Source organism: Schistocerca serialis, chromosome 3, assembly GCF_023864345.2.
Source record: "Schistocerca serialis cubense isolate TAMUIC-IGC-003099 chromosome 3, iqSchSeri2.2, whole genome shotgun sequence".
NCBI lineage: Eukaryota > Metazoa > Arthropoda > Insecta > Orthoptera > Acrididae > Schistocerca > Schistocerca serialis.
Window position 1 is genome coordinate 136,803,956 of NC_064640.1, and position 550,939 is coordinate 137,354,894.

The 550,939-nt window shown below is 43.1% G+C and overlaps 1 protein-coding gene and 1 pseudogene across 1 annotated transcript; one reads left to right on the forward strand and one right to left on the reverse strand.

Annotated features, from left to right (window-relative positions):
• Positions 1–204: 204 nt before the first annotated feature.
• Positions 205–315,149, reverse strand: LOC126469840 (uncharacterized). The gene is made up of 24 exons (XM_050097134.1): positions 314,934–315,149; positions 314,288–314,466; positions 72,613–72,732; positions 68,011–68,154; positions 63,253–63,421; positions 63,008–63,121; positions 62,678–62,926; positions 56,901–57,020; positions 56,640–56,776; positions 51,963–52,176; positions 50,987–51,064; positions 50,796–50,900; positions 43,958–44,090; positions 36,460–36,575; positions 36,183–36,289; positions 32,758–32,947; positions 22,826–22,993; positions 17,214–17,346; positions 10,500–10,621; positions 8,311–8,433; positions 7,903–8,065; positions 7,439–7,701; positions 5,056–5,541; positions 205–3,835 (listed from the first exon to the last, which is right to left on the reverse strand). Exons 2-24 carry the CDS (start codon positions 314,431–314,433, stop codon positions 3,182–3,184), a joined length of 4,254 nt encoding a protein of 1,417 aa, XP_049953091.1. The 5' UTR covers positions 314,434–314,466; positions 314,934–315,149; the 3' UTR covers positions 205–3,181.
• Positions 62,362–62,481, forward strand: LOC126472135 (5S ribosomal RNA; annotated as a pseudogene).
• Positions 315,150–550,939: the final 235,790 nt, after the last annotated feature.

A 550,939-nucleotide genomic window follows, 5' to 3' on the forward strand; every position in this document is an offset into this window, starting at 1 on the left:
CAATGCACCATTCCTTTGCAGGCTGCTTCTTGCTGTTGTGAATGTTATACGTCTGTGGGAACAAAAATAGCTGAAGGTGTAAGACAAGCAGTAGTTGATGACTTCAGCTGTGAAAGTGTCATGTTTCCCAACTTACACTGGTATGGGCTATATCATTTCAATAAGATGTTCCAAAGGAATTAAAAAACAAGTCTCATTGCCAGTACATATTTTATTAATAATTCATCTTCATTTGTTCAGACTGCCAATGATACTGAGATATTACAATATTTGTAAGTAATGTTGATTTAGTCAAATTAAATTATGTAAGTTCACAACTTTTACAGATAAGTATCAAAGTGAAAGAAATCGACAACATCCAAGAAACAACCCTTTCCCAACAGATGGGATTTATACATCACCATTTTTAAAAGTTATCACAACTTTGGTACAAAAGAAGGCTTAATAACTACACAATTTTAAAGCTATTGTTTCAGTAGTATATCAACAATGATAAACCATCTGTACACCTGATGAACAGGATTATTTGTAACTCTGTTTTTATAATAATGTATCTTTTACAGGTAATTTTCTTTGACACAGGTTGTGCTAACACACACACACACACACACACACACACACACACACACACACACAATTATTACATACTATTACATACATATTGGGCAAAAACTTATTCTTACAAAGTAAAAATAGTGTGTGTGTGTTATCACACACACTCACACACACACAGACATATAAATAGACAATGAGAAATTAATGACTAGTTTTATCAAACATTTTGAATTATGTTAAAATGCAAAGTATACTTGAATGTTTTAATTGTACAGAAAAGTAATAACTTCCAGTATAAATAGCTTTCTTAATAAAAAAATACAAGAAAAGTCTGGTAAATATTGTCATTGTTATCTTCATCCTCTTGAAATAAAAAACACTAAAAATATCAAATAAACTGACAATTTCTTACTACAAGTAGTGCATGATTTGTACTTTTAAGACTTATTCTAGGTTATAGTGAAGAACTGTTAAACTGAAAAGTTATGTACACCATTGGTATTTCCTGGAATGAATAAATAGAAAAGCTTCATATTTTTATTGAACTGTAAATCAGTCACAGCGTAAAATTAATATAAGTTTAAAACTGATTGAAATGGCATAGCAGAAAATACTGTAGACAGTGTTCTCACTGAAAACTATTCTGACCTACATGTTCTATAATGTCCACACTTTTTTCTTAATATGTATACTTTTTCTGAGTACCAGTAAATAAAACTTTTGTAAAATTAACTAATATAGATACATCAAGAGCAGGCATTGCCTGCAGGGGGAGTAACTGTTAAAACTAAGTACTTGAAAACAGCCAGAAGTCACACTTTGTATTTTTATTATAAGTAATAACTTTTTATAAATACGAAGTGTGACTTGTGGCTGTTTTCAAGAATTTAATATAGATACCACACATAATTGTAAGTCATGCATATGGAATTCATTATAGGTGCCATAACAGTTTTTATTCAAGGTGATACTTCCTCTTTTTTTATTTGGAGAATAATGTTTGTATTGGGAGGGAGAGAGTGTAGTGAGAGAGATAGAGAGATTACCTAAAAATTGTCAATTGGTACGTAAGGTTAGTTTCGGTACAGGGAGGGAGTGTGGTGAGAGAGATTACCTAAAAATTGTCAACTGGTATGTACGGTTAGTTTCGGTACAGATATTATGTCACAGTTGTCACATTAAGAAAGTAAAAATCTAGTCTCAACTAGATCATAAGTTCTTATTAAATGAAACTAAACTGTATTTCTACTGTGGCAAGGCAGGACACCTGCTGCTTGATGAATAGTGTAAAGAGAACTTTCTGGAATGCTTGCCACACTGTCAACTATTTTGTTAAGGTAGAGATACAGTCTGTTTCTTTCCACTAGACAATGCTTTGAGAGATATGGAGGGAGGTTTTATCCATATGATACTTCCAACATAATGAAGGGAGGCCATTCTCAATTTTCTAGGAGAAGTGTTGAGTCTGTCTGGAAACAATGTGAACTGGAATAATGTTAAACAAGCTTGTGATGATCTTCACCTATAGACTGGTATTCCTTGAGCCCTTCTTTCTTTCAGCTAATACTGGATTCTGAAAACTTCTTGCTGTGCTAAGTGTGAAAGCAGTGTGACAATTTCCCTACTGGTAGTTATGCTGATTAAGTGTTTGTATATGGCTGCCATAAACACTCCAAGAAAACACAGATAAATCTGTTATAAAACTTTACTACTAGGCTAAGACAGATGTTTGAAGGCTATAACAACATTGATGGTGTAACTATATCTATGAGCCTAAATGGTTATTTCACCAAACCAAAAATTTAAATACAACTGTTGAGCAATTTAAGGTGGAATAATAAACCAAAAAGTTAATGATACATGCTGGAAAAGAAATTCTGATTTCTAGAGAAAGCATTATATAGAAGAAGTAAGGAAAGGTGTGTTCAGTCTTATATATTTTACATCTTTTAAACTGGCAAGCACTTTAGAAGCTTCTGTTTAACAATGAAGAATCATCATGTAATTTTCTCTAGCTGATAAATGAAATTATCAGTTCCTAAAGGTCATCAGTTCTCTCAGAAACAATGAAAAATGAATATATTTAAAAGCGGAAGAAGTATTTTTTTGTTGAAATACTGTGCAGTACTGATTTTGATAGTTTTCTGCTATCTATATTGACACAAATTGGAACAGTTTCTTTAGTAATAACCACCTCTCATGACAGTGAAAAACGCCTTGTGGAATCTACATACTTTAATTACAATTGCATTAAAAACCTCAACTCTTTAATTACATAGGGAATCATTTCTGCTCCATAAAAAATGTATATTGTTACTACAGATGTTCTTCATTCTCAGTGCTCTTCCTTTTGTGCTGCCATGATGTAAAGTATTATTTATTATGCTCACTTTTTTGTCTTTCTGACTAATGTAATAACAAAAAGTAAAAACCAAAATTTACACTGTACACACAATTGGTCATTGTTAGAAACTAGCAAACTTGCTGCGAAGCAGCAAAATACATGTAGTTTATGTGTTGATTTATTTATGGTACATACAAGCTATATATCAACTAACAGACAGAAATGAGTATCTTATTCTTGATCTACAAGTTTCACTATAAGCTAGTTATGCTAATTCTTGTGCTATGGAGAAAAGACCCTCAAACTTCGTAACAGTGTGGCAAGCACACTAGCCAGACTCTCTGCTCTGTGTAGCAGTAAAGTTTCTGGGACTTCAGTCATTCCTAAAGCAGATGAGACTGTTTCATTGAACATTTCTGTAACATCTCTAATTTTTACAATAAGATTCCTTGTCTGCAAAGGTGAAGTTGTATGCACAGTCACATCTGAAGCAAGATCAGTCAGCCGTCGTAGGTGGTACAGGCAGTTTGCCAGATTTTCTGTTAGATCCTTTCCAGAAGCATCTGTTGCACTCTTAACAAAAAGTTTTGATGCTGTAACCAACTGCCGTGCTTCGTTTGTGAGTAACTCCTTAGCTGCCTGAAACCTTGCTTCATCCATGCAGGCTCCACCTCCTGCAGCTTGTGCTTTTGAGCACTGTTCTATGACTTCATCCAGCCGCTCTAGTAATCCAACTAATGTTGCATTTGATTTACTGAAGAGTAATTCTCTCATCTGTGGCATATTCCCAGCATTTGATATAATATGGCCATTCCTAAGATATGGAGTGGAAAAATAAGACCTAGGGGTTGTTACCAAAGAATTGTCTGAATGTTCACACCGCACCGCCTTAATAATAGGCACAGGACTGTGTTGTGAAGTCTTGTTTGGTGTGTCCTAAAACATAAAATGGACTGAAGTCAATCATTACAATATGTTTCATACATTTGTAATATTCTAACAGTATTACTGCATGCATGTTTTGATTTGGGCAGTCAAATTAATTTTTATCAAAAGGAGAATTAAATTGTTAAACTGGTAAGATTGTAAGGAGACAGAAAGGGTGGATAGTACTTCAGTAGGTGAAATTTCAATACTGCCGATAAACAAATTAAAAACAGGTAAAAAAATTCCTAGCTTTTGGAATTGCAGGGTCCTTTATCAGGGAATTTTTGGGAAGGATATGCAACTGACTCATGGAGCCTCTTCTGGTCTGATTGGTACATTAACATTTAAGTCAAAAACAAACACATTTATGAGAATAGAATTTGAAGAAAAATAATGACATGTACAAGAGTTAAACAGACAACCAGAAAATTGTTATGTTGCAAGCAACAGAAGTTAAAAATTTGATATAAAAATGATTTTCATAATTATTACTGAGAGAGAAATATTACTGTTGCACATCATTTTCAAATTAATTTTAATATTAGATGGTAAAATCATGAGAGGTAGTAGAAAATAAGCAGTAGGCTACTACAAGATATCTTTATTGGAAAGGCTTTCAAGATAGCACCCCTGTGACAGTCCTTTCAGGTATTTTTTGTTAGGGCACCAAGTAGTGCGGTTTAAACCTTCTATGCAGAACACACAAAGGCTTTGAGAAACATCTATTACCTCCTGTTGTGTGATGCAGTTTGATAAAGACTGTGTGGAGGAGGAGATTTCTTGTTAATTAGTTATTTGTTTCACTAAGTGCCTGCAGAAAATGATTGTCAAAGATTCCAAACAATTTTATGCTCATACTCAATGCTCAGTCACTGTACAACATTGCTATCATAAATGGGACTGAATATGGCATTCAGTATTCAGTTGATGTTATTTACAGCAATTAGTAGCTATGTATAAAAAATCTCTAGAATAGGAATTGCACACCAAAATTATAACCAGTTCACTTTTAGTTACTTTTTCTCTGAAATTTAAATTTTGTAGTATACCCAAAGAATGGTTCTGCTAGCAATTGGGAAGAGAGGGAGAGAAATAGAAAGAGAGAAACAAACATTATTTAAGAGAAAGCTAAAAATATTAATATTTTAATACACAGAGGAAAGCAGTTTATAACAAAAGAGCAGTAAAACATTCTATTCTTCCAACATAAATTCCAAAATTATACAAACCTGGCAGAGTACAGGTGTGGGTGAAAGCTTTTTGTGAGGTAACCATGCATTCTGGGGAGGCTTGTGGTTGGGACTGTCATTTCGAGGAGGCAGCAGTGGTGGAGGACTCTCTTCTCTTTGTAGATCCCGATTTGTTAATGAGTTTAGTTCTGGTGGGATGCTTGGCTGCTTCAAATGATCGGCAGATTTTGGCGGTCTTGCAGGTGGTTTGGACATATCATGGCCATTTCTTGGTGGTGGTCGAATAGTATCTTCTGTGTTTGCATTCTTTTGTGGACTTGCTTTCTTTTTTCCACAACAAGAGAAACTCTTGCAATTTATAGTGGCATATTCAATTGTTCTCATACTCTTTTTGGATGCATCAATGAAATTTGAGGAATCAGTATGCTGTGTCATTGTTAGAAAATCTTTTTCATGACTCTTTTCATCTGATGGTTGTCCCTCATTGGGAATTTCATTCTGATATTTCAAAATTGGTTTATCATCCTGAAAATTCAAAAGCCAATATACTATTTTGACATGCACTAAAAGCTGCATGGCCTTACAGAACATAAAGCTGCATATTTTTTGAACATTCACACAAGTATTAGAGCTAAAATGTTCAGTTCATATTTGTGAATTATAAGTTTCTTTATAGTACTGTGTTTACTGAATCAAAGACTTCCAAGCATTAACAAATTGTAAAACAAAGCTGAAAGAATGATACCAGGATTAATGCACCAGCGAACCTGCTTAAGATAAATGTGTGCACACTCTCTAGTGCATGCACACAACTCACTTTCACACTCTCCCAATCTCCCTCCCACCCCCAAAGCCCTCCCCTCCTCTCTGCTTAAGTTCATGCTCAAAATAACAAAACTATTTATACTAAAGAGATTATAGAATTATTAAACCTTTTGTATTAATTTTTTGACTGTTACTGTTCCTGAAACTACTAGTACTACTACTACTACTACTACTAATAATAATAATAATAATAATAATAATTACAGCCGTTAACTTATAAGAATGCGGGAGAGCAGGAGGGAGGGAGCAGACAAGCAGTAGCAATATGTAGTGTATCACATGCTGCACCAACTCATCAGCTAATACTATCAGTTGCCAATATTATCTGCCATGTATTATTCTAAATTTACATACAAGATTTAACCTTGATCTTCATGTTATGCATGTATGTTGATGGATATTTAGCTACTGTGGGTGAAATAGCTCCATTATGGGTGGAATACAGGGAAAACAACAAATTTAATGTGAACAACTAAGAGAAACAACTTTGTGTGTGTGTATTAGCTTGATGGGGAGTTTCAGAAGCAGGAACTACATGGCTGACGTCCTTCTGTATCCTTCCCCAATCTAATGGTCTCATTCCCCAAATCAACCAACCAACCAACCAACCAACCAAAGTATTCTCTGTCTTGTGCAGAATGCATAATGGAATAGTGCATATGTTTTAGAAACCCCTGATGAACATGCAAATGGCAGACATGGATGTATCGATGTGTACAGTAACACCCATGTCTGGCAAGGGTGTGTGTGGCAGTGTGGCAGGGACGCCAATCATATCACAGACCAGTCACTCGAAATTCTGTTGGGGGCCAATATGAGGATGCCCAGTTGCTAGCTTGCTCTCAGTTTTTCTTTTGCTGACTGCTGTACTCCAACTTGACCTAAACAAAGTGAACTAACACTGCCACTACTGTTTACTTGGACTGGATTGGACTTCTGGTTGAAGAGTGATTGCAATGCTTTCCGATTTACAGCATGACTAGAATGATGGGTCTGTTATCTGCTTTCTTTAACCTGGTGTAATATTTCAATATAGAACTTTTATTTAACGAATGTGTGGTTTCCACTACCATAATATTTATTTGGAACTGGGTGTAACATTATAATATACACATGCACACCTAAGTAGTCATGCCTGGATCTATATTTATTTAAATTGGGGACTATTATTGTTTGATTTTGTTGACTAATGGAGAATTTAATCTGTTGTTACAGAATGCTAAATTTGTGTCCAATAAAGGTTTGTCGAACCTAAAGAGAGGTTACAATATCTGCCTTATCAGCCACAAACTGCACCAACATGGCAACTACAAATATATTGCAGATGTTCTATATTACAAATAAGCACGCCACTTGTTCTAAATGGAATATATATGCAACTTTATTAAACAGACTACATTTTCAAGTATCTTGGGATTGCATTTACTGCCATTAATATTCATGTACAAGCATAAGGAGATGGCACTATGTGGGACAATGTTTTTTTTTTTAATGGAGGTTTCTATCATTGTAAGAGGTTCACATGAAAAAATATTTAATGACAGAATTGTGCATCTGTATCTACAGATTGAACTCTTAACAGCTGTTTGTTACTTACCTTCATCAAAGTAGTGGGTATGTCATTGCCATTTACAGGAGGTGGTGGTATGATGAAAGACATTATTTCTTCAGGAGTGAGTTCAGTAGATCCAGTAGCCTGGTGACTTGGGGGTGGGACTGTCACTGAGGCCAGAAAAGCTTCCAAATCCAAATTTAAATCTAGGTCTGGAAGCAACTCTTCATTCTGTCCAGAATGTATGGTATCTGACATACTGGAGTTCGAAAGCACTTCTATGCTTCCTTCTTTATTTGAGTAATCACCTGAAACAATTGTTGTGATTGAATTTTGCTGAGAAACTTCAAAAAAATTTTCAAGGTATGCATTGTGTTTTTTAAGGGAACACACTAATATTACTCCCTTGACAACAGCATAACAACTTTGCAAAACTTAAGAATATATGAAGTTCAAATGATTAAAAAAGTACAGGCTGATTTTTTTCAGTAGACAACTATTAAACTTACCAAGAAAAGAATCATTGTGGGTCCGTAGATTTGAACACTTGTTTCTATTGTTTATTCTTTGTTCTCTTATTTGTAATTCTGTTTCAAGTGGTGAATGATCAGCAAATGGAGTTGGTGGAAGGCTCAGATGTGGCAACAGTGTATTAGCTCCCTCATGTGTAAGCTGTGGGGTAAATATAAAAATTAGTTCATTTGTGTAATATACCATTTGCTTTGCACTCTCAGGCATTACACAGTGTTGCACGAGCTGCAATACAACACACACACACACACACACACACACACACACACACACACACACACACACAGAGAGAGAGAGAGAGAGAGAGAGAGAGAGAGAGAGAGAGAGAGAGAGAGGTAGTCTTTATGTTAATATACAAATAATTTTAGTATAGAATTAATGTTTACCTCATCTGGTGTAATTGGTGGTGGTATCATTGTTAGGTCAATAATATCAGGATCCAGGTATAATGTACCTTCTGCAAAATTGTATGGGAGTGTATTGTCTTCTTGCAAGCGTTTAAGTAAATCCTGCAGAAAAAGACACATGAAAATCAGTCTACAAAATGTTTGAGACATTCAGAAATATTAGTACTGAAGTACTGTAATAATGAAATAAAATAACTATAAGCAATTTCTTACAGAAGGAAAGAGAAATGTTGTAAAGCTACAAGCGATTTCATAATACCATGTCTGCAAGTACATCATTATTAAACTCACAGTGTGACTTTACGCTTCTTAATGGGGGTTAGTAGGAGCAGAGGGATCAGAAGAAGTTGGCTGATATTGACTAGTTTCTGTCCAGAGCCAACTTCTGTTAGGAAACAATACTAATTCACAGTAGCACTGTATAGTAATATTTTGCATACAAAATGAATATTTCTCTTGGTGGCATAGAGTGCACTGTTTTGAAACTTACTGGAAAATTAAAACAGTCTTCTACAACTCAAGGAACATGTACTCTCTCACTCAATAATGTTATTATTAGCAAATATTGAGCTAGACTCGTCTAAACTAAAATGGTAAATATTTGATATTAACAAACCTATATCCAGTGACTGGGTGCAGTCATGCGAGTAAGATCTGTAGTAATGATGAATTCATTTATCACATTGCACATAAATGATGACAATACAAATAATTTCAAAACTAATTTTCTTCAAACAGCAATCAGCATAATTGTTCTTTGTATCTGATAAATTATGCTTTTAATGTTTTCAAAATATTCTGTTAGACAGACCCCTCAGAACATGAGGTACAACAAAGTGCTTTCAGATCATTTAGCAAGTTAATTAGCACCTCTCATGGCTCTGTACATGTAACATAACTTAATACACCTCATGGGGGTGCTGGAAGCAGATACAAGTAGTCCCTGCCTCCCAAATACATGAGCTGGCAGAACATAAATCAGATTTTTGCCTGTATATTTGCAAAATTAGAGGTGATACATGGAAGTAATGATGGCTTAAATGCTCTTATACATTTAAAACTGAAATCTTGTAGCTACAAATTCCAAAATTCCAAATGGCTAAAACTGTGTGATGTACTGGGACTTGAACCTGGAACCTTACCTTTTACAGGCAATGCTCTTATAGACTGTGTAGTTTAATATGACATTTCATTAGGGATTGCCAGGGTACACTCTTAGACTCTTTGAGAAATGGAAGATACTCACATGACTAGAGAGAGAAAAAACTATTATTTTAAGTCTCTTGAACTAGCTAGAGTGGAGCAAAACAATGTAGCTATGCTTCTGTTTATGCAGAGCCAAGAACATACACAGGAGTTGCACCTCCTGTGTGCATGAGTGATGAAAGAAAGTAGTCATTTGCTTTGGTGGACATGTTATTCCTTGCAGTTGCTGATGGAAGGTTTTATGGTGGACTGCAAGGAATAACCAAAGAGCCAGCATTAGCAATGAATGTTATTTAAAATGTAATGCATTGAACATACACTATTGTATATGAAACAGAGATAAGGAGGAGACTGGTGCTCATTGTAAAATACATCGTATTGATCGTTAATTTGACAGTATATGGTAAAAATTATGGAAATCTGTTTAGGGCACTTTACATTGTTTGAGGAGAGAAATAAGCTTGTTTTCCAGCTAATTCATAAAATCTTTGAAGAAGAGGAACTGAGAACAGTGATTATTAACTGGGACTGAATAGCATGACCAGCTCAACAAGATAAATTTATGGGCGACTGTAGTATCCATAAGATATTAACAAACAAATCAGATCTACAAAACTCATGCTATTCCAGGACGACGTATGTAGCTTGTAGGTTCAATGCCTCCCTCTGAGCACTAGGCACATGGCAACTAAGCTAGCCAGACACAACCTACAACCCGATTTTACAGCTTCACTTTGGTGAGTACCCCTCTCCTACATTACAGACTTCTCAGACGCTCTCTAGCATAACTTTCTTGACCAGATCTCCTGGAAGAAAGGTACATGTGAGAGATTTTCATTTCTTACTGATGTGCTCAAGCTGCACAATATCTAATCAATAATTACTTCAATATTTATATTTACATTTAAACTGTGACATATGCTTAGTACAACCATTAAAAATCCTTAAAATCTTTAACTTACCTGAACACTGTGGTCACTTGTGTGAAACCCTATAGGTAACAGGTTATCTGGACTGTGCAGTCCAAAACTTGATCCGCTGGCTGTCAAAACAGAGTTGGAATGATAACCTAAATGCTCCTTGCCTATAAAGAAAAAGAAATCCTTATCTAAAGGATGGTGGTGAAGGCAGAAGGAGAGAGATACTAATGAGTCTGATGAGAAATTGTTTGTTTGCTAATTTCATGTTATCAAGAAAGACTAATTCTTAAATTTAACAACTGTAGAAAGTATTTCAATGAAAAAAGTAAATTCCATCATATCTGATAATTTCGTATGCGACCCATAACACACATTTATAAGTTGATCATCAATCTTCCTCTGCCCATAAGAAGTAAGAAGATACCTGACATCAGACAGAAAGTATTATGGGGCATGTTGATCATAAAAGTTTACTCTAGAAGTTCTTAAAACCACAAACTGCAAATAATTTTAGCAACATTTGCAAAAATCAAAGAACTGAAATAAATTCTCACCTTGAAGCACATTTTTGTTTTAGCCATGTTGGTTATTTATGATTGTTTGTAACATAATTCTTCCTCTTCTAGTTTTTCTTCAGACTAACACTACAATTTGGACCAAACAACTCTCAAATTTTTATTAATAAATTGTCTGTTTGGGACTGTATTATTAAATAAATTACCTTTTTAATTGTGATTGCTGAATAGTTACTACAAAAATCATGTCTAAAATTATTAAATTAATTAAGCTGAAAAGTTTGGTTAAATTTTGCAAGAATGGGAAAATAATGTGTCCACAGCCTGAAAGAGTGAAGCATTTTAGCTGCTGATAGGTGTACATAAACCATGTTGTAGGTAACTACAATAGGATATTGTAAAAAGAATATGGAACATGGTTCAAGCTTTATGTCTGTGATATTATCTGGCCAACAGGATTTGAGTATCTCACTGAATGTGCCATGTGTGGAGTTTGGTTATGCATCCAAGTGCACATAAGTGCAGTAAGAATTTGTGACCACCATAGGCATGTTTTCTGTCAGGATGACTCGCAGGACAGCACGGTGCTGAAAAAGAATATGGTTGTAGGGATAATAAAAATTCAAGCATTAGATCAGAGATAACATATGCCTAAAAGTAGAATTGCTATAACCCTGTGCTCAACACCTGGATACGTGCTACGGCTCCAAGTCACCAGCGTGCTACATTTCAAACAGTCTGCCAATGGCAGTTGCACAGGTCAGCTATCAGAGGCTGCCTGTGGTGGATCACAAGTCTAATGTGGATGGCATGCCCTCCTCTATATAAAGACAGTGTAGCCGGCACTCTCTCTCAAATTGTGTTCTACTGCTTATTGTACCATTCACCTTTGTCGTGTATTTGAATGTGGATAAATACACTTTTGTTCTTAGTGGCCACACTACTGGTTGTAGCTAGCATTATGACACAATTGGCAACAAGTGTGGTGCTCACTTCCATGTGCTCGGTCTATTTGACTGTTTGTCAGTTGTCATGCCAATGGAAGCAGTGATCAAATCTGTCTTGAGCAGCAGCAGGCTCTTATGGTTGCTATCATGAATTTTTTGGCTACATTGACTATGCAGGCTTCTACACCATCAGCATACCTTCCACCTTTTCTCCCTTATGATGATATGGTCAAAGACTGGGAGGCTTATGAGAAGCAGCTTCGGCAGCACTTCCTAACTTTTGGTATAACGGATATAAACATGTGTAGGGCTTTGTTCCTTTCTTCCTTTTTTAGTTTTCCCCTTGAATCTACTAGCTGTTGTGCCACTTAGCCTCACTCCAGGAACTGGCATCACTTTCATCCCATGGAATGTGTAAGTTGTCCAGTTATTACTGTATGTAAACAAATATCATTGCAGTCTGTGTCAAGTTCTCTTGTCAGAAACAGCCCCACCAGTCCAACCAGGCTTCGACAGCTGAACTCCATGACCTTAGTTGCAAATGTCAGTTTGTTACTGTTGCTCATCATGATTCCTAAGCAGATTTTATGGTCCATGATGCCAGCATTCAGTTGCCTTCTGACAAGGAGGTATATCAATGTGCACTGCAGCACAAGAACCCATCCTCAGCAGAAGGGTTAAATAGTGCTCAGTCTTTCAAAATGTCTTGTGTTGCTAGTGATCAAATTGAGGCTTGGTGTGACACTGCCACAGTGGCTCCTGTTTCTGATCATCGAATGTCAGTTATTGAGTGGAGGGCCACGTGGCAGCCATACAAACATGACCTCTGTACTGCACTGAACAGTGACATGGCAAACAATAATCACAGCAGTGGCAGAGCTCCCATCTTGCCCATACTGTTTCGTGAAACATGTCAGGGCAACTTGCAACATCTGTAGTAAAAAAGGGCAAGTAGTGTCTGGGTGTCATTCCCAGTCCTCTCTTGCAGATATGGACATGGTTGTTGACTGTGTGTCTCCAGTGCTTACAAATAATAAGAAACTGTTTATTGAAGTGTGAGTGATGGAAAAAGTACTCCAACTACAAGTGGGCATGGGTGCAGCACTGACGCTGCTGAACTCACAAACTTTTGTGGACTTGGGATTTCTGGCATTGTCTCTGGTTACTTGACATTTGGTGAGTTACAACATGCAGCATTTCCCAATTTTGGGGCAGTTTACAGCTCCCACTGTGTATAAATCTGTGGTTCACTCCTTGACTTTTCTGGTAGTGGATGATGCTGCCACTGAAAATTTGTTAGGTCTGAATACTTTCAATGCTTTTGGTTTTTCAATTGTGGATGTGGTGCACCTCATTTCTGACCAGGTGCCTTACGAGTAATTAGATTCTCTGTGTTCTGAGTTGTCATCTCTTTATTCAGATGGGCTAGGTTGTGCCACTAACATTATGGCCCACCTTACCCTGAAACCTAATGTCCAGCTGTGCTTTTTCCATGTGCACCCTATTCCAGTGGCCTTGCGTGATCATGTGAAATCAAAATTCAACAGGCTCATGTTGTTGGAGTCATACAGCCTATTACATCAAGTTAGTTGTCTACCACCCTCATGATTGTTAAAAAAGAAAATGATCAGCTTCACCTCTGTGGTAACTTTAAAGTTTCCATTAATGTTCAATCTATCATTGACACCTGCCCTTTGTCCTGTCAGGATGAGTTATTGTACAAGCTCACCAGCGACCATTTTTCTCAAACTGATTTATCTGAAGCCTATTTACAGGTTCCTGTGGATGGGGGATTTGAAAAGGCTCATTAACAGACCCTTTGGGTTTTACCAATATCAGCATCTCCCATTCAGTGTGATTTTGCAGCATTTTTTTTGGAGCAACTGATGGTGTCAATTTCAGGGTGCATCAACTATCTTGATGACATTACTGTAATGGGTGCATCCATGGAAGGGCATTATGCACCTAGTTACTAAGGGGTTAAAGTGCAACTTGGCCAAGTCACAATTTTTTCCACCATCCATTGTGTATTCATGGTTTTTAGGTATTCTGGGGATGTTGTAAAGCCTTTATGTCGTCATTTAACTACTGCCACAGCCCTGCTTTGCTCTTATGATGTCAAAAGAACTCCAAGCATTTTTACAGAAAATTACCTACTATCAAAAATTCATTCTGGGAGCGACCATGTTGGCCCATCCTAACCATGAATTACTCCACAAGGACATTCTTTTTTGGTGGATGCTGGCCTACAAGTACATGTTCATATTTTTGAAATCTAAATTGCATTCTGCTCCTTGTTTGGTTATCTTCCATCCTGGCCACCATCTAATCTTGGCTACAGATGCCTCTCAGTATGGCTTTGGGTCTGTTCTTGCACATTGGTGTGAGGGTGGTTCTGAACATCTGATAGCTTATGCATAAAAAATACTTAGCTCTGCTCAGCAGCACAACTTCCATGTTGAAAAGGAAGCACTTGGTTATTGTACACACCCTCAAGAAGTTTATGTATTCTTGTATGGGTCTAAGTTCCATGTCATTACAAACCACAAGCCCTTGGGTTCGTTGTTTAATCCTACTGCTTTGTTCCCTGACAAAGCAATATATCACCTACAGTGTTGGGCCTTGTACCGCTAAAAATATGAAATACGTTTTTAGTGGTACCACACAGCACACCAATGGTGATGCGCTGTACCTGTCCCAACTGAGCCGGATCCTACTTTTGATCAGGATGAGCTCCTTTGTTTTTACTCAGATGTTGAAGTGCAACATTAAGTGAAAAGACTTCCTATTATAGGCTCCCATATAACAGCTGCTGTTGCTGCCAATCCAGTTTTGTGTGCCTCTGAGCAGGGATTCTGATCCATTATGTAACTATTTGCCACCCTTCAGTGGCATGTGCTTCAGCTCCTACGTCTAGACATTGGGGGTTCTCTTTGTACCAAGTCTTTGGCCGACTGAGACATGTTTTAGCTGGAACGGAAAGATTTAGGTGTTCCTTTTTCCCATGCGACATTCGAGAGTGGAATGGTAGAGAAGTAGTATGAAAATGGTTCGGTGAACCCTTTGCCTGGCACTTAAGTGTGAATTGCAGAGTAACCATATAGATGTAGATGTAGAACACTGACAGTGACATTGTGTCTCAGGGTTGTGGCCTACTCTCAGTGTGCTATGCAACAGACAGTGCCACAGGCAATGCTCTCTCCTTGGCCTGTACAGCAGTGTTCATTGGAACACGTCAATGTTGATTTTGCAGGATCATTCCTCAATTCTTATTGGTTGTTGGTTGTCTATCCTTTCTCAAAATTTCCATAGTTATCCACTGTCCTTCAATGTCAGCCATGGCTATGGTTCAGGTCCTCTCAAAACTTTTTCCAATTGAAGGATTGCCTTATATGCTTGTGACAGATAATGATACACAGTTTGTGCCTCAGATCTTCTGTGACTTCTGTGCACATCAAGGCATTCACCATGTAACTGCTCCTCCTTCCCACCCCCCCAATCTAATGGTGAGGCAGCACATCCTGTCTGCATATTCAAGGTTCAAATGAAGAAGTACATCATGGACTCTTTCACAGATGATGCCTTGACATGCTACTTGAGTTCCTACAGGTTTATGCCAGTGGGGGATAGGAATCTGGCTCGGATGCTCCATGGTCATCAGCCATGCACCCTCCTGCACTTGGTCACGCTACACCACTAATGTCCAATGACACGGCCCTCTTCACGCTTCTGGCTCTGCGATCTGGGTTTGGGGTTTGGCTACCAACTGAAGCAGATTCTGGTTACAGTCTATGGCTGCCTTGGCCACCACGTCTGTATTGTGTGCACCAGTGAGGGGTTGGTGGTTCACCACCACAATCAGCTGCATCCTCACACAATGGCAAAGGCCGTGGGTCCAACACTGCTGCCTTTGTCTCCTCCCTCAGTACCTTTCCTGGCCTAATGGGACATCTCTGCTGCAGGGAAGGACCCATCCTCCTTGTGGATGTTGCCATCTCCTGTCTCTCCTTCAGGATCTGGTGCCCTGATGCATGCTGCTGGCCCTTCCCATGATGCCACTTGCACTTCCGCCACCAGCTGGGCTGGTGCTGTCAGGTCCTTTGTCACTGTCTTACTCAGTACCGCCACCCAAGGGGGCAACAATTTCACCATTGGCACAATTCCACTATGTTGATGGCCAAGACATTGAGTTACTGCCAACCCCATGATCGCTGGTCCACCTTTATGGTACTTCATGTGGAGGCAGTCACCACACTTGTCTGTGGGCATGCCATTTCTGCCCCTACTCACCTCTTTCAGGCCAGAATCTTCTTCCCCTGCCACTGTCATAACCTGTGGCATCTGCTGCAGAGGCCATGGATGCATCACCAGTTGCCCTAACACCAACATCAGAGGACTGCCCTTTCCCCAAGAGTGCAGGGGTGCTATAACCCTGTACGAAACATCTGGATACACACCATGGCATCAGGCCGCCTGCACGTTACACTTCAAATAGTCTGCCAACAGCAGCTGTGTGGGCTAGCCACCAGAGGTCACCTGTGATGGGTCAGAAGACTAGTACCACTTTTTCATACGTGCACCTATGTCAACAGTCAGCAATGGTCTTGTGATATGGAAATGTTAGGGAAGCACCAAACACAAACATTACTTTTATACACACAAGAAATAAGCTCACACGGACTGCCAGACACTTAAGTATACTGTCCAAACCAACTGTCAAGAGATTCTTGTCAGCTATTGCAGTTAACAAATTTGTCAATAACAGAAAATGGTGTCCAGGAACTTCAGAAAACTTGGTGTTGTGCTATTCAAACGTTTCTGTTGACTATACGATATTCAAGGGCGTCAGCCTCATGTTACAAACAAATAATGTACACTATGAATAAACTGAAGATGTATAATTAAAGTCAAAATATCATTATGTATTTCTTTAGCTGCAGTCACAAAAGAACCTGTGAGATGGTACATGACTAGTAACAGAAGTTGTGTTTATTATTATAGACATTCCTCATGGCCATTCATGAACTTTCTTCAATATAGGACTGTATTATGAAGTACAGTTTTAAGTTACTATTGGTTTCTCAAAGATTCATTTCCATGACTAAACTTGCGGGACTGATTTATAGCCTAGCTTCCAATTATACGAAAATTTAAAAAAAATTAAAAAATGGGCTTTAATAACCCATTCTTAAAATATTCATTATTTACTCACACAAAATACCAGTGCATTTAATTATTTATATTATTACTTACTTTTGGTAATATATGCAAAAATAAATGTTTTATATACATACCAGACAGTGGCCGGTGTGATGGACTGTTTGTAGGAGTACTCATAGAATCTGTATCACTCTCAGATGGTTCATTGTCTCCTAAATCTATATTTCTCACTGCATCATTTACTTCATCTGAGATGAGCTTCTGTCCCTATTAAAAATCATTGACATGATGATATACAAATATCACGGCTAGCATACACCATAAGTAAACTTTGGGGGAGGGGATGATGAATTACATGGCATTATTATTTCTATAATATGCATTGAAGCTTCCTCTATTTAAAACTTGGTAATAATAATAATAATAATAATAATAATAATAAATAATTTATTAGTTCGATGTACTGCATCCCAGTAGGAAGATGACACCAATTTTGGTGGCCCACAAAGTATAGACAACACAAACAGTGTGCAGCAATTGAGCAACCCTCCAAATGCAACAACAGAAGAATCATATGGGCTAGCTAATATGGCCTTCAGACTGCCTTAAAGCGGTGACAGTCTCACTCTGGACTTCACTTGTAACTATACCAGGCTGACTTCGTCTTCAATGTTTTTCCCTACATATATGAATTACTGGAATCTAAATCATTCTCTGGCTGATGAACTATTGCTTTTGGACACAGTTTATAAATGAAGTACTTGGACTTGTTTTCCTGACTGTGTATGGCAACTTGGCTGTAGACTGAAATTTGACTTTCAACCGTTACATGGTCTATTACTGTTATGACCCTATACCTGCAATAAATTGCGCTTATATTACAAATATAAAACGAGTGATGAAGATAAACGATTCTGAATGTGTACAGAATCAGTTTACACATGGAAGCCATTCTAGTAGCATTAATACAAATACAAGAGTGGCGGCATCAGCAGCAACTGGAATTATTACAACAGCTACACCTGTGAAAGCTGAAAGTCTTACTGGAGCACAGCACATTGGTAGTGCAGCCACATCCTCCACTATTCACTCCATTGAAACTAGATGAGGAAGTATTAGATAGAAACACTGAGAGACTGAAATGCCACTTTGGAGGTTTTTGGGTGATGGATCCAGAACTATAACACTATTTCTTTTGATCATGATTTAATCTAGATATGTTGCACCTTCACAGAAAACTGAACCCATTGTCTTATCCGAGTATGTTATCACTTGCTGATATTTGTAGTTTACTTAAGTTCTCATTTTGGTAGACTTAGAAAAAACCCACTTATTTGTAATTAAGCTTCAGTTCCAACAATGTAGAGAGATGCAGCTGTTGTGTAGCTGAATGGCTTTAACTGCCATCATTTATTCACATGAGCAAATGAGCAGCATTAGACTTCTCACACCAATCCTTTAATATACAATATATTCACCTCAGATGACAAGGCTTAAATAGTAACATTAAAACTGCCAATACCAACTTTAGAATATGTACTCATGCTGACCTAGCATTCAAACTGTCACGAACAGCAGAACAATAAACATCAGAGAAGTTTGAAATAGCCTCCCCTTGTTCGATTCCATGTAGTAATTAAACTAACTGATCAACAGTTTTTCATCATTACAAATAGTATCATTCAAACCAGACAAGTTTTTACCTTTCAAAAGCAATTAGTAAGTGTTTTAAAACCAAGCAGTGTTATTTTTCCATTTTCACCTTCAAGTTCAGGCTGAGTATTTACAAGATCTAGATATTTTAGTATTTTACTGCTTTTTTGTCAAAAATACTTCAGTAAACAAGACCAATATGAATACCCACAGAGGCAAGCTATATTAATATATGTTGTAATAACCACAGAAATATAATAGCTGCAAATTTTAGCCATTCCCTTAAGCTGTAACTAGTATCATCTTATCATCATGTAGCTGTAGACATGACAACAGCCCCTCAGGCTTTCAGAGTCTACACCACAACCATTCCCTATTACTTTTTCAATCAGGAATGTACCTATATGAAAATTCCTGGCAGATTAAAACTGTGTGCCAGGCTGGGACTAACTCAAGACCTTCGTCTTTTACCAGCAAGTGCTCTACCGGATGAGTTACCAAAGCACGATTCACAACCAGTGCTCACAGCTTTCTCCTGGAAGAAAGGATGTTGTGAAGATGTGGCTTAGTGACACTCTGGGGAATACTTATAGAATGAAATTTTCACTCTGGAACAGAGTGTGCACTGATATGAAGCTTCCTGGCAGATCAGAACTGTGTAACTATATGTTTACTGGTAGACATAGGTGCTGTGGTCTCCTTAATAAATGTTGAAACTTAATAGTTGTTTAAGCTCCCCATCACCACAGATGGGTAACAGGTGCCTCCTCTGTCACAGTACACAAACAATTCATTTCAAGTAAGTCAATTAGAGATTAACAGTTTTAGTGGTTGATTCTCAAGAAACAGAAAATATTTTTGGTTTCTTTATTTAGGGTACCATAAATTTCATCTCAGTTTAAGCAACAAGTATGCTTCAACTATTATCATGGGTTTAATTGCATTAATAACTACCAGGCACACATAACAATGAAGCATTCAGCAGTGTCGCACTTCTGTTCCACTCACTCAGTGCGAGTTTTGTAAAGGCCTCTGTGGTGACTTAAGTGTACAATTAACACAATCTGTAACAGACTCATAACCAATTTATCAACTTGAGGAACTGTTGTGTAAACTAGAAAGATAGTGAGTGGAGCTGTTGATGCTAGAAAGTGGAGTGTCAAGTGGAGAAATTGGAACATTTCTGACATGTTCTTCCATTTGAGTTCAACAGAGGGGTGAGAGCAGGGGAGACAGCCAGAAACATTTGCACCATGCATGGGGATAATGCCATTGGACAGAACACAGCAAAAAATGGTTTTCTCATTTTAAGGAGGATCGTTTTGACATTAGTGACTCTCCATGTTCAGGAAGACCTTTGGAGTTTGAGAAGATCGTTTAAACACGTTAATACACAATGACCCACATCAGTGTGCTCGAGAACTGGCAAATGTGATGAACTGTGATCATTCCACCAGCATGTGACATTTGCATGGAATGGGGATGGCTCAAAATTGGGTGTATGGGTACCACATGCTCCGAGCCAAAATCACAAAAGTCAGTGGGTGGCCATATGTGCATCTCTACTTGCTCATCATCAATTGGCTCATGAAGAAAACTGACCAATCCTATCCTTTGTCATCACTGGTGATAAGAAATGATGTCTTTATGTTGACATAAGAAAAAGAAAGGAGTGGTTAAGCCCAAACAAAGCAGCAACTCCCTGAAAAAAGACTTGTGTGCATCCACGAAAGATAATGTTATGCATCTGGTGGAACAGCTACTCTGTGGGGCACTATGAATTGCTTCCCAGAGGTGTAACCATCACTGCTGACGTCTATTGTAAACAACTGAGACATCTTGAAGACACAATCCAAGAACAATGACCAGGAAGACTGCACTAACTTATGCTACTCCATGATAACACCTGCCCGCAGTCTGCTAGACTGACAAAGACGCTATACAGGAGTTGGGTTGGTAAGTCATTATCCATCCACCTTATTCACCTGATCTTGCACACTTAGATTTTCACCTTTTCTGTTTTCTATCAAAAAACAAATAGTGAAGGAGAATATTTTACTGATGGCTAAAGACTCTGTTACATGAATGGAAAAACACTACTAACATATGCACCAACCCAATATTTATAATTACCATTAAATGACAAATCCCAAAAAATTATGGTCATTGAACCCCTTTTTGACTACATAATGTAAGATATTGCCATTCGGTATTGCCACTACTCCTGCCATCTTCCATTAACATAGCCAGTCCCAGTGTCTGCCATTATTTGGACAATGTAACTCTTACAGACAAAACCAGGTAGAAATACCGGGGCAATATAGAGGTCCCTCTCATTTAGTTGGAAGTAGCAGGTGCAAAAGAAATCGAATATCTGTGTCATACCTTGAGTAAAGATGTAATAAAACCAGTTCCACAACTGAGAGAATATTGAAGGAGCTGCAACAGTTTTTCAACAGGATCAATTACCACTGTAAGTTTATACTGATCACCATACAAATTTCTTATGCAACAGTTTCTAGGATAAGGGGGTGTAGAGTTTGAATAGACACAAAAAAATGCAACAAAACATTGCTTCACACTAAAGGCCAGAGTCAAACGGGCACTCTTATTTACATCCCCATCCACTTTGTCCTGTTTTATGTTTTACAGTCACATATTCATCCTATGTGGTGCATCTACAACTCGTCAGCAGCTCTCTGAGCAGCATCTGTTGCTACAGAAGAATGATGTGAGCAAATTCTGTGGCCTACAGACTGATAAAGGGACAATAAATCACTCCACACTTCATTTGTATATTCATTGTTATAAGTTGTTTTTTACTTCCTTCTGTGCATATGTGACTTATTGTACCCTGCAACATCCTGCAGCTGATGTACTGTTGTCTCTGGTATAATTTAGCTACTTTTGGAGTTTTTTCCTCACTGCATATGATAACTTGGCTGTGTATTGATAACTGGATTTCCATCATTATGTTTTAGGTACCTCTGCCGACTCTAAACATGTAATAAAGAGAGTTTATATCACTGATATAAAACATTACTGCAGATTTAACTAAGAATGTTATGGATAATATTGATGGTCTCAGGCATTGGCAACTTGGAATAGTGAAGAACTTCTTGATTATAACATAAATAGGAGAAACAACAGAATAGAGTATATTGAAATCATTGTAAGTACCATTTTTTCCACAAAATGTGAATTTGGTAATATTATATTCTTGGTACTCTGTTGCATTTCCCTAGACTTACTCCAAGGGTCAAATCATGGAGAAAGTGTTTCGAACACGGTTTCCGTGCCAAGTGTTGCTTCTCTCAAGAGTTCCAAGTGCCATGCGCCAGTGTCTTCTTTCCAAAAGTTTTACACAAGATTGTTGAGTCAGCTAAGGCTATGAACCCATTCCACATAATTCCAATGCATACAACTGACTTCTTTGATTTTAAAAACATTGCTGAAACACTGTCTCCAAATGCAGTATGATCAAACTGTCTCATACTCATCCATCTCAAACAGCTATTAAAATTCTTACTTTCAAACAAAAGAATAGAAAAATGTCAATGTATTCAAACAAGGAAAGACTACGGCAGATGTATGCTATCCCATACCTCGTCCAAAAATTCGGCCACATTTATCAATTACAAAACAGAGAGATATTATTACGATGTTGCCATTTCCTCATCATCAGCACAGGGTAGTTATTGCTTTCTGTACTTGTGTTATCACAAATAAAATGTAGTACCTCAGTACTAATGGCACAAGTATCAAGAACTTTCCTACTGGCATTTACAACCAGTTAGTTCCCTGATATGGCACTCAGAATATTATTAATGAATTATTTTTATTTTCTAATTTGCCTCATAATTTTTTGCAGTGATGAAGTGGGCAGCATAATTATGTGATATCAGAATACATTCTCAATTTTTTAGATACAAATAAATTATGTACAAGAAGAGATACATCGTTTTTTGATTTTCCTGAAAAATTTGAGATTTGGCACTTACAATGTTTTCCACTTCCACTCTTCAATTTGTCTAAATGTCATTGAATGCAGATACTGAACATAAACTAAAAAAAAATTTAAATGAGACATTACCTGTGCCAACAAGAGTAATGAATCACTGTGTTTCAGTTGACCAGGGGCATCAGAATCTAATGAAGAAATATGTGAGCTTTCCGAATCACTTTCTTCCCTCTGATGTTGTGTCAGATACTGCTCTGAATTCTGCACCAATTCTTGCATTTCAGCAACTCTTCTCATTACCTGAGAAGGTAGGCAAATAAAAAGAGTGAAAATAAATTATAGTAACACAGCTGGTATCTACAAGACAATGCACCTATTAACAGCCACACTACTGAGTGCTCTACATAGAAAAACACAAAACCCTGTTTTTTGTAAATAAAGATGTATAACACTACAGTGTTCATTAAAAGACAATGAATATTGCTCTACAGTCACTACAAAGAAATTGTTCTTTGCTCACAAATGTGTAATAAAGATACTATAGGTGTTTACCCCAGACCTCTAATGAATACTCACAAATGTGTAATAAAGATACTATAGGTGTTTACCCCAGACCTCTAGTGAATACTGACAACAACCTCATAGTATATTTATTCCCTTAAGAATGAGTCACAATAAAAAAAAAATTGTGTATTTTTGCAAAGATAGCACTGCAAGGAATGACCTAACTCACCATGGCTCAGCTGTAGTATGGTGCAGTAAGGGGTGAAGTATGTATCATAAAAACATTTAAACCTTCTAGCAATTTAAAATGGTAAGCAACCAATAAATAAAAAATATTAGAAAATGTAACTAGAGCCATACTGTGGGACACCTTATTCTGGTTCATAAAACACTTTTTCAACATGTGGTACTATGCTAATTTGTATAGTTCTTTTTTCTGCAATGTTAATCCTGGAATCAAGTTTATTTAGCAAACATAACCACAGGATATGTAGCCTTCAGGACAAAAATATAAATGGTCCACCTGGCCACTTGAAATACACCTGTGAAATAATGACTTTGCAATAATTGTCTATATGGTCATTTTCTATGTAACAACAAACAGTAGTCCACACAGTTCATGAAACAGCAACAGACTAAACTGAAGTAACTGTACTTAGCAGAAGACACCAAATCTCAAGCAATCAGATCCACAGTTTCCTCCTGCAAAAAGCAAATAGAAAAGTAAGAAACAGAAGTGTTGGAGTAAAAGACCATTCAAACAACTGAAAATCAGTTAGTGGAAAACAAGTAATATGCAGATTGCAAATAGTCATGTCATTCTTATACGAACTTCACCCAGCCATTGGGTGCTACTGGAACATTATTAATGTTGAATGAAAGAAACATAATAGAACCACACAGTTCATGTCATTGTATTAAGTTTATCTTATAACTTTCTCAGCTGCTGTGTTTGGTAGTACAGATAGACAGTTGATGATATTGTTACGTCATCCAGTTATCCCTGCTGGACAGATATCCATCCCTTTCAGCACCTTTGTGTTCCAGGTTGCATGCCTCGCAAGTGAGGTCATGAGCAGCACAACCCTCGGTGGCTGTTCTCAGAGGTCACTTACAGTAGATGGACTACTTTGCCACACCCATTACAGGCATCAACCAGAGATTACAGTGACATCATGCAGCCAGGAGAGCCAACAGGCAAGGAGATTTTCAACAGTGGCAGCCAATCACATGGATCCAGTGTAGCAATCTGCAGTGTTATAACCTGCAGTCCAAGGCTGCAGAGCAGTTGCAGTTGCAGTTGCAGTTCTACTCTGGTCACAGTTGTGGTCACAGTTACAAAGTTGTCAACAAGTGCTGTAGATTATTGAGATGCCAAACTGGAATACATGTTATTAGTAACTATATTCATTATTGGAACCACCACAGCCATTGTGCTGCATTTATTACTGGAAGTGATGACTTCTGGCGGACTAATTTTTCATCTGTATAGATTACTTGTGTACAAGAGTTCAAGTAAAGGTATTTTGGGAGTTATAATAAATAAAAGCTATTGTATTAATTTATGAATGCTACACTGGTGCAGTTGTTAGTCGTGACACAGCTTAACAGTAGTAGAGGGCATGTCACAAAGTGGAACAGTCACTATTGTGACACGACACCCATGCTCCAGTCCGTATTGTGACACGACACTTAAGCTTCAGTCAATACTGTGACATGACACCTACACTTCAGTCAGTATTGTGATAAATGACATAAGCTTCAACTGCAGGTATCTGGCAAATTTGTGGACAGCCAATGAAGCAGTTGTAATTTAGTGGATACCATTTGAACCCCACCAACAAGATATTTCATGTAGCAAAGTTACATGGTACAGTGTGTTTTCTCCATAACATTCAGTGTTTTTTTTGTGGACTTAGTGATAAATGAAACTTTTCTCTGACCTCTGGGTTTGCTCCTGTTGGACGCTGATTGAATTTTTGGTTATTTGGTGGACATTTTGGACTGGGGTCATGCCTTGTATGGTCTTATTGGTCAAAATAAATAAGGCATTGATTGAACATGTTTTAGCACAGTAAGCAATGTACATGTTGATGCTATTAGTTTGCAGTAAACTTCATAAAGATAGTGGGAAATTCAGGATTGAATAACAAGTCAAGCAAGGAGATTATGTATCACATACTATTCTCAGCAGTTCTAGTGGAAGACTCCAGACCCTTCAGCTGGGAAAATGGAATACATGTTAATCTAAACTAGAACTGAAGAAAAGACAGACAATGGCTGCTAGTGAGTGTTGAAATAAATCAATGGGGTACGTTGAAATATGTGCTGGACCAGGACTCGAACCCAGATTTACTGCTTCTCATGAGTGGTTGCTTGAACCGCTTTGGCCATCTGGACATGGTCCCTGACTAACACAAATTTCCAACTTATTCTTACACTGTTGATGTGATATAGTGTCCCCCACCCATTAAGCCTCTATAATCGCAGCATTCACAGATTTTTGTAAGAGTTCGAGCGTAGACCTTCATGGGTAGCTGCACTTTGATTACAACCACCCTGTACATCAGCTGTCATACTGTGAAGTGTAAAAGCACCATGTATATTGCTAACGATTAAAATTACAACACATGTCAAACTGGGATGAAGTGTATTACACACTTTGATATGCAAATTAAACTACTCAGTACAACCACACAAAGTAGGTAGGATAATGTTTCCTACATTCTGTATATAAGGAAAGATTGTGCAGCAAGTTTTTCCACTCAGAAATCACATTTGAACGTTGGTTGTTCGTAAATGTGTGTTTACACTGAATTAGAAACATGTTCTGCAACAACATTCACAACATTTTTCACAGCTAGTACTGGGCTACTGATGTTTGCAACAATTTGTCAAATACAAGAACAGTGTTCCACTGCTGTATCAGTACAGATCAAAGGAACATTGTTTCTGGCCTGTTGCCACTAAATGCCGCTATGCAGTGCTAGTGTTAGTTTATGCTCTGTCCTACTTCACAATCTGCAGAAATTGTTTGAGATATGGCTGGATTTGAAATTTGGAATAAATATGTAAGGCTTTAACAGGAATCTTCCAACATCAAAAACTGAAGATTAACAACAAGTCTGATGACTGTGTGTTGTGTGATGTCCTTAGGTTAGTTAGGTTTAAGTAGTTCTAAGTTCTAGGGGACTGATGACCATAGATGTCAAGTCCCATAGTGCGCAGAGCCATTTGAACAACAAGTCTTTGTTTCACCAGAATTGCTTTTCTGAAAGTTATGCCTTTCTTTGGGCAAACTGGCCTCATAATATTCTACAGAATTTTGAAATCAGATGGCAACAACCTACTGAACTTATGAACACCAGAACTGTCTTCAAAATTCAGCTCCACAGCACGTCATTCCTGCCATGTCTTATATAGTACCAGTGACCACAAGGTCGTTGTGGCTAGGCTGAATACTGTTTCTTCCAAATCCACCAGGAACAAACGCAAAATAATTATATTTAAAAAAAGTGGATAAAGCGTCACTAGAAGCCTTCCTAAGAGAATCTCCATTCCTCCCAAACTGACTATGCAAATGTATACGAGATGTGGCTCAAATTCAAAGATATAGTAGCAACAGCAATTGAGAGATTCATACCTCATAAATTGGTAAGAGATGGAACTGATCTCCCATGGTACACAAAACAGGTCCGAACGCTGTTGCAGAGGCAACAGAAAAAGTATACGAAGTTCAGAAGAATGCGAAATCCTGAAGATTGGCTAAAATTCACAGACGCGCGAAATTTGGCACGGACTTCAATGCGAGATGCCTTTAATAGGTTCCACAACGAAACATTGTCTTGAAATTTGGTAGAAAATCCAAAGAAATTCTGGTTGTATGTAAAGTACACAAGCGGCAAGACGCAGTCAACACCTTCACTGCGCAGTGCCGATGGTACTCTTACCGACGACTGTACCGCTAAAGCGGAGTTATTGAACACAGTTTTCCGAAATTCCTTCACCAGGGAAGACGAATGGAATATTCCAGAATTTGAAACACAAACAGCTGCTAGCATGAGTTTCTTAGAAGTAGATACCTTAGGGGTTGCGAAGCAACTCAAATCGCTTGATACGGGCAAGTCTTCAGGTCCAGATTGTATACCGATCAGGTTCCTTTCAGATTATGCTGCTACAATAGCTCCCTACTTAGCAATCATATACAACCGCTTGCTCACTGATAGATCTGTACCTACAGATTGGAAAATTGCGCAGGTCGCACCAGTGTTTAAGAAGGGTAGTAGGAGTAATCCATCAATCTACAGACCTATATCATTGACGTCGGTTTGCAATAGGGTTTTGGAGCATATACTGTATTCAAACATTATGAATCACCTCGAAGGGAACGATCTATTGATATGTAATCAGCATGGTTTCAGAAAACATTGTTCTTGTGCAATGCAGCTAGCTCTTTATTCGCACGAAGTAATGGCTGCTATCGACAGGGGATCTCAAGTTGATTCCGTATTTCTAGATTTCTGGAAAGCTTTTGACACCGTTCCTCACAAGCGACTTCTAATCAAACTGCGGGCCTATGGGGTATCGTCTCAGTTGTGCGACTGGATTAGTGATTTCCTGTCAGGAAGGTCGCAGTTCATAGTAATAGATGGCAAATCATCGAGTAAAACTGAAGTGATATCAGGTGTTCTCCAGGGAAGCGTCCTGGGACCTCTGCTGTTCCTGATCTATGTAAATGACCTGGGTGACAATCTGAGCAGTTCTCTTAGGTTGTTCGCAGATGATGCTGTAATTTACCGTCTAGTAAGGTCATCCGAAGACCAGTATCAGTTGCAAAGCGATTTAGAAAAGATTGCTGTATGGTGTGGCAGATGGCAGTTGACACCAAATAATGAAAAGCGTGAGGTGATCCACATGAGTTCCAAAAGAAATCCATTGGAATTCGATTACTTGATAAATAGTACAATTCTCAAGGCTGTCAATTCAACGAAGTACCTGGGTGTTAAAATTACGAACAACTTCAGTTGGAAAGACCACATAGATAATATTGTGGGGAAGGTGAGCCAAAGGTTGCTTTTCATTAGCAGGACACTTAGAAGACGCAACAAGTCCAATAAAGAGACAGCTTACACTACACTCTTTCGTCCTCTGTTAGAATATTGCTGCGCGGTGTGGGATCCTTACCAGGTGGGATTGACGGAGGACATCTAAAGGGTGCAAAAAAGGGCAGCTCGTTTTGTATTATCACATAATAGGGGAGAGAGTGTGGCAGATATGATACGCGAGTTGGGATGGAAGTCATTAAAGCAAAGATGTTTTTCATCGTAGCGAGATCTATTTACGAAATTTCAGTCACCAACTTTCTCTTCCGAATGCAAAAATATTTTGTTGAGCCCAGCCTACATAGGTAGGAATGATCATCAAAATAAAATAAGAGAAATCAGAGCTCGAACAGAAAGGTTTAGGTGTTCATTTTTCCCGCGCGCTGTTCAGGAGTGTAATGGTAGAGAGATAGTATGATTGTGGTTCGATTAACCCTCTGCCAAGCACTTAAATGTGAATTGCAGAGTAATGATGTAGATGTAGTAAGCCCCAATCCTCAAAAGACTCGAATTCCCATGTATAAAACAGCTTCAAACATCAGATTATGAATGCACTAATGTGTTAAATATATGATGTTAAGCATGTAAATGGGAAAAGTTTAAAAAAGGTTTGAAATTATGCTTAAAGTTTGTTGGAAGTCACCAAGTGCACTCAATATGAAACACTAGATGAATATAATTTTGGTAATTTGAATTCCATTTTAAGCAAAATCAAGTTTCTCATGTATCTAAATGTCTATGACATCATATCTCTTCAAATATGTGTTCCACAATGATAAAATTCTGCAGCCACGCTCTGTGGTGTATGTGAATACTGTCTGCAAACTGTGTTGTGAATAGAGTCATTAGTATAGAAGAAATAAATTAAAATGTCATGTCTGATGCTGAGGCTTTACTGCATGAACAGTGAAAAAATGGTAAGCAATAAACTTTTTCTCCTTTCATCATTTTCTGGGATGTTTCAGCATGAAAAAGTTTTTTAAAGCTTTGAAATTATGTGTAAAGTTTGTTGGAAGTCTTCAAGTGCTCTCATTCCACCAATGATGACTATGTTTTTTCGTTTGTCTGCTTACTTTGTCCAGCATTATTAATGCAGCACCACATATCATTAATTCTTCCTCTTCACTTGCCACAGCATAGCTCTTAATGCAAATACATATGTAGAAATGTTTGTCGCTAGTGTAGACGGGAATATAAACAACAAACATCATTGCCAATGTGTTGCTGACTTTGGAGGAACAATGTTGTGAATGGAAACATGTTTTTAATCTCAGTGTAAACACAGTTTAAGAAGAACAGGTTCTGCCTTATATAAGAAGGATAAGTCAGATACAAACAGTTGCAGGATTGTGCCTACCAAAACTGAAGCTTATCGTGCTGCGATATTGCTGCTCTACTACCTGGAGTCCCATGACTGACCTGCAAATATGGAGTTGATTAATACAGGAGGGCCAAACTCAATTCATGCAGGACCTCAAAGGCTCCATACAATTAGTGCCTGGGAGAACAGACATATTGTCCACTTGACTGTGCAGGATTGTACAGCAACATCAATTACTTTGAGTCAGGTAATGAATGGGCTTATTTTTAGCAAGACACCTGTCCACACAGAAAGGGTAGTGACAGCTGGAGTACCACGGACTGTCAACATGACAACCATTGTTGTGGTTTCCCTCGATTTGGCAGCAGAGAGAGGTGAGACGACAGTGGTGTGCCTGTCTACAACACTGGACAAAGGAGTGGTACCATGCCAACTTTACAAACAAGTATCAGTTCTGCATGAAACAATATGGTTGATGTACCTGTGTTTGGAGGCTCCAAGGAGAATGAAAATTGCCAGACAGTATTCATTACCATCATACATGCCGAGCTTGTTGTGTGATAGTTATGGGTACATGACATGATCACCTATGGCTTGCATAGTTAGTAATTTGGACAGCAGCCATTACATTTCTGACATGTTAAAGCTAATGGCTGTGGCCTATCTTTGAGGACTCCATGACATCATTTTCTGACAAGGCCACATGTTGCCTTTGCTGTCCTGACCTACCTCAATATAGAGGGTGTTTGACTGCTGCCCTGGCTGACATATTCTTCAGAACTCTAAGCCAATAAAAACATCTTGTCATGGGCTGCCAAGAGACTGGCACACCACCACTCACCAGCCACTATGACTGATAAACTCTGGCATAGAGTGGAAGCAAAATAGAATGACATACCCATATCTATCACCCAAGTTCAATTTAATTTGATTCCCAACTGGATGAGAGCCAGTATTGCTGTCAGGGGTGGCAGCTCTGTGTACTAAATTTTGCACACTGTATATCCCCAAATGATCTACAAATTTAATCATTTATTCTTCCTACTATATTATATATACACAATAAGCAAAACTTCATTCTTTGCTGTCCTTGTTGGTGTTACAGTTTTAATGGCCAGCTGTGTACTTTCAAGGGAACCTCCCCGTCGCACCCCCCTTAGATTTAGTTATAAGTTGGCACAGTGGATAGGCCTTGAAAAACTGAACACAGATCAGCCGAGAAAACAGGAACCAGTTGTATGGAACTATGAAAAAAATAAGCAAAATATACAAACTGAGTAGTCCATATGAAAGGTAGGCAACATCAAGGAGAGTGTGAGCTCAGGAGCGCCGTGGTCCTGTGGTTAGCATGAGCAGCTGCAGAACGAGAGGTCCTTAGTTCAAGTCTTTCCTCGACTGAAAAGTTTACGTTCTTTATTTTCACAAAGTTATGATCTGTCCGTTCGTTCATTGACGTCTCTGTTCACTGTAATAAGTTTAGTGTGTGTGTGTGTGTGTGTGTGTGTGTGTGTGTGTGTGTGTTTTTTTGTGACCGCACCGCAAAACTGTGCGACTAGTAGATGAAAGGACGTGCCTCTCCAATGGGAACCGAAAACATTTGATTGCAAGGTCATAGGTCAACCGATTCCTCCGCAGGGAAACACGTCTGATATATTCTATACGACACTGGTGACGGCATGTGCATCACATGACAGGAATATGTTTCGATGTTTGTTTATGTGTAGCGTCCCCATACTACGGCGCAGTTACCTCGCATCGGACGGACAGACAGACCAATAATAATTGTCTGAAAATAAAAAAAATTAAACTTTTCACTCGAGGGAAGCCTTGCACCAAGGACCTCTCGTTCCGCAGCTGCTCACGCTAACCACGGCGCTCCTGAGCTCACACTCTCCTTGATGTTGCCTCTCTTGCGTATGGACTACTCAGTTTGTATATTTTGCTTATTTTTTTCATAGTCCCACACAACTTCTTCCTGTTTTCTCGATTGATTTGTGTTCAGTTTTTCAAGGCCTGTCCACTGTGTCAACTTATAACTAAATCTGAGGGGGGTGCGATGGGGAGGTTCCCTTGTTAGCAGAGCTGTTGGATACACAACAAGTGAAAAATATAACTTTCTCAATATTGTAGAATTCCAAAAATACTTCTTTCATGAGTAGCTAAGGCAAACTAATAGGAAAACCCCCTACCCTCCATTGCACAAGGTACATTACTGCAGGTAATGAGAATGAAGTAACTATGGAATATACTACTCAAGAGTTAAATCTCAATGCACTAATAATGAATCAAATATATAAGATAAAATCCAGAAAGTAATCTTAGGAAATATGTGGCGATGAAATAATGGCAGGAATAGTAAGTACAATAAAAATAAAAGAAAGATGTTGAGAAAAGAGGAAAAAATAATCAGCAGACAGAAGATGTTAGGGGAGAGTCATAAACTGATGAAGGAACTTGAGAAGAGGAAAAAGAGAAGAAACAATAAAATACTGTTCATCTGGTTGTTATTTACATTACTTTCTACTTTATGTCCTCTTCTCAGCTCTCCCCCCCTCAGTTTGGTTCCTCTTCCCCTGTTTTCAACATTCCCTGTTCTTCTGTTACGTTTGTTTGGCTCTCTGATTAATTCTTATTTTCCTGCTCCCTCAGTTTTTTTCTTTTTTTATCCCAACCCTTTGTTTACATTTTTTACAACAATCTGGCTACTCCTCCTCCTCCCAAACACAGAACTGTTCCAGTAGTTGTTCTATTTATAATTTTCATTTTTGAGCAATGGATTATTTGCAAATTATTACCAGTGGAAGTCCAGATTTTAGAGTTCCAGTGTGGTTAAGTGTTACTTTCATATCCAGATTCCAACAGTACATAATCGAGGATTTGGAAGAACTTTTTACCCACTTTTTCTTCACTACTTTCACTTATTTCATGAATGACTTTCTCTGAATACAGAAACTATTTTTAAAGTTTTCAAAGCTCAGGATTTGATTACTGTTTTCTCTGCGTATCAGCCCTGATGCTATATTATTGCACCCAGCAGATCTATACCAAATATTATTCAACAAAAATCTGTAGTTTCAGTCCTCAGTATTTGCAGGACGACTTAAATTTTCACATCATTCCATGATTTATTATCTTACCTCTTCATTTCTAGCATCTATGCATGAGCTACTCTCCAATATTTCCATTGAAACCACACTCTGAAGATCACATCCAAATTTAAGAGAGCTGAAGTCCATGACTTGGCCACTTGCTGCTTTTCTGTTATCATCCAGTAGAAAATGGGTGCCATCGGCCCCAGCAGTACCATTTACATTTCGGATATTTGTCCTGGAACACATATTTAAGAATAAATAGATAAAGGAAACTTAATTTATTATTCAAACACTGCATCACAAAATGTAAAAATTCCTTAAACATTCATAAATTCCTCTAAGTATTCTAAAATTTTATCATTTACCATAGTTATGATGATGGAAACTCCAGGATGCAGACTACAGAAAACATATGAGAATAGGTGGCCATTCACTTGTAGCTGACTGCTGTGTGGCACATAGTCACATGTAATGGTATACAGAATGTCACTAGCTTCTCTCTCTCTCTCTCTCTCTCTCTCTCTCTCTCTCACCCCCCCCCCCTCCCTCCCCCCCCTCCCCCCTCCCCCCCTACTCCCTTGCAGCCCCCTAAATGCACTCACCCATGATGCACATATGCAACAATACAGGTCTGTTTACAACTAACCGTGCTATTTGTTAGGAAGCTAACAGAAATGTTCGTTTCTTGAATCTGAATTATCTTATAATTTACAGAAGATTTCAATTTTATTTTGAATTTATTGAATTGTCAGAGTTTTATTGAGAAGGTATCCCATTAGATGAATATAGCAATAAGTAGGATACACGTAATGCAGTGTGAAAACAGTGAAAATTTGATATCTGGATAAAAATAGAGCATTATTCTGCTATCTCATTGTGATACTCATAGTGTGACTTACATTTGCAAAGTGGCCAGCAATAAAGTAACATAAAAATTAGAACATTATGTAGGGATTCATTGGAGGAGGACCACACTGATAGTGGAAGAAACTGAACAATCTGGATTGAGATGATGGATATGTTAAAAATGGTGACCACAGGAATACAGCTCAGAAACAATGAATTTGAGGTTCATATTGTTGAGTTGTTCCAATGTCTTCATCAAGCCTTTTCCAACAATGTTTTGAAATTAGTTAATATGAAATTCTAAACATCAGTTATGATTGCAAACAGGGTGCAAACTATAGCTGTAGTGCTCTGGACTCTCTCTAAGTTAGGTTTACTGTGTACGGCCTACACCTGACCAGAAATTTGGAGGTATGACCAAGTGAGGTGATGCAGTTATTCTGAACAAGTAGTGTCCAAATCCTCTTATAGCCTTCCTGTTTTAGATTTGGTATGATTTCTGTGAGTCACCTTAGGTGAATGCAGGGATGGTGTCTTAAGCAAGGACTCCACCAATACCTCTATCCATTCTTGTTTAATCTGAAGTTGATCTCTAGTGACATAGGTGGTACATTGAACTCTAATCTTCCTTTCAGAGATTGTTGTAAGATATATTGTAGTTGACTGTCTGGCAACCATACTGGCCAAGTCTCTATGAGTTTACTAACCAGGAGAAGAGCTTCTTGTTTTTTTAGGCTGAAGTATCTGTGCCTGAGAGAAGCCAACTTTTATAATATAAACATTCTCAGACAATAGCAAGAGGCAACCACAAGCCTTGAGAAGCTTTTTTACTTAAAATATAAGGGAGAGTGCTTTACTCTAACATTATGCGTGAAGATGGCATCCAGTGTGAAAGTTCATTATGTTTCCCTGTGTAAAAAAAGATAATTTTGCCATTAAAAAGAATAAATATGCAGACTGTCAGAGTGAACATGAGGGGTGAACTGATACTGGAGGAGGATCCCGATACCATAGGATGTGCAGCCTTGATGGCGTCATTCGAGACAGAGCACAAACCTTGATTGAGGAAGAATACGGAAGAAAATCTGTCATGTCCTTTCCGAAAGGAAGCATCCTGGTATCTGCCTTAAGCTATTTAGGGCAACTACAGAAGTCCTAAATCAGGATTGCCAGATACAGATTTGAACTGAATTCTTCTTGAATGCAAGTCCAGTGTTTTAAATGACTGTGTCACCTCCCTTGACTGAAACTGAACTTTTGCAGAAACTTAATACTTGAAACTTTACTGTCATTAATTAACCTATATATAACCTGTTTACTGTGCGTACTTTCATTTGATTACTCTGCCTTTTCATGTAGTGTATCTATAGTCTAAATGCTAGCTGTCATAGCAATATATTTTCCAAGTTTATCAAAGAACTATTATAGTTGACAATATAGTAGTATTCTAGTTGTCCAGTATCATACTGACTATTTATGTGTCACTAACAGACAAATCCTTGCTTTAAAATAGGCATGCAATACTACCTCAAAATTCATGAGAGACAGAGAGAAAGAACGATGACAAGTAATAGTACTATACTATAACACTGAATGATGCTCACACAACACATTTCACTTGGGTTTAGATTACACAGGAGTTTAAAGATTTCCCCATCATAATATTTTTTTAGCTTGTGTATGTAAGTTGTGGAAAAAATTAAAAATTTGAAATCTGATGGATCATGTTTATGAAACTGTGCTACCCAGCTGTAACCATAATCAACTTTATGATGTTTCCCAGTTTTGCTGTATAATTTCTTACATGCAGAAGGAGAGGACCCTGGAAGCACAATAAAGAATTTTCTCTTTTTCATTCTTGGCAGAACAATGTTCATAAGTATAAACATTTTTTGTGCTTCAAAATAATTTACATATTTTAAATACTCATGCAATAAATGCATATTTTTATGATCCGGGCAATAAAAGATGGAAAATGGAGAACTAGTAAGTAATCATGACCACGAAAATAATTACAAAAGAAAACAGCAGACACTGGATTATAAGTTATCTTGGTCAAAGTTACAGGAAAACTTCTGCTGGGTGTAGGTTGGAAATGGAAAATTAAGGCTAGAAGGATTGCTAGAATGTTTGTGGTTTAACAGTTCTGATTTTAGTCATGTGACAATGACAATTTGTATTACTCACTCTCCCAGATCTACCTTTAGACATACTTAAAATATTATAAAAATGATAGGTTGCTACTCATCATATAGAGGAGACATTGAGTCACAGATAGGCACAACAAAAACACTGCTATACAAGTGAGATTTCGGCCAAAAGATCTTCTTGTAACGTAGAAAACACACACACACACACACACACACTATCTCTGGCCACTGAGAACAGACTTTAGTCATATTTGTTGCACATACTCAGATACTGATAATGCTGTGTTGCAGACAAAACTGTTGAAAATTTTGATCATTAACTGTGCTGCAGTAATGTAATATTTCATGTTAAATCAATTCTGATCTCTTTACCTCTTGGCTCTAAGTTTCCAACTTTTAATTAATTCTGAGATAGGAAGAAATAACAAATTATGAAATTGCATAGTGATTATCTATAAAATTACAAATACTTACATTTTGTTCATATTATTATCGACCCCATACTCTGTCTTATTTGGATTTATAGAGTCTGTCAGTGGTGGTTTGATTCTGGATGACAGCAGGTGTCCATTGGTTTTTATCTGCCCATGAAGAAAAAAGGCACTTAATGCTAATACATCACATACAAGCAAAGCAAACAATTATAAAGGCAATGAAAAATCTGCTACATGAAAATAGGACACTTTAGTCTGACTACAACAAAAACAGTGGGGAAAATCAAGCAAAACTGATTCAGTCATACAAAACTCACATGGAGTGACTGGTATGGAGGTGGCACAGAAAATGTGGCAGTATGGTTAATTGTTTCTTTGGTACCATAGCTCCATGTTGCAGGAACAACAAAGTGCTGTGAATGGTATGACGGAGCTGCAAAAAGAAAAAGAAAAAAAGAATAAATAAACAGTTATTATTTCATGCTTTTAGGTGAATATGTGATGGATCTCATGCCAACATTAATCAGCATCAACTAGCACGTGTGCACACACACAATCGTTCTAGTGATTTCCTTAGGTACTAGACATAATGTTTCACAGACCTGATGACCTCACACACACTAGCTTTCATCTTCTTTCTTAAATGCAGTTCCCCTCTATTTTCCTTTTCTGTTTCTTTTATAGAAGAATGCTGCTGCTAGAAAATCGTTTACTGTATTCTATGCTGATCTAAATCTACACGTATACTCTGCAATTCACACTTAAGTGCCTGACAAAGGGTTCACCAAACCATTTCACTCCTGAACTGCTCATGGGGAAAACAAACACTTAAATCTTTCTGTGAAAACTCTGATCTCGCTTATTTTATTACAGTGACCATTTCTCCCTTCGTTGGTCAGCATCAGCAAAATATTTTTTTCATTCAGAGGAGAAAATTGGTGATTGAAATTTCATGAAAACATCTTGCCATGACAAAAAACACCTTAGTTTAATGATTGCCACCACAACTGGCATATTATATCCTTTATTTCATGATAATACAAAATGAGCTGCCCTTCTTTCAGCTTCTTTGATTACCTCTGTCAATCCTTTCTGGTCTTGATTCCAAATCACACAACAATAATTCAGAAGAATGAGACATAGTAAGTTGGAAACTTCTCCATTAATATGTTTTCTGCTTCTAAGAATAACTGAATTTTTTTTCGCTCTTTCAGTCTGTAACTAATGCAACTGCTTACATCATATGTTATATATACAGACATAAGTCAAACTATTATTTATGCAGAATCCCATTCAAATTTATAGTTCATTTGTTTGTACTTATTTTCCTGATTACAATTACGTAATTGGTTTTACTAGAAGCCTGAGTAATTAACAGTTATGGGGAATTAGTTACAGCACTGCATGTAATCAGAAAGTATTTTGAGCACACGAGGTCTTGCTACTACTCATCCAAGAGCAGATGTTCCCAACTTTCCAAGAACATATTTTAAATCATCTGAACCTAATTAACTTGTGAAATAATTGACATTAAAATTCTGGACCTTCATAATTTCAGTAATATATTTTGCTTTAATGCCTACAACATTCTGAACTTTGACAATTTATTTTTATTGCTATATTTTTTATGAACCAACACCACCTCTCCCTAATTCAGCCACTATCTGAGATTTCAGATAATTTAGAATTATAAAGTATTTATTTCAAGATGGATGCCATACTTGTAAATACTGGATTTCAGACAATGGATACATAATAAGGTTCCATATGCTTTTATGATTTACTGCCCTTCAGCATTTTTCACAAAAAAGATAACAGTAAAATCTTCAATTCTATGCAATATGGCAAAGTCTAACCTAGCTGCTTTTCAAAACATTAAATAGTTTCAGAAATCTCATCATGTTCTTATGTCTGCTTTCAAATAGCATCATCATGTTGGTTTGAGTGAGTGTGTGCACCCCAAGAACATCTATATCACACCTCTATGTCGGATTGTGTAAGAGTCTGTGGCTGGGAAGCAAATGCTAACCATCTATGCAGCTTGAAGTCAGAGATCAGCAAGCATTTGGGTAATACATCAGTTTCAGTATGAAAGAGTCTGCACCTATCTATCATGATGCCAACATCTCAGTTTCTGTATGAGAAAGCCAGTGCCTGGTCAGCACATGGGTAACATAACAATGTTGATTAGAGTGAAAGATCCAGGCTAATTATCCAGTACCTAACATCTTGTGTGAAAATTTGTGCACTGACATCATGTATGTAACATTCCTGTACGTTACCTGTAGTCTCAAAGCATTAATGTTTGATCACTAATATTTACTGGACAGTATGATTAATTCTGGTGATCATACTACAAGTTATTTTGTGTTAACTATTACTTTCATATTTCTGTCACTGTACATTATGCCACTGAGAAGTTCAACAAATACTGTGATTCTTAGTGATGGTTGGATTAGTTCTCTTCTGGACATGGTTATGAAGGAAAATATGCTCATTTTACCACGTAAACTGTGATCCATCAACTGGAACTGGCCATCTATAACGCTGTGTGCGAATGGAGTGGGAGGAGCCACTTTGAAATTTAATTATTGTCTGGTCTACATCATTTTTGCACTATCCTTCGTAGTATCAGTTTCCAAATTATCATTTCAGTACATCAAGATCTGAAACTTCAAGATACGAAACGCAACATCAACAACAGGTAAGGGGAGCATCAAATGTGATGCCCTGGTCTGAGGAGTTGTTCCACTCTGTCACAACTGACAAGGACTCATGCATATGAGAAACTCTTATACCTATCTCACTCATAATAGATGTACGAGGCACACTACGTTGCATATGGTGCCTCCGTGTGAAGACATCTACTTGTTTAGGTATGATGAAATGAGCTCATACACATAAGAAACAGTGGCATACAAATTTGAAATGAATGGATAATTAGAAGTGAGGAACAGTGTCAGTGAACTTACAAAATGTGTGGAAAAGTAACAGGCAGTGCATAATGTATGAGAAAAGAACATCGATGGTAAACTGCAATTTGTGACAAACATAGACATCAAGCAGAAGTCAACATCAATGAGTGATAAGGTGTAGCAAGTTGGGAAAGTTCTCCATCTGTTATGTTTTCTGCTCCCAAGGATAACTACATTTATTTTGCTGTTACATTCTATACCTAATGCAGCTACACATGCAATATGCACAGGCATATATCAAATTGTTATTTATGCAGAATTCCATTTATAAGTTAGTTGTTTATATTTATCTTCCTGATTACAATGATGCAGTTTATTTTACTATAGGCCTGAGTAATTAAAAGTTATGAGTAATTTAAGTAACAACACAGTCCTGTAATTAGAAGGTATTTTGAGCCAATGGGCAATACAGCCCATTCAAAAGCAGACATTTCCAACTTTCGAAGAACATATTTTAAATTATCTGAAACTAATTAACTTGTGAAATACTTGACATTAAATGTCTATACACTCACTATTCCAATTACCTCTTTTGCTTTAGTGCCTATGAGGTTCTGAACTTTGAAAACATATGTTTATTGCTATATTTTCTATGAATCAGACAACACCTCTCTAATTCAGTCATTATCTGAGATTTCAAATAATTTAGGATTATAAAATATTTATTTCAAAATGGATACCATACTTGTATATACTGGATTTCAGACTATGGATACATAATAAGGTTCCATATACTTTTACAATTTACTAACCTTCAACATTTTTCAAAAACCAGATAACAGTAAAATATTCAAGTCTATGTGATACTGTAAAATGTAAAATTTCAAAACATTACATACTCTCAGAAATCACATCATGTTCTTATGCCTGTTTTAAAATAGTCACCCATCCCCAAAAATCACATCTGCAATAGGTAAGCATTTGGATAGCATCATCATATCGGTTTGAATGAGAGTTTGTGTGTTGGTGTACGCTAATGCCAGCACACCATGGGGCATAGAGGTTATGAGAGTATCAATAGAGGCCAACAACAAGACTCGCTGGAAACGTGCCACCAACGCCCTCTCAGCTGCCAGTATTTAGGATCGCCACTGTGGACCGGAAGGCCAGTTTAGCAAGTTAGTTTAGTCAGTTAGTTTGAGCCTGTAATGCCAGTTAGTTCAAGTCTGTAGGCCATGAGAGTGCCAGTGTGTCACCGAGATGAAGCCGCAGATTTAGCTCTAGTACAGACACAGGCAGCACATAGCAACCTTATAGTGAACACAGCAGACTTCTACTTCAACAGCAGTGAGGCTACATGGACTATACAGAAGAGAGCTTGCACCACAGCACATTGAAACTTAAGTTAAGTAGCTCTTTGTTTATGAATAAAGAACCCAGTTATTAATTGCATGCGGTTTGTGTTATAGAACAAGGATACTGGCCACCAACCAACATCCTCTCCTTGCTTTCCATGGTACAGCTCTACAGAGACAATGAGATGACATATAAGTGGTTATTGACAATGCAACATTCTGCACCCCGGAATCATGTATGTCACACCTCTATGTCAGATTGTGTTATGAGTCTGTGGTTGGGAAGTAAACACTAAAAATCTATGCAGCTTGAAGTTGGTGACTTCCAAACACTTGAGTGATACACCAGTATCATTATGAAAGAATCTGTGCCTAACTAGCATTATGCCAAAATGTCAGTTTCAGTATGATAACATTGGTGACTGGCCAGCAGATGTATAACATGAATGTGTCACTTAGGGTCAAAGTCCAAGGCTAATTACCCAACACCTGACATCTCATGTGAAAATCTGTGTTTTGACACAATGTGTGTATCATCCATGTATTATACATCCTGTGTCCAAAATTGAAGCAACAAACCACTGTTTCCCCATCCTGTGTCTAACGCAGGATATAATCATACAAACTGTCAATAGATGTTCATATGGTCACGTTCTGCATGGAATATAGCATTATGGTTCATGAACAACCACACTAATGTTGACATAAGGCACCTATCAAATGTGTTAGTATTTTCTGGGTAGTCCAAATACAACCGCTGTGTATACAGTCATAGATGGTGCCGTATGACACAGTGAAGACACATACCAGACTCTACGTGGTGGGTGGACACAGGAGGAATGGAAGCAGAATAGTTCTAAACTGATCTGGCCCAAAGGCTTAACGTGAATCATTTTGTTATTTTAGTGATGTGGCGACAGTTTATAGAGACCAGAATGATATCCTGAAGATCAGAGCAGCACTGACCACATGTGACATCAAAGAGAGAGGACTGTTATTTGACTGTAAGGGAACAATGGTACCACCTTAGACCACACAGTACCTGGCATCTGACCTCGCAGCAACAATTGGACTAATTGTATTGAGGCAAACGGAGTAAAGAAGGCTTCTGCATAGTGACCTTTATTGCCGGAGACCTGCCGTGTGTATACCTCTGGTGTGACTTCAGAGAATGGAACGTCTACAGTGGAGTCATCAACTTGCAACACAGATGGTTGAACAGTGGGCCAATGTCCTTTCCACAGATGAGTCCCAATTTGATCTGGAGAGTGATTCTCGACAGATTTGCATCTGGAGGGAATGTAGAACACGAGTTTAGAACCCAAACATTGTGGAAAGAAACTGATATAGAGTCCCTAATGATGTGAGCAGGTACTATGTTGAACATTCAAACGCCTCTTCATGAACTTACATGGATGAATCAGCAAGGTTTAACTGCTGTCAAGTATTGTCATGAGATCTTGTGACCTCCTGTGGGGTTGCTGCAAGTTTCTGTGGGCTCAGACTTTGTACTGATGGCTGATAATGCTTGACCTTAAAGAGCATTGGTGATTGATATTTTCTCGGAAACAGAAGAATTTGCACACAGGTTGCATCCCGTTAGCATCCACCAACCACTCTCCGAGACTTGCGAGCAGCTCTGCATGAAGAATGGGCATTGTTGCTTCAACATGGGATTGATGACATCATTTACAGCATGCCCCATCATTGTTAGACCTATACTGATGCCACAGGTGGTCACACCCCATACTGAGCACATTAACCAGTTGTTGGAATGGGTGTGTAAATCTGTTAAGTTGGAAAAAATGAAGAACATATTTGTCTACCATTATGCATGTTGCAGTTGTTTACGGTCTGTATCCCTTACATTGTTTCTACTTTACTATCACCTGTTCATACTGTTTTGTGGCAAAATACACATAACTTCTCAAAATTTCTGTTTGTTGCTTTTATTTTGGACACTGGTGTATTTGTAATCTCAGAATGTTGATGTTTGATCACTAATATTTACTGGACATTATGAATTCTAGTGATTGTACTACATGTTATTTTGTGTGCACTCTTACTTTCATGTTGTACATTATGCCACTGTGAAGTTCAACAAATACTGTGAATGGGTAATGGTTTTATCTATAAACTGGAACTGGTCATCAATAATGTCATAGTGGGGATAAAGTGGGAGGAGCCACTTAAAGATGCATAAAACCGCATACAACATCAGCAACAGTTAAGGGGGACGTCACAAGAAGATGGACAAGCATAGTGTAGGCAGTCCCTTCGGTAGATCCATTATATCATCTAAGCTAATAAAATTCAGTCTTTGGTTCACCTGCTCTGCAACATTTCCTATCTGCAGTTCCAATTTTGTGTGTTCATAATTGTAATCCTTAGGTATTCAGTTACAGCAACAGCTTTTAGATTAATGTGATTTAAGGTGGTACTCAAATGTTACACATTCCTTTTAGTACTCACGTGAATGACCTAACACTTTTCATTGTTGAGAGTCAACAGCCATTTTTTGCACCATAAAAATATCTTGTCTAAATCATTTTGGAATTCATTTTGACCTTTTGGTGAGGTGACTAGACAGTAAATGAAATCATCATCTGCATCCATTCTAAGAGGGCTGCTCAGATTGTCTCATAATTGATGTAAGCTATAATGATAAGGCAATGTTTTTATGGGTATTATGCAGAGGCAAAAATAAAATCAGTTGTTGCATCCACTGTTGTTCGCAGCAAATCAGAGCATATGGGTAAGTGCATGTGTGTCACGTGAACAGGTTAAAATAAGTGTTTTGATAGTTACAATGTAACAAGTGGACTTCTTGTCTAATAATATGTAAGCATTACTGTGCTAGAATAATGATACCATCAGTTGTGATTCTTGTATAGAGGTTTTTGAAGCAGTGTAAGCTGCTTAATCAACACATCCCTCCCCATGCAATCCACTTACAAAGCGATATACAGTGGATTATTGCTAAGAGGTTAAATCTATTACAGATGATGGCAGTCGCATAAATGATGATAATTCATAACAATACTTTTCTTAAGGCATGACATGAAGTTGTGTGGGAGGCATGCAACCATTATGCAAACTTGAATCTTTATCCACTGCTGGACAGATCACTAAACAATTTGCTGTTCAGAAGTGATTTACTGATGTGTTTCAGGCAGTTCTCATAATCCAAAATATCAAAAATAAGGGCAAAGTCTTCATACAGAGTATGGAGTCATGTGCATCGCCCATCAGTTTGGAACTTAAATTTAACAAGCCTGAAGAGTAACACTAACATGTACAAAAATTGTGGAATTCAGTTAAGTTCCGATACTGATGGGTGATGTACATGACTTTATACTCTGTATGAAGACTTTGCTATTATTTTTGATATTTCTGATGATTTGTCAGTATAGCAATTCTTAACAGCACAGTGAATAATTATTTAGTGACCTATCAGCCATGGATAACGATTCAAGAGTATTTTTTGTAAACATAAATTATGTTTCTGATAAAGAAGTAAATAAAATGCTGCCTGTAAAACTAACCTGCATCATCAACCCATGTAGGTATAATGTCTCTCTCTAAAGGTAACTCCAAACCAGTCAACAATCTGTAATAACCTTGCAACACAAGCACAAGTTCTGCTGCATCTTGTTCGTCTAAACTTAACACCAGTTCCTGTAGACAGAGAGGCCAGTTTATAGCATAAAAAAGAAGTTTTAACAAGTCTGAAGATGCAACACTAATATATACAAGAATTGTGCAATTCACAACATATACCAGAATGGGGATTTGTGTCATGCCATATATTCTAAGAAAGGAAAATAAGTGTTCAGTTTCTTTTTAATATAAAGCTCAGAGAGCAAGCTTGAGTTTCAGAAGGACAGAACAGAAAAATCAGCCAAGTCTTTTTAAAATGTACCATCTAGTGCATACATTAACCAGTTTATGTGATATATGGAAAACCTAAATCTGGATGATCAGATGCAAATCTGAACTCTCACTATTCATGGGTTAACTACTGTATAACCTCACTTGGTACATATAATCAATAATTATTGCAATAATAATAATGAAAACATTCCCATGATGGCTGAGCAAAATACTAATTTAAATTAGGGGTGTGTGACGAAGCAAGCTGGGAGCTCTTTACGTCCTCTCTTGTTTCGCCATCTGCCTCCTTAAATTCATTTCATTTTATTTTTATTTTTATTACCATTAACATGCACGAGTATAATCTGCATTTCCATAAAAGTGAAAGGTTGGCCCTCAGTCTTAAGGAATATAGCACCACATGTAATTTTGTGCTTTGTTATGTGTATGCAATTAATTTCCTAATTTATTTTGATCTTTCCTAGTTAATACCTTTGTTATAGGGTGAAATCAGTAATTGTTTGTGACTTAGATTCTATTGTTGACTTATAAACAAATATAAATTCTGTAATAATTATAAACATTTGGAAGAAGAACTACTAGGATTCTTAAAGTATTTATTTGTTCTATTCAAAAACATATTAGCAAAGCCAGCCCTTAATTAATTCCAAAATAATTACCAGGTTTGTCAAAAGTATTTTTTTTTATAACTATATCTGTTAATTTCATTCTTTAAACAAATAATTTGGCTAAAGCTTTGTGGTAGAAGAAAATGTTGAAAAGAAAGAATTTTTTGATATATTCAGTTAATTGAATGAGTTATGTTTTAATTGTAATTTCAGTAACTTAAGCACTGAACAATGTATAGTTTGAGTGCCTATAGTTGTGAGGATATATAAAGGACCAATTTTTGGTCCTGAGTCAGTCATTCCACGGCCGATTTTCAGATGGGAAGTATGTATTGATTAGAGTAACAACAATGCATCAAATTGGCTGTGTGTTAGAACAATATCTGTTTAATTTATTTTAAAAATGGTGTCACATGTACCGTATTATTATTCTGCAAGAACTGCAAACTGTGTGGTTAGGTTTTTACTGCTCATAAATGTTCAACAGCAAACTATTGTAGCAGTATGCTGATGTTTGCCTGCAACCTATTAATGAGGCTTATCCACATTTACCTATAGTGAACTGGCCCTATACTGTGTAGTATTGCGAGCCTGTGAACAGCGAAGGTAAAGAACTGTGAAATGCAACTGTGCAACTGTCGGTTACATCATTTTAAGTAGTCAGTGTTGAACTTCCACACCCATTTTTCAGCCACTATAACAATGCAGTACATCGACACTGAGGACTATCAACAAAGAAATAAAGAAGGCAAATGTCACAGGTGATCTACAAAATCATGCAATGTCATATGTATGATTGGGTTTTAGGTGTCATAGGTTTTAGAAAAGCTAAAAGGAAAGGGACAAAAATACCCATGGTCAGACCAGATCACAAATTATGAAGATCACAAACGTAACAATATTATGAAAGGGATAGCTGCTCCTCACCATACAGCGGAGGCGTTGAGTGGCAGATAGGCACAACAAAAAAAACTGTCAGAAAGTGAGCTTTTGGCCAACAAGTCTTTTGGCAGAAACAGACACGATACACACACACACACACACACACACACACACACACACACACACCTCTCACACATGTGACTAATCTCTCAGGGTAAGATATTTACACAAAACAGAACAAAGCTCTGTGTGTGGTCAATGCATAATCAAACAAATAAATGAAATATTTTAAAAAAATTAATCATAGTACTATAATTTTATATGGACTACCATGCATTTAATGAAAACGTGAATCTAAAAACCAAAGAGTAGCAGTGTGAAGATTTTATTTTCCCAGGAAATGCTGAAAAGACAGTCTACATTGGTGGAAAAACCAGGTAGCCCTACTTCATCAAAGGTAGGGCCATATGTGAAAGCAACCACATTATATGCCAACTTCCCTGCAACCATTGCACAGCATTTTATGTGGATCTACTTCTACATGACTACTGTGCATTTCACAATTAAGTGCCTGGCACAGCGTTCATTGAACCACCCTCAAGCTATTTTTCTGCCGTCCCACTCTCTAACAGTGCATGGAAAAAATGAACATCTAAATATTTCTGTGCAAGCTCTGATTTCTCTTGTTTTATTGTGATCATCATTTCTTCCTATGTAGGTGGACACTAACAATTTTTTTTTAAATTCACTTTTATAATATGTACATCAAAAATTGAATGCTCATGAAATGTTTTGTGTAATATCCAGTGTCAAATGAAATAGAGCAGCCTCAACTCAGTCTGGTGCAATATTAGTTTGAGTTATATTTATTGACTGTGACAGCAAAAACAAATATTTGCAGCTGTGTCTGAATACAGGTGTTATTGATCAAATTACGAAGCAAAATCATGTAGCAGATGCTTTAACCCATCACTGCTGGAAAGACTGATTTCTTTAACTATAAATATTGGATTGAATATCATGCCAGACTAATCTGATGGGCAGTTATAGATTGGGAACACAAAACAACTTTTTGAGTGTAACAAGAATGAAAACTGGTTTTCTCAACACTGTGCGTCACACGCAATGCCCCATGAACAGTTTTTGTCTGGATTGACTATTTATCCAATGCAAAAACAAATTTGAAAATACACTCCTGGAAATTGAAATAAGAACACCGTGAATTCATTGTCCCAGGAAGGGGAAACTTTATTGACACATTCCTGGGGTCAGATACATCACATGATCACACTGACAGAACCACAGGCACATAGTCACAGGCAACAGAGCACGCACAATGTCGGCACTAGTACAGTGTATATCCACCTTTCGCAGCAATGCAGGCTGCTATTCTCCCATGGAGACGATCGTAGAGATGCTGGATATAGTCCTGTGGAACGGCTTGCCATGCCATTTCCACCTGGCGCCTCAGTTGGACCAGCGTTCATGCTGGACGTACAGACCGCGTGAGACGACGCTTCATCCAGTCCCAAACATGCTCAATGGGGGACAGATCCGGAGATCTTGCTGGCCAGGGTAGTTGACTTACACCTTCTAGAGCACGTTGGGTGGCACGGGATACATGCGGACGTGCATTGTCCTGTTGGAACAGCAAGTTCCCTTGCCGGTCTAGGAATGGTAGAATGATGGGTTCGATGACGGTTTGGATGTACCGTGCACTATTCAGTGTCCCCTCGACGATCACCAGTGGTGTACGGCCAGTGTAGGCGATCGCTCCCCACACCGTGATGCCGGGTGTTGGCCCTGTGTGCCTCGGTCGTATGCAGTCCTGATTGTGGCGCTCACCTGCACGGCGCCAAACACGCATACGACCATCATTGGCACCAAGACAGAAGCGACTCTCATCGCTGAAGACGACACGTCTCCATTCGTCCCTCCATTCACGCCTGTCGCGACACCACTGGAGGCGGGCTGCACGATGTTGGGGCGTGAGCGGAAGACGGCCTAACAGTGTGCGGGACCGTAGCCCAGCTTCATGGAGACGGTTGCGAATGGTCCTCGCCGATACCCCAGGAGCAACAGTGTCCCTAATTTGCTGGGAAGTGGCGGTGCGGTCCCCTACAGCACTGCGTAGGATCCTACGGTCTTGGCGTGCATCCGTGCGTCGCTGCGGTCCGGTCCCAGGTCGACGGGCACGTGCACCTTCCGCCGACCACTGGCGACAACATCGATGTACTGTGGAGACCTCACGCCCCACGTGTTGAGCAATTCGGCGGTATGTCCACCCGGCCTCCCGCATGCCCACTATACGCCCTCGCTCAAAGTCCGTCAACTGCACATACAGTTCACGTCCACGCTGTCGCGGCATGCTACCAGTGTTAAAGACTGTGATGGAGCTCCGTATGCCACGGCAAACTGGCTGACACTGACGGCGGCAGTGCACAAATGCTGCGCAGCTAGCGCCATTCGACGGCCAACACCGCGGTTCCTGGTGTGTCCGCTGTGCCGTGCGTGTGATCATTGCTTGTACAGCCCTCTCGCAGTGTCCGGAGCAAGTATGGTGGGGCTGACACACCGGTGTCAATGTGTTCTTTTTTCCATTTCCAGGAGTGTATAATAAACACCATACAAAAGATACCTGGGAAAGACTCCTCTTCTGTTCCCACTCTGTGGGTTGAGAAGGTGAAGAACCATCTGCCTAACATATAATAAGGCAACTGGGATAAATCCCTGTGCCTTTGGACACTAACAACTGTTCACAGAAATCACTATTCATGTTGGTATTGGGCTTTAAAGATGTTTCATCCCAGATCCTATGGAATTCACTATCTTGGATAAACAGATCATTTGCAATGTGGATAGGACTCTTTTACAGCATTGCCCCAGTAAGATGCAGCCTGAGTAAACAAATTATTCCGCCACAGTCCCACTGAATACCCCCGGAATTTTAATGTACCATGATGAAAAACCTACTAGATTGTGAGAGTTATATGTATCATTGGTGTTCTACATCCGCATCTACACCTACATACATACTGTGCAAGCTGCCATATAGTGTGTGGTGGAGGGTATTCCTCATAATATTCCTCAACTATGCATACTGACTAGCTGATATATACGATGTGACATTAACAAGAAGGTGGGTCAGAACAAAGTCTATCGAAACCCAAATCATTTGATCAGATGGAGCACAGTGGATGTCTTGGATGGAGAATGGATGACACATGAGCTCGTGCGTCTCTAATATCCAGCAGGATTTTCATTGCTGAACAACCGGCACAACTCAAGCATGTAAAAGCCTTTAGCTGCTTCTCTCATTTCACCCCTTGCTTTTCAGGCCAGACTCTCTATGGAAACTATAATTAATTCTGAACTCTCTATATAATTTCTTTGTATAATAACTCTCACACTGAATAAATTGAGTCCTTCCTGTGAGACACTATGAGTATCATGCACTCAAATACGAGGGTAATCCCAAAAGTAAGGTCTTTTTTTTTTTTTATAAGTACAGAACTCTGTTTGCGTGGCAGTTGGTCACACTGTTATGGAGAGTGCTTCACGTGCTGTGTGTAAACATGCGCACTCCACGCTGAAGTACTCACTCTAGGATTGGCAGCCGCTGAGAGTGGAGCTCCCATTGGATGTTACCGCCAAGTGAGAATTGCACACAGTTATTCAGTTTTTGAATGCAAAAGGCACTGTGCCGATTGAAATCCATCACCAATTGACGGAAGTGTATGGCGAGTCGTGCATGGATGTCAAAAATATTTGCAAATGGTGTAGAGAGTTTGTAGCTGGTCGGACTGAAATTCACAATGAACAAAGGAGCGGGAGACCATCAATTTCTGAGGGGACAGTGTTGAAGGTTGAGCAAAGCATGCGTGAAGATCAGTGGATCACCCTGGATGATCTCTGCACATTGGTTCCTGAGGTTTCCCGAAGCACCGCTCACAGAATTTTAACAGAAACATTGAACTACCGGAAGGTGTGCGCAAGATGGATGCCACACATGCTGACTGAGGACCACATGTGGCAATGAGCTGACGCTTCCTGCACATTTCTTCACCGCCGTGCAGCTGAACTTTCTGGACTCAATTGTCATGGGTGACGAAACCTGGGCATACCACTTTACACCTGAGACCAAGCAACAATCATGCCAGTGGCACCATCCTTCTTCGCCAAAGCCGTGGAAATTCAAACAAACACAGTCTGCCGACAACCGTTTTTTGGGATCGGAAAGGGGTATTGCTGGCCGACTTTATGCCCACTGGGACCGACCGCAATTAATGCTGACAGGTACTGTGAGACTCTGAAAAAACTAAAACAGGCAATTCAGAACTGGAGAAGAGGAACGTTGAGCAAGGGCGTACACATTCTCCATGAAAATGCTCGCCCACACATCAATTGACAAACTGTTGCTTTCCTGCAACAGTTTCAGTGGAACATAATCACCTACCCACCCTATAGTCCTGACTTGGCGCCCAGTGACTATCACCTGTTCCCTAGGGTAAAAGAACATTTGGCCGGAACACGATTCAGCTCTGACGACAAGGTGAAAGAAGAGGTTCATAACTTTCTGAAGAGCATGGCAGCAAGCTGGTACGACATGGGCATACAAAAACTGCCACAGCGTCTACAAAACTGCATCAACAGAAATTGTGATTATGTCGAAAAATAGCTAAATGTTCAAGCTGTAAACTGATCTAAACCATTGTAGAAATAGACAGGTCTATTTAATTAGAAAAAAATAGGAGACCTTACTTTTGGGATTACCCTCGTATTTGAGTGCATGATACACAATGTATCTCACAGGAAGAACTCAATTTATTCAATGATTATGCAGCACAACTATCTTGTTACGATTTCAGACTAGGGAGATTAACTTTGTAAAAATATAATAAATCAAAGTTACTGGAATTATGGGAGCACATAATCAATGCTAGATATTAATTATACCTATACTAGTTGGGGTTCCAACATATCAACAGCCGTAGCTTACCTTTTTATCTGACTCTGGAAAATGAATTTTTACACAGCGAGTTATTTCATCTTCTCGCTTTACTGTGATCTGGCTCATTTGCTCTATGTCAGCCAGTGGAACAGGCTGTAACAATTTGTCTTGCTTTAAATCAATTTCAAAACAGATCTGCATAATGAATAAAATATCAAATACAGAATACTAATACTTACAACACTGTTCCTCAAACCTGTTATCTGACTGATTCCAAATTTAGGGCTGACTAAAATGACACGTTCAATGCTCATGTCCTTAAAAAGAAAAACAAAGAGTACTGTAGTTTGTACTTCACTTTCTGCTTAGTTATTTGTTTTACAATAAGCATAATATACTACAATTATATTATAAATTATCATGTTATAAACAACATCATTTAAAAATGATCAGAATTTGTTTGTTTCCCCATTATAGTTTACACTAGTGTACCAAATTCAGCTGTATAAAAAAATGCACATATTACTTTTTTTACCATAACTGACCATATTTCAGAGATTTTTTTACAAGCAACAATGAAGAGTTTCAATAGACAGCGTCTGCATTTAAAATAGCCAGAGAATATTAAATCAAAAAATGGAAAATCCAGGATGGAATGTAACAGTATTATGAGAAGGAAAGTTGCTACTCTCCATATAGCGGAGATGCTGAGTCGCAGATATGCACAACAAAAAGATTTTCACACTTAAAGCTTTTGGCCAATGGCCTTTGTCAACAGACACACACACGCACGCGCTCACACACACACTCATCCAAATGCAACTCACACACACGACTGCAGTCTCAGGCAACTGAAACCACACTGCAACAGTGTGGTTTTTGTGGTTTCAGTTGCCTGAGACTCCAGTCGTGTGTGAGTTGTGTTTGCATGAGTGTGTGTGTGTGTGTGTGTGTGTGTGTGTGTGTGTGTGTGTGTGTGTGTCTATCATTGACAAAGGCCATTGGCCAAAAGCTTTAAGGGTGAAAATCTTTCTGCTGTGCCTATCTGTGACTCAGCATCTCCACTATATGGTGAGTAGCAGCTTTCCTTCTCATAATATTGTTACAGAGAATATTTAAAAAAATGCTATAATTTGAAAATTAAGTACTGAACAGCTACCCCACCCTTACATGTACACGCATAAGTTATTTATATAAAATTAAAAATGTTCTTACATTTATTGAAAAGCATTTAGCTCCATAGCTTGGCAATTCACTAATAATATTAAGATAATACAGCTTTGCCTGCAAACTTGTAAGACTCTTCTGTCCTGATGGAGAAAGGTTGTTGTTAAGTTTAAGAAAATGGCCAATCAATTTACGAAGCTCCTTCCTCTTCATTGTACTTATGAGTGAAACAGGAACAAACCTTTCAAGGCCAAATTCACGCCTGTGGAAAATGAATATTAGTTAAATACTGATGCACAGTTTTTCCATGATTATTTTTAAGAGAATACACAGATTTTTAATGGTAATAATCATTTCTATTACTTTTATTCACATTGTTGTACTGAATTTTACTGCACTCAGTGTTTACTGAGGCATAGTTAGTTCACTTTTTGTGAAGATTCAGAAAGTATTCTTTTGATCAATGCAGAAGTATCAACAGAGTAAGACAGAAATAACATTTTGTAAAAGGTAGTAACTGGTTTTCTTTTATCTTTTGTATCTTTTAAATACACAAGCTTCAGTAAATTCTGCCATAAGAATACTTGCTAATTTTGAAGACAAAGAACTCAAGTCAACATATTTTACACATTTCCATCAGTATTTGGTTTTGGTGATCATTCATAATTTAAACAGCAAGTAATTACATGCACCTATTTTAACAGTTTGGTGTTAGCAATACCACCAAAAAACATAACAGCATCTGTTCCCTAACAAAATTTGTTAACAACTCAGTCTAATAAGTGAACAATAATGGCTTTTACAAATGCAAAATTAAAAGCCAGACCATTCTGAATTATCCTGTTCTGAATATATTCATATTTCATAAAAGAGGGGAATACGTACCTATAAATCTCACTGATAGTTTCCTTTTCTTTTTTGAGTTATCAGTCTTCTGACTGGTTTGATGCAGCCTGCCACAAATTCCTCTCCTGTGCCAACCTCTTCATCTCAGTGTATTACTTACAACACATGTCCTCAATTATTTGGTTGGGAGTATTCCAATCTCTGTCTTTCGCTACAGCTACCACTAGTACCATGAAAGCATTACATGATGTCTTAACAGATGTCCTTCCACCCTGTCACCACTTCTTGTCAGTGTTCTCCATTTTCCATATATTCCTTTCCTTGCTGACTCTGTGGAGAACCTCCTCATTCCTTACCTTATCAGTCCACCTAATTTTCAACATTCTTCTGTAGTACCATGTCTCAAATTCTTCGATTCTCTTCTGGTTTTCCTGCAGTCCATGTTTCACTACCATACAATGCTGTGTTCCAAATGTACATTCTCAGAAATTTCTTCCTGAAAGTAAGGTCTATATTTAAGACTAGTAGACTTCTCTTGGCCAGGAATGTTCTTTTTGCCAGTGCTAGTCTGATTTTTGTATCATCCTTGCTCCATCTGTCTTGGGTTATTTTGGTGCCTAGGTAGTAGAAGTCCTTAACTTCATCCCTGTCTTACACCCTTCTTAATCTGAGCACTCTGTTCTCGACCTTCCACGCGTATTGTTCCCTCTTGGTTCTTGTATATATTGTATATTACCCTTCTTTCCCTGTAGCTTACCCCTATTTTTTTTCAGAATTTCGAACATCTTGCACCATTTTACATTATCGAACAGTTCCTGGAGGTCAAAAAAATTCTATGCAAACGTCTTGATTTTTCTTTACTCTTGCTTTCATTATCAGCCGCACTCTCAGAACTGCCTCTCTGGTGCCTTTATCTTTCCTAAAGCCAAGCTGATCATCATCTAAAATATTCTCAATTTTCTTTTCCATACTTCTGTATATAATTCTTGTAAATAACTTGAATGAATGAATTGTAAAGCTGATTGTGCAATAATTCTCGCACTTGTTGGCTCTTGCAACCTTCGGAATTCTGAGGATGACGTTATTCCGAAAGTCTGATGGTATACAGCCATACTCATGCCTTCTACACGCCAATGTGAGTAGTCATTTTGCTACCACTACCCTCAATGATTTTAGAAATTCTGATGGAATGTTATCTATCCCCACTGTCTTATTTGATTTTAACTCTTCCAAAGTTTTTGCAGATTCTGATTCTGGATCCTCTATCTCTCCTATATCGACTCCGGTTTCTTCTCCTATCACTTCAACAGACAAGTCTTCCCCCTTGTAGGGGCCTTCAATGTGCTCTTTTCACCTATCCACCGTGTCATCTGCATCTAATAGTGGAATTCCCATTGCACTCTTAATGTTACCACCTTTGCTTTTAATTTCACTGAAGGTCGTTTTGACTCTCCTGTATGCTGCGTCAGTCATTCCAACAGCCATTTCTTTTTCAATTCCTTCACATTTTTTGTTCAGCCATTTCATCTTAGATTCCCTGCTCTTCCAGTTTATTTAATTCCTAAGTGGCTTTTATTTCTCCATTCCTGAATTTTCCTGAACATTTTTATACTTTCTTCTCCCATTGATCAACTGAAATATTTCTCCTGTTATCCATGGTTTATTCACCATTACCTTCTTTGTACCTGTTTTTTCTTTCCAAATTCTGTGATTGCTCTTTTTAGAGTTGTCCATTCCTCTTCAACTGAACTGCCTACTGAACTATTCATTATCACAGTATATACAGCATTAGAGAACTTCAAGTGTACCTCTTCATTCCTTAGTACTTCCGTATTCCACTTCCTTGCACATCGATTCTTCCTGACTAGTCTCTTAAACTTCAGCCTACTCTTAAATCACTACTAAATTGTGATCTGAGTGTTATATCTCCTCCTGGATATGCCTTACTATCCAATATCTGATTTCGGAATTTCTACTTGACCATGACGCAATCTAACTGAAATCTTCCTGTATCTCCCAGCTCCTTTTCCAAGTATACCTCCTCCTCTTGTGATTGATGAACAGAGTATTCGCTATTAATAGCTAAAATTTACTGCAGAATTCAATTAATCTTTCTCCTCTCTCATTCGTAGCACCAAGCCAATTTCTCCCGCAGCACTTTCTTCTACTCCTCCTCCTACAACCACAATCCAATCCTCCATGATTATTAGATTTTCATCTTCCTTTATGTACTGAATTACCTGTTCAATATCCTTATATATTTTCTCTATCTATTCATCTTTGGCTTGCGGTGTCGGCATGTATATCTGAACTATCATTGTTGGTGTTGATTTGCTTTCGATTCTGATGAGAACAACCCTATCACTGAAATGTTCACAGTAACTCACTCTCTCCCCTACCTCCCTATTCATAATGAATCCTACTACCATTATACCATTTTCTGCTGCTGCTGATATCACCCTATATTCATCTGACCAGAAATCCGTGTCTTCTTTCCATTTCACTTCACTGGCCACCACTACATCTACGTTGACCCTTGATATTTCTCTTTTCAGATTTTCTAGCTTACTTAACACTTTCAGACATCTGACATTCCATGCCCCATTTCATTTCATAGAATGTTGTCATTTCATTGGTTATTCAATGTTTTTCTCATGTTCACCTCCCCCTTTGCAGTCCCCTCTGGAGATCCAAATGGGAGGCTAGTCCGGAATCTTTCGCCAATGGAGAGATCATCATGACAGGTTTCCAATTACAGGCCACATGTTCTGTGGGCACACATTGAGTGTCTTTAATGCAGTCATTTCCATTGCCTTCTACATCCTCATGCTGTTGATCATAGCCAATTCCCTTGGCTTTAGTGGGCAAGAGAGTGCCCTGAACCTCTGTCTGCTCCTTCGCTCTTTTTGACAAGGACTCTGGCTGCATAAGAGTGACTTCTTATGCTGGAAGTCTTCTGCAGCCATTGCTGATGATTTTTATTCAAAATTTAAGCAGCGGCAGGGTTTGAATCCGGGACTGAGGACATTTTGAAAGATGCTACCCCTAGAGCATGGGTGTTTACTAAGGGATATAGATTGTCTGACAGATAAAGTATATACATTCAAAATCAGCTTAAAAACTGTTGTAGTGTGAAATATTAAGTCTCGAAACAGCCTTAAACTACGGCACTGGCATTCTCCACAATATCCTCTCTCTCAGGAAAGAGAGACCACCATGCAGGCAGGGTAACATTTATAGTGTTTGAAAGGGAACAGAGGTAAATGGTCTAGGTTTTTCAGATCATTAGATCTCTCTGGAAGTTTCATTACAGCAAGATATCTAGCAATGAGAGAAAATTACTAGCAATGAATGAATGTGACACACACACACACACACACACACACACACACACACACACACACACACACACACAGTTTCATGTCTGAGTGAGAGAGGGGGAATGGGAGCACAGAGAGAGAGAGATAGAGAGAGAGAGAGAGAGAGAGAGAGAGAGAGAGAGAGAGAGAGAGAGAGAGAGATATATATAAGGTCCAAGGTCCAACATTATTCATTTAAACATTTGAGATTTGCTAAAGATGAACATGTTGCCATGTATCACAACATGCACAACATGCGTGGTGCTTATGAAATTTTTAGTAGTGTGATGTCTAGAAACTGTAAGCTAAATAATCAACTAATATAAGAAACTTGAATTTTGCATATGACTGGGGAGTTGAACAGCAAAATTATTTGAATAAATATCAGATTGACACAGTTGATAAGCCTGAGCAGAACAGTGTAACATGATTTACCAAACAGCTTGGAATATCTACACAGCACTGCATCAAGAAAGGCCACCACTAACAAATGGTATATTAAAACTTTTTCATAACTTACTCTATTGCCTTGACAGTTATCTTCCCTGACATATTATTGGACAGTGCATGCTGATAAATGTGTAAAGCAGCTAAACGTAGTGCTATATCATATTTCAGTTCAGGTGCATAGCGTTCTTGCACAACATCATTGCAGCACTGTAAAATAAATGCACAAAAGTCATTTAAAAATTAGAAACATCCAGTAATACATTTACTGGGGTCTTAAATGTAAAATAAAAGTACCAACACACAAATGAATCTCTGTTTTACATTTTCATACCTGCATATAAAGGTATTCAAAAGCTATAAGATCTTGTTGAGCCAGATCACAAGCATCTCGAGGTACAAAACATACTCGGAACAGGCACCTCAGGTTATGAGAACCTGGTCTAGCAGCTATCTGAAATGAAAATGAAAGAACAATCATTTATCTACAGAACAGCTCTGGGTGGCAGTGGTGTGGTTTGTGCTGGTGGTAGAAATAGGAGATGTTGCAAAATAATGTAAAACATAAATCTATATGGCTTGTCTTCCTAATGGCCCTGTATTCTAACATGTTGCCTCTGACATGCTTCACAAAATCAAATGTATCTCATATTAAACCTTTTGCTTCACAGAGATTTTAACAAAAGTACTCAAAAGTGCACTCACAAAAAACACTCCCAGCCAGTACAAATTAAATGTGATGCTTCCTCTCCCTCTCTCTCCCCTCCTCCCCCTCCCCTCCCCCTCAGTCACAGTCTCCCTCCATCCTCCTCTTCCCTTCTTCCTATCCCTACCCCCATTATTTACAAGTTATCACTGTTGAAAACAGATCATGAAATAATGAATTAAGATGAGTCTACCTTTTTGCAGGTACACAATAATTATTTTGCTTTAGTACTCAAACATGTTTTACCACAGTCATAGTATCCTCAGTGGGCCTTTTTCTTTTATTTTACATTTTGTGTCTCCTTTGACTGACAACCAAAGGCACAGGAACTGAGCCCAAAATTCAAACATGATGGATTATGAAACTGAAGAAAATCAAAATATGGATACTACATATTTGGTTGAGACTGCCAAAATACGATAAACCAGCCAGCAGTATTACAATAAAGTGGTGATATCTCTTTCTGTCCCTCGTAACCCTGAAAAGACACACATTACTACTATCTCACAATTGGCAATACCATTTAGCCAAGCATGAGTGTTTTTACATTAGCTCTATAGGAGGACATCGTATGATAGCTCAGCAATATTTACAGTCTTGTTTACATGTCTAATGTCACTAAATGCTTCAACTCTACAGTGAATTGCTACCTTTACTCCTTCCATTATTTGTGTTCCACTCAGAACTTTTCATTATCATGTTTCAAATAAATGTATGATCCATAACTGCAAGCAAATTAAAAGAAATTGGAAATTAAAATGTCTTCTGGTATAGATAATAGTTCCAAAAAATTGTTGAAGGCCAGCTACAATGTCATTAGTAGAGTATTAGATTATTTTCAAAATAACTTTGCTCTATGGATTAGTTCTCAAGAAGGTGAATTATATTATCAGGCCTCAGTACAAACACTGGCATGCTTTACATGTCATTAACTATCACTTTATCAATCAACAAAAATGTATCAAAAAGTTATGTACACTTACAGTACCTTTCCTATTCAAGTGTGTGTCGACTAGATACAACTGGTTCCTTCTTTCAGTTATTGCATGAATGCCAAAGTAATGGCACAGAAAATCAACTAAATGTGCTAAACCACTGTTTGGCACATTTATTTGATCTAGGCTAGATGAGATACCTGTGAGATTATACAGAAGTTATTTGACAGAACTTTCTCTCCTTCTACCAGTAATTTATCGTAGGTTACTGTAACAATAAAGGGTAGCTAGCCATCAGAAAATGTAGGCAGGTATCAATCTGTCGTACAAGTATGGAACATGTTTTACACACACTGCAGCCTCTTTTCATCAGTTTACTAGGAGGGGAAGGTGGTGGGCCCATCACACCAGCCACCTTTTACCCCAGGGAAACTCCTCTGGTACTCATTTGATAGCAGGCTGAGCAGACCTGTGGCTATCCTGGAGGGGCTGGACTAAGGAGAAATCCCCATCCACATGGAGAAATCCCCACCTATATCAGGGATTGGACCCATCACCTCCAAGCCCCGAGTCAACTGCTCTACCCATTAGACCACCACAGCCAGATGAAGAACAAAGATCTCCTTCATAAAAGTCAATGTCAACTCTGAAATTCAGCTTGCTTGGTTCATCCGTGAAATCCAGAGCACTGTAGACAACAGCACTCAGGTTGATGCTGTTTCCCCAGGACTTCGAGAAGGAATTTGATACAGTCCCACACTGATAAGGAATGAACAAAATAAGAGCTTACCAATATTAGACCATATATACGATTGGATGCAAGACTCTCTTACTGACAGAAGTCACTTGTTGTTCATCTGGGAATAAAATCAATAGATATAAAGACAATTTTGATAATACCCCAAAGTAGTGCGATAGGGAAGTTACTGTTTACAATACATATTAATGATCTAGTGGATATCATTAGAGGCCCTGTGAGATTGTGCACAAATGGTGCTGTTGTCAGGAAGCTTGCAACAGCAAAGATTATAGCAAAATCGAAGAAGATCAGCAGGTGATAAATGTTTGATGCAGGTACTGCCAGTTGAACCTGAACATAAATCAACATAATGATTGTGCATAAATAAGCAAAGAGATTCACTACTGTTTGATTACACTATTGGTAACAGATAATTAAACAGTAGCTACTGCAAAATACCATGGAGTAACCACGTCTAGTGTCAGCACGGATGCACGAACCAGGCACTGGCTGTGGAGGCCCATATGCAGCAATGGCTGTGGAGGCCCATATGCAGCAACATTTACTGAGAAGTTATTGTGGAGACACTATTGGTAGCCCCTTTGTTAATCTGGGCAGTTAGTTGCTTATCAGTTGCATGTTTATTCACCCAGACATTCCCCACAGGCACTGTTCACCACTCTCACCTACAGCTCGTGGTGCACCACAGTTGCCTCGGCACTGGTTTTGGATAGTAACATTTAGCCATGTATTGTGTACTTCAATCATGATGGGATGTGAGCACTTCACAAACTTTACCATTTTGGAATTGCTTGCCCCGTGACTCAAAAGCCAATGATCATTCCGTTTTGGATGTCAGATAAATCACTCTGTTTTTGCACTGCTACTATGACTGCACTGATTTCCTCGTCGCCACAACACACTTTATATACCTTCTGCTGCTCATGCTGTAACCTGCCATCTGAGAGTTTTTACTGCATGTTGATGTCAAAGATAGGTGGTACTCACATATATGTGACTGGACTGAGCACTTCATAATGCATTACTAGAACACATCAAGGGGTTGGAAGTGGAAAGAAAGATTAAAGCAGTATTTAAAATACTTCTACTGGAGATATAATTTTACATTTTAAGTGAATGTATTGGCTCATAATAGTACTAATACATTATAGGTTTAGCAGAGTATTCAATTCAATTTATTTACCATCCTTGTAACTCATCATATACAATGATATAGGATTTATCACAGATGATGTTACATAGATAAAAGTACATGAAAAGGTTTTACAATTGTGTGTCGGCTAATAAAATATTCTTGTTTATAATATGAAACCACACACATAACAACAGTCACAATATGTTAAACTAAGATAATAAAAGGATTTTTATTATAACATCTCTATACTGAGTGCATTGATTTTACCCTGTGTGTTTCCAATAAAATGTTTCTGCTTAGTTTTTCTTATTGGTCTGTTATACCTATTTTATATCGCAAACTAGGTGGAGTTAGCCCAATAAAGAAGGAGAAGGTAAAGGTAAAGTTTGTGAATGAAGGAGTATTGGAAGTAGGTGGCATGTATATGTTTGTTGAAAATGAAATAGGACAAAGTTGCATTGTAGCTGCAATATAATTATCAATGTAATTTGTTTGTGATGTAAATTATTTTTATTCTTATATGTCAAATATTTGCTTGTTATTAAATGAAAAAAAAATATTGAGTGAGATGATGCATTGATTAAGGACCTGGGTATGCCTTAGGAGGAAGTGACATTGAAACCCTCTCCGATATATTTATTGATTAATTTACTTTATTTATCCATCCTTAGATAATAAATGTTGCATGTATGTGGTCCAATACATACTTTTTGTTTTTGATGTGTTGTATACTATTGTGCAAAAATGGTCAAAGGACAAATATATACATAAACTTCCCCAGGAAAGTCCGGTAAGCCCTACAGCAGAACTACAGAATACTTAGTGAACCTAAACACAATTAACAATAGATGAGTATGTTTTCAGAATAAGGTTTCCCTATATCAAGCTATTTTCTCTCACAGGACTATATCTTAGAATTTATAAATAATAAGATTAAATTACTTAATGATGTCATCTGTAGTTTTTTCAAAGCATTCAAATTTTAGGCAGCCAGGCACTCCCAGAAAATGCTCATCATGATGGACTCTCAGGTTAACTGGTTAAAATCTTACACCAAAGACAGAAAGAAAAAGATAATTTTAGATATTTTATGTCCCACGATGCAATGGACAGTGCTGTCATGAATATAAGAGGGTAAGCTTTTTAAACATCTAGAGCAATGAATGACCTCAATGTCATAAACTACTCTGCAGAGCATGAAACTCTTGGTATGATAACAACAACACTAGAATGATGGAGGAGCTCTACTGAGAACTTGAGTATTTTTTTGCTTGAGCAAAAGCAAGTACAGAGTAGGCTCATGTTGTAATCTTCATTGCACTGCCTAGTAATATTAGATGCACAAGAGAAATACATATTTATTAAAACATAACTTTAAAAATTACTTATTTCATATTCCACTGCACTTTTTGAGTGACATCTTTCACAGAAATACAAATGTTTTGGCATACACTTCTCATCATGTACACTTATAATTATGAAATAAAAATCACTAATTAGTTTTTAAGTTTGTCAAAATGTTATAAAATAATAATAATAATAATAATAATATCATATGACTAGGGCCTCCTGTCGGGTAGACCGTTTGCCGGGTGCAAGTCTTTCAATTTGATGCCACTTTGGTGACATGCACGTCGATGGGGATGAAATGATGATGATTAGGACAACACAACACCCAGTGCCTGAGCGGAGAAAATTTCCGACCCAGCCGGGAATCAAACTCGGGCCCTTAGGATTGACATTCCGTCGCGCTGACCACGTTTTTTGTTTGTTTTTTTGTTTATCTCGTTTTTGTTCGCTTTCGTTCATTGTATCTGCTCGGTGCAGACGTTGTAAGACACCCGTTTCAGTTCGTAGTTGATCCATTAACTCAGTCTTTTTATTACAGAGGGCAGCTAACCCTCTGACCGAACACGCTGAGCTACCGTGCCGGCATCGGGGTGGACATGTGTTATAAAATAAAATTATGTTAACCTCTTTCACATTTTGAATACTGGAGAAAATTTTCATGTATCATGGCCTGCAAAACCCAAGGTAACATTTTGTTTTAAATCTGTGAGGAAATTTTACTTAAAACACACATTTCCCGGCAGAGTGAAAGAGTTATTTTGAATACTTTATCAGTTGTCATGATAAACACACAGTTTTTGTGTACATTTATTGTTACACTGTAAGTTAAAATAAAAGATTTATGGCTTATTGCATAATTATTAGTAACTATTGTTGCTGTTTGCAATCGTTTGTATTTACGTGTTGAGTGCTAATGGTGTTGCCACATTGGTAACACTGGTTCCCACCTGATCACTGAAGTTAATCAATGTTGGGCCTGGCTAGTACTTGGATGGGTGATTGTTCAGGGAAAACTGGGTGCCATTGGTTTTAAGGACACATAAGTTATTGAAGTGGCATCCAATTGAAAGACTTTGACCATGTTGTGGTGTCACATGACATTTATTTTAATTTATGTCTCGAGTCATTTCATATCTGATTGACCTACTTACACTTATGCATTTATGGAATACATATATTATAAATAATAAATAAAGACATAATTTTTGTTTTATTGTATAATTACCCTTGCTAGGGGCTCCATAGGATCCAGCAAAGTGAGTTTGTTCCTCCTCAAACTTTTCACATGTTCAACAACCAGAGAAAAATGGTCAATAGCTTTTATGCAAAGCTTCTGGTGCAATGAATCTACTACATCTTTAACTGTTGTATTTGAATCATATTTAAATGATTTTGTTTGACCATTTTCTAAGAATACTTTCAAGACATTAGGCATGAAAGGAACAGATGAGTCTCCTGAGGAAAATGTAGATGGCTGCAAACAAAAATAAAACATAAAAGTAATTTACTAATGAGTCTGATCTAACATATCTTCAATGGGGGGAAGTTCACTTACAGGAAAAAGTGGTGATCCATTCACAACAACACCCTCTGCAAAGCGAACACGTGAAGGATTTGATTTCAGCTTCGCCTTTTTTGCTGCACTGAGGAGTGCAGATTTTCGAGCTGACTGTTGAGAATAAGCACACCATTATCAGCATTAAAACTAAGTCCTTAACATATTTTTTGGGCAATAAATGATTTGGGATGCAAACTTTCATATACTTTAGAATGTTTTCATGAAAGAATACTTTAACTTACATTGTCAAGAGGAGGCTGACAAACAGTGAGTTTAACTGTTTCTTTACATGACCTTACAAGCTGGATTACATGATCACGTGGAGCTTTCTTTACATCTTCCCCATTAATAATGAGAATCTGATCTCCAGGTTGTAGTTTATCAACACTTGGGCCACCTTCAGTAACAAATCTGAAATCAAAGGACAATCATTATTTCGATTACTGCTAAAATGGCAGATACAAATTTTTCACACCACATACATGAGCAGCTCAAAGAAAGCAATTAATGTGGAAACTTTAACATAGACTAATTCAAAAGTTTCAACAATAAAATAAACAAACTGCACGCGAACTGTGACAAGCCACCTCAGACCGCACAGCTACCCTATGCGGCCATTAATACTGGCAAAAGTTAAAAGCATAGCTCAGATGGAGAAAAACATTTTAGTTTTAAATGTCACAACTGTTGTCAATCTGGACACATAGAAAATTCTGTGTTGTGTTTTGAGTGGTGCATTTAATGAATTGGTTTCCTGGTACTTGGACTCTGGTGTGAATGGCTTAAAAGTGACTGATAAAGTGCAAATGCTTGAAAGACATATAAATTAACACTGCAAAAACAGGAAATGTTTTGAAGGCAATGCAGTTCGATGAAATGAATTTTGTCAGGTATTTCAACAGAAAGGCAGTACAGATTTTCCAATTTTGATCAAAAATATTTTATTTATTCCTAGACTATCTCACAACTTCCTCTCAGTGAGAGCAGCGGTCCTATTACTCCCATATCTTACTACTCAAAGAAGTACATTACATTTATAGATGACTATACCACCCAATTCACAGCTGTATACGTGATGCAAAGTAAATCAGAACTATTGGAATATGTCAAACAGTATGAAGCTGTCGTGACTGCTGATTCAATTTGAGGATTAAAAGATTCTGGTGCAATAATGGACATGAATATTAGTATAACAAAATGAAACACTTCGTTAAAGAGAAGGGAATTGAGTATGAATTGATAATGAGATATACGCCACAGCAAAATGGAGTGAGAGAGCCCATGAATAGGAACATTACATGTGAGGCTTGATGCATGTTGTTGAACAGTACTTGAAACATCTTACTGTCAGAAGCAGTATGGACTGTTGTTTCTTGATAAACAGAATTACTTGATAAACAAAACATAATATATGCATTAAAAATGACAATTCTGGCTAATCTGTGATATGGCGAAATGGCAAGGTTGGAGAAACTTTAAGTGTTTGGTTGCATTGCACATTTGCAATCTCCTGGGGAAGCAATTGCTGTGAAGTTTGATTCCAGAATAAAGAAGTGCTTCATGGGTGGATACTGTGTTAACAGAGTCAGCTATGAAACTTCCTGAAAGATTCTAGAGTCAGCTATGGCATTTGCAAATGAGAGATCATTCTTGGAAAAGATGTCAATTTTGATAAAAATTGTTTTGATTTTAGTTATGAAGATTGGTTCTCTTGCAAGTAAGATAGAAATGGTCAGGTTCTCATGGATGAAGAAAATGTTAATGACTACAGAAATGACTCCATATCAAGTGCTAATGAAGCTGAAGATATGAAATCTGTAGATGTGTAAGAGAAAGAAAATGTCCAGCTTGGATGGAAGACTATGCTGTATTAGCACTGAACGCAGAAATGTACATCAAGCCTGTCCCAGAGACTTATAGTGACATGTACAGCAAATCAGATAAAGAAGAATTGCTTCATGCTGTAGCAGAAGAGATGAGAGTAATAAATGGAAACACAACCTCAATAGTTTGTGAATTACCTAAAAACAAGAAGGCTACAGACATTAAGTGGGTTGTTAAAGTGAAACATGATGATATAGGCAACATTCTACATTTACATCTACATCTACACCAATAATCACCACTATATGGTGCTTGGCAAAGGGTACCTTGTACAACAACTAGTCATTCCTGTTCCTGTCCCACTCACAAACAGAACAAAGAAAAAATGACTATCTGTATGCTTCCGCATGAGCCCTAATTTCTCTTATCGTATTTTTGTGATCCTTACACAAAATGTAATATGGCAGCAGTAGAATTGTTCTGTAATCAGCTTCAAATGCTGGTTCTCTAAACTTTCTCAATAGATTTCTATGAAAGGATCATCATCTTCCCTCCAGGGATTCCCATTTGAGTTCACAAAAGAATTTCTGTAACATTTGCATGATAATCAAATTTGGCAATAACAAAATTAGTACAATGCTTCTAACATTAGTAATTATAAAGGTGGACTAGTTGCTCGTGGCTGTTCTCAGAGAAAAGGGTTTGACTATCATAAACATATGCTCCTATAGCAAGGCTGACATCTTTGAGACCATTACTTGCTGTCGGGAATCAAGAAAAATTGACTGCAAATCAAATGGATGCAACAGCCATTTTTCTGAATGGAAATTTAGATAAAGATATTTATGTACAGACATGAAATGGATTTAATGTGAACCAGGTATTGTAGGTAAGGTAAACGAAGCAATTTATGGTTTAAGTGGGCCTCAAGATCTTGGAATTTAATGTCTGACAAGGCTGTTAAAGATCTAGGCTTTGTTCAGTGGAGTGCTGATGTGTGTCTGCAAACTTGCAGGATCTGTAACACTAAGGTTAATGTTTTGTTATATGTAGATGATGTTAGCATTTTAAGAAATGATAAGATGAAAATTAAAGAATTCAAATTAGCTTTAAGAAGTAAAATTAAAATGAAAGATTTGGGAGATTAGAGACCATTCTTGGAAATTCATATAAATAAGAGGGAGGAGGGAATAATTTTGGGTCAAAAATTATTTGTAAAATCTGCTTATGAGGTTTGGTATGAATGGATTTCTCATCACAGAGGACACAATGGTATGTTTAGATCTGGTACAGGACAAGAGTGTATCCTGGACAGTCATTTCCCCTTTTCAGAACATGGAAGCACTAGTGTGCCAAAAATGCATCCAAGAGAACTACATACAGACAAGTACCACAGTCCATAGCCAGTTCACCAAGAGAATCATGGATATTTCTATGTAAACTGATTGTGGCCATTTACAAAAATATCACATCATAAATACCCAGGAAAAACACTACTGTATGATTATTAATGTCATTTTATTTATCTCATCTAAAATTATGTAACAGCTTACAGTGTCCAGTTTTCAGGATGTTAAATTTAGAATTTTGATTTTTTTTTTTTTTTTGGAACAGATGGACTCAAATTTGTTATTTTCTTTGAGGTGGTATTGATCAAGTTGAATGTATCTCACATTTAATGTCCTCATTTGTTAAATTAACATTCTTATTTTCTTTGACTAAACTGGTGACAGTTCCTAATACTTTATTATTTATGCAATAAACACTCATTATTAGCAACTTGCAGTAGTTTATCCACATAAGAATTAAATTTCAGATGAGGAAACCACAAGAATGAAAGAAAATATATTTGTCAATTTTTAATGTGAAAAACGAAGAAAATAACATCACCTGACTTGTACTGCAGATTCTGAAAATGTAATTGATTACCTGGGCTAATAAAAAGTATCTGTAGGTAGAAGCATTGTGTTCACAGTGCGTATCTCAAAACTGGTTTACCAAATTAAAGTTTTGGGCATGAACATCAAATTATTATTCCTGCAATCCTCATCTTACAGACTGATTAATACATTGACATAACATATCCAAACAAATCTTATTTATTGATTTTTAGAACTTTTAAGTGTGTTTAAGATCTCACACAGAAGCACTGAACATCTTTCACATTTTTCACTGTTTGATATACATTTCTTGGCACAATCTCTGGATTCTGTATTAGTTCATTAAACATTACTTTCATAACAACCTGATTCACTGTGGAACCTTCAAGTGAGCACCTCATTTTTAAGTGATATTTACAGAGCATGAAAAATACATTATATGCAGCATATAGATGAAATGCCTTGAAAATCTAGCAATGGACTTTTGCAAATGACCTTAGAGATGTGACTGTGTCTTGTATGGTTTGCATTGTTCTCTGTATTCACAGGACCTGGTAGCTTACAGCTATCACTTATTTGTACACACAAATGATCAATATGTAACTGATTAAAATGCTCTTTTCAAATTGGTTTTATTTTGTTATGCTCTAAAGAATTAAATAAAATGAGTTTTCCAAATAAATGTATCAGATAGTCAACAAATGCTTTAGTACAGTGAGTACAGATTGTCAGTACTGAAAGTTACTGCACAAGGATCCTGCAAGATAAATATGTGTTGTTAAACAATTCACATACCTGCATACTTAATACTATTTATTGTTTTGTTCTCATGCTATTTTTTCAATAAGCCTCAGTAAGTAATGTATTAATAAAGTAGAAACTGACTTCCATCTGCTATCCTACTTTCCAAATTTGACAGAGAATCTTCTTTCTAACTTGGTGGACAAATACTAGTGACAGAGAGGATATGTCAGAATGATTTCATCACTACCTAAGGATTATTTCTGCAATGAATCTTTTGGTTTGATGTAGAGTGAAGGGGAAAAATAAATCTTCTTTGATAGTTGAAGCTTGCACAGTACTTCTTAATTGCTGTACACCGAAAAACTAGAAATTTGCTACATACGTAACAGCATACATACATTCAGTAATTTAAACAGTATGCAAAATCATCTGAAATCAAATGAAGTAATACTGCATGTAAGATCATGTGCATCTACATGGCATTTGTGCAGATTATGCCATGCAAGATATATTTGCTGGCAGCAAGAAAACATTTGTTTCAGTTTAACCAACCTTACAATAACAGGTTTTTCACTCCCAGCAACAAAACCGAAGCCCAACTCAGGATGACGGCTGAGTTCCACTTCTCTTGGTTGAGGTGGTTCCTCTGTCCAGTCTTTACGAGGATCTTCATATGTTGTAGTTTTATTGAGATGACTGCAAAAAAGAACTTAAATTACTCTGAAGTCTTAAACAACATGAAAAACAAAACAGCTGAGGAAAGTGCAAGGGGTAAAACATAATTTTTCCCCATAATCCAAATGTCTGGATTACTATGAAAAAATTTGTAGATATTAAGCAGTTGGTCAGCAGGTGTTGCCATCAGTTCCCACTAACAAATTGTAAATGATCATGGAAACCTTCTGCCGGCCCCTGAAGATGAAAATATTCTGAGGCTCTGGTCCAACTCTTTTTAATATTTACATTTTCATTACTGTTACTTCATTTATTTTAATCTAACATCAGCGTAATAGAGGCACACATGATTTCCAATTGGCACAGCTCTCATATAGCTCTAAGCACTATGGGACTTAACTTCTGAGGTCATCAGTCCCCTAGACTTAGAACTACTTAAACCTAACTAACCTAACAACATTACATACATCCATGCCCAATGCAGGATTCAAACCTGCGACTGTAGCAGCAGCGTGGTTCAGGACTGAAGTGCCTGGAACCGCTCGACAACAGCGGCCGGCACAGCTCTAATGTTCAAACTGCTAATGCCAAGTGATTCACAATTAAATACAGCATGGTTCAAATGGCTCTGAGCACTATGGGACTCAACTGCTGAGGTCATTAGTCCCCTAGAACTTAGAACTAGTTAAACCTAACTAACCTAAGGACATCACAAACATCCATGCCCGAGGCAGGATTCGAACCTGCGACCGTAGCGGTCTTGCGGTTCCAGACTGCAGCGCCTTTAACCGCACGGCCACTTCGGCCGGCTAAATACAGCATACAAGATGACTGGTGAAACCGTCATATTGGAGAAAAAGATGAGTGGAATGACAGATAATAACAAAACAGAACATACCCTACATATGGAAGTAGATGTAGACGATGTGCAATCTTACGACAATAGTCAAGTAGTTGTACATAAAGCTCACCTTTTAAGCTTCTGTTGTTCACTTTTTTCTTTTTCTTGTTTACCTTTATTTCAGCTACATTAATGCAAAAATAACATGGTGTCCACATAGAACACTTTAATTTGTCAATGCTACAAGTAAAATATCTAGTAAATTAAGCAGAGTAAAAATAAAAATGATGTTAACAACAGAAAATCAAAGTTCTTGCCTCTAGGACTGTGCTGATGAACTTTTGTGAAATTAAGAAGTAGGTGGTCATTATGAACTTTCTGCATATATATCAAGGTACTAATTTAGTTGCAGTCTCAATTATTACCACTTTTCGCAGTGGTTAAAACACTGGACTTGCATTCGGGAGGACGACAGTTCAACCCAGTCTCCGGCCATCCTCATTTTGGTTTTCCGTGATTTCCCTAAATCGCTTCAGACAAATGCCGGGATGGTTCCTTTGAAAGGGCACAGCCGATTTCCTTCCCCATCCTTCCCTCACCCGAGCTTGCGCTCCGTCTCTAATGACCTCGTTGTCGACGGGACATTAAACATTAATCTCCTCCTCCTCCTCATTACCACTTTTGATGTGGAATTTTAAAAAAAATGTTAGTTGCTATTACTAAACAAAAACTAATGCAAAGTAGAATTAATTTTACAGTTTTCCAGTGTAAATTAGTATCACCTGACAATTTAAGCATTGCACACACTTTTCCACCATTAATCTAAACAGTACACTCCTACAGCTGCTCTTCTGGAACAGTGATCAACTGCACTAATCAAAACCAGTCCTTCCAATATAATCGCCACACTGTGCATGAAATGTTAAAAAAGTAATTCAGTTTCTTCAGTTGCGTTTTTAAGTCTCTCACCATAGAGAAAAACTGTAGAAAAACCAAACCAAAGTAAAATACTTTAATATACAGGGTGTGCCATTTATCTTTACCATTCTAAATAACTGTTTCTCCATATGCAAATTACAAAATGTTTCAAGCAAATGTTCTTTAGCCATCAGGAGGACATCAATCAGCATGATTGCCTTCATTGTAGCTTTGTTTTTTATAAAGGTATGAACAGCGGTATGACTTTTTTAAATTGAACCCTGTATTTTTTATTCAGTATTCATTTCCTCTCCAAACGACCTATTCAAAAATGTATCACAGTGTACCATTCACTGAAACACAATGTTATTAATTACATAACACAACATTGATGTTGACTCTCCCAGTGCTTAGTGCAGGTACTTGGGGTAATGGAACACATCCACGCGCTGACGTTGACAGAGGACAAATGTAAACATAAGTAGAATGCATACCCATCATTCTGTCAATCATCGTCAGTTGAAGATTTGTGCGAATAGAATGTACACCAATGGAGAGAAGGTAGAAATGCTACTCATCTATGGGGAATGTAAGTTAGCATAACAGTAATTGCAATACTGTTTTCTTATGTACGAGTACATTTAGTACTGTAGTTTAATTCTTTTAAATACTGTTGTGTAGAGTATGCATAGAGTAAAGGTTGTCCTTCCTACAAACTGCATCTACATAATGTTTCTTTTACTGTTGTTGTTGTTGTTGTTGTTGTTATTATTGTTATTGTCGAAGATAGACAAAAAGCTACGCAGGCAGCGTAACTGTACAGAGAGTGATATCCTGACAAGAACCCAATGGATGTTTTCTTGTCTTGTTGTGATGCTTCATTGAAATGGGAAGTTTCAACTCACAACAATACAATCGTCATTGCACTCACACAGACGAAGCTGCAGAAGTTACTGTTCTCGCTTCTGCTGCTATGAATCTACATGTGAGCACACGACGGCTTGAACATGAGATTGGCATTCCTAAAACCAGTGTACATCGTTTTCTTACATGTCACCAGTTCCATCCTTACCATGTACACCTACATCAAGAATTCCATGGGAATAGTTTCCAGAATCGTGTACACTTCTGTCCAGCGGGCACAGCAGCAATCCTCGCCAACCTGAACTTCTTCTCCAATGTTCTATTTACTGATGATTGTTCGTTCTCAAACAAAGGACAGGTAAATACAAGGAACATGCATTATTGGTCCAGCAAAAACCCATGATGGCTTAGACAGGTGGAACATCAGCATCAATGGAGAGTTAACGCCTGGTGTGGGATGCTCGGTACTACAATTACTGGCCTTTATTTCATTAATGGTAGTCTAAACGGCACAGCATATGCCAACCTCCTCAGATGAATTCTTTCTGTATGAAGTGCTGCTAAGAACTAGAATGCTTATGTGGTATCAACACGATGGATGTCCAGTACTGAATGCCTTGCATGCACATCATGTCCTGAACCAAAGGTATCCTGCCAGATGGATTGGTCGAGGAGGAACAGTTACTTGGAATGCTAGATCTCCTGATTTAAGTCCTCTGGACTTTTTTCTTTGGGAATACATTAAAGACATTGTCTATCATGATATTCCAACAACTCCAGAGGACATGCAAGAATGTATTGTGCTTGCTTGCAATTCTCTGCAGCAGGCAACACTGGAAGCAGTGAACAATTCTTTCATTCAATGAGTGCACCAGTGTATCAGTGTCCAGGGTCACCACTTTGAGCACCTTTGAATGTTCTACTCCTGGGCAATGGTGCAGGAGAGTCAAAGTCAATTTTGTGTTATATTTTTACTTGGTTTTCATTTGTTTTCTGACAACTCCAGCAAGAGGACGAGTTTGTGATCCCAGGCTCAAAGTCAATGTTGTGTTATGTAATTAATAACGTTGTGTTTCAGTGAATGGTACACTGTGATACATTTCTCAATAGGTCTTCAGGAAAGGAAATGAATTACTGAATAAAAAATACAGGGTGCTATTTAAAAAAGTTCATATGTTTGTAAAAAAAGGCTACAATGAAGGCAATCATGCTGATTGATGTCTCCCTGATGGCCAAAGAACATTTGCTTGAAACATTTTGTAATTTGCATCTGGTCAAATAGTCATTTAGGGTGGTCAAGATAAATGGGCCATCCTGTATATTGTCAAGCTACTGGCAATTATGAACAGACTTCAAGAATTCAGATCAGCTATGCCCAAAAATAGGCTGTTCCCACCAAAGAAAAGAAATTATAGTGTATCTGATGCAACTGAGGGTTACATTTGTTCATTAAACAGCCTACCAGAGCATATTAAATGTCTTACAGGTAGGACAGTGGAGCTTAATAATGAAATAAAGAAAATCCTATTGGACAACTCCTTCTCCCCATTGAAGAGTATTAGCACAGAAACTCTTAAAATTAATATTTTAGGTTATTCTATAATTAATATCAGCACAATAAAACAATATTATTTCATAATATTGAGTCATTTTGTTGTACTGCACTTAAAATTTACATTCTTGACTTCTTTCCACGCGCCACACATACCTCTATGGGGAATACGAATAACGTAATTACGTAATTTTAGGAATAAAAGTAACAACTCACTGAACAGTTGAGGTGCTGAGCTGTAAATGTCCACTATGTAATTTACAAAATACAACTTTGGTATACCAGTTTTTAACCTTGCACTTACTTGATGAAATATGTCTTTCCATTTGTGTCAATGGCTTCCTCCCATCCATAAGGGAAGCCATTACCCCTGTCTGTCCAAGTTTCAGCTGGTGGCAGCCATGAAGAAGTTTGTGTTACATGACTGAAACAAATTTGCATTACATAGAATGTGCATCATATTAACACTCTGTATGTACAGGTAATAGGTTAACGGTAGGAGATTAGTGGGTATGTGTAAGAGTATTTCGTATTCTGTAAGATGAAAAACAAAAAATTAATAATTTAGAAGTATCTGTGCGTATCATAAATAGAAACCTTAAACATATTTCCATTTTGATTATAAAACTTGTATTCAATGAAATTTGTTCTCTTCCCTGCATGAGCCATGGACCACCTGTGGTGACCTTCGAATTCACACCTCTGAATCCTGAGTTCCTTGTATTACAACACCGAAAAAAAGTGTAATGGATTTCTGGACATCATATATTAATACAAAGGATCACCAAAGTTAGTTCTTGACTCCCAATATTCAGAACTGTATTCTGCTACTTAATGATACCCACCAAGTTAGCCAAGGGCACTAATGCGCTGCTTCCTGGACTCTGGTAGGTGCGCCAGCCCTGAATCGAATACACGCAGTGGATTAACGACAAGGGCTGGTGTGCCGGCCAGCCTGGATGTGGTTTTTTGGCGGTTTTACACATCCCACTAGGTGAATACTGGGCTGGTCACCACGTCCCGCCTCAGTTACACAATTTACAGACATTTGAAAAACGTTTGCACTCTTTCATGGCTAACACTAGGTGCAGACAGCTGGGGTACACTAATTCCGTCCTGGCAGGTAGGGTGATAGGGGGTTACAGGGTGGTGAAAGGAAGGGCATCCAGACACCCTCTGACACTAACATCACCAAATCCATAGTAACAGGGTTGACCCCACACTGGAGTGGGACAAAGGTCTGAGAAAATGATGATGATGATTCTGCTACTTAATGATGGAACGCCTCTTCAAAAACAGAGGCAACTGTCTTTATGCTGACAACATCCTCCCTTACCCAACACCACAATAGGCCCTAGTGCAAAAGCAGCATTGGAATATTTTCAACAAATTAAAAAAGTGTCTGCACAAAACACTTTGTGCACACACTTACTGTACGCTTTTGTGGGCAAGGATCTTATGCTGGAGTTGGAAGCACTACAACACAATGAAGAAAAGCAAGATATATTTCTAGAGTGATAAAACAATTTAGCAAACAGGAGTCAAAATTATTAACATGACTGCCTGTACCAGTACTGCAGGCTATAAAATACCACTACAAACTCAGCATGTGTGCTATAATAGTACATTTAATGTTACAGTCAGCTTTGCAGTGAGTATGGGTCACATTAGATTGGAGGGCTTCAAAATCACATTGAGGTGAGCACAGCATAACTTAAACCAACTCTGACTACAACCATGACCATGATCCTTGAGACACACTACATTTATTTAAACATACGTCAAATAGATTTACAGCATATATTGTTAAAAGATCAAACTATGAAATCAGAGGAACCAGAATGTCAAATAACAGGACAGTAAAATTCCAGAAAGTAAATAAAAAACAATGAGTTGGATGAATATAGCAGAGTGAAGATTAATTCCTAGATACAAAGAAAACGCTGAAACTGAAACATGTCAGTCTCCGCCACAACACAAACCATTTGTGAGTTGTTGTCATTTACACACCCAATATTTGTACAAAATTAAAAGACCGACACTGTGCTAAATTTAGGAATTTTTGCTGACATGCAATAATTACAGGCCACACTGAACCTCTGTAAGTAGCTGCAGTTTAATTATAATCACCCAGTTCAATGATTGTATCTCAGCTATACTACTTTTCATTAGCATCTTCTAAAACTAACGTGGGGATGTTACACAAACTACGTAAGTAGAGAATTAGACTGGGTCAAGTATTTGCTAACCGAAATGAATTCTTGTGATGCCTATTTTCACAGCCCCTTTTTCTGCTAAATGCTCTTGCGGAGAAATTCCTTTGTACAAAGGATATTGATATCTGTAGTATGCAAAATGCACGAATGCATAAAATACATAAATACACACATCAGAAAAAGTTTTGCATCACCTAGGGTCCGAGAGTTCCGGAACTTGTACAGAAAATTGGAATAGAGGTCAACATAAACATCATTTATGCCCTTTTTTATTGCTTATGAAAACCACACATTGCATGTTGTACCACCATACAGCGAGACCTTCAGAGGTGGTGGTCCACATTGCTGTCCACACCGGCACCTCTAATACCCAGTAGCACGTCCCCTTGCAGGGATGCACGCCTGTGTTTGTAGTGGCATACTATCCACAAGTTCATCAAGAAACTGTTGGTCCAGATTGTCCCACTACTCAACGGCGATTTGGTGTAGATACCTCAGAGTGGGTGGTGGGTCACGTCGTCCATAAACAGCCTTTTTCAATATATCCCTGGCTTGTTCGATAGGGTTCATGTGTGGGGAACATGCTGGACACTCAAACTGAGCGATGTTGATATCATGGACCTCGCCAGGGACGTAGGGAGTGAAGTTGCGCATCACGCAGCCTATTGCGCACAGTTTGAGTCGTAACACGACGTCCTGTGGGTGCACAAAAAGGATTACTTAACATGGAGGTGTAGCTGTCAGGGTTCCTCCAAGCCATAATCTGTAGGTAGCAGTCATCCACTGAGCGAGGCATGTCATGGACAGTTCCTGTCTCTCTGTGTCTCCTCCATGTCCGAACAACATTGCTTTGGTTCACTCCGAGACACCTGGACACCTCCCTTGCTGAGAGCCCTCCCTGGCACAAATTAACAATGCGGACGCGATCGATTTGTGGTATTGACCTTCTAGGCATGGTTGAACTACAGGCAACACGAGCCGTGTACCTTGTTCCTGGTGGAATGACTGGAACTGGCAGGCTGTCGGACCCCCTCAGTCTAATAGGCACTGCTCATGCTTGGTTGTTTCCATCTTTGTGTGGGTTTAGTGACATCTCTGAACAGTCGAAGGACTGTGTCTGTGATACAATATCGACAGTCAACGTCTATCTTCAGGAGTTCAGGGAACTGGGGTGATGCAAAACGTTTTTTGATGTGTGTAAGTGATGTCATAGTGGAGGTAGCTTGCCATTACCTTTCTCCGATCTGTTAAGAAATGTAACTGATATCTATGTTGGGTGAATGACTGTTTTGTGTTGTGTTTTTATGGGTGAAGGAAAGGGAGAGGGTGCTGGGACTTAGTCTATTCATCTCTAATAGAACCAAGGGGACCGAAGAACGTCACAGACCCATCCGATGGATGGATCACCATCAGCAGTGTTACACGTCCTCACTGCATGAGGCACTGCAGAGAGGTTTGGAATTTAACTCAGGACACTGGTGCAAAGTCTGGGTATCAGGAACTATCTTCTCTGGCGAAAACAATTTCTTCGACTAACATGTTTCGAACGGGCTACCTGTGAGTTGAGCGCCACCTGTGGTTGCATTACCTACCTCAGCTAAGAATGCGAATTATATTATTTATTTAAAAAAAGTAATATGGTTTAGCGGTGTCTCAGCAAAGCACTAGGCTGTGGCGAGTAAACAATTCCATGCGTCATACAAGTTGACAAACTCACAACGCGCAACACTGGTACGTACTACAACCTACTGCAATTCTTAGCAGACCTGATGTCATCTTGTCACATAGCATAGATTAAGCACTTTTTTCTTTCACATCTAGACGAATTCACGCGAGTTTGCTCTCCGGTACATTACTTGTATAAACTCTGATTACATGATAATCACAGACTTTGTGCTACAAGCAGGCAGGTGGTGGTGGTGGTTAGTGTTTAACGTCCCGTCGACAACGAGGTCATTAGAGACGGAGCGCAAGCTCGGGTTAGAGAAGGATTGGGAAGGAAATCGGCCGTGCCCTTTCAAAGGAACCATCTCGGCATTCGCCTGAAACGATTTAGGGAAATCACGGAAAACCTAAATCAAGATGGCCGGAGACGGGATTGAACCGTCGTCCTCCCGAATGCGAGTCCAGTGTGCTAACCACTGCGCCACCTCGCTCAAGCAGGCAGGCAGGCAGGCAGACAGATACCATAAGCATCACCCTAAATGACAAAAAATTAATTCACATGTAATGTTCTGACTGTTGAGATTACATAAGACTCGGTAAGAAAGAAAACGGAAGAGCATTTCATTCCAATAAATACGGATTCCCTCAAAGAACCAAATACGAGTATCTGGCTTCTCTGGTAACGTTGTCGGAGCACACGGGACAAGGGTACAGATAACACACAGGTAATGCAATGACGTAAGCGACTGCGGAAAAGTTTGCGAAGCGATTGTACAATGCAATCTTCTAGGTCATCACAATGTTCTCTGCAAACATACTTACAAATTAGAAAATGGTACATGCCTAGATTGTAATTTTAGCTATCGTGAAATTAATAAGTGAACTGTCCTATTTTTAAGTATATTAACTGTTCAGAACCAACAACCATACAACGACATAAAATACTACGAGGGGATTGTAGGAAAGAAGACTGCATAGCCCTTTTCATTTTGCTTAGCTCATGCTAGCCCAGGAAATCACTGTAACGTGTCACACAGCATATTGCCGTGACCAGGAATTGAGTTCCGTCGATTACGTTGACGGCAATTACAAGCAAATTTAGCAATTAAAAGCCAATTACTGCATCCGATCATCGCTGCCAGAATTTACGGTGGTCTCTTAATGAGAGTGTTAACGCCATTTCCCTGTTATTACCGCAATGCGGGCTATCGCCTACACGCCGCACACGCTTCATTTTCGTTTGCGACAGTGTCAGCTGCGCATTTCCGATACGCAGGTGGACATCTGGCAAACGTTTCAGCGCTCCAAGGAATCGTGCAAGCTGCATATATTTTAATAAGGAGTAAAACTTGTGTTTTCTTTGTGACAGGTGTTAAAATAAAAAAAAGTGTGTATCAATCGTATTGTATGTCAACCATATAATGGATGAAGCGCCCAACTTTGTTACCTCAAAAAACTTTTTCGCAGTCCCTTTTCACTTAGAGAAATAGCGACCAGGGTTCATGATACGAACCATCATTCTTCACCGCGTTACAGGCATAAACTTTTTTATACTGGAGATATAGTATTTCTTTATATCAGAATAGCAGATCTGTTGGAGATAAATTAATTGATATAATTCTTTTGTACGTCTGACGAACAGTTGAGGAGTTAAAATACATTGACTATGGAGATTTTTGTGCTACTGTAGCGGTCATTTAAACGATGAGCCGCACGAAAGATTACGCTTTCTCCACGGATACATGAAATGTATTCGCAGTTGCGAATACGTAAAAGCGTCAGCTGTATTCGTGTATTTCATAGCGGCTGTAGTCGCTGCAGTTCTTTTGGACGTTAAAAACACAGGCACTGCAATATCGTATTTCTTCATGGAAACTAGCGCTACCGTACCGAGCTGTACACGATGTTGACGCCACTCTCTATGGAAAACTGCATCGTTCAGACAATGAGATGCATATTTAATACATCTGCTGCGGCGCAACACAGAAAATACAGCCACACTGTTATCACTCGATAGATCACAATTGCAGTCCACGCTTGGTCATCGTAAATTGTAGAATATACCGAGAGAATCATTCATTCAGATTGTCAAGGCTCAAGCTACTCCGTCATTAATCCACAGAACAACAACAAAAACGTAGTCCAGTTGAAATTGAATGAACAGCCCAGGTCACGAAAGAAAAGTAAACACATCGAAGAAAGTTTTGCATCACCTCGGTTCCCAGAACTCCTGAAGAAAGATGTTGACTGTGGATATTGTATCAGAGACATAGTCTCTCAGACTGTTCAGAGATGTCACTAAACCCGCCCAAAGATGTAAACAACCATAAACGAGCAGCGCCTATTAGACGGAGGGGGTCAGACAGCCGATCATTTCCAGTCATTCCACCAGGACGGAGGTACACGGCTCGTGTTGTCTGTAGTTTAACCATGCCTAGACAGTCAATACAACGGTTCGCTCGTGTCCGTATTGTTACTTTGTGCCAGGAAGGACTCTCAACAAGGGAAGTGTCCAGGCGCCACGGAGTGAACCAAAGCGATGTTGTTCGGACATGGAGGAGATACAGAGAGCCAGGTACTGTCGATGACATGCCGCGCTCAGATCGCTCAAGGGCTACTATTGCAGTGGGTGACCGTTACCTACGGATTATGGCTCGGAGAAACTTTGACAGTAACGCCACCATGTTGAATAATCCTTTTCGTGCAGACACAGGACGTCGTGTTACGACTCAAACTGTGCACAATAGGCTACATGATGTGCAACTGCACTCCCGACGTCCATGGCGAGGTCCGTCTTTGTAACAACGACACCATGCAGCGCGGTACATATGGGTCCAACAACTTGCCGAATGGACCGCTCAGGATTGGCATCACGTTCTCTTCACCGGTGAGTGTCGCATATGCCTTCAACCAGACAATCGTCGGAGACGATCCCTTTTTTTCTTGGGTGGCATCATGTGGGGCCGACGTACGCCACTGGTGGTCATGGAAGGCACCGTAACGGCTGTACCATTCGTGAATGCCATCCTCCGACCAATAGTGCAACCATATCGGCAGCATACTGGTGAGGCACTCATCTTCGAGGACGACAATTCGCGCCCCCATCGTCCGCATCTTGTGAATGACTTCCTTCAGGATAACGACATCGCTCAGTACAGTGGACAGCATGTTCTCCACACATGAACCCTATGGAACATGCCTCGGATAGATTGAAAAGGGCTGTTTATAGACGACGTGACCCACCAACCATTCTAAGGCATGTATGCCGAATCGCCATTGAGGAGTGGGACAATCTTGACCAGCAGTGCCTTGATGAACTTGTTGATAGTATGCCACGGCGAATACAGGCATGCATCAATGCAAGAGGGCGTGCTACTAGGTACCGGTGTGTACAGCAATGTGGACCACCACCACTGAAGGTCTCGCTGTATGGTGGTACTACGTGCAATGTGTGGTTTTCACGAGCAATTTTCTGTACAGGTTCCGGAACCCTCGGAACCGATGTGATGCAAAGCTTTTTTTGATGTGTGTATATACGATAATGCAGTGCCTGTGTTATTCTGATTACGATGCAAAGTTCCTTTGGACATGCATGCATGGGCGACTACAGCCATTATGAAATACACTCCTGGAAATGGAAAAAAGAACACATTGACACCGGTGTGTCAGACCCACCATACTTGCTCCGGACACTGCGAGAGGGCTGTACAAGCAATGATCACACGCACGGCACAGCGGACACACCAGGAACCGCGGTGTTGGCCGTCGAATGGCGCTAGCTGCGCAGCATTTGTGCACCGCCGCCGTCAGTGTCAGCCAGTTTGCCGTGGCATACGGAGCTCCATCGCAGTCTTTAACACTGGTAGCATGCCGCGACAGCGTGGACGTGAACCGTATGTGCAGTTGACGGACTTTGAGCGAGGGCGTATAGTGGGCATGCGGGAGGCCGGGTGGACGTACCGCCGAATTGCTCAACACGTGGGGCGTGAGGTCTCCACAGTACATCGATGTTGTCGCCAGTGGTCGGCGGAAGGTGCACGTGCCCGTCGACCTGGGACCGGATCGCAGCGACGCACGGATGCACGCCAAGACCGTAGGATCCTACGCAGTGCCGTAGGGGACCGCACCGCCACTTCCCAGCAAATTAGGGACACTGTTGCTCCTGGGGTATCGGCGAGGACCATTTGCAACCGTCTCCATGAAGCTGGGCTACGGTCCCGCACACCGTTAGGCCGTCTTCCGCTCACGCCCCAACATCGTGCAGCCCGCCTCCAGTGGTGTCGCGACAGGCGTGAATGGAGGGACGAATGGAGACGTGTCGTCTTCAGCGATGAGAGTCGCTTCTGCCTTGGTGCCAATGATGGCCGTATGCGTGTTTGGCGCCGTGCAGGTGAGCGCCACAATCAGGACTGCATACGACCGAGGCACACAGGGCCAACACCCGGCATCATGGTGTGGGGAGCGATCTCCTACACTGGCCGTACACCACTGGTGATCGTCGAGAGGACACTGAATAGTGCACGGTACATCCAAACCGTCATCGAACCCATCGTTCTACCATTCCTAGACCGGCAAGGGAACTTGCTGTTCCAACAGGACAATGCACGTCCGCATGTATCCCGTGCCACCCAACGTGATCTAGAAGGTGTAAGTCAACTACCCTGGCCAGCAAGATCTCCGGATCTGTCCACCATTGAGCATGTTTGGGACCGGATGAAGCGTCGTCTCACGCGGTCTGCACGTCCAGCACGAACGCTGGTCCAACTGAGGCGCCAGGTGGAAATGGCATGGCAAGCCGTTCCACAGGACTACATCCAGCATCTCCACGATCGTCTCCATGGGAGAATAGCAGCCTGCATTGCTGCGAAAGGTGGATATACACTGTACTAGTGCCGACATTGTGCATGCTCTGTTGCCTGTGTCTATGTGCCTGTGGTTCTGTCAGTGTGATCATGTGATGGTTCTGACCCCAGGAATGTGTCAATAAAGTTTCCCCTTCCTGGGACAATGAATTCACGGTGTTCTTATTTCAATTTCCAGGAGTGTAGTTCGGAGCGGATGTCCTATGACACCCGTTCAAATTCACTGTTGATCCTTTCACTCAGTTTTTTAATTACAGAGGGCAGCTAACCCTCTGACCGAACACGTTGAGCTACCGTGCCGGCAACTCGTACACCAATTGTGTATGTATATTCCCGTACAGGTCAGACGTAGCACTTGAAAGACTTGAAAGTCGCTTGTCCGGTATCGGCAGAGAAATACGATATTACAGTGCCTATACGTCTCCAGAGGAACCTTACATCGTAATGAGAATAACACACGCTCTGCAACATCGTATTTATCTGCCGATACCGGGCGAACGACTTTCCAGTGTAACGTCTGACCTTTACGGAAACACACACAATGGATGTACGAGTACAGGTCGTAGACGCATGGTTGACGACGTATGGAAGTTTGGGACTGGCCGTGAGTCGCGCACGGATGGCCGTATGGTAGGGCGACCGCTTGCGACGAGCGGGAAATCCGGGTTCGAGTCCCAGTCCGACACAAATTTTCATTGTTGTCATTCCATTCTACAGCTGATGGTTGGCCTTATTCGCAATTACGAATTTATTTAAAGTAAAGTATACTCCAGGCTGCGTGCTGGCGCCTCTTTCCAGCTGCTAGAGGAGTCACTGATAGTGGTCATCGCTGAGTATCGACCTAGCTGCCGGATGCCACAGATTAAGAGAGATGACGTGCTACAGACGCGAAATTTAACCGACAGGAAGAAGATGCTGTGATATGCAAATGATTAGCTTTTCAGAGTATTCACACAAGGTTGGCGCCGGTGGCGACACCTACAACGTGCTGACATGAGGAAAGTTTCCAACCGATTTCTCATACACAAACAGCAGTTGACCGGGGTTGCCTGGTGAAACGTTGTTATGATGCCTCGTGTAAGGAGGAGAAATGCGCACCATCACGTTTCCGACTTCGATAAAGGTCGGATTGTAGCCTATCGCAATTGCGGTTTATCGTATCGCGACATTGCTTGTCGCGTTGGTCGAGATCCAATGACTTAACAGAACATGGAACCGGTGGGTTCAGGAGGGTAATACGGAACGCCGTGTTGGATCCCAACGGCCTCGTATCACTAGCAGTCTAGATAACAGGCATCTTATCCGCATGGCTGTAACGGATCGTGCAGCGACGTCTCGATCCCTGAGTCAAGATACGGGGACGTTAGCACAACAACCATCTGCACGAACAGTTCGACGACGTTTGCAGCAGCATGGGCCATCTGCTCAGATACCATGGCTGCGGTTACCCTTGACGCTACATCACAGGCAGGAGCGCCTGCGATGGTGTACTCAACGACGAACCTGGGTGCACGAATGGCAAAACGTCATTTTTTCGGTTGAATCCAGGTTGTGTTTACAGCATCATGATGGTCGCATCCGTGTTTGGCGACATCGCGGTGAACGCACATTGGAAGCGTGTATTCGTCATCGCCATACTGGTGTATCACCCGGCGTGATGGTATGGGGTGCCATTGGTTACACGTCTCGGTCACCTCTTGTTCGCATTGACGACACATGGAACAGTGGACGTTACATTTCAGATGTGTTACGATCCGTGGCTCTACCATTCATTCGATCTCTGCGAAACCCTACATTTCAGCAGGATAATGCACGACCGCATGTTGCAGGTCTTGTACGAGCCTTTCTGGATACAGAAAATGTCCGACTGCTGCCCTGGCCAGCACATTCTCCAGATCTCTCACCAACTGAAAACGTCTGGTCAATGATGGCCGAGCAACTGGCTCATCACAATACGCCAGTCACTACTCTTGATGAAGTGTGGTATCGTGTTGAAGCTGCGTGGGCAGCTGTACCTGTACACGCCATCCAAGCTCTGTTTGACTCCATGCCCAGGCGTATCAAGGCCGTTATTACGGCCAGAGGTGGTTGTTCTGGGTACTCATTTCTCAGGGTCTATGCACCCAAATTGCGTGAAAATGTAATCACATATCAGTTCTAGTATAATATATTTGTCCAATGAACACCCTTTTATCATCTGCATTTCTTCTTGGCGTAGCAATTTCAATGGCCAGTAGTGCACATCATTAATTTTTTATTTGAAGGTTTACGCCTGCAGTCTTGTCAAAACGAATTGGCGGATTTTAAGAGGAAGACACTGCAACCATTCATGCTGTCGATATCAGGAACACTAACTACACTCCTGGAAATGGAAAAAAGAACACATTGACACCGGTGTGTCAGACCCACCATACTTGCTCCGGACACTGCGAGAGGGCTGTACAAGCAATGATCACACGCACGGCACAGCGGACACACCAGGAACCGCGGTGTTGGCTGTCGAATGGCGCTAGCTGCGCAGCATTTGTGCACCGCCGCCGTCAGTGTCAGCCAGTTTGCCGTGGCATACGGAGCTCCATGGCAGTCTTTAACACTGGTAGCATGCCGCGACAGCGTGGACGTGAACCGTATGTGCAGTTGACGGACTTTGAGCGAGGGCGTATAGTGGGCATGCGGGAGGCCGGGTGGACGTACCGCCGAATTGCTCAACACGTGGGGCGTGAGGTCTCCACAGTACATCGATGTTGTCGCCAGTGGTCGGCGGAAGGTGCACGTGCCCGTCGACCTGGGACCGGACCGCAGCGACGCACGGATGCACGCCAAGACCGTAGGATCCTACGCAGTGCCGTAGGGGACCGCACCGCCACTTCCCAGCAAATTAGGGACACTGTTGCTCCTGGGGTATCGCCGAGGACCATTCGCAACCGTCTCCATGAAGCTGGGCTACGGTCCCGCACACCGTTAGGCCGTCTTCCGCTCACGCCCCAACATCGTGCAGCCCGCCTCCAGTGGTGTCGCGACAGGCGTGAATGGAGGGACGAATGGAGACGTGTCGTCTTCAGCGATGAGAGTCGCTTCTGCCTTGGTGCCAATGATGGTCGTATGCGTGTTTGGCGCCGTGCAGATGAGCGCCACAATCAGGACTGCATATGACCGAGGCACACAGGGCCAACACCCGGCATCATGGTGTGGGGAGCGATCTCCTACACTGGCCGTACACCACTGGTGATCGTCGAGGGGACACTGAATAGTGCACGGTACATCCAAACCGTCATCGAACCCATCGTTCTACCATTCCTAGACCGGCAAGGGAACTTGCTGTTCCAACAGGACAATGCACGTCCGCATGTATCCCGTGCCACCCAACGTGCTCTAGAAGGTGTAAGTCAACTACCCTGGCCAGCAAGATCTCTGGATCTGTCCCCCATTGAGCATGTTTGGGACTGGATGAAGCGTCGTCTCACGCGGTCTGCGCGTCCAGCACGAACGCTGGTCCAACTGAGGCGCCAGGTGGAAATGGCATGGCAAGCCATTCCACAGGACTACATCCAGCATCTCTACGATCGTCTCCATGGGAGAATAGCAGCCTGCATTGCTGCGAAAGGTGGATATACACTGTACTAGTGCCGACATTGTGCATGCTCTGTTGCCTGTGTCTATGTGCCTGTGGTTCTGTCAGTGTGATCATGTGATGTATCTGACCCCAGGAATGTGTCAATAAAGTTTCCCCTTCCTGGGACAATGAATTCACGGTGTTCTTATTTCAATTTCCAGGAGTGTATATCAATGAAGACAAAGTTACTCATTTTTACCCAGAAAGGTGTTATTTCTTCAGGAACACATGTTTTAATAGCTTGACAGCTGCCAAAATAAATTAATCTAGTAACAAAGTACAGATAAAGAGGAGCATAAAGGACTTTTTGGTGGTCAAATCCTCTTACAGCACTGATGAATTTCTTAGCTGAAGCAACTTATAATCTGCATGATATGTACTCTTAATACCTCACTTCGGCAGAGCTTCAGTGCTGTATAACGGCCTTGTAATTCTTTTTTTTACGATTTTTGGCTAAAACAGGTTTGGATTTAAGATATGCACTTCAGTGCGTATCCGTTAATGTTTGCGGTAAGCTTTTTAGTTAATTTGGAAACGAAGAATGTACCAAATTTAAATTTTTCACGTTCTTGAGGACAGTTTTATGCAATATATGTCGAAGGAACATTAGCGTATCAGTTCTTTTGCAAATTTATTATGTATTTTTGTTTTTATGACATTCCATACCCTCAAGGATGTGTTCATTGCTGGTTTATGGAACGAACTATCTAATCAATAAAGTACTTATATCGTTACAAAGCTAAGACATGACACAAATGTTTGCAAAAAACGATAATATTTTACAGCCCCTTTCCTACCAAATACTCTTACAGAGGAATTGCTTTGTACAAGTAATATGGAAATCTGTAGCATGTAAAATGCACGATGATGGATAAAATAAATAACTGATGCCATAGTGGAGGTTGCTTGATGTTACCTTCCCCTGATTCTCAAAATAAATTAAAGCAAGCTGTAGTAATTTTTATAACGCGATATCAGGTACAGTGGTTTCGTTTTTCTTTTTGAAAGCAAAATGCAGAAGATTAACTGAAAAAGGAATCCTAGAAACTGATGTAGGTTTGCTTCGTTACCACATACTTGTTTTTACAACATGAAATCAAAACTACAATTTTTCATGTACTGCAGCCGCTTCATGGAAACTTCTCGTTAATATGTCTGTAGCGAAGTTCATGAAGTGAAACGTGCATGCTAAATAGTTTGGACAAGAAGAGAATAGGACCTTGCGAAATGTGGCGCTACAGAAGAATGCTGAAGATTAGATGGGTAGATCACATAACTAATGAGGAGCTATTGAATAGAATTAGGGAGAAGAGAAATTTGTGGCACACCTTGACTAGAAGAAGGGATCGGTTAGTAGGACATGTTCTGAGGCATCAAGGGATCACCAATTTAGTACTGGAGGGCAGCGTGGAGGGTACAAATCGTAGAGGGAGACCAAGAGATGAATACACTAAGCAGATTCAGAAGGATGTCGGTTGCAGTAGGTACTGGGAGATGAAGAAGCTTGCACAGGATAGAGTAGCATGGAGAGCTGCATCAAACCAGCCTCTGGACTGAAGACCACAACAACACAACAGCAGCGAAGTTCATATGCACACTAGTGATTGCATCCGCGTCATAAGAGTAATACCTATGAAAAGGTGACTACCAGGTTTAACGTGCATCGCACGCACCATTAGACTCTGCAGGTGAACTTGGCATTTGATGGAGGATTTTAGTCTTCAGGACACGTAGCCTACTCCAAATCTCTTCCTCTTGCAAGTGGCTGAGTGCACCCCGCTTGCCAACAGCGCTCGGCAGACCGGATGGTCATCCATCCAAGTGCTACGTCCGGATCGAATGTTATGAGACCACCGCGAATTTGCGACCTTAACTATAGCAGCAGATTCCAGCTACGCCTATTAAAATGTTGTTATACTGTGTGTTTCATTCAGTTGCATTCAGCGTGTGCGGGCTAAGTACACTACGAACGAGGAGGAAACTAACCGCTGGCCCACACAACTGATCTTCAAAACAATAACGAGTAGCACACGGCTATTTCTGATAGGCATTTGCCTCGTCAGTGACGATAAAATCGGAAATGTCTTCTTCGTTTCAGGGGAATAACGCCAACGAATCTACGAAAGGGTAACCCGTAAACAACTGACGCTACCAAGTGTTCAGACAGTGATAGAATTTATGATCGTAATGTTTCACGCTGTAGCTATTACAGACGGTTGACAAACCTCTTCCACGCTTTCTGACTATTGCTGTCAGAGCAGGTACCAAGTAAAAATGTAAATGTCATGTGACTAAGGTCTCCGGTCCGACAAACCGTTCGCCTGGTGCAAGTCTTTCGATTTGACGTCACTTTGGCGACCTGCGCATCGATGGGGATGTAATGATGATCATTAGGACAACACAACACCCAGTCCGTGAGCGGAGAAAATCTCCGACCAAGCCGGGAATCGAACCCGGGCCCTTAGGATGACAATCTGTCGCGCTGACCACTTTTTTTTCCCATTGTGTTCGTCTTTGATCGTTGTGTTTGGTCGTTGCGGACGTCGCAAGACATCCTTTTCAAGTTCGGTGGTTGATCCTTCCACTCCGTTTTTTATTACAGAGGCCAACCGGCTCTCTGACCAAATACGCTGAGCTACCGTGCCGGGCCGGCCGCGGTGGTCTCGCGGTTCTAGGCGCTCAGTCCGGAACGGCGCGACTGCTACGGTCGCAGGTTCGAATCCTGCCTCGGGCATGGATGTGTGTGATGTCGTTAGGTTAGTTAGGTTTAAGTAGTTCTAAGTTCTAGGGGACTGATGACTACAGATGTTAAGTCCCATAGTGCTCAGAGCCATTTGAAGCCTACCGTGCCGGCTGACCACTCACCTACGGAGGGCGGACGGTACCAAGTAGAAACGATATGCTTACAAGCTACTCACACATGCAAGCACCGTGAGCTATCTAAGTCGATGTAAAATCCGTGCTGGAAGCTAACATGGATCAGTACTCTCACACTAGTATTACTGTGTCTGGCCTGCTACACAACCACTCGCTCCTTAAAGTCTCGCTAGAATCAAATAACTTTGCTCCCCATTCATATTTTAATAACTCTATTTTTCAACTAGCCAGCAACAGACTGCAAAAGTTACTATTTAGCAAGTGGTAAATGACGTAACTTCCCACAAAACGCTTCTAAAGGCATTTTCTGAAAAGGTGCTTCGAACAGATGGTTCCATTATGGGAACTACTGGTTATACACAGAACAGTTCTTTCTGTCTGAGAACGACAGCTGCTCTAAGGAAGGCCCAACGAGCACCGACCGGCCGCCATGTCATCCTCAGACAACAGGCATCACTGAATGCGGATATGGAAGGGCATGTGGTCAGCACACCGCTCTCTCGGCCTATGTCAGTTTACGAGACCGGAACCGCTACTTCTCAATCAAGTAGCTCCTCAATTTGCCTCACACGGGCTGAGTGCACCCCGCTTGCCAACAGCGCTCGGCAGACAGGATGGTCATTCATCAAAGTGCTAGCCCAGCCAGACAGCGCTTAACATCGGTGATCTGACGGACACCGGTGTTCCCACTGCGGCAAGGCCGTTGGCTCGGGACAGCTTCAAGGCGCGTAAATCCCTTTCAATGTGTTACTGATGTGCTGAATGGATTGGAGCTGGTGACCTCTACGGGTTAGGTAAGTACTCTTTTGCCCATGGAGAGTTCATCGAGCCAATTTTCCAGAGACAAGTTGTTGTTGTTGTTGTTGTTGTTGTTGTTGTTGGTGGTGGTGGTGGTAAACTGCCTTAGGCGAACATACGTGTCACTGTATCGTTCGAAGAAGTTACATGTCCCATTTAATCGCATGTGAACATTACCCATACGAGGATTCCATAAAGGTGAGGGAATAAATAGACCGTGGCACTACATAAGGATCCCATTCGGTAATTCTCCTACGTGATTTTGGAAAACAATGGCAAACCAAAATCTGGATGGGCGGGCGGAGTTTTAAACTCTCGCCTTCTTGAACCATGTCGTTCGATAGGTTTCCACAGTAAACACTTTGCAAGCTGGCTCAAGAGAAGCATATCACATCGGTCTGTTGTTGAATTCTGGAACAAGTTTATGCTCGCGTACTATGACATTTCTGGTGATTTAAAATCTCCTCTGCAGGAATCAACATGGGTTCCGAAAGCAATGCTCACGTGAATCCCAGTTCGCTCTGTTCGTTCACGACATCCAGAAAGCAGTAGATACCGGCGCCAGGTAGATGCTGTGTTCCTTGATTTCCGTAAGTTATGCGAGACAGATTCGCATGGCCGCCTAATGAACAAAATCCAAGCGTACGAATATCAGACCATTTGTGCAATTAGAATGGAGAGTTCCTTGCAAACAGAACACAGCATGCCATTCTCAACGGAGAGAAGGCTTCAAACGTAAAAGTAGCTTCGTGCGTACCCCAAGGATGTGTTATTGGTCCACTGCTTTTCACAGTATATACCCTGAAGAGCCAAAGAAACTGGTACACCTGCCTAATATTGTGTAGGGCCCCCGCGAGCAGGCAGAAGGGCCGCAACACGACGTGTCATGGACTCGACTAATGTCTGAAGTAGTGCTGGAGGGAACTGACGCCATGAATCTTGCAGGGCTGTCTATAAATCCGTAAGAGTACGAAGGGGTGGAGATCCCTTCTGAACAGCGCGTTGCAAGGCATTCCAGATATGCTCAATAATGTTCATGTCTGGAGTGTCTGGTGGCCAGCGGAAGTGTTTACACTCAGAAGATTGTTCCTGGAGCTCCTCTGTAGCAATTCAGGAGGTATGGGGTGTCGCATTGTCCTGCTGGAATTACCCAAGTCCGTCGGAATGCACAAGGGACATGAATGGATGCAGGTGATCAGACAGGGTTCTTACGTACGTGTCACCTGTCAGACTCGTATCTAAACGTACCAGGGGTCCCATATCACTCCAATTTGCACACGCCTCACACCATTACAGAGCCTCCACCAGCTTGAACAGTCCCCTGCTGACATGCAGGGTCCATGGATTCATGAAGTTGTCTCTATACCAGTACACGCCCATCCAGTCGATAAAATTTGACACGAGACTCGTCAGACCAGGTAACATGTTTCCAATCACTCTGTCTTCGATTTGAGCAAATCGTGGAGATGATGGGATTCCATGCACTGTCCAGCTGGTAGCCGCTGTCACGGTTTAACAGATTTTCCGCCAGTCGTATTTCTACGGATTCTTTAATAATGGAGTCCCAGAAAGTGGGCCTTCGACTGCGAAAGCCCATATCGATGACGTTTCGTTGAATGGTTCACACGCTGGCGCTTGTTGATGGTCCAGCACTGAAATGTGCAGCAATTTGCGGAAGGGCTGCACGATTCTCTTCAATCGTCATTGGTCCCGTTTTTGCAGGATATTTTTCCGGCCGCAGCGATGTCGGAGATTTGATGTTTTACCGGATTCCTGATATACACAGTACACTCGTGAAACGGTCGCAAAAATCCCCACTTCATCGCTACCTCGGAAATGATGTGTCCATTCGCTTGTGCGCCAACTATAACACACACCACGTTCAAACTCTTTCTCTATTTCCATGGTGAACAGGATGTTGCTATGAATGGCGTTGAGGTGATGTAGAAACTCCAATAATTTATCTTCTCCATGAGGCCACACTATGAAAGTGTCATCCACATACCGCAAAAAATGGTTGTTTGCCTTTCTTGGATGTCCTGGTTCGAAGGAAGAATGATGGTTCTCTAGGGCATTCAGTTTACCGGAAACCCACTCATACTGATTTGTACCTGCAAGCATCGAGTTGCCATCACCCATCGCAAACCATGAGTTTGCTTAAAACACTTGTTCATAGAGCTCATACTGTCTCAGATCTAGATAGCTTACCTGAAGAACTCGCCCATCTAAAGACAGTATTCAGCGAAAATGGGCATTCCAACCGGCAGATTAACAGGGCACTAACAGTTAAAACTAAGAAGCAGGAAGTGAATAAAGAGGAGAACATGCCGGAACAATCTTTAGCTTTTCTTCCTTTCGTTGGCAACACTTCGTTTGAAATAGCAAGAATCCCCCGAAAATTTCAGGTAAAAGTGGTTTTCCGCCCACCATCGAAGATTGTGGACCTTGTGGGATCAGTTAAGGACAATCTGTTACTACGAAAGGCCGGAATTTACAAGATACCGTGCCAATGTGGTATGGCTTACATAGGTCAAACCACACGCACCGTGAAAGAACGCTGCACTGAACATCAACGTTACACCCGTCTTTTGCAGCCAAGCAAGTCCGCTATTCCTGAACATTGTATTTCTACTAGACATTCAATGGAGTATGAGAAAACAATGATTTTGTCCACAGCAACGTGTTTCTGGGACTCCATTATTAAAGAATCCGTAGAAATACGACTGGCGGAAAATCTGTTAAACCGTGACAGCGGCTACCAGCTGGACAGTGCATGGAATCCCATCATCTCCACGATTTGCTCAAATCGAAGACGACAGAGTGCGTCGACGGCCGTGGCAAACAGCAACGCAGAGGGCGACTGAGTTCCGCTATTCCACCAGCGAGGGCGCTGCCGGCGGGCAGTGTGGTTCAACTATCAAGTTTTCGACGCATGCGCAGAATAGTTACAGTACGCTGTATATTGCGGAACGGAGGACGTTTTCGCCAGTCTGCGACGGCTCACCTGAAGATGACTGACAGGTGCCCAGTTGAAATATCGTGCGAAGTATTGAACGACGACCGGCTGCAAGCCCGAAATTTGTTTGAACAGTCAATTCGCCGGGAAAATTTTAAAATTCACATCAGTTAAATCTTGATAACCTGCCACTGTAGCAGCAGTAACTGATCTAACAACTGCGCCAGACACTTGTTTTCTCATATAGGCGTTGCCGACCGCAGCGATCCCTAGTCTGCCTGTTTAGATATCTCTAAATCTGAATACGCATGCCGATACCAGTTACTTTGTATAAATGTCAGTAGACAAAATCGGAAGGTCCATGAGGCTTTTCGCTGATGGTACTGTAGTACACAGAGAAGCTGAACCGCTAGAAAAATTTAGCGAAATGCAGGAAGACCTGTAGAGGATTGACGCTTGGTGCAGGTAGTGGCCAATGTCCCTCAACATAAATAAACGTATTGTGTATACATAGATAGAAAGATCCATTATCTTATGATTACACGATTTCCGAACAATTGCTGCAAATAGTTACTCCCATAAAAGTATGCGTACGGAGCGATTTGAAGTTGAACGACCACATGTAACTAGTCACAGGAAAGGCAGAAGCGAGACTTAGATTCAAAAGTATCCTCTGCTACAGACCGCAAGGTGGCCTTGCGGAGTACAGATGCAGACGCGTGGAAGGCTTTGCAGACGAAAAACACTGTTTATCCGATTTTTATGATTTGGTCACTTAGGTGGTGACAGCTATTCTAATGCAGTTATAGCCGGTAGTTCCCCCCCTGGCGATGTTCGGTGCCCGAGTTGCAAGCTTTTCAGTTGACGTCACATTGGGTGACTTGCGTCCGATAATGATGAAACAATAATGAGGACAACACAACACCCAGTACCCGAGCGGGGAAAATCTCAGATACGGTCGTGACTCGAGCTAGGGCCCTCTGCATAGCAGCCACATGCGCTGACCACTTGGCCAAGGGGTGGAGGATGGACACTAAATACACATCTACGAGATTACTCTGCTATTCACAATAAAGTGCCTAGCAGGGGGTTCAATAAACCACCTTCAATCTGTCTCTCTACCGCTCGACTCTCGAACGGCGCGCGGGAAAAACGAGCACATAAATTTTTCTGTGCGAGCCCTGACTTCTCTTTACTTTATCGTGTTCACCATTTCTCCCTATGTGGATGGGTGCCAACAATGTTTTCGCAATCAGAGGTGAAAACTAGTGATTGAAATTTCATGAGAGGATCCCGTCGCAACGAAAAACGCCTTTGTTTTAATGATTACCACTCAAATTCACGTATGATGTCTGTGGCACTATCTCCCCTGTTTCTCGGTAATACAAAACGAGCCGCCCTTCTTTGAACTTTTTTCGATGTCATCCGTCAGTCCCACCTGATGCGGATCCCACACTGCACGGCAATACTCCAGAATAGGGTGGACAAGTGTAGTGTAATCATTCTCTTTAGTAGACCTGTTGCACCTTCCAAATGTTCTGCCAATGAATCGCAGGCTTTGGTTTGCTCTACCCACAACATTATCTATGTGATCGTGCCAATTTAGGTTATTTGTAATTGTAATCCCTAAGTATTTAGTTTAATTTACAGCCTTCAGATTTGTGTGACTTACCGTGTAATCGAAATTTAGCGGATATCTTTTAGTACTCATGCGAATAAATTCACACTTTTCTTTATTCAGGGTCAATTGCCACTTTTCGCACCATACAGATATCTTATCTAAATCATTTTGCAAGTCGTTTTGATCATCTGATGACTTCACAAGACGGTAAATGACAGCATCATCTGCAAACAATCTAAGGCGGCTACCGAGATTGTCTCCTATGTCGTTAATATAGATCAGGAACAATAGAGGGCCTATAACAGTTCCTTGGGGAACGTCGGATATTATTTCTGTTTTACTCGATAACTTTCCGTCTTCTGCTACGAACTGTGACCATTCTGATAGGAAATCACGAATCGGGTAGCACAACTGAGGCGATATTCCATAGGCACGCCGTTTGGTTAGAAGACGCTTGTGAGGAACGGTGTCTAAAGCCTTCTGAAAATATAAAAATATGGAATCAATTTGACATCCCCTGTCGATAGCACTTATTACTTCATGAGTATAAAGAGCTAGTTGTGTTTCACAAGAACGATATCATCTGAAACAGTGTTGACTACGTGTCAATAAATCGTTTTCTTCGAGGTACTTCATAATGTTCGAATACAGTATGTGTTCCAAAACCCAAATGCAAATTGACGTTAGTGATACGGGCCTGTAATTCAACGGATTACTCCAACTTCCCTTTTTGGGTATTGGTGTGACTTGAACAATTTTCCAGTCTTTAGCTACGGATCTTTCTGTGACCGAGCGGTTGTATATAATTGCTAAATATGGAGCTATTGTGTCAGCATACTCGAGGAACCTGACTGGTGTACAATCTGGACCGGAAGCTTTGCTTTTATTAAGTGATTTAAGCTGCTTTGCGACACCGAGGATGTCTATTTCTACGTTTCTCATCTTGGTAGTTGTTCTTGACTGGAACTCAAGAATATTTACTTCTTCCTCTTTGGTGAAGGAGTTTCGGAATATCGTGTTTAATAACTCTGCTTTAGTGGCACTGTCATCAGTGACATCACCGTTGTTATCTTGCAGTGAAGGTATTGATTGCGTCTTGCCACTGGTGTGTTTTATGTATGACCAGAAACTCTTTGGGTTTTCTGTCAGATTTCGAGACAGAGTTTCGTTGTGGAAATCACTGAAAGCATCTCGCATTGAAGTACGCACTATATTTCGAAGTTCTGTAAAATGTTGCCAGTCTTGGGGAATTTGCGTTGTTTTAAATTTGGCATGCTTTTTCGCTGCTTCTGCAGCAGCTATCTGACCCGTTTTGTGTACCATGGGGGATCAGTAGCATCACTTATTAATTTATGTGGTATATATCTCTCAATTGCTGTCGATACCATCTCTCTGAAATCATTCCACAATTTTTCTACGCTTACATGATCAGATCAGGAGTGCAGACTGTCTCTTAAAAAGGCGTTAAGAGCATTTATATCAGCTTCTTTTAAATAGATATACTTTGAGTTTCTTCTTGTTGGTTGTAGGTGTTTCGACATTCAGCCTAGCAGCTACTGCCTTGTGGTCGCTAATCCCTGTATTCGTCACGATACTCACTATTTGTCCAGGATTATTTATTGCTAAGAAGTCAAGTATACTTTCGCAACCATTACGCTTCGAGTGGGCTCAGGAACTAAATGTTCAAAATAATTTTCTGAGAAAGCATTGAGTACAATTTCGTATGACGTTTTATGCCTGACGCCGGCTTTAAACGTATAATTTTTCTAGCATATAGAGGGTAGATTAAAGTCACTACCGACTGTAATTGTATGAGCGGGGAGCTTATTTCAAATGAGACTCAAGTTTCCTTTGAACTATTCAGCAACTATATTTTCTGAGTGGGGAGGGGGGGGGGGGAGGGGTTGGTAAAACGACCCAATTAATAGTTTAGTCCGACTGTCAAGTATAACCTCTACCCATACTATTTCGCAGGAACTATCCACTTCAATTTCACTACAAGGCAAACTATTTCTGACAGCAATAAATACTCTACCACCAATTGTATTTAATCTATCCTTTCTGAACACTGTTAGAAAACATTTCCGTTGAGCTTATTTCAGACTTTAGACAGCTTTCTGTACCTATAACTATTTGAGCTTCAGTGCTTTCTATTAGGGATTGGAGGTCTGGTTCTTTCCCAACACAACTACGACAATTTACAACTACAATACCGATCGTTTCTACAACTAACTTACTGTGTTTTACCTGCCCCCTTTTAGACGGACGCACTTTCTGTGGTTCCCTGAGGCCCTCTAACCTAAAAAAACCGCCCTGTCCCTTCCACACACACCCCGCTACCCGTGTGGCCGCTTCCTGTGTGTAGTGGACTTCTGATCTATTAAGCGGGACCCGGAAACCCACCACCCGATGGCGCAAGCCAAGGAATCTGTAGCCTACACGGTCACAGAACTGCCTTAGCCTCTGATTCAGGTCCTCCACTCGGCTCTGCAACAAAGGACCACAGTCGATTCCATCGACGATGCTGCAGAAGGTGAGCTCCGCCTTCATTTCCCAAGCAAGACTGGCAGTCTTGCCATTTCCGCTAGCCGTCCAAAACCAGAGACAATCTCCTCCGATCCAAAGCGACATACGTCATTGGTACCGACAAGAGCCGCCACCTGCAGTTGGCTGCACCTTGTACTCTTGATGGCATCCAGAAGCAGCCTTTCCACATCCAGAATGATTCCCCCCGGTGTGCACACGGAGTGCACACTGGCTTCCTTCTCCTCCTTGGCAGCCTGGTTCCTAAGGGGCCCCATTACGCGCCTAACGTTGGAATTCCCAGCTAACAGCAAACCCACCCTCTGTGAACGCCCAGACCTTGCGGGCCGAGAAGCTTCCGGCTCAGAGACATCGTCAGCCACAAATAACGCTCGAAACCCGTTCGTCAAACGAAACGGAAGGGGAGGGGGGGTGGCTACGATCTGCCCCTTGGAAAGTTTTTCGCTGCCTGTCAGACTTTGAAATGATCTCCCATGTGCTCGTCCTGTCTCGTATCCCCGTGTCCGACCCCCAACAGTGACGCCCCTTGGCAGCAGCCTCAAGCTGTACGACGGAAGCCAACACAGCCTGGAGCTGTGAGCAAAGGTTCGCCAACTTAGCTCGCATCTGTACACAGCAATCACAGTTCCTATCCATTATTGCAGTCACTCCCGTTTGAAGCTCGTAAAAATATACAACAAACGAACGGTATACTCGCCTTCTTAGCAGCATGAATGCGAGGTGCTCTGTCACTGACGGTATATCCGACACTGAGCTACACTAACCAAAACAAACAAAAGCGTGTACTATACGAGGGTCGATAGCAACGGCGGTACGCTACGCTACACTGTATTAAAATAAAAGCTTGTGCAAGAAATTACAAAAATAATCTAGTAACTACACAGGTATCTGTAAATAAATAAGTCGCTTCTGCTGGAAGCTCGTAAAAATATACAACAAACGAACAGTGTACTCGCCTTCTTAGCAGCAGGAACACGAGGTGCTCTGTTGCTGACCGTCTATCCAACACACTTTATCTGATGTGATGTTACTGGTTTACATTTTCCTTTAGTGTAGTGTTTCAGTACACTTTTGTTTATAGAAGCCTCTTAGGTTGCTATATCGTAGGGCGATTTCTAGCTGTAGCTTGAGCGACAGGGGTAGACAACACTGCTGTTTCGTTTGTGAAAATTCCAGGTCACGTTAAAGCGAAATAAATTAACGCTGTTATTTTTTATGTTAAACACAAGGCTTGTCCAGAAAGTAAGTTTCGATCAGTCGGGAAATGGAAACTACATTGAAAATCAGAAATGTTTTGTTTGCGACAGTTGGCTCCACCTTCCAGCTACTTCTATACGTGGTCGCCGCTCCAGCTAGGACATCTGTCGCACCGTTGTACCAACTTTCCAACACCCTCGTCATAGAAGGCAGCCACCTGTGCTTCCCGCCAATTCTCTACGCTTATCTATAGCTCTTTGTCTGTCCGAAAATGTTGTCTTCATAGCCAGTAGTTAATGTGAGCAGAGATGAAAAACAGAGGCTGTAGTGCGGGTGATCAAACACATCCCATCGAAGACGCTGCAAGAGCATTTTCATTGCCCCTGCAGATTGCGACCGAGAATTGTCACGAAGTAGGAACCGTATGTCAGATCTGTAATGTGGGCTCTATAACATCAGGCGAAAACTCTCACCAGGACCACATACTTGGCGGCCGACACTATTTCTTCGCATCTTTATGTGCTCACCATGCGCTCAGAACTGAAAAGAGCGAAGTGATGGAACCGACAGGGATACTAGAGGCACTGTTGAACACACATGTGCGAAGCTTTATTAGATTTTCACAGTGGTTTTCATTTCTTGATCGATCGGAACTTACTTTCCGAATATCCCTCGTATGTAACAGACAAAAATTCAGACGAGTCTATCTGCAGTTTAGCACCAAACAGTCGTGTTTCTAGCTTTGCAGGAAGGCTGTACCAGTTTGAACTGCCAGGGCAAAGCAATGACGTGGTTCTACTCTAGGACCTGGCATACGATTTATCACGATGGAGCTCCCACATTGCTCCATAACGCTCAATAGCAGCAGTATCGGTCTCATGGCAGGAACAACAAAACGAGACAATATTTACTGACAGACGACTATAATAATATTTTTGTGGAATTATTTGCGTTATTTTATAACACACCAATTGGCGCGGGAGCGCAGATGGCTGACAGGTCTACTTGCTTTCTGTGTCTACCGAATAGAGTCTTAAACTTAAAGAACTAAATCTTAACTCCGCCCGAGCAGGCCCTGAAGGACCAATGGTACCGACAGGCCGCCGTGTCATCCTCGGCCCACAGACGTCACTGGATGCACATATGGAGGGGCATGTGGTCAGCACACCGCCCTCCCGACCGTATGTCAGTTTACGAGACCGGAGCCGCTACTCCTCAAACAAGTAGCTCCTCAGTCTTAAACTTGACAAAGTACCGGGTGATCAAAAAGTCAGTATAAACTTGGAAACTGAATAAATCACGGAATAATGTAGATAGAGAGGTACAAATTGACACACATGCTTGGAATGACATGGGGTTTTATTAGAACCAAAAAAATACAAAAGTTCAAAAAATGTCCGACAGATGGCGCTTCATCTGATCAGAATAGCAATAATTAGCATAACAAAGTAAGACAAAGCAAAGATGATGATCTTTACAGGAAATGTTCAATATGTCCACACATGCACTGTAAAGCATGTCCGGAGTTATGGTGAGGCATTGGCGTCGGATGTTGTCTTTCAGCAACCCTAGAGATGTCGGTCGATCACGATACACTTGCGACTTCAGGTAACCCCAAAGCCAATAATCGCGCGGACTGAGGTCTGGGGACCTGGGAGGCCAAGCATGACGAAAGTGGCGACTGAACACACGATTACCAAATGACGCGCGCAAGAGATCTTTCACGCGTCTTGCAATATGGGGTGGAGCGCCATCCTGCATAAACATCGTACGTTCCAGCAGATGTTTATCAGCCAGGTTGGGGATGATGCGATTCTGTAACATTTCGGTATACCTCTCACTCGTCACGGTAGCAGTTACAAAACCAGAATCACGCATTTCCTCGAAGAAAAAAGGCCCGATAACGGTAGATGTGGTAAATCCAACCCATACCGTGACTTTCTCGTCGTGCAATGGAGTTTCCACGACAGTTCTAGGATTTTCGGTAGCCCAAATTCTGCAGTTGTGGGCGTTGACAGACTCTCGGAGCGTGAAATGAGCTTAGTCGGTCCACAACACGTTACTCAACCAATCGTCATCTTCCGCCATCTTTCGAAACGTCCACACCGCAAATGCCCTCCGCTTCTCTAAATCGCCAGGTAACAGTTCATGATGCCGATGGATTTTGTACGGATAGCATCGGAGGGTACGCCTAAGTGCCAACCAAACAGTAGTGTATGGAATGCCGGTGCGACGTGCGACTGCACGAGCGCCGACTTCCCCGTCCATAGACGAACTCGCTACAGTCTCCATTTCTTCCTGAACTGTCTCAGCAGCATTACGCCTTGTGCTCGGTCGGCCACTACGGGGTCTATCGTCTAAACAACCCGTGGCTTCGAACTTCGAAATCATTCTCGCCACAGCTGCATTTGTCAACGAACCTTTACCCGTTCGAATCCCCTTCCTATGGCGATAGGATCGTAACGCTGAAATAGCACATTCCCCATTCTGATAATACAGCTTTACTAAAAGCGCCATTTCAGGTAACGTCAACATGCTGCGACTGCCGGCGCTTCTGATTCTCTCTCTCATTACAGCTCCTTTTACACACGATTGTCATGCGCAGTCACTAATGTTTTGATGTCAGCGCCATCTGTCGGACATTTTGCGAACTTTTTTTTTTTGGTTCTAATAAAACCCCATGTCATTCCAAGCATGTGGGTCAATTTTTAACACTCTATCTACATTATTCCGTGGTTTATTAAGTTTTCAAATTTATAATGACTTTTTGATCACCCGGTATTTTGCATGTGAAACCAGATAAACAGCATATGGTACAGACAAACATTGTTTCATGACAGTGGTTCGGGCTCCGAAGAGAAAAGATATACTGCCTCCCCCCCTCCCCCACCCAGTCATTCTCTTTACAGGAAACTAAACGAAGGCTGAATTACGGCCTGCTGCAACCCAACGATAAATTGTCCACGCTATAATCTAGTCTATTAATATTCTTGGGCACTTATATAGCTCAAACATTTGCGCTTTCGGAACTAATTATTGTAGAATTACTAACCTCAGGGCGAAAGATTGCGATAAATGTTTATTAGAACTGAACAACTAATATGGAAACTTGAACCTTCTTACTTGACATTAACTTTCGTTTAAGGCCGTGCTGAATAAACCTGTTCGAGTGCATCGCTGTCTCCGCGTTCGAGAGAAAGCAGAACTGCGAACACGGAGGAGAAATTCAACTCACTTCCGTACAGAGGCTACGGTCGCTTTGAGAAGAAGCCAGTCCGGGATCTTTTCATGAGCATTCAGATCTGTTATGACAAGGAGGGCAAATGCTCTCTAACTTTACAGACAAAGTTACTGAAAAGAATCCACTTCACTTTTAAGTTGAAGACAGTCGTACTCGATACAAGAGTTAAGATTTATCAAAGGTTTCAAGTACAAAACGGATTCGCAGAACAGAGAAACAAGAACAAAGTAAAAATTAAAGTTACTATTTTTCAAATGCGACAGATGAGCAGAAAATAGTGTTGGAAGAGGATAAGTAAATTGCTCTGACATGCCACTAATGTTCAATGGTATCAATAATTATTAACCATCAATTTTCAGTAGCTAAATGCTTGGAAGTTTACTAAGTGGAAAAGATTTCAAATATTTAGTTTGTCACGGCATAAACAAACGCTTATTTTACTTTTCGTTGCAGACACTGTACGACAGTCATCCAGGAAGTACTTTGCCATATGTAAAAAGATAAATCACACTAAAAGCAAAAGCAAATCCATGTATTGTTCACGCTAGAAGTTATAGGGTGTTTCCTACATGACGTTACAAACTTTCAACGATGATGGAGAAGGGAAATGTATCAATTTGAAGGAAGGGACCCTGATCCGAAAATGACAGAGTCGAAAGCTATAAGCGAAAATCGTTCTGATGCCTTTGACAGTGGACCTCTTCTGCTGCAAGCTCTTTGCTTTCCATATTTTGGGAGGAAGTAGTACGGACCAAAACAAGTAAAAATTTTGTAGTAAACAAGGACTCTAAAAAGCTTGCCGTAAGATCTACGAGAAATTTTTCATTAGAAGAGGGGTGTTTCACAATTTCAAAGCGCTCATAGCTCTTAAGGTATGCACTTTAGAGCATATGTTTGCTGGAAATTTTTATTCTGTTTTGGCCCATACTACCTCATTTTAAAATATGGAAATCCAAGAGCTTGCAGTAAAGAGGTCCACTGTCAGGAATATCAGAACTATTTTCTCTTATAACTCTCGACTCAGTCGTTTCCGGCAGTGGTCATGTTGACACCTAAATGGAAAATGACAGACAAGGCCGAAACACTGAATTCAGCATTACGAAATTGTTTCACGGGGGAAGATTGTAATACATTCTCCCGCAATTTGGGTGCATAGATTCTGAGAAATCAGTACCCAGAACAATCACCTCTGGCCGTAATAACGGCCTTGATACGCCTGGGCATTGAGTCAAACAGAGCCTGGATGGCGTGTACAGGTACAGCTGCCCATGCACCTTCAACACGATACCACAGTTCATCAAGAATAGTGACTGGCGTATTGTGACGAGCCAGTAGCTCGGCCACCATTGACCAGACTTTTCAATTAGTGAAAGATCTGGAGAATGTGCTGGCCAGGGCAGCAGTCGAACATTTTCTGTATCCAGAAAGGCTCGTACAAGACCTGCAACATGCGGTCGTGCATTATCCTGCTAAAATGTAGGTTTTCGCAGGGATCGAATGAAGGGCAGAGCCACAGCTCGTAACACATCTGAAATGTAATGTCCACTGTTCAAAGTGCCGTCAATGGGAACAAGAGGTGACCGAGACGTGTAACCAATGGCACCCCATAGCGTCACGCCGGGTGATACGGCAGTATGGAGATGACGAATACACGCTTCCAATGTGCGTTCACCGCGATGTCGCCAAACACGGATGCGACCATCATGATGCTGTAAACAGAACCCGGATTCATCCGAAAAAATGACGTTTTGCCATCCGTGCACCCAGGTTCGTCGTTGAATACACCATCACAGGCGCTCCTGTCTGTGATGCAGCATCAAGGATAACCGCAGCCATGGTCTCCGAGCTGATAGTCGATGCTCCTGCAAACGTCGTCGAACTGTTCGTGCAGATGGTTGTTGTCTTGCCAACGTCCTCATCTGTCGACTCACGGATTGAGACGTGGCTGCACGAACCGTTACAGTCATGCGGATAAGATGCCTGTCATCTCGATTGCTAGTGATACGAGGCAGTTGTGATCCAGCACGGCGTTCCGTATTACCCTCCTGAACCCACCGATTCCATATTCTGCTAACAGCCATTGGATCTCGACCAACGCGAGCAGCAACGTCGCGATACGATAAACCGCAATCGCGATATGCTACAATCCGACCTTTATCAAAGTCGGAAACGTGACGGTACGCGTTTCTCCTCCTTACACGAGGCATCACAACAACGTTTCACCAGGCAACGCCGGTCAACTGCTGTTTGTGTATGAGAAATCGGTTGGAAATTTTCCTCATGTCAGCACGTTGTAGGTGTCACCACCGGCGCCAACCTTGTGTGAATGCTCTGAAAAAGCTAATCATTTGCATATCACAGCATCTTCTTCCTGTCGGTTAAATTTCGCGTCTGTGGCACGTCATCTTCGTGGTGTAGCAATTTTAATGGCCAGCAGTGTAATTTCAGTCGTACCCCAAGCGAGTGTTGTAGTGTCATTACTGTTTACAATATACACTGATCAGCCAGAAAATTATGACCGCCGACCTACTATCGATATAAACACGCCCAGACTATAGCAGCGTCACCTGGCGACGAATGACAGCTAGTCAGACACACGTACGGTGTGTCTCAGTGAGCGTGCTGCCCTTGAGTGGAATGGTGAAGGCACGATGTATCAGAGTTTGACCGAGGGCAGATTGTGATGGCCCAGAGGCTCGGCACGGACATTTCGGAAACTGAACGACTTGTCGGGTGTCAGAAGAGTGCTGTGGTGAGTGTCTTCAACACATGGCGGAACCAAGGTGACACCACTTCCAGATGTTGGACGGCCTCCCCTCATTACAGATGTCGCATCTCGTAGGCTGGGCAGGCTGGTAAAACAGAACAGGTGGCGAACTAAGGTGGAACTAACATCAGAGTTTAATGCGGGGCAAAGTGCAAGCGTGTCTGAACACTCAGTGCACCGAACACTCCTAACGATGGGCCTTCGCAGCCAACAACCTATGCATATGCCAGTGTTAACACCACGACATCGGCAACTGTGCCTGAAATGGACACATGATTATCGGCACAGTGGCAGAGTGGCGAGGCGTTGCATGGTACGATGAATCCCTATACTTGTGTATACTTTTTTCGTTATGCCCATGGGAGGGCGCGAATCCGTCGTTTTTCAGGGGAACAGCTCCTTGACAGCTGTGCTGCCGGGTGGAGACAAGCTGGCGGAGACTCCATTCTTCTCTGGGCAACATTCAAGTGGGCATCAATGGTCCCCGTGGAGCTTGTGCAAGGCTCCATGACCGCCAAGGAGTATCGTACACTGGTTGCAGACCACGTACACTCCTTTATGACGATCATGTTTCCCTGTGACAGTGCCATTTTTCAACAAGATAGTGCTGCGTATCCGAAGGCCAGGAGTATGATGGAGTGGCTTGAGGAACACAGTGGCGATTTCCAATTAATGTGCTGACTCCCAGCTCGCCAGATCTGAACCCGGTCGAACACAGCTGGGATGTGATTGAACGTGGCGTCACAGCTCATCGCACCCCTCCCAGGAATTTACGGGAATTGGGTGACTTGTATGTGTAGATGTGGTGCCAACTCCCTCCGGCGATCTACCAAGGACTCGTGCTTCCACGCCACGACGCGTCGCCGTTGTTAACCATGGCAGAGGTGGACATACCAGCTATTAGGCAAGTGGTCATAATGTTCTGGCTGATCAGTGTGTATAGATGAACTAGTGGATACCATCGGAACCTCCATACGGCTGTTGGCAGAGGATACAGTTATCTGTAGTGCAATACAGGAAGCCCTGCAGAGGATCGGTGATTGCTGCAAGGACTCGCATTTGACTTTGAACGTAAATGAATGTCACATATTACGCGTGAACATGCGAAGAAATCCACTTCTGTTCGATTACACTATTGGCGGCTAGACACTGGAAACCGTGTCGCCGGCCGCGGTGGCCAAGCGGTTCTAGGCGCTTCAGCCCGGAAGCAGGTTCGCAGATTCGAACCCTGCCTCGGGCATGGATGTGTGTGACTTCCTTAGGTTAGTTAGGTTTAAGTAGTTCTAAGTTCTAGGGGACTGATGACCTCAGATGTTAAGTCCCAAAGTGCCCAGAGCCATTTGAACAATTTTTGAAACCTTATCTATCATTAAATACTTAGGTGAAGCTACCAGGAGCGACCTAAAGTGGAATGAGTACATAAAACAAGTAGCACGAAAAGCAGACGCCAGTTTGAGATCCCCAGAAGGAATCTTAAGGAACTGTAATTCATTCACGAGTGAATAGGCTTGTAACACACATCTTCGACCGATTCTTAAGTTCTGTCCGTCATTTTGGGATCCTTACCAAACTAATACAATAGAAGACACTGAGAAGATCTAAAGAATAGCGGCGCATTTCGTCACGGGATCGTTTACACGGCGCGAGAGCGTGACGGAGATGCTAAGCAAACTCCAGTGGCAGACGGTACAAAAGAGACGTTGTGCATCTCTGGGAGGTCTTCTGCATACGTTCCAGGAAGAGTCGGCACCATATGAATTCGTCTCGCGAAATGATCACAATAAGAAAACCAGAAATTCAGAAATTATAGCGCGTACGGATGTTTATCGACAATCATTCTTCCCACGCGCCATTCACGAGTGGAACCTAGATATGGGTCGGGGTGTGAAGATGATGGTACCACCATTCACCACACACCACAAGGTGTATTGCGCAGTGTAGATGTGGTTTGTCTAGCTGTAAGCATATCTACTACCTCACCGCTGCAGAATTTTGTCCAAATTTTCACGGGCAAAAATGATTGTGCCAATATGAATCTTTCATAGTGCGCTGCTTGGAAAGTTGGGGCAGAAGTGAAGCTGTGAGCGTAGGTCGTCACTCGTACCTGGGTAGGTTCACAAGGTAACAGCACCGCCCGCGAAAGGCAAGGTTCGGGTTCATATCTTGGTCCGGCACACAATTTAATCTAAGAGGAGTTTTCAATTTTGTGAGTTTGGAACGGCTGTTGTGCGGTCATGTATAGGGATGGCTAACCAATGCTTTAGGTGTCCAGTGGAGCTCATGCTGCGACGCGTCGGCGCCGTCCTCGTCACCGCGAAAGGCCACGTTGTTGCACGCTACTGGGTAGACGTGTCTAATGCAATTGCCTGCGAGTCTAAATTGGCTCTGAATACGCTAGCAAACTACGACGGTCCCCATCCCTTGAGTTCATGGCACACGTGTGACGATTCCCTCAGATATACTGAGGCACGTGGGCGTAGTCAGAAAACAAGCAGAATTATATTAATTTATGTTCAACGTGAAGGGTAATGTAAATGTCATGTGACTAGGGCCTTCCGTCGGGTAGACCTTTCGTCGGGTGCAAGTCTTTCGATTTGACGCCACTTCGGCGACTTGCGCGTCGATGGGGATGAAATAATTATGAATAGTACAACACAACACCCAGTCCCTGAGCGGAGAGAATCTCCGATCCAACCGGGAATCGAACCCGGACAGTTAGGTATGACATTCTGTCTCGCTGACCACCTTTTTTATCTCATTTTGTTCCTTTTCGTTCGTTGTGTCTGTTCGGGGTGGACGTTGCAAGACACCCGTTTCAGCTGGTCTTTGATCCATTAACTCTTTTTTTATTACAGAGGGCAGCTAACCCTCTGACCGAACACGCTGAGCTACCGTGCCGGCTAATGTGACGGGTGTATCGCTGCAAGTAATCGGAAAATGCGATTTTAGTTAACGTGTATTTTTCCGTGAAGTTTCGGAACTGCAGCAGAATGATGTCCATAGCTTCAAGAGATATTTCGGCTGACAACCAGACAGCAGTCTTCAGGTTAGGTTAATACTGGAGACTGTTGTGCAGGTCGATGAGTTTATACAAATCTGGCGCTGTAGAGCATGCGCACGATCTTCTCTGTCGGGTTTGTTCCTTCTGTGGCTCTCAGGCTCATACACTGTCCGTCCAAGACGTTCCGAGACCACTATTATCGCCAGTGTATAAACGACGTCAGCACAGTAACCATGGGGGCAGCTTCAATGAACAGCTGTAAGCAAAAGATGTGCATTCGACCAGTCCGTTGTGAGCAGGCCGTCACAAAGTGCAATGTAGCAATACCTCTAAATCAAGTGTTCAAAACATTTTCTATAACGTTTTCAAGAAGAGATAAGTGTTTGCGAAGTCGGCCCACACACCTTGACTGCCGATCGAAAATTACGACACGTGGGCGTCTGACACGACTTGACTGAAATGCAAGAAAACGCGAACAATTCTTTTCTGGTAAAAAAAAAAAAAAACCATCACGGGTGACGAGACTTGGTGTCATAAGTACGAACCTACCACAGAACAACAAAGTGCAGAAATCCAAATGAAGGGTCAACGCTTTGACGACATAACCGACATTCAAGACAACATGACGCACTAGCTGAACAACATCCCAAGGACGTTGCTGACAGTTTCACGTGATTGTACGAATGTTCTGTGAATTGTACTGAAATGCAGGAGACTATGTAGAACAATTGGAGAATTAAAAGCGCCATCATAACTACACTCCTGGAAATTGAAATAAGAACACCGTGAATTCATTGTCCCAGGAAGGGGAAACTTTATTGACACATTCCTGGGGTCAGATACATCACATGATCACACTGACAGAACCACAGGCACATAGACACAGGCAACAGAGCATGCACAATGTCGACACCAGTACAGTGTATATCCACCTTTCGCAGCAATGCAGGCTGCTATTCTCCCATGGAGACGATCGTAGAGATGCTGGATGTAGTCCTGTGGAACGGCTTGCCATGCCATTTCCACCTGGCGCCTCAGTTGGACCAGCGTTCGTGCTGGACGTGCACACCGCGTGAGACGACGCTTCATCCAGTCCCAAACATGCTCAATGGGGGACAGATCCGGAGATCTTGCTGGCCAGGGTAGTTGACTTACACCTTCTAGAGCACGTTGGGTGGCACGGGATACATGCGGACGTGCATGGTCCTGTTGGAACAGCGAGTTCCCTTGCCGGTCTAGGAATGGTAGAACGATGGGTTCGATGACGGTTTGGATGTACCGTGCACTATTCAGTGTCCCCTCGACGATCACCAGTGGTGTACGGCCAGTGTAGGAGATCGCTCCCCACACCATGATGCCGAGTGTTGGCCCTGTGTGCCTCGGTCGTATACAGTCCTGATTGTGGCGCTCACCTGCACGGCGCAAAACACGCATACGACCATCATTGGCACCAAGGCAGAAGCGACTCTCATCGCTGAAGACGACACGTATCCATTCGTCCCTCCATTCACACCTGTCGCGACACCACTGGAGGCGGGCTGCACGATGATGGGGCGTGAGCGGAAGACGGCCTAACGGTGTGCGGGACCGTAGCCCAGCTTCATGGAGACGGTTGCGAATGGTCCTCGCCGATACCCCAGGAGCAACAGTGTCCCTAATTTGCTGGGAAGTGGCGGTATGGTCCCCTATGGCACTGCGTAGGATCCTACGGTCTTGGCGTGCATCCGTGCGTCGCTGCGGTCCGGTCCCAGGTCGACGGGCACGTGCACCTTCCGCCGACCACTGGCGACAACATCGATGTACTGTGGAGACCTCACGCCCCACGTGTTGAGCAATTCGGCGGTACGTCCACCCGGCCTCCCGCATGCCCACTATACGCCCTCGCTCAAAGTCCGTCAACTGCACATACGGTTCACGTCCACGCTGTCGCGGCATGCTACCAGTGTTAAAGACTGCGATGGAGCTCCGTATGCCACGGCAAACTGGCTGACACTGACGGCGGCGGTGCACAAATGCTGCGCAGCTAGCGCCATTCGACGGCCAACACCGCGGTTCCTGGTGTGTCCGCTGTGCCGTGCGTGTGATCATTGCTTGTACAGCCCTCTCGCAGTGTCCGGAGCAAGTATGGTGGGTCTGACACACCAGTGTCAATGTGTTCTTTTTTCCATTTCCAGGAGTGTATAATTTTCGCTGGTGTAAAATTTAGCTTTTGTGATGATATCAAAGAAATCACTCGGTCCTATGCCTTACCAAGTTGAAGACAGCTTTCAAGATTTAAAAAAAAAGAGCGAATGGAATATTTGGCCGTGAAGCCCCTTGTGGGGAGTTTACCTGCCTGGTTCAAGTCTTTTTATTGGATGCCACTTCGACGACTTGCGCGCTGATGATGATGATGATGAAAACACAAACACCCCAACCCTGCCGGAAATTGAACGCAGGGCCTTGTGATCAAGTTAGGTACGCTAACCACAAGACCACGAGCTGCTGAAGTGTTTCTACATATTCCTTGATAAATGAATCTGAGAAGGATCTCGTCGTGGCCTAGATTTTCGTGGCAGAAAAATCAATAAAAGCTCAGCTTTATATGATTTACTGGACTGCGAAAGGAGCGTATGGGGATCATATTCCACGCACGTTTCATGTATTGTGCGAGGGGTTTGACCAACATAAGCTTTTCCACATTGATATGATGTTAAAATTTTAAATTTTGGGCAGTCTGTAAGGGAATGGCTAAGAGCAGCACATGGCGCGCGTTAGACAACAGCTCTACAAAATGCGATGGTGTCCATAACGAATGACTCAAGGTCTCACAACGCAGCACTTGTACTGGACAAACGCGATATATGATTATAATCATTTGTTACGCTGGTTTATGACACAGCAGTTGAGCTTGGTGGTCTCAACGCAGCCGGCATGGTAGACCAGCGTGCTCGTTCAGAGGGATGGCCTCCCTCTGTAATAAAAAATAAATAAAAATGAAAATGGTTCAAATGGCTCTGAGTACTATGGGACTTAACATCTGAGGTCATCAGTCCCCTAGAACTTATAACTACGTAAACCTACCTAAGGACATCATACACATCCATGCCCGAGGCAGGATTCGAACCTGCGATTGTAGCGGTCGCGCCGTTACAGACTGAAACGCCTAGAGCCGCTCGGCCTTCACCCTCACTCTAAATGCTCATTACATGCAGTTTTCTTCGAAAATTCGCTCGGAAACTGGTTAAAGGGTAACACCAACGTATAATTTAAAAAAGGAATTATTTTTATTTGCTTAAAAGATACTTTCAACTTTCTAAACTATGAGACAAAAAGTATAATTCCTGAAAAAATTGTCTCCTCCAGCGACTCGGATGACCCGAAACGGTTTACCTACGCCAGCTAGATACTTCTATTAGTGTCTGTGTACAGATAGGAGCATTTCAAAACAATAATACGTTAGCCTGGCGCCAGTAAGTGTACGAAAAAGGCAATTTTTTCGCTTCGAATCTTTATTTTCGTGCCCAGTACTGATTTTTAATAGTTCTTTTGTGATCTTATTTTATACAGTTTTGTCTTTCAGGTAAGAATGAGTGGTAATAAGGTGTACTCGGACAGAAAAGGTACGCAAACATCGTATCCAACACGGCGTCGAAGTATTATGTCATAAAGCTTCTAAAGAATATATACACAGCAATAAAAGTTTTGCATCACCCCCGTTCCCAGAACTCGGGAAGATAGACGTTGACTGTGGATATTGTGTCACAGATACAGTCCCTTTCACTGTTCAGAGATGCCACTAAACTCGCCCAAAGATGCAAAAACAACCATGCATGAGCAGCGCTTATTAAACGAAAGGGATCCGACAGCCTATCAGTTCCAGTCATTCCACGAGGAAGGAGGTACACGGCTCGTGTTGTCTGTAGTTCAACCATGCCTAGACGGTCAATACCGCGGTTCGATGGCGTCCGCATTGTTACTTTGTGCCAGGAAGGGCTCTTAACAAGGGAAGTGTCCAGGCGTCTCTGAGTGGACCAAAGCGATGTTGTTAGGAGATTGAGGAGATACAGAGAGAGACAGGAACTGTCGTTGAAATGATTCGCTCAGGCCGCCCAAGGGCTACTATTGCAGTGGATGACCGCTACCTGCGTATTATGGCTATGAGGAACTCTGACAGCAAAGCCACCATGTTGAATAATGCTTTTCGCGCAGCCACAGGACGTCGTGTTACGACTCAAACTGTGCGCAATAGGCTGCATGATGCGCAACTTCACTCCCGTCGGAGACGTGTTTGGAGGCAACCCTGTCAGGCTGAACGCCTTAGACACACTATCCAGCGAGTGCAGCAAGGTGGAGATCCCTTCTGGTTCGGAGTGGCGTTATGTGGGGCCGACATACGCCACTGGCGGTCATGGAAGGCACCATAACGACTGTACGATACGTGAATGCCACCCTCCGGCTGATAGTGTAACCATATCGGCAGCATACTGGTGAGGCATTCGTCTTCAGGGACGACAATTCGCACCCCCATCGTGCACATCTTGTGAATGACTTCCTTCAGGGTAACGACATTGTTCGACTAGAGTGGCCAGCATGTTCCCCAGACATGAACCCTGACGAACATGAGTGGGATAGATTGAAAAGGGCTGATTATGAACGACGTGACCCACCAACCACTCTGAGGTATCTACGCCGAATCGCCGTTGAGTAGTGGGACAATCTAGACCAACAGTGCCTTCATGAACTTGTTGATAGTATGCCACGACGAATAGAGGCATGCATCAATGCAAGAGGACGTGCTACTGGGTATTAGAGGTACCGGTGTCTACAGCAGTGTGGACCACCACCTCCGAAGGTCTCGCTGTATGGTGGTACAACATGCAATGTGCGGTTTTCATAAGCAATAAAAAGGGCGGAAATGATGTTTATGTTGATCTCTATTCCAATTTTCTTTACAGGTTCCGGTACTCTCGGAACCGAGGTGGTGTAGAACTTTTTTTGATGTGTGTATATGAGGCTGAGAGCAGTTAGGATGTAGTCAGTGCCTCGGCGAAAAAATTGAAAGACAGTGACCAGCATTTTGATGTGAATTACAGATTAGCTAAAGGATTATAAATTATCTTGCCGTTTTCTCTGTTGTTTATCAACACGTGAGATATAAAACGCACAATACTGACACCACGTTGCAAGAACGAAGTCTTCGAGGCTTAGACTTCACAATAACTACTGCTTGTCAAGACTGCTCAGAAGTTGAAACTTCCTGGCCGATTAAAACTGTGTGCCGGACCAAGACTTGAACGCAGGACCTATGCCTTTCGCGGGCAAGTGCTCTATACCATCTGAGCTACCCAAGTACGACTCACGACCCGTCTTCACAGCTTCAGTTCTGCCAGTACCTCGCCTCCTACTTCCAAACTTTACAGAAGGTCTTCTGCGAACCTGCAGAGCACTTGCCCGCGAAAGGCAAAGGTCCTCGGTTAGATTCTCAGTCGGGCACCCAGTTTTAATCTGCCAGTAAGTTTCATATCAGCGCACACTCCGCTGCAGAGTGAAAATCACATTCTGCCCAGAAGTTGTTATACCAAGTATCAAGTTTATACGGGACGCATATGAAATCAGCCGTAGAATCTTCCTAGAATGCGCCTGCTTGGAGTAGGACTAAACGGAACTGTAAAGGTTTGTATGTTCATGGAATTGTCACGACGGATATTTCAATCGTTCTCTGATAAACTAGTGGATATGATTTCGATCGCAACGGCAACATACGACAGGCTAGTCCTGGAATAGAAATTAATGGCAAGAGCTTTCTAAAAGTAGCATAGCTCCAACAATTTTAAATCTCTTTTTATTTGAAAATTTAACCACAACTTTGATAAAACATTTCAAAGTTAAGCACATAAGGCGTTTTCGATTAGATAGTTTCAACAATATTTACTAACAAATGACAGACCTTTTTTGGTGAAAATTGAACGACTTTATTCAAACACTCACCAATTACACAAAAACCAATATTTCTGAAAATGACCTACGTGGTTTACTACCTACACTGATGTAAATTAGACAGATATTTTTTTCTTTTATCCAGATTCAATCTGGCAGCACTTATGGTGCGTGCCGCAGATCGGCTCAAATTCAGCATGTCTCGGGAGAATTGCTGCAGTGTCGCCATTCTGTAATATTTTCCGACAAAAATTTTTTGTACCATACATAAATATATGGTCAGTAATTACCCCACGCATTACTACTCTATCACCTTTCCTTCCACTCAAAAAATTGTTAAGGAAAGGCTTTTCTTAAGCCGTTACAGGTGTGTTACCTCCTAAGACAAACCTGCATTCCCTGGTAGCAGCAACAACTGTCTGGTTTGAAAGCGATTGTCATTGCCAAGGCGTGACACTCGTTTCTGGTCACTGCCGGTTAGGATGTTTTTACGACACTGTTCCTACATCGAGTTACAAGACTGCGATAGATACACGTCATTCAGTCCGTGTTGATACACCAACAAATCTGGAATTACATTAACGGTGTGCTTAAGGGCACGACCGAACACGAGAGCCCCTTTCTGCCATTACGTCACACCCCCACGACGACTCACCTTACTCTGCCGATGCCATGCAACCAAATGGCACGCACGAGGGTTTACTGAAAAGTAATGCCTCCGGATATTTTATGAGAAAACTCTCAAAGATTTTCAAATAAAACAAAAGTTATTACCATTGTACATCTTTATTCGTCATGTCTACATATTTGCTTCTCAACATAGTCACCTGGCGACGAGCACTTTTTACCCAACGGCAGACCAACCTTTTGATACCGTCACATCAGAATGCCTGACCCGCTGACGTAGCTACAACCTCCCTCTGCTAGCACCGCTTCATCACTATCACAGTGATAACATCGAAGGTTTTCTTTAAGCTCTGGAAACAGATGAAAATCGGATGGGGCCAAGTCGGGACTGTATGGAGGATGATCGATGACAGTGAACCCAAGGCGTTCGATTATTGCATGTGTCGCAGCGCTCGTGTGTGGTCTGTCACTGTCATATTGAAGGTGAGGGTTCTCCGTGTATGGACGAACTCTTCTAACTTGAAACCCTATTACACGCACTGACATAGTTACGTTACACACCACCATGTTAAACGCTAAAATAGGGGCCTACTATCGGCAGAGGGCTGCAAGTACACTACTGGCCATTAAAATTGCTACACCACGAAGATGACGTGCTACAGACGCGAAATTTAACAGACAGGAAGACGATGCTGTAATATGCAAATGATTAGCTTTTCAGAGCACACACACAAGGTTGGCGCCGGTGGCGACACCTACAACGTGCTAACATGAGGAAAGTTTCCAACAGATTTCTCATACACAAACAGCAGTTGACCGGCGTTGCCTGGTGAAACGTTGTTGTGATGCCTCGTGTAAGGAGGAGAAATGCGTACCATCACCTTTCCGACTTTGATAACGGTTGGATTGTAGTCTATCGCGATTGCGGTTTATCGTATCGCGACATTGCTGCTCGCGTTGGTCGAGATCCAATGGCTGTTAGCAGAATATGGAATCGGTGGGTTCAGGAGGGTTATACGGAACGCCGTGCTGGATCCCAACGGCCTCGTATCACTAACAGTCGAGATGACAGGCATCTTATCCGCATGGCTGTAACGGATCGTGCAGCCACGTCTCGATCCCTGAGCCAACAGATGGGGACGTTTGCAAGATAACAACAATCTGCACGAACAATTCGACGACGTTTGCAGCAGTTTGGACTATCAGCTCGGAGACCACGGCTGCAGTTACCCTTGACGCTGCATCACAGACAGGAGCGCCTGCGATGGTGTACTCAACGACGGACCTGGGTGCACGAATGGCAAAACGTCATTTTTTCGGTTGAATCAAGGTTGTGTTTACAGCATCATGATGGTCGCATCCGTGTTTGGCGACAACGCGGTGAACGCACATTGGAAGCGTGTATTCGTCATCGCCATACTGGCGCGTCACCCGGCGTGATGGTATGGGGTGCCATTGGTTACACGTCTCGGTCACCTCTTGTTCCCATTGACGGCACTTTGAACAGTGGACGCTGCATTTCAGATGTGTTACGACCTGTGGCTCTACCCTTCATTCGATCCCTGCGAAACCGTACATTTGAGCAGGATAATGCACGACCGCATGTTGCAGGTCCTGTACGGGCCATTCTGGATACAGAAAATGTTCGACTGCTGCCCTGGCCAGCACATTCTCCAGATCTCTCACCAATTAAAGAAGTCTGGTTAATGGTGGCCGAGCAACTGGCTCGTCACAATACGCCAATCACTACTCTTGATGAACTGTCGTATAGTGTTGAAGCTGCATGGTCAGCTGTACCCGTACACACCATCCAAGCTCTGTTTGACTCAATGCCCAGGCGTATCAAGGTTCAAAAATGGTTCAAATGGCTCTGAGCACTATGGGACTCAACATCTTAGGCCATAAGTCCCCTAGAACTTAGAACTACTTAAACCTAACTAACCTAAGGACATCACACACACCCATGCCCGGGGCAGGATTCGAACCTGCGACCGTAGCAGTCCCGGGGTTCCGGACTGCAGCGCCAGAACCGCACGGCCACCGCAGCCGGCGGCGTATCAAGGCCGTTATTACGGCCAGAGGTGGTTGTTCTGGGTACTGATTTCTCAGGATCTATGCACCCAAATTGCGTGAAAATGTAATCACATGTCAGTTCTCGTACAATATATTTGTCCAATGAATACCTGTTTATCATCTGCATTTCTTCTTGGTGTAGCAATTTTTATGGCCAGTAGTGTATGTAGACATGAAGGCTAAAGGTGTAGAATGTTAATAACGTTTGTTTTACTTAAAATGCTTTAAGAGTTTACACATAATAAATTCGGAGGCATTACTTTTCAACACGCCCTCGTGCATAGCACTCCATTTTCATGAATCACGTTAGCATGGAGAGTCACTTGACAGTCTGGTACAGCTCTGCACCATTAACAACAATCCAAAGCGACCAGTAGCTGTCAAGAGAGTGCCTAATGCTTTGTCCGGTTCTCTATTTCAACCTGAAATGCCCTCAGCTAAGAGTGAGAGAGAGAGAGAGAGAGAGAGAGAGAAACACTAAACGCGCAAAAGCTTGGTGTCACACTGGACCAGAGGCTTGACTACAAGAAACGTTGCCGGGCACAGGCTGTCCGTCGGAAGGCGCGGAGCCGATGCCGGGCACGTGAGTGTCGCGATGCCTGCACGCCCCCGCGTAACGGCAGCTCGCTCCTCCCACGCAGGCGCGCCGCTGATACACAAACCCGCTGACCGCTTCTCCAATCACTTAGAGCCAAGCGCGCCTCTCCCTTTACTGGCCATTTCCTTCCCTCTGTCGCTCGGCAAGGAAGGGAGGCAAACGACTTATTTTATGCTTCCAGCGACTCGCATGCCCCGCCCATTTCTAGCCCACTGCGTTTGATGTTCGGCTACCTCCACTATCGACGGGACGGTGTGTGGCGGAGAGTACTTCGTGTAACAATGTCACTTTCCCCTTTTTCTGTTCCAGTACCGAATCGATAGCGGGAAGAACGATTGTTGGTAAGCTAATGTTAACTTCGTGGTCTTTTCTCCAGATACATAGGAGGAAGCGATGTATCGGTTGACTGTTCTAGGAACGTACGCTCGCGGAACTTTAACGCACCGTAATACAGAACGCCTCTTTTGCAGCGTCTGCCATTGCAGTTGGCTGGCCACCTTCGTGATGCTTTCGCTCTGGCTAAATGAACCTGCAAGGAAACGCGCTGTTCTTCTTTGGATCTTCTCTATTTCATGCTTCAGCCCTATCTGGTACGGAAGGACTTCCGGAAGGCATTCGATACAGTTTCGCACTGTCGCCTGATAAAGTAAGAGCCTACGGAATATCAGACCAGCTGCGTGGCTGGATTGAAGAGTTTTTAGCAAACGGAACACAGCATGTTGTTCTCAATGGAGAGACGTCTACAGACGTTAAAGTAACCACTGGCGTGCCACAGGGGAGTGTTATGGGACCATGGCTTTTGATAATATATATAAATGACCTAGTAGATAGTGTCGGAAGTTCCACGCGGCTTTCCGCGTGTGATTAGCCTAGCGGTCTAAGGCGCTGCAGTCATGGACTGTGCGGCTGGTCCCGGCGGAGGTTCAAGTCCTCCATTGGGCATAGGTGTGTGTGTTTGTGTTTGTCCTTAGGATAATTTAGGTTAAGTAGTGTGTAAGCTTAGGGACTGATGACCTTAGCAGTTAAGTCCCATAAGATTTCACACACATTTGAACATTTTTTTTTTTTCCATGCGGCTTTTCGCGGATGATGCTGTAGTATACAGGGACGTTGCAGCATTAGAAAATTGCAGCGAAATGCAGGAAGATCTGCAGCGGATAGGCACTTGGTGTGGCAACTGACCCTTAACATAGACAAATGTAATGTATTGCGAATACATAGAAAGAAGGATTCTTTATTGTATGATTATATGATATCGGAACAAACACTGGTAGCAGTTACTTCTGTAAAATATCTGGGAGTATGCGTACGGAACGGTTTGAAGTGGAATGATCATATAAAATTAATTGTTGGTAAGGCGGGTACCAGGTTGATATTCATTGGGAGAGTTCTTAGAAAATGTAGTCCATCAACAAAGGAGGTGGCTAACAAAACACTCGTTCGACCTATACTTGAGTATTGCTCATCAGTGTGGGATCCGCACCAGGTCGGGTTGACAGAGGAGATAGAGAAGATCCAAACAAGAGCTGCGTATTTCATCACAGGGTTATTTGGTAAGCGTGATAGCGTTACGGAGATGTTTAGCAAACCCAAGTGGCAGACTCTGCAAGAGAGGCGCTCTGCATCGCGGTGTAGCTTGCTGTCCACGTTTCGAGAGGGTGCGTTTCTGCATGAGGTATCGAATATATTGCTTCCCCCTACTAACACCTCCCGAGGAGATCACGAATGTAAAATTAGAGAGATTCGAGCGCGCACGGATGCTTTCCGGCAGTTGTTCTTCCCACGAACCATACGCGACTGGAACAGGAAAGGGAGGTAATGACAGTGGCACGTAAAGTGCCCTCCGCTACATACCGTTGGGTGGCTTGCGGAGAATGAATGTAGATGTAGATCCCACGCTGACGAGCAACATAAGTACCTGTCGAACAACAGTTTTGTAAGTTATCTCCTGTGTTGGACTGAACTCCCTGAGAGTTCATCCCATGAATCTCACTCTGGCCTCTACCGTAATTGCGATTAGTTTCATGTGGTTGTTCCACTTTAAATCGCTAGGTATGCATACTCCTATATATTTTATGGATGTGAATGCTTCTAGTAACTGTTCTGAAACAGTGTTATCATACAATAATGGGTCTCTGCCTATTTATGCGCAATACGTTACTCTTCTTTATGTTGAAGGTAAATTTTCAGTCGCTACAGCAAATGTCGACCCTCTGTAGGTCTTTCTGCATTTCGCTATAATTTTCTAGCGTCGCGACTTCTCTGAATACAACACCATCATCTGCGGAAAGGAGAATGCAACTTCCGACGTTATCCGTTAGGTGATTTACACATGCTCTGAAACGTAATGGTCCAATAGAATTCCCTTAGGACACGCCCTACGTTACTTTTACGTCTGAAGATTTCTCTCTGTTGATACAGGCATGCTGTGTTTTGTTTGCCTGGAAGCCTTCACTCCAGTCAGTTGGTCTGATATTCCGTACGCTCGTATTTTGTTCGTTAGGCAGCAGTGTGGAACCGTATCAAACGCGTTCCGGTATCAAGGAACACGGATTTAAGCTGGGCGCCGTCATATACTGCTTTCTAGGTCTATCGTTATTTTCAGAACCCATGTTGGAGTCCTCCAGAGGAAATTTTCGGTCCCCGAAAACGTCATAACATGCGAGCATAAAACGGGCTTTTCTAACTGAATGTCATTGACCGAGGCAATCAAATGGCTGCAGTATTTCTTAGCTTCTGAAAGCAACTGAGCCAGTACCACATTAACACTTATTAACGAAAGTACGATCATACAGGGTAGCAAACGAAATTTGTTGCTGGACTGAGGATTTATTGATATGAAGGACGAAGCACGTTATCTTGGATAGAGAGTAACAAGAGATGTAGAAGTAAAGTGTGCTTTAGGGAAGTTAGGAACCTTTCTGTTTATGGTGTATATTAATATCATTACAGCCAGCATTACTGGTGACCTCAGACTTCTCGCAGATGATGCAATTATCTATGACGAAGTATATTTTGGAAAAAAAACTGTACAAAAATTCAGTCGGATCTTTGTAAGTTTTCAAAAGTGGTGTAAACATTGGAAACTTGCTTTATATGTACAGAAACGCAAAATTGTGCAAGTCATAAAACTAAGTATGCTATGGCTTCAGTATCAGTTAGTCACAACTGGTATCAGTCAGCTTCTACAAATACTTGGTTGTAACGATTTCTTGTGATAAGAAACGGGGTAATTACGTAGGCTCACTCGTAGGTAAAGCTGATGTCAGGCCTGAGCTCTCCGGGGGGAGACTGGGAAAATGCAGTCGTCCTAGAAACGAGATAGCTTAGGAACAACTTGTGCAATCCATCCTACAATATTGGTCAAGTGTCTGGAACTTATACCACCACAGAAGGCTAACAAGAGATATTAAAAGGATGCAAAGAAGGGCAAGCACTAATGGTTACAGGGTTCATTGACACGCGGAAGAGCTTCACGGGAACACCCAAACTGGCACACGCGAGAATACTGAAGTCAACTAGCCTGCGAAAGCCTGCTTCCAAATTTTGAAGAACGAACGTTAACTGAGGAAGCTAGCAATATGCTACAGCCTACTACGTATCTCTCCCACAGGGACGGTGAAGACAAGACCAGATTAATTGTAACGCACTCAGAGACGTTTACTCTTGCCGTGATCTATAACAGGAATAATAATACTTGCTACAATGGGAAGCACCCGCTGTGATGCATTTCATAGTGGTTTTTTTAAAGCATGGATGTAGATTCAGAAGGGCAAAAAATGACAGCCTATTTTATGCTTCCATACATGCGCCAGCCTTTTGAAATCCAGGCCCTCTTTCAGCTCTGTACGTCTGGTGTGGTTTACTGAATACCACCGTGTCGCGCCGAGCACGGTGGGGCAGTAGTTAAAAGCATTTGGCTCGGACTATGGACGAAAGGCGGTGTATGCCTTTGCTTGGGTACTACATGGTTCATGATTTTAACCAACATGGTTGGGAGTTTCAGCCATCTTACTTGTAATAATTACTTTTGAAGAATTAGTCACGATCACAAAATATCATATATTTAAATTGACCGTATCGCCTTGACAGCACGCAGCTGCTCAGCACGTCGCCAGCTCTGGCAAATGGTGCAATCAATCCGAAGATGGCCTACTGTATGTGCCGAAACTGGTCATTTTAAATAAATGATATTTTTCGAGCGTGACTGTTTCTTCATAAGTAGTTACTAGATGGTCCCTCTGAACCATGAAAGAGACGTACAACTATGGTGCTTAGCCGGCCGAAGTGGCCGTGTGGTTAAAGGCGCTGCAGTCTGGAACCGCAAGACCGCTACGGTCGCAGGTTCGAATCCTGCCTCGGGCATGGATGCTTGTGATGTCCTTAGGTTAGTTAGGTTTAACTAGTTCTAAGTTCTAGGGGACTAATGACCTCAGCAGTTGAGTTCCATAGTGCTCAGAGCCATTTGAACTATGGTGCTCAGTGGACGCAACTGCAAGCAAAGTCAGTAAAACAGAGCTCTATAACTTCCTTCCAAGACCTGTTGCAGTGATCCTCCCCAACTACAGCCGATAGAAGTGTCTTTCACAGTATTACAGGCGAGAGGGACACACAGCCAAGCTGACCCACGCACAACAATCAGTGGGTCTTAACGTCAACTCGGAGGACACATCTGACAACAACGGAAGTACAGGCAAGCACGCTGGCCGTGGTGGCCGAGCGGCTCTAGGCGCTTCAGTCTGGAACCGCGCGACCGCTACGGTCGCAGGTTCGAATCCTGCCTCGGGCATGGATGTGTGTGCTGTCCTTAGGTTAGTTTGGTTTAAGTAGTTCTAAGTTCTAGGGAACTGATGACCTCAGAAGTTAAGTCCCATAGTGCTCAGAGCCATTAGAACCATTTTGTAAAACTCAAGTAGCTCTGTTCGCTAGCGAGATGAAGAGCGTCACAGACAACGGCGTCCATGTTCATGCACTTTTCCCTGACTTCTGGAAGGTATCTGATACAGTTACGTCCTAGCAAACAGAAATCAATACGCCGTTCTTAAGGGGACGAAACTGAGGATTAGTGAATAATGTCGCAAGCTCTGTGAAGCAGTTCACGGACGATGATCTTAGTCTGTATGGTGATAGCAATGCTAGGGAACTGCAGAGAGATCTACAGAGGGTTGACGCTTGCTGAAGGGACAGGCAGTTGACCCTGAAAGTAAACATAAGTAAGATATTGTGCATAAATAGGAAAGGAAACCCATCGATGTGCGAAACAAATCACTAAAAACAGTAATAACCGTAAAAAAGACCTGGAGTAACCGTCCGGAGCAATCTACAGGAATTACCAGTTACAACAATATGAAACTTTCGGAGCATCGAATGTTCAATCAGTTACGGAAATGCAGCCGCGTAACGACCTCGACAACGGAGGTTGTCGAGGACGATACCCGACTCTCCTGATTTATTTGATCAGATAAAACTACACTGGCGTGCAAAACTTAAGGACGAATGTAACTTTCGCGAGATGTGTCGCTACCAAGTAACATAGCCCGGTGAACCTTGGGGCACACACACACTACTGGCCAGTAAAATTGCTACACCACGAAGATGACGTGCTACAAACGCGAAATTTAACCGACAGGAAGAAGATGCTGTGATATGCAAATGATTAGTTTTTCAGAGTATTCAAACAAGGTTGGCGCTGGTGACGACACCTACAACGCGCTGACATGAGGAAAGTTTCCAACCGATTTCTCATACACAAACAGCAGTTGACCGGCGATGCCCGGTGAAACGTCGTTGTGATGCCTCGTGTAAGGAGGAGAAATGCGGACCATCACGTTTCCGACTTTGATAAAGGTCGGAGTGTAGCCTATCGCGATTGCGGTTTATCGTATCGCGTCATTGCTGCTCGCGTTGGTCGAGATCCAATGACTGTTAGCAGAATATTGAATCGGTGGGTTCAGGAGGGTAATACGGAACGCCGTGCTGGATCCCAACTGCCTCGTATCACTAGCAGTCGAGATGACAGGCATCTTATCCGCATGGCTGTAACGGATCGTGCAGCCACGTCTCGATTCCTGAGTCAACAGATGGGGACGTTTACAAGACAACCATCTGCACGAACAGTTCGACGACGTTTGCAGCAGCATCGACTATCAGCTCGGAGACCATGGCTGCGGTTACCCTTGACGCTGCATCACAGACAGGAGCGCCTGCGATGGTGTGCTCAACGACGAACCTGGGTGCACGAATGGCAAAACGTCATTTTTTCGGATGAATCCAGGTTCTGTTTACATCATGATGGTCGCATCCGTGTTTGGCGACATCGCGGTGAACGCGCATTGGAAGCGTGTATTCGTCATCGCCATACTGGCGTGTCACCCGGCGTGATGGTATGGGGTGCCATTGGTTACACGTCTCGGTCACCTCTTGTTCGCATTGACGGCACTTTGAACAGCGGACGCTGCATTTCAGATGTGTTACGACCTGTGGCTCTACCCTTCATTCGATCCTTGCAAAACCGTACATTTCAGCAGGATAATGCACGACCGCATGTTGCAGGTCCTGTACGGGCCTTTCTGGATACAGAAAATGTTCGACTGCTGCCCTGGCCAGCACATTCTCCAGATCTTTCAATAATTGAAAAGTCTGGTCAATGATGGCCGAGCTACTGACTCGTCACAATACGCCAGTAACTACTCTTGATGAACTGTGGTATCGTGTTGAAGCTGCGTGGGCAGCTGTACCTGTACACGCCATCCAGGCTCTGACTCTATGCCCAGGCGTACCAAGGCCGTTATTACGGCCAGAGGTGATTGTTCTGGGTACTGATTTCTCAAGATCTCTGCACCCAAACTGCGTGAAAATGTGATCATATGTCAGTTCTAGTATAATATATTTGTACAATGAATACCCGTTTATCATCGGCATTTCTTCTTGGTGTAGCAATTTTAATGGCCAGTAGTGTAGAAAGAACTGCTACGGTATGCTTCAGAAGGTAACAAAGAAATACTCAATGACGCGAACTGAAAAGACATTTTTATTAAAAGATAGTTCAAATGGTTCAAATGGCTCTGAGCACTATGGGTCTTAACATCTGAGGTCATCAGTCCCCTAGAACTTAGAACTAATTCAACATAAATAACCTACGGACATCACACACATCTATGCCCGAGGCAGGATTCGAACCTGCGACCGTAGCGGTCGCACGGTTCCAGACTGTAGCGCCTAGAACCGCTCGACCACACCATTTTTATTCAAAGACAATAATTACGCTGAAATCAGCGCGATTCATGGTGATCCTCTAGGAATTAAAAAAGGCGCGGCATGGTTCTTAATATGACGTGCGATCACCACGATTGGCAGTGCGTGCCCTGCAACTTGCTCGCATGCTGGCCAAAAGATTGGCAAGGAGTTCTTATGATAGGGCGTTTTATTCCTCCACCAGAGTGGTTGACAATTGATGCATGGTCGTTGATGTTTGTGGACGTTCTGCTTTACGTCTTCCTAACGCATCCCCCTGGTACTCGATGGTATTCAAATCGGGGGAACGGGCAGGCCAGTCCATTCGCCGATTATCCTCTCACTGCAAGAGCTCGTGCACCTGCGCTTTTCGACGCCGTAGCGCATTGTCATAAAAATGAAGTTTGGGGCGAATAAATCACCTAAAAGACGTGCATGGGGAAGGAGTACAGTTTCACAATGATGTTGACCGCTGAGATCATCGTGTTAAAAGATTTTGAGGTGAGTACGTCCATGTAACATTATGCCTCCCCACAACGTAACCCCTGGATCACCAACACGATAATGTTCGACAATGCTGGATGTACCATATAATGTCGAGAGGTGGGAAAACGTAATGCACCCAGGAACATTGTCGAACGTGATCGTTTTGGTGGTCTATGTGTTATGGCGTGGGGAGACAATGTCTCATGGGCGTACTGACCTCCAAATCTTTGAACACGGTACTCTCACCGGTCAGTGTTATTGTGACACTGTACTCCATCATGTTCGTCTTTTCAGGGATGCTGCCATCCTAGTTACATGCCAGGAATAAAATCAGTCTCGAACTTTTAGGACGGATGGTGAGTTACTTCCTTCCACATATGTCTCGTGAAATTACTGTGACGCGAAAATCTGAGAAATTAGAGCTCATACTGAGTCTACCGATATACAATGTTCTGATACAACATTCGTGAATGGAACAAGGGTGGGAGTATTGGCTCTGAGCACTATGGGACTTAACATCTATGGTCATCAGTCCCCTACAACTTAGAACTACTTAAACCTAACTAACCTAAGGACATCACACACATCCATGCCCGAGGCAGGATTCGAACCTGCGACCGTAGCAGTCGCGCGGTTCCGGACTGAAGCGCCTAGAACCGCTCGGCAACCGCGGCCGGCGGTGGGAGTATTATACTGGTAAGAGAAGTGCGGTAAAGTGGGTTGCTGAGTATGGATCAAGGCGTAAATGGTTTTTCAGTCAAAATGTGTTTATTTAATGTTTCGTGATGATCGCCTAAGCCGAAAACTAGTTTGAAATAAACAAAAACCAGCAGTACAAAAACGGTGTACTTGTTATTCAATCTTAACTATGCAGTTGTTCTACCAAGAAGAAACGCAAGAATCCATAAATAAAAAATGTTTTTAGTTCATCCACTATGCATTTCGATGGTTAGCTAACATTAAGTGGAAGAAATTTTTCTAGATACCTGTTGTTAGTTCGGTTTCGTGCAGAAGAATTTAGGTAGCCGAGAGGTTTACAACGTTAATAACTAAGTGAATTAGTGATTATCAACAGTGCAAGTCGCAACCTAACCTGTCTGCCATTTCACATGTTGCTATACGAAATCGGCAATGCTGCTTACTAAGAGCAGGTAAGTAAACATGCATTCCACCTGATGATGGTGATTAACCATCGGAATCCACAGTGGAAAAGTAAAACTATCTGACCGTAGCAGAACAATATATTTTTCATTTTTTAACATAGTTGGTGTTGCTGTTGTCGTTGTTCTCTTCCTCCTCCTCCTCTTGCTCGTACTCCTTTCCTGTTGTTCCTACCGTTGAAGGATCTGCCCTTATTTGGGCATTTTCTCGTGCCTGATATGTCGCTTCTATTCCTCTACTCCCTTTTTGTCGTCTCAATAATTTAACCTAAGCTTGAATGTGGCTCGATGGTTAAACCGGCGAGATGAAAAGGGAGGGGGGGGGGGGGGGGAAGGCGAAACTGTGTTTGTCATCCGTCAGCGCCAGTTGTGTAGCCTTTCTTGAATGTTTCTAATTTTTAACTGCTTGCATATTGAGAGCTGGAGGCGATGACTGGGAATCAGCCTGGGGTAAGCTTTAACGGCTGTGCAAGTTTACCTAAAAAAAACACCCTGAAGCTGGGCAGTGAACCAAAGTAACAGCCATCAGTCTAGGGACGGCATTCCGAAGCACGTCTCCGAGTCTGTAGCATCGTCGTAATGAGCACGTCAACATCCACGAGAAATTTAGTCATGTAATTTGCGCTAAGCGTTGAATACAATTCGCCAGAACTGTAAATGCCATGTGATTTAATTACTTCAAATATTAGTGTTGTCAGCCCGTCACGCTGGACTCTTTCTCGCTTTAGCTTACTAAAGGGAAAATATTTCTGCGTGTTTCGGAGGTCTAACAGATAAATTTCTTCACGACTGAATGTCAGCAATGGACACATGATAACATTTGACGATATTTAAGAAATAGTGACTGGTAATAGAGAGAGAGAAAACCTTACACCAGCTTGTGGAGCGCGCTCCGCTAGGGATGCGTGATAACACTACATGAGGTGCGCGAGCTTAGTCAAAACAAATATGAATTAAAAATTCATTAATTTACTGAAATGAAAGCAAAGTAAAATGCTTTCTGACATAATAAAATTAGAAATAGGACTGTATAAGTACTGCACAATGCATTTAATAGTTAACTTTTCAGTACTAAATTAAAAACTAGTTCAGTAATTATTAGCGACTCCCTTTGGCTTGGTGTGAAGAGCAAGGTTTTTGAAGGAAGCGGTCGTGCTACTTCCCCGCTAACTCCTGACGTAATCCATCAACTTTTCGCGCGTCACCTGTATGACACAGAGCAATGGAGGGCCATCGATTCTGGGTATGTCAATGTACCTGACCTGTGCTGCGAACCAGCAATGAAGTTATTTATTCTTGGTAATCCGTAATGTTTGTAACTTCGTAGCTTTAGCGTCAAAGTACTAAAAATGCATTATTGTAATTATATACACTCCTGGAAATTGAAATAAGAACACCGTGAATTCATTGTCCCAGGAAGGGGAAACTTTATTGACACATTCCTGGGGTCAGATACATCACATGATCACACTGACAGAACCACAGGCACATAGACACAGGCAACAGAGCATGCACAATGTCGGCACTAGTACAGTGTATATCCACCTTTCGCAGCAATGCAGGCTGCTATTCTCCCATGGAGACGATCGTAGAGATGCTGGATGTAGTCCTGTGGAACGGCTTGCCATGCCATTTCCACCTGGCGCCTCAGTTGGACCAACGTTCGTGCTGGACGTGCAGACCGCGTGAGACGACGCTTCATCCAGTCCCAAACATGCTCAATGGGGGACAGATCCGGAGATCTTGCTGGCCAGGGTAGTTGACTTACACCTTCTAGAGCACGTTGGGTGGCACGGGATACATGCGGACGTGCATTGTCCTGTTGGAACAGCAAGTTCCCTTGCCGGTCTAGGAATGGTAGAACGATGGGTTCGATGACGGTTTGGATGTATCGTGCACTATTCAGTGTCCCCTCGACGATCACCAGTGGTGTACTCCAGTGTAGGAGATCGCTCCCCACACCATGATGCCGGGTGTTGGCCCTGTGTGCCTCGGTCGTATGCAGTCCTGATTGTGGCGCTCACCTGCACGGCGCAAAACACGCATACGACCATCATTGGCACCAAGGCAGAAGCGACTCTCATCGCTGAAGACGACACGTCTCCATTCGTCCCTCCATTCACGCCTGTCGCGACACCACTGGAGGCGGGCTGCACGATGTTGGGGCGTGAGCGGAAGACGGCCTAACGGTGTGCGGGACCGTAGCCCAGCTTCATGGAGACGGTTGCGAATGGTCCTCGCCGATACCCCAGGAGCAACAGTGTCCCTAATTTGCTGGGAAGTGGCGGTGCGGTCCCCTACGGCACTGCGTAGGATCCTACGGTCTTGGCGTGCATCCGTGCGTCGCTGCGGTCCGGTCCCAGGTCGACGGGCACGTGCACCTTCCGCCGACCACTGGCGACAACATCGATGTACTGTGGAGACCTCACGCCCGACGTGTTGAGCAATTCGGCGGTACGTCCACCCGGCCTCCCGCATGCCCACTATACGCCCTCGCTCAAAGTCCGTCAACTGCACATACGGTTCACGTCCACGCTGTCGCGGCATGCTACCAGTGTTAAAGACTGCGATGGAGCTCCGTATGCCACGGCAAACTGGCTGACACTAACGGCGGCGGTGCACAAATGCTGCGCAGCTAGCGCCATTCGACGGCCAACACCGCGGTTCCTGGTGTGTCCGCTGTGCCGTGCGTGTGATCATTGCTTGTACAGCCCTCTCGCAGTGTCCGGAGCAAGTATGGAGGGTCTGACACACCGGTGTCAATGTGTTCTTTTTTCCATTTCCAGGAGTGTATAATGTTAACGTATGAATAGTGAAAGGGCGAGAAACGCTGCTTTACGTCAAGATGAATCATTTGTATTTATCCATATAGGTTGAATAACTGTAAAACGTTGCCTCTCCTTCACGAATCGCTCTACATCTATACACTCCTATACATGGCGGAGAGTACCTTGTTGCACCACTACTAGTCGTTTCATTTCCTGATCCAGCGAGGGGAAAATGACTGACTGTATGACTCCGTGCGAGCCCTAATTTCTCCTATCTTCGTGGTCCTCACGCTAAATTTACGTTGGCGGCAGTAGAATCGTTCAGCAGTCAGCTTCATATGGTGGTTCTCTGAACAGTGTTTCAAGAAAACAACGTCTTCCATCCAGAGATTCCCGTTTGAGTTCACGAAGCACATCAGTAATACTTGCGTGTTGATCGAAAATACCAGTAACAAATCCAGCAGCCCGCCTCTGAATTACTTCGACGTCTTCCATTACTCAACACTTTCCTAAAATTCTCCCAATAAACCGAAATCTCTGTTCATAGCAAGTCGGATATGGGAGATGTCACAGGAAATAAGGTTAGGATTTTCAGGGCTCGTCGACAGCGCAGTCATCAGAGACAACTGTGGAAGGGTTGGGAGTAAATCGAGCACTTTTCAATTAAAAAAAAAACTCATTTCAGCTTTAGCCGGAAGTGATTTATAAAAACTACAGAAAACCTAAATCAGGACGAAAAAGCAGACATTTAAGAGGAAACGCGCTAGGAGAAAAAAAGAGACACCATTTGGATCCTCCGTTTTTTTCTGAATCAACGAAAACGAATGCAATAAGTCGTCAAGGGTCATTTTTAAATTCATGGTCACTAGGTCATGCGTGGATGCACGATGCAACTTAACAGCAAACAGAGAGGAACCATATTAGCTTACATGATTATGTACGAGCTCGCGCAACCTGTCTGTGAATAGCAAACCGAGATTAGACAGGCGTCCGCGTCTCAGAGGCGCAGTTCAAGCGAGCATCGAGATAAAGCAGGCCATGCATGTTAACAGCGAGGTGCAAGTTTATCACGAGCCACTGAGTACACGTGGAGGAAGAGATCGAAAAAGTCATTAGACATTGTGAGAGAGCAGAATGGGGCGCCCCGCGGGAGTCACGGACTTCGAACGTGGTCAGGTCATTGGGTGTCACTTGTGTCATACGTCTGTACGCGAGATTTCCACAGTCCTAAACATCCCTAGGTCCACTGCTTCCGATGTGATAGTGAAGTGGAAAAGTGAAGGAACACGTACAGCACAAAAGCGTACAGGCCGACCTCGTCTTTTGACTGACAGAGACCGCCGACAGTTGAAGGGGGGTCGTAACCTGTAATAGGCAGACATCTATCCAGACCATCATACAGGAATTCCAAAGTGCATCAGTATCCACTGCAAGTACTATGACAGTTAGGCAGGAGGTGAGAAACTTGGATTTCATGGTCGAGCGGCTGCTCATAAGCCACACATCACGCCGGTAAATGCCAAACGACGCCTCGCTTGGTGTAAGGAGCGTAAACATTGGACGATTCAACAGTGGAAAAACATGTGTGGGAGTGAAGAATCACGGTACACAGTGTGGCGATCCGATGGCAGGGTGTGGGTATGGCGAATGCCCGGTGAACGTCATCTGCAAGCGTGTGTAGTGCCAACAGTAAAATTCGAAGGCGGTTGTATTATGGCGTGTTGGTGTTTTTCCATGAATGGGGATGGCACCCCTTGCTTTGCGTGGCACTATCACAGCACAGGCCTACATTGCAGTTTTAAGCACCTTCTCGCTTCCCACTATTGAACAGCAATTCGAGGATGGCGATTGCATCTTTCAACGCGACGGAGCACCTGTTCATAATGTACGGCCACTAGCGGAGTGGTTACACGACAATAACATCACTGTAATGGACTGGCCTGCACAGAGTCCTGACCTGAATCCTACAGAACACCTTTGGGATGTTTTGGAACACCGACTCCGTGTCAGGCCTTACCGACCGACATCGATACCTCTGACAAGGGAACCTCCCCATCGCACCCCCCTCAGATTTAGTTATAAGTTGGCACAGTGGATAGGCCTTGAAAAACTGAACACAGATCAATCGCAGGAAGAAGTTGTGTGGAACTATGAAAAAAATAAGCAAAATATACAAACTGCGTAGTCCATGCGCAAGATAGGCAAAATATAGGACAGTGTGAGTACACGAGCGCCGTGCTCCCGTGGTTAGCGTGAGCAGCTGCAGAATGTGATGTCCTTGGTTCAAGTCTTCCCTTGAGTGGAAATTTAACTTTCTTTATTTTCGCAAAGTTATGATCTGTCCGTTCGTTCATTAACGTCTCTGTTCACTGTAACAAGTTTAGTGTCTGTGGTTTGCGACCGCACCGCAAAACCGCGCGATTAGTAGACGAAAGGACGTGCCTCTCCAATGGGAACCGAAAACATTTGATCGCAAGGTCATAGGTCAACCGATTCCTCCACAGGAAAACACGTCTGATATATTCTATACGACACTGGACACTGGTGACGGCATGTGCGTCACATGATAGGACTATGTTGTCGACCCACCTAACTTGTACACTTGGCGAATGGGTAAAAAGATTCTTCTACCTTGCCAGATTTAGGTTTTCTTGTGGATATGATAATCACTCCCAAAAAAGTGATGAAAACATAGGAGTTTGTCACATAAACAGAAAATAAAAAATTAAACTTTTCACTCGAGGGAAGACTTGAACCAAGGACCTCTTGTTCCGCAGCTGCTCGCGCTAACCCCGAGACCACGGTGCTCCTTCGTTTTCACTCGCCTTGATGGTGCCTATCTCAAGCATGGACTATTCAGTTTGTATATTTTGCTTATTTTTTCATAGTTCCATACAACTTCTTCCTGTTTTCTAGATTGGTCTGTGTTCAATTTTTCAAGGCCTATCCACTGTGCCAACTTATAACTAAATCTAAGGGAGGTGCGATGGGGAGGTTCCCTTGTCAGAAGTGTAGCACTCCGTGAAGACGGACTGCCATTTCCCACGAAACCTTCAGCACCTGGCTGAACGTATGCCTGCGGGAGTGCAAGCTGTCATCAAGGCCAACACCATATTGAATTCCAGCATTGCCGATGGAGGGCGCCACGGACTTTTAAATCATTTTCAGCCAGCTCTCCGGATACTTTCGATCACACAGTGTACGTTACCATAACTTTTTGGCAGATTAAATCTGCAATGCCGGGCGGTGACTAGAACCTGTGCGGCTGGTCCCGGCGGAGGTTCGAGTCCTCCCTCGGGCATGGGTGTGTGTGTTTGTACTTAGGATAATTTTCGTTAAGTAGCGTGTAAGCTTAGGGACTGATGACCTTTGCAGTTAAGTCCCATAAGATTTCACACACATTTGAACATTTTTTGGTGACTAGAACCCTTGCCCTGCACGCCTTCTGACAGCGAACACACCGCTGTAGATTAAAATAGTCATTCCGGAAAATGTTAATGGTTTTTAAAGTGCCGGACGACAACTATCCAAAATTTCTTACTGGTATCAAAACAAATGATATTTCGCAGATAAGGCCTTTACATGCAAAAAATACCATTGGCCGTATTTTAGGACCAGTTCTTTAAAGTTTACAATTTTATTACAATGTTCACTCTAAATCGTGAACGTTTTTCACTTGTGCACATTTCGAAAACTAGTTCCGGCCGTTGGCGATCATTAGTCACATCGAAACGAAACTGACTATTACTATATAAGATGAAACACAAGAAGAGCACAGAAATAATGGCGCATATCATACCATCTCAACGTAAACTCTCCACTACAATGTATCTCGTGAGACTTACATCATGCCTAAGGTGTAAGCGGTAACAGACAAGTACCGAAAAATCGTTCAAATGGCTCTGAAAACTATGGGACTTAACATCGGAGGTCATCAGTCCCCTAGAACTTAGAACTACTTAAACCTAACTAACCTAAGGACATCACACACATCTATGCCCGAGGCAGGATTCGAATCTGCGACCGTAGCAGTCGCGCGGTTCCGGACTGAAGCGCCTAGATCCACTCGACCACCGCGGCCGGCACAAGTACCGAAGTTGTGTTTATCTGCGTCTGCCAGATCCAGTAAGTGACGCTTCTGTGGTGTTGGAACTTCGATATGTTACGTGTAGAACAGCGTGTTAATAAACATGCAATGTAATAAGAATACGCATAATTTAATGATATGCTATTGCGTTGAATGTCCTGCTACGAGAGATGGTATGATTCGCGCCGTCATTTTATTAAGTTCTACTTATATTTATCCACATATTGTGACAGTAAATTTGTTTCAATTTAACATATGTTATTTGTGAAGTGTAAGAAACGAAAATATTCGAGATTTAGACATTTTTTACAGAAGTACAAAAAATGGCCACTGTCTCTTATTTAGACTTTCTTCTTTTGATTAGTTATTTTAAGCTGATGGAATAATATGACTTTCAAAACGATACAGCACAGCAATAAGTCGTCGTTTTATTTCAGGTTTTATTAAGCAAATGTAGATTTTGGCTAATGCCTAGACACTATCAGTGCACTATCCACAGTAGTCTTGAACAAACTGTGACAGAAGCCCGAACAGGAGGGGACTGGTGTACTAGGACATGCATTGATCCTGTGATATAGTGCACTGATAATGGCTACGCACGAGCCAAAATCTATATTTGCTTAATAAAACCTGAAGGAAAGAGCGACTGATTGCTGTGCTCCATCATTTTGAAAGTCATATCACAGTCGTTGAGTGCATCTACATTCCTAATGAAAAGTAACTTGAGGAATATTACGATTTTTGGATTTTAAATGGCAGAGAAATCGTGAGTGGCTACAGAGAGACCTTTTTTCCGTAAGAATTCTGCTTTCTGGCCAATAAAATATGTTACTGGCAAAATTAAGTTGTATATATTCGTCACCATATTACTGTCATTGTCACAATTACTAGCACATTATAGGATATTCCAGGCGACAGTAGTCGGTGTAAAGGTATTTCCGGCAGCAACAGACTTTCTAGAGTAGATTCTGTGCCGCTGATAATAAGACTTCTTTGTTGTATTCGCAAAAAAAAGTTCTCAAGATCGAGCGATTTCTTCGGGGAACTCTGAAATCACATACAGCAACAAAACACACACACACACACACACACACACACACACACAAACCAACCAACCAACAGTTCGAAAGATAGTAAATTCGCTAGCAGGCTGGACGCATTAGCTCTCGTTTCCTCTTCCACACAGATCTTCGAAGCACTTTTTCTTATCGGCGTAACCAGAAAAGAGGCAGCTTCGCAAAGTGGATTTGTGTGTTCATCGCCGCTGGACGCTTCCCACAACCCGGAGAACGATACAGGAAACGATCTAAGTTCTACTTGGATGAACCTCCAGAGAACAGGAGACATTTAGCGCTTCGTGGCGACTCCCCGGCAGGCCATTCCTGTGGGAAGCTCTGGCCAGTAGGAAGTAGACTGCAGCGCTTCCGGCTATCCTATTACGTGAACGGAGCGCACACCGTTACTAGAATACCGTTCACGTTCGCCTCAAGTCAGTATGACGGTAGGAAATCTGATGCACGCTAGCGAACTACAACAGAACTTCAGCAGTATTCGACTACTTCACATTGATACCACTGACGTAACAAGACGCAATACTAACACGCGTGATGTAGTTCTCAACCAACCACCACTTTCGATAACAAGCTCTCGATCGATAACTATCGATTGTTACAAACTAGAGGCTCTTTGGTTTTCTAACTTGAATTTACACACAATAAAACTTTCATCAGCTATTCAAACCAAGCCTAGTAAGAAACTATTGTACTACTTGGTTTTAGTTACTTCTTACAAACAGCCATTTGAAATAGTTGAGCTATCTCAGTCGAAACAACAGGTCAAAAAACCTTTGTTGACCCACGTAGATTCCGGAACAAGACTGTATTTTAACTAGCGCGAATTAATTAAAGCATCGAAACGACATTGAGTAGTTTTCCTACACGCAACCTGAACAAAAACGATTTCAGTGAAGTGGGAATCGTTACGTCTCGCGTTCTTTTAGCAAGCGATAATTCTAAGCAGATTCAGTCAACATATTACTTCCTCCCATCTATCGTCGCCAACTGATCGTGACGGGAAAATAAGAGAGATACGAGCTCTTTCGGAGGATTGCAGACATTCCTCCTTCCCACTCACCATCCGCGAGTGGAACAGAAAAGGAAAGAGGGGATTGGGGTTAAGGACAGTGGTACACGGAAGTACCCTCCGCCAGGCACTATAAAGTGATTTGGGAATGTGCATATTTCTGAGATCAAACGATATTGACGTTGGGCGGGTCGGAGATTTTCTCCGCTCTGGGACTGGGTATTATGTTGTCCTTATCTTCGTACCGTTATAACTGACAAGAAAATTGCCTGCATGACGTTACATGAAACGCCTAAGCCTATGTAACTTCGTACCAGCCCTAATGTATGTTCTGCATTGTCGAAACACATTGTCGTATCTTCCACTTTGAGATGGCACTAGTGGCACGTCCCGAAACCCAATTTTTTTTTTTTTTTTTTTTAAAGAAAAAGGTTGATGACGTTCACATGGCACTTAATTTAGCATAAGGCAACCAAAGTAAAAATGTTTTTTTTCATATTTATGGCATAAGTAATAGTGTGGAGCAGTGGTTAACACTCAGGCTACAAATCTAAATGTCCAGCATTTATTCCTCAGTCAAAAAATGGTTCAAATGGCTCTGAGCACTATGGGACTTAACATCTATGGTCATCAGTCCCCTAGAACTTAGAACTACTTAAACCTAACTAACCTAAGGACAGCACACAACACCCAGTCATCACGAGGCAGAGAAAATCCCTGACCCCGCCGGGAATCGAACCCGGGAACTCGGGCGTGGGAAGCAAGAACGCTACCGCACGACTACGAGCTGCGGACATTCCTCAGTCAGTCCTAATTTTTTTTCTGTTCCTTATAGTACCTTTCACCTTTGTAAATTTTAGATATGTGAAAAAATGCGGAGGTATACCGTCCAAGTTAAACTGTAGGTTCCCCTACAGTTGACTGGGCAACTGAGTCCGACGGTCTGAAGAATATCACCTCCAGAAGTACCGTGCCTAGCACCGCAGTGGTCAAACCAATCTTCGGACTGAGTGTAGCTTTGCTTTTGTTCTGTTTATGGTACTACCATCCCCATGATAACCTGATTCCATCATTATCTTACAAACATGATTCTCGTGAACAAAGAACCAGCACTCTACGAGGGACTTCATTTTATATTATTTATAACTAAATACATTGACCTCTAGACTAAACCGAAAATACATTAAATATTAATTTTCCGAGGAGTCGCGTCGTCTTTCTGACACACAGCTCGCAGTACGATAGAACAAAGACGTTACGAGCCACAGAGATAATTAGCTGCCTGAGCTAACGTAGGGGATTTAGCGGCTGTGACACGGTGAGTGCGAGCCGCGTTAGTTGAGTGGCTGTCAGTGTGTCTGTGTGACAGGAGTTTTTAATTTGGCAACACTGATTTCAACCATGTTCATATGAGAAACATTGTCAGTGATGGCCCTCGTTTATTTATTACTTCAAAACAAAACAAATTATTTTTCGACTCCTTACTTCCGTAGCAGCCTACCGATCATCCGAAGACTGGTCAGCATAATGCAGATAAGCGATTCTTGGCTTCTCTTTTTAATTCTCAGTATCAAGCTCTTCCTTCCTTGTTGACTGACTGCAACGACCCCTCAATTTGTTGATTTTGGAACCTATTCCTTCGGAACACTATTCGAAGGTGGTGGAATTAAAGACATGCGCGGAAAAAACGAGCTACCCTCAAATGTAAAAGCTTAGAGAAAAGTGTTGACATCTGTTGCTGGGGTATGGGAATTATCGACAGTGATAATTTTGATACTTCCCGTATCCAGCAACAGATGGCAACACTAGGGCTGCGTTCACACTGCCGGCCGGGCCGGGCCGGGCTGACGCGTACTGGCTCGGCTCGTGCCTAGCCAGCTCAGGCCGACGAGTAGTGCATTCACATTGCGCGCCGCGCCGAGCCGGGACGGCGAAATGGGGGAAAATCCACTTCTCCGATTTTCATGTTTTAAAAATTCTTAGCGGTATATAAGACTTCGCCACATCGTTTTATGAACTTATTTTTTCCTTAAAAGCGTTACTTACGTCGTGAAAAAAGAAAAAGTCTACTTTTCGTTTCGCGTGATTTCATAGTTTCGTAACGCTTCCCAACCGATTTTGAAGAAAGTGTGCGGCTAAAGAATCTGATTTTTGTACACGTGGTAGTGCAACATCTTAGATTTGTATTGAATCATTTATCTTTCCATATTTCTTAACAGTCATTGTGAAATGATGTTATTTGTCAACGTTGTGCACTTGATTTACAAATCTTGTAGTGAAAAAGTTATGTAGCGGGTAGCTTACTGTTAGATCCGTTTTAGACCATACATTGTTGGGAATGAAATGTAGCTAAAAGTACCAAAAAGTTTTTGAAATGATAATGATACTGATATCTGTCTCTGGTCTCAAGTTAATGCGAGCTATTCAGTGGCGTCAGTGCCGCGTCCGCAAGCCACGGAGTTCGCGCAGTTACAGCTTGGTTTAGTGTAGTCATATAATGCAGGACAGAAAAAAACTAATTACTAGTGATCAGCGCAGACCTAGTGCCGATCCCTCTTATTTTAATGACCTTGTTGTCGACGGGACGTTAAACTCTAGTTTCCTCCTCCTCCACTGAAACCAGTGTGACCTACGTGAATGACATCCTGAGACCCGTAGCCATACGCTTTCTGCACAACACCCCAGACGCCACATTTCAGCAAGACAATGCAAGACCACACGTTGTTGCACGAACAAGTGCCTTCTTGGTGTCACATGATGTCAGCCTTTTGCCCTGGACTGCCTGATCAACAAAAAAATGGCTCTGAGCACTACGGGACTTAACTTCTGAGGTCATCAGTCTCCCAGAACTTAGAACTACTTAAACCTAAGGACATCACCCACATCCATGCCCGAGGGCGGATTAGAACCTGCGACCGTAGCGGTCGCGCGGTTCCAAACTTAGCGCCTAGAACCGCTCGGCCACTCCGGCCGACCCCGATCAACAGATTTATCGCCAATCGAAAACATGTGGGACATGATGAAAGGACGGGTGTAGCACTGTGACCCATGCCGACCACCGCGGATGAACTTCGCAACCAGGTGAATGCAGCATGGATGGCTATACCACAGGACGCTACTCACGCCTTATACGCGTCGATGCCATCGCGCATGGAACAAGTTACCAGGACCCAAAGCGGACGCTGTGCCTACTAGGCAACAGGACACAGGATGAACCAAGGTGACAAACGCTAACCATTTCTGGAGAACATAATAATGTACAGGGTGATCAAAAAGTCAGTATACATTTGAAAACTTAATAAACCACGGATAGTGTAGATAGAGAGGTAAAAATTGACACATGCCTGGAATGACATGGGTTTTTATTAGAACAAAAAAAAAAAATAAAATTGCTAGACGTGTGAAAGATCTCTTGCTCGCGTCGTTTGGTGATGATCGTGTGCCGGCCGAAGTGGCCGTGCGGTTAAAGGCGCTGCAGTCTGGAACCGCAAGACCGCTACGGTCGCAGGTTCGAATCCTGCCTCGGGCATGGATGTTTGTGATGTCCTTAGGTTAGTTAGGTTTAACTAGTTCTAAGTTCTAGGGGACTAATGACCTCAGCAGTTGAGTCCCATAGTGCTCAGAGCCATTTGAACCATTTTGATGATCGTGTGCTCAGCCGCCACTTTCGTCATGCTTGGCCTCCCAGGTCCCCAGACCTCAGTCCGTGCGATTATTGGCTTTAGGGTTACCTGAAGTCGCAAGTGTATCGTGATCGACCGACATCTCTAGGGATGCTGAAAGACAACATCCGACGCCAATGCCTCACCATAACTTCGGACATGCTTTACAGTGCTGTTCACAACATGATTCCTCGACTGCAGCTATTGTTGAGGAATGATGGTGGACATATTGAGAATTTCCAGTAAAGAACATCATCTTTGCTTTGTCTTACTTTGTTATGCTAATTATCGCTATTCTGATCAGATGAAGGGTCTTATGTCGGACATTTTGTGAACGTTTGTATTTTTTCGGTTCTAATAAAACCCCATGTCATTCCAAGCATGTGTGTCAATTTTTACCTCTCTATCTACATTATTCCGTGATTTATTCAGTTTTCAAATTTATACTGACTTTTTGATCACCCGGTACATGTCCTGACAATATGAACGTCTTATCTCTAGTCGTTCAACGAGTTCTGTTTTTTCTGAACATGAGTGTATATATTTGCGTGTAAGAGGGTCCTAAACGCGAAAAATGAAAATGAAATTTGTTGTGAAAAGTGACATTCACTATTAAGATTTAAATTATTGGGTTAAGTTTTACTGAAAAAGTTAAAACAATATGGTAGAAGATATCATTAAAACCAACAACAATTTTTTAAAAACCTTTACAGTATAAGGTACATGACTACATAATATTTTGAAAAGATGGGCGTTAAGTACCCCCTTCTCCGCCCCCCCCCCTCCCCTAGTATTGCGAGGGTTAATGTTACTCATTTTTACCAACTGGTCATACATTGAATGAAACCCGTAGGCAACCGAAGGGCCTGCACTTCTAGACGAAGCAACGATGAGAGGAAAAAAAAAAATTAGTATGTCATCCACAAAAGTTGAAAATTTGCTGACTTACTTATTTACATTCATAGGAGCACATAAAACAAATTTAGTTAAACAGATTAATAAATGACCAGCAAGCAATAGTTACATTGCAAACATAATAGAAATATCTTACTAGTTAAGCCGATGTAAAACAGAGACGTTACACACGATCTGCGTAACATACTTGCACGTCCTACAAAACGTAACTAATGTGGAGCACTATTACCAGACGCTGAATACGTCAATGTTTTCCAGAGACAAAAGGAGCGAGATGGCATAGTAATAAGACTCTTGACTCTCATTCGGGCGGTTCAAATCTCCCCATCCGGCCATCCAATTTAGGTTTTTGCTAAATCGCTAAAGGCAAATAAAAGAATGGTTCGCTCGTAAAGAGCACGACGGATTTCCTTTCCCGTCCTTCACGTACCCGAACCTGCGCCCCAATCTCTAATGAACTTGTCGTCGACGGAACGTTAGTAACTGCGTGGGACTAGTGCGATTTCAAGCAGTTTCAGTGCAGCACAGTTACACAACTTCACGGACGATGTCGGTCACGGAATTAAGAATATTTCTAAAAGAAAAAAGTGCAGCGTTTTAGATGAGTGCTTTTAGCATTATTATTCATGAGTGCCCTGAAGGCGTGCTGTTGAAGTCTTCCAGGGAAATAACGTGAGAAGAGCGTACGGCACGAGCCCAGCCAAGGCCGACCTCAGCGCCGGCGACCGACATTTGCATGTACACGCCGTGATTCACAACTCCATGGGCGGGGCATCCTCTCTCTTCCTTCAACGCATACCAAACAAATAGGCTGTTGTAAAATTAGGCACACGCTACAGTTCCATGTCTTATTTCCCGGTGCCCGCAAGAGTAAAGAACATTACCAGTACTTACAACTGTATATGTTACCGACATTTTATGGACTGCCTAAGGCAATATACAGAATACTTAAAAATCATTAGGCAGGGTGTGAAACTCATCTTATTTAACATTTTCCCTAGACATTTAATGGAATGCCGTTTAGGGAAAAGTATGAAAGGAAGATAATTTAAATATTTTGACACTTACGAGACGGCCGGCCGGTGTGGCCCAGCGGTTCTAGGCGCTTCAGTCTGGAAACGCGCAACTTCTACGGTCGCAGGTTCGAATCCTGCCTCGGGCGTGGATGTGTGTGATGTCCTTAGGTTACTTAGGTTTACGTAGTTCTAAGTTCTAGGGGACTGATGACCTCAGACGTTAAGTCCCATAGTGCTCAGAGCCATTTGAACTTACGAGACCTACAGGTAGCATTGTTGTAACAGTTTCAGTCCATTTTCGTTGGAGTTTAGTTGTGTCAGAGTGACACTTGAGTTAAAATCGAGGTTGTGAACGCTACACTTATGCCATATGTGGGATTTCGACTCAAGTGTGGGAACAAGGATTTGGTAGGCACATTACAGCCCCCTTCGCAAGAACAACAAAAACGCAATTACTGGTCGCAAGACTCAACGAAAAATGTAATTTTAGGCGATAAACTGTTCCAATTAGTTGAAAAAAAGAAGATCTATAGTTAAAGTTCCCGTTCCTGAAATTGATAAAGGTCGTGGTGATGCTTGTAAAATTTTGACTGTGTTGGTTAAAGTCCCAAAGGTTGTTCTTATAAGTTGTATACCAAAGAAGGAATTCTCAAGTAGCTGTACACAAGGTCACAGCTTACAGCATGCAAGGAATCCCTCATAACGTCTGAAGATGTTCCGACGAACAAAGATGTATCTCTAAGATCAGCTGCGACTCGGCAATCCATCGGGATTGGACAAGGATTTGTGAAGTGCATGTGCAAAAATAAATACCAGAATATGAGACGCTAGTGTGTAAAAAGAAAAGTTATTTGCTGTTCAAAATGTCATATCAGTTCTGCTTTCTGCAATAAATAAAACATTAAAGAAGTAGAGCTTCGAAGTATATAAAAATTGAAAGTTTAGCTTCAGTTACTATTATTATACATTTGGCATAATTGTTAAAAACATACGTCCTGTGATTGTGGACAAGAACAAACCACAAGCCACATGCTCCAGTGCCTTTTGTGCCCTACATCCTGCACGAAGATTTATCTCCTACAAGCCACTCCAAGCGCCTTGGAGGTTGCAAAGTACTGGGCACATGTAATATAAATACTATATATATATATTGATGTGTATGGCTACGGTAAATTTGTATGTTTCTGATTCGAGAATAATAATATTGTTAAAAACTGTGTTTAATTGTTTAAAAAATTAGTAATTGTTAAAAACTATTAAAACATCTATTTCAATAATTTTTGAGAATATTTTTCTTAGAGTACAGTCACGTATGTTAGCGTTCGTGGAGTCGTAGCAGCTGTTCCGTTCACATTCATTGTCTTCAATCATGGTGTGAGGTCTGAAGATGGTCTAAAACAGGTCAAAACCGGCAACCTCAAAAAAAAAAAAAAAAAAAAAAAAAAAAAAAAAAAAAAAAAAAAAAAAAAGTTTTTTGTGGTTGTGACTATTCATGTTCATTTTTAACATCTGCTTCCGGATAAGGCAATTTACAAACAGTTGTGATAAATTTCAATTTAGCTTACACTAAATATACAACTTTGTAGTTTGAAAATGTTATTTCGTTGTAATTTTATACTTTTACCGTGACTACTTCGCATTTTACACAATACCTAGTAGAAAAATGGCTCTTTAGAACTACTTAAACCTAACTAACCTAAGGACATCACACACATCCATGCCCGAGGCAGGATTCGAACCTGCGACCGTAGCAGTCGCGCGGTTCCGGACTGAGCGCCTAGAACCGCTAGACCACCGCGGCCGGCACCTAGTAGAAAAGTATTGGTTGGTTGGTTTGGGGAGTAAATGGGCCAAACTACAGAGTCATCAGTCCCGGAGAAGTATTAAATTAAAATTGCCAAAAAGTTCTAGACAGTCTGTATATTACCTAGACATTCTACGCAATGCCTTGACTTGACACTTTGTAATGTGTGTTACAAGCAAAGTCACAAAATCGTTTATTTCGATAAATGAATGGCAATTCCCGAGTTCAGAAGAAACTGGTGGTAGTTATAAAATGGCCTTTTCTAGGTTTCCGAAAGAATTACGACATCTCATTGCCGACTAATAAACAAGATACGATCATATGGAGTATCTTCACACGTAAGGGACTGACAGAACCCAGTATGTTAAGCTGAACGGCGAACGAGCAATAGAAACGAAAGCAACGTTGTGAGTGCAGCAAGGAAGCGAAATGGGGCTTTTAATGTTCTCAGAATACACAAACGATTTATCTTACAGGCTCCACAGTGACAACATAATGTTCGTTGATTCTCCTGTTGCCTATTGGAAAGTATCGTCGTTAGGAGAAAGTATGGAAATGCAGAAAGACTTTGAAGAAATTCCCACTTGTTATGATGGATGCCACCTGTCTCTAAATGTGGATAAATGCAAGGTGACGCTTATAACGATGAGAAAGAACCGAGGCGTGTCGTGCTATAAAATTAGTGGCGAAAGTGTGGAACACATCACATTGTTAACATATATAGGAGTAATACTAAGAAGAAATATTAAATGGAATAAAAATGTAAAATCAGTAGCACGGGAGACGAATCGATGACAGATCTGTTGAAAGTGTTCCAGAAAAGTGCAGCGCATCTGAAATAACATACAAGGCAGTAGTGCGACTAATTGTAGAACACTACTTCAGCATTTGCATGAGAGCATGCATGCCACTAATTCAGAAGCGCGCTTTTAGGAACGCCACAGGACAGCATAGCTCCAACGAGTGTGTAAGAAAGGTGTGCTCACGGAACTTAAATGGGAATCCTCGGAAGGAAAGCAACGTTGATCTGGCGAAACATTGTTAGTTATATTCTTATAGAAACTGTATTCGAGGAAGACCATGTGACAGTTTTGTTGGTACCGTCGTATATCAAGAGTAGAGATCAAAAGAATGAACCATGGGAGATTAGAGCGCTTACAGAGGCATCTATGTAGGGACTGCAGAAAGTAAGGTACACATGTCGTCCCACGCTAAGACAATTGCGCGACAAGAGTAGCGCATTGTGAGACGCGAAGACCTGTTCCGGGTTTCCTGCAGACAGAGTTTTGCTGCGGTAGGATAATAAGTGCATCACAGTGTCTCATTGAAACGGTGCGGCAAGCGGAAACGCACTACAAAGTTGAAGTACGCGGATGTACAATGATTGCTAGCTGTATACGGACCAAATACAATGTCGCGTCCAGTGGCAGTGAAATGGCGCAAACAATTTGTCCAAGACGGCACAGACGTGGGTGATGTCAATAGGGAAGATCAGATCTTGCACCAGCAAATTCCATCTTTTCCGCAATCTGAAAGGACATCTTGGGAAGGGGGGGATTTTCCAACGAAGAGGACATTCACACCGCAGTTATCGAATGGATCCGTGACCAAGGACCACATTTCTTTCGCCAAGGACTTAAACGATTGCTACAACTTCCCGACCGTTGTTTACAACAGAGGTTTTGTGACTATGTTTAATACTAGGGTCATCTATATTTGTTACGTTAAAGTATAGTCCAGCATTCAATAAAATTTACTTAGCCTGCCATAATAATGAGTAACTTACTTTCTAAAGTCACCTCGTAGACTGTTATTTTTTTCTTGATCAGTACCCAAGTTGGGTAGGACAGAAAATTACAGGTATTTGCATTTCCAAAAAGAGCCTCAGAAAATCATTAATCATCATTATCCACCAATACGATACGTCCACGCTCTTTGAACAACAGCCAGCGACGACCTTCGCACACAGACTCAAACTGCTAGCAGCTTAAACGCTGAGTGCCAGAGAGGTATGCCTCTTCTTCCACTGGCTTGGAGGTCCATACTGACTAGCCATGACGTGAAAGATGATGATGGTTTAGATTGTGGGGCGCTCAACTGCGCGGTTATCAGCGCCCATACAAATTCCCAATCTTTGCTCAGTCCAATCTCGCCACTTTCATGAACGATGATGAAGACAACACAAACACACAGGCCTAGGGCGGAGAAAATCACCCAACCTAGTCGGGAATCGAACCCGGGACACCGTGATTAAGATGCAGCAACGCTAACCACTAGACCACGAGCTGCGGACGACGTTAAAGAAAAAAAGAACAGCCGGCCGCGGTGGTCTCGCGGTTCTAGGCGCGCAGTCCGGAACCGTGCGACTGCTACGGTCGCAGGTTCGAATCCTGCCTCGGGCATGGATGTGTGTGATGTCCTTAGGTTAGTTAGGTTTAACTAGTTCTAAGTTCTAGGGGACTGATGACCACAGCAGTTGAGTCCCATAGTGCTCAGAGCCATTTGAACCATTTTTGAAAAAAAGAACATATACTGGGTGAACACGAATAAAACCGGCAAACTGCAAGGCCGTATTGCTGAGGAAGAAAGGTCGTACGAACATGTGTCCGGAAATGCATCGTTGCCCAGGTAGATGGCGCTGACGAATGAAAGTTCCTCCGACAACGTGCCGTCCCTTTAGCCCACAAATTACGACTATGCAGACTATTGATACCAGTTCTGGTGAAGGTTGCTTCGTTAATAAAGAGGATTGTCAACAAAATCTCATAACTGTGATGGTCTGCTGGCAAAAACCATCCACAACATCCTTCCCTTAGAGGTAAATCCGCTGCTGATAATCCTTGCACTCTTTATAGGTGATAGGGGTAGTAGCGGTTGTCATGCAAGACATATGCAATCGTACACTACCGGCCATTTAAATTGTTACGCCACGAATATGACGTGCTACAGACGCGAAATTTAACCGACAGGTAGAAAATGCTGTGATATGCAAATGATTAGCTTTTCAGAGCCTTCACACAAGCTTGGCGCCGGTGGCGACACCTACAACGTGCTGACATGAGGAAAGTTTCCAACCGATTTGTCATACACAAACAGCAGTTGACAGGCGTTCCCTGGTGAAACGTTGTTGTGATGCCTCGTGTAAGGAGGAGAAATGCGCACCATCACGTTTCCGACTTTGATAAAGGTCGGATTGTAGCCTATCGTGATTGCGGTTTATCGTATCGCGACATTGCTTCTCGCGTTGGTCGAGATCCAATGACTGTTAGCAGAACATGGAACCGGTGGGTTCAGGAGGGTAATACGGAACGCCGTGCTGAATCCCAACGGCCTCGTATCACTAGCAGTCGAGATGACAGGCATCTTATCCGCATGGCTGTAACGGATCGTGCAGCCACGTCTCGATCCCTGAGTAAACAGATGGGGACGTTTGCAAGACAACAACCATCTGCACGAACAGTTCGACGACGTTTGCAGCAGCTAGGAGACCATGGCTGCGGTTACCCTTGAAGCTGCATCACAGGCAGGAGCGCCTGCGATGGTGTACTCAACGACGAACCTGGGTGCGCGAATGGCAAAACGTCATTTTTTCGGATGAATCCAGGTTCTGTTTACAGCATCATGATAGTCGCATCCGTGTTTGGCGACATCGCGGTGAACGCACATTGGAAGCGTGTATTCGTCATCGCCATACTGGCGTATCACCCGGCGTGATGGTATGGGGTGCCATTGGTTACACGTCTCTGTCACCTCTTGTTCGCATTGACGGCACTTTGAACAGCGGACGCTGAATTTCAGATGTGTTACGACCTGTGGCTCTACCCTTCATTCGATCCCTGCGAAACCGTACATTTCAGAAGGATAGTGCACGACCGCATGCTGCAGGTCCTGTACGGGCCTTTCTGGATACAGAAAATGTTCGACTGCTGCCCTGGCCAGCACATTTTCCAGATCTCCCACCAATTGAAAACGTCTGGTCAATTGTAGCCGAGCAACTGGCTCGTCGCAATACGCCAGTCACTACTCTTTATGAACTGTGGTATCGTGTTGAAGCTGCATGGGCAGCTGTACCTGTACACGCCATCCAAGCTCTGTTTGACTCAATTCCCAGGGGTATCAAGGCCGTTATTAAGGCCAGAGGTGGTTGTTCTGGGTACTCATTTCTCAGAATCTATGCACCCAAATTGCGTGAAAATGTAATCACATGTCAGTTCTAGTATAATATATTTGTCCAATGAATACCCGTTTATCGTCTGCATTTCTTCTTGGTGTAGCAATTTTAATGGCCAGTAGTGTATTTTGGCTTACACAATGTTGGCGGGTCACTTGTCTGGGGCTTATACTATGGTTCGCCTCGACATTCTGTAGAACCCGGCCTTCCAAATCTGGTGTACGCAGAGTCCACCGCCTCCCTGCATGTTCGTCTGTCTGAATGATCACACCAACGCCCAAAAATGGCTTGAAATGTGGTGTGATGTGGTTGGTCTTGGTAAGCGTACTTGTTTTGGTATAGCCATGCTGCCGCTCGACAGTTTCCATCTACTTGGTCGTACACGATCACCATCTCGGCTTGTTCCCAACATTCTGCTGCTTACAGTGCGCTGCGTCAATCACACAGCCTGCAACACACAAGGAACACACGGCATGTGGTCCGAGGAACTTCCATTCATCAGCGCCTTCAACCGTGGCAACGTTGCATTTCCAGACACATGGGACACATGTTCACAGGACCTTTTTCCCTCCATATCCAGTCAGTCATTTTTTCGGTCCATTGATCGTGACCGGGCCAAATATCTAACGAAATAAGCGTCAAACGAAAAAAACTACAAAGAACGAAACTTGTCTAGCTTGAAGGGGGGAAAACAGATAACGCTATGTTTGGCCCGCTAGATGGCGCTGCAATGGGTCAAACGGATATCAACTTCGTTTTTTAAAATAGGAACCCCCATTTTATTACATATTCGTGTTGTACGTAAAGAAATATGAATGTTTTAGTTGGACCACGTTTTTCGCTTTGTGACAGATGGGGCTGTAATAGTCACAAACATATGGCTCACAATTTTAGACAAACAGTTGGTAACAGGTAGGTTTTTTAAATCAAAAAACAGAACGTAGGTACGTTTGAACATTTTATTTCGGTTGTTCCAATGTGATACATGTACCTTTGTGAACTTATCATTTCTGAGAACGCATGCCGTTACAGCGTGATTACCTGTAAATACCACATTAATGCAATAAATGCTCCAAACGATGTCAGTCAACCTCAATGCATTTTGCAATACGTGTAACGATATTCCTCTCAACAGCGAGCAGTTCGCCTTCCGTAATGTTCGCACATGCATTGGAAATGCGCTGACGCATGTTGTCAGGCGTTGTCGGTGGATCACGATAGCAAATATCCTTCAACTTTCCCCACAGAAAAGAAATCCGGGGACGTCAGATCCGGTGAACGTGCGGGCCATGGTATGGTGCTTCGACAACCAATCCACCAGTCATGAAATATGCTATTCAATACCGCTTCAACTGCACGCGAGCTATGTGCCGGACATCGATCATGTTGGAAGTACATTGCCATTCTGTCATGCAGTGAAACATCTTGTAGTAACATCAGTAGAACATTACGTAGGAAATCATCATACATTGCACCATTTAGATTGCCATCGATAAAATGGGGGCCAATCATCCTTCCTCCCTTAATGCCGTACCATACATTAACCCGCCAAGGTCGCTGATGTTCCACTTGTCGCAGCCATCGTGGATTTTCCGTTGCCCAATAGTGCACATTATGTCGGTTTACGTTACCGCTGTTGGTGAATGACGCTTCGTCGCTACATATAACGCGTGCAAAAAATCTATCATCGTCCCGTAATTTCTCTTGTGCCCAGTGGCAGAACTTTACACGACGTTCAAAATCGTCGCCATGCAATTCCTGGTGCACAGAAACATGGTACGGGTGCGATCGATGTTCATGTAGCATTCTCAACACCGACGTTTTTGAGATTCCCGATTCTCGCGCAAAATTGGTTCAAATGGCTCTGAGCAGTATGGGACTTAACTTCTGAGGTCACCAGTCCCCTAGAACTTAGAACTACTTAAACCTAACTAACCTGAGGACATCACACACACCCATGCCCGAGACAGGATTCGAGCCTGCGACCGTAGCGGTCGCGCGGTTCCAGACTGTTGTGCCTAGAACCGTTCGGCCACAACGGCCGGCATTCTCGCGCAATCTGTCTGCTACTGATGTGGCGATTAGCCGCAACAGCAGCTGAAACATCTACTTGGGCATCATCATTTGCTGCAGGTCGTGGTTGACGTTTCACATGTGGCTGAACACTTCCTGTTTCCTTAAATAACGAAACGATCCGGCGAACGGTCCGGACACTTGAATGATGTCGTCCAGGATACCGAGCAGCATATATAGCAGACGCCCGTTGGGCATTTTGATCACAACAGCCATACATGAACACGATATCGACCTTCTCCGCAATTGGTAAACGGTCCATTTTAACACGGGTAACGTATCACGAAGCAAATACCGTCCGCACTGACGGAATGTTACGTGATACCACGTACTTATACGTTTGTGACTATTACAGCGCCATCTATCACAAAGCGAATAAAGTGGGTCAACTAAAACATTCATATTTCTTTACATATTACACGAATATGTAATAAAAATGGGGGTTCCTATTTTAAAAAAGCGCAGTTGATATCCGTTTGACCTATGGCAGCGCCATTTAGGGGGCCAACCATAGCGCCATCTGGTTTTCCCCTTCAAGCTAGACGAATTTCGTTCTTTGTAGTTTTTTCGTTTGATGCTTATTTCGTTAGATATTTGGCCCGGTCACTATCAATGGACCACCCTGTATATAGTCTTCTCACGAAGATCTAAGGGGCTATCAAAAAGTTTACGTTCGAATACCGTACATTCCAGAATCGGTATGCCTGGCGGGCAAAATTGCCATCAGCACTGAAGCAATCGTGTCTCTGACGCACCAGGCTGGCGACATCCGTTTCGTTAACGGCCGTGTCCTGCCGCGTGAAGTCCGTAACTGCCTATTGCTCGTTCTCGTCCGACATAAAACGGCGACCCTTTCAGGGACGAAAGGGAAGATTAGGACTACAGGGTTGGTACTCGAGTGTCTACTACTTGAGGCGGTGTAACTTCTGGGTTACGACATTTGCAATATGGACACGTGCGTTATCATGAAGCACCATTCCACAGCGTTGGTTTTCGATGTCTACCAGTGTTCGTCCTTCGGCAGTCAAGCAAAGAATAACAGCACGTTCGTCCTGTTTGGACGCAGTTGGTAATAACGTCGGCATAGTTCACATTTCCGCATTTACCGCACGCACGTCCGAAAGACACGGATGCCACACTAATACCGTGCCTATATGTCGATGTTTATTCACCCGCATCGGAGTTGCGCTACGTTGCATATACTCGTACGCTGCAGCACGCCGTCAAACGGAAACTTCTTGATCGCCCCTTATATTTACGTCCATAAACTGACAGGCGACTTATATGCAACAAACACAAAGTTAGTATTAGAACTAAACGTCGCACGCTCTTATTTCGATTGTATCCTCTACTTAAGGCCCAAAACACGTAGGCTTTGAGATGTTACTTTGGAGCCAGATCATATTTCCGGTTGTCCGGTAGGGCTCAGAAGTGTGACTGGCGTCACACACTAATCTCTCGCACCTGAAAACCTTTCTAAACAAAGCCTTCAGCAGTTTAACGGGAGCTTGTAAATATATTCCCAGCACACACATTAGGGGAAAGTTGGGACAACCTACTATCCACTCCATCATACAAAATAAGTCAATCAAATTTTACAAAAAATTATACATATATCACGAATCTCCTACCTCTTCCTTATCCAAAATTTAGGCGATGAACGATGAAACCCCCCCCCCCTTTCGAAGCTTCTCATGAAAAGCCCAAATTGAACTTAATAATACACTTACACACACACACACACACACATACATGCATGCATGCGCGCAAACATTACCACAAACAGTTCCGCAAGACGACAACAGTACAATTTGAAGTCGTACAGGCAAAGCCCAGTGGAGCTTCAAAATTCAAATATCTCATCGCCTGGGTAGGGGAACCTGAAATCCCCCGGGCCGCATGTGCTGTGTGTCTGGAAGCAAAACTGTTCGATTTACATACGGTAGTTGCCGCAACAGTAATTTCCAACTACGCCGTCAAACTTGCATTGATTGCTGCTCAGTTGTGCCTAGGGTTTGTTTTACGGCAATGTTAGTTGTACGTTGACAGTCACACACTACAGTGTGGATAGTATCACTGAATGCAATTAAACAGAGGCACAGCGACATCATGCTGATCTGTTTTCACAACGATGACAGCTACTTTTGCATATGTATTCTGAGGGTTGCTGCAATACTGTGTTTTGTGTTATACATTTTGGAGACTGCATATCACACGCTTTTTCACTGGTGTGGAGGTATTTTCAAAGAAACAACTTCTTGGTATCTATCAAAAATGTTAGAATCGTCCCAACATAGTGTTTTGCATGTCATTTGTCTTACATGTTCAATACTGTTTATGGAATATATCTTAAGAGTGTTCTCGCGTAAATCTCGCTAGAAAACTAGTGACCATCTCGACGTCTTCTAATCTAACTGAAAACTGTCGGAATAACCCTCTTAGTAAGGACCTGCTTAATTTTGTGAATTAGTGCGTTGAAATGATACAGCATTAGCTGACGAGAAATTATCAAAAATCTCAGAAGAGACGGTATCGGAAGAAAACTGCAGAATGTCAGATTCCCCAATGGCATTATTTCGAGCACGTTTATTTGGGGCTGTTATATACTCATATGTAGAAGAATATAGGACGTGGCCTCTGAAGTATGTTGTTGACAGACGACAAATTCTAATGCTTGGAGTTTGATTCTTGGTTGGTTATTAGGAACTTCCTGTTCTGGTCGTTTACGTGACTTTCACCCCTAGCAATGGTTGTTTTTAGACGAAAAAAATTAACGTATATCACACTTCGGATTTCAGTTTAATACGAGGACAATTTTCTTTTAATTCCGATCGGTCGCGAACTTAAAACCACAGAAAAATTCTTGTGAAGCTTTGGACAGACGTATTATGCAGTGTGTCTAGTACACCCATCGATCGTGTCATGTCGCATTTTTCAGTTCTCAGTTCACAGTGAGCGCGTAAAGATGCCTACAATAATAGAGCCTCCCACCATGTGTGAAGTGCGTTTCTTCATGGAACGGGGTTCCGCCTGATTTTATGCAACCCACATAACGCGACTGTCATGCGTGACAGCAAAGTGCGGCAATGTTGTGGGAACTTTCAGGCAGGACGTTCAGGTGTCCATGATGCAGGTGGTCAGAGAAGGACGCGGTGTCAACCAATGGTCTTGTTCAGCAAGTGGATGAGACGATTCGAGAACAAGCAAAGAGGAATGTTATTATGAGGCATTGCCCTTCTTCATGACAAGGAAGGGCTCACACTGCAGCTGCACTTAAGACGCTCCTGCAGCATTGCAGTGTTTGATCACCCACCATACAGCCTTCGGCTACCTCTGATTTTTATCTCTCTGTTCACAAGAACTGCTGGCTAAGAGGACAGCATTTTGGCACAGACAACGAGCTGCAGAAGAGCGTAGAGAATTGGCGGCCGTCTTCTATGACGAGGGTGTTGGAAAGTTGGTATCAGGCTACAAAAAGTGCCTAAGTTGGAGCAGCAACAATGTAGAGCAGAAGTTGGAGGGAGTAGCCAAATGTTGCAACTACAACATTTTTGATTTTCACTGCGGTTTCCAATTCGGATTGTGAAAAAAAGAAACAGATATCAAGTCGAAGGAAAATAGCTACACGTAAAATATAACCATGCCCAGTACAGCAATGTGACCTTCACGTTGGTGACTGCTTTATTTGGTGCTAATACGGAAAGAGTAGTGAGAGTATTACTGTATATTGATAATTTTTACTTATGGACGTCTGACAGCAACTGAACAAAACACAATTTTAATGCCATACGCGTTTCGCCTTTACGTTCTGCAAGGCATCATCAGTGGCAGGTTGCGTGGACAATTTCTTACATATTACGCTCGTGTTGCGCTTTTGGTGGTGCTCTTCTTCTTATGAATGCCAATTTGCGGTTTTTTTCCCACATTCCACAGCACTATGAACTGAACGCTTGAAACGCTGTGGAATGTGGGAAAAAACCGTAAATTGACATTCATAAGAAGAAGAACAACACCAAAAATGCAACAGGAGCGTAATATGTAAGAAACTGTCCACGCAACCTGCCACTGATGATGCCTTGCAGAAAGTAAAGGCGAAACGCATATGGCACTAAAATTGTGTTTTATTCAGTTGCTGTCAGACGGTCCATAAGTAAAAATTATCAATATACCGTAATATTACACGCAACTGAGGAAGACAGGACTACAAAAGTTGAAGATGTCAGTAGTGAGAATACTGAAAGAGAGGCTAGTACGATCACGGAGATCGCTACGTAATTCTCGTGGTGTGCAATGACTCTCGGGTCAGTTTTACAAAACAAAATTAAAGGAACTGACAGAATGGAGGGTTCATTTTTCGAGCCGGCAAAACGTTCGAGAAGAGATTTGAAGGTTCATTTATGTGCCGCCACTGATATATTGTACAAAATGAGTAGCGATACTATCATGTTCCTTAGAAAGTATCATCATTGCTTGGTTTGTGAATAGTAATTGAAAGTTATGAATACCATTAATGACAGACAGTTCTCGTGATACACACCAAGCTGCAGAAAGTGTCTGGGCCTAATATTCCCAGTTCAATTATTTCTGTCATATGAAGTACTTCATATCGCCATATTCTGACTCAGCCTGAAGCCAAGGCGCATTCCGTGCGATCACTATGAAACGGCACTAATGATCCGCCTCACTTCGCACGGGTACCACTAACAAGGGAACCTCCCCATCGCACCCCCCTCAGATTTAGTTATAAGTTGGCACAGTGGATAGGCCTTGAAAAACTGAACACAGATCAAATGAGAAAACAGGAAGAAGTTGTGTGGAACTGTGAAAAAATAAGCAAAATATACAAACTGAGTAGTTCAAGGGAAGATAAGCAACATTAAGGACGATAGGAACGTAGGAGCGCCGTGGTCTCGTGGTAACGTGAGCAGCTGCGGAACGAAAGGTCCTTGGTTCAAATCTTCTATCTAGTGAAGAGTTTAATTTTTTATTTTCTGTTTATGTGACAAACTCTTATGTTTTCATCACTTTTTTGGGAGTGATTATCATATCCACAAGAAAACCTAAATCGGGCAAGGTAGAAGAATCTTTTTACCCATTCGCCAAGTGTACAAGTTAGGTGGGTCGACAACATATTCCTGTCATGTGACGCACATGCCGTCACCAGTGTCGTATAGAATATATCAGATGTGTTTTCCTGTGGAGGAATCGGTTGACCTATGACCTTGCGATCAAATGTTTTCTGTTCCCATTGGAGAGGCACGTCCTTTCGTCTACTAATCGCACGGTTTTGTGATGCGGTCCCGAAACACAGACACTAAACTTATTACAGTGAACAGAGATGTCAATGAACGAACGGACAGATAATAACTATGAAAAAATAAAGAAAGTAAAATTTTTAGTCGAGGGAAGACTTGAACCGAGGACCTCTCCTTCTGCAGCTGCTCACGCTACAACGAGACCACATCGCACCTAAGCTCACATTGTCTATTATGTTGCTTATGTGGCCCATGGACTACTCAGTTTGTACACTCCTGGAAATGGAAAAAAGAACACATTGACACCGGTGTGTCAGACCCACCATACTTGCTCCGGACACTGCGAGAGGGCTGTACAAGCAATGTTCACACGCACGGCACAGCGGACACACCAGGAACCGCGGTGTTGGCAGTCGAATGGCGCTAGCTGCGCAGCATTTTTGCACCGCCGCCGTCAGTGTCAGCCAGTTTGCCGTGGCATACGGAGCTCCATCGCAGTCTTTAACACTGGTAGCATGCCGCGACAGCGTGGACGTGAACCGTATGTGCAGTTGACGGACTTTGAGCGAGGGCGTATAGTGGGCATGCGGGAGGCCGGGTGGACGTACCGCCGAATTGCTCAACACGTGGGGCGTGAGGTCTCCACAGTACGTCGATGTTGTCGCCAGTGGTCGGCGGAAGGTGCACGTGCCCGTCGACCTGGGACTGGACCGCAGCGACGCACGGATGCACGCCAAGACCGTAGGATCCTACGTAGTGCCGTAGGGGATCGCACCGCCACTTCCCAGCAAATTAGGGACACTGTTGTTCCTGGGGTATCGGCGAGGACCATTCGCAACCGTCTCCATGAAGCTGGGCTACGGTCCCGCACACCGTTAGGCCGTCTTCCGCTCACGCTCCAACATCGTGCAGCCCGCCTCCAGTGGTGTCGCGACAGGCGTGAATGGAGGGACGAATGGAGACGTGTCGTCTTCAGCGATGAGAGTCGCTTCTGCCTTGGTGCCAATGATGGTCGTATGCGTGTTTGGCGCCGTGCAGGTGAGCGCCACAATCAGGACTGCATACGACCGAGGCACACAGGGCCAACACCCGGCATCATGGTGTGGGGAGCGATCTCCTACACTGGCCGTACACCACTGGTGATCGTCGAGGGGACACTGAATAGTGCACGGTACATCCAAACCGTCATCGAACCCATCGTTCTACCATTCCTAGACCGGCAAGGGAACTTGCTGTTCCAACAGGACAATGCACGTCCGCATGTATCCCGTGCCACCCAACGTGCTCTAGAAGGTGTAAGTCAACTACCCTGGCCAGCAAGATCTCCGGATCTGTCCCCCATTGAGCATGTTTGGGACTGGATGAAGCGTCGTCTCACGCGGTCTGCACGTCCAGCACGAACGCTGGTCCAACTGAGGCGCCAGGTGGAAATGGCATGGCAAGCCGTTCCACAGGACTACATCCAGCATCTCTACGATCGTCTCCATGGGAGAATAGCAGCCTGCATTGCTGCGAAAGGTGGATATACACTGTACTAGTGCCGACGTTGTGCATGCTCTGTTGCCTGTGTCTATGTGCCTGTGGTTCTGTCAGTGTGATCATGTGATGTATCTGACCCCAGGAATGTGTCAATAAAGTTTCCCCTTCCTGGGACAATGAATTCACGGTGTTCTTATTTCAATTTCCAGGAGTGTATATTTTGCTTATTTTTTCACAGTTCCACGCAACTTCTTCCTGTTTTCTCAATTGATCTGTGTTCAGTTTATCAAGGCCTATCCACTGTGCCAACTTGTAACTAAATCTGAGGGGGGTGCGATGGGGAGGTTCCCTTGTAAGCATCTACGGCCGGTGGACTTTTCTGGCGCAGCGGTAATAAATTATATTCGCAACCATTCCGCGTGAATTAATCTACCTATTAGTGAAAACCGTATCTAAATCCCGACAGTAGTTCCCGAGATCAGCCTTCGCACACAGAAAGACAGGCAGGCAGAATATCTACAGATACAGAGATACGTGTACATGTAGTTTAACAACATACGTCTGTAGTTCATCAATTTAATATCTTTGTTTTCTTGTATATAGTCATAAATTAACTTTTTTAATAAGACTGTTGAAAATGACCAATTAGTCGAAACCACTATGGCCCCGGAAATACTTTACACAAGTATTTAAATGTAATAATTGTTATTCACATCTTCAGGTACTACGACGAAGAACACGATATACACAAAAACCATTAATGGTGAAGTGCTTAAGAGGATTCAAAACCACAGAAGAAAATGCTGTGGCTGTGCAGAAGTGATGGAAATTTTTATTAATGAACTGAGTGCAGTCAGCAGAGCGTCAGTGGGAATCACACTGTATCAGATTACGCCACACGGATGCGTTATGCGAGTCATTGTATAACAGCTGTTTCTAAGTTGTGGAGTTTGATGTGGATCGCTAAATGTATGGCACTGCATCACCCTGTTATCGGCCGGCCAGCAACGTGCCACCTGGGAGGAGAAGTGGCTCGCCGCTGAACTTGCGATACTGTATCGAATTTCCCAACAGGCTTCCCTCGGTGGAAGAAAGCTGGAAATAAGGTTTTGGATCTTACCAAATTCTTCGTACAATTTCCGTACCTTATTTTCAGACGCTATGTATATTGCTTTGACTATGGAATACATCGCTTCTTAATTAGAAGAATGCAAGTAAACTCCCGATTGAAACTTCCTGGCAGATTAAAACTGTGTGCCCGACCGAGACTCGAACTCGGGACCTTTGCCTTTCGCGGGCAAGTGCTCTATCAACTGAGCTACCGAAGCACGACTCACGCCCGGTACTCACAGCTTTACTTCTGCCAGTACCTCGTCTCCTACCTTCCAAACTTTACAGCACTTTAGAGCACTTGCCCGCGAAAGGCAAAGGTCCCGAGTTCGAGTCTCGGTCGGGCACACAGTTTTAATCTGCCAGGAAGTTTCATATCAGCGCACACTCCGCTGCAGAGTGAAAATCTCATTCTGGAAACTCCCGATTCTTTAAAGAATCTAATAAGGGGAGGCCACGACGTTTGGAACGCGGATTTACTGCAAACTTCGTACACTCGTAGTACTCCATTAGAACAACAAAATGTGTAAGCAGTAGCGCGTACTTCTCTAGCATTATTGAGAAAATCACAAGATAATTTCGATCGTCAAATATATATATATATATATATATATATATATATATATCAGTGCGTGGCTATTTTTACCAGGAAGCGCCGGCAGCCAAGTGGGGTAGCTCAGCGTGTTCGGTCAGAGGGTTAGCTGCCCTCTGTAATAAAAAAACTGAGTTAATGTACCCACCAGGAACTTCAACAAGCATCATGGGACGTCCGCCCCAAGCAAATAGAACGAACAATAAGGAACAAAATGAGATAAAAAAAAAGCCGGCACGGTAGCTCAGCGTGTTCGGTCAGAGATCTGGTAGGCCTCTGTAATAAAAAACTGAGTGGAAGGATCAACAAACGAACTTGAACGGATGTCATGTGACGTCCGCAACGACCAAACACAACGATCAACAAAAAAGTGGTTAGCGTTCAAGCCCCGTAATCGCTGGGTCGCTGGATCGAGTCCCGCTAGTCAGTTTTTTTTTTTTTTAAATTTCTAACACAGTCATTTTCTTTGCTATTTATATTAAAGTTGTTGTAATGGGAAAAATACGTATAGTCGGATGAACTTTTATTAAATTTTCGATGTTATTTGGCAGTCTACAAATTTTTATTATCACAAATAATATAATATTCATAAATGGTTCAAATGGCTCTGAGCACTATGGGACTCAACTGCTGAGGTCATTAGCCCCTAGAACCAGTTAAACCTAACTAACCTAAGGACATCACACACATCCATGCCCGAGGCAGGATTCGAACCTGCGACCGTAGCGGTCTCGCGGTTCCAGACCGCAGCGCCAGAACCGCGCGGCCACTTCAGCCGGCTAATATTCATAACTACCGACTAGTAAACGGCCAAACGCATAAAGTGATACTGAAAATTTATGCTTGTCCGTGATTTGAGAAACCCCTTATACCTGGAAGGAGCCCGAAACGACTTGTTACCCCCAAGTTTTGACCGGCACAGACGGCTTTCGAAAGATGTACAATTAATCGTCGCTTTCGACATTACAAGTTGCGGGATGGTATTTTTCGTAAAAACATGGAAAACATAAAGTTAAACGGCACCAGCTGCATTGAATAAATGCTATGTTTCCGCACACGCAAGATGTTTTGAGGTTTTCTGTGGAAAAACAAACCTCGTTAACATTTTCAAAAACCTCTCTTTCAGCCGATAATTTGGAAGCAAACCGTGCATAACGCAGCATTTCCTTAAATATTGGCGCTCATCATTGGTCATGCAGTATCGAGTGTATTTTAATAGCGTCTTCACGAGAAGCAATTTCTCGTTCTCTTTCGATTAAATACGAACAATTTTGAAGAAACGGACAAGCACACATTTTCAGTACCACTTTCTGCGTTTGGTCGTTTACTAGTCGGTAATTTTGAATATTAAATAATTTGTCATAAAAATTTGTAGACTGCCAAATAACATTGTAAATTTAATAAAAGTTCATCCGATTACACATATTTTACCCATTACATCAATTGTAATATAAATAGTAAAGAAAATGACTGTGTTAGAAATAAAAAAAACTGACTAATGGGAGTCGATCCAGCGACCCAGTGATTACGGGACTTGAACGCTAACCACTCGGCTGGCGGCGCTTCCTGGTCAAAATGGCCACGCACTGGTATATATATTTGACGACATTTGACGGTCGAAATTATCTTGTGATTTTCTCAATAACGCTAGAGAAGTACGTATTATTGCTTACACATTTTGTTGTCCTAATGTAGTACTACGAGTGTACGAAGTTTGCAGTAAATCCGCGTTCCAAACGTGGTGGCCTCCCCTTGTAAGTCTCATGGATAAAACGTCATATCCATCGAACTGTGTGTCGTAAAAAGATACAATTTTGCAGGCAAATTCAGTGTTATATGAGACAGTAAGCAATAAACTGTTTTCCTTTCATTATTTTGTGGGTAGTGCCAGAGAAAAAAATTTCAAAAACGTTTGACATTATGAGTAAAGTTTGTTGGAAGTCGCTAAGTGTTCTCATTTTCAAATACTGGATGAATTCAGCCTGGCTGATTTGTGCGCCGTGGGTTACGCTGCCTGAAGACATATACAGAAATTATACCTTTAAAACCTGACTTACTGTGCTAAAACTTTAAGGTAAGACTATACTTCTTTATGAATAGATTGTGATAGCATTTTAAATTTTTAAATTCATTCAATAATTATATGAAATATTGAAAATCAAATTTTTGTTGCTCCTGGAAGCCGTCAGACAGCCAGCCTGCAACTGGGATCGTGCACTTGGCACCGTTTTAGCCGTTCGGTGTAAGAGGAAAATTTACGAATTGTGCGCGGGGAAGACGATTGTCGGTAAACACCTGAATGAGTTCGTGGTTCTCCTTTTTACCGCCGTGCTTATTTCGCGAGAGCCAAAGAGCCAAAAAAAAAAAATGGTTCAAATGGCTCTGAGCACTATGGGACTTAACATCTATGGCCATCAGTCCCCTAGAACTTAGAACTATTTAAACCTAACTAACCTAAGGACATCACACAACACCCAGCCATCACGAGGCAGAGAAAATCCCTGACCCCGCCGGGAATCGAACCCGGGAACCCGGGCGTGGGAAGCGAGAACACTACCGCACGACCACGGGATGCGGGCAAAGAGCCAAAGAAACTGGTACACCTGCCTAATGTCGTGTAGGGCCCGCGACCACGCAGGAGTGCCGTAACACGTCGTGACATGGTCTCGACTAATGTCAGAAGTAGAGCTGGAGGGAAGAGACACCATGAATCCTGCAAGGCTGTCCATAAATCCGTAAGAATATGAGGGGGTAGATATCTCTTTTGAACAGCATGTTGTTTGAACAGCATGTTGTAAGGCATCCCAGATATGCTCAATAATGTTCATGTCTGGGTAGTTTGGTGGCCAGCGGAAGTGTTTAAACTCAGAAGAATGTTCCTGGAGCCAATCTGTAGCAATTATGGACGTGTGGGGTATCGCATTGTCCTGTTGGAATTGCCCAAGTCCGTCGGAATGCACAATGGACATGGATGGATGCAGGTGATCAGACACGATGCTTACGTATGTGTCACATGTCAGAGTCGTATCTAAACGTATCGGGGGTCCCATATCATTCCAACTGCACACGCCCCACACCATTACAGAGCCTCCACCAGCTTGAACAGTCCCCTGCTGACATGCAAGGTTCATGGATTCCTGAGGTTGTCTCCACATCCGCACACGTCCATCCGCTCGATACAATTTGAAACAAGGCTCTCCGACCAGGCAGCATGTTTCTAGTCATAAACAGTCGTATGTCGGTGCTGACGGGCCCAGGCGTGGCATAAAGCTAACAACTGCGGCAGACACTTGTCTTATATACGCGTTGCCGTCAGCAACGCCATATTCCGCCTGTTTACATATCTCTGTATTTAATACGTATGCCTATACCAGTTTCTTTGGCGCATCAGAGTATGTAGGAACAAGTAATATGGTGGGTGACCCATTTTGGAACACATTTAAACAGTAAGACTCCCCGTGATGCTCAAACAGGCAGAACATGGCGTTGCGGACGGCAACCCGTATATAAGACAAGTGTCTGGCTCAGTTGTTAGATCGGTTACTGCTGCTACAATGGCAGGTTATCAAGATTTAAGTGAGGTGCAACGACATACTGATATGTGGGCTCAAACTGCTAGGTTCTTTGTAAATTTGATTCGATTTTGTAATCGCCGAAACAACACTCACATACCCTCTCAACTCGTGCCGTTTCATTTCGTTTCTTCCTCCCTTATACATGCTTCACATTTTTTTCAGACTGTATATTTGTAGATTCAGCGATGTTTGAGAAAAATGATTTTAATCCGTTACCCATTTCCGGCACAGATCGATCGTGGTAACGAATGAGTGCTTGGGCATGTCATGTTCAGTACGAGAATTCACTTACGGATGCATGCTGCGTGTTTTGTCGGAATTTTTGAGCCATTCCGAGAATACGCAAAATAGTCACCCAGAGGACGAAGCTGCTGCTGCTGCTATCCCAAAACTATCGGATAGAATGAGTTCGCTTCTATATAGATTCGTTTTCAGACTATGGGAAGAGTCCGCAGAAGGCCGTCCGCAAGCAAACACAGCCAGAAGCGATCTTTATCTCTTGACAGCAGACGTCTGAACCATTGTTAGAATGTAAATGTACTGGAATGAGCTATGCGCATCACAACAGACGGACGGGTTCAACACAAACTGACAGCATTCGCCAACTTGAATGCGGCCTCTATGCGCATAGGTCTACGTGTGATCAATTAACAGCTCTATATCGTGCCGCAGGAAGACAATGGGCGGAGGCACATCGTGGATGGAAGCGCACGAATGGAGCCGCGTTTTGTTCTCAGCCAAGTCGGGGCTTTGTGTCAAGGTTGACGATCGATGTATTCTCTTCGGGAGGAAGGGAAGAGAAAGTAGGAACGTACATTTGCGAGCGAACCATCGTAAGGTCGTCGTGGCGAACTGGTTATGTGGGTGGGAGTAGGAGGGCGAAAAAAACGTTCTTGGCCGGGAAGCGGTATGGCATTTCTTGAATAACATATTCAAAAACACCAGTGTTTCATTTATCAACACTGGAACATGTTTCCAGATACACCTATTACCAACATTAAGACGTGAGAAACGGGCGCCGGCCGGTGTGGCCGAGCGGTTCTAGGCGCTACCGTCTGGAACCGCGAAATCGCTACGGTCGCAGGTTCGAATCCTGCCTCGGGCATGGATGTGTGTGATGTCCTTAGGTTAATTAGGTTTAAGTAGTTCTAAGTTCCAGGGGAATTATGATCTCAGATGTTAAGTCCCATAGTGCTCAGAGCCATTTGAACCATTTGAAAAATGGGCAGGATTACTTGTATACATACAGATGTCATAGAAAAAGTGCATCTTCATGTCGTACAGCTGCTTTCGGATTTGGACTTTATTGTGGCTATGACGTGACAATACTTATTCCAGGATGGTGTAAAACGCAGCTTACGTGTGAGCAGTAGCCTCGTCACTGGCATATTTCTTCTTCTTTGGTATGTCTGTCTCACGATAGTTATAGATTGGAATGTCTCTACTTCCTGCTCTCCTGTGATTCTTCCTTCATGTGCTGGTATTTTCGTCCTTTATGTCATTCAGCCTTCTACTTCCTTTTCTTCTCTTCCTTGTAAGCTTTCCTTCAACGACCTTTCGTTGCTGGTAATTTCTTCGCAATAGAGGGTGTAACGGGTATGAGTACAAATATTTCTATTAGTGACTGAGGACGGTATACTGAACAACATTAAATCAGTATTTACGCAATTTTGAGACTGATAGTTACAGCCATTTTAGGGTGGTTAGTACCTGGAAGTATACGTTACAAGAGCTAGCTATTAGCTATTATTTTTCCCTGGGCAGCAGGTCAGGCGCTGAAGTGTAGACGCGTGAAGGGAAAATGGTTAGTCTATACTGACACGTATAGTCCACTTAGAGGTGAAGTATGACCCTGCAGAAAACACCAGGTCGTTAAGTTTGTGACGTGTTTGTAGAAGACTGTTCAACGCAGACCAAAAAACAACGAAGACAATTATGTGTGTACATATTAACGAATGGCATTTAAAATACGTGCACTTAATACCAGTTACAGCCTGTATATGTCACAGCCAAACGTTTTCCACATTCTGCTAATTTCCACTAGGTTATCTTCCTCTCCTTTTCTTAGAAGTACTTACTCATTTGTAATTCTGTCAGTTCATTTAACTTTTAGTATTTTTTTCCAGAACTATACAAGCATTTTTCTTCTTTCTTTTTGATTGTCCATAATTCGCCGCGATATAAAAATTCACTCCAGAGAAAACTTTTGGTGAATCTCTTAATTATATCTGAATTCTTATTGCTGTTAATACGTCATTCACCTTTTCGAAAGAGATTCCCTATGGGCACAGTATATAGTAAATCTGACAGTTCTACATCTACATGATTACTCTGCAATTCACATTTAAGTGCTTGGCAGAGGGTTCATCGAACCACAAGCATACTATCTCTCTACCATTCCACTCCCGAACAGCGCGCGGGAAAAACGAACACCTAAACCTTTCTGTTCGAGCTCTGATTTCTCTTATTTTATTTTGATGATCATTCCTACCTATGTAGGTTGGGCTCAACAAAATATTTTCGCATTCAGAACAGAAAGTTGGTGACTGAAATTTCGTAAATAGATCTCGCCGCGACGAAAAACGTCTTTGCTTTAATGACTTCCATCCCAACTCGCGTATCATATCTGCCACACTCTCCCCCCTATATGTGATAATACAAAACGAGCTGCCCTTTTTTGCACCCTTTCGATGTCCTCCGTCAATCCCACCTGGTAAGGATCCTACACCGTGCAGCAATATTCAAACAGAGGACGAACGAGTGTAGTGTAAGCTGTCTCTTTAGTGGACTTGTTGCATCTTCTAAGTGTCCTGCCAATGAAACGCAACCTTTGGCTCGCCTTCCCCACAATATTATCTATGTGGTCTTTCCAACTGAAGTTGTTCGTAATTTTAACACCCAGGTACTTAGTTGAATTGACAGCCTTGAGAATTGTACTATTTATCGAGTAATCGAATTCCAACGGATTTCTTTTGGAACTCATGTGGATCACCTCACACTTTTCGTTATTTAGCGTCAACTGCCACCTGCCACACCATACAGCAATCTTTTCTAAATCGCTTTGCAACTGATACTGGTCTTCGGATGACCTTACTAGACGGTAAATTACAGCATCATCTGCTAACAACCTAAGAGAACTGCTCAGATTGTCACCCAGGTCATTTATATCGATCAGGAACAGCAGAGGTCCCAGGACGCTTCCCTGGGGAACACCTGATATCACTTCAGTTTTACTCGATGAGAGCTCTTGCTGTTTGCTACAAGAGATTAACTGCTGACTTCGGTTTAAAGTATTATTCACAATTTCGAGAGTAGTGGAAGTCATCCAACGCATCGGTTGCCCCACTGCGCCAAACACGTTTTCTCACTATACCCAACGGGCAAAAATCTGTTACAAAATGGAAAAACACAGAACAGAGGTTATACAATTCGTAAACACGTAGCGAAAAAGACATTTCTTAGAGATCCACGCTGCAGATACTTCTGGCACGGGCACTGCGGAAAGAACGAATAAAAATAAATAAAAATGACGAGTTTTAATTTCAGCAAGAGAAGAAGTATAGATTTGAGGAGAAATTTGCCAGCGAAGCTTGTTCGCCTGCGTTCGAAACCGGCGTCCTCCCTCGTCCTTTGAAGCCGACACGCGCACCCCACCGCCTGCAAAGAACCTCTCGCTCCCACCTCGTCACGACCGTTTGCCGGCTGCTCTGCGTTCAGCATTTCATTCAGGTCAGCCTAGGCTCATTGTTAGGCAAGCGCACCTTGGCCTTTTTACAGAGTGTGAGAACCTTGCAGGCTGCACAGGAGAAACCCCTGAAAGGTTCCTTCCGACTGGCGAGACAAGTTTTTCCTCGTGCTACGGAAGTGTCTGGCGCACGGCTGTTATATAGAATGACAGGCTATCTTGTTTCCATTACAGACCGAGAGATGGGTCATTGTGTTCTATGGCTGCGGCGGAACACATTTATATATTGTGTCTGTTAACCGAACGATAACGACTGTTAGTATAAATGGTGGTAGGTACAACAACAGAATAGAATGACGCACCTCTCCTCCACTCGTGAATAAATAAAATTCCCCCAATGAAATAATTTGGCACCATGCAGCCGCAGTAACACCATTTAATCTTTTTCGCACTATTAACAATTCCTATTAAATGTCGTCAAAATTATTTTCAGCAGATATGAAGTAGATATCAGATCCTTCATCATGGAAAGCGAAAAAGATCTGCAGGTAAGTAGTTTATATCTGAACTCCGTTTTGTTGATGGAATTATATTTCTTGCCTTTAGTGGAGATAAACCTTGACAACGAATGGAAGAATTTAAGAGAACAATTTTGAACGTAGACTTCGAAATCAATTAAAGTAAGACAAGTTTGTTTGCATAGCCATCTTACGCAACAGGCACAGAAATATTTGTATTATAAATAAAACCGCCTTTTATTGCTGCAACTGTAATTTATTTCTCCTAGATGTGTTTCTTTTAGACATCTTCATGGGATTTAGAACGATACAGTTTTGTTTTGCTATGTGTTTTTTACGTCATCAAACAGTTCACGTCTCTTTTTTTATGTAAATAAGTAATTACTTACAGTTTGTTGGCATCTGCGTTTCCTCTCATCTGTTCTGGAGGTCGCACTACCTTTTCATGTTTCGGAAACTAAGTGGTAGTGCGACCTCCAGACCAGGTAAGAGGAAACGCGGATGCCAACAAACTCTAAGTAATTTCTTGTTTACATAAAAAAAACGCGACGTGACCTGTTTGATAATCTAAAAATAATACATATCAAAACAAAACTGTAATGGTCTAGATCCCACTGAAAATGCCGTTGAGAAAGGAGGGGAAAAAAACAACGAAACGCGTCTGGGAAAAATAAATTACAGTTCCAGCAAGGAAAGGCTGTTTCATTTACAAAACAAATATTAAAGTAAGACGTAATTAATATATAACTAACGTATCGCAAACAAACTTTTATAGATCAAGAATGGAGTCATGTAACTAGTGCACGAGTTTTTTAGATTCAGAACATTTTAAGAAAATAATGGCATGAACAGGAAAATAAACAAACAGAAGCCTAAAAATGTGTTGTTGAGCTTTTTGGGAAACAAAATTGCGTAACAAAAGAAATTCCAGCGTGTCCGGAAACTAAATTTTATTATCAGTGTGTACTACCAATTTTTAGTTATGGCAATGGGGTATGAACTTTTAATGTGAAATCATTAAAAAACCGAAGGTGTCCCAGAAAACAGTACAGAGATCGATGTTGGGTTACTACGAGAGACACGAAAACAAATTTGTTAGGGAACATACTGTAGTGGAAGTCGTAATTATGACTGTAACGAAAATAAAGTGGAAATCGGCGGGACGTATAGCCAGGTGAGTGGAGAGTAGATGCGCCAAGGAAGTATTTTGCTACATTCCCGACTGAGATGGCTACCTAACAGAAGTTGAGAACGGACGCCATTAGAGAACCTGCAGAAGGCAAGTGGATTCGTATTGCTGAAAACTAATGCATGAAACGGTCTAGAACAGACCTTTATCCAGTAGTTAGTAGTGAATATCAAATGACTGCTGATGAATTATTTCAATAGGTATGAATAATTTTCTAAATGTGGTAAAAGAGTGATTCGTAGATTATTTTGTCTTCTACTTAAAAGATCCGCAATTTATTACTAGTCAGATTCTGGAACTTCTGAATATCTTACTGCTTGGGAATAAAATACCGCTCTACAGCAAGACTGTCGGTTTTATCAGTGTTCAAATTCTGCACGACAACTAAGGTAACTATGGAAGAAAAGTAGACTGATTGATTTGCTATAGACTCCTTCTTGCTATGGAATAAAGCAGCTTGTTTGGTCAAGTGGAGAACGTGTTGGTCTCACCGCGGACTTCTAGACTGAGCCACACACAACTGATTTCAGCGAAGTGTACTAGTAGCGAAGTAAATATAAAATCTTAAGTACAGCAGGAGGAATTTAATTTTTAATAAAAAAATTATACCAGCTGTGTCCCACGTTCATCCAGTTTTAATATGGATGTACGAAGAATGTCTGAAGTAGTGCTGGAGGGAACTGACACCATGAATTCTGCAGGGCCATCCATAAACCCGTAATAATATGAGGGGGTAGAGATCTCTTCTGAACAGCATGTTGTGAGGCATCTCAGATATCCTTAATAATGTTCATGTCAGGGGAGTTTGGTGGCTAACGGACGTGTTTAAGCTCAGAAGAGTATTCCTGGCGCCACTCTGGAGCAATTCTGGACGTGTGTGGTGTTGCATTGTCCTGCTGGAATTGCCCAAGTCCGTCGGGATGCAAATGGTTCAAATGGCTCTGAGCACAATGGGACTTAACTTCTGAGGTCATCAGTCCCCTAGAACTTAGAACTACTTAAACCTAACTAACCTAAGGACATCACACACATCCATGCCCGAGGGAAGATTCGAACCTGCGACCGTAGCAGTCGCGCGGTTCCGGACTGAAGCACCTAGAACCGCTCGGTCACCGCGGCCGGCCCGTCGGGATGCACAATGGACATGTATGGATGCAGGTGATCAGACAGGACGCTTACATACGTGTCTGTCAGATTCGTATCTAGACGTATCTAGTGTCACATATCACTCCACCTGCACACGTCCCACAGAATTACTGAGCCTCCACTAGCTTGAATAGTCCCCTGCCGACATGCAGGGTACATGAATTCATGAGGTTGTCTGCATACCCCTACACGCCCATCCGATCGATACAATTTGAAACGAGACTCGTACCACCAGGCAACATGTTTCCAGTCATCACCACTCCAACGTCGGTGTTGACAGGCCCAGGTGAGGCGTAAAGCTTTGTGTCGTGCAGTCATCAAGGGTAAGCGAGTCGCCCTTCTGCTCCGAAAGCCCATATCGGTGATGTTTCGTTGAATAGTTTACACGCTGACACTTGTTGATGGTCCAGCACTGAAGTCTGCAGCGATTTGCGTAAGGGTTGCACTTCTGTCACGTTGAACGATTCTCTTCAGTCGACATTGGTCCTGTTCCTACAGGATCATTTTCAGGCCGCAGCGATGCCGGAGGTTCGATGTTTTACCGGATTCCTGATATTCACGGTAAACTTGTGAAATGATCGTCCGGGAAAAGCCCCACTTCATCGCTACATCATACACTGGCCATTAAAATTGCTACACCGCGAAGATGACGTGCTACAGACGCGAAATGTAACCGACAGGAAGAAGATGCTGTGATATGCAAATGATTAGCTTTTCAGAGCATTCACACAAGGTTGGCGCCGGTGGTCAAGCCTACAATGTGCTGACATCAGGAAAGTTTTCAACCAATTTCTCATACACAAATAGTAGTTGAGCGGCGTTGGCTGGTGAAACGTTGTTGTGATGCCTCGTGTAAGGAGGAGAAATGCGTACCATCACGTCCGCAGCTCGTGGCCGTGCGGAAGCGTTCTCGCTTCCCACGCCCGGGTTCCCGGGTTCAATTCCCGGCGGGGTCAGGGATTTTCTCTGCCTCGTGATGACTGGGTGTTGTGTGTTGTCCTTAGGTTAGTTAGGTTTAAGTAGTTCTAAGTTCTAGGGGACTGATGACCATAGATGTTAAGTCCCATAGTGCTCAGAGCCATTTGAACCATTTTTTCGTACTATTAGGTTTCCGACTTGGATAAAGGTCGGATTGTAGCCTATCGTGATTGCGGTTTATCGTATCGCGACATTGCTGCTCGCGATGGTCGAGATCCAATGACTGCTAGCAGAATATTGAATCGGTGGGTTCAGGAGGGTAATACGGAACGCCGTGCTGGATCCAAAAATGGCTCTGAGCACTATGGGACTTAACATCTATGGTCATTATTCCCCTAGGACTTAGAACTACTTAAACCTAACTAACCTAAGGACATCACACACATCCATGTCCGAGGCAGGATTCGAACCTGCGACCGTAGCAGTCGCGCGGCTCCGGACTGAGCGCCTAGAACCGCTAGACCACCGCGGCCGGCGTGCTGGATCCCAACGGCCTCTTATCACTAGCAGTCGACATGACAGGCATCTTATCCGCATGGTTGTAACGGATCGTGCAGCCACATCTCGATCCCTGAGTCAACACATGGGGATGTTTGCAAGACAACAACCATCTGCACGAACAGTTCGACGACGTTTGCAGCAGCATGGACTATCAGCTCGGAGACCATGGCTGCGGTTACCCTTGACGCTGCATCACAGACAGGAGCGCCTGCGATGGTGTACTCAACGACGAACCTGGGTGCACGAATTGCAAAACGTCATTTTTTCGGATGAATCCAGGTTCTGTTTACAGCATCATGATGGTCGCATATGTGTTTGGCGACATGGCGGTGAACGCACATTGGAAGCGTGTATTCGTCATCGCCATACTGGCGTATCACCCGGCGTGATGGTATGGGGTGCCATTGGTTACACGTCTCGGTCACCTCTTGTTCGCATTGACGGCAATTTGAACAGCGGACGCTGCGTTTCAGATGTGTTACGACCCGTGGCTCTACCCTTCATTCGATCCATGCGAAACCCTACATTTCAGCAGGATAATGCACGACCGCATGTTGCAGGTCCTGTACGGGCCTTTCTGGATACAGAAAATGTTCGACTGCTGCCCTGGCCAGCACATTTTCCAGATCTCTCACCAATTGAAAACGTCTGGTCAATGGTGGCTGAGCAACTGGCTTGTCACAATACGCCAGTCACTACTCTTGATGAACTGTGGTATCGTACCTGTACACGCCATACAAGCTCTGTTTGACTCAATGCCCAGGCGTACCAAGGCCGTTATTACTGCCAGAGGTGGTGGTTCTGGGTACTGATTTCTCAGGATCTATGCACTCAAGTTGCGTGAAAATGTAATCACATGTCAGTTCTAGCATAATATATTTGTCCAATGAATACCCGTTTATCATCTGCATTTCTTTTTGGTGTAGCAATTTTAATGGCCAGTAGTGTAGATGCTATGTCCCACCGATCGCGCACTGACTATAACACGACGTTCAGATTCACTTAAATCTCGATAATCTGCCACAGTAGCAGCAGTAACCGATCTAATAACTGCACCTGACACTTGTTCTCTCATGTAGGCATTGCCGACCGTAGCGCCCTATTCTGCCTGTTTACGTATCTCCGTATTTGAATACGCATGCCTACACCAGTTTGTTTGGCGCTTGAGTTCAAATGGCTCTGAGCAGTATGGGACTTAACATCTGTGGTCATCAGTCCCCTAGAACCTAGAACTACTTAAACCTAACTAACCTAAGGACATCACAAACATCCATACCCGAGGCAGGATTCCAACCTGCGACCGTAGCGGTCACGCGGTTCCAGACTGAAGCGCCTAGAACCGCTCGGCCAGCCCGGCCGGCCGGCGCTTGAGTGTCAGTCGAGAAATGACCATGACGGGAGGACAAATATCATAGGTTTTTCGACAGTCGTCGTTCCAATACGCCATTCCAGAATAAAATAGGAAATCAGGCGCTGCGACGTGAGAAGTATAGATGTAGCTTCAGTTATCAAGGGAAACTACGAAAAATCCAAATGTGACGGCTGACTGATATTTGTCCCTCGTTCCTCTCGAATAACAGTCCAGTTCCGCAATCACCGTGCCACCTCGCTCGGTTCGAAACAATATTGTTCATCAGTGTCAAGGTAAGATCTCTGTGCTGTACTATCGAATGCCAATTAGCAGTTGGTAAGTCCTTTGCGGCAGCGCCGATTGTGCACAACACCGTGAACAGCGGATCGGACGAGCGGTTTGGCGGGGATTTGCAGAGCTCGCTAGAGGCTAATGGCTCAGTGAAAGCGGGTCAAGAGACACGGACGGGTCGGCGCGGCGCCATGTGCATACTATCGGCGACCGCGGCCGCGCAGAATGCGTTCGTCACGTCACGCCGCCACCCCTGGCCCTTGACTTCCGCCCACGGCGCCGGCCGGGCTTACTCTGCCGTGGAGGAGTGAGTCAGTGCACTCTGCAACACGGATAGCTGTCCCTGCACTCGATTTTTTTAATTGCTAAGCTGTTACTGACTTTTTTCGTTCACAAGATATTCTTAATTTTGTCTGTTTTTTTGGAGACGTGAAAGTGACTGTATTCAACACACAGGACGTCTGAGCAAAAAGACAGTAAAAACCTTCGTGAACTTCACAAAGGCATATGACTCCATCGACAGACAGACTCTTGTTAGGATCCTGAAGAACAGAGGACTTGATGGAACTACACAAGAACTCATAAACGAAATTCTGACAGACACAAAAGCAAGGGTGAAATTCAGAGGAGCACTGTCAGAAGAATTTCAGATCAAGACTGGTGTTAAACAGGGAGATGGATTGTCGCCATTGTTGTTCAGTGTAGCACTGGACGAAGTGATCAGGCAGTGGAGAGCAATAAACGAGGAAATGGGAATACCAAAGACCCATGTGGGGGACAAAAAGGACAACAGGGCTCAAGTGGACTGCCTAGCCTTTGCAGATGACATAGCAATAGTAAGTGAGATGGAAGAAGACGCAAATGGGACTCAGGATTGCCTATAACAAGACGAAGTCATTAAATACCACTGCAGACCGCGAAACACCGGAAGGCACTGTGCAAATGGTGGACAAATTTAAAAATCTGGGAGAATTTATAACAGGAAGGAACAGGAGCAAGGAGGGAACAACAGAGGGATAAAGAAGATGAGGTCAGCCTTCTGCATGACGAAAGGCATATACAATAAAAAGAACATATCCACAGAGGCAAAGTCACGCCACTACAAGGCAACGGTGAGGAATGCAGTATTATATGCTGCTGAGACGATGACACTAGGAAGAAATGGGGCAGAACAACTAGAGAAAGAAGAGAGAAAAATACTAGGTCCCAAAAGAGGTGGAGAGAGGTGGATGCGAAGACCTAGGGAAGAATTGTACCGGAACATGAGAACAATAACCGGGGAAATCAGACTCAACAGGGCAAGGTTTGCTGGACATGTAGTTAGAATGAGTATGGACAGAATGACGAAGAGAGTGTGGGAAACAACAGGGAGGACAAGGGGAAAGACAGGAACCAAGTGGGTTGTTGAACTTCGGAAGGACTAGTTGGAATTGGGAATCAAGGTCGAAGGAAAGGAGAATTGGAGGAACAAATATACACCGACCAATATGCCGGAGATCAATGACAGAGAAGAATACAGGAAAAGATTAGAGTGTCACCAGTGGAGCCTGCAGGAGAAACGGAAACTGAAGATCTCGGAAGAAGAGCGGGAGAAAAGGAGAGAAAGAATGAAGAGGTTCTGGGAGAAGAAGAGGAAAATGCAGTCCACGAAAGGGCTACCCGTGGTCCTACAGAGGCCACAACGCAAGAAGAAGAAGAAGAAGAAGAAGAAGAAGTAGTCTGAACAAAAACGCCTTCAGTCATAATTTTTTTCGTGTTCAATTAAATAACACGATGAGTTTTGGACTCCATGGATCATCTTCTGGTGCAAATTGCCTAATATACAGGGTAGTCCATTGATAGCGACCGGGCCAAATATCTCAGGAAATAAGCATCAAACGAAAAAACTACAAAGAACGAAATTCGTCTAACTTGAAGGGGGAAACCAGATGGCGCTATGGATGGCCCGCTAGATGGCGCTGCCATAGGTCAAACGGATATCAACTGCATTTTTTAAATAGGAACACCCATTTTTATTACATATTCGTATAGCACGTAAAGATCACTTTTTTCGCTTTATGATAGATGGCTAGATTACTTGTGTAATCTGATCATTCCATTTGAGATCATTTCGAATAGTCACACCCAGATACTTGACAGATGTTACCGCTTCCAAAGACTGGCCATTTATTTTGTACTCGTACATTAATGGTGATGAAACTTCCTGGCAGATTAAAACTGTGTGCCCGACCGAGACTCGAACTCGGGACCTTTGCCTTTCGCGGGCAAGTGCTCGCAGGAGAGCTTCTGTAAAGTTTGGAAGGTAGGAGACGAGGTACTGGCAGAAGTAAAGCTGTGGGTACCGGTCGTGAGTCGTGCTTCGGTAGCTCAGTTGGTAGAGCACTTGCCCGCGAAAGGCAAAGGTCCCGAGTTCGAGTCTCGGTCGGGCACACAGTTTTAATCTGCCAGGAAGTTTCATATCAGCGCACACTCCGCTGCAGAGTGAAAATCTCATTCATTAATGGTGATTTTCGCCTTGTTATACGTAGTAGTTTACATTTACTAATATTGAGAGATAACTGTCAGTCATTACACCACGCATTTATTTTCTGCAAATCCTCATTGATTTGTTCACAACTTTCGTGTGATACTACTTTCCTGTAGACTATAGCATCATCGGCAAACAGTCTAATGTCGCTGTCAATACCATCAACCAGATCGTTAATATAAATCGTAAAAAGCAGCGGACCTATTACACTGCCCTGGGGCACACCTGAAGTTACGCTTGCTTCTGTTGAAGTCACACCGTTCAGGACGACATACTACTTCCTGTCTGTTAGAAAACTATCTATCCAACCGCATATGTCATCGGATAGGCCGTAAGCCCGCACTTTTTGGAGCAAGCGACAGTGCGGAACTGAGTCGAACGCCTTTCGAATGTCGAGAAATATGGCATCAACCTGGGAGCCGGTATCTAGAGCCTGTTGTATATCATGCACAAAGAGGGCCAGCTGTGTCTCGCATGACCGCTGTTACCTCAAACCGTGCTGTTGTCGAAGACGAAAATATTCATATTAAAGCTGTAGGCGAAAGGGCAGCAGTTGCTCTCTGTCAATATTGAAATAAATATCCCGATTAATATTCACCGTAACCTAAGTGATTGAGCCGAAGTTATGATTCGAAAAACAACACAAAAAATCATCACAGAACCGCCTGCGGCGTGAATTACACCTTCACAAACTGCGCGTTAAACGCCTCATTGAGCCGTCGTTACGCTCACACCTCGCTTCATTTAAAAAGAAGCAAAATCGTCACTCGGCGGACCACACTGCGCGCATCCCGTGAGCTACTGCCCGGTTTCTGTGTTATTTCGTCCATTGAATACGTCCAGCTTTTTGTGCCGCTACGAACGATAGCCTTTTGTGAGGTATTCTCCAAATGTCCATTGCGCGCAATTCCATTCCCAATATTCGCTCTGTAACTAGTGGGGATGGTCCTGCATTCACTGACAGCGCAATTCCCTGGCTGGTTTGAAACTGGTTATCACTGACAAGGTGTGGAATTAATCTCCAGTTTCTGCAGGTTAGGATCTTTCTGTGTGGTGGACCTATTTTAACAATGCAACATTTTCGAGATATGACACCTAAAGGCAAAAAAGGCAATACAGAAACATTTGACACGAATACAAATAAATGTTAGTGCAGTAGCTTTTAATCTTGGCATGTGTCGCGGGCTACTCTATTCGTTACAAAAAGCAGTCCTCCTTCCAACATTGTTAATCTGAATTTTTGTTGTCCACTGTTTGTAAATTCGCGAAGTACAGTTAGGGGAAGGATTTCTATCCACGGGCCGAAATGGCAGGCGTGTTCGATTTCTCTGTGGATACTGACAATAGGTGCATTCCAGCTGTCATTAAGTGTACCCCGCGTTGCCAAAGATTCGCTATCTTGTTCCACGAAGAGACAAAGAAACAGCGAAAAAATGTATGATTTGCACTATGTTGTAATTGACTAGTGTTAATGACTGAAACGTAGTACTGACATAGCAGTAGTGCTTAAATTTCTGCAGCCACATTGGGAAGCACAAGCGATTCTCATCATTTTGTCATATTCGCAATATGAAGTTGCTTGATGTAGACGGATAGTACGTTTTATTAAGTGACGCAGTGCGACTTAGCTTGAATGAGCTACCTCGAATTTCGTCTGATCTTAGTACTATACGAATAAAATTTAAGTAATGGTTTTCATTATATGTTTTCCAATAGCTTGTAAGTGTTTCGATAATCAGTCACATGGTTTCTTTTTTTATTTTTTCCTTTTATGGCGACATTTCTACTTTTAGGCTCCTTGGTTTCTAAACACGTTATTCGGTTTCAGATGCTAAAAAACTCCTAAAATAGAAAAATATGAAATGTATTGACACGTATTTAGATGAACGCTGAATATTTACTACTTTGTGTCTATCATAGTGAAATGCAAAAGACAATGTTCAAGTTACAGTGAACATAAAATATTTATTACAATATCTGTGAATTTTATTTCATGTTTTGTGTAGGTGGACAATCGATAACAGCCTTCCCCTATTACATGCCGAATATTGGAATACACACCACAGCCATTATGGCTATAAAATGCTACGTTAGTGTTCAAAGCGAATAATGCACTACATCATCACGGAGTTCATTTTAGATTTTACATTGAATAGGATGGGTTACTAGCCCCCTTCTTAGCGCTCATTTATCGAGAAAGTACCGTGCAGTGAATAATCTCAAGTGGTTGAGCGTTTGTCTACGTCTCTCCTGCTTAAAAAAATGGCGAGAGAATGGTTGCACAGAACTTCAAAACAAAATCGCTAACGTTCGTTCATTGCAGGATCATAGACCTACTTTACGCTCCAACGGTATGAATTTCTCTGAAAGAATTAATAAAATTTCAGGGAAAAGCACGTCTGCTCAACAGAACATGTTTTATTCACCCCATATCTTGCAAACAGTAGACGCAAGTGATACAGTAAGTTCCATCTTCCTTTATACACGTACTGAATTCTCTTTGAAGAATTTTTGACAAACAGATCTCAGCGAGTTTGGACGGCGAATGTTCAACAGAAACGAAAGTAACATCCGGTGTAATCCAAAAAACAAGACCACTTCCCGTTCAGCCGGCCGCGGTGGCCGTGCGGTTCTAGGCGCTCCAGTCCGGAACCGCGCTGCTGCTACGGTCGCAGGTTCGAATCCTGCCTCGGGCATGGGTGTGTGTGATGTCCTTAGGTTAGTTAGGTTTAAGTAGTTCTAAGTTCTAGGGGACTAATGACCACAACAGTTGAGTCCCATAGTGCTCAGAGCCATTTGAACCATTTGAACCACTTCACGTTCTTAATGGAAAAATGGAAATGAGCGTTTGGCGTCATTGGCCGGGAGGCCCCTTGCAGGGCAGGTCCGGCCATCTTGGTGCAGGTCTTATTACATTCGACGCCACACTGGGCGACCTGCGCGCCGGATGGGGATGAAATAATGATGATGATGATCCAATCCCTGAGCGGAGAAAATCTCCGACCTGTACGACGGCAATCTGTCACTCTGACAACTTTTGTTTGTTGATCTCATTTTGTTCTACACTCCTGGAAATGGAAAAAAGAACACATTGACACCGGTGTGTCAGACCCACCATACTTGCTCCGGACACTGCGAGAGGGCTGTACAAGCAATGATCACACGCACGGCACAGCGGACACACCAGGAACCGCGGTGTTGGCCGTCGAATGGCGCTAGCTGCGCAGCATTTGTGCACCGCCGCCGTCAGTGTCAGCCAGTTTGCCGTGGCATACGGAGCTCCATCGCAGTCTTTAACACTGGTAGCATGCCGCGACAGCGTGGACGTGAACCGTATGTGCAGTTGACGGACTTTGAGCGAGGGCGTATAGTGGGCATGCGGGAGGCCGGGTGGACGTACCGCCGAATTGCTCAACACGTGGGGCGTGAGGTCTCCACAGTACATCGATATTGTCGCCAGTGGTCAGCGGAAGGTGCACGTGCCCGTCGACCTGGGACCGGACCGCAGCGACGCACGGATGCACGCCAAGACCGCAGGATCCTACGCAGTGCCGTAGGGGACCGCACCGCCACTTCCCAGCAAATTAGGGACACTGTTGCTCCTGGGGTATCGGCGAGGACCATTCGCAACCGTCTCCAGGAAGCTGGGCTACGGTCCCGCACACCGTTAGGCCGTCTTCCGCTCACGCCCCAACATCGTGCAGCCCGCCTCCAGTGGTTTCGCGACAGGCGTGAATGGAGGGACGAATGGAGACGTGTCGTCTTCAGCGATGAGAGTCGCTTCTGCCTTGGTGCCAATGATGGTCGTATACGTGTTTGGCGCCGTGCAGGTGAGCGCCACTATCAGGACTGCATACGACCGAGGCACACAGGGCCAACACCCGGCATCATGGTGTGGGGAGCGATCTCTTACACTGGCCGTACACCACTGGTGATCGTCGAGGGGACACTGAATAGTGCACGGTGCATCCAAACCGTCATCGAACCCATCGTTCTACCATTCCTAGACCGGCAAGGGAACTTGCTGTTCCAACAGGACAATGCACGTCCGCATGTATCCCGTGCCACCCAACGTGCTCTAGAAGGTGTAAGTCAACTACCCTGGCCAGCAAGATCTCCGGATCTGTCCCCCATTGAGCATGTTTGGGACTGTATGAAGCGTCGTCTCACGCGGTCTGCACGTCCAGCACGAACGCTGGTCCAACTGAGGCGCCAGGTGGAAATGGCATGGCAAGCCGTTCCACAGGACTACATCCAGCATCTCTACGATCGTCTCCATGGGAGAATAGCAGCCTGCATTGCTGCGAAAGGTGGATATACACTGTACTAGTGCCGACATTGTGCATGCTCTGTTGCCTGTGTCTATGTGCCTGTGGTTCTGTCAGTGTGATCATGTGATGTATCTGACCCCAGGAATGTGTCAATAAAGTTTCCCCTTCCTGGGACAATGAATTCACGGTGTTCTTATTTCAATTTCCAGGAGTGTACATTGTTCGTTGAATTTGTTCGTGGCGGACGTGAGATGACACCCATTCAGGTTGTTCGTTGATCCGTTCACTCAGTTTTTTTTTTTATTACAGAGAGTAGCTAAACTCTCTGACCGAACATGCTGAGCTACCACTCAGCTATCGGGGCGGACATGTTCTTAATATACGTACACGATTTATCACATATCGTATGCAGGACTATCAGATTGTTCGCTGACGATACTACTTTCTTTATAAAAGTGCCATCACTGAAAGGTGGTAAGGAAATCCAATGACTTGCGCAAAACGTCACGTGGTGTAGTGAATGGCAGCTATCTCTAAATGAGAATAAAATCAAGACAATGCCCAAAACAAAGAGAAAGAATCCGCTAGTATGTGATTACAAGTTTAATCATCGCTTAAATAATTTGCGGTAATACTAAGAAGCGATACGAAATGCGACGAACACGTAAAAATCACTAGCAGGGAAATCGTATGGAAGTCTCAGATTAGCTAGAAGGGTTCTGGGAAGTGCAGAGCATCTATAAAGGAAATGGCATTCAAGACGCTATTGCGATGCATTCTAAGAGTACTGCTTCAGCGACACGAGTCCTTATAAAGTAATCATGACAGCAAACGTCGAATGAATTCAGAGACGCGCAGCTGGGATCATAACATTTCAGTACACCCATTCGAAGCTACAACAGATATCCTCGGGAATTTTAATGGGACTCTCTGGTAGAACACTGTTCTTGGATAAATTTAGAGAAGCAGTATTTTACGAAGAATGTGTGACAGTTCTGCTACCACCACCGCGTACCGATCGTAAAAATACGATGAGAGAGATAAGAGCGCTTACAGAGGAAACACGCCATTTTTTCCCTCGTTGCAGACATGAATGGAATAGGGCACGAATCAACCTTCGCCAAGCATCATACAGTGAGTTGCGGACAATATACAGTGTGCTTCCGTGATGTCACAAACTTTCAGGGATGATGGAGAAGGGTTAACGGATCTAGCTGAGGTAAGGGACCCTGGTCCGGAAACCATCGAGTCCAAAGTTATGAGCGAAATTCGTTTTGTTAACTCTGACAGTGGACCTCTTCTACTGCAAACTCTTTGCTTTCGATATTTTGGAGGAGGTAGTATGGACCAATACAAGAAAAAATTGTCTATTGAACATTGTCTCTAAAATGCAGCCCTTAAGCCCTAAAAGCATATGCTCAGTAGAAAACATGTGTTTCACAGTAGCAAAGATGAACAAGTGTTCATAGCACGCAATGTATGCACTTTAGAGCCCACGTGTATGCGACTTTTTTTCTTGTGTTGGTCTATATTAACTCCTTTCAAAATATGGAAAGCAAAGAGCTTGCAGTGGAAGATGTCTACTGTCAAAGATATCAGAACGATTCTCGCTTATAACTTCCGACTCTGCCATTTCAGGAGCAATGTTACTTACCTCAAATTCATAAATTTACCCTTCCTTATCATCCGTGAAAGTTTGGATCCTCATCGCAGAATCACCATTTATGTGAATGTAGGTAAAGAAACGCACGCACCAACGCGCCCGCACGCACACACACACACACACACACACACACACACACACACACACACACACACACAATCTTAATTTATTATATGTGCTGGGTGTCGATAATAAGTGGCTGGATCATGCCTCAGGGAATTACGAGCAGCACATGTGATGGAACATCTTGCTACCGTCGCCAGGGTGCTATCGAACGGACTGTTCTTCGGAAACAGCATCTCGCTCTCAAAGAGACCAGTAACATCTAACAAAGGAGAAATGAAATAACAAAGAGGAAACAGGACAATATTCCCGTGAGGACGCCGGCTCTTGCGAACTCTGAGTTGCTGGTCGAGTTGGATGCTACCGAAGACGAAACAAGTTTCTTTATTTCGCAGGCCGCAGGAATACCTGCTATAAACTTTACGGAGCTAGTGAGGCAGTAACTGTGTAACAGGTATTGCTCTTAGATGAGGCTAAACAAAACGTAAACGAAATGTAAGAAGTCAGAACATACGGTAGTGCATCTTCTCCTGACGAACTTTGGAACTCTTTCACACGTGCGCAGCCGGACGGAGTGGCCGAGCGGTTCTAGGCACTACAGTCTGGAACCGCGCGACCGCTACGGTCGCAGGTTCGAATCCTGCCTCGGGCATGGATGTGTGTGATGTCCTTAGGTTAGTTAGGTTTAAGTAGTTCTAAGTTCTAGGGGACTGATGACCTTAGAAGTTAAGTCCCATAGTGCTCAGAGCCATTTGAACCATTTTTACATGTGCGCATGCAGGAAATCACAAGAAAATGCTGAGGAAACGACTGTGTTAAAAAGTAACAAGTAGTTTTACTCGATGGCACAATGAAATGAAGAACAGCTGCAGTACGATCGAAATGAACTGATTAACATCGAACTCCCCGTCTGCAGGCCCTGGTGGACCCCCATTGGTATCGACTGACCGCTATGCCATCCTCTGAAAATGGTCATTCGCTGCTCATCCTAGTGCAGCTGCCAACATGAACGAACGAACACCAATTATCATCAACGATTGGGCACAGTTCTCCCCCCCCCCCCCCCCCTCGTCCCCCACGCACAGTGTCGCTAATAATGTGTTGGCGTCCTTCAAAAGAGGCTGGATTATGTCTACAGTCAGTTCCAATGAACACATACTTGTCACAGTCGCCATAGTGCTATCGAACAGGTTGTTCTTCGAAAGAACATCTCTCGGATCGCTTTTAAGGAGTCCAGTAAGGCCACACAAACGAGAAATGAAGTAACAAAGATGAAGCAGGACAATATTCCCGAGAGGACGTCGGCCCCTTGTTATCTCCGAGTTGGAGACAAAACAAGTTTCTCCGTTTCGCAGGCTCCAGGAACACCTGCTATAAACTTTACGGAGCTAGTGAGGCAGTAACTGCGTAACAGCTGTTTCCCTTAGATGAGGGCAAACAGATCGTAAACGAAATGGAGAAAGTCAAGATATACGCCCCCGACCGCACGTCTTCTCCTGCGGAACTTCCGCTCCTGTGGGTGTGTTACGCAGTTTTAGGCATTGTGTCTGGTTGAAACGAAACGTTGCAGCAATAGCAGATAAAAGATGTTACAAGATAATGCTAAGGAAACGATTCTCTTAATTGTTAATCAATGTTTTGGCGCTTCAGGTATTAGGAAAACTGAATTAGATGTGAATGGCTGCGGCACAGTATAAAAACTGAAACATCAAGCCGCTACTGAACAATATACGGAGTAGTGAGAGACAGTCTGGAAGGCTTGTAAGGTTGGAAGGTTGGAAATATCTGTTGGAAAAAATTAGCTACGTAGTGCCGTTCCCGAGTTAATTTGCATTGAAGTTAGTCAATCGGACCGTTGCGCGCGCTAATTATTGCGATCCCGCCAGAGATGGCACCGGAAACGTGTTCTTCGTTTGGTTTTCTACAACGGATCAAGAGACCGATACAAAAATTGAATCCGAGCTGAAGGCTGAGCAGTATCGTGTACTATGATCCACGCTATGATAATAACTGACACCAGTTGCATATGGTGGGCCGCTTGAATATGCTTACGCAACGACCTGATTGGCTTTCTTCAATGCTAATTAACTCGGAAGCGGCGCAACGTTTCGAATTTTTTTTTCATAAAAATTATTGTTCAGCACAACCTACACTGCAACACACAAGTTTTCAGTCTGTTAGTGGCTACCCTGTATCATCCAAAGAGGTGCAATGTCAGTTGCTTAACACCAAGTTCCTACAGTCATTTTTCCATTAGCTCGATCGCATATGCAATAGGAATGAAATCTGCTGACTCTGGTACGAATTATCCTCCGCCATGCAACGTACGGCTATAAAGGAAGTTCATACTCAATCCCTTTTCTCGGTGATAAATATTCCTACATTATATAAGCCCATTTATGATTCTATGTTTTCGTAAATTGTGTTTGTTAAATTGTACCTAATTAAATTGTACTAATTTTCGCAAATTACAATTTGTATTCGTGAGAGAAAAAGTGCGGTACTCATAAGCACAGGAGGAAACGAAATGAAACTTCAAGGGCTGAGAGCCCGCATCTCGTGGTCGTGCGGTAGCGTTCTCGCTTCCCACGCCCGGGTTCCCGGGTTCGATTCCCGGCGGGGTCAGGGATTTTCTCTGCCTCGTGATGGCTGGGTGTTGTGTGATGTCCTTAGGTTAGTTAGGTTTAAGTAGTTCTAAGTTCTAGGGGACTGATGACCATCGATGTTAAGTCCCATAGTGCTCAGAGCCGTTTGAACCAAGGGCTGAGAGGGTATGTGATGTTTCTTCAGTGATCATAAAATCGAATCAAATTTACAAAGAACTTGACAGTATGAGACCACTTATCTATATAAAGTTGCACCCTCTCTGACCTGGATGTCTACAGTGATGCACTGGGAAGGGTCTCATAAAGCCGTTATATTCTCTCCTGAGGCAAGCTGCGCCACAGATGTTGTAAACTGGCCTTTGATGTCCAGTATACTGGTGCTGGAACGTCACATGTCTATCTCGCAATTTGTCCAATTTAGAGTAGTTGTGTCCGTTTTGTTGTAGGCTACTTCACGATTCGCCACAGCAAGGACAGGGTCACTACAGCATTGCTACTGGCACGTCTGCACGGGTCATTCAAGAAGAGCGGCATATTCTGAGTTGTGCAACGTTCTAGGTATAAGGTAAGATACGTAAGTTGAATGTAATTTTTAATATAATTGATTATTACAATGTCTGTGTTCATACAGTGCCTGAATGTTACCCTATAGTGTCCTTCAGATATGCATACATATCTGAAGGAACAGAAAATATTGACGATTAAATCTGTTGTAAATATTATGAAATTTCGTGAGCTGCAGCAAACAAGAAGAAAGGGAAATTCCGGCTATAAAGGAAGTTCATACTCAACCACTTTTCTCGGTGAAAAGATTCTTACATTGTATAAGCCCATTTATGATTCTATGTTTTCGTAAATTGTGTTTGTTAAATTGTACCTAATTAAATTGTATTAATTTTCGTAAATTACAATTTGTATTTTGCACTTTTCTAATACAAAAGTTTCAACATGTTTTTTATTTTTTATTTTAGCGTAAGTACTAATTTTGCCAGATGGAGGTTCGAATGTCGTATTATATTACAGTAGTTAAAAAGAAAGTATTATTTTCGATGGAAAAGTGGTAAATGTAGCCGGCCGAAGTGGCCGTGCGGTTAAAGTCGCTGCAGTCTGGAACCGCAAGACCGCTACGGTCGCAGGTTCGAATCCCGCCTCGGGCATGGATGTTTGTGATGTCCTTAGGTTAGTTAGGTTAGTTAGGTTTAACTAGTTCTAAGTTCTAGGGGACTAATGACCTCAGCAGTTGAGTCCCATAGTGCTCAGAGCCATTTGAACCATTTTTTTTTTTTGGTAAATGTATTACATGAGGAGTCAAAACAAAAACAAAAATGTTTTTCGAAAATCAAGAATAGTGACAACTCAAAGAATTAATTAATAATTACGTGATAACACCTCACATTTAACGAGTACAGAACTACATGTCCATATTACCTGAAATTTAAAGGCCGTTTATACTATTTCACTGTAAGTTTTATAGAATTCTGTAAGTCGATTTCTTCAAGTACTGTATTTTTTGAGTTGTGTCACTGTTCTTGCCGGGTGCGAAATGTTCTGTCGGGGACAGATCTACGGATTTGCGGGCCACGGGAGTACCTCACAATAACGCTGAACAACACGGGCACTCCAGTATCGTATCTAATCATTTACATACCGCAGCGCGACCTGCGTCCAGCAGGAAGAAAGCTGGACTTCACACCTCGTTCGCCGATGTCCACCAATAATAGCAAATAATGAAAGAAGCAATGGGCAACAGCAGATCCTTACTCCCTTTGCGTAGCAACCCATTATAATGAAGTTCCCGTTCCTTGCGCCTCAAGGGACTACCCGAAACAACGATCTTTTTCAATTCTGACGTAAGGTCATGTTCAGTGAGCAGACCACACAGCTAAAGCACACCAATAGGCCCAGAAGGAGGCCACTATAGGCCGGCCAGGGTGGCCGAGCGGTTCTAGGCGCTACAGTCTGGAACCGCGCGACCGCTACGGTCGCAGGTTCGAATCCTGCCTCGGGCATGGATGTATGTGATGTCCTCAGATTAGTTAGGTTCAAGTAGTTCTAAGTTCTAGGGGACTGATGACCTCAGAAGTTAAGTCCCATAGTGCTCAGAGCCATTTGAACCATTTGAGGTCACTATAACAGTGGCCGAAACGTTGGTTTCTCCAGTATAGTTTTCTCCATTATGGCACAGTACGATATTCAGAAAAACTTTATGCCAACTGACTCTGGCCGCGAAAATCTACGCAATTATATTTACATAGATGTATGTGTGCGAAGTTACATTGCCATCTGACCATGTCTTACGGTTATTTTTTTCAGGCAGTATAGATTTAGAGTTTCCTCACAACGAGTCCATACTTTGTGTATATGGAAAAAGCCGAGTTGTTCGGCGGTTCGGATTCCATTTTACCTTGTAGGTCAACTCACAGATGATAAGAAGGCAGAGCGACTGAGCCAAGTACAGCACTGTAGTGTGCAAACTAAACGACCGCTGTACATAACTAATGTATAACGGTTTATTGTAAATTCATCCGTGTGCATCTGAAGTGATCATTGGATTGTTGATGACTGATTTTAGTGGCGATTTTCTCCGCCCTTGGTAAACTCACAAGAGATTTTTGTCCTATACTCTCTATCCACTGTTATATTGTATGACCTGCGAAGATCTGGGGAACATAACGTATCCTGAAACTTCCTGGCAGATTAAAACTGTGTGCCGGACCGAGAATCGAACTCGGGACCTTTGCCTACCAGTTGGTAGAGCACTTGCCCGCGAAAGGCAAAGGTTCCGAGTTCGAGTCTCGGTCTGGCACACAGTTTCAATCTGCCAGGAAGTTTCATATCAGCGCACACTCAGCTGCAGAGTGAAAATCTCTTTCTGATAACGTATCCTTATTGGTTAGATATGAAAGTACCGAGAGTTGCAATTATAAGTTGTCAGTCAGTACAGGATAGAAGAATTCGATTGCAAGTCGCGTTGCAGAAAAGGAAGAGCTGCTTCCGCTGGCCTGTTCCAGTTGGCCGCATAAGTTACCGGCGAAAGCTTGTCGCATCACTGGTCTCTCGTTTGTGCACAGCTTTCACGTTTGGTGACACGCTTCTTCACTGCTATTCGTTATTATTATTATTATTATTATTGTTATTATTATTTGGGGTTTCAACGTTCGAATGCAGAGGCAAACACTTCAGTATAAGATCATATCGGCAGATTCTTTATGCGTCGCTACTGTTAACATGTACCGCAACTCTAAATGACGCTTCCTCAGAGTTAAGTCGTCGACACACTAGCAAAAATAGTTACGGGACCAGACACGATAACGTGGAGCGAAAGTTGTCTCTGACAATCTTAAGCGGTAGGGCTCAGTATTAAGGCACAGCGTTTATGTTTCGCCATTACGCCTTATTTCGTACCTTCGTTTTTCTCGCTTCGTGCCTGGTCGAATGTCGAATTACTAGTACGGATGTCGCTAATGAGCTGTCAGTGAACGCAAATCAGTGCCGCAATTGCTTCCTCGTTCACAGTGCGCTGTAAAGCACAGGTCTGTTTTAAACTATCTTTGAGCCTCTAAGTTACACAGTTTAGATTTAAGAGTTACTTACGATTAAAAAATTGACTATGTCATCTCATAATGACTGTAAGAACTGCAGCCAAATCATGTTTAGAAGCTGAATTTTATGTCACGTCGTCCTGGTGGCGAAAGCTGGAACGGTCCTAAAAATGTATAGCACGCTCCAGCCAGAGTTGACTCTATACAGCCAGAAAAAGATGTGGTACAGCATGGATACTTGGCTCAAAATAATTAGTTTGGCATCTAGATACGGCAGCACTGAGGCGATGAAGGAAAGAAAAACTCCTTTAGGTGGCAAAGACGACAGCTACTGAAGAAAATCTACTGCCAGCCGCGGTAGCCGTGCGGTTCTAGGCACGTCAGTCCGGAACGGCGTGACTGCTACGGTCGCAGGTTCGAATCCTGCCTCGGGCATGGATGTGTGTGATGTCCTTAGGTTAGTTATGTTTAATTAGTTCTTAGTTCTAGGGGACTGATGACCTCAGATGTTGAGTCTGTGGTGTCACCGCCAGACACCACACTTGCTAGGTGGTAGCCTTTAAATCGGCCGCGGTCCGTTAGTATACGTCGGACCCGCGTGTCGCCACTGTCAGTGATTGCAGACCGAGCGCCGCCACACGGCAGGTCTAGAGAGACTTCCTAGCACTCGCCCCAGTTGTACAGCCGACTTTGCTAGCGATGGTTCACTGACAAATTACGCTCTCATTTGCCGAGACGATAGTTAGCATAGCCTTCAGCTACGTCATTTGCTACGACCTAGCAAGGCGCCATTATCATTTGCTATTTATCTTGTGATGCATGTACCGTCAGACCGATGTTCACCAATTATGGATTAAAGTTAAGTATTCCAGCAGCTTCGTACTTTCTTTGCTAGTCTCAAAGACCTTGCCTGTTCCAGACCTCACGCCATCCCGCGTGAGCTTAAACGCGTGCCTTTCGGCTACCCCACAATGGCTTGGCTGTCTTGCCAAGTCACAACGGAGTCCCATAGTGCTCAGAGCCATTTGAACCATTTGAAAATCTACTCAATAGCATAAAACAATAAAGTAAAGGAGGAAAATCCTATAAATTGGTTCTTGAAAGGCAAGAATCTTTAAACATGCACTTCCATTGGGGCAAATGAAGGTATCCTGTGTGTGTCAATGGATGCTAAAGATCCTTATCACGAGGATGTAGACTGTCACCAGTCTGGTAAGTCGTTATCCAGCGGAAGTAACGAAAAAAATTATTTAAATGAACTGTTTTAATTGGTGATACAGAATCTGCAGATCCACTTCTCGACAAGGCAGTTCCTTTATGATATGTGCGTGGATCTGACATTTTTAAGACATTGTTTTAGTGTTTTAAATTTTTTTCCCATTGCGACTGAAATCAGTATGGCAACTTCTTAGGGAAATGAAAGTAACATTTCAGTTTACATTGCCCAGCGAACTAGCGGGCCCAAGTGGGTATCATTTTATAGGAAAATAAATGTGTAACAGTTTATTTAGTTTGTATAAATCACCAGCAAACCCAGATTATAGAATTTATCTATTGATATCTGAAGATGATTCACGAACTTTCTCTGATAATTGTTCCAGCTACCTTTCGTTAAAAACTAGAAAACATTAGAGGATGAAAATTATGGCCCTATACTCTCCTAAAGACTGGGGAAATGCTGTTTCCCTTATTCGACCTCGTCAATATTTTTAGTGCCTGTAGAGACTTATCTCTCTACAGGAAGGAAATTAGGTGACTTATTTTTACGAGTACCTTTGTTATTCAGAGATGACACTGATCAAATGGCTATGGAGTCAGATTTTCCCTGGTAGCGTCGATTTGTTTTCAATAGCACATGGTTGGTATGAGACAAAGGAGTTGTACACGAGACATAACTGGCATACTGATTAATATGTCCAGAAGGCATCACTGTTTGGAGCTAGCGGCCATTTACTTGCGAATACAGAGTTCCAACGACTCGGCGACATGATTTAACGTAGGGCACAAGTTCAGTAAACACGGCGTGAAATGTCAAGGAGCGTCCTGAAGGGTAATTTCATGACTGAACCAAACTTTCAAACAATTTAACACAATAGAATAATGAAGAAGAAGAAGAAGAAGAAGAAGAAGAAGAAGAGTAAGGGTAAGAAGTGCCGGAATGCAGTGAACCTTACCAAACTTTGCGAAAAGCAACGTGGCGGCAAATATCAAACGAAAGCGTCCACAGACGTCTTCGTGGAGGGGATTTCTGTTCACGCATGCCCAAACTGTGTTCTCCAGTAACAGCATGACACTGACATTTGGCAAAAGAACGCCGAGGAATGAGGGCAATAGCGAATGGTACCGGAAGGTATTAGCACTGGCGGATGTATAGAGCTCCACGCATTTCGCAAAGGTTCTTCGCTTCAAGGTGGACGGAAAAAACTTCCCACCTTTCGTTCCGGCGTGTGCAGGTGCTATTGAAGTCTTCTTTCTCTTTTACGTACTTCTTAGAGATAAGCTCGTGGACAACGTGCTGAAAGGTGGGCTATCACCACTAAAGCGGTTAGAGCGCAACTCGCACTTGAATCCTATTGAAGAAGCCGGGGTTTTGTTTGGAATATGTATTACTGTTAGTCCAGCGTCTCCCATGAGTGTTCCAAAGCTAGAGACAGCTTTTGTCAAGGAACGAGATTTAATGTAACTGAATCCCTGTCGCGAAGGGGCGAAGCCGTGTTGGCCATTTACCTTATTAATGGACAGTAAATATGGTTGCTTCGCCTGTTTCTGACCTACTCCACTAGTGCAAACAACATTATTATGTCAAGAGTAAGCTACGACTTCTTTGTAGTAATTATTCTTAGCGTTCAACAGTTGTGGAGCGAAAAGATGAAAACTCTAATTGTGGATTCTTTCATCCGGATTTTTCATTCCGACACAAATGACGCTTTTCAAATATCTTCAGAGTCTGAAACAGGCAAATAGTCTGTAATAACCTTCTCCAAATTATAGTCTGCTTTGCTTTTCCTCGTGATGCAGGATCTGTGCTTTTTCCAAGAAGTCTCCGCTAGCCAGTTGTTCATTGTTTCCTCGTGAAATGCTGGCCGTTTAGTTCATTACCGAGTAATGCCTTGACACGGAGGTGGTTAGAGATCGAACTGACAAGGCCGTGACTTACCTTTCAGAGCAGTTCCGCCATTTGTCCTCGAATAAGCCAGCGTAAATCAAGTGAGTAAATCGGAAAACAAAGACTGCGTTTTTCTCTGACCAGTTCCAAGGCGGCAATCGCCTTTACGCGACAAAAATGCATCCATATCGCTTTCTCAGAAATCTGGAAGACAGGATGCTCCGCGAGAAGCAAATTGAGCATTAAAAGTTATAAATCTGCGTTTTAAAAGGCTCATCTGGAAAATACCATAGCCTAAATCTTTTAAATTAATCTGGAAACGTTGCTCTTAGTTACAAAAATGAAAAAGTGCAACGATTAACGTCCTGCTGAAAATGAGTTCATTTAGTCTGAGTAGAAGCTCAGAGAGATGGTGATACATGAAGAGATGACACATTTAATATTGTCACAACACTTACTTCTGAATTGATAATTTTAAAATTTTACACCCAGGTAGTATGATCCACAGAAATGCATTACTTCGTCACGTGTTCAATACGCGCTCAATTTCAGCGGACGACTTCGCAAAGGACAGTACATATATTCCTTACAACTTTGCTGCCAAAGTCTTCATTTATCTCGTTGCACAACTGCACTATCCGAGCACGCATTTTCATAATATTTTGTGGTCGCAAAGGCAACAGTTTCTGTTTCAAATATCCCCAAAAAAGAATCATATGGGTTTAAATCTGGGCTTTATTTGTTCACGAGACCCAGAAAATATTAGATACAGGCTCCCAGGTAGATGCCATTTTCCTTGACTTCCGGAAGGCGTTCGATACAGTTCCGCACTGTCGCCTGATAAAGTAAGAGCCTACGGAATATCAGACCAGCTGTGTGGCTGGATTGAAGAGTTTTTAGCAAACAGAACACAGCATGTTGTTCTCAATGCAGAGACGTTTACAGACGTTAAAGTAACCTCTGGCGTGCCACATCGAGTGTTGTGGGACCATTGCTTTTCACAATATATATAAAGGACCTAGTAGATAGTGTCGGAAGTTCCATGCAGCTTTTCGCGGATGATGCTGTAGTATACAGAGAAGTTGCAGCATTAGAAAATTGCAGCGAAATGCAGGAAGATCTGCAGCGGATAGGCACTTGGTGCACGGAATGGCAACTGACCCTTAACAGACAAATGCCATGTAGTGCGAATACATAGAAAGAAGGATCCTTTATTGTATCTTTATATGATAGCGGAACAAACACTGGTAGCAGTTACTTCTGTAAAATATCTGGGAGTATGCGTGCGGAACGATTTGAAGTGGAATGATCATATAAAATTAATTGTTGGTAAGGCGGGTACCAGGTTGAGATTCATTGGGAGAGTCCTTAGAAAATGTAGTCCATCAACAAAGGAGGTGGCTTACAAAACACTCGTTCGACCTATACTTGAGTATTGCTCATCAGTGTGGGATCCGTACGAGGTCGGGTTGACAGAGGAGATAGAGAAGATCCAAAGAAGAGCGGCACGTTTCGTCACAGGGTTATTTGGTAAGCGTGATAGCGTCACTGAGATTTTAGCAAACTCAAGTGGCAGACTCTGCAAGAGAGGCGCTCTGCATCGCGGTGTAGCTTGCTGTCCAGGTTTCGAGAGGGTGCGTTTCTGCATGAGGTGTCGAATATATTGCTTCCCCCTACTTATACCTCCCGAGGAGATCACGAATGTAAAATTAGAGAGATTCGAGCGCGCACGGAATCTTTCCGGCAGTCGTTCTTCCCGCGAACCATACGCGACTGGAACAGGAAAGTGAGGTAATGACAGTGGAACGTAAAGTGCACTCCGCCACACACCGTTGAGTGGCTAGCGGAGTATAAATGTAGATGTAGATGTAGATGTAGACCAGAAGAATCGTCCATGACGGCGCTGCGGGTAACGATGGGACATCACACGACTGCCAAATATTTCCTGTAGAAAATACAGAACAGCATTAGTCGTATGAAGTGTTGCGCCATCTTGCACGAACCACTGTGTGTTCATTGGGAGATTGATGGCGAGAAGATGTGACACTAAGTCACTTTCCAACATTCTCTCGTGTCGGTCAGCATTGACAGTTCACTGAACAACCTTGGGCCGATTATGCCATGACTGTATAGAGCTATCCACACTGCCACTTTTTCTTCACGCGTCGTTTTTCCATCAACAAACATTTTGCGGTTTTCCTCTACGCCAAAATTGAACATTGTTTTTTTACTGTTCCGTTAAGGCGGAAATAAGCTTCGTTTGAGAGCAATGTGTTGAACACTATTTCATCCTTTCCTTCTGCACATAATGAGTACTCCAGTCTTTTCTGTTTGTTCTCTTAAGTCAGCTTCTGTAACACAGTCATTTTGTAAGTGAAGTGCCTGAGATCACTCTGTAAAATTCTTTGTGCAGGACGAAAGTATACCCACGTTTCTCTTGCTGCCGCTGGGATGATTTGTTTGGACTTCATTAAATGGCGACTCGTAGCACTGCAATGTTTTCCATGGAACGAGATCATTTTCCTCCCAACAAACTGCCTTCTTCAAACTTTCTTGCTAATCAGCTAATAGTGTTCCTTTATGGAACCCAGAGGTTGTACAATATTGTCCTAAATCATCTTTTCATTGCTGTGACGCTTTTCAATTCAGCTTAAACTAGAACGCCACTGAACAGATAAACGTCCATGCTCAGTCATGGCGAAACGCTAACTGCGAAACAAGAGACTGGCGATATTGCAGCAACATGACCTCTGCCGACAGTTCCATGAAACAAAGAGCGTTGTTGTGAAATTTGAATCTAACATTACTAGAGGTGCAATTTTTATTCAATGTTAAAACGTGTCAACTATTCCTGCGGTGCCCTGTAGGACAAGGATGGAAAAAAGTAGTCGGTCGTGGTCTTTCCGAAGGAACCGTTTGTGTTAAACAATTTTTTTTAAATAAAATTCTTTATTAACCATCGATAACAATTATACAACATAACCCACTTCCTTATATGATTAGTGGGCCTTACTTTCTAAGTTTGTTAGATACAATTTGCAGCTAATTACAACGTAGTGGATTGTTAGCTACAGCTATACTCTAATTACAATGGGCAGCTATTCTTACACGTATTAGTATTTAATTCCTAAGATCTTAACGAACTCTGCTACCTGCAGCGTCACGAATGTGTCAGAAATGTATATATAAACCTATTTTATTGCCTTACCCATCGAGCTAATCCCGATGGGCGTGCCCCTGACACTGGGCAGGCCAGGATGTTATTCGCTGCAGGTTCCTAATACTAATTTCCTAATTTAATTTCTACTAACTAGTTCTAACCTAAGTCAATTCCGGTGCATCGTCTAGTCCGTGATGTTATTCCCTACTCCCCCTAAACAATTTACCAAAACCAAGAAAATGCTCACTGGGTCGAACTTCAGATCTGTTCAAATACGAGGGCTATTCGGAAAGTAAGTTCCAATCGGTCGCGAAATGGAAACCACTTTGAAAATCAAATATGTTTTATTTGCAATAGTTAGGTACATCTTACAGCTACCTCTCTACATAGTCGCCTCTCCGACTTGCACAATTGTTGTTGCGTTGCACCAACTTTCCAACACCCTCATCACAGAAGGCAGCCGACTGTGCTTACCGCCAATTCTCTATGTTCGTCGATGTGAAAATTTTGTCTTCATAGCGAGCGGTTCACGCGAGCAGAGATGAAACTCAGGAAGAGCCACTTAAGGACTGTACTGTGGGCGATCAAACACTTCCCATCGAAAACGCTGCAAGGACATCTTCATTGCCCCCTGCAGATTGCGGCCGTTAATTGTCAAGAGCAACTAAACGCATGACGGTTATGTTATGTTGGGTGCATGACATCAGGAGAAATCTCTCTCCAGGCCCTGTTACATGGCGGGATACACTATTTTCTAGGTATACTGAAGCTCTCACTGTGCGCTCAGAATTGAAAAGAATGACGTGCCTTGATCGACGGGCGTACTAGAGGCACTACCCAACACGTCTGTGCAAAACGTCATCGAATTTCACAGTGGTTTCCATTTCGCGACCGATCGGAACTTACTTTCCGAACAGCGCTCGTATGTACGATTGCGTAACGCATTCTTATTTTCTCTTGGTAAGTTTATTCATGTAAAATATTTCAATGATCCGGAATTAAACTACTTCGCTCGGTGAAGATCTGAACCTGTTCGTGTATTAAAGAATTTTTATTTTTATTTCGGTTGATGCAATACCTCAGTATAACTCTCTAGAATTATAACAGCGGGCCATTGAATACTTCTATTACTGCAAATAACACGGTGCAGTATTATACAATAATGATGCACAAGAAATGTAATAGTACATGTGTTCAGGCGTTTAAACTTTGACACATAAAATCATCTCAAATATTGTGTAAAAACTGAAAAACTAATGAAATCCTAAATTTAGAAACTATGTTATTGTCATCTATCCCAAGACTTGTTTGCTGTAGCTATCCGCGCTAGCGAAACCCACGCAAATTTCTTCTTTTCCGTATAACTAGAGAGCTGTACATCCATTTTAACCTGAGTATTGTATTCAAGCTTTGGTCGACCTCCAGAATGTTTAACTCCCCCCCCCCTCCTCCACCCGCCCCAATGACGAAAGTAACTATTCCTTGTTGCCTCAGGATCCCTTCTATTATTCTCGTTGTCTCGAATGCTCTGTTCTCCTTGATTCGATTAAAAATCTCTTCATTATTTTTCCTATTTGCTCTTCTAGTCTTCAACATTGTTCTGTAATAACACATTTGAAAAGCTTCTATTCTCCCCTTGTCTCTTTCGCTTCTCGCCCACGTTTCAGTTCCACACAACCCTCTCCTTAAACAAATATTTACAACGATCTCCAATTTTTTTAAAATTACGTCAAATGTAAAAATACTTATATTTTTCGGGAAAGCTTTTCATGCTATTGCCAGTCTGGATTTCCTACGCTCTATGCTTTTGTCGTCTTACTAAATGAGGGTAAATTTGAGGTCAGAATTAAAGACAACGAAAATTATTGATGTTTGTTTTATTGTGCCACTGTTTCTCCTGAAAACCATGAGAAACTAGCTGATCATGGCCTTGGAATACTATAGTTGCTGCATTCATCAGTCATCAGACTTCCTTTCCTACTAAAAGGCGTGCTCAAAAGTAATGCCTCCGAATTTTTTTGTGTGAAAACTCTTACGGCTTTTAAAATAAGGCGAAGGTTATTAATATTCTACATCTTTATTCTTCATGCCTACATATTTATTTCTCAACATAGTTATCCTGGCAACGAACACATTTTTACGAACGAGAGACAAGTTTGTTGATACCGTCACTGTAAAAGTGAAGTCCTCGAAGATATTCTTTAATGTTTGGAAACAGATGCAAATCGGATGGGACCAAGTCGAGACTGTACGCAGAATGATCGTTGACAGTGAACACGTTGGAGTGTTGCAGGTGTCTCAGCGCTCGTGTGCATGATCGTCTTGGTGAAGGAGAGGGTGCTTCATGTGTGGACGAACTCTTCAAATTAGGAACTCGATATCAGAAAGCTGTTTCTCAGGCATCGACATATTTCCGTTACACACTACAATGTTACACGCTACAATTCGGAGCCTCTAGCGTCAGTGGGCTGCAAATATTAGACGTGAAGAATAAAGATGTAGAATGTTAATAAGTTTTGTTTTTAATTAAACAGCTTTAAGAGGTTTCACACCAAAAATTCGGAGGGCTTTTGTTGCAGTTTAGGTTCAGATATCAGTAAAAGAAAGGTCTGTCCACAGGTAATAAGACTTCTTAATGGTGGCGGTGCCGACAATAGTGTGACGTAGCGCAGAGTAGTGTAAACAATGCAGAAATGCGGCTGTTGAGCAGGATGAAGGTTTTCTGGACAAATGAGTCACATTACGTGAGATGGCACCCGTATAGACGCGAGTGGCCCTGACGAATGTCATATACACTCTAAGAAAAAAAAAAAAAAAAAAAAAAAAAAAAAAAAAAAAAAGCGACACACCACAAAGCAGTTATAAAAATTGGTCACAAATTGATATTTCTACAGATATCGGCGTAAAATGCGAAATTTTAAACTTTGGAGGACGATGAATGTGTGATGCTGCAGCGCGATTTCACCACGCAGGGGACATGTCGATAACAGCGTATAAAGCCTTTCAATATAACTCTGACTACACCGCTAATGCTGGTTTATAACGCTTTGTAATAATTATACTGGGGAAGGGCTTTAGTTTTAAGGTAGAAAGCGTCCCACCATTAGCTAGGAGCAATTAAAGGGACCACGGCGAAGAAAAGTACGAAACTTGCTCTGTCCGACTGCGAGTCCGCGCTGGAACAGGCAACAAAACTGTTATTTATCTAGCGTGTGCCACACATGGTATTACATGATTTTTTTAAAAAATAAGATAAATTTTTATGCTAAGATAAGTTGCAGTTATCCACTCAAGGTACATAGGTGTCGAAATGAAGAGCTCCATTGGACTATGATGCCGAAATGGCTATTAAGTAGGAGAGTGCCGCAGATGAACTTCACATTTCCAGAATGAGATTTTCACTCTGCAGCGGAGTGTGCGCTGATATGAAACGGATAGATAGGAGACGAGGTATTGGCGGAAGTACAGTTGTGAGGACGGGGCGCGAGTCGTGCTTGGATAGCTCAGATGGTAGAGCACTTGCCCGCGAAAGGCAAAGGTCCCGAGTTCGAGTCTCGGTCCGGCACACAGTTTTAATCTGCCAGGAAGTTTCAACTTCACATTTATCCGTTTGAAAAGCATACCGTACGGTTTTACGTTGCTGGAAAATGCACAGGGCGTTGCGGATGTCGGTAGTCTACCTCCTGCTCACTGAAGCAGAGATGGGTCAAGGTCTGCAGCGGAAGCCACCGCCAGAATTCACTCCCTTCCATTCAGGGCAGCACAAAGAAAAGAAAAATGACAGGTGTGGCCCGGACGAGGGCAGAGCGTTATGTTAGGAGACAACTGTCGCAATACTCGCCTCACGTGGTGAACGGTGTACCACACGGCAATAGGCGCATTTAGTCGCAAGTCTGTTCATCTGCCCGGAGACAGGTTGTTGTCTGATACTGACGATCATGATGATGATAATAATATATATAATTCTAAAGTTCGGTAGTCATGGCAACTATGAAAGACAACGGTACTGACCGGGTACCTTTCTTTGGAGTAAGGTCGTGAGCATAGTTTCAGATGCAGTGCTAGACATAATTACCTACTTATGTGGAGAAGAATACACTATGGAAAGATGCAGCGCGTGCGGAGGAATGCTATTAGCCGCAGCCCGTGTACACTGAAGGCTAGAAGGTTGCATAACTAATCAGGCTATCAAACACAATCCGAAGACACCTGACGCAAACGTCATCTAATTTCGACGCACCACAACATCCAATCTGTGCAATTATTTAAATATTACCAGCTAGCCGTCCCGCACAACGTATCAAGCGCTGTCGGTGTTTTTACGGTTCCGTATGTAAACCGGTAAAAACTTCGTGCCGGCCGAAGTGGCCGTGCGGTTAAAGGCGCTGCAGTCTGGAACCGCAAGGCCGCTACGGTCGCAGGTTCGAATCCTGCCTCGGGCATGGATGTTTGTGATGTCCTTAGGTTAGTTAGGTTTAAGTAGTTCTAAGTTCTAGGGGACTAATGACCTCAGCGGTTGAGTCCCATAGTGCTCAGAGCCATTTGAACCAAAAACTTCGTAGTCCGCCTGTCTGTCTGTTAGTTCGCCTGGCAAGACCTCTCCTCAGAAACGGGTTGAGGTATCAAGTAGCAATTTATGTCACATACTAAGGCCTACGGTACCTTGGCGACTTAAAAAAAATGCAATCAAAAGATACGGCCACTTATGTCACATACACTACTGGCCATTAAAATTGCTACACCAAGAAGAAATGCAGATGATAAACGGGTATTCATTGGACAAATATATTATACTAGAACTGACGTGAGATTACATTTGTACGCAATTTGGGTGCATAGATCCTCAGAAATCAGTACCCAGAATAACCACCTCTGGCCGTAATAACGGCCTTGATACACCTGGGCATTGAGCCAAACAGATCTTGGATGGCGTGCACAGGTAGAGCTGCCCATGCTGCTTCAACACGATACCACAGTTCATCACGAGTAGTGACTGGTGTATTGTGACGAGCCAGTTGCTCGGCCACCATTGACCAGACGTTTTCAATTGGTGAGAGATCTGGAGAATGTGCTGGCCAGGGCAGCAGTCGAACATTTTCTGTATCCAGAAAGGCCCGTACAGGACCTGCAACATGCGGTTATGCATTATCCTGCTGAAATGTAGGGTTTCGCAGGGATCGAATGAAGGGTAGAGCCACGGGTCGTAACACATCTGAAATGTAACGTCCACTGTTCAAAGTGCCGTCAGTGCGAACAAGAGGTGACCGAGACGTGTCACCAATGGCACCCCATACCATCATATGACTACTACGACAGACTAAAGGCCGAAATACTAAATGTCTTTTTCCAAAGCTGTTTCACAGCTGTTGCACTGTAGTTCCTTCTCTAGATTGTCGCACAGATGACAAAATGGTATATATCGAAATGGACGGCAGAGGGATAGAGAAACAATTAAAACCGCTGAAAAGAAGAAAGGCCGCTGGACCTGGTGGGGTACCAGTTCGATTTTACACAGAGTACACGAAGGAACTTGGCCCCCTTCTTGCAGCGGTGTACCGTAGGTCTCTATAAGAGCGTAGCGTTCCAAAGGATTGGAAAAGGGCACAGGTCATCCACGTTTTCAAGAAGGGACGTCGAACAGATGTGCAGAACTATAGACCTATATCTCTAACGTCGATCAGTTGTAGGATTTTGGAACACGTATTATGTTCGAGTATAATGACTTTTTTGGAGACTAGAAATCTACTCTGTAGGAATCAGTATGGGTTTCGAAAAAGACGGTCGTGTGAAACCCAGCTCGCGCTATTCGTCCACGAGACTCAGAGGGCCATAGAAACGAGTTCCCAGGTAGAAGGCGTGTTTCTTGACTTCCGCAAGGCGTTCGATACAGTTCCCCACAGCCGTTTAATGAACAAATTAAGAGCATATGGACTATCACACCAATTGTGTGATTGGATTGAAGAGTTCCTAGATAACAGAACGCAGCATGTCATTATCAATGGAGAGAAGTCTTCCGAAGTAAGAGTGATTTCAGGTGTGCCGCAGGGGAGTGTCGTAGGCCGTTGCTATTCACAATATACATAAATGACCTTGTGGGTGACATCGGAAGTTCACTGAGGCTTTTTGCGGATGATGCTGTGGTATATCGAGAGGTTGTAACAATGGAAAATTGTACTGAAATGCAGGAGGATCTGTAGCGAATTGACGCATGGTGCAGGGAATGGCAATTGAATCACAATGTAGACAAGTGTAATGTGCTGTGAATACCTAGAAAGAAAGATTCCTTATCATTTAGCTACAATATAGCAGGTCAGCAAGTGGAAGCAGTTAATTACATAAATTATCTGGGAGTAGGCATTAGGAGTGATTTAAAATGGAATGATCATATAAAGTTGATCGTCGGTAAAGCAGATGCCAGACTGAGATTCATAGGAAGAATCCTAAGGAAATGCAATCCGAAAACAAAGGAAGTAGGTTACAGTACGCTTGTTCGCCCACTGCTTGAATACTGCTCACCAGTGTGAGATCCGTACCAGATAGGGTTGATAGAAGAGATAGAGAAGATCCAACGGAGAGCAGCGCGCTTCGTTACAGGATCATTTAGTAATCGCGAAAGGGTTACGGAGATGGTAGATAAACTCCAGTGGAAGACTCTGCAGGAGAGACGCTCAGTAGCTCGGTACGGGCTTTTGTTGAAGTTTCGAGAACATACCTTCACCGAGGAGTCAAGCAGTATATTGCTCCCTCCTACGTATATCTCGCTAAGAGACCATGAGGATAAAATCAGAGAGATTAGAGCCCACACAGAGGCATACCGACAATCCTCCTTTCCACGAACAATACGAGACTGGAATAGAAGGGAGAACCGATAGAGGTACTCAAGGTACCCTCCGCCACACACCGTCAGGTGGCTTGCGGAGTATGGATGTATGGATGTAGATGTAGATGTAGAGGTAGCAACGCTAGCCGCTGGACCACGAGCTGCGGACTAGTTCCGTTACGGCTGTACGTTGGTATCAGTAATAAACGCTCTTTTTGTTCTCAGTGTTGTACTTCATTGTAGACCCTGCCTTCGGACTTGGACTGTACTGTGGTCTCGAAGCGACAATATGAGCTCAATTTTGGTACATGGCAAACACAAAAAAGTGTACTCAAAAATGCGAAGCTAGTGGTTCAAATGGCTCTGAGCACTATGGGACTTTATGTCTGAGGTCATCTGTCTCCTAGAACTTAGAACTACTTAAACCTAACTAACATAAGGACATCACACACATCCATGCCCGAGGCAGGATTCGAACCTGCGACCGTAGCGGTCACGCGGTTCCAGACTGAAGCGCCTATAACCGTACGGCCACACCGGCCGGCGCGAAGCTAGTGTTGCGAGATACAGCGTTGTACAAAGCACGAAATTCTGTACCTAAACTCTGTCACATGGCAGTGCAATTTAAATGCATATGACGACTAGAGAAACAGGTGCGTACAGAAACTATTTATAGCTTTACCAACAAACTTATGGCTATTTTATTTGACGTCAACAGGTTCACAAAATTTTCCCACACAGTATTCAGCACGTATTGTGATCCGCATATACTTATTTATTTTATTTAACAACGTTTTTCACTTATGCTAACTCATATTAAGATGGTCAACAGGCAGAGTACTTCGTGAGCGTAGGTGGAATGAAAGCCAGCCATAACTCTGAGGCTGTGAAACGTACGGGGAGTCTGGGACGTGTCTACTTACCGCATCCGCTTGCACACGCCACCACATATCAGTATAAGTGCACTGGGATTATTTTTGCCGTCAGTTTCCCCGTCTCAAAGGCACTAGTTCTCGAAGATTTGTGAGGAATCTCTAGAGAGGTCTGAGAGGGATACGGGCACACTGAATCTTGGAGTTGATGCATGTTCACACAGCACTTCGCAATACGTGTCACTCTTTATTACTTTTTCTTCAGCATTTGTTCCGATGTATATCAGAAAGCATTAATAATGTGGAATCACCAGCAAAAATTTGATCATTACTTTTATTTTTAAACTTGTGGACGGATTCCTTTCCTATTGTCGTAATCATTAGTTACCTAAAATCAATAAAGCAATGTGTGCCCTCCGTATGGGGATCGCCTAAACTTTATTCTGTGTGTATTCGCAATGTTCCTGTATAAGTGTTACGATTCTGAGTCTACAACAGGGAGCCAACCAAGCACTCACCAAGACGATGTGGAAAATCGCCTAAAACATATTGCGGCCAGTCGGTGTACCAAGTCGTGGATCATATTCAGGCTCTCACCCCTCTGTCTCACAAGCAAGCGCGCCACGCAGTAATGGACGTTGGCTGCAATCATTACATATTGCTGCGGTTAGTACCCAATTCTCATACTGCTGCTCAAAATCGGAGGGATACTTAAGTACTTAACAGTAAGTTTATTTGTTCTTTCCGAAGGTTCATACCAGTCTTTGTCCTTTTTCCAATTCAAGGAAAGTTTACAAAAACAAACTCTTTCTACACATATTTGTACGTAAGAACGTTTCCCGCATGAAGTCTGACATCTTGATTAGCAGCATAATTCCAGATTTCAACTTTTTAAAACAATAATTTTGATGTACAGACTTTTTTAAAATACTATCCTACTTTGGAAAGCACTTTTAATGTAAATTTAGCTACCTTAACGTTTTCAATATATCAACTACTTTTTCTTCGCCTGAATGAGCCAATTTTCTTGTTGAACTCATGTTCACATGAGGAATAACGTATCTTCTCTTGAAAAGGTTACACATCGAAACGCATGTCGGTAGTACATTTCCGCATCTGTCGGTCACAGAAATTACAAGCGGAGATTACCAAGTAAGGAAGAATAAGTATCTCACGTCATTCACTATTGTGAGTTTTATGCATTACTGAAATTTTCCACCATAAGCTCGCGCAACACTGTGTAACATAAATCACAATTCGCTAATAATATTGTAGTCTCTAGCACTTTCATCAGTCTCTAGCCTCTCTGATGGTATTTCAGATTCGTCTTTGTAGGTAATAAAATTGCGTATTTATTTTACCATGCGCGTTTTGCTTTATTCAGTCAGGGGTTAGAAATCAAACTTTGAAACTGAGGTTTTGGCTCTAGACCTAAAAACAGATAATTTCGTCATTTTTACTTACTGCAATAAGTGAAAATCATACTTCAATATCTTATAAAACGATCTGTTTTAGATCAATAACCAAAATGAAAACTGTAAATACGTTTGATTACATACAACTGACTATGGTTTAATGAATAATACTAAACCCGTATCGTAAAATAAATACGCATCTTTTGCAGTTGAAAAGACGAATCTGAAATCATCTACGGACATTATGGTCACACAAACAAAGTATCTAACCATCTTCCTGTCGGACTTAGTACGAACATACTGTCGACCAACTAGCGAGTCATTACACCTGTAGTTTGTTACGGAACTGATGATGATGATGATGATGATGATTGGTTTGTGGGGCGCTCAGGTGCGCGGTTATCAGCGCCCGTACAAATTCCCAACCTTTGCTCAGTTGCTCAGTCCAATCTCGCCACTTTCATGAATGATGATGAAATTATGAGGACAACACAAACACCCAGTCATCTCGAGGCAGGTGAAAATCCCTGACCCTATTACGGAATTCTTGTCAAGCTAGAAATGAAGCATTTCCCTCCTACTCATAGCTTTGCCAGATGGTAAAGTCACTTTTATTGCACAACACGTTATGTTTGGAGGAGAAGGGGACTATCACAGTGAAGCTGTGCGAGCAGGTCGCGAATCGTGTCTGGACAGATGACTTGGTAAGAGCGTTACCTGCCACAGGCAAGGTTCCGGGTTCGAATCCCGGTCCCGAACACAGTTTTAATCTGCGAGGAAATGTCAAAACAGCGAACACTCAGCTGCAGAGTAAGGTATTATGTGAGCTGTCCATGTTTCAATTCGCGACTTTTGGATTATCATATCTCTTTACACCTGATGCGAGACTGTAACCTTTTCTAAACAAACAAAATAGAAGTGCACGGTTGCGTTCTGGCAGCGAAGGTGGTCTAGCTGTACGTCAGACCGATTGGGATCAGGCCAGTGTTACACTTTGATTCCACTTCTGCTCACTGCCATAAATTTTAATTCAGTACTCTTATAACGAAATATTCGGACACTTAAAGTTGCGGGATTGCTGAAGCTGTTTCTGTTAGCAACTTAAGAGAAAAGCGGAGTCACGTTTGTCTAGAGGCCTACGAGTGCGTTGCTCATACACTGGCCGAGAAGCCAGAAAGGCAAGATGCCTGCTTTGGATCACGAAGGACGCAGCAGATAGCAAGTGTGTGCCGACGGGCCGACGGCATTGTGTTTGCCGCCAAGTAAATGTGCCGCACATATCAACCACCCGCAAATGGAGCGAGTGCAATCGCTGCACTGGCCCAACAAGAAGCCACTGCTCAACGGCGGCTTCTCAACAGCCAGCTTCGTACCCCAAATATGGTGCATTGATGAGCGAAAATACACTATTGGCCATTAAAATTGCTACACCAAGAAGAAATGCAGATGATAAACGAGTATTCATTGGACAAATATATTATACTACAACTGACATGTGATTACATTTTCACGCAATTTAGGTGCATATATCCTGAGAAATCAGTACCCAGAACAATCACCTCTGGCCGTAATAACGGCCTTGATACGCTTGGGCATTGAGCCACACAGAGCTTGGATGGCGTGTACAGGTACAGCTGCCCATGCAGCTTCAACACGATACCACAGTTCATCAAGAATAGTGACTGGAGTATTGTGACGAGCCAGTTGCTCGGCCACCATTGACCAGACGTTTTCAATTGGTGAGAGATCCGGAGAATGTGCTGGCCAGGGAGCAGTCGAACATTTTCTGTATCCAGAAAGGCCCGTACAGGACCTGTAACATGCGGTCGTGCATTATCCTGCTGAAATGTAGGGTTTCGCAGGGATCGAATGAAGGGTAGAGCCACGAGTCGTAACACATCTGAAATGTAACGTCCACTGTTCAAAGTGCCGTCAATGCGAACAAGAGGTGACCGAGACGTGTAACCAATGGCACCCCATACCATCACGCCAGGTGATACGCCAGTATGGCGATAACGAATACACGCTTCCAATGTGCGTTCACCGCGATGACGCCAAATACGGATGCAACCATCATGATGCTGTAAACAGAACCTGGATTCAACCGAAAAAATGATGTTTTGCCTTTTGTGCAACCAGGTTCGTCGGTGAGTACACCATCGGACACGCTCCAGTCTGTGATGCAGCGTCAAGGGTAACCGCAGCCGTGGTCTCCGAGCTGATAGTCCATGCTGCTGCAAACGTCGTCGAACTGTTCGTGCAGATGGTTGTCGTCTTGCAAACGTCCCTATCTGTTGACTCAGGGATCGAGACGTGGCTGCACGATCCGTTACAGCCATGAGGATAAGATGCCTGCCATCTCGACTGCTAGTGATACGAGGCCGTTGGGATCCAGCACGGCGTTCCGTACTACCCTCCTGAACCCACCGTTTCCATATTCTGCTAACAGTCACTGGATCTCGACCAACGCGAACAGCAATATCGCGATACGATAAACCGCAATAACGATAGGCTACAATCCGACCTTTATCAAAGCCGGAAACGTGATGGTACGCATTTCTCCTCCTCATACGAGACATCACAACAACGTTTCACCAGGCGATGCCGGTCAACTGCTATTTGTGTATGAGAAATTGGTTGGAAACTTTCCTCATGTCAGCACGTTGTAGGTGTCGCCACCGGCGCCAACCTTGTGTGAATGCTCTGAAAAGCTAATCATTTGCATATCACAGCATCTTCTTCCTGTTGGTTAAATTTCGAGTCTGTAGCACGTCATCTTCGTGGTGTAGCAATTTTAATGGCCAGTAGTGTACGTCATAGGTTTCCAGAGTTTTATGGCACCAGATGGCAACGCACAAGTCACACACTTCCCGTAATTTACGGGTGGTTGGTTTGTGAGCGCGGAGCTGGCGCCTTATTGTGTCCCAGTTGGGGTTCATCGGATTCAGGTACGCCGAATTTGATGGGCAAGACATCAGCTTGAGTTCACTATCATGCTCCTCAAACCATTCCAGCACGATTCTGGCCATGTGACACCGACAGTTATCCTGGAGGAAGATGCCATCGCTGTTGAAGAAGACATCAAGCATATGGGGTTACGTGTGGTCCCTAATAATGTTTACGTCACCTACAGCTGTCATGGTGCCTTCGATTTCTACAGCCAGTCCCATGGAAGGCAGGTGAATACCCTCCATAACATAATACTGCTACCACCGGCCTGCGTACGTTGCGCGCTGCATGTTTCGAGTAGCCGATTGCCTGGATGATGGCATATCAGGACACGACCATCGATCTGGTTCAACTGGGGTTATCCGACCGGGCGACAAGATTCCATTGATTGCCCGCTGTAATCACTATTGACGATGTTGCTGAGTCAACATGTGAGCATGTAGGGGTCCTTTGCGGCGGAACACCATGTTCAACACTATGCGCTGAACTGTGTGCTTCGCCGGCCGCGGTGGTCTAGCGGTTCTAGGCGCGCAGTCGGGAACCGCGCGGCTGCTACGGTCGCAGGTTCGAATCCTGCCTCGGGCATGGATGTGTGTGATGTCCTTAGGTTAGTTAGGTTTAAGTAGTTCTAAGTTCTAGGGGACTGATGACCACAGATGTTAAGTCCCATAGTGCTCAGAGCCAATTTAAAAAAAAAAAAAAAAAAAACTGTGTGCTTCGAAGCGTTTGTGTCTGCGCCAGCACTCTGCTCTGTCGTCAGATCTGCCACAGATCGCCACTTATCCAGCTTTAGAGAGTGGGCAAGTCTCCGATTCCTACCTTCCGTGATTAGATATGGACGTCCAACTTCTTGTCACCTACTCGTGGTTTCAGCATTCTTCAACCACTTTCCATAGATGATCACAACTGTAGCACGTGAACAGCCGACCAGCTTCGCCCAAGGATTGAAACACAACAGTCTGACTTTTGTCAAAGTCGCTTCGCATATTTCCATATTTGCGCCACTTATCGTTCAAATGGTTCAAATGGCTCTGAGCACTATGGGACTTAACTTCTGAGGTCATCAGTTCCCTAGAACTTAGAACTACTTAAACCTAACTAACCTAAAGACATCACACACATCCATACCCGAGGCAGGATTCGAACCTGCGGCCGTAGCGGTCGCGCGGTTCCAGACTGTAGCGCCTAGAACCGCTCGGCCGGCAGCGTGAGAGTAAATACTGTTCCCATATGCACCCACCAGTCAATTTCCAATTGCATAATTTATCGAGGGATTAACAATCATTATTTCTTTTATATGGCCAGAGTTTTATCGATAATACACCTGCTCCACAAACCTCATCCATTTCGTTATGTCCAGTACGCTCGTATTCCATTCTGTATTGACATTCATACTACCTGCTCCACCCTGGATACTTTCTCGCCATACACATCTAGTATTCCTCTTCCTCGCGTCTTACGCACTTTTATCAAAAATGCTGTCTTAGGTAGCTTGTCTTGGAGTCGTCTTGTACATGACCAACCCAGCACAACTTTCTCTTCTTCAGCACTGTGACGATGTCATGGTGTTTTTACAGCTCCCGTTTTACTTCATTTATTTCATCTTCCAGGCTCTGGTATCATCAATGATTACAGATCCAAAAATATTTCTTAATACTTCCTTCTAGAATGTCAATAGTTTCTCATTTTTTAATCCTAAATGTTAGAGATTCACCTCCGTGGAAGAACACCGGCATTATAATACACTGAAATATGCGAATTTTGAAGTTGTAGCGAAGAGTTTTTTTATAAGCATGTTGGCATAACTTTACAGCGTTCTGTTAGTTGTTCAATGATGTACATCTATTGTATATTGGTTTGTGGTCTTTACTGAAGAGGTCCCCGAGTGCTTAATAAGGTTCTCTCTCTTTGAGGTTAATCTTAATCTGTCTACAGTCAAGAACGCAGTAATTATGTTTTCCTGAGTTAACACGTAGTTCTGCTTTCTCATTATGTAGCGTATTTTATATATTACGCACTTCCAGTAGACGTTCAGTAATGACTCGACAGTGCATAAGGCGTAGAAAGTGGTATCTCTAAAAGGAAGCCAGGTTATACTAGGAGCATACAAGAAACTTCTTGTCGCGTTTAAAGTTCAGATAATTAACACGGAAAATCGTGCATTAATGAAAAGCGCGAAGCTTATCAGCCGAAAAACATTTTACAGATACTGAAAAAAAAGAGGCTGATTAAACTCCCTACACAAAGTGTCTTAATACTAAAACTTAATTAACGCAGTGTTTCAGTCTCGGGCTCTGCTAATCCTAAGAGCTGTACCGATGCGAAATCCACTCTGCTTTCCTTTTCGGAAACGATGTTTACGAAAAACAGCAAATACAGTGTATTCTATCAGACCAGACTTTCTAGTTTCCATTTGCTGTTGTGTGTAACAATGCTTTGTTAACCATGAATGTGACCGTCCGACAATTTCGTCGTGTGCAAAGTAATTACGAATCATTTTGTCGAACACGCGCTCACAGAAAAAGATTTGGTGTTTCTCACATCTCTCCACCTGCAGCCAGAATGGGTGCGAAAACACCAACTCTCTCAGAGACTCACAAATTATACTCTTCACGTAAGCCCACACAAAAATATCGAGAGGAGTTACAACCAGGGATCTTAAGAGGCCAAACATCCGGGTCACTTGAGACTAGACATCTTCCTCTGAGTCTTTGGTCGAACTTATACCAGACTGTTTGTAAACTACTGTGGAGTTTCATCATTAAGTAGCAACGAAGTTTGTAGCCGAATAGTCAGTGCTATAAAAGAAGTTGGGCCGTATTTCGTGTCTATAGCTCTACACGCGTTGGGGCATCCGTACGTTCGGGTGAAAAAGCTACGGCCCAAGGAAACGGGTATCAGGCAAACCCACTAGAGTGCAAATGACGGAAGAGCGTGTGTTTTCTTGATGCAACACACGGCAGCTCCGTCAGCTAAAAACAGAGGAGGCGCACCAGAAGAGCTGAATGTCTCCTTTCTGAAAGCCACGGCGATTATTCGTAATAATGGTTCAAATGGCTGAGCACTATGGGACTTAACTTCTGAGGTCATCAGTCACCTAGAACTTAGAACTACTTAAACCTAACTAACCTAAGGACATCACACGCATCCATGCCCGAGGCAGGATTCGAACCTGCGAACGTAGCGGTTGCGCGGTTCCAGACTGAAGCGCCTAGAATCGCTCGGCCAGACCGGCTATTCGTAATAGTACTGGAACTTTTGCTCATGGACTATCACAGATATCACTTGTGTTTACTTAAAATATATTCTCTAAAGCCGCGTACAGAACATCAATAGGTAACTCTGAATACCGTCTTAGGAGACCAATGGCCATTCTGCAACCGCGATACATTTCCCCAAGAGTTTCGCCACCTCAAAAGAAGTAAAATTTTGCGAGTATACATTCTATTAATCCTGAATAGTTGTAAGCAAACTTTGATACCGTGTACAAGACCACTGTGCCAAATTAATTTATTTAGTTAGCATAGGTAACCATTACATAATTATCAAGTCACCGTCAAATATATAATCCCATTTAAGATATAAGAGGTAGATCTGACTTGAAACATATAAGTAATAAACACACATCAAAAAAAGTTTTGCATCACTCAGGTTCCCAGAACACCAGACGACAACGTGTTGACTGTGGATATTCTATCACAGACACACTCCCTTTGACTGTTCAGAGATGTCACTAAACCCGCCCAAAGATGTAAACAACCGTGTATGAGCAGCGCCTATTAGATGGAGGGGGTCCGACAGCCGATCAGTTCCAGTCATTCCACCAGGAAGGAGGTACGCCGGCCATGTGGCCGAGCGGCTTTAGGCGGTACAGTCTGGAACCGAGCGACCGCTACGGTCGCAGGTTCGAATTCTGCCTCAGGCATGGATGTGTGTGATGTCCTTAGCTCAGTTAGGTTTAATTAGTTCTAAGTTCTAGGCGACTGATGACCTCAGAAGTTAAGTCGCATAATGCTCAGAGCCATTTTAAACCAAGGAGGTACACGGCTCGTGTAGTACGCAGTTCAACCATGCCTACATGGTCAATACCGCGCTTCGATTACGTTCGCATTCTTACTTTGTGCCAGGAAGGGTTCTCAACAAGGGAAGTGTCCAGGCGTCTCGGAATGAACCAAAGCGATGTGAAATGGTCGTACGGGAAAATCCCCACTTCATCGCTACCTCGGGCATGTTGTGTCACATCGCTCATGCGCGGACTGTAACACCATGTTCAAACTCACTTAAATCTTGAGAGCCTGCCACTGTAGCAGCAGTAACCGATCTAACAACTGCGCCAGACACTTGTCTTATATGCGCGTTGACAGGAGCCTTATTCTGCCTGTTTACATATCTCTGTATTTGAATACATATGCCTATACCAGTTTATTTGGCGCTTCTGTGTATATTGTGGTAAACTGACTAATTCCTATCGCGAGAATAAATTACAGCGGCAATACCCTTTTGGGGATAGTGCAGTCAGCCGTCACCAGATCGCGGGAGGAGCGAAAGCTCGTCAATTTGACAGAACATGATGGAAAACTCTTATTTATTGATATATTGCCGTTGTTACATACGAGATATACTCTAGAAGGTATTTCAGTCCGTGTTTCACAGTTATTTACAGTATTAAAATCCAAAGTGCCATACAAACGCTAAGGCAGGTCGTGGATATAGTGCCAACAGAAATCACTAGATCACGGGTCAAACAAAAGATCGAACACAACCCGAGATTTGCCGAACTGTGACGTAAATTGTTCGAATAGTTCGATTCGTGCACAGGCACAGCCCTTCTTGAAACACTGAAAACTGAGCTGAAACAATAGCAGATCAATTCTCCAAAACCACAATGAGATACTTATCGCAAAATGTAACAATAGATGGCGCAAAAGTCAGAACCGGAAGCCCATTTTTTTATGAATGCTGCAGGTGATGTTTTCATTCGTCGCATTCTGCTAACACCCAGTGATTCAACTATGCCCTTCAATATAAAGCCATTACAGTTCCATATGCACCTTGTATTCGCTATGAGTATCAACAATGCACAGAGCCAATCACTTTGTGTGGCAGATATTATTCCGGCCAATGACAGCCACTGCACCTAGTATTAGAATAAATACAGGGTGATTAAAGAGTCAGTACAAATTTTAAAACTTAATAAATCACGGAATAATGTAGATAGAGTGTTAAAAATTTACACACATGCTTGGAATGACATGGGGTTTTATTAGAACAAAAAAAAACAAAGTTCACAAAATGTCCGACAGATGGCGCTGGACAGCAAAACTGCTACTGTGATGGGTGAGAGGTACGCCGATATGTTACAGAATCGCATCATCCCAGCCTGGCTGATAAACACCTGCTGGAACGTACGATGTTTATGCAGGATGGTGCTCCACGTGCTAGACGTGTGAAAGATCTCTTGCGCGCGTCGTTTGGTGATGATCGTGTGCTCAGCCGTCACTTTCGTCATGCTTGGCCTCCCAGGTCCCCAGACGTCAGTCCGTGCGATTATTGGCTTTGGGGTTACCTGAAGTCGCAAGTGTATCGTGATCGACCGACATCTCTAGGGATGCTGAAAGACAACATCCGACGCCAATGCCTCACCATAACTCCGGGCATGCTTTACAGTGCTGTTCACAACATTATTCCTCGACTACAGCTATTGTTGAGGAATGATGGTGGACATATTGAGCATTTCTTGTAGAGAATATCATCTTTGCTTTGTCTAATTTTGTTACGCTAATTATTGCTATTCTGATCAGATGAAGCGCCATCTGTCGGACATTTTTTGAACGTTTGTATTTTTTTGGTTCTAATAAAACCCCATGTCATTCCAAGCATGTGTGTCAATTTGTACCTCTCTATCTACATTATTCCGTGATTTATTCAGTTTTCAAATGTATACTGACATTTTGATCACCCGGTATATGAAATTAATATTGCGCAGAATGTGCGGGAACTGTACACGTACATAACTAACTACTAGGGTATAAAATTTCCCTAGCAGGGCACTTTTTTTGAAGTAAACAGTGTCAGAGAAGAAGTGAATAAAAGCTGAGAGGCAGTTAGGTTTAGCTGACTGCGCCTTTGAGTGCTAATGGAAAGAGTCCCGCACGGCTACATCCGAGAGCAGCGGATATTTACGCTCAGTTTGACCGCTGCAAATCAAACAACTCACAGCCTGGCGGTTTGCATCGGCAGTTGGGTGCGAACGATGCCGTGAAAAGGATCTACGTATCAACCTGTCCTTTAGAATTGAAATACACGGGTTTTGCTTGACTTTCGAACGATATAAATTCTTTGAAAGTTCAAACACTCTTCGTTAACCTCTTTGACAACTGAACCTCTCATCGTTATGCTAGTTGGCTTTAAGCTGTGCCACTGTACAATCTTTAAAGAACACCTGTGATCAGGAAAATCTTTCTGGCGCATACAATTTCCAATAAGAGAGAAGGGTCGTTGTTATAATGAGATGACCTCCCGCTTGTTTTACCAAGGAATTTTTCTGCTAAGGAATATGAAATTGGATTTTTTCCAATTTACATTCTTGCATTACGGCGGAGATGAGTAGGAGACCAGTATTATGCTAAGCAACAGACTTTGCGCGTGAACGAGTTTCTTGCGGAAAGTAGAGAAATAACGTCACCAATAATGTTGTTAACAGATCAATAGGAAGAATATAAGTCATGGTTGTGGTGTCACCGCCAGACACCACACTTGCTAGGTGGTAGTTTAAATCGGCCGCGGTCCATTTAGTACATGTCGGACCCGCGTGTCGCCACTGTGTGATCGCAGACCGAGCGCCACCACAAGGCAGGTCTCGAGATACGATATAGACTCGCCCCAGTTGTACGACGACTTTGCTAGCGACTACACTGACGAAGCCTTTCTCTCATTTGCCGAGAGACAGTTAGAATAGCCTTCAGCTAAGTCCATGGCTACGACCTAGCAAGGCGCCATTAGCCTTACATAGTTTGATAGTTATCGTATGAAATGTCTCATCAAGAACGTTGTAAACCAAAGGACTATATAAAAGTTAAGTATTCCCAAAGCAACGTACTTTTCTTGCTACCATTCACTACTTATCCTGTTCCAGAATTCACGCCCGTCTGCGTTAGATAGCGTGCATTTCGGCCTCCTCTATCTACAAGGTGTTGGCACATTTGCCAACACATCAATGGTTCCAAAATATTAACACGAATTATTTACAGAAGAATGGAAAAACTGGTAAAAGTCAACCTCGGGGAAGGTCACTTTGGATTTAGGAGAAGTGTACGAACACGCGAGGCAATACTGACCTCACCACATATCTTAGAAGATAGGTAAGGGAAAAGCAAACACACATTTAAAGCATTTATAAACTTCGAGAAAGATTTTGACAATGTTCACTGGGATATTCTCTTTGAAGTTCTGAAGATAGCACGGGGTAAAATACAGGGAGAGAAGGGTATTTACAACTTGTACAGAAACCAGACGGCAGTTATAACAGTCGAGAGGCATGAAAGGGAAGCAGTGGTTGAGAAGGGCGTGAGACAGGGTTGCAACCTATCGGCGATGTTATTCAATCTGTACACTGAGCAAGCAGTTAAGAAAACTATAGAAAAACTTGGATTAGGAATCAAAGTTCATGGAGAAGAAATAAAAACTGAGGTTTACCAATTGCACTGTAATTCTGTCACAGACAGCAAACGACTTGGAAGAGCAGTTGAATTTAACTGACAGCATCTTGAAGGGAGGATATAAGATGAACATCAACAAAAGCAAAACAAAGATTATGGAAAGTAGTCGAATCCAATCAGGCGATGCTGAGAGAAATAGATTCGAAAATGAGACACTTACAGTAGTAGAGGAGTTTTATTATTTGCGCAGTAAAATAACTGATGATGGCTGAAGTAGAGAGGCTATAAAATTTACGTTGGCAATGGCAAGAAAAGCATTTGTGAAGAAGAGAAATTTGTTAACATCAAATATAGATTTGTGTGTTAGGAAGTCTTTTCTGACAGTATTTTTATGGATTGCAGCCATGTGTGGAAGTGAAACATGGATGATAAGCAGTTTAACAAGAAGAAAATGGAGGCTTGTGGAATGTGGTGCTCCAGAAGAATACTGAAGATTAGTTGGGTAGGTCACGTAACTAATGAGGAGATACTGAACGGAATTGGGGAGAAAAGAAAGTTGTGGTATAACCTGACTAAAAGAAGGGACCTGTTGACAGAACACATTCGAAGACATCAAGGGCTCAGTGTGTGTGTGTGTGTGTGTGTGTGTGTGTGGGGGGGGGGGGGGGGGGCTGTAAAAATTGCAAAGGGAGACCAGGAGATGAATCAGTAAGCAGGTTCTGAAGGATGTGGGTTACAGTAGTTATTCGGAGACCAAGTGGATTGCACACGACAGAGTAGAATGGAGAGCTGCTGCAAACCATTCTTCGGGCTGAAGCGTGTAACAACAAGAAAAAGACAGAATATAAGTGCAAAGTGCATCATTTGAGCCGACACACGACCATAGGCGTGTCTCTTGGCTCTTACTTTACATGTAATGTTTTATGTACAAATCAGTACGAATCACAGAATCATTTGGAACCGTTGATGAACAACGTTTACACGAGTACAATAGTGTCCGCTTTCCGGTATTTCTTGTGTCGGTGGAACCAGGTGAGTCTCGTATACACGAAGAGTTGCCGAAGTAAAACTCAGTCCCGTCTTTAATGTGTGTTGTTTATGCCGACTAACGAAAGGTAACGCTTATCGACATTTGAGCAGTGTATTTAGACATAAACTATGCACCAGAACAAAAAAGGAACTGAAGTAGCACGGGACAGCGTCGTTTTACTGTTGCAGAACCTGAGTGCCTTGTCGCCACAGAAGTTTTGCAAACCAGCATCCTATTCTGCCGTCTGTATTGAGCACGGTGGTCAGAAACAGTCTGAAAAGCTTGAAAGCGTGTTTCAGGGTGGGTTGTGCTCAGAAATAATTGCTTAGAAAAAAAGTCGATATTTTGCTCCGTATCAGAGTTAATTAGCACTGGAGTTGGCCAATCAGGTGGTTGCGCGCGCAAATTCAAGCGGCTCGACGTTGTCGCCAAAAGCGGACTTCGTTTAATTTTTTAAAACCGAACAGGACAGCGATACAAAAATTGGTCATGAGACGGCAATAAGGATCGAACCCGAGTCGAAGGCCTAACTTCAATGCTAATTAACTCGGAAACAGGGCAACGTATCGAATTTCTTTCTTAACAATTGTTTCACACACACACACACACACACACACACACCCTGCAACATCCTTACAAGCCTTTCAGACCACCGTCTATGTATGTATGTGTGTGTGTGTGTGTGTGTGTGTGTGTGTGTGTGTGTGTGAGAGAGAGAGAGAGAGAGAGAGAGGGCGGGAGGGGGGGGGGGGCAGCTGGGATAACAACACGGTCGAATGGCGCCGGGGTATTATTTATCGAACGAACTGCGATGATAGGCAATTAACACATTGCAGGCACTTCGAAATCTCACACTGGTGGTTAACTATCCGCTCTCCTGTTATCCAGAGACCATGGTAACAATAGGTTTTAATTACGGATGATCAAAGGCTACCGGCTCGCACCGATGACCGATATTTGCTGTCATGCACTCACTGGAATAGCAACGCGACGCGCTGCCAACCACTGCCGCCCTCGCTGGAACGACCGGAAGAGTGATATCATCGGGTAGTGTGCGCAGAAGGCAGAACGTGTCGTGGGTGCGAGGCGACCAGCCGCGTGTGGAGCGCCCACCGTTCTCGATGGAACGGATTCTTTTCACCTGGCATGCCAGCATGTACAGTACACTGGGCTGCAGTACAATCGGACTAGTCCTGCTTTAGCTCCCACAGTAATTCCATCAAACATCTGTAAAAGAGATGCCTTAGGCGTGGAAATCTCTCTATGCTTGACCCTGGATGCACAGATTTCTGTTTCCGCATCACTTAATTACGGCACAATCCTTTAGGACTGCCATTGCACAGATGATAGAGGATTTTCAACAGCGTACTTTTGACATAAGAAACTAATGGCCGAAAAGACATGTTATTTTACTGAAGTAAGCTTTTTAAACCTTATAGGAACCAATTAAGCTCCTAGAAATTTAATTAAGAGACACTTGCTGATCAAAGGGATCGCCAACCGTGTTTTGCGAAAGCTTATTTGCCGTCACGTAAGATCTTGCCGTTGACGTGCAGCTTCGGTGGTAATAAACTGTTGTTAAACTCGTAGCACGTAGTCAGAATAACTACCGCCAACTTTAATACACGCATTAAAATATAATTTGCTGACCGAACTCAACTTTCTTTTCCCTTGTGCTTATCTCGTCTAACACGGTGTCCACTCTTTCACAATTTGGCAAATTTTATTTCGTTATTTAAACTGGTGGTCAGATGCCCTTCCTAACGTCACGGTCATCAAAGGATGCAACTCGTATGTGCCTTCTCTGAGTGAATTGTGTAAACTTTATTCTCTGTAATATTTTGTTTGTGTGACGTATTCTCTGTGGCGGAATTTTGGGGACCAGCCCAGCATTTTCCTAAACGAGCGCGAGAAACCGCCGAAAAACCACACTGAGACTGGCCGATGTAGCAGCCCGCAATCGTTAATCCGCCGCGTGTATTCGATTAGGGTCTAGCCCACCTCCCTGTCTTGCAAGCTAGCGCGCTGCGCATTTACGCTACGAGCAGTTCATCTGAACTCTGGGATCAAAACCATCTGGCCCCATTGGACGCCAGCACTGTTTATTAAAAATATGTAACTGCTGCTATATCAGTACTCACCACTTTGTATCCTTCGCCGTCTGAGTTTCACGGGCAAGGTGACCACGGCTGATTCGCGAATCGTCTGCCACATGATACAAAACCGTATCTTTAAAATGTTCTGTGCGAAATATTATTTGTCCAGAAAATTAGTCAAATCTGTAACTTTAACGTTCTATTTTCAGTTTACAAACACGTGGTCACACGCATTCCTCATTCGAGGCCTTGTATCGCCCGAAATAGCCATTTGCAACTATTTATTTCTTATATAAAATTAATGAGTTTTGGTAAAGTCTTAAATTTGACCCTAAAGGTTTGAGATACCTTCATAGAGATAACAGTCTTCGTGTTTGTGTACTGCCCCATTCCTACAGTGCCACAGAGTCCGAAATGGAGGACAAGTTGGGGCACGTACCACCCCTCGATTCTGGGCATAATTTTTTACTCGTAACAGAACTCTTACCAGTTTACAATGGTTGTCTGCGACTCTACTAAACTGCAGATTTAGCACTGCCAAGAGGGACGGGAAATAATGTGACATCGCAATCACTGTTTTCTTTCATGCCGCGATGTTCACGGGAAAGTATGATGTGTGCTTGATGCGGCGACTGTTTCGGTGCTATTCTGCAGTCAAGATTAATGCGAATGTTTCCACAACAGTTGCAAAATAGGGTATACAATCTTACCTGTCGCTTTCACGTACAGGCCTTAACGAGTTGCAGAAAGGGACCAGCCCAACACATTATCGCTGGGATTCCGACGTCAGTTCCCAGCACAACTTGAAAATGCCAGCCAGCAGTGTACTTGCCCGTTATCCGTCCAAAATTCCCATAAGGTCGCCCTCTTCCCTTTCTTGCACAACGTAATCACAACTGTAGCGTACTGTTTGTCTGTGGGCGTAGAACCAGTGCTGGAGTGCTGATTCTGCATCCAGTTTTACACGACGGAGCTACTTTAGTGGACTCTGAAGGCCATGGGCATGTTAAAATGTACGAGGTGAACATCTATACTTCATCTATGGAGCAAAATAAAATTTCCGGAAAAAATAAATACTATTTTATGCACTAGAAGAAAAAAAATGAAATACCAGGGCTGAAAAAAATGTCTACTCCAGGTAGCTGGGAACTGCTCAAACTTTGCAGCACATGCAGTAATAGAGCTACGAATTCTACACTTCAAATGACGTGGCTGCTCAATGAAGTGACAAACTGACGATAGACTCATATAGTCGTATACGGGTCCCAAGTTACACTTCGCCCAATCAACATAAAAAATATAGCTTACAAAACATAATTTATTCAACTTTAGTTATGGCAGTGTTCATTTAAAAAATGGAAATAGTGAAAGAAGTGTAATGAATCAATTAATATGATCAGTCTTTACGTCCTGTACGCAAACAAAGTGACACCAGAGTCGAATAAGCGTTTTGTTAAGTTTATGCACTGATTCTCTGCATTAACGTGGCTTCTTTGTTGGTTCTTTTTGTTGATACACAACACGATTTTTTCACTAGTTTTTTTTTTAAATTACACATTTTTAATTTTCAGTGTCAATCAAACATTACTGGAATATGAACTAATTTTTGTGAATATTTTCAAGATATATTTTATAAGTCGCATATCCTGGATGCCAGCTCATGAGATTGTAATTTCAGACCGTTGATGCTATAAAGGTGGCATCTATATTCATACTAATAATATAATAAGATGTACTTTTCGTATGCTACTGAAATATGTTTGCCGTTTAGGTACGTTAAAAGAACTAAATGGGTAGCTATCAACAGTTAGAAATAAAATAGGTTTTGTACACGTCCTGTCAGTATTTGGTTCTTGGGGCAGGACACGTTTCCAGACTCACCGAATCAGTTATATAAAAATCGCAATTTTGGAATGTTGTCTCCTTTCTGCGAACGCCTATGTCAACGTGCAACTTCACAGGACTTACTTCTTGGATTAGCGAAGTGAACATCTTCATCTGAATCCCACAGAGCATTTTAGCGGAGCTGTAGAGATACGAGTTCCAGCTCGCAGTCTTCAGCAGTGCCTTATGACACTGCGGAAAGGAGTGAAGGAAAATTAGATTTGACGTCCCGTCTACCATAATGTCATTAAAAACAGAGCTGAAGCCAGAATTGGTAAAGGAACTTCGGCGTGTCTTTCTCAAAGGAAGCATCACTTTAAGCGAATAAGAAAGAAACTAAATCTCCTCACGAAACGGGATCCACTATCTTACAACTGCGTCACCTCGCTTATTATGGCAGTGAGGGCAACTTCACTAGGGTCTGCATCTACATCTACATTTATACTCTGCAAGCCACCCAACGGCGTGTGGCGGAGGGCACTTAACGTGCCACTGTCATTACCTCCCTTTCCTGTTAAACTCGCGTATGGTTCGCGGGAAGAACGACTGCCGGAAAGCCCCGTGCGCGCTCGAATATCTCTAATTTTACATTCGTGGTCTCCTCGGGAGGTGTAAGTAGGGTGAAGCAATATATTCGATACCTCATCCAGAAACGCACCCTCTCGAAACCTGGACAGCAAGCTACACCGCGATGCAGAGCGCCTCTCTTGCAGAGTCTGCCACTTGAGTTTGCTAAACATCTCCGTAACGCTATCACGCTTACCAAATAACCCTGTGACGAAACGTGCCGCTCTTCTTTGGATCTTCTCTATCTCCTCCGTCAACCCGACCTGGTACGGATCCAACACTGATGAGCAATACTCAAGTATAGGTCGAACGAGTGTTTTGTAAGCCACCTCCTTTGTTGATGGACTACATTTTCTAAGGACTCTCCCAATGAATCTCAACCTGGCACCCGCCTTACCAACAATTAATTTTATATGATCATTCCACTTTAAATCGTTCCGTACGCATACTCCCAGATATTTTACAGAAGTAACTGCTACCAGTGTTTGTTCCGCTATCATATAATCATACAATAAAGGATCCTTCTTTCTATGTATTCGCAATACATTACATTTGTCTCTGTTAAGGGTCAGTGCCTATCCGCTGCAGATCTTCCTGCATTTCGCTGCAATTTTCTAATGCTGCAACTTCTCTGTATACTACAGCATCATCCGCGAAAAGCCGTATGGAAGTTCCGACACTATCTACTAGGTCATTTATATATATTGTGAAAAGCAATGGTCCCATAGCACTCCCCTGTGGCACGCCAGAGGTAACTTTAACGTCTGTAGACGTCTCTCCATTGAGAACAACATGCTGTGTTCTGTTACATGTGCGGTATCGCTTCTCTGTAAATCGCGCCCCTTATTGACTTTACTTCCGGTGTGTTAAATTAACCCATCCATTTTGCACATTTTAAATGTGTTAGTTCTAAAAATAAATCTCTGTTTGGAACTGTGTTTTCATGTTTTATTCACAATTTTTCGTATTTCTAAACTAAATTTTATCATGCTCAGTGCACACCTTTTGAGTTATTTACCGGATGTCACTCTTAAGAGTCAACAGGCGTATTTTCTCTTTTGTTTTGACAGATGTTTCGAATTTCATGTTTGCAATGTGTAGGTGGAGTCAGACTGAACAAATAACGCTCATCATGTCTTTCATGCAACGCCCAGTGTCGGCAGGCAGCGTCGGTGTGTTTCGCGCTACAAACAAAACGATTTTTAAAGCGGAATTTTACGTCCCCATGCGATAGAGTGGTCCCATCGCTTCTGCACGTCGGTGGCAGTCAGCGCGGGCCCCGACAGCTCTGTCGCTCCTCGAGCACTTGTTATTGTCCGCGTTTTACGGTCCCTGGTTCACGAATATCGTTGAAACGAATGACGCACTAGACTAATTTGGGAATATAGAATGAATACGGAAAATTCTGTTTTTGAAACAATTTTGTTTGTAACAGGAAACAAACCGACGCTTTCCGCCGACACGGGGCGCGCATCAAAGACGTGGCGAGCAGTATTTATTTGAGCAGACGCCAGCTACATACTGAAAAAAATAAACTGCAAATATCTGCTACAGCACCAGATAAAATGTATCTGGTCATTCTTAGGAAGCCACCCCGTATATTCACAATTCTTCCTTGAGTTTCGGAAACCAGTGTAGTTCAAGAAGGCGATTATCAGCGAATACAATACACGGCAACTGCTTTACATTTGTGGAAAAATTTATTGTAAGCAAGACTGATCATGCGCCAACTAAACTGGTTGTTAACAATGGGACGCCACAAAGGTTGCCATCGTCTAATTCACAGGCCACGTCTTCACTGCAAACAGAAGTTTCTAGTTTCTGCAAAAGCTTAATTCCTATACAGTGACAAAGCAAGAAAAGACGAAGCTGCACAGATACCGCCGTCTTCACCTTGAATTTTACGCTACAGATTTGCTTCGCAGCAGTAGCAGTAGCACGTAACACCTGTGAATCCCCTACATATGTTCCTTCCTGCACTTCGGCACCACTTCTCCAGGTCCCTACATTCTAAGAAGCTACTCTATAGAGCGTGCCCTCTGCATTGTACCTTAGGTGCTCTCTGAAGAGGAGAAATTCTGCGATTCAATATCCCGCTTTGACTGTAGGAAAGTAATAAGGGAGCTCTGTTCCACAGTCTTGGACAAAGCCACTGCCTTCCTTCGACCCTTTGAATCTCAGTTGCTACCTGTGATCGCACCTGCAGACTGCACGTGTGGAAGGCGAAGGCTTCCGCTAAGTTAATACGAGTATCGCGCTCCTCCAACTTCTTTACGGTCACCGAACCATTTACCGAAATCAGAGACTAGTAATTACGTTGAACGGAATTGTACACTAATTACAATAATTACCAAATCAAGAAGAAAACAATTACAATTATTAGAAATATTTACATACGACATCAATTGTTTGACGTTCTATCTTTCTTGTAAAAAACTTGACTACTATTTAAGCTGACAATGAGACGGAAGTGGTAAGACTTAAGATTCTGTGAAATGTCCAGCTTGCTCTCTAAAATAATAGTACTATCTGGGCGGCTATCTCACCCACGATTTTTCTAAGTTCTCGGCCAGCTACATAGCCCTGTGTGGCTACTTTAGCCTTTTTTCTTGATTATGCAGGTTAAAAAAGTTTTGAAACATTTCATGGCACTTAGAGGATCTTACAGGTTGCGTGATAGTACGTATGTTTGGGTGGAAGTTGGTGAAGTTGGAAGAGAGGGCAATTTTAAGCATTATATTACGAGACCTATTTTCAGTACTTACACGTTTTAACGACAATCGTTTCTGACTAATTTAGTAAGGCGCTGATAAGTTCAGTGCTCGCCCATATCTACCCTCCCTCCACACACACACACACACACACACACACACACACACACACACACACACACACACACACTCGCACTTCTCACCATATTGACCTTGTGACCTTGATTCCGCTGGTTTCTCCAGTTTTCCCAGCCTGTTTCCTTTTCAAATCCCCTGCAATATACACTTGTGTCCAAGATTAAAGCAACAAACGGAAATTTTGCAAGATTGCCTTTATTTTGCCACAAAAAAAAACAGGAGATTGCAAAGTAGAGACAATGGAAAGACTACAGAACGTAAACAACTGCAACTGGGTTTGTGATTTCCTGTCAGAGAGGTCACAGTTCGTAGTAATCGACGGGAAGTCATCGAGTAAAACAGAAGTGAATTCTGGCGTTCCCCAAGGTAATGTTATAGGCCCTTTGCTGCTCCTTATCTATATAAAGGATTTGGGAGACAATCCGAGCAGCCGTCTTACGTTGTTTGCAGCTGACGCTGTCGTTTATCGACTAATGAAGTCATCAGAAGATCAAAACAAATTGCAAAACAATTTAGAAAAGATATCTGAATGGCGCGAAAATTGGCAGTTGACCCTAAATAACGAAAAGTGTGAGGTCATCCACATGAGTGCTAAAAGGAATTCTTTAAACTTCGGCTGCACGATAAATCACTCCAATCTAAAAGCAGGAAATTCAACTAAATACTTAGGTACTACAATTACGAACAACTTAAATTGGAAGGAACACACAGAAAATGTTGTGGGGAAGGCTAATCAAAGACTGCGTTTTATTGGCAGGACACTTAGAAAATGGAACAGATCTACTAAGGAGACTGCCTACACTACGCTTGTCCGTCCTCTGTTAGAATACTGCTGCGCGGTGTGGGATCCTTACCAGATAGGACTGACGGAGTACATCGAAAAAGTTCAAAGAAGGGCAGCCCGTTTTGTATTATCGCGAAGTATGGGAGAGAAAGTGACACAGAAATGATACAGGATTTGGGCTGGACATCATTAAAAGAAAGGCGTTTTTCGTTGCGACGGAATATCTTCGCGAAATTCCAATCACCAACTTTCTCCTCCGAATGCGAAAATATTTTGTTGACACCGAACTACATAGGGAGAAACGATCACCACGATAAAATAAGGGAAACCAGAGCTCATACGGAAAGATATAGGTGTTCGTTCTTTTCACTCGCTATACGAGATTGGAATAATAGAGAATTGTGAAGGTGGTTGGATGAACCCTCTACCAGGCACTTAAATGTGATTTGCAGAATATCCATGTACATGTAGATGCACAACAGTAAACGAAAAGGTTCTTCGTTTTTTCCAACTTAACAGATTCGCACAAACATTGCGGCAACTGGTTAATGTGCTCACTTTTGGGCGTGACCAACTCTGGCAGCAATACAGACCTAACAACGACGGAGCACGCTGTGAATAACGTCATGAATGTCATGTTGAGGCAATAACGCCCATTCTTCCTGCTGAGCTGCTCGCACGTCTTGCAGAGTGGTCGGTGGATGCTGACGTGATGCAACCCGTCTCCCTAGTTCATCCCATATATGCTCTATGGCAGGGCTTCCCAACGTGTTGTCCGCGGACCCCTAACGCCAGCTCTTTCTAAGGGGTCCGCAGCCACCTTTCACCAAATCGTGTAAAATAATGAGTAAAATTATTGAATAAAAGTGTGTGAAACATGTGTACTTTTACTTCAAGTCGTATTCCCAAGCAGCCTTTGCGGTTCCCAAGTGAGAACGCATACACAGTTTAGTGCTGGTGAATGCGGCTTCTCTGATCGACTATTTCGCAACAATAGGGGGGTCGTTTGTGCGCCGGCTCACGGCGCTAGATGCGCTGAAACCTTTTACGCATGCGCGGAGCAAGCTTTGTCGACCAATCACAGCGCTCGCTGGCACATATGCGGCTCCAGGCATCGTTAAATGTTAAAAACTTGCCTTGTCAGTGCACTACCTGTTTCATAAGTCCATTTTTGACAAGTTTATTACTTCTAACATGGTTCGGTGGCTGAAGTCAGGATCATTGAAGAAGGGTGCGGTTTCTCCATCGCCTTCACAACAAGGGAAGTTTCCAGTTGAAATGAATGAGGAGGGAGGACGACCAAAGAAAGAACAATCACAAGAAGTTCCAAAGACTATTGATTGGGGGGGGGGGGGATGGGGGTCATTGGGAACATGGCACTTGGATTAAAAAGCTTTGAGCTCCCACAGGTTTCGCTCTGAAATTTAAAGTTACTGTGCTCTTGATTGACTAGGGATCCGCCAAGGATTTTCGACTGTAGAAGGGGTCCGCCAGCTGAAAATGTTGGGAAGCCCTGCTCTATGGGATTAAAATCAGGAGAGCGAGCAGGTCACGCCATGCGTGCAGTTTCTTCCGTTTCCAATAAACATCAACCACTCCTTCTCTATGAGGTCAAGCACTATCGTCCATCAATACGAAGTCTGGGCGCACAGCACCCCGCAACAACCGTACATGATAAGAAGAGCGGCGCGTTTCGTCATACTAGTGTTATTTGTTAAGCGTGATAGCGTTACGGAGATATTTAGCAAACTGAAGTGGCAGTCTCTGCAAGAGAGGCGCTCTGCATCGCGGTGTAGCTTGCTGTCCAGGTTTCGAGGGGGTGCGTTTCTGGACGAGGTATCGAATATATTACTTACCCCTACTTATACCTCCCGAGGAGATCACGAATGTACAATTAGAGAGGTTCGAGCGCGCACAGAGGCTTTCCGGCAGTCGTTCTTCCCGAGAACCATACGCGACTGGAACAGGAAAGGGTGGTAATGACAGTGGCACGTAAAGTGCCCTCCACCACACACCGTTGGGTGGTTTGCGGAGTATAAATGTAGATGTAGATATCCCAAGATCTAGTCACGGCAGTTAAACCTTTTCGATTCACCCGTACAGCTTCATGAAGAGGTGTTCGAGTGGGCCGGCCGAAGTGGTGGTGGTGGTTAGTGTTTAACGTCTCGTCGACAACGAGGTCGTTAGAGACGGAGCGCAAGCTCGGGTTAGGGAAGGATTGGGAAGGAAATCGGCCGTGCCCTTTCAAAGGAACCATCCCAGCATTTGCCTGAAACGATTTAGGGAAATCGCGGAAAACCTAAACCAGGATCGCTGGAGACAGGATTGAACCGTCGTCCTCCCGAATGCGAGTCCAGTGACGGCCGCTGTGACCGAGCGGTTCTAGGCGCTTAAGTCCGGAACCGCGCTGCAGCTACGGTCGCAGGTTCGGATCCTGCCTCGGGCATGGATGTGTGTGATGTCCTTAGATTAGTTAGGTTTAAGTAGTTCTAAGTTCTAGGGGACTGATGACCACAGTAGTTAAGTCCCATAGTGCTCAGAGCCATTTGAACCATTTGTTCGAGTGGTCAACATAATCCCTGCCCACACCATTAGTGATCCTCCTCGATATCGTGTTCTACATTCCCTTCAGGTGTGAATCTGTCGAGAATCACTCTCCAGTCCGGGACTCATCTGTGGAACGAACATAGGTCCACTCTTCGACTGTCCAGGTGGCCCGTTGACGACTCCACTCTAGACGTCCCCTTCTGTGAAGACGGGTCAGAGGCACACATACAGCAGGTCTCCGACAATAAAGGCCACTCTGTCGAAGCTTTCTGCGCACCGTTTGCCTCGATACAACACGTTCACTGGCTCTGCGAGGTCCGATGCCAGCTGCTGCGTACTACTAAGCCGGTACCATCGTGGCCTTACAGCCAAATGACTGTTCTCCCTTTCTGATGTCACACGTGGGCCACCCTGTCCTGGTATTCGGGATACAGTTTCGGTCTCCATAAACTGCCGCCACATCCGGGAAACAACAGAACGATTCACATTAAGCCATTGGGTTACGTGAGTTTTCGACTGTCCTGCCTGTCCTGCTTCCATTCTTCCTATGGCCCTCCAACGCAGAGAGTATGGTAGGCTCTTCTCTTTGCCATAGTGCACCGTCTGCGACTGTGCACACAGCGATTGTGAATGTGGAACTACCCGGCAAACACCCCTCCGTTTTATAGGTGCCGTGACGTCATAGTTGGCGCGGTTTTCCGTTGACCGAAATGACATCTTCCGTGCAGAATAAAATCGTACGGACATCTGTTGACAGTGTGTACGAAAATGTCGTGAATTAGTCACAGGGCGGGGAAATAGCGGTTTGTTGCTTTAATTTTGGACACCAGTGTATTTTGAAGTCACAGCCGTAGGAAGCACCACTCCTGTTGTCATAATAGTAAATTAATTAAATGTTCATCTGGATCATTTCTATCGACATTATGCGGAAAGAGCAAGTTTGCAGGTTATTTATACGTGATTTGCTTGTGTGCGTGGTTGCACTCATGCTGCAAATGGTTCCAATGGCTCTAAGCACTATGTGACTTAACATCTGAGGTCATCAGTCCCCTAGACGTAGAACTACTTAAACCTAACTAACCTAAGGACATCACACACATCCATGCCCGAGGCAGGATCCGAACCTGCGACCGTAGCTGCAGCGCGGTTCCGGACTTAAGTGCCTAGAACCGCTCGGTCATATCGGCCGGCACTCATGCTACAAGCGAAATACAAATGTAACAGCATAATAAGCATTCTGGTCCACAAACGACCCTTTCCGTTGCTTCCTTTTTAAAAAGATTTATTAGATTTTCTACGGCCCTCCCACGAATACGCGTATGGTACACTGAAGTATCTTCACCACCCACGAGCAATTATTAAACCATTCCTTGTGTTCTTACGACTTCCAATGACCTCTGTTGTTCTTGGAATGGACTGATATCCCTCAGTTCATCGTACTTTAGTTTCGTCATTATCTGAGCGATAATGAGGCTCCTATCTTCCTGGCCCACAGAATTATGGATTAGATTACATCCATAATCATGTGGGGTCTCTGTACCAAGGAGAAACAGTGAAGCATACATTGCTTAAGGGGGTTGACCAGGGTAGGAAACGTTGTTTGAGCCAGTTTTTTTATTGGCTCAAAATGTCCCTTAGAGAGCTGCATATAAAGTGTGTCATTAATGTCAAAATATGTTAAAAGCGCGTATTACTGCATGGGAGTCTGGTGCATTCGAGCACTCGAATGGAACGGATGAAATACTGTAATAGTTACCCACAGAATAGGGGATCTGACAGTTTAAGGTAGTATCGCAGAGGGCATTAGTATCAACTAAAATACTTCTCTCAACAAGATTTCTATTCGTAGCATGATTCGTTTATGGAAACACTCTGAAAGCACGAGCTTGTCTCACGTCTGCTTGTCATTTCGCTTGCTTTTTATACAAAGTAAAACGCGGGTAGTCGAAAACGACGAACAAAAGTATTTATACGGATAGAAAAAAGGCATGCAAAAAATGCTTCGATTGGTAGGCGGAAGCCAGTTAATCGATATAATTTCGTCAAAATAAGTGTGTTTCGACATCGGCGAAAAAAAAAATAAAATGACCAACTAATTGTACGGTATTGGCATTGCCGATTACAGGTTTTTCAGTTTCTATATTAAAAAAAAAATCACAAGCTGAAAATTTAAACGCTTGCTTTTTCAAACCATTTTCAAGTTGGCGGGAGTTATAACACATAAACTACATATGTAATTACATTATACCTTTTTGTAGCTTGTGAGTCGGTGTTTTCTCTACTGTAATACGTAGGATTTTAAGATATATTTTAATTTCGATTTTTGGTGCAAGTTTTTATAACGAATTTTGGTCGAAAAATTTACTTTTATTTCAGAGTGCCACCATTTTGTTAAAAACCAAATTTTAAAATATCCCTACGTATTACTTTAGACAACACCAACAGCTTCAAAGCTGTTTCTGAAATTTTGTTCTAGGTTGAAAACTGTGGCGTTCGGAGATCCCACCAACCACCCTCCGCGAAGGCCTTTCGTCGCTGTCAGTGTCCTCTACGAGCAAGTTTTTTAGTTAAGAAAATAGGTAATGCAATCTTAAGGGTGTACAATAAAGGTGTAAAGTCAGTTTCGTAATTTTTTGTTACTTTATTGGCAAAAAATCATGAATATCAGTTCCAAAACTTTATCCGCGGTTTGTACTGGTTTTCGCCGATTACGTTATGTTCCGCTGCATCTTGCATATTAGCTTATATTAAGCAGTAAATGTCTTAATAATTACGTCCTGATCTCTCTAGTTTGATTAGATGTTGGCCTTTTCGTCAGATATGCTGTTTGGGATGTCTTGTAGTTAAGGTAGTAAACGCTTTGAGCGGTTTCGATTACCACTGATAATATCTAATGAACACACAGTGTGAATGGCATGGGTTATAGAGTTATCTGATGCTGAAGATCACTGGCGAGAAGATTATAGCGGCATGGCTTCTTGAACCTGCACAACAGTGGTATTCTGTCCATTTCCACACAAATCATCCATAGTAGACATCATAAATGAATGGTGGGGCTTCATTTTTGATAATGTCAGAAAGCCTACATCTTCTGGTGCGTCGAATTTTATAACTTTATCGGTGCTCCTGGAAGATGCTTCAGTACGCACACTGTGCGGAATAGTTTTCCTTCTTTTTCCGCTTCATGCGATGGCAAGATCGCTCTTTCCGTTACGTGTCGGATTCATAAACATGAATCGGACGTATTAATTGTGTAAAGTCTCGTAGCCTCCTGAATTTCGAGGTTTACACTTGGTGGTGGAGTATGATTTCGCACAGTTTCGGTGTCTTCCATTTATGCACCATTCACTGCGTATAATGCATCCGGTGAGCTGTTGAACTTCCCTGTAAAGAGACATACGCAGTTTACATGACGTCTTCAGTCGGTGTTTTTTTACATCTCTGTTTTAGCTTCAGTATTTATGGTTGCAGTTGAGAGTAACAGAATTTCTTTAATCAATGCACTGCGTTTTTTTTTTTATTTTTACAAGATCCCATTCGCTTTCTTCACCAGTATGTCTGAAAGAGCCTTATCATGCGTAACGACGTGATGTACCTAAGTCTCCACTGCAACATCACATCCAATGATGCAACAGAAGGCGTCTCGATATTGGTTTTGCATTCTCGAGTTTGTTAAGCTCAACAGAAAATTTGTAAATTAGGCTACATTGGAGCACTTATTTTTAATGCATGGTCTTTTAATTGCACTGCAGAAGATATATCTACTTGGCACCTCACTGTGTTAGGCGGAGGGTCCTTCTTGCAGCATTCTCTCCTGTTCCATTCGTGAGTGCCGTGTGGCAGAAACGACTGCCAGGAAGCCGTCACATGAGCTCTAATTTCTCCAATTTTCCCCTTGTGGTCAATTCTCGAGGTACACGTGGGAGGAAGTAACACGTTGCCCGACTCTGTGGCGCCAGCCATTGGACTTTAACGAACACCTCCGCCGACCACCTTACTTTGATGAGCACCGAGCACACTGGATTCTACTCCGGGAGGAAGACGGTTGAAACCCGCGTCCGGCTATCCAGATTTAGGTTTTCCGTGATTTCCCTAAATCGCTCCAGGCTAATGCCGGGATGGTTCCTTTGAAAGGGCACGGCCGACTTCCTTCCCAATCCTTGACACCATCCGAGCTTCTGCTGCGTCTCTAATGATCTCTATGTCGACGGGACGTTAAACTCAATCTTGCTTCCTTCCTTCCTTCCTTCCTTCCTTCCTTTGACGAGTGTCTCCGTAACGCACTCATCGAACGAGATGGCACAGTGATCAACATACTGGACTCGCTTTCGGGAAGACTACGGTTTAAATCCGCGTCCGGGCATTCAGATTTACGTTTTCCGTAATTTCCCTAAACAACTCCAGGCAAATGTGGGGATGGTTCTTTTGAAAGGGCGCGTCCGATTGTCCTCCCCATCCTTGAAACATTCCGAGTGTGTGTTCCGTCTCTAATGACCTCGATGAAGTCGGGACGCCCCCTTTCTTCCCTCGTTTCATTAGGGTCACGCGCCTACCAAACGACCCGCGGCGAAATACACCACTCTTCTTTGGATCTCCTCTATCCCTTCCCTTAAATCTTCCTTGGTAAATGTTCCATGCTGACGAGAAATACTAAAAAATAGATCGAAGTAGTGTTTTGTAAACCACTTCCATCGTGGACGGATAATACTCCCTCTAGCTCTTCCCACAAGTCGTTTTTAGTGATGTATCATCATCATCATCATCATCATCATCATCATCATCATCATCATCATCATCATCATCATCTTCTTCTTCTTCTTCTTCTTCTTTCGTTCATTAATGGATGCTGGCGACCACACGGTGCATCTTTAGTCTATTAACCGCAGTACGTAATAGTTGATCTACACACTATAATCCTGTCCACTGCTGTATGTTATCTCATCAAGATACTCTTCTTCGCAATTGTATTTTTTTACCCTCAATTTCGCGTTCTGTTACCAAATGTACAAGTACATATGTTCCGCCGGCCGGCGTGGCCGTGCGGTTATAGACGCTACAGTCTGGAACCGCGTGGCCGCTACGGTCGCAGGTTCGAATCCTGCCTCGGGCATGGATGTGTGTGATGTCCTTAGGTTAGTTAGGTTTAAGTAGTTCTAAGTTCTAGGGGACTGATGACCACAGTAGTTAAGTCCCATAGTGCTCAGAGCCATTTGAACCATTACATATGTTCCGTAAGATATGTCATAGGTATGAAGTCTCACCAGCGAATTTCTCACATTTTTCATATAATCTTTGATGTACGAATTTCAGAAATGTGTTCAAGGAGTGGCTCGTAACACTAATGAGACTACGATCTTCACATTTTTCGCGCATTATCCTTTTTTAGTAAGGGAATGAAATTTTATAACAGCTATTTGGCAGGGTAGCGACCTGTATCGCAAATTTTGTTAAAAAGGTTGTATAAGACCATGATACCTGCTTCATCAAGAAGTTTAATGAATTCCAGAGTTCTTTCATCAGGTCTTGTTTCTTTATTGGTTTCGTATGGCATTCTCGACTTCTTCTTTCATAATTGTAGGTCCTGTTTGATTACTGCTCCTAGAAATTTCAACATTTTTTCTATCATTTGAAAAGAGGTTCTTTGTGAAGTCTTTCCATCTTTCTTTCTTCTCCGCACCATCAATAGTTCAATCGAACAGTACTGTTGAAGGTCTTTTTGCATTTCGCTATAGTTTAAGATTTCAACTTTTTTTATATACATCATCCGCGAACATACTCTCAGAACTTCCAAATTTATCCACTAGTTAGTTCTTTTATTTACGTCGTGAGCAGCGACAGCCTTATATGACGGCCTTAGTATACCTCTGAATTTAGCCTTAAGTCCGACCATTCGTATAGCTTACGCTCAACTTAGGCTCTTGAGGACACGTATTCGTTACTATCGTCTGAAGTTTATTTTGAGCACGTGTGTTTCTAGGTTAGGTTCTTCTGAAATAAAAAATGTCCGCCATCTGTTATGTGATTCCCTAAAGATGATCCCCTTCATAGTCATTGCCTGTTAATCGTTAGAGTGGGAACACTCTAAATACGATTTATCAACTTCTTGTTTTTATTTTATTGTTTTCGTTCAAGGTATACAGTGAATAAAACATATTGAGGGGAGAGTGCACAATTTGTCACATGTTTAATGAGTTGTGTGTTCAAAATATATCGAGAGCGACAGGGCACACCTTGTTTTTACTTTTGCGTTATGCCCATTGCTGATTTTTGGTCCAGAATTCCCGACATGATATTCATTAAATGGTCTCGCGAGGTATGAAACGACTTTGACGTGTTTCCTTACAGGGCCCCACTCTCATTACATCAGCCTCTGAAGACATTCTCCAGTTTTATTTCAATTTTCTGTTTCGCTGTTCAGACGCCTTCCTCTTAAAAAGTATTACCGTCGCTAAATTTTCATTTATTTTTCTTTGATATTTCAGTCGTCACACGCTACCTTTATACTCGACGTCTGCGAAAATAGCCCCCATTACTGTTTTACTCCCCCCGCCTTCTCGCCGCGACGAGCGTAATTGTCATATGAGACTGTTTGGCACTCATTTTCCTTGCTACTGCTTCACAAGGATTTTTTCACGCATTATTATTATTATTATTATTATTCAGAGTTTCTTAAACAATGTTACTATCTCTTTGATTTCTTCGCAACAGGTACCTTTTGATAAACATCATCGTTTAGCGGATTCAGAGATGGGTTCTTTCCTTCTATGCGTTCGTGGATTGCGGGTAGAATTCGATTTTCTGTAAACTTATTTTCAGGTCTTTTCGTCGTTCTCTGTCTTAGTACATATTTTCTTGCACCTCGCTACTTTTGAAACCGGCTGTTTCAATCCGGGTTCTTTTGAGCTCGTCGACTGTCTCTTACTTTCATCATTACTATTCATCGATATTACGTCTTTGCTATTTTGTTTCCTATTTATACCAATTACGTCTTTTTCAATTCATATGTAGAAACTGCTAATATTCTTTTCACGAACTGATGCACACACTTACAGTGTCATGCTGAAACATGATCCTGGATGAGATCATTTTCTACCTCCCATTATGTCATTTTGGTGCAACAATTTTTGATTAAGGATAACAACATCGTAGTATGAAAATACCTCAAGATATCCGATATTTTAATAGCCATAATTTTCTTGATAATATGTTTTTATCTTTAGTACTAAGACAGAAAACTTCACAAATGCGTTCTGTTTTTCTGTCGCAATCAAATGTGTGTGTATGTATTAACTTCTCTTTCCAATACCTTTTTTGTGTCTTATTTATGCATTCTTCCGCCACCTCTTGATAGAAAAATATCCATACTTACGGCTGAATAACAAAGAGACATTTGTGTTCTACAGTAGAACGAAAACAGTTAACCTTTTTACGTCATTTCCAGCGAATGTGTACTGTATATAATTCATACAAACAATTCTAGCACATTATCTCGCTTGCACGATTATAACCAAGTCGAAAACAAAATTTTTATTTATGTATTATTTTTCTTTATGTATTTAACGTGCTCAGATTAGGGTCTTCAGGCCCTCTCGTAGATAGGACTCGGTTCCACAGAGTATTCAAAATACTCTCATACCTTGTCGATCATTATAAAACGTCTTTGAAAGAAAAGAAATTTCACTGGTAAACTCTGAAGAACTAACTTTCGAAATGTACGTGGTGTTATAGAAATATAACAAAGGTACCTAAGAAATACGACGGTAATGTTAAACCGCAATTCCCGACAGATTACCGTTTGAGATACTAGATTGGGAAATGGAGATACAATTTCAGTTCGTAAGAACGAAGAGCCAGTATGCTAGAATGTAAGTCTAGCACCAGTGCATTTCTATACGTAAAAGCATGGAAACAAAGCCTTTTGATTTCAAACTTGCAAGTCTATTTCTGGGAGGAAATACAGTAACATTAGCGTATTTTGCCTTTAAAACTATTCCAACTGTTTGAACACTGCCATCTTAATTCTTAAGTTTTGTTATTATGGCATGTTTGTGTGTTTAATTGAAAAAGAAGAGAAACTTCCGCGTTGTTGAGCTTGCCGTCTCGAAACGATTCCAGGAATATGAGACCGGCGTGTGGAATTTCACTTCCCAAGCGCGCGCTATTGACTGGAGAGCAAACAGAATTGCTGCGCCTTAAAGTTAAGCCTGATAGAAGCACTCTTACACACAATGTAAATAATCTTCAAAGACGAGTGAGTGAGTGAGTGAGGAGAATAAGGTATGGTTAGACGTCAATATCAGATTCTGTCTGCTTTTAATTCCATTGGGCCCCATATGTTCGTTAAAAACGTCTGGTTCAAATGGCTCTGAGCACTATGAGACTTAACATCTGAAGTCATCAGTCCCCTAGAACTTAGAACTACTTAAACCTAACTAACCAAAGGACATCACACACATCCATGCCCGAGGCAGGATTCGAACCTGCGACCGCAGCAGTCGCGCAGTTCCGGACTGAAGCGCCTCGAACCGCTCGGCCACCGCGGCCGGCTTTGCATAATGGTAACGAGGAATATTTCCATGTGGATGTGCGATTAATCTGCAGGGGTTGGACAAAAATATAAAAACACTGCGAGAAATGCATGCATGAGCAGAAATGCAGATGCTAGCCAACCCCGCAGGTTGCGCCGTTTTACCCGTATTTGACCACAAACTGCACCTGTGCAATATCCTCAATAGGTTGCTAGTTGTGAGTGCATTATGTCGGAGCTAAGTGATATCAGAGGTGGGCAAATTGCTGGCGCTCGTATGGTGAGTGCTTCTGTACTGAAGGGAGCCGAAGTGTGTGGTGTTTCAAGACACATCGTATCGAAGATTTACGACGCATACAGGGAAAGCTGAAAAACATCCGCTAAGTCACAACGTGGACGAAACTGTGTTGAGTGATCACGACGGACCGTCACTGAACGCGACCGTGACGAAAAATAAGAACGACAGCTGCACAAGTAGCTGCAGAATCGAATCTCTCATTCAGGAACCCGGCCAGCACCAAAATAACACGAAGGGGGGCTCCATAAACAGGGAACTGCAAGGCGAGCTGGAATTACGAAACCACTCATCACTGATGCAAATGCCCTTCACAGGAAAACGTGGTGCCGGAGACATAATACTTGGACTATGGAGCGCTGGAAGAAACTATTGGTCGGATGAGTCTTGTTTCACATCGCTTCCAACAACTGGCCGAGTTTACGTCCCAAGAGTGAAACATGGTGGGGATTTGGTGATGATTTGGGCAGCCATATCGCGGTCTTCCGTGGGCCCCATGGCATGCCATAGAGGAGTGTTATGGGACCATTGCTTTTCACAATATATATAAATGACCTAGTAGATAGTGTCGGAAGTTCCATGCGGTTTTTCGCCGATGATGCTGCGGAGAAGTATACGGAGAAGTTGCAGCATTAGAAAATTGTGGCGAAATGCAGGAAGATCTGCAGCGGATAGGCACTTGGTGCAGGGAGTGGCAACTGACCCTTAACATAGACAAATGTAATGTATTGCGAATACATAGAAAGAAGGATCCTTTATTGTATGATTATATGATAGCGGAACAAACACTGGTAGCAGTTACTTCTGTAAAATATCTGGGAGTATGCGTACGGAACGATTTAAAGTGGAATGATCACATAAAATTAATTGTTGGTAAGGCGGGTGCCAGGTTGAGATTCATTGGAACAGTGCTTAGAAAATGTAGTCCATCAACAAAGGTGGCGGCTTACAAAACACTCGCTCGACTTTTACTTGAGTATTGCGCATCAGTGTGGGATGCGTCCAAGGTCGGGTTGACGGAGGAGATAGAGAGGATCCAAACAAGAGCGGCGCGTTTCGTCGCAGGGTTATTTGGTAAGCGTGATAGCGTTACGGAGATGTTTAATAAACTCAAGTGGCAGACTCTGCAAGAGAGGCGCTCTGCATCGCGGTGTAGCTTGCTGTTCAGGTTTCGAGAGGGTACGTTTCTGGATGAGGTATCGAATATATTGCGTCCCCCTACTTATACCTCCCAAGGAGATCACGAATGTAAAATTAGAGAGATTCGAGCGCGCACGGAGGCTTTCCGGCAGTCGTTCTTCCCGTGAACCATACGCGACTGGAACAGGAAAGGGAGGTAATGAGAGTGGTACGTAAAGTGCCCTCCGCCACACACCGCTGCGTGGCTTGCGGAGTATAAACGTAGATGTACTCCACAAAGTCGCATTACTGCTAAGCATATGAGACCATTTTGCCTGATCAGGTCGGCCCCATGGTAAAATGTCTGTTGCCCAATGGTGATGCTGTGTTGCAAGACGGACAGGGCCCTGTTCACCCAACTATCATCGTCAAGGGCTGGTTTTGTGAACATTAGGATGAGTTGTCGCATCTCCCTTGCCACAACAGTCACCAGGTCTCAATATTACTCAGCCTTTGTTGTCTACTTTGGAGAGAATGGTGCGTCATCGCTGTCCACTTCCAGCATCGTCGCCTGAACGTGGCACTATTTTGCAGGAAGTATGGTATAAGATTCCCTTGAAAACGAGACCTGTATTTATCGATTACGAGACGACTGGAAACGGTTTAGAATGCCATCTGTTTTACTACACCATATTAGTTGTGGTAATGTGTTGCGTTTGTGGTGTTTTCATATTTTTTGCCCACCCTCTTAGATGGACCTGTCATGAATGGGGTATCGTAAGAGAATAGTTGCTTCTTGAAACAAGCTAAGTTATATTTTCGCTGTCCAGGACAGTGAAACGACTACCAGCTACGTATGGAGCTTAGAACTATGTCAACGAGTGTAACACGCTCCGAGCAAGGTCGGGAACAATCTGAGAGAAATGCGCAGTACGTAGAGCGCCGATAAAATGGTCGCTGTTGTATGCTCGTGCATTGATACGAAATTAGGAAACAACGTCTTAACTAGATCAACTGGGCATAGAATTTTATCAAAGAAAGACAGTTTTGTCAGAAGAACACTCCGCCCAGAAACCCGAAGCAGGACATCGTGCAGACGGAGACGTAAACTTTACATAAACTTCGTTCGTGTGATCAGTTGGCTGGCGGACCTGAATAATAAAAGTTGTTGAGAACTACAGGGAGGTAGAGGGGGAGGAGGAGCAGCAGCATAGTCAGGGGAACACAAGTAGAGCAAAGAAAAAAGGGTTTCTCATGCATGAAACTCCTTTATTAAAAACGTTCCAAAGACTTATGTAGATGCCACAGCAAACTCAGTTTTATTTTTACTGTGGGTTAGAATGAACGGGCGATTTTCCTCTTTCTCATGAAAGAACATAATCTCCTGCAAAATCGGAATCGTTTTAATCAGATTTACCCAGCAGGTGGTGTCAATCAGGGTAACATCGGCTAGTAGTATATGGGGATATATCACTAAACTTCTCTTCACTATTGACTGGAACTACTGCATTTCATGACACTATGGATGATGATAATTTGCGTCTGGACCTAGCTGCCACAAGTGAAAATTACGATCTATAAATATTAATTACGTATTTAGCATACGAATTCGTTTGTATACCGTCTTCCTACTGAGGATATACGCATGTAAATACGAGAAGGAAGAAAGATTAAGGATAAACATCCCTATGACTACGCGGTCATTACAAACTGAGTACAAGCTCTACTTGGACAAGGATAGGGAAGAAAATCACCCGTGTTTTTGTTCAAAGCATCCAACTCGACATTCGTCTCAATTATTTTTGGAAACATCGACAGAAATCTAAATCTGGCTGGACAGACGAGACTTTGACAGATGCTACCCTCCAATGCCAGTCCAGTGTGTTAATGCGCCACTGGGTGGCATATGGATAGGTCTCTGTACGAAAGAGAAAACTTTGTGACGTAAGCGCACGTAGTTGTCAATGTCTTGTTACTTACTGAGCTCAAGAGGTAAATGGTTTCTCACCACAAATCATACAATAATGAAAAGTACAGTTCTTTTGATGGGATCTTCACTACACATATTTCTGCTGAGAAACCTTTTACGTCTGCTCTGCACAGATACGAAAGACGAAGGACTGGACTACGGAGTCGTTAATTTCCCAGCCACCTGTGATGTGCTCTCCTTGAAGAGAGGTCTCCCATGGTAGTGAAGAAACGAAGGCTACATGTAAGTCACCCAACAGGCTGCGAATAGTCCTCAAAAGAGACGATATCCTAAATAAATGGAGCAACTTGGAAGAGAGACAATCATCTGTGGCTGTGATGAATATAAGATTACTAATGTTCATGATGAAAAGATTTCTTTTGGATTGCTATTAAACGTACACAGTCTGGTCTAACGTTGGCCAGTGACATTAACGTGGCCAAATTATGGAATGACTTTGTAAATACATTCTGCTTACACCCCATTTCTGCCGATATTTGGACATGTAACCATCTGACGCATTTCAAATTCAATCGTTGTCTGAAGGCTATAGTTGTGCTTCGCTCTCGTACGGAAGTGCATAAACTTTTGACTACCAAATACCACAACCCAACACTTAAATGTTCTGCAGTGCATCTTTTTTTGCTGCACAATTTTGCAACTCTAATATGGTTACCCTAGGGTGAACTAAGGTCTGTTAATAACGAGAATAAAGGAAAACTACAGAATAATGATTACGAAACAGAAACAACGCTGTATATCGCAGCTGTCACACAGGATTGATAACACTCGCGAAATCTACGATCTGTGCAGCTGCACGCTTTAAAATTCATCGTCATGGTTTCGCAAGCAATGCACGTGCACTGGCTGAGGACACATTTTTCAGATGTACGTAGCGGGTAGGTTGTGCTAGTATTGTGCTTCAAATATTCAGTTACCAGTGTGGAAGATTTTTTTTATCAGAGCCGATATGTTAAGACATGCGTTCATTTGACTTGCAGTCCGACGACGTGTGCTCATCTATAACGCGACAACATTCACTTCTGGGATATTTGAGATCAAAATCAAGTTTACATCTTTTGCAATGCTAGTTTCAACAGCATATTTTAAAATTTCAGCCTACATTATATCAACATCCATTTTGACTTTCATACGCTCACTGATTTAACACAAAACCAGAAATTAGTACGCACCTAGAACGACTGTGGTGCTTACACAACCCCGCGTAATTTTCATGGTCTTTAGAGCTCACGATTTCCTCTTACATCTTTAGGGTGTTAATAATCTCATTTTTACTTCGGTGTGCTGCTGTAAGAGCTTATTATTGTTATCTGAATTTAATCACGTATAATTGCATTACCGATCACTCATTACCTATGGCGTGTTGTACGATGTATTTTAGCTTCGCTGTGAACTTCCTCACTCAGGTGCGACGCAATGACCAGATTCCTCTTAACGGCTTAATTTATTCAGCGAGAGCCCATCGAAGATATCAGATATTCTTAGAAGATCTGCCTTTCCAGGTAATTATCGTTAGTGTTGCGAAAGAATGCTTCCTTAAAAATAAGTTGATACACTGCTACCAATTACGTAGATTTGTTGCCACCCCCTCTCTCTCTCTCTCTCTCTCTCTCTCTCTGACACACACACACACACACACACACACACACACACACACACACACACACACACAGAGAGAGAGAGAGAGAGAGAGAGAGAGAGAGAGAGAGAGAGAGAGAGAGAGAGGATTTATTGACAAATAGCTAACATGGATTCAGAACTACAAACAGGGGACGTCAAATTGATTTCATATATTTTTTCATTTCCAGCAGACTTTTGACACCGTTCCTCACAAGCGACTTCTAATTAAATTGCGTGCTTATGGAGTATCGTTTCAGTTGTGTGACTGGATTCGTGATTTCTTATTAGAAAGATGACAGTTCGTAATAATTGACGGAAGGTCATCGAGTGAAGTAGAAGTAATATCTGGCGTTCCCCAAGGAAGTTTTATAGGCCCTCTGTTGTTCCTGACCTACATAAATGATTTAGGAGACAATCTGAGCAGTCCTCTTAGACTGTTTGCAGACGATGCTGTCATTTACCGTCATGTAAAGTCACCAAATGATCAAAACGAATTGCAAAACGATTTGGGCAAGATATCTGTATGGTGCAAAAAGTGGCAATTGACTAAATCATGAAAAGTGTGAAGTCATCCACATGACGACTAAAAATAATCCGCTAAATTTCAGTTAAAATCACATAAATCTAACGGCTGTAAACTCAACTAAATACTTATGGATTACTATTACGAATAACTTAAACTGGAACGATCGCCTAGATAATGGTGGAGGGAAAACAAACCAATGACTGACTACGATTTACTGGCAGAACACTTAGAAAATACAACAGATCTACTAAAAAGGTTGCTTACAATATACGTTTCCTCCCTCTTCTGCATTACTGCTGTGCGGTGTGCGATCAGCATCAGCGAGGATTGAAGGAGGACATCGAAAGTTCAAAGAAGGGCATCTCGTTTTGTACAATCGCGAAACAGGGGAGAGAGTGCCACGGATATGACGAACGAATTCGGGTGGCAGTCATTAAATCAAAGGCGTTTCTCGCTGCGGCAGGATCTTCCCATGAAATTTTAGTCACTAACTTTTTCCTCGGAGTGTGAAAATATTTTGTTTGCGGTCACCTACATAGGGAGAAGTGATGGTGATGGTGATCATCATCATCATCATCATCATCATGAAATGAGAGACAGCAGAGCTCGACGTAAATATTTGAATGTTCATTTTTCCTGCGCGCTGTTCGAGAGTGGAACGGTAGAGAAGTAGCTTAAAGGTGGTTCGATGAACCCTCTTCTAAGGACTTAATTGTGAATTTTAGAGTAATCACGCTGATGTAGAGGTAGAATGTATATCTGAAGCATAGTTTACGATACGAGGAACTAAACACAGTAGCTGTATCTTTGCATCAATATGCCTCAGATCTCGGTAAAGAATTTTAGGGATGTTGCAATTTGGCCTTACCCATGAACTCAGCTTTGTCACGTAAGTAGGACAGCGACATGGACGTCGTTAGGTTTAACCTGTCTTGTTGTTAAAAACTGGTAACACCCGTACGATGTACCCTCCACCATGCACTGTACAGTGGCTTGCGAAGTATATAGTCGTCTGGTTAAATTCACGGGTTTGTTTGGTCCCATATGCAGCAGATAGAAGAGATCTCTATTCACGCCATACGCTTTTTGTCGAAAGAAGCATGAAAGCAGCCGTTGCACAAAATATTATGTACCAGAAGCAACTATCTTGCAAATTGACAGACCAAACGAGCTGCTTATAATTAATTATTATTGGTCTTTCCGTCTTAAGCGGAGTATAATTTCATAAATGCAAGTTACTTTCACTACACACTGTTTAAACTACAGGCAGAGAGTTTCGAGGCCACATACTTTTGTTAGTAAAAGATAAGTGTATATGGCATAAAGTAGTCATTCTTGACTTCAGACGCCACGAAAAATGAGTAAATATACACAGAGAACTCCTACGTTCTGATCGCGAAATTCTAAACTGAGAACTGACCCGTATCGATGCACATACAGAGCTCAGAATTCCGTTACTCGTGCCGTCGACTCTGCCACAAACTAGCACGTAATTAGCAGTTTTGTGCGATCTTGTATCAAAGTGCGACTTTGCGATTTACAACCACAGCAGTATAAGCCACAGCTACCAAACTAATCCAACACAGAAATCTCCTTCAACCACATGCTGACAGAAACTCTCCGTCAGCAAGTTCCCCCTTGCTTATACACGAGGACGAAACACAAATAGTGACTCCCTGTGAGATATTCTGGGAGACTGCCTCCCTCCCGGACTTCATTCTGTAAAGGACAACATCAACGGAACGCCTGAACTTAAACGCTCGTCTTCATTCGGCTCATTCCGCTCTCACCGTCTGTAAACACAAGTTCACCCAGCCGCAACTGACTTCTTAGCTTCGCTGCGAAGCACACAAGTGCGACTTCTGACTTAATTTTCGATTATACTGCAGACGGTTGCATTATAATACTTCTTGAACGTAATCATACTCACTACCTTCCGCATTAAATGGAACAGGTAAGTCTTGGGCCAGGTGTAGATTACTTTACCCAGTCGTAGTCGAAAGAGGCGGGACCTGATAATTTGAAGTAACTCCGCGGTCATGATTCTATGTAAAGCTGTAGCCATCACAATATTGAGTCACCAACAGCTTAAAGAAAACAGAAGCTACATCTACATCGATACTCTGCAAATCACATTTAAGTACCTGGTGGAGGGTTCGTCGAACCACCTTCAAAATTTTCTATTATTCCAATCTCGTATAGCGCGCGGAAAGAACGAACACCTATATCTTACCGTACGAGCTCTTTTCCCTTATTTTATCGTGGTGATCGTTTCTCCCTATGTAGGTCCGAATCAAAAAAATATTTTCGCATTCGGAGGAGAAAGATGGTGATTTAAATGTCGTGAGAAGATTCCGCCGCAACAAGAAACGCCTTTGTTTTAATGATGTCCACCGCAAATCCTGTATCATTTCAGTAACACTCTCTTCCCTATTTCGCGAAAATACAAAACGTGCTGCAATTCTTTGAACTTTCTCGATGTACTCCGTCGATCCTATCTGGTAAGCATCCCACACCGCGCACCCGTATTCCAAAAGAGGACTGACATGCGTAGCGTAGGCAGTCTCCTTAGTAGATCTGTTACATTTTCTAAGTCTCCTGCCAATACAACGCAGTTTTTGGTTAGCCTTCCGCACAACATTTTCCAAGTGTTCCTTCCCATTTAAATTGTTCGTAATTGTAATGCCTAGGTATTTAGTTGAATTGACGGCCTTTAGATTTGACTGATTTATCGTGTAACCGAAGTTTAACGAATTCCTTTTAGCACTCATGTAGACGACTTCGCACTTTTCGTTATTTAGGGTCAACTGCCAATTTTCGCACCATTCAGATATCTTATTAAATCGTTTTGCAATTTGTTTCGATCTTCTGATGACTATCAGTCGATAAACGACAGCGTGATCTGCAAACAACCGAAGACGGCTGCTCGGATTGTCTCCTAAATCGTTTATATAGATAAGGAACAGCAAAAGGGCCTGTAGCACTACCATGGGGAAGGCCAGAAATCAATTTTGTTTTACTCGATGACTATCAGTCTATTACCACGAACTGCGACCTCTCTGACAGGAAATCATAAATCCAGTCACATAACTGAGACGGTATTTCATAAGCACGCAATTTCACTACAAGCCGCTTGTGTGGTACAGTGTCCAAAGCATTCCGGAAATCCAGAAATACGGCCCTACAACACTGGTCATGGGTGTTTACCATTTATCATGATTTTACTCTATATGACGATGACATTTATGACTATATATTTTATTTTCTTACTTCGTAACCTTCAAAAAGACAGGTATGTTTGCTGACTTTCCAGACTATATATAGTATGATACTACTTGCAATAGTTGACAGGAAATTACGTACACTTCTTCATAAATATGCACATTTTCTCTTTTTATATCGATCTGAAATTGACCATAATGACAAACCGGTAACTGAATAAACGGATAGTTGTGATCAGAGACTTTTGTGGCACTTACAAAATTTCATAAATTCTATAAGGCAGTCGTTACATGTAAACACTATAGCCGGCCCTTGTGGCCGAGCGGTTCTAGGCGCTCTAGTCTGGAACCGCGCTGCTGTTACGGTCGCAGGTTGGAATTCTGTCTCGGGCATGGATGTGTGTGATGTCCTTAGGTTAGTTAGGTTTAAGTAGCTCTAAGTGTAGGGGACTGATGACCTCAGATGTTAAGGCCCATTTCATGAGTATAAAGAGCTATTTGTGTTTCACAAGAACGATGTTTCCTTGCTGTGTGTCAACAAATCGTTTTCTTCGAGGTAATGATCAGTTTATAAGACGCTTCTCCTGATAATTTGCGAAAGGAAAATGAAAATGCAGTGAAAAATAAATAATGAAGTGTATCATCAGCAACTAGTAAAAATGTAACTCGGTTCAATGCGAATTGTTGGTATCAAACGAGCAAAATGTGCACAGCGCTTTCTTGCGGTTTGTGGAAATGTTAGTGTGGTATGACAAGAGGTTACGATATGTGGGGTGTCGGTAGTGGTACAGACAAGCAGCTGCTGGCAACGGTTCTTCCAGGCTTGCGCAGCTGCGCTTGCCTCACTTACAAAAATATGAATGCGGGTACTGGACTCCTGACGGAAGTTCCTTGCCTTGTCCAGATAAGTATAACGTACTACAGCAACTAAACATTCTGCACGTTTGCGAACTTTGTTTTGGCCCCTTACATTCATCGGCTATGATGTGATAAACTAACATGAAACATTTAATCAATTAGGAAGCGAACAAAACAGTTCATGTGCGATGAGACATCAAACGTCATCGACGAATGTGTTGCAAGATCTAGTCTCAGCTGGTTTTTTTTTTTTTTTTTTTTTTTTTTTTTTTACACAGCATCAAAGACTAAGCTGCGTGCGGTGACAACGGTGAAATTCATCCTGGATACAACAGACTACTGTGTATTGTTTTCAATACGTCAAAACCGTAGGCACTTGTTCGTGATTAAACTTAAGAACTTTCGAAGCACGTTCATCATACACGTTGCTCACTCTAGAACTCGTGGAGCCTGGTTCTCGGTTTGAAATTACTCAATTTTTGATCCTTTATCGTCTGCGCCGTAGTCAGTCTGAAGCTTTGGGACACCCTGCATCCAACAACACTGCGAGAGGTTCATGATCCAGCCCATTGGACAGTCTATCAAGGCGCCAGGTTACAGAGTAAAGGATACAAGACTATTCGTCTGATGGCCAGATTCAGAATGAAGAAAACAACATGACACCATATATCTTAGTTGCCAACAAAAGTGTTAAAAAAGTGGAAGGAAGATATAAAGAACAAGTCGTCAACATGTATGGCATTAGAAACGGATCATTTGGTTTAAATAAGCGGTCCTGGTCTTGCGTAAGTAAAAACATTTCGTGCATTCGCCTGAAGAGGTTAGCGAAACGGGGAATCAAATAAAAACAACTGGACGGGGATTTAAATAATGGTCCTTCCGAAATGAGTTTACTTTCTCAGTCGATGCGCCACCTCAGTCGGTAGCGCCATGTAGACCTATTGCGTCTCCCTACATGTGTGGGAACTGTTCTCGGGGTTCAGTGAATTATTTTCTTTTTTCTTTCTTTCTTTCTTTTTTTTTTAAGCTGTCAGTGTGTGGCGATCTTTTTGAAGATCAGCTTCGGGGCTGTTTACACGTGCTATACGCTAAGCCTGTGCAATATTCCAGCAGCACAATGCATCCGCTTATAGTGCACCCAGTTTTCAAAAGCCCCAGCTACGATGATCGCGCGGTATGGGATGTGATTGAGAGAGATTTGTTCGTATCTCGAATGTTAATCTGCTATGTCAACTATAGGAATTCTGCAGAAAGAGCACTTCTTTCACGAGTGCTGGAAGTGCAGCAGTGTATCATGAAAGAAATTATTTGTTAGTATTACAACTAAGAAGAGAAGAGAGAGCAAGCCTGTTTCTATTTTAGTAATACGTGGTATTTAGCTGGTGAAAATGAACATCGAAATCCTGTCTGTACTTCCCTCCCTCCCTCCCTCTTTTTTAATTCTACTTATTCGTTCTTTATCTTCCGGTCCTTAACACAGATTTGGCTCCGTGGAAGTTATTCCAGTTGCTGTGCCATCATATTTCACATCTTACTGTCTGGGTTTGTGTCGCTGCCGTTCTCCACAGATATCATTGCTAATACCTGTAAGTTTTCTGTACGGTAGCTGTAAAAAATGTAATTGGTAACCATGTTTCTCTACTGTGGAGCATATAACTATTTGATTCATTGATAGTGTATTAAAGTCTCAGAAGATCTCACCAACGCACTTCTATTAAGTATACTAAAAGAAGAGATGTAGTGGTTAAAATGCTACACTTCGCTTCCGAAAAGCGGGATCCGAAATACGCTTCTGGTCATCGTCAGCTAGGTTTTCCATGATTTCTCCAAATATTTGCACGTGAACGCCGCAACTCTTCCTGGAATAAGTTTTATGTTTTCTTCTACCATCCTCCTACAGGTCCATCATCATCAGCAGCAGCATCGATACTGCAGTCCGTACCATTCAAATATGTATACCAAAGTCATCCTCCTGTCTCATACTCAGGTGCCCAACACCTCTCCGACCTATCGGTTTGTAGAAAGCAAGACATCTTTGTCTTCCACCCGTAAGTTGTTCCCGAAATAGTTGCTTTTCCTATCTGTCCATTTATATTACACATGTGTAATTTTGGTCTAATGTTTTCGTTTCTTATTTCATCTCTAAGGGTATATCCTAGTTCTTCTTACAATTCTAATTTTCGCTGTTTCAATAGCTCTATTCTCCTTTCTGTTCGGACTCCAATTCTCATATCCCAGTAGCTGCATAGACACGGCCATCACCTTATAGAGTTTTGTCTGTGTGACCTTTATTGTTTTGTTGGTAAGCGTTCTGTTGGAATGTATGTAATTTATTTCTAAAGTCCTCGTCCTTATTATCGCACGTCAATCATTCTAAAATGTTAACTCTGCTAGCCTGCTCGGTTATATTATTGTCATTTACATTCTTTTAACGGACTGGATGTTTTCCTCCAATGCTATTACGTTATGTTTTTATTAGAATATCTTTAACTTGCAGTTTAAAAATGGGTTAAAGTGTTGATGCTGGATTGTAGGTAATCAATATAATTGTCGGTCTTGACCGCTAGTTTTATTTTATTTTTTAAAGAAATATACAGCTTATGCACAGATTGTACAGAACAACAAATGAAGACATACTATATAGAAATTTACTTGTAATTTGTTCTGTTTAGCTGACAGAGTCTGGTGATGGTCGTGGCCGAAACGCGTTAAGGTGTATATAGCGATCTAGATGGACAATTATATTAACTAGTAATAATGATCGTGGACTCTTACAATGATTTTGTCATTTATAGACAATTTTAGGTAGGCCTCATTGCTTACGAGTAAGACATCAGTAGTAATTAAAATTTTATTTAAATGTGTGTTATCAATTCTAAAATATTTTGCACCATCATTGTTCAGTCCCAGCTATTGTTTCATCTCTAATTATCTAGACGTTGGCAGGAGGTATAAACCTCTGCCGTCCGTGTGTAACATTTTGTGTTCTAGCTGGCATAGGTTCCCCCCTCACATCTCTAAAACATGCGTCCTCGCAGGTCAGTGTCATCGATCTGTGATTCTGTTTAGTTTCTATGAAGATGTATCTAATATCTAAGACCTCTTTACTAAACACAACGTATTTTTTGCTCTGCAGCGGTTCCCATGATCGAAACCTTCGAACCGCTGCAACAGAAAACCGTATATAGTAGATAGCTATCGTATTCTATATTCCGTGAGGGAGGGCTAGGGCTTCGCATGACCTTTCGCAGGCACGTGACAATATCGCTGCCAAGGAGAGGGCTGTCTGCAGTACGTGACAATATCAAGTTGCGTGCTGCTGACAGAGTGAATGGGCCAACGGCAGACACGGGACAAGTTGCAGACGGATCCCCCCCGGCTGCTCGGGACACTGCAATGCTAGTCGATAGCGGACTTTTGTAGGGCCGTCGCGACGGAACATGTTCGCGGCACTGCGCGCTCCAGTTGCCTCCAGCCAAGTTTTCTGAAGTTCGTTGCTCTTCTGGTGGACACAATGGCCGTATCGCCACAACGCCCTCCTCTGACGCGCATACTCAAAACAAAAAGTAATCGTTCGAGGAATGTAACATGTGCTTCATTGTTCCTTGAAATCTTTCCATTACGATACTTCACACATTGTGTTTTATTTATGATCCACATGCTTTTTACTTACTTATAAAGCGTAATTCTATCTTAAAAATTGCATTTTTCATTAAAAATTGTAACAGGAAGCTGGATACTTACATTTTAAATTGCTTTCAGCCTCCCCTCATACCACACCTATTAATGAAAATTCCTTCTGTGTTGGAAGCACATGACTGTGAAACAACGTAGCCCATAAAGAAAGAAAAGTTACAAGTTTTCCCAATTTTGGTAATAAACACATCGTTTCTCTTCTGAAATAATGGCAGCTCCTCCTCTGTCTTCGAGCCCATATACATAATCTGCAGTCCCAATGTTGCTACTCACACCCTCAAACACCTTTTAGTTCCTCCTCTCCTTTTTCTTCAAATTCAAATGGTTCAAATAGCTCTGAGCACTATGGGACTTAACATCTAAGGTCATCAGTCCCCTAGACTTATAACTACTTAAACCTAACTAACCTAAGGACATCACACACATACACCCATGCCCGAGGCAGGATTCGAATCTGCGACCGTAGCGGTCGCGTGGTTCCAGACTCAAGCGCCTAGAATCGCTCGGCCCTTTTTCTTCCTCCTTTCTTTCTAAATTTTGATTATATCATAATTTTTGCCATATACGTACGTTATGTTTGTTATTGTACAACGTGAACCACGTAACTTAAACGCCTTGAATATTTCCTAAACAGTTCTACGTATAAAAACGATATATCTGGAAATTTGCAGTACACAAAGAGATCTTTCCTGTATTGAGAACACTTGCACCTCTTTTTACACTTTTAAATGGAACTATATACATTAACGGTAACCAAAGGCTCTTGCTCCTTTCTGTACTAACCTTTTTGGAAACTTGTTTTCGATAACTAGGACCGTTTACGAAGCATTGTGAATGTTCACGTTATGTGGTTCACCCTGCATCATCATTACACTCTTACACAGCGTGGTCAGAAACAGTCTGAAAAGCTTGTAAAGGTGTTGGAGTGTAGGTTGTACTGGAAAATAACTTAAGAAAAAAAATCAGCTATGGTGCGTCATTTCCGAGTTAATTAACATTGAAGTTAGCCTATCAAGCTGTTGCGCTCGCAAATTCAAGATGCCCGCCGGAGACGGTGTCACCGACAGTGTTCTTCGTTTGGCTTTCTAAAACCGTATAAGAGAAAGCGGCACAAAAATTGGACATGGGACGGTAGTAGGGTTCGAACCCAAACCAGAAGCCGAGCATTGTCGTGCGGTATCACAAACGCTATAAGAGCAATTAACTGTATCTGGCGGGCCGCTTGAATTGAGCGCGCACGTAAAATTATGCGAACTGTAAGGTGTGTCATCCGATGTATAGAAGTATCTGAATTTCCCGAAATCCCCAGGGTAATCAACGAATACATGCATACAAAAACATATACACTACTGAGGGTTAACAAACGGAGTACAAGTTGGATGGGACACCTTTTTGAAGGGACAATTCCAGCATTCGCCTTAACAGATCTAGGGTAATCGCCGAATCTGCAAATCAGGAAGTACTTACTGCATGCGACAAGCTAAAAGTATGCGTTCGACCGGGCTTCGAACGTCGATCCCGGTCTTTCGGGGGCAGTGCCTTACTAATTACTCGTAACTTACTACCCTCAGTTCCTCCCGCAGGTTGTTTCGGCTATACGGCAAATATAGAAACTTTAAATCCATCCTACAACACCCCATTTGAGTTTCCCTTCTCAGTACTGAGAACTGGTGGATGATGAAAGGTGGGCAGGAAGGGAAGGAAAGGAAAGGAAGATTAATGTTTAACGTCCCGTATGCGACGACGTTATTGGAGACGCAACACAATCTTTCATTGTACCAGGACGGGACAAGAATTCGACCTTGACGTTCTCAGAGGATACATCCTAGCATTTGCATTAACATACTTAGAAAAACCACGGACAGCTCAAATCTGGATGACAAGGCAAGAATCTTAACCTCGACCGTTCCGAATAAGATCCAGTGTCTTACTAATCACCCCTGTTCGCTCGCTTTTATAATTTTATAACTGCGTCTTATGCTGAAAGGCAGTGCTCGATGTTTCTAGTGTCCTAGCCCTTGTGAAGCAGCAGAAACACTAGTTTTAGAAATTATGCAAATAATTGGAGACCAGAATTTCAGTTAAATTAATGAAAAGATAGCACAACGTAATTAGACAGTAAACAAACCAGCTGTCATTTATGTATCTTGACACTACGTAAAATCTGACGTACTTGTCACTGCGAACTGTTACAGTTTGCGTGATATTTTGTCAATTAATCTAAAAACTCAGACAGGTGAATAAATATAGCTTCGTTCTAACGCTAAAAATGTATTAATCATCAGCGTTGCTAATATCGACGTCTAACTGCATCCGAATGGTTTCTTATTATACGCTTTTTGTGTTTGAAGTTTACCATCCCGTAGGCGCAGCCATCATTAAATGGCGTCTTTACGTTTCATGACTCTCGCTTCACAGAGTTGATAAGAGTTAATTTGTTTGCAAAGCCCCTAACTTTGCTTAAATGCATGTCGTACTATTCTTTCTTGGTTGGCGGGTGAGGCGGAACTTGCTGAAACCCGCCAAGCTTTGTCTTTGTTGGAGTGCAAAGACATGTAAGGGCAAGTCCGTTGCTCTTTTGGTGGACACAATGGCCGTATCGCCACACGCACTGCAATACGATACCCAAGATTGGGTTACCGGGTGCTAGAGGCTAATATCCGCGAAGGTACAAGGCAGGGTTGCTCACTGTCACCTCTGATATATCTTTTCTATACAGAAAAGGCAATGAAGGAAGTAAAGAACTATCTAGACGTTAGAGTTTTCAGACAGAAAACCAACATAATAGAGTTCGATGTCCACGAGACTCAGAGGGCCACAGACACGGGTTCCCAGGTAGATGCCGTGTTTCTTGACTTCCGCAAGGCGTTCGATACAGTTCCCCACAGACGTTTAATGAACAAAGTAAGAGCATATGGACTATCAGACCAATTGTGTGATTGGATTGAAGAGTTCCTAGATAACAGAACGCAGCATGTCATTCTCAATGGAGAGAAGTCTTCCGAAGTAAGAGTGATTTCAGGTGTGCCGCAGGAGAGTGTCATAGGACCGTTGCTATTCACAATATACATAAATGACCTTGTGGATGACATCGGAAGTTCACTGAGGCTTTGTGCAGATGATGCTGTGGTGTATCGAGAGGTTGTAACAATGGAAAATTGTACTGAAATGCAAGAGGATCTGCAGCGAATTGACGTATAGTGCAGGGAATGGCAATTGAATCTCAATGTAGACAAGTGTAATGTACTGCGAATACATAGAAAGAAAGATCCCTTATCATTTAGCTACAATATAGCAGGTCAGCAAGTGGAAGCAGTTAATTCCATAAATTATCTGGGAGTACGCATTAGGAGTGATTTAAAATGGAATGATCATATAAAATTGATCGTCGGTAAAGCAGATGCCAGACTGAGATTCATAGGAAGAATCCTAAGGAAATGCAATCCGAAAACAAAGGAAGTAGGTTACAGTACGCTTGTTTAGGTTACAGTACGCTTGTTCGCCCACTGCTTGAATACTGCTCTGCAGTGTGGGATCCGTACCAGATAGGGTTGATGAAGAGATAGACATGATCCAACGGAGAGCAGCGCGCTTCGTTACAGGACCATTTTGTAATCGCGAAAGCGTTACGGAGATGATAGATAAACTCCAGTAGAAGACTCTGCAGGAGAGACGCTCTGTAGCTCGGTGCGGGCTTTTGTTGAAGTTTCGAGAACATACCTTCACCGAGGAGTCAAGCAGCATATTGCTCCCTCCTACGTATATCTTGCGAAGAGACCATGAGGATAAAATCAGAGAGATTAGAGCCCACACAGAGGCATACCGACAATCCTCCTTTCCACGAACAATACGAGAATGGAACAGAAGGGAGAACCGATAGAGGTACTCAAGGTACCCTCCGCCACACACCGTCAGGTGGCTTGCGGAGTATGGATGTAGATGTAGATATAACATTGCAGAAATGGAATAGGTACTGAGTGTCGGGTGCTTAAAGAAATGGAAAGAGTGCTAGCGAAGGCCGGCCGGAGTGGCCGTGCGGTTCTAGGCGCTACAGTCTCGAGCCGAGCGACCGTTCCGGTCGCAGGTTAGAATCCTGCCTCGGGCATGGATGTGGGTGATGTCCTTAGGTTGGTTAGGTTTAATTAGTTCTATGTTCTAAGCGACTGATGACCTCAGAAGTTAAGTCGCATAGTGCTCAGAGCCATTTGTTAGCGAAGGGCTATAATATGCACGTAAACAAATTCAAATTAAAGCGTCAGATGGGGACTCGAAGCTAGGACCTATGCCTTTCACGGGAAAGTGCTCAGCCGACTGAGCAATTCAATTACGACTCTAGACCCGGTATCACAGCTTCACTTCCGCCAGTATCTCCACTGCAGAGTGACAATTTATTCTAGAAACAATACCTTATGCTGTGGCTAAACCATTTCTCTGCAATGTCTTCTCGTCCGGAATATTAGTACCGCAAGGCATACAGGAGAACTTCTGTGAAAGGTAGAAGGTAGGAAAGAGGCAATGGGGAGATAGGACTGAAAAGATTAAATACCTTTGAAATCTGTGTTACAGTGGAAAGTTGAAGGTGAGCGGATTGATGGAGTAAGGACATCCAGCAACGTGGCTAATGAACATAATTAATTTGAGATAAGGAATAGTTGGGCACGCATAAGTGTTTGCTGAAAACTGTCTTTAAAAAGATGATACAACGAAATAAAGAAAGCAAGACTGGTCGTCCATGATGTGGGCTGCAACAGTTACCCTAATACAGGCGATAGCTCGTCCGGCCATCCTGATTTAGGTTTTCCGTGATTTCCCTAAATCACTCCAGGCAAATGCCGGGATGGTTCCTCTGAAAGGGCACGGCCGACTTCCTTCCCAATCCTTCCCTAATCCGATGAGACCGATGACCACGCTGTCTGGTCTCCTTCCCCAAACCAACCAACAACAGGCGATAGCTAACAAGTGACAGGAACAGAGAAATGCATCAAACCAATATCAAGGTTGATGAAAGAAAAAAAGACAAGAACAACAACAACAAAAAATGGTTCAAATGGCTCTGAGCACTATGGGACTTAACATCTATGGTCATCAGTCCCCTATAACTTAGAACTACTTAAACCTAACTATTCTAAGGACAGCACACAACACGCAGCCATCACGAGGCAGAGAAAATCCCTGACCCCGCCGGGAATCGAACCCGGGAACCCGGGCGTGCGAAGCGAGAACGCTACCGCACGACCACGAGATGCGGCCCACACAGGAACAACAACAGGGCCACAATTTGCGTGTCTGTAAGAAAACGATGTTGCCAGTATTTTAGAATCACAATAAATATCATAATGTTAATAGTTTTTGTAACCAAGACATTGGAAGCATACTTTATATAAATTTACTATTCGCTCTTTTCGTAGAGCGCTTCATTTCTCGTCTGAAAATAAAGTGGACTATTCCAGTTTGTCAAAGTAGTATTACCGACGGCTACAGAACAATACACTTTCTGAGCCGTTACAAAAGCCACGATATCTATATTTAAAAAAAAAAAAAAAAAAAAAAAAAAAAAAAAAAAAAAAAAAAAAAAAATTAACCATCGCCACAACCAAATCTCTACAGAACAGATGAACAACGTGACTACTACTTCCTGGAATTAGTACTAAAATTTCAGTCTCAGTACATGCATCATAAATGAAGCAAAAAATAAATTTTCAGCAGCTATGAATGAATTTAACAAACCTTGATACGTACCGCTCCTAATTTGGAGGATATGATATTAAGCAAGACAGGAGCAATCCTTTTCTGACAATTGTGTTGGTAAAAGTTGGAGCTCATGTGCTTTCTGATGTTACATTAATCATGGAAGGATATTTATGGGTCAAAATTCAAGGGAGTAGGAACAACACAATTAATTGAAAACATGAGTATAGAACAGGGCTTCCCAACGTGTGATCCGCGGACCCCTTAGGGGTCCGCCGGCCCTTTCTAGGGGTCCGCTGCCACCTTTCACCAAATCGTGTAAAATAATGAGTAAAATTATCGAATAAAAATGTGAAAATCAAATTCATCACTATTATTTTTCCTGTGAAAAACATGTGTATAGCACTCGAAAGTTGGCAATAACATTCGATCTTTGGCAATCATATTTGACAGTCGGCAACACAGACCAAAACATTGGTGCGGCTCCCGTTGTCGGAGGTTCGAGTCCTTCCTCGGGCATGTGTGTGCGTGTATGTGTGTGTTGTCCTTAGCGGAAGTTAAACTTAGTTTAATAGTGTGTGAGACTAGGGACTGATGACCTCAGCAGTTAAGTCCCATAGACTTTACATACATTTGAACATTTTTCTTCCGATTTCACAAACCCCTCCCCCCCCCCCCCCCCCCCCCACACACACACACACACGACTGTTACTAAATATGCATGCTCCTTACACAACAGTTGCCAAACAGTGGAAGTGAACAGAAACAGACCACAGGCGGCAGCTTGTCAACAGCGAACAGTTTGGACGTGACGTCGATTGCTCTTGGAGGAAGGCAGCGCCAACGTGTGAAATGTCAATTACCAAGTAATATTAATTAGGCTATAGTGTGTTGAAAAAAATGGTTCAAATGGCTCTGAGTACTATGGGACTTAACTGCTGTGGTCATCAGTCCCCTAGAACTTAGAACTACTTAAACCTAAGTAACCTATGGATATCACACACATCCATGCCCGAGGTAGGATTCGAACCTGCGACCGTAGCGGTCACGCGGTTCCAGACTGTAGCGCCTAGAGCCGCACGGCCACTTCGGCCGGCTATAGTGTGTTGAACAAAGGGAGTAAATCCACTAGTAAGTGTCTGGTTACAGTGGGAATTCAAATTGGATCGTTAATTTCAAGTTGTTTTCATTCATCTCTAAATCAAGGACTATTGATACTTCGGGAGGGGGGTGGGGGGGGGTGGGAAGGGGGTCATTGGGAACATGGCACTTTCATTAAGAAGCTTTCAGTTCCCATGGGTTTTGCTCTGAAATTTGAAGTTACTGTGCTCTTGACTAACTAGGGGTCCGCCATGGATTTTCGACTGTGGAAGGGGTCCGCCAGCTGAAAAGGTTGGGAGGCTCTGGTATAGAAGATAAGAAGATGGAAGACAAAACCATAGCGTGACACACATCTGTCTGTCAATAGGACTGCTTTCTGATCACTTCACCTCTATGCGGTGACTCTGCTTTGCCTTTAGAAATATACACAGAAGATATTTTCTCTTTAATTTCCAAAGCACAAGAGTTATATAAGAGTTCGGGAAAAATATTTCTTTGTATATGCGGGGCAATGCGCAGAAGCATATTTGCACGTGCAGAATATACGATGAAAGCAGAATCACAAGCGAGAAACTTTGCTAAGGCCAGCAGCGCACCTCCATTCGCTACATATAAACGCGGCCCCGGCAGGCGTGTCAAACGAGGTACGAATCTTAACACTCGCTGCGCAAATGAATTCCTCGCCTGGGGTGGAGAGCGCAGCCAGAAACGAGGAGAATAATCGATAACTTCCCCCTCCGCATGCTGATATGATGTAACATCGTTTGCTCCGTAACGAAGTCAAATTACTCAGGGGTCATGCAGCAGAACCACGTAATAAGATACCGGGAAATAACCCTTTATTACACGTTGCGGAAGTTGCCACAGGCACCAACCGAAATAAATTTAGAAATACACGCGAACGTGAGAAGCGCTGACATATAAAGCGATTTTAAAACTTTGAAGGGTAGGGGTGTGGCATTTCACAGTGCTAGGTAAAATCAACTAAAGAACAGTGAAAAACACAGATACATCACGCAATATTATATTTAACTAATGTGGGTAGAATATCTAAACCGAGTGCCAAGGAGTAACTTGGGTTTCTCTGATGGTTACAGTATTTAGAGCCACCACTAATACCAGAATGAATTTGCCATTTGACGACGTCAAGGCAACCGCTAATCTTCAGCATTTCATGTGTGATGATTTACTGAAAATACTGAAAGAGCCACCTGCTTCAGCCTACTGTATTCCAAAACGTCGAAGCGCTACAACTGTGACAAGTACTCCCAGGTAGTCTCAGCGTTAAAAAATAAAAGAAGAAATACTTATTTTTCTGTGCAGTTAAGGGGGTACCGGAGACCCAAGGATTGGAAGGCATCATATGAGTGGTGCAATAACAATGAAAGTTGGAAAGGCAAACCATACATCGTTTCACCGCCAGGTAGGTCCTTCAGACTTCTAGGTGACAATGCCCTGAAATTAGCCATCTTCTATGTTATTTTACACAAAGACAACTCAATTAAATGGCGAATTGATAAATTACTGAATTCGCCGTCGAAAAGATTTTTTCCAAGGACGGGACTTTTCTGGGAGACTCGGATTGTGTTGTATGTGTTGGCAAAATCTCTCCTGGAGAAAGCAGCAGAGGTGACTACTTTCGCTAGAGCAGAAAAGGAAGCTTACTAACAATGGAGGAAAACCATTTCATTTTACGGGATTCGTATTTCCGTATTATTAGGACATTATGAAGAGCCTCATACGATTTTATCTACACATGGTTCAAATGGCTCTAAGCACTATGTGACTTAACATCTGAGGTCATCAGTCCCCTAGTACTACTTAAACCTAACTACCTAAGGACATCACACACATCCATGCCCGAGGCAGGATTCGAACCTGCGACCGTAGCGGTCGCGCGGTTCCAGACTGTGGCGCCTACAACCGCTCAGCCACAACGGCCGGCATCTACATATGAAGTAATAACCTTTTCAGTTCCAGAAGTAATAATGAACGTGACTTACGTGTATGATGTCAATGATGTATGAATACAGCTTATTAAATATTATTGTTTGCGTGCGACAGGGTTCACAGGATGTATCAGAAATCATATTAATAAGGCGCAGAAATGCCACTGCGCCAAATAATTCCATTAAAATTAAAAAGGTCACGGAAGGAGAACAGCTTTGTTATGACAAAATTACGCTCACCTAGTCCTCGATAGAACTTACGACTGTTAAACTTCGCAACACGAAAGCCATGGACTAAATCAGTATTTTTTATGACCACTCAGACAGAATATTCTGCCAGAATCTAACTACAATGATTTGAGGAATATGATGCGCTTCAGATCATATTATGATTCCAAAACTGTTGTACATCAATTCTGCGGTACAAATTTGGGATGATATTTAGCGTCAGCCCAGAGTCGGAAAACCACTTCCCCGTAATGAGTACGAATTACGGGAGTTATATGTGGATATTCGACGCTTTATAGCTTCGACCCAAAACAGGAGTTTGCAATATCCACGAAACAACAGACTGCATCTGTTTTGAACGTGCAAAAGCCAGCCAGCGTGGCCGAGCGTTTCTAGGCGCTTCAGTATGGAACCGCGCGACCGCTACGGTCGCAGGTTCGAATCCTGCCTCGGGCATGGATGTGCGTGATGTCCTTAGGTTAGTAGGTTTAAGTAGTTCTAAGTTATAGGGGACTGATGACCTCATATGTTAAGTCCCATAGTGCTCAGAGCCATTTGAACAATTTTTTTGAACGTGCAAAAGATGTGTAAAAATGTTGACAGCCTTGTAGATGTTATCTTGCGGCACTCGCCTTTTTGCGCTGGTAAATACACGTCTGTGCATCCATATTTTTGTATTCTGTGGTTTCTCTAAATTATTTGGGCTGAATACTGCGATTATTCCTCTCAAGTGGACACAGCCGATTTCCCTCCCAGCCCATTCCAATCTGAGCCTTTGCTCCCTCTTTAACGACTTCGTCACTGACGGGACGTTAAGCTCTAAATTTTCCTTCCTTCCTGTTGAATTCTAGTGGTGGAAGAATTTAATCACCAGTATTTGGCCGGCAGGAGGATGAATGGTGGTAGTGTAAGGCTGCTTGGCACCAGATTTTCTGTCAATGTCCAGGTTTAAATACCAAACCTCCCTTTAGTGTGCCATGGACTATGGGTCCAGGCGAAGGGGCGGGAGGGAGGGGGTGGACACGTGTGACACTGTTGTACAGATGGTTGGATGTGTACGGCTCCCGTTGCAGTTATTTAACGGGAGTACTCTAAGTCGTGACACCGGGTTGCAAACAAGCCCACTATCATCCGTAACAACACAACAATACTCTACGCTGTCCAAGTTAGCCACACGAGACAGACACATCGGCCGCACACTTACTTCATATTTCCGCAAGTCGCACAGTTAGCTCGAAAACTTGGCAGGACACAATTCTCGGTGAAAAACAGAGTGAGGGTCAATGTCTAATCTTAAATGCACACAATAAAATCATTTCTTAAAAGGACAATATCTAACTTTAATGACCTCAATGTCGACGGGACGATCCCGATAACATTTAAAATTAATCCCCTTTCTAGGCACAGGCCTTAATGTGCTGATGTCGTCAATGAAGAAAGGCTGTTTCGAAAAGAAGCTAACATTCCTCAGAAAATTAAAATAGCTTATGGTACTCCGTGAAGCTTAAGAGAGCAAGGATTCGTCTACCGAAGTCCATTACGAGCTAAAGATTTAGGACTACGCTGTAGGCCTCGTTGAAGACTCATGTTTGTAGCACACGTAAAAATTTCTCGTCTGTATTAGCGTCCTGCAACTTCACTGTTTGGGTCGACTTGTCACATGTTCTTCTCTCTCTCTCTCTCTCTCTCTATATATATATATATATATATATAGAGAGAGAGAGAGAGAGAGAGAGAGAGAGAGAGAATCTCCCAGAGCGAGATGGCATAATGGCTGTAGTGGTTAAGACACTGTACTGTATATTCATATTGTACAACGCATTGTAAAGCTTTCTGGTTTTCTAGCAATTGTCAGCTTTATTTTAATACATCGAACGAGTCGTCACAGTCCCAATACGTAATAAAAAGGATGCGTGGTAATATATGGTGGAAAACAACACACATTTTAACTTTAATGCACTTTACTGTTCTGAGCGATCTCTCTCTATGTAGACTATATGATCAAGATTTTATCAATTACAAAATTCAACAGGCCCTTCCTCATTGGAAAGAATCCTAAGGAAATGTAATTCACGCGCGAAAGTGGTAGCTGACATAGAATTCGTCCGACAAATTCGTGACGTTTTCTCGCCAGTCTAGGACTCGCGGAAGGTATGAATGACGTAGGAGTCGAGATGATCCACAATAAAGCGGGAAGGTACCGTGTACGTTGCTTTAGTGAGCACAAGAATGTCACGGAGATGCTCGACAAACTGCAAAGCAGATCCTACAAAGGAAGAGGCGTGCATCAAAAATGGTTCAAATGGCTCTGAGCACTATGGGACATAACAGCTGTGGTCATGAGTCCCCTAGAACTTAGAACTACTTAAACCTAACTAACCTAAAGACATCACACACATCCATGCCCGAGGCAGGATTCGAACCTGCGACCGTAGCAGTCGCGCGGTTCCGGACTGAGCGCCTAGAACCGCTAGACCACCGAGGCCGGCAAGAGGCGTGCATCATCGGCACATTTACGGTTTAAATTGCGGTAGTGTGCATACGAAGAAAAAAAAAAAAAGTTCAAATGTGTGTGAAATCTTATGGGACTTAACTGCTAAGGTCATCAGTCCCTAAGCTTACACACTACTTAACCTTAATTATCCTAAGGACAAACACACACATCCATGCCCGAGGGAGGACTCGAACCTCCGCCGGGACCAGCCGCACAGTCCTTGGCTGCAACGCCCTAGACCGCTCGGCTAATCCCGAGCGGCTACATACGAAGAAAGTGAGGCAACATACTACTTCCTCTCACATACATCTCACGAAATGACTACGACAGGAAAATCAGAGAAACCCGTATTCACGCGGAGGCTTGCCGGCATTCGTTCCTTGTTCGCAGCATTCGCGGTAGAAGCAGAGTAGAAAAGGACACGTAACCGTACTGGTATCAGCAGTATCTTCCGCCAATCAACGTAAGGTGGCCTATGGAAAGTAACTGAAGAAATAGGAAAGAAATGGTCCACGTCCTTTTCAAAGGAATAATTCTGGCGTTTGCTTAAGAGGTTTAGAGACAAGGAAGCCGTAAAACTGGCTGGCTGTTCCTGGAATACGAACCGCCATCCTTCAGTATACGACATCAGTGTGTTAACCACTACGCCACCTCGTTCGGTAGGCGTCACGGGAAAACCCTTATAAGAAGTAAGTTCATTTTGTGCTTGTGTGCATCGGGTACGAACAATACGCAGAGGATGAAAATTTACATCTATGATCGTATGAAAGATGACTATGTGACGACCTTAGTGATGGTCGCCAGAAATTTTGCATTCCACACAAAGTAATCTGAGTTACTTCAGGTCACTGAGTCTAGCTTATAATCACCCGTCTGAAGGGTCCTGTATACTTGAGTGGGTCCCGGCGCCTCGGCGCCACAGACTGCGTGGAGAGACTTGGCGCTTAGCCGACCCACAAATTAAGTTCTGTTAACTAGCCCAGCAGCTCATCTCTCGAGTGTTTCTAAACTAGAACTAGAAACTATGACAGACTTTTCGGCTGAAAGAAGAACATATGCAACAACTGCATGCACAGTTATACATTGTCCACTCACATAAATGTGACATGTCAAAAATCTGAACAGCTACCTTTTGCAGCGTGCACCGCTGCGAGAGATGTTTTGTGCCTTCCAGAATGAAGAGATCACCCAGGGAATGGCACGAAAATATTCCCCAGACCACAACGCTCCCCCCTCCGGCCTGGACCCTGACGACGATTGTTGCCGGGTGTTTGCTTTCTGTCCGATCGAACGTAAACGTGATTCGTCTGGAAAGGCCCTCTGTCGCCACTCAGTGGACGGGAAGTTGCCGTAATGATGTGTAAATTCCAGCCTTCGTCGCCGATGAACAGAAGTCAGCATGGAAGCGTGAACCAGGTGTCTGCTGCGGGGGCTCATATGCAGCAACGTCCGCTAAACGGTCGTTGAGAAGCCACTGTTCGTAGCCCCTTGGTTCATCTGTGCGGTCAGTTACAAACAGTTGCACTTTTAATTGCCCGTACACATCTCCGCAGCAGTCATACTCACTTGTCACCTACACTACTGGCCATTAAAATCGCTACACCACGAAGATGACGTGCTACAGACGCGAAATTTAACCGACAGGAAGAAGATGCTGTGATATGCAAGTGATTAGCTTTTCAGAGCATTCACACAAGGTTGGCGCCGGTGGCGACACCTACAACGCGCTGACATGAGGAAAGTTTCCAACCGATTTCTCATACACAAACAGCAGTTGACTGGCGTTGCCTGGTGAAACGTCGTTGTGATGCCTCGTGTAAGGAGGAGAAATGCGTACCATCACGTTTCCGACTTTGATAAAGGTCGGATTGTAGCCTATAGCTATTGCGGTTTATCGTATCGCGACATTGCTGCTCGCGTTGGTCGAGATCAAATGACTGTTAGCACAATATGGAATCGGTGGGTTCAGGAGGGTAATACGGAACGCCGTGCTGGATCCCAACGGCCTCGTATCACTAGCAGTCTAGATAACAGGCATCTTATCCGCATGGCTGTAACGGATCGTGCAGCCACGTCCCGATCCCTGAGTCAAGATACGGGGACGTTAGCACAACAACCATCTGCACGAACAGTTCGACGACGTTTGCAGCAGCATGGGCCATCTGCTCAGATACCATGGCTGCGGTTACCCTCGACGCTGCATCACAGACAGGAGCGCCTGCGATGGTGTACTCAACGACGAACCTGGGTGCACGACTGGCAAAACGTCATTTTTTCGGATGAATCCAGGTTCCGTTTACAGCATCATGATGGCCGCATACGTGTTTGGAGACATCGCGGTGAGCGCACTTTAGAAGCGTGTATTCGTCATCGCCATACTGGCACATCACCCGGCGTGATGGTATGAGGCGCCATTGGTTACACGTCTCTGTCACCTCTTGTTCGCATTGACGGCAATTTGAACAGTGGACGTTACATTTCAGATGTGTTACGACCTGTGGCTCTACCCTTCATTCGATCCCTGCGAAACCCTACATTTCAGCAGGATAATGCACGACCGCATGTTGCTGGTCCTGTACCGGCCTTTGTGGATACAGAAAATGTTCGACTGCTTCCCTGGCCAGCACATTCTCCAGATCTCTCACCAATTGAAAACGTCTGGTCAATGGTGGCCCAGCAACTGGCTCGTCACAATACCCCAGTCACTACTCATGATGAACCGTGGTATCATGTTGAAGCTGAATGGGCAGCTGCACCTGTACACGCCATCCAAGCTCTGACTCAGTGCCCAGGCGTATAAAGGCCGTTATTACGGCCAGAGGTGGTTGTTCTGGGTACTGATTTCTCACGATCTATGCACCCAAATTTCGTGAAAATGTAATCACATGTCAGTTCTAGTATAGTCCAATGAATACTCGTTGATCATCTGCATTTCTTCTTGGTGTAGCAATTTTAATGGCCAATACTGTATGCAGGGCGTATTTCAACAGTGGTACAAGTCCATTACCTCCACTTTTCTGCCTATAATGCTTCTGAAACTAATGATATGAACAAACAGAAAGAAAGGTTCATCTCTAGCAAGAAGCCATATGCTTGAATGTTTCTGGTATCTCTACTGCAGATCTTTCAGCGCTCATTTAACTTTAGGACTATCTCAAAATGAACAGAAATGGACTTGTACCACTATTGAAATGAGACCTTCATATGGACGCTGGTGCACCACAGTCGCCTCGGCACCGGTTGTGGATAGCACCATTTTGCCACGCAGAGTACACTTTAACCATGACGGCATGCAAACTGTTCACAAACTTAGCAGTTTTGGAAATGCTTCCATCTTTGACTCGAAAGCCAATAATCATGCCCTTTTGGACGCCAGAAAAGTCGCTCTGTTTCCGCATTACGACAATGACTTCATTTTTCGCCACCTCATGGTGGTCACATTAATGTGACTGGACCGTGTACATATGGTACGTAGTACCAACATTATCTTAAAGCAATGTAAAATATACAATGGATAAAGCTTGTTTCCATTGCTACGCAGAATGACTCAAAGCTGCATCTTCAAATCGATTACCATATATTCCACTTATTTTAAAAAATCTAAGGAGCCCACACGAAGTGCAAATGGTTGCGATAGCATGCCAGACCGCTTAGAAAGAAAAAAAAAATATCAGAGTAAATAGAGCGCCATGACAGGTATAGGGGTTAGAGACCGCAAGCTCGTTACGACACTGTAGCGAGACTGAATATGTAACACCAAAAATAAACGCAAAATATATCTACCGGTATTTAAAAAATGAGATAAAAATTTGTCTGAAGATTTTTTAAGAGACAGTATTCATTCCTTGCAAACGAACTATGTACACAAATACCAGATGCGGCTTAAATAAAATAAAAAATATAGTGTTGTCTGTGATTTATAGTTTTATACCATATAATTAATAAGAGACTGAACAGCTCCCCCATAATACAAAATCTGGTCAGGGCCTTGTAGCACAAGCAACGAAAGAAGCATGCCAGATTTAAAAGAACACAAAATCTACAATACAGGCAACGGTTCTCCAACAAACGAAACATAGTGCGGACTTACATGCGAGATGTTTTTTAGTAGTTTTCACAACGAAACTGTCTCAAAAGGCGGTAGAAAATCCAAATAGATTCTGGTCGGAAGTAAAACATACCAGCTGCATAATACAGTTAATGCGTTCATTGAGCGGTAGCAATGGTAATACTATCCAGAATGAGATTTTCATCTGCAGCGGAGTGTGCGCTGATATGAAACTTCCTGGCAGATTGAAACTGTGTGTCCGACCGAGACTCGAACTCGGGACCTTTGCCTTTCGCGGGCAAGTGCTCTACCAACTTAGCTACCCAAGCACGACTCACGCCCCGTCCTCACAGCTTTACTTCTGCCAGTACCTCGTCTCCTACCTCCCAAACTTTACAGAAGCTCTCCTGCGATCCTTGCAGAACCAGCCAGGAAGTTTCATATCAGCGCACACTCCGCTGCAGAGTGACAATCTCATTCTGGAAATATCCCCCAGGCTGTGGCTAAGCCATGTCTCCGCAATATCCTTTCTTTCAGGAATGCTAGTTCTGCAAGGTTCGCAGGAGAGCTTCTGTAAAGTTTGGAAGGTAGGAGAGGAGGTACTGGCAGAAGTAAAGCTGTGGGTACCGGGCGTGAGTCGTGCTTCGGTAGCTCAGTTGGTAGAGCACTTGCCCGCGTAAGGCAAAAGGTCCCGAGTTCGAGTCTCGGTAATACTATCAATTACAGATAAACTGAGGCGGAGTTATTAAAGAAGGTTTTCCTTAGCTCCTTCACCAAAGGAGATGCAGTGAATAGGAGTAATGAATGATATCGAGAGGACACCTCACGTCGATTCTAGAAGGCTTTCGACACCTTTTATCACAAGTGGTTTCTAATCCAATTGCGCGCCTATGGAGTATCATCTCAGTTGTGCCACTGGATTCGTTATTCCTGTCGGAAAGGTCACAGTTTGTAGTAATTAACGGCAAGTCATCGACAGTAACATAAGTGATATATGACGTTCTCAAATGAAGTATATAGAACCTCTGCTCTTCCCAGTCTGTATATACAACTTGCGAGACATCCTGAGCAGCCCTCTTAAATTGCTTGCAGATGATGCTGTCGTTTACCGTCCAATAAAGTGATCACAAGATCAGATCGATTTGTAAAATGATTTAGTCAAGATATCTGTAATTTGCGAAAAGTACCAACTGACCCTAAACAATAAGACACGAGTACTCAAAAATTCCATTAATTTCGGTTACATGATGAATCACACAAATTTGAAAGTTGTTGATTAAACAAATATCTAGGGATTAGAATTACGAACGGCTTAACTTGGAAGCATTAGACAGAAAATTTTGTGGAGGACGCAAATCAAAGATCGCATTTTATTGGCAGAACACTTAGGTGATACAATAAATTAACTAAAGATGCTGCCTAGACTACGCTTGTCCGTCCTGGTCCGCAGCTCGCGGTCGTGCGGTAGCGTTCTCGCTTCCCACGCCCGGGTTCCCGGGTTCGATTCCCGGCGGGGTCAGGGATTTTCTCTGCCTCGTGATGACTGGGTGTTGTGTGCTGTCCTTAGGTTAGTTAGGTTTAAGTAGTTCTAGGGGACTGGTGACCATAGATGTTAAGTCCCATAGTGCTCAGAGCCATTTGAACCACTTTTTGTCCGTCTTCTTGTGGGTATTGCTGCACGATATAGGATCATTATCAGAGAGGATTGACGGAATACATCGACAAAGATCAAATAAGGGTAGCGCAAATGGTTCAAATGGCTCTGAGCACTATGGGACTTAACATCTGAGGTCATCAGTCCCCTAGAACTTAGAACTACTTAAACCTAACTAACCTAAGAACATCACACAGATCCATGCCCGAGGCAGGATTCGAACCTGCGACCGTAGCGGTCGCGTGGTTCCCGAATGAAGCTCCTAGAACCGCTCGGCCACAACGGCCGGCAGGGGTAGCTCCTTTTCTATTCTCGCGAAATATGGAGCAGTGTGCGATTTGCGGGGGAGGGGGAGGGGGGGATGGGGGGGATTTCCCCCCCCCCCCCCCCTCTGCATCAGACCACGACCACCCCCTCCTCTGGCTTTAGTTTATGCATCCCAACCTGGGATGTTTATTTCCCATGCACTGGAGTAAAACTCATATAACTTAAATTTGTGGAGCCGAACATTGAAAGTTTTTAATACAGTCTTACTATTAATACTATTAATATGTTTGCTTATTAATTTTGAAAAAGTGTTATGTAGTAGTTAAGCATTTCAAAACATTTAGAACTAAAGCACCATTCTCATGTTGTCATTGTTGCTTTCGTCTAAGATGCGTCATCCGTTTACTTGCGAGCTTGCGAGGGAAGTAGTGTGGCAGTCATACCGCAGTAGTCGTACCGCTGAGTTGGGTGAGCTGGGGGCTGAAATTCCCACCCCGGGCCCTGACACAGGGTTGTGACCGGCCCGGTGCCTGTGCGAACATTTACCGTTAGGCCACCTTTTGGCAACGGTATGGCGCGGACTAACGCGCCTGGGACGAAAGCACGTATTACTAAATAACGCACCATCGTGTGCTTCTAGTTCCTAGGATACTATTTCGTGGACCTTCTTTAAATACTCTTCTCTTCCACCATCGTTTTCTTTTCCTTTGGTTTTCATTTCCGTTGTTGGCTGCATGTGCAAGTACCAAGTAGGCCGCCGCTGCGATACTTTATCATCATTTATACTGCAAGACCGACACACGTGTGGCACAAATTCTGTTGCTTTGGTATAAATTAACCTGCCGCATGCAACATAAGCCGCAAGATGTTGCCTGTTGTAGCATGCTACAAGGCGACGCACGCCACATTTCCGTAGCATGCGACAATGTTGCAAGACGTCGCCCCAGCGTAAACGAGGCTTTAGAGCCAGGTCTGTATTGTATGGTAGATGTGATGAGTTGCGTACGAAACTAAAACCTGCAATCAGATCCAAACGTCGTGGAAAACTGTGAAGAGGTGTCATCCTGCAGCAAGATAACGCTCGCCCACATTCTGCCAAACGGACAGCCAGCGCAAAAAGAAGTTTAGATTCGAGATGCTGGAACATCCACCACACAGTACAGACCTGGCTCCAAGTGATTTTCACATGTTTGGACCCTTAACGGAAGATTTGAAAGTGATGAAGACGTCATTGCTGCGGTGCAAAATTGGTTACAGATGCAACCGAAAAACGTATTTTCTGATGAAATAAAAAAAAAAACCCTCGTAAAACGTCGGGAAAACTACATTAAGTCCAGGGAGGTTACGTAGAAAAATAACGCATGTTTCAGTAACATATGTAATTATACTGACCCCCTAAGACATCCATCCCCCCCCCCCCCCCCCACTGGTAAAAGCACAAATCGCACACTGATATGGAGTGTGTGTGTCATGGATATGATACGTACGTTGCGGTGGCAATGATTAAAATAAAGGCACTTTTCGTTGCGGCGAGATCTTTTCACGAAATTTCAACGTGATCTTTTGACGAAACTTCAGTCATCAAAATATCTCTTCCGAATGCAAAAGTATTTTATTGACTCCAACCTACATACAGTGAAATGATCATCGTAATAAGATAAGTGAGAACTCACATTGAAAAATTTGTGTGTTAATGTTTCCCTTGTGCTATTCGAGGATGGGACGGTCGAGAAATAGTCTAAATGGTTCTATGACTTCTCTGACAAGCACTTAAGTGTAAATTGTAGAGTAATCGTGTAAATGGAGTTGTAAAACGCGGGATGTGTATACTAAACATTCCAGACGGAGCATTTGATTAGGACTGAGAAACAATGGAGAATGAACTAGGTCTTCATCTTCCTTACGGACTTGGCAGAAACTCATTTTCAGAAACCACGGGAGAACTAAATAAGTAGGAAATTTTGACGTCCGCTGTAAACTTCTTTTAACTATTATTATTGTAGATGATTATTTTGGAAAGGTAACAGCCGTGTTGACGGAGGAGGAAGATGTAGTTTACAATTAAGTCACGTCCTGTAGTCAGTCTATGGTCCGTCTAACGTGTTTCAGGGAAGCGTCTCAAATAAACTAATATTCAGAACTTCCTGGCAGATTAAACTTGTGTGCCGGAACAGGACTCGAACTTCGGGCCATTTTATTTTCCAGGCAGATGCTCTACCGTCTGAGCTACCCAAGCACCACCACCCACGCCCCGCCCTCGCAGTTTTAATTGGTTCAAATGGCTCTGAGCACTATGGGACTCAACTGCTGAGGTCATTAGTCCCCTAGAACTTAGAACTAGTTAAACCTAACTAACCTAAGGACATCACACACATCCATGCCCGAGGCAGGATTCGAACCTGCGACCGTAGCGGTCTCGCGGTTCCAGACTGCAGCGCCAGAACCGCGCGGCCACTTCGGCCGGCTACAGTTTTAATTCCGACAGTATCTCTTCTCCTACCTTCCAAACTTTACACAAGTTCTCCAACATACCCTACGGGACTAGCACCCCAGTAAAAAAAGAATATTGCGGAGAAATGTCTTAGCACCAGCCTATGGCGGTGGAGGGAAGGAAGGAGAGGGGGGGAGGGGGGCTGGAGGGATCGTGAGTCGTTCTTGGATAGCTTAATCGGTAGAGCACTTGCACGCGAAAGTTTCAAATCTTCGCAAACTCCGCTGGAGAATCAAAATTCATTCTGGAAACTAGTACTCAGTTTATGCTTAAATAGCGAGGGTAGTTAAAATGGAAAAGTCTTTTATTGTTAGACAGATATGCTTATCAAGTTACAATCTCACAGTTATTCACCGGTTTTACCATTCACTCCCGAACAAACCATTGCTTTACTTAGCGTTCGTTCTTTGAAGTAAGAAATATGAAGGTGACCTGTAGAATGTCGTCTCTCGTGACTTAACACCGTGTCCGAAACTGGTCGAACATGGCATGACGGCGCGTTACTGATATACGGATAAATCACGCAAATACAGTCTTCAGCGACTAACTTTGCATATCTCTCTTTCCTTCGCTGATACGCTTCCGTAAGAAGTTCACTCTTCATAAATAAATCATTTCCACGCGGCCCCGGCACCAACTTGTGCATACATCAACCGACGCGTCTGCACAGCTTGACCGCTCTTGCGAGACTCCCTTCCGAGCACTCCGAAGGAAGGAAGATTAGTGTTCCGCGTCCCGCTGAAGACGAGGTCGTTAAGGACGGAGCAGAAACCCGGATTAGGGAAAGGTATCAGCCGTACCCTTTCAAAGGAACTATCCCGGAATCTGCCTTAAGCGATTTAAGAAAATCACGAAACAGCTACATCTAGATGAGCGGACGTGGATTTGCACCGCCGTCTGAAAGTGCACGAATCCAACATCTTTCCGCTGTGCCACCTCTCTCAACCACCCACTCTGAAAACTTTTAACTCACCCAAGACGTTGAGCAGCTCGACTAATCAAATCAAGCGCGCGTCAAAGCTGTCTATCGCTCTCGAATGCGCAGCTATACAAACCAGAGAACTGTATTCTTAAACCGTTCTTTCTGCACAATATCGGTGTACTGATATGAAAGCAAGGTTAGACGTTAGTGACATGTATCACATATAGTTAAAAATCACTAATCGATACGACTTAAAACCAGTAACAGTATATCTCACAGGGCTAGATTCACTAACCGACACGACTGAGAAACCGTTAACAGTATAACACCGCAGATTTTCTCTCAGCCTCTTTTCTCGTTTTATCTCGGTAACTCTGCCCTAATATCGGACTCAGTTTAAAGTGTGTAGTGGTATACTTCCAATTACTAAATGGAACGTGTGGATAAGTTACTCTGGCCTGGTAGTGGTAAAACGTGTGCCTGGAAACCGGAAGATCGCGGGATTGAATAAGTCGGAAAATAGAATTTTTCAGTCTATCTTTAATCTAGGCTCCACCTCTCAACGATTTGAGGAGTCGCTAGGAATGACACGTGGTTCTGATTCAACGTTGAACCGTATGTTCCCTTTCCCAGCTTGGATACAGGGGGTAGATTACTGGCATGCACAAGTCGCCAAAGTGGCGTCCAATGGAAAGACTTGAACCCGTCCATACAGCCACACAGAATAATAATAATTAATATTATTGTTCATTCAGACTATCCTTTCAAGGCATTGCAATTTTGAGAGAAGTTAATGTCCGACCTGTACAAAATACTCGTCTTACAAAATAACTTACAGATTGATAGAAACAACTGCTTTGAGAATTAGTTTCGTAGGGTGGCAACAAGATGAAAGCTGCACTACATAAATCAAATAAAGAATGAAACTACTGCTGCCAATGGGATACTGGAGAACATTCTCAGATGAAAATCTGAAACCTAATCTTACAATGTTATTATTATCTTCTTTCCTTTCTCAGACGTTATGCCTGGTTAAAAATGGAAAGTGACGCGGACCTTGATCAAGCGTGACTTCTTTTTAACTGTACGGTATATGTTACATTGCATTTAGGAACTTTCGGGTAATTGAACATGTATCAATAATTACAGATTTCTGTAGTTGTATATGTACGTTTGGATGTAGCTGTATTGCGTTGATGTACTGGTGGATATTGTGTGGTATGACTCTTGTAGTTGATAGTATAATTGGTATAATGTCAACTTTATCCTGGTGCCACATGTCCTTGACTTCCTCAGCCAGTTGGATGTATTTTTCAATTTTTTCTCCTGCTTTCTTCTGTATATTTGTTGTATTGAGCATGGATATTTCGATTAGTTGTGTTAATTTCTTCTTTTTATTGGTGAGTATGATGTCAGGTTTGTTATGTGGTGGTGTTTTATCTGTTATAATGGTTCTGTTCCAGTACAATTTGTATTCATCATTCTCCAGTACATTTTGTGGTGCATACTTATATGTGGGAGCGTGTTTTATTAGTTTATGTTGTATGGCAAGTTGTTGATGTATTATTTTTGCTACATTGTCATGTCTTCTGGTGTATTCTGTATTTGTTAGTATTGTACATCCGCTTGTGATGTGATCTACTGTTTCTATTTGTTGTTTGCAAAGTCTGCATTTATCTGTTGTGGTATTGGGATCTTTAATAATATGCTTGCTGTAATATCTGGTGTTTATTGTTTGATCCTGTATTGCAATCATGAATCCTTCCGTCTCACTGTACATATTGCCTTTTCTTAGCCATGCGTCTTGATCGATGTGTGGCTGTGTTAGATGATACGGGTGCTTGCCAAGTAGCGTTTTCTTTTTCCAATTTACTTTCTTTGTATCTGTTGATGTTATGTAATCTAAAGGGTTGTAGAAGTGGTTATGAAATTGCAATGGTGTAGCCGATGTATTTATATGAGTGATTGCGTTGTGTATTTTGCTAGTTTCTGCTCGTTCTATAAAGAATTTTCTTAAATTGTCTACCTGTCCATAATGTAGGTTTTTTATGTCGATAAATCCCCTTCCTCCTTCCTTTCTGCTTAAAGTGAATCTTTCTGTTGCTGAATGTATGTGATGTATTATTATTATTATTATGGTAAGTTTAGGTTTCAAATTTTAATCGGAGAATGTTTCCAGTGACGACGATTGGCAGCATTAATTTCATTCGTTATTTTATTTACGCATTGCAGCTTTTATTTTGTTGCCACCCTATGAAAATAATGTTCAAAGCAATTGTTTCCTATCAGTCTGGAAGTTACTTCGCGGGACGAGTATTCCGTACAGGTCGGACATCAATGTCTCTGAAAATAGCAATGCCTTGAATGGATAGTCCGAATGAATACAAATTCTGAGTGTGGGTATAAGAGCGACTGAGGTGTCAGATGGTGTGCGCATAGCTAAGCAGCGCCCTCTCTTTGGCGACCGGAAAGGTCAGTGTTACGCCAAGGTAGCTCTTGCAACGCAGTGGAAACGACGTGAGAGCAGGTTAACAGTAGTCCTCGTCCGTAGCAAAGGGCGCAATATCAGCATATGAATGAGTGCCACCAGGACAATGGGATCGGTCTGTGAGAAGTGGGTTTGTAATACGGTAGCACTTCGGCTCATACAGGGTATACTGGAATGACAAAGAAGGTTGTGTGGAACCTGTGGACAGAAGCGGGTCGTGCGCAATAGTGAACGACCACTGGACCAAGAGATGTGAGCACAGGACGAGATAGCTGGTCTGCCGTACGCACCATACAGCTTCGTCGCTAGCATACCAACAGGTGTGGAACTTCCGCAAATTATTCTCGATATTCTTGCCGATTCAAATCGCAATAAGAACTCTGAGCTTTCAACGATAACATCAGTCATCTTCACCAAACGAGGCAGCACAGTGGTTAATCACCGTCCTGCCACCCGGGTTTCGGTTTTCCGTGGTTTCCCTAAATCGCTTAAGGCAAATGCCGAGATAGTTCCTCTGAAAGGGACGGCCAATTTCCTTTCCCGTCCTCCCCCAATCCGAGCTTGTGCTCCGTCTCTACTGCCTCTTGTTTGGTAACGACTGACAGTCGTTATGCTGCCAGAGATCGTCTAGATGTCTGCGATGTTACTGGAGCCCGTAGGATCCAAAACTGCTCGACAATTTTCTCTGGAGACTCTCAACGTCGAAAGCACGCCCCCACGAACCACTAAAATTGTATCTGTTGTCGAGGTTAAATTTACTGTAGTATATTCTGATCTCTATAGCATCGATGATGAGAGAGTACCGGTAGGATGTCGCGATGCGTGAGATAGAATTTTTGTTTTTCCAATCATAGCATTCGTTACCCTGTGCTCATAAATACGAAGATTTCGATGTGTGTGTATCGGAAAGACCGGAAAGTTTACAAGCAGTGTGTGTTTAATCAGTTGTGGCGTATATCAATTAAAGGTGAACTTTTAGTGAGAAAATCATTCAAAAAATGAACGGAGCCCAGTCAGCAATGGGGAGATACATGCTGGGAAGTACATGGAGAGAGGTAATAAGTAAGTGGATTAGGAAGCAGAGTTGAATGAAATGTAATTACGGCGGTAATAAATATTATATTGACGTGGGCGGGGCCTGTAGCCAGCAGAATGGATGGTGTATGGACCATGAAAGTTTTTCACTGGATTCCAAGAGTTAAGGAAAAACTTGGAGCAAGACTTAGACAGTAGATGACATTAGAAAAAAGTGAATGCACATAGCATGCAAAAAAGGTTTGAGGCGCCCTCTTTGCAGCAGTGTATCACAAATGGCTAATGACGATCTTTTACACTAGTTCAATAAGTAGTATAAAAAGGATGAAAAAGCCATTGATCTGAACAATTTGCAGAAAAACCTCGAATAAAGTGTTAATTTTAGTTTGTTGATAGACAGTCAAGACTCAAACACAGTAAGACTAAGACCTGATCGTGGTTTTCTTTGTATAGCTCTGATCCGATGCAGCGTTCAATTCAATTTTCCCAGTAATTGTTTCCAACGTCGTTAACGACACACAGTTTCGACAAACGAGGAAGTTTTAACCGCGCGCGGTTTGCAAGCCATTACCAAGTTAAATGCGCGCGAAGGCGTCTGTGTATTCTTTCGTTAACGCAACGCTGCGTTACCTGCTGTACCGACAGCTAGCTTGCGCGCAGCAGTAGCTACATCGCATGCAGTGCACGTGCCCAGTGAAGTGTAGCCGGCATAAAGGGCTAGCCGCTCAGCTCTGCAATCAGCGACCTTAACACAATTTTTGATCTCTCGTTGCATTTTTTTCGCAAATTTGAAGTTCTCTTTTATTTAATTGGTGTATTGGCGTTTAGACTGCGTTATGCGGTCAGCTTATTCTTATAGATAATATGTATGTGTGTGTGTGTGTGTGTGTGTGTGTGTGTGTGTGTGTGTGTGTGTGTAATCTTATGGACACAAATACGGACTGAATTGTGTGGCTATTGTATGTGGATGTCCACAAAAACAATTATCTGAAGTGTGAATTGTAAGTTCTGCGATAGTGCGTTGCCAACAAAGTAGTAATGATCAGTCAGGTTAGGCATTCTCATGTGTAAGGACTGTCGTAATTTCGTGTCGTTTGGAACATCCAAAAAATGGTTCAAATGGCTCTGAGCACTATGGGACTTAACTTCTGAGGTCATCAGTGCCCTAGACTTAAAACTACTTAAACCTAACTAACCTAAGGCCATCACACATATCCATGCCCGAGGCAGGATTCGAACCTGCGACCGTAGCGGTCGCGTGGTTCCAGACTGTAGCGCCTAGAACCGCTCGGCCACTCCGGCCGGCTGGAACATCCAAAGGAAAGACGGTCTGCGTCGTCCTTCTGTCCATGAGATCAGAAGTGAGTCTCCAAGACCAGCAGCTTGCGAAGATTTTTGCGAAAACGCCCCTGTTTGAATTTAAATCTAGCTATTATAGTTGGCACATGGCTAGAGTTCGAGTGTGCACGGGATTTTATGCTGTCGTGTGGAATAACTAGTGTACTACGATGTTTCATTGTGGCAGTCTTTGTTTTGCTTGGGATTCAACGCTCCAACGACCATGAATGGGTTGAATTCGCGAAACACTAATCTCCCTGTTGCTTCGTAACTATAAAGCACAGCTTGTTTCGAACAAATTTCGGAAATATATATTATGAAACTAGACACTTTCACGAAAATCTATTTTTGGCTGTTACTATATCTACTCGCATTGAACATTGTTATATCTAGAGAAATAAAGCGACTACCAATGGTTTAAAAGTCATTTTTGGCAGCCACACCAGATTCCAAATTTTTGTTGCATACTTTTCACAACGTAATTATAACATCATGAATTTCACAATAAAATCGATCGCCAGAAACAAAGTAAATAAAATGAAAAGTTTTTCTGATTTTGCAAAGACACTTTTACAAGTAAATTTTGATCAAAAGCATCTCATACTGCGAAGTATTAGGCGAAACGACTCATGTTTCATTTATTTAAAACTACCTCGTGAGTCATCTGAACTCAGGTTAAGTAAACGTGAAGCAAGGTTAAGTAAACGTGAAGCAGAGAGAAAAGATAACAAGTCTTACGAGAACGCTGTGATTTTCAACTATCCTTGCGTTGTTACGCGTGTTTTAGATTTTCTTACGATAATCACCGGAAATATTGAAATGCTTCACGAACCTTAAAAAGACAAATTTAGACTGAACCAGACGTAATTCAGTGACATCCACCGAATAATGAATCCCATGATCCACGTCTAGGATGTCTGAAGAGGTCTTATGCCACTGATAACTAGTTTCATCAGCCAGAAAGAAATGTTAACTGCTGGATCAAACAAACTAACAAAGAAGTTTCTAAAGTTATTTCCACACGTCTGTTTCAAAGGACTTGGTGCTGTTCTATGTATTTCCGAGTGTACAGTCGACAGCAAAAGAAAGCGTCAAAGGACGTGATTTAACGTACATGAAGAAGCTGTAAATTTTGCTGTGAAATGAGAAGACGTCTTGTGCTCCACGATCACGTGCAAGCGCACGGAAGTAAGGGCTAAGAAAGTGATGCTGGCTTTTAGCAGCTACTCCAGAATAAACACAGCTGCGAACCAAGGGAGACTCCAGACGTCCCCGAGCCCATCAGTTTTAATGCTCGTGGAAAATCGACAGGACGTGAACACGCAGCGCGGCAAACGCGTACCCTACCGCGTAGAAACTCCTCTCTTCCAGGCCATCAGCATTAATATTCACCAGGATTCCATTACATCACAAGGCTTAATGGTCTTGCGGAAAGATGCCTAGATAGATAGCTGAAGTTACAAGCCTACAACAACACTGACCAGCACTATTCCTCGTCCTTGTAAAACTATGCATAGTGTACGTCAACGGCCTGAAATACTTTATTTGCATCTCTATCTGTATCCGCTAGGTATCGTATCGTTTCAGCTCGAGAGGCAGCACGGCTATACCAAAACAAGTACCCTCCCTGATACCAACCACATCACCCGACATTTCAAGCTCTTTATGACCATTTGGTTTATCATCGGTCCTTTCAGACAAACGTGCAGGGAGGCGGCGGACTATCTGTACACCAGGTTTGGAGGACCAGGTTCCACAGGATATTGAGACTAACCTCAGTACAAAAGCTCCAGGCAAGTGGCCCGCCGACATGATGTAAGCCAAAGTACGATTATGTGTATCCTGTATGACCACCGCTACTATCCGTAACACCTGCAATCCCGTGGAGGTCACTTTAAACATCTGTTGTGACGTGGATGTGATGCAGCTCTGTACTGTGTTCAGGGACGATTTGTTTTCGTTGCATGCACACCGTCCATTTTCGGACACATGCTCATAGGACCTGTTTTCCTCCATTTAGTCAGGAATCTGTCCCTGCAGTTTGTCGGTCTACTTTATAAAGACAAATCGTTCAACGTTGTTACCAAAAATCTCGAAAGGTTCTTGACCAATTTACATCAAATTTTCACGATACTCTAACATTCAGACGAACATATGCTATATATTTTTTTAAACAACAAAGTACAGATTTTCTGTTTAGATCTACTGTGAGACAGAAACTGCTGTGCTATGCTGTGCTGTGAAAATGTGCGGTTTTACTTTCTTTCCCGCAGTCAGTTTTAACTACGACAGCAGGGCATTTAAACCCTTAGACAAACTACTTCTCCCCTATATATTGTGTCTCCTTACATAAAATGTTAAATCCAGATTGTATACACGGCTACGTGCTGTTTTGTTTTCCTCCTTGCAGGGTTCAAATGGCTCTGAGCACTATGGGACTTAACTTCTGAGGTCATCAGTCCCCTAGAACTACTTAAACCTAACTAACCTAAGGACATCACAAACCTCCATGTCCGAGGCAGGATTCGAACCTGCGACCGTCGCGGTCGCGCGGCCGCAGACTGTAGCGCCTAGAACCGCTCGGCCACTCAGGCCGGCCTCCTTGCAGGGAAGTTGTATTTATGGCTCATGGACTTACGATTAGAATATAACTACAGAATCTGTGTCGTACGAAACTTCGTAATAACCGTTTGAAGATTAAAACTATGCGAAATACTGTCATTAAAGCTTATATCCTCCCACGTACAGAAGCAGGATAGGTCCCTCATACCCCACATACCACCGAGCGAGGTGGCGCAGTGGCTAGCACACTAGACTCTCATTACGGAGGACGACGGCTCAATCCCGCGTCCGGCCATCCTGATTTAGGTTTTCCGTGATTTCCCTAAATCGCTCCAGGCAAATGCCGGGATGGTTCCTTTGAAAGGGCACGGCCGGCTTCCTTCCTCTTCCTTCTCTAACCCGATGAGACCGATGATCTCGCTGTCTGGTCTCCTCACCTACAAACGACCCAACCCACATACCAATGATCCAAACCGATTTACCAATTAATTTTATGCGACTTCAGTTCCCAATCAAATTTTATTTGGCAATAACAATAGAAAAGGGTCCTGGTCAGAGACATGGGGGGAAGGAGGGGGGGGGGATAGGAGATGGGCAGAGAGGGGCTGCAGGTAGGAAATGAACAATAGAGGGTATAGGAGGTGAAGAGAGACGGAGGAGGAAGAGGAAATGGATGGGGAGGGGATGGGGAGATGGACGAAGAGAGAGGAGAGGAAAAGACAGACAGAGAGACGGGGAAGAAAGATATTGGGTTTGATGTCCAATTCCCATACATATTTGGCAACTGCGAAGCATTGCTGTGTCCGCTTAGTCCGCAAAATGTAAAATCGTGTATAATAACAGATGTTGAATATCTTTAGGTTCTGATGGTTGTTTGTTGTACAGATAACATCTGTGGATGAGAGGCGAACGTTAGAAAATACTTCTGCGCTACATATATGTCATAATGGATGCTTAGAGGGAATTTACAGAAATTTCTAAATTTTATCAGCAGCGTGAGCCCCTTCCACATTCATCATCACGATGGATAATATAGTATCATGAGACATCTATCACTGCGTGATACACGGTGGCTATTCCACGCCAAACGGCTGAGCTAAATTCCAAATCTCTCAACATTGTCTCATGTAGTACGTGTACGTGAAATTTTTTATGGTGATCCGTCCGTCGAATGGGAACGTTAAGCTCGGCTACTCCTTCGATGGTTCTCAATAAAAATTGGCTGTGTTTCGACACAGGATTTCACCCTCCCCTTCTTCACCATCACCATCACCAACAACAGGACACGACACTACGCTATAACCACACTCATTACAGTCACCTACGCGATACTGTAACAAGCAAGACATTTACCACGCAAGCCGCTAAGTGGCGTCAATTAGAAATTGGCTTGCACCAGACTGTGAGTCACAAGAGTTCCTTCATTCATCTCCGTTTTAGTTGCGCCATTGCAAGGTCCTATATCCCTTTTCTCACGTGCACAGCTATGGGCATATCACCGATTCCACGTTTGCATGACTGTTCTGGCGGTTATCTCCGAACTCGTGCAGTATTGCTGTAGGACTAACTACTAATTCACATGCCAGCAGCCACAGTTAAAATGGTATCACCCTTTCTTCGGCCACTTTTATGGTAGGAAGCTTGCTGTTACACAAGAAGCACTCTTTCGGTCTGAGAGTTCACGTTTCACTGCGTGTCCCCGGGCGCTGACATTTCAGACGGAGCTGCCGCATACCACGTGAGCAGTGACTTTTAATGGTAACTTCAGTGTCACCTGCCAACACTGTAAACTTTTCGTAACCTCCCACTAGAGAATCATTCCTGCAGAGTTGTACAGAGCGTAATTATCGACATGGGACTACATTTTTCCGTACTGTTATACATGTTCAGTGTGACTGGTCTGAACACTCAAGAAAGAGAAAACATCTACAGATGAGACGCATTTCAGTCGGAAAACCATTCCAGACAGCCAGCGCGTCGTAGCGTCACCCCCCTAGCAGCCAGAGTAGACAAGCGTGTTAACACGTTAGTAAACGTTGTGAAGGTTGGTGAAAGTGAGCACCACTACGTGAAGTGACAGCTGCTTCGCAAACTTCGCTTGACGGGGGCTCTGAGCACAGAGGAATGCTTGTTTCGATGCACTCTGTCATTACATGTTAAGGAATTAGCACTACAATACAGCACGGCCAGCGAAGGTGGCGCAGTGGTAAGCACGCTGGACGACAGTTCAAATCCCTGTCTGGCATGCAGATTTACGTCTTCCATGGTTTCTCTAAATCGCTTAAAGCAAATGCCGGATTGGTCCCTTTGGAAAGGACATCCCTCCCTCAGTCCGAGCTTGTATTTCCTCTCTAATGACCTCGCCATCAACGGAGCGTTAAACTCTACATCTCTCTTCCTTCCTTCGAAATGGCGCGGAGGCTTGTGGAACTACCTGTCATTGTATTTGTTCACACACAAACAACCGACGGAAGTAGGGGAAGCGAGAAAGATGTTCCAAAACTAGTATACCTTTATGGTTCAAATGGCTCTGAGCACTATGGGACTCAACTGCTGAGGACATTACTCCCCTAGAACTTAGAACTAGTTAAACCTAACTAACCTAAGGACATCACAAACATCCATGCCCGAGGCAGGATTCGAACCTGCGACCGTAGCGGTCTTGCGGTTCCAGACTGCAGCGCCTTTAACCGCACGGCCAGTATACCTTTATGAGACGTCCGAAGTACACCATTTTCGCGGACGTTGGCGACGTCAGAAAAATACTAGCACACGCGATCCCACCTTCCAAGAAGAAAAAGAATAAATTTTGAGTTGAAAGAAATAGTGCACCATTGGCTCTCTCAGCAGGCCGACAGTTCTCATTGAATAATACTTAAGTCCAGCTGATTTCGGATCTCGTGTGGTGTTTAATTCTGAATGCAGCAATGTGGCATCATGCATTAGCTCTGTACCTACTTATGTTCTACTGATGCAGCTTTACTGACCAAATATGGAATACGTAATAGACGAAGTATACAGGTACGGACTAATGTAAAAGGCAGTACTAATTATTGCGGAGCAATCAGTAATCTGCAGCTACCTATATTGCGTACATCGTGTTTATGAAGGCACAATTACGACTAGTAAACCTTCAATTGGCTGTTCTATTGATTCTTAGTACGACCAAATTATGTTGTTCACTCAGCCCCTTCGAACATGTCACCGAAGTTTGCTATATACTGTAAAACCAGTTTTCTATATGAACAATTTTAGTATTTCGTCATGTAGTTCACTATTTAATGCATCACAAATTTTATCTAACAAGGGGACCCTCCATACTGTAAATCACGGATTTTGATGCGCTTCAAATATGTCGTAGAGGCACTTACCCTGAGTATCTGGGTATCCGGTTTTTTAGCGACGGGCTTTGGTTTTTGAGAAAATCGATTTTGAACTTCATTGCGCCCTATGTATACCCCTAACATTGCATATATCCCGTGCGAGTCAGCGTAGCGCAGCGGTAAAGGTTCACGGCTACTGCGCTGGAGGTACTGTGTTCGAATCCTGATCCCATTTTTTTTTTATGTATGCAAGAACTGTCCGGAAAATTCGGTCCCAACGTTCAAAAACGAGTAAACGAATTAACTGGGAAATACAGAAATGTAGTCATGTCCTGCGCGAAATCCGCGAAGTTCACGAAACTGGTGTACGAAGAATTTTTGCGTTCTGTAATTCTTCTGTACGTGGGACAGGCAAAATTTTTGTACATTATCGATTCGTGGGGAAGACAAACCGATTAAACTTTATACGATCATCTGTTCACTGATGAAAGGAAAGCGAGCACCTGCACCCTAAAAGTGGTCACACCCGTGTGCACTCCTTATTGCCAGCCCTGCGATGTTTATTTTTTTACCGACAGGCGAAAATCTTCACGAAAATTATTCAGAATGCTCCCGACTTGATGAAAGACAATAGAGAGATCGCTTCTAGGGAAGATCGATAAAATTACATTCGCTAATCCTACATCAATTCAGCGCACCTAATTTTGAAAGCATGATTAGATACGCATGGTTCGCGCCGAAATTAGCGGATGAAAGATAAATCTTTTTGAATGCAAAAGAACTGTGTTTCCCGGTATCGCTCGTGAAGAAACCGTGTGCCTGCAGGCCAGTTGCTTTCAGAAAATGCGTGTGGTGTTGCGAAAATTTATGCTTCGGTTGTTTCTATGATAAGTATCACCCACAATATTTTTCTGGCACATCAAGCAATGTGGACTATACAAGTAAGATTTCGTAATATTGTATGACACAAAAAATTAATAACTGACTATATCTTTACAATTTCGCACACCTTAAACTGCTGGTAGATATTATTTGAAATAAAATTGAAAAATTCGGTCGATTTAAAAAAAAACAGCACGAGCAGGATTCGAACACGGTACCTCCAGCGCAGTAGCCGTGAACTTTTTACCGCTGCGCTACGCTGACTTGCTCGGAATAGGTGTACTGCTGCGGATATACAAAAATGAACTTCAAAAGCGATTTTCTCATAAACCAAGGCCGGTCGCTAAAAAACCGGATAGCCAGGTACTCAGGATAAGTGCCTCTACAACATATTTGAAGCGCATCAAAATCCGTGATTTACAGTATGGAGGGTCCCCTTGTAAGCTAAATAGTTTTCACCGCATTTTCACTGAAATACACTCCTGGAAATGGAAAAAAGAACACATTGACACCGGTGTGTCAGACCCACCATACTTGCTCCGGACACTGCGAGAGGGCTGTACAAGCAATGATCACACGCACGGCACAGCGGACACACCAGGAACCGCGGTGTTGGCCGTCGAATGGCGCTAGCTGCGCAGCATTTGTGCACCACCGCCGTCAGTGTCAGCCAGTTTGCCGTGGCATACGGAGCTCCATCCCAGTCTTTAACACTGGTAGCATGCCGCGACAGCGTGGACGTGAACCGTATGTGCAGTTGACGGACTTTGAGCGAGGGCGTATAGTGGGCATGCGGGAGGCCGGGTGGACGTACCGCCGAATTGCTCAACACGTGGGGCGTGAGGTCTCCACAGTACATCGATGTTGTCGCCAGTGGTCGGCGGAAGGTGCACGTGCCCGTCGACCTGGGACCGGACCGCAGCGACGCACGGATGCACGCCAAGACCGTAGGATCCTACGCAGTGCCGTAGGGGACCGCACCGCCACTTCCCAGCAAATTAGGGACACTGTTGCTCCTGGGGTATCGGCGAGGACCATTCGCAACCGTCTCCATGAAGCTGGGCCACGGTCCCGCACACCGTTAGGCCGTCTTCCGCTCACGCCCCAACATCGTGCAGCCCGCCTCCAGTGGTGTCGCGACAGGCGTGAATGGAGGGACGAATGGAGACGTGTCGTCTTCAGCGATGAGAGTCGCTTCTGCCTTGGTGCCAATGATGGTCGTATGCGTGTTTGGCGCCGTGCAGGTGAGCGCCACAATCAGGACTGCATACGACCGAGGCGCACAGGGCCAACACCCGGCATCATGGTGTGGGGAGCGATCTCCTACACTGGCCGTACACCACTGGTGATCGTCGAGGGGACACTGAATAGTGCACGGTATATCCAAACCGTCATCGAACCCATCGTTCTACCATTGCTAGACCGGCAAGGGAACTTGCTGTTCCAACAGGACAATGCACGTCCGCATGTATCCCGTGCCACCCAACGTGCTCTAGAAGGTGTAAGTCAACTACCCTGGCCAGCAAGATCTCCGGATCCGTCCCCCATTGAGCATGTTTGGGACTGGATGAAGCGTCGTCTCACGCGGTCTGCACGTCCAGCACGAACGCTGGTCCAACTGAGGCGCCAGGTGGAAATGGCATGGCAAGCCGTTCCACAGGACTACATCTAGCATCTCTACGATCGTCTCCATGGGAGAAAAGCAGCCTGCATTGCAGCGAAAGGTGGATATACACTGTACTAGTGCCGACATTGTGCATGCTCTGTTGCCTGTGTCTATGTGCCTGTGGTTCTGTCAGTGTAATCATGTGATGTATCTGACCCCAGGAACGTGTCAATAAAGTTTCCCCTTCCTGGGACAATGAATTCACGGTGTTCTTATTTCAATTTCCAGGAGTGTAATTCTTGTGAAATGACAGTTTCAGATACTTTTGCTGGTGTCATAGAGATATGATTTTATGCGTATAAACTGAAGCGACGAGTGAAAATTTGTACCAAAGCTGGGAATCGAACCCGGGTACCCTGCTTACTACGCAGGCGCGTTAGCCACTAAGCCACATTGGCACAAAAGTTCACACAACTGCACGTCCCTGGCACGCCTCCGTCCGCCATCCAAATCCTCGCTGCCGCCCCAGTCTACTTTAAATTCCCCCTTACACACTAACAGAATTGCCAAGATTCTCCATGTTCTGGAATAGCATCTCCGAATCGAAAGTACGTGGGGGATCCAGCCTGAAATGACGCAACATAATTTCAGCGACGTTTACTGGTCTCATACAGATGTGATTTTATCTATATAGACTGAAGCGGCGAGTGAAAATGTGTGTAAGGGGGATTTAAAGTAGAATGGGGCGGCAGTCAGAATTTGGATCGAGAAGGGAGGCGTGCCAGGGTAATACGTGCAGTTCTGTGAAACGTTGTGCCAAGGTAGGTTAGTGGCTAACGCACCCGCCTAGAAAGCAGGAGACGCGGATTAGATTCTCGATCTTGGTAGAAATTTTCACTTGCCGCTTCATCTACATGCATGAAATAATTCCTCTCGGTTTAGTAGTATATCAAACAGTAATAATTAACTATTATCTGTGGAAACCAACCGAGATACACTGTAGATGCACTAGTTAAAAATCTTTGATCCCACGAAAATTTAACAGCCACACTTGTTTAGCCGCGCGGGATTAGCCGAGCGGTCTTAGGGGCTGCAGTCATGGACTGTGTGGCTGGTCCCGGCGGAGGTTCGAGTCCTCCCTCGGGCATGGATGTGTGTGATTGTCCTTAGGATAATTTAGGTTAAGTAGTGTGTAAGCGTAGGGACTGATGACCTTAGCAGTTAAGTCCCATAAGATTTCACACACACACACACACACACACACACACACACATTTGTTTATCATTTTCCGCTAGATGCCACAAGTGGCGCCCCAGTACAAAAGGACTCTGGGGGATTGTGTCGTCAGCAGTAACAGCAGAATGGGTCGGTCACGAGTGCTCAGTGACTTCGAACGTGGGCTAAACACTGGATGTCACCTCAGCATCAAATCCAGTGGGGACATTTCAACCCTGCCCACGTAGACTCTTGGTGATACGATTGTAAAGTAGAAACGCGAAGGAACAAACTACAGCAAAACGAAGATCTGGTAGGCCTCATGGACAGGGACTGCCGAGCGTTGAGCAGGGCGGTTGTAAAAAATCGCAAGAAATCAGCTGAAATAATGCCTTTTTTTTTATTTATTGGCTTTCGGAACGTGTCATGCAGCCATCCAAACACAACCAATGTTACATTACAAATGGTTTTGACAGTTAATGACGACATTATTTTAAGTCTTACACAGGTACGATGTACAAAGGTAGTTCCAAAATACTACCTGCAGTCCAGCTAACATTCTAGGGAGTTAAAAAGAATGGGATCAGTGGCCCAGCAGCTCCTCATAAGCCACATATTTCTGTAGTCATATTTCTGGAACGGTCTGGGTTTGGCGACTGCCTAGAGAAAGTTACTTGTTATCATATTGCTAGTGCCAACGGTGAAATATGGAGGGATTTGCGTACAGTCAAGGAACAATTTGGATACAATGACTGTTTGCATCAGCATGCTCCGTCATAAAGCAGTAGTTTGTGGACATTAAAATTCCTGAAATGGAATAGCCTCTCCAGAGTCTCGACCTGAACCCAATGGGACACCTTTGGGATGAGTTAGAAAGTAGACTTCGCTCTAGACCACAGCGTCCGTCATCGCTACTTTCTCCAGTTTCGATCCTTTAGGAGAATGGGTTGCCACTCCTCCATAGACATTCGGTCATCTCATTAAAAGCTTCTCAGCGGAGTTCAAGCCATGATAAAGGGGTGAAGGGTGAACACACCGCATATTACATCTACATTTATTTTCCGCAAGCCACCCAACGGTGTGTGGCGGAGGGCACTTTAAGTGCCACTGTCATTACCTCCCTTTCCTGTTCCAGTCACATATGGTTCGCGGGAAGAACGACTGCCGGAAAGCCTCCGTGCGCGCTCGAATCTCCAATTTTACATTCGTGATCTCCTCGGGAGGTATAAGTAGGGGGAAGCAATATACCTCATCCAGAAACGCACCCTCTCGGAACCTGGACAGCAAGCTACACCGCGATGCAGAGCGCCTCTCTTGCAGAGTCTGCCACTTGAGTTTGCTGAACATCTCCGTAACGCTATCACGCTTACCAAATAACCCTGTGACGAAACGCGCCGCTCTTCTTTGGATCTTCTCTATCTCCTCTGTCAACCCGACCTGGTACGGATCCCACACTGATGAGCAATACTCAAGTACAGGTCGAACGAGTGTTTTGTAAGCCACCTCCTTTGTTGATGGACTACATTTTCTAAGGACTCTCCGAATGAATTTCAACCTGGCACCCGCCTTACCAACAATTAATTTTATATGATCATTGCACTTCAAATCGTCCCGTACGCATACTCCCAGATATTTTACAGAATTAACTGCTACCAGTGTTTGTTCCGCTATCATAATCATACAATAAAGGATCCTTCTTTCTATGTATTCGCAATACATTACATTTGTCTATGTTAAGGGTCAGTTGCCACTCCCTGCACCAAGTGCCTATCCGCTGCAGATCTTCCTGCATTTCGCTGCAATTTTCTAATGCTGCAACTTCTCTGTATACTACAGCATCATCCGTGAAAAGCCGCATGGAACTTCCGACACTATCTACCCTGTCATTTATATATATTGTGAAAAGCAATAGTCCCATAACACTCCCCTGTGGCACGCCAGAGGTTACTTTAACGTCTGTAGACGTCTCTCCATTGAGAACAACATGCTGTGTTCTGTTTCCTAAAAACTATTCAATCAAGCCACACAGCTGGTCTGATATTCCGTAGGCTCTTACTTTGTTTATCAGGCGACAGCGCGGAACTGTAATGTCCACTAATACGTGTCCGAATACTTTTGATCAAATATTATACCCGTAATGTTCGACAAATGATTGTTCTTCAGTTTTGGCACTTTTGAGCTTCTCTCTCACCTCTAAAAGTTTACCCAGTCAACGCGGATCCATATTTTACCGCCCGTACCTCGTGGTCGTGCGGTAGCGTTCTCGCTTCCCACGCCCGGGTTCGATTCCCGGCGGGGCCAGGGATTTTCTCTGCCTCGTGAAGGCTGGGTGTTGTGTGATGTCCTTAGGTTAGTTAGGTTTAAGTAGTTCTAAGTTCTAGGGGACTGATGACCATAGATGTTAAGTCCCATAGTGCTCAGAGCCATATTTTACCTGTAGCAAATGGGCCAGAAAAATTTAAGGTGCAGTGATTTAGACATTGGACTCGTAATCGAAAAAACGGGTTCAAATCCACGATTCCTCGTAAGTCATTTCATCAGCATACCGGGATGAGGCTATGTCGATTTCATTCCCACAGTCTTGACTATATGTGTAGCGTCACTTCCAGAACACACTTTAAGTAAGTAAAGTAAGAAACGCAACGATAACAGCTGGTGCTAAGAAATAAAGTCGTCTTAAGCTTGTGGAGAGGTGGACTTAAGCTCGCTGAGAACGAAGCAGTGTGGGTGCACCCGACGCCTCGCACCTTCCCAAGGTTTCACTTTTCTCGTGGGAACCCACAGTTTATTACGAACGCGACCATTAGCTTCAACTGGAACAATGGCCCCTTGCACTTTCTTTTGGATGAGATAACAGTTTCGGAACCGTAACCTTGCACACGCGCTTACCTCACTGCATCTGCATCAGCGCTGCTCCTCACACGCGGCCAATTTTACTTCAAATGTTTGTCCTCTCACAGGCTTACGAACACAACATTTCTGACTAACTCATTGTTGTAACACTGAATGACTTAAGTAAACTGTTACGCCCTAAATGACACTACACGAGACTTCAAAGTTTTAAAAGCATATTTTCCCACAGTGGGAGATGAACAGAGACTCAAACCACGGTACCGTAACAAGCTATGCATCCATGTTTCCATTACAGGGTTCATAACATGAATGCGAGTGAAGCAACAGCACGAGGCTCAAAGTTTGTCACGTGCTCTTTGGATTCACATTACCTGACAATACTCGAAAACTTTGAACAATTTTAGACCTACATACTCCATTGATGTACTTTCGGCTGATATTTTCTCTAGCCGTTCCGTTTATAAAATGGAAAGAAGATTTTACGAGAAACCTTGCGAAATAAGTTATATCTTTACGGAATATTAATAATCTCTTATAGGAAATCTAGTACACGAAGACTTAATTATCAGAGCAGTTATTCTATAAAATTTTTTACATCAAATTAACCGCGAATCGGAGCAGGCGCTGATTCTTGACATCGCAGAATTTTGTTTAAGCAAAATTTGAACATTTCATTTTGTCTTTTGTCACAACGGTGTATGCAGTTGTTGGTTCACAAGCGCTAATTTGACTAACGGCCATATTCAATGAAGCTACAGATCTTCATTAACTATCGATACGTTTTTAAAAGAAATAATTTTTGTTAACTCTTAACCACGACAAACTATGTATGCCAGAAAATCTATGTCTGCGAAGCTGAAGGATGTAACTGAATTGCTCTTCACAGAGGACCGAATTGTAAGGTCTCTCTTCCGGTTAATCACAAGAGCTAACACAATACAAAGTTTTTGTTGTGAAAATATATTTTAGCTGTCGCTTTCTATTTTACACGTGAAATCGCTATTTACCTTTAATTGATCTTAATTAACAAAAACTTAGTGGTCAGTGGAACATTGTCTATATTATATAAAATAATTAAACGTAACTTTATCTAAATGTTTAGAAAATAACTTCATTATAATCTATGAGCGAGTTCGCTGTTGCTGTTTTTTCGAAAGGTAGGTCGCTCGGTTCCAGAAACTAAGACGCACCGTATGTGTCTCGTACAGCATTTGCAACATTCATTTCCATTGGAGTATTCAGTGTAAGGGAAGGCAGATTGTTATTAGTACTTTCAGCTTTTTGAATCTGTGATACACAGCGGGTTGAGCGCCTAACAAATGTTATTCAGAGTTGCCATATAGTGTATCTTTACTCTGTAACTGAGTAAGCTGCTTTTATCACTTTTTCTGGAGATCTTCACGCGCAGTAGTCATCAAAAAGTCATTTAAGCGATACTAGAATATTGCTGAAAATTTGAAAAAAAATACTATAAACTGTCGCTGAGGACTGAAAGGCTCAAAAGGCAGCACAAATTTTGTTAGTCGCTCAGTGTACCATTTAGTTCTGCTACGATCTATCTCTAGGACACGCAGTGGATCGGGTTGCATATTAAATCATAATGATTAAATTGAGTAATGACAGACATCCAAATTTGAATCCACAGGAGTACAACACACCCCCTCGTTGCCATGCGCACACTGTGCGGCCACAGAGGGGAATGGGTGCCCCTTAGGGAGCGTAAAAAATGCAATGTGACCTCTGTGTGTATCCCTGGAGGTATCGACCGTCACGTGGAAGAACAGTCAGCTGCAGATTGTCGGTCACTCCAGCACAAGCGACATCTGTCGTCTACGATTTGAGACTATTGTCGATGTGGTTGGGTGACTGTCAAAAACACAGGTGACCAGTTGTCGTACGGTTCTGCGAGTGGTCGGGGTCCTCTTAGTCTGGAGTGCCTACATTAAAATTTTCGTCGATTCTGTGACGAATTCTGCTGTAGATTTCTCGAACAGCGGTGGGTGGTGGGCGCGTAAAGGATCGTAGAACGAGAGCAGCTGGTCAGGTAGTAGTTGTATAGAACGCACATTTATTTTTTAGTTCCAATCTGGCATTCGTAGAAGAGTTATGGTTAAATCCGTAACACACAAACCGACTTTACACATATACATATTTAGTAACTTCATAAAAAAACGGGAAGACCCTCTTAATTTAATGGGACCACTCTAAGAATATTGCAAAAACAGAAGTTACTACACTTCTGCTGCAAAACACAATGTAATGAAACTGATAGAAAGCAATTAATAACCACTCGTAAAGCCCACAAAAGTTTTCTGATTTGAAGGCAACACACAGGGAATCGAAATGTTATATTATGCATTTAAAAATGAATTTACGCACTAGCATACAAATACTGCCAATATTACACCGTCGCACAACTTCACAAATGGGTGACATTAAAATAAGCCAGTAATGAAAAAAAAAGCAGTGCCTCAAAACGAACTACGCACCAAGCCATTACGGTTCAAATGGCTCTGAGCACTATGGGACTCAACTGCTGAGGTCATTAGTCCCCTAGAACTTCGAACTAGTTAAACCTAACTAACCTAAGGACATCACAAACATCCATGCCCGAGGCAGGATTCGAACCTGCGACCGTAGCGGTCTTGCGGTTCCAGACTGCAGCGCCTTTAACCGCACGGCCACTTCGGCCGGCAAGCCATTACGGAATTCCTCTTACTTTTACTATTGGATGCGGTGCACAATTAACCCCTTTACAAGCTCATTTTAATATAGAATCAATAGAGCAGCGAAGCCTCAGGTAACTGGAAAAGAGCAGTCACTCCTGCTTATAAAAAGGCTTAAAGACTGGGTGCATAGAATTAAAGGAATATCTATAATGACTCTTTTGCAGGATCCTACAGTATATTCTTAGTTAAAAAATAATGGCATTCCTGGTGGAAAAGCTTCTCTCAAGGAACAGACAGCGTTCGGAAAAAAACTGTCATTTGAAACAATGCTAGATTTTTTCCACTCATAGTACTCTGAAAACAGTACTCGTAAATGAATAGGTTAGTTTTGTCTTCCTAGATTTTAGAAATGTGCTCAGCACTTTGCCATATTGCCAAGTGAAACCAAGATACGAACACACGTATTAGTTTCACAGATATGTCATTAGCTCGGAGAATATTAAGTAATAGATGATAGGGAGGATATAAAATGTAGACTGGCAACGGCAAGAAAAGCGTTTCTGAAGAATAGAAATTTGTTAATATGGGTACAGGCCGAAGTGTTAATAAGCATTTTCAGTAGGTATCTGTCTGGGGTATAGCTTTTTCTGGACGTGAAACGTGGAATACAAACAGTTCAGAAATGAAGAGAACTTAAGCTACTGAAATGTGGTGCTACAGAAGAATGTTGAAGATTGGATTGGTAGATCATACAACCAATGAGGATGTACTGAATAGAACTGGGGAGAAAAGATATTTGTGGCATAACTTGTCTAAAAGAAGGGATCTGTTGATAGGACACATTCTGAGACATTAAGGTCTCTCAAATTTAGTACTGAAGGGAAGCCTGGAAGTAAAAATTGTAGAGACAGACCGAGACATGAACACAGTAAGCAGGTTCAAAAGGATATAGGTTGTAGCAGTCGTTCAGAGACGAAGAGGCTTGCACAGGATGGAGTAGTGTGGAGAGCTGCATCAAGCCAGTCTTCGGACTGAAGACAACAACAACAACAACAACAACGACGACGACGACGACGACGACGACGACGACAAAACCAGTAATTTATATTCAACAGAAACGAAATTAACATCGAATGTGACTTAAGTAAAACGCAATGGGATTGCTAAATTCTCAGTATTCATAAATGATACAACATGAGCCTTACTTTCCGTTTGTTTGTTAACGGAGTAGGAGGAGGAGGAAGAGTCCCATCGGCCGGCCGGAGTGACCGAGCGGTTCTAGGCGCTTCAGTCTGGAGCCGCGCGACCGCTACGGTCGCAGGTTCGTATCCTACCTCGGGCATGGATGTGTGTGATGTCCTTAGGTTAGTTACGTTTAAGTAGTTCTAAGTTCTAGGGGACTGATGACTTCAGGTGTTAATTCCCATAGTGCTCAGAGCCATTTGAAAGTGCCGTCGACAACGACAACGAGACTGAGCGCATGCTCGGATTAAGGAAGGGTAGGGAAGAAAAGTGCCCGTGCCGTTTCAAATGAATCATCCCGGCATTTGCCTTAGGCGATTTAGGGAAATCACGGAAAAGCTAAATCAGAATGGCCGGATGCGGGTTTCAACCGTCGTCCTCCCAAATGCGAGTCCAATGTGCTAACAACTGCGCTACCCCGCTCTGTTTTTGTTCGATGACGATACGAAAGGCATTTCCAGTGTTTGATTGTAAGGAAATGCAGAACGATCTAGACAGTGTTTCCAAGTGGTGCCCTAGATGAAAGTTCTTTTTAAATGCGGAGAATTGCAAGATAATGCCCGTAACAAAGAGAAAGGACCAGATAGTACTCACGTTTACTACCAAATCTCGGTATCGTTTCACACCGTTAAAATACAGGAGAGAGACTACGACGTGTAAGGAAATTTGTCGAATACGCAAAATCGGTAGTATGGAAGGCGAATCGAATAGTTAGATTCGTTGCGACGATTATGGGGGACGCGCTGCTAGGATCGTAAACATGTCGGTAAAGCCCATACGAAAGTGTAACACAGATACTCTAAGGGACTTAGTTAGAAATCTTTAGCAGAAAGGCTACGTGGTTCCCACGGAGCCCTGTTAAGTAAATACCGAGAACTCGTATTGGAGGTATATCGTACCTCTGATTAAGTTTTGCTTAGGGACCTGGGGAAAAACTCGAGAGAGATTGGGAGCGTGCAGTAGTTTTTGCTCTAGCTCCACAGACGAACAAAGTAGAACAGTGTGGCTAAAATTGATGCGAAGTACCCTCCAGAGCCTGGATATCGTCCGCCGGCAGTTTCGAGGAGCGGATGTGATGAAGTAGCTGGAGACCGTCGCCAGGGTACTATCGAACAAATTGTTCTTCGGGAGGAGCATCTCTCAGATCGCTCTCCAAGAGACACGTAATATCTCAGAAACGAGAAATGAAATAACAGGAAACGGGACAATACTCCCGTGAGGTTCTTTTGATCGCCGAATTGCTACTCGAGTTGGATGCTGCCGAAGACGAAACAAGTTTCTCCATTTCGCAGGCCAAAGAAAAATCTGCTATAAACTTTACGGAGTTAGTGAGGCAGGAACTGTGGAACAGCTATGTCCCTTAGATGAGGGCAGACAAATCGTAAACGAAATGGAGAAAGTCAGGGCATACGCTGGTGCGTCTTCTCCTACCAAACTTCTGCATTCGTCGACGTGTGCGCAATTGTAGGCATTGTGCCTCGTTAAAGCGAAGTACGACAGGATTCAGGACATTACAAGCAAATGCGAGGAAACGTCTGTGTTAATTTTTAACAAATATTTTTGCACTCTGCAAAAGTGAACTAAAGGAGAAATTGCTCCAAGTGATCAAAACATAAAACTGACTAACATCAAGCGTAACATTTGTCTTTACAGACGCTTTACCGCGCCTCGTCGTTATTTAAAACTATATTATGCCAAGAGGAGCATAGTCGGCGTCTCGGTGAAAATGGGAAACTTCTTATTCTGTCGACACACCAGTTAATAGGTAGCTTATGCATACTCAGGTATTGAATCAAACGTGATCTTGCGTAAGAAACCATATAGACAGTCTAGTGGAATGGTTTACGGAAAAGTACAAAGAAACTGTTACTCGTACCAGGAAAGTTTTGTATTACGAGGCGGGGAAGTTAAAGCCTTCTATTGTGCTTCAAGGTGAAACCAGTTTTTAGACATGCTTTAGTCAGGACTTCAAGTTTATCCTACCTGATTTTCAGTGGCTGTTTATCGGTTCATATCAAGATCTTCGCAGTGACTGATGGTAGCTAGTAACGCTAGGATACTGGAGGTGAGGAGGGTGGAGGGTTCTTGCACTGGACCAGCCCTTCTAAAAGTTTATATACATATTCAGATGTTTTGTACAGTTTAAGCCAGCCTCCAGGACACTCCTCGTTGCGGTAGACCTCTCTGACCGATCGCCGAAAAGAACGTTGACAAGGACCAACTGCTGTGTGTGTGTGCGCGCGCTCGTGTGTGTGTGTGTGTGTGTGTGTGTGTGTGTGTGTGTGTGTGTGTGTGTGAGAGAGAGAGAGAGAGAGAGAGAGAGAGAGAGAGAGAGAGAGAAGAGAAGAGCGGCTGCCGGGTAAGAGAATTCTTAGGCCTGTCCGTGTGAGTTCACATCACTCTGCAACATTCTGCAAGACGTCATTAAAATAACCCAGCTTTGTTCTTTGCGGGTACTAAACTGCTTGGCAGAGGAGAAGACACCACACTGCGACTCCTGCGCACAGTGATACTACGAAAATTTAAAAGTAAGACATATTGGCTTATGAGTATCATCGACATAGACGAATGAACTTGGCTTTAGTTTACGGTTTCGTCAAATCAAATGATACAAGAAAAGGGCTCTTTCAAAACGACGTTCCACTTTCGAAGTCCTAAAATCCCGGATTACCAAGAAGACACTAAAATCTATTTTCTACGCTGTTACAGAATTGAAGTATGATTTCAGCTCTCTAACAGTCCTAAGAAAGGGCACATACAAATCGGTCTGTATCCAGTCCCAGAAGTTCTTAAAAACTATCAGTACAAAATCGAGCTCCGAAAGTTAGTTGTTTAATGACGATATCCCTTCAGAATGCGTCACATTTTTACTGACTTTTCACCTACATCCACATGACTACTCTGCAATTCACAATTAACTGCCTGGCAGGGGATTCATCGAACCACAGTCAAGCTATTTCTCTGCGGTTCCATTCTCGAACAGCGCGCGGGAAAAAGGGACACTTAAATCTTTCCGTGCGAGCTCTGTGATTTCTCTTATTTTGTAATAATGATCATTTCTTCCTATGTAGGTGGGCGCCAACAAAATATTTTCGTATTCGGAGGAGAAAGGTGATGGTTCATATTTCGCGAAAAGATTCTGTGGCAACGAGAAACGTCTTTGTTTTAATCATTGCCACCCCAATTCGCATATCACATCCGTGACACTCTCTCTCTCTCTCTCTCTCTCTCTCTCTCTCTCTCTCTCTCTCTCTCTCTCTCTATTTCGATACAAAACGAGCTGTCCTCCTTTGAACTTCACCAAAGTCCTCCGTCAAGGCCGGCCGGTGTGGCCGAGCGGTTCTAGGCGCTTCAGTCTGGAACCGCGCAACCGTTACGGTCGCAGGTTCGAATCCTGCCTCGGGCATGGAGTGTGTGATGTCCTTAGATTAGTTAGGTTTAAGTAGTTCTAAGTTCTAGGGGACTGATGACCTCAGATGTTATGTCCCATAGTGCTCAGAGCCATTTGAACCATTTGAATCCTCCGTCAATCGTATCTGTTGCGGATGCCACACCGTGCAGCAATACCGAGAAGTGGTAGGACAAGTGTACTCTATTGATCTTGTAACGCCGGAAAACATTGTCTGAGGATGTTCGTGTAACGTAAACAGACTCAGAATCTGTCGCACCTTCTAAATGTTCTACCAGTAAATCGTACTCTTTGGTTTGCTTTTTCCACAACGTTATCTATGTGACCGTTCACATTTAAGGTATACATAACTGTAGTCCCTAAGTATTTAGTTAAATTCACAGCTTTTAAATTTGCGTGATTTATAGTGTAATCGAAATTTAGCGGATTCCTTTTAGGTTAAATGGCTCTGAGCACTATGGGACTTAACATCTGAGGTCATCAGTCCCCTAGAACTTAGAACTACTTAAACGTAACTAACATAAGGACACCACGCACATCCATGCCCGAGGCAGGAGTCGAACCTGCGACCGTAGCGGTCGCGCCGTTCCAGACTGAAGCGCCTAGAACCACTCGGCCACACCGGCTTCCTTTTAGTATTCAAGTTGATGACTTCACAGTTTCCATTATTTAGAGGCAATTGTCACTTTTCGCACCATAAATTATGTTGTGTAAATCATTTTGTACTTAGTTTTGATCATCTGACGATTTTACGAGACGGTAAATGGTAGCGCCTTCAAAACGGATAGAATTGTGTTATTTGAGTTTGTTATGGGCATTATCTTGCATTTCTCAACATTTACAGAGAGCTGCCATACATTTCACAGAGTGGAAATCTTGTCAACGTCTTTCTACCTTTTCTTACGACCGTACAGCGACGATACTTTCCTGTAGACAACAGTATTATCAGCGATCAGTCTAATGGTGGTGCTGATCTTAACCGATAAATCTTTTACACTGATGAGGCAGAACATTATGACCACCGACCTACTATCGATATAAACCCGTACAGGTGATAGCAGCGTCACCTGGCGAGGAATGACTGCTACTCAGACACACGCACGGTGCATTAATGAATGTGCTGTCCTTGTGTAGAATGGGGAAAGCGCGCGATCTATCTGAGTTTTGAGGGCAGATTGTGATGGCCCGCAGGCTCGGCACGAGCATTTAGGAAACTGTGCAGTTTGTCTGGTGTTCGTGGAGTGCGTGGAAAGTGTCTTCAAGACGCGACGAAACCAAGGTGAAACCACGTCCAGATGTCGTGGGTGTTGGGTGGCCACCTCTCATTACAGATCTCTGACGTGCTGGGCTGGGCAGACTGGTAAAACACGACAGATGACAAACTGTGGCGGGACTAAATAAGACTTTAATGCTGGGCAGAGCACAAGTGTGTCTGAACACGGTGCACCGAACACTCCTAACGATGGGCCTACGCAGCCAACGACCCATGCTTGTGCCAATGTTAACACCACAACATCGGCTACTACGACTGAAATGGGCACGTGACCATCGGCACTGGACGTTGGCGCAGTGGCAGAACACTGCATCGTCTGATGAATCTCGATACCTTCTTCATCATGCCGATGGGAGGGCGCGAATCCGTCGTCTTCCAAGAGAACAGCTCCTTGACACCTGTACTGCGCGATGGAGACAAGCTGGTGGCGGCTCCATTATGCTCTGGGGAACATTCAAGTGGGCATTCATGGGTCCAGTGGAGCTCGTGCAAGGTAAAATGACGGCACTGATTGTAGACCAAGTAGACCCCTTCATGAAGACCACGTTTCCAGACGGCAGTGGCATTTTTCAGCAAGACAGTGCGCCATGTCACGAGGCCAGAACTGTAATGAAGTGGTTCGAGAAAAACAGTGGCGAGTTCCTATTGATGTGCTGACATCCTACTCGCCATATCTGAACCCGATCGAACACATCTGGAATGTGATAGAGCGTCGCTTCAGAGCTCATCTCCCCCCCCCCCCCCCCCCCCCCCCCCGCCCGTCCTCCCCGGAATTTACGGGGGTTGTTGGGTTGTTTTGGGGAAGGGACCAAACAGCGAGGTCATCGGTCTCATCGGATTAGGGAAGGATGGGTGTTGGGTTGGCAGAAGAGCCAACACCGTGTTACTAGTGGAGGCCGAAATGCACGCGTTTTAGCTCACGCAGGCTGGCGTGAGGAGGGAAGGACTATACTGACGTGAGGTCTGGAACATGACATGGAATTAGAATTCAGAAAGCGGACGTAATTAGTTTGATACTTAACTTTAATCCATTAATGATGAACGTCGCTCTTGAAGGTACATGATTCACAATATCAATAGTAACTGAATATGGCGCCTTGCTAGGTCGTAGCAAATGACGTAGCTGAAGGCTGTGCTAAACTGTCTCTGCAAATGAGAACGTATGTAGACAGTGAACCATCGCTAGCAAAGTCGGCTGTACAACTGGGGCGAGTGCTAGCGAGTCTCTCTAGACTAGAACTACCGTGTGGCGGCGCTCGGTCTGCAATCACAGATAGTGGCGTCACGAGGGTCCGACGTATACTAACGGACCGCGGCCGATTTAAAGGCTACCACCTAGCAAGTGTGGTGTCTGGCGGTGACACCACAATGGGGAAGGAAGTCGGCCGTGCCCTTTCAAAGGAACCATCCCAGCATTTGCCTGGAGCGATTTAGGGAAATCACGGAAAACCTAAATTAGGATGGCCGGACGCGCGGAATTTACGGAAATTGGGTGACTTGTGCGTGCAGATGTGGTGCCAACTCTCTCCAGTGACCTATCAAGACCTCATTGCTTCCATTTCACGACGCGTCGCCGCTGTTATCGGTGCCAAAGGTGGACATACCGGCTATGAGGTCAGTGGTCATAATGTGCTGGCCGATCAGTGCATATGTATTTATAACCTCGTAAGTCCCATAACGCTTTTTTATGACACACCTGATGTTAATTTCCTATCTGATAAACATTCACTGTCCAGTAAAACGCACTGGGTCATAGATTTCTCTTTTCTGAACAGTATTTCGAACACCGTTCCAGTCGTCAAAATGTTGGAGAAAAATGTGATCGTCAGTATCGTGTTCGACACACGTTTGCCCTGGCAAAACTCCCTAGCTCGCTGAACCAAAAATTTCAGTCCCATCTGGTTGGCAATGTGAGAAAAGAATCGTCAGGTTTATGGTTATAAGCTAATACTGCGCATACGAATGGCAGATGCGGCATAAGCATTTAAATTTCTCAGCAATTTCCCTTAGCTCCATCCTTACCAAAAAGCAAACACGACAGTTGTTAACTTCTTCCCTCTTAAGCTTCGAACAGGAACAAAAGCGCTAACCGTAAAACTGAGTGCAAAGACCGCATACCTCCCTAGAAGTTTTTCTGCAGTCCAGAAGTCATGCCACGACAGTTCCGAAAGAGTTCCTTAATAAAGAGTGCGGCTGATTTATATTCCTAAACTTGGCCAATCCGATTACAAGTGCCCGAGTTTTAATGACGCCAGTGGCGCGGAAACATTAAGTAGTATTAAGCCACTGCCTGCAGTACAGAAAAATATCGACAGGAAGCGAGGAATGAAAATTTAGTGCCGACAAAATACAGCATGCTTTCACATTTATTCTGATCACCATAGAAAGGCGCGTGGCGGAAAAACGATGTGTAGCTACACAGTCAGATACATATTCGAACCAAACAAAAGCAACGACTGTACATTTTATTGGTAATAGTACTGCGCGGTTTCTTTGTAGGACAGTAATAATTTAAAAGATTTCATCCTTCCACAGTAAACCGCTAGTACAATTTCGCTTAAGAAAATTCGTGTAAAATAATACGTCCGTAATGGACGGTTAGAAAGATTTCAACACTAATAACGTTAAAGTTTCACTACTTGTGCAAGACAACACGTATATTTGTCTCTCCGTTGTCTGCTAAAAATAAGACACATGAGCTTGCATTAAGTACATTTCACGATGTAGACAGAACGAAATATCTGATGCACGTCTAGCGAACATGAAATAACGAGTGAATGTAGCACAAAATAGAAGTTATATGCGTAAAATCTTCCAAAAGTCTTTCCTGACAAGTGGTCTCATCGTCCTCTTTACTTCATCAGTGATGATGACATGAAAGCACATGCCCCTCTCCAAAGTGAATGTTATACGATATTTAATGAGGCATATTTGGAATAGTTCTAAATTTTCACTTTGTTTTCTGTTTTTCCTCTACGAAAGAATTTTACTTTAGACGATCTCACGCTTAATTTGCATTGATGAAGACCGTTAGAAATGAAATGAATAGAACGAGTCACACAGGTACTGTTAAGGGAATGTAGCTTACCGACGAAGAAGACAGTTACAAAACTTCTAAAAGGTGAGACCTGCGTTTGTCCTGGCGTATAGAATTTTCAAACCTCACCTGCTAGTTCGTAGTCTTTCACTATCGATACCTCTGACTTTGGTCATCTTTGGTGGCACTAGTGTTCAGTGTGTGTGTGTGTGTGTGTGTGTGTGTGTGTGTATGTGTGTGTGTGTGTGTGTGTGTGTGTGTATCTTTCCTGAATTACTCCAAGAACCGAGGTTTTAAATTTGCTCGTACATCGCCTGTCCGTTGCAGTTTGTGCCTCGAAAATAGCGGGGTGTACGCCCGCCGAAATAATCGGCGATAGCTGTAATTATTACCTGGCTGAATTCCCGCCAGTTGTCTGAAAACTTCTACAAGGTATTAATGATCGTCAGCATGCATACGCGGTTTCCCTATTCGCTTAAGAACGCTATGGGGATACTCAAAGAACTCCGGAGGTAGATTACGTGAATCACAGCTCGTAATAAAAGAAAAAAAAAATGGCCCTGACCACTATGGGACTTAACATCTGAGGTAATCAGTCCTCTAGAACTTAGAACTACTTAAACCTAACTAACCTAAGGACATCACACACATCCATGTCCGAGGCAGGATTCGAACCTGCGACCGTAGCCGTCTCGCGGTTCCAGACTGAAGCGCCTAGAACCGCTCGACCACTCCGGCCGACTGCTCGTAACATTACGAGAGCCTACATTCATGGACGAATTAAGATATATTACTCTTCATCTATTACTCACAATAATTAATAAGTGTCAAAAATTTGGGTGTATACTGAAGCAGGCGTAGATACAGAACAAGAAAGTAGGTAAATGATACCTCTGTCCCGTAATTTCATGCTAGTTGGGTTACAGGGTGTAAATACAGATCACGAATTACATTAGGCTGTGGAAACTTCAGTCGCTGTGCGTTATTTTAAATGCGTAGCCCGTCTACTTCACTTCGAACCGTTAACAACTGACAAAACGCGAGTATAGAAAAGAAGGAAATTCTGTTATGTTCATGAATGGAAAAGGCTGATGTAACTTCAAGTCGTATCCAAACCGTGTTACGTGCAACTGTTCGTAACTTTCAATAGCGGAAGTGACAGCGAATACGGCTACGTCTACACACGCTTTTTAGAGCTGTTCTTTTCTTTTATTTTGAATTTAACTTTTGAGTTGCGGTCGTTGCGCGAGAGATTACGAGAACAGTCGCACGACTCTCCGTTCCCTCCAGTATCAGAGAGGCCAGAGTGGCCAAATGGCACTCAGAAGAAATCTCGGCGCGGCGAAGGCGATCCAGAGGCGGAGGCAAATGGTTTCCGGTGGGAATGGCACCCCCGCGCTATTTCGGGCGGCAGGCAGCGGCGAGGCGGCTGCCCGGGTCCCCGAGCCAGGTGTCAGCTGCGCGCTCTCTCACAAGCTGCAACTCGCGCCCCAGACCTGCGTGTTTCGCTTCGCAGAAAGCGCGCGTGCCAGACGCTGACAACGTCGTGGGCCATCCCGTACGGGACGAGCCTATCAATCTGAAGCCACCTCGGCGGCTTGTGTCAGTTTCGCAATTTATTTTATCGATTACCTTTTCGTGCGGCTTCAAAAGGCTGTGCGGGCACCATTTATACCACCGGTAATTCCGATGTGGCCCACAGGAATAGAAATGGGACTTCTGTATTAGTAGCCAACAATGCAAACCACTAGACCACGGAGGTGTCCCGGAGACGATAGATGACAGCTCAGGTGTAACTCGCAATCGACATGTCCAGCCGCTTCTCACACAAACGGCTTAGAGGAAGGAAGGCAGATTGAGGTTTAACGTCCCATCAGCGATGAGGTCATTAGTGTCGAAGTTGAAACTTCCTGGCAGAATAAAACCGTGTACCGGACCGAGACTCGAACTCGGGACCTTTGCCTTTCGCGGGCAAATGCTCTACCAACTAAGCTACCCAAGCACGACTCACGCCCCGTCCTCACAGCTTTACTTCTGCCAGTACCTCGTCTCCTGCCTCCCAAACTTTACAGAAGCTCTCCTGCGAACCTTGCAGAACCAGCCAGGAAGTTTCATATCAGCGCACACTCCGCTGCAGAGTGAAAATCTCATTCTGGAAATATCCCCCAGGCTGTGGCTAAGCCATGTCTCCGCAATATCCTTTCTTTCAGGAATGCTAGTTCTGCAAGGTTCGCAGGAGAGCTTCTGTAAAGTTTGGAAAGTAGGAGACGAGGTACTGGCAGACGTAAAGCTGTGAGGACGGGGCGTGAGTCGTGCTTGGGTAGCTCAGTTGGTAGAGCACTTGCCCGCGAAAGGCAAAGGTCCAGAGTTCGAGTCTCGGTCCGGCACACAGTTTTAATCTGCCAGGAAGTTTCATATCAGCGCACACTCCGCTGCAGAGTGAAAATCTCATTCTGGAGTGTCGAAGTTGTTTCAAAGGAAGCATCCCAGCACTCGCCTTAAGCGATTTATAGAAACCACGGAAAACTTAAATCAGTATGACTGGACAGATATATAAACCGCCGTTCTTCAGAATACGAAATACATGAAATATATTCAGAGTTGCGAACGCGAACAGTCATCAGCTTACAAGAGAAATGACAATGAAAATTTGTGCCGGACCGGGAATCGAACCCGGATTTCCTGCTTATCTGAGCGGTCGCTTCGGCTATCAGTGTACCATTGAAGGCCAGACCCAAATTTCCATATGTCGTCGTTTCGAATCACAACCTATACTCGTAATCACATTATGTAATTTACCTACGGGGGAGGACATTTTTATTTGAAAGTTGCTGCCTGGTATCGGCGGATAAATACGATACTGCAGTCCCTGTGTTATTAAGAAGAATCATGGAATGTTCCTTCGGACATGTACACATGTTTGAAGGAACGTTGCATACTTCTTCTTAACACAAATATTGCAATACCGTACTTTGAGTACGAGTCCAATATCTTACCACTATGTCACCTCGTTCGGTACGGCCGATGGACAGTGGAGTGTTATGGGACCACTGGTTTTCACAGTATATATAAATGATCTAGTAGATAGTGTCAGAAATTCCATGCGGCTTTTCGCGCATGATGCTGTAGTATACAGAGAAGTTGCAGCATTAGAAAATTGCAGCGAAATGCAGGAAGATCTGCAGCGGACAGGCACTTGGTGCAGGGAGTGGCAACTGACACTTAACATAGACAAATGTAATGTATTGCGAATACATAGAAAGAAGGATCCTTTATTGTATGATTATATGATAGCGGAACAAACACTGGTAGCAGTTAATTCTGTAAAATATCTGGGAGTATGCGTACGGAACGATTTGAAGTGGAATGATCATATAAAATTAATTGTTGGTAAGGCGGGTGCCAGGTTGAAATTCATTCGGAGAGTCCTTAGAAAATGTAGTCCATCAACAAAGGAGGTGGCTTACAAAACACTCGTTCGACCTGTACTTGAGTATTGCTCATCAGTGTGGGATCCGTACCAGGTCGGTTTGACAGAGGAGATAGAGAAGATCCAAAGAAGAGCGGCGCGTTTCGTCACAGGGTTATTTGGTAAGTGTGATAGCATCACGGAGATGTTTAGCAAACTCAAGTGGCAGACTCTGCAAGAGAGGCGCTCTGCATCGCGGTGTAGCTTGGTGTCCAGGTTTCGAGAGGGTGCGTTTCTGGATGAGGTATCGTATATATTGGTTCCCCCTACCTATACCTCCCGAGGAGATCACGAATGTAAAATTAGATAGACTCGAGCACGCACGGAGGCTTTCCGGCAGTCGTTCTTCCCGCGAACCATACGCGACTGGAACAGGAAAGGGAGGTAATGACAGTGGCACGTAAAGCGCCTTCCGCAACACACCGTTGCGTGGCTTGCGGAGTATAAATGTAGAAGTAGATGTAGATGTAGACAGCGTAGCAAACTGCCTTGCACGAACGACTGCCGCCAATTCAAAGTCTGACGCTTAGTTTCTTTATCTACTGCTGTTTTCGACAGTAAGTTTCTGTTCTGTACACCGTCTCAAATTTACAAACCTTCTACATCCAACATACTGACATTTCTTCTAATATTCATTTTATACTGCTCTCTCCCCAAACTGAACATGTAGCATTGCAGAAGACACGAAAGAGATCGGCTACGAAATCCTCGTTCGATCAGTCATAGAATATCATTCGTCGTTCAGGAATTCTGAACAGTATGGTTAACAGAAGGAATAGGAAAGATTCAAAGAAGAGCTGCACGATTCGACATGGGTTTGCTGTCAGCGTCAGAGTCACAGAAGTTCTCGACAGTCTGCTGTGGGAAACGTTACAAAAACACACTTTTGTGTAGCGCGGAGATACTTACGCTTAAAATTCCTAGACCCCTCTTTCCAAAGTGAGTCTCTAAACTACTCTGTTACAAATATCTCGTGCAATAGCCACAGCACCGAAATTAGAGATATTTGAGATTATACAGAGCGGTACGGACAGTGTTTTTTCCCGCCGAGGTAATAGGGAGATGGGGAGGAGGGAGTGTTTACTGGTACACTGCGGAGCTACGTAGATGTAATGTGGGCAAGGAATGTCAAATGGAATTTTAACACTGGTATAATTTCCGCCCTTGCGGTTATTCTGACTTGCTGAGTACTTTTCATTATCTTTTCATAGTAATTCCTTTTTAAAGATATGCTTGTATTCAGTTAGTACTTTTCACCTTGAGTTTTCATCGTGTTTATAAATAACGAAAACTCACCGTTTACATTTTTATACGGATTACAAACATCTCAGAGTGTGACTCTGTGGCTCGTTGGCTCGGTGGGAAAATGTCAACTTACGCATCTAGTTTGATATTTTTTATGGATGTAGCTTTATATTTGCAAAACTTTCAGAAGGCTTTAGGCTCTGGCTCTGAGCACTATGGGACTTAACTTCTGTGGTCATCAGTCCCCTAGAACTTAGAACTACTTAAACCTAACTAACCTAAGGACATCACACACATCCATGCCCGAGGCAGGATTCGAACCTGCAACCGTAGCAGTCGCGCGGTTCCGGACTGAGCGCCTAGAACCGCTAGACCACCGCGGCCGGCGAAGGCTTTAGGGGTTCATTAGAAATTAGCTTTTTAGATTTTTCGGTTCCAGGTTCGTCTGCTCCACACAAGACTGCCGCTTTCACGTCCTCGACGTTGGGGATTCCTCTAGGTGTTGCGACAGCGCTAGGGACGGCTCCACAGTCCTGTGCTGGCACTGCGGCCTGCATTCATAACGAGAGGAGAGGGGCTGGCATTCGCCGGTCAGGGCTTCTGTGACACCCGCGAGTATGGAACTACATCATTTAGCTGCGTTGAAGAAGAAAAAAGAAATGCGGTTCTGTTTTGAGGCGATCGCTGACGCTGCTTACTACTAAGCAATTGATGGTGGGTCAGTCCTGCCGCTAACATGAGTAAGGATTTTAATATGTATGGTGATTAGCAGTGATGTTTGCTGAACGGCAGTGTCAGCTTCGATATCGTGATCATCTCAACTTTCTATGTAGTAGGAGGATCAGGAATTACGCCCACTCAGCTAGTGAGGCCAAATGGGGAGTTGCCTGAATACAATAAGCTGTGGCACTGTCATGTAAGTCGACACTTGGTCTAAATGCTCGCAACAAACCGCGAGACAAACAATATTTAACGTTGCGTACAGCGTACAGACAGACCCGTTAGTGTTCGATCAGACTATGTAAAGTGTAGCTCGCTTTGAATACCGCCAGTGCTTACTATTCGTGGTCACATGCAAGAGGTATGCTCTTGTCTTCGTTCACCTTTGAACTGACTTACCCAGTCATTAATAAGAGAGCCAACAGGGGGTGGAAACAATGCGAGAAATCCTTGCTTGAACATAAATGCAGATACTTGCCAATCCTGCCGGTTGCACTGTTGTATCTGACCACGAACGCCACCTGTGCAATCTCCTCAATCCGTGCAATGGTCAGTCGTGGTCAGAACAGCGTTTTGGGTAGGTAAGTTGTGAAGATTTATACCGCATACAGGAAAAGCGAAGAAACGTCATCCGTTAACTCACAAAGCGCACGAAAGTGTGTGTTGAATGACTGGGACAAATGGTTATTGAAGAGGATTGTGTCTAGAAATAAGACAATGACAGCTTGAAAAGTCACTGTTGAACTGAGTGTCGCAACAATTCAGGACCACTGCCAACTCGAAGGGAGCTTCATAAGCAGGGAGAGATGGAATTCCAAAACCACTCATCAGTGATGCTCGTAACAGGGAAACGTGGCCCCGAAGCCAGCAAACGTCGACTATGGAGCAATGGAAGATTCATTTGGTCGGATGAGATTTGTTTCACACTGTTTGCAACATCTAGCCGACGTCCCAGGAATGAAACATGGGTGGGGGGGTTCGATGATGATTGGGGAGCCATACCGTGGTATTCCATGACCTCCATGGTTATTCTGCAATGTCGCATTACTGCCAAAGATAATGTTATCGTTTCGGTTGATCAGGTCCATCACATGGTGCAATGTTTGTATCCCAGTGGTGATGGTGTGGTCCAAGACGACACGGCCCCTGTTCACACAGCTCGCATTGTCCAGGATTGGTATTGTGAGCACCAGGATGAGTTGTCGCATTTCCCCTGCCTACCACAGATACCAGATTTTAATATTATTCAGACTGTGGTCTACTATGGAGAAAAGGATGCGTCATGCCTATTCATCATCATCATCGTAACCCCAACTTGCCACTTGTTCGCAGGAAGAATGGTGTAAGATAACCTTGGAAACGGTACAGCGCCCGTATCTTTCCATTCTGAGACGACTGGAAGATATTTGGGATGCTACTGAGTTTCTAAATTTACATCTACACTCCGCAAGCTACCCAACGGTGTGTGGCGGAGGGCACATTACGTGCCACTGTCATTACCTCCCTTTCCTGTTCCAGTCGCGTATGGTTCGCGGGAAGAACGACTGCCGGAAAGCCTCCGTGCGCTCTCTAATCTCTCTAATTTTACATTCGTGATCTCCTCGGGACGTATAAATAGGGGGAAGCAATATATTCGATACCTCATCCAGAAACGCACCCTCTCGAAACCTGGACACCAAACTACACCGCGATGCAGAGCGCCTCTCTTGCAGAGTCTGTCACTCGAGTTTGCTAAACATCTCCGTGACGCTATCACGCTTACCAAATAACCCTGTGACGAAACGTGCCGTTCTTCTTTGGATCTTCTCTATCAACCCGACCTGGTACGGATCCCACACTGATGAGCAATACTCAAGTATAGGTCGAACGAGTGTTTTGTAAGTCACCTCCTTTGTTGACGGACTACATTTTCTAAGGACTCTCCCAATGAATTTCAACCTGGCACCCGCCTTACCAACAATTAATTTTATATGATCATTCCACTTCAAATCGTTCCGTACGCATACTCCCAGATATTTTACAGAAGTAACTGCTGCCAGTGTTTGTTCCGCTATCATATAATCATACAATAAAGGATCCTTCTTTCTATGTATTCGCAATACATTACATTTGTCTATGTTAAGGGCCAGTTGCCACTGCCTGCACCAAGTGCCTATCCGCTGCAGATCTTCCTGCATTTCGCTGCAATTTTCTAATGCTGCAACTTCTCTGTATACTACAGCATCATCCGCGAAAAGCAGCATGGAACTTCCGACAATATCTACTACGTCACTGATATATATTGTGAAAAGCAATGGTCTCATAACACTCCCCTGTGGCACGCGAGAGGTTATTTTAACGTCTGTAGACGTCTCTCCATTGAGAACAACATGCTGTGTTCTGTTTGCCAAAAACTCTTCAATCCACCCACACAGCAGGTATGATATTCCGTAGGCTCTTACTTTATCAGTCGACAGTGCGGAACTGTATCGAACGCCTTTCGGAAGTCAAGGAAAATGGCATCTACCTGGGAGCCTGTATCTAATATTTTCTGGGTCTCATGAACAAATAATCCTGCACCGTATTAGGCATCGTAATGTGTTATTGGTGTTTTCATATTTTTCTCCAACCCGTGCGAATTTTGAAGTGTACTCTGAAACACTGCTTGGCAATTTTCAGACTAATAAATCACTGCCAGAGGCGAAGACGCGAAAAGGGACAGAAAAACACCTGAGATACTACTCGCTACAGAACCTCGGATCTTCAAGCTGTTTTTGTCTGACAGTTAGCCATAAAGCCACACACGATTACACTATTACTGGCGATAAATCATTAGAAATAATAATCCTAAAATATCTGGATGTATCATTCGGAGCCACCTGAAGCGGTACGACCCACATAAAACTAGTAGAAGGAAAAGCAAATGGCAGAGTGAGATTAATTGGAAGAACCTTAACAAATTGAAATTTATTCAGAAAGGAACGGAGTTTAAAAAAGCCCTCGTCCGACGAATTCTTGAATACTGCTCGTTAGTGTGGGAACCAAACAGGTGAGGGTTAATAGTGGAAACAGAGAAGATCCAAAGAAGAGAGTCGCGTTTCGCCACAGGTTTGTTTTGTAAGCGACGGAGTGTTAAGGAGGTGCTGGTCAAGCTCCAGTGGCAGACGCTACAGGAGAGGCATTGCGCACCGAGTAGAGGTGTACTGACAAAATTCCGAGAGCGTGCGTTCCACGCATAGTCGGACAATACATTTCTTCCTCCGATATAAGTCTCGTGATGTGACCCTCAAGGGCAAAATCAGAGCAATTAGAAATCATATGGAAGCTTAACGATAGTCGTTCTTCCTATGTCCTACAGGCGAACAGAACAAGAAAAAGGATAGAAAAGATGTATATAGAGAACTTATGTGCCACCCCGCTTTATGCAGCAGAAAGGTAAATGGAAGATTTTATACTAAAGTAATGAAAAAGTTCGCTTTATTGCTCCTTCAGTAATTAATTATGTATTTCTGGAGTCTTCTGGGCAGAACAGTTACTTAGATTAACTAAAAATTGAGTTACATCTCGAGGGATTAGTGGGAAGTAAGGGCATTTAAAATTTAGAGGGGCAAAAAACTGCGAAGTACAGGCATATTAACATCGGCGTAAGAGCAAGAGCTCTTATCGCAGTAGACCGAAAACTTTTCGGTTTCAGCGCCCGTCTCCCTCCCACTGATTAAGTACAAATTAAGAGACAGCTAAGTGATTAACTTTCTCATCTCAAGAACAGCAAGGAGAACGTCGTCAATACACACACACACACACACACACACACACACACACACACACACACACACACACACACAGAGAGAGAGAGAGAGAGAGAGAGAGAGAGAGAGAGAGAGAGAGAGAGAGAGAGAGAGAGAGAGGGGGGGGGGAGGGGGATTGGTGTCCCAATAAGAGAAAAGCTCGCATTCGTGCGTTGCCGGTTCCCTGAGAAATAGTCCATGGTAACACGGTTCTGCGCCCTCGCTTCAACTTGATTCGGAACAAAATTTACGCATTCATAACGCTCTGCATGTCTGAGATGCAGAACGCCACGCTCCGGCAGTCAAAGGGCAGCATTAATTTTCGTTAAGTACCGCCGCCGCACCAGCTGCATTTGCGGTCCCGCGCCGACTTCGCGTCTCTAGGATTACGATTGCATTTGCACCCTAGTCGTTAATTGCGCTGGTGGCGATAGGTCAAGTGCAGTCGCTCTCGGGCTAGTTTCACTGAAACAGTTTCAGTCATATTATTGCAATGTACATCTACATACATACTCCGCAGTCCACCATACGGTGCGTGGCGGAAGGTACCTCGTACCACAACTACCATCTTCTCTCCTTGTTCCACTCACAAACAGAACGAGGGAAAAATGGCTGCCTATATGCCTCTGTACGAGCCCAAATCTTTCTTATCTTCGTGGCCTTTCCGCGAAATATAAGTTAGTGACAGTAAAATTATACTGCAGTCAGCCTCAAATGCTGGTTCTCTAAATTTCCTCAGTGGCGATTCACGAAAAGAACGCCTCCTTTCCTCCAGAGACTCCCACCCGAGTTCCTCAAGCATTTCCGTAACACTCGCGTGATGATCAAACCTACCAGTAACAAATCTAGCAGCCCGCTTCTGAATTGCTTCTATGTCCTCCCTCAATCCGACCTGATAGGGACGCCAAACGCTCGAGCAGTACTCAAGATTAGGTCGTATTAGTGTTTTATAAGCTGTCTCTCTGTTTACTTCAAACGCCTACTGTTAGTGTATTGCCAAAACGAGTTGTCGAATTTTGATCTCAAACTGAATTGAATCGTATACCTGCAGCACAAAACACGACTCTGCGACCTTCATCAGGACCAAAAAAAATGGCTCTGAGCACTACGGGACTTAACATCTGAGGTCATCAGTCCCTTAGAACTTAGAACTACTGAAACGTAACTAACCTAAGGACATCACACACATCCATGTCCGAGGCAGGATTCGAACCTGCGACCATAGCGGTTGCGCGGTTCTAGACTGAAGTGCCTAGAACCGCTCGGCCACACCGGCCGGCTTATCAGGACCGCTGTTCTCTATATACATAAATGATTTGGCGGACAGGGTGCGCAGCAATCCCCGGTTGTTTGCTGATGACGCTCTGATGTACGGTAAGGTGTCGACGTTGAGTGACTGTAGGAAGATACAAGACGACTTAGACGAAATTCCCAGTTGGTGTGATGAACGGCAGCTAGCCCTAAATGTGGGAAAAAATTAAGTTAATGCGAATGAGTAGGGAGATCAAACCTGTAATGTTCGGATACAGTATTACTAGTGTCCTGCTTGGCATAGCCAACTCGTTTAAATATCTGGGCGTGACGTTGCAAAGCGGTATGAGGTGGAACGAGCATCTGAGAACTGTGGTAGCGAGGGCAAATGGTTGACTTCGGTATATTGGGAGAATTTTAAGAAAGAGTGGTTCACCTGTAAAGGAGACCGCATATAGGCCGCAAGTGCGACCTATTCTTCAGTACTGCTCAAGTGTTTCGGATCCGCACCAAGTCGGATTGAAAGAAGGCATCCAAGCAATTCAAAGGCGGGCTGCTAGATTTGTTACCGGTAGGTTCGAACAACATGTAAGTGTTACGGAGATGCTTCGGGAACTCAAATGGGAATCCCTGCAGGGAAGGCGACCCGGCATTTGAAGCTGACTGCCGAACGATTCTACTGCCGCCAATATACATTGGGCGTAAGGACCACGAAGATGCGAAAAATTAGTGTGTGGGGCGCTCAACTGCGCAGTTATCAGCGCCCGTACAAATTCCCAACCTTTTCTCAGTCCAATCCCGCCACTTTCATGAATGATGATGAAATGATGAGGGCAACACAAACACCCAGTCATCTCGTGGCAGGTGAAAATCCCTGACCTCGCCGGGAATCGAACCCGGAACCCCCTGCTCGGGAAGCGAGAACGCGACCGCGAGACCACGAGCTGCGGACAAGAACAGGAAAGGAAATGACAAGTACAAGTAGTACTAGTACTACTACTACTACTACTACTACTAGTACCCTCCGCCACGTACCGTACGGTGGCTTGCGAAGAATCCATGTAGATGTTCAAATGCGTGTGAAATCTTATGGCACATAACTGCTAAGGTCATCAGTCCCTAAGCTTACACACTACTTAACCGAAATTATCCTAAGGACAAGCACACACGCCCATGCCCGAGGGCGGACTCGAACCTCCGCCGGGATCAGCCGCACACATGTAGATGTAGATGCCGTATAGATGTAGATATGAACTGATATTAACAAAGCCATCCTCACTGCATTTACTGCCTTGAGAATGACAGTGAGGATGGATGTCGAATTTCGGCTCATTTTGAAAACTGTAACCGCTCGCATCCCCGCAAGTTGTTCTATAGTTCACACACAGGGAAAAGGCTAGTCCTACAGTTATAGATGTACTCTGCGTATCACTGAAGTGAATGACAGAGGATATTCTTTATTGTACCAAACATTAACGTTTCTTACCGTGCCATTAACGGACGGAGCGTGGAATTAGATTTATGACTGCTTGTGCGCTTCCGTGCGAGCTGTTATGCTTTTTTATTTGCATCATATCAACAAGTTTCTGCCCAAAAAGCTGGATGCCTAAGCTTTCTAAGAAGATTCTCGCGAGATCTATGACGCATTTCCGGTTGTGTCTGCGAGTTAAGATTTTTTAACATTTCTCTCAGACTCTCTTGTCGGTAATCAAGTATGAAGTTTTGAGCCATACTTCTTTGTATACATTCCACGTCCCCTGTTAAACCCAACTGATACGTGTCCCGTAGAGTTGACCTGTATTAAAGTTTGGGCTGTTACAACACACCTTCCGCACCATTTATAAATTTCCTGTGAACTGTCAGCGGCTGGTGCTTCTGGAATTGATCGAAGCGTCGATGTCACAAGTAAGTGCAACGTCGTCTAGAGTTGGTGCGCACAGAATTGTGCTGCTACCATGATGGTTGCCTGTCTTACTCTGGATCTGTGGTACAGTGTCACATCCATGTTTCGATGGTTTTGCACGAAAGCTGAGTCTGTTACATACGTCAAGAAAAACTCCACCCTTGTTGCCTTTTAATCATCAGTCAATTTAGGCGCCACAGTACGAGGACAGGTCTCCTTAGTCTAACGTTTGTGCATGATTGCTATAACACTTTCCTTACTAATCCACAATTCCTCTGTTTGTCAATTTCAGAGACAGTAAGCGATTTTACACCAGCGTCCATCACATTTTCTCGACAAATAACAATAAAAAATATTCAACTCTCTATAAACATTCAAATTATTATAGCCTAAAAATTACAACATTTAAAAGAGCCCTGAATGATGAGGGGTTTCCAAAAGCCTCGTTGATGAATGAAGGTGCTTTATTCGCAACTACCGGTTTCTCCTCAGTAGAGACGCATCTTCAGGTTTATAATGGTTGTATTTTCACAATGTAGATGGACAATTACGGAGTCACAGCATTCGGGAAGTTATCCACGTTAAGAGTTAAACAACGTTTTCTGTTGTTGTCTGTCATTACGCTTTTAGACCGTTGTCCGAAAATGGCAGATCCAAAGCTTCTTTTCCGTTCCGATCATTGCATTACTTCAATAGTTGCGCTCTGCGACAGTATCGCGCTGTGATTACGAAATGACAAAATTCCTCCAGACGTCTGTCAGGGATGCGACGATCGAATCGATCCAGGAGTAAATTGGATATCTTACCCCCTGCAGATAAGGCGGAAATGATATCGTATCACGAATTTCCCTTTTGTTTCGATGAGTTGTGACGACAGGCACACGGAAAACATAAAACTGACTCACGTTGCCCGAAGCAGGAATCCAAACCACGAGCTCCGCTTGACGAAGCAGCGACTAAGCCTTGAGTTCACTGAGACAGCCCAGAAAGGATTCCAACAAATCGTCAACACATTTTCTGCTCACGGTTTCTGTTCCGTACATTTGCAACAACAGTGCATGCTTCGTCGTCGTCGATTTTCTTGATTAGTATCAAAACTTGGTGTTAATACGTTGTTCAAGAGTAGTGTGACATTCATCACCACGCACGCTATGTTCTTAATGGAAGCAACTGACAAAGGTACTTCAGTGTATTGCGTTTGGCGCTGTGTGCAGTTTCTGAGCATATATCTCCAAGCCCATGCAATATCACGCGTTTCTTAATGGAACCTGTCATTTCGATAGCATCCATTGACTGAAAAATACAGACGAGCTGTGGGTTTTCTTGGCTAATGAGAAACCGCCTGCTTAAACTTACAGGACATCAGAATACCGAATTCAGGCGGGAGGAATAGAAAAAAAGCTACAACTTGGCTCGTATTCTCACGTACGTGTGTTTAAAATTAGTGGTTTGCAGACCATTAACGGTGGGAAGTATTGAAAAGGGCGGAAAAGCAGATTTTTTTCCTGCAACATTAAATGTCCCATCTTCAGAAAAATAATCAAAGGCCTTTTCTTTTCAAATTATGCTTGCTGAAATCGTACAGAGCAGTGACAAAAGAAGCCGTGGCAACAACTGGTTCAACAGTAACAAAAAAATATTTCCGACTTTACCGACAAACGTTTACGTCACTCGAAACGACGATGACAAAAAATTCGCTTGGCACAAGATGCGGGGTACTTAAAATAACTGATGACATCAAAGTATCACATGCGTAGCAAGTCTCTCGGACGCACATCATAAGGTTGCCGCGCTAAAACTGCACACGTGTCTTTTTTTTTCCTTCGGAACGCGTCTAGTTTTTCACACGCTCCTTAGCAATAGAGGAGCACTCGGTTGTGTGTGCATTGTCTGGAATTGGTTTTTAAATATGAAACAAATTCCACACGTAGAGTATTGCGAGATTAACAGTTATGACATGAGGACGAACGGGAGCGAGAACGAAGAAATGTCAGCGGAGGGAAAGTTTCTGAAAAAGAGGCTTAAAATACCAAAAGTCTATTACAAATTATTTCCACTTGGAAAACAATGGTGGCACAATACTATTTGTTTCGTCTAATTCAAATTTGCATGACGACCTGAGGTGCCACATATAATGCTGCTCATATGAAATGGAGGAAATATGGTTCTAAATGGGAGGGGTGAGGGTTTTTTCATCCTGAAGCACAGCAAAGGCTTAACTTGTTGCTTAAACGAAACTCTAAAACTATGCTGTCCATCATTGTTCGACCATTGCTGATAGCTATGGATGTCGTAACATAGTTTCTCGCCAGGACTGTAGACATAACCGACAGCTGTAATCAGCCTAATTTCATTATTCGACAGCCGGTTTTTCCAAATTGGTAGGGCAGATAAATTTATAAGATTTTCCCGTGTTTTCTGTTTTTGTTTTACACTACAAAGATTAACGTAATGGCGAATGTGGGGTTAATGTAAAAGACTTAATTTAATTTATATATTGTCTAATGAGCGCAACAATGTTTAGAACGCCGTTTTACTTTTTCTCCGATTGGATCACAACTAATAATTTTTTACGATCATCAGGTTCAGCTTCTTCCAGTCATCGTCCCCAAGAGGGCGGCACATTTACCCCATCAAAGGGGATCCTTTGTTTGTAATAGATCAAACAGTGAGTGAAGTGAGCGACGATTGTGCACAAGCGCCAGGGTAAGGCATCCAAGAGGTATGCACTCATTTTTTTCAATGGTTTTATATGTAACACAAGGTTTTAAATTATGTCGATAATGTTTTATACGAAAGCTTCATTTGTGTAATTATGGAATTGTTAAGTTACATATCTGCTTTCTTTCTCGGTTCACGTATGACTATGCCTACAACAAGCGGAAACCGGCAATACTGCAAAAATTATTAATTGTGATCGAAAGCGTGTAAAAATAAAAATGTACGACTAACCTCTCGTCATTCGTGGATGTTTAGAACTCTGAGCGTTTAACCCTCTGTTGAGGTGCTCGTCTTATTATACATATTGGCTAGAAATGGTAAGAGACTGCAGATGACAGACCAGATACGGCTCGCCATGGGAAATTCGAGTTAGTTCCACATATCAGCACGATGTTCCTTTTATTTGTCTCATTTAATTTCTCTGTTGAGTCCAGGTATTCTGTGACTGAGGGGGACGACAGTGTGGAATACCCCGCCTAGCGCTTTTTGCACCTTCAAAGAGAAAATGTTTGGCCAGTGCCTTCCGCCGATCTGTGGACTGTGTTAAATGTGAATTTCCAGCGACCAGGTAAAAAACAACCAACAGAATATTACGTTCTCGCCCCCTCTGGCGTTCAGAGCTTAATGCCGCCCCTTTCCCGCCTCTTGCCTGCCAAATACCGACAATTAAAATTTTTATACATCTGAGTGGTGTCTGTTCTGTCCGGCAGCTCCGACAGAACAGACACCAGTCGTGATGACGCAACTGGCACATATATTTATATGAAATAGAGGATGGAGAAAGAAATGGAAAGTAAGGGTGGGAAACTCGTGACTTCTTGGCGCACAGTGCATTGTGGTAATGCGAAAGCTGAAAATTGTGCCGCAGCCCGACTCGAACCCAGATTTACCGCTACTCGTGGGCGGTTGCCTTAACCGCTTCGGCCACCCGGACACGTTTCGTGACAGACTCATATTTTCAACTTATAACACGCTGCACTGCAGTATCTCTCGTCTATTAACCACCTACTCGCAAATTATTAATTCCCTTAGACTTCGGATGATAACAGTGCATCCGTACTAAAACAAATGTCAAGGAGCCGTCGCGCTCTTTTATATATAGTACTGTTCTGTGTCGGGCAGCCGGCCGGAGAGGCCGAGCGGTTCTAGGATCTACAGTCTGGAACCGCGCAACTGCTGCCGTCGCAAAAAATGGTTCAAATGGCTCTGAGCATTATGGGACTTAACAGCTGTGGTCATCAGTCCCCTAGAACTTAGAACTACTTAAACATAACTAACCTAAGGACATCACACACATCCATGCCCGAGGCAGGATTCGAACCTGCGACCGTAGTAGTCGCACGGTTCCAGACTGCGCGCCTAGAACCGGGAGACCACCGCGGCCGGCCTGCCGTCGCAGGTTCGAATCCTGCCTCGGGCATGGGTGTTTGTGATGTCCTTAGGTTAGTTAGGTTTAAGTAGTTCTAAGTTCTAGGGGACTGATGACCACAGCAATTAAGTCTCGTTGTGCTCAGAGCCATTTTTCTGTGTCGGACACGTCGCGAATCAATAATTTACGAGTAGGAGATTAATGGACGAGGACGAGCCTGCGATAAGTTGGAAATCTGATCGGTCAGCAACCGTGTCCGGATGGCCAAAACGGTTAAGCGGCAAAACCGGGTTCGAGTCCCGGTCCGGCACAACTTTCAACTTTCGCCATTGCATTACCACAATGCACTGTGCGAATGGAAGTTACGAGCTTCCCACTCATCCTTTCTCCTTCTTTCCCGATCCTCTATTTAATAAAAAAAAATTAAAATTTTAATACCAGGATTGGAATGGGCTACTTCGAAGATTGGCGCGATTTCGCGAATTCAGCCGAAAGGACACATCCATTTGCTCAGGACTGTGCACACTCTTCCGTGTGGAAGAAAAAGGTGTGCATGAGAATGGTTTCGTTACGCAACGAAATGAATTCGAACTTTTGAGACTGAATGAAAACGGAAAGGAAAAAGAGTGTTTAACGTGCTGTCGACGGCGAGATCATTAAAGAAGGGGCACAAGCTCGGATTGGAAAGGAAATCGGCCGGGCCCTTTCAAAAGGACCATTCTGGCAATGAGATTAAGAGAGGCAAGTGTGAATCGACTGGGGGCTCTGCAGCTATGACCTGACGGGACAATACTTTAGGAGTCTAACGGGTGCAGATGCTGTTAAACTGCAAAGAAGGACTGCTAACTACCCTCACATGCACAAGATTTGCATAACTGAGGCAACATCTACCTCCTTACTCTGAAAGCTGATGCAGGATGGAGTAGAGGAGTAGGACGTAACGAAAACCACTCCATAGGAACATCTTAGACAGTAATGGCACCAAAAACATCGAAGAACTATTGTGTTGTAGAATATCGACGAGCTTTGTCTATAATCATCGCCAAAGTAAAAGTCTACATTTACATCAACACTTACAAGTACGTCTATTAGGCAAGACACATTACTGTGTGTGACGAAACGTACTTCACGTATCATTGTCACTTCCCCCTTTTCCTGCCGGCCGCTGTGACCGAGCGGTTCTAGGCGCTTCAGTCTGGAACCTCGCGACCGCAACGGTCGTAGGTTCGAATCCTGCCTCGGGCATGGATGTGTGTGATGTCCTTATGTTAGTTAAGTAGTTCTAAGTTGTAGGGGACTGATGACCTCAGATGTTAAGACCCATAGTGCTCAGAGCCATTTGAACCGCCTTTCCTGTTTCATTCGCGAATTGCGCGCAAGAAGATCGACTGTCTGTGAGCCACAATATCACCTCTAATTTCTCTAATTTTAACGTCGTGATTATTTCAAGAGATGTGTACGAAGAAGTAATACATTGATTCCATTTTCTTGGAACGCACGCACTCAGAATGTGCTCTCCATGGTTAGCATCTTCTAGTTACCTCTACGGTGGTTAATTAAATTGTCTGGTAAATCTCCGTGTGACATTAGTATACATCTCCAAACTACTCCGGAAGCCATCGTGCGAAGCATGGCGGACGGTGCCGCGTACCACTACTAGTAATTTCCTCTCCTGTTCCACTAGCAAATACAGCGAACTGAGCGAGATGGTGCAGTGGATAGCACACTGGACTCTCATTCGAGAGGACGACCGTTAAAACCCGCGTCCGGACATCCTAATTTAGATTTCCCTAAATCGCTTCAGGAAAATTCCGGGATGGTTCCTTTGACAGGGCACGGCTGACTTCCTTCCCCATCCTTCCCTAGAACGATGGGACCGGGGACCTCGCTGTTTGATCCTTTCCCCCAAATCAACCAATCACTCAAATACAGCGAAGGAAAAAAAAGCTTTCTAAAAGGCTCCTACGAGCCCCAATTTCTCCCATCTATCTGCGAGGTCCTTAACGCGAAATGTACATTGGCGGCAGTAGAATCGTTCTGGAGTCGGCCTTAAATGGCAGTCCTCTCAGTTTCCGCGATAGTTCCTCACGAAAAGAGCGTCGTCTTCCATCCAGGGCTTCCCATTTGAGTTGACGAAAAATCTCCATAATACCTGTGTGTAATCCGACCTGATGGGGATCCCGAATACTCTAACAGTACTCAAGAATGGGTCCCACTAGCGTTCTATACGCCGACTCCTTTATGGATAAGCTCCAATTTCCCGAAATTCTCCCATAAGACGAAGACGAGCATTCGCCTTCCCTGCTACCACTCTGAAGCGCTCCTTCCATTTCATATCACTTTGCAACGTTAGATCTAGGTATTTAACTGATTTCTTTGTCACGCAGCACGCTACTAATGCTGAATTCGAACGTTACAGGATTGTTTTTCCTACTTATCCGCGTTAACTTACAGTTTTCTACATTTAAGCAAACTGCCATTCATCACACCAACTAGAAATTCTGTCTCGGTCATCTTGCATACTCCTACACTACAGTTACTTAACGATGACACCGCCCCTTACACCATAGCGTCATCAGCAAGACCCCCACGGCAGGATTCACGTGGGTGATATAGCTGCAATCGATCCACACAGGTGGTCCTAGGTACATGGCGGTTGTGAATAATTCCACTGGCTGACCACAAATCGTGTAGTTACATGAAAGCGGGTGTTTATTTCATCTACTCACGCGAACGACATGAGCGTGCGTTAAGGGTAAGCTGAAGGTTTTAGATCAAGTGCTGTCCTGAACGGCTTCCTAAATTTTGTAACATTTGCTTTGTTCAAATATATCGTACACAGTAAAAACCTGTCACATTTCCTTGAAGTGTACTGGACTTTACTTTAGCTTAAGACGATGTCTTCCGATTACGCACCATCTACTGATGAATCACAAACCTGTTGTGATATCCCGTACGCATGTATTATTTTGAGTAGGTGGCGGTGAGAAACTGTATTTTAGGGTATCCAGAAGTCAAGGAACCCTGCATTAATTTGGAATCCTCCGTCTATATCTCGTCAACGAAGAGAGAAAGCTGTTTTTTTCATTGTAGACAGGAGGTTAGTTGGAAACAAACTAGAAGCTCAATCGCAGACCATGAAATACAGTCGCGAACAGTGGTTTCGGCCAATGGAGCGACTCAGTATTCGCTTGGAGCTATCTAAGGACCATGGCGAAGAAAAATTTGAAACCCACTCGGATCGCCTACGAATCCGGACGTGAACACAGCACATAATTCGGAACGCAGCTGAAATGGCTACACGTACTTGCTCCTATTAATCAGAAGAGTGAAGCACAACTTTAGCTTTCAGTCGTTCGAAAAGCCAACCGTGTGGATTTAAGTAGCGTGGAAACTCGCAGGGCACCGGGTATGTCGGTAGTCTACGTCCTGCTCACTGAAGCAGGGATGGGTCAAGGTCTGCAACGGAAACCGCGACCAGAATTCACTTGTCGCCATTCAGGGCAGAATAAAATGGAAAAAAAAGACAGGTGTGGCCCGGATGAGGACAGGGCGTTATGCTCCGAGTCAAGTGTTGCAATACTCGCATGATGTGGTGAACCGTACACCACACGGCAAGAGACAGTCATTTCGTGCGGCGTTTGCTACAAAGGGATTATTTGCTAGACGTCATTAAACCAAACAGGCCAGTCTGCATATGGTGGTTAAGCTCTTTCTCTCACTGCGTCTCGTTTGTGAGGATGATTGTTCGATCAGGCAACGGTGTGAACCCAGCTCCGAAGGAAGAAAGAAAGGTTAAAATTTAACACCTCTTTGACAGGGAGGTCATTAAAGATGGATCATTTGCGTAGTTGGAGAAGGACTGGGGAAAGTGTCGGTGCGACCTTTCTCGAAGAATCCTGCTGGAATTCGCCAGAAACTATTCATGAAAACGACGGGTAACTTAAATCAGGATGGGCGAATGGGGATTTGAGTTCTGTCTCTTCCTACCGAGAATTCAGTGCCTTATCCTCTGCGCCATACCGAGCAGGGTAGCGTAGTGGCTAGCACACTGGTCTCGCATTCGGGAGGACGGCGTTTCAAACCCACGTCCAGCCAGCCTGATGTAGGTTTTCTGTGATATCCCAAAATCGCTTAAGGCAAATGCCGGGACGGTTCCTTCGAAAGGGCACGGACGATTTCCTTCTCCATCCTATCCTAATCGGAGTTTGTAATCCGTCTCTAATGTCCTCGCCGTCGACGGGACATTAGACACGAATCTCCTCCTCCTCTGCGCCATGACTCTCGTTTCGGTCCTCACATGAAGGAAGTTCATCGACGATGAGGTCATTAGAGACGGAGTACAAACTAGGAATGGGGAAGGACAGGGAAGAAAATCGGTCGTGTCCTGATCAAAGGAACAATCTTGGCTTTTGCCATAAGCGATTTAAAGCAATCATGGAAAACCTAAGTCTAGAGGGCCGGACGGGCATCAGAATCGTCGTTCCCCAGAATGAAAGTCTGGTCACTGGTGTCTTACCACTGCGACTTGAAACTTTTCAGGAAATATTCAGTAATTCGCCTTTTTAAGAAAAAAATAGAAGAAGAAACAGCTGCCTTAAAAATGTGTCCTGTGACACATTGTTCTACATCTGCTCGCGTTTTGGTTATTCATAAGTGAGCTCGAGTGTACCTCGTGTAAGAGGAGAGCATATTAGAGAGAACTGCAAACATTATATAGGATACACGAAGTTCGTCTCAACAGGCGATTGCTGAATGTCGCCACCGCGCTATAAAACACTAGTTCTGGAACCTGTAAAGAGTTGCCCGATAAAGATGACAGCGTTAAGATTAAATTTAAACTCTTCGTACACGTAGTGGCTACTAGAGATAGCATTAGCTCACTTGGACAAGGATGGTGAGGGAAACTGGTAGTAGCCCATTCGAAGAACTCACCACTGCTGATGGAGTGATCCAGGGGAACAACGGAAAACAATTCTGACTGGCTGGGCGGGGATTTAAAGCCCTCTCCTCCGGAACAAGAGTCCAGGTCTTAACCACAGCGTCGCCTCGCTCGGTAACTAAACGAGCGGTGTAAATATAAGAACAGCAACGAAATACAATTTACGCTACACTTGTTACTCGAAGGTGAGCCAGTGGGTTTAGCCTGAAACTGGTGTCGAACTGGATTTGGAGGCAGCGGACAGAGCCGCCGCACAACTGAGAGTTGTGGCAAGCTAAGCGCGACAGCGCGCCGTGGGGCGGGCGGCACAAGTGGTAGCGGAAATAGTTCAAGTTCCTGACCATATCAGCTCAACGAGCTGCTCACAATGGCGAGGAAGTGGGCAGGAACCTGTTGCAGTTCTCGTCGCGAGTCCATTTAAGCACACACTACACTGCTGGGCGAATCCTTTCAGTTTAAAAAACCAAGGACTCTTTTCAGTGTGTGCATAAGCTCACGTACGACGGTTTGCACTGTTTTGTAGAAAAATCTTTTTTCCGATGCGCAGCATCAGCAGCAGAACAATAATTTATTCTACTCGTACACGTATACCAGAGTCCACAAGTACTTCACAACTATTTTACTGTGTCTCGGGAGTAGACTTCAATGTGACATTGCAAACTTTTAGCATATTTATATAAATTAAGTCAGACACGATTCTAAGTTTTCAGTAGCTAAGCTTAGTTTTTTAACTCATCTTTTGAACTAGCGCATACAGTATTTTTCAGCAACAATAGAGACTGTACATCTAACTTTCGTTCTTTTTCAGCAGGAAGGTCATCGAGAGAAAAGTGAGGCTACGGTTTAAAAACTTACTTGCAGTAATAAAGTCGCCCATCTCTGTTGACATGCACGGTCCACCCTGGCTTGAGGCTCTGTTGCAGCTCAGCCAGGTAAGTTGTGCTCGACACAGCCTGCTCTGCCACAGGAATGACATCATTCCAGTTCGGCTGGAGTAACATGGGCACCCGAAACCCCACTTGCAAATTCAGATCCTGCAAAAATGCATGGAGAAAGTGAAAGCAGCAGTTAGACAAGCGCTGCACAGTACCGCAGCGCAGTTCTTGCAGAAAAGTTCTACGATAGCTCTAGCTAGCTCTGTTATCTGCGTGTTTTAGGTGGAAAAAAAATTATGGGTACCTGTGTTTTTTACAGATATGAAAACTGTGGCTTTGCGCAACGAGGTATTCCACAACCAGTATCTAAAGGGCACACAATACGTACTCGAGGCTATAATACGGCTGAAAACGACACTTTCAAGGAAATGCCTGATTTGTGTTCACTTGTAAGCAATAATTTCGTATGCAGAATCTAGGAGAGTGGACAGCAAATGTTGTCATGCCAAATAAGATCGATGTTGCATTCGCGTAAAGCAGTAAACAATTTTTTTTATAAGTCAAAAGTTGCATCATTGACAACACTACAACAATCATTCCAAACTAATCAATTGCACTTTACGTACCTTTCATTCAGCTGTGTCGAAACTGACACAATTTCGCCCCGTTGTTTATTGTTACACTCATGAAAATATTCTGTTCCAGTTATGTATTCAGGAAGTTGTTTGCAGTCGATAAAAAAAACAAGCATATCAAGAATGTGTAAACAAATCGTTGGTTTTCAATCCCGTGCAACGCTATTCTCTTAACACAAACACGCCCTGCAACAAGCAGCAGCTGTCAGCCAGCACTGCAGTTGTAGCACAACTCCTCTGACATTGATGTCGCTTTCCGCCTGCGCCTTGCGAGCGAAGCGCTGCCGTGGTAAGCCCCTGAACTACGTCCTAGGCCTTCAAAAGATGGTTCCAGCAGGCCGCATGAAAACAAAGCGGTAGTTTTCATGGACGCCTCTCGGCACAGCGGACGTATTAAGTTGTAATACATAGAAGTCATACGGCTTAAATAACAGAAAATTACTGGAAATCGTCTACGCAAGTTTAAAATTTTGTAGTTTCGGTAAAACGAATAGTTCCAGATCGTCTCACTGCCGCCATTATATTCACTGCCAGTTAAATTCGTCGTTGAGTGGCGGTCTGTTTAATATTTCGGTAACCAACAGCAGCTAACGTAACCAACTGAAAACGTCTGTTTAACTTTTCAGTATCCATTCCGATTAACACGATGTTCTGTCCTACTATCAAGTTCAAAGAACTATTCTCTGGGCATTACACTATTTCGTTAACTTATGTTAGAAATACGTCCGTGTCAAGCTACAACGCGGTGAATTCTGAGTTCGACGCTACTTCGGTGAGAAGCATGTTTCATTAACCAGGAACAGCTATCTGCGAAGTGATTACGGTTCGCCGGAAAGAAAAAAAACGTATTTAAGGCACTGGTAATTTCTAATCTGTGATGATTATTATATTTCTCATGCCTGCAAATATAGGAAAGCTTTGCAAATATGTGCTCTTTGAAGAAAATGTGGCGTACTTAAACTACATTCCTGATTTATACTTCGCAGTATCTAAGAGGACAACTGGATTTACATCATAAAGCTGCTCAAACGCAAAATAAACGATTTTATCATAAGACCTGAATTAATTTTCATGAGAGATGACAGATAGTGAGTTGGAGAACGTAGTCCAAAAAAGGCGAGTGATGCTTGTTCAGATGCAGCACTGGTGCAAAGCAGCAAACTGACTATAGCTGTTCATAAAACCACATATATACTTCTGAAGGGAAGACTTTCTCTTGCCAGAAATCCTTCCTCGAGGCTTGGCTGAATACGTGTAAAACACAGCACTGTTTGTAGATATTTAGGCATTCTTCTAGAGAAGAAAAGAAATTTTCCAGAACACGTAAAATCTGTTACACAGAAAGCGGCCAAAATTATGCATAAGATCGCCCTTGCTGACACTGCTGACTAGTAATTACCGTTGCATATGGTACGGTCATATCACAGAGCTATCTTCAACTCCACAGCGAGTTTCGATGCTACCGTCTGGGCACTTCGCCATAGACAAGGAAGCTGCAAAACGATACTGCGACGAATTCAGGGGAGCGTAATTCTGAGGATCATCGGTGCCTTTCGTATTACACCTGTCGAGGGTTTACTGATGATCCTGGGGATATGTCCGATGAATATTGTGGTACGTTGCAGGGCAGCGCTGTATTGGTTGGGGTGTGAGCCATATGATCGTGTGTACGAGATCATAGGAACGCATATTACTGATATAAGACTTTTACAAACTTCGAAGTTAGAAGAATGGCCGTCTGACTGGGACACAAGGAGCACTGCAAGGCGTTTTACAGCATATTCCAAAGCATCAAGTACAGGCTCAAGCTGTGCGACATTTCCCCTGCTCGAGGTATGGTGCACCTATTAGCAGGTCACGGTCCATATCCCAAGCCTTTGCATCGAGTAGAATGTAGTAACACACCAATCTGTGAATGTGGAGAGGAAGATTACGATGCTCATGTCGTTCTCACGTGTCCCCTTTTTTAAGTAGAGAGAGGCTGCAGACAATTAGACTGCGACCTGCAAACAATTGTAAGTGACCAAAACTTGTGGACTGAAGTCGGTATGATAGCACATAGGATATCTAAAAGGTAATTGCTTACCTTTCGGTCTATAAGATCAAGTGGACGCTCTGAATATCAAAGTAATGTCAACAGGTCACAAGAAGCGTTTCCTCAGTTACAGATAGGCATATATAAATTTAATGAACAAAGAAAAAGAAAATAAAATGAAAAGAAAGAATGGTATGTCCACCCTCACGGATATGCGTAGACTCGAGGACTGCCGAGGCGCCGGCCTGTGTGGCCGAGCGGTTCTAGGCGCTTCAGTCGGGAACCGCGCGCCCGCATCGGTCACAGGTTCGAATCCTGCCTCGGGCATGGATGTGTGTGATGTCTTTAGGTTAGTTAAGTTTAAGTGTTTCTAAGTTCTAGGGGACTGACGACCTCAGATGTTAAGTCCCATAGTGCTCAGAGCCATTTGAACTATTTGACTGCCGAGGATCGCACACACCAGTGTGCGTGATGTAGAATAGTGTTACAACACTATTATAAGTAGGTATAGTTGTAGTTAGTCGGCAAACTTCGAGTTCTTCCGAGGCTGCCACTAACATATCTACAGTAGTAACGTAAGATGGAATTATTCTATTGGAACTTAAGTTAATTACTTTTATATTATTTTTTCTGTTTCAAACTGATTCTTATTTTTCAAATGTTCTGTTTTATTCCTACATTAATAGGACCAGTGATTGTCGTTACATGATTTACTACTACATACAAAATATAAAACATCGTTTGTCACCATGACTAGAGAATATGTACGACCTGTTCAGAGGTTCCAGATAACAGGTCTAAAATTCGTGGCCATGATTTGCATTGAAAGCTCAAATTATCAAAAATTATAACTGAAATGAAGTGCCTCATCAACAGCGCTCTTTAGAAGGTTCATATGGCTCTAAGCACTATGGGACTTAACATCTGAGGTCATCAGTCCCCTAGAAGTTAGAACTACTTAAACCTAACTAACCTAAGGACATCACACACATCCATGCCCGAGGCAGGGTTCGAACCTGCGACCGTAGCAGCAGCGCGGTTCCGGACTGAAGTGCCTAGAATTGCTCGGTCACAGCGGCCGGCTCTTTAGCAGGAACATGCATCTAAATGAGATGTTTTAGACGTGTTTCGGCTGTAATTTAGAATGGCTAAATAGTTAATTAATCAATATCTTTCGCATATTTCCGTGTATTCCGTTTCATTTCCTTTGTCTCGTTTCGATTTTTGTGACACTATCCCTGGCGTTTGATATGCCCAATAATTAACTAGCGTCTGACATAAAATCAAAGCAAATATGAAAGTAACGGACTGTGTCGACAGAAGATCGGCACGTGAGCGAGATGAAGTTTTGAGAGATTTCGGATACCGACCTGAGTTTTTCTGCTTTGGTCGTCCAGTGGCCAAATTAAAAGACGACTGTTAAGACAAAAATCTATATTAGAACTTCATAATCTAACGCTTTTTAACGAAGAATGTCATATGTAGCAATAGACAAAAACACAGTTTGATTTTGAGATCAGAACTTAGCTGTAGCAACTGATCGCCCTCTTTACTTGTCCATTCTTGGAACGTTTAGAAACTAGGGAAGCTGTTACTGGCAATCTTTCAGACACGACATGAGTTCATATTTCAAAATTTGCCTACAAGATGGAATTTCTCATAAAAAAACTGATTATCCTTTGTAATGAGAGATCCAGAGTCTTCTGAGACACGGGATTAACGTCTTATCGCCAGAGGAACCATGCGGAAAGAATAAATTTTCTAAACAAAGCACAGTACTCTGGTAGCACAATGTCACCTTTCTGTTACCGCAAAAAAAAGTAATTTACAGGTCATGCGAAGGAACCATCTCGTCATTTACATACGATAATGTGAGGAAAATGATAAACTGAATCATAAAGTTGGGACCAGGATCTCACTCAAATTCTCGAAGGTCAAATGCACAGTAATTAATACTGTGCCACATATTTCAGCATGAATGTTCAGCTGCTTGCCTGATAACTCTGGAACCAACGCTAACATCTGCGCTTTCCTAGTGTCACAATGTTTTTGCTTGCCGCTTTGGAGCTCCCCCTTTTAAGCGACGTTCTTCCTAAAATATCGCACCTGTGTGTTTTCTCTTTATGCTAACGCCGTACTGGATTATCGTAGCTGTGCAGTGCCTTTAGATGAGGTGGGTTGCTTTTGTTGTGCCGCTCTTTGCTCAAATCCTTTTACGATTCAAAAAGGTGTTAAATTCGGGCTGGTAATCTTTCGAGCCATATGAAACGCCGTACGAGCAAACTCACTGCGGTCTATTTTCTACACACCACAGGGAAGTGAGCTTAAAATTTGACAGATTGAAACAAAATTTTCTGAACTAAGTCACAAAGAAGCTAAGATCTGAACACAATTTGTCGGGGAGAAACAGCCAGGAGATGAGAAGTTTTCCATCACGGTTCTTTGATGTACAAACTCCACATTTTCTCAAACCTGTACTTTTTATTTAAGTTCCCCGTGACTTGTGTGATGTGGTGACGTCTTTCCCGATTACTGAAATAAGACGCAGGCCGATCTCTCCAATGCGAGAGTGAACTGCCACTATACCTAACGTCAGTTGGTCTCCGTTGTGTAAACCGAGTGCCGGGCGCAGTGTTTAACATACTGGGTTCGCATTCCGGAGGACGACGGTTCAGATCTGCGTCCGACAACCCAGATTTACGTTTTCTGTTGTTTCTCGAAACCACTTAAGCCAAATGCTGGGATGTTTCCCTTGAAATGGCACGGCTGGCTTCATTCACCGTCCTTGAAACAATACGAGTTTGTGCTCTGTCGCTAATGACTTAGATGTCGACGGGACATTAAACCTTAATCTTCCTTCCTTCCTTTGCGTTAGTTCAGTGTGTACCTGTCGGTGTACGAAAGGTCTTTCTTGGTGCCCACTTGCGAAATTCGTAGCAATGTGGATTGCCGTTCCCGTTGTAAGACGTGTATATTTCTATTGTCTATTGTCAAACCACAATTTATGAAAGATGTTTATATTTTATTAACAGGATTAAGTAGGAATAATTAATATTTATCATTTTGGAAATAATTGTGGTAGCAGGGAATGTCTGCACCAAAGTATTGTCGGCGGGAGAGACAGCACATTGATATAATTTTAAAAAGGGCGGGAGAGACCGCGTATGGATACGTTTTAAGAAAAGAACGGGAAAGACCGCGCATTGATACATTTTGTATTGGTAGCAGGGATTGTCTGCACCAGAAAGCATTGTTGGCGAGAGATACCGCACTTTAGCGTTCGTAGGAAGTCGGTAGCAGGTCTGAAGCGAGAGGTTGAGAGGAGCGGTGTGCCTGCCAGCCACCAGCTATGATTTACAAGAGATTATAAACGGATGTACAGAGACATCAGCTAACTATTATCATAAGAGGAACTAACATTATTGATTTTTTTTTAGAAACTCAAGACTATTGAAGGTACGTTTGCGCAGTGCTAGTTGTAAAGTGGTTCTAATGGCTCTGAGCACTATGGGACTTAACATCGGTGGTCATCAGTCCCGCGGTTCCCGCCTGAAGCGCCTATAACCGCTCGGCCACACCGGCCGGCGCTAGTTGTAGGATTATTGTAAAAATAAGTCCCATTTGAACGTTGTAAAATCATTTCATTACCAACAGTAAATATTTGAAGAATTGTTTTCAGAATATAATTAATTTTTGCCAGCAATATTGCATTACTGATTATAATTCATCCCCAAAACCATCAACGTAAATCTTTGCAAAATTTTATTGTTGTCAAGAAAAAGTTTAACTATGAATTACGTAACTTCAGTCAAATTAACGTCAGCTTTGCTATTACAGAATAACGTCAGCTTTGGTAATAAATACAGTCACTTATTATGACAGGCCACGAGCAGCTAATAGAATATAGTAAAACAGAGTAAGTATATTCATGTCCAAGTTCGATGTAGCTGTCAGATGGCGATCCAGTAACAGTAAAAAAGGTAAGGAACAGTTTTGGGTTATTGCAGGTAACGACTGATGGTCACGGCGATGACACATTCTATGTTTCGTCGAAATAATCAGTAAATCACTTTTAATAAGCAGCATTTAAATTTGTATGCGAAGATTGCACTTATTATTACTGAGAAAGAGAATTAATTTCAAAGGGAAGATTTCATTTGTTATCATTAAGCAAGAGATCTAAATCCTAAGGGAAGGTTTCATAGGTTATTGTAGAGGGGAAGGTTGCGTAACAAAAGAGATATAGAGGAGACGTGAAGGTTTCACCGTTCGGTAATCCAGATTTATGTTCTTCGTTGTTTCCAGAAATTGCGTAAGGCAAATGCCGGGCTGTTTCCTTTGGAAAAGAACGGCCATTTCCTTTCCCCACATTTCCTCAATCAATCCTTGTGCTCCGCCATTAGTGACAGCGTCGTCGACGGGTCGTTAAACTCTAATCTTCCTCTGCCCCTCATTCAACTACGGTTATGAAGTTAATATAATGGCTGTATAATGTTATTTAACGCGGTATGACGTTGTTCTGGTTGCACTTGCAATTGCGAAGCAAACCCCTTTATCTTGCCTCGTTCTGACTTGTGTAAATCGAAATCCTAAGGGAAGGTTTCATAGGTTATTGATATGCCCAACAATTATCTAGCGTCTGACATAAAATCAAAGCAAATATGAAACTAACGGACTGTTTCGACAGAAGATCGGCACGTGAACGAGATGACGTTTTGAGAGATTTCGGACACCGACCTGAGCTTTTCTGCTTTGGTCGTCCATTCCTTCCAGTCGTCTCTTTAAAGGCAGTATTAGAGACGATGTGTCAGATGGACAGATGTCACAGCACACAGAAGAACTTTGTGATCCGTAAGTAACAGATAAACGAAAATTCAGTTATTCGCAAAGTATTGCCGTAAGTGCTTGTGTATTGTTCCTATAGAGACTAGTAATAAAATATAGTATTGTCAGACTATTCACAAGTGACGTTTCAGTTGAGTCAGTGGTTTGTGTGGTGGTCTAGTACACTTATGTGCATTTATGATTCTGTGAAATAAAAGGTGCTCGTTCTCTGTCCGCTGAACATTTAACAGCTGGCTCCCATTTTTCTCATTTATATTAGTCAGTAAACAAATTAAAATAAAAACGAGCAGTTTTTAGGGCCGCTATGGCGTCAATCGTGAATGAAAATATACTTTAAATAACTCTACGCAGTATCCACAAAAGAATAAAACGAAGTCTCCCATACAACGATTATCAGGACTCTGTAATGGAAGCTGAGGAATTGTCACTATCGTCCCAGTTCAAACTAAGGAAATCGAATGCCGTTATCAAATATCAAAGAAAACATTTTCTTTACCATGTAATAACTGATTCCTTTTTATAGTAGGTCATACAAAATTTTGCCATAGAGGCTTCCTTAGCATTCTTCTCTGGTCCATTTTCAGAGAATACAATTTGTACATTGAGATGTCGGGGGTCAGTAAATACTTTATTATGAACTTCACAATTATCTTCCAAATCGCTTGTGTTTCTATAGAACCAACAGATTTCTTGGTCGTAGTATAAACAGCAAATACAAAAGATTTGTACTGCTATGTGCGCTTCCATCTCAAACCTCTTGGATAAAATACTTCACGTGAAAATGACGAATACGTGTTACTAAAATCCACTCTTGCTTCCATCTTAGTACTCTGTTCCTCAAAATACGTCTTGTTAGTATCTGTTGTACGTTCTAAGCGAAGAAAGGCTGAAAATGAAATAACAAAAAATCTGAAAGAATTGCCAGCAAAACGAATGCTGAAGTCTGCAATATGTAGGCGGAGCCGAAAATGAGGGAGATACGTCACTAAAAGATAGATTAGGAGAACTAATACTTAACACGAAACGACGTTACTGCGTCACCAGTTATGTAAAACCTGTTAATGCCATATTTCTATTGTATTTCAATTGTCATAGTAAATGAGGGCACCCATTTTCCTATTGCCAAATAACGTGGAATAGGTGTAGTGATCCTTAAAGCTCTCCTAATCTTTCTTTTAGCGACGCATCACCTTCATTTTCGGCCCCTCCTACATATTGCACACTTCATTATTTATTTTGTTGGTTAATCTTTCAGATTTTTTATTATTTCATTTTTCGCACTTCCTTTGCATCACCCATGTTTCGGAAGACTTGATACTGGGTACCTATGGAGTCTATGAGGTGCAAATTTCGGCACTGAAAAGATTTAATGTACCTTCCAGTATGACAGTTTTCATTCAGCGATGATAATTGTAGTGAGGGTTGGAACTGAGATGAAAGTAAGGCACGGTACGCACGAAGTCGTCCGTCATACTTTCCTATGCGTCAACTGTCCGTAGACCTCTTTTGTGTGCCGCTACTTATTTAGATACCAGGAAGAGCCGACCTGGAAACACTTGGGGGAAAGTAGGCAAGGAAAAGTAATTCTCTCCATACCTGGCATTGAAACCATGTCTTGCAGTTCGAAGTATAAAGCTGTTCCATGACTCAATGTGCACTGTTATTTGACGAGACAAAAGGTATACCGGGTGTTATCTGAGTAAAGATGATGTACTGCATTCATCTTGAATATTTATCAGCTGTTTGCGTTAAATAGCTACCACCAGTTGCCTTAGTATACGAACGTCGTTGTTGTACTCATTTCCAGCATGCTGGATGGCAATAGGCAGCAACTTACTATGTGTCAATGAAATTGCAAAACCGTCAAAACTGTACAGAAGTTTGTTGTTATTTAAAAGGCGACCAGTTTCGGACCTTAGTCCATTATCAAGCCATTCATTATGGTATCACTTACGTGGATGGCTTGATAATAAACCAAGTTCCAAAGCTAGTGGCAATTTAAATAAAAACAAACTTCTATACAACTTTGACGGTTTCGTAATTTCATTGCGTCACTGTTGTTGCAAACAACACGGTGAATGAGGCTGTTGAGGGGAGAATGTTCTCCACATAAGGTAGGCTATGCTTTGCTGACGTCATGGGGTCGAAGCGCTGTTCTGCAAAAAACTCTGCGCGAACAAGGAACGACTGAGTACTGCCGACTGCTTAGCGAGCAAATCTCAACTCCACAATGCATCAGATGAAATTCGGGAGCCTATAATGGAACATTCTTGCACTATACACTGATTTATATGCAGGAAACAAATAGTTAAGAAACAGATTCTATAAAATACAAGGGTCAAAAGAACGAAAAGCCGCTTCATGGCAATATATTTCACTGTCGGCACATCAAACCGGATATTTTTAACCCCCCCCCCCCCTTCCTCCTCCTGGTTCCTTGCATTTGGAATCAAATGACACTACTGTTAGCGACATAGGCCAAATACTACATACTATCTTGTGAGAATAGCACTACAGAGTTCTGGCACTCTTCTTGAATGGAACTAAGCTCTACTAGGGATCTGAATATTTCAAAACTTACGTCTGCGACTTACTGTACCGAGGTAGATGGCGCAGTGGAAAGACGCTGGAATCGTATTCTAGAAGACAGCAGTTCACATTCCCATCTGGCTATCGGGGTTTAGGTTTTCCTCAATTTCCCTAAATCGCTTAAGACGAATGACACGATGGTTTCTTTTTAAAGCTCACTGCCGAATCCCTTCTCTATCCTTCTCCATTGCTAGCCTGAGCTCCTAGCTCCGCCTGTAAGACCCCGTTGTCGACGAAACATAAGCCTGAGATTTCGTTCTTCCTTTTCCGACTTAATGTGCGTTTTATCTTCTACCAAATATTGATACCATTCAGTGCTTTATTACGTGGAAAAATTAGGTAGATATTCCTAGAGATGTTAAGCTCACACGGTGCCATTTTTGGGTTTTTAAGCGAAATTATATCTTGCCATAATTTTAACTGAGTGTTAAGAAATTAAAGTTCTCATTTCTGCGTCGATTATAAAATTTAAATGTAATTTTCTGTATCATTCGACTTATTTCTTGAGAAAACTGAAGTAAAATATATTGGAACATACTCCAGGTTTAAAGGATTCCAGCACTATGCCACCGATACACAAATTGTTGTGTGTTCTATAACTCTTTAAAATTGATCCCACTCGCTTAACTGTGTGTGAGATGAGTAGAACGTTTCAGTACAACATATTTGTTCTCCGTGCACTTAAACTCACCAGTGATTTCCATAGCATATGTGAGACAGAGCTGTAGTCTGTTCCTGATGTTATGCAATCGGTACGTTGAGAAAGCTATAAAGGAAACCAAGGAAAAATGAAACTGCTGAGATTTGCCGATGACACTGTAATTCTGTCACATCTACAAAAATGGTTCAAATGGCTCTGAGCACTATGGGACTTAACATCTGAGGTCATCAGTCCCCTAGAACTTAGAACTACTTAAACCTAACTAATCTAAGGACATCACACACATCCATGCCCGAGGCAGGATTCGAACCTGCGACCGTAGCGGTCGCGCGGTTCCAGAATGAGGCGCCTAGAACCGCTCGGCCACTCCGACCGGCCTACATCAACATCTACATCTACATGGTTAACCTGCAATTCACACTTAAGTGCCTGGCAGAGAGTTCATCGAACCATTTTCATACTACTTCTCTACCATTCCACTCTCGAATGGCACGTGGGAAAAAGGAACCCCTAAATCTTTCCATTTGAGCTCTGATTTCTCTTATTTTATTATGATCATCATTTCTCCCTACGTAGGTGGATGTCAACAAAATATTTTCGCTTTCGGAAGAGGAAGTTGGTGATTGAAATTTCGTAAACAGATCTGGTCGCAAAGAAAATCGCCTTTGTTTCAGTGACTGCCATCCCAACTCGCGTATCATATCAGTGACACTTTCACCACTACTGCGCGATAACACGAAACGAGTTGCTCTTCTTTGCACTTGTTCGATGTCCTCCGTCAGTCCTAGCTGGTTGGGATCCCACAGCGGGCAGCAATATTCCCGCAGAGGACGGACAAGTGTAATGAAGGCTGTCTGTTTAGTGGGTTTGTCGCATCTTCTAAATGTTCTGCCAACAAAGCGCAGTCTCTGTTTCGTCTTCCCCACAATATTATCTATGTGGTCTTTCCAATTTAAGTTGCTCGTAATTGTAATTCCTAGGTATTTCGTCGAATTGACAGCCCTTAGATTTGTGCGAAGATCTTGAAAGACAGTTGAAAGGAATGGACGTTGCCTTTTGTGTATCATCGTCTGTGATCTACATTGCAGGAGAAAGAATTAATACACGCTCTTAGAGGTTTCCAATTCATTTAAGCTTTCTGTTGCAAGAGTGCATATGGAATACATGAAATGATTATATTTACGGATCAATAGCACAAGCGGTTCTGAGGTACCACGTATCGACCCATGCCGAAACACCCACATTAAGACGTAGTGTAGCCTCCACTGGTGGCTGATTCTGACAGACAGCCGATCGACCAGATGGCGAATACCGTCTGTGAACACGTTATTCCACGGCTGCTCGAACTGTTCGTGCAGAACTGTTGGAGTTGTTGGCTGACGAGTCGCACGAGTCACTTTTCGTCCCATCGTATCCCACACTTGCTCGGTTGGAGACACGACCGGAGATCGTGCTGACCAGGGAAGTTGCCGCACGTGTTGCAGAGCCCGTTGAGTTTCACGGGCAGTGTGTGGGCGAGCATTATCCCATTGGAACAACACGTCACCTTCCTTTTGCAAGAACGGGTCTAACAACATTTTGCACATACCGAGAGCTGGTTAGCGTCCCCTCCAGAAACACCAAAGGTGAACGAGAGTTGTAGCTTATTGCATCCCATTCTGTACGGTCTGGGGTGGGGCAGTGTATCTTGGACGAATGCACTCTACGAGACAGTGCTCACCAGGTCAAAGTCGCTTGCGCAAACGACCATCACTTTTGTGCAGACAGTATCTGCTTTGATCGCTGAACACCACGGCGCGCCGTTCAACCTTCCAAGTGATCCTCTGTCGGCACCAGCTGAGTAGAGATGGGTAGTTCGCGAACGAACGGGTGCAAAAGAACGGTTCACCAAGATGAACGAAAGGACCGAGGAACGAATTCCAAGGAACAATCGGTTCATAGTTCACTTCGGTCGCGGCGGTCTACTTGAGGAACGATCGATTCATAGTCCACTAGTTCACTTCGGTCGTGGCGGTCACTTGGGCAGTTCTCGTTCCAGCCTCGGTCGCGTGCTTGTCTAAGTCTCGGTCTCCCTCGGCCGCACTCGTCGTTCTTCGCATGACCACCTGTCTCAGTTCCACTGCCGACTGCTCCTAGTTACTTCAGTATCCAGTTGTTCGTTTCGTTCACTGCGCTCGCCTGTTTTACATGTGTTCCGAACTGTTCTTGCATTTAGGGCTGGCTATTCAGCGTCCACGACCGGTAATCAAAAAGTATTTTATAGTTACGTAAATTACATAAAAAATACGTTGTATGTAATAGGTACGTCTTTTCAGGTAACAAAAGGGCATATCAGCTCACTTCATTATATCGATGAACAGCAGAAGACATACTCACAACAAGGCAAGGTTTTTTTGTTATTCATATATTTTTTGGTTTCATAGACTTGATTTAGCAGCTAACTTTCAATAATTTGCTTAATTTTTAGTGTAAGAAAATTCATATAAAACGATTTTCGTGTATCTTTCATATACATAACATTTAGGAAGGCTATAATTATTTTTAAGTTTGGTTGTTTGCAATTTGCATTATATGCTAGTTTGGTTTCATTGAAAAAAATAAAATAAAAAGTGGGTTGTGGGTCATTGTGGCTCAACAGGAAAAGTGGTGCCTCTCCATTTGTATAAGAAAACCACATTTTATTTTATGCTTCCATGAAGTCTCTTCTTCCCCTACGAACTCAGAGACAACGTGAAGTATATATAGGGTGTAAACGATTATTGTTTACAACGTAGCATAGCTATGTAGTGGAAATCGAAACGAAGAATTTTATACAAGACACTTGTGGTCTATTAAGTTGGGAAACAGCCACCAACAGGTTTACAAGACTACATGAGCTACGGCCCATGCGCGTCGCGTGAGATTTTCATGTTCTCTTATCCAGCTCTCTACACATCGTCATCGATTGTTTCGCAATTGTTGCTTGCATTAGCCTGTTATTTCTTCACTGCGTAATTATTACATGTTTGTCTGTTTGTTGTATCTGCTCGTAACGGACAACACATCGTCCGTAATTGGCGAGCAGTCTGTACTCGTGGGGTTCTAGGTGCTGCAGTCTGGAACCGCGAGACCGCTACGGTCGCTGGTTCGAATCCTGCCTCGGGCATGGATGTGTGTGATGTCCTTAGGTTAGATAGGTTTAAGTAGTTCTAAGTTATAGGGGACTGATGACCTCAGATGTTAAGTCCCAAAGTGCTCACAGCCATTTGAACCATTTTTTTGTACTCGGGGCCGGTTTTCCGTGCGCCATCTTACATTATTTCACTGCGATCACCCACACATGGCTACGGTTGGCTAAACGACAGATTCTGCAGAATCACAGAAATTACTTCTAAAAGTGTGTAAGAATTCTGTAATGAATAAAAACTCAATACTCCAGGGGGGAGGCAAATGCCCCCTCTTGGTGCCCTCCATCCTTCACTCACCTACACTAATAGTTTTCAGTTTTTCATAAGAACCATATACCATGCACAAATGAACGGTGAACGAGTAAAAATGAACGGTTCCCAAAAAAGAACGATCAGCAGTGAACTAGTTCCCAAGGATGAACGAGTTTGCCCATCTCTACAGCTGAGCCGTGCTCGTCGATGCTTTGGCGTCAGTGGGTGCGTGCCTGTAGTTCCACTGCTAATAATCGGTTCACAGCAGTTCGTGTTGACACGTCAGAGCTCTTATCTGTGCTATGGTAGCTGCTCTTTCTGCCACTGCTGTCCTTACAATACGACGATCCTGGCGGATGTCTGTGCTGCGTGGACGTCCAGAATCTTGTCTACGGATGTGAGAATGTTCATGTCAAAAAATGGTTCAAAATGGCTCTGAGCACTATGGGACTTAACATCTATGGTCATTAGTCCCCTAGAACTTAGAACTACTTAAACCTAACTAACCTAAGGACATCACACACATCCATGCCCGAGGCAGGATTCGAACCTGCGACCGTAGCAGTCGCGCGGCTCCGGACTGAGCGCCTAGAACCGCTAGACCACCGCGGCCGGCTGTTCATGTCACCACCGATACCAGCATCATCGCACAACTGACGAAGCACGTCCATCTTGTGTGGAAATTCTCCGAAAAGACCGCGTGACCACGAGCTGCGGACAGTCTTACAGTGCTTACGACATTCCTTAACGGGACGCAAAGGACAGATATGAAACCAGAGCCATTACTTATCCTTCCAGTAGCTTCTCAGCTGTCCTCAAGAAGCTTAGAAGACATCCTTGTAATCCTCCATATAATAAGAAATCGTTAGCAGAGCTGGGAATCGAAACCGGTTATCCGCGAAGTGCTCAGTAGTCATTTTAATTAACAGCTGATCAACTGGTGACGCTTTCACTCAGAAACTGAAATGTATTGTACGCCTCTTAAGTGTCAATATTCGTTGTACTGAAGGCTGACATTATATACAACAACAAATTAGCTTTATAGTTGTTTTATAAAGGAAAGTTGTAACGCCACATAATTGTTTCAAAACGCAGGAAGACTCACTGAGGGTGGACGCTTGGCGCAGGGTGAAGGCATTGCCAGTTGACTCTCAACCTAAATAATTGTAACGTACTGCGAATAAATAGGCGAAGAGACCAATTATTGTTCGTAAATGGCTCTGAGCACTATGGGACTCAACTTCTGAGGTCATTAGTCCCCTAGAACTTAGAACTAGTTAAACCTAACTAACCTAAGGACGTCACACACATCCATGCCCGAGGCAGGATTCGAACCTGCGACCGTAGCGGTCTCGCGGTTCCAGACTGCAGCGCCTAGAACCGCCCGGCCACTTCGGCCGGCTATTGTTCGTATACAATGACTAGATGGACAGCTAAAAAATAAAAAATAATAATGATCGTGAGTGAGTATTTTTGGTAAGTTGAACTGAGTTATCGAAACGAAGGTTCTGATGTGACGCCGCGCGGTATTAGCCGAGCGGTCTTAGGCGCTGCAGTCATGGACTGTGCGGCTGGTCCCGGGGGAGGTTCGAGTCCTTCCTCGGGCATGGGTGTGTGGGTTTGTCCTTAGGATAATTTAGGTTAAGTAGTGTGTAAGCTTAGGGACTGATGACCTTAGCAGTTAAGTCCCATAAGATTTCACACACATCTGAACATTTGAACATCTGATGTGACCAGTTTTAACTCACAGTTAGTGACAGTAAAGCATGACCTGCCCGCCCGGTTGGCCGTGCGGTCTAACGTACGGCTTTCCGGGCAGGAAGGAGCGCCTGGTACCCGGCACGAATCCGCCCGGCGGATTTGTGTCGAGGTCCGGTGAACCGGCCAGTCTGTGGACGGTTTTAGGCGGTTTTCCATCTGCCTCGGCTGGTTCCCCTTATTCCGCCTCAGTTACACTATGTCGGCGATTGCTGCGCAAACAAGTTCTCCACGTAAGCGTACACTACCATTACTCTACCACGGAAACATAGGGGTTATACTCGTCTGGTGTGAGACGTTCCCTGGGGGGTCCACCGGGGGCCGAACCCCTGGGTTCGGTGTGGGGCGGCGGAGGGGTGAAGTGGACTGCGGTAGTCGTCGTGGGGTTGTGGACCACTGCAGCTGCGGCTGGGACGGAGCCTCTCCGTCGTTTCTAGGTCCCCGGTTAATATACAATACAATACAATACAAGGCATGACCTTTAATGTGGAAACGAGTGAGAAACTGAGCACTGTGCAGCAATCAGTGGAGGGGTGTATGATAGAAGTCACTAAGAGAGACAGAAAAACAGACAAATGGATCAGGGGCCAATATTGAGTAGAAGCGCGTAATTATGACTGTTATTACACTGAAGCGCCAAAGTAACTGGTGTAGGCATGCGTATTCAGATACAGAGATACGAAAACTGGCAGAATACGGCGCTGCGGTCGGCGGTCGGCAACACAAGTGTCTGGCACAGTTGTTAGATCTGTTACTACTGCTACAGTAGCAGGTTATCAATATTTAAGTGAGTCTGAACGTGGTATTATAGTCGCCACAAGAGCGATGGGACACAGCATCTCCGAGGTAGCGATGAAGTGGGGATTTTCCCGTACGACCATTTCACGAGTTTACCGTGAACATCAGGAATGCGATAAAACATCTAATATGCGATATCGCTGCGGCCGCAAAAATATCGTGCAATAACCACGATTGAAGAGAATCGTTCAACGTGTCAGAAGTGCAACCCTTTCGCAAATTGCTGCAGATTTCAATGCTGGGCCATCAACATGTGTCAGCGTCCGAACCATTCAACGAAACATCATCGATATAGGCTTTCGGAGTCGAAGGCCCATTAGTGTACCTTTGATGACTGCACAACACAAAGCTTTATGCCTCGCCTGGGTCCGTCAACACCGACATTGGACTGTTAATGCCTGGACACATGTTGCCTGGTCGGACGAGTCTCGTTTCAAATTGTATAGAGCGGATGGACGTGTACGGGTATGGAGACAACCTCATAAATCCATGGCCCATGCATGTCAGAAGGGGACTGTTCAAGCTGGTGGAGGCTCTATAATGGTGTGGGGCGTGTGCAGTTTGAGTGATATGGGACCCCTGATACGTCTAGATACGACTCTGACAGGTGACACGTCCGTAAGCATCGTGTCTGATCACCTGCATCCATTCATGTCCTTTGTGCATTCCGACGGACTTCGGCAATTCCAACACGACAGTGCGATACCTCTCACGTCCAGAATTGCTACAGAGTGGCTCCAGGAACACTCTTCTGAGTTCAAACACTGCCGCTGGCCACAAAACTCCCCAGACATTATTGAGCATATTTGGGATGCCTTGTAACGTGTTGTTCAGATGAGATCTTCACCCCCTAGTACTCTTCCAGCCCTGCAGCATTACTTCAGACATTAGTCTAATCCATGCCACGTCGTGTTGCGGCACTTCTGCGTTCTCGCGGTGGCCCTACTCGAGATTTGGCAGGTGTACCAATTCCATGGCTCTTCAGTGTAGAATGAAATGGGAGAGGGCGGACGGAACACGTTGCAAGGCGAGTAGACGTCTGACTTACCAACGTCGTTCTTTGCTGGATTGTAGGAGATAGGGAAAGACTGAGAAGACGACATGATGGGAACTGGTTGAACATTGGACACCATGCGGGGATCACATGGATGTGTAAAGTACCTGATCAAAAGTATCTGGAAACGTTACTGGACCTTAATATCGGCTGTGTGCAATCTTCGCCTTAATGACTACTTGAACTCAGCTGGGGACACTTTCGATGAGATGTCTGAATGTCTATGAAGGAACAGCAGCCCATTCTTGCCCAAGACCCGAGACGCTGGAGCGAAGTCGACGTTCTAACTCATCCTAAAGGTGTTCCATCATGTTGAGGGTGGGACAGTGAGCAGGCCAGTCCATTTCAAGAATGTTACTGTCTGCAGACCACTGCCTCACAGATGTCGCTTTATGAGAGAGGGCACTATCATGCTGATACAATCTGTCATCGTCTCCGAATTGTTCCTCTACTGCACACAGTACACAATGGTGCAAAATGTGTTCACATCGTTCCACATGTAGCGTTTTCTTAAGGTCAAAACACCCCCATACCGTAACACAATCTGGCCGGCCTGAGTTGCCGAGCGGTTCTAGGCACTACAGTCTGGAACCGCGCGACCGCTACGGTCGCAGGTTCGAATCCTGCCTCGGGCATGGATGTGTGTGATGTCCTTAGGTTAGTTAGGTTTAAGTAGTTCTCAGTTCTAGGGGACTGATGACCTCAGAAGTTAAGTCCCATAGTGCTCAGAGCCATTTGAATTTCGTAACACCATCTCCTTTGTATCTCGCTGTTGGTACTACGTCCGCCCCGATAGCTGAGTGGTCAGTGCGGCGGTCTGTCACGCCAAGGGGCCCGGGTTCGATTCCCGGTTGGGTCAGAGATTTTCTCCGCTCAGGGACTGAGTGTTGTGTTATCCTCATTATCATTTCATCATCATACGTGGAAGGCAGCGGGAAACCTCCACTGGATTCACTTCCCTAGACGCTCATGCGGTGGACCACTCTGACGAGGCTTCCCCCACGAGAAGACCTACCGTAAGGCAGTACACAAAGTTAAGAAGATGGCACTACAGATGATAGGAGGTAACGTTCTCCAGACATTCGACAAACCCAGTCATTATCGGATCTCCTCAGGGTATAGCGCGATTCATCAATCCAAATCACTCGTTTTAAATCATTCACCCTCCAGTGGCGCCACTATTTACACCACTTCAAGAGCCGCTTAGCGCTGATTGCAGAAATTCGTCCGCGCGGAGTGGCCGCACGGTTTAAGGCGCCGTGTCACGGATTGCGCGGCACTTACGCCGGAGGTTCGAGTCCTTCCTCGGGCATGGGTGTGTGTGCTTCTTAGCGTAAGTTAGTTTAAGTTGCGTGTAAGTCTAGGGATCGATGACCTCAGCAGTTTGGTCCCTTAGGAAATCACACACATTTGTTCATTTTGCAGAAATTTGTGGAGCTGATTGACCACTGTATGCCACTCTTTTTAACTCCCTATGCACAGTCACTGTGCTACATGAACTGTTAGTAGCACAATGAAACATGCGAGTGATTCTCCCTGCTGATTTGATGCTCAAATGGTTCAAATGGCTCTAAGCACTATGGGACTTAACATCTGAGGCCAGACTGAAGCGCCTAGAACCGCTCGGCCAGAGTGGCCGACTTGATTTGATGCGATTTGTTACATGTACCAAATGGTTCAAATGGCTCTGAGCACTATGGGACCTAACATCCGAGATCATCAGTCCCCTAGAACTTAGAACTACTTAAACCTAAATAACCCAAGGACATCACACACATCCATGCCCGAGGCAGGATTCGAACCTGCGACCGTAGCGGTCGTGCGGTACCAGACTGAAGCACCTAGAACCGCTCGGCCAGACGTGTTGTGTATTACCGGTACTAACATAGGTAATACATTATACGAGGCGTATTTTTTTAAGTTAGTACCGTTTTGAAATTAAAAAAAGACTTGCTAAGATATCTCAATAATTTTATTTTCACATGAAAGCCTGTGCCTTAATCTACTTTTCTACATAATTTCCGTCAATATCGAGGCACTTTACATAACGTTGTACCAGTTTTTGAATACCCTCCTCATAGAAGTCGGCCGCCTGACTTGTTAACCATTGCATCACCACTGTTTTGACTTCGTCATCGTCCTGAAGACGCTGACCGCCCGGGTGTTTCTTCAAGTGCAGGAACAGATGGTAGTCACTGGGCGCAAGATTGGGGCTGTGCGGAGGATGATCTAGATTCTAGAGTTTCCCATCGATAAGATGTGATGAGATCTTTGGTCTGGTTCGCCACATGCGGACGGGCATTGTTTTTCAGCAAAACGATGCCCTTGCTCAACTTGCCACTTCTTTTGTTATGAATTGAACGGCGTAGGTTGTGCAATGTCTTACAGTAAGCTGCTGCATTAATTGTCTCATTACGAGGCAGAAATTCCACAAGAAATACTCCTTTTCTGTCCCAAAAAACTGTGCACATGATTTTCCGGGCATAAATTGTTTGCTTAAACTTCACTTTTCTGGGTGAATCTGGAAGCCACCATTCCATGGACTGTTGGTTTGATTCTGGTGTGACGTAGGCCACCCATGTTTCATCGCCCGTAACAGTTTGGCTTAAAAAATCATCACCGTCGTTGTGGTACCGCTCAAGGAAAGCCAATGCACTGTCTAAACGTTTGGTTTTGTGCAGATCCGTCAACATTTTCGGTACCCAACGTGCGCACAATTTTCGGTAATTCAAGTGCTCGGTCACAATGCCATACAAAACACTACGAGAAACATCAGGAAAGTCATCCCCCAAGGAGGAAATCGTAAAGCGTCTGTTTTCTCTCACCTTTTTGTCCACTTTCATTAACGACCGAAGGGCACCCACTCCGTTGTTCATCATGCACATTTGTGCGGCCGTCTTTAAATGCTCTCACCCACTTTCTTACCACTCCACCACTCATAATGTTTTCTCCGTAAACTGCACAGATGTCACGATGAATATGGATCGCTTTTAGGCCTTTAGCACTAAGAAATCTTATAACAGCCCGTACTTCACAGTCGGCGGGACTCACAATTATCGGAGGCATCTTAAACACTCTGTACACAACGTAAACAAGGAAGAATCAGACTTTAAAGGCGTCAGTGCGTAGGTTTAGGTACAGGCTTTCATGTAAAAATAAAATTATTGAGATATCTTAGCACGTCTTTTTTAAATTTCAAAACGGTACTTACTTGAAAAACACGCCTCGTATTTGAATCTAATACGTCCTATGCTGTTACTTGACGAGTCTACTAGTATTCTCTGTTAGCGGTGATAACGAGATTGTGGAGAAAAGTAAATTCCCATGCCGAAATATGGTTGCACCACTCTAGGAATTCAGTAATATCATCATGGTAATAAAAGATGGGCAATTTAACGGGATAATGAAAGGGTGTGACGAGACAGTGACACGAAATGCATAATGAGGTGGAGGCTGAAGGGCTACATGGTTATGTAACTGGTCACCACTGTGCTTTCATTTTTGTGAAACACAGCTAGTTCAGTAGTCACACAAAGTATTGAATGCTATAGTCAGGGGCTCTCATGTTGATTCCACATTTCCAGATTTCCAAAAGGCTTTTGATACCGTTCCTCACAAGTGGTTTCTAATTCAAACAGCGTGTCTGTGCAGTATCGTCTCAGTTGTGCGACGGGATTCGTAATTTTCTGTCAGGAAGGTAGCAGTTTATACCAATTGACGAAAAGTTATACAGGGTGATTCAAAAAGAATACCACAACTTTAGGAATTTAAAACTCTGCAACGACAAAAGGCAGAGCTAAGCACTATCTGTCGGCGAATTAAGGGAGCTATAAAGTTTCATTTAGTTGTACATTTGTTCGCTTGAGGCGCTGTTGACTAGGCGTCAGCGTCAGTTGATGCTAAGATGGCGACCGCTCAACAGAAAGCTTTTTGTGTTATTGAGTACGGCAGAAGTGAATCGACGACAGTTGTTCAGCGTGCATTTCGAACGAAGTATGGTGTTAAACCTCCTGATAGGTGGTGTATTAAACGTTGGTATAAACAGTTTACAGAGAATGGGTATTTGTGCAAAGCCCGTGACAGAGCACTTCATCACTGGCCTCCAAGAAGCCCTGATCTTACCCCCTGCGATTTTTTCTTATGGGGGTATGTTAAGGATATGGTGTTTTGGCCACCTCTCCCAGCCACCATTGATGATTTGAAACGAGAAATAACAGCAGCTATCCAAACTGTTACGCCTGATATGCTACAGAGAGTGTGGAACGAGTTGGAGTATCGGGTTGATATTGCTCGAGTGTCTGGAGGGGGCCATATTGAACATCTCTGAACTTGTTTTTGAGTGAAAAAAAACCTTTTTAAATACTCTTGGTAATGAAGTATAACAGAAGGTTATATTATGTTTCTTTCATTAAATACACATTTTTAAAGTTGTGGTATTCTTTTTGAATCACCCTGTATAATAAAATAGAAGTGATATCTCGCGCTCTCGTAGTAAACGTTATACACTGAGATGATAAAAGTCATGGGATACGTCCTAATATCGTATCGGACCTCCTTCTTTCCCGGCGGCATCTCGACGTGGCATGGACTCAACAAGTCGTTGGAAACCACTGCAGAAATATTGAGCCATGCTGCCTCTATAGCCGTCCATAGTTGCGAAAGTTTTGCCAGTGCAGGATCTTGTTCACAAACTGATCTCTCGATCATGTCCCAGAAATGTTCGATCGGTGGCCAATTCATTCGCTCGAATTGTCCAGAATGCCTTTCAAACCAATCGCGAACAATTGCGGCCCCAGTGACATGGTGCACTGTCATCCATGAAAATACAATCGTTGTTGTGGAACATGAAGTCCATTAATGCCTGCAAATGGTCTCCAAGTAACAAAACATAAACATTTCCAGTCAACGATCGGTTCAGTTGGACCATAGGACACAGTCCATTCCATATAAACAGAGCGTACACCATTGTGGAGCCACCAACAGCTTGCACAGTGCCTTGTTGACAACTTGGGTCCACCGCTTTGTGGGGTCTTCGCCACACTCGAACTCTACTATCAGATCTCACCAACTGAAATCGAGACTCATTTGACCAGGCCACGGTTTTCCAGTCGTTTAGGGTCCAACCAATATGGTCGCGAACCCAGGAGAGGCGCTGGAAGCGGTTTCGTGTCGTTACCAAAGACACAAGCGTCGGTCGACTGCTACAATGGCCCATTAACACCAAATTTCGACGCATTGTTCTAACGGATACATTCGTCGCACGTCTCACATTGATTTCTGTGGTTATTTCACGCAGTGTTGCTTCTTTGTTAGCACTGACAACTCTACGCAAACGCCGCTGCTCTTGGTCGTTAAGTAAAGGTCGTCGGCTATTACGTTATCCGTGGTGAGAGGTAATGCCTGAAATTTGGTATTCTCGGCGCACTCTTGACACTGTGGATCTCGGAATATAGAATTCCCTAACTATTTGCGAAATAGAATGTCCCATGTGTGTAACTCCAACTACCATTCCGCGTACAAAGTGCGTTAACTCCCTTCGTGCGGCCATAATCACTCGGAAACCTTTTCACATGACTCACCTGAGTACAAATGACATGTCTGTCAACGCACTGCCCTTATATACCTTGTGTACGCGGTACAACCGCCATCTGTATATGAGCACATCGCTATCCCATGGCTTTTGTCACCTCAGTGTATGCTTCGTGCCGTTCCTAATCTATATAAACGATTTAAGTGACAATCTGAGCAGCCTTCTTATATTATTTACAGATGATGCTGGCCTGTACCGTCTAGTAAAGTAATCAGAAGATCAAAACCAGATGCAAAATGATTTAGACGAGTTAGCTGTATAGTACGAAAAAACTGCTCGCGCAGCTTAAGAAGAAGCGAGCTAGCTTGAGCGACAAGAAGTTGTTTCAGACCCGGAATGAATCTGCGCGACGCGTTAACGACCGTGGCTGGTGCACTGGCCAACCTGATTGTGGGTTTTGGGTGGTTTCCCACGTTCGATTAGACAAATGCTGTGTTGGTCTCCAGATTTCGCCTCAGAGAATACATTACACTGTACAGGGTTTACACGATTCATGGATATGTGGTGCACATGACTTCCCTCCCTTAGGCTACCTTGGCAAATGCAGTGTCAGGAAGGGGATGTGACGACAGAGTTATATCATTCATAAAATTTGCCAAACCCTGAAATAGCGGAAGCCGTACTAGGTGGGATAAATACCAGAGGAAAGAAGTAGCGTTAGAATGAGAGAGCACTGGTAATTGAAAAACGAAGGTAGGTTACATTACACAAGAACACATTTTTGCCTAGGTGGTGTGAAAATTGGTAACTGGCTCTAAACAACTGAAAGTGTGAGGCCCTCCAAATAAGTAGGGGGAGCGTTTTACCTGGAGGATAGTGTACCAAGGAAAACTTGTCTTTTCGTAAAATTTTGTATACGCGATAAATAACATAAATTTAAAGGTTGTCCATTCAACTAAATACCAAGAGATTACGATTATGAACAACTCAAATTGGAACTAATACATAGAAAATATTGTGGGAGGCAAACTAAAACTCCCGCCGGAGGTTCGAGTCCTCCGTCGGACATGGGTGTGTGTGTTGTTCTTAGCATAAGTTACTGTAACTTAGTTTAAGTAGTGTGTAAGTCTAGGGACCGATGACCTCAGCAGTTTGGTCCCTTAGGAATTCACACACATTAAAACTTACATTAAAAGCAAGCCAAAAATAACGTTTTATTGGCAGAATAATTATAAATACGCAAAAAAATCTGCTAAAGAGACTGCCTACACTAACATTTCCCGTCCTATTCTGGAATATTGCTGTGCGTTAAGGGACTGATAGTGGACACAGAAAAAGTTCAAAGAGGGGCAGCTCGTTTCGTACCAGGTGGTTATAATTAAACTCACTATGTTTCGAGTGCTGCAGTGCTGTATTCATCACAAGACATTGAAACATTGTACGTATATTCATTAATCAGTGCGCTCGCGGAGTGTGCTGAAAAAATAATGGTTCCACTTTTTGCCATCAGGTGAAAATATGGTGCTGTAAGTAGTCAGAATGTAAAATGTCTTCTGTTTTGACATCAGTATGCTGTTTATCACTTGGCGATGCGTCTTGATTTCTTTAATGTAGAGGGTTAAGAAGGTTTTCCTTATGAAACGCAATGGCTATTGAGAAAAAGGATAGTGTCCTGTCGCTAAAGTTGTTTTATCAGAACTACAGCAACAGCAGCACTGTTCCGCGGGAATACCGTCGACAGAAACAGTTGCGAAGAGGCCCCATGCAAATAGATGGGCTAAAGAACTTGATCGAGGAACCTGAAGAAACAGGTAAATTAGGTGGTGCATCAGGGAGGGGGAGGCAGCCCATTCCTATGGGAGCTTTTAATGAAGTTCCTGTAGCTACGGCCGGCCGTCCAGCACATGGGTCAAATTCTGCAGCCATTGCTCGAGCTGTGTCACGGGATTTGTCTGTCCCTCGGTAAACAATTCAGAAGACTTGCGAGGTGCTGGAGCTAGCAGTGTATTTAACACTAAATTCTTCTAGAATCTACACATGTAAATGATGCTCTAAGCCTCCCCTATTCTAACTCTGACTTTTGCTGTAGCACATGGATTAAAAAGATACGCGAACTGACTGTAATTAACCCTGCAAGTGGAGTAGAAAAGAGTTTGCCACCTGCAATAATTTAATTTGATAAATAAGTTAAATAAAGGACGATTTCATTAACGTAGTGAGAAATTATAGGGTTGCTCTACCGATTAACAGAATGAAAGTTCTGTCCAAAATAACAATATGATTTATTAAGACTAAACACAAAATAATAAACAAAAACACATGAAACATTTACAATACATCAAATTGGCTGAAATTAGATACTCAAACAAACGCTGTGAAGGTGAAGTTGTCCCTAAACTAGATTGTGACGTTTATGACGAAGTGGTATGTGCAGCCAGTTCCTTGCCACTCAAATCTTAAGAGAGACACACAGCTAACCCAACATTAATTGCTGCTACATTAGTGAGAACTCAGACAATGAACACCCAAGATAGAACAAAGTTAGAAAAGACGAACAGGCGCGCTCTGCTGAGCTCTGATTATCGCCTAGCAAAAATGCCTGCTTTGCCGGTGCTGCGGACGTACGTTACCAAGCTGTCTCCTTAGCTGCAAGGACACGATCTGGCGTACTGAAAGCAATGGTTGGTTGCTTCGACGTCCCGTCGTGGTGATGATAATGTCGCGAGTATAGCCCGAAACAAATTGTCCTGGTCTGGTTGTTCCAGACTAAAGACTTCCTATCAATACAAACACGCCTCTGAGGGAGACGAAGAAGGCTCGCCACACAATCACTGACAGTACAGTGACTGATTTTCACAAGCGAAGTCACACAGTAACTCCGATACAGTCAACTTCAGCCAAAACTGCCCAAGACAGACAACATAGGCCGCTTGTACGCAGAACGCTCAATTGCCAACTGTACTCGGAAAGTTACGTTGAAGTCGAAACTTCAGCAACTTGGCTAAACAGTTACAATCAAATAAAAGTATGTTAGACAGCCAACGGAAGGCTGGCTGTCCAGAGCAGCGAGAGCTCAGTGTTGTAACCTACTCCGACTGAAAGGCGAGAGCCGACTACCACAAGAGCACCCGTACAAACCAAACACAGAACATTCCCGCCCCCACGACAGTGGCCGTGGTTAACCGTTCCAATCAGCAACTCGAAAACCGGCGGAAAATTTCACTCTATTGCCGGAGCACTACCATTCCACCAATGGGGATTCTTGGCGCCACTTTCTGCGCTGATTTTGCTACGTCACGGAGCTATGCCCTGAGCAAGCCAATCACAGTTACGATTTTGCAGAAATCGCGGGAATTTGCCCGCCACAACTGCCTGGGTACACAAGTCATTCCCACGCCTCGCTGGTAGCCCGCCAGAAAGTGTTTTCGCCAAGTTTCTGCGAAGTAACGGAACCTCTAGCCCAGCCGCTACTTCAGGCCCCTCCGGGCGTATCTTTCGTCAATGTCGGCGTCTGGACAGCATTCACTCGACTCCCTCACACCCGTCGGCTTACCCTTTCAAGATCAGCAGAGCCCGCCTGTCACCGGACCACCCAGGTGACGAGAGACGCTGAGTGGGAAGTCCGCGTGTGAAGGAATAGCAACTTTCCACCGCATGCAATTAGAGAGGAGAATCGTAAGATAGAAATATGAGAGGGGGCTCATGCCACCTCTCAGAGTTTGTGGTCCATTTGACACGGGTATCACTGCAAGACTCAGAATGTGCACCAAATGAAGCCCTAACATAGTGACTTTGTCCTTGGTTTTTGGCACGCGTGGAAATGGATAACATGTGACCGGGAAATATTCCTTGTACAGACGAGGCACGTTTTACTCTGTGCAGTGCCGTGAATGCACAGAACTGTCGCATAGGGGGTTCTACTCCGTCACATATTATGCAGGAACATCCACTACACTCAGCCTATGTTACTGTGCGGTGTGGTTCCACAAGCTCCTTCATTCTCGGTCTCTGTTTATTCGAGTAGATGACACACCACGGACCCGTTAGGTATCCAGTGATATCTGCACGTTTAAGGACGTCCTTTTGCAACATGTGATTCCAGCTTTGAAAGAACACAACAGTGTCCACACCACTACTTTCTTCCAAGTGGGGTGACACCACATGTCGCGTGCCAGATGAAAGATTTGCTTCGAGAAACCTTCGATAACGATCGCATCATCTCTAGGCAAGTTCAAGATGTCTGGACCTTCAGATCAGCCGACCTTAATCCACTTGATTTCTGGTTGTGAGGATATCTGAAAGACTGTGTCTATCAGGGATGCATCAGGACTCTTCCTGATCTGAAGGATAGCATACGATGACATATCGCTCTGATTATACTGGACATGCTGCAAGCAACTGTCGACCGTGCCATGTTACAGACACAGAGTGTTACTGATTTGGGAGGCCACACTGATAACTTCTTGTAACTTGTGACCATAACCTAATGAACGTGCCAGAACAACCATTATCACATATTTGATCATTCCTCCGCTTTTCTTGCACCCACACCACATTCCAACACTTACAGCGCCGTATTTTCATCTGGTAGCAGAAAGTAGAATTATTATTTTTTTCAGCACACTCCGCGAGTGCATACGACATACATACCTACGACGTTTCAGCGTTCTGCGACGTGTATAGCCGCCACTGTAGCACTCCGAACACCGTCTTTTTAACTATAACCACCCGGCACCATCGCGATATAAGGGTGGAGTGTCACGTATTCATACACGAAATGTGGTGGCAATAATCAGAAAAAAGGCGTTTTTCGTTCCGGCTATTTCCTTGACTTCCAGCTACAAATGATCATCGTAATAAACCAAGTGAACTCAGAGCTCACACGGAAAGATTTAGGTATTTAGTTTTCCCACGTGCCATTCGAGAGTGCAACAGTCGAGAAATAGTTTTTGAAAAGTGACTCTGTGCACCCTCTGCGAAACATGTAAATATGAGTTGTACATTAGTCATCTAGGTGAAGGCAATGTAGATATGTTCCACTGATGGCCATGTAAATTGACTGTAAAGGAATAATCGGATAGCGAGGGTGACCGTTTGAAGTCTTCAAATGGCGGAAAGGTTTAACGTTCCGTGGACGACGGGGTTAATAGAATTAGACCACAGGATCGGATAAGCCAAGACTGGGGAGGTATAGCGGCCGTGTCTTTCCCAATGAAATCATCCCAGAATTTGCTCAAATTGATTCAGTGAGACTTAAATCTGGGTGACAAAACAGGAACGCTTTTCCCGAATGAGACTGCTGTTCTGCTGAAAAGAAAGAGCCGGCCGGAGTGGCCGAGCGGCTCTAGGCGCTTCAGTCTGGAACCGCGCGACCGCTACGGTCGCAGGTTCGAATCCTGCCTCGGGCATGGATGTGTGTGATGTCCTTAGGTTAGTTGGTTCAAATGGTTCAAATGGCTCTGAGCACTATGGGACTTAACATCTATGGTCATCAGTCCCCTAGAACTTAGAACTACTTAAACCTAACTAACCTAAGGACATCACAGAACACCCAGCCATCACGAGGCAGAGAAAATCCCTGACGTCGTCGGGAAGGTTAGTTAGGTTTAAGGAGTTCTAAGTTCTAGGGGACTGATGACCTCAGAAGTTTAGTCCCATAGTGCTCAGAGCCATTTGAACCATTTTTTGAAAAGAAAGAGGCAGTCGTGCTGACCTAATGAAATGCCAGACGATTGTGAGTTGTATTCGTGAAACCGATGAACTAATGCCAGAAAAATGTGGGCACGACTATAGTCACCTTATATTATGGTTTTTGGATAGCACTTTAAACAGTTCGAAAATGCTGCGTGTGTGTCGCTGAACAAAATTATAGCTGTAGTATAACGTGTGCTCAACAGTCTTCAGCTGTTGTACAGACTTTCTCTCTCAGATTTTAATGTATCCATTTTTCTCCATCGAGAAGAGAGCACTTCATGGATATTGGGCTGACATGAAGACGATGTTAGTTTCTTCTATGGTTTGTATGTGGTATATTAAAATAACAACACACGTATCACAATGAGATTTTTATATTTCTTTTTTGCTCCATAACTGGTTTAAAAAAGTCGGGTTCATAGTGAGATTCGTGCACCTCAACTTGTAATTACATTTCATAACCTGGCACTTGCTGTATGCCTTATGTTAATTTACGAAAGTTAGAAATAAAAATGTAGCTCTGCTCTTGGGCAGTAATACAGAAATATGAATTACAACAAAGGTTGTCACATAATGACGAAAACTATCGCTCCTGAGATCTAATATGTTGTCAGTAACAGCGATTAATGCTGGTTAAGAGATGCGATTTTCACATGCTTCGTATTCTTCATCGTTTTCTCACTTCTCTTCGTTTACCAAATACCTGTCATCATTGCATAACTGCAAAACGAGATGTGATACTTCTAAAATCTTGACTGTACTTATGAAGAACTCTATAAATCTTTCTCCGTCTCCTTCGCAAGCGACCCAGCAACTTGGATTTGTCCAAACCCAGCTGCATTTAAGAGAAAACAACAACTTTTCCTGTAATCGTCGGAGTAGCTTCCTTCTCGCTATATCATAGCTATTTTTCTCCTTTCCAGTAACAAATCGGCATCTCTGTCTCATTGTCGACACACTCCCAGCTTTCTTCAGTCCTTTCTCTTTTTCGACATTGCTTATTATTTTATTATTTCACATGCTAACTTCTCGATATTGTTTCTCGCACTTCGTAGGAACAATTAACTTTCCTTCCAGGTTTGATTCTTTTGGAATTGCTTCCATGCCTTTGTATTAGTATATCATACACTACTGGCCATTAAAATTACTGCATCACGAAGATGACGTGCTACAGACGCGAAATTTAACCGACAGGAAGAAGATGCTGTGATATTGAAATGATTAGCTTTTCAAAGCATTCACACAAGGTTGGCACCAGTGGCGACTCCTACAATGTGCTGACACGAGGAGAGTTTCCAACCGATTTCTCATACACAAACAGCAGTTGACCGGCGTTGCCTGGTGAAACGTTGTTGTGATGCCTCGTGTAAGGAGGAGAAATGCGTACCATCACGCTTCCGACTTCGATAAAGGTCGGATTGTAGCCTATCGCGATTGCGGTTTATCGTATCGCGACATTGCTGCTCGCGTTGGTCGAGATCCAATGACTGTTAGCAGAAAATGGAATCGGTGGGTTCAGGAGGATAATAGGGAACGCCGTGCTGGATCCCAACGGCCTCGTATCACTAGCAGTCGAGATGACAGGCATCTTATCCGCATGGTTGTAACGGATCGTGCAGCCACGTCTCGATCCCTGAGTCAACAGATGGGGACGTTTGCAAGACAAAAACCATCTGCACGAACAGTTCGACGACGTTTGCAGTAGCGTGGACTATCAGCTCGGAGACCATGGCTGCGGTTACACTTGATGCTTCATCACAGACAGGAGCGCCTGCGATGGTGTACACAACGACGAACCTGGATGCACGAATGGCAAAACGTCATTTTTTCGGATGAATCCAAGTTCAGTTTAGTCCGCAGCTCGTGGTCGTGCGGTAGCGTTCTCGCTTCCCGTGCCCGGGTTCGATTCCCGGCGGGGTCAGGGATTTTCTCTGCCTCGTGATGACTGGGTGTTGTGTGATGTCTTTAGGTTAGTTAGGTTTAAGCAGTTCTAAGTTCTAGGGGACTGATGACCATAGCTGTTAAGTTCCATAGTGCTCAGAGCCAAGTTCTGTTTACAGCATCATGATGGTCGCATCCGTATCTGGCGACATCGCTCGCATTGACGGCACTTTGAACAGTGGACATTACATTTCAGATGTGTTACGACCCATGGCTCTACCCTTCATTCGATCCTTACGAAAGCCTACATTTCAGCAGGATAATGCACGACCGCATGTAGCAGGTCCTTTACGGGCCTTTCTGGATACAGAAAGTGTTCGACTGCTGCCCTGGCCAGCACATTCTCCAGATCCCTCACCAATTGAAAACGTCTGGTCAATGGTGGCCGTTCAACGGGCTCGTCACAATACACCAGTCACTGCTCTTGATGAACTGCGGTATCGTGTTGAAGCTGCATGGGAAGCTGTACCTGTACACGCCATCCTAGCTCTGTTTGACTCAATGCCCAGGCGTATCAAGGCCGTTATTACTGCCAGAGGTGGTTGATCTGGGTACTGATTTCTCACCCAAATTGTGTGAAAATGCAATCTCATGTCAGTTCTAGTATAATACAGTTGTCCAATGAATACCCGTTTATCATCTGCATTTTTTCTTGGTGTAGCAATTTTAATGGTCAGTAGTGTAACTTCCACAGGACACTAACGCTATGTTACGAAAAATGCACTTATCACATCACATATTAACAGGACTGATGTTTTTACAATAATTATGTTCTTTGCTGTTAGGATGGTGCATAAGTTCGTAGTTTTTTGTTTCGTTTGTTGGTATTTGTGTTTCTATGGGTTTATTTAGTGATTGTCATTTTTTATTTGTAGTTCACTGTTGCTATTTGAGTTAACGTACTGATGGGTGACGGTAGCGGATGCAGCCAGAAGCATTTGTGCCGCGTGTGGGGATAATGCCATTAGACAAAGCACAGCAAGAAAATTGTTTTCTGATTTTAAAGAGGATAGTTTTGATTAGTTATTCTCCAAGTTCAGGAAGACCTTCGGGGTTTGATGAAAATCGTTTAAACGCATTAATCCACAGTGATCCACGTCAGTGTACACGAGAACTGGCAAATGTCATGAACTGTCATCATTCCATCATCGTGCGAGATTTTCGTGCAGTAGGGAAGGCTCAAAAATCCAGTGTGTGGGTACCGCATGGTTTAAGCAAATGTCACAAAAATCAGTGGGTGACCATATATTCACTCGTCATCAACTGGATCATGTACTTCGACCGTTCCTATTCTGTACCGTTATAGGTGACGAGAAGTGGTGTCGTTATGCTAACGTAACGATAAAAAAAGGAATGGTTGACCCCAAGCAAAGCATCATCTCCTCCTACAAAGACCGTGTGCATCCACCAAAGATTATGTTATGCGTCTGGTGGTGTAACGCCGGAAATGCATATCCTCCTATATCCATCTATTGTACCATAATTTTTTCCTTATTTTGTTACCTGAAGATATAACATTTCTGTGTCTTTATATATTGTAATTGTTTTAATATTTGTATATATATATATATATATATATATATATATATATATATTTATGCATTTATGTTTATGTATAATTGGTTTGTTTTGTAAATATTATTTGTATTTTATGCTGGGTCTTGCCTAGGGAAAACTATGCTATCGAACGAATACATCGATAGGTCGTGTGAAGAACGAAAGTGTGTAGGATCTTTGGTAGTGTTAACTCTGCCGCGTGGAGCGCGGGCAGCGAGGGGAGTCTGGTTGGAGTAGTGCGATTGAGCAGGTGTGTTGTGTGACGCTGCCGCAAGTTGCCGGGCTTTCAGGGTTTGGCAGCATGTAATTGCGATCGACTAGCTATGGCCGTTTCTAGCACGGTGTCGCGGACGGGAAGCATTAACTGGCACACATCAAGAGCCCGTTTCGCCTGGTGACCGTGTCGAGAAGAAGGCGCGCCAGCATCCAGCTTCTGCAACAGCGACGGCCGACAATGAGGGACTGTCGCCACCTCCTCGATCGGCGACTTCAAACCTTCAATCAACCAACAAGGAAGACTAAAAGCACGTAAAGTTTCAGAACTGTATGGCAGACCTCAGCTTTTCAAACTGTTCAAATCACAAAATGACAGCAACGTAGCATGAACCTTTGTTGCTCATTGTCCCAACTGCATTGCCAAGCAGAGTCCCTTCCTTTTCCAGAATGAACCCGAGTGTCGTTGAAATTCAAACGCCAGCATTAAAGCATTATAATTCGATTTCACTGCTTTAATTTCGAAGTTCAGTTAAAGTATTCATAGCTGGCTACAATAATTAGATTACACGAGCACAAATTAAGAGTGCGAGTTTTGTTACCGTATTTTAGCTTACCTGTGACTGCAGTTCAGCTTGGTACGTACAAAATTTTACTATTGTTAATTGTTCAGAGTCATTTAATTCAAGTTCAAAGTTAAATCTCTTATTTCTAAATTGCGTAGAGTCGAGTTGCTTTTGAAATGATTGTTGAGGTAGTCCAAGACTAACCGTATTTTACTGAATTTCGATATGCTTCAGAAAGAAAGCTCACTATTAACTTCAGTCACTAAATTAACTTTCGATTTTCCGGTTTTATTAATTCTTTTGCTAAATTAAGTCAGAGTGTAGCGAAATTTATTACTTCTGACAAACTTTCAGTTTTCACACTACACGTGTCAACCTTCAGTTGCCACGCTTCTAGTGCTAATTATATGTGTAATAACCTTTCTTTTTCAGTTACTATAGTAATTGTCCTTAGGACTGGCGACCGTAATTTCCCTCAAATCTCAAATATCTAATTACCGCTAGTTAATTGTTAACGTAACGGCCGCACATTTACTTTCTTTATTAACTTTACCCCTTTTCAAAATTAATTTCCACCAGTTTCATTTGCATTTTTCCTTTTATTTAGATGTAACCCTTTCTTCCCTCTTTACCGACAGATTAACTCCGGTGACGATTGCTTTCCCAAAGTTCCATTAGGTACACGCGGTTTAATTTTTCACTGTCATTAAGGTCGATAAGTGAGGGGGAGGTTACAGTGGAACAGCGGTGTGGCGTACTACTAATTGCTCCCCGAGGTGTAACCATCACTGCTGACATTTACTGTCAACAACTGATGCATCTTGCAGACGAAATCCAAGAAGACTGCGTAAGTGATGCTACTCCACAATAATGCCCCATCGAAACAGTATAAAGGCGTTGAGTTGGGAAGTACTTCCGCACCCACCTTATTCACCTGATCTTGTGCCCTCATATTTTTACCTTTTACGCTCTCTATCGAACAGCCTCAAGGATCTTCCTTTCCGAATGAAAATGCACTCCGAACTTGGCTCGACGAGTTCTTCGCCTCAAAACCACGTGATTCCTACAACTGCGGAATCGAAAAATTGCCTCAGCGTTGGCAGACTGTTGTAAATAATAAAGGAGAAGATATTATTGATGACTGAAAGCTCTGTTGCGCGTACCTGTCGTATTTGCTAAACTTTCGGAAAAAACGCTACGAACTTATGCGCCAGCCCAATATTATGATTTTCGTTATCATTGTTATTGTTATTATCACCACTGTTAAATGTAACACATTGTCTACGCACGTAGCAGTGTCCGCTATAGACTCTCTAACCATGCGTTGTGGAATCTGAATAAGGACTTTCTGGTTTGAGCATTGCTTGTGAGAGGAAAGTTAAAAAGTGCAATGAGGAATTTACTAAGAAACATCAGAAAACAGAGCCATATTCAATATAATAAAATGTTGGTCACTAACTACTTTTGGAAAATTAGAAATTTGTGGTAAGGTTCTAGGGGACCAAACTGCTGAGGTCATCGGTCCCTAAGCTCACACACTACTTAATCTAACTTTAACTAACTTACGCTAAGGACAACACACACACCCATGCCCGAGCCCGAGGGAGGACTCGAACTCCGGGGGGGGGGGGGGGTGAGTGGGTGGGGTGGGGGGGGGTTGGTCGTGACTGATGTGTGTTGCTCACGGAAATGTGAGTTGCTCACGTTGGTTGCTAAATATAAAAAAAGTAAATACGTATGGCAAGAATGGCTCTCTGATCCCACTGGGCAGTTTCAGCCTCCTCATTGGGAAGGTTTTTCTTATTCTCTACACCCGTAGGCACCCTTCCAGCGCGAAGTATAACAGTGTGTCAGTGTATCTGTCGGTTGTAGACGACTACAACGATGTGTGTAGTGTAGTGTCGTATTCGTGTTGGAGATGCTGAGAGAAGGGTACAGAGCCCACTCCTCTCGAAGAGCACCAAGAGGTCTGCCAAGCTTAACGTACCCATTGGACGGACGGATCACTGTCAAGTGTGGCATGCTCTCACTTCATGAGAAGTTGCGGAGACGTTTGGAATTTAACTCAGGACATTGTCTCAGAGACTAGTGATCAGGGACTTTACACCACCACCACTTCTGACCCATCCGCCGTAAAGGCAAAGGGAAAATTGTCAACAGCACACGGTGTACCCGGACGGTCACTCTTCCAGGTACTGGCCTCGCCCGAGGATGCTTAACTTCGATGCTCTGACTGAAACCGGTGTATCCACCTCGGCACGGCGGTTGACGGTTGCTAAGTCATTGGACGAAAATGGGAAAGTTTAAACTGAGTTAAGTTTCGAACTACGAGTTCGGTTCATCTAAAATTTAATCAGCTGTTGAGCGGCAAAAGAAAGATTTATGTGGCACACCAGTCCTCAGCATCTGCGCACAATTTACATGTGCCATCCTGTGTTCATATGTAATCCAGTTTCAATACGAATAGTTTCCAACTCGTTTTCTCACTCATCAGCGCAAATGTTAGCCAGCCTACCTCGTATTGAAGCGTCCCCTTTTGAAAATTATAATTTACTGTGCTGGTAAACCTCTTACGTTATTTGATTTTCAATCAGCTGGGCAAAACTGAACGTGCTGAGACATTTCTCTCTTTACTTAATCTAATCATCAATAAACTGACACACAATATTTTTAGCGCAACGCAATCTGACTTTCAATCATCCCTACAAAAGAATGGCCCTGACTAACAATAACCTATACCTTTCATGAATCACTTACCTCACAGAAATCTTTGTTACTCGAATTACTGCAATACAGCGAACGCCAATACTGACAGCTATATAAAAGATTCTAACTACGGAAAACACTAACTACTGATAGGCATAGTCAGCAAATGAAAGATTTTGATAGAGAAAAACAATGCATTTACCTTAATGATGTTCAAAAGTCATTATATATATATATATATATATATATATATATATATATATATATATATCAGTTCATGATATCCAGTCTTACAAATTTCCTTTTTCTGGTGGACACACGTCCAGATCGTCCGCTCTCAAAACTCCGCCATCTCCCTCCCCACATCCACCACTGCATGCGGCTCACCTCCAAATGCGCAACGCTACGCGCTGTTCAAATCCAACTGCCCAACACTACAACAGCAAATATTCCAACAATGCAAACCAGCCACAGGCTGCACACAGCACAGCCAGTGATTTTCATACAGAGCGCTACGTGACGTTACCAACATAAAAAGCTAAACAGCCTACTTACAGTATATTTTCAGAGGTGCATAGCATTTCGATTTTTTTTTTTTTTTTTTGTTTCACATAAACAGTTTTAAGTACGTCTCCATTTATGCTCAGAACCCATATTACAGTGTGTGGTAGAGGATATTTCCAGTACCATTAGCAAACGGTGCGGTGGGGGAATGACTGTCGGAAACCTCGACATGAGGTGTGATTTCTGTTTTTCCCCTCTGAGTTATTTCGCAAGATGTATGTCGGAGGAAGTAACATGTTGCTAACTCGTCTTGGAATGTTCGTTCTCAGAATTTTAACAGTAAACTTCTCCATGATACACAACTCCTGTACATACACATACATGCTCAGCAAACCACCATTAAATGCATGGGACGGGATATTAGCATTGTTCCTCATATTGCGATTTCTTCCCGTTCCATTCGCTTATCGAGCGCGGGAAGAAAGCTTAAATATCTCTGTGCACACTGTAACAGGGTCTTTCAAAAATGCTTTTAGAACCTTTGGGGACATGTTCTTTACATCAAAACAAGAAGAAAAAAGTCTGATAACCGTTGGCTCTAAATTGCATATCTTCAGAGCTATGAGGCCTTATTCATCTTAGATACTCTGAAACACATCTCATCTACTGTAAGCTCCTCGCATTCCATATTTCGGGACAAGGTAGTATACAAAAAAAAACAATAAAATGTATCCTGTAAACAAGGGCTCTAAAATACATATCTTAAGAACTATGAGTCCTTGTTCAATAGCCGTCCTAGGTGGCATAGCGGTTCTAGGCGCTACAGTCGGGAACCGCGCGACCGCTATGGTCGCAGGTTCGAATTCTGCCTTGGGCATGGATGTGTGTGATGTCCTTAGGTTAGTTAGGTTTAAGTAGTTCTAAGTTCTAGTGGACTGATGACCTCAGATGTTAAGTCCCATAGTGCTCAGAGCCAGAGCCTTGTTCAATATAGAAGAGATATGTTTCACAATAGCGACGACGAACAAGTGCTCATAGCTCATAAAGTATGCATTTTAGAGCCCATTTTAATCGAGGTTTTGTTTTGCTTGTCGAACATACAAAATCACCCATTTAATACTGGTTTTTGAAATTTTATTAGTAGAATTTGATGGGGTACTTGGCGTCCTTCTACAAGCGCCTGTCCGTCCAGGTTTTTTAAAATTTCTGTGAGTCAAACAAACCTGTTAATATTCGCGTATCGACGTTCAATATATCCTGTTAGTCCTATTTGGAAAATCTGTCACACACTTGAGCAGTATTCTGGGATGGACCGCACGGGTGTTTGGTAAGTAATGTCCTTTTGACACTGACTTCCGGAGCCTATGTCATCATTCCATTTAATACTCGTACAAATTGTTGCGCCCAGGTATCTACATCGACATGATTACTCTGCAATTTACAATTAAGTGCTTGGCAGAGGATTCATCGAACCACCTCCAAGCTATTTCTCTCTCGTTCAAGTCTCCAACAGCGCGCGGAAGAAACGAACACTTAAATCTTTCCGTGCAAGCTCTGTTTTCTCTTATTTTATTATTATGATCATTTATCCCTATGTAGGAGGACGCCAACAAAATATTTTCTCACTCTGAGGAGAAAGTCTATCCTTTTTGATGCTGATCCCACACCGCACAGCAGTACAGGGTTATTAAAAAAGATTGATGCGATTTCACAGCTCTACAATAACTTTATTATTTGAGATATTTTCACAATGCTTTGCACACACATACAAAAACTCAAAAAGTTTTTTTAGGCATCCACAAATGTTCGATATGTGCCCCTTTAGTGATTCGGCAGACATCAAGCCGATAATCAAGTTCCTCCCACACTCGGCGCAGCATGTCCCCATCAATGAGTTCGAAAGCATCGTTGATGGGAGCTCGCAGTTCTGGCACGTTTCTTGGTAGAGGAGGTTTAAATACTGAATCTTTCAAATAACCCCACAGAAAGAAATCGCATGGGGTTAAGTCGGGAAAGCGTGGAGGCCATGACATGAATTGCTGATCATGATCTCCACCACGACCGATCCATCGGTTTTCCAATCTCCTGTTTAAGAAATGCCGAACATCATGATGGAAGTGCGGTGGAGCACCATCCTGTTGAAAGATGAAGTCGGCGCTGTCGGTCTCCAGTTGTGGCATGAGCCAATTTTCCAGCATGTCCAGATACACGTGTCCTGTAACGTTTTTTCGCAGAAGAAAAACGGGCCATAACTTTAAACCGTGAGATTGCACAAAACACATTAACTTTTGGTGAACTGCGAATTTGCTGCACGAATGCGTGAGGATTCTCTACCGCCCAGATTCGCACATTGTGTCTGTTCACTTCACCATTAAGAAAAAATGTTGCTTCATCACTGAAAACAAGTTTCGCACTGAACGCATCCTCTTCCATGAGCTGTTGCAACCGCGCCGAAAATTCAAAGCGTTTGACTTTGTCATCGGTTGTGAGGGCTTTTAGCAATTGTAAAGGGTAAGGCTTCTGCTTTAGCCTTTTCCGTAAGATTTTACAAACCGTCGGTTGTGGTACGTTTAGCTCCCTGCTTGCTTTATTCGTCGACTTCCGCGGGCTACGCGTGAAACTTGCCCGCACGCGTTCAACCGTTTCTTCGCTCACTGCAGGCCGACCCGTTGATTTCCCCTTACAGAGGCATCCAGAAGCTTTAAACTGCGCATACCATCGCCGAATGGAGTTAGCAGTTGGTGGATCTTTGTTGAACTTCGTCCTGAAGTGTCGTTGCACTGTTATGACTGACTGATGTGAGTGCGTTTCAAGCACGACATACGCTTTCTCGGCTCCTGTCGCCATTTTGTCTCACTGCGCTCTCGAGCGCTCTGGCGGCAGAAACCTGAAGTGCGGCTTCAGCCGAACAAAACTTTACGAGTTTTTCTACGTATCTGTAGTGTGTCGTGACCATATGTCAATGAATGGAGGTACAGTGAATTTATGAAATCGCTTCAATCATTAGTAATAGCCCTGTACTTCAGAAGAGAACGGACAAGCGTAGTGTAAGCCGTGTCTACTAGAGGTGTTGCGATTTCTAAATCTTGTGACAGTAAATCGCGGTCTTTGTTTAGCTTTCCCCACAATATTATCTATGTTTTAGTTCCAATATAAGAAATTTGTAATTGTAATCCATAATTGAATTGACAGCCTTTAGATTTGTGTGATATACAGCGCGGTGACAAAAGTCATGGGATAGCGAAATGCACACATACACATCACGGTAGTATCGCGTGCACAAGGTATGAAAGGGCAATGCATTGGTGAAGCTGTCATTTGTACTCAGGTGACTCATGTGAAAATATTTCCGACGAGATTATGGCCGCACGAAGGGAATTAACACACTTTGAACGCGGAATTGTAGTTGGAGCTAGACACTTGGAACATTCCATTTCGCAAACCGTTACAGAATTCAATATTCCGAGATCCACAGTTTCAAGAATGTCCCGAGAATAAAAAATTTCAGGTATTACCTCTTAACACGCACAACGCTATGGCTGACGGCCTTCACTTAACGACCGAGAGCAGCGGCAGTTGCGTAGAGTTGTCTGTGCAAACGAGCAAGCAACACTGCGTGAAGTAACCGTAGAAATCAATGTGGGACTACAAGTTACGTATCTGTTAGAACAGTACCGGGAAATTTGGCGTTAATGGGCTATGGCAGTAGACAACCGACGCAAATGCCTCTGCTAACAGCATGACATCGCCTGCAGAGCCTCTCCTGGGCTCGTGACCATATCGTTTGTCCCCTACACCACTGGTAAATCGTGGCCTCGTCAGATAAGTCCCAATTTCAGTTGGTAAGAGCTGATGATAGTGTGGCCATGTATCCAAGTTGTCAACAAGGCACTCTGTAAACTGATGGCGGCTCCATATTGGCGTGGGCTGTGTTTACATCTACATGGATACTCTGCAAATCAAATTTAAATGCCTGGCAGAGGGTTCATCGAACCACCTTCACAATTATCTATTATTCCAATCTCGTATAGTTCGCGGAAAGCATGAACACGAATATATTTCCGTACGAGCTCTGATTTCCCTTATTTTATCGTGGTGATCGTTCCTCCCTATGTAGGTCAGCGTCAACAAAATATTTTCGCATTCGGAGGAGAATGTTGGTGACTGGAATTTCGTGAGAAGAGCCCGTCGCAACGAAAAGCCCAATTCCTGTATCATTTCTGTGACACTCTCTCCCATATTTCGCGATAATACAAAACGTGCTACCTTTGTTTGAACTTTTTCGTTGTACTCCGTCAGTCATATCTGGTAAGAATCCCACATCGCGCAGCAGTATTCTAAAAGAGGACGGACAAGTGTAGTGTAGGCAGTCTCCTTAGTAGATCTGTTACATTTTCTAAGTGTCCTGCCAATAAAACGCAGTCTTTGGTTAGCCTTCCCCACAACATTTTCTATGTGATCCTTCCAATTTAAGTTGTTCATAATCGCAATACCTAGGGATTTAGATGAATTTACGGCTTTTATATTAGACTGATTTATCGTGTAACCGAAGTTCAACGGGTTCCTTTTCGCACTCATGTGGATGACCTCACACTTTTCGTTATTTGAGGTCAAATGGTGGAAATGGCTCTGAGCACTATGGGACTTAACAGCTATGGTCATCAGTCCCCTAGAACTTAGAACTACTTAAACCTAACTAACCTAAGGACAGCACACAACACCCAGTCATCACGAGGCAGAGAAAATCCCTGACCCCGCCGGGAATCGAACCCGGGAACCCGGGCGTGGGAAGGGAGAACGCTACCGCACGACCACGAGCTGCGGACATTCAAGGTCAACTGCCACTTTTAGCACCATTCCGATATTTCTTCTAAATCGTTTTGCAGTTTGTTTTGATCTTCTGATGACTTTATTAGTCGATAAACGACAGCGTCATGTGCAAACAACCGAAGACGGGTCCTTAGATTGTTTCCCAAATCGTTTATATAGATAAGTAACAGCTAAGGGCCTATGACACTACCTTGGGGAACGCCATAAATCACTTCTGTTTTACTCGATGACTTTCGTCAATTACTACGAACTGTGACCATTCTGACAGGAAATCACAAATCTAGTCAGATAACTGAGACGATATTCCATAAGCACACAATTTCACTAAGAGTCGCTTTTGTGATACTGTGTCAAAAGCCTTCCGGAAATACAGAAATACGGAATCGATCTGAAATCCCTTGTCAATAGCACTCAACACTTCATGTGAATAAAGAAAAAAAATGGCTCTGAGCACTATGGGACTTAACATCTGAGGTCATCAGTCCCCTAGAACTTAGAACTACTTAAACCTAAATAACCTAAGGACATCACACATATCCATGCCCGAGGCAGGATTGGAACCTGCGACCGTAGCAGTCGCGCGGTTCGGGACTGAAGCGCTTAGAACCGCTTGGCCACGGCGGCCGGCTGTGAATAAAGAGTTAGTTGTGTTTCACAGGAATGATGTTTTCTAGACCCACGTTGACTGTGTGTTAATAGACCTATTTCTTCGAGGTAATTCATAATGTTCGAACACAATATATGTTCTGAACATGGAATGGACTGGGTGCACTGGTCCAACTGAACCGATCAGTGACTAGAAATAGTTATGTTCAGCTACTGGGAGAATATCTACAGCCAGTCATGGACTTAATGTTCCCGAACAACGATGGAATTGGTCGAATTGAAAGAAGACATCGAAACAATTCAGAGGCGAGCTGCTAGATTTGTTATCGGTAGGTTCGATCACCATGCAAGTGTTACGGATACGCTCGGGAGGTGAAGTGGGAATCCCTGGAGGAAAGAAGACATTCATTTCGAAGAACACTGCTGACAAAGTTCAGAGAACCGACATTTGCAGCTGACTGCAGAACGATCCTTCTGCCAACTATATGCATTTCGCGAAGGGACCCCGAAGATAAGATACTAGAAATGAGGGCTGATACGTAGGCATACAGAACAGTCGTTTTTTCCTCACTCTATCTGAGAGTGGAACAAGTAAGGAAATGGCTAGTTGTGGTAAAGGGTACCGTACAGTGGCTTGCTGAGTATGTATGTAGATGTAGATGCTTTAATTACAGTCCCTTCTTGAAAACTTATTTGCAGAGTTCTCACGGACTCTGTAAGTGCAATCGTCTCTTGGGAATTTATTTGCAAAACCAAATTTCCCTTTGCCTTTTCTCTTCACCACCTTATATGAAAATATTAATAAATACAATATACTGAACACTTTTTCGGTTGATTTTTCAGAGTAAATAACATCGAAATTGAAAAGAGAATAGAAGTCTCCGCAAATGGACTCGATCCCACGACCCTCGGCCTACCACTCTGTACTCCTTCCGGTGGTCCAACAGCTGGCTGGAAACTCTGATAACATAAATGTCTTACGCCTCTCCTGACCCTCACCAAAAATCTATTTTTTCTACGTACTTTACCATATAGAGCTCCCAGTTCTATCGCTTTCATTTCGGTGAAGACGTGTAGGCGTGGTCCCCTTGTAAATGCGGCCACCAGCCGCACAAACGTGAACCGCCACTTCTCCTGTTCCCTGTTCCTTTATTATTTTTCATCAAACTCCTCGACTGGCATCAATCTTTACCTCTGCCTCCAGGGCGAGCCTTTTCTGTATTCCATCACTGAGAATGTATCCCAAGTTTTCTTTAATTAACTCTTTTATTTCGCTGCCGCCCTTCCGACTCTTCCCATCCCGCTCCGCATACTATACACTAGTTTCGCAATTATCTAAGACGCAGAATTTCCTGCAGAATTTAATCTGGTATATACTTCAGTTCTTAAATCAATGCAAAATCTACATTGCTAACCCCTTGCCTAACGAGTCTGTGTCTTTCGAATTTCATTCCGTAAATGTACATGGAAATTTATACACCGATCTATTCCACAATTCCAATCCAATGGAGCAATGAAAGCCGTTCCTTCTAAAGCATAGCAGTGACGCATGTATTCGTCACTCCCTCTGCCATTGTTTCCCTACTTAAACCAGTTTCCGGACGATAGAGGGATCCACAAATCAGATCGCGCTGACAGTAAAGGATACCAACGGATGAATGGACCGAGTCTTTATATCAATAGTAAAAATATAAAATACAATAAATGAGCTAACGGAAATTTTTAATATTCTACTTATTATGTAAGCCAAGATTTTCAGAATATAAGCAAAAAATAGATTACTTTTTAATTGATTTTATGAAAGCTAATGACTCCGTTCACCGGCAAAGCTTGTGGAATGTAATGACAGACTAGGGATTCAGTTAAGTGTATAAATATTTGTAAAATGTGCGAGACTAGGGATTCAGTTAAGTGTATAAATATTTGTAAAATGTGCGTGGGTGGTAACATAAGCAGGGTTTAGCTAAATGGAATAAAATCTGTCTTCTCTTTAACGTAGCCGTCATCAGCTTGTCATCAGCTTTGCTGACTCTTGATCTCAGGGCCCGGGTTCGATTTCCGGTCGGGTCGGGGAGTTTCTCCTCTCTGGATTATCTGTGTGTGTGTTATCCTCATCATAATCAACGTGCAAGTCGCTAAAATGATGTCAATTAAATGTTTGCACCAGGCGGCTGAGCATTTCAGATGGGATTGCCCGGCCAATAATGCCATAAGCAACTTCTTTTAACGTAGCCTTAGACATAGTTGAGAGGAAACTCAGACTAGTACGTGCTGGGATCGTTCAAAGAAACAAAATGAAAGTTTTGGCGTACGTAAATGATATAGTGTTCACTGAAAAAAGGGAGCTAATAGAACAAGCATCCAGACTGTGCCAAAAAGTAAACGCTCAGAGCCGGCCGCGGAGGCCAAGCGGCTCTAGGCACTTCAAATGGCTCTCAGCACATCTGAGGTCATCAGCCCCCTAGAACTTAGAACTACTTAAACCTAACTAACCTAAGGACATCACACACGTCCATGCCCGAGGCAGGATTCGAACCTGCGACCGTAGCAGTCGCGCGGTTCCGGACTGAAGCGCCTAGAACCGCTCGGCCACCACGGCTTAGGCGCTTCAGTCCTGAACCGCGTGACTGCTACGGTCGCAGGTTCGAATCCTGCCTCGGACATGGACGTGTGTGATGTCCTTAGGTTAGTTAGGTTTAAGTAGTTCTAAGTTCTAGGGGACTGATGATCTCAGATGTTAAGTCCCATAGTGCTCAGAGCCATTTGAACCATTTAAACGCTCAGAAAACAAAACACATGATAGCTCAAAGATGTAGAGATGAACAAGACAACGAATCGCATCTCATAATCTACGAACATACATTTGAACGGGCTGAACATGGGTCCGGTGATTGACGAACGAAATCAGAGAGAAGAAGAAGTGAAAATGAGAATGCAGAATGCTAGTAGAATATTACTCGTTACAAAAACTTCTAGGGTCTGAACTACTAACAAGGACAACTAAAATGAAGCTATATACAGGGTGATTCAAAAAGAATACCACAACTTTAAAAATGTGTATTTAATGAAAGAAACATAATATAACCTTCTGTTATACATCATTACAAAGAGTATTTAAAAAGGTTTTTTTCACTCAAAATCAAGTTCAGAGATGTTCAATATGGCCCCCTCCAGACACTCGAGCAATATCAACCCGATACTCCAACTCGTTCCACACTCTCTGTAGCATATCAGGCGTAACAGTTTGGATAGCTGCTGTTATTTCTCGTTTCAAATCATCAATGGTGGCTGGGAGAGGTGGCCGAAACACCATATCCTTAACATACCCCCGTAAGAAAAAATCGCAGGGGGTAAGATCAGGGCTTCTTGGAGGCCAGTGATGAAGTGCTCTGTCACGGACTGCCTGGCGGCCGATCCATCGCCTCGGGTAGTTGACGTTCAGGTAGTTACGGACAGATAAGTGCCAATGTGGACTCTCCATACAGTTGATTGTGGAATTTGCAGCTCTCTGCTAGCTCTGCGAGTCGATTTTCCTGGGCTGCGAACAAATGCTTGCTGGATGCGTGCTACATTTTCATCACTCGTTCTCGGCCGTCCAGAACTTTTCCCTATGCACAAACACCCATTCTCTGTAAACTGTTTATACCAACGTTTAATACACCACCTATCAGGAGGTTTAACACCATACTTCGTTCGAAATGCACGCTGAACAAATGGTTCAAATGGCTCTGAGCACTATGGGACTCAACATCTTAGGTCATAAGTCCCCTAGAACTTAGAACTACTTAAACCTAACTAACCTAAGGACATGACACACACCCATGCCCGAGGCAGGATTCGAACCTGCGACCGTAGCAGCCCCGCGGTTCCGGACTGCAGCGCCAGAACCGCACGGCCACCGCGGCCGGCGCACGCTGAACAACTGTCGTCGATTCACTTCTGCCGTACTCAATAACAAAAAAAGCTTTCTGTTGAGCGGTCGCCATCTTAGCATCAACTGACGCTGACGCTTAGTCAACAGCGCCTCAAGCGAACAAATGTACAACTAAATGAAACTTTATAGCTCCCTTAATTCGCCGACAGATAGTGCTTAGCTCTGCCTTTTGTCGTTGCAGAGTTTTAAATTCCTAAAGTTGTCGTATTCTTTTTGAATCACCCTGTACTATAATCATGAGACCAACGTCCACCTGATTAGCTGAGTGGTAACGTGCTTGTTTATCATACCGCGGGCCTGGGTTCGATTTCCGCCCGGGTTGGAGATTTTCTTCGCCCGTGGACTGGGTGTTGTGTTGTCATTATCATCTTCTCATCATCACCGACGTGCAAGTCACCCAATGTGGCGTCACCGGACTAAGCCATGCACCCGGCGGCCGAAATTCGCCGGCTAACAATGCCACACGATCATTTAATTTCATCAGACCAAACCTAACCTGTGGAGCAGAAACATGGAGCTTAACTAAAATGAAAGATAACACTTAAACGTAGGTTAATTCTTACAAAGAAGAAGACAGCAACAAGCCACTATTAATACTGCTATTTATTTAGGTAAATAGCGCCGTAACCGGTTTCGAACTGGCAAGTTCATCATCAGACGGTTGTTCACATGATTTGCAAGATAAACTTTACATAATCGTCAGTTTTCGATTTTTTCTTCCACTGTGGCGAAATATTCTTGGTGTGTTGGTGCTCTACGATAGAAAACAGCGTTAGAAGCGCCCTATGTGAAAATAACTAACCTCCAAACGATGAAATACAGAGTAAATAAAGAACTCACGTTTCTTTAGTCTCAAGAATACACTGAAAAGTAATTTAACAGTATGGTAACAAAACAATTCATTTAACTAATAGGCCAATATTTCGATCGTAAATAAAAAATAAGGTCGAAAATATATATGGCAGAGGAGACTGTTGTACCTAGTGGATAGTGTACCTAGGAACATACACACATCAAAAAAAGTTTTGCATCACCCCATTTCCCAGAACTCCTGCAGATAGATGTTGACTGTGGATATTGTATCACAGACACAGTCTCTTTGCCGGCCGAAGTGGCCGTGCGGTTCTAGGCGCTGCAGTCTGGAACCGCGAGACCGCTACGGTCAAAGGTTCGAATCCTGCCTCGGGCATGGATGTGTGTGATGTCTTTAGGTTAGTTAGGTTTAAGTAGTTCTAAGTTCTAGGGGACTGATGACCACGGCAGTTAAGTCCCATAGTGCTCAGAGCCATTTGAACCATTTGAACACAGTCTCTTTGATTGTTCCGAGATGTCACTAAACGCGCCCAAAGATGTAAACAATCATGCATGAGCAGCACCTATTAGACGGAGGGGGTCCGATAGCTAAACAGTTCCAGTCATTCCACCAGGAAGGAGGTACACGGCTCGTGTTGTCTGTAGTTCAACCGTGCCTAGACGGCCAATACCGCGGTTCGATCGCGTCCGCATTGTCACTATGTGCCAGGAATGGCTCTTAACAAGGGAAGTGTCCAGGCGTCTCGAAGTGAACCAAAGCGATGTTGGACGGACATGGAGGAGATACAGAGAGACAGGAGTTATGGATGACATGCCTCGCTCAGGCCGACAAAGGGCTACTATTGCAGTGGATGACCGCTACCTACGGATTATGTCTCGGAGGAACCCTCACAGCAACGCCACCATGTTGAATAATGCTTTTCGCGCAGCCACAGGACGTAGTGCTACTACCCAAACTGTGCGCAGTAGGCTGCATGATGGGCAACGTCACTCCCAACGTCCATGGCGAGGTCCATCTTTGCAACCACGGCTCCATGCAGTGTGGTTCTGATGGGCCCAACAACACGCCGAATGGACCGCTCAGGGTTGGCATCACGTTCTCTTCGCCAATGAGTGTCGCATATGCCTTCAACCAGACAATCGTCGGAAACGTGTTTGGAGGCAACCCGATCAGGCTGAACGCCTTAGACACACTGCCCAGCGAGTGCAGCAAGGTGGAAGTTTCTTGCTGCTTTGGGGTGGTATTATGTGGGACCGACGTACGCCGTTGGTGGTCATGGAAGGCGCCGTAACGGCTGTAGATACGTGAATGCCATCCTCCGACCGATAGTGCAACCTTATCGGAAGCATATTGGCGTCTTGATGGATGACAATTCGCGGCCCCATCGTGCACATCTTGCGAATGACTTCCTTCAGGATAACGACATCGCTCGACTAGAGTGGCCAGCATGTTCTCCAGACATGAACCCTATCGAACATGCCTGGAATATATTGAAAAGGGCTATTTATGGACGACGTGACCCACCAACCACTCTGAGGAGTGGGACAATCTGGACCAATAGTGCCTTGATTAACTTGTGGTTAGTATGCCACGACGAATACAAGCATGCATAAATGCAAGAGGATGTGCTACCGGTGTGTAGAGCAATCTGCACCACCACCTCTGAAGGTCTCGCTGTATGGTGGTACAACTTGCAATGTGTAGTTTTGATGAGCAATAAAAAGGGCTGAAATGATGTTTATGTTGATCTCTATTCCAATTTTCTGTACAGGTACCGGAATTCTGAGAACCGAGCTGATGCAAAACATTTTTTGATGTGTAGACAGGAAGAGTAAATGAGTACATAAATACATAATAATCAGTGCTGAATATAGTATTCAATCACAATAGCACTTTCTACATGGATTTATACTGCATTTTCGTATGAAATATTTTAAAACAGGCTTCCATACACGACACCACACAGCACTCGTGTGGCTCTGAGCACTATGGGACTTAACATCTGAGGTCGTCAGTCTCTGAGAACTTAGAACTACTTAAACCTAACTAACCTAAGGACATCACACACAGCCATGCCCGAGGCAGGATTCGAACCTGCGACCGTAGCGGTCGCTCGGTTCCAGACTGAAGCGCCTAGAACCGCTCGGCCACACTGGCCGGCCCACACAGCACTGTTCGCACTGATAACGTGTCTTTTTGCGAGATACTTACTCACTCTCTTTCTTTGCTCTTGAAGAACAAACGTAAGGTACAAGGGAGGCATATTTTTTGCTTGAGGGTGGTTTATGTTGCAGGAAATGTCTCTGTGTCAGTCAGCCAACAAGTCCATTTTGGTTATTTGGACCTGTTGGCAAGGTTGGTAATAAAATCAGCTATTATCATATTCTTGGTCTGAAATCAACTGCGTAACCAAAATGCATTCGATACTCCTCGTAAGAGCAAATGAAGAAACAGTTTCCGCCACCATTTTACAATTCTCTGCCTGAACACATTGCACTGCAGCCGCCTTCAAAGGCACCTGTGTCTTTCAAATCATCTTCACTATGTAGAGCATCGACAACGTCTCCAAAATTCAGCAATTCGGCAATTTCTTCATCAGATAAACTACAGTGAGCCATAGCTCTTATACAGAATGTCAATAATGTGCTCTATCCGCAGGCGAAAACAATGACTCATACCGTGGAAACAAGACTCACATTGACGCCATCTATCCGTGAAACTAATAAATAACAGTATAAACATCGTATGTCGATAGACAGAGGTGCGAAAACAACGCGTAGCCCTTTTGAATGAAACAAAATACGTTGCCCCTGCGGCGGGGTGGGTTGGTTCCTCACTATTCTTTAAACAGTCTGTCCACCTAGCTGGATAGGCTTCAGATTCTCTGCCCCTTTACTCTGAGATGTTAGAAACTGGTTTAGCCGACACAAGCAGCGTTGACCAAATGTCGATAAATACCTAACACGCAAAGGCCACATAAATCCAGTCCACGTGCAGCATCAGAAAGGTTATTAAACTATCGAGTGTTCGGGATTCTTCCACGAGTCGTTTGAAAAAATGTCAAAAAATTTCCTTTCGTTTGGGTTATTGTCTTTAAAACAAGGAAAATGATTATCAAGTTCGTTTTTAACATCCCGACGGCTTTTATACAGTGTTACTGACTGTCTCTGTAAGAAGTTTACACCCGAAAGCAGCCAGAAGATATTTAGTCCAATCCGAGCCTTTAAACGTCCTAAACAGTCACTGACTCACGACTACGTGCGGTAGCGTTCTCGCTTCCCGCGCCCGGGTCCCCGGGTTCGATTCCCGGCGGGGTCAGGGATTTTCTCCGCCTCGTGATGACTGGGTGTTGTGTGATGTCCTTAGGTTACTTAGGTTTGAGTAGTTCTGAGTTCTAGGGGACTGATGACCATAGATGTTAAGTCCCATAGTGCTCAGAGCCATTTTTTGACTCACGACTACTTGTGAATTAACACATTTAGTCGTTCAAAAATGGTTCAAATGGCTCTGAGTACTATGGGACTTAACAACTATGGTCATCAGTCCCCTAGAACTTAGAACTACTTAAACCTAACTAACCTAAGGACATCACACACATCCATGCCCGAGGCAGGATTCGAACCTGCGACCGTAGCGGTAGCGCGTTTCCAGACTGTAGCGCCTAGAACCGCTCGGCCACTCAGGCCGGCTCTCCTCAAATAAACCACTCACAAAGTTCAATGTTTCACAAAATACTCAAGACTGTAGCCGCTCTTCGTCAACGACACGAGAATCGATGAAACTCGCGAATTTATTCGTTTTTGTACAAATCGGATCAATGCGATTTAACATGGGTGTATACCGGAAGACGGCTCCCGAGCGACTCTATGTCGACTTCTGGATCTGAGGCAGCCGGCCGGAGTGGCCCAGCGGTTCTAGGCGCTTCAGTCTGGAACCGCTCGACCGCTACCGTTGCAGGTTCGAATCCTGCCTCGGGCATGGATGTGTGTGATGTCTTTAGGTTAGTTAGGTTGAAGTAGTTCTAAGTTCCCCGGCGGAGGTTCGAGTCCTCCCTCGGGCATGGGTGTGTGTGTTTGTCCTTAGGGCAATTTAGGTAAAGTAGTGTGTAACCTTAGGGACTGATGACCTTAGCAGTGAAGTCCCATAAGATTTCACACACATTTGAACATTTTTTTTGAGTTGCAAGTTCTAGAGGACTGATGACCTCCCATAGTGCTCAGAGCCATTTGAAACATTTTTTGATCTGAGGCACAAAGCCGTACTCAAAAGCTGAATTTCTATTGCCTAGTATGTTAAGCAGCCAATCAGATCATCTCGAGCACTTCTATACTCCCGGTATTTCTAAAGTCAGCCAATCAGGTTACCACAAGTAATGTAGAATAGAAATTTCGTTAATTCCGATACTATATAAAATTTAGTGAAACAAAATACAGTTACTTTCCACAATATAAATTACTAATCAATTTAACACTCCACACCCTCTCTGGCTGCCTTTTACAAAGTCAAGTTCACTCGGTCGTAGGTCACAAATACCCCTATTGCACAATAACTTTCTCCCGCATACATTTGCATAGTTTTAATAAAATATCAAATTCTCAAGTTACTTATCTCCTCCATTCACTCTCTCAGTCTCTCCAAAGCACTCACACACAACAAAAACACTATGAAATAATAATAGGCTGGCCGGAGTGGCTGAACGGTTCTAGGCGCTTCAGTCTGGAACCGCGCTACCGCTACGGTCGCAGGTTCGAATCCTGCCCCGGGCATGGATGTGTGTGATGTCCTTAGGTTAGTTAGGTTTAAGTAGTTCTAAGTTCTAGGGGACTGATGACCTCAGAAGTTAAGTCCCATAGTGCTCAGAGCCATTTGAAGCAAAATAATAATAATTTTCGTTATTTTAATTACGTCAGGAATCTGTGGTAATGAAACTAAAGAAAATTCCAGAAAATTAGATCCTCTTGGTTGTAGTTTCAGTTGATACTATAGACGAATACATACTCGGTTTCACAATGCCAACACGGTTATTATGTGTTGTAGTGAAGTTCCTGATTTGAAATTTTAACAGTATGGTTGTGTCATCCATAGAATTTGGTAGACTATAAAAAGATCGATTAATATTTAATAGAACTACTCAGATTCATAGGGAGTTTGCGTAACGTATTGCACGCAGATTAATCAAGTACACAGCGCACCGGTCCCGCAGCCAGAGACAGCTGTACCAGTGTGGTAACCAACCTCTGCTCTCCTCCGGGCTCCACGGAGAGCTACGCTTGCAATGCAAGGTGACAACTGGTAATAATTTGCTACGTTACAGCCCGTAGACACTACGGGCTTGGCGCTTTTGGGCGTGACCAGTAGCATCTACGGGCTTGGCGCTGATAGACTTAAACTTCTACTGCAGATCTAAACAGAGGTGAAAGTCTGAAAATTGTCACTAGGTGCGACACTCTCCCCTATACAGGGTGGTCCATTGATCGTGACCGGGCCAAATATCTCACGAAATAAGCATCAAACGAAAAAACTACAAAGAACGAAACTCGTCTAGCTTGAAGGGGGAGGCCCGCTAGATGGCGCTGCCATAGGTCAAACGGATATCAACTGCGTTTTTTTAAAATGGGAACCCCCATTTTTTTACTACATATTCGTGTAGTACGTAAAGAAATATGAATCTTTTAGTTGGACCACTTTCTTCGCTTTGTGATAGATGGCACTGTAATAGTCACAAACATATGGCTCACAATTTTAGACGATCAGTTGGTAACAGGTAGGTTTTTTTAAATTAAAATACAGAACGTAGGTACGTTTGAACATTTTATTTCGGTTGTTCCAATGTGATACATGTACCTTTGTGAACTTATCATTTCTGAGAACGCATGCTGTTACAGCGTGATTACCTGTAAATACCACATTAATGCAATAAATGCTCAAAATTATGTCCGTCAACCGCAATGCATTTGGCAATACGCGTAACGACATTCCTCTCAGCAGCGAGTAGTTCGCCTTCCGTAATGTTCGCACATGCGTTGACAATGCGCTGACGCATGTTGTCAGGCGTTGTCGGTGGATGACGATAGCAAATATCCTTCAACTTTCCCCACAGAAAGAAATCCGGGAACGTCAGATCCGGGAACGTGCGGGCCATGGTATGGTGCTTCGACGACCAATCCACCTGTCATGAAATATGCTATTCAATACCGCTTCAACCGCACGTGAGCTATGTGCCGGACATCCATCATGTTGGAAGTACATCGCTATTCTGTCATGCAGTGAAACATCTTCTAGTAACATCGGTAGAACATTACGTAGGAAATCAGCATACATCGCACCATTTAGATTGCCATCGATAAAATGGGGGCCAATTATCCTCCCTCTCATAATGCCGCACCATACATTAACCCGCCTAGGTCGCTGATGTTCCACCTGTCGCAGCCATCGTGGATTTTTCGTTGCCCAATAGTGCATATTATGCCGGTTGACGTTACCGCTGTTGGTAAATGACGCTTCGTCGCTAAATAGAACGCGTGAAAAAAATCTGTCATCGTCCCGTAATTTCTTTTGTGCCCAGTGGCAGAACTGTACACGCCGTTGAAAGTCGTCGCCATGCAATTCCTGGTGCATAGAAATATGGTACGGGTGCAATCGATGTTGATGTAGCGTTCTCAACACCGACTTTTTTGAGATTCCCGATTCTCGCGCAGTTTGTCTGCTGCTGATGTGCGGATTAGCCGCGACAGCAACTAAAACACCCACTTGGGCATCATCATTTGTTGCAGGTCGTGGTTGACGTTTCACATGTGGCTGAACACTTCCTGTTTCCTTAATTAACGTAACTATCCGGTGAACGGCCCGGACACTTGGATGATGTCGTCCAGGATACCGAGCAGCATACATAACACACGGCCGTTTGGCACTTTGATCACAATAGCCATATATCAACACGATATCGACCTTTTCCGCAACTGGTAAACGGTCCATTTTAACAGGGGTAATGTATCACGAAGCAAATACCGTCAGCACTGGCGGAATGTTACGTGATACCACGTACTTATACGTTTGTGACTATTATAGCACCATCTATCAGAAAGTGGAAAAAGTGATCCGCCGGCCGCGGTGGCCGTGCGGTTCTAGGCGCTGCAGTCCGGAACTGCGGGACTGCTACGGTCGCAGGTTCGAATCCTGCCTCGGGCATGGATGTGTGTGATGTCCTTAGGTTAGTTAGGTTTAAGTAGTTCTAAGTTCTAGGGGCCTGATGACCTAAGATGTTAAGTCCCATAGTGCTCAGAGCCATTTTTGAAAAAGTCCGTCCAACTAAAACATTCATATTTCTTTACGTACTACACGAATATGTAATAAGCAAGGGGGGTTCCTATTTTTTAAAAACGCAGTTGATATCCGTTTGACCTATGGCAGCGCCATCCAGCGGGCCAACCATAGTGGCATCTGGTTTCCCCCTTCAAGCTAGACGAGTTTCGTTCTTTGTAGTTTTTTCGTTTGATGCTTATTTCGTGAGATATTTGGCCCGGTCACTATCAATGGACCACCCTGTATATTTGATTCTGATCCGCTTCACTCACCATGCGCTAGGCTTTCATGAAATTAGTTAATGTTGATTAATGAACGAAGAGTCTGCTCCGGGCGAGGCATATGTTGTACGAGACTGTCACATGTGCTCCGAATATTCTATCACTGCATTCGAAAATATATTATTGTTATAAGCTAGAAATGTGTGAAACTGAGGAATAGCTTTAACGCAGCTAAGTGCCAAAGGTTTTTGTTGGTTGTTTTCATATGGCCGCCCGTAATCGCTTCGAACGTGTCAAAATTGTGCGAGATTTACTCGGACTGTGTTGCTGTAGTAAATAAGGAAATTAATTATTTGAAGCGCAGCTGGTGGGTAAGCGGACGCGCGAGTTCAAAGAGAAGGACTTAATCATGTGGCAACTGTCACGCCAAACAACGGGTGCGCAGCCGGATAGCTGAGTGGCAGGTTAATATTGCCACGGCGGTCGTTAATCACAGACCGCCGGCCCGCCACTGCTTTCCCAACCCTCGGCTGGCGATGAGGGTCATCCGCGGGGTCGCCATGTTGGTACTACTGGTCCTGCCAAATGCACAGGCGTGGGATGCGGTACGTGTTATCTCTTCTCTGCAGCAGGAACTCGGAACGAGCTGCGTCAGACTCGTGTACGAAGAAAGCACCACAGGTAAACGCGCCGCACTGCACACTTTTCTGCGCTTTCGGTAGAAGCTGAGTTACCTGGCGACTGAGGTGCTGATTGGCGACTATTCGGCAGACTGACAAGGAAAACGTACACCCAACGGGTTATCCATTTTACTCATTTACCTCACGACTGAAGTACATACTTAGATGCAACAAATGCTTCTGTAGTACGATGCGCTTCTCAAATGTTTTCGAAAAATCGAGGTTTAAAGTATCACGAGCTCGATTAGCAGCGTATGGCAGGGCCACCAATCGAGCAGCATCGTTATCGCAAACGGCTAAGGTGGCGGTCCAGTTGTCTGCCCTACTGCAGGCGAGATGTAAGGGACGATCAAGAAGTTGCCGTTTAAGGGCTTTGCTGCTGCGTATATGCACTACTGGCCATTAAAATTGCTACACCACGAGGATTACGTGCTACAAACGCGAAATTTAACCGACAGGAAGAAGATGCTGTGATATGCAAATTATTAGCTTTTCAGAGCATTCACAGAAGGTTGGCGTCGGTGGCGACACCTACAACGTGCTGACATGAGGAAAGTTTCCAACCGATTTCTCATACACAAACAGCAGTAGACCGGCATTACCTAGTGAAATGCTGTTGTGATGCCTCGTGGAAGGAGGAGAAATGCATACCATCACGTTTCCGACTTCGATAAAGGTCGGATTGTAGCCTATCGCGATTGCGCTTTCTCGTATCGCGACATTGCTGCTCGCGTTGGTCGAGATCCAATGACTGTTAGCAGAATATGGAATCGGTTGGTTCAGGAGGGTAATACGGAACGCCGTACTGGATTTCAACGGCCTCGTATCACTAGCAGTTGAGATGACAGGCAATTATCCGCATGGCTGTAACGGATCGTGCAGCCACGTCTCGATCCCTGAGTCAATAGGTGGGGACGTTTGCAAGACAACAACCATCTGCACGAACAGTTCGACGACGTTGGCAGCAGCATGGACTATCAGCTCGGAGACCGTGGCTGCGGTTACCCTTGACGCTGCATCACAGACAGGAGCGCCTGCGATGTTGTACTCGACGACGAACCTGGGTGCACGAATGGCAAAACGTCATTTTTTCGAATGAATCCAGGTTATGTTTAAAGCATCATGATGGTCGCATCCGTGTTTGGCGACATCACAGTGAACGCACATTGGAAGCGTGTATTCGTCGTCGCCATACCTGGCGTGGTGGTATGGGATGCCATTGGTTACACATCTCTGTCACCTCTTGTTCGCATTAACAGTGGACGTTACATTTTAGATGTGTTACGACCCGTGGCTCTACCCTTCATTCGATCCTTGCGAAACCCTACATTTGAGGAGAATAATGCACGACTGCATGTTGCAGGTCCTGTACGGGCCTTTCTGGATACAGAAAATGTTCGACTGCTGGCCTGGTCAGCACATTCTCCAGATCTCTCACCAATTGAAAACGTCTGGTCAATGGTGGCCGAGCAACTGGCTCTTCACAATACGCCAGTCACTACTCTTGATGAACTGTGGTATCGTGTTGAAGCTGTATGGGCGGCTGTACCTGTACACACCATTCAAGCTCTGTTTGACTTAATGCCCAGGCGTATCAAGGCCGTTATTACGGCCAGAGGTGGTTGTTCTGGATACTGATTTCTCAGGATCTATGCATCCAAATTGGGTGAAAATGTAATCAAAATGGTTCAAATGGCTCTGAGCACTATGGGACTTAACATCTGAGGTCATCAGTCCCCTAGAACTTAGAACTACTTAAACCTAAGTAACCTAAGGACATCACACACATCCATGCCCGAGGCAGGATTCGAACCTGCGACCGTAGTGATCGCGCGGTTCCAAACTGTAGCTCCAAGAACCGCTGGGTCATTATTCCCCTAGACTTAGAACTACTTAAACCTAACTAACCCAAGGACATCACACACATCCATTCCCGAGGCAGAATTCGAACCTGCGACCGTAGCAGCAGCGCAGATCCGGACTGAAGCGCCTAGAACCGCTCGGCCACAGCGGCCGGCGATTGCGTTTAAGATCCCGTCGACATCGAAGTCATTAGAAAAGGAGCACAAGCCGGATAGTGTCAAGGATGGGGAAGGAAATCAGCTGCGGCCCTTCAGAGGATTCATCCCGCATTTGCCTGGAGCGGTTTAGGGAAATCCCTGAATATCTAAATCTGGATGCCTCTACGTGCGTCTGAACCATCGTCCTCAAGAATGCGAGTTCAGTGTGCTAACTACTGCGCCACTTTGCTCGGTGTGTGCCAGGGGATGGCCTCAGGATGGTGCTGTGTACCGAAACCTTTAGCCAGTAAGCAAAATACGTATATTAACACTGTAGATCAAAACAAGCTTTTCCAGTATTCTCATCCGACCATTTCTTCTGCGTGCTTCACTTTTTTGTGAGGTTGTGTATATGTTTTCTCTGTAACTAAGCAGCACTAGTCATGCAACAGTGCTCGTCTCTGTTGGCTAGGAACCAACATTGATAGAGTAATCCATAAGAGTAAATTCACTGTAAGACACCTCTCCTACTATGGTGGAAAAGTAAACTCCATCCACAGGCCCTAGCGGGCCCATGGGTTCCGACCGACCGCCCTGTCATCCTCTGCCAACGGTGTTACTGGATACCGTATGGAGGGGATTGGAGTCAGCACACCGCTCTCCCGCTCGTTGTCGGTTTTCGTGAGCTGGAGCCTCAGTGGGCATCAGGAAGCTGGGTGCAGCCATCGCTCCCACCAAGGAAAAGCACCTGACAGTACTGGGAACCGAACCCAAGTCATCCGCATGCCAATCAGCCGCGATGACCACTAAGCTACTGATGCGGATTCTTCCAGTAAAGTATATATGTGACGTAAATTGCTGAACTTTTAGACAATACTTTCTAGTATCATGATAATCCTCTCCGTCCTGCGTTCCACTCACATAACCTAAGTACACTACTGGCCATTAAAATTGCTACACTACTTAGATGACGTGCTACAGACGCGAAATTTAACCGACAGGAAGAAGATGCTGTGATATGCAAATGATTAGCTTTTCAGAGTATTCACACAAGGTTGGCGCCGGTGGCGACACCTACAACGTGCTGACATGAGGAAAGTTTCCAACCGATTTCCCATACACAAACAGCAGTTGACCGACGTGGCCTGGTGAAACGTTGTTGTGATGCCTCGTGTAAGGAGGAGAAATGTGTACCACCACGTTTCCGACTTTGATAAAGGTCGGATTGTAGCCTATCGCTATTGCGGTTTATCATATCGCGACATTGCTGTTCGCGTTGGTCGAGATCCAATGACTGTTAGCAGAATATGGAATCGGTCGGTTCCGGAGGGTAATACGGAACGCCGTGCTGGATCCCAACGGCCTCGTATCACTAGCAGTCGAGATGACAGGCATCTTATCCGCATGGCTATAACGGATCGTGCAGCCACGTCTCGATCCCTGGGTCTACAGATGGGGACGTTTGCAAAACAACAACCATCTTCACGAGCAGTTCGACGACGTTTGCAGCAGCATGGACTATCAGCTCGGAGACCCTGGCTGCGGTTACCCTTGACGCTGCATCACAGACAGGAGCGCCTGCGATGGTCTACTCAACGACGAACCTGGGTGCACGAATGGCAAAACGTCATTTTTTCGGATTAATTCAGGTTCTGGTTACAGCATCATGATGGTCACATCCGTGTTTGGCGACATCGCCTGAACGCACATTGGAAGCGTGTATTCGTCATCGCCATACTGGCGTATCACCCGGCGTGATGGTATGGGGTGCTTATTGGTTACACGTCCCAGACACCTCTTGTTCGCATTGACGGCACTTTGAACAGTGGACGTTACATTGCAGATGTGTTACGACCCGTGGCTCTATTCTTAATTCGATCCTTGTGAAACCCTACATTTCAGCAGGACAATGCACGACCGCATGTTGCAGGTCTTGTACGGGCCTTTCTGGATACAGAAAATGTATAACTGCCGCTCTGGCTAGCACATTCTCCAGATCTCTCACCAATTGAAAACGTCTGGTCGATGGTGGCCGAGCAACTGGCTCGTCACAATACGCCAGTCACTACTCTTGATGAACTGTGGTATCATGTTGAAGCGGTATGGGCGGCTGTACCTGTATACGCCATCCAAGCTCTGTTTGACTCAATGCCCAGGCGTATCAATGCTGTTATTACGGCCAGAGGTGGTTGTTCTGGGTACTGATTTCTCAGGATCTATGCACCTAAATGGCGTGAAAATGTAATCACATGTCAGTTCTAGTATAATATATTTGTCCAATGAATACCCGTTTATCATCTGAATTTCTTCTTGGTGTAGCAATTTTAATGGCCAGTAGTGTATCTGCAGAACGCATCTACTCCCTCTCACTTCTTACGACGTTAGGAAGGAGCCAGCTCACAAATTATTGTCACTCCTGTCCGCAACTTACAAGGATGATGATGATGATGAGGTCCCATACTCAGAGGAGCGTAGGGGACGATGCCGGAGATCCGCACCGCTGACTAGGCAATATCCTAGCGGAAGTTGTTTGCCAATGCCTTCCTCCGACCATAATGGGGATGAATGATGATGATGACGACGACGACGACGACGCAACAACACCCAGTCATCTCGACGGAGGAAAATCCCCGACTTCGCCGGGAATCGAACCCGGGACCCCGAGCGCTGGAAGCGAGAATGCTACCGCAAGACCACGAGCTGCGGACAACTTATAAGTACGCGAAATATAATTCGCGACCCCCTAGCTAACGTTCCTAACGCATAACTGTGAGCTAGTCGGTTGTAATTCATGTACTGGTAGAAATTTAGAAACTTTCACCTTCAGTATTTCGCTGGCAAGAGGATCAGGACAGGTGGCGTAACGTCCCTCAACAGCCGATAATGCGCCAGTGTTCTGGTTTAAATTACAAACCTCTCCACAATGTCTGATGGAGTGAGACAATGAGACACTGTTTAAGGTGATCCATCCGTCGGACGGGGACGTTAAGTTTACCGAGCTCCTTGATGCTATTCGAGGCGATTATATGCCGACACTGGGTTTCACCCTCTTCCTTCTCTCATCGTCAAACAACATAATCAAAATACCACACTATAGGGACACCCGCTACAGTCATCAGCTCTCAACAGGTACACTCCAGAAATAATTCTCTCACATCGTGAAAGAAAGGTTATTAGGCGAGAAGGAAGAAAATCCTTTCCGATCAGCCGGTTGATTCTGTAACTTCGGGCTTCCCAGGCAGTAATGCTAAAATACTCTTTTTCTCTTACAATATCGTGTTTAATTCGTAATGATTTTGATCCCACTACTTTACAGTTATCGGAAATCTGCAGTTTATCGAATTCCTAGTCCCGTAAGAAATACGATGTCTTGGCAAACCGGTTGAAATTTCAGTAAAGTCGAAAACAACGTGGCATCTGTCCACTTCTGGGTTTTAGGCGTTAAATGCGATTTTTCGTTAACTTGATAAGTTAGCTAATTGCGAAATAATTCTCATCAACTTACCAGGGCTGCCGAAAAGCAAAGCATCCGAATTTTTAATGTGAAAACTCTTAAAGCTTTTGAAATAAACCAAACGTTATTAACATTCTGCGTCGTTATTATTGATCTCGACATAATTGCTGCCCCCTGCCACTAGAGGGCTCCGAATTGTAACGTTTAACGTGGCGGTGTGTAACGTAAGTATGTCTGTAATAATCCGATGCCTTGGGTTCACTGTCATCTACCATGCTCCATACAGCTCCGACTTGGCCCCATCCTTAAAAATCACCTTCGAGGACTTCACTTTAATAGTAATGAAGCGGTGAAACAGAGATGAGATTGTGGCTCCATCAACAAATTCAAGCATTGTACAGTGACAGTATTAACAAAATGGTCTATGGTTTGGACAAAAGTGTTCGTCGCCAGGGTGATTATGTTAAGAAATAAGTATACAGACATGGAGACTAAAGATACAGTACGTTAATAACGTTTGTTTTATTTGAAAACCCTTACATAAAATGTGGATGCATTATTTCTCAGCATGCTCTCGTACCTCACTCAAAATTGGTAGAGAGACAAAAGAGATAGACCAAAGAGATAGAGAATAGATAGAAAGGCTGTGGCACGTTATTCAGCTCTCCCTGCGGTGCCACACTGTGCAAGCAGTTGCAATGTTTCGGGTAGCCATTGTGCGGTTATTCTGTAAGTAAGGAAGTTCGTGTATGGCTTTGTAAACTACACAGTTTCTGAGTTCTTTTTTCGGAATCGTGCCTGCCGTGGCTTTTAATATAAATGTATTGACACATATAGGAAAAAAGACACAAAATAAGTTTAAATAGTCTTACGTGTTCTGTAATTGTACTGTTTTTTGTGTTCAATGATGAATTTGTTTACTTGTGTAATAAAGCTCGTTTCATCAAAGTTCTTCTAAGCATGTGGTATTCCGAAAATTTTGTGATGATGTAAAAGCTAATTAAGGTCTGCACCATACTTTGTAACATTTCCGAAACGTCAGCAGCATAAGATGGTAAGCTTTTTTTGTGACTGAAAACTTAGCTGTTGATTGTAAGGAATGGTCGATTATACTCCTGAATGAAGTATGCTTTCACAAAAAAGTATGAAAGGCAGTTATTTGTTTTAAATTATAAGTTCAAATTAAAATGTATGGAAGTGAAACATGGACGATAAATAGTTTGGACAAGAAGAGAACAGAAGCTTTCGAAATGTGGTGCTACAGAAGAATGCTGAAGATTAGATGGGTAGATCACATAACTAATGAGGAAGTATTGACTAGGATTGGGGAGAAGAGAAGTTTGTGGCACAACTTGACCAGAAGAAGGGTTCGGTTGGTAGGACATGTTCTGAGGCATCAAGGGATGACCAATTTAGTATTGGAGGGCAGCGTGGAGGGTAAAAATCGTAGAGGGAGACCAAGAGATGAATACACTAAGCAGATTCAGAAGGATGTAGGTTGCAGTACGTACTGGGAGATGAAAAAGCTTGCACAGGATAGAGTAGCATGGAGAGCTGCATCAAACCAGTCTCAGGACTGAAGACCACAACAACAACAACAACAACAACATTACACTGAGATGATAAAAACTCACGGGAGAGCGATATGCACATATACAGATGGCGGTAGTATCACGTACACAAGTTATGAAAGGGCAGTGCATTTGCGAAGCTGTCATTCGCACTCAGGTGATTCATGGGAAAAGATTTACGACTTGCCTATGGCCGTACGGCGGGAATTATCGGATACTGAACGAGGAATGGTAGTTGGAGCGAGGCGCAATGGACATTCCATTAAGGAAATCGTTAGGGAATTCCATATTCCGAGATCCACAGTGTGATATGTGTTCCGAGAATACCAAGTTTCAGGCATTACCTCTTACCACGGACAGCGCAGTGGCCGACGGCTCTCACTTAACGACCGAGAGCAGCGACGTTTGCGTACAATTGTCTGTGCTAGCAGACAAGCAACACTGCGTGAAATAGCCGCAGAAATCAATGTGGGACGTACGGCGAATGTATCCTTTAGGACAGTGTGGCAAAATTTTGCGTTAATGTGCTGTAGCAGCAGACGACTGATACGAGTGCCTTTCCTAACAGCACATCACCTGCAGCGCCTCCCCATGGCCTCGTCAGACGAGTCCCGATTTCAGTTGGTCAGAGTTGGCGGTAGGGCTCGAGTGTGGCGCTGACCCCACGAATCCCTGGATATAAGTATTGGTTCAAATGGCTCTGAGCACTATGGGACTCAACTGCTGAGGTCATTAGTCCCCTAGAACTTAGAACTACTTAAACCTAACTAACCTAAGGACATCACACACATCCATGCCCGAGGCAGGATTCGAACCTGCGACCGTAGCGGTCGCGCGGTTCCAGACTGTAGCGCCTAGAACCGCTCGGCCACACCGGCCGGCGAGATAAGCACTTGCAGCACTGCCTATAGTGCCTGCTTCTAAGGAACACATAGATAATAATGAGAGGACATGTTTGCCCGTACCGGTCTCGCGGTTCCAGACTGCAGCGCCAGAACCGCGCGGCCACTTCGGCCGGCCGATATAAGTATTCAACAAGGCAGTGTGCAAGTTGGTGGTGGCTCCGTAATGGTGTGGGCTGTGTTGACATAGAATGGACTGGGGCCTCTGGTCCAAGTGAACCGACCAATGACTCGAAATGGTTATGTTCGGCTACTTTTATCCAGTTTTTATGTATGACAAAGCTCCATACCATCAGGCCACGAGTGTTAGAGATTGGTTAGAACATTCTGGAGAATTCGATCGAATGATTGGACCACCCAGTTCGAATAAGTGTCCCTGTAATGAATTGTCCCTGACACCTATTGAGGTACGGGCAAACATGTCCTCTCATTATTATCTATGTGTTCCGTAGAAGCAGGCATTGTAGGCAGTGCTGCATGTGCTTATCTCGCCGGCCGGTGTGGCCGAGCGGTTCTAGGTGCTACAGTCTGGAACCGCGCGACCGCTACGGTCGCAGGTTCCAATCCTGCCTCAGGCATGGATGTGTGTGATGTCCTTAGGTTAGTTAGGTTTAAGTAGTTCTAAGTTCTAGGGGACTGATGACCTCAGCTGTTAAGTCCCATAGTGCTCAGAGCCATTTGAACCATTTTTTGTGCTTATCTCGCATCCTGACACATCCTTCAGCGTTTCTTCTCAGTGAATCAGTTGGTTCCATTTGGATAACGTGACATATATTGATCACACAATCCTGTAACGTCTGCACGTTGCCGATGGGTTGGGCATAGACTAATGCCTTTAATGTTCCCATTGCCATAAATCCAACGGATCCAGATCCGGTGAATGGGGAGGCCATGCTACTAGTCCTTCTAGCCCAATCCATCGCACATGAAACGTTGGGGGTTGATACAGTCGCACGATCTGTAGGAAATGGGGTGGTGCCCCGTGGTGCAGTCTTTCTCCTGTCTTTCTGCAAGGGTAACCTTCCCCAATATCGTTGGTAATTCACTGCACAGAAAACCGCGATACACAGCACCTGTTAATCTGTTTCGTTAAAGTGTATGGTCCTATGAGTTTATCACCGACAATTCTTGCCCACACATTTATACCGAAGCGATCCTGATGACTCGCCTCCATGACTGCCCGATGATTTGCATTTGCCCAGGCGTGCGTATTGTGATAATGCTCTTGTGAATCTTGCTTCAACTGTAATTTCCCTTCACCAGTAAGGCGGCCCATATTTCAACATGTATCGGTTTCGGGACATATAACCGGCCGATGTGGCCTAGCGGTTCCAGGCGCTTCAGTCTCGAACCACGCGACCCCTACGGTCGCAGGTTCGAATCCTGCCTCGGGCATGGATGTGTGTGATGTCCTTAGGTTGGTTGGGTTTAAGTAGTTCTAAGTTCTAGGGGACTGATGACCTCAGCTGTTAAGTCCCATAGTGCTCAGAGTCATTGGAACCGGACATATAATTATGGTAACTATTCCTCTAATTTTGACCCATACTACCTCCTGCAGGAACGTGTAATACTTTTTTAAACACATTTATGCATTTTGATTTCCTTTTTAGAAATTATTCATAAAGTTCAAGGCATTTATTTAGAGTTAGAACCATCTTTTATTTGCAGCGAGACAACAAATTTTGTGAAGGTGGCTTCCATAAGCTAATTGTACCAAACGTCATACAAAAGCACTGCACCTCTTGGTGCATTTTAGAAGCAGGTTATTGAAGTAATTTAACTAATTCAGTGGCAGTAGGTGATCAAAATACCTTACTTCAGACAGCTATTGTCTCACCTGATGTTATATTATAATTAATATGGACACAAAACGTGAAAGCCATTTGGTATGCAGTACGTCACAGCTGTAATTATATAGCAACATTGACAGTGTGAAGAACATCTTTAGCTGTCGAGTTACACAATTTGATGCAGTACCACATTCAGCCTACATGATCATGATCAGTTACCCGTAATTATGTACGAAACAGCAGACACTATTACGGACATACATTCAGGTTCCTGAAGATGATCATGTAGACTGTAACCCGAAGCGAATAAAGTTATTTAATCTAGTATCTGAAGGTGTTAGCCGTAATGTCATTTCTACAAAAAATATTTATAACTTTTCATCAACCTTGCCTAGACAGAAATACGATTAAAAGTTCGAATGTCCTAGATGAAACTTATCGTTTGATACAGATAACTGTACCATTGCAGCCAATTAATATTTTTGTAACATTATGGTAAACTTTGAATTTTAAAATTATTTTAGCATTTCTATCCTCGTTTCAACTCGGTTCAATCAACGTCTTTGTATCGGACTCCCATTTATGTTATGATATATTGAACCATTTAGCAAATTAATCTTCAGTCTAAATTGAGGATATATAAAGCATGAACTGAATGAAAACTCCTATCGTCGGTACAACGTATTGTTTGACTGTGAGAATGTCACGAGCGCTTGGTTAAAAAGAGGCTACCTCAACTGGACATGAAGAGAATAGATGCTTTCGAAATGTGGTGCTACAGAAGAATGCTGAAGATTAGATGGGTAGATCACATAACTAATGAGGACGTATTGAATAGAATTGGGGAGAAGAGGAGTTTGTGGCACAACTTGACAAGAAGAAGGGACCGGTTGGTAGGACATGTTCTGAGACATCAAAGGATCACCAATTTAGTATTGGAGGGCAGCGTGGAGGGTAAAAATCGTAGAGGGAGACCAAGAGATGAATACACTATGCAGATTCAGAAGGATGTAGGCTGCAGTACGTACTGGGAGATGAAGAAGCTTGCACAGGATAGAGTAGCATAGAGAGCTGCATCAAACCAGTCTCAGGACTGAAGACCACAACAACTGAACTCAACTGAACGCGTAGTTGGTGGGAAGGGGGGGGGGGGGGAGTAGTGTGTGGGAAGTATAGATCAAGTCAGGAGGCGTGCTATGCATGTTGTTATTTGTGTGGCTACCAGAGTGCTCTTCAGTAACAGATATTATGATGGCAGCACTGACTTCAGTAATCTTGAATTTTCAGCCAATGTCTGTGCTAGTGTGTTCTTGGTTTGAGAGTGATAAGCAAACAAATGTTAAGCACAGTTTCTCTTTTCATTTATGCAAAGGCCACGTGACATAGAAACAATTTCAGGAGCATGTATGGAGGCCCAAACAAAAGATAACTGAAGCCACTGAAGTCTCGAATTACTTCATTTACAGGATGCACCTGAAAAGTTCGGCGAATGTTCTCAAAAAATAAAGGAAGCAAGAGTTAAAATACCTTTAATGGCCTTCAAAGTAATCGCCAATAGCGACATACTTCTGATATCGGTTGCGAAGCTGTTGGAAACTGTCAGCAAATGCTTCTTGTGGAATCATTGTAAGCACGATGGTCACGCGTTGTTGGATATCCACAGTCTACATAATTACAGCAGATGACAGCTGGTGCTACCAATCCGATCCGGAAACCAAATGATAGTCAATGGTTCTGTGTCATCACCTCCCTCGCTCCTCACAAAACAGTCAGTTGACAAAATCCAAAAAAAAAAGGTTCAAATGGCTCTGAGCACTATGGGACTCAACTGCTGTGGTCATCAGTCCCTTAGAGCTTAGAACTACTTAAACCTAACTAACCTAAGGACATCACACACATCCATGCCCGAGGCAGGATTCGAACCTGCGACCGTAGCAGTCGCACGGTTCCGGACTGCGCGCCTAGAACCGCGAGACCACCGCGGACGGCGACAAAATCCAAGATTAAGACGATGTTGATCGTCTTTTCCGATAGCAAGGTCTTAATCAATCACGAATTTCTACCCGAGGGAGTGAAATACGATGCACACCATGCCACTGACTGTCATTTGGTCTCCGGGTCGCATTGATAACGCCAGACGTCATCTTCTGTAATGATGCTGATTTTCAACAACGCGTGACCACGGGTGCTTCGAGTGATTCCACAAGAACTGTTTGCTTACTGTTTCCAACAGCATTAAAACCGATGGAAGAATTTTGATGTAGCTAGTTGTGATTACTTTGAAGGCCAGTAAAGGTATTTTGTTTCTAACTCTTATTTCCTTTATTTCCTGAGGCCATTCACTGAACTTTTCAGACGCACATTCTTGGAGACCCGAAATTTTTGTCAATGAAGGACAGATAGACCATAGTGTGGAGGAGAAATGTTAACACTGGTAGGCGGAATCATTAATTCCAGATCTGATACATCAGTTTGCAATTACCGAAGACGTCAAAGTGGGAACTTTGTAACTACCTGACCCAAGTAGTTAGATGTAGTGCCAGGCTTTCAAAATCTCGCAGACTGAGGAACAGCAAGTCAGTTGTATCCATGTGCTTTGTCGTTAATACTCTGGTCTAGGACCACGTCCGAAAAACTCAGGCCGTTGTTTCTTCACAGCAATGTCAGCAAGTCTGAGATGAGACTCTGCTTTGTTCTTTCTACATGCGATAGACTAGTTTTACCGCAGTAAGTCGCCACCGTTGCAATGCATCATGTACCAATAACAATCAGTGTCTTAAAATGAACTGGCTATTTGCCACTTATTGTCTACTTGTCCTGAGCATTTTTAGAAGTGAAATCGTGATGATCATCCATACGGGGACGGAGCATGTGCATGTTGTTGTTAATCTCAACCCAGAAGCCTGGATCTGCTCTCGACGGTAGTGTACCCTGTACAACACTTTTCGTCTGTGTAGATGTACTGCAGTCTACATACATTTGAACCTGCTTACTGGTTTCACATCTTGGTTTCCATCTATAATTTTTACCTCCTGCATTTCCTTCCACTACTAAATTAACCATTACTTGAAGACTCACGATGAATATTATTAACCTGTCCCTTGTTTTATTCACATTGTACCGTAAACCTCTTTTCTCCCAATTAGTTTTAGAATCTGTTCACTATGTACTAGATTTACCCATCTAATGCCGGCCGCTGTGGCCGAGCGGTTCTAGGCGCTTCAGTCCGGAACAGTGCTGCTGCTACGGTTGCAGGTTCGAATCCTGCCTCGGGCATGGATGTGTGTGATGTCCTTAGGTTAGTTAGGTTTAACTAGTTCTAAGTCTAGCAGACCGATGGCCTCAGATGTCAAGTCCCATAGTGGTTAGAGCCATTTGAACCATTTACCCATCTAATTTTCAGCCATCTTTCGTAGCACCACCTTCCAGAAGCTTGTATTCTTCTTTTAATGTCTGCAATTTTTGTGCAAGTTTCTCCTACATATAATGTGGCACGCCAAACTAATGCTTTCAGAAAAGAACTGCTTCACTGAGATTTGTATTATTTGTTAACATACTGCACTTCTTCAGATAACCTTTCCTTGGTGTTGGCAGTATACATTTTATATCATCTTTGCTTTTGTCATCGCCAGTTATTTTGCTTCCCAAATAGCAAGACTTTTCTACTATTCTTGGTATCTCAAAAAAAAAAAAAAAAGGTTAAAATGTGTGTGAAATCTTATGGGACTTAACTGCGAAGGTCATCAGTCCCTAATCTTACACACTACTTAACCTAAATTATCCTAAGGACAAACACACACACCCATGCCCGAGGGAGGACTCGAAACTCCGCCGGGACCAGCCGCACAGTCCATGACTGCAGCGCCTCAGCCAGCCGAAGTGGCCGAGCGATTCTGGGCGCTACAGTCTGCAACCGCGCGACTGCTACGGTGGCAGGTTCGAATCCTGCCTCGGGCATGGATGTGTGTGATGTCCTTAGGTTAGTTAGGTTTAAGTAGTTCTAAGTTCTAGGGGACTGATGACCTCAGAAGTTAAGTCCCATAGTGCTCAGTGCCATTTGAACCATTTTTTTTTTTTTTTTTTTTTTTTTTTTTGCAGCGCCTGAGACCGCTCAGCTAATCCCGCGTAGCCTTAGTATCTCATTTCCTGCTGTAGCTCGCTCAGCACGCCATAGTTAATTCTGCTGCATTCCATTACTCCTGTTCTACTTTTATTTATGTTCACCTCATACCGTCCTTTCAAGACACCATTCTGTTCATCTGATGTATACCGTTGCAAATTTGGTCTCTCGATCATCATCCGCTGCGACCTGGCCCGCAGACTTCGCGACGCGACGCGCCGGCAAACGACTGGGACGGAGTAATTGCCGCTGTCTCAATTCATCACCCGGAAGTGGCTACACCACTATAAATTTTGATTACGTTGCACTTTCTAAACGATCCTGTCCAATTTCAGATCGATATGGCGGCATCGGTCTTCACTCAGTAAGGGCGCTTACACGAAAATGGCAGTGGCTCTCCATCATTGATAAAAACGCACTGGCACTTATTGACCTGCAGTAAATATGCTATGCTATTAAAAGGGCAAGTGACGACTCAGTTAGTAAATTAGACTGTTAGTTGCTTGATGACTTTATCGTACTAATGTCGACTTTTTGAGAGAACATTTTTGGGTTAGATGCTTTCTCCACTTTGCGGTTTCTAAATTAACGACACTGCGTCGTTGGTTTCTAATTTCATTCCAGGCTCGTTACTGAGCCCACTTTGCTGTCCTTGCCAAGTCTAGAATGTCCTTACAACTAGCCTATTGTGTCTCACTGCTTAGAGGCACAAAACGCGTGGGTGTTTTCAGCTCGTTACTGAATGCAAATAAGTAGGAGGCCGAGTTGATAGGAACTGAAGGAGTCCAGGTTGCAATAATATGCGGTACGGCACACTGTTAGAGAGAAGGATTATTATTCAAGAAACACATAGTACAATTACTTATCTTCAGTAGTTTGTAGGACTGCACTTGAGGCTATGAACTGACAATCTCGTAACATGGAATACCATGAACTAATACAACATATTCTCAGGGACTAAGCCTGATGGGCCCTCCTCAGAGAATCAATGCAAACATTACAGAACTGGCTGAGGGCCGATTATGAAAGTCCGTCTGCCTAGGTTGAAATTTAGCTAAGAAGTGAACGAGGCACACTCCAGTTTCGTCGAGCTGCACAGGCCGCTAGAGTGCGCTGTGCTCGGCAGACGACGGGCTGCCAACCTTGTGTTGGCACGGCGTTGTAGTAGTATGTGTGGCAATGATACTACATAGTCCACGCAAATCACGTTGAAACGGTCAATGGTGTCACGATTATCTAGTGAACCTCCTGTCCCCTTTGTGATTATGGTCCCAGTTAAAAAATGGCTTACACAGATGGTTCAGATGGCTCTGAGCACTATGGGACTCAACTGCTGAGGTCATTAGTCCCCTAGAACTTAGAACTAGTTAAACCTAACTAACCTAAGGACATCACAAACATCCATGCCCGAGGCAGGATTCGAACCTGCGACCGTAGCGGTCTTTCGGTTCCAGACTGCAGCGCCTTTAACCGCACGGCCACTTCGGCCGGCTTGGCTTACACAACCTAGGTGTCACTGAACCAGTTGAATGTACACAATGGGCAACTCCGCTATAGTGATTCGCAAGCTAACCGTTAACTTCCACCTATGCGACGATTTTAAGTTAATGGTCAACGTGCAGTCCCTGATTTGTTTCTATCCTTATTATATACGGTACAGTTACGCTCGAGATAACCGTTACATAGGTACTCTTAAAACATCGACCTCGCGGACGCCGATGTGATACTTCCCTGGACGAGAAGTCTCGAGAAATAATCATGGTTAACACCCTTTTTTGGCTGGAATAGTACAAACACTTGCCTTTCGGCATTGTAAGCAATGCGGTGATTTTTCAGAGATATGTACTACAGCTGATTCACCAATCACGAAGTTCTCAACTATCTTGACGTCATTATTATAATAGGAACCAGAGACCTGCCTGGGTGGCCGAGCACACCAACACGCCGCTTCCGGGATTCGGGGAGGTGAGCCTGCCCTGGATCGAATTCGTCTCGATGAATACCGACATGGGCTGATGAGTCGGCCAGCTGTAGAAGTGGTTTTTAGGCAGCATTCCACATCCCAATAGGTGAATACCGGGCTGGTTCCCACGTCCCGCCTCGGATATACGCTACGCATACATTCAGAAAACGTTCTCACATTTGAACCTGAGATTTACTCTAGACGCATACAGATCGGCTGCATAAATTCCTCCCCAGGGGGAGCTATGACGTCAGGAAGGACATCCGGCCACCAACTGTCACTAACATTGCCGAAACCCGTATAACAATGCCGACCCCGTAGAGAAACTGGAAGAAGCAAGGAGGAAGACGAATAAGCATAAGACGAAGATTATAATAGGAGCCACGAGAGAGGAATCTATCGTTAATCACAGTATAATCTTTTTCACTCTTGAGCAAGCTGGTCTTCATGTATTCCTAGCAAGTGTAAGCTCATGACTTTTATCATGAGCGTTTATGAGTGGCTATCAGCTAGGAATAACTGTAGAATGAGACGCCTTTCCTATGTGTGCCATTTCCAGACATACTAAAACTGTCCGCTGATTTCGAATCGCCGTGACTGCTTTACCCACTGTCCAGTCACATTAATGTGACCACCGGTCAAAAAACCTGAATAACTACCATTTGCAATGCCGACCGCTGCGAGCCGTGCAGTAAGAGATACAGTGAGGTTTTATGGTGCAATATTTTTTGGTTTACTTATTCCAGGATTGAAGACAACTGTGTAAGTTGATATGACATGTTTAATGTCGCAATATTAGCACAAAAATACACGCTTTTACACAGTTTTCAATGTGACAACAAAAAACAGTTGTCAGGATGACGCATCTCGTCAACATCAAAAAGTGAAATAACCCTAAACACAACAATATTAAATATTAACTCTCAGAAGGTTAAATTTCCTAAGCAAAACAATATTAAAGTTTAACTAGAAGTTTCTTTACAAAATTGTTCCTACAATTACGTTATGATGTTGTTCAGTACTACGAAAATCGTCCGATTCCGGTTCAAAGTTTGGTACTATTTTTAGGATGACAATCAAGTCTACGGTGGATGGTTAGCTATGTGACAAATTTTGCAAGAGATTACCCAAGGTCGCTCGAGTTTACAGTGGATGCAAGCTGGTGAACCAACAAGTTTACACCTCTACACACGGTATTTACCTTAAGCTGCTATGAGCTGTCGTCTGCTAGGCCACTCTCTTCCGCTGAAATTCCTATAAAATTAATTACACCTTTGCTGAATTTTTCAGCAGAAACTTTCCCTACGCGTCTCGTTATGTGAGAGAACATGTACTCGTCCGTCTTAGAATGTGGCGATATACACGCGCATGGTTGGAGCAGCTTGCATACACTCCTGGAAATGGAAAAAAGAACACATTGACACCGGTGTGTCAGACCCACCATACTTGCTCCGGACACTGCGAGAGGGCTGTACAAGGAATGATCACACGCACGGCACAGCGGACACACCAGGAACCGTGGTGTTGGCCGTCGAATGGCGCTAGCTGCGCAGCATTTGTGCACCGCCGCCGTCAGTGTCAGCCAGTTTGCCGTGGCATACGGAGCTCCATCGCAGTCTTTAACACTGGTAGCATGCCGCGACAGCGTGGACGTGAACCGTATGTGCAGTTGACGGACTTTGAGCGAGGGCGTATAGTGGGCATGCGGGAGGCCGGGTGGACGTACCGCCGAATTGCTCAACACGTGGGGCGTGAGGACTCCACAGTACATCGATGTTGTCGCCAGTGGTCGGCGGAAGGTGCACGTGCCCGTCGACCTGGGACCGGACCGCAGCGACGCACGGATGCACGCCAAGACCGTAGGATCCTACGCAGTGCCGTAGGGGACCGCACCGCCACTTCCCAGCAAATTAGGGACACTGTTGCTCCTGGGGTATCGGCGAGGACCATTCGCAACCGTCTCCATGAAGCTGGGCTACGGTCCCGCACACCGTTAGGCCGTCTTCCGCTCACGCCCCAACATCGTGCAGCCCGCCTCCAGTGGTGTCGCGACAGGCGTGAATGGAGGGACGAATGGAGACGTGTCGTCTTCAGCGATGAGAGTCGCTTCTGCCTTGGTGCCAATGATGGTCGTATGCGTGTTTGGCGCCGTGCAGGTGAGCGCCACAATCAGGACTGCATACGACCGACGCACACAGGGCCAACACCCGGCATCATGGTGTGGGGAGCGATCTCCTACACTGGCCGTACACCACTGGTGATCGTCGAGGGGACACTGAATAGTGCACGGTACATCCAAACCGTCGTCGAACCCATCGTTCTACCATTCCTAGACCGGCAAGGGAACTTGCTGTTCCAACAGGACAATGCACGTCCGCATGTATCCCGTGCCACCCAATGTGCTCTAGAATGTGTAAGTCAACTACCCTGGCCAGCAAGATCTCCAGATCTGTCCTTCATTGAGCATGTTTGGGACTGGATGAAGCGTCGTCTCACGCGGTGTGCACGTCCAGCACGAACGCTGGTCCAACTGAGGCGCCAGGTGGAAATGGCATGGCAAGCCGTTCCACAGGACTACATCCAGCATCTCTACGATCGTCTCCATGGGAGAATAGCAGCCTGCATTGCTGCGAAAGGTGGATATACACTGTACTAGTGCCGACATTGTGCATGCTCTGTTGCCTGTGTCTATGTGCCTGTGGTTCTGTCAGTGTGATCATGTGATGTATCTGACCCCAGGAATGTGTCAATAAAGTTTCCCCTTCCTGGGACAATGAATTCACGGTGTTCTTATTTCAATTTCCAGGAGTGTATTATAATGCCCTCTCAGTTCTCGCAAGAACAATTAGCTAATTGGCTGGTTCGTTTCTCCACAGTTGGAGCTAAAAGATGCTACAGCTAATTTCTAACTGGATATGAGGCGCTGTGAACGCAGTGTTCACACAAATTACTCCTCTGCGTCGTATAGAGCGTTATGCACTCCGTTTTGCACTTGACGCCTGTTCAGAGAAGAGTTCCCCAAAATTTCCGTCTTGTCTTACTCATAGCCAAACGGTCTCCCCACCTGGGTTCTTTCATTCTTCACGTCACGGCTTTTTTCGACCACAGGAGCATTCCTCTAATTTTGTGGAAACTCTCTCTGCCAATCGCAAGGTCCCTACCATTAAATTGTTTGTGGATCCATGGTGTGACAGCCCGATCGAAGGATTCCACAGATTACGATTGGATTTAAATCCAGGGAGCTTGGTGGCCAGTGCAGTGCGGTAAACTCGCCCTGGTGTGCTTCGAATCATACACGTACGCTGTGAGCTGTGTGACACGTTTCATTGCTGGTAGATGCCATCGGCTTGAGGAACAGTCTTGCTGGTGGATGGCTTCGTGCCGAGGAAAAACAAACTGTGTGTGGGAGTGGACATGGTCCCCAAGGATAGATGCATACTTTTATTGATCCATTGTGCCCTCCAGAATGACGAGATCGCCCAGGGAATGCCACGAAAACATTTCTCAGACGATAACGCTCCCACTTGCGGCACAGACCCACCCGACAATTGTTGCAGGGTATTTGATTTTAGACGCTTCACGCCGTACACGCCAACGGCCATCTGTCCGATGGAGCATGAAACGTTATTCATCTGAAAAGGCCACCTGTCCAGTGGACGTCCAGTTGCGGTACTGGTGTCCAAACTCCAGCCTTCGTCACTGATGAACAGCAGTCAGTATGGGTGCATGACACGTTTGCTGAACAGTCCTTGAGGAGACACTATTGCCGCGCGGGATTAGCCGAGCAGTCTAGGAGCTGCAGTCATGGACTGTACGGCTGGTCCCGGCGGCGGTTCGAGTCCTCCCTCTGGCATGGGTGTGTGTGTTTGTCCTTAGCATAATTTAGGTTAAGTAGTGTGTAAGCTTAGTGACTGATGACCTTAGCAGTTAAGTCCCATAAGATTTCACACACATTTGAACATTTTTTGAGACACTATTGGTAGCCCCCTGGTTCACCTGGCTGGTCAGTTGCTCAACAGTTGCACGTCTATTCGCCCTTACAGATCTCCGCAGCCATCGTTCACCCCGTCATCTGTGGCTCGTGGTGCACAACAGTTGCATCGACACCTGGTTTTGCCATGCACAGTATACTTTACGCACGGCGTCACACGACCACTTTGCAAGCCTATACGTTTTTGATGTGCTTCCATCCTTGGCCCGAAAGCCAATGATCATGCTCTTTTGAACGTCAGTTGAATCGCTCCTTTTCGACATTGCGACAACTCTTTTCTTTCTTTCTATTGCTTGTGCCTTTTTCCCGCAATGACGCAGGGTCGGCATGGTTAAGGGGAGCCGGAGGTGGTCAAATCCAAAAAATTACGATTTTTTTTGCTACCGAAAATTAATTGGAACATTCCTCTTTAATGTAAACTTTGAATTATTGTTCTACTCGCCATAGAAGTGGAGTTATTACCATTTTCCCCCACGCCTGCAGAGGAAATGGGCGGCCGCTGAATGCATCTAACACCCTCTCGTGACTTCCTGGCGAACTGCTTGGGATTTTCTCGGCCTGTTACGCATACAGCACCTTATGTTACGCATACAGCGAGTGTGCAAGGGTTGGCTACATTGTTTTCTGTGACAAATGAAGCGCTAAGAGCGCGGAACATCATCTCTTTGCCGTTTACCGTTTCGAATTAGTTCAGTGTTGCGCCTGTTGTTGGTAGTATTATACTTCTTGTGTAAAGCGTTGTTCTGGTTACGATGCCACGTTTTAGTGTACCGTGTATATAAGAAGAGGAAGAACGTAGGGAAAAGAAAATTAACACTAATAGCAAGTTGCGATACTACAATTACCGAAACAGTGCGTTCTTCTGCTAAGCAACACATGGCCGGCCATAGCCCTGTGACATCTTCTAGCAAATACTACCTTGGGGATGGTGACTCCAAAGGTTTCAAGACTATAGAGGAACTGAAACCATATGGAAATGAATTTGTAGTTGAAAAGTTGGAATGCATTGGGCATGTGCAAAAGCGTATGGGTGCACGGCTTCGAAGGCTCAAACAAACTTTGGGTTCAAGTAAGCTCAGAGATGGAAAGACAATAGGAGGGAGAGGCAGGCTTACTGATGAGGTGATTGAACGTCTACAGAGATACTATGGGTATGCTATAAAGCAAAATAATAGTAATGTTAGTGACATGTGAAAAGCAGTGTGGGCATTGTTCCTTCATACTGCCTCTTCCAATGAATACTCTCAACACAGCCTGTGCCCAAAAGATTCCTGGTGCAAATATAATGCAAAAAAGGACTATGATAACAAACATGGTTTGCCAGCAGCTGTGATAAATGCAATAAAACCAATTTTTCATGACTTAGCACAGCCAGAATTGTTACACAAATGTCTACACAGAAAGACGCAGAATCCTAATGAGAGCGTAAACAATTTGATTTGGAAAGTGATTCCTAAAAGGGTGTTTGTAAGCATAAAAACACTGCACTTTGGCATTTATGATGCAATAGCAACCTACAACCAAGGGGACAGTGTGAAGTGTGAAGTTCTCAAGGCATTGGGATTTACAGCTGGGGTAAACACTGTACAAGCACTAAGAAATATTGACAGAGAAAGGATAAGAGGAGCAGAAAGAAGAGGAAGGCATGTGAAGTATGATGGAACAAGAGGCCAGAAAAGAAGACAGAAGAGGAAGCTTTTGGAGGATGAAGAAGAAGACCCTGATAATCCATCCTATAGTGCAGGAGTGTATTGAAAAACTTTGATAGCCATTTCCCGTAAATTAGAATTTTTCGAATATAAGGAACATTTTCTCAAAATCCACTCAAGCTAGAGAGATGAAATTTTTATACAGCACTCCTAGTGGTCAAACTTTCATTGTAACACAGCCATTTGGCAATATGTTCAGTGGTTTCATTTCAGTTTAATTATAAAGCAATTATTTGTAAAAAATTTGGGTCATTAATAAAAAAAAAATAATTGGAAGGAAACTAGAAAAGATACTCCAAAATCCCTCTGTCATAACTGCAATGCTAAACCACTCTATATGTAAAAAAAAAATTCAAATTTTTCTATTCGGTAGTTTATTCATAAATGTTCCTCAAACTTAGTGATTTTAACATGGGCAGCATAGGCACCTCCGGCTCCCCTTAATCGGATTTGGCAAGGTTAATTTAAGGGGTGGCTGGATGCCCTTCCTGCCTCCACCCGTACCCCCTGGGACGGAATGAGTGTACCCCAACTGTCCGTGTCTAGTGTAATCCATGGAATAGTGGGAATGTGTTCAGATGTCTGAGAGCTGTGTAACTGAGGCGGGACGTGGAGACAAGCCCGGTATTCACCTAGTGGGATGTGGAAAACCCCCTTAAAACCACATCCCGGCTGGCCGGCACACCGGCCTCTGTCGTTAAGCCGCTGGGCGGATTCGATCCGGGGCCGGCGCGCCTACCCGAGCCCAGGAAGCAGCGCATTAGCGCTCTTGGCTAACCTGGCGGGTTTCGGCATTACGACGACTGCACTGTTATCCGCGTCCCTCCCCCCCTCCCTCCCACCTTCCCCAACACACTTTGCATGCCCTCCATTGCTAGTGCTGCAGCCTCAGTCAATAAGTGGTTATTGCGCTTTGACGTGAAACATAGGCGGTGGCCACATTAATGTGACTGGACTGTGTAGACGTCGCCTCTCTACTATGACACTGCAGTCCCTTTCCGCCTCACAATAGTAAAATATCTTAGCAACCATGGTCAGAAGTCACCTAGTCAGTGTTCCGAGTTTGGCTCAAAGCCATAAAGACTTAGCACCTAGAAAAAATTGTTATTAGATTATAAGCAGAATGGGCAATCATTTTATTAAATACTAATTTATCATGGTAGTTTTAAGTGCTTTATGATTGTAAAAGTAGGGTGGCTGGAACTGGGGTTTCTACAATGGGTAACCATGATCAAATTTAGATGTAACCTAAAAGTCAATTATTCCTGGGAAATAAAAGTAATCGCGATGTATCTGTATTTCTTTCCTGCAGCTGGTACGGGTAATCTCTTTTTTTACATTTAATTCCAACTGTCACACACGTGAATGTATGTAATTAAGTATCAGTTAATTAACTTTTAATTTGAACATCCCAAGTTTACCTAAAGAGCCACTGGACCTGACCGCAGTGTTATTGGATGCAGCATGAGGCTGGACTGTCTGAATAAATTGAATATTTAACTAGCATTCGTAGCGTGTTTTCATCATTTGCTATAAATGTCAAATCTCACAAACATGTCGTTTGATTGCTAATAACAATGAGTTCTTGATCGTGCAAGCTGTGTTTGTAAAATGTGATACCCCTCCCAAAACTGACAGTAAATTAGTGAAATTATAAAAGGACGTTTTGGGGAATAGTAATGTAAGTACCACTAGGCCCATGTATGAGCGTATTTCGCCTGGTTATGGTTGTGTATATGGTTCTTAAATATGGTTATGGTTAAGATTATTCTGCCATTAGTCATATAGTGTCGTTTGGACCTTTTTATGTATTGAAAACCACGCTTGTGCTTGTGAAGATTACTGTCTTGTATTGCGTAGATATGGGGTGAATCTGAGTAAGTAGCAGACTTAAGGATTTGAAGCAGGGAGTTTCATGTCAGGGAGAGAAATGGGTTCGAACTGAAACAGGCAATGAAAAGGAGCTCGAGACTGAGAAGTCCGGAGGGAGAATGATGAAAGTTAGTTCACGGAAGCGTAATGACAACAGAGATATAGATCATGGTGTCTCATGCAGGTAGTACTAAAGAATGTGATCGTTCCGCTGTTGATGATATACAATCAGGGCTGGATTATCAGTGTCGGGGCCTCTAGGCAATGCACGATTCGCGGCCCCTTTACTACTTTATAACTTCTTAAAATGTATATTTTTTCTAACACAGCGCAATCGTATTCATAACTATGCGGTTTTTTACTACATTACGAAGGTATGTCATCTCTCAGTAAAAAATTGGAACAAATAAAAGAAAACTATGCGTATTTTTTTTATTAAATCGTTTTGTAAAGTAAAATATGTTTCAATATCAAATATTCTAAGTCTCTTTTTAGATATAATTTGAAACATCTTGAAAGTCGACCTTCTCCAACATATCATTTTCAATCCCCCTTATCGCCAAGTAACTTGAACGGTTCTGAGACACTGATTAACGAAGAAAGTTTTTCTTTTTTGTTTCAATTTCTAAAATTTACATTCATCTGTTACTTTGAAATCATCAGAATTTCATATATTTGCAGTGCAGTCATTACATTGGGGAAAGTTGAGTGTGCCATATTACCAAAAATTGGTTTATATGTTTGCTCGGCACACCCAATTTTAACTCTTCCGGTTCCCTCTAATTATAAGATGAAGTACTTAAGCTTCACCATTTTGTGTGTAAACTCAGGCTCAATGACCTCGGAAGAATGTTCCCTACACTTTGTACAAGCCTCTGCAATTTTATCGTTGGACTTTGTCGAGAAATCTATCAGAAATCCAAACAGAGAATTACACTATTCGCCATTAAAATTGCTACACTACGAAGATGGCGTGCTACAGACGCGAAATTTAACCGACAGGAAGAAGATGCTGTGATATGCAAATTATTAGCTTTTCAGAGCATTCACACAAGGTTGGCGCCGGTGGCGACACCTACAACATGCTGATATGAGGAAAGTTTCCAACCGATTTCCCATACATAAATAGCAGTTGACCGGCGTTGCCTGGTGAAAAGTTTTTGTGATGCCTCGTGTAAGGAGGAGAAATGCGTACCATCACGTTACTGAATTTGATAAAGGTCGGATTGTAGCCTATCGCGATTGTGGTTTATCGTATCGCGACATTGCTGCTCGCGTTGGTCGAGATCCAATGACTGTTAGCAGATTATGGAATCGGTGGCTTCAGGAGGGTAATACGGAACGCCGTGCTGGATCCCAACGGCCTCGTATCACTAGCAGTCGAGATGACAGGCATCTTATCCGCATGGTTGTAACGGATCGTGCAGCGATGTCTCGATCCCTGAGTCAACAGATGGGTACGTTTGCAAAATAACAACCATCTGCGCGAACAGTTCGACGACGTTGGCAGCGGCATGGACTGTCAGCTCGGACACCATGGCTGCGGTTACCCTTGACGCTACATCACAGACAGGAGCCCCTGCGATGTTGTACTCGACGACGAACCTGGGTGCACGAATGGCAAAACGTCATTTTTTCGGATGAATCCAGGTTGTGTTTACAGCATCATGATGGTCGTATCCGTGGTTGATGACATCGCGGTGAACGCACATTGGAAGCGTGTATTCGTCATCGCCATACTGGCGTATCACCCGGCTTGATGGTATGGGGTGCCATTGGTTACACGTCCCGCTCACCTCTTGTTCGCATTGACGGCACTTTGATCAGTGGGCGTTACATTTCAGATGTGTTACGACCCTTGGCTCTACCCTTCATTCGATCCCTGTGAAACCCTACATTTCAGCAGGATAATGCACGACCGCATGTTGCAGGTCCTGTACGGGCCTTTCTGGATACAGAAAATGTTCGACTGCTGCCCTGGCCATGACATTCTCCAGATCTCTCACCAACTGAAAACGTCTGGTCAATAGTGGCTGAGCAACTGGCTCGTCACAATACGCCAGCCACTACTCTTGATGCACTGTGGTATCGTGTTGAAGCTGCATGGGCAGCTGTACCTGTACACGCCATCCAAGCTCTGTTTGACTCAATGCCCAGGCGTATAAAGGCCGTTATTACGGCCAGAGGTGGTTGTTCTGGGTACTGATTCCTCAGGATCTATGCACCCAAATTGTGTGAAAATGTAATCACATGTCAGTTCTAGTATAATACATTTGTCCAATGAATACCCGTTTATCATCTGCATTTCTTCTTGGTGTAGCAATTTTAATGGCCAGTAGTGTAATTTCGCGGTATGCTTCTAGTCAACACGACGACTCTGTACCCAGCATATCTTGTACTGGCAAATAAGATACAATTTTTAACATCTCTTTTCCTCCGTGCACAACGTCTTCCGCAGTTCCGTCATCGTGATGCCTTTCCCTTCTTCACACACCGTCATTTTCATCACAGCATTGGGTATCACTTTTCTCATTTGCCTTCATCTCGTAATCATCAACTGATTTTCGCCGTGAAAGTAAAATATCTAAAAACAATTTTAAAAGATCGACTGCCGTTCGAAGTTCAACAGTTGTTTTTTGTACAGATATACTGACGGTATTGATTCCATCTAGTGTGGCAGGCTATAATGCTGCCATTACGGCATTTTACTTTTCTTTTTTTTAGGTCCTTTAATAGACATCTGGCCTCGTAAATCACTTGTGATGACTGATTTCATCGTCAGCAATAGACTGCAAAGCTTTCTGGAAACCGTTGTCACCTTTTGGCGATGCCTTGTTCGCGACGGCCCTTGCACACCACCACGTGTCGGACATTCTTTTCAGAAATAAAGACTTGAATTGCTTACGTTCATCACCTTTTTCAAGATGTTTGAGCCTATTTGCCCAGCGATGAGGTGACGCCGAAAAAAGTTGTGTACTGCCTGTACAAATCCGAAAAATGAGTTTGCTCCAACACAGCTCTCCGCGGCATGTACTCCAGCCAAATTCAGCGAGTACGCTGCACATGGTATGGAGTGTGCGAACTGGTTTATTTTCTTATTATACGCCTGCAGACCATTCCAACAACCAGATATATTTGACACATTATCGCAAGACTGCACTGTCAAATTTTTTGTCTCGATGTTATATTGGTTTAAAAAATTTAGAATTGTGTTGGTTAGTTCTTCTCCTTCGAGAATAAATGTAAGAATGTAAGGAAACGTTCTGCTACTTCTCCATTTGTCGTAACGTATCTCAGCACTACGGTCAGCTGATCGGTATGAGATATGTCTGGTGTATTAACAATTAATTTTGAAACCTTATGTCTAAGTATATCAGTAAGTTCCTCACAAATCGTTCCAGTCAAATATGTCTGTTTTCTCTTGCATACATTATTATATTTGGCTAAATACGAACTAAGGAACGGTTCGTACTCCGCGATAAACTTTAAAATTCCCAAATAGTTGCCATTATGTTAAGAACCAAGAAATTTATTATCGCCACGAAATGCCAATTCACGGGATGATAAAAATTTAATCACTGAGACCACTCTTAGTAAAACGTTCATGCAGTATTCTCTTTCTTTGTTGAATGTAATTTCCAACAATTGTCGATTCGTCCACGGCTCAAATTGCTCTGAGCACTATGGGACTCAGCATCTGAGGTCATCAGTTTCCTAGAACTTAGAACTACTTAAACCTAACTAACCTAAGGACATCACACACATCCATGCCCGAGGCAGGATTCGAACCTGCGACCGTAGCGGTCGCTCGGTTCCAGACTGAAGTTCCTAGAACCGCTCGGCCACTCCGGCCGGCGATTCGTCCATGAATACGTCGTCTAACCAGTGTCTGTACACATATTCGGTGTGTTGCATTATTCTCATGCGTCTGAATTCGGTGCGACGCATTTTTCCAATCATAAAATCCAGTTTGAAATTGTGATTTCTATTGAGCTTAACCAAAAAGGGCACATGGAAGACATTATACTTTCCCAATAGACGGAGGATACATGAGCCACTCTCATTTTACCACCACATATATGTTTCCAAAAAAGCATCGATTGAGGAAAGTATCTTTTGCTACCGTCATATTATCGGCTTGAAGCAGAAAAATCACACTCCATGTGCTGACATTCGCTAGGATCACTAGTACACTAAAGATCTTGTATTTCGTTGGTAAAATTTGCCGTAAGAAAATGTCATTCTGGACTTCTGCTCCTAGATGGTCCACATTTTGATGTATTGGTCTCGGGCTCATTCCTCTGCATGCACTAAAGTACCTGTTTCTTGTACCTGGCGAGACTGTTCAGAGCACTCGTAGGTAATCTCTGCTTGGTCCACCGCCATCGTGTGGCTGGCAGATACACTTTGAGACGGATAAGGTTGATTTGCCGTTGACTGGCGACTAAATACGAATTAAAGAACGTTTAGTGCATTCATTAATTGTTCATCACGCTTCTTTTCTTGCTATTTCCACTCTATTTTTTTTCTTTACGTGTACCTCCGAAATTTTGTTCCTGAAAGTTCATTTGACAAGTAAGCATTTCTTTATTTAAATAAATTAACTGAACCTATATGCTTACCTATCCTCTATATTTTATCATTACATCATTTATTATTTTTCTGCGTTGCTGCTAGGCGAACGGAGAGAAAATGCAGATGCGGCAGATCTTCGGAAAGAATTATGTAAAACAAAATTTCGTAATAAAACTTACGTTGCATCGTAAATGTAGCTTCAGTTTATTAGACTCGGCGTCTCGTCAGTTTTCTCGAAGCACTTGTTGTCTTTATAAAAATCTAGCACTCTTATCCAAATTGAAACACAGACCCCAGTAAAACTTTTTAAACTTATTTCACGGTCGCAAAACTCGAAAATCACGATTAGAGAACAAAATGAAAATCAAGCAATTGAAAGTGTTTCGAAAATTTCGTTTATGATACAACATACGTATCCAATGAATCGGTCCCTTCCCCAACGCTCTTTGTCACGCGAACCAGTACTGCCAACCTTATGAAAGTGACATGGCTACAGAACACATTAAATCCTTCTACCAGCAGCTGTGCATTCATATTGCGGAGTTTTTGAAGGATGTTGCGTTAAAGAAGCTGCTCTTACCGTGCCGACCTCTGTGTAGTCGGCGTTAAAATCGCTGCGATAAAATATAATATTATTCTATAATAATCTGAAATGCATTCCGGAATGTACTGAAATATGACGTAATAAAAAAACAAGACAATAATACTGTCATTGAGGGTTTGTTACTTATAAATCTTCGAAATTAATTCTCATTCGAAGAAACATTAAAAAAAAAATTCTCTGTGTGCGGGGCCCCTAGTCGATGTGGGGCCTCTAGGCGGTTACCTACACTGCCTGATGGATAATCCGGTCCTATACACACTGAACTGTTGTATCACATGGATTTTCAGTTGTTGTTGTTGTTGTTGTGGTCTTCAGTCCTGAGACTGGTCTGATGCAGCTCTCCATGCTACTCTATCCTGTGCAAGCTTCTTCATCTCCCAGTACTTACTGCAACCTACATCCTTCTGAATCTGCTTAGTGTATTCATCTCTTGGTCTCCCTCTACGATTTTTACCCTCCACGCTGTCCTCCAACGCTAAATTTGTGAGCCCTTGATGCCTCAGAACATGTCCTACCAACCGGTCCCTTCTTCTTGTCAAGTTGTGCCACAAACTCCTCTTCTCCCCAATTCTATTAAATACCTCCTCATTAGTTATGTGATCTATCCATCTAATCTTCAACATTCTTCTGTAGCACCACATTTCGAAAGCTTCTATTCTCTTCTTATCCAAACTATTTATCGTCCATGTTTCACTTCCGTAAATGGCTACACTCCATACAAATACTTTTGGAAACGACTTCCTGACACTTAAATCTATACTCGATGATAACAAATCTCTCTTCTTCAGAAACGCTTTCCTTGCCATTGCCAGTCTACATTTTATATCCTCTCTACTTTGACCATCATCAGTTATTTTGCTCCCCAAATAGCAAAACTCCTTTACTACTTTAAGTGTCTCATTTCCTAATCTAATTCCCTCAGCATCACCCGACTTAATTCGACTACATTCCATTATCCTCGTTTTGCTTTTGTTGATGTTCATCTTATATCCTCCTTTCAAGACAATGTCCATTCCGTTCAACTGCTCTTCCAACTCCTTTGCTGTCTCTGACAGAATTACAATGTCATCGGCGAACCTCAAAGTTTTTATTTCTTCTCCATGGATTTTAATACCTACTCCGAATTTTTCTTTTGTTTCCTTTACTGCTTGCTCAATATACAGATTGAATAACATCGGGGAGAGGCTGCAACCCTGTCTCACTCCCATCCCAACCGCTGCTTCCCTCTCATGCCCCTCTACTCTTATAACTGCCATCTGGTTTTTGTACAAATTGTAAATAGCCTTTCGCTCCCTGTGTTTTACCCCTGCCACCTTTAGAATTTGAAAGTGAGTATTCCAGTCAACATTGTCAAAAGCTTTCTCTAAGACTACAAATGCAAGAAATGTAGGTTTGCCTTTCCTTAATCTATTCTCTAAGATAAGTCGTAGGGTCAGTATTGCCTCACGTGTTCCAATATTTCTGCGGAATCCAAACTGATCTTCGCCGAGGTTGGCTTCTACCAGTTTTTCCATTTGTCTGTAAAGAATTCGCGTTAGTATTTTGCAGCTGTGGCTTATTAAACTGATTGTTCGGTAATTTTCACATCTGCCAACACCTGCTTTCTTTGGGATTGGAATTATTATATTCTTCTTGAAGTCTGAGGGTATTTCGCCTGTCTCATACATCTTGCTCACCAGATGGTAGAGTTTTGTCAGGACTGGCTCTCCCAAGGCCGTCGGTAGTTTTAATGGAATGTTGTCTACTCCCGGGGCCTTGTTTCGACTCAGGTCTTTCAGTGCTCTGTCAAAATCTTCGTGCAGTATTGTATCTCCCATTTCGTCTTCATCTACATTCTCTTCCATTTCCAGAATATTGTCCTCAAGTACGTCGCCCTTGTATAGACCCTCTATATACTCTTTCCACCTTTCTGCTTTCCCTTCTTTGCTTGGAACTGGGTTTCCATCTGAGCTCTTGATATTCATACAAGTGGTTCTCTTTTCTCCAAAGGTCTCTTTAATTTTCCTGTAGGCAGTATCTATCTTACCCCTAGTGAGATAAGCCTCTACATCCTTACATTTGTCCTCTAGCCATCCCTGCTTAGCCATTTTGCACTTCCTGTCGATCTCATTTTTGAGACTTTTGTATTCCTTTTTACCTGCTTCATTTACTGCATTTTTATATTTTCTCCTTTCATCAATTAAATTCAATATTTCTCCTGTTACCCAAGGATTTCTACTAGCCCTCGTCTTTTTACCTACTTGATCGTCTGTTGCCTTCACTACTTCATCCCTCAGAGCTACCCATTCTTCTTCTACTGTATTTCTTTCCCCCATTCGTGACAATTGTTCCCTTATGCTCTCCCTGAAACTCTGTACAACCTCTGGTTTAATCAGTTTGTCCAGGTCCCATCTCCTTACATTCCTACCTTTTTGCAGTTTCTTCAGTTTTAGTCTACAGTTCATAACCAATAGATTGTGGTCAGAGTCCACATCTACTCCTGGAAATGTCTTACAATTTAATACCTGGCTCCTAAATCTCTGTCTTACCATTATATAATCTATCTGATTCCTTTTAGTATTTCCAGGATTCTTCCATGTATACAACCTTCTTTCATGATTCTTGAACCAAGTGTTAGCTATGATTGAGTTATGCTCTGTGCAAAATTCTACCATTCGGCTTCCTCTTTCATTTCTTCCCCTCAATCCATATTCACCTACTACGCTTCCTTCTCTTCCTTTTCCTACTATCGAATTCCAGTCACCCATGACTATTAAATTTTCGTTTCCCTTCATTATCTGAATAATTTCTTTTATCACCTCATACATTTCATCAATTTCTTCATCATCTGCAGAGCTAGTTGGCATATAAACTTGTACTACTGTAGTAGGTGTGGGCTTAGTGCGTATCTTGGCCACAATAATGCGTTCACTATGCTGTTTGTAGTAGCTTACCCGCACTCCTATTTTTTTATTCATTATTAAACCTACTCCTGCATTACCCCTATTTGATATTGTATTTATAACCCAGTATTCACCTGACCAAAAGTCTTGTTCCTCCTGCCACCGAACTTCACTAATTCCCACTATATCTAACTTTAACCTATCCATTTCCCTTTTTAAATTTTCTAACCTACCTGCCCGATTAAGGGATCTGACATTCCACGCTCCGATCCGCAGAACGCCAGGTTTCTTTCTCCTGATAACGACGTCCTCTTGAGTAGTCCCCGCCCGGAGATCATTAAGAGTATACGAATTCGCAAATAGATCCTACGAATTCGCTGTCATCAGAACTTCGAAGAGATTTTGCCGAACAGGTTACACATTTCTTGGATGAAGTTAGTAAAACATTTGTATAAGAGAAGGAAATAATACAAGAATAAATAAATTTTGCGTCTTATTTTCACATGGTAAACGGTTGATGTGAAAGAAAACCAAAAACGAGAAAGTGAGTGTGCACTGGAAGTACGGAAAAGACTAGGAGCAGAAAGATAGAAATGTGTGTAATCTCCAAAGAAAAATTGCCGACAAAGCAAACAAAATTGATCAGACTCTGCACAAACTGATGATGTGTGACATATTATCATCATGAAGATGCAGTAGCAGAACGCTGCGATGAATGGCAACGAGGCCGGCCGGGGTGGCCGAGCGGCTCTAGGCGCTACAGTCTGGAACCGCGCGACCGCTTCGGTCGCAGGTTCGAATCCTGCCTCGGGCATGGATGTGTGTGATGTCCTTGGGTTAGATAGGTTTAAGTAGTTGTAAGTTCTAGGGGACTGATGACCTCAGAAGTTAAGTCCCATAGTGCTCAGAGCCATTTGAACCGTTTTTTTTTTTAACCATGACAACGAGGTAAATAAAAGCAGCGTTGGTCCTGCAAATGTTCGTAGGGATCCATACGTGCCAGATATCGTTCTTCCTTGCACATATCAGGCGCGACAACGACGTTAACCGGTATGCTTTGTACATACAGCGTTTCCCAGAAGGAATGGTCAGTATTCATGGATATGACAGGAATGATAATTCGAAGCAAAAAGTCCAGTAAACATGACTCCAAAATGATTAACCTAAGAGCTATGAGCACTTCCTCATCTTCGATACTGTGAAACAGATCTCTTCTACCGGCAGCTCTTTGCTTTTCATGTTTTGAGAGATAGTACTATGGATCAAGGAAAAAAATCCAGTATACATGGCTTCTAAAGTGCACAACTTTATAGCTATGAGCCCTTGGCCCTTGTGCTTTTTTATTTTTTATTTTTATATTTATATTTTTATTTTATTTCATTTTTTTTGTATGGGTCTGGTGGTGTACCGGTAAAGCGCTTGGGTGTAAACAGACAGGTCGGAGGGTCGAATACCGATCAGCTCCGGATTTTTTCGGTTTGCGTTTTAAAATAACGCTCATTTCTCAACGATGTTAGGAGTCGCCAGAAAAGATATTTCGTTCGGATTCCACGTTAAAAGTGTAGGTCCCCTTTTCCCGGTTGGATAAGTTGGGTAGGTTAGGGATACGGAGATCGCCGAAGCAGCGTCCAACTGAAAGACTTGCATCAGGCCATTGAGCCATATGAAATTATTATCGCTGCTGTGACCGATATCTCTTCTACTGAACAAGCGCTGATAGCTCTTAGCGTACGCACTTTTGAGCCCATGTTTACTGCACATTTTTTTTCTTGTGTCGGTCCATACTACCACCTCTGAAAACATGGAAAGGAAAGGACGTGCAGTAGGAGACATTTGCTTCGAATGATTATTCCTGTCATGTCTCTAAATACTGGGCATTCCTCCTGGGATGTCCGGTATATCTCGGGACATATTTTTGAATTAAAGATATCGCTAAGGGATACAAGATGGTGATGATTCAGCAATAATATACAAGGTAGAACGCTCACGGTGCACAGTGTGTTATTGAGATCGGTAACCGTATCACGAATTTACGGTAGCGCACTAGGAAACGTACTGGAGCGTATCGGCAGAGAAAGCTATAAAATTTAATGTCTTCCATGAGCAATACGAAGCGCAGACAAGCAACAAAGTTGCTATGTATACATCAAACGTTGCTGTACTTGCAGATTACCTAAATAGCAAGAAGTATAATTTAGAATGGCGTGACGCCGGGAGGCCACATTTCTCGACGCAAATACATTTGTACTTGTCGTCGTAAAACTGGTTTCAATGACTTCATCAGCGCACTTAGGTCACTGAACGAAACTGACCAGCACGAAGGAAGAAAAATAAAGACTTAGTGTCATCGACATCGAGCACATACAGACGAAGAACAAGCTCGCGTTGGGGAAGAATGTAGAAGGCAATCGACCATGTTGTTTTAGGAGGAACAAACCCGGAATTTCCTTAAGAAACCATGGACAACCTAAATATGAATGACGGGACGTGAAACTAACGCCTGGTCATTCAGAATGCAAGTCCAGTGTTTCATATACAGAAGTACGTCTCCCGACGACCTGACCAGACAAGATGTCAGCAAACGCGCAATTATGACCCAAGAGATACAGTATCATATAGGCGCTAATAATTACAATGTTCATTTTAGCACAGAAGACCGGGTAGATTCGGCACAGACAGAGCCGACAATATTGCGAACGCATGAAGTCCGCAACAATCTGTTTACGAATCTGTCGAAACACTATTGAAATTAATAAAAATGAGTTATGGACTATGGTTCATTAGCGACGATTATGTAGGAATGTTTCTGTTTTTGTGAAAATAATTTCGGAAATAAAGGAATGGCACAAAAAATACAGACAAAACATGCGACATCTACATCTAAATTTGTATTCCGCAAGGTTTCTTACGGCCCGTTGTCGGAATCACCCTAATGCCCCTTCTTTCCTCTTTCATTCGCACATGTTGCATGCATGGAAGGAAAGCCATTGTATAGGCTCTAGTTTCATTGATTTTCTCAGCAAGGTTATTTCATGAGGTGTACCTGGGAGGACTCAATCTGTTCCTTTACTGTTGTCGGAACATACAGGGTGAAAATTATTGAACTATACGAAATAAAATCGTCATGACTTCTGAAGGGTTTGCGTTATGGCGTCCAAATTGCGCTGTTGACCGCGGGGCATGATGGGAATTAGTATGGTTTGCTTTAGCGACGAAGCCCACTTTCATTTGGATGGGTTCGTCAATAAGCAAAATTGGCGCATTTGGGAGACTGAGAAGCCGCATTTCGCGATCAGGAAGTCTCTTCATCGTTAACGGTTGACTGTGTGGTGTGCAATGTCCAGTCACGCAATAATCGATGCGATATTCCTTGGTGTTACGGTGACTACCGAACGGTACGTGAAGGTTTTGCAAGATGATTTTATCCCCATTATCCAAAGTGACGCTGATTTCGACAAGATATGGTTCGTGCAAGACGGAGCTCGACCCCATCGAAGCAGGAGAGTGTTTGATGTCCTGGAGGAGCACTTCCGGGACCGCATTCTGTTCGGGGGTACCCAGAGGGCACTGGTATGGGCCTCGATTGGTCGCCACATTCTCCGGATCTGAACACATGTGACTCCTTTTGTGGGGCTATACTAAAGACAAGGTGTACAGCAATAACCCCAAAGCTATTGCTGAGCTGGAAACAGCCATTCAGGAGGTCATCGACATCATCGATGTTCCGCCACTTCAGCGGGTCATGCAGAATTTCACTATTCGTCTGCGCCACATCATCGCCAATGACGGCAGGCACATAGAACATGTCATAACCTAAATCCGAATATATGTAGTGGCGTTTACATGTAGGATAAAGTGTGTGCACGACGTAGATTTTTTCATATAGTTCAATAATTGTCAACCCTGTATGGTCTCGGAATGTTAAGTGATTCTCTCCGAGGTAGACAATGCCTCTCTTGTAGCACTTGCCTCTGTAGTTTGAAGAGCGTCTCCGTACAGCTGTCATGCGTACTAAACGAAACAGTGACACTGATGTCAGCATTTGAAGTGAGCATGCGTAGAAGAATCGGAGCATAGATTTCGAGGTCGGCGACAAATGTGCACATATGGTACTTCGGTTGACGAATGCTCTGACTGGCAGTCACATTTTATCAGAAACGAAGGCTGCGATAATTTGGAACATAGTATCATCTTTAATATGTTTGCAAAAGTGGTAACAATTGAAAAGTAAGACTGTTAACACCAGCATAAGCGCGATGAAAAGCAAAGATGAGGAATAAAGGCGTAGTGGAAGTATTGCAGAAGTAATCCTACCAGATCACAGCATCCAAGAATTTGTGTGGGACGGCGACATTTAATAATGACGAAATACTGGAAGGGCATAGAGCAAAATGGTTAAAATGAGTATAGCCTCGAAAGAGAACCAGCGCTGTTATTTGATGGAGATAGACGTAACCCTAAAGAATTAAGTTTTGGTGTCATTAATTTTTTCTCTTTCGATCGGGAGCATTGCGTGTATAAGTACGAAGGGAGGCACAGAACAGAGGGAGTGGCGCATCTCACCAGACAATGATCGCCAGCGAGTCTAAATAGCTCCCAATCTACCTGCGGAAGAGAACGGACAGGAAAAGACAATAGCAGCGCCGGGCTGCGCTGTAGTCTGAAGGTAAGGGATTGACTGTTGCAAACTTGATGAGCCAGCAGCCCAAGCTTCTTGCGGATGCAGGAAGATGGTTGGGGGGGAGGGGAAGGGGAGTGGGATCGAAGGAGGAGAAACCCTGCGCCTAACGTGGCGTTGTTTTAACAAATAATGCGATTGGTGGGTCAGAAAGACAAACATCCTTATTTAGCGCAAGTTATGTCCAGGGTTAAGTTTGCAGACTTTGTGAAAGAAAGCAGGATGCTAGGCTTATTATTGAAGTATTAATAATTTGAATACATAGTATTAATGTTCCACAATAATATCTACACTCCTGGAAATTGAAATAAGAACACCGTGAATTCATTGTCCCAGGAAGGGGAAACTTTATTGACACATTCCTGGGGTCAGATACATCACATGATCACACTGACAGAACCACAGGCACATAGACACAGGCAACAGAGCATGCACAATGTCGGCACTAGTACAGTGTATATCCACCTTTCGCAGCAATGCAGGCTGCTATTCTCCCATGGAGACGATCGTAGAGATGCTGGATGTAGTCCTGTGGAACGGCTTGCCATGCCATTTCCACCTGGCGCCTCAGTTGGACCAGCGTTCGTGCTGGACGTGCAGACCGCGTGAGACGACGCTTCATCCAGTCCCAAACATGCTCAATGGGGGACAGATCCGGAGATCTTGCTGGCCAGGGTAGTTGACTAACACCTTCTAGAGCACGTTGGGTGGCACGGAACACATGCGGACGTGCATTGTCCTGTTGGAACAGCAAATTCCCTTGCCGGTCTAGGAATGGTAGAACGATGGGTTCGATGACGGTTTGGATGTACCGTGCACTATTCAGTGTCCCCTCGACGATCACCAGTGGTGTACGGCCAGTGTAGGAGATCGCTCCCCACACCATGATGCCGGGTGTTGGCCCTGTGTGCCTCGGTCGTATGCAGTCCTGATTGTGGCGCTCACCTGCACGGCGCCAAACACGCATACGACCATCATTGGCACCAAGGCAGAAGCGACTCTCATCGCTGAAGACGACACGTCTCCATTCGTCCCTCCATTCACGCCTGTCGCGACACCACTGGAGGCGGGCTGGACGATGTTGGGGCGTGAGCGGAAGATGGCCTAACGATGTGCGGGACCGTAGCCCAGCTTCATGGAGACGGTTGCGAATGGTCCTCGCCGATACCCCAGGAGCAACAGTGTCCCTAATTTGCTGGGAAGTGGCGGTGCGGTCCCCTACGGCACTGCGTAGGATCCTACGGTCTTGGCGTGCATCCGTGCGTCGCTGCGGTCCGGTCCCAGGTCGACGGGCACGTGCACCTTCCGCCGACCACTGGCGACAACATCGATGTACTGTGGAGACCTCACGCCCCACGTGTTGAGCAATTCGGCGGTACGTCCACCCGGCCTCCCGCATGCCCACTATACGCCCTCGCTCAAAGTCCGTCAACTGCACATACGGTTCACGTCCACGCTGTCGCGGCATGCTGCCAGTGTTAAAGACTGCGATGGAGCTCCGTATGCCACGGCAAACTGGCTGACACTGACGGCGGCGGTGCACAAATGCTGCGCAGCTAGCGCCATTCGACGGCCAACACCGCGGTTCCTGGTGTGTCCGCTGTGCCGTGCGTGTGATCATTGCTTGTACAGCCCTCTCGCAGTGTCCGGAGCAAGTATGGTGGGTCTGACACACCGGTGTCAATGTGTTCTTTTTTCCATTTCCAGGAGTGTATTTAATAGTTCGTTACTAACCGGCTTTCGGCTTCTTAGGCCATCGTTAAATAAGTTGGTACTAAACAGAAAAGTAATTTCAGCACACACATTAATACCATTCAGTTGCCAGAATCCCAACACCTACAAACATGCAGCATTATACTCCATGGTGCACCTTCTACTATCTATACCACACACTAAACCAGATTTTCAAAATAAATTGAAAATAATTAAGGAAGTATCATACAGCAATTGTTATAGTCCTAGCGTGATTGACAACGTACCCAGCAAAAAGAAGAGACAGAGGATAAGAGCACTCTTTTATCCACCTCAGACAGCAAAAAACCACACTGATGACAAACGGGCCCCCGTGCTATATGTGGGTAGGACCTCACAGGTTCTTGCCAGGAAACTAAAATCCAGGAAATATACTCCAGCTTGTTTCACTAGGCGTACTGTTGCCCACCTTTTGTTCAACAGTGAAGATAAGATTCCACGTTTACAGCGGAATTTATAAAATTTCTTGCAGTCTGTGTGGAAAATTATATGTAGATCAATGAGGTAGAGCTATAACTACTAGACTGACTGAGCATGAAGAGAAGTTTGAGACTGAAAAAGAAAGATTCCACCTTTGCTGAACATGCTCTGAATGAATGACATTCATATGATGTGGTTCAAATGGCTCTGAGCACTATGGGACTCAACTGCTGAGGTCATTAGTCCCCTAGAACTTAGAACTAGTTGAACCTAACTAACCTAAGGACATCACAAACATCCATGCCCGAGGCAGGATTCGAACCTGCGACCGTAGCGGTCTTGCGGTTCCAGACTGCAGCGCCTTTAACCGCACGGCCACTTCGGCCGGCCCATATGATGTGAAATATGATGTTAGCCTTAAAGGAACTAAAGGCACAAAACTAGCATTACTTGGAAATTCTGTCCATTAATAAACACCAATCACAGAATCTTGACCTGGTCCTTAATGACGAAACACATTTCCGTTACTGCCCCTCATCAAAGTACCAGGAGCCAATTACTATTTCTCTCACCATTAGATAATACGCTTGTTGTAACAGTTCCCACATTCCATAGACTGCTCCCCCCCCCCCCCCCCATACCCCTTTTACCGATCTGTTCATCACATCCATCAGTTTGTCCACATGACACAGTAGCCTGTGCCATTACTCACTTGTACAATATTTTTGGCTTGCACATTCATATAGTTTTAATATTTGATTGTACTGCAATATAAGAATCATTTGTTCAAAGTCTATTTAGGTATTATACTTGTGTTTTATATCGATATAGTCATGAAATGCCTCGTATATTGGTACAACAATATTTGTGCAGCTATGAATTTTCGCTGAAGTTGTGTGGACTATCTGTTCAGTATTAAGTTATCTGGCTATGAGCTAATAAGCTGAAAGCCGGTTCATAGCGGGCTATCAAATTAATATTATTGTGGAACATAAATACTGTGTGTTCAAGTTATTATATACCGATCAGCAAGAACATTATGACCGTCTACCTAATACCCGGTATGTCCAACTTTGGCATGGATAACAGCGGTTACAAGTCGTGACTTGGTAGCAATGGGGTGGTTGGAGGGAGTTAGCACCACACCTGCACACACAAGTCAGCTAACTCCTATAAATTCCGGGGAGGGGGGCGACGAGGTCTGACGCCACGTTCGCCGGCCGGTGTGGCCGTGCGGTTCTAAGCGCGTCAGTTTGGAACCGCGTGGCCGCTACGGTCGCAAGTTCGAATCCTGCCTCGGGCATGTATATGTGTGATGTCCTTAGGTTAGTTAGGTTTAAGTAGTTCTAAGTTCTAGGGGACTGATGACCTCAGTAGTTAAGTCCCATAGTGCTCAGAGCCATTTGAACCATTTTTGAAAGCCACGTTCAATCACATCCCAGATGATCGTCTGCAAGCAGTGTCCGATACTGTTTGGCCTCATGGTGCCTTGCACTACCTCTACTGGACTCATGGATGCCCACGTGAATGTTTCCCAGAGCAGAATGGAGCCGCCGCCAGCTTGTCTCCGTTCCACAGTATCGTTCAAATGGTTCAAATGGCTCTAAGCACTATGAGACTTAACATATGAGGCCATCAGTCCCCTTGACTTAGAACTACGTAAACCTAACTAACCTAAGGACATCACACACATCCATGCCCGAGGCAGGATTCGAACCTGCGACCGTAGCAGCAGCGCTGTTCCGTGCTGAAGCGCTTAGAACCGCTCGGCCACAACGGTCGGCAAGGTATCGTTGTCAAGGAGTTGTTCCCCTGGAAGAGGACGGATTCGCACGCTCCTTTTGGCATGATGAAGAAGGTATCGGGATTCATCATACCATGCAACGCTCTGCCACTACACCGTCGTCACGTCACGTGCCCATTTCAGTCGTAGTTGGCGATGTCGGTGTTGTTAACATTGGCCATGCATGGATCGTCGGTTGTGGAGACACATCGTCAGGAGTGTTCTGTGCACTGTGTGTTCAGACACACTTGTACTCTGCCCAGCATTAAAGTCCGATGTTAGTTCCGCCACAGTTCGCCGCCTGTCCTGTTTTACCAGTCCGCCCAGCCTACGTCGTCCGACATCTTTATTGAGGTGTGGCCGCCCTACCCCACGACATCTGGACGTGGTTTCACCTTGGTTTCGCCGTCGAAGACACTCACCAGAACGCTCGTCGAACACCCGACAACTCGTGCAGTTTCCGAATTGCCCGTGCCAAGCCTCCGGGCCATCACAATCTGTCCTCGGTCAAACTCAGATAGATCGCACGCCCTCCCCATTCTATGTACGGACAGCACGCTCACTGATACTACATGCATTGTGCGTGTGTCTGACTAGCGGTCATTCTTCGCTAGGTGGCGCTGCTATTTCCTAGACGAGAGACGAGTTTATATCGATGGTAGGTCGGTGGTCATAATGTTCTGGCTGATCAGTGTAAGTCAATGTTCCTCCAAGAACCGACGGAATATTATATAAATATTGTGAGACCTGAGTTTCTCCTGGCGTATACAACTTTCAAATAACTTCCGGGAATTCAGCCAGGTAACACTTTCAGCGACCGCCGATATTTCGACGGGAGAACACCCCGCCATTTTCAAGGCAAACTGCAACGGACAGGCGGCGTACATGCAAATTTAATACCTCGGTTCTCGGACAGAAGCAGGAAAGATAACACACACACACACACACACTGAACACTAGTGCCACCAAAGATGACCAAAGTCAGAGCTATCGATAGTGAGACTATGAATTCGCAGGTGAGGCAGCATTGACTCTGTTCCTCTGTTTTTTGACAAGGGAGAGAGCCGGATTCCAAACAGAGTTTAAACAGAAACCTCCATCCCTGTTAACGAGGTTGCTCGCTAATCTAATCTCAACTGCCTCCCTAGTGACACTGTCCCAATAGCTGGACGTGCATGCCAATATCTCGGTGTTATTATATAACATGGAGTGACCAGTATCCAAGCAATGTTCGGCAATAGCAGATCTATTTGGCTGCTGTAATCGTGTGTGCCGTTTATGCTCAGTACATCTGTCCTCCACGGTCCTGATAGTTTGACCAATATATGCCATGCCGCAGCTACAAGGAATACGATATACACCCGCCTTACGCAGTCCAAGATCATCCTTAACGGAACTCAAAAGTGCTCTTTGCTGTTCCTTATCTACACTCCTGGAAATGGAAAAAAGAACACATTGACACCGGTGTGTCAGACCCACCATACTTGCTCCGGACACTGCGAGAGGGCTGTACAAGCAATGATCACACGCACGGCACAGCGGACACACCAGGAACCGCGGTGTTGGCCGTCGAATGGCGCTAGCTGCGCAGCATTTGTGCACCGCCGCCGTCAGTGTCAGCCAGTTTGCCGTGGCATACGGAGCTCCATCGCAGTCTTTAACACTGGTAGCATGCCGCGACAGCGTGGACGTGAACAGTATGTGCAGTTGACGGACTTTGAGCGAGGGCGTATAGTGGGCATGCGGGAGGCCGGGTGGACGTACCGCCGAATTGCTCAACACGTGGGGCGTGAGGTCTCCACAGTACATCGATGTTGTCGCCAGTGGTCGGCGGAAGGTGCACGTGCCCGTCGACCTGGGACCGGACCGCAGCGACGCACGGATGCACGCCAAGACCGTAGGATCCTACGCAGTGCCGTAGGGGACCGCACCGCCACTTCCCAGCAAATTAGGGACACTGTTGCTCCTGGGGTATCGGCGAGGACCATTCGCAACCGTCTCCATGAAGCTGGGCTACGGTCCCGCACACCGTTAGGCCGTCTTCCGCTCACGGCCCAACATCGTGTAGCCCGCCTCCAGTGGTGTCGCGACAGGCGTGAATGGAGGGACGAATGGAGACGTGCCGTCTTCAGCGATGAGAGTCGCTTCTGCCTTGGTGCCAATGATGGTCGTATGCGTGTTTGGCGCCGTGCAGGTGAGCGCCACAATCAGGACTGTATACGACCGAGGCACACAGGGCCAACACCCGGCATCATGGTCTGGGGAGCGATCTCCTACACTGGCCGTACACCACTGGTGATCGTCGAGGGGACACTGAATAGTGCACGGTACATCCAAACCGTCATCGAACCCATCGTTCTACCATTCCTAGACCGGCAAGGGAACTTGCTGTTCCAACAGGACAATGCACGTCCGCATGTATCCCGTGCCACCCAACGTGCTCTAGAAGGTGTAAGTCAACTACCCTGGCCAGCAAGATCTCCGGATCTGTTCCCCATTGAGCATGTTTGGGACTGGATGGAGCGTCGTCTCACGCGGTCTGCACGTCCAGCACGAACGCTGGTCCAACTGAGGCGCCAGGTGGAAATGGCATGGCAAGCCGTTCCACAGGACTACATCCAGCATCTCTACGATCGTCTCCATGGGAGAATAGCAGCCTGCATTGCTGCGAAAGGTGGATATACACTGTACTAGTGCCGACATTGTGCATGCTCTGTTGCCTGTGTCTATGTGCCTGTGGTTCTGTCAGTGTGATCATGTGATGTATCTGACCCCAGGAATGTGTCAATAAAGTTTCCCCTTCCTGGGACAATGAATTCACGGTGTTCTTATTTCAATTTCCAGGAGTGTATATAATCGATTTGGGAGACAATCTGAGCAGCCGTCTTCGGTTGTTTGCAGATGACGCTGTCGTTCATCGACTAATAATGGAGGTCGGAAAACACATGTCACATCGTATTTCCGTAAAATACGACCGATCTTATTGGACGTGTTTCCTACGTAAGGCAAAAAGGCAGTAGACTTAGGTGTTGACTCAGAATTATCATCAATCACCCGATGTACAGTTGGGCGATAGCGCAACGCACGTTCAATTTGTCTATCACTATAACCATTTTGACGAAATGTGACTTCAAGATGGGACAGCTCAGCTGGCAAAGTCTCAGCGTCAGAAACGACATGTGCCCTGTGTACCGAGGTACGAAGTACCCCTTCACGCTGAGCCGAATGGTGACAATTATTAGCTTGTAAGTACAAGTTATATAAACATAAATATAAATATAAATATAAAAGTTATATAAATATTATTATTGAAGTTTTGCATTAGATTTCTGTAGCAATATTTTTGTTGAAGACTTTTGATTAAACAATTCTTCTTGAGACTTAGCTCGAGCCGGTCGTTGACAGCAATGATGAGAGGGTCGTCAGTTAGACATTGCGGATGTGGTACTAGACACTGTTGGACCACTTCCTGACAAGAGCCAGGAATCAAACGACGGCGAGTCGCCGTGCTTGCTTTGCAGAATCCGCCCGTCTACAGCGGCTGTACAAAAAATCAGAACAACGCGAGAAATGCATGGTTGAACATAAATGCACATGATTAGCCAGGCTGCAGGTTGCGCTGTTGTATTTGACCACGAACGGCATCTGAGCAATGTCCTCAGTACGTTGCAACTGTCAGGAGTGACCAGTACAGTGTTCTGTGGAGTTGTGGGGCTAAGTGAATTCGACCGTTTGCAAATTGTTCGTGCTCATATGATGGGTACTTCCGTAACCAAGGTAGCGGAAGTGTGTAGTGTTTCAAGAGGCATAATAGCGAAGATTTGTATCGCATACAGGGAGAGTGGAAAAACATCATCCGCTAAGCCACAAAGCGGACGAAAATGTGTGTCGAGAGATCGTGACGGAAGATCACTGAAGAGAATTGGGACGCAAAATGAGATAATGGCAGCTGCAAAAATCACCGAAGAACTGAATGCTGCACTCGCAAATCCTGTCAGCAGCAAAACAACACGAAGAGAGCTCTATAAGCGGGGAACTATAGGGCGACCTGGAATTCCAAAACCAAATAACAACTCAGCACTGATGCAGATGCCAGTAAAAAGGAAGTAAATATTCCAGAATTCGATTCAAAAACAGCTGCCAACATGAGTAACGTAGAAGCAAATATCCTCGAAGTAGTGAAGCAACTTAAATCACTGAATAAAAGCAAGTCTTCTGTTCCAGACTGTATACCAATTAGGTTCCTTTCGGAGTATGCTGATGCATTAGCTCCATACTTAACAATAATATACAACCGTTCGCTCGACGAAAGATCCGTACCCAAAGGCTGGAAAGTTCCACAGGTCACACCAATATTCAAGAAAGGTAGTAAGAGTAATCCACTAAATTACAGGCCCATATCGCTAACGTCAATATGCAGCAGGATTTTAGAACATATATTGTGTTCGAACATAATGAATTACCTCGAAGAAAACTGTCTATTGACAGACAGTCAACATAGGATCAAATGGCTCTGAGCACTATGGGACTTAACATCTATGGTCATCAGTCCCCTAGAACTTATAACTACTTAAATCTAACTAACCTAAGGACATCACACAACACCCAGTCATCACGAGGCAGAGAAAATCCCTGATCCCGCCGGGAATCGAACCCGGTAACCCGGGCGCGGGAAGCGAGAACGCTACCGCACGACCACGAGCTGCGGACGACACACAGTCAACATGGCCTTAGAAAACATCGTTCTTGTGAGACACAACTAGCTCTTTATTCACATGAAGTGCTGAGTGCTATTGACAAGGGATTTCATATCGATTCTGTATTTCTGGATTTCCGGAAGGCTTTTGACACTGTACCACACAATCGGCTCGTGGGGAAATTGCGTGCTTATGGAATATCGTCTCAGTTATGTGACTGGATCTGTTATTTCCTGTCAGAGAGGTCACAGTTTGTTGTAATTGACGGAAAGTCATCGAGTAAAACAGAAGTGATTTCAGGCGTTCCCCAAGGTAGTGTTATAGGCCCTTTGCTGTTCCTTATCTATATAATCGATTTGGGAGACAATCTGAGCAGCCGTATTCGGTTGTTTACAGATGACGCTGTCGTTCATCCGCTAATAAAGTCATCAGAAGATCAAAACAAACTGCAAAACGATTTAGAAAAAAATATCTGGCTGGTGCGAAAAGTGGCAGTTGACCTTATATAACGAAAAGTGTGAGGCTATCCACATGAGTGCTAAAAGGAACTCGTTAAACTTCTGTTACACGAAATCAGTCTAATCTAAAAGCCGTAAATTCAACTAAATACCTAGGTATTACAATTACGAACAACTTAAATTGGAAGGAACACAAAGAAAATGTGGGGAAGGCTAAACAAAGACTGCGTTTTATTGGCAGGACACTTAGAAAATGTAACAGACCTACCAAGGAGACTGCCTACACTACGCTTGTCCGTCCTCTTTTAGAATACTGCTGCGCGGTGTGGGATCCTTACCAGATAGGAGTGACGCAGTACATCGAAAAAGTAGAAAAGAAAGGCAGCACGTTTTGTATTATCGCGAAATATGACAGAGTGTGTCACAGAAATGATACAGGATTTGGGATGGACATCATTAAAAGAAAGGCGTTTTTCGTTCCGACGGAATCTTCTCACGAAATTCCAATCACCAACTTTCTCCCCCGAATGCGAAAATATTTTGTTGACACCGACTTTTATTGGGAGGAACGATCACCAAGATAAAATAAGGGAAATCAGAGCTCGTACGGAAAGATATAGGTCTTCATTCTTTCCGCGCGCTATACGAGATTGGAATAATAGAGAATTGTGAAGGTGGTTCGATGAATCCTCTGCCAGGCACTTAAATGTGATTTGCAGGGTTTCCATGTAGATGTAGAACAGGAAAATGTGGTGCCGAAGCCATCAAACTAGAACTATGGTGCAATGGGAGGATGTAATTGGTTAGACGAGTCTTGTTTCTCACAATTTCCAACTTCGGGCCGAGTTTACGTCCTAAGAGTTACACGTGGTGGGATTTTAGTGATGTGATTTGGGCAGCCATATCGTGGTTTTCCATGGGACCCTTGGCTACTCAGCAAGGTCACATTGCTGCATTGCCGCCAAGGATTATGTGACCATTTTGGCTGAACAGGTTCGCGCCATGGTTCAATGTTTGTTCCATAATGGTGATGCTGCATTCCAAGACGACACTGTCCGTGTTCACACAGCTCGCATCGTCCAGGACAGATTTTGTGAGTACAAGGATGAATTGTCCCATCTGTCTGACCACCACACTCACCAGATCTCAATATTGTGTTCTACATTGAGGAGAAGGATACGCGATCGTTATTCATCTCCATCATCATCTTACTTGGTTCAAATGGCTCTGAGCACTATGGGACTTAACATCTGAGGTCATCAGTCCCCTAGACTTAGAACTACTTAAACCTAACTAACGTAAGGACATCACACACATCCATACCCGAGGCAGGATTCCAACCTGCGACCGCAGCAGCCGCGCGGTTCTGGACTGAAGCGCCTAGAACCGCTCGGTCACAGCGGCCGGCATCATCACTTGAACTTGCCACTAGTTTGCAGGAAGAAAGGTATAACATTTCCTTGAAAACCATCGAATATATGTATTTATCCATTCTGGGATGACTGGAAGCTGTTTTGACATGGTAATGTGTTGTGTGTATTTTTGTCCGCCACTTGTATCACCATACTGTAAGCGCCATCCGTCAACCGCGCAGAAATCATCCTACAAATGTTCCGACTTTGGTTCACACCTGTAATGATTTAGCATAAAAGGGAAGTGAACTTAAGGTTATGAATAAGATGAGGAATATTTATATAAAAGCCGGCCGGAGTGGCCGAGCGGTTAAAGGCGCTACAGTCTGGAACCGCACGACCGCTACGGTCGCAGGTTCGAATCCTGCCTCGGGCATGGATGTGTGTGATGTCCTTAGGTTAGTTAGGTTTAAGTAGTTCTAAGTTCTAGGGGACTTATGACCACAGCAGTTGAGTCCCATAGTGCTCAGAGCCATTTATATAAAATACACTACTGGCCATTAAAATTGCTACACCAAGAAGAAATGCATATAATAAATGGGTATTCATTGGACAAATATATTATACTAGAACTGACATGTTATTACATTTTCACGCAATCTGGGTGCATAGATCCTGAGAAATCAGTACCCAGAACAACCATCTCTGGCGGTAATAACGGCCTTGATACGCCCGGGCATTGAGTCAAACAGAGCTTGGATGGCGTGTACAGGTACAGCTGCCCATGCAGCTTCAACACAATACCACAGTTGATCAAGAGTAGTGACTGGCGTATTGTGATGAGCTAGTTGCTCGGTAACCATTGACCAGACTTTTTAAATTGGCGAGAGATCTGGAGAATGTGCTAGCCAGGGCAGCAGTCGAACATTTTCTGTATCCAGAAAGGCCCCTACAGGACCTGTAACATGCGATCGTGCATTATCCTGCTGAAATGTAGGGTTTCGCAGGCATCGAATGAAGGGTACAGCCACGGGTCGTAACACGTCTGAAATGTAACGTCCACTGTTCAAAGTGCCGTGAATGTGAACAAGAGGTGACCGAGACGTGTAACCAATGGCACCCCATACCATCACGCCGGGTGATACGCCACTATGGTGATGACGAATACACGCTTACAATGTGCGTTCACCATGATGTCGCTAATCACGGATGCGACCATCATGATGCTGTAAACAGAATCTATATTCATCCGAAAAATGACGTTTTGCCATTCGTGCACCCAGATCCGTCCTTGAGTACACCATCGCAGGCGCAACTGTCTGTGATGCAGCGTCAAGGGTAACCGCAGGCATGGTCTCCGAGCTGATAGTCCACGCTGCTGCAAACGTCGTCGAACTGTTCGTGCAGGCCGGCTTGGGTGCCCGAGCGGTTCTAGGCGCTACAGCCTGGATCCGCGCGACCGCTACGGTCGCAGGTTCGAATCCTGCCTCGGGCATGGGTCTGTGTGATGTCCTTAGGTTAGTTAGGTTAAAGTAGTTTTAAGTTCTAGGGGACTGATGACCTCGGAAGTTAAGTCCCATAGTACTCAGAGCCATTTGTTCGTGCAGATGGTTGTTGTCTTGCAAACGTCCCCATGTGTTGACTCAGGGATCGAGACGTGGCTGCACGATCTGTTACAGCCATGCGGATAAGATGCCTGTCATCTCGACTGCTAGGGATACGATGCCGCTGGGATCCAGCACGGCGTTCCGTATTACCCTCCTGAACCCACCGATTCCATATTCTGCTAACAGTCATTGGATCTCGACCAACGCGAGCAGGAATGTCGCGATACGATAAACCGCAATCCCGATAGGCTACAATCCGACCTTTATCAAAGTCGGAAACGTGATGGTACGCATTTCTTCTCCTTACACGAGGCAGCACAACAACGATTCACCAGGCAACGCCCGTCAACTGCTGTTTGTGTATGAGAAATCGGTTGGAAACTTTCCTCGTGTCAGCACGTTGTAGGTGTCGCCACCGGCGCCAACCTTGTGTGAATGCTCTGAAAAGTTAATCATTTGCATATCACAGCATCTTCTTCCTGTCTGTTAAATTTCGCGTCTGTAGCACGTCATCTTCGTTGTGTAACAATTTTAACGGCCAGTAGTGTACTAATTTATAATGGGAAGGTTTAAAGTCTTATGAAACTTGTTGTGTGCAGTACTGTAATGTTATGAAATGAGTTAACATGACGCTATTTGGTTGTAGCGTAAAGTCAATCATTCACAGGAAATAAATAATAGTTAACAGAATTTCTCGAAATAAAATTTAAGCTAGACATGCGAAGAAACATGAAGAAGTAACATTAGATAAAATGAAGATAAGAAAAACAAAAATTCTTTACATTAACACTCGTGGGGAACATTTAAGAAAAGATGGGTTACACATTCCCGAAAGCAAAAAAAAAAAAAAAAAAATCTCCATGGTTCGTGCACACGCTACAGAAAGTAAACTCTTCATAGTAAATAAATGTAAAAAAAGGTACATACATGAACATTTTAGAGTAAATAGAAGCTATATAAACATTTAGCTAAACAACCAGATAATATTCTAAACAATCAAATAGAATTATGAAACAAGACTTTAAACAAGATTCCTTTGAAAGGTAGAACGAGCCCCACAAAGTCTTTTCTGATTAAATTGATTTCCATAGGTAACATGGCTGTCATGTACAACAATGTTGATAATCAGTTTTATTTTTAGAATGAAGCGGTTATAATCTAAGATCATATTATTGGGATTACTGATTGGACCTCTCTAACGTATAACAGATACCCACTTTTAGACAGCTATGGAATAAGTTTTTATTTATGTCACACCGGATACATGTTATAAAGTTATAAAAAATACTGCGTCACGTTGTCAGTATAAAGTCACAGAAGTTACGTCGTGCAGGGTGTACAGAAAAGTTTTCCATGTTTTTACAGCAGGTACTATTGATCGAAACAAGAAAAACATAGCATAAACATATGTCCAGAAAGAAATAACTGTTCTCATACGGACCGTTATATTTGTGTCGCGAACGGTCACTTGTAAGTTATGTAGGCTGTCTTACTCTTGACGTTCAGTGCCCGTGTCTTATTGGCTGAGTTTGTCTCTGTTCTTAGTCCTCGGATTGTGATGCTGTAGTCACACAAAGACATTAACCGACATGCAAAAGTCGTGTTCACCGAGCAATATACTCAACATTGCATTCCACGAAAACATAACTATCAGCAGATTTTTCCAGCGACATTTCAGACACGTAATAATTTGCAGAAAGGACAAGGCATTGCGCTAGAGTTCGCACAGTTCGCATCCAGGAAAAGAAGCAGCGAGCGTTGCGTCTTCTAATAGAAGATGAAAATGGTTCAGATGGCTCTGAGCACTATGAGACTTAACATCTATGGTCATCAGTCCCCTAGAACTTAGAACTACTTAAACCTAACTAACCGAAGGATATCACACAACACCCAGTCATCACGAGGCAGAGAAAATCCCTGACCTCGCCAATAGAAGATGAATCCGAGACAAATATGTGAAGAACTGGTGTTGTTTACAGCATAAACCACCTTCAGGCGTAGGCAATTCTGTATGGTTCAAATGGTTCAAATGGCTCTGAACACTATGGGACTTAACATCTATGGTCATCAGTCCCCTAGAACTTAGAACTACTTAAACCTAACTAACCTAAGGACAGCACACAACACCCAGCCATCACGAGGCAGAGAAAATCCCTGACCCCGCCGGGAATCGAACCCGGGAACCCGGGCGTGGGAAGCGAGAACGCTACCGCACGACCACGAGATGCGGGCCAATTCTGTATGAACAGTTACTTTATTCACCTATAGCGTGTGCAAGCTCTCAGACCAGAAGATCACCATACAAGTTTACAGTTCTGCCAATGGATTCATAATGCACAACTTTCATTTTATTTGCTGGTGAGTCGGGTTCATACTGAGTGGGATAATAAAACGTAAATAACGACATTAGCTTTTCAAAGTATTTTTATATAATTATGATCAAAATTTGTTCCCATGTTACGTTATCCGCATTCTGTATTCCTCTTTCTAAATAACATGTCCATGACATAGTACAAAACGATCAAAGAATAATAATAATAATAATAATAATAATAATAACCGATACGTTCCATAGTTAGGCAAACAGCTACTGAATCCCACCTCTGCATAAATGGCTTCCCAGTGTGGGGCAGGATTGTCTTGTCTTCAGGGGATCCAGGTGGCTGTATGTTTTCCTTGCTAAAATTACAAGTTTTAGGTACATTTTTCCTGGAAACTGTTTAAGATATTATTATGAAATGTTTACAGATTGTTAAACAGGCTTTATTCAGTATTTAAAAATGTTTTGGGAGCAATGGACTATAACATGAAAAATTAATATTTTTTATCTGACTACTAATGTTTTAACAAAAAATATCAAACAGAAGATCTCATTACATTTTTTACATCACATGAAATTCCGCAGGAACATTTTAAAATAGTAAACATACATGTTACACCAGCCTGTGAAAGTTTGAGCCCTGTATGTTCAAAAATGGTTCAAATGGCTCTGAGCACTATGGGACTTAACATCTGAGGTCATCAGTCCCCTAGAACTCAGAACTACTTAAACCTAACTAACCTAAGGACAACACACACATCCATGCCCGAGGCAGGATTCGAACCTGCGACCGTAGCAGTCGCGGGGATCCGGACTGAAGCGCCTAGAACCGCTCGGCCACTGCGGCCGGCAAGAGCCCTGTATGTATTATAGTTTTAAAGAAAATGGGATTTATAATTTAACAAATGTAAATTTGAGAAACGAAGCTTTAAATTCTGTTACCTGTTTAGAACATCCCAGCTGCATAGGATGAATTTTCAGGGTCTTCAATCTCATCTAACAGTTTTCTTTTTACACTTTCCTTCTGTTGCACTTTCTTCTCAGAGGCATTTTGTACTCTTTCAGCAGTTCTTATTCTTTCAGTGTCTGTCGCAGCCATGGATTAAATTGTGAAGCATCTTGATTTTAGTCCTAGCCTCTTCAGAACTTCACCCTTAATCACATTTCCTTTATTGTAAACAGCTACTGCATCGTAGACTCCAAAATGTAGAGCAGTAATTTCAAGAAAAAACCTTTCGGGAATGCGACTCCAAATTACATTATTCACTCTTTCATTGCATCTTGTGTTTTTCCATGAAGACATTTCTCCAATAATGTTCCATTTGATAATTCTCTAAATATTGGCTTAATTTCTTCCATAATTGCTACAGGTGAATTGTGTTTGTGGTCATAGATTTCTCCTGTACTTTTCAGTTTATTGTACTTACACAATGACTATGGACCAGGTGGACATAAACTGTGTTCAGGTTTTGCATCTGTCGACATTGTATGAAAAAAAAAAATGCTCAAATTGCCTTTCTCATATCACTTACACATTTGGTATTCTGCCTTATACAAAGCCCGTAATATCTCTGTAATCTATGACATCATCTGTCAGCTTGTTCTTACCTCCAATAGTCTTTCCATCAGCAAATTGCTTTCTTCCTTATTTTGTTCTGAGCTACTTCAGTCTTCACCCCATTCTCTTCTGAATGTGACCAATACATTCCAACTTTTTTTACTTACGTGTCACTACCATAGGGTTTCAATTTTTCAATTGTTCTGAAACTTTTCCAGTCACCATCGCCTAGGAAATTTTCATATCTAGCGTTGTACCATGAGATACACCTTTCAAAAATTTTCATTACCCCTTCAACTTCCATATCACCACTGCTTCCACTATAATTAGCTCGACAGCTTTCAGAATGTCTATTTTTAATTCCGTCAGGGCATCTGCAATATATTGATAAAATCACAACATTATTTACCTTTGCAGTGCGTCCAATAGTGCCTGTTACCACACCACTAAGTGACTAATGTCCTTTATTTTGCCAGGAACAGTCTGAGCCTCCAGTAAGGTCCCTTTTGTTGACACTATTATTGACGCTAACAGCTTCTTCATCTGCTTCTTGCTTAGTTTCTTGTAAAATACCTTCCACTACAGACCTCAACGTTTTATTGTAAATAATAAATTTTGTGGGGGGCTTTGGGAAGTTCATAAGACCACACACCATTTGTCCTGCAGTTGCACCTTTTTAATAGAGCGAACGATATAAACAGTTTCAAGTTAAGTTCAAATAACTTTCCTGAATCACTTTGCACATAGTGACAATTAAAAAAATCAGACTTTGCAATCACACACATCACATAATAGCATTATTTTACATGCAAGGTCAACATGTCGCTTGACTAGAAGCTCAATTCCTGATTACAATTCTCACACCTGCCATAATTTTTAAAAATATCTCACAGTACGCTTACGTCAAATATTTAATTTACATTGTTTTGATCTGTTTCCTGAGACATTTCATTGTAGCTGTCTTCACTGGTATTTAGTTTCTTCTTGGATGCACTACACTGGGAGGAAGAAGCCTTACTATCTGCTACAGACGTAACCTCTATATTTTCAGAAACGTTCTTCCAAACATACGTCCTCCCCTTGTCTTTCCGCTTTTTAATTGTTGTATTACTCACCCACGGCATTTTCGCTATAAAAATGATATTCAAACAAGAATGCACCCACTCTCTCTACCTACTCAACATACTTCAGAACAATACATTCAAAACCTCGCTCAGAAAACTATTAAACAATTAATTTCCGAGTCCAGCTGTCTTATTTTATGCCAGAGCTGCCAAACTCTGCACAGAATCTCTACTCTCTCTACCTACTCAACACACTTCAGAACAACACACTCAAAACCTCGCTCAGAAAACCACTAAACAATTAATTTCGATGTACAGCTGTCTTATTTTATGCCAGAGTTGCCAAACTCTGCACAGAATCCACAAAAGCCTATCCCTATCGCCGAAGAAAATAGCGGGAAGTTCAAAAGATGTAAAAATCTTTCTTCGACAAACAAAACAAAAACAACCTGTCAAACGGGCCGGGAAACGCCCACAAAGAGCAGTGCAGGCCCATTTTATTTATTTACTTTTAAATACTTATAATTAAGGTAGATGCGTGATTCTTGAAGCAAATTAAGCAGAAAACTCAATAAAATTTTAAAAAGCAAGAAACAAATATTTCATATTTTTCACATTTTTCACCTTTCGCGTCACCTTAATAAATCGAATACTACGTCGTGTACATTTTGTTCTCAAGAAGCCTTCTGACTTTGTATGAATGCCAAATGGGATCTACAAGATTTTTATTTGCGTCCTACTTTGCAGAAAGGAACCATGTTTTATTCCACTGAGTTTTGAGCTGTCTACGCAGATGTAGTATCGACATATTTTATATTTTGCAGAAAAGAACCAAGAAAATTTCGGATATCTGTCACTCACACACGAAAAAACTAAATCTGACAGAGAACTATAAAACTACACTTCTGTAGAAGGAAACATATGTTTCCGTTTCTTTTGATCAAAATGGTTAGTAGAAAACCATCGTTTATCATTTGCATGGAGAATCTGTATAGAGTAATATGTTACATACATATGCTTGTCTACACATGTCATTTGTTAGGGAGGGCTGATTTAAGCAGTGCAAAGAGAATTCTACAGTTATGTAGAACTGCAAATTTGAGTAGTGACGAGCGAAAAGACCACAATATTCTCCACTTCTCTTGTCAAACTTTTTTACAGGAGAATCACATTTCTATTCGGAAGCAAAATGGCATAGTCATGGAAAAAGTGCTCAGTTCAGCAAAATTCATTAATATGTTTGAGCCATTTAATAAAGAGAAACAAGCCACAACATATGCAGAATATTAAAAAAGAAAACAGTCTAAGATTCTATATTGTCTGCTGAGATATTGCAAACAGTATCACTTATGTCATAACTGTTAATGTTTCACGACATTTAACTTTAAATAACTTTAAATGTCTTATTGTCACTTTCAGTAGAATGAAAATACATTCTACTGAAAGTGACAATAAGACATTGAGCAGAACGAGATCCAATTATTGTGCTGAATACATATTTTTCGAGAGATTGACGAGCTTATCACTTAAAATTGAGACTTGGATCGAAAATTTCTGCCACGCAGGACCAACAACTTTTTGTATAGGCACAGAAGCAGTATCTTGTGTGCCTCATGCAAGTGTAATAGGAACGTCGTACTAAATGTTGTGCACTAATGACTTGGTGGATAATATTAGTTGCAACCTTGGACTTTTCGCAGATTGTACTGTTAACTATGTGGAAATTCTAACACGTAAAAATTGCAGTAGTACCCACTAAAATCTCAACAAAAAATCAACCTACTGCAAATGCTGGCAATTAGCTCCAAGGTTGGAGAAATTCAAACCCGCCGTATCCATTTACTATAGATTTCACATCTAGAGTCAGTCGTGTCATATAAATATTTTGGAGTAACAACGAGTAGAGATATGAAGTGGAATCACAACAAAGACTCAGCTGTTGGTAACGCAATTGACGGCTGCGACTCATTGGTGCAATACTGACAGGCTGCAGCAGGATTCTTTATATTAAAGACAGAGTAAAATAAACCACACACATACTTGAACAACGTGCGAGACCCGTGTCAAAGTGAATAATTTATGTATTTCTCATTGCTACAGAAACTACTGGATATCACCATCTTTTTCAACTCTTTCTTAAAAGTACCTGCTATTTATATATATACCTTACACAGCAGATTGGGAAACCACATCAGAACGGGCGAACAGCGGACATCGGGCGTGTACAAAAAAGCGCAGTGTGAATGGTCGCAGGCGTGGATGGCGAGAGTGTATAAATGAAATGTCGACTGACCTTAAGTTACAGACGCTGAAATTAAAAGCGCCGCAGATACCTTGAAAATTTGCTTAAGAAAATCAGGGAACTGTTTTTCTAGGACAGAAACACTGTTATATCTGAGCTGAGACAGTCAATGGCTCTGAGCACTATGGGACTTAGCTTCTAAGGTCATCAGTCCCCTAGAACTTAGAACAACTTAAACCTAACTAACCTAAGGACATCACACACATCCATGTCCGAGGCAGGATTCGAACCTGCGACCGTAGTGGTCGCGCGGTTCCAGACTGTAGCGCCTAGAACCGCTCGGCCATCCCGGCCGGCTGAGACAGTCATGTGCGCTTATTACGCGAATGTGCACTGACTGCTACCGTGTGTGTGACGTTCTGGGAAATGCAAATTTCGCGGAAAAATCATGTAAAATTAGAAAATGATTGATAAGGATAATGGAAGGGGTGATCAGTAGGACATTATGTAGAAAAATCTTAAAGAATTTAAATTTTTGACTCTTCCAGGACTATATACGTGTAGATGGATGTGTTATCTTAAACCACATGGGAAATTCACAGCATTCAACAGCCAAATTCACAATTATGAATATAAATAGTAATGATATTCATAGAGTGGCACTTAGCGAAACCAGTGTCAGGAAAGTGTGCTGTATAAGCGTAAAATAATCTTCAGTGCACTACCTCCATAAATAAGGAATATTTATAAACAGTAGGTATATTTAAAAAAAAGAATTAAGATGGTAATATCAAACAGTTTCTGCAGCACAAAGGAATACGCTGAGGTGACGAAAGACGGGGGATACCTCTCAATATCGTGTCGGGCCTCCTTTCGCCCCACGTAGTGCAACAACTCGATGTAGTCCTCTACAGAAATATTGAGCCATGTTGTCTCTATAGCCGCCCATAATTGCGAAGGTGTTGCAGGATTTTGTGCACGAATCGACCTCTCGATTACGTCCCATAAATGTTCGATGCGATTCATGTCGGGCGATCTGGATGACCCAACTCATTCGCTCGAATTGTCCGGAATGTTTTTCAAACCAATCACCAACAATTGTGGCCCCGTGCCGTGCCACGTTGTCATCCATAAAAATTCCACCGTTGTTTGAGAAGTCCATGAATGGCTGCAAATGGTCTCCAAGTAGCCGAACATAACCATTTCCATTTAATGATCGGTTCAGTTGGATCAGATGTCCCAGTCCATCCCATGTAAACACGGCCCATACCATTATGGAGCCGCCACCAGTGCCTTGTTGACAACTTGGGTACGTGGCTTGGTGGGGTCTGCGCCACACTCAGACACCTACCATCAGCGCTCACCTACTAAAATTCGAACTCATCCGACCAGGCCACGATTTTCCAGTCGTTTAGGGTTCAACCGTTATGGTCATTATTCCAGGAGGGGCCCCTGCAGGCGAATTCGTTTTGTCAGCAAAGGTACTCGCGTAGGTGGTCTGCTGCCAAAGCCCATTACCGCCACATTTCGCCACATTGTCCTAACAGATACGTTCGTCGTATGTCCAACACTGATTTCACGCAGTGTTGCTTGTCTGTGAGCACTGACAACTCTACGCAAACGCCACTGCACTCGGTTGTTAAGTGAAGGTCGTCGGCTACTGCGTCGAACGTGGTGAGACGTAATGCCTGAAATTTGGTATTCTAGGCATACTCTTGACACTGTGGATCTCGAAATGTTGAATTTCTTATCGGTTTCCGCAATGGACGCCCAATACGTTTGGCTTCAAACTACCATTCCGCGTCTAAACTCTGTTAACTACCGTCGTGCGGCAGAATCACGCCAAACCTTTTCACGTGAATGAGATGAGTACAAACGTCAGCTCCGCCAGTGCACACGTCCTTTTATGCTTTGTGTACGCGATACTACCGCCATCTGCATATGCGCATATCGCTATCCAGTGACTTTTGTCATCTCAATGTATGTCAAATGTTCATACTGACAAACGTCTTCTACTTTTTCAAGTACCGGTATATGTGTGGTGTGTTTCACTCTGTCTTTAAAATAAATTTGTTTCTCTGCTGTTTCTTTGTTTTGATTGTTTCAGACAGTCGGGCACCCGAAACACCCCTAATATGACCTTGACGAACAACAACAATAATTGATCTATTAAATTTCGGGCGAGCAATTGCAGAAACTCTATTTCTTCACCTGGTTCTTCTGCCATGTATATTTCGGTCGAAATATTAGGTGAAGAAATAGAGGCCGGCAGCTGTGGCCAAGCGGTTCTAGGCGCTTCAGTCCGGAACCGCGCTGCTGCTACGGTCGCAGGTTCGAATCCTGCCTCAGGCATGGATGTGTGATGTCCTTAGGTTAGTTATGTTTAAGTAGTTCTAAGTCTAGGGGACTGATGACCTCAGATTTTAAGTCCCATAGTGCTTAGAACCATTTGATTTGAAGAAATAGAGTTTCTGTTTTTGCACGCCCGCAGTCTAATGAGTCATTCATTACACTGCAAAAATGTGAAGACGCACATAGAGTAGCAATAATTATTGCAGTGGAGTTTAGAATTTGAAGTAGTTTGACTGGAGTGGTGTCAGGATATATACACTATCTGATCAAAAATATCCGGACAGCTATTAGTTGACATTAATGTGGGGTGTGACAACCCTTCGCCTTCATAATGTCTTGAACTCTGCTGCGTACACTTTAAGTGAGGTGCATGAATATCTGTAGAGAAATGGCAGCCCATTCTTTCTCAAGAACCGATTCCAGAGAAGGTAGTGATGCTGGACGCTGAGACCTGGAGGTGTCTGAATATCTGTGTAGGAATGGCAGCCCATTCTTTCTCAAGAATCGATTCCAAAGAAGGTAGTGATGCTGCACGCTGGGTCCTGGAGCGAAGCCAAAAAATGGTTCAAATGGCTCTAAGCACTATGGGACTTAACATTTGAGGTCATCAGTCCCCTAGACTTAGAGCTACTTAAACCTAACTACCCTAAGGACATCACACACATCCATGCCCGAGGCAGGATTCGAACCTGCGACCGTAACAGGCACGCGGTTCCGGACTGAAGCGACTAGAACCGCTCGGCCACAGAGGCCAGCTGGAGCTAAGTCGACGTTCTAATTCATCCCAAAAGTATTCGATTGGGTTCAGATCGGGACTTTGGGCGGGCCAGTACATTTCAGGAATATTATTGTCCACAAACCATTGACTCACAGATGCTATTTATGGCAGGGTGCATTACCATGCTGATACAAAAGATCATCTCCGAACGGTTCCTCTGCTGCACTTAGTACACAATGCTGTAAAATGCTATTTATGGCAGGGTGCATTACAATGCTGATACAAAAGATCATCTCCGAACGGTTCCTCTGCTGTACTTAGTACACAATGCTGTAAAATGTGTTCTTATCCTATTGTATTTAGCATTTTCTTAAGCACACTAATGGGCTTACACCCTAACCACGAGAAACAGCCCCATGCCGTAACACTTCCTCAGTTGGTGACAGGTAGTTTTCTCCAGATATTCGCCAAACCCAAACCCTTGCATCGGATTGCCACAAGGTACAGGGTGATTCATCACTCCTGATCACTCGTTTCCAGTCATGGACTCTTCAGAGGCCTAGCTGGACTGCTGGTAGTACTTTGGAGCTCACGAGTGATTCCTCCTGCTGATTTCATGTGATTCTTACGGGCAGCCTCTGCAAATGCTCGACGGTCCCCGTCCATCAATACATGAGGTATGCCTGGTCGTGGTTTGGCTGTGGTTACTGCTTTGCGTTTCCACTTCGCAACAGCATCACCAATAGTTGACTCGGGCAGGTTTAGGAATATGGTTTTAAGCACTATGGGACTTAACAGCTGAGGTCATTAGTTCCCTAGATCTTAGAACTGCTTAAACCTAATGAACCTAAGGACATCACGCACATCCATGCACGAGGCAGGATTCGAACCTGCGACCGTAGGTTCCAGACTGAAGCGGCTAGAACCGCTCTGCCACAACGGCCGGTGCAGTTTTAGAAACTGTTGAAATGACCCTAATGGACATGCTACTCATGTGAGATCCTCCACGTAAGAAATCATTTTGGTGAAAGCGTTTATATTTTTAGTATGTCAATTCCGAAATTTCACACATAACTTTAGAAGAGTAAAGCAGCATGAAAAGTAAGTGTCACGACAATGACAAGAGATTCTAGAAATTCCAAGCTACGTTTAATGCAAGAAACTTTTCAGTCGTTTACGTGAGGGACTGGCCGCGTGGACGTGCTTAGGATCTGACCGGTAAGGTTCCAGTCGAGACATTCATAGGCTGACCGTACTTGCTTTCAACAACAAATCCGGCACGGTTCGTGAGTCCACTGAAAGAACTGTTAAACTATAGCAAGCTGAAGAAGAGAAAATAAAAAAGAAAGAGCCTGAAAAAGAGAAAATGTGGAAACGACTGAAGGAAACAGCATTGCCCTCATCCTGATTTACGCGCTCGCATTGTCGTAGTCTTTAGACCTGTGTTCACAATTGAAACTTCTTTATGTAAATCAGTGTGTCTGTACTTAAATTGAAGAATGACTGAGAAGATTAAACTTCTACGTTATTTGATTCTGTAACAGCTGAGTAAAACTGAACGTACTGGGCCTACTTTCTCTTTACGTTTTCTTATCATGTCAACACTGACCCACAATATTCTAGCGCAACGCAATCTCACTTCTCAAAAAAATTACAACCCGTCTTCAAACAATTAATACAAAAGAATGGCCCTGAATAAGAAGCAATCCTGACAGTAACCTATACATTTCATTAAGCACTACCTCACAAAAATCTTCATTACGCGAACTACTGCAATACAGCGAGCATCAATACTGCCAGCTAAATAAAAGATTCTAACCACTAAACACTAAAGCCACTAACTACTAATAGGCATGTGGTTAGCAAAGGAAATATTTTGTTGCAAACCAAATAATGTAATTTTTTACCTTAATAATGGGACATCCAGTTCAGAGACGAATATGAATCATCACTGACATCTAGTACAAAGGTATATAATCATGGATAATATTCAATCTCCAAGTCGAACATGCAGAGATCGTTAGCCTACGCTAACACTTCAGACCTCTACCCTCCATCAATGCTAACTTCTCACATCTAACCTCTATTACTGCTGGATTTTCACCTCCAACTGCCCAACAGTACTTCCATCACTGCTGGCTACTAACTTCCAACTGCCCAACAGTACTGGTGATTAACTTCCAACAACGAGTCCAACCAGCCACAGAGTCTCGTACAAATAAACCGCAGTCAGAGATCCAATGCAAAGTGCTACACAACGCTGCCAACACAGAAGCAGCCCACTTGTACGATGGTGTCGAGTGTAGTGTAATGTTTGCGTTGTATCATGATGATGAGAGAAGGGAGGGGGTGAAACCTGGTTGCGGTACAGTCCATTCCTTACGAATAGCATTAAGGGGGTCGCCAAGTTTAACTTCCCCATCCGACAGACGGATCACCTTCAACAGTCTCACATCTCACTTAACGAGACACTCCGGGGAGGTTGCTATTTAAAGCAGGACACTGACACGAAGTTTGGTAATCAGGAACTTTACGCCAGCACCTCTCGCCCTTCGTCGGCCAAATACCGGCAACGATAATTTTTTATACCACCAGCATTCGAAGCGGCTTACACCGGGGTCGAGCACCACAGCACAAGCGTGCCTTTGCAGTGTCGGCCACGGAGGCGGGTTTAGTACGCTTACTGAAATACTGATAATGGTGAGCGCACACTTCCATTTTATATTGTGGTACCGTGACCAGGAAGCATGGATTCGTCGCATTGTGTTCAACGATGAATTACGGTTCTCCACTATCCCAGATGACCATCATCAGCGAAAATGGAGGCGATTTGATTGGAGGTACCATTATTCCAGTGATTCGGAGAGGTACGGTGGCGTCGTGGTGTGGGTATGACTTAAGGTCACGGATGGTAGTGATCGAGGGAGTTCTGACTGCACAACGGTAATTCACGGACATCCTCCTCCACATTCGTTGACTCGCATGCGAGAGCAATTGCAGCCATTTTTTCAATAGGACGAAGATCGTCTACACGTGGTACGTGTCCCTATGAACTGTATGCGTGATGCTGAGATATCTACATCAACATACATACTCCTCAAGCCACCGAACGGTGCGTGGTGGAGGGTACATTGTACCACTAGTCATTTCCCTTCCTCTGCCACTCGCAAATAGCGCGAGGAAAATTAACTGTCTTTATGGCTCCGTAAGAGTCCTTCCTCTTATCTTATGTTCGTGGCCCTTACGCGGAATGTACATTGGCGGCAGTATGGTCGTTCTACAGTTAGCATTCCTCCAAAAGAACGTTGCTTCCCTCCAGTGATTCCCATGTGAGTTCCCGAAGCATCTCCATAATACTTGCATGTTGATCGTACCTTGTTGTTGTTGTGGTCTTCAGTCCAGAGACTGGTTTGATGCAGCTCTCCATGCTACTCTATCCCTTGCAAGCTTCGTCATCTGCCAGAACCTACTGCAACCAACATACATCTGAATCTGCTTAGTGTATTCATCTCTTGGTATCCCTCCACGATTTTTACCCTAAACGCTGCCCTCCAGTACTAAATTGGTGATCTATTGATGCCTCAGAACATGTCTTACCAACCGATCCCTTCTTCTAGTCAAGTTGTCAGAAATTTCTCATCTCCCCAATTCTATTCAATACCTCCTCATTAGTTATGTGATCTACCCATCTAATCTTCAGCATTCTTCTATAGCACCACATTTCGAAACTTCTAGTCTCCTCTTGTCCAAACTATTTATCTCCACGTTTCACTTCCATGCATGGCTACACTCCATACAATACTTTAAGAAACGACTTTCTGACACTCAAATCTATACTCGATGTTAACAAATTCCTCTTCTTCAGAAACGCTTTCCTTGCCATTGCCAGTCTACATTTTATATCCTCTCTACTTCGACCATCATCAGTTATTTTGCTCCCCAAATAGCAAAACTCCTTTACTACTTTAAGCGTGTCATTTCCTAATCTAATTCCCTCAGCATCTCCCGACTTAATTCGACTACATTCCATTAGCCTCGTTTTGTTTTTGTTGATGTTCATCTTATATCCACCTTTCAAGACACTGTCCATTCCGTTCAACTGCTCTTCCAGGTCCTTTGCTGTCTCTGACAGAATTACAATGTCATCGGCATACCTCGAAGTTTTTATTTGTTCTCCATGGATTTAAATTCCTACTCCGAATTTTTCTTTTGTTTCCTTTACTGCTTGCTCAATATACAGATTGAATAACATCGAGGATAGGCTACAACCCTGCCTCACTCTCTTCCCAACCACTGCTTCCCTTTCATGCCCCTCTACTCTTATAACTGCCATCTGGTTTCTGTACAAATTGTAAATAGCCTTTCGCTCCCTGTATTTTACCCTTGTCACCTTCAGAATTTGAAAGAGAGTATTCCAGTCAACATTGTCAAAAGCTTTCTCTAAGTCTACAAGTGCTAGGAACGTATGTTTGCCTTTCTTTAGTCTATCTTCTAATATAAGTCGTAGGGTCAGTACTGCCTCAAGTGTTCCAACATTTCTTCGGAATCCAAACTGATCTTCCCTGAGGTCGGCTTCTACCAGTTTTTCCATATGTCTGTAAATAATTCACGTTATTACTTTGCAGCCGTGACTTATTAAACTGATAGTTCGGTAATTTTCATATCTGTCAACACCTGTTTTCTTTTGGGATTGGAATTATTATATTCTTCTTGAAATCTGAGGGTATATCGCCTGTCTCATACACCTTGCTCACCAGATGGTAGAGTTTTGTCAGGACTGGCTCTCCCAAGGCTGTCAGTAAAATGGGATGTTGTCTACTCCCGGGTCCTTGTTTCGACTTACCGGTAACAATTCTAGCAGCCCGCCTCTGAATTGGTTCTATGTCTTCCTTTAATCCGACCTTGTGAGGATTCCAAACACTCGAGCAGTACTCAAGGAGATCGTATTTGTTTGCCATATGTGGTCTTTTACAGAGGAACTACACTTTCCCAAAAGTCTTCCAGTGGACAGAAGTCGGCCATTCGCCTTCCCCAATACAATACTTGCATGCTCTTTCTATTTCATATTGCTTTGCAGCGGTACGTCTAGCTATTTAATCGATCTAACTGTGTCAAGTAGCACATTACTAATACTGTATTCGAACATTACGGGATTGTTAGCGTTCCGTACCTCAAACTGTAAAGCGGTAAAAAAGGAACCCTTCTAGGACCACTTTGTTGTTTGTCTCTTGTTCGACTGTTAAGAACCCTTTTTCTCAGCGACGGGCAGAGGTATCTTGCTGAAATTTGTGGCACATACTGACGTCTGTGGTCCTTTGGCGGTGTAAAAACTTTAAGCTTCCAAGTCAGTACAGTCAAAAAATTCTGTCAATTATGTCATATCTCACAAACCTATAGGGCACTTGCCGTTGACCTACAATAAAGAAAGAAGTAAGGTTTCACAGAACAAGTAAAGGAAAAAGTCCGACAATTATTTGTAATTATATCACACAAAGAAATATTTTTTCGTCATTTGTTAGCCGTCTGTCCGTCTGTTAAGACCATCTTTATCAGGAATGGGTTGGCGTATCAGGTTGAAATTCAGCTGTGGGCAAACGCACTGTTGCGGGCGCGGCCGCCTCAGGGAGTCCGTACCGCTTGCCCCTGCCGCCCCCTGCCGCCCCCTGCCGCCCCCTGCCGCCCCCTATCAGCACTTTCCCCTCCTCCACTCTGCTACCATCGCTCATTTGTTACCAATGCGCGTGCTGCAAGACGGGCCGTTTACTTCGTTTCGTCAGTGTTGTCGGTATCGAAGCCTCTTTGGCGTTCTTGATAGGACAAAATCAGTGAGAGGAAAATGGCTGACTGCACACCAGTGGCAAGACGCAATCACTACCTTCACTGCGCGATAGCAACGGTGAAGTCACTGATGACAGTGCCACTAAAGCAAGGTTATTAAACACGGTTTTCTGAAACTGCTTCACCAAAGAAGACGAAGTAAATATTCCTGAATTCCAATTAAGAACAACTCCCAAGACGAGAAACATAGAAGTGGATATCCTTGGAGTAACGAAGCAGCTTAAATCACTTAATAAAGGCAAGGCCTCCGGTCCAGATTGCATACCAGTCAGGTTCCTCCCAGAGTATGCTGATAAAATAGCTCCTTATTTAGCAATTATTTACAACCACTCGCGCACAGAAAGATCCGTACCTAAAGACTGGAAAATTGCTCAAGTCACACCAATACCCAAAAAGGGAAGTAGGAGTAATTTGCTGAATTACAGGCCTATATCACTAACGTCGATTTGCAGTAGGGTTTTGGAACATATACTGTATTCGAATATTATGAAGTACCTCGAAGAAAACGATTTAGTGACACATAGTCAGCACAGTTTCTGAAGATATCGTTCTTGTGAAACACAACTAGCTCTTTATACTCATGAAGTAATGAGTGCTATCGACAGGGGATGTCAAATTGACTCCATATTTTTAGATTTTCAGAAGGCTTTCGAAAGCGTTCCTCACAAGCGTATTCTAACCAAGCTGCGTGCATACGGAGTATCGCCTCAGTTGTGCGACTGGATTCGTGATTTCCTGTCAGAAAGGTCAAAGTTCGTACTAATAGACAGAAAGTCATCGAGTAAAACAGAAGTAATATCCGGCGTTCCCCATGGAAGTATTATAGGCCCTCTATTATTCCTGATCTATATTAACGACATAGGAGACAATCTGAGTAGCCGTCTTACATTGTTTGCAGATGATGCTGTCATTTACCGACTTGTAAGGTCATCAGATGATCAAAACGACTTGCAAAATGATTTAGATAAGATATCTGTATGGTGCGAAAAGTGTCGTTTGACCCTGAATAAGGAAAAGTGTGAAGTTATTCACATGAGTACTAAAAGAAATCCGCTAAATTTCGATTACGTGGTAAGTCACACAAATCTGAAGGCTGTAAATTCAACTAAATACTTAGGGATTACAACTACACATAACCTAAATTGGAACGATCACATAAATAATATTGTGGGAAGGGCAAAGCAAAGACTGCGATTCATTGGCAGAACACTTAGAAGGTGTAATAGGTCTACTAAAGAGACTGCTTACACCACGCTTGTCCGTCCTACTCTGGAGTATTGCTGTGCGGTGTGGGATCCACATCAGGTGGGACTGACGGATGACATCGAAAAAGTACAAATAAGGGCAGCACGTTTTGTATTATCGCGAAGTAGGGGAGATAGTGTCACAGACATGATACGTGAATTGGAGTGGCAATCATTAAATCAAAGGCGTTTTTCGTTGCGACGGGATCTTCTCATGAAATTTCAATCACCATTTTTCTCCTCCGATTGCGAAAGCATTCTGTTGACACCCACCTACACAGGGAGAAATGATCGTCACGATAAAATAAGAGAAATCAGGCCTCGCACAGAAAAATTTAAGTGCTCGTTTTTCCCGCGTGCCGTTTGAGAGTGGAACGGTAGAGAGACAGCTTGAAGGTGGTTCATTGAACCCTCTGCCAGGCACTTTATTGTGAATAGCTGTAGATGTAGATGTAGACTAGGAGTTGTGATCCTCAAAACAAAAATCAGTCCAATCCCTACTCTCCAACTCGCATAGGAATAATATGACTTTTTTTTTATTGAAACATAGATCGGCCCTCAGCGTCTGATTTTTAGTGCTGTTTTATCGGCGTGGAAAAAGTAGAATGTGAAGCGACAGCTTCATATCCTTCATGAGACATTTGTGAGCACTAAGCATGGCAAGGAAAGGATAGCAGAGCTTCTCGAACTAAAACAGGAAACACAGTAAGAAGAAAGTTCATACTGATGTATGTCTCTTCCTGAAAGTATTACTATTATTTAGAAAGCATTATGTAATTTTCCCCTCTATCCGCATACTTCTCGAATGTTGCGCTAGTTATAAATGAAATAAATCTTGGAAAGGAGACACTGAGAAAACATTTTGATGAAGTTGTTGCGGTGCGACAGCGGTGTCACAAAATTTTGAGAGTAGAGTTAGTGATTTCAATCGATCTGAAATTGCTTTTAGTGCTTTTGCAACTACTTTTGCAGTGGATGTTGAAAGTACGCCTCCTGAAATTGCTAACTGACTTTCTGTGTAGCCGTGTGCTTGCAGAGAGGTTTCGCACTGCGGAATATATCGGAATGTTTGATAAGAACTTCCGTGGAGAACAGTTCCCGCTGTTGTTTCGTATAACTACTCGGATCTGCAGCATGTTCGGAGCCACATATTTGTGTGAAAGTGTTTTTTAAACAATGAAATTAACAAAATAGAAACTTAAGAACAGGCTCATTGACGTTCATCTGACTGGAGCAATGCGTCTAATGACAAATAATCTCACTCCAAACATCGAGATGATGATAAAAAAATTAAGGGCGGTTGTAGAGTGATGGAAATACACGTCTTTCTTTCATAAGTAATAGGCCAGTCCGAACTTACTTCTCAGTAAGAGTACATGCGTTAAGTTAATAGAAGTTTAATAAAGAAAAGCACGTGTTCTATGCTTATTACTCTGTCTGCGTTGTATTTCTGACCAGGAAATTAAGTCGACGACAGTGTTATTCTCTTTTTCTTAATCCCTGTATTCTCATACCAGCCCTTCCGCCCCCCCCCCCCCTTTCCCCACGCCGCCGTTGTTCTCTACTGACAAAATTTGGAACGTTTAGTATAGCTTGTAACTGCCGTCTACCTATGCAATGTATTACTTTGCGGCGCCGAAGTGCCCATTTCGTCAGTATGCAGTGAAAATATTAATTTTTATCCGTTTCTTTGTCGCTATGCTGTGTCTCTATCGAACTGCAGCCAGTCAACCGCTTTTCCATAGTCTGCTACTGAACGTGTGCATATACCTTTAGATTTGTGAGCGATGCTGCAACGATACTTTTAGGCTCAGAAGAAAGAGGAATATGAAGTGTGAGGTGGTCGCACAGGGATAAATATCAAAAACAAAATTTCACTCACTGACAAACATAGGGAAGCAGCATGTGTGTTTTACAACCTAATAATTGACATGCAAACCCTTATGTGAGGAGATGGCCGGTAGTAACATGCACATTAACATAAATTCATTTGCTTTTCTTTGCGACAGAATTGTTATTAGCTGTTTTTACTTTTTCACTCGATGGTACTCTTGTGTAACACCAGATTGAACTGTAAGGCTACATTTTCGCAAATACTTTGCAAATGTTATATTATGTCGTAAGTATTTATTGCATTGACGTACTGTAGTAATTACCAGAATGTAAAGAATACTAACGTGACTACAAACTCGGGCTTCAGCTTTCGATAGCGCACTATCGGCTGTCTTCAGTTATGCCCGTTAGTAAGAGCATGCTAGCTGCTCTCGCATCGTGCCCGCACCTGTCGATAGTGCACGCGAACAGACTCGGGGGCAGGTCACGTCCTGCCCTGTTGAAATTTATGTCACATACAGAAGTCTATGGTCCTTGTATGTCAATGCAATCAAAAGATACGTCATGTATGTCACATATTTTGATATCTTGCCAGTGTCGATATCGATACCAGGAAAAATTCTCAGTTCCCGGGATGGATAAACTGTCATAATTATACCGGGGCCGCTGAAACATGTCACGTCAAGGTCATTCCCCAAGCGCCGTAGAGTTGGTTATATAACAAACAAACAAGTGAGGAACGCGAGGCGCCGCGTCTCCTGAGCCAATAACAGCACCGAACAATAGGGTGGTTCCGGTGTCGACGCTATCACGTTGCCGGCTTCCGTGTAAACATTGTATGTTAGTGCGCGAAGGCTTGCTGTTTTCCTGTGTTGTGTTACCGCCTCGACTACAGTTTTTGTTTGTTAAACAATGTCACCAAAACGATGTCGTTCTCCAAGCGACAATCCGTTGCGCCGTGGAGTGCTATTAAATAGTCAGGCTTTGGAACTGCTACGGAGGACGCGTGAGTTTTACGAGCAAGAAAAATAATTTGTTTCTGTTCATGGGCTTGCGTCGATTCGTGTCGATAAAGTTTTAGAGCGTACCTCGGAAACACTAGCACCCAGTGAAAGAACAGTTATAAGGAAAGGGGTGCTACTTCAACACTTACAAGACAGTGAAGCAAACAGTGAGGAAGAAAGCCCCTGTGGGAGAAACAGTGTGTTTTTAAGTACTCTGGGAAAGAAAGAAAAGCAGCCTCTCCCTGTTACAGATATTGATTCTTTCCAATCTGATGCAATTCGTCGGTACATATACGGATACTATAAAGGGAAAGAATACTCCACAATAGCGAAGTTGCTAATTTCTTTAAAAGAAAGTGAAATTTTATTTCAGGGGGGAAAACGTCACTTAAGATGATATTAAAAAGTATGGGCTTCCGTTTTAAAAAAGTTAGATGGACGAAAACTGTTACTTGAAAAAGCTCATGTCGTTGCAGCTCGTACCATTTCTTACATAAAATTGTAGGAAAGGACAAACACTCAGTCATATGGTTAGAGGAAACCTAGGTCAACACTGGAGAATCAGTTGAGAAATGGTGGACGGACGATACTCCGAATAGCAGCGGTCATCAGCCAACAGGAAGAGGATCTCGATTAATTGTGGCCCATGTAGGATCTTCAAACGGCTTTGTGCCTGAAGGATTCTTAGTTTTTCGATCGAAAACAACCGGTGATTATCATGAGGATATGGACCACCCACGGTTTCTATAGTGGTTTTTAATTTGTTGCTTCAATTCAGTGTTCCGACAGTGTTTGTGATGAACAATGCACCGTACCATTCCGTGATTTTAGATAAAACTTCCACCACTAGTGACCGTAAAGAAACTATAGTGCAGTGGTTGCAGACGAAAGACACTGCTGCGGACATGAGCATGACAAAGCTGCTGTTATATTCGTTCGTGAAACAAAATAAGCCTTTGACGCCTAAACGTACGTTGTGCATGAAATTGCAAGCCAACATGGTTACTTGGTAATTAGGCTACCGCCTTATCACTGCCATTTTAATCCACTTGAACTGGTTTGGAGTAAAGTCAAGGCGCACATTAGAAGTAACAACAAGACTTTTACTATAACAGAAGTGGAAAGACTGCTACGTGAAGGTCTTGCTACTATAGACGCTTCCTCATGGAGGAAAAAAGTAGACCATGCTGCTAAACTCATAAGAGAAGCACAGACTATAGATGGCATTATGAATGAAAACGAACAATTAATGATTTCTCTTAACGATGATGATGATGATGACGAAGACAACTGTTTTGGCGCCGATTCCGATGATATCGGAGGAGAACTGGATGGAATTGCGCCATTTGACATCGTAAATTGGTGAGTGTAAATGTATACAGAATTAATTCTTTCTCTCTGCAATCGGGTGGGCTATGCATGTTTTGCTCTATTCCCTTCTATGAGTGTGAATAGCGTGTTCTTTGGTATGCTTAGGTTTACATTATTACACGACGTTTTACGTGCAGCTATTACGGTAACAATTTGGAACGACTTTTCATTGATATTGCCATTAACTTCGGGTGTTTTTATTTCCAGGTTTCATATACTATCAGACGCTTAGTCTCCGTCGTCGTGCTCTCCATTGTTAGAAAAACGTACTTTGTTGCACTTAACGTATAAACGTTGATTGTAGCTTACATTTACAAAACGTACTTCCGAGCTGTGGGCGTGTGCGGTGGCAGCTATTGCAACCTCGCAATCGCAGTATAGCCAACCACACGCGGCCTGTCAAGTGACATGTTTCACCGGCCCAGGTATAAGTTTGTACGAAAGACTCGGTGAGCGAGTACTACTCGCATTTATCCGGAATTTTTTTCCTACTCATCTGCGTTAGCTTACATTCTCTACATTTACAGTTAGCTGTAATTCAACAAGCCAATTATAAAGTTTTTCCTAAATGAGAGTTCTTCCTACACTCCTGGAAATGGAAAAAAGAACACATTGACACCGGTGTATCAGGCCCGCCATACTTGCTCCGGACACTGCGAGAGGGCTGTACAAGCAATGATCACACGCACGGCACAGCGGACACACCAGGAACCGCGGTGTTGGCCGTCGAATGGCGCTAGCTGCGCAGCATTTGTGCACCGCCGCCGTCAGTGTCGGCCAGTTTGCCGTGGCATACGGAGCTCCATCGCAGTCTTTAACACTGGTAGCATGCCGCGACAGCGTGGACGTGAACCGTATGTGCAGTTGACGGACTTTGAGCGAGGGCGTATAGTGGGCATGCGGGAGGCCGGGTGGACGTACCGCCGAATTGCTCAACACGTGGGGCGTGAGGTCTCCACAGTACATCGATGTTGTCGCCAGTGGTCGGCGGAAGGTGCACGTGCCCGTCGACCTGGGACCGGACCGCAGCGACGCACGGATGCACGCCAAGACCGTAGGATCCTACGCAGTGCCGTAGGGGACCGCACCGCCACTTCCCAGCAAATTAGGGACACTGTTGCTCCTGGGGTATCGGCGAGGACCATTCGCAACCGTCTCCATGAAGCTGGGCTACGGTCCCGCACACCGTTAGGCCGTCTTCCGCTCACGCCCCAACATCGTGCAGCCCGCCTCCAGTGGTGTCGCGACAGGCGTGAATGGAGGGACGAATGGAGACGTGTCGTCTTCAGCGATGAGAGTCGCTTCTGCCTTGGTGCCAATGATGGTCGTATGCGTGTTTGGCGCCGTGCAGGTGAGCGCCACAATCAGGACTGCATACGACCGAGGCACACAGGGCCAACACCCGGCATCATGGTGTGGGGAGCGATCTCCTACACTGGCCGTACACCACTGGTGATCGTCGAGGGGACACTGAATAGTGCACGGTACATCCAAACCGTCATCGCACCCATCGTTCTACCATTCCTAGACCGGCAAGGGAACTTGCTGTTCCAACAGGACAATGCACGTCCGCATGTATCCCGTGCCACCCAACGTGCTCTAGAAGGTGTAAGTCAACTACCCTGGCCAGCAAGATCTCCGGATCTGTCCCCCATTGAGCATGTTTGGGACTGGATGAAGCGTCGTCTCACGCGGTCTGCACGTCCAGCACGAACGCTGGTCCAACTGAGGCGCCAGGTGGAAATGGCATGGCAAGCCGTTCCACAGGACTACATCCAGCATCTCTACGATCGTCTCCATGGGAGAATAGCAGCCTGCATTGCTGCGAAAGGTGGATATACACTGTACTAGTGCCGACATTGTGCATGCTCTGTTGCCTGTGTCTATGTGCCTGTGGTTCTGTCAGTGTGATCATGTGATGTATCTGACCCCAGGAATGTGTCAATAAAGTTTCCCCTTCCTGGGTCAATGAATTCACGTTGTTCTTATTTCAATTTCCAGGAGCGTATTTTATCGTGTTTACAAAATCTTTATCGCTTTCCATGTTACTCAGTCTTTCAGCACACACACACACACAACAAGCGTAACAAACTTATCATTCGTTAAATGCTGCAGCCTCGGCGTGCTGAAACTGCGAGTCCGACCTCCTTCGTCTGCCGTACCAGTTTCAGAGTCCCCGCTCGTCGTGTAAGTCGGCAGCGCTACGCTGCCGTACTGTTGCTCGCTGATACCGCTATGACGCCGTCTTCTGCTTCGGTACGCCCTCGTTGTTATGGTGACTGATTAACGTCTTCTTGTTTCTTGCAAGTCTCTCCGGCGACTCGAAACGGATTCCGTTCGAAATTTCGCGTGTACCGATTAACTAAATTTTTCATTATCGTTCACTGTACGGTCTTTCACAAAATATCTCTCTCAAACACGGATTCAATGTACTACGGCGTGCCGGCCGCTGTGGTCGAGCGGCTCTAGGCGCTTCAGTCTGGAACCGCGCTGCTGCTACGGTCGCAGGTTCGAGTCCTGCCTCGGGCCTGGATGTGTGTGATGTCCTTAGATTAATTAGGTTTAAGTAGTTCTAAGTCTAGGGGACTGATGACCTCAGATGTTAAGTCCCATAGTGCTTATAGCCATTTTTACTACGGCGTTTTAACTGTTGTCCTGCCACAGATGCACCATGTGCGGAAGTGCGGTTCCTTTCGTCGATTACCAGCATCCACCTGTGAACTCGTGGCAGCAGATCGCCGGTAGGAAAGTCGAGCAGAAACCTACCGTACTGCAACTCGCACCAGGCTGCATACAACGTAACTACTCTAAGAAACGGGAAAAGTTTGAATGAAAGGTGGAAATACTGGCAAAACTTCGGTATACTCTGAAGTCGAGAATTACACGATCACTGCTATGCCCGTGCTAATCTTAACACAGTCATGCACAAACCCCTTCATCCACGTTAGCAAGTTTATGGTAACGTATTCCCCGAAATCTGAATAGCTACTAAACGCGGATTGTTCTTAAATGAAAATGGTCGCCATACTACACACATCAAAAAAAGTTTTGCATCACTACGTTTAAGATAGACGTTGACTGTGGATATTCTATCACAGACTGTTCAGAGATGTCACTAAACCCGCCCTAAGTTGTAAACAACCATGCGTGAGCATTGCCTACTAGACAGAGGGGGTCTGACAGCCGATAAGTTCATGTCATTCCAACAGGAAGGAGGTACACGGCTCGTGTTGTCTGTAGTTCAACCGTGCCTAGACGGTCAATACCGCGGTTCGATCGCGTCCGCATTTTAATTTTGTGCCAGGAAGGGATCTCAACGAGGGAAGTGTCCAGGCGTCTCGGAGTGAACCAAAGCGATGTTGTTCGGACATGGAGGAGATACAGAGAGACAGGAACGGTGGATGACAGCCCTCGCTCAGGCCGCCCAAGGGCTACTACTGCATTGGATGACCTCTACCTACGGATTGTGGCTCGGAGGAACCCTGACAGCACCGCCGCCATGTTGAATAATGCTTTTCATGCAGCCACAGGACGTCGTGTTAAGACTCAAACTGTGCGCCGTAGGCTGCAAGATGCGCAACTTCACTTCCGACGTCCATAGCGAGGTCCATCTCTGCAACCACGACACCATGCAGCGCGGTACAGATGGGCCCAACAACATACCAAATGGACCGGTCAGGATTGGCATCACATTCTCTTCACCGATGAGTGTCACATATACCTACAAGCAGACAATCGTCGAAGACGTGTTTATAGGCAACCTGGTCAGGCTGAACGCCTTAGACACACTGTCCAGCGACTGCAGCAAGGTGGAGGTTCCCTGCTGTTTTGGGGTGGCATTATGTGGGGCCGATGTACGCCGTTGGTGGTCATGGAAGGCGCCGTAACGGCTGTAGATACGTGAATGCCATCCTCCGACCGATAGTGCAACCATATCGGCAGCATACTGGCGAGGCATTCGTCTTCATGGACGACAATTCACGCCACAATCGTGCGCATCTTGCGAATGACTTCGTTCTCCAGACATTAACCCTATCGAACATGCATGGGATAGATTCAAACGGTCTGTTTTTGGACGACGTGACCCACCAATCACTCTGAGGGATCTACGCCGAATCGCCATTGAGGAGTGGGACAATCTAGACCAACAGTGCCTTGATGAATTTGTGGATAGTATGCCATGACGAATACAGGGATGCATCAATGCAAAATGACGTGCTACTGGGTATCAGAGGTACCGATGTGTACAGCGGTGTGGACCACCACCTCTGAAGGTCTCGCTGTACGGTGGTACAACATGCAATGTGTGGTTTTCATGAGCAATAGAAAGGGCGGAAATGATGTTCATGTTCATCCCTATTCCAATTTTCTGTACTGGTTCCGGAACTTTCGGAACCGAGGTGACGCAAAACTTTTTTTATGTGTGTTTTAAGTTTGTCGGTGTCTAATGCACTCAAGCTTTTAGTCACCGATCTGCTCAATATGCCACATGGAATTACTTAAAATCCGTGTTTCTAAAAAACACACAGGAATAAATATGCCTTCACTTTAAAACACTTTTAAATCATGTAGCGCAACCAAAACCGGCGAATTATAACTTCCTTCGGAGCTCATACTACACACGACCGTACCATTGAAAGGTCGGGCTCCGACTCCCGTAGACTGCTGTAAGCATCCTCTATCTCCAAGAGAAAAGACGCGCGAATAATACTGTGTTCTAATTGGTCAGCTTTCTTTAAGGCCAATAGAAAAATATTATTCTCCCGCGTTAGTCCGCACTTTTCCCTACTAACCAATCAACAAATGACACACTTTCGAACTGCATTTTTTCCCGAAATTAATATTTAATATTGTGATATTTTGTTTATACTTTGTCATTAACTATTTTCATTTGCACTCGAATTTGCTTTCCTTTTACCATAAACTTACTTAACATACTATGATACAAAATTCCCCGTCGTCTGCATTCACACTGTCTTAAAACTTTCTCACACTAGTTCGTACAGCTTTCGTCAGGAGGACAATGATCTACATATTTACTTTAGACCACATTCACACTACTAAAAGCGTATACAAAACTGTACAAACATAAAAAAAACAAAATAGCCTTCAAGAAATAAACATAACAACTCACAAAAACATTCTCTTGATCTGTTTCTTGAATGTCTCTGTGCACTACTGGACTCGGGTCGTCAAAATTCCTAACTACGTTATAGTTCTTTATGTTTAGTCTTGTCCGCTACTGTTCTGCAGCAGATGAAAATTAGAACTATGTGCTTAACTGAACTCGCTTCAGACCATCTGTCACTGCGCACGTATAAGTCATTCTACCGATACACAGGCTCTACACAGGAGCGATATAAGGGGCAACGCCTCACATACATCACAGTATCATCAGCAAACAGCCACAGATTGCTGCTCACCCTGTTCGACATATCATTTATGTAGAGAACAATAACTGTCCTATCACACTTCCCTCGGGTACTCTGATGAAAACTCGCCGTCAAGGAGAACATACTAGGTTCTCTTACTTAAAAAGTCTTCGAGCCACTCGCAAATATCTGGGAACCTACACCATATGCTCGACCTTCGTTAACAGTCTGCTGTGGGGCACCGTGTCAAACGCTTTTCGGAAATCTAGGAACATGGAATCAACCTGCTCCTCTTCATCCATATTTTCAGGATATCGTGTGAGAAAGGGGCTACCTGAGTTTCGCACGAGCCATGGTTTCCAAAACCGTGCTGATTTGTGGACAGTAGCTTTTCCGTCTCAAGGAACTTAATTATCTTCGAACTGAGAATATGTTCCAGAGTTCTGCAGCAAAACAATGTTAAGGATATTGGTCTGAATTTTGCGGGTCATTTCTTTTACCCTTCTTACATGCAGGAGTCGCTTGGGACTTTGCACTGGGCGAGAAATTAGCGATAAATTCAAGCTAAGTAAGGAGCCAAAGCCGTTAAGTACTCTTTGTAAAATCGAACAGTGATTCCAAACGGACGTTGCTACTTATTTGTTTTCAGTTCTTTCAGTTGCTTCTCTACGCCAGGGATGCCTATCACTATGTCCTCCATTCGGGAGTCGGTGCTATATTTGTACAGTCCTTTCCTTTTGCCATCTCCTATTGCCGCGCTAAATTGGTCATCGAGTGACCCAATAGAAGCTTTCGACCCGCTAATCGGTTTTAAATAGGACCAGAATTTTCTTGGGTTCTTGGCCAGATACTTTGCTAAGATGTAACGATGGTAGTTGCTGTATGCTTTGCGCTTTACAGACGCAGGAATCTCTCCTGATTTTTGCCAGCCGTCATTCGCTCGTTCTCTTTTGAACCGAGAGTGCAAAAGTCTTTGCTTCCTTAGTATTTTCGAATTTTGTTATAAAACCACGTTGGATCTTTCCCGTCCTTAATACACTTACCCGGCACATAGTTCTCCACAGAGTGATGTACAATCCGTTTAAACTTTGCCTACAATTCTCCTGCTTCCATCATGCCAGAACTAAATAATCTCCATTGATTGCCTAAGTGGAATGCTAGTAACTCATTATCTGCTCTTTCTACCAAAAATACTCTCCTAGCCTTCTTGTTTCATTTATTACCTTTAGTAACAATCGTCTCTATGATGACATCATGACATCTAACCTCCGTCTCTGAAATGACGGTTTCGATAAGGTCAGGTCTGTTTGTAGCTACAAGGTCTGTAACATTTCCATTGCGTGTGGACTGTCAAACGATTTGTTCAAGACAGTTTTCGGAAAACATGTTCAAAAGTACTTCGCAAGACCGGCTGTCCATACTCCCTGCTGTGAACCCATACTCGTCTCAATCTATACTCGATAGGTTAAAGCCGCCTCCAACTGGGAATTTCCTTGCTACTGAGCATAGATTTTCTATGAATGATTCTAAAACTGTCACAGTGGAATCGAATGGCCCGTAAAAAATCCAACAATTAATTTGATTTCACCTAGACCTGTTATACGCGTCCAGATAACTGCACAGTCACACTCAAAATCGACCTCATTAAAGCCTATTTTTGACGACTGCAATGAATACTCCCCCTCTTATGGCGCTTATTCTGTCTTTCCGATATTCGTTTAATACTCGCTAAATATTTCGGAGCTTCCTGCTTCGGACTTGAACCAGCTCTCGGTTCCGAGAATAATTTAAGCGCGACAAATTTCCTGGAGATACCCTGTGGCCAGCAATATTCTCAGATCCGTCCCCGATATAGCATTTGTCGGACAATCTCGGACGTAAACTCCGTCGCAGTGGCAGTATCTAGGATATCAAGGACCGCGTACAACAGTTGCGAGCCACATTGCCTTAGGAGAGGATACGACGTCTCTGTGACACCCTTCCCAACTGGATCAGTGCATGCACCAATACCAGATAGGATGCAACCTCCTACTGATAAATGGGCTCATACTGCCAAATTCTTTGCAAATTTGATTAGATTTTGTAATCTATGAATATCGAATACTCTCCCAGTTCGTAAAATTTCGTTTCGTTCCCCCCTCCCCTTCAAGGTGTTCCACTTTTTTTTGACAGACAGCGAATTTTGCTGTTATTATTATTATTATTATTATTATTATTATTAAAATCGTAAGGATCTGTTGCATGCTTTAAGTGTAGTTAATGACAAAATATATGTTTGGAGGACGGGGGAGTGGGCGTGAGAGACACACTTTCTAGTGTGACCCCCAGAATCAAACCTGGACTCGAACCTCTAAACATTATTAGTAGGCTTCTGCTGCTGTGTCAAGAGACCTGAAGTCTTCTCCAGGACAATTACATAACTACCATGGTCGTAGCAAGAAACATTAGTTTAGTTTCTTTTTTATGGAAGATAATTTTATAACTTTTGGGTATTAGTTTTACATTTATGATGGTGTTTTGTTTGTTAATCAGTAGTATAATACCGGAATACATTTTCATTCTGCAGCGCAGTGTGCGTTGATCTGAATGTTTCTGTCAGATTCAAACTTTGTGCTGGACCGGGATTCGAACCTCGAACCTTTGGCTTTCGCGGTCAAGAGTTCTACGGAATTTTTTCATCTTGGCTGTTTCTTCGTCGTTTCTCTTTGCCGATGACGCATAACATCTTTCAAATTCTCTCTATGCGAACTTCAGACAGTTTTTTTTATTATAGTGAGTGACCAGTCTCCCGACGCTGGCTACCGACTGAACTATCCAAGCACGACTGCTGACCTGCCCTCAGTGCTTTACTTCCGACAGTGCAGGAGAAATACTGTGTTGCCTGGAAGGTAGGAGATGGGGTACTAGCGGAAGTAGAGCTGCGAGTGTGGGTTGTGTGTCATGCTTGGGCACCGCAGTTGGTAGAGCACTTGCGTGCAAAAGTTATTAAAGGTCCCAAGTTAGAGTCCTTGTCAGGCACACAGTTTTAATCCGCCAATAAATTTCCATAGTATAAGTTGTATTTATCAGTTCAACTGGTGTAGTCCGGGGACGTAATTCTGAGTGGGGAGAAGTCACAAATGGTGTTCCCCAAGACTCAATCTTAGGTCTACTATTGTTCCTCGTGTATGTAAACGATCTCCCGTCTAATATACAACAAGCAGTATTAGTTCTACTTGTTCTGTAAATAAATCTGCCTTTTTTTGCTGCAACTTAATTTATTTCTCCCAGACGCGTTTCACATTTTTCTTGCTCTAATGCATCTTCAGCGGGATCTATAACGATACGGTTTTGTTATTTTTAGATTATCAAACAGTTCACCTCTCGTTTTTTTTACGTAATTAAGTAATTAGTTACAGTTTGCTGTGATCTGCATTTCCTCTCATCTAGTCTGGAGGTCGCACTACCATTTTATTTTCGAAACATAAGCACAATTTTGTATTCCGAACTTTTTCACACAGTTCACCTTGTTTTTCTTTCTTTTTGGTGTCGTACGGTTATTCTTTTGCCACTAGATATAGCTATTTGTTCGAACACTGTGATTTTAACAATGTAAGTATAGTAACTTCATAGCCGGCCGGGGTGACCGAGCGGTTCTAGGCACTACAGTCTGGAACCGCGCGACCCCTTCGGTCGCAGGTTCGAATCCTGCCTCGGGCATGGATGTGTGTGATGTCCTTAGGTTAGTTAGGTTTAAGTAGTTCTAAGTCTAGGGGACTGATGACCTCAGAAGTTAAGTCCCATAGTGCTCAGAGCCATTTAGTAACTTCATTACGTGTTTCCTCCTCTTTGGTTTGTTTACCTACATGTTGCCAACCTAACGAAGTACATGTTCAAAACCAACTTCTATTCATGATGTTTATCTCTCTCTCTCTCTCTCTCTCTCTCTCTCTCTCTCTCTCTCTCTGTGTGTGTGTGTGTGTGTGTGTGTGTGTGTGTGTGTGTGTGTGAGAGAGAGAGAGAGAGAGAGAGAGAGAGAGCTGAAGAGTGTGTATATGGCTTTTTGATAGTGTGTGTTTGTGGGGGTGGGTGGGTTCTGTTGATTTTCTGTGTATGTGTGGGGAGTGGGGGGACGAGGGTTGGTGGTTCGAGTTGAAGAGTGATAAATATGAATGCAATAGCTGTTAGAGAGTGGTTGAAAGCCTTGGTGACAGCTAATTTGACTTATGGTTTCAACTGTCTGTGGAGGGGTTCACAAATAAGTGAGTGAAAAGATGTTGAGTGGTATTATTATTATATTAGGTGGTATTGTAACTATAATTATGATTACTATATTAATCCTCTTTGGGAGCGTTATTCCATTATTTCATCTATTAGCGTAAACAATGAATTGTTTGTCATGTGTACTTGATCATTCAGCAGTGTTTTCCTTTCTGCTTTGGTTTTCTGCATGTGGTAATTTTCTAGCGCGGTTAGAAGGTGTTTCTTATTGTTGATTCTAATTATTTTCATGTCTTCTTCTCTAGTGGTTGATTTGTAGTTATGTTCTCTTAGGTTTCCTGCAAATGTGAAGTGGTTTGTCCCATACGTCCAGGCTCTCATGTGTTCCTTTTATCTGACATCAAATGTTCTACCCGTTTGTCCTATGTATCATCCTTCACAGGTGTTACACTGTAGTTGATATATACCTATTTTCCGGTAGATGTCTCTGTTTTTTGTCATTTTCGGGGTGTATTTTCGTATCTAATTGTCTGTTGTCTTTTGAAAATGTTGGTAATATTAAGTGTGAGTTTGTGTTTGTATGTCATTGTGTACCATCTTAGGTTTTCTTTCATCTTTTTCTGATTATTCTGTGTAGTTGTTATGGTAGTGCATGTTTGTGTTTGGTTCTGTTGTGTTGTTGGCTGTGGTTTGGTGGTTTCTGATTCTATTTTACTTTTAATTTTGTTGTATTGCTTTGTGAGTATGTTACTACTGTAACCATTGTTTTGTGCTGTCTGCGTTATTATGTCAAGTTCTTTTTGGTAGTTTTCTTTGCTGAGTGGCACTGTGTTGAGTCTATGGAGCATGTGTCGAAGTGCTGCTTGTTTTTGTGATCGTGGGTGGTTCGAGGATTGGGCAATGATAATGTCAGCTGCTGTGGGTTTATGGTAAATTTCAGATATATGCTTGTTGTTTTTTTTTATTGTTGTATCGAGAATGTTAATTTGGTTATTCTGTTCTGTTTCAGTTGTGAATTTTATATTTTTCTGTAGCTTGTTGATGTCAGTATGTAGTTTTTCGGTTTTTGTTTGTGGTTCATCTATTAAGCAAAGGATGTCTTCCAAACACCTGAACCAACATAATATATTACATTCTTTTGCTACTATTTTTCTGAAAGTGATGTGTTCAATATGGTTTAGAAAAATATTTGCTAAGGCTCCTGAAACTGGGAACCCCAATGGTAATCCATCTTCTTGTAAATAGAGCTCATTATTGAACTGGAAGCAATTCTGTTCTGATATGAGCTTTATTAATGTGCGTATTTTCTTAATCTGTTCATCAGGGAGTTGACTATACGTTTTCAGGATCTTATCTATGATTTCTATTTCTTCTGGTACTGGTATGTTGGGATACATGCTTTCTATATCAAATGAGAGAAGTGTTGCTGTATATGGGATTTTTATATCTTTTATTTTTTGTATTAGCTGTGTAGTGTTTTTAATGGTTCTGACTTCTTGTACTTTGAAATTTTCAGAGAGTGATTTTAACGTGTATCCTGCAAGCTTGTAAGTGGGGGATTTTCTGAACTCCAGTATTGTTCTCGTGGGAAGATTCGGTTTGTGGATCTTTGGTTGGCTTTGGAGCATGGGTGCAGTGGGATTAATCTATGTCAGCTTTCTTTCCTCTGTGTTATCCAGTATGGTGTCTATATTTTTCAGAGAGTTTTTTACTTTTGTCTGGAATCTGTTGTGTCTGATTTTAATTTTGTAATGATATTTTGTGAGAGGAAGTCTTGTTTTTTTAATGTATTGTTCTCTGTCTATCAGTACTGCTGTGTTCCCCTTGTAGGCTTTTGAAATGATAACGTTTTCATTTTGAAGTTTTCTCCTAATTTTTCTTAGTGTTGCAGATTCTGAGTTTTTGTTGCTTTTGTGTTGTTGTGTTTTTATACTGGTCATTATATTATGAATTTCTTTTTTTACTAGTTCTCTGGTTATTCCAATGTTGACACTGCTGTTTTCATTCCTCTCTTCGCTTGTCAAAGCACTTTCTGCTTCTATAATTAGATTTTCTGTGTAATGTTCATATATTCCTGAATTTACGTTGTATTTTAATCCTTTCTCCAATAGCTGTCTTTCTTTACTGTTTAACTGTGTGTCTGTAAGGTTCACTAATCTTGGGTAGCATTTGTGTGTGTGTTTTTTTTCTAGGTTGTGTGTAATGGTATTGTGTTGTGACTGGAGTATTTTGAGTTTGTTGATCTTTCTTCTATGACCCATTTCCATTCTTTGTACAGCAGTTTTTGTGTGCCTTACGACATTGTTGAGCAGATGGGAGTAAAATGTCATATTATTAATGGTGTTTGTAAGTTGTAAATGTGTCTTATACAACTCGTAATTTAGCTCTTGTTTTGTAGAGTATAGGGATTTGATTTTGTATTTTAATCACATTTTCTGAGCACCATGCACTGCTTTTCGGGCGCTGGGTGAACTGTTTTCAATTTTTACTTTGATATATTTAGGTACAAGATAGTTACATTTGCATATGTTATTGAATTTAACGTGTTGTATGGTCTTATGGACGTTTAGATGGAGTCTTCTAGGTTTCTGGTATAGACCACATGAATTAGTTCTTTTTGCAGATGAAACTAGTATTGCAATCAATCCAAGCATACATACAGAAAGGAATAATTGGTAAACAGCGTTATTAAAAAGTATCATTGACTGGTTTTCTGTGAATGGTTTCACCCTCAATTTTAAAAAGACAATAAATATTCAGTTCTGCACATCTAAGGGTACTACACCAATGATAAGTGTGACACATGGTGTGGAAATAATAAATAGGGTGAAAACTTCAAAATTCTTAGGTGTTCGTACTGATGAAAATTTCAACCGGAAAAAGCACATTTTCTAACTCCTAAAACAATTTAGTTCAGCCACATTTGCACTTAGAATCATTGCAAATCTTGAGGAGAGACAAATCGGTAAGTTGACGTATTTTGCGCATTTTCATTCAATAATTTTATATGGAATAATGTTCTGGTGTAACGCATCTTTAAGGAAGAAAGTATTCGTTGCTCAAAAACGTACCGTAAGAGCAATATGTGGTGCTCACCCACAATCACCTTGTAGACATCTGTTTAAGAAGTTGGGCATTCTGACTATTGCTTGACGGCATACGGACTACTTCTTGTGGGGTCGTATAAAGAGCCTAATTTATGAGACACCTGTAGAGACAGAGGAAGATCTGCTGGCACGAGTTCTGGCCGCTGCACAAGACACTGAAGAGACACCAGGTGGGATGGAGAGAGTGTACCAGAACATGCTTCGGAGGTACAATGTGTGTAACAACGTTGGTGGTCTGTTGTAATGCGTCGATACGTTGCGGCTGGTGCCGTAGATGCTAGGTTCTTGTTGTTGTCGACTAAAGTAAACCATAAGGTGTAAGTTGTAATGCAAATGCGTAAGCAATAACGGAACGGCACAGTATTCTTTTCAAACGGATTGCAACAATTGTACTGGTTCACGCCTAAGTACATTCCTCACGTGGGTGTGGATGACATAATCATCTGCATTGAAACTGTCGTAGAACGGAAACGAACCGTTTCCAGACATGGGTTCCTATTCAAAATGTTATGTACTCACTACCCTCTACATGTCCTAGAAGTTTGTAACGGGATTTTCCGACCACCCTGTATTTCATGTTAGGAGTGATTTCTTTGTATAATTGCATGTTGTTGTTGTTGTGGTCTTCAGTCCTGAGACTGGTTTGATGCAGCTCTCCATGCTACTCTATCCTGTGCAAGCTTTTTCATCTTCCAGCAGTACCTACATCCTTCTGAATCTGCTTAGTGTATTCATCTCTTGGTCTCCCTCTACGATTTTTACTCCTCACGCTGCCGTCCAACACTAAATTGGTGATCCTTTGATGCCTCAGATCATGTACTACCAACCGATCCCTTCTTCTAGTCAAGTTGTGCCACCAACTCCTCTTCTCCCCAATCCTATTCAATACCTCCTCATTTGTTATGTGATCTACCCATCTAATCTTCAGCATTCTTCTGTAGCACCACATTTCGAAAGCTTCTATTCTCTTCTTGTCCAAACTATTTATCGTTCGCGTTTCACTTCCATACATGGCTACACTCCATACAAATACTTTAAAAAACGTCTTCCTGACACTTGCATCTATACTCGATGTTAACAAATTCCTCTTCAGAAACGCTTTCCTTGCTATTGCCGGTCTACATTTTATATCCTCTGTACTTCAACCATCATTAGTTATTTTGCTCCCCAAATAGCAAAACCCCTTTACTAGTTTTGTGTCTCAGTTCCTAATCTGATTCCCTCAGCATCACCCGACTTAATTCGACTACATTCCATTGTCCTCGTTTTGCTTTTGTTGACGTTCATCTTATATACTCCTTTCAAAACACTGTCCATTCCGTTCAACTGCTCTTCCAAGTCCTTTGCGGTCTCTGACAGAATTACACTGTCATCGGCGAACCTCAAAGTTTTTATTTCTTCTCCATGGATTTTAATATCTACTCCGAATTTTTCTTTTGTTTCCTTTACTGCTTGCTCAATATACAGATTGAATAACATCTGCGAGCGGCTACAAACCTGTCTCACTCTCTTCTCAACCACTGCTTCCCTTTCATGCCCCTCGACTCCTATAACTGCCATCTGGTTTCTGTACAAATTGTAAATAGCGTTTTTCTCCCTGTATTTTACCTCTGCCACCTTCAGAATTTGAAAGAGGGTATTCCAGTCAACATTGTCGAAAGCTTTCTCTAAGTCTACAAATGCTAGGAACGTAGGTTTGGTTTGCCTTTCCTTAGTCTTTCTTCTAAGGTGAGTCGTAAGGTCAGTATTGCCTCACGTGTTCCAATATTTCTACGGAATCCAAACTGATCTTCCCCTAGGTCCGCTTCTACCAGTTTTTCCATTCGTCTGTAAAGAATTCGCGTTAGTATTTTGCAGCCGTGACTTATTAAACTGATAGTTCGGTAATTTTCACATCTGTCAACAGCTGCTTCCTTTGGGATAGGAATTATTATATTCTTCTTGAAGTCTGACAGTATTTCGCCGGTCTCATAAATCTTGCTCACTAGATGGCAGAGTTTTGTCAGGACTGGCTCTCCCAAGGCTGTTAGTAGTTCTAATGGAATGTTGTCTACTCCTGGGGCCTTGTTTCGACTCAGGTCTTTCAGTGCTCTGTCAAACTATTCACGCACTATCATATCTCCCATTTCATCTTCATCTACATCCTCTTCCAAAAAAATGGTTCAAATGGCTCTGAGCACTATGCGACTTAACTTCTGAGGTCATCAGTCGCCTAGAACTTAGAACTAATTAAACCTAACTAACCTAAGGACATCACACACATCCATGCCCGAGGCAGGATTCGAACCTGCGACCGTAGCGGTCACGCGGTTCCAGACTGAGGCGCCTTTAACCGCACGGCCACACCGGCCGGCCATCCTCTTACATTTCCATAATACTATCCTCTAGTACATCGCCCTTGTATAGACCCTCCACATACTCCTTCCACCTTTCTGGTTTCCCTTCTTTGCTTAGAAGTGGGTTTCCATCTGAGCTCTTGATATTCATGCAAGTGGTTCTCTTTTCTCCAAAGGTTTCTTTAATTTTCCTGTAGGCAGTATCTATCTTACCCCTAGTGAGATAAGCCTTTACATCCTTACACGTGTCCTCTAGCCACCCCTGCTTAGCCATTTGCCACTTCCTGTTGATCTCGTTTTTGAGACGTTTGTATTCCTTTTTGCCTGCTTTATTTATTGCATTTTTATATTTTCTCCTTTCATCAATTAAATTCAATATTTCTTCTGTTACCCAAGGGTTTCTACTAGCCCTCGTCTTTTTACCTACTTGATCCTCTGCTGCTTTCACTATTTCATCCCTCAAAGCTACCCATTCTTCTTCTACTGTATTTATTTCCCCCACTTCTGTCAATTGTTCCCTTATGCTCTCCCTGAAGCTCTGTACAACCTCAGGTTCTTTCAGTTTATCCAGGTCCCATCTCCTTAAATTCCCACCTTTTTGCAGTTTCTTCAGTTTTAATCTACAGTTCATAACCAACAGATTGCGGTCAGAGTCCACATCTGCCCGTGGAAATGTCTTACAATTTAAAACCTGGTTCCTAAATCTCTGTCTTACCATTATATACTCTATCTGATACCTCTTAGTATTTCCAGGCTTCTTCGATGTATACAACCTTCTTTCATGATTCTTGAACCAAGTGTTAGCTATGATTAAGTTATGCTCTGTGCAAAATTCTACCATGCGGCTTCCTCTTTCATTTCTTCCCCTCAATCCATATTCACTTACTACGTTTCCTTCTCCTCCTTTTCCGTCTATCGAATTCCAATCACCCGTTACTGTTAAATTTTCGTCTCCCTTCACTACCTGAATAATTTCTTTTATCTCCTCATACATTTCTTCAATTTCTTCGTCATCTGCAGAGCTAGTTGGCATATAAACTTGTACTACTGTAGTGGGCGTGGTCTTCGTGTCTATCTTGGCCACAATAATGCGTTCACTATGCTGTTTGTAGTAGCTTACCCGCACTCCTATTTTTTAAATTCATTATTAAACCTACTCCTGCATTACCCCTATTTGATTTTATATTTATAACCCTGTATTCACCTGACCAAAAGTCTTGTTCCTCCTCCACCGAACTTCATTAATTCCCACTATATCTAACTTTAACCTATCCATTTCCCTTTTTAAATTTTCTAACCTACCTGCCCGATTAAGGGATCTGGCATTCCACGCTCCGATCCGTAGAACGCCAGTTTTCTTTCTCCTGATAACGACGTCATCTTGAGTAGTCCCCGCCCGGAGATCCGAATGGGGGACTATTTTACCTCCGGAACAATTTACCCAAGAGGACGCCAACAACATTTAATCATACAGTAGAGCTGCATGCCCTCGGGAAAAATTACGGCTGTAGTATAATTGCATAAAATTATCAAATAATGAACGGATGTTATTATTAGCCAAGCGACAACTCGCACAGAGGCGAACTCGCTCTTCCCGTGAATGTAACGGTACAATAAAAAGTGCCCTGCGCCACAGTTATTCGCCGACTATAGGTGTCTCTGTGGACAGTTCCCCTGCGCGTTCGTTACCTGCACTCAGCCTGAGACACGAGACGACTAGTAGTGCTTCGAGACCGTGCCGTTCACTCGCCTCAGTTCTATTCAGAGGTCTCGGGAGGCGCGGAGGGGTCGGCGCTGTGTGAAAGCCTGGAGGGGGCGAGCAGCTGGGGCCGTCTGCGAGGGGTGCGTCTGATGGCCGCTTGTTAGCGCGCACAACAGCTGCCAATTTCTTGCCGCCTCTCTGTCCACAGACATCTCAGACACCCAGCACAGCGGCCGGAAACAGAAGGTCCCAAACGACTGTTGTTGTTGTTGTTGTCTTGAGTCCGCAAACAGGTTTGATGCAGCTCTCCACGCCGTTCTATTCTGATTCCTGTGCAAACTACGAGGGTCACTCCAAAAGAAATGCACACTACTTTTGTAAAAATACAGTTTTCATTCTGTATGTGTGAAACTTTTACGGTGTGTAGGTACATCCTTCCCGCTTGTTTTCAAACTTAGTTCAACCTGTTCCCGTGAGTGGCGCCGTCACAGCATGTCTTCGAGATGGCTGCTACACTTTACGTTCGTCAGAAGCAACGTGCTGTCATTGAATCAGTGTTCAATTGGGCTTTTACCAGCAGGGGGGATGTCATAGGGGGTTAGTATAAATATATATGTTACTAGCTTGGACCGTGGCGTTACCCATGGTTGAACAGTTATTTACAAATAGATGTTAATGCCGAAAGTCACTATTCACGCGTAACCACTATCAGAAAAGCCATCCCTTGTTATATCTTTAAAAGTACATTACAGGTAAAGCTTATTTACAAAATCATCTACATACAGGTATACGAGGGGAATACAAAAAGTAAAGGCACATTTGTGAAAAGCTGTACTTATTCTGATGATAGAAAACTGAAACATGCGTTATTCTTCTGCGTAACCTCCCTGGACTGCAATGCAGTTTTCCCGACATTTTACGAGGTTTTTTATTTCATCAGAAAATACGTTTATCGGTTGCATCTGTAACCAATTTTGCACCGCGGCGATGACCTCATCATCACTTTCAAATCTTCTTCCATGTACTGCTTCCGTTAAGGGTCCAAACATGTGAAAATCGCTTGGAGCCAGGTCTGGACTGTATGGAGGATGTTCCAGCACCTCGAATCTCAACTCCTTTATTGCGTCGGCTGTCCGTTTGGCAGAATGTGGGCGAGTGTTATCTTGCTGCAGGATGACACCTCTTCACAGTTTTCCACGACGTTTTGATCTGATTGCAGGTTTTAGTTTCGTACGCAACACATCACATCCACCATCCAATACAGACCTGGCTCTAAAGCCTCGTTTACGCTGGGGCGACGTCTTGCAACATTGTGGCATGCTATGGAAATGTGGCGTGCGTGTTTTGAAATGCTTACCTACTACATAACACTTTTTCAAAATTAATAAGCAAACATATTAATAGTATTAATAGTAAGACTGTATTAACAACTTTCAGTGTTCGGCTCCACAAATTTAAATTATACGTAAAGTTTTACTCCAGTGCGTGGAAATAAACATCCCATGTTGGGATGCATAAACTAAAACCAAAGGAGGGGAGGGTCTGATGCAGAGGGGGAGAAATCCCCCCCATCCCCCCCCCCCTGCAAATCGCACACTGCATAGAATTCCTGTGTTGTGAAAACGAGACAGTGGGAAACGTCCACAAGAGGTTGAAAAAGGTGTATGGAGATGCTGCTGTCGATCGACGTACAGTTAGCCGGTGGGCTAGCAGGTTACGTGATGAAAGCGGGCAAGGCAATATTGAGGATTGTCCTCGCAGCGGCAGGCCTCGTACTGCACACACCCTAGACAATGTGCAGAGAGTTAACGAATTGGTGACTGCTGACAGACGCATCACAGTGAACTTCAACTTCGACTGAGTCGTGTTCGACCACATCGGCAAAAGCAGGATGTTTTGCTGTTGCACGACAATGCACGGCCACATGTCAGTCAAAAAACGATGGGAGCGATCACGAAACTCGGACGGACAACACTGAAACACCCACCTTACAGTCCCGACCTGGCTCCATGAGACTATCATCTCTTTGGGAAACTGAAAGACTCTCTTCGTGGAACAAGGTTTGTAGATGATGACTCCCTTGTGCACGCTGCCAAACAGTGGCTCCAACAGGTTGGTCCAGAATTTCACCGTGGGGGTATACAGGCGCTGGTTCCAAGATGGCTTAAGGCAGTTGAGAGGGATGGAAATTATGTGGAGAAATGAAAATTTGTTCCTAATGGATGCATCTACACATTGTAAAACATTCAAACCTGTAGAATAAAAGATGGATTTAAGAAAATAGTGTGCATTTCCTTTGGAGTGACCCTCGTAGTAGTGATCGGACAACCGACTGGTTTAAACACCCGATTAGCCTGTCGCTAGCTTTTTGCTTCAGTTTGTTTTTTCCGGTCGAATGAAACAAGTCTCTGGCGGCACGTTGGTCGTGTGAATGTTATTCACTCATTCTCCGGGTTTGAGTGGTTTCACTTAATGTGAGACCACCGATTGACAAATATCTTGACAAGGCCTCATTAAATTCTTAATTTTTGTGGCCATGTAGTCCGTAGTTGCTTTTCAATTTTTGGGGGTATTTTTGTTCTGTCGTTGAAACTACAAAAATGCGTGTTTTTTCACCAGACGCGTTTCGCTATATTGAGGTAAAGCATCATCAGTGGCATGTGATTAAGTTATTTTCATTTTCATTTGGTTTAAGATAGAAAAAAAGTTCGTTAACAATATTTTGATTTGTACTTACGGTGATTTCCGCGGAGTAAACATTGGTGTGCGTAAAAGTGTGGTGTGCAAAATATAAGAAATACGTAGTGCTGCTGAAAAATTAAAAAATTAGACCACAAATACCAGTGTCTAAAGAAGTAAAAAAATGGTTAAAATGGCTCTAAGCACTATGGGACTTAACATCTGAGGTCATCAGTCCCCTAGAACTTAGAACTACTTAAACCTAACTAACCTAAGGACATCACACACATCCATGCCCGAGGTAGAATTCGAACCTGCGACCGTAGCAGCAGCACGGTTCCTGACTCAAGCGCCTAGAACCGCTCGTCCAAAGCGGCCGGCGAAGGAAACAGAAACGATGTGCTAGCAGATGGTATTTCCTGGTGTAAGCGAGAAATCAAGAAATCACCGTAAGTACAAACCAAAATATTGTTAACGAACTGTTTTTCGATCTTAAAGCAAATAAAAATTGAAATAACTTAATTACAGACCGTTGATGATGCCTTACCTCATTAAAGCGAAACGCGTCTGGTGAAAAAAACACGCATTTTTGTGGTTGCAACTACAGAACAGAAATACCCTCAAGAAATGACAAATATCTGACGGTTACATCGGGTATGCGCTTCCTTTTTCACTCAGTCTCTGGGTAGTAGTGATTTCACTTAAATACTTGTTCAGCCTTTTCGTTTACAGATGAACCGTGAAAGAGGGTTGTCAACTTTTTCGGAGACTAATGCCGTATGTTATTTCAAGAAGAGGTAAATAAAAAGTATATTTCTGAAAATAAAGTACACTCAAAATTTATTTATTTACTTAAATACAAATATTTCATGATTCTTGCAGTAACTATCAATTTCCGGTTGGTAATAAAAGTTTAATAACGAGTGCTGTATTGTACTTTATCAGAACTTATTAATTTCACAAAATGGCTGAGACAAGGCTACAGTATGTCACTCATCTTGCTCAATTTATATGAAGAAGTGGCTCTCCGAAGGTGGAAGAACAGCTGTGTAGAAATGGGAATTATTATTAACGATGTACAACTGTTTTTGTCAAGTTTTGCCGATGATCAAGCTGTTCTAGCACAAGATGAATTCGATCTTGAATTCATGATACGGCTTTTACATCAGGAATATGATAAACGGGGATTGCAAATGAGTCTGACAAAAACTGAATATCTGGTAGTGAATAGTGACACTAAGTTTGCAGTGCACATCAATAACAGAGCAGTTATGAAACAGGTAGAAAAATTTAAATATCTAAGGGTACATGTTGTCAAAAATAGATTGGGTAATACAGAAACAAAATTCAGTATACAACAAAGCAAAAAAGTTGTAGGATGTATGAATTCTTTTTGGTGGGACAAGAACATCTCTATATCTACATCTACGTGATTACTCTGCTATTCACAATTAAGTGCCTGGCAGAGGGTTCAATGAACCACCTTCCACCTGCCTCTCTATCGTTCCACTCTCGAAAGGCCCGCGAGAAAAACGAGCACTTAAATTTTCCTGTGCGAGCCCTGATTTCTCTTATTTTATAGCGATGATCATTTCTCCTTATGTAGGTGGGTGCCAACAGAATGTTTTCGCAAGCGGAGGAGAAAACTGGTGATTGAAATTTCATGAGAAGATCCCGTCGCAACGAAAAACGCATGTAACTCCAATTCACATATCATGTCTGTGGCCCTATCTCCCCTATTTCGCGATAATACAAAACGAGCCGCCCTTCTTTGAACTTTTTCGATGTCATCCGTCGGTCCAACCTCATGCGGATCCCACACTGCACAGCAATACTCCAGAATAGGGTGGACAAGTGTAGTGTAAGTAGTCTCTTTAGTAGACCTGTTGCACCTTCTAAGTGTTCTGCCAATGAATCGCAGTCTTTGGTTTGCTCTACGCACAACATTGTCTATGTGATCGTTCCAGTTTAGGTTATTTGTAATTATAATTCCTAAGTATTTAGTTGAATTTACAGCCTTCAGATTTGTGTGAGTTGTCGCGTAATCGAAATTTAGCGGATTTCTTTTAGCGCTCATGTGAATAACTTCACACTTTTCTTTATTCAGTGTCAATTGCCACTTTTCGCACCACACAGATATCTTATCTAAATCATTTTGCAATTCGTTTTGGTCATCTGATGACTTTGCAAGACGGTAAATGACAGCATCATCTGCAAATAATCTAAGAGGGGTACTTAAATTGTCTCCTATGTCGTTAATATAGATCAGGAACAATAGAGGGCCTATAACACTCTATCCCTAATAACAAAAAGAAAAGAGTTGGCAGGTTTATTGAATCTGTTCTACACCATGAGTCAGAACTCTGGATTTTAAATGCTGACCTGAAAAGAAGAATAACAGCTGTGGAAATGGATTATTTACGAAGGAGTGCCAGAATATCGAGAACCAAAAAGGAAACTAATGACGAAGTGAGAGCTCGAATGAAGGCAGATGAAACACTGGTAGGCAGAAATGAAATAAAATCTCTGAAGTGGTATGGACATGTGTTGAGAATGCCAGATCATCGATGGCCAAAGAAAGTTTTTGAGTGGAAACGACCTGGCAGACGTAAACGCGGGAGACCACGACGTTCTTGGAATGACCACATCAACAGAATAATGGAGCATCGCAGGGTAAGCAAGGAGGAGGCACTGAATAGAGAGGCTTGACAGAAGATAACAGGAATACAACAAAATTTTATTATTAATTGATCTCTGAATTAATTGATCCTGTAATTATATTAATGTTTAAATGAATAGATAATTACTTTTTAATTTAAATTAATTGGTGTTCTGTCTGTGCCTCCCAGCCGTTTTGAACCCATCACCGATAGGTGTGTGGTGTAGCGAACGGAAAGGATGTCGGATACAATTTTTTACTTGTTTGGTGTCTTTAATCATCGGTTTTTAAATAGACACCGTCACTTTTGTCGGAAGTATTATTTCGCCAAAATATTTGTTATAATTCATTTCCTTTGAATGGTTAACCACTCCAGCATTAACCTATACGAGTGTGGGGGACTACCAAAGAGCTACACTCAGAGTGGCCAACAGAACCTATAGAAATGTTTCAGACTGGTTTCACTTCAAAGGTAAGAACGAATAATTCAGTCAATATGCAAAACTACAACAGGCTGAAACGACTGTTTTCATTCGGTTACTACCACAGATTGGTTTCGCTCGAAAGAATGTCAAAGTAATTCAGCCGATACGTAAAGGAGGCGGTTGTTTTCCAGCAACTGACTGAATCGTTTTCATTGGACTGTTCCATCACTAGTGCAAATCTCTTCACCTCTACCTACCTACCAAGTCATCATGCGTTTGAACGTGTTTACTGTAATCAAGACTTCTTTCTATTTACAAATTTTACCCCTCACATTTCCCTCCATTACGAAGCTGATGATCCCTTGGTGACTTAGTATTTGTCGTATCAACCGATCTCTTCTTTTAGTCAAGTTCTATCATAACACTTTTTTCTCTCCAGTCTGATTCCGTAACTCATCATTACTTATCCGATTTATCTATATAATCTTCAGCATTCTGCTGTAGCACCACATTTCAAAAGCTTATATTCTCTTCTAATATGAGCTGTTTATCATTCACGTTTCGCTTCCGTACAGGGCTACGCTCTAGCCAAATACCTTCAAAAAAGACTTCCCAACAGTTAAATTTACATTAGAGTATAAAAATTTCTCTGTTTCATAAATACTTTTATTGCTATTGCCTGTCTACATTTTGTACCCCCTTTGCTTCGGCCGTCGCCTTATTTGGCTACCCAAATAGCTAGTCTCATCTACTACTTTTAGTGTCTCATTTTCTAAATTAATTCTCTCAGTATAGCCTTACTTAATAGGACTACCTTCTAACACCTTTGTTTTACTTTTGTTGATACTCATCTTATAACTGTTATTCCAAGCCATTTGCCGTCTCTAACAGAATTACAATGTCGTCGGTGCACCCCGTTTTTTATTCCCGCTACCTTCTGAATTTCAAAGAGAGTATTTTAGTCAAGATTTTAAATATCTTTATCTAAATTTACAAATGCTATAAACGCAAATTTACTTTCATTCAATGTATCTTCTAAGATAAGTTGTAAGGTGAGTATGGCCTGGCATGCTCCCATATTTCTCTGGCACCCAAACCGAACTTTCCCGAGGTCAGCTTCTACCATTTTTTTCTTTCATGTGAGTATTTTGCAACCATGGCTTACTATACATCTTTGGAACTGGAATTTAGAGTCGAAGTTATACAAATGGTAGCGGGTACTAAACTGAATGCTTTGAAATAAGGAACTACTGGTCGAAAACTAATTTGTGTTTCACTGACACGAAGAACTTCCACAGAATAACAACAACTTAACATCACACTCATATGGCAGCCACCAGTCTCGCGCCAAGTAATACATCAAAATCCATTGACGGTACTTAACTCTGCTCTGAAATTCATTTGGTGCCATTGCTTGTTCACCTTGTTCATTATAGGGACCTAACTGCTGCATCACCAGTAGTCTCTGCACTGAATTCCTTGAAGTGTACAGTTCCCGTACACTGATGATTCTTATGCGACCCTCCCCTGCGGAATCTCCTCTAATTCTACTGTGCGAACAATTCTCTGTCGAGAACCTTATACAACTTTTGTGATAAATTTCTTCCACTTAGAATTACTAGCGTTGTGAAACTTTTCTCTGTACATTTGTTTGGCTTTCCGAGCACTATATTACGCTGCACCAGGCATTAAGTACCTGTCTGCTACTAGTTCCTGTAACGAGTAATTTTCTGTTTTAGATAATATGTCATGAACTGTAAACGATGATAAAGTCCACCATAATTCGCAGGTAGAGCCACAAACATCTATGTGGCAGACAGCTGTTTGTTGTGAAGTATGAGCATTTTGCAAACATGTTAATCACGAAAATTGCTCTTTCAGTATCTTGTCCCGCTTCAGACATTCACGTCCGGCAGTGAGATTTGTAAGTCAAAACATTCAGTTTGCTGTCGTTTGCTGCATGTGCAATTTTGTCTCTAAATATTTGACATACGCTCTATTTGTGTTCGTCTTCTCCACTTTGTCGTATGAAGCTACTCATGTGCTGCTTACAGCCCTCCCCGTCCCATACGGGGCAGGGGAATGAAATCACAATAAAGAAAAAAAAAACCTAGTCCAGTCAGTCTGGTACTCGCTCTGGATTGCGTCTCTATCTCGGCGGTACTGCGTTCTGCTCGTTGTTGACATTTACCTGGCTCTGGTTCCGAGTGGATTTACTGTTGGTGTTTGGTGCTGTAGTTTCTACAAGACTCCGTTGTCTATTTCTTCCTTGTTGTGTCGGTCATAGTTGGTCGTTGTCGGTTGTTGTTGGTCTGTCATCCGACTCGTCCTTGTGTTTACCCGGTGGTGTGTGCTCCACCCCCGTGGCTTCCCCACCTGGCGGCTCCAATCCGCAGCTCAAGGCATTCCCGCAGTTGGTTTTGGTTACTATACGAAGAGTGCTGCCGGCCGCGGTGGCCTAGTGGCTCAAGGCACTTCAGTCTTGAACCGCGCGGCTACTACGGTCGCAGGTTCGAATCCTGCCTCGGGCATGGATGTGTGAGATGTCCTTAGGTTAGTTAGGTTTAAGTAGTTCTAAGTTCTAGGGGACTGATGACCTCAGATGGTAAGTCACATAGTGCTCAGAGCCATTTGAACCATTTTGCAAAGTACTTGTCGCAAAATTTTAGATATTTATGTGTCATGTAATTGATTTAAGAATTACAATAACTACTTTCGCGACTAATGCGAAGTGTGCAGTAATTTTGATCAGTATTTCACTTAGTACTACGAATGTGAGTACAGGGCTTCAGACACTGGCTATTCAAGCGTGTGAATGTGGTGAACGCTGTTTGTTTTAGTCGTTACTTCAAATGGTTCAAATGGCTCTCAGCACTATGGGACTTACTTTCTGAGGTCATCAGTCCCCTAGAACTTAAAAAAAATGGTTCAAATGGCTCTGAGCACTATGGGACTTAACATCTGAGGTCATCAGTCCCCTAGAACTTAGAAATACTTAAACCTAACTAACCTAAGGACATCACACACATCCATGCCTGAGGCAGGATTCGAACCTGCGACCGTAGCGGTCGCGCGGTTCCAGACTGTAGCGCCTAGAACCGCTCGGCCACCCCGGCTGGCAGTTTGTTGGCATCTGCGTCTCCTCCCATCTGTTGTGGAAGTCATAGTACCGCATCATTTCCGACACATAAGCACATTTTTATATTCCGAACTTTTCCCTTCACATTGTTCACCATGTTTACAAACTTGTTATACATACGTACCTACATACATTTTTATAATGTGTGGTTAGCTTTCCCTCTTTGTCTCACCTAATTCAGCTTCCTTGAACTCACGAACATGACGAATTTGTTGTTGGCAGTAATTACGGTCAATCTGTGAAGGGCGCTTTTATTTAGCCAGCAAGTTTCTGCTGGCGGATCCACGTGGACTACTATTCGGCAGGAATGCAACTACAAAGATTATTTCTTTGCCATTAGTTTTCATGCTACATTATCCTCGAAGAGATGGGGAAAAAGTTAAGAAATTGATACATGTAGAAATACGAATAGTTTTAGTAAATCATTCTTAGAATGGGGTCATGACTCCCCACTTAGATCCTCCCCTCATACGTTCTGCGGTGAACGTGTGGGTACTATTCTGTCATTCTCCGCGTCGGATTAATCTGAGATGTACCCTATACCCTGTGGCTCCTGCAAGATGCAATTTCCACCCCCACACTACTACAGGAGGTGGACAGACGCTCCTCACGATCTAAAGAGAAATGCCTGAAAAACTTTCAGCAATAAATATCTTCTGCAGTCGTCTGCTGTAAGGAAATGACACAAAAATTCACAAAAATTCTTACGTAACGAGTGGGATACTTGCGTACTGGAGTAGTGCTAGTTAGTGTAAGAAAAACATCAAACTAACGAAAATTATTATTTTTTTTTTAAATTCTGAGAAATCATAATGGCACTTTTAGTTATGAACTGAACAAGTTATTTCCTGGTTCTTTTCGGAATGTGAAGTTACCTCTCAAGGATAGGATTCGCTAATGAAATTTCTATACAAAGTTTAAGATTGTTATTGAGTTGGCAGAATGGCTGAGAGCCACGCCTACTCAACTTGAATAATTATCCGTTAGAATGTTGCTAGGTACGGCCAAGGCTGTCACGTGTGAAATGCAGTGAAGTGTACTGTTGTGGAGGAAATATGGGGCTCGCAAGAGCTGTAGCGCACAATACCATAAGCTGCGATGACTGCTGTCTGCGCCGCTCGCTGCTGACAAATAAAATAACTCTCGTTCTATCTGGATTGACCTTCGCCAATCAAACTCTCCCTACGCCTTGATGAAGTCAAGAACTCCTATTCGCCCCTAGTCTAACTATTGGCGTGGTACACTGGTCAGATAACCAGTGCACTCCGATGCCACTCAAAAATTCGCTCGCAGGCTTTTAACTATAACTCTGTCCATTCATACCACACAATAAGTGTGGTGGCCAACACAGTGAACAATGCTTAATCACAAGGAATCAATATAGAGTCGCACTCCGATTCTCTCTCAACAGAGGTGCACTCCCAGTGAAGTACCGAGGAGAGACTTGTTCCTTGCTCTTTGAGTACACGTATGAGTGCACACGTTCTTGCTATGTGTTCTCGATCAAAGAGCGACAACGAAACGGCCGCTCTCCACACCAGACGTGAAGGGGTATACATTTTGGTCTGTTCTATTACTCCTTCAGCTCAAGGCGTCAGGAATATCGTCTGCTAATCAGCATTGCTCTTATAAAACGAGAGAATGACGTTTCGTTTAAGGCGACCAATCCGGAAATCTGTAGCATCAGTGTTTGTCGTTTGCTGTCTCCCTGTGAAAACCTCTGAAACTGCGTGCTATGTTTGTAAAGAATGCATAGGCTGGGCACTCCCACACAACGTAGCGGAATTTGCTTTTAAGCCGAACATGGGGTCATTCTCCCTTTCACTCGGGCAAACACTGTCTGCTCTACGGGCGGTCGCCGGCCGACGTAGATAGGTTGACTCGTCCTCTGAAGGGAGCGGCCTCCTGGCTTGTGGTTTGCCTCTCCCGAACTAAAAGCTTTTGTGACCGTCATGTCGTGAATGTGTGTGTGTGTATGCTAGCCTCGAGTATTTCAACCTCAGTGCGCACTTGTGATTTACTTATTTGCATATCGTTTACATGAATTCATACAACATTGACTTTATCTTATCTAGTTTGGGTTCGAATGAAGTGTCTTGATGTGTGGAATATGATTGTGAGGGTGGAATATGTAAGCAATGAAGGTCAGAAGACCACGACGTCCTACATACCTCCCTCCTTCTGACACAATTTTTATCTGGCGTTTGTCGATGCCGAGGAAAACATTGACAAAGTCAGGCAAAAATTCTTCTTTTCCATTTTCCAATAAACTTTTCTCAGCCATTCTTAACAATTTTTTTCTAATGATTTCTTTATAGCTATTGCTTCTATTTTTTAATTCTACAATTTATGTTTTGTTGTTAGGAAAATATAGACTTTACAAAGGTTGTTATACTTTGTCATTGCCAGTACATGTCTGTGTTTTTCTTTTCCATTTCCAAAAATTGTTTTTACAATATTAATTTTTCGGAATCATTAGTGTACAGTGTATCATGTTTTAGTGTGGTTATATCTTTTCTTTAGTTAAGCTTCGCGTGAATGTTCGCAAAAGCTCTGTTGTGTGACTTTGTTTTATTTATTTAGGCATTATTTTTCCTTTTTTTTGTCACTGTTTTAAGAGTGAAGAAGTGTTTTTCTTTGTTCTATCCTCTGTCAACCTATGATTAACCAAAACCTTTTTATATAAAAAACTAACTTAGCTTTACAGGGATTTTTGAGATTATCTAGCCGGCCGCGGTGGTCTAGCGGTTCTGGCGCTGCAGTCCGGAACCGCGGGACTGCTACGGTCGCAGGTTCGAATCCTGCCTCGGGCATGGGTGTGTGTGATGTCCTTAGGTTAGTTAGGTTTAAGTAGTTCTAAGTTCTAGGGGACTTATGACCTAAGATGTTGAGTCCCATAGTGCTCAGAGCCATTTGAACCATTTTTTTTGAGATTATCTACTTATACTAATTAATTTTCTTTACATAATATTTTAAGGTCTCTCTCACATTATGGGCTTTACATATATGACAAAATAATTACTTTTACAAAAAAAGAAATTTTTTTTTACAAATATATCATTTTCTTAACTCTACATTTGTATTTCATCATTCTTTTCGTTTTGTGCTGCGTCAGTTTCTGTGCTCGACGATCTCCACTGAAATTCTGGAAGGCGTCGACTCATTTGTATGGGTGTCACAAATCATGAGAGAAGCACTCTAGCATGCGATGCTGGGTCTTACTTGTTGACATTGTCATCATGGAGTGGTACTTTTAACCGATGATGATGACTGTGGTTTACTGCATAAACAGTGATGTCTTGGTACCCCTTTGCTGTCACACCTGGGACGATATGGCAGTTCGATGATAGTAGTGGACTACCGACGATCGTCACCCAATATTGTGCTGTGACATCTTGGTACTTCACACCTGGTTCGGTATGGCAATTTGATGATGTGGTAGGGCTATCTATTGCTGAATCTATTTCTGGAAAATGTTCTTTGGTACTACTTAGTATTTCGTTTGGCGTTCGCTTGTATTTGTTTGACGATTCAGGGTTTATTTTTGGAGAGGTGGTTGTAGTAGTTGCCATGCCTCAAAGTTCATGGAAAGACGTTTGTAGAAATTTGCTGTCTTCTGCCCTTCTTCATCTTGCATCTTCTGTTCTATTATTTCTTGCATTCTTCTGTTCTTCTTGGGCGAGGAATATGTGAATTTTAGTGTAGGAGTGATATAGGATCTGTAGGATCTGACTGCCTTTCCAAATGTTACTTGATGAATTTGTAGATCTTAGTAACTTTTTGTACCTTCATTGTCGTCTTGTCGTATTATGATCCTCCCCACGCTCTTTCGTTTGTACCAGTGTCGTGACATATGAAATGTCCGTGCTGCGCGTTGTCCTCCTGAAGTCCAACATGGTTGCAACCTGCATTTCCAGTGTGGCGTTGGTCTTCATGTTGTTGTTATTGCCCTAAGTGCTTCCTCAACATGTTTGTACCCTCTCCGTCGCTATCTCGAAGCATATGGTGTTAAGGGAGCTGGTGATTGGTGTTGGTGGCGATGTCCCTTTTTTCGTGTAGAGAAATTTTTTGCAATGTTTTGTTTTATACAAACAGGAGATTTTGACTCTGTACAATGCAATGTTTATAAAAATGAAGAAAAGTATTATTTATTTCTCATATGATAATTTAATTAAAGCACATATCTATCATTTTTATAGCCTACCACTTCTTGATTCTTTTAATTGTTGTGTACCATTTATTGTTTGTGTGCATGTTGTAGTGTACTTTATACTACAAGAGATTGTTAGTGTGTATTGTGTCTCTTTTTCTTTTAATTAATGTGTTATTTAGTTGATTCTTAATTTATTTTTTGATTTAGTGGTTAGTACACGATTTGAGATTGCCCCTCTGTCTCTTTCCCTTTGCTGCGTTGTTCTTGTCTCTGTGGACCATAATTATTCGCGCCCTGGTCTCACCAGTTGCTGTTTCTAACATCGTGACCTCTTTCAAAGTACCCTTGACCGTTGGCATTTACATTCCTAAACCCATATCCGCCACTGTATGAGTGTCCATTACCGTTCCTATTTCGGTACCAATTATTCTGCTTATCGTTTCTATGCCAATTGTCTCCATTGTGCCACTGTCCTTGTCTGTTAAATTGCCTGAAATTATTGGTGTTAGGATTACGATTATTATTATTGGAATATTCGTTCCTAGTCCTCTTCTTTTGCTGTTCCCTTTCTTTTTTATTTAACCTCGACTTCTTTAAACATAAATTCAAGTTCCCTTAAAACCTCTTTGAATTCTTCGGTATTTTCAATTTTTTCCTACTGTCGCCTGTTGATACTTTACTGGTAATTTCATTCTACATCGACGCATCAGCTCTCCGTTACTGTATGGCTTGTCTAGGCATTGATTCTGCTTGTCCATTGTATCAAAGAATTTTACCACGCTTTTCTCTCCTGAGTTTTCATATGGTATCATCTGAAGTAACTCGTATTTAATTTTGTTTTGCGCCTCCTTAGACCAATATCTTTCGAGAAATGCTGTTCTGAACTGCAGGTATGACGTACAGGTAGCCGCTATCTTTTGCATCACCTCTGCTACTGTCCCTGACATGTGTGCACAAATGAAGTCAAGTTTGTGAGCTACGCTCAAGTGGTTTGGTAAGCCTACTTGAAACTATTCGATGAATGTGCGTGCATGCAAGCTACCGCCTTCTTCCTTGAAATGTTGAAATTTTCTAACTGTAAGGAAGTGGTCTGTATCATATCTACTCATAAATCCGGTTTGTGGCTGATTCATGGACTCAAATAATCTGCCACTGCTTGTGTTGTCGTGTTTATTCTCTGGTAATCTACTGCCTGTCTGCCTATTCTCAATTTCCTGACTCATATCCGCGTCATATCGTATCATTGGTGAAGAAAAGTGTTGTTCGTGTGTTTCTACTCTCGTCGTTCACGGTATAATACCTGTGCTGCTATTATGTTGTGTCATTGGATTTACTGGTTCAGTTGCCTGTCTTTCGATTGGTATCGGCTGAAAGTATGTGTTCCGTTTTTCTAGATACTGTGCCTGGTCCTGTGGCATGTCATGTATTACTTTAATCGGGGTTTTCTGTTTCGATTTCTGCGCGATTGTTACGTCTAGCCTTGTTTCTATTTGAACTTTCTTAGGCGGCGCGTGTTCGTGTACTGAATTAACGCTTGACGTGTCAGTTGTTTCGCTACAGGTGTAATCGGTCTCGATCTTTTCTTCGATAGTTTGTATCAACTCTGTTCGAAGCTTTTCAAACTGATCTTTGTTTTTAAGTTCTATTTTATTGATCCGCTGATCATATTTTTTCAGTGCAACTTTTGCGACACTGCTTTGAATTGCTTGTTCTTCCGAATTTGTATTGCTGTTCGAGTGGCTTTTTTCGTAAAACGTTGCACATTTTTGCCAACGTTTACGATGTCCAATTGGACCTTGTCCACGTCAGTGCGTAATTGCTGCTGACCTTGTGTTAGTACCTGAATTCTTTCTCTAGATTCTTTCGCGTCTTTGTTTATCTGAGTGTTCTGACTATCGGTTCTGGCGATCCCTTCTTCCATCTGGATTTTAACCTGTTGGATCTGTGTCTTAATAGCCTGACTATCCTGTTTCAATTCCTGATAGTGTTTTGTCATCTGTGTATTCTGTTTCGTTATCTGTGTATTAATATCCTGATTCTGTTTCGTCATACTAGCGTTCATTTTTTGTAACATCTCCATGATCGCGTCCTGTCCTGTAACACTACCTTCTGCTGAACTACGTATTCTCGATCTGTTGTTTTCTACTCGGTCAGTTACGTCGTTTACTGGGCTATGTTGTGGCGTTTCTAAGTTTGATAACTGCAATAACCCGTGCTGTCTGTGTTGAGGACTAGTTGCGTTTGTCATTGAACCATTACGTGGCGCCAACAACTCCGCATTCTGCCCTCTCTGTTGTGTATGTCTTGTGTGCAGGTACAGTTGCGTCTGTTACGGACCCTTTTCGTGGCGCTCGTAACTCCGCAAAATTCTGTGCCTGTTGTTGGGGCATATTTAGAATGTGTACGATAGGTTCGACGTATTCTAAATGTTCTCACTCTTCCTCACTGTCTACTTGTCTTTGAACGTTAGCTAACTGCCGGTTCATTGACTGTATTGACGCGTATTCTGTCCCTGAATATGCGACAAACAAACGCGTTTCCTGTGCTCGTTTCGCTTCTAATATTTGTCATTTCCTACGTGGGCTGTCTATTTCTGGCTCAGAATGTGTCCTACATGGAATTTCATATTCTGGAAATTCGATGTTCACGTCCCTTCGATTCCCATCTGTCTGATCTGTATCAATTTTATCCCAGTCTAACTGAGCCTGCTGATTCTGCAGCTCCCCGACTGTCCTATTCTCTGATTCACCGTCTGTTCTATTCTCAGGTTCACCTTCTGTCCTATTCTCAATAAGCTCGTTTACTTGCCGTCTATCTGGTTGATTCTCCCCCATCTTGTCTACTTGCTCTCTCTCAGGTAACCTCTTGGCTTGTGCTCTCGTTAACATGGAAATTCTTTCAACACACCATAACCCTATTTACAAAACTGTACGACCACTTACCAGTTGGTTGAACCAAGAACAACAACAACGTCGTGACTTCTCGGATAATGTTCTGTCTGCTCTGCTACAGTCTCCAATCTCCACCTGTGCGCTTGCAAAGGGAGAAAAATGCTATTTCTTAATTATAACTTATATGATGCTGCGTCACACCGCATCTCTGCGTCACTCTGCGTCTGTACCTATCATCTGAAAATCCTATGCCGTAACAGCTACACAAAAAAGTAAAAAAAAATGCAACATTTTCCAACACAATAACACACGCCCTTTTCCCTACAATTCTGTTTTGCTCACTACCTGTATCTATTCTGATCTCAATCTTTGCAAATAGCTATTTAATACACGAAAAAAAGTTCTTCAAAGTGCTACTGCTGCGACCTGCCGTACTTAACTATCCTGACACTTTCCTGTCCTGGTAGCTTACCTATTTTACCTACCCTGGCAGGGTCGCCAATTTTTGTGGTGAACGTGTGGGTGGTATTCTGTCATTCTGAGATGTACCCTATACCCTGTGGCTCCTGCAAGATGCAATTTCCACCCCCACACTACTACAGAAGTTGGACAGACGCTCCTCACGATCTAAAGAGAAATGTCTGAAAAACTTTCAGCAATAAATATCTTCTGCAGTCGTCTGCTGTAAGGAAATGACACAAAAACTCACAAAATTTCTTACGTAACTAGTGGGATACTTGCGTACTGGAGCAGTGCTAGTTTGTGTAAGAAAAACATCGAACTAGCGAAAATTATTATTATTTTTTTTTTTTTGCAAAAATTCTGAGAAATCATAATGGCACTTTTAGTTATGAACTGAACAAGTTATTTCCTGGTTCTTTTCGGAATGTGAAGTTACCTCTCAAGGATAGGATTCGCTAATGAAATTTCTATACAAAGTTTAAGATTGTTATTGACTTGGCAGAATGGCTGAGAGCCACGCCTACTCGACTTGAATAATTATCCGTTAGAATGTTGCTAGGTACGGTCGAGGCTGTCACGTGTGAAATGCAGTGAAGTGTACTGTTGTGGAGGAAATATGGGGCTCGCAAGAGCTGTAGCGCACAATACCATAAGCTGCGATGACTGCTGTCTGCGCCGCTCGCTGCTGACAAATAAAATAACTCTCGTTCTATCTGGATTGACCTTCGCCAATCAAACTCTCCCTACGCCCTGATGAAGTCAAGAACTCCTATTCGCCCCTAGTCTAACTATTGGCGTGGTACACTGGTCAGATAACCAGTGCACTCCGATGCCACTCAAAAATTCGCTCGCAGGCTTTTAACTATAACTCTGTCCGTTCACACCGCACAATAAGTGTGGTGGCCAACTCAGTGAACAGGCTTAATCGCAAGGACTCAGTTTAGAGTCGCACTCCGATTCTCTCTCAACAGAGGTGCACTCCCAGTGAAGTACTGAGGAGAGACTTGTTCCTCGCTCCTTGAGTAAACGTATGAGTGCACACGTTCTTGCTATGTGCTCTCGATCAAAGAGCGACAACGAAACGGCCGCTCTCCACACCAGATGTGAAGGGGTATATATTTTGGTCTCTTCTATTACTCCTTCAGCTCAAGGCGTCAGGAATATCGTCTGCTAATCAGCATTGCTCTTATAAAACGAGAGAATGACGTTTCGTTTAAGGCGACCAACCTGGGATACTGTAGCATCGGCGTTTGTCGTTTGCTGTCTCCCTGTGAAAACCTCTGAAACTGTGTGCTGTGTTTGTGAAGAATGCGTAGGCTGGGCGCTCCCACACAATGTAGCGGAATTTGCTTCTAAGCCGAACACGGGGTCATTCTCCCTTTCACTCGGGCAAATGCTGTCTGCTCTACGGGCGGTCACTGGCCGACGTAGATAGGTTGACTCGTCCTCAGAAGGGACTGGCCTCGTGGCGTGCGGTTTGCCTCTCCCAAACGAGAAGCGTTTGTGTCCATCGTGTCTTGAATGTGTGTGTGTGCGCCAGCCTCGAGTATTTCAACCTTAGTGCGCACTTGTGATTTACTTATTTGCATATCATTTACATGAATTCATACAACATTGACTTTATCGAGTTTGGGTTCGAATTAAGCGTTTTGATGTGCGGAATATGATTGTGAGGGCGGAAAATGTAAGCAATGAAGGTCAGGAGACCACGACGTTTTACAACACTCATGAGTCAAAACTGGAAATCCCCGTGCACTGAAAACCTTCAGTTTCAGACATAATGGAAGCTTTATATTACGGTACTTTTCATTACTCATGCTGTCCATTCTGTAGTGGTTGTCATAAGTTTATACAATTAATAAGACCTATTAGCGAACTATTTTTCTGATTTGAGAAATCAACAAGTACGGGTCTGAGACAACAGTCAATGAATGGCGAGATGTAAAGGTAACACACTGAAAACAGAATTAGGCAAAACAGAGCTAACAAAAGTTTTGCATCACCTCGGTTCCGAGAGTTCAGGAACCTGTACAGGAAACTGGAATAGAGATCAACATAAACATCATTTCCGCCCTTTTTATTGCTCATAAAAACCACACATTGCATGTTGTATCACCATACGGCGTGACCTTCAGAGGTGGTGGTCCAGATTGCTGTACACACCAGTACCTCCAATACCCAGTAGCACGTCCTCTTGCATTGATGCATGCTTGTATTCGTCGTGGCATACTATCCACAAGTTGATCAAGGCACTGTTGATCCAGATTCTCCCACTCCTCAACGGCGATTCGGCGTAGATCCCTCAGATTGAGTGGTGCGTCATGTCGTCCATAAACAGTCCTTTTCAATCTATCCCAGGCATGTTCTATAGGGTTCATGTCTGGAGAACATGCTGGCCACTCTAGTCGAGCAATGTCATTATCCTGAAGGAAGTCATTCACAAGATGTGCACGATGGGGACGCGAATTGTCGTCTATGAAGACGAATGCCTCGCCAATATGCTGCCAATGTGCTTGCACTATCGGTTGTAGGATGGCATTGTACAGCTGTTACGGCGCCTCCCATGACCACCTGCGGCGTACGTCGGCCCCACGTAATGCCACCCCAAAACAGCACTCGCTGGACAGTGTGTCGAGGTGTTCAGCCTGACCGGGTTGCCCCCAAACACGGCTCCGACGATTGTTCGGTTGAAGTCATATGAGACATTCATCGGTGAAGAGAACGTAATGCCAATCCTGAGTGGTCTATTCAGCATGTTTTTGGGCCCATCTGTACCGCACTGCATCGTGTCCTGGTTGCAAAGATGGACCTCGCCATGGACGTTGGGAGTGAAGTTGCGACGTCCTGTGGCTGCACGAAAAGCATTATTCAACATGGTGGCGTTGCTGTCAGGGTTCCTCCGAGCCATAATCCGTATGTAGTGGTCGTCCAATGCAGCAGTAGCCCTTGGGCGGCATGAGCGAGGGCTGTCATCCTCCGTTCCTGTCTCTCTGTATCTCCTCCATGTCCGAACATCATTGCTTTGGTTCACTCCGAGACGCATGGACACTTCCCTTGTTGAGAGCCCTTCCTGGCACAAAATAAGTTCCGACGCGATCGAACCGTGGTATTGACCGTCTAGGCACGGTTGAACTACAGACAAGACGAGCCGTGTACCTCCTTCCTGTTGGAATGCCTGTAACTGACTGGCTGTCGGATCCCCTCCGTCTAATAGGCGCTGCTCATGCGTGGTTGTTTACATCTTTGGGCGGATTTAGTGACATTTCTGAACAATCAAAGGGATTGTGTCTGTGATACAATATCCACAGTCAACGTCTATCTTCAGTTCTGGGAACTGGAGTGATGCAAAACATTTTTTGATGTGTGTATCTTAAAACAACCGATTCTACCAGCGACAATTGAAAAGTATGAAAGTAGTAACAAAAAAAAAAGTAATCGAATAAATTGCAAGTACTACTTACGAAGGGCATTAGCTTACACCAATTTCGTTATGAAAAGGTTTGTTTGGATATAAGCGGTATCGACCGACTCATTGGCTCATAATTCCTTGCCTTCACAGAATCCTACTAAAAAAGTGGAGTTTCATTCGCTTGAAAGTTACTTAAGGTACTTTACATTAGACGATCAGGCCCAGAGGACCTCACGCAGCTATAAAGCTTCTCTATCACTGGATTTTGCTTTGCTCTTTCTGCCACCAGTCACCCTCTATACCCATCTGCAGCAAATCGTCATGAACTCCATCTCTCCTCCTCTTCTGCCCATACAAGCCTCTCGCTTCTCATCAGTCCTACAAGTTCGGGTTTGTAGTAGATTTCACCGAGCTCACAATTATGCCGGCTCTCGCATTCTCCAGTGATCTCATCTTGTACCGTACCATTCATCTTCCTTAAGACTTTCCGCTAAAGAACGAAAAGATTATTTGTTATTTTTTCTGAAACTCCAAGTGTTGCAACCACACAGCACTACAAGTTGGATCATTGTTTTGTACAGCTGGAAATGGAAATGCCTTGAGATAATACGCGATTTAAAGAGCTGATTCTGAAGTATGATCCGTTTGCGGCTTGTACCTTCGGTTTGGTTACTATTTGAATATGAACTTAATATTATTCGTCCCTCCACATTTTCAAAAATATGAGTTTTCATTTTCTGTTTCAACCTAGAGTTCAGTTAGGTACCAAGTTTAATTTGGGTCATCGGCCGATATCCGATTTTGTTCAGGTGAAATAGTTCCAGAATCGTTGGAACCACTGGGCTGTAGAGTACAAAAGCCACGGCGCCAAACAATGTAACTCTGAACTCACGTGACAGAGCACGGAGATTAGCGTGAGTGCAGCAACTCCGACAACGGACGCCGGAAGCATGGAGAAAGTCGACTGGGCAGATGAGCTGGTGGCAGCTTATATTAACATTTAAAGAGAAGTGCTGGACCAACGAAGATTCCAGGCGACATCAAATAAAGCACAGGTCATTCTGTTTTTCAAGAAGGGTTGTCGAACAAATGTACATAATTAAAGGCTAATACTGCTGACGTCCATCTGTTGTAGATTTATGGACTATGTTTTATGTTCAAGCACTGCTATGTTTTTCGAGAACGAAAATCTCCTCGGTAAAAATCTAATGGAATTCCGTAAGCGGTGAGCATACTAAACTCAGCTCGCTCTGCAGTTAAATAAAATTCCGCTCTGTCGTTGAGCTTACTGAATATCGGCCCAGTTTAGTGACTGGGTTGAGGACTTTCTTGCTGTTAGAACTCAACACATTGTTCTTAACGGGTCGAAACCGACCGATGTGAAGGTAATTTCGGGACTATTCCAAGGGATAGTGGATAATGAAGTTACAATTAAATCAATACCATTAGCTGCTGACAGTCGTTGATTTACATCAACGGGGAGATATGAAAATGTGTGCCCCGACCCGGACTGGAACCCAGGATCTTCTGCTTACATGACAGACGCTCTATCCATCTTTTTTTTAATCTCATTTTTGTTCCTTTTCGTTCGTTCTATTTGTTCGCGGCGGACGTGCCATGATGCTTGTTCAAGTTCACCGTTGAGCGATTACCTCAGATTTTTTTTATTACAGAGATCATCTAACCGTTTGATCGAACACGCTGAGCTACCGCGCCGGCATCCATCTGTGCCACCGAGCGAACAGAGGATAGTGCGACTGCAGGGACTTACTTATCGCTGACACGCTCCCCGTGAGACCCACATTCTCAACTTATAGTCCACAGGCTACATTCGTAGTGCCCCTGCCATTATATCGTTAAGGCTAACCGGCTGACGACCTTCTTCAGTGGCGAAGCACACGAATTGCCTGAACTCTTACGGACTCGGTGGATTGCCACGAGTAATGGGTATAATGGCAGGGGCACTACGAATGTCGTGTGTGGAGAATGTGGGTCCCAAGGGGAGCGTGACGTCGTTCAGTCCTGTGCCCTCGGTGGCTCAGATGGATCAAGCGTCAACTTTAGGTTACAATATCTCCGGATGTAATTAACATTTTGCGGGCGGGCGGTATCGGTTTAATTCATGTATATAACCGTGCGCGATCGCTTTATCTCAACACTATGCGTCGCAAGTGGACCTCTGCCCACGCCACTCTGATGGGCACCCTGATAGCGGAAGTGGCACCACACTCTCTGCATCCCCCGGTTTCTGTAGGACACATTTTACCGGCACTCACCCACATCAGAGAGTTCTTGATTGACTTCAGCTACTTACGGTCAGAACTTCCGACGACACGGAAGCCCAGCACAAAAGACTGTCATCGCCTCTATCAACAGCAGCAACCTGTAAATACGGTCACCCACAGACATCCTGAAGTTGCCTGGAACACGGTGTGGCGAGCGGTACACACGCCTTTTCTACCTACGACGGTGCGTTCATTGTGGTACGTGGTTGTGAATGGGAAGTTCGCCACTCGTCAGAGGCTACATTACATACATCTGACGGACGACCCCTTGTGTCCGACATGCTCAATTGCTGACTCGGACGAACACCGTCTGACGTGTGCCGCGACCAGCGAGTGCTGGCTACTGACGCAGCGCATGCTGGCGTTACTCTTGCGGCGATTGCCGGAGTCTGTCTCCCCTGATGAAGTATTGCGCCCCGACAGCGTATACTTTCCATCAACCAGAACGAACGCCGTTAACTGGCTAAAAGGCATGGCCGTTTACTACATATTTTGCGATGCTCCCAAAGGCACACTCGACTTTTGGTCCCTATTGATGACGACACATGCAGCTTTCAGCCGCCACCCGAAGTACAGAACTCGTTTCGCGAATTATTTAGGTTCATTATCTACAGATCCTCCTGCTCACTGGGGCGTTCCGGGTATGAGACGCTGAAAATGAAGAAGAATCCTGGAGCATATTGATCCTCTACGGACGGAATAGGGGGGAACCCCTCCCAACAGACGAGAAGACGATTCGGACGCACGGCTACGGCAGTTGTAGGATCTTTCTTTGTAATGAAACAAAAATAAATCTATAAAAAAATGTTATAGAAATTAAAGAAATAAATAAATAAAACAACATCGACAAACCCACTACATACTCTTCCTGATCCTTCGATCCTCGAACTCGAACACGTTGCTTGGGCGTGACGGCGGGATGGCCAGGCTTCGGGTGTCGACCCCTGCCCTACCCGTCGTCCTGCTCCTGCAGCGGTTCATTAGATTAAAAAAAAATGGATAGAGCGACTGAAATATAAGCAGCAGATCCCGGGTTCAAGTCCCGGTCGTGGCACACATTTTCATCTCTCCACGTTGATGTACATCAACGCCCGTCAGCAGCTAATGGTACTGATGTAGTTTTAATTTAATTATCGGTCACCAATGGCATCTGTTCTTTCGGACATGTCCGAATAGCCTGAACTCTTACGGGACTCGGTGGATTGCCACGAGTAATGGGTGTAATGGCAGGGGCACTACGAATGTTGTGTGTGGAGAATGTGGGTCCCAAAGGGACATGTCCGAAAGAACAGATGCCATTTTCAGACAGTGGATAATGTCAGGAGCTCTATGAATGTATTCGAAGACCATTCCATTTCTGTAAGAAGGCTGCAGGGCCATGAATCTGTAGTGAAAGGTAAGAAAACGTGTGGAGGATCGTTTGATACAGGGACTGGCATTCATCCTGAATTAAATAAATTTCAAGCGAGCAAACGCAACGAAAGTTTAAGGAGTATATTTTGCGTTTGTTGCTTTGTTTATCACTGCCTTTCCCTGGTCGACAATGAAAAATGAAACACGTTTTGTTGTAATCATGCCAGTTTCGACAATGTGTTTTCTATGTTTTGAATTGTATCGTGCAATAAAGAATTATTGAAATGTGTACGTCTTACTTTTTTGGAAAGTCGTGTTGATCCCTATAAACGAATAAACTGGCTAAGCAGCGATGAGGATTGAACAAAAATGGTGTGATATTGGCAGAGGAGGCAGGGCGCACAGTCAAAGCTTGCTCTGGCCACCAGCTACCCTAGTTCATGGGTACTGCACAGAAGCGAAAGTTCCATTGTGTGAGAACAATGATCTCGTTTTGTAGTCATGTAAACATATGCAAGATAGAACGCATTTTATGTACATTTATTTCTTCGCTACTGGTGCCGTGAGGAACGGACACATATTACTTATTTTAGAAAATGTGTTACCTGAATAAGCTGAGGACGCTGCTTATCCAAAATGGAATGTACTTATTCTACAGTACGTGGGTGTAACGTGTACTCATATAAAGGGCAATCAAATAGTTTCCGTGTTAAGGCGTTGCTGCAGCGTACGAGTATATGCAACCCAGCGCGACTCCGATACGTGTATATAAGCACCGACATGTAGCCAAGGGGTTAGTGTGGCCTTCAAACCGAAACTTTTTGATCGCCCCTTATATTTAACAGTGGAAGAACAAATTATTGCCGCGCGGGATTAGCCGAGCGGTCAGTCTGCTTTCGGCTGCGGTGGGGCGAGGACGTCCGCTGCGCCTCGCCGAGCGCGACCGTGAGCGCTTGCTTGTGTTTGCCTTCTCGCGGCGCGAGTTGTATATGTTCCAAGTTCAGTGCGATAATGGCACACACATGGCGCCACGATACGATCAAAATTACTTTCCAACCAGATTACGCGCGTCCTGGAGCCTATGAAATAGAACAGTTCATACGCGACGATATACGTTTAGATCCGGCGACTGTCGTCGGAATACATTTTTCTATAACGGCGAGCGTGGTTTATGTTAAAATGACCAGTGCAGAGGTCTGCGCGACAGTGGTTTCTAAATACTCGAACTCTCTCCGATTCAAACATTCTGACGGGCATATCGGTGCAGTGACGGTGGATCATGCAGGCATGGGCCTAAGGACTGTAAGAGTTTTTGAGCTCCCCTTCGAGGTCCCAGAGGAAGTTGTCAAGGACGCCTTCCGACCATATGGCAATGTTATCAGCCACGTTGCAGAAAAGTGGCAAACTTTCTCGACGTATAAGGTCTACAATGGTGTGCGCCAAATTAAACTTGAGCTCAAGAAACATGTGCCGTCCTATTTGAACATCGGCGGCTGTCGTGCAATCATCATGTACGACGGTCAACCGCGTACCTGTTCCGGATGTGGGCAGGAAGGCCATGTTCGATCGAGCTGCTTACAACGTAGAATTACGCAGATACCAGTGGGAGACTCCGTTTCCCCGACGGGGACGACAATCCTGCCCCTCACGTACGCTCAGACGACGATGCGCACCATAGTTGAGGACGAAACGGGCGATCAGACACATCCATCGACGCCAGAAGTACCACGGGAGGAAGAGGAAGGACCCTCGGTGCCAACCCATATGTCGCCCCCTCCACAGCAACAACAGCAGCAACAGTCCCACGGACTCCAGACGCAACATAACATTCAGAACGCGATGGACGTGGACGCGAACATTGTCCCGACCGCGGCTTTCCTAGCGGAAGGTGATACGACGCTGGATTGCCTCCCACATTCGGATACGGATGTCCACGTTCGAAAGCAACGTTCGCCCCGACGACGCAAGCGACGTCGGCGGACCCCTTCTGACGATTGCCTCCTACACACGGCCGGTCAAGAAGGTGACATCTCATCAGACAGCATGGATGCTGCGCCTGCTGAGGATCTAAGTGGTGTAGACGGTTCACTTGCCCATACTACGAGTGCCCAGTTACTTCTTGCACCACAAACGCGGCAGGTCGCGTCGATGGATGGCGATCCGTCTACCTCTACCAAAGACGACGTACGTGAGAGAGATTTAGGTGCCGATCAGCCACACAGCATCGTGTTGCACCCACTGTGGTCGGACGATGTTGAGGAACTTCCTGAAGAGGGCACGGGTGACAGGGGAGGGGGCGGCATTGGGGATGCCACTACTAGCGTGAAAGACTCATAATTTGTAACGGGTTTGGTGGGTCCGGCATCTCTTGCGGTTAGCTTTTATTACCATGGCATCTACCCTAGGTGAAGAGGCTAGGCAGCACACCTTTCACCTTGCCACAATCAATATCAACGCGATAAGGGCACCACACAAACTGACAATGCTACAACGCATGCTTGATGCGGCGGACATCGACGTGGCCCTCTTACAGGAAGTATGTGTCGCTAGTTTCCCTGACTTCTACGGATATACCGCCCACATCTCCCACGCCTCTTCTACCGATTGTGGTGTGGCTGTTCTGCTACGGGACGGTTTGGCGGCTACGGACGTACTGTACTTACCGAGTGCAAGAGCCATGGCAGTAACTGTCAACGGTGTACGACTCATCAATGTATATGCCCCTTCAGGATCAGGGAGACGGAGAGATCGGGCCCGCTTTTTTTCGGAAGATATTACGCGTCTATTTATGGGCCACATAGACGATATGGTGATCGGAGGAGATTTTAACTGTACATTATCTCCATCTGATCAGCAGCCACATCACGTCCCGTGTGCGGAATTGGAAATGCTAGTGCGTGACCTCCACCTGATTGACACGTGGCGCCACATCCATGGCCCAGCTCCTGGTTACACCCATTATACAAGCCATTCATCAAGTCGGTTGGACAGGATTTACGTCACAAGCACCCTTTCGACGGCGACAAGAGGAGCAGAGCTCTGGCCCACTGCATTCACCAACCACACAGCCTATATTTGCACCATTGCCCTCAAACCTGCACGTGTGTGGCGCAGTAGGCCCCCCTGGAAACTGAACGTCGCCCATCTGGACGAGCCGGCATGTAAAGGTGCTGTCGAAGAGTCGTGGAACGCGTTCTTACGGCGTCGTGGTCGGTACCGATCGACCCTCAGTTGGTGGATTGAATGTGCGAAGCCTGCTCTTAGACGCACCTTCATGGCTTACGGCCGGGAAGCAGCGGCATGGAGGAGGAGCACGGAAAACTTTTATTACACCGTCCTACGGGAATGTCTTGCTATGGAGCCCTCACCTGACAGGCAGATCACAGTCAATAGCGCGAAAGCGCAGTTCGTCTCCTTAGCACGCCATCATTTACAAGGCGCTGTTATACGGTCGCGTGCTCCAGACATGATACAATCAGAAAGGCCATCTATGCACCACGTGCTCGTAGAACGCAGGAGGCGCCGTAGGGCACTGGTAACCGACATGATAACCGACGATGGTCGACATGTGGTGGAACAAGCAGATATAGCAGAAGCCTTCTATGGGCATTACGCTCAACTATATTCAGCAGTGCTCCCTGATATGGCGACGGTAGACTCCGTTTCAGCACATGTCCACGGTACAGTTCCACCAGACATGGTACCGACTTTACTGGGAGAAGTGACAGAAGAGGAAGTGCTCGACGCCATTGGTAAAGGTGCTCCCCATAAATCACCAGGAATCGATGGGTTACCATTAGAGTTCTATCGAGCCTTTAAACAACTGTTGCTACCGTGTTTGATTGAAATTTGCCAGGAATTGATGTCCCCGGGTATAACATTGCCTGCACCATTCTTGGAAGGTCTGATTGTCCCCATCCATTAGCCGAAGGGACGGAATCATGTCCGCGACTATCGTCCCTTAACGTTATTGAACAGCGACTTCAAGATCTTTTCGAGGCTGCTATCAGAACGTATTCGCGGCACACTATTGCACGTCTTGTCCGGCGATCAGACGTCCTTCGGGGGACCCAACAACATCAGAACTGCGTTATGTCGTTACAGAGATCTCATCTCCCTTGCACGGGTGAGACGTTTGCCGGCAGCCCTCGCGTCTATCGACTTTAGCCAGGCTTTTGACCGTGTGGGCCACACTTTCCTCACGGCCGTTCTGCGGCGCATGGAATACCCCGACCCCTTTATCACAGTGTTGACACGCCTACTACATGGTGCAACTTCTCGAGTTCTTGTCAATGGAAGACTGACGGCACCCATGCCGATCCGCCGATCAGTACGACAGGGATGTCCATTATCAACATTGTTATTTGCATTGGCCTTAGAACCCTTGTTGTGTGGTCTCCGAGACAGGCTCACTGGGATACAGTTCGGCGGCTCCATCTATCGCTGCACCGCATATGCGGATGATTTGATGATCGTCATACGAGGAGCTGACGATATGGCCGCGGCTTTGGACTGGATTGCAACCTACGGTACAGCTTCCGGTAGCCAAATCAACGTTGACAAGTCCGTCGCCTTGAGCATCGGGATTGGGCTACCGCAGGAACACATTGCCTCCTTACGCTTCAGTGATACTGTACGCTGCTTGGGCTTAGATTTCATGAACGACATGCGACGCGTGACGACGCTCAATTATCGACGCCTTCTTAACCAAATTAGGGCCGGAATTGCAAATCAGCGCTTGCGATCCCTCAACATCGTTCAGCGGGCGTATTATGCCAATGTATACCTTGCGTCCCGCATACCGCATGTCGCCCAAACGCTACCCATTCCGAAGCCCTTGGCTCGTAGCATTATGGCAGCGCTGGGATACTTCGTCACCACTGGTATGTTACTGAAGATCAGATGCGTATCTCTTACCCTCCCCAAGGAAAAAGGTGGTCTCGGCCTAGTTAACGTCCATGATAGGGCCATTGCCCTCTATGTTAGCTCACATTTATGTCTGCTGCGCCGTTGTCCTACGAGCCTCACGAGTCTGCTTCTGACGGCGCTACGTCCTGCTTCACTAAGAGCGCCGGTGCCACTACAGGACATCCCAGCGGCCGTCTTTTATATAGGACGTTTCTATTTAGAACAAAGTTATTGCAGTGTCGCGCTCACGACACCACAAATGGCTACAACTCGACGCCTATATCATGACATGCTGCAACGCCGCCCCCTAAATGTGGTCGAACTAAAATATCCTGACGTACGGTGGCGCGTGGTGTGGAAAACTGTACACGATGCCATGCTTGATTCCGATGTTGTTTCTCAATGGTACGTCGTCGTTAATGGGAAGCTCGTGACGCAAGAACGTCTCTACAATATCCACATGACAGAATCTCCCAATTGTGTGGGTTGTAATACAGTAGATTCTGACGAGCACCGCCTCAGCTGTGGAGAGGCGGAACCGGTTTGGCACCTAGTGCGGCAGATGCTGGCTTATCTCTTGCGAGTTAGGCCGGAGCATATATCTGCACGCACGTTATTGTTTCCAGATGAGACATTTTACCCCAAGACTCGAACCAACTCTGTCACCTGGATACGTGGACATGCCGTCCATTACCTCTGTCGTGACGGACACAAGGATTCCCTTGACTTCTGGCTCTATTTGCAAGAAAGACATCATGCTATTTCCGGGCATACCAGATATCGACAGTGCTTCGCAAACTACCTATGGAGTGCCTTTCACAGCCCGCCGTGTAGCTGGAATGTTCCAGGCAGTGGCAGATGAGGTCAGAACGAACTGCAAACGACCATATATTGAACAATCTTATCAGTGGGCGCAGTCGCTGGGAAGCCTCACTACGACGTGGTAGCTTTCTTTTCATGCTATTTATGTCTCATATCTTCGATGGCGTCTTCATTCTGTTTTAGTTTTCCAGGCTTGGTTAACTGTGACTGTTCGCACATTGAAAAAAAAAAAATAAAAATAAATAAATAAATAAACGTGGGCAGGAGACCTGCTTTCAAATCCAAATAAATACACAAGAACAAAATAAGACCAAAATGAACAACAAATAAAATTTAATAAAGTATTATACCCTTTCCTTTCTTCTTTTATTTTATTTTTTTATACAAAGTTCAGAGGCATATTTAATTTTTGTTCGTTGGCGGAACCTGAAGTGGCGGCGAACGGCCTTCCCAGTTAGCTTCAGGATGAAAGTGGCGGTGGCACTAGCTTTGTTTTTGTTTTTAGGCTAGATAGGTTTTTGGGGGTAGTATGGGTGATAGGGTCCAACGCCTGAAAAAAAAATAAAAAAAAAGCGGTCTGAGGCGCTGCAGTCGTGGACTGTGCAGCTGATCCCGGCGGAGGTTCGAGTCCTCCCTCGGGCATGGGTGTGTGTGTTTGTCCTTAGGATAATTTAGGTTAAGTAGTGTGTAAGCTTAGGGACTGATGACCTTAGCAGTTAAGTCCCATAAGATTTCACACACATTTGAACAAATTTTTTTAAAGAAATTATTGCCCGCAGAGCTAAACAAAGTGCAGTGTAATTACAATGCTGGCTTTAATTTGTGACTCGATGACAAAGTCGTAAAAGTAGCTCTGAGCAAACCTAAGACAGGACAAGGTTTAAAATGCGCCTTGGCAAAATAAAGTGCATAAAAGTGGCTGGTTGATGTATTTCTTCACCTGAACGATAGGTCTGTCTTTCAGAACACTCTTATTCCTATGTGTACAATTTTCTTCACGATACCACAACAGATTAGGCCCAGGCTGCAGTCAATTTAATAATTAGAAAACTCCAGCTACTTTTTCTACGTTTCCAAATATTTCCTCCGTGCTCGAAATGGACCATTTATTTCTGAGGAAGGATTTGCAGCTTAGTAACTATTTTATTGTCCCTCTCCAGTTTTGCGTGGCTCAACTCCAGCTTACGGAAGATGTGCAGTTAGATTTACTACATAAAAAAGCTTTTTGCTCGCGACACTTACCCCTTTATTCCTTCCACAAGCATGACTTTGAAATCACAAAAGAATGAAGTAAGAAGAGGCGAGTGATGGGAGCAAGTATCGAGGCTCGTATTTGTTTTATGTAGTGAAACTAAATTACCCTCTTCCGTAGACAGATATGAAAACACGTAGCCGGCCGCTGCGGACGAGCGGTTCTAGGTGCTTCAGTCCGGAACCGCGCTGCCTCGGGCAGGGATGTGTGTGATGTCGTTAGGTTAGTTAGGTTTAAGTAGTTCTAAGTCTAGGGGACTGATGACCTCAGATGTTAAGTCTCATAGTGCTTTGAGCCATTTGAACCATTTGAAAACGCCTACAATTAGTAAAAGGCAAAACCCATAAATTTTATGACCTAAATACTGGCTGATTGCTACAAATTCGTATTCAGTAAGAAACAGCACTGTCAGGGTGTTCCCAATGAATTACGGGAAACATAAACTCAATTTATTTGTGAAAATGTTTTAATTGACGCAACGCGTTAAGTTTCTAATTTTCTTAACCTGCACGAAAAAATCATCGTCATTGTGTAAATATTCCTAGGCTATGTGTTTGTTTACACAATGAATTAAAAGGAAAGAGTTATTAGGGTTTAACGCCTCGTCCACGATGATGTTATTAGACGGAACACAGTCTCGGATTGAACAAGGATGTCTTGTTTTGAAATAAGTTATCCCAGCATTAGCCTTAATCGATCACCTAAATCTGGATGGGCAGAGGAAGATTTGAACCCTGTTCCTCCCGTCTGCAACTCCAGCGCCTTAACAACTGCGCCACCTCACTCTAAAAAATGGTTGAAATGGCTCTGAGCACTATGGGACTCAACTGCTGTGGTCATAAGTCCAGTAGAACTTAGAACTACTTAAACCTAACTAACCTAAGGACATCACACACATCCATACCCAAGGCAGGATTCGAACCTGCGACCGTAGCGGTCATGCGGTTCCAGACTGGAGCGCCTTTAACCGCTCGGCCACTCCGGCCGGCTGCCACCTCACTCAGTGATGATCTATGCTCTGAAATGTTGCTTGCAGAAATACAATATAGTGAAAATACTTTTATCCTTACAGTACAAACTGGTTAGTAGCAGAGCTGTTATTTTCTCTTTCCAGCGTGAAAGTTAAGCTAACTCAGAATTTCAGAGCTAACGTAATTTTTTCACATAGCCAAACCTTGCCAGAGGTGAAATAACAATAAATGAGCGAAAACTTTTAGGATCGACTGAGGATAGAACCAAGACATTTAGCTTCGTAGTCTTTTCCAATCCTCAGAATAACTCAACTGGAGTTCGGTCAGCATTCAGTTGTATTCCCTTCGCACAGAGCATTTATACCGAGTGCGATCTAAGAATTTCAGAATTCTCCTGTCCTCACTACTTACTGTGTGTTTAACACAATGAATTAAAAGGAGAATTATTAGGGTTACATATTTTCCCTTTTCCGTAATCGCTGTATGTTAATAGTAACATGCTTTCTGAAACAGCTGTTTGTTATGGTGCAAATGGAACCCGTTCCGAATTATCTTGATATCTGAAGCCTTTGGCAGATAATGTAATCCAAAACAAAGACACTATACTTTTTGCTTTGACTAATTTACATAACATTGCTTACATCACGTTACTTTACCGTGTTTCAGAAACCGAAAGAGCTACCCACGTGACGCGTGGGCGAGTCAGCATATGTGACACCGCTGTTTGTTGTTACTTCCGTTTTGTGGAACGGAATTAAAACCGGACTGGCGATCAATAGTGTGAGTGTAGAGCAACTCTCATCAAAGCGGCACGTGATGGGTACTGACTAAACAATTAACTTACACCAAGAGAAAGCTAATAACAGGTGGGTGTAGCCCTACTGACTTCAATAACATTCGCTAACGTGGGGATTGTATCATGAAACGGTCTTTCTCCCCGATTTTAGCCTGCTGTAGGTCACCTGAATGATTTTGATTTAACTTCTAGTTTTTCCAATATTATTTCAGTGCTTCAGTTTTCTTTTTTGGTTCCCTCTGTAAATGACATTCTAAAACCTTCTTTCCAAACTTATCTATTTTTGGAGCTTCATTCTCTTCGAATGTCATCAGTTGCACATCATTTCTGATTTCTTGAAGCCCTTTGCAGTAGAGAGCTTTTTTTCCCGGCTGACGTGTTTGAAAATTTTCTTGCATAACCTTCTTTCATTCACCCGAACCAGACATTTGCGATTTCTTGCAGCTACAATCAGTGGGCCAGTCTTCTTACACAGATATTCTTTCTTCTCTTATTGTTTCACCTTCCTGTTTTAGTCACTCAATATTTTTCTCAGGATTTACCAACACTTTTTTCCGTGTTTTTATTTTTGTTGTTTTAGTCAAATCCAGTCATTCACCTGCGTATAAACATTTGATAAACGATTTCTTTCTTTCTGTGATTTTATTGGCCAGCCCAGTGCGTTCATTCTCTTGTATTACCTAACCAAAGTATTTAAATTTGTGAACTTTTTCCAGTCATTCCATAATTTATGTTCCCTAAATACGGAACACGTTTTATATTTTCATATATTCCGTCTTTATGTAAGATATTTGAAAGCCTACTTTTCCGGAATTATTTTCGTAAAATTGATCCTTCTTGCTGCCGTTGCTATGTCTTCGAACAATTTTACAAGATCGTTAGCAAACGTTAAACACCGAATTAGAATAGTCTCGTTTCTCTAGCCCAGTTGCACCTGGTCATTTATTACGCACATTTTGAGTCTTTCTTTCCATCCTCTGATCACTTTTTCAAGAACGCAACTGAACAAAATAGGAGAGAGAAAATCTCCTTGTCCAACGTTTGTTCGAAAGCTTCAGACACATCGTCTAAGTATTTAACTTCAGGTTTTGTGTTTGTTAGAGTTTTGCCATCCATATCAATCTCCTACAATAGGTCTGGCGATCGAGTCACACGCATTTCAGACGTTCACAGGCGCGACAACATAGAGCATACACTTTGCTGTTCTGTCATGGATTTAAGCTTAAGGCTTAGTATTTGCTGCATATATAACCTACCCTTCCGAAATCCTCCTTTATACTTCTTGATCTTGTCATCTACGTTTTTTGGTAGCCCATTAAGCAGCGCTTTAGAATGGCTCGTGTTATAAATGGTAACTGCGGTACTTCTGTGTAGTCATTGACGTTACGTCTCTTCTCTTACGCAGCAGATGGATTAGTGCCCATTTTCACTCCTCTCGAATTTGTCAAACATATATTCTGTAGTATTCGTTTTCACGTGTGCCGTAAATTTTTCAGTTTCCACAATTCTGCTTTGCTCTTTTTCATGTTTTGATTTCTGGACATTTCTTATCTGTGGCTAATAAAGACTGCGTTTTATTGGCAGGACACTTTAAAATGTAACGGATGTACTCAAGAGACTGCCTACACTACGCTTGTCCATCTTCTTTTAGGACACGCGATGTGGGATCCTTACCACAGAGGATTTGACGGAATACATCGAGCAAGTTCGGAGAAGGGGAGCACGTTTTGCATTATCGCGAAATAGGGGAGTGAGTGTTACTGAACTGATACAGGATATGGGGTGGACATTATTAAAAGAAAGGCGTTTTTCGTTGCGATGGAATTTTCTCACGAAATTTTAATCACCAAATTTCTCCTCCGAATGCGAAAATATTTTATTGACTCCGGCCTACATTGGGAAAAACGCTCATCAATAAAAAATAAGGGAAATCAGAGCTCCCATGGAAAAAAATAGGTGTTCGTTTTTTTTTCGCGCGTTGTACGAGTTTGGAATAATAGAGAATTATTTTGAAGGTGGTTCAATGAACAAAAATGGTTCAAATGGCTCTGAGCACTATGGGACTTAACATCTATGGTCATCAGTCCCCTAGAACTTAGAACTACTTAAACCTAACTAACCTAAGGACATCACACAACATCCAGCCATCACGAGGCAGAGAAAATCCCTGACCCCGCCGGGAATCGAACCCGGGAACCCGGGCGTGGGAAGCGAGAACGCTACCGCACGACCACGAGATGCGGGCGTTCAATGAACACTCGACCAGGCACTTAAATGTGATTTGCAGAGTATCCATGTAGATGTAGACTTTGGTTGCCTCAGGAATTGAGATGAGAAGTCTCTTTTGGTTTGACGCAATTTGATAAAGTCTCGAAAAATTTTTCTAATAACTGACAGTTTCCTTTTCTGGAATGAGACTGGCTTTCTGTTCTCTTTTCGCAAACGTATATTTGGGAATTATACTTTGAAAGCTTATGCATAAACACTAAGTAGAAATCTTGGGTCTTGATTCTCTGAAAATAATTTTCAATTTGAAAGTGTTTATCATTTGCATGCTTAAGGTTTTTATACTTCTGTTCCCTGTTGTCGAACTGTGCCCTTTAGGTCACAATTTTCATTCGCCGTCAATGACGCTGGTTTTCTTCATCTGTAATCCTAAACAGAAGCGAAAGAGGAAACTGAGGAAACCGTTTGGAGGAATTTGGTTGTCTATGGCGGGAAGGAAGCATATGTCTCGGGACAGAGTTTATTATTTAGGAATGAGATTTGATTAAATTGAAGCGGGGTTACGGATAAGACGTGGATGTGCATAGAAGATGGAATATGTGTGTAATGGTGCAGCGGAGTCCTTGGATTGGTGTAGAATACTGAGTGTTGGGAATTTTTTCAAAACTTGCTATACTGGGTTGTAAGGCACTCGAGAGAGAGAAGAGAGTATAGAAACTTGAGGTGATATACAATGTGAGTTGGGGAAGGTAGATTCCGAAGGCGTGGAAAAGTGCATATCTTTCTGAGATGTCAAGGACTATGTAGAACATTGGCGGGTCAGATATCCAGGTAAAATTGGAGCACTGGCATTGGTGAGGAAAATGGTAGTAGGTTTTAAATCCCAGATGTGACTCTTAGTAGTTTTTAAGCGTGAATTGAGGTCTCTCTTTCTACGGTTGTTATTCATGTACACTTCTTAAGCATCATACATCGCCCTGGAATGATGTTTCTGTGGTCGTCAGCCCTAAGATTGGTTTTATGCACCCCTCCACGCAATTCTCTAGCGTGCAAAGTCTTTTCGTCTCTGAACAGCTACGGCAGCCTGCATCCACTTGAGCTTATTCCTGTGGTCAACCCCTGGCCTCGCACTACAGTTCCCTCCTCCCCCCCCCCCCTCCCCACCTCCCTGCCATCCTCCCCCTCACACGTTCCTCCATTACGAAATCTACGATTTCTTGATGCTACAGGATGTTTCCTACCAACCATCTTTTAGGCTCTCTGTGACTTAAAGCTCATTTCTCTCCTGTTCGACTCAGTACCTCTTCATTAGCTATCCTACCTACCCAACTAATCTTCGGTATTTCCGTAGCACCACATTTCAAGACCTTTTATCCTCGTCTTACCTGTGCCGTTTAACGTTCGTTTCGCTTCCGTATAAAGCTACAGTCCAGAGAAACACTTTCAGAAAACACTTCCTAATACTCAAAAGCACTGTTATTTACGCAAAATTGGCGCACACAGAAAGAGTGGCCTAAATGAATTAAATTCGGAGTGAGCATGAAGAGTGTATCAGCAAGAAGTGATTACGATTACAATGTCGAGTGATGGTGTACGCATAGGACCTACAGCACTCTGTCTTGTACCACCGTAAAGATCAGATTTGGGCATAACTCACAACGAAACATCACCAACTTGAGTTTATATTTTAAGGAGAAAAAAGTACAGTTTCAAGATGGCAGCACCAGAAATCGATAGCGCGTGGAAATTTAATTCTGATAATACGCAGTTATGACCTTTGCAAAGTACTGCTTTTAAACATGTGTGCACACCGTTTGTCACTAATTCCGCTACACTGCAGCTGCCTATTACTCGAGCGCGAAGTACTGTACTGTGGAGTGACAACCAGAGCCCTCCTATTCGCGAGATGTTGAAAGTATTGGAACAACCTGCGTTCTACCCCAAAGTACCGTTATCCAAATTGGCGGCGATGACGTCATCCAAGATGGCGGAGATGACGTCTATCAAGATGGCGGATTTGGCGGGAAGTTTGAATTTTGGTGGGAAAGTTCCACGTGATAGCCTTCCTGCTCTCAACAAACGCAAATGTTCTCACCGCTCCTATATCCCACCACATTCAATCGAGTATTCTCATTGGCTCTTATCGAATTTACCAGTCGAATTACTAACGCCATTGGTATCAAAGCACCATCCACCTTTTCTTTATGGGGCCTTCTGTGGTTATTTTGCACAGTTCGCTAAATTGCTCCGACAACTCCCTCAATCAATACTCCCCTCATGATAGGACACAGTCATCCTCTCTAGTCATCCCATAACATAAGCCATACTAACTTCACAATGCAATATATACACACTAACTTTACAATATAATATATACACATTTGACAGAAACAGAGCACTTATGTTTTATATCTCTACATCACCCAAAAAAATTATCTTATACACCGTCTATATGCCACAATGCTCTCCATTCCTAGGGAAGCACTGTCAACCTGTTTTTTTCTATCTACAGACATATCACTTCACAGTAGCGCCCTCTGGTGGTCACGATATGAACTAAGTCAGTTGGGTTCTGGAGCTCGCGGTGAACACAGTGGGTGCCATCATCTTGAATACCCGTACTTGCACCATGATCTGACGTCATGGTGGCGCCGTCTGGTGGCACCGATATGAACCAAGCCAGTTGGAGTCCAGACCCAGGGGAGAACACACACGATTGAAATTGGTTAAATAATAAAGTCAAGTCCATTTTTTCGCGCCATTTTCTTTGCATAGTAGAGGTAACTGGGGTGTGATGGATTATCCTGTTGGAGTTTGAACTTCGCGCCATTTTTCTGGGCGATTAAATGAAATAAAAAAATAAAACTGTTGTGTTACAATCTAATAACCGAAGAGAATGTGTAATATATTTGCTGTTAATACACTGGTGTTGAAAATTTAAGAAACAACCGGAAATGTTGCAAGATTGCGTTTATTTTGTCACAAAACAGTATAAACAGGTAATAGTAAAGTAGAAACAATGGAAAGAATACGGAACGTGAACAACTGCAGCATGCACAACGGTAGACAAAAATGTCCTTCGTTTTTTCCAACTTATCGGATTTGCAGGCACATTCCAACAACTTGTTATTGCTCAATATGGGGCGTGACCATCTCTGGCAGCAATACAGGTCTGACAATGACGGGGCATGCTGCAAATGAAGTCATAAATCTCATGCCGAGGCAATAGTGCCCATTCTTTCTGCAGAGCTGCTCTTAAGTCTCGGAGAGTGGTTGGTGGATTCTGACGTGATGCAACCCGTCTTCCTAGTACATCGCAGACATGCTCTATGGGATTATAATCGGAAGAGCGAACAGGCCACGCTACGCATGCGATATTTTCCGTTGCTCTATGATTTTGAGCATTATCGTCCATCAGCACGAAGTCTGGGCCCTCAGAATCTCGCAACAACCGCACATGAGGGCCCCAAGATCTCGTCACGGTGCCTGATAGGAGTTAAACCATGTGCATTCACCCGTACAGTTTCATGAAGAGTGTTCGAGTGGTCAACATAATCCCTGATCACACCTTCAGGGGTCCTCCTCGATATTAGTCTCTTTCCACAATCTTTGGGTCCTAAAATCGTGTTCCACGTTCCCTCCAGATCGGAATCTGTCGAGAATCACTCTTCAGATCAAATCAGGACTCATGTATGAAAATAATATTGGCCCATTGTTCGCCCATCTACGTGACATGTTGCCGACTCCACTCTCGACGTTCCTTTCTGTCAAGACTCGTCAAAGGTAGACATACAGCAGGTCTCTGACAGTAAAGGCCAATCTGCCGAAGCCTACCGTTTGCCACGATACAACACGTCCAGTGGATGCTGCGAACTCACATGCCAGTTGCCATGCAGTACTATTGCGGTAGTCCTCTCTTTCTGATGCCACGCGTAGCCGGTCTTGCCCTGGTCAGTTTTTATCTCTATAAACGGTCACCACATACGAGAAACGACGGAACGATTCACATTAAGCCATCGGGTCACATCAGTTTGCGACTGTTCTGCTTTAGTTTGTAACGCTGCGCTTTGTGCACACACGAGCCGGCCGCGGTGGTCTAGCGGTTCTGGCGCTGCAGACCGGAACCGCGGGACTGCTACGGTCGCAGGTTCGAGTCCTGCCTCGGGCATGGGTGTGTGTGATGTCCTTAGGTTAGTTAGGTTTAAGTAGTTCTAAGTTCTAGGGGACTTATGACCTAAGATGTTGAGTCCCATAGTGCTCAGAGCCATTTTTTGTGCACACACGATACTCTTTAAAGCCTGTACTATGGTAAGTTGACGGGCTTCACCTTGTGAGAAAGGATTTTTGTATAGATATTGACCGTGTGTGCCTGAATGGAGGCAAATCAGACTTACATCCACTCTGTAATAACAATGATACGTCAAGCAAGTCCGAAATGCAACTACACGTCAGGACGGACAAGAAACAACACAGAAGATGATACCAATTTGTTAACAATACGGTCGCCAGCCTAATTAGGCATTAACTGAGTTTCTTCCCTGTACAAGTTGATGTACGTTCGTGCAAAACAACACGTAGTAACACTGCATAATATGGTAAATTTTAGAACCAGAAAATCTACTGAACTGATAATTTCACTTTCTGTACTAATATGGATAAACCATAAATACATAACATTACACTATAATGTTTACTATAAAACTTTGTACTGTCTATTTATCTGATTAAAATCGGGCATAGGTTATCCTAGAAATAGCACTTTCGAAACACACACACAATGTCAATTTTGATAAAGGTAAAACACTGATAAAGTTTGGCCTTTATATTGGCTTTAACTTTGCTGGTCAAATCAGTTTATAACACTTCAGAATTCAAATGAATAAAAAAGAGGGGGGGGGGGGGGGGACCCTGAAACTGTTGTGATCACTGTATAAAAAAAAAAATTTAATTACTGAAATCATTGTGTGCTCAAAATTTCCACTATATGAGTTACTACTCTTTTTATCTTATTTCCTGCTCATTTAAATATCATTATATCTGTCTCGAAATAATTAAACTTCATTACTAAAGCAATTTCAAAATTATCTTCCAACTTTGTCAGACCTTTGTTATTCGTCTATTAGTTCATTAACAAAAAAATTCTTTAAACATCATTCTAACATAGCTAGGTCTGCAGGTAATTATTATTAACATAAACTTTAATTCTTCATTTCGGGACACTCGGATTGCACAACATTTGGAAAGGACCCTGGCTAGGTTAGTTGTGAGGATAATTAAATGATAGGACAGTTCTGGTAAAATTTAAGTTGTTATTGAACAGTATGGAACAAAAGTAACACTGGTCCACACGAGTACAGTACTAAAACTTTCAACCTGTTCGTATCGATGCGGCGGTTGGCGGGCGGCGAGATGGCGAGGCACAGAGCACACATATAACCACAGCAATGGCTCTTGATGTACCGGCACTTTACTTCTTCATAGCGTCGCAATACTTTTCCATTTAGTGCCTATGGAATTTTGCCATGCTGTATAGGCGTCGGAACGACATATCCGAGGCTCAATGAAACTACGTCTTCCAGGAGAGCCTCCTCGATCCAGAACGTGTTGCTCAGACCAATGCCCAACTCCGACTACTACTGCTGAGCCCAGTATGCCGTGCAGTGCCCGTGTGCATTTTCCCGCGCTCGCCTGCCATCCACCTTTTACCGCTCCCTTACAGACAGGGTATTCACCCGAGGTTTTGCATTCTACATATTCTAATACATTGCCTACGCATGGACCAGACGCACAATTACAATTTTAACATCTTACCACAGTCTCAACAATTGTTACACTTCAATTCTATTGCAATATTGCTTGAAATTTGACATAAACATTAATATTCACATCGAAATTTGTTTACAGTTTTCTTAACACAATGACGTGAAACAAAAAAGAAATGAAATCAGGACATCGATTACACTAATTTATCGAAAATCAGAAGAAAAAAATATTATATGTGCAATAGTACAGCGTTGTTGTTGTTACAAGTTCTTCATATGACCCTTCACCGCAGAGTGTCTGGTAGGTGCCTTCTCTGTGCCCTACTGCATTGTCTGTGACTGTGTACACAGCGAATGTGGATGTGGGCCTACCCAGCAAACACTACCCCGTTTGATAGGTGCCGTGACGTCATTATTGTCCTGTTTTTTACTGACCGGATTACCTTCTCCCGTGCAGAACACGATTGTACGGACATCTGTACGGTTATATCGTGAATTATACACAGGACTAGGAAATACGGGATTGTTGCTTTAATTCTGGATACCAGTGTGCATTTTTGTACAGACAAGTGTACGAGATTAAAATGAAACTGTTGTTTTACGATCTAATAACTTGAGTTGGGCGTGTAACAGATAAAAATACATTCGCTATTAATACATTATTCTACAGGAAAGTGTAAGAAATGAAAATAATGTTGAAATTTTGGAGTACGATCTAGTAACTGAGATAGCCGAACAAACGTAAAACTACATTTGCTATAAACAGATCATTTTACAGACACGTGTGGTAAAAGAAAATTGATTTTGTAATCAAATAGTTAATATTTAATGCGTTATGTGGCGCGATGCTGCTTAATAAGCGTGCGTAGTACTTTTGATCCATATCTCCTGATTCGGTAAAGCTGTTGCTGATGTCCAAAGCAGCTATCTGAATGTGCCTCGTCAGATACATCCTCAGAAGAATGCGACGAAATTTCACTGTCACTATCTGATTCGAGTTGAATAATTGCGCTCTCAATAGCTTCGTCCATCAGTGCGTCTTTATGCGAGTATTCGTCAATAATACGAGTAGTTTTCACTTTATCACGCTCCTTCTTCGAGTCGTCTTTCATAATGCTCTGTGTTGCAGCCGCAGTCTTTTGTTCAAATTAGGAATGGGTAACGCTGCTGATATTGTTCGATGAAATTTTCCGTTTTATTAAGTTCGATATAAGTTCGACGGGGCTCAGATCACAGTTATAGGATGAAGGCGTAATCCTTTCCCGGATTTTTCGGTACTCTATCTGGTGTATATTTTGGTTCGGGCTTGTAGCTTTTCGCAACTTTCAAGAGCTCGTCCCGTGTTAAATCCGCACATAACGCGATTTTATGCTTAGTCAGCCATGATTATATATCTACTTTCCAAGAAAATGTGTTTGGCGCTTTATTTTCGTGTACGCAATGGTAGTGTCCATTGTCTAGTACCACAATACTTCCAGATGGAATATTTGGAATTAGGCGGTCTTCCAACCATTTTATATAATTTTCGCTGCTAATTTCGTTATGATAATCTTCCGATATTGACCTCAAATTATAGATGAGCTCTGTACCCTCAATGACCCCCACTGTCCTCTCGCATGAACCATTATTGCTCTTTGTCCAGAACTTTCATTTTTTCGTACACTTGGCAAGTCACCACGCTGCTAACATTTACTAACAGCATCTGCGTATGCACCCAGTGTACACGACGGTTTCCTTCGCAACGTTCTTGTTTTCTCTCATTGTTCTAAGAAAGCGTGCATGTCATGTTACAATATTCTCCCTCTCAATCAGAAATTTTCTTCCATTTTTAACATAATATCCTTCAAAATTTTCCAGAGAGTGATTCGTTTCCGCGTTAAATTAATGTGTGTATCGTCCTTCATCCAATTTTAAAGCTTTCTAATGATATGTGTTTCTCTTTTAACGTCGTTATATTCTAAGAACTTTCTTTTCACTAAAGTTCTCTCAAAGTCGTCGAGACACTTAGTTTTCTTCCTCAGTCTCTTCTTTCCTGGTGTCACAATTTTCTGACCAACCCGTCTGTCTTTCTTAAGATAGTTCAGAACATTATGCACTATCCTTACACCCTTTGCTACTGAGCTGCTGCTCTCTCCGTAGCTCTTTCTGACGGTATAACCAAGCCATTCCGTTTCTCTTCTCGACAGAACTGAACGTCGTTATTTATCAACACTTTTCCGTCTGAGCGTTCTCTTCGATAACGTATATTTGCGCGATGACTATCCATTTCAGCAGACACTAAGAACACGCAGTATTAATAATTCACTGAGGCTATAACGTGTCGTAAAATGTCGACCCACGTGCGCCTGTAATGTACTGCTGAGTATTACCGGACGGACGCCTTTCGACCCATCTGTACGTAACCAAAATTTGGTTCTACGTTCTCCTGTCGGCAGTTGTAAAATGAACAGTTTATAGTTACATTTGTATCTGGTATTGTGCTTATGTATATCAACACATTTACGAGATCATGCTGAAAAGTAATGCCTCCGAATTTTTTATGTGAAAACTCGTAAATTTTTTTAAAATAAAACAGACGTTATTAACATTCTACATTTTTATTCTTCATGTCTACATACACTCCTGGAAATTGAAATAAGAACACCGTGAATTCATTGTCCCAGGAAGGGGAAACTTTATTGACACATTCCTGGGGTCAGATACATCACATGATCACACTGACAGAACCACAGGCACATAGACACAGGCAACAGAGCATGCACAATGTCGGCACTAGTACAGTGTATATCCACCTTTCGCAGCAATGCAGGCTGCTATTCTCCCATGGAGACGATCGTAGAGATGCTGGATGTAGTCCTGTGGAACGGCTTGCCATGCCATTTCCACCTGGCCCCTCAGTTGGACCAGCGTTCGTGCTGGACGTGCAGACCGCGTGAGACGACGCTTCATCCAGTCCCAAACATGCTCAATGGGGGACAGATCCGGAGATCTTGCTGGCCAGGGTAGTTGACTTACACCTTCTAGAGCACGTTGGGTGGCAGGGGATACATGCGGACGTGCATTGTCCTGTTGGAACAGCAAGTTCCCTTGCCGGTCTAGGAATGGTAGAACGATGGGTTCGATGACGGTTTGGATGTACCGTGCACTATTCAGTGTCCCCTCGACGATCACCAGTGGTGTATGGCCAGTGTAGGAGATCGCTCCCCACACCATGATGCCGGGTGTTGGCCCTGTGTGCCTCGGTCGTATGCAGTCCTGCCAAACACGCATACGACCATCATTGGCACCAAGGCAGAAGCGACTCTCATCGCTGAAGACGACACGTCTCCATTCGTCCCTCCATTCACGCCTGTCGCGACACCACTGGAGGCGGGCTGCACGATGTTGGGGCGTGAGCGGAAGACGGCCTAACGGTGTGCGGGACCGTAGCCCAGCTTCATGGAGACGGTTGCGAATGGTCCTCGCCGATACCCCAGGAGCAACAGTGTCCCTAATTTGCTGGGAAGTGGCGGTGCGGTCCCCTACGGCACTGGGTAGGATCCTACGGTCTTGGCGTGCATCCGTGCGTCGCTGCGGTCCGGTCCCAGGTCGACGGGCACGTGCACCTTCCGCCGACCACTGGCGACAACATCGATGTACTGTGGAGACCTCACGCCCCACGTGTTGAGCAATTCGGCGGTACGTCCACCCGGCCTCCCGCATGCCCACAGTACGCCCTCGCTCAAAGTCCGTCAACTGCACATACGGTTCACGTCCACGCTGTCGCGGCATGCTACCAGTGTTAAAGACTGCGATGGAGCTCCGTATGCCACGGCAAACTGGCTGACACTGACGGCGGCGGTGCACAAATGCTGCGCAGCTAGCGCCATTCGACGGCCAACACCGCGGTTCCTGGTGTGTCCGCTGTGCCGTGCGTGTGATCATTGCTTGTACAGCCCTCTCGCAGTGTCCGGAGCAAGTATGGTGGGTCTGACACACCGGTGTCAATGTGTTCTTTTTTCCATTTTCAGGAGTGTATTTTCAGTCTTCTGCCGCTAGAGCGTTTCATATGTAGAATGTAACATGGTGGTGTGTTACGTAAATATGTCGTTGCGTGAGAAACAGCGCGCTGCAATCGAGTTTGAAATGCGAAGGGTTCGTCCACACATGAAGCATCTTTTCCTTCAGCATGACACTGCCAGATCACACACGAGCGCTGCTACGTCTGCTACAATCCGACGCCTTAGTTTCACTTTAGACCGCTCCATTCGCACCATCAACAGAACGGGCTCTGCTAACGGTATACTACGCCTTCCATATCGCTGGAAAAGGGTTCTACACAACGCTGGTGACTACTTTGAAGGACAGTAACATGTGCAAACATGTAACTCTTTTGTATCGGTAGTGAAATAATAGTTGCCACTATTTCAGTTACACTGAAGAGTAAAAGAAAAAGGTACACGAGCACGCAGAAGTGCCGCAACACGACGTGGCGTGGACTCGACTAATGTCTGAAGTAGTGCTGGAGGGAACTGAATCCTGCAGGGCCGTCCATAAATCCGTAAGAGTACGAGATCGTGGCGATCTCTTCTGAACAACACGTTGCAAGGCATCCCAGATATGCTCAATAATGTTCATGTGCGGGGAGATGATGGCCAGCGTAAGTGTTTAAACTCAGAAGAGTGTTCCTGGAGCCACTCTGTAAGTAAATATGGGCATGTGGGGTGTCGCATTGTCCTGCTGGAATTGCACAACTCCGTCGGAATGCACAATGGACGCGAATGGATGTAGGTGATCAGACAGGGTTACGTTCATGTTGCCTGTCAGAGACGTATCTAGACGTATCAGGGGTCCCATATCACTCCAACAGCACACGCCCCACACCATTACTGAGCCTCCACCAGTTTCAACAGTCCTCTGCTGACATACAAGGTCCATGGATTCAGCAGGATGTCTCCATACCGGAACACGTCCATCCGATCGATAAAATATGAAATGAGACTCTTTCGCCCAGGCAACATGTTTCCAGTTATCAACAGTCCAATGTCGGTTCAAATGGCTCTGAGCACTATGGGACTCAACTGCTGAGGTCATTAGTCCCCTAGAACTTAGAACTAGTTAAACCTAAATAACCTAAGGACGTCACAAACATCCATGCCCGAGGCAGGATTCGAACCTGCGACCATAGTGGTCTTGCGGTTCCAGACTGCAGCGCCTTTAACCGCACGGCCACTTCGGCCGGCCCAATGTCGGTGCTGACGAGCCCAGGCGAGACGTATACCTTTGTGTCCTGCAGCCATCAAGGGTACACGAGTGGGCCTTCTGCTCCGAAAGCCCATATCGATGATGTGTCGTTGAATGGTTCCCACGCTGACATTGTTGGTGGCCCAGCACTGGAATCTGCAGCAATTTGCGGAAGGGTTGCACGTCTGTCAGGTCGAACGATTCTTTTCAGTCGTTGGTCCCGTTCCTGCAGGATTTTTTTCCGGCCGCAGTGACGTCAGAGATTTGATGTTTTACCGGATTCCTGATATTCACTGTACACTCGTGAAATGGTCGTACGGGAAAATCCCCACTTCATCACTACCTTGGAGATGCTGTCTCCCATCGCTCGTACGCCGACTAGAATACCACGTTCAAGCTCTCTTAAATGTTGATGACTTGACATTGTACCAGCAGTAACCGATCTGACAACAGCGTCAAACACTTGTCTTATATAGTCGTTGCCGACCGCAGCGCCTTATTCTGCCTGTTTACGTATCTCTGTATTTGAATACTAATGCCGGTATCAGTTTCTTTGGCGCTTCAGTGTAACAGAAGACTGATAGTACAGGTACGACGTACAATCCGCCATGCGCTACACAGCGGCTTTTAGAGTGCTTAAGTAGATGTAGGTGAGTGAAACGGCCTCTACAAAGCTCATTATGCCACTATGAATTGTCTTGTTTTGCAGCAGGTACATTATTTGCTCAGGATGTTGTCATCCTGTGAAACAAAACTAGCGTTCTACGAGTCGAAGCGTGGAACGTTAGCCCCCTTAATCGGGTAGGTGGATTGAAGAGTTGAAAAAGAGAGATGGATAGGTAGAAATTAGATACAGTGTAAATTAGTGAAATGCGGTTGCAGGATGAACAGAACTTCTGGTCATGTATGTACAGGGTTATCAAGTTTGTGTAATGGAGGAGTAGGTCTACTATTGAAGAAGGAAATATGATCTCTCCCTTTTTCTCGGTGTGACTGATTAATAGTGTACTTCCGGGTGTTCAATCTAGTTTGTATTCCCATTCTCGCAGAATATTTTGACGACCGACCCAGTCGTCTTCTTCAGGTGCTGTGAGAACATAACACCATGTGTGTCGGGTCAGTCGTCGAAATATTCTGCGAACACCGGGAAGTACACCGTTAATAATAAAATAGGGACGCAGGTAAGCTACTGTCAACAGCCTAGTGAAAGTTTTATTGTAGCCAAAATAGATACAAAGACAACACTGATTACAGTAGTACAAGTTTATATGGCGACTAGTCCCACAAATGTTGAAGGAACTGAAAGAATGTATGCCGAGATAAAAGGAATTATTCAGATGGTTAATTGAGACGAAAATTTAATTGTGATGGTAGACTGAAGTTCATTACTCGGAAAAGGCGATAAGGAAAAATAATAGGAGAACATGGACTGGGTGAAAGGGAAGCCTTATGGTAGAATTTTGAACAGAGGTTAATTTAATAATTGCTTATACTTGTTTTAAGAAATGTAAATGAAGACTGTATGCGTGGAAGAGCCCTGGAGACACCGGAAGGTTTCAGAAATGTTACGTAATGGTAAGGCAGAGATTTCTAAATCAGCTTTTCAACTGGAAAACATTTCCAGGGCCAGATGTGGACTCTGAGCGTAATTTATTGGTTATGTACTGCAGATTGAAACCGAAGAAATTGCGAAAAGATAGAAAATTTAAGAGATGCTGCCTGAAAAAATTGCAAGAAGCACGAGTTGTTGAGAGTTTCAGCGGGAGCAATAGGCAACGTCGGACTGAAACCGCGGAGAGGTATGCAATAGAAGACGAATGGGTAGCTTTGACAGATGAGGATTGTGTAGGCAAAATGAAAGAACGAATAGAAATTCCTAGATAATTCAGGAGATCTCCAATTTAACTGACGAGAGGAGAAAATATTAAAATGCAGCAAATGAAGCTGGCAAAAAGGAATATAGACGTCTAAAAAATAAGAGTGGCAAGAAGTGCAAAATGGCAAAGCAAGAATTGCTGGACGAGAAATGCAAGGCTGTAAAAGCATGCGTGATAAGGGGAAAGATATAGACGGCCTATAGGAAAATTAAAGAGACATTTTGTGACAAGAGAAGCACCAGTATGAATATTAAGGCCCCAGATAATAAGCCTGTACTAAACAAAAATGGGAAGGCTGAAAGGTCGAAGGAATGTGTAGAGGGTTTATTTAAGGTTAAAAATGGCTCTGAGCACTATGGGACTCAACATCTGAGGTCATCAGTCCCCTAGAACTTAGAACTACTTAAACCTATCTAACCTAAGGACACCACACACATCTATACCCGAAGAAAAAAAAAAAAAAAAAAAAGGTTCTTATGGCTCTGAGCACTATGGGACTTAACATCTGAGGTCATCAGTCCCCTGGAACTTAGAACTACTTAAACCTAACTAACCTAAGGACACCACACACATCTATGCCCGAGGCAGGATTTGAACCTGCGACCGTAGATGTCGTTTATTTAAGGGAAACAAATTTAGTGACAGTATTACACAGAGAGAAGAGGAAGTAGGTGAAGGTCAGATGGTAGATGCAATAATGCTAGAAGTATGTAAAGACCTAAATAAGGCCCCTGTTGTGAACGACATTCCCTTAGAATTATTGAGATCATTGGGAGGGCCAGCCATGACAAAGCTAATCCAATTGGTATGCAAGGTATGAGACAGGAAAAGTACCTTTCGATTTTAGAAACGTCTAATAACACTTATTCCAAAGAGGGCAGACGACGACAAGTGTACATATTACCAAACCGTGGTTTTAACAAGTCGTGGTTGCAAAATACTGACGCAAATTAGTTACGAAAGAATGGAAAAACTAATAGAAATCGACCACAGGGAGAATCAGTTTGGGTTCCAGAGAAATGTTGCAAAACGTGAGACAAGACTGATCCAGTGACTTATCTTAGAAGATACGTTGAAGAAAGGCAAACCTGCGTTTATAGTATATGAAATCAGGACTCACCTCACCCAGGCCGCGGTATTCCAGTAGTCTAGGGTCCAACCGATATGGTCACGAGCCCAGGAGATGCGCTGCAGACGATGTCGTGCTGTTAACAAGGGCACTAGCGTCGGTCGTCTGCTGCCATAGCCCTTTAACCCAAAATTTTGCCACACTGTCCTAAAAGATACATTCGTCGTACGTTCCTCTCTGATTTCTGCGATTATTTCACGCAGTGTTGCTTGTCTGTTAGCACTGACAATTCTACGCAAACGGCGCTGATCTCGGTCGTTAAGTGAAGGCCATTGCCCACCGGGTTGTCCGCGGTGAGAGGTAATGCCAAAATTTGGTATTCTCGGCACACTCTTGACGCTGTGAATCTCGGAATATTGAATTCTCTAACGATTTCCGAAATTGAATATCACATGCGTCTGGCTCCAACTACCACTCCGCGTTCAAAGTCTGTTACTTCCCGTCGTGCGACCATAATCACGTCAGAAACATTTTCACATGGACAGCTCCGGCAATGCACTGCCCCTGTATATCTTGTATACTCGATACTACCACAATCTGTATATGTGAATATCGCTATCCCATGACTGTTGTCACCTCAGTGAATATCCCGTAATTATCTCAATAGTGTTTCGCAAAACAGAGCGTGACTTACTGTGAACAGTTCACTGATCTAATTATTCTCGTCAGAATCAACAGCAAACCTACATCAACAACAATAGTTTAGATATAAATGCCGACGTCACAAAAAAAAATGAAGAAATAGAGAAAATATTTTAATATATTGAAAGTATAATTCGGTATGTATAGTGAGATAGAAACTAATAATCATAGTTGATTGGAACAATGTTGTAGGTCTTCGCGACACGCCAGATTTCACAAAATTATTCATTCCGTCAAGATTAATGATGTTGAGCATTTGAAGGAACGAGTCGGATCAGAATTTGAAATTGTACACTCACGGAAGTTTTACGACAAAATTTGTAAATCGATGTTGGAAAGGTGCAATGTTTGCTTAGAGCAGAAAACCACTTTGAGCATTTTTTGTAGGTCCATTGTACTCTACATGCATTTCTGTGTTGATAATAAATTTGTATTTTCATTTGTTTAGTATTATTGAACCCTACGCCATTTTTACAACTGACTTATGGTCTACCCTGTACACAAGAACCAAGAAGGGAAAAACGGAACAGGAACCAAGTACGAAGTGATTGATTTGAAAACGGGATACGTTCAGTATCCGTCCACGGGCAGCGAACCATTTGAGATCCGTGCGAGGGAGAGCATTGAGGTATTACAGTTGGATGTAATGAAGGTCCAGTGCCTGGGATGGAGTAGGGGATCCACCTGGTTACTAAAGACATCCACGTGAATTTTAGAATTGAAGGGGTACAGGAAAAATTGTACCCTTAGATTTTATTTCTGAATAATATTTTACGAGTCTTTTCGCAATAGAAGCTGTTGAACGGAATGAACTGTCTAACAAGTACAGAAAATGGATTGAGAGAAAACTGAAGAAAAAATTGTTCAAATGGATCTAAGCACTAGGGGACTTAAAATGTGAGGTCATCAGTCCCCTAGACTTAGTGTTTACACTGACAAGTCCAAGCATGGGGACTTTATCGGCTGTACAGTCGTTTTCCCTAAGTATGTACTCCTCAGCTTAGAGCTCCCGCGGCAGATTCCAGTTTACTACGCGGAATAATTTGCTATGCAAAGGTCACTTCAGCAGAACTTTCTCATCTGCTCTGATTCCTAAAGCGCCCTTCTTGTTACTCGTCGGATGTACCCGAGGGACAGGATGGTACAAGACATACAAGACGCTCTCCTTCTTTTGTAAAGGTAACAAACAAATACTCGTAATTTTCACTGGGTTCCGGGGCCCATAAGCATCCAAGGAAATGAACATGCTAATGCAACTACCAAGAAAACCTTCTCCCTTCAACTTCCTGCTCCCTGTTCAGTTCCTCTGTTCTCTTTCGCCATATATCTGACCCGGAAGGCTATGTGCCGATGGCGGCTCAATGACTGGAAGAGAGGAGCAATAAGATGCGGTCAGTGAAACCTACAGTGCGATATACTTCCTCCCGACGACGAAGACATAAGTAACTCGAACAAAGCTAAGAGTAGGACATTGCTCTATAGTACATGGCTTTCTCTTACTGCGGTAGGACACACCTGTGTGTAAAAAATGCGGAATACTGTTATCGATACAACATATTTTAATTGAGATCATTTTATAAGAGGAGCTACGGGCAGATCTAGGTCTCCCACAAGACTTGCACTCTATTTTAAATGTCAGGGAGTCAAATGTGGCATGTGTTTCAGAGTTTTGTGTGTTGTCAGAGGTCCTTTCCAAAATACTGAGTGTGAGAGTTTAGTGTGTTGCAGAATGCCTGGGTCACCCATCATTTCTGAGCAGTGTTGTAATCTAGCTCCTTTTAAATCTATATGTACTGCTATTTTAAAATTTATTTTATATACAGTTACTCTGCTGTGTTTATCTACATCTGATGGACTGTCTTTTATGGCTCTACCTATGTCAGTGTTTTATTTTCAATTCTTATTTGTTGATACAGCTTGGTTTCAGAATTTATTGTGTTAATAGATTTTAATTACTAATGACCTCGCGTTTTAGCACCCTAATACGCTAAACTAACTAACTAGAAATGGCATAGTACAGGGACGCAGTCTTTTGCCCATACTGCTCAATGTATACATCGGAGAAGCAATGACAGGAATAAAATAATGCTTCACGAGTGGGATTCAAATTCGTGGTTAAGGCATATCATGATACGATCAACTGATCAGATTGCTGTCCTCAGTGAAAGTGAAAAGGTATTATAGAAGCTGTTGAACGGAATGAACTGTCTAACAAGTACAGAAAATGGATTGAGAGAAAACTGAAGAAAAAATTGTTCAAATGGATCTAAGCACTAGGGGACTTAAAATGTGAGGTCATCAGTCCCCTAGACTTAGAAATACTTAAACCAAACTAACCTAAGGACACCACACACATCCATGCCCGAGGCAGGATTCGAACCTGCGACCGTAGCAGCTGCGCGGTTCCGGACTGAAGCGCCTAGAACCGCTCGGCCCCAGTGGCGGACAAAATCGAAGAAATACGAAAGTAATGAGAAATAACAGAAAAGAGAAGTGACCACAAAGCAGACGAACTGAAGGTAATCTCTTGCCTTGAAGCAAAATAATTCATGACGGACGAAACAAGGAGGGCATAAAAAGCTGACTAGTACAAGCAAAGAGGGCATCCCTAAAAAAAAAAAATATATATTTGCTAGTGTCAAACATCAGCCTCAGTTCGAGAACAAAATCTAAAGTTGGTTTGGAGCACAGCATTGTATGGTACTGATCCGCTGACTGTGGGAAAACTGGAAAAGAAGACAATCGAAGGATTTGAGATGTACAGCTATAGAAGGATATAGAAAATCAGATGGACTGATAAGAAAGGAAATAAGGACGTTATCTGCAGAATCAGTGAGGAGAGAAACACGTAGAAAACTTTGACAAGAATAAGACTTCGATGAATAATTGCCACGGTACTTGGGGGAGATGTAGAGGGCAAAAATTGTACGGGGAGACAGAGACTGGAATATATTCGACAAATAACTGAGAACAGTGGATGCCAATGATACTCTGGGGTGAAAAGGATCGTGTCAATTGCATTGGAGATTGGGACGCTATCGGCTAATCCTTATTTTGTTAGAAATGCTTTCAGTTCTACAAGTACCTCTTTTGCGTTAGCCATCTGTGGAATCCACGCTCTACTGCCCATGTTTAGGCCGATTTTGATCGGGTACTTTGGTATCAGCTGTTCTGTTCGGGAGCACCAAAAAAGGAATACGTCTCCTTTGTGGTGTAGAGGCTCGTGTTTGTGAGGGCGTTTGATTTGGGCTCTTGGTTGTGGCGAAATTATATATCGAAAAAAAGGCAGCATTTAACCCTGTTCAATGCAAATTTCTGGTGCACCGACCTCGGCCAAAGGTAAACGAGGGAGCTGACCGCGGTTACCTTTGACCATGACTTACACCCGGTTTTATCGAGGTGACCAGGGTTCTGCAAGCGTACGGTATTAAGATTGCGGCGCGTTTTGTTGTACTAACAAGGAACCCCTTGAGTGCGAAGTCGCAAGTTCTATCTTTAGTACAGCTCATTTGAAAGTGTTGTAAAAACATTAGCTGCTAATGACTCACTGTGTGCATCAGGACGGCGACAGGAAATGAGTGTCCTGGAGGCGCGGAGATCTACCATCTGTGGGATGTATGTATTACACTTCACGAAATGGACATCGTCAGCATTCAAGAAATGTTCAAAACAGACCATTAACATGCACCATGAACACCGAATGAAAAACGGCCGAACTCCTTGGGAAGTACAAGCCGTGCAGGACGTTCAGCTAGGTATCTGCATCTACAGCCATACTCCGCAAGCCACCTGACGGTGTGTGGCGGAGGGTACCTTGAGTACCTCTATCGGTTCTCCCTTCTACTCCAGTCTCGTATTGTTCGTGGAAAGGAAGATTGTCGGTATGCCTCTGTGTGGGGTTTAATCTCTCAGATTTTATCCTCATGGTCTCTTCCAATGAATCTCAGTCTGGCATCTGCTTCACCGACGATTAATTTTATATGGTCATTCCATTTTAAATCAGTCCTAATGCCTACTCCCAGATAATTTATGGAATTAACTGCTTCCAGTTGCTGACCTGCTATATGTAGCTAAGTGATAAAGGATCTCTCTTTCTATGTACTCGTAGCACATTACACTTGTCTACATTGAGATGCAATTGCCATTCCCTGCACCATGCGTCAATTCGTGGCAGATCCTCCTACATTTCAGTACAATTTTTCATTGTTACGACCTCTCGATGTACTACAGCATCATCCACAAAAAGCCTCAGTGAACTTCCGATGTTATCCACAAGGTCATTTATATATACTGAGAATAGCAACGGTCCTACGACACTCCCCTGCGGCACACCTGAAATCACTCTTACTTCGGAAGACTTCTCTCCATTGGGAATGACATGCTGCGCTCTGTTATCTAGGAACTCTTCAATCCAATCACGCAATTGGTCTGATAGTCCATATGCTCTTACATTGTTCATTGTGGGGAATTGTATCAAACGCCTTGCGGAAGCCAAGAAACACGACGTCTACCTGGTAATCCGTGTCTATGGCCCTCTGAGTCTCGTTGAGGAATAGCGCGAGCTGTTTTTCACACGATCGTCTTTTTCGAAACCAATGCTGATTCCTACAGAGTAGATTTCTAGTCTCCAGAAAAGTCATTATACTCCAACATAATACGTGTTCCAAAATCCTACAACTGATCGATGTTAGAGATATAGGTCTATAGTTCTGCACATCTGTTCGACGTCCCTTCTTGAAAACGGGGATGACCTGTGCCCTTTTCCAATCTTTTGGAACGCTACGCTCTTCTAGAGACCTACGGTACACCGCTGCAAGAAGGGGGGCAAGTTCCTTCGCGTACTCTGTGTAAAATCGAACTGGTATCCCATCAGATCCAGCGGCCTTTCCTCTTTTCAGCGATTTTAATTGTTTTTCTATCCCTCTGTCATCTAGTTCGATATCTACCATTTTGTCATCTGTGCGACAATCTTAAAGAATGCACACAGAATCATATCCGTGTAACGGGGTGATGAGAAACAATGGAATGTGATGGCATGTAACCGAATGCGAAACAGTCTGTTGTGGAGATTATTGTGAAATTGGCTATCCTTTAGTCCTTTAAGGCATAGCTCTATAGTGCGATAATTTGTTTTATAGGCACGGAAAAAACAAACAACCAGAGGCTGAACTTCTCCAGTGGTTCCAGGTATATGAATTGCAATGTCACACACTTTTCAGGGGGATAGTTCGTTCGAAAGGAGCATGATTTTTATACGTAGACCAGGAATCAAGCAAAAGTAAGTTATTTTGAGCAGCTGTTGGCCAAAAGCAGTGCTGATACCGTAGTTGTGGTTCTCTTACTCACATTTTCCCACTCTTGATTTCTGTGACGTAAATATTCCGCACATGCATACGAGAAAGAATCGTAGGGGCAAAGCACCTCCAACTTCTCGCAGCACAATAAATAACTTTCCAGCCAATTTACCATCCAGATTAACAGTCGGGTGATTGTATACGAATGTATTAACGCTTTGATGTGAGTTGATATTGATACAACTCTCTTGATTCATCTAATTTCTAGGATTCGTTTCATATGTCTTTCCTCTTCAAATCACAATTTGTTTTAGTAGAAAACAAATTCATTACTGAACTCTGGGCTAAGTTAATTTATCTCCTCTACAGATTTTCTATCCGATTCTTCAGTTTGCTGTGCATCGTCAAGTTGACGGTTTGCTTGAAATTTCGTTAGCTTATGTCTAACAATTCTGTAGCACTGTTTAAAATTATACAACAATCCAGTGCTTCCCTTGAAATCGCTATAGTCTATGTCAGGCACAGTTTGATATGCACAACGTAGTAGGTCACTATCATGCACTATCTATCTATTGCTAGAGCCTTGTCCCGCAGTTGCGCAGGGTCAGCCATCGTTAATCGGATTTGGCATGTTAATGGTTAAGGGGTGGCCAGATGCCCTTCCTGCCGCCACCCCGTACCCCCCAGGACGGAGTTAGATGTCTACAAGCTGTGTAACTGAGGCGTAACGTGGGGACCAGCCCGGTATTCATCTAGAAGGATGTGGAAAACCGCTGAAAATCCACATCCAGTCTGGCCAGCACATCGGCCCTCGTCGTTAATCCGCAAGACGGATTCGATCCGGGGCCGGCGCGCCTACCCGAGACCAGGAAGCAGCGCGTTAGCGTTCTCGGCTACCCTGGCGGGTTTAGGTCACTATCATGCACATTCTATATATTGTATCAAGTATCGTTGAAACATGTAAACACTAGTTTTTCTAACAAGTGCACCTTGTCCACCCTTCAATATTCGTAGTTCTTCTTATGTACTACACGGTCATATTGCTGTGGACTTATTCAGAATCTGTTCACAACTGTTTTTTTACTATGCTGCGTATGATCTCCCATGTACGTAATTATGTTTAGTACCCACTCCTTTACTACTTTAAGTGTCTCATTTCCTAATCTAATTCCCTCAGCATCACCCGATTTAATTTGACTACATTCCATTATCCTCGTTTTGCTTTTGTTGATGTTCATCTTATATCCTCCTTTCAAGACACTGTCCATTCCGTTCAACTGCTCTTCCAAGTCCTTTGCTGTCTCTGACAGAATTACAATGTCATCGGTGAACCTCAAAGTTTTTACTTCTTCTCCATGAATTTTAATACCTACTCCGAATTTTTCTTTTGTTTCCTTTACTGCTTGCTCAATATACAGATTGAATAACATCGGGGAGAGGCTACAACCCTGTCTCACTCCTTTCCCAACCACTGCTTCCCTTTCATGCCCCTCGACTCTTATAACTGCCATCTGATGATGGTCGAAGTAGAGAGGATATAAAATGTAGACTGGCAATGGCAAGGAAATCGTTTCTGAAGAAGAGAAATTTGTTAACATCGAGTATAGATTTAAGTGTCAGGAAGTCGTTTCTGAAAGTATTTGTGTGGAGTGTAGCCATGTATGGAAGTGAAACATGGACGATAACTAGTTTGGACAAGAAGAGAATAGAAGCTTTCGAAATGTGGTGCTACAGAAGAATGCTGAAGATAAGGTGGGTAGATCACGTAACTAATGAGGAGGTATTGAATAGGATTGGGGAGAAGAGAAGTTTGTGGCACAACTTGACTAGAAGAAGGGATCGGTTGGTAGGACATGTTTTGAGGCATCAAGGGATCACAAATTTAGCATTGGAGGGCAGCATGGAGGGTAAAAATCGTAGAGGGAGACCAAGAGATGAATACACTAAGCAGATTCAGAAGGATGTAGGTTGCAGTAGGTACTGGGAGATGAAGAAGCTTGCACAGGATAGAGTAGCATGGAGAGCTGCATCAAACCAGTCTCAGGACTGAAGACCACAACAACAACAACAACAACAACAAACCACTCCTTGGACAACGATTGTCCTTTACTGCGTTTCAGTGGAGACGGGATTTGGGGCTCCCTGTCCTATAAGGATGATGAACTACGCGGCTCGACACCTGTTTTGTATCACTTTCACTTGTTGAGCACTTACCGTCGTCATTGTACTCCTCATGTACATTGTCCGCAAAGTCGAGCATATACGACACCAGACTCATCTTGCAGAAACGCTAATATTTCATCTGCCGTTTCTTTCTCACTCTGTGAAATTCATTGGGTTCCTTCCTGACGAAATTTCAACTTCGACAATTGTTGTTGTAGATGTAATCCAATGTTTGCTTTGTTTATCGTTGCCATTGTTCTGCTTTGTGTCGACACCAGTATCACGGTAGCACTGTTGTGAGTTACTCGTCGACTAAGCAGTTCAACAATGCTCCGTAACCTCATGCTATGCTCACCACTAGATATCTCCAGTCCCGTCCCATGTTTCCATTAGCAGCCAATATTGTGGGTGCATGGTAGACAAGATGTGGTTCGTCGAATGCCGTTAACATCATTGGCCTTCTGCAACTTCGACTTCAAGGGGTTCCGTGCAAGACACTGAAGGCATCTTATATCGTATCCATAGTAAAATGTACCCAGAAAGTTTATTAATTTGTGAATCAAACTTAGTAGGAGTACATTTCATATGTGCCTCCAAGCACCATTGCCTGTTTAGCTGTAACAAGGGGACAAAACGACAATCGGTTTTTTGTAATCTATATTGCTATATAAAGACATGTCGTCGTTTGATGTTACCAAAAATCTTGAAAACCACAAGACCGATTTACTTCAAGTTTTTGGTACGATACTCTAATGAACAATCGGCCGGACATATACTATATATTTTTTTAATATATACCATGTATAAATATATCTGTAATATATAAATGGAAATGTTGTTAGCAAAAATTTCAAAAAGTTCTTGACCAATTTACTTCAAACTTTTATACAAAACCCCAATGAACATTCAGAAAGATATAGACTATAAATTTTTAATAGCAAAATATATAAATTATATGTGATATATAAAGAGGAAACATTGTAACCAAAAATCTTAAATGTTTCTTGCCTGATTTATTTTTAATATATGTTCTTGTCCAATGCACTTTAAATTTTTACACAATACCCTAATAAACATTCAGACAGGTATAGCCTATATACTTTTTTAAATAACAGTGTACAGTTTTTCTGTTAGAACCGACTGCAAGAAAGAAAATTCTGTTCTACTTTTTTTGTGAAAGTGTGCGGCTTTATTTTGTTTCCCGCAGTCTGTTTTAACTATAGTAGTGAGACATTTAAACCATTAGACAAATTTTTTGTTTTGTAGATATTCTTTCTCATTATACAGGGTGATTAAAAGAAGTAAACTTTGAAAATCTGTGTTTAATCAAAGAAACATTTTGGAACTTGGTTACTTAATCAATGTGAAGAGTAGTTAACGAAGTTTTTTTCAGTAAATAACAAGTTCATAAATATTCAAGATGACTCCGTTCAGAATCTCGTGTGACATCAACCAGATACTCGAAATCGTTCCACACTCTCTGTAGCATTTCCGGCTTAATAGTTTGGATTCCTCAACGTTAGCTGGTAGAGGTCGTCGAAATACCATATCTTTAACATACCCCCAGAGAAAAAAATCACAGGGGCTGAGGGCAGAGTTTCTAGGAGGCTAGTGATGGAGTGGTCTATCACGAGCTGCCCGGCGGCCTATCCATTGCTGTGGGTACCTTTCGTTCAAATAGGCACCGATGGGGTGGCGCCCCATCCTGCTGGAATATGAAATGACCTGCTTCTTTTTCGAGTTGAGGGAACAACCAATTCCGCAAGATTTCCGGGAGGTTTGCGCAGTTACAGTTGCAGCTTCGAAGAAAAAAAGACCAAACACTTTATTAGCTGAAATGGCACAGGAAACGTTCACCTTAGGTGAATCACGTTCATACTGAATTGTTTCCCGCGGAGTCTCAGTGCCCCATATATGGGCATTGTACCGATTGACTTTCCCTGTCGTGTGAAATGTTGCTTCATGGCTAAACACTAGCTTAGAAATGAACCGGTCATCTGTTTCCATTTGCACAAGGACAAAATCGCAGAACTCGATTCTTTTCACCTTATCAGCTTCGGAAAGGGCTTGAACGAACTGTAGACGATAAGGTTTCATTACTAACCTTTTCCTTAGGATTCTCCAAACGGTCGGTTGCGGAATTTGCACCTCTCAACTAGGCCGACGGGTAGATTTTCCTGGACTGCGAGCAAATGCTTCCTGAATGCGGCCAACATTTTCTTCAGGTGTGCCGCAGGGGAGTGTCGTAGGACCGTTGCTATTCACAATATACATAAATGACATTGTGGACGACATCGGAAGTTCACTGAGGCTTTTTGCGGATGATGCTGTGGTATATCGAGAGGTTGTAACAATGGAAAATTGTATTCAAATGCAGGAGGATCTGCAACGAATTGACGCATGGTGCAGGGAATGGCATTTGAATCTCAATGTAGACAAGTGTAATGTGCTGCGAATGCATAGAAAGATAGATGCCTTATCATTTAGCTACAATATAGCAGGTCAGCAACTGGAAGCAGTTAATTCCATAAATTATCTGGGAGTATGCATTAGGAGTGATTTAAAATGGAATGACCATATAAAATTAATCGTTGATAGAAGAGATAGAGAAGATCCAACGGAGAGCAGCGCGCTTCGTTACAGGATCATTTAGTAATCGCGAAAGCGTTACGGAGATGATAGATAAACTCCAGTGGAAGACTCTGCAGGAGAGACGCTCAGTAGCTCGGTACGGGCTTTTGTTGAAGTTTCGAGAACATACCTTCACCGAAGAGTCAAGCAGTATATTGCTTCCTCCTACGTATATCTCGCGAAGGGTCCATGAGGATAAAATCGAAGAGATTAGAGCCCACACAGAAGCATACCGACAATCCTTCTTTCCAAGAACAATACGAGACTGGAATAGAAGGGAGAACCGATAGAGGTACTCAAGGTATCCTCCGCCACACACCGTCAGATGGCTTGCGGAGTATGGATGTAAATGTAGATGTAGACTCTTGGCCAACCATCCGGAACTTTTCCCTTTGCACAAACACCCTTTCTTTGTGAACTGTTTATATCCACGAACGATACTGCACCTATCAGGGGCTTGAACACCATACTTGGTTCGAAGTGCACTTCTACCGTACTCGATAACACAAAAAGCATTTTGTTGGGCAGTCGCCATCTATACACTGACAACAGAAATGAAGGTTACGTGGCCAACAGCGCTCTTAGCGATCAAATGAGCAGCCGAGTGAAACTTGAGGGCTTCCTTCAATCGAAGACAGAAAGAGCGTAGCTCTCCTTTTATTCTTTGATAAGTCCTCGGTTTTTAAAGTTGTGGCATTCTTTTTGAATCACCCAGTATATGTCATCTAAATAATAATTTTGTGCGCAACATTGTTCTGTTTTGTTTTATTCCTCACAGTCAGTTTTCACAAACAATAGCAAACTCGTATTTATGGCATATCCGCTTATAAGTAGAATAATATTATGGAGTATTATTTTCCAATAACAATAAACAAGGCTCGAGGACAGAGAGAGGGGGAAGAGACAGAGAGAGAGAGAGAGAGAGAGGTAGGAAGGAGGAGATTAGGATATATATCCAGTTCTCATACATATTTAGCAATTTCAAAGCATTGTCGGATTCGCTAGTTGTTTATATTTATGGTACATGAAAGACAAAAGTCAAAGATACCTCTCCCAAAGAAAAATTATGGAGAAAATGGACTTCTAAGCTTTCCCACCATGGTTAATATGATAAAATAAGGCGGATTTCATTTCACAAGGAGTGTGGCTTTGTGTTTGCGTGGTTGCTCATTGTGTGGAATGGGAGGAGGGGGGGAGGGTTGAGTTAGATTCCAGGTGGATTCAAATTTTTAAACAACGGTGCATGTTCTATGGGCATTTATGTCAAGCATTAAATACAAAAAGAGTTACATGAGAAAAAATTTAATTAGTTGTTTTTAACTATACAATCTTGATTAACAATCTTTTATAAAAAGTCAGTAATTAAAAATTTCTGTTTGCAATGAAAAATGGGTTGTTGTCTGCCATTATTGTTAGAAATAAGAAGACGTGTATTTTTCAAATGGTTCAAATGGCTCTGAGCACTATGGGACTTAACATCTGTGGTCATCAGTCCCCTAGAACTTAGAACTACTTAAACCTAACTAACCTAAGGACATCACACACATCCATGCCCGAGGCAGGATTCGAACCTGCGACCGTAGCGGTCGCGCGGTTCCAGACTGTAGGGCCTAGAACCACTCGGCCACTTCGGCCGGCTGTATTTTTCATAAAAATGACAATTAAATGTGTTAATTATCATATATTTGACGAATTTTATATTTAAATGAGGTAGGTACTTGACTTGGATGTAAAAAAACGAAAAAAGATAAAGTCACTGTACATTTCCTCTTTTATACTGCAGGCATCACTTCTTTTATGAGCCGCGCGGGGTAGCCGTGCGGTTTGGGGCGTCTTGTCACGGTTCGCACGGCTACCCCCGTCGGAGGGTCGAGTCCACCCGCGGGCATGGGTGTGTGTGTTGTCCTTAGTTTAAGTTAGATTAAGTAGTGCGTAAGCCTAGGAACCGACGACCTCAGCAGTTTGGTCCCACAGTCCTTACCACAAATTTCCAAATTTCCTACTTCTTTTATTTTCAACATCTGATGCATTCGTACGACCAATTCGAGAAGTATATCCTTCTCGTACTTCGAAAAATTTGGTGTGCTTCTTTTGTTTTCCATTTCGCCTAACGTAATTCAACGGACCATAGTCCGCGACAGTGTTTATGGCTTCTGGGCCGAGAATGTGCAGCACACAGCTACGCAACTAGCCAATCAGCGCTCAGTCTGTTTCTGAGTTCCGTACTGCGTAAACTTCCATCATTTTTGAGCGTTCTATTATGTTTTACATGCGCAAAACTACGATTGACAGATTTCTGTGGTATTTTGTATGTTTTCTCATAATGGCTGGAACACCTAGAAGGCACCAAGTGTGTCACAAACAGGCAACGGACGTTATTTTAAAGTGTACTCGTTCTTCAAACGTGATCCACGTTTAGGCGAGACGGTCTGCGAGTTGCCAAGGTGCAGGAACAGTTGCTGTCTATGCATTTTGAGCAGAGTTGATAATGTACTATTTCTTGTGAACTGCATGTCTAGACGCCATTAACGCTGCCGCCGACTATAGTAGCGAGGTACAGGATGACAATTATAGAAGTATATGAAATAAAATCGTCATAAATTCTGAACGGTGTGCGTTAGGACGTTCAAACTACACGGTTGGCCGCGGGGCATGATGGGAATTAGGATAACCTCTGCATGGTTTGGTTTAGCGACGAAGCCCACTTTCATTTGGATGGGTTCCTCAGTATGCAAAACTGGCGCATTTGGGGGCTGAGAATCCGCGTTTCGCGATCGAGAAGTCTGTTCACCCTCAACAGGTGACTGTTCAAAAATGGTTCAAATGGCTCTGAGCACTATAGGACTTAACATCTGTGGTCATCAGTCCCCTAGAACTTAGAACTACTTAAACCTAACTAACCTAAGGACATCACACACATCCACGCCCGAGGCAGGATTCGAACCTGCGACCGTAGCAGTCGCGCGGTTCCGGACTGAGCGCCTAGAACCGCTAGACCACCGCGGCCGGCACAGGTGACTGTGTTGTGTGCAAGTCCAGTCACGGAATAATCGTTGCGATATTCCTTGATGGGACGGTGACAGGGCATTTTTCCAGATAGACTGAAATATGCTATTGTTAACACATTGCATAAAAAGGGGATAGATCTGATGCTAACAACTACCGCCCAATCTCACTTCTGACAGCTTTATCCAAAATTCTTGAAAAGTAATGTATTCAAGAGTATCATCACATATCTGTAAAAAATGAAGTACTAACAAAATGTCAGTTTAGTTTTAAGAAAGGCTTTTCAACGTAAAATGCTATATATGCTTTCACCGATCAAATATTAAATGTATTGAATAACTGAACATCACCCATTGGGATATTTTGTGTTCTCTCAAAGACTTTTGACTGTCTGAATCATGAAATTGTTCTAGGTATGCTTAAGTATTGTGGTATGAGAGGGACAGTGCACAAATGGTTTAATTCATACTTCACTGGAAGAATGCAGAAGGTTGAAATTAACAGTACAGATAGCCTGCAAAATCCAGGAGAGTCCTCTAACTGGGTAGGTATCAAGAATGTTGTCCCACAGGGTTCAGTCTTGGTTCCCTTATTGTTCTTAATATATATTAACGACTTGCCACTCTATATTCATGAAGATGCAAAGCTACTTCTTTTTGCTGATAGTACAAGTATAGTAATCACACCCAAGAAGCAAGAATCAACTGAGGAAATTGGAAATAATGTCTTTCAAACAATTGTTAAGTGGTTCTCTGCAAATGGACTCTCACTAAATTTTGAGAAAACACAGTTTATACAATTCTGTACAGTAAATGGCATAACACCATTGATAAACATAAACTATGAACGGAAGTCTGTTGCTAAGGCAGAATACTCAAAATTTCTAGGTGTGTGCATTGATGAGAAATTGAATTGGAAGAAACACATCGATGATCTGCTGAAACGGTTAGGTTCAGCTACTTATGCTATTAGGGTTGTTACAAATTTTGGTGATAAACATATCAGTAAATTAGCCTACTATGCCTATTTTCATTCACTGCTTTAATATGGCATCACATTTTGAAGCAATTAGTCATTAAGAGAGAAAGTATTCATTGCACAAAAGTGTGTAATCAGAATAATAGCTGGAGCCCACCCAAGATCACCTTGCAGACATTTATTTAAAGAACTCGGAATATTCACAGAACCTGTACATATATTCACTTATGAAATTTGTCATTAATAACCCATCCCAGTTCAAAAATAACAGCTAACTGCATAGCTACAACACTAGAAGAAAGTATGACATTCTTTATTCTGGATTAAATCTCACTTTGGCACAGAAAGGGGTGAATTATGCTGCCACAAAAATCTTTGGTCATTTTCCAAATAGCGTTAAAAGTCTGACAGGTAGCAAACCAACATTTAAAAGCAAATTAAAAGAACTTTTGAATGACAACTCCTTCCACTCAATAGATGAATTCTTAGATATGAAGTAGTAACTGTAAAAAAAAATTTAATTAACTGTGTAAAGAAAACGTACGTTAAAGTAACACGTTCCACATCATTGTCGTATTCGTAATCTATGGAACGAGAAGTCCGCCCGCGGTAGCTGAGTGGTCAGCGCGACAGGATGTCAATCTTACGGGCCCGGTTTCGATTCCCGGGCTAGGTCGAGCAAGTCGCCGAAGTAGCGTCAAATCGAAAGACTTGCACCCGGCGAACGGTCCACCCGACGGGAGACCCTAGTCACACGGCATTTATTTATGGAACAAGAATAAATGTATGTATGTACTACCGAACGATACGTGAATGTTTTGGAAGACGACTTCATCCCTGTTGTGCAAAGTGACCCTGATTTCGACAAGATGTGGTTAATACAAGACGGAGCTCGACCCCATCGAAGCAGGAGAGTGTTTGATGTCCTGGAGGGGCACTTTGGGGACCGCATTCTGGCTCTGGGGTACCCAGAGGTCACTGGCACGGGCCTCGATTGGCCGCCATATTCTCCGGATCTGAACACATGCGACTCCTTTTTGTGAGGCTATATTAAAGAGAAGGTGTACAGCAATAACCCCAAAACCTTTGCTGAGCTGAAAACATTCAAAAATGGTTCAAATGGCTCTGAGCACTATGCGACTTAACTTCTGAGGTCATCAGTCGCCTAGAACTTAGAACTAATTAAACCTAACTGACCTAAGGACATCACACAAATCCATGCCCGAGGCAGGATTCGAACCTGCGACCGTAGCGCTCGCTCGGTTCCAGATTGTAGCGCCTAGAACCACACGGCCACTCCGGCCGGCTGAAAACAGTCATTCAGGAGATCGTCGACAGCGTCAGTGTTCCGACACTTCAGCGGGTCAAGTAAAATTTCGCTATTCGTCTGCGCCACATCATCACCAATGATGGCAGCCATATCTAACATGTCATAACCTAAATCCGAATATCTGTTGTGGCGTTTACATGTTGAATAAAGTGTGTGCACACCGTAGTTTGTAACTAATTTACATTTTCTTCATACAGTTCAATAATTGCCACGCTGTATTTTTCTGCTTGTTGCCAAAAGTGAGAGTTTGCCGCGCGGAGTAGCAGCTGGGTTTTAGGCGCCATTTCACGGATTGCGCGGCCCCTCCCACCGGAGGTTCGAGTCCTCTCTCGGGCATGGGTGTGTGTGTGTGTGTTCTTAGCATAAGGTAGTTTAAGTTAGTTTAAGTAGCGTGTAAGTCTAGCGACCGATGACCTCAGTAGTTTGGTCCCTTAGGAATTCACACACAGTTGAACATTTTTGAGAGCTTGTGAAAATGACGCCATTCACCAGCGATTGTCTAGAAACCTTATGTATACAGGCAGCCATGTGTAAATTCATATCTCTATTATCACCTTTGCATCACAAGGGCGCTTTCCATTGCAATAGACTGAGGTGACCGTGGTAAAATGCACGGTTGGTTGACGACTGTTTGCTGGCCGGCGTTAAGGCTGGTGCATCACAGAGACATTTCAAACGCGGTTTATGTTTAATTGTGATCACGGGAGCTTGTTTATCTTGCTTTTTGACCGCGCTAAGTGCACTCAGTCATAAGTGTAGTTTTCGCGGGGCTTCACCCGCCCGTTTTGGCAAATGCTCCACTTTCCGCCTCAGAAAATACGAAGCACGGACAGCTAAAACACGGTCACACAACCGAGCCGGGTGGCGCAGTTTTTAGCACACTGGACTCGCATTCGGGAGGACGACGGTTCAATCCCGTCTCCGGTCATCCTGATTTAGGTTTTCTGTGATTTCCCTAAATCGTTTCAGGCAAATGCCGGGATGGTTCCTTTGGAAGGGCACGGCCGATTTCCTTCCCAATCCTTCCCTAACCCGAGCTTGCGCTCCGTCTCTAATGACCTCGTTGTCGACGGGACTTTAAACACTAACCACCACCACGATCACACACAGAACAAGTCTACATAATTGTCCGACAGATGGCGCACAGGGCTTCCTTCCGTTAAGCCGTCGGCACACAGGACGAGGCAGCTAACGTTGACGTGTACGCTGACGGTATGTCCAGCGTCACGAGACGCGGAGCAGTCGACACACCACGGGTCGAACTGATTAAAGCGATTTTGCGCTCTTGGCGCTCTGCAGCGGAGCTGTCAGTTTTATCGGGCTCGCAAACAATACAGTTTGTTCACGAAAATGGACGCGCGTAGAATTCCTACGTTAGCTCTAATACAACGCAAATTTCCTCCCTCGTTCATATGCTAGACGTGTTATTCTGTCTGTGATATACATAAATAAAAACTTCAATATCCGTGAACATGTAAAAGGACAAAGAGGAAAGATACATGTCCCGGTCAGTAAGGACATAAGCTTATGAAAGTTCAACAAATCGAACAAAATCACTCCTGACAGAGAACGCTTTTATATTTACATAACATTAAAATTTACAGAAATTATTTATATTAATGTCGTAAGAAAGTCCCACAACCTTTTGAAAACGCGAAGGTGATGAAAAAAAAAAAACAAGTACAACAGGATTCTTTTTTTTCGGAGGGGGGGGGGGGGGCTGGGAGAGCAGAGTGATCAGGGGTCGTAATACGAGGCCTGGTCACAGTGTCCCCCTCGCCCGTCAAGGAAGCAAGGAATCAGGGACGGTAAGGGGAAATCTTTTGTGGGAATTTTTATTTATTTATTTATTTATTTTTATTTACTATTTTTAATATATTCTTAATTTGGTTTTACTTTATACCACAACAAAAATAAATGTATCTAGCACCGCATCGTGCTCTGAGTAAAGAAAACAATATCTCGGTACGTTCCTGCACCGAGGTAATGTATATGGAGGAAACGAAAAAAAAAAGTGCTGCGTTCATGATGCAGAAGGGTGTGTCGCTACTCTCCTTACGCTTCATCATCAGGTGCGTCTTAACGTATCTTGTATGTTATTCCACCGAGATTTGAACTTAGTCTTGTCAGCTCACTCAGTGGGTGTCTTCTCCTACCTGTTGATGATCCAGCTGCGTGGAGGGTCGCGTAGGGCACTCCCTAAGTAATTAGAAAAATACTGTCTGTATTTTGGGTTCCGTACGATCTTGCAATGACGTTCTTGTAGGTAGTTCCAAAAGTCGAATACATCTTTAGGTCCATTGTGAAATGAGTAGTGTACCGCATGCGCACGGATCCACGTGACAGCGTTGGTCTTGGTGCGCGGGAAATACTGTTGATCCGGAAATAGTAGAAACCGAGGTGTAATGTGTTCCGGAGTCACTCGTAGAAAATACGACAAAATTTGTCGCACAAGGCGCCATACGTCTTCTGCCGCGCCACATGTGAGACGGTGTTCGTCCGTGTCTGGCATCCTGCAGTCTACACATATAGGCGATTCCGGATTCGAACCCTATAACGACTTAATCATGGATTTCTTCACTGTAGCATGTTACCTCTACACACTACGCTAGACTGTAGCTTCCTTATAATACACTTTAGATTTTATCTTCTGGTCTTCTGTAGGCTTTTATCGCAGATGTGTTATTATTTTGCATTTAATTATAACAAATCCTAAAAAGAGCGCGACACTTACCCTAATAACACGTGAGTTATAACGCGGTAATAACTAAATATGAAAATCGTTTAACCATCAATATTACATTTCCCGTAGTTTTATTACAACAAATCGAACCAATAACGATTCGTTCTCGACATATTCAATGTGCTGGTACTTATAAATAGCATAAATTTATGGGGTGTAAAATAATAACATAAACTCACATAATACAGGCTTCAGACAAGTACAATATAACGTCTTGCTTTCTGCGGGTTTCAGGTTTTCTGCTTGTGACGTAGGGAGTTTTCTTGCTTCGTATTGGTTCTACTTTACGTGACAAGTCGCCAAAATATCTGAGAACTTGTTTTGTGTTTCAAGTGACGAAATGGCTATCCAACGTGAACTAGCAGGAAGTATCCTCACAAAATTCGTAGAGCGCCCCTTCAACGTTAGCTAACTCGTCCCGTGTGCCGAAGGCTGTACGAAACTGACGACTACAATTACAGGAAGGACATACGGCCGCAAAGTTAAACAAAATAAATCTCCCAAATCCTGAGTATATCGAAGCCAGTACAAGACGGTGTGAGAGCTAAGGAAAAGAAGCAAAGAGGAAGAAGAAGAAGAAGAAGAAACTTCAACTCTACCCGCACAGTTTGTATACCATTCTATACATTAAATTTTCTCCTGCTGCATCTGCAGAGCGTTTCCGAAAGATCCTAGCGCTTATTGTATAGCCACATTGGGATTCTCGGTGCGCAGCCCTATACCTCAGTATGTAACAGACACATCTACATCTATACTCCGTAAGTCACCCTGCAATGTGTGTCTGGGGGTAGTATGTGCACCAGTTTCTCTTAACCTCTTTCCTATGCAGCTGCGAATGGTTCGCGGCAAGAACGATTGCTGGTTAGCCTCTGTGTGGGATCGAATCTCTAATTTTATCTCCATGATCTTTTCGTGAGATATACGTAAGAGAAAGCGAGGTATTTGTTGACTCCTCTAGGAACGTCCGCTCTCGCAACTTTAACAGTAAACCACACCGTTATGCAAAACACCTCTCTGGTAACGTGTTACCATTAGAGTTGGTTGATCATCCTTTTGACGCTTTCGTGCTTACTAAATGAACCTGTAACAAAAGGCGCTGCTCTTCTTTGGATTTCCTCTGTTTTCTACAGCAATCTCATCTGGTACGGATGCCATACTGACGAGCTATATTCAAATATTGGTCGAACGACAGTTTTGTAATATATCTTCCTATTTGACGGACTACGGCTCCTCAGGATTCCTTTGAGGAATCTCTGTCCAGCAGCTGCTTTCCTGCGATTAGTTTTATGTGGTCGTTCCACTTTAAATCGCTCCGTACCCATACTCCTAGATATTTCATCGAATTAATTGCTTCCAGTGATTGCTCTGCAATCGTGCGATCATACAATAACGTGCTTTCCGTCTATGTATGCGCAATACGGTTCAAAATGGCTCTGAGCACTATGGGTCTCAACTTCTGAGGTCATTAGTCCCCTAGAACTTAGAACTAGTTAAACCCAACTAACCTAAGGACATCACACACATCCATGCCCGAGGCAGGATTCGAACCTGCGACCGTAGCGGTCTCGCTGTTCCAGACTGCAGCGCCTAAAACCGCACGGCCACTTCGGCCGGCCTGCGCAATACGTTACATTTGTTTACGTTGAGGGTTCAACTGCCACTCCCTGCACCAAGCGTCATTTCTCTCCAAGTTTCCTTGCATTTGCTAAACTTTTCTAGCGTTGCGCCTTCTATGTATACATCGGTATCATCCACGACAAGCCTTATGAAACTTCCGATGATGTCTACTATGTCATTTATATACAGGGTGATTTTTTCCACCGTTTATAAACTCTAGGGATCGTTCGATGAGAGGATACGGAACAAAAAAAGTCTAATGTACTTTTGTCCGTAAATGCATGGTTTCCATGCTAGAGAATATTTATTCCGCCATACTTTGTTACAGACACTGCGGTTCAATACGTACTGTACCATACAGCCACAGTTACAGCATGCATGGTTTCTCCTAGAGGGTGGTACTGTTCCTCATACGTCATGCGCAAGCGCCCTCTCCTGCCATAGTAATTGGTAATGTTGTGTCCGATTCACTTCTCTTGCTGACTCACCTTGTAATGGATATAATACATAGCTGTACACAATGGTTCCGTATTCGAATCGAGAGCTTCCCGACATATTGTTTACTTACGGAAGGGCAAATGGTAATGGGCGGCGGGCAGCAAGATTATATCAGGAGACCTATCCCCGCCGACAACAACCACAGCATTTCTTGCGGGTTACTTTGCCTACCCTGCTGGAAGCAGCGCCATTGACGATTCTAAGGGTTATGTGGCTGCTACATGATGGTGCTTCAGCCCACTTGGCCGTTAACGTCCGGACGCTTCTCGATTGTGTCTACCCTGGTCGATGGATGGGACGAGGTTGTCCAGTTGCATGGCCTGCTCGTTCACCGGTTCTCAACCAATGCGATTGCTGGTTATGGGGCCATCTCAAAAGTACCTTGCATGCACAGCTCATTCCAGATATGGAGGCACTGGAGCAGCGTATTCATGCTGCCTGTGGCACTGTTCGAATGCATTCTGGGTAATGTGAACGTGTGAGACAGAACATGCTACAGCGCATACACGCATGCGACGAGGCACATGGAAACCATTTTCAGCACATACAGTAACTGTGGCTGCATGGTACAGCGCGTATCAGACCGCAGTTTCTGTAACAATGTTTGATTGAATAAATGGTCTCTAGCATGGAAATCATGAATTCCCGGGCGTAAGTTCATTAGACCTCTTTTGTTTCGTATCCTCTCATCGATCCATCCCTAGAGTTACCACACGGTGGAAAAAAATCACCCTGTATATTGCGAAAATTAATGAACCTGAAGTCACATTTAGATCAATCCACTCACGCTGTTGGTCTGATACTGCGTATGCTCATTTTTTAAATTTTTATTTTTACTTATTTATTTATATTATTTGCTAGGCGGCGGTGCAGAAATGTATAGAATGCCTGATAGAAGTCAAGGAACACGGCATCTACCTGGGCACAGGCATCTATCACCTTCTTGGTCTCGTGAACGAACAGAGTGAGCCTAGTTTCACAAGATCGTTTTTTTTTATTCATACATAGGAGAAAAAACTTTCTAAAGCCAAACTCGCATAAATATTTAATTATTTACAAACGACCGGTTTCGACAGACTTTGCTGTCATCTTCAAGTCTTCAGAATTTTATGTTATAAAACGTGTTCATTTTGAGTTGGACCTCATTTCAAGTTGTCATGTAGAGAAAATATAGCACATAATATAAAGGTTGGCCATAACTAAAACATTTAAAATCAAGAAAAATCTTGTGCACATCATCATGTTCATATGCGTAGCACTCGCAGCTGATTGTTACGTTATAAACACAGTATACAATAAAATGCACAGTAACACATTTGTTAAAGTAAGCTGGACATGTTCTAATCATTGAAGAGGCACCTCAGACAGCGTATAAGGTACCCTCTGCATGAGGTCATAAATATACTAGGGCATGCAGAAAAGTAATACCTCCGATTTTTTTTATGTGAAACTCTTAAAGTTTTTTAATAAAATAAACTTTATTAGCATTCTACATGTTTATTCTTCATGTATGCATGTTTACAGCCTCCTGCCACTAGAGGGCTCCGGATTGTAGCGCGTAACATGGAGGTGTGTAACTGTCGCTACGTGAGAAACAGTATGCTGTAATCGAGTTTCAAATTCTAAGGGTTCATCCACTCATGGAGCACCCTCTTCTTCAGCATGAGAATGCAAAACCACACACGAGTTCTAGTCATATGCAACAATCCGACGCCTTGGGTTCAATGTCCTCTATCATCCTCCGCACAGTCCCGACTTGGTCCCATCCTATTTTCATCTGTTTCCATAACTTGAAGAACACCTTCGAGGACTTCACTGTGATAATGACGAAGCGGTGCAAGCAGAGGTGAGGTTGTCGCACCGTTAACGAAGTCCAAGTTTCTACAGTGACGGTATCAACAAACTGGTCTCTCGTTGGGAGAAATGTGTTCGTCACCAGGGTAATTATGTTGAGAAATAAAAATGTAGACATGAAGATCGATGTAGAATGTTAATAATGTCTGTTTCATTTGAAAAGCATTAAGAGTTTTCATATAAAATATGCGGAGGCATTATTTTGCAGCACGTCCTAGTAACTCCTGTGAACTCCCAGCACCAGAAATCTGGTGGTGTAATTAATTTAATATAAACATTTCGTTTCACGGGACCACTTGAGCTAAAACCACGTTGTCATGGAACAAATTACTTCATAGTTCACAGGAAGCAGATACGAAAATTTAAAGTCCGTAAAAGAAGACTTTAAAAATGAAAGAAAACGCAAAACAGAGATTTCTAGTGGTGTGTACAACAAATAATAGCTTACAGTGAAAGACTGCAAGGAACTCCCGTACAGTATAAGAGGATTGTGCCGCAAGGCAGTCTTTCATTATTGAGTTGAAAGTCTGTGGTTTATTACTCTTTATTTTTTGCTTTTGCTGGATATGTATTGGAAATTAAACCTTCAGAATAATCCTAACTTATTGTACAATGGTTAAAGAAGTATAATCCAAATGCAAATCGTTTTATTATCAAGTATTCACTGAGTGAGTGTAGCATATTACTAACCACAGTTGCTATGGGAGAGCAGATGTACACTGATGGCAGTGTTAGAATTTCGTACCGCGTGAAAAAGGCCTGCTTCTCTAGTCAAGCCTTATTGTCAGAGACTTGAATGTCAGTACTAACCGAATTGTGTATTAGATACCGGATGTATTATGATTTATAAAATGTAAAAGTCAGTCAGTTAGTTGGGCAACAATAAGTTGTTTCACGCCAGGAAATGAGTTGCTATATCATTCATTTCCCAACATTAATCTGTAGCAATTACGCATGTACACCCATAAAGAAAGAAATTTCAGTGCTATCTGCTACAAATCGAAGACGAGTCATTTATGTATACCAGAAAATAAAGTGGGCATAGTACTGCAACCTGAGGAACCCCGTATGTTACAGTAACCCAGTCTGATGTCACCTTATTTACGCATTTACACTTAATCGTCTCAGTCCCTCGTCCTACATGCAGAGAGAATCTCTTGCGGAAACTGGACGAAATCATGGAAAGCATGTCGTTTACAGTTCAACAACTGTCATTCAAATGGTTCAAATGGCTCTAAGCATTATGGGACTTAACATCTGAGGTCATCAGTCCCCTAGACTTAGAACTACTTAAACCTAACTAACCTAAGGACATCACACACATCCAAGCCCGAGGCAGAATTCGAACCTGCGACCGTAGCAACAGCGCGGTTCCGGACTGAAGCGCCTAGAACTGCACGGCCACAGCGGCCGACAAGAACTGTCGGATAAAGGCCTTTCCAAGACGTTACATTACGGTCTTGAACTGTACACATCTAAGCTACACTATCATGTACCACCCCTCCATTAAGTCGCTATTTGAGTGTTTCCTTATTACTTGGAATATAGAAAAAAATTCCTTGCTCTCTCTGCCATCTACTCACGTGCCTGCATGTCCCGGTCACCTCATTTTATATTCATTTTGGTCATATTTGCGTCTTCCACTCCAGTCTCTTCCCTTATCCGGTAGTTTTTTTATGCCTCTCCTATTGATTATCAATATGCATCTCTACATTCTTTTGGCACTAAAGGTCTATGTTTCACTGCTATAAGTCAAAAGAGATAATTCACATTCCTTGTAAACTTTCCTTTCAAGCACAGCACAATATAGTTTTCAAAAATCTCACTATTTACCTTTTTAGGGTTCCATACCGCAGTCGGTAAAATCGGAGCTCTTGTGGTATCATTTTGTTGTCCGTCTGTCTGTCTGTTAAAAACTCTTCTCCTCAGAAACGAGCAGATGTATCAAGCTGAAAATTATGTCAGGTACTACAGTTACGGTCCTTTGGTGGCGTAAAAAATTGAAACTTCTAAGGCAATGCAGTCAAAAGATTATTTTTTTTTATTTTTGATACACGTAAACTCACTCATCGAAACCTACAGAATACTTCTTGTTGACCAAGAATCTTGAAATTTGGCAATAAACATGGTTTCACAATGTAAGCAAGGAAAAAAATTCGATAGTTGCTAGTTTGTAATTATATCACACCAATATGATTGTGTCATTTTGTATCCGACTGTCTCAGCGATCGTCCGTTAAGATCCCGTTTTCTCAGGAACGGGTAGATATATCAAATTGAAATTATGTCACATTTACGGTGCAATGAATGTATGCTTCTCAGCCAATGCTGTCAAAAGATACTACCATTTGTGTCACGTATTTTGATATTCTCAAACTCACTCATCAGGTCCTATAGGAGGGGTGGTCAAATGCGGTACTGGGGACGTGGGGAGTCCGCACCGCTTGCCCGCGAGAGCTTACAGCCAATATGTCCCCCTCCACCACTCTGCTAGCATTGCTCATTTGTTACCGATGCGCGCGCGCCCTGCAAGATTGCCTGTTTACTTCATGTCGTTTGAGTTATCGGTGTCAAAGTCTCTTTGAATTTCGTGATGAGACAAAATTAGTGAGAGGAAAGCGGCGGTGTACGAGTTAATGGCTTCAACACTAAAGTCGGTCGAATTCCTACGGTCCAACTCACAGTGGGAAGAATATTTCTTTTGTATTGAAAGACAATCCGGCCCTCAGTGTCTGTTTTGGAGTTATTATTTTATCGACTTGGAAAAAGTACAATGGAATGTGAAGCGACAGTGTCAATCCCTTCATGAGACATTGGTGCTAAGGAAAGAAAGACCAAACTTCTCGAGCTAAAACAGGAAAGATATAAAGAAGAAGGTTCATGCAGTTAGATGTCACTTCTGGAAAATATTACTATTACTTATAAGCCATTATGTGTTTCCCCTCGATTTTACCTGTCCGCAGCTCGTGGTCGTGCGGTAGCGTTCTCGCTTCCCGCGCCCGGGTTCCCGGGTTCGATTCCCGGCGGGGTCAGGGATTTTCTCTGTCTCGTGATGACTGGGTGTTGTGTGATGTCTTTAGGTTAGTTAGGTTTAAGTAGTTCTAAGTTCTAGGGGACTGATGACCATAGATGTTAAGTCCCATAGTGCTCAGAGCCATTTGAACCATTTTTCTTTTCGATTTTACCTCTTCCTTGTATTGTGCTTACAGGAAGGGAACCATGCCACTCACAATGATGATGCTCTGAAAGTGAGCTACCAAAAAAATGGTTCAAATGGCTCTGAGCACTATGGGACTCAACATCTGAGGTCATCAGTCCCCTAGAACTTAGAACTACTTAATCGTAACTAACCTAAGGACATCACACACATCCATGCCAGATGCAGGATTCGAACCTGCGACCGTAGCGGTCACGCGGTTCCAAACTGAAGCGCCTAGAACCGCAAGGCCACACCGGCCGGCAAAGTGAGCTACCACATAGTTCTTAAAGTACGCAAAATAGCGCGTCCCTTCAGCGATCGAGAATTTGTTAAAGAGTGTTTTGTTGCTGCCGCAACAATCTTGTGTCCCACGGCTCTTCCGCTTTTCGAAATAGTTCCTATTTTACGAAGTGCAGTTTGCAGACGGATCGCACAAATGGCAAACGACATGAAACTGAACGAAAAGACTAAGGCTTTGGTTTTTTTTTCTCTTTCTCTTTGGATCAAAGAACGGATGTAACCAGTACTGCCTGCATCTCGTGGTCGTGCGGTAGCGTTCTCGCTTCCCACGCCCGGGTTCCCTGGTTCGATTCCCGGCGGGGTCAGGGATTTTCTCTGCCTCGTGATGGCTGGGTGTTGTGTGATCTCCTTAGGTTAGTTAGGTTTAAGTAGTTCTAAGTTCTAGGGGACTGCTGACCATAGATGTTAAGTCCCATAGTGCTCAGAGCCATTTGAACCATTTTAACCGGTAGCGTTCAGCTTGCTGTATTTGTGAGAGATGTTGACAATGAGTCAGTTTGATGATCTCCTTGGATACAAGATTTTGGGATTCTGACATACCTTACAAAGCACCTGAGTTTCTCGACTACAACTTTTCAGGGCACACATAAACTAATTACCGATGTTATTCTCAGTGGCTTTTAGTTTAAAAAAAAATTGCTGTTGACTATGAAGCAAGCTTCAGGAACGTCATTTGAGCACTTCTCGAATGTTGCACTAGTTATAAATGAAATAAATATTGTAAAGGAAACACTGAGCGAATATTTTGATGAATTTGTTATGGTGCTAAAAGATTTTTTTACAAAACTTCGATAGTAGATCTATTAACTTAAATCGATTTTAACGTGATATTAATATTTTTGCAACTCATTTTGCAGTGGACGTTGAAAGCGTGTTTCCTGAAATTCGGTTGGAGCTAATTGACTTTCGATGTAGTCGCGTGCTCGCGGAGAGGATTTGGATTGCAGAAAACGTTGAAATGTTTTACGAGTTTTTTCCTCGAGAATAGTGCAGCAGTTGTTTCGAATGACGGCCCGATTCTCCGCTATGTTCGCGACCACGTATTTTGTGTGAAAGGGTTTTTTCAACGCGGAAATTAACGAAATTGAAATTAGGAGCAATGCGTTTGATGGCCAGTAATCTCACTCCAAATATCAAGATATTAGTAAAAAAACATTTAAAGACATTTATAGAGTGACGGAAATAGATGTTTCCCTCTTTTTCATAAGTAATAGGCCAGGTCCGAACTTATTGCGCAGTTAGATTACATGTATTAAGTTAACAGGAATTTTATAAAAAAAATGAAAGCATGTGTTGTTTGCTTATTACTTAGCTGTGTTGTATTTGTGAGCAGGAAATTAAATCGACAGTAGCGGTACTTTATTCTCTTTTCTTGATCTCTGTACACTCACAGCACCGTTTTCCCCGCCCCCCTCCCTTTCACCAACTCATTCTCTACCGAAAATACACTACGTAATCAAAAGTATCCGGACACCTGGCTGAAAATGACTTCCAAGTTCGTGGCGCCCTCCATCGGTAATGCTGGAATTCAATATGGTGTTGGCCCACACTAAGCCTTAATGACAGCTTCCACTCTCGCAGGCATACGTTCAGTCAGGTGCTGGGAGGTTTCTTGGGGAATGGCAGCCCATTCTTCACGGAGTACTGGACTGAGTAGGAATACCGATGTCTGTTGGTGAGGCCTGGCACGAAGATGGCGTTCCAAACCATCCCAAAGGTGTTCTATAGGATTCAGGTCAGGATTCTGTGCACGCAAGTCCATTTCAGGTATGTTATTGTCGTATAATCACCCCGCCACAGGCAGTGCATTATGAGTAGGTGCTCGATTGAGTTGAAAGATGCAATCGCCATCTCCGAATTGCCCTTCAACAGCGGGCAGCAAGAAGGTGCTTAAAACATCAATGTAGGCCTGTGCTGTGATAGTGCCACCCAAAACAAGGGGTGCAAGCCCCCTCCGTGAAAAACACGACCACACCATAACACCACCGCCTCCCAATTTTACTGTTGGCACTACACACTCTGGCAGATGACGTTCACCAGGCATTCGCCATACCCACACCCAGCCATCGGATCGCCACATCGTGTACCGTGATTTGTCACTCTACACAACGTTTTTCCACTGTTCAATCGTCCAATGTTTACGCTTCTTACACCAAGCGAGGCATCATTTGGCCTTTTACCGGCGTGATGTGTGGCTTATGAGCAGCCACTCGACCATGAAATCCAAGTTTTCTCACGTCCCGCCGAACTGTCATAGTACTTGCAGTGGATCCTGATGCAGTTTGGAATTCCTGTGTGATGGTCTGGATAGACACCTGCTTGTTACGAGCTTCTTCAACTGTCGGCGGTCTCTGTCAATCAATAGACGAGGTCGGCCTATACGCTTTTGTGCTGTACGTGTCCCTTCACGTTTCCACTTCACTATCACATCGGAAACAGTGGACCTAGGGATGTTTAGGAGTGTGGAAATCTCGCGTACAGACGTATGACACAAGTGACACCCAATCACCTGACCACGTTCGAGGTCCGTGAGTTCCGCGGAGCGCCCTAATCTGCTCTCTCACGATGTGTAATGACTACTGAGGTCGCTGATATTGAGTACCTGGCAGTAGGTGGCAGCGCAATGCACCTAATATGAGAAACATATGTTTTTGGTGGTGTCCGGATACTTTTGATCACATAGTGTAACAACAGAATTTGGCACGTCTCACACTGCTTGTAATTGCTTTCTACCTGTGCAGTGTACTACATTGCGGTGCTGAAGTACTCATTTCGGCACTGGGCAGTGAACAAATTAATTTTTATCCGTTTCTTTGTCACTGCGTTGTGCCTCTATCGAACTGCAGACGGCCAACCGCTTTTCTAACGTCTGCTGGTATCATCTGAACGAGTGTACCTGCTGTCAGATTTTCTAACGAAGCTGAAACGATAAATTTACGCTCAGAAGAAAGAGAAGCATGCAGAGCGAGATAGTCGGACGGGGATAAATATCAAAAACAAGATTTCATTCACTGACAAACATAAGAAAACAACACGGCTGTTTTACATCCTAACAATTGACATGCAAAGCCGTATGCGACGACATGGCCCACAACAATATGCACACTAGCATACTCTCATTTGATTTCCAATCGCGACAGAATTTATATAAGCCAACTGTTATTACTTTTTCATTCGATGCCACTTTTAGGAATACAAGATTGGTCTTTAAGGTTACGTTTTCCCAAATACTATACGGTGATGTTATATTGTGTCGTAAGTGTTCATTGCAGTGTTGTACTGTAATAATTATCTCAATGGAAAGAATACTAAATGACTACAAACTCGGGCGTCAGCTTTCGATCGTGTACTACCGGCAGTCTTCATTTCTGCCCGCACTGCGATACGTGCCCGCGGGCAGCTCACGCTCCACGTTGGAGTAGAATCGTGAAATTTGACAAGATGGCAATTATATCGTACGAAAAAATATTTCTTTTTGTCATCTGCTGTCTGACTGTCTGTCTGTTCGTCTGTTAAGACCCCTTTTTCTCAGGAGCGGGAAGACGTGTCAAGTTAAAATTTGTGTTACATACTAAGGTCTACTGTCCTTTGGCGATGTAAAAAAACCTTAAGCTTCCACGTCAATGCAGTCGAAAGATAAGGCTATTTATGTCACATATTTTGTTGCTCGCAAATCACTCGTGCAAACTTATAGGGTACTTCCCGTTGGTTAAGAATCATAAAAATTGATAAGATGCAGAGTTTCACAGTACAACTAAAGGAAAAAATTCGATAATTTTTAGTTTGTTATTATACAAAGCAAGAGAGTTTTTTCGTATTTTGTCATCTGACTTGAAACTTAAAACTAAAACATTCTCGAAAGTCTTGGGGTTCTCGGGACCGATATCTTGCCAGCACTAATGTCGATAAAAGGCAAAAATCCTCGAAAATTTCGTTTCCCCCGATGAATGAACCGTCTATAAACATAACTAAGTTTGTATAGAATCTTCAGAGAGCGGTTCCTATTCGCAAGTGGCCAGTTTTTTTCTTCTCATGTCAATGCAGCCAACGCTTTCAGCTACCCTAAAGTGAAAAATCTCTAAACTGGTTCTATGACTTCATTGTTAACTTGAACAGTTTCCTTTTTCGTGTCTTCATTGTTCATTATTTTAATTTTCTTCTAGTTGATTTTCAGGTTGTGTTAATACTCCCATTTGTTGCTCGTTTATCTGCTCGTCTTGCAAACAGTGCAATTTCATCAGCAAAATTTGGTTCAGATACCTTTCGGACCACCCTGATTTAGGTTCTACGCGATTCCCTTAAATCGCTAAAGCCAAAGGCCGGGAGGATTCCTTTAAAATGGACAAGGTCGAATTTCTTCCTCAATCCGAACACGAGCACCATATCTGATAACCTCGTCGTCGACGGGACGTTATCCAATAACCTTCCTTGCATGAGCCAAACGGAGGTGTTACTGGCATGTTCGATTGGCACTTATTCCTCCTTCGATGCCCCAGTTGAAGGGATTGAAAACTTCCACTAGATTTGCTAGGAATAGTCCTGAGGATGTGGAATCTCTTTTACTTTAGAAATACTGACTATTGCCAATTGAGTTTAGTGGGGAAGCGTAATTTACGTTCTATAAGGGTGATTTCTTTTTCACTTTAACAGTAGGTTGGAACTGTTATCAGACTAGTGCCTCTCACGTTATTACTTATGACACGAACTACATGTTGCCCACCCTTGGTTCAGAACGGTTGTTATTGCCGACGGAGGTGTGGTCCTTGGAGAAGTGCAAGTGCTAGAAGGGCGCCCCACAGGCCGCCTACTGTCACGTTCGCGTGATGCAGCAAGGTCTGCCGGCGCCAGATGAACGGGACTCGTATTGACCAAACGCTTCGTGCTTCAAGGCGCGCGTCCCGGTTACCAAGAGTTTACAGAGGTCAAGCCAACTTTAAAGCGCGCACCGCCTTTATTAGTTAAGTTGCTCGATGCCGAAAACATTGCCCTACGGTGAGGAGAGGAGAAGCACCCACTAAAAAGTTCGAATTGACGTCTCTTATCGTCACCGTAGGTATTGTTATTTGCTCACTAGATTGCATAGATTTAAGATGACACATGCAAGAATGCAGTATCGCTTTACAAAGGACTGCATGCGTCTCAGGTCGAAAGAGCAATATTCTGACTGGTGTGCGTTCTTAAGAACTCCGAAACTTGTACTAATTTTATCAGTCTCTCCACTACTGTCGCGATATATCCTAACTTAAATACGACACTCTGCTTGCTACACGGAACAAAAATATAGAGACGGTTTTCGTTATCATAATCTCCAGTACCATCGAAGTCAATCATAATGTCAGGAATATCTGAACATGACACTTGTCCTGCTGATGTTTTTATAAGTAGACTTCGTACCGTTTTTGTGATTATGATGGTTAGTATGAGGCTAAGTAGAAACTTTTTGGAGTTCTTGTGTTTTCATGGCTTACGTTCTGTGGTTGATATCAGGGTCCTTTTAATTTTCAGAAGTATTCTTCGACTTCTGAAGTATTTATGTAATTTCAAGTGTGATTAACCTCTTCAATACATTTTATTTTATGGTACCTGTCATGTGACGTTAAAATATTACACTTGTTAAAAACAATTGTATAATTTTAATTTGCATAACAGTGGATTGTTATAGCACCACTTTTTGCGCACTACTGGCCATTAAAATTGCTACACCAAGAAGAAATGCAGAAGATAAACGGGTATGCATTGGACAAATATATTATACTAGAACTGACATATGATTACATTTGCACGCAATTTGGATGCATAGATCCTGAGAAATCAGTACCCAGAACACCCACCTCTGGCCGTAATTACGGCCTCGATACGCCTGGGCATTGAGTCGAACAGAGCTTGGATGGCGTGTACAGGTACAGCTGCCCATGCAGCTTCAACATGATACCACAGTTCATCAAGAGTAGTGACTGGCATAATGTGACGAGCCAGTTGCTCGGCCACCATTGACTAGACGTTCTCAATTGGTGAGAGATCTGGAGAATGTGCTGGCCAGGGTAGCAGTCGAACATTTTCTGTATCCAGAAAGGCCCATGCAGGACCTGCAACATGCGGTCGTGAATTATCCTGCTGAAATGTTGGGTTTCGCAGGGATCGAATGAAGGGTAGAGCCACGGGTCGTAACACATCTGAAATGTAACGTCCACTGTTCAAAGTGCTGTCAGTGAGCCGGGAGATACGCCAGTATGGCGATGACGAATACACGCTTCCAATGTGCGTTCACCGCGATGTCGCCAAGCACGGATGCGACATTCCTGATGCTGTAAACAGAACCTGGATTCATCCGAAAAAAATGACGTTTTGCCATTCGTGCACCCAGGTTCGTCGTTGAGTACACCATCGCAGGCGCTCCTGTCTGTGATGCAGCGTCAAGGGTAACCGCAGCCATGGTCTCCGAACTGATAGTCCATGCTGCTGCAAACGTCGTCGAACTGCTCGTGCTGATGGTTGTTGTTTTGCAAACGTCCCCATCTGTTGATCCAGGGATCGAGACATGGCTGTACGATCCGTTACAGCCCTGCGGATAAGATGCCTGTCATCTCGACTGCTAGTGATACGAGGCAGGTGGTATCCAGCACGGCGTTCCGTATTACCCTCCTGCACCCACCGATTACATATTCTGCTAACAGTCATTGGATCTCGAACAACGCGAGCAACAATGTCGCGATACGATAAACCGCAATCGCGATAGGCTATAATCCGACCTTTATCAAAGTCGGAAACGTGATGGTACGCATTTCTCCTCCTTACACGAGGCATCAAAACAACGTTTCACCAGGCAACGCCGGTCAACTGCTGTTTGTGTATGAGAAATCGGTTGTAAACTTTCCTTATGCCAGCACGTTGTAGGTGTCGCCACCGGCGCCAACCTTGTGTGAATGCTGTGAAAATCTAATCATTTCCATATCACAGCATCTTCTTCCTGTCGGTTAAATTTCGCGCCTGTAGTACGTCTTCTTCGTGGTGTAGCAATTTTAATGGCCAGTAGTGTATTAAACAACCTGCAATCCAGACTCGCGACAGGAGTTCTTGACGAAAGAACGATACACAATAAATTAAACTATCCAGTCTCTACGTGTACACGATGAGGATTCTACTAGGCGTTAGCAGAGCTCGACACATGATGAGGAAGCCACATACCGAAGTGCATCTGTAAAAGCCCCCTTGGGTGAAGGCTGTAAAAATATAATAATTACATTACGTCTCCAGAATCCGCACTCGAATATTTTTCACCTTCTGTGCGCAGCACATAACGAGCTGCGAGATTTCTACTTTTGCAACCATAATATCTGTTTTTCTGTTCTGTTCAATAGTTTACCTTATACAGCGTCCACCAAAAAAATTGTGTAGGCTACATTCTTTGTGAGACTGTATCGGGAGTCGATATTATCAATCGATCTGAATTGCAAGTATGTTTTGATATGCTCTTTCGCTCAACAACTGTCGGTACTTTCATCCCCATTCTAAGAAAACAAAATGGCTGCAGCACACTTGACGTTCAAGTAGTGAAAGTGGTTTATCAAGTTCAATAATGCCATTGAAATGCAGCGTCACTGGAGGAGAGAGTTTGAAACAGAACCCCTAATCTGCCTAACAATGAAACGCGTTGTTGATAAGTTTGAGGGACACGGAACGATTTGTGATCTTCACAAAGCAAGATCTGGAAGTCGCGTACAGCTACAAGTTCTGCTTCGTCGGTTCTCGTGTTGGAAATGTTCGTTCCTTTTCCACAGACGCCTGCAATGCTATGTGCACGTGGAGCTAGGATTAGAAGTACAAGTATAAGATGAATTCTAACGCTGCTAAGTTGGAAGTTTACATCCTACGTTATTAATGATGACGATCCTGATCGTAGGATACAGCTTTGCGAGCGGTATCAGCAAATGGTGACTCAAGATGACCAATTTGTGTCGAAGATAGTGTGGTCTGATGAAGTCCAATTTAAATTTAGTGGAACGGAGAATCGGTATAACTGCGTCTTCTGAGCACCGGAGAATGTGAATGTTCACTCGCAGAAGACGGTTAGCTTATCAGAGATTCATGTGTGGTGTGGACCACCATCTAGGGGCTTAGTAGGACCCTTTGCAAGAGGTCCATTATCAAGGAATTTATTGCTAGCGCACTCGAGCAGATGTAATTTCGATGGATTGCTCACTAGCTGCCTGCGGTATGTAAGCTATAAGAGAATCTCAGACCAGAGAGCAGTGTTGGCTGCAGTAAGAGCTGTGTCAGTAGTAGGAGTAAGTAGTAGCTGGCAGTCGTGTGTATCGAGTTGGCTGGGCCGGTCGTGGGAAGCGATGGCGGTGCCTGAGCGATGTAGTATAAGGTAAAAGCACCCTCGCCCATATGTACTATTGTTATATCAAGTTCCATGTAAATGTTTAAAAAAAATCTCTTAATAATAATCTTTCTTATAAAAATTAACTTTTGACAATCATTCATTTCAATTTAAATAATTTACTAATTTCTCCAATCCATGGTCATCCCGGTTATTGTAAAGAAAAATCAGTTGTTTCTTTTTATACATGACAAACCTATCGGCCAGCATTGCACTGGGCTGTGCCAGAAAAATTTCTTATAGGAACAGATATATATGCGTTATCCGGCGACCTTATTGAGGTAAAAATTTTCAATTTATTCAGAATGACCTTTCAGGGCCATGACGCAGCACTGCTGACGTCCACATTTAGCAGTTTAGATTCACACTCAGTTAATTATTGAAGGGTTATATGTGAGCCACAGTTTTATTTAGAGATTAGTCACATTTTATTGTTCCAAGGTTAATGAAGTAAACTGTTGGTAGGTTACGCTGAATGTGAATGCTATATATAATTATACCTATTTTTACTGTTGGGAGGTTACACCTTTTCTTTGATGATGCCGTCACTGTAAAGAGTACCTGGATATATTTCGCGAGTTAATTTTACCTTATGTGTGCGCTTTATGGAGATGATGATGTTTTCTACCAACAGGATGGGGCGCCACCTCACTATCAGCCGGCCATACGAACTTTCCTGGATGAAAATCTGGAGAGACATAATATTGAACAAAGAGGGTCCTCTGAGTCCACCATGCCCCCTTCCCGCGGTCGCGAGATCTAACCTCTATCGACTTTTACTTGTGATGAGCAGTGAATGATAAAGTCTATCGACTTACCAAGCGCGCATCTCGATTGAAACATTGTCCGATGTAGCTGAAGTCACCAGTATCAGTCACCCTGTCTTGGTACTGGTTAAAGGCGCTGCAGTCTGGAACCGCAAGACCGCTACGGTCGCAGGTTCGAATCCTGCCTCGGGCATGGATGTTTGTGATGTCCTTAGGTTAGTTAGGTTTAACTAGTTCTAAGTCCTAGGGGACTAATGACCTCAGCAGTTGAGTCCCATAGTGCTCAGAGCCATTTGAACCATTTGGTACTGGTTAACTACGTATTTCCTTCTAGTGTCGCGTCGCATGTGTCAGATGTCTCACCTTTAGGTCTCTCACAAACTAAGTGGCCAGTTGTTTCAGAAGAAACCTATGTAATTTCTATTTGTCATCCTTTTGTGGTCTTTACGCTGAGTGTTTTGTACTGCCTTATCTAAAAGATTTAGTCCTATGCTACAAAATATGGTGCATAAGTTTGTCTCTATAGTATAACTTTATCAATTTGTTCACGTCCTATGGTAGTATATGCAGTGGCATTATTAAACTTTTCACGTGGTATTTGTAGCAGCACATTATTACCTAGTTAAAATTTTTGTTCGTGACTTGGGCATATAGTTGAATGCGAACATGAGATTTACCAGAAACCAATACTGAATACTTGTGTCGAATTAGAGATATTTCCTCAGATACCCCATTATGGGAGTGCTGTATACATGATCATCCTCGCTTGTACAGGCGAATACCTCGCTAAGTGACTATGTGCTCCAGAAAAATTAAAAAAAGAAAATACGAAAAAACACACAACAGAATTTACTTGATTAACTGATGGTGCGCTCTGCAGTTACTTGAATTAAGGCGGCGCTGTGGCGACAGGCGGAACAATCGGCTGCATTTAGCAGCAAGAACGTGCTCCCAATACATAGAGACCAAACACTCACCAGATGTGGACCCCTCAAGCGACTCTTTAATAACAGCGACTAAAAGAAAAGTATTTTTCTGTTATTTAGAGTTTACTGTCCTACACTGCAAATGCTCCTTCAAAAATGTGCCCGACAGCATACTAATTGGTCACCCTATCTCACCGTATTTTTATCTCTTGCATCATGAAATAGTCTTTTAGGTACAACATAACTTGAGTGACATTCTGCATGTGGCATACGTACATTGAATTTGACGCTATTAATACACTTAAAATTTTTGCACTTTAACTTGTCCGAAGATGAATTATTGCGCAAGTTTATCATGCTGTATATAGATTTCATACTTTCTGACCTGTTTGTCTTCCATGAAACAAAAAAAGAACTTTCCAAGACACACACACTCCACCAAATTAAACAAACTGAAACATTCATCCATTTCGTGTATTTGGGGAAATACAAAGAGTACTGACACTGAAGACAGCCGTAGAACGCACTGATTGTTTAATATCGATAAAATATAATGACAGACGGGCTCTGATACACCGGGTATCTGGTTTTGAATGTGGCGGTGGTCGAATCAGTAAACGAACGGACATACAATGGAAAGGTCGAAAATCTAAGATTTTTGCCACATTTCTATTTAAACTGAATATGAGATAATTATTTAAATAAAAAACATTTTAATTTAACACGTTTTTAGAACGAACTGTAAAGTACAAAATAAATTTGCCTAGCTCCATGCAGATTCCTAATTCCATATAGATAGTCCCGAAAATTTATGCTTTTGAATTTTTAACAGCTGTGACAGAACTTTTAAAAGTTAAAAAAAGGAGAAAAGAAAAACGTAGGGCGCTTGCAATAGATAACTGATCCATTGGATAGCTCACGGAAGTCACTAATATTATTATTGCACTGCATATGATATGAACTGTTGAAAGGTGGCTACACTGAGCCACAGCGCCAGAGATTGCGCCAGAGAGTTTTATTCGGCCGCCTCCACTGGCAGTGCTTGTCGAGAACTCGTAGTAGTCAGTCCTTGCTGAGATGTCGTAGTGAAGAGTTCTTGTCGAGAAGTGGTGGTGGAGAGTGCTTATCGAGATGTGGTAGTAGTGAGTCGGTGTTGAGATGTTGTAGTAAGGAGTGCCTGTTCCATGTTTTATGCAGTTGTTTGATGGGCTAGACAGCAGATGTTGTTCGAATGGAAATATTGTAATGATCAGAGTGCTTTTCGTCAATACATATGAAGGTAAAAATTACACTTGTGTTTTGGTTTCGTAGGTTTTATAGTTGCTGGGGACTTAATTAATTAATTGTGTTAACGGAAATTTTCTTTCATTCTTTGTTGTTATTCTATGCAGTCAGATTGCGTACTAAAACTAGTTAGGGCCAACCGTTTACGAGACTTCGTAATCGGACATACAGCTACTAAAAATTTAAAAAGTATTTGCATTCCATATTTAAATAATTAAGCCCCCATGCACGTGGCGACCCTGCCAGGATCATCCCTTGGAATTCTTCTGATTGTAAAAATAGTAGACAGTAGTATTGTTGTAGTAATTTGTAGTTTAGTAATTGTAGTCTATATTGCATGTGTAGATTTGGTAATTGGCATTCTTCTAATGGTATTTTGCAAAATTTATTTTTTGTTGTGTTGTCTACGGGTTTGATAATTTAGTGCAATTATTTCAATTGTTTGTTAATCGTGCTTGAGGGAAGCATTTCGTGTGAATGGTATTGTTGGTGATAACGTGTTATATTCCCTGCAATTTTCGTATTGTGACGAGTTTTGTATGTTTTGTAAATGATTACGCGATCGATGAAAAAGGCGAAAATGATGAATAGTGAGAATGACGAAATTGTTGACATGGCGAACTCGCCAACACAGGACAACAGTATGATGAATAATGGAGTTGAAAACAATTTAATAAGTCGGCAAGATAGTCCGGAACCATTTCAAAATTTTTCTCAATCAGAAAATTCACAGAATACGAGATTAACGATAGAAGATTCTGGAATAGTATCGAACACAAATAGCTTTACAGCTATGTCGAAGGAAGCTGGTTTTGTGGGAAATGTTAGGGGCGAAAGGAATTTCGAACAAGTTAATATGGAGCAGTTGATGAGTGCAATATTAAATTTTCGATCTCAATTTAAAACAGAGATAGGAACAATTAAAACAGAGATGGGAACTTTGGGATCTGAATTAAAAACTGATATGGAAGCAATGGCAACACGGTTAAGCTCACGAATAGGGACATGTTTCAAAAACATGAAAGATGAATCAAAGAAAGAAATTAGAGAAGAAGTACGACCGATTTTGAATGCTCACAATAATAGTTTAATTTCAACAGAAATTAGACAAGAGGAACAGGACAGAGAACAGGAAGAAAAAGATCGCGTGATAGTACAGAAATTTTCAGAGTTAAATTTACAACGCGCACATGACAAAGAAGAAATATTTGAAAGAATCGAGGAATCAGTACCAAATGATAGGACAAATAACTTAACGCAACAATATGAACAGTTAACTACTAAATGTGTCAACACTGAAACCCGAGTCGCGTCACTTACAGAAGACGTAAATAAACAGAAAGAACAAATAGGTGATTTATCGGAAAGAGTAGAGGAGATTTCAGATAAATTGACAAGTCTTAGTTTAAATGGGGACAGAGATTCAGATGATACAGCACAATTGCCATTTGCAGAAACCGAAGAGTACCAGAACATAAATAAGCATGTTGAAATTCAGGGAAAATTTAATGAGCGCGTCAAAAGGGAATTTGAGGCATTACGAAAGCAAGCCAAACAAATTGAAGGCGAAATCGTAGGAAAAGACAGCAGAAGAAATTTAGAATCACAGATAGCAGAGGGCTTTGAAGAAAATAATTTATTTCATTTACGAGATGCAACAAGAGAGCACGCGAACTTGGCAATAATCGACATTCGGACTGGGACAGACGTGGTAGGTCTTTGTCGCCGCGAGGCGAAAACTTTGACTATAAACACTTTTTGACTGTTCGGAAATTTAAGATCTTTCGCAATTCTAAGAATGACATACATCCATGTGCATGGTTAGATCAATTTACGTACGCACTTCCACGAAACTGGCCACTAAGTCACAAACTGAAAATTATGTGCGGCTATTAATGTCCTCAGGGGATTCGCTACTCTAAGTGAATATGTGCTGTAGCGTGCATAGGGCCCCGAGCTGTAGTGGTGCTATTTCCCTTTTAGTTTTCTGCACCGCTGCCTACTCTTTTACTATTCTTTGCATCTGTCAAACCAACTCTTCGACTATCAATCTATCTAGAGAGTAAGTAAACATTAACCGGATATGACTATTTTACCCAAAAGTGATTTCGGAAATTACCATTTGGACTTACTGTATCTTCTGCAGCATTCATTCGTAGTTTAAACGAAATTTTACCTGTTTATCTTCGTGACAATATTACTTCATATGTTGATGACATTCTTATTGCTAAACGTTCATGGAGTGAGCATAACAAAATTTTGGATTCATTATTACGTATTTTTGCAAGAGTTGGCATTACAGTGAACTTGGAAAAATCTGAATTTGGTCGTTCTCGGGTGAAATTTCTTCGTCATATTATTTCTACAGAAGGTATTCTTCCCGATCCAGAGAAACTAGACGCTATTCGTAATTATGCTGTTCCTACCACAAAACGTGATGTTCGTAGTTTCCTTGGTGTCTGTAATTTTCTTAGACGCTTTGTTAGATTGGACAATTTGGCCACACCTCGTTTTTGCGAACTATTTGGAAAGTTCTTTTTAAACGAAAATCGGTCGACAACTCTGTTTGGTTAGTTTGTATTCCTGATGAGTGGGTCAATAAATTGATTTGGTACACACATTTCAGTTATGCACACTTTGGTCCCAGAAAATGCTTTCATAAATTACGAGAAAATTGCTACTTCAGTAATATGGAAAAACGTATTCGATCTGTTCTTGCCAAATGCAAATTATGTCAAAAGGCTAAGCCGCCAACTATTTCTCACAGAGCTCCGTTGTTTCCTATCATTCCAGCGAAATTAAAGGAGATGGCTGCAGTCGATTTGTTCGGTCCAGTGGTTCGTTCTACTAATGGTTTTGCGTACATTTTAGTAGCAGTGGAATTGACATCAAAATATGTGTGTTTTACACCTTTACGCAAAGCAACAGCTCGTTCAGTATCTAATGCTTTCATTAACCATTTTCTTAAAGAAGTGGGTCATGTTGATAAGGTTATATCAGATAATGGATCACAGTTTCGCTCTAAAATTTGGCTTCGTACTCTACGGCGTCGTAAGATTAAACCAATCTTCATTTCACTTTTTCACCCTCAATCTAACGCTTCAGAGAGATGGATGAAGGAAATCAATAAATTTTGTCGTCTTTATTGTCATCAGGATCACAGAACTTGGGATCAGTATCTTCATATTTTTCAAAACATTCTGAATGAACTTCCTAATGACTCAACTTCTTTACCGCCTATACTGATATTAAAAAACAAAGCACCGACAAATCGCATTTCTGAAATCGTTCCTTTTCCGCCTTCACGGAAACTGCGGCATTCTGAAGTTGTCAACCTGGCTCTACGAAATATTGCATCTGCGGCTGCTAGAAGAGAGAAATCAGCTAAGCGTCCTGGTCGTTTAAAAACTTTTTCAGTTGGCCAAAAGGTGTTAATTAAGTCTCATCGTTTGTCTCACAAAGGAAAGGGCTTGTGTCGCAAATTTTTTCTGCTTTATAACGGTCCATATAGAATTCGCAAAATTATTCATGATAACACTGTCGAAGTAGAAACTCTTAAATCTCGACGCACTAAGGGAGTACATCATATATCTAACGTTAAAATTTTTGTGGAATGACATACTTTCGAGAAACCAACAGTTATACGTAAACTTACGGAGAGTACAAGGATACCGCGCTGTGTTTTTGCGGCGGCACATACTCAAAGCAACAGTCAAGTCTGCGCGCCGCACAAGGCAGTCGTTGACCGCAAACAATCACTTCCCATGTCACGCGCCTACAGCTGATCGAGCGCTCAGTGCGAATGCACTGACAGCCGTAAACAAATACACAGTCTAATTTCTCCGATTAAATTCAGTATAAAGCTATAATGACTTGATGAATTATGTTATTAACGTTCAGTATTTTTCGGGATACGGTTCTATAAAATATTTAAGAACTTCAGGTAAATTCTGTGCGTGTCCGACGTTAAGACGACTTGCTATCGAGAAAATTTCAGGAAGAATGTAATTTCGAAGAAGAAACTAATATACTAAAAAGGTAACTATTAATTGAGTTTATTTTTCAGGTAACATATTTCCACTTAGGTACGTACTTTAGACGTAATTTGCTGCTCACGATTACGTGATTCAGACTTTGTGCTAAATTTCATGTTCTATGAATTTACGTGTGAAGCGACGTGCTTGCGCACATTAACTGATTTTGACAATGATTGATTAATGAACAGGGTTGTTAATTATGTATATTATGCATCGCTTGGCTGCTATGCTTTTTCACTGATGTCACATTATTTTTTTTATGTGCCTGCTGTGCTTATTTATTTAAATTATAATTGTCACCTGATTAATTGTGCTGACTATGGTTATGTGTGTAAGTTATACTTTGTGATTTATCTGTTTGCGCCTTCATGTTTACTTATTAAGATTACATATGAACATTTATTTGCTTATGCTGATATGATGCTAATGACCTGTTTATTATGTAAGATATATATTTGCTGCTTTGCTTGTGGATTGCATATTTACACATTTCTGTTTTGTTGTCATAACTACTCTTTAATTTGATATATAGAAATGCTGATGTACTGTGTACGAACATAGAGTGTAGGTCACACTATTGTATTAATTATAGATTGTTCGCTTGGCAGAGCCTCGTTGTAAGAATTGTGCTGCATCCACTTGTTGACATTCTGTTCTCCACTGGTATATTTACTCGCTATTGCATGTTTTGCTTACGCTCAGTGCCTTATATTTTTAAGATAAGAAAATGAACTGCTATAATTCGACGAACGACATTAGTACAAGAAACTTCATAGAAGTCACATGAGCTGAGGTTTTATGGAAGCTGTATAAATTCATGCTAATAGGAAGGATGCTAACGACATGACATACCAACACTAGGTTTAGACCATTGACAGTTATTACACTGCATTCTTCGTGAGCAATTGAAATAGTAAGTGACACTTGACACAAGAAATACCCGACATGTTTGCTTCTGTTTTGCCATGATTCTTGAAGTGGTGTACACACTGTGAAATATTACTATCATTCACACTCCGAACTCGTACTTACTTACTGAAAGTGATTCAAACTAAAGGCTGTTAGAGGTCATGTATGCATTTCTTTTGTTTAATGATGGACAAGGTAACCAAAATGTATTTTATAATTCATAATGAGTAGAAGATTTGGCTCAGGTGGACTACACAGAGGTTGTGTGTGGACATTGTGTCTACGGATTGTATGGGATGATGAAGTTTGCATTAGGATTTTATCTGTACTTGTTCGAGGAGACTGACTAGAGGAAAGAGTTGTTATGGAAGTGAAATGATATTGGCGATAAGGTTTATATGTATCGACGTATTGAAGAGGTATTATTGAGGTATTGAGATTATGTGAAGTTGTTGATCATTGGAGTTTTGGTGGACAAGAGGTAAGGTAAATGATATTGATGATAAGGTTTATATGTATCGACGTAAGAGGTATTATTGAAGTATTAAGATTATGTGATGCTAATGATTATTGGAGTTTTGGTGGATAAGAGGTAAAGTAAGTGAGGAGCATATTTTTTTTGTTGCTTTTATGGAACAAGGAGGATGAAGATAGCAGACTAGAACACTCAAGTAGAAGGAAGATTGTCTACACACACACTTTGTTAAATCACTAAGCAGTATATACTTTTTTGGAGAGAGGAAGTAATTGCATATCTTGGCACACTGACAGTTGTTCAGCAACTGTACATTTTGATTTGACTTGGCAAACATTGGTCTTGACATAATGACTATGACGTTGACTAACTATTATTGACTGTTATACACTATGCCACTACTACTTGATACACATGATGAACATCAAATTTTGACAGAATTGCATTTACACAGTTAACACTATTTAATTACACAGTAGTACTTAATGTGGATGAAAGATGAGTGAGTGTGTTTTGTGTGTTTTCCCTTCCTAATCCCAGAAAAGTGGTACCGACTTACCTCCTAAATATTATTTTACTTGTTTGTTGTGGCTTGCACTGACACCCATAAATATTATAGGTTTACTGATATTTGTGTATTTGTAATAGTTAATATGACAATTATCTGATATGATTTGTGTGTTTGTTATAAATTGTATGTTTAGTGTAAGAGGATTGATAATAATTTTGTAAAAGCAATTGTGTGTGCATTCAAACTGTTGTTCTTACCTGCACTTGTTCAACATAATGGGTGCCACTTACAAACGTTTAATTTCTGCTGATGAGTTGTGTGATTAGTGATAGTGAATATTATGGACTGTTACTTGCACTTTTTCTACATGATTGGTGCCACTAGGACATGTTTAATTTCTGTCGATAAACTCTGATGAACAGTGTAATTAGTGATAGTGAATATTATGGACTGTTACGTGCACCTGTTCAACATTACTGGGTGCCACAGATGGAACTGCTTCTACTGAAATAATGTCACTTGTTGGTGTCTGCACCTGTTCAACATTGCTGGGTGCCACTAATGGAACTGCTTCTACAGAAATGATGTCACTTGTTGGTGTCTGCACCTGTTCAACATTACTGGATGCCACTGATGGAACTGCTTCTACTGAGATAATGTCACTTGTTGGTGTCTGCACCTGTTCAACATTGCTGGGTGCCACTAATGGAACTGCTTCTACTGAAATGATGTCACTTGTTGGTGTCTGCGCCTGTTCAACATTGCTGGGTGCCACTAATGGAACTGCTTCTACTGAAATGATGTCACTTGTTGGTGTCTGCACCTGTTCAACATTACTGGGTGCCACAGATGGAACTGCTTCTACTGAAATAATGTCACTTGTTGGTGTCTGCACCTACTCAACATTGCTGGGTGCCACTAATGGAACTGCTTCTACTGAAATGATGTCACCTGTTGGTGTCTGCACCTGTTCAACATTACTGGGTGCCACAGATGGAACTGCTTCTACTGAAATGTTGTCGCTTGTTGCTGTCTACACCTGTTCAACAATGCTGGGTGCCACTGGTGGAACTGCTTCTACTGAAATGAAGTCACTTATTGGTGTCTGCACCTACTTAACATTACTGGGTGCCACTGATGGACTGCTTCTACTGGAATGATGTCACTTGTTGGTGTCTGCACCTGTTCAACATTACTGGGTGCCACTGATGGAACTGCTTCTACTGAAATAATGTCACTTGTTGGTGTCTGCACCTGTTCAACAATGCTGGGTGCCACTGATGGACTGCTTCTACTGAAAAGATGTCACCTGTTGGTGTCTGCACCTGTTCAACATTGCTGGGTGTCACTAATGGAACTGCTTCTACTGACATAATGTCACTTGTTGGTGTCTGCACCTGTTCAACATTGCTGGGTGCCACTGTTGGAACTGTTTCTACCGAAATGATGTTACTTCTTGCTGTTTGCACCTGTTGACCATTGCTGGGTGCTACTGCTGGAACTATCATCTACTTTTTTTTTTAATCATTGAAAGTATTTTATGTGAACATTTGTATAAACTGATTTTTTGTGTATTGTGTAAACTATTATGTAAAGTAGCATGAATGAAAGAATTTGTATTGCTTACTGTATTTTATATATTAGGTTATTGAAAGGTCAGTGCAAAGCCAAAATTTTATCTAATTATGTGATATTTACGTATTAATACTATCTTTTATTTTTGTCTGTATTTTTGTGGACGAATTTGGTGGTATTTTCACCACCAATGCTGGCAAAAATACCATCAAATTCTGGCCGTGGAGGAAGGGCATATGAAAGGTGGCTACACTGAGCCACAGCGCCAGAGATTGCGCCAGAGAGTTTTATTCGGCCGTCTCCACTGGCAGTGCTTGTCGAGAACTCGTAGTAGTCAGTCCTTGCTGAGATGTCGTAGTGAAGAGTTCTTGTCGAGAAGTGGTGGTGGAGAGTGCTTATCGAGATGTGGTAGTAGTGAGTCGGTGTTGAGATGTTGTAGTAAGGAGTGCCTGTTCCATGTTTTATGCAGTTGTTTGATGGGCTAGACAGCAGATGTTGTTCGAATGGAAATATTGTAATGATCAGAGTGCTTTTCGTCAATACATATGAAGGTAAAAATTACACTTGTGTTTTGGTTTCGTAGGTTTTATAGTTGCTGGGGACTTAATTAATTAATTGTGTTAACGGAAATTTTCTTTCATTCTTTGTTGTTATTCTATGCAGTCAGATTGCGTACTAAAACTAGTTAGGGCCAACCGTTTACGAGACTTAGTAATCGGACATACAGCTACTAAAAATTTAAAAAGTATTTGCATTCCATATTCAAATAATTAAGCCCCCATGCACTGTGATGTGATTTTTACTCAACGACAGTTATTTTCGACGCTTCCTACAATCATCTATTGCATGAGCCCCACGTTTTTCGTTTTAAATTTCACAAGTATTACCAGAGCTATTAAAAATTCACAACCAAAATATTCTGGACTATCTCTTTGAGTTTAGGACTCTGTATGGGGTAAGAAAAATTATTTTATACTTCCTTGTTCATTTTTAAAAGTATTATACTAAAAAGCTTTTAATATAAATAATTACTTTCTTCTTTGTATCGTTGTGTGTGTGTGTGTGTGTGTGTGTGTGTGCGTGTGTGAAAGTTTTCAATTGATTTCAAAAATTCGATGTGATTACAACAAAGATATGTGGTAGATTAGCCGGCCGTGGTGGCCAAGCGGTTAAAGGCGCTACAATCTGGAACCGCGCGACCGCTACGCTCGCAGGTTCGAATCCTGCCTCGGGCATGGATGTGTGTGATGTCCTTATGTTAGTTAGGTTTAAGTAGTTCTAAGTTCTAGGGGACTGATGACCTTAGAAGTTAAGTCCCATAGTGCTCAGAGCCATTTGAACCATTTTGTGGTAGATTTCAGGTTTATTTGTTTCCCTTCAACTGAGTCAACCAATATATTGCTTCCTCCTACGTATATCTGGCGAAAAGATTGTGAAAGCAAAAATGAGACAGAATCGAGATCTCACGGAGGCTTAACAGCAATCGTTCTTACACGACCGAAGCAGGAAAAACGGGGAAATAACAGTGGTACAAAAAATACTGTCCGCTACACACTAGACAAGAAAGCGAGTTAATACTGCATTGTCATCCAGATATGAGGTGTGTTGAAAGTTTCAAGTTTCTAGCTCATTGGGAAGTTAGCTTAAAATCAACTGCAAAATTTGTACTGAACAGAGAAACAGACAAGACAGTGACCTAATAAAAACGTGTTAAAAAACTACAGTTTTGTTCAAAAAGACCGAATGACCGAACGAGA

Coding starts and splice junctions, on each gene's coding strand:
- LOC126469840 (XM_050097134.1), bottom strand. CDS start 314,433: ATGTTACTCCAGCCGAACTGGAATGATGTCATTCCTGTGGCAGAGCAG. Junction 72,733..314,287: donor GGGCGACTTTATTACTGCAA/GTAAGTTTTTAA, acceptor AATTTGTTTCAG/TCATGTAACACAAACTTCTT. Junction 68,155..72,612: donor GGAAAGACATATTTCATCAA/GTAAGTGCAAGG, acceptor TCTTTTTTGCAG/TCATCTCAATAAAACTACAA.